General features: G+C 41.7%; 15 protein-coding genes and 5 long non-coding RNA genes across 79 annotated transcripts in view; 4 read left to right on the top strand and 16 right to left on the bottom strand.

Moving 5' to 3' along the window:
- Positions 1-10,519, top strand: part of LOC120052831 — a 15,067-nt gene extending 4,548 nt beyond the window's left edge. Inside the window, exons 2-9 of one of the 3 annotated variants that reach the window (XM_039000009.1) lie at positions 1,867-1,970; positions 2,316-2,394; positions 3,284-3,485; positions 4,070-4,141; positions 4,642-5,684; positions 6,101-6,927; positions 7,456-7,680; positions 7,759-10,519. In XM_039000009.1, the coding sequence (XP_038855937.1) occupies positions 1,867-1,970; positions 2,316-2,394; positions 3,284-3,485; positions 4,070-4,141; positions 4,642-5,684; positions 6,101-6,927; positions 7,456-7,680; positions 7,759-8,012 (2,806 nt within the window). In that variant the 3' untranslated portion in view covers positions 8,013-10,519. Of the gene's footprint in view, positions 1-1,866; positions 1,971-2,315; positions 2,395-3,280; positions 3,486-4,069; positions 4,142-4,641; positions 5,685-6,100; positions 6,928-7,455; positions 7,681-7,758 lie in introns of all 3 variants that reach the window. The other 2 variants (XM_039000010.1, XM_039000008.1) reach the window with 2 other exon arrangements.
- Positions 10,520-31,295: 20,776 nt separating this feature from the next.
- ankrd49 (ankyrin repeat domain 49) lies at positions 31,296-42,570 on the bottom strand. Of its 2 annotated transcripts, none has more exons than XM_039000006.1 (3): positions 42,516-42,563; positions 34,202-34,459; positions 31,296-32,713 (listed from the first exon to the last, which is right to left on the bottom strand). In XM_039000006.1, exons 2-3 carry the CDS (start codon positions 34,412-34,414, stop codon positions 32,246-32,248), a joined length of 681 nt encoding a protein of 226 aa, XP_038855934.1. In that variant the 5' UTR covers positions 34,415-34,459; positions 42,516-42,563; the 3' UTR covers positions 31,296-32,245. The 2 variants fall into 2 exon arrangements, with proteins under 2 accessions (XP_038855934.1, XP_038855933.1); XM_039000005.1 differs by having other exon boundaries at positions 31,299-32,713; positions 34,202-34,456; positions 42,516-42,570.
- Positions 42,571-66,611: 24,041 nt separating this feature from the next.
- On the top strand, positions 66,612-69,547 carry LOC120052186 (probable G-protein coupled receptor 83). Its single transcript, XM_038999020.1, has 4 exons — positions 66,612-67,049; positions 67,401-67,526; positions 68,249-68,382; positions 68,845-69,547. The coding sequence occupies exons 1-4, from the start codon at positions 66,612-66,614 to the stop codon at positions 69,545-69,547; spliced, it is 1,401 nt and encodes a 466-aa protein (XP_038854948.1).
- A 52,472-nt stretch (positions 69,548-122,019) lies between these two features.
- Positions 122,020-122,666, bottom strand: LOC120052185 (butyrophilin subfamily 1 member A1-like). The gene is made up of 2 exons (XM_038999019.1): positions 122,528-122,666; positions 122,020-122,375 (listed from the first exon to the last, which is right to left on the bottom strand). Exons 1-2 carry the CDS (start codon positions 122,664-122,666, stop codon positions 122,020-122,022), a joined length of 495 nt encoding a protein of 164 aa, XP_038854947.1.
- A 20,219-nt stretch (positions 122,667-142,885) lies between these two features.
- Positions 142,886-154,778, bottom strand: LOC120052828 (butyrophilin-like protein 2). 7 transcript variants are annotated; one of them, XM_038999998.1, is made up of 12 exons: positions 153,855-154,514; positions 153,653-153,725; positions 152,434-152,496; positions 151,951-152,295; positions 151,560-151,724; positions 151,350-151,484; positions 149,548-149,643; positions 147,652-147,678; positions 147,525-147,545; positions 143,958-144,014; positions 143,722-143,748; positions 142,886-143,604 (listed from the first exon to the last, which is right to left on the bottom strand). In XM_038999998.1, the coding sequence occupies exons 2-12, from the start codon at positions 153,696-153,698 to the stop codon at positions 143,042-143,044; spliced, it is 1,545 nt and encodes a 514-aa protein (XP_038855926.1). In that variant the 5' UTR covers positions 153,699-153,725; positions 153,855-154,514; the 3' UTR covers positions 142,886-143,041. The 7 variants fall into 7 exon arrangements, with proteins under 7 accessions (XP_038855926.1, XP_038855930.1, XP_038855929.1 ...); XM_039000002.1 differs by lacking the exons at positions 153,653-153,725; positions 153,855-154,514 and adding an exon at positions 154,748-154,778; XM_039000001.1 differs by lacking the exon at positions 153,653-153,725 and having other exon boundaries at positions 153,855-154,513.
- A 162-nt stretch (positions 154,779-154,940) lies between these two features.
- LOC120052827 lies at positions 154,941-163,372 on the bottom strand. The gene is made up of 3 exons (XR_005477414.1): positions 162,895-163,372; positions 162,662-162,756; positions 154,941-154,991 (listed from the first exon to the last, which is right to left on the bottom strand). It is a non-coding gene; the product is annotated as an uncharacterized LOC120052827 (long non-coding RNA).
- Positions 163,373-175,676: 12,304 nt separating this feature from the next.
- Positions 175,677-468,484, bottom strand: LOC120052812. 36 transcript variants are annotated; one of them, XM_038999942.1, is made up of 91 exons: positions 468,243-468,483; positions 461,717-461,779; positions 461,167-461,520; positions 458,604-458,768; positions 454,940-455,089; positions 454,630-454,728; positions 454,446-454,487; positions 454,311-454,340; positions 453,515-453,535; positions 453,352-453,417; positions 453,190-453,210; positions 453,027-453,092; positions 452,866-452,886; positions 452,703-452,768; positions 450,796-450,873; positions 450,485-450,550; positions 450,325-450,345; positions 450,166-450,243; positions 449,848-449,925; positions 449,531-449,608; positions 449,371-449,391; positions 449,212-449,289; positions 448,894-448,971; positions 448,577-448,654; positions 448,417-448,437; positions 448,258-448,335; positions 448,098-448,118; positions 447,939-448,016; positions 447,622-447,687; positions 447,305-447,370; positions 447,145-447,165; positions 446,986-447,063; positions 446,667-446,744; positions 446,350-446,427; positions 446,190-446,210; positions 446,031-446,108; positions 445,713-445,790; positions 445,396-445,473; positions 445,236-445,256; positions 445,077-445,154; positions 444,759-444,836; positions 444,442-444,519; positions 444,282-444,302; positions 444,123-444,200; positions 443,805-443,882; positions 443,488-443,565; positions 443,169-443,246; positions 442,850-442,927; positions 442,533-442,610; positions 442,373-442,393; positions 442,214-442,291; positions 441,897-441,974; positions 441,579-441,656; positions 371,168-371,245; positions 370,589-370,666; positions 370,271-370,348; positions 369,730-369,807; positions 369,419-369,496; positions 369,140-369,217; positions 368,560-368,637; positions 368,242-368,319; positions 367,923-368,000; positions 367,612-367,677; positions 367,294-367,371; positions 366,714-366,791; positions 366,396-366,473; positions 366,085-366,150; positions 365,767-365,844; positions 365,488-365,565; positions 364,648-364,725; positions 344,279-344,356; positions 299,138-299,203; positions 297,375-297,440; positions 297,057-297,134; positions 295,294-295,359; positions 294,976-295,053; positions 293,214-293,279; positions 292,896-292,973; positions 291,134-291,199; positions 179,346-179,423; positions 177,590-177,667; positions 177,430-177,450; positions 177,267-177,344; positions 177,107-177,127; positions 176,944-177,009; positions 176,783-176,803; positions 176,620-176,697; positions 176,460-176,480; positions 176,297-176,362; positions 176,137-176,157; positions 175,683-176,051 (listed from the first exon to the last, which is right to left on the bottom strand). In XM_038999942.1, exons 1-91 carry the CDS (start codon positions 468,280-468,282, stop codon positions 176,011-176,013), a joined length of 6,231 nt encoding a protein of 2,076 aa, XP_038855870.1. In that variant the 5' UTR covers positions 468,283-468,483; the 3' UTR covers positions 175,683-176,010. The 36 variants fall into 36 exon arrangements, 35 of the variants coding, with proteins under 35 accessions (XP_038855887.1, XP_038855888.1, XP_038855884.1 ...); XM_038999945.1 differs by lacking the exon at positions 442,850-442,927 and having other exon boundaries at positions 175,681-176,051; positions 442,533-442,598; positions 447,305-447,382; positions 447,622-447,699; positions 468,243-468,484; XM_038999947.1 differs by lacking the exons at positions 442,373-442,393; positions 442,850-442,927 and having other exon boundaries at positions 175,679-176,051; positions 442,533-442,598; positions 447,305-447,382; positions 447,622-447,699; positions 468,243-468,484.
- Positions 179,434-190,325, bottom strand: LOC120052820 (butyrophilin subfamily 1 member A1-like). The gene is made up of 10 exons (XM_038999992.1): positions 190,112-190,325; positions 189,813-189,875; positions 189,357-189,710; positions 189,096-189,260; positions 188,863-188,997; positions 183,352-183,450; positions 183,167-183,208; positions 182,308-182,328; positions 182,145-182,210; positions 179,434-179,522 (listed from the first exon to the last, which is right to left on the bottom strand). The coding sequence occupies exons 1-10, from the start codon at positions 190,155-190,157 to the stop codon at positions 179,446-179,448; spliced, it is 1,068 nt and encodes a 355-aa protein (XP_038855920.1). The 5' UTR covers positions 190,158-190,325; the 3' UTR covers positions 179,434-179,445.
- Positions 203,819-212,891, bottom strand: LOC120052817 (butyrophilin-like protein 8). Of its 6 annotated transcripts, none has more exons than XM_038999986.1 (14): positions 212,648-212,891; positions 211,409-211,471; positions 210,873-211,226; positions 208,872-209,036; positions 207,913-208,062; positions 207,608-207,706; positions 207,422-207,463; positions 207,290-207,319; positions 206,488-206,508; positions 206,325-206,390; positions 206,165-206,188; positions 205,984-206,028; positions 205,727-205,784; positions 205,003-205,115 (listed from the first exon to the last, which is right to left on the bottom strand). In XM_038999986.1, the coding sequence occupies exons 1-13, from the start codon at positions 212,685-212,687 to the stop codon at positions 205,753-205,755; spliced, it is 1,131 nt and encodes a 376-aa protein (XP_038855914.1). In that variant the 5' UTR covers positions 212,688-212,891; the 3' UTR covers positions 205,003-205,115; positions 205,727-205,752. The 6 variants fall into 6 exon arrangements, with proteins under 6 accessions (XP_038855909.1, XP_038855910.1, XP_038855912.1 ...); XM_038999987.1 differs by having other exon boundaries at positions 206,165-206,185; XM_038999981.1 differs by lacking the exon at positions 205,727-205,784 and having other exon boundaries at positions 203,819-205,115.
- Positions 227,015-234,005, bottom strand: LOC120052822 (butyrophilin subfamily 1 member A1-like). Of its 4 annotated transcripts, XM_038999996.1 has the most exons (9): positions 233,649-234,005; positions 233,394-233,552; positions 233,172-233,300; positions 229,230-229,325; positions 228,925-228,954; positions 228,746-228,766; positions 228,572-228,625; positions 228,460-228,486; positions 227,015-227,430 (listed from the first exon to the last, which is right to left on the bottom strand). In XM_038999996.1, the coding sequence occupies exons 1-9, from the start codon at positions 233,770-233,772 to the stop codon at positions 227,132-227,134; spliced, it is 939 nt and encodes a 312-aa protein (XP_038855924.1). In that variant the 5' UTR covers positions 233,773-234,005; the 3' UTR covers positions 227,015-227,131. The 4 variants fall into 4 exon arrangements, with proteins under 4 accessions (XP_038855924.1, XP_038855922.1, XP_038855921.1 ...); XM_038999994.1 differs by lacking the exon at positions 228,460-228,486 and having other exon boundaries at positions 233,394-234,005; XM_038999993.1 differs by lacking the exon at positions 228,746-228,766 and having other exon boundaries at positions 233,394-234,005.
- On the bottom strand, positions 234,326-235,082 carry LOC120052825. The gene is made up of 3 exons (XR_005477412.1): positions 234,885-235,082; positions 234,592-234,654; positions 234,326-234,489 (listed from the first exon to the last, which is right to left on the bottom strand). It is a non-coding gene; the product is annotated as an uncharacterized LOC120052825 (long non-coding RNA).
- LOC120052816 (butyrophilin-like protein 8) lies at positions 255,426-264,488 on the bottom strand. Of its 2 annotated transcripts, XM_038999979.1 has the most exons (13): positions 264,256-264,485; positions 263,017-263,079; positions 262,481-262,834; positions 260,479-260,643; positions 259,520-259,669; positions 259,215-259,313; positions 259,029-259,070; positions 258,897-258,926; positions 258,096-258,116; positions 257,933-257,998; positions 257,773-257,796; positions 257,592-257,636; positions 255,426-256,723 (listed from the first exon to the last, which is right to left on the bottom strand). In XM_038999979.1, the coding sequence occupies exons 1-13, from the start codon at positions 264,263-264,265 to the stop codon at positions 256,179-256,181; spliced, it is 1,614 nt and encodes a 537-aa protein (XP_038855907.1). In that variant the 5' UTR covers positions 264,266-264,485; the 3' UTR covers positions 255,426-256,178. The 2 variants fall into 2 exon arrangements, with proteins under 2 accessions (XP_038855907.1, XP_038855908.1); XM_038999980.1 differs by lacking the exon at positions 262,481-262,834 and having other exon boundaries at positions 264,256-264,488.
- Positions 278,282-280,572, bottom strand: LOC120052824. Its single transcript, XR_005477411.1, has 4 exons — positions 280,403-280,572; positions 280,229-280,282; positions 280,117-280,143; positions 278,282-279,087 (listed from the first exon to the last, which is right to left on the bottom strand). It is a non-coding gene; the product is annotated as an uncharacterized LOC120052824 (long non-coding RNA).
- Positions 319,030-333,324, bottom strand: LOC120052818 (butyrophilin subfamily 1 member A1-like). Of its 4 annotated transcripts, XM_038999988.1 has the most exons (11): positions 333,120-333,324; positions 328,865-328,927; positions 328,376-328,729; positions 328,036-328,191; positions 324,158-324,286; positions 321,737-321,832; positions 321,433-321,462; positions 321,254-321,274; positions 321,080-321,133; positions 320,969-320,995; positions 319,030-319,932 (listed from the first exon to the last, which is right to left on the bottom strand). In XM_038999988.1, exons 1-11 carry the CDS (start codon positions 333,148-333,150, stop codon positions 319,715-319,717), a joined length of 1,179 nt encoding a protein of 392 aa, XP_038855916.1. In that variant the 5' UTR covers positions 333,151-333,324; the 3' UTR covers positions 319,030-319,714. The 4 variants fall into 4 exon arrangements, with proteins under 4 accessions (XP_038855916.1, XP_038855918.1, XP_038855917.1 ...); XM_038999990.1 differs by lacking the exon at positions 320,969-320,995; XM_038999989.1 differs by lacking the exon at positions 321,254-321,274.
- Positions 347,779-348,658, bottom strand: LOC120052823. Its single transcript, XR_005477410.1, has 4 exons — positions 348,505-348,658; positions 348,257-348,406; positions 347,950-348,048; positions 347,779-347,809 (listed from the first exon to the last, which is right to left on the bottom strand). It is a non-coding gene; the product is annotated as an uncharacterized LOC120052823 (long non-coding RNA).
- Positions 394,803-397,017, bottom strand: LOC120052826. Its single transcript, XR_005477413.1, has 4 exons — positions 396,994-397,017; positions 396,820-396,873; positions 396,709-396,735; positions 394,803-395,681 (listed from the first exon to the last, which is right to left on the bottom strand). It is a non-coding gene; the product is annotated as an uncharacterized LOC120052826 (long non-coding RNA).
- A 387-nt stretch (positions 468,485-468,871) lies between the features above and the next one.
- On the top strand, positions 468,872-473,884 carry LOC120052811 (cyclin-dependent kinase 2-associated protein 2-like). 2 transcript variants are annotated; one of them, XM_038999941.1, is made up of 5 exons: positions 468,872-468,984; positions 469,793-469,950; positions 471,619-471,710; positions 472,045-472,165; positions 473,290-473,884. In XM_038999941.1, the coding sequence occupies exons 2-5, from the start codon at positions 469,896-469,898 to the stop codon at positions 473,355-473,357; spliced, it is 336 nt and encodes a 111-aa protein (XP_038855869.1). In that variant the 5' UTR covers positions 468,872-468,984; positions 469,793-469,895; the 3' UTR covers positions 473,358-473,884. The 2 variants fall into 2 exon arrangements, with proteins under 2 accessions (XP_038855869.1, XP_038855868.1); XM_038999940.1 differs by lacking the exon at positions 468,872-468,984 and adding an exon at positions 469,215-469,424.
- Positions 473,885-476,360: 2,476 nt separating this feature from the next.
- Positions 476,361-482,963, bottom strand: LOC120052809 (AH receptor-interacting protein-like). 2 transcript variants are annotated; one of them, XM_038999935.1, is made up of 7 exons: positions 482,791-482,957; positions 479,999-480,181; positions 479,569-479,757; positions 478,919-479,095; positions 478,540-478,681; positions 477,977-478,209; positions 476,361-477,585 (listed from the first exon to the last, which is right to left on the bottom strand). In XM_038999935.1, the coding sequence occupies exons 1-7, from the start codon at positions 482,887-482,889 to the stop codon at positions 477,580-477,582; spliced, it is 1,029 nt and encodes a 342-aa protein (XP_038855863.1). In that variant the 5' UTR covers positions 482,890-482,957; the 3' UTR covers positions 476,361-477,579. The 2 variants fall into 2 exon arrangements, with proteins under 2 accessions (XP_038855863.1, XP_038855864.1); XM_038999936.1 differs by lacking the exon at positions 476,361-477,585 and having other exon boundaries at positions 477,982-478,209; positions 478,536-478,681; positions 482,791-482,963.
- Positions 482,964-483,375: 412 nt separating this feature from the next.
- On the bottom strand, positions 483,376-491,686 carry LOC120052810 (transmembrane protein 134-like). 2 transcript variants are annotated; one of them, XM_038999939.1, is made up of 8 exons: positions 491,380-491,686; positions 485,390-485,655; positions 485,228-485,295; positions 485,005-485,091; positions 484,768-484,844; positions 484,300-484,344; positions 484,131-484,184; positions 483,376-483,746 (listed from the first exon to the last, which is right to left on the bottom strand). In XM_038999939.1, exons 2-8 carry the CDS (start codon positions 485,600-485,602, stop codon positions 483,664-483,666), a joined length of 627 nt encoding a protein of 208 aa, XP_038855867.1. In that variant the 5' UTR covers positions 485,603-485,655; positions 491,380-491,686; the 3' UTR covers positions 483,376-483,663. The 2 variants fall into 2 exon arrangements, with proteins under 2 accessions (XP_038855867.1, XP_038855866.1); XM_038999938.1 differs by lacking the exon at positions 491,380-491,686 and adding an exon at positions 487,096-487,274.
- LOC120052808 (plasma protease C1 inhibitor-like) lies at positions 490,467-495,203 on the top strand. Its single transcript, XM_038999934.1, has 10 exons — positions 490,467-490,626; positions 490,980-491,027; positions 491,430-491,718; positions 492,141-492,461; positions 492,673-492,888; positions 493,098-493,241; positions 493,407-493,610; positions 493,784-493,923; positions 494,016-494,238; positions 494,643-495,203. Exons 2-10 carry the CDS (start codon positions 490,980-490,982, stop codon positions 494,888-494,890), a joined length of 1,833 nt encoding a protein of 610 aa, XP_038855862.1. The 5' UTR covers positions 490,467-490,626; the 3' UTR covers positions 494,891-495,203.
- Positions 495,204-503,549: the final 8,346 nt, after the last annotated feature.

Here is a 503,549-nt window from a genome sequence, read left to right as displayed (position 1 = left end):
AAAAAAATGTCAATTGGGCAGTGGGAACAAGTTCTCTGAAGTGGTGGATCACACTTCACCATCTGGCAGTCCGACGGACAAATCTGGGTTTGGCGGATGCCAGGTGAATGCTACCTGCCCCAATGCATAGTGCCAACTGTAAAGTTTGGTGGAGGAGAAATAATGGTCTGGGGCTGTTTTTCATGGTTCGGGCTAGGCCCCTTAGTTCCTGTGTAGGGAAATCTTAACGCTACAGCATACAATGACATTCTAGATGATTTTGTGGCAACAGTTTGGGGAAGGCCCTTTGCTGTTTCAGCATGACAATGCCCCCGTGCACAAAGCAAGGTCCATACAGAAATGGCTTGTCGAGATCGGTGTGGAACAACTTGACTGGCCTGCATAGAACCCTGACCTCAACTCCATCGAACACCTTTGGGATGAATTGGAACGGCAACTGCGAGCCAGGCCTAATCACCCAACATCAGTACCCGACCTCACTAATGCTCTTGTGGCTGAATGGAAGCAAGTCCCCGCAGCAATGTTCCAACATCTAGTGGAAAGCCTTCTCAGAAAAGTGGAGGCTGTTATAGCAGCAAAGGGGGGGACCAAATCCATATTAATGCCCAATTTAATTTAATTTTGGAATGAGATGTTTGCAGAGCAGGTGTCCACATACTGTTGGTCATGTAGTGTATGTAACCTAAGTGGAGGTATTTACCAGGCTAGAAAGGCTGTGGTACTGTACTACACACACACACTATAAACCACTGTACTGTATGTAAATCAGTTGTTGCTAATGCCTCTTATAGCTCTACCATTACAGACCATTCTAGATAATGTTAATTACCTCACACAATGGGGAATGGGTGAAACGCATTTAAAAGAAGGCTGTTACTTTAAGAAAGAGCAACTGGGCCCAAGCTTACATGAGTGACCATGCAGACACACACACACGAGTGTGTGTGTACACAAGAAAGTGCAGGCGCGCACACACACCCACACACACACACGTTATCACGAGTCCAGATGGAGAGCGAGGGGCAGATCAATACAAAGACAGCGAGTCTGGTTGGTATCTCTGCTCAAAGAGTCTCTCTCTCACACACACACACACACACACACACACACACACACACACACACACACACACACACACACACACACACACACACGCAGTAATGAACACTTGAGAAACCAAGGCACTGTCTTCCTATGGCCTAGTTTTAAGAGCCTCCAATGTCATGTAAGGAGAAAATAGAAAGAATTACAGAAAACAGCGTGTGTGTGTGTGTGTAGAAAAACTGCCCTAAATCACACTGATCCAAAGCCAGTTTCTAGTGCTTGGATTTGAATGGTTACAGCTAGGATTGAGGCAAAGAAAGATTAGCTCAGATCAGCTTCTAGTGTATCCACTGCTCTTACAAGTGGCTTTACGCTATGGCTAGACTCTGCACCGTAGTCACAGATCTTGTATCAGTTTACCATCCCTGTATCCTGAATCCCTGGTAGTGGAGTGAAACTCAACACAGACCTTGGATCAGTGTCTTGTATTGTGGCTTGTGATTCACAAATGTCCCTTCAACACCAATTTACCCAGTAAGAATTTGACCCAATTCTGCCCAGTCAGCATTCAGCTTTTTCCCCAAATAAACCAAAGTAATTGCAATTTTACCAATAAATAGTCTAAATCAATCCAAAAATGTTTTATCAATGATTCAGTTGTTATTGGTTGAAAGTAATTGGATACAGAAATTGAGACTGGTTTCCTATTGGTGATCAGTGTATTGATTGCTTTTCCTATTTGATTGATGTGAAGATTGGTCCGCCTGGGGCATTGATGAAATTGATAGAATCTCTCTCTCTCTCCCTGTGTGTGTTCCACAGACGAGGTTGTGGGAGGAAAAGGAAGGGAACGCCAGTGAAAGTGTGCGACCGAGTCTTTGTCACAGAGGATGAGGAGGACAGCTCCGAACACAGCTACTGTCCAGGTGTGTGTTTGTCCTATATTGATGATTCTTGTGTTGACACGTGTGTGTGTGTGTGTGTGTGTAATAGTTGTGTAGTGTGTGTCCTTGTGAGTGTATGCATCCATGATCGTGTGTGTTATGGGTGGAAGAGGGGGGGGTGTGTGCGTGCTGACCTATATAAATGTGTGTTTGTGTTCGTGTGTGCGACTGTGTTCGTGCGTGACTGGTGTGTGACGTGCATATGCGTTCAGGTGGGGGAAAGGTCGATGACCTTGTGTGTGTTCTTTCGTACGTGTCAGTGTGTGTGCAGTCGTGCATGTGTGTCTGTGTGCATTCGTGTGTAATCCTTTTGTACTCTTCTCTCAGGTGATGGTAAGGAGGCTGCAGAGAACAAACGACCAACACTGGATGGACCATGCTACATCAATGACCCTGCTCAGATCTGGTGTGTGTGTGTGTGTGTGTGTGTGTGTGTGTGTGTGTGTGTGTGTGTGTGTGTGTGTGTGTGTGTGTGTGTGTGTGTGTGTGTGTGTGTGTGTGTGTGTGTGTGTGTGTGTGATTTAATTTCATGGTGTTATTTTTTATGATATGTTTTTTATTTGATGACCTTTGTATTTTTTATTGTGTGTTGTGTGAGTGTGTTCTTTGTTATGTAGAATACAAAACATTAAGGACACCTTCCTAATACTGAGTTGAGCACCCCCCCACCCCACCCACCGTACAAGGTGTCGAAAGCGTTCCACAGGGATGCTGGCCCATGTTGACTCCAATGCTTCCCACAGTTGTGTCAAGTTGGCTGGATGTCCTTTTGGGTGGTGGATCATTCTTCATACACACATGAAACTGTTGAGAGTGAAAAACCCAGCAGCATTGCAGCTCTTGACACAAACCGGTGCGCCTGGCACCTACTACCATACCCCGTTCAAAGGCAATCTTTTGTCTTGCCCATTCTCCCTCTGAATGGCACACACACACAATCCATGTCTCAATTGTCTCAAGGCTTAAAAATCATTCTTTAACCTGTCTCCTCCCCTTCATCCATTCTGATTGAAGTGGATTTAACAAGTGACATCCAATATGGGATCAAAGCTGTCACCTGGTCAGTCTCATGGAAAGAGCAGGTGTTCCTAATGTTTAGTATTGTTGTGCTGTTTTGCATGGGGTAGCTGTGTGTGTGTTGCAGTGTGTAATTGAAAGTGTGTGTGTTAGCTGCTATTTTTGCTGATTTTGTATGCATAGGTCCACGTGTGCTGATCTAGCTCCCTCCATCCCCTTCTCGCTCTCCCTCCCTATCTCTCCCCCCACCTCTCTTCCTCCCTCCCCCCTTTCAGCAGTGGGTCTTTAGAGCTGGGTGAGGAGGGATCCAGCGGGGGCAGGGGGGCGGCGGTGATGTACCCCCCTCCTCCAAACTGCCGCATCCGCGAGGTACACTGTGGGAGCCAGGTGCGTCTGGTCGTCATAGCGATCCGAGACATCACCAAAGGAGAGGAGATCACCGTTGACTACAGCCTGACCGAGTGGGGAGATAACACTATGGTGAGTAACCATGGAGACATACATGTGAAAGCCTAAGTAACTGTTGCCACGGTGAGTAACCATGACGACGTACCTGTTAGAGCCTAAGTAACTGTAGCCATAGTGATGGCTGGTACAGATATAACCTGGGATATAGTTGAAGTCAAATGCAGTTTACCCATCTTTCTATTTGGTGAATAGTGCTTTCAACGAACGACTTACATTTCACATGTCACATGCAGTGAGCCAAATAACTACAAAATAGTTACATTTTGAAATCGACAATATGCCACAATATCCATGATTTGTGTTATCCGAGGCAAGTTGTAAGTACTGAAACTAGAGATTGGATCACGTGCAACACATTTCTGCGCTGTTTACTTTTACTCTGGTTAAATAATCCTCTTTTTCCTCACATAAATTGTTGAGTAATTTGTGTTGGGCCATAATACATGGGTATCTGGGTATTTTCACCTTGGCTGACTACTGTATTTGACTGATTATAGTATCTAGCGCTTTTTGAGTACTACTGTTTTTGGTTTGACCGTCTGATTGACAGCACTGGGTGATAACAATGGATGTTAATGGAGCCTATATTCCTCCAGGGTTTCCGTGGTACTGTGTCTCCAGGGAGATATGAGTGTCTCTCCGACCCTGAGAACAACAGTATCAAAAAGGTAAGAAAAGACACCTGTTGCCTACAAACGCCTACTATGTTTATACAACACTTAATACTATACTGATGTGCGTGTTTTATATGTCTACATTCCATACACCTGTCTACTATACCCTCATCTCACTTTCCTTCAAAGCGTTGTAATATACTAGTGTTGCTCACTCAACGCTCTAAATGGGCACTCCTCATTCACACACCCACAGTTGACAGACACTCTAAACCAGTGGCTCTCAACCCTGGTCCTGGGGAACCAAAGGAGTGCACCTTTTAGTTTTTGCCTTAGCACTACACAGCTGATTCAAATGATCAACTCATCATCAATGCGTCAAGCTTTGATGATTTGAATCAGGTGTGCAGTGCTAAGGAAAAACGAAAATGTGCACCCCTTTGGTTCCCCAGGACCAGGGTTGAGAACCACTGCTCTAAACAGTCGGTCTTATGTCACTTGTCTGTACTCTACTCACACAACTGGCTCAAACACTACTCTTCTCTCGCTCTCAGGAGGAAGAGTCCGTGCCCCCCTCTCTCTCAGCCCAGGACTACCTCACCCCTTCCTGGCCCCTTTCCCCCTCTTCCTCCCCCCTCTCCCACTCCAATGCCAGCGACTCGGATCCCCAGAATGAGGTGGGTGAGGACGGGAGTCAGAGACGCACACCTCGCCGCCGCAAACGCCGCCGGACCACCACCCCCTCCAAAAAGAGGACCACCCCTCACCGGACGTCCCCGGGCCGCCCCCCCCTCTCCACTTCATACCGCCCCCTCACCTTCTCTCCCCCTCCCTCCTCCTCCTCCACCTCTTCTCGCCCTTCTCTGTTCAAATCCCCTGCTCCGTTGGGACCAAACACGACGGCGAACATCAGTATTAACATCGCCAGGGGGGTCGGCATGGGCTTGCCCCCCCAGAAGCTGAGCTGCGCTTACTGCGGGCGCCACTTCCGCTCACTGGGGCGCCACCTGGACAAGCACCACCCCAACCAACCCGAGATCCGCGCCGCGCTTATCGAGCGCTTTATGCCCCACCTGGCGGCCGCGCACGCCGCACACCACGCTCAGTCCGAGCAGCAACCTCGGACATCGGCGGCATCAGGAGCGGAGCAAAATTCACACAAGCCACCACAGGGTGGCGCCGCAGCCGCCGCGCTCTCCCTGTCTCCTCAACGTCCATCCGCCACCACCGCCCAGTCCCCTTCCTCCGCCGTCGGGAGAAACTCCTCCCCCCTGGTGTTGACTCCGCCCCGAGGACGCAGTGCCGTGGCCGTGTCCGTTCTGAAGAGAAGCCCGCCTCCGGTGGCTGTGACCCCGCCCAGAAAGGCGGGACTGCGCAAAGTGAAGAAGGAAAAAGAGGAGGAGGAAGAGAACGACCTGGTGGAAGTGGAGGTGGTGAGGCCCAAAGAAGAGGCAGAGGCGGCTTGTCCCCACGTCTTTCAGCAGACGCCCAAAGAGGTGGAGCGGCTGCCTAAAGAGGATGAAAATGAAGAAGAGGAGGAGAGCGGAATGATGGAAGACGACAGTGGAGCGGAGGAGAAGGAGAAGGAGTTGTTGAGGTGAGTGCTGTGGGCGGGTGGGGGGTTGGTACTCCGTTAAAGGACTAGTTCACCTGAATGACATTCATCTCATCAAATGGATCGTGAGAAAGTAGTTGATGTATCAGCAAAGTGCCAGCAAACTGAACTGTTGCTTAGCTTCTGCATTGGTGGATGTAAAACAGTAGGAATGCTTTTAGCATGCTCAAATTAGATTACTAAAATCAATCAACTGAGACTGACTTAAAAGTAACTTCAAACTGCTAATGTGATGTTATCATTATAATAAAGGTAATGAGGATAGTAGATACTTTGAATTTTTTTCCCCCTGTTGTATTGTGCGTTGAATAAATGAATAACTGACACCTGCAATTGAAACTAATCTCTCCCTCTCCTTTCCCCCTCTCTCTTTCTCTTCTTCCCTCCCTCTCCCTCAGTTCGGGCCGTCTCCACATGCTACCCCTCCTCTCCTCCCTGTCTTCCCTGGTTCTCTACCTCCGCAGGCTCCAGCACTCTGCCTTCCTCTCCCTGTCCCGCCAGCTCCAATCCGCCGAGGCCTGGCGCCTACTGTGCCACTCCTCCCTCGCCCTGCTCATCCTCTACAACCGTCGCCGCGAGTGCGAGGTCTCCAAACTGGTCATAGCCGAATACCGCGCCCGTGTCACCCCCCAGTGCCCCGTGCCGGTGCCCCCCGGCGCCCCGCCCGCCCTCACACCCCTGGAGGCATCGCTTTCGCCCTTTGAGCGTCTCGTGCTTCCGCATTTGCCTCGAGTAGGTGTCCAGGGCAAACGAGGAAGAGTCCAGCCTCTTATCCTGCCACCGCACTGCGAGCCGTGTCTGGAACTCCTCCTCCAGACCAGGCAAGATGTCGGCGTCGATCCCCAGAACCCGTACGTCTTCGCCCGGCCGTACCACTCTCCAGCCACCCCCCTCCGGGGCACCGACCTCCTCCGGAGCCTGGCCCGCTCCAGCGGCACCCGGAACCCCCGCGCCCTCACCCAGACGCGCGTCCGGCGCCAGGTCGCCATCTTGACGCAGCTGCTATTGCTCGGCGAGGGGGAGGAGCCAGGACAGCCGGGTGGGTACGCCATAGAGCGCCTGGAACACTTCCTGGAGCGCGAGTACCACGTGACGCAGAGCTGCGGCGGGATTGGCCAGGACCCGGGGCTGATGGGTAGAGTGGGGCGCGTGGTGCTGTGCGGGGAGAGAGACGGCGTGCTGTTCCGGGGGATGAGCCTCCACCACATCTGTCTGGAGCTTGACGGTAAGGAGACACTGAGGATTGACATATACGTCAGACCTGACTAGTCAAGCTAGAAGTGGAGTTATTTTTCTCTCCTTTACTGTGTATTAAGTGCGCTTGATTCAACCTGCTTGATATAATGGAACGGATGGAACAAAGCACGATGACCGTTAGAGAAAGGTTAGCTGTAGGTCAAACCGATCGGACGTTTTCGTGAGAAGACCGATTTTCCGGATGTCTCATGGTCTGACAAACACCACTCTGGCTCTGCCACCTGTCACCGCAGATGCGGAAGTGCGACATCGGCGGATGCGGTGGTTTGAAAAAGTTCTCTCTAGCTTAAACTGACATTTTGATGGGGATTTTTTCATTATGTTACTTAGATTGACGCAGCAATGCGCCAATCGACTCTAGGGGGTTAAACAGTTTAGAGTCGTCTCACAATGATTGTTCATTTTGGACTGCCCTTTAGTATGATGAGGACCAGCGCTGTAGTTAAAGTTGAGAAACATGTACATGTATTTGACCCTTCTCTTTCTCCCCCTACAGTGATGTCAGGCAACTCGGCCGACTCGTACTCGGACGGCGACTCTGACGGTGAAGGGGGGAAGGAGAAGGGTGAGGTGGCCCCTCCCAGCCTGCTGATGGTGAGAAAGGGCAGGACCAACGGCAGGACGCCGCGTGCCAGGAAACTCAAGGTCACGCCCTCCTCCACATTGCCCCTCTCCCCCTCGCTCCCCGGCCGCAGGAGAGGCTCAGGTGGGCCCAAATCAGGTGTGTGTGTTCACACTCCAAAGACATGTCTACACAGATCCACCCCTGTGTGTACTAACCCACACTCTCCCCGCACAGGCAAACGCGGCGTCCTCAAGCGCCCGTGGTCAGACGCGGAGCGCGCCGCCGTGGAGGAGCACCTGACCTCCAACATCGCCGAGCTGCGCGTGCCCGCCAAGGCCGACTGCGAGCGCTGCCTTCAGAGCTGCCCGCTGCTGGTCACCAACCGGCGCGACTGGCGGGCCATCAAATTCTACTGTCACAACCGCATCCAGCTGCTCAAGAAGAACCAGCGGCGCGAGGACGACGGGACGCCAATCATGGTGTGCTGAGAAGACTGACGGACAGACTGAGAGATTGATGGACGGACACGACAACAGCTCCACAGTATCCACACTTGCGTACTACATAGAATGAAGGAAGCCAAAACAGAGGAGTGGTCAACTCCGTAACGTTACAGCAGTGCTGATGGTCAACTCTGTAGTGCAACAGAGTTGACGCTTAAGGAAGCAATGTAGTGGGCGTGTGTTCGAAGTGGTACGCTAATGTGGGTATTGGAACGTAGCCTACATGTCATTAAGCAGGTTTCCATCCAACCTTTTAATGCAAGAAAAGTCCATGTCGGGTCAAAAATGTCACGACAGGCCTGATGGAAACAGAAAAATTTTCGATAAACTTTCCAAATGTCAACAAAACAAAATACGCGAGACAAGGTGGGATCTTTTTGTGTGGGTAAAATGAAGTACACGAGAAATGTCGGTGGGAAATGCTTTTATGCGCAAATATTGATATAAAAACCATCATATCGAAAGTGCAAGGTGATGAGCTTGATGCTACTTTACAAGAAATATCCAGGGTTTTATTCTGGTGAAATGATCGATGCTTGGCTGCCATTTGACAAATGAAAATAATCTCACTCTTTTGGCCATAATATTCTCATCATGTAGGCTATATGTGCGCCTGCGCTATTTTCCAATACCAGACTGGGCAGACTCGTCGCAATATAAAAACACTTTTTGTGAGAAACCCATCCGTAGAGTTGAAAATTTGATGGAAACCCATTTAACTTTTTTTTTTTTATTCTGTACACGGGAATTTAACAGCAAAAGGTATTTTTATGTACATTACGTCATCACGCAGTCGATTTGATGGAATCATTTCTGGTGGGGAAAATGCGCATATTGTTTTGATGCAGATTTTTGAATATCTGTCACCAATTAGATGGAAACCTAGCTATTGATACCCTTATATATAGTCCTCTGAGACAAAGCGAGGAAGAGACGGGGAGTGAGAGAAGGAGTGACTGTGTAGGAGTGGCCACAACCTGTGTAGTATACAGTGTATATGGACATGTTCGTTTTGTTCTCTCTCCAAAACGAGACGAACAATGTTAATGATGGTAACATTATAATGATAACACACCACAGATTGTTGTATTCAGATTTTCTGGACTCCAGTGTTTCATGGGTGTTTGAGACACTCAAGTGTTGTAGGGACGTTTCTGAACACAAAAAAGCTTGACACTGTTAAGAGTTTGGCGCTGTAGTGTGTGTATTTCTAGTGCTGAGAAGATGTTATAGGGTCTCCCAACACCCAGTCCTGGAGAGTGCATGCTTTAGTTCCAGCCCAGCACTAACTCACCTGATCAAACTAGACCTGACTGAAAGACCATGGTTAGTTCATTACTTAAAACGGGTGTGTTAATAGTGCTGGGCCGGAGCAAAAGCCTGCACCCCAGGCTAGAGAGACCCTGGGTTGGGGGGGGTTGGGGTGTTGGACGCCACCATCAATGTGTTGTGAAGTTTATTTTTGGAGTACCTAAGACACTATAGTCAGCTTGGGGCTTTTCCGCTCCCTTCAAAATTGACACTACAAGACAGCAGTTGAATACTGCTTTTGCCTAAAATACACCAAGTATATTCTTGTTGGCATCTTTTCTTTTCTTTTTTTGAGCCTGTTGCACATGCGTTTTCTTAAAAGCGGTTTAAAAAGGTGCATTAGCCCGTCGGGCCATAATTCTGAGAAGTGCAGAGTTCCGTATTTAACTTCTTCTATGTTACTAAGTGATTTTTGGGGGGCATTTTTCAAAAGAGTGAGCATAGCTGAATACTATGCCAACGTTATATATTTTTTTTTACATGCAGTGTTGTTGCGTCGTTTGTTGATCGTTTTGTCTTTTCAGACTGACCAGTGTAGCTCCAGTCTTTTTTAAGCTACTCTAGTCTCTATGGTTCATTGCAGTTAGATGATGGGCTGCTTGTAGCTCTAGTCCAGGGTGTTAGTGTGGCTTGCTAACTCTTAGGCCGGCATTCAATCCGAACATTAGTAGATTTGCGTTATAGCGCGCTTGACATTTTAAAAGTAATTTCCGATTAAGCCAACACGTGCAGAGTTTACCATGCACGCGGGCTCTACGAACGCGGGAACATTGCCTTTTAAAAAGTGCATAGCTGACGAAGCGCGGTCGGGTTGAATCACGGCCGGAGCCTTCTCAGCTGTAGCAAGTCGCACTAACGCCCCGGACCAGAGCTAGGTTTCTTTGTAGGTTAATCAGAGCGCCAAGTAACCCGACATCTTGTCTTATTGGAATAAAACCACACGCCTCTCGACAGATAAATGAATTCATTTAACATAATCACATATAATCGTACATTGTTTCACGCTATCATCTTGCCAGTTTCAGTGTACATAAAAAAAAAAAGATCATTACGTAAACTGGTCGGTTTGTGCTATCCGTAGCTTATTTGTTCATTTGCGAGTTGGTATTGTACATAGGCCTATGGTTTTGTAAATATTCACAGAAACACATAAAGGGGGAATAAAACTACACAATGGCTTGGTTTGTTTGTGTTATGTTTTATATAAGTCTGATGAAAAGTTAGTCATATTTCTGAAATATGACTCTTTCAATGTACTAATAATTGGGATTGTGTCCCAATATTATATTCTTTCTCCTGAAGTGTACACTTGTTTACTACTTACCACAAATCTAAAAACATTGAATTGGTGGATGCATGGGCTAGTGGGAGTTTCCTAAATATTTATTTTCAAATTTACTTTTAATCATGAAGGAAAGTGAACAGGTGCACACTTTGGGAGGAAGAAGAGATAATTGGGACAAAGTCCAAAATGTTAACTTCCCCAGTAAATCCCATTGGTGGAGTGCTTTATTTTTCCACACCATACAGTTCACTAACTAGACCACCAGATGGGAGTGTTGCCCTGGAATCAAACAGAACTAGACCTGCATTCATAAAGCATCTGAGTGCTGTGCTAGGATCAGGTCCCCCCCATATCCCATGTAATTGTATTCATTATGATGTAAACAGCTAAACTGACCCTAGATCAGCATAGCTGCTCTAGGGTTTATGAATATGGGCCCTGAGGATAGTATACTATCTTACCAGGTATTAACTTCAGCAACAAAATAAAGATGAATCCAGATGAAAGGCTTTATGTTATATAATACTTCCAGCAAAAAATCTTACACCAAGGGGGCACGATTCAAATTTATGACCTTTGGGTACCTATCTTATGGTCTAGTCCACTGTATCAGCAGGGGTGAGTGAACCAGTCTTTTTTTTTTTTACTCATATTTCAAACCGGGAACATTGCCTTTAATTGTCCATCGTGCTACAAAGCTGAATTTCCGCGATACGGATTGAATGGAGACCTTTGAAACGTATACTGTTAGATTAGAAATATTATTAGTTAAGAATGTTAGGTAAGGTTGTAAACAAAAGTTGCAACCTGGATACGAACTGGCAACCTTGCAGGTCGCTCCTGCCACCTGTAAGGCCTTTTCTTTTTTATATTTTTTTACCCATGAACTCCTAAGTGCTGCCCACTGAGCTTTCATCCAACCAATTACATTAGATCTGCCCATGAGGCTGAGCTTCCCTCAGAACAAGATTGAGGCCTGGGGATGTATTCATTATACCGATTCTGTTGAAAAACATTTCCTAAATGGAAGAAAACCTAACGAAACGGGGAGGGACCTAACCTGAATTTGACCAATATAAACTCTTGTTTTGCTCTGTTTGCTTCCGTTTGGTTCTTAAATGGTAAACTGTTTCTGTAATGAATACGCCCCCAGGATTCAATCCAAGACCTGTTATAGAGCAGCAGGAATGAAACTCCTACTTCGCTAGACTCATTCTCGTCATCAGGAAAATTCTATTTATGGGGGTGGAATCGTAAAATGTATATGTAAGGTAGTAAAAAGAAATGTAGCTAGTTGTGCTAGAAATGCTATAGATAAAATAAGTAGCATGTCGTTTTTAAATGTGTGTACCCAATTGAGAAAAGGCCGAATTAATATTTCCTCCATTCCTTGTGTCTTCTCTCCTCACCTCCTCAAAAGCATTGGAGGGAAAGATCCAAGATCCGTCTGATTCTTCTCAGCCATTGCAGTTTGTACAGAGCCTAGCAGGCTGTTCAGAAAGGCAGCCCAATATTGATCCCCCCCCCCCCCCCCCCGCTAATTGATCTTTTGATGATCTGATGTAATTGGTCAAAAGACTAATTAGTGGGAAAAAGATCAGAATTGGGCTGCCTGTGTGAGCACAGCCTAATTGTTTAAAAATGGCTGTTCAACTGGCTTAACCTAACCCCGTTTCCTTTATCTAGTCCCTTACCCTCAAGAGCAGAGGGAGCAAAGAGTCATGACATTCTATGGAATCTTCACTTGTAATTAGTGCTTATGACATTCCACGGAATCTTTACTTCTTTCAGTTTCTCAAATTTCTGTAAGAGCTCCAAAGCGAAAAATACCAACATTACTACAAATTTACCAGCTTAAGTCAACTTGTCACTTGATTACTAGACATACTTGAAGTTAGAAACAAACATACATAATTTTAGTAGATGTGACCACTATTGCTCTTCCACATTGTCTAACCGTCATTTCTATTGTACCTTCTGAAATATTGCCCCTTGTTACGAATTTATGAAGTTTTATGCACCCTACTATCCATAATCAAGTAGCCTGCATCTACTACTACATAACACTGACATGACTACACTCAAACTAGCACACAACCCATATCTAAGTAACAATTGACTACATTTAACAATAAATTAGCCTACTGTACTACCACTCTTCTTGTCCATTTAAAATGACTACAACGACTATGTAGTGCCAGTCGAACATCCTTTCACTCATCACTCACCCCCTGGTGTTTACTACTGTATCTTGTTCTATGTTGACTTGCAGATGGAATCTATATGGAATATGCTGCTACAGGATGCTACCGTTTTTATTCTAGTATTTACTTAGTCATACAACAGCTACAACTACCGCAAAGAGCTTACAGATTGATGTAGAACATTGTGTTTTTGTAATGATCATTACGTGCAGTCATCACCCCCCCCCCCCCAAAAATGTACTTTATCTAGATCATTAAAACTAGGGTGCCAAAAAAACAAAACATGACTTGGGCCTTTACATGGAATGTGAACAGAGACAGAATGGGGAAAAACAAAGACTTTAATAATATGATCAGCAGGCAAATGCATGCGGAAAACACACAAAGCAGAGATATTACCATTGCTATCTTGGCTGCATGAAGAGCAGTGTCCTGGCCCCTCAAATCTTTGTTCGGTTTGAGAGCATCACTGCCAATAAATCAATCAGAAAACTCACTTGCAGCAAGGTCTTCTTATTTAATTTTACCCCCTTTTTCTTCCCAATTTCAAATGTCTCAACTTTACAACTTCCCAACGGGCTCGGGAGACGAAGGTCGAGTCATGCGTCCTCCGAAACGGCAAACCGTGCTTCTAAACACCGGCCTGCTTAACCCGGGAAATCAGCCGCACCAATGTGTCAGAGGAAACATCGTTCACCTGACGACCGAGGTCAGCCTGCAGGCGCCCGGCCCACCACAGCGAGTCGCTGAGCGCGATGAGCCAAGTAAAGCCCACCACTCTGGCCAAACCCTCCCTTAACCCGGACAACGCGGGGCCAATTGTGCGCCGCCCGACGGGACTCCCGATCACGGCCAGTTGTGATACAGCCCAGGATTGAACCCGGGTCTGCAGTGACGCCTCTATACTTTGGGTTAGATCAGGGATTCCCAAACTCAGGCCTCGGGACACCAAGGGGAGCACATTTAGTGAAGCTTTGATCATTTGAATCAGCTGTGTAGTCAACATAGAGAAGCTAACTTACTATTTATTTACTATTTACTTTTTACTATTTACTATTTATTTGATTTTTGTTTTCCTCATGTAAGTTAGCTGCCTTAGACCGCTGCGCCACTCGGGAGGCCCTGATTGTTGTGCCACACTCCCCAAAGGCTGCCTTTCTCCAGGGGAACTATATCAGACCTCCTGGTATAGAACGTACTCTGCAGTGAGGCCAAGCAGCTAGCTCCTAGCTACAGAATAGGAACAGCTTGGCTAGTGTACATTTTAGGAATTTTTCAATGACCTGTTCTTGGCGATACACTTCTCTTCTGAATCTAGAATGAAGAAAGTATCTTAGAAATGTCTGTCCAGTTGCAGGTGGTTCTCCAAAAACATGAGAAATGTCTGAACGATATTAAATCCACGTTTTGAACCGAGTGAGGAGTTCCCTCGTCATTTTAGCTGCCGGACATCTTGCATTTCCCAACATCTTTGCCGTAACAAGTTGTTTCTATGTGTAGATGACGGCGCATCACACAGTGCTGTGCGACCAAAACAAAGATTGGCGCTGTGGTGGTGGTGGTCCATGACAAGTCCTCGGTGATGTGAACGCTGAGGAACTTAAGAAGCATTTCCCACTTGATAGAAAATGTGTAATTAATATATTTCTGAATTTTTCTCCGGTTTTTGGAGAACCCCCCCAGCAACTGTACACGGACATGTATAAGATACTTTCTTCGTTCTCGAATCTTTAGAAAAGTATTGACAAGAACAGGTTAATTGAAAAATCCCTTTCTAAAATGTACACTAGCCAAGCTGTAACGGGTATGGAGCATCACACATCCCGTTCCAATTCTGTAGCTAGGAGCTCCATGTTCGGCACACAGAGTTGAGCCTTTTCATGTAGCCTATCATCATCCATGAACAAAAAAGGACCCAGGGAACAAACACTCCGTGAGACAAGGGGGAACAGCAGAACTTCGTAAATAGCAAATAAACGGGATCTTGTTCAGCTAACTTACATGAGGAAAAAAAAATCGAGATTGAAAAGTTAGATAAATAGTAAGTTAGCTTCTCTATGTTGACTACACAGCTGATACAAATGATCAAAGCTTGATGATTAGTTGATTATTTGGAGAGAAAAAAAATTGCTCCCCTTGGTGTCCCGAGGCCTGAGTTTGGGAATCGCTGATCTAACCCAAAGTATACTGTACAAAAATCTAAACACAACATGCAACAATTTCAAATATTTTACTGAGTTACAGTTCAGACAAGGAAATCAGTCAATTGAAATAAATTAATTAGGCCCTAATCTATGGATTTCACATGACCGGGAATACAGATATGCTCCCGAGTGGCGCAGAGATCTATGGCACTGCATCTCAGTGCTACAGGTGTCACCACAGACCCTGGTTTGATTCCAGGCTGTATCACAACCGGTCGTGATTGGGGGTCCCATAGGGCGGCGCACAATTGGCCCAGCGTCTTCCGGGATTGACCGGAGTAGGCCGTCATTGTAAATAAGAATTTGTTCTTAAAACTTTTTCTGGCTGCAGCCCGGTGTCGGTACACTTATGACAACAGCCAGCTCAAGTGCAGGGCGCGAAATTCAAAATATATTTTTTTTAAATATTTAACTTTCACACATTAACAAGTCCAATACAGCATATGAAAGGTACACATCTTGTGAATCCAGCCAACATGTCCGATTTTTAAAATGTTTTACAGGGAAGACACAATATGTAAATCTATTAGCTAACCACGTTAGCAAAAGACACCACTTTTTTTACTCCACCAGTTTTTTACTCCATCAGTAGCTATCACAAATTCGACCAAATAAAGATATAAATAGCCACTAACCAAGAAACAACTTCATCAGATGACAGTCTGATAACATATTTATTGTATAGCATATGTTTTGTTCGAAAAATGTGCATATTTCAGGTATAAATCATAGTTTACATTGCAGCTACAATCAGAAATTGCACCGAAAGCAGCCATAATATTTACAGACACCAACGTCAAATACCTAATTACTCATCATAAAACATTTCTGAAAAATACATAGTGTACAGCAAATGAAAGACAGGCATCTTGTGATTCCAGACAATATTTCCGATTTATTAAGTGTTTTACAGCGAAAACAAAATGTAGCGTTATATTAGCGTAGCCACAATAGCCAGAAACACTTGGGCGCCGACGACTAGTTCACATGCACGACAGATATATGAAATAGCATCATAAAATGTTTCTTAATTTTGCTGATCTTCCATCAGAATGTTGGACAAGGTGTCCTTTGTCCAGAACAGTCGTTGTTTGGATTTAGAACGGCAACTTTCCCTCTTCAATTAGCATGCACACTAGCCAAGTGGCGCGAATCTCTCCATGTCAACAAACGGAAAAGAACGGAACACGGCAAAACTCCCGAAAAATTTTCAATAATCTGATGAAACTATATTGAAAAAACATACTTTACGATGATATGGTGACATGTATCAAATAAAATCAAAGCCGGAGATAGTAGTGGCCTATTACGGCAGCTAAAGAGAAGGCAATCCCACTGTCCACGTCGCGCTCTTCAGAGTACCGAAAATGGGGGACACGTCATTCCAAGATGATGTGTTCCATCTCAGACCAAGATAATCACCTCATTTCTTCTCTCACAGCCTCTTGACATCCAGGGGAAGGTGTATGACGTGCATGTATACTAATAGATCTCATGACCATTTATAGGCAGGAAGTAGAAGAGAGCCTCGGTTTCAGACTTTCCACTTCCTGGTCAGGAAGTGTGCTGCAGAATGACTTCTGTTTCACTCAGAGAAATAATTCAAACGGTTTTAGAAACTAGAGAGTGTTTTCTATCCAATAGTAATAATAATATGCATATTGTACGAGCAAGAATTGAGTACGAGGCCGTTTGAAATGGGCACCTTTTATCTGGCTACTCAATACTGCCCCTTGCAGCCCAAACAGGTTTTAACTGACTTGCCTAGTTAAATAAAATACTAAATAAATATGCATGTTGGTCACAGATACTTAGGTAATAGGTAGTGGCGGATACTCACAGATACTTAAAAATAGGTAGTGGCGTGGATCAGAAAACCAGTCAGTATCTGGTGTGACCACCATTTACCTCATGCAGCACGACACATCTCCTTCGCATACAGTTGATCAGGCTGTTGATTGTGGCCTGTGGAATGTTGTCCCACTCCTCTTCAATGGCTGTGCAAAGTTGCTGAATATTGGTGGGAACTGGAACACGCTTTTGTACACGTCGATCCAGAGCATCCCAAACATGCTCAATCGGTGACATGTCTCGTGCGTATGCAGGCCATGGAAGAACTCTGACATTTTCAGCTTCCAGGAATTGTGTACAGATCCTTGGAACATGGGGCCGTGCATTATTATGCTGAAACATGAGGTTATGGCGATGGATGAATGGCACGACAATGGGCCTCAAGATCTCGTCACGGTATCTATGTGCATTCAAATTGCTATCGTAGCCTTTGCCTGCCCATACCATAATCCCACCATGGGACACTTGGTTCACAACGTTGACATCAGCAAACCCTTCGCCCACAGGACGCCGTACACGTGGTCTGCGGTTGTGAGACCAGTTGGACTTACTGCCAAATTCTCTAAAATGATGTTGGAGGCAGTTTATGGTAGAGAAATTAACAAAATCTCTGGCAACAGCTCTGGTGTACATTCCCGCAGTCAGCATGCCAATTGCACGCTCCCTCAACTTGAGATATCTGTGGCATTGTGTTGTGTGACAAAACTGCACATTTTAGAGTGGCTTTTTATTGTCCTTAGCACAAGGTGCAATGATCATGCTGCTTAATCAGCTTCCTGATATGCCACACCTGTCAGGTGGATAGATTATCTTGGCAAAGGAGAAATGCTCACTAACAGGGATGGAAACAAATTTGTGCACAAAATTAGAGAAATAATATTTTTGTGCGTATGGAACATTTCTGGGATCTTTTATTTCAGCTCATGAAACATATTACATGTTGCGTTTATATTTTTGTTCAGTGTAGATTGTTTTATACATAAGTTAGGGTCTCTATAAGCTACAATATGAGGTCCTAAACCTGGCATGAAAGTGTATCCTTGTAGCTGTGTGGGCTAATATAGTCAAAATGTTTGCCTTGGGGTAAGTTGAGCCAATGGCCACCATACCGAATCCAAATGATGATTCAACTTTGTCCGTTTCATGCAATGGGTCATGCATATGAATTCAAGTTAGTGCATTTTATTGTTACAGAGCAGACATCAATCAAATGTATTTATAAAGCCCTTTTTACATCAACAGGTGTCACAACGTGCTATACAGAAACCCAGCCTAAAACCCCAAAGAGCAAGCAATGCAGATGTAGAAGCACATCATCATGCCTTGTGTATACAAACTTAAAACAAGCAGGGGTGTAGCCCCCCCCCCCTCCAAGGTTAAACGTGCACCCCTTGGGGTAGCCCCCCCCCCTGAGGTTTTTGAGAGAGCATTCAAGGAAGTGAGAAAAGGCAAGAAGTCCATTCGAGCGGCAGCAAGAGATGAAGAAATCGACTGCATGACGCTGAAGAGGTACATTGACAACAACAAAAAAGAAAACAAACACGTACCTATGTGAAAGGAGGGCTGTGATAGAGTAGCAAAGGCACACAAGTTCGTATCTGATGACACGGAGTCTGAGTTTGCTAAACATATCGAGGACCAGTTTCATGGGCGCAGTAGTCTCACATGCAGGAAACCTGCCTACAAACTGGCACATCGAAACAACATCCCTGTCCCAGACAACTGGTCAAGAAAAGGAAGGGTAAGTGATATTGAAGAGAGAGATCTACAGTATATCTGAATGTAGGCATACATTTAAGATATACAGTGGGGGTCTGAAATGATTGACACCCTTGATAAAGATGAGCAATAATGACTGTATAAAATAAATTATTCAAATACTGAGCTATGTTGTATTGTACATTTTTTTGTGGGGGGGATATTAGATTATTTTATACAAACTTTTTGGATGCATTTGCAGTTGGTAAATAATGCAGTCTCATTTTGGAGCCACTTTGATATTTGACCCTCTAATTTTCCTCACTCATTATCATTCACGATTCATTCAAGATTATCCATAATCATGGTAGCACCCACATTGTAGAAGTGTTTAGAAACATATTATATTCTTATTTACAATAAAAGTGACTCCAAAATGACACAATACATTATTTACCATTAATTTCTATTGGGCACAAAATTCTCTGAAACACAACCAAAACAAAGGGCAAATGCATCCAACAAGTTTGTAGTCACCAGCTTAATGTAATCATTGCATGCTAGGAATATGGGAACAAATACTACACTTTTGATTACTTTATTTATAAAAAATCTTTAGGGGTGTCAATAATTTTGACCCCTACTTTTTTTATATGTATTTTATTTCTGGTCACATACTGCAACTTTTTCTCTACACTCCATAGCAATATGTATAGAATTGCAACAAAACAAAAAGGATGGATGTGGATATGCAGACCCGCGAGAAACTGTGGCCCCTCACAATGAGTAAAAAATGGTGGCCCCCACCTCCATCAAAGTTGCCCTTCCTTTATATAAGTAATCTAGGGACAAACCCTGAATGTTAGTGTCGCCTTAAGTGTGATGGTGCAATGCATCGGATTCTTGTTAATTCAATGTGTCAATGTTTAAATTGTGTCTATCCCTACTTAAATAACGGATTACCAAAATAAATTCATAGAACTGTGAGCCAGAACCTACAAGATAGTGCTACACCATTGCTTTCCCCCCTAGACCCCATTCTGTACATATCCCCAGACTCAGATCACAGGTCTCTACCCCCCCCCCCCCCCCCCATTCCTCCAGCCATCCAGCACCCACCCAGCCTCCCAGTGTTCTAGCAGAGGGGCCAAAGATATTAGACCCCCGATCCCCCCTAGACCCTCACTCCTCAGCCTCCCATCTACCCCACCTCCCAACTATCCACCAATCTATGTTGCCACCCAGCCTCCAAACATCCATCAGCCTTCCATTCCCTAGCCATCCAGCATTTCTCATCAAACTCACATCAACAGGCAATCACTGCTGATACGTAGGACTATGTAGTTTGGCAAGTGTGCGATTATATCCAAATTGACCATGCTCACTATGAGAAGGGAGGCATCTGTTTTGAGTGCTGCCGTCACACACACACTTCTGAGTTCTCACTGCCCTCTAGTGGGTAGGTTCCTATACAACGTCTCACATGGGGTACATCTCAATACTTTCAAGTGGCATCCTCTCCTTCCATGGACATTTTTATTTGACCTTTATTTAACTAGGCAAGTCAGTTAAGAACAAATTCTACTTTACAAATGACGGCCTACAAGGTAGACACACACACCCTCACGTAAAATACTATAACTAGCTTTGGGAAACAACATTGGGAGTCTGTGTATTGGTTGGACTCCCTGAGTTGTGCATCACTCTGGTGGGTGGCGATAGAAAAGAAACCTAACTCATTAAGAGTGTGGTAAGCCGTGTTTTACATTCAGCATCACTACATCAAGGGAAATATAGTATTCCTTCTAACAAAGATATCTACATATATTTCAGGATGCTGTGTATCCCTGGAAATAATCAGAAGTCATGTAAACGTAACTGTTTTGAAAAAATAGTTTGTCCAAAAAAAGTGGTCTCTTGGCACAACTAACCCCGGGTTAAGTTGAACCTCCTTGGGGGTAAGTGGGTGATTGTGTCCCGTGACAGTGGGTGATGGCGTTGGTAGGTCGAAGTTTAATTCATGGAATGGGGGTGTGGTATATTGTACAGTGGGGTCCGAAATTATTGACAACCTTGGTAAAGATGAGCAATAAGAATTGTATAAAATAAATTAAGAAAATACTGAGCTATATTGTGTGCTCCAAAAATGTGGCTTATTATTTTACAGTAATACAATTGCTCAGTAAGTTTGCTGCAATTCTACACATTTTGCTATGGGGCGGAGAGAGGATTTTGCAATTTTATAACTAATTTCATGCAATTCTACTCATTTTGCCTCATGGCAGAGAGGAAAATTAGCTGTTTTACTGGGCCTTCATGAGGGCCGCCACCAGTTGCCCATCCCTGACTTACACTGAGTGTACAAAACAATAGGAACCCCCCCCAGTTCTGGACCACTCAAACTGGTACACCTGACACCTACAATATCCCATTCAAAGGCACTTAAATCTTTTGTCTCGCCCATTCTCCCTCTAAATGGCACACATATAGAATCCATGTCTCAATTGCCTCAAGGCTTAAAAATCTTTAACCTGTGTACTCCCATTCATCTACACTGATTGAAGTGGATTTAAAATGGTGACATCAATAAGGAACCATAGCTTTCACCTGGTCAGTCTGTCATGGAAAAAGCAGGTGTTCCTAATGTTTTGTACACTCAGTGTATATGGACAATCAAAGTTGGATAACGACTATGAACTAACAGTCAATTTCTTGAGGAAAAGCCATTCAAAATAATATTAGGATATGCATAGGATGCGACATCCAAATATAACATCCAGGGAAATGTTACATCTGTCAAACGCTAACAATTTCAAGATTGGCTATCACTGACAAGCATGACAATTTTACAACTGAAGTCTGGTGATCCATGTTTTTCATCAATTTCACAGAAAGAAAAGCTATGCATTTAGCCATCAGTGTGTAGTAGTCCGCTGTGCATGCTTGCCATTCCCAAGCACATTTTATATGGTTCCCGAGACTTGTTGTGGTTGAGTTTGTGATGAGAAAAGTGACCTGAATGTTTCCGAGAGCGTTTACCATAATTGGCAAACAGTTTCCCAAAGAAACGTCAGACTGCGTGTGTCCCAAATGGCACCCTATTCCATTTACAGTGCACTACTCTTCCATCTACACAGCCTCCCAACTATCCCTCCAACTATGTTGCCAAAGTAGTGCACTGTAAAGGGAATAGGGTGCCATTTTGGATGCACAGTATATTCCATCTCAGGTCTGTTGCATGTATGATAAGTGGATTATCTTTCCATACAGTATTTACCTCAGGGACATACATTCATTACGAGAGATTGATTCACCTGAGCACCGTTTAACTGAGAAGTGTTGGAGTGCATCTCCGAAGCTCTCTGCTAGTACTACCCTCTAGGGGGCAGTGTGTCATAGAAATAGAATCCAAGATTCTGTGATTCTGCCTAGAGGGGGATTTGTTTTCAATTCTGGGCGTATTTCCCAAATGGCGCCGTATTGCCTATATAGTTCCCCTATTGACCCTGGTCAAAAGTAACGCACTATAGGGTGGTATTTGGAACACAACCTGGGAGTATGGAGAGTTGGAGGTGGGGGGTTTGGGATGTGGGGAGCTTGGGAGCTGGGGATTTGGGTCTGTGATGATTCACCTGCTGCCACACTGATTAAAAGGTTAAGTGACTAATCAGTGAGTACGTTCACATGCACTTTAATAATTAGATATTAAGGCAGAGTATGGCAATAGTCATGTAAACACTTTAATCTGCTTATCTTAATCGGCGTAAGGTCAAAATCGAAGTAAGCATAGGCTGATTAAAACACCTGGCAATCTTTTGAATTATTAGGACATGTAAACCGCTTAAAATCGGCATCCAGCCGTGTATTTGATCTGACCATGTGCCAGCACCGGTAGTGCAAGTCTCCCTCGACGTGAGTTCGGCAAAACTGAACAAATGCATCTTCGAAATAGTTTTCACAAACAAACGTCATATGCCAGAACTCAGAATCAAACAGGCTTAGCAAAATAACATGGTCACTGTGGTAGAACGTTTATTTTGAAAGGTGATTTTCTGCATTCATCAGGTAGCCTGATTTCAGATGTGTCCATGTTAACTGGATTATTAGGGAAATCGTTATTTTTACAAAGCATGTAAACGTTTAAAACAAACTATTATATTAAATCTGACTATCCCCAATAATCTTATTGTGTGCATGTAACCGTACTGACTTTTTTTGGTGTACACTGCCACTTCCATCTAAATGCGAATATGAAAGGTACATTTCTCAAACTCTCCTGATGTGCGTGTGTGCGCGCACGCATGCCTTTGTGTGTGTGTGGATAGATATTTCATTTGTGGGAGTGAGGGAATAAGACACACACACTTTAAATTGGGGGAAAGGTAATGCCATCGATGGAAATGCCATCGTCGGTATTCCCTGAGCTGAGACACAGCGGGGGGTGGTGAGGCAGGACGGAGTAGCACTGTCTGTCTCTTTGCTATGTGGGAGAGGAGCAGGAGTATGTGTGAGGAGAGTGAAAGGTGTAGGTCCGGAGGGTGTGATACAATAGAGTGGGAGGGTGAATTATGTGAGTGAAGTGGGAGTATGTGAGTGTGTTTGGTGAGAGTGGAGTGTGTGAGTGTTCTGTGAGAATGGAGTGAGTGAAGGGTGGAACACTCTGGCAGAGAGGTGTGTATCAGGTGTATGAACAGTCTGGCAGAGAGGTGTGTATCAGGTGTATGAACAGTCTGGCAGAGAGGTGTGTATCAGGTGTATGAACAGTCTGGCAGAGAGGTGTGTATCAGGTGTATGAACAGTCTGGCAGAGAGGTGTGTATCAGGTGTATGAACAGTCTGGCAGAGAGGTGTGTATCAGGTGCGAGTGGCGCATGTGAAATGTGTTTGTGTGAGGACTTCAGCGCTGTTGAGGTTAAGCACTCTTACTGAGAAATCTCAAATTCTGTTTGGTTTTATCTGTAAAGCTATATTTTTTACTGGTAAATAAATAAAATAGGCAGTCAATTGCAGCCATTATCACTCTAAGAGGTAGGCAAAATACTGTCCATGTCGAGAGAGGGAGAGAGAGGAGGTACATTTTTGTACAGATGTATCATCAATGAATAAGGCTATGCTGTTTTGAAAGGGGGAAAAATGTGTCATTTAAAAAATGCATTGGTTGTTTTGAAACAGCCCAATTGAAAGGCTGGTCATGGCTCACATCAACACCATTATCCCAGAAACCCTAGACCCACTCCAATTTGCATACCGCTCCAACAGAAGATGCAATCTCTATTGCACTCAACACTGCCCTTTCCCACCTGGACAAAAGGAACACCTATGTGAGAACGCTATTCATTGACTACAGCTCAGGGTTCAACAACACAGTGCCCTCAAAGCTCATCACTAAGCTAAGGACCCTTGAACTAAACACCTCCCTCTGCAACTGTATCCTGGACTTCCTGACGGGCCGCCCCCAGGTGGTAAGGGTAGGTAACAACACATCCGGCACGCTGATCCTCAACACAGGGGCCCCTCAGGGGTGCGTGCTCAGTCCCCTCCTGTACTCCCTGTTCACGCATGGCCAGGCACAACTCCAACACCATCATTAAGTTTGCAGATGACACAACAGTGATAGGCCTGATCACCAACAATGATGAGAGCCTATAGGGAGTAGGTCAGAGACCTGACCGTATGGTGCCAGGACAACAACCTCTCCCTCAATGTGATCAAGACAAAAGGAGATGATTGTGGACTACAGGAAAAGGAGGACCGAGCACGCCCCCATTCTGATCGACGGGGCTGCAGTGGAGCAGGTCGAGAGCTTCAAGTTCCTTGGTGTCAACATCACCAACAAACTGTCATGGTCCAAACACACAAAGACAGTCGTGAAGAGGACAAACCCTATTTCCCCTCAGGAGACTGAAAAGATTTGTCATGTGTCCTCAGATCCTCAAAAGGTTCTACAGCTGCACCATCGAGAGCATCCTGATTGGTTGCATCACTGCCTGGTATGGCAACAGCTCGCCCTCCGACCGCAAGGCACTACAGAGGGTAGTACATACGGCCCAGTACATCACTGGGGCCAAGCTTCCTGCCATCCAGGACCTCTATGCCAGGCGGTGTCAGAGGAAGTCCCTAAAATTGTCAAAGACTCCAGCCACCCTAGTCATAGACGGTTCTCTCTGCTACCGCACAGCAAGCGGTACCAGAGTGCCAAGTCGAGGTCCAAAAGGCTCCTTAACAGCTTCTACCCCCAAGCCATAAGACTCCTGAACAGCTAATCAAAGGGCTACCAAGACCCCTCTTTTACACTGCTGCTACTCTGTTTACTATCTATGCAGTCACTTTAACTCTACCTACATGTACATATCACCTCGACTAACTGGTGCCCCCGCACCGGTACCCCCTGTATATAGCCTCGCTACTGTTATTTTACTGCTGTTGTTTAATTATTTATTTATTACTTATTATTTCAACTTTTTACTTAACACTTTTTCTTAAGGACTTGTAAGTAAGCATTTCACTGTAAGGTCTACCTGTTGTATTCGGCGCATGTGACAAATAAAATTTTATTTTATTTCTGATCTTTTTCCCCAATTATTGGCAAAAGAGCTGATCTGATGAAAAAGATCAGAACTGGGCTGCCTCTGTAAACGCAGCCAGAGTCAACTGTTCTGAAAAATTGGCTACATTGTTCCGTACTCCTTCTTCAGGATCGGAGTCCTGTCCGCGGGACGGTTGAGCTTACGTAGGCTAATGTGATTAGCAAGAGGTTGTAAGAAACAAAAACAAATCCCAGGACATAAACATATCTGATATGGGCAGAAAGCTTACATTCTTGTTAATCTAACTGCACTATCCAATTTACAGTAGCTATTAGAGTGAAATAATATAATGCTATTGTTTGAGGAGAGTGCACAATTATGAACTTGTATGTATGCATAATGTATGCATAAACAAATTAGTCACATTTGGGCAGTCTTGATACAACATTTTGAATAGATACGCAAGACTTCATTGAATCACTAAAACATTGCACATAGTGCTGCCATCTAGTGGCCAAAGCCTAAATCTTGCCTGGGCTAGAATAATTCAATTATGCCCCTTCTCTTGCATTTCAAAGATGGTACAAAAAAAAAAATACAAAAGAACGGCTAGTTTTTTCTTTATATTATCTTTTACCAGATATGTGTTAAATTCTCCTACATTCCTTTCACATTTCCACAAACTTCAAAGTGTTTCCATTCAGGTAGCCTAGTGGTTAGAGCGTTGGACTAGTAACCGAAAGGTTGCAAGATCGAATCCCCGAGCTGACAAGGTATAAATTGTTCTGCATCTGAACAAGGTAGTTAACCCACTGTTCCTAGGTCGTCATTGAAAATAAGAATGTGTTCTTAACTGACTTGCCTCGTTAAATAAAGAAATGGTACCAAGAATATGCGTATCCTTGCTACAGGCAGTTAGATTTGGGTATGACATTTTAGGCAAAAAATGGCAGATCCAAAAGAGGTTTAAAGCAATTGATAAGAAACTTACTGCCATTGTATACAACTGGGCAGTTAATGATGATTATGGATAGTGGTGTACATTATCTCTATCTTACGTTCACTTCACTCTTCAAATAGCATCACACGAAGCTGTGTTTGAACTCAGTTCTTTCATGAATGGCTCTTGAATTCATGTGAATAGAGTGGCATCAATGCCTAGCGCATCTTTCATACCGCTCTGCTAAATCCCAGTAAGTGTCTTAAAAGCAGGCATTCATCGCTAGCTGAAATGACGCATACAAAAGAGTATCATATCAAATTTGATTTGTCACATGCGCCGAATACAACAGACCTTACAGTGAAATGCTTACTTACAAGCCCTTAACCAACAAAAACATTTTACAAAAAAATACCACCCCAAAAAATTTTATAAACAAAAGTAACTAATAATTAAAGAGCAGCAGTAAAATAACAATAGCGAGGCTATATATAGGGGGTACCGGTACAGAGTCAATGTGCGGGGTAGGTAGAATTATTAAAGTGACTATGCATTGAGCGTAGTAGCAGCGTAAAGGGGGAAGGGTGCAAATAGTCTGGGTAGCCATTTCATGAGATCATATGACCCCAGGTCAGATTTTACATTGCATTGCTGAAAGTGCAGAGATTCATATCAGGGCACATAATAATATAGCGTTTCAGAGTAGGCGTGTGAATCTAGGATCAGGTCCCCCTTGTCTGCATGTAATCTTATGCATTATGATCTATATGATTCTGTATGATTGAATGTATGGCACAGAGTGCCCATGTTCCGTGTTTTGCCCTGCAGCCACTTGCCTACTGATAGGATCAATGTTCCATTGTGGTCCTCTATCATGTTCTACCTTTCCCAACTCTAATTTCATGAGATCGGTCTCCATGGTAACGCCAGGTGCCCTGTGTCTTGACACCCTTCGTAGTCCTTATCCAAACCACAGCAACGGAAGGGCACACACACACACACACACGTTGAAATACAAGTTCTCGCTCGGCTTGGGCGGTATACCATATAATCGGGGTATTTGGAAATAGCCACAGGATGGTTCTTCAATAACGTCAACAATTTGATGTTTTTTTTAATACATTTGATTATTTGTAGCTACTTTTCAAGTAAATACCTGCAGTCAACTTGTGTGATATGTTACATAATTTGTGTGATATGTGACATTTTTCATTATGAAGCTTACCGTTAGTCTCCCACTCACGTGGTGTTTGTTTACAAGCACACAACAACGAGACCGGAGCCTTGTGAGTCACTCACTGTTGTGCAGCACACGCAAAGTGATCTGATGCTGCCACCACCATGTTTCACTGTAGGGATGGTGCCAGGTTTCCTCTAGATGTGACGCTTGGCATTCAGGCCAAAGAGTTCAATCTTGGTTTCATCAGACCCGAGAATCTTGTTTCTCATGGTCTGAGTGCGCTTCGGGTGCATTTTAGCAAACTCCAAGTGGGCTGTCATGTGCCTTTTACTGAGGAATGGCTTCCGTCTGGCCACTCTACCATAAGTACCTGATTGGTGGAGTGCAGCAGAGATGGTTGTCCTTCTGGAAGGTTCTTCCATCTCCACAGAGGAACTCTGGAGCTCTGTCAGAGTGACCATCGGGTTCTTGGTCACCTCCCTGACCAAGGCCCTTCTCCCCCGCTTGCTTTGGCCGTGTGGCCAACTCTAGGAAGTCTTGGTGGTTCCAAACTTATTCCATTTAAGAATGATGTAGGCCACTGTGTTCTTGGGGACCTTCAATGCTGCAGAAATGTTTTTGGTACCGTTCCCCAGATCTGTGCCTCGACACAATCCTGTCTCGGAGTTGGTTTTGGTTTTGGTTTTTGATCTGATATGCACTGTCAACTACCTTATATAGACAGGTGTATGCCTTTCCAAATCATGTCCAATCAATTGAATTTACCACAGGTGACCTTCAATCAAATGGAAGAAACATCAAGGATGATCAATGGAAAAAGGATGCATCTGAACTCAAATTCGAGTCTCATAGCAAAGGGTCTGAATACTTATGCAAATAAGGTATGTTTTCTATTTGTAATACGTTTGGGGAGGGGTGGTAGGCTTGGGGGAAAAAAGGAAATTATAAGTAAACTTTTTTTTTTAATGTAAATGGGGATTGGAAATTTAGGCAATTACATTGATAGAACACACAATCTGCAATATTAAAGCTGAACTACCACCACAAAAAAAAAACATGTATATTCTCACACAGACCCAGTCTTTTCATTCAAGGGAAACCATGTCATCATCCGCTCCCCTGACATTCCACAATAATCCCACCTGTCACCATGGACACCACAAGGAGAAAGATGGCTTTGAGAAAATAAGAATACAGGGTTCAGAGCAATTTCCTCTATTGCCCTGGGTGACAGCCACTGAGCCAGGCTCAGGGGTTAACTTAAGAGAGGTGTGGGAGTATATAACATAAAAGGACACACTTTTCTGTTCCCCACTGAATGAAAGTGCAGTGCATGTCTGAAGAGTTGAAAGGGCTACGGCTGCCGCACTGCAGTTAGTGGTCCTCCTATGATTACTCTTCAAAGCCTCCCTCTGCCTGTTTGAAGTCAAGGTTCTACATGATGCTTTATCACTCAAGGACATTAGGAATCTGTGTGTGTGTGTAGGGTTTTCATGTTTGATTTCGAGATATGAGTTATGCCAAACAGATCTAGCTAGTGCCCATTAGGATCCTGCAACCTTCCATAGGCTCTGTGGTTTAGTCAAGCTTTGATCCTTTACTTAGGAAATCTTTGCGATGACTTCAACAAACGCAGCTTGACTGCTCCGTTTGCATGTCGTGGCTAAGGGTGCGCCCCAAATGGCACCCTATTCCCTTTTTAGTGCACTACACTTTTTTAGTGCACAGAGCACCATATGGCTGGTCAAAAGTAATGCACTAAAAGAAAAGAAAAAAGGTGCCATTTGGCACACAGAGCAAACTTTCTACTAGCGCAGTTTGGGATCTGCTGCATTAGAAGAGTATCCTGAAGGAAGAACTTTAAAAAGGGATGAAAATCTGTCCAGTTTTGATGTGCTGCTCCTTTGAGAACAGAAGGATCTCTTGCATCTCACGGTCAAAGCATATCGCTCAGTCAGTGAAGGAACCAGACGAGGTTGATGCACTATGAAGATTGAAAAACAGAGATTTGAACAAAAAGGTGTATTTGTTTTCCCACAGCGAGCACGGATGACAACTTGTCATTGAGCAGCAAAATGTTCAGACATTAAACAATCAAGCTCGATTTGTTGTCTTTTCAAGTGTGCGGTTTTAACATGCATATTCAGCGGTTGCTATCTGAATGAGCACCTTGAAGAAAGGTGTGTGGAGGTTTGGGTGTGTGCGTGTGTGTGTGGGAGGAAACAGGACAGTGTGAGTATTTTAACATGGCTGCGCCCACATATGTACCGCAGAACAGCAGACTCTCCCAGTTCCCATGGCAACAGGTAAGTCACTCAGATCTTCTTTAACTTGTTACTTTATGCACGGCGTGTACAATTATCATACTTTAAAAAAAATACAGGACAATTATCTTGCGATTGAACAACAACAACATTTGCATAAATAAAATCAGCCTCGTCTCACAGACATTGATGAAGCAGTGGAAAAGCTTTGGGTTTGAAGACATGCTGCTTAAAGGGGGACTGACTGAACACAACGATTCTGCATGTGTTTTTCTGGTGCTCATTAAGAGAACATGAGATTTGGGTCTTGGGGGTGTGGTTCGATGTGGGTGTGTTATGTTCGTGTTTTGTCCCTCCCGAGTCACCGTAGCAACAACTGTCACTCAGTTCCTCCAAATAGTCAGAATTAATCTAAGATAAATCAAGAAATCTGTAATTAATTGACATTTTTGCCAATGTCTTAATAGCACATATTTACATCTGGCTAAGTTGTTTGGTGCAGTATTTCTCAAGTAAGAAAATGTGCATGAAAAACTAGTCGGTGCCCTGCATACTGTTTATTTGTCAATGAAGCTAGTAGTAGCTAGCAGACACATTAAGCAGCCGGGCCAAGTTAGCTAAATCAGCTTATAAAGTCACTTGCGAGTGGCGATGTGTGCACTTTGTTGCTTTTTTACAACTTTCTCACTATCCAGTGTGTCTGTCTGACAGTGTTTGATAGCGAATCATGATACAAAACAGGTCACGGCGGGACACAAGACACTCGCAAATGGAATTTTGACAAATGGCAGTGCATCATCTCAATTCTCATTTTGCCCAAAATTGTGGCAGACTTAAGTGATCACTATCAAAAACATCAGCAATTGGCCACCCCATAAAAGGGCTTAGAGGCCAAATGTTCTTTCAACAACATAACACTGGCGCCGTGTTGTCTTATGTAAACAAGTCTGTGGCGCTGCGTAATGGGCAAGTCTGTCTCAATAGCCATGCTCGAGAGCATCAAATCCATGATGCATTGTGGTGACTGACTGATCTACAAATAATAATAAGTAGTTATTTATGCTGCAAAATGATTTGTAGATCAGTCAGTCGGCAGTTGCTTACACTGTCGTCTGCGATGTCGAACAAGCCCAATGTCTCTAGGTTTTGGCTGCTATGATTGGATAGAGCGCAGCTGTTTCTCTGTGCATGACAATTCTACCATCTTGTGTCAGTGAGAAAGTGGGCATCATTGTAAACCAAGCCCAACCCTCATGTAAGTCATGACAAACTCCATTACACAAATCTCACAAAACTCTGTTTTGGAATATACTGACTTATATGACCAAAATTATCCTACTTACACTTCAGTCAATTTTGGCACAAACAAATGTTTGACTAATATTGATGCTACATAGGCCGTTTTTAACCTGAGAAGTTGGTTATTAGATTCAGTTGTGCTTTAAAGTTTTGTGGGTAGCCTAATATGGTATCTTTGCAATTAGAAGTAAAACTGTCACACTCAAAGTTGACCCTCAGAGTAGGGTGAAGTTGCCCCTAGACACTGATCTTGGGTCAATTCCGCATTTACCCAAATAATGGGTAAGTTAGGATAGAGGGAGGGGAAGCTGATCCTAGCTCTGTACATAGGGGGAAATGTCGCCGCGGAGCATCGACTCTCCTTCTGCTTACTTCTAGACCTTTTGATGACCATACTTCTGTCCTTTGTAGCATTGCTGGATTAAAAAAATCAAGGTGATCTTATCAAAAACAACCAGAAGTTACAAAAACATGGCACAGCACTTTATCCCAAGTGAGTTTGAAACTGGGCATAGACACACTTCAGACATCTTCCCATGGACATCCCAGAGGCAAACAAACATTTGGAAATGAACGCGGTTCTGAATAATATCCTCAGGTTGTGTTTGGTAAGCGCTATCAAAATGGTGGCCATTATTTGTAAAGGGAGATGGGACATTCAAAGGCATTAAGGGAAACGTCTTTAAAGATTTACACTGATTAGATGTTTATTTCTACAGCGAGCACAGATGACATTTGGATGACTAACAAATTAGCTGTAACCATAGAATTAGAATAAATCATGACACATCTAAAATATCCACAACGCTCAACAATCAATTCAATAAATGAATTAATGCTCAGAGACCAATGAGACCAATGAGAAACATTACTCCAGCACACACAATTTAGCCTGGAACCCAAACTGATCTGCTTCATTTCACAATATTAGTCATCCCACCGCTGAAACCCATTTGAGCCTATGTCTGTAATGACGGGCATTATAAAAAAAAAAAATGAGTCAGCAATTGGATCACCTTCAACCAATCACAAGATTGTACAGTCTGACCATGTGGGTTTCCATGCTAAAAATAACCCATAGTTCCTGAGAGGATGCTAATTGGACCACTTATTTTCAACCCATTCAAAAGTACTCGGCTATTAGGGTTGCATCCCAAATGGCACCCTATTCCCTTACATAGTTTTGACTAGGACCAAAAAGTAGTGCACTATGTACAGAATATGTTGCCATTTAGGACTCAGACAAATAAAGCGTACAGAGAATATATGAGATAAACTGTCATCATATTGAGAATTGAGGTTTCCTCCCAGGACTGCAAAGAAAGACATACATGGTGTACATGACTGTTCATACGTTCATAAGACACTTCTTGGAACACTGTCTTGTCTTCCATGAAGGCCTCTGGGTAGAGGGAAAGAAGAGCTGATGTATGTATGTGTGTGTGTGAAGGGGGGGTCACCGCGGAGACAGCACGCTGTTACAGTCCTCCGCCATCTCAAACAGGAAGTGATGCGGTCCACTTCGGCGTGCGATTTCACTGGCCGTCTCCCCGCTATTGCTCCGAAGCTCCGCCTTGATGTGGCGCTGCGATAGGAGGAACTCCAGCGTGTGGGCGGAGCCCGGTCCAGGGTGGGAGGCAGCTAGATGGAGCGCTGTGAGGCCGCCGTTGGTCTGGGCGTTCAACTCCGCCCCTTGGCGCAACAGGAGGGACGCAGTGGCAACTTGGCCCCAGCGACAGGCGCTGTGTAGGGGCGTCCAGCCGTCGGCAGTGCGGGAGTCAACTTCGGTGCCCGCTGCCAACAGGGTAGAGGTCGTGGCGGCGTGACCTCCGTAGGCCGCACGGTGCAACGGAGTATAGCCGTCCTCGTCCTGGCAATGCGCAAGCAAGGGGTCGACCGAGAGCAGCCGCTTCACCGTTGGCAGCTTAAAGGTGGCAGAGAGAGAGAATATTTGCATTTTAACTGACCTTTATCAAACTCTTCAACATGTCATGAAACAGCCGAAAGGCAGATGCATTTCATGAAGAATCTAAAAGCAAGGCCGGGAAAAATAGAGAGACAAAACCCCACCCTGCCCCCTGTTATTGTCTCTGGATCCACAGAGAGAGATGGAGATGTAAAGTTATTTCTGCACAGGTTTGACAGCGGGAACAAACTAGAGCTCTAGGGGATGATCTTTCTTCCTCCCTCCCTTCCATTTATTAAAATCTCACCACCTCTTGATACCAGTGAGACACATGACACACACACACAAGGACAAGGACACACACAGTAATCAGAGGCTTGCTGTGCTGTTCCCATCTTAAGCAGTGATCAGCATTCAAAGCAGAGGGAGACGTCTAACAGGAGACGCATTCATTAAACTCTCACAGCTGTTGATTTGAACAAAACATTTCTAGAAATATTGGCCCATGATATCAATCTCTTCCAGTGACGAAGACACGGACGTCTCATGATAGGCTGTGGTAAGCAAAACAGGTCAACTTTGAGCACCAGGATTTGCGACAGAAAGATGTTTGAAGAGACGTCAATTTCACAACAATTTGGCCCTGGGTGACCAGCTCCAGGATGGTAGGGTCAACGCCAAAACGTGTTGTACGCTTTTAATAAAAGCTTTTCACGTTCACAAGTCTCTCTGGGTAAATTGCAAATCAATAAGTTAAAATTCATCCATACTCAACTACCCTACATTGTAGTGACTTTACGTCGACATGTCCCTTCCCTTGATCTTGGACACATCCCTTGACAAGACCAAAGATCCAGGAAGTTAGACATGGGAGCGATGGTAAAAGTGCTGGGTCGTATTCACAACACATCAAATGTTTGTTTTTTTAATTGTCAAAAACTGGGAGGGACTACCTTAACTTGTTTTTGTTGAAAAAGGTTTTCCCTTTGCAAAACGTTTTGCTTCAGTGTGCCATACGTCTGCAGCAGCGGGACAAGAGAGAGGCATGAGAAAACAAGTTTTGATCAGGAAAACAGATTGTTTCCCTATTTAAAAAGAAGATGGAGAAGAAGCTATGAAGGAAAAATACTGGAGTTTTGGTGCCGGTACAGCCAACTAGCGCAAATTGCCAAAACCATATATCGTCAAAAATAATATACCGATATTTAACTGTATCGACCCCCCCCGATCACTTCTTCACACGCACACACATGTTCAGATGACTTTTAGTTTCCAACGGTTACTTTGGAGCCTGGTTGGTGCTCAGTGCAGGATAGGTGAGCAATATGTTTGGAACATCAAATCCCAATTAAACCACAGTATCAAATCACAATACATACAGAATTGTCAGAATCGCAACACATATAAACATCAGCACCTAAGAGTCATGATATCATTGTATCGTGAGTTCCCTGGCAATTCCCAGCCCTAGTGAGAAGGTGTGTGTAGTTTGCATGTCACACTCACTCTGTTATTCTCTGCTGCCCACAGCATTAGCTCCTCCGGTCTGTCTTTCAGCTTCTCCTCCTTCTGCTGATACCACTCTTCACTCCTTTCCCCCTCCTCCTCGTCCTCCTCTTCTTCGTCTCCCGGCCAGAGGCTGCATGCTCCGCGGGGGATCAGGTGGTCGTGGGTCTTCAGCAGTTCCAGCTGGTTAAAGCTCTCTGGGAACTCCTCCATACTGTACTAACTGCCCATGCACACTCACAGTCTACTCAGAATCTGCTGACACAGAGAGGAGATATCGGGTAATTGATATTAATTATCAACAACTTCATTCACTTAGGAGAGAGAGAGAACAATACATCAATATTTACATTTAGGCTACTGTGAGAAAGACCGACAGCTACTTTTTAGTAAGGGATCCGATTTGACTGATCAACACTATATACTGAACAAAAATATAAAACCGTAACATGTAAAGTGTTGGTCCCCTGTTTCACGAGCGTAAATAAAAGATCAGAGATTTCACGTTGAATAAATGAATGTGAAAAAAATGGTATTCCAGAATGTGGACACACTCGATATTTGACAGAACACGATAAGGAGGATAATGACTCCAAGATGTCTGTATTATGTACGGTTCACAGATCGTAGAGTATTACAGGAGGCATGTACATGTCTAAAAAGGGCCTAAAATGGCCACTTTCATCATGATTTCCCCGAAAAATAGTTTGTGAAACAAAATGTAAAAAGCATGTCAAATATCCTTCCTTCCAATGAAGTTACTATGTGAGAATTGCCAGAACAATCGGAGTTACCAAAGATATTTTTAGACTACCCTGGTGTGGAATCACCATATTCATTCGAAGTAATTTGTCCCCTTTTGATGTTAGGGATAGGCCCCTGTAGTCATGGAAATGTTGCATTGAGAGATGGGAAGCGGAGAGAGAAGATTGTACAGTCATTAAGCATTAACAACTTGATTACTGAAGTAGTGTGTGAGAGATCAACAGATGAAAGAGAGGAGATACAACAACTCAGAGAGAGAATTCTGAGCTTGACATAATAATGATTTTAGACTAAGATTACTGAAGGTCTGTGTGAGAATGAGAGAGAGCGAGGAGACAATACATCAATATACTTCAACAACTTAATTATGGTACTGTGAGAAAGACCAACAGCTAGAACAAAAAAAGATTATGGTCCTTCTGGGAAATTTCATGCCAGCGTAGCCTAAAATATTTTTGATATCTCCGGTTGTTCCCGGCAATTCTCACATAGAAACTTCATTGGGAGGAAGGAGGTCTGACAATTTTCGGGAACAAAATAAATATATATAAAAATTGAGTTTCATTGCGGGATATTATTTTTGACGATATCGTATCATATTGTTTTTACAATTATCACAATATTATTTTTGCGCTAGTTAGCTGTACCTTCATAACTTGTTCTCCATCTTTTTAATAAGGGAGCCAATTAAACTGATCAAAACCTATTTTCTCATGGCTCTCTTGTCCCTCAGGAGCTGACATATGGTGAGTAATATGTTTGGAACTTCAAAAATTGCAATACAAATCACAGTATCGAATCGCAATACATATAGAATTGTGAGAATCGTAATACATATTGTATCGGCACATAAGTATCGTGATAATATTGTGAGGTCCCTGGCAATTTGTATCAAACGTTTTTTTATCATGATGAAAGTGGCCCTTTTTAGACCTAAACTTGGCTCCTGTAAGGACCTATGATCTGTCAACTGTACATGATACAGACAACATTTTGGCGTTGTGAAACTCCTTATAGTATGCTCTAAAATATGGAGTATGTCTTGATTCTGAAATAAAATTGTTCACATTAATGTATTCAACATTAAAAATATTAATAGTAATATTTCAAAACTATCTGTTTGATTTCGTTAAATTTGAAGACATATTGTTTGGAACAATATACTCTACAAGTACATCACATTTCCAGAGTGGGCTCTCTGCTAATACTGAACGTATGATCAATTTATGAGAACCACCAACACAGTGAATGGGAAAATGGATTCAAAAGGGAACTCCATCTGCTGGTGACTTGCTGAATGTGCAATCCTAAATGAGGGCTGTGATTGATTAGTGACCTATAATGTAAATGTCTATGTATAAAATGGATCATATCATTAAAAATACCAGAGAGCCTACTCTGGAAATGTGAAGTGTTTGAAGAGTATATTGCTACAAACAATATGTTGATGGGTTCGGATTTCTAAACTTTAAATATTATTAATCATTAGTTATAATAGAGACATGAGGGGTGCCATAGTCTAGGGTCTACACCAGCGATTAATGAGAGAGCCATGGATTAGTAATGAAGGGGGTCGGGGGTCAGGTCACATTATGGGAGAAGGACAGTTTATTGACAGTTATTTTCCTGCATAGCAACAGAGATGTAATGTTTAGAGAGGAGGGGTATCCACCCCAAATTGGGGTATATACACTGCTCAAAAAAATAAAGGGAACACTTAAACAACACAATGTAACTCCAAGTCAATCACACTTCTGTGAAATCAAACTGTCCACTTAGGAAGCAACACTGATTGACAATAAATTTCACATGCTGTTGTGCAAATGGAATAGACAAAAGGTGGAAATTATAGGCAATTAGCAAGACACCCCCAAAAAAGGAATGGTTCTGCAGGTGGTGACCACAGACCACTTCTCATTCCTATGCTTCCTGGCTGATGTTTTGGTCACTTTTGAATGCTGGCGGTGCTCTCACTCTAGTGGTAGCATGAGACGGAGTCTACAACCCACACAAGTGGCTCAGGTAGTGCAGTTCATCCAGGATGGCACATCAATGCGAGTTGTGGCAAAAAGGTTTGCTGTGTCTGTCAGCGTAGTGTCCAGAGCATGGAGGCGCTACCAGGAGACAGGCCAGTACATCAGGAGACGTGGAGGAGGCCGTAGGAGGGCAACAACCCAGCAGCAGGACCGCTACCTCCGCCTTTGTGCAAGGAGGTGCACTGCCAGAGCCCTGCAAAATGACCTCCAGCAGGCCACAAATGTGCATGTGTCTGCTCAAACGGTCAGAAACAGACTCCATGAGGGTGGTATGAGGGCCCGACGTCCACAGGTGGGGGTTATGCTTACAGCCCAACACCGTGCAGGACGTTTGGCATTTGCCAGAGAACACCAAGATTGGCAAATTCGCCACTGGCGCCCTGTGCTCTTCACAGATGAAAGCAGGTTCACACTGAGCACATGAGCACATGTGACAGACGTGACAGAGTCTGGAGACGCCGTGGAGAACGTTCTGCTGCCTGCAACATCCTCCAGCATGACCGGTTTGGCGGTGGGTCAGTCATGGTGTGGGGTGGCATTTCTTTGTGGGGCCGCACAGCCCTCCATGTGCTCGCCAGAGGTAACCTGACTGCCATTAGGTACCGAGATGAGATCCTCAGACCCCTTGTGAGACCATATGCTGACACATGCACATTTGTGGCCTGCTGGAGGTCATTTTGCAGGTCTCTGGCAGTGCTACTCCTTGCACAAAGGTGGAGGTAGCGGTCCTGCTGCTGGGTTGTTGCCCTCCTACGGCCTCCTCCACGTCTCCTGATGTACTGGCCTGTCTCCTGGTAGCGCCTCCATGCTCTGGACACTATGCTGACAGACACAGCAAACCTTCTTGCCACAGCTCGCATTGATGTGCCATCCTGGATGAGCTGCACTACCTGAGCCACTTGTGTGGGTTGTAGACTCCATCTCATGCTACCACTAGAGTGAGAGCACCGCCAGCATTCAAAAGTGACCAAAACATCAGCCAGGAAGCATAGGAACTGAGAAGTGGTCTGTGGTCACCACCTGCAGAATCACTCCTTTATTGGGGGTGTCTTGCTAATTGCCTATAATTTCCACCTTTTGTCTATTCCATTTGCACAACAGCATGTGAAATTTATTGTCAATCAGTGTTGCTTCCTAAGTGGACAGTTTGATTTCACAGAAGTGTGATTGACTTGGAGTTACATTGTGTTGTTTAAGTGTTCCCTTTATTTTTTTGAGCAGTGTATATACCACCACTGGTGGAACCATGTTACTGTTGGGGTGAATAAACTTGGTTTAAGCTTTCATAGTGTTCAAGTTCATACTCTGATATTTAGAATCTAACAATGTCGAAAAATAGGCCAAATTAGGGTAGTTTTTAGATATATTTATAATGTTGAACGCATTTCTGAATATTTGTATTTCAGAATCTAGACATACTCCATATTTGAGAGAACACTAAGGAGTATGATGACACCATAATGCTGTCTGTCTCATCAATGGTTTCACAGATCATAGAGCAAGGGGTGCACGTTTTGTTTTTAACCCTAGCACATCACAGCTGATTCAAATAAACTAATCATCAAGCTTTGATCATTTGAATCAGCTGTGTAGTGTTAGGGCAAACACCAAAACGTGCACCCCTTGAGGTCCCGAGTTTGGGGAACGCTGTCATAGGGTCTTATAGGAGGCATAGGTTTAAAAAGGGCCTAAAAACAGCCACTTTTATCATGATTTCCCAAAATGTGATACAAGTTTACAAAGCATGTCAAACATCCTTCCTCCTAAGAAGTTAGTATGTGAGAATTGCCAGAACAAATCTGGAGATACAAAAAATATTTTCACACTATGCTGGTGCAAAATCACCCTATTCATTCAAAGTAATTTGTCCCCTTTTGATGTTAGGGATAGACCCTTGTAGTCATGGAAATGTTGCATTGAGAGATGGGAAGCGGAGAGAAAAGATAGTCATTCAGCATTAACAACTTGATTACTGAGAGAGAGCGAGACAGACACTAAAGATATAGCCTAGGCCTATTTGGATAATTTGTCCCCATATGTTATCATGGAAGTGTACCAATAACAATCAGGGTAGCCTAGTCTAATATCTGAGTTTTTCCCCAAACGAAGTCAAATGGAAATGAAAGCATATTATGTAAAAAAGCCTAGCCTATCGGATTAGGTTGTTTTAGGATCTAAAATCATGAATCCCCATGTGAAGCTAGCCAGAAGGATTAGACACACAATACTGTGTGTGTTCGTAAATTCCCTCTAGCTATCTACTCGGATATCAGAGCACTCTCGTTTCGAGCAGGGTTGCCACGTCAGCCGTTTTCCCATATTTGGGCAACTTTGAAAACTATGTCGCGGGTGAAAATGTATTGGACGCGGGTTTTTGGGCTACTACTACGGCGCAGCGTGGCCGTAATGGCATTTCTCTTAAAATATATAGATATTTCACTGAGACCTGCTGCTGCTGACGATCAGGCAGTGAGTTGCTGAGTGAGTGAGTGAGTGGTGGGGAGGGCTGTGCGTGAGAGAGCAGTAGGCAGCTTAGTCAACTATTGGCTGAGTCACTTGAGTGAGAGGAGACAGAGCAGCAAACGCGCACGTCGTGACAGCTTTTTACCAGTTGTAGGTAGGCCATATTTTTTTCACATAAAACATTAACACGCTAGAACTGATGCGCATCAAAAAAAGATGGCGACAAAGCACTGGATAAAGACTTTGGGAGCACAAAAAAAGAAGTATTTTTCATGCCTTTCAAATCAAATTTTATTGGTCACATACACATTTTTTGCAGATGTTATAGTGGGTATAGAGAAATACTTACGTTCCTAGCTCCAACAGTTCAGTAGTATCTAACAATTCACATAAATACAAACAAATCTAAAAGTAAAAGAATGGAATTAAGAAATATTAGGAAGAGCAATGTCGGAGTGGCATTGACAAATAGAGTAGAATAGAATACAGTATATACATATGAGATGAGTAAAGCAGTATGTAAACATTATTATAATGACTAGTGTTCCATTATTAAAGTGGCCATTGATTCCATGTCTATAATATATGGGGTAGCAGCCTCTAAGGTGCAGGGTTGAGTAGCCGGGTGGTAGCCGGCTAGTGATGGCTATTTAACAGTCTGATGGCCTTGAGATTGAAAAACAGCTTCTGTCTCTCGGCCCCATCTTTGATGCACCTGTACTGACCTTGCCTTCTAGCAGGGTGAACAGGCCTTGGCTGGGGTGGTTTATGTCCTTGATTATCTTTTTGGCCTTCCTGTGACATCGGGTGCTGTAGCTGTTCTGGAGGGAAGGCAGTGTGCCCCCGGTGATGTGTTGGGCAGACTGCACCATCCTCTGGAGAGCCCTGTGGTTGCAGGCGGTGCAGTTTCCGTACCAGGCGGTGATACAGCCCGACGGGGTTGTTCTTCAGTGTGCTGAAGTTGAACAGGTGCTGTTGTGCATTTTTCACCACACTGTCTGTGTGAGTGGACCATTTCAGATTGTCAGTGATATGTATGATGAGGAACTTGAAGCTTTCCACCTTCTCCACTGTGGTCCTGTCGATGTGGATAGGGGTGTGCTCCCTCTGCTCTTTCCTCAACTCCACGATCAGCTCCTTCGTTTTGTTGATATTGTGGTTATTTTCCTGTCACCACTCCGCCAGGGCCCTCACCTCCTCCCTGTAGGCTGTCTCGTCATTGTTGGTAACCAGGCTTACTACTGTTGTGTCATCTGCAAATTTGATGATTGAGTTGGAGGCGTGCGTGGCCACGCAGTCATAGTTGAACAGGGAGTACAGGAGGGATCTGAGCACACACCCTTGTGGGGTCACTGTGTTGAGGATAAGCGAAGTGGAGATGTTGTTTCCTACCTTCACCACCTGGGGGCGGCCCGTCAGGAACTCCAGGACCCAGTTGCACAGGGCAGGGTTCAAACCCAGGGCCCCGAGCTTAATGATGAAGTTGGAGGGTACTATGGTGTTGAAGGCTGAGCTTTATTCAATGAACAGCATTCTTACATAGGTATTCCTCTTGTCCAGATGGGAAAGGGCAGTGTACAGTGCGATGGCAATTGCATTGTCTGTGGATCTATTGGGGCGGTAAGCAAATTGAAGTGGGTTTCAGGTAAGGTAGAGGTGATATGATTCTTAACTAGCCTCTCAAAAGCACTTCATGATGACCGAAGTGAGTTCTAAGGGGCAATAGTCATTTAGTTCAGTAACCTTTGCTTTCTTGTGTACAGGAACAATGGTGGACATCTTGAAGCGAGTGGGGACAGCACCGGGGATAGGGAGAGATTGAATATGTCCCTTAACACTCCAGACAGCTGGTGTGAGCATGTTCTGAGGACATGGCTAGGAGCCTTGGGAGGGTTAACACACTTAAATGCCTTACCTACGTCGGCCACGGAGAACGAGAGCAGGCCGTGTCGGTGGCACGGTTATTCTCAAAGCGGGTGTAGAAGGTGTTTAACTTGGCCAGGAGCAAGGCTACTTTATTATCCAGAGACTGAACATTAGACAGTAATATACTCAGAATCAGTGGACTGAGTCGGACTACAAGTCTACTCCGAATACCTCTTCTCCACCCGCAGCGTCTTGGGGCAGCCTCTGGGATAAGTTCAATTTCCTGGGGGGTACGAACAAAGGATCCAATTTGGGAAAGTTGTATTCCTGGTCATAATGCTGTTGAGTTACCACCGCACTGATTTCCAAAATGTATTTCCAGCTGTATGTAATAACACAAAAAAAAATCTGGGCTAATAATGTAAACAAAATACTACAAAGTTGCATAGGAGCTAGAAGCAGATCTGCCAAGTCTGTCTGCGACACCTCGCCTTTTGGGCAGGTTTTGAGTAGTCATTGCACTACAAATATCAGTTGCACCTGGCAACCGTTCATCTGAGTGTGGCAGAGCGCAGAATAACTAATGAATTTACAAATGCGGCACAAAAAAAAAAAACTACTCAGTTGTTGCCCGCAGCACAGTTACAGCCACCAACGCTCTAGATAACATGAACACTGCCTAACCAGTTCTGCTTGAGCAAGTAAAATTGTCAGAGTGAGTTGTTCACTTGTTTGTGTCTGGAAGTACAGTAGCTAACAAGCTAGCCAACGTTAGCTTGAGTGCGGTTGTGAGGTCAGAACGCTCGGATCAACTCTACTCCTCCGCCAGTGTCCGCTCCGACACGGACAATCTCATAAAGCTCTAAATTTACGAACGGTCGAAGCGCACTCCAGAGTGAATTCACGAATCACCCAATGATTTTAATTCAATGCTTGGTCGTAATAATAGCAGTAAGTATCGTTCCTTGTTAGTTTAAATTAGTCTCTAATAGAACGATTGGTAGAGAGAGAGAGAGCAAGACCATTAACGTTAGTAGTCGAGAAGAAAGCATGACAATGAAACAGAGCTACAACATTTAGAGCCACAAATGGACAGTGACAGCTTGTAGATGACTACTCTGATATTCGAAAGTTGCTATACCCCAAAAAATTGCTTAATACCTTACAAATACGACCTGACTTACTGTGGTAGTAGCTTTCAACAAAACCCTCCTCGAACAGCACTTTTCCCCTTTTCCGGGTTTTTCTGGGATATGTCGTCAGTATTTGTTGCATCTAGCGTTGCGGTGCAGAGCGATTTTTAACATATAAAACTACACTTCCCGTTTCCCATAACCACTTCGTAGCACAAGTGCTAGGAAGTAGAAACACAACTGTGGTGATGTTCCATGTCGTCTATCGAGTATTTGCGCTGCGCAAGTTATCAAAGCCAGACAGACGCCCCAATAATGACATTCATAGATTATTCTATTTTTAGATATACGAGTGATGAATGAAAAAAACACTACATAAAACAAACTACAACCAAATGCAGAACACTGTACCAGCATACCAGACATGTAGACTATTTTGAGTAAGTTGTTGTTGTATACTTTATATCATTACCCTTATAATTATCATAGTTTAATGGAAATCAAATAAATTGAAATATTTAATTTAACATAAATAGTAATTAAACATGTGTCTATTTGCTAAAGCTGGGTCAATGTGCTAAAAACCCAGTGTTTGCGTTACGTGTCTTTCAAAGCTGGCACAGAGGCTGGATATACCTATTAGTCAAAGGGTATATTCAGTGAGGAGAAATGTTCAGAATATTACAGAAATAAATGTAATTTTCCCTAATCTACATGACAGACAATCTTGTCGGTTCTACACATTTCCAGCTGACCGTTCTGCAGCCTAACATTACACCCTCCCGATCCAACCCATAGAGTTACATAGTTTGCAGTGAACTTCCCTTTCCCCAGATGCATGCACGCATAGACGTCACACAGTCAGTCAGACAGACAAACAAACGTTTTACATACTTGAACATCTTCAGATTCATGATAACCATGACTACCCGATAAAGAAAATGAGAGCCTCACACTCTAGGAGCGCAGATGCAACAATTTAATAACCAGACAAGCTGTCTTCATCAGGGTATAATGACAAACACTGCGGGTTACTAATTTATATAATTTGGAAGGACACACAGGTGTCTGTAATCATGGCCGGGCGTGGCTTGATGTCACTGGTTGATATACAGTTATAAATAGAACATATAAAAAGCATGAATGGATATACGATCATAAATACAATGTGGCTACATAGGCCTACAAACATTTATAATGAGTAGCAAAATCACAATAATCACAGGAATGGCTTCAGATCAAAGTCTATGTTGAGACCAAAGGGAGCAAGTGTCTTTAAATGAAATATCCAGGCAGCCTCTCCTTTTAACAATAAATTGTCAAGGTCTCCCCCTCTCCTAGGGGACGTGTTAGATGCTGATATAGCGAAGGGACGAAATATAGTGGTCCGCTTCCAAAAAGTGGGCCGCAACTGCGTACATCGAGTTTTTGCACCCAGTGGTGCTACGATTCTCCGAAATTCTTACTTTTAATTCGCTCTTAGTTCCACCCACATCATTTTTACCACAAGGACAAGTTATAAGATAAATAACTGCCTTGGTGGAGCGTGATAACAGCTTTGATTGGGATCTGTTTCCCTGTTTGAGGGTGTTAGAAGGATCTACATTTATAAATGCCATTACATTGAGCACAGCAATAACACTTGTAGTCTCCATTCAGTAGAAGCGCAAATAGAAGTCTTGTAGTGAGGGGTCGTTTGCGAACGAGTCGGCCCTAAGAGCCGACTCTTGTAGGTGAACGTTGGGAGCCGGCTCGCATATCAGAAGAGCCAAATCTGTTTATAAAAATATATAAAAATTAAGATATGAATAATCAAAAGATTTAAATCAATAGAATTAACTAATTCAAAGAATGAAAAAAAAATAATAATAATATAGGCCTAAATGCTCAAGCGCACACACATTCGTTCTGACTGTCTGCTCAGACTAACAGCCTCACCTGTTGATCCTGTCAATCAGACACGCAGTGTCAACCAATGAACCAAAGATGCGTGAGGGAGGGCCGAGTCAACTCACTCACAGTCACACACTTAGCAGCCGAGGAGAGAGAGGAAGGACAGCTGTGAAAACAACAGCTGGAAAATGAGTCGGAAGCGCAGTAGCATTTGGATGCATTTTAATAACGTAGACAATGTTAGAGCACAGTGTAGAATTTGCCAAAACAAAATCTCATATAAAGCCAGTTCTACGCACAACCTACACCAGCATTTGCGAACTGTGCACCCAACTGTGAAGCTAGCTGTAGCGGAGCTTCGAGAAACTAGTGGGCCTGCTAGTGATAGTGGTGGAGCCAGCATGTATCCACTCAGTCAAGTAGGCCTACTCCGCGACCCACAGCAACGCAGTCTTCTATGGACCAGTTTAGGCCAAAGTCTATGTCTGTAGCAAACAAGGCCAAATTGATATTGCATTGGCTACAATGATTGCCACCGATTTCCAGCCATTTTCGATCGTGGAGGACAGAGGTTTTAGAAATTATAGCAATAGTCTAAATTCAATGTACACAATTCCAAGCAGGAAAACCCTTTCAAAATCACTTATTACACAACCGGTACGAGAGCACACAGGCTTCAGTGCGGGAAGAGTCCAAAAAGCTACTACAGTTTGCCTTACCACTGACTGCGGGACATCAAGGGTAACCACTTCTTACATGTCGGTTACATGTCACTTCAAAAATGTTTCTTTTGCGAGACTGTCCTTGAAAGAGATGATGTCTCGATTTGTTTTGGATTTTCTCAATGGCAGTATTAATCTGACCATTTTTGTACCACCTCTCCTTGAATTTTCTTTGCAACTCAGCTATATTTCTGTCGAAATCTGATTGTTTTGATCGGACAGAATTGGCTGTATGGCAAACAGTTTTTCAAGGGAAGCGGGTGACAGCTATCAGCCCTCAACAAACTGTTACGATCAGTAGGTTTCCTTTAAAGATCAGTGTACAGAACAGTATCCTCACACAAAATCAAAAGATCAAGGGAATCGATTTGATGCGTGTCAGATTGCATAGGAAATCTCAGGTGTTCAGAACAGGAGTTAAGAAAAGCATGGAACGCCTGGAGCTGTTTTGCATCACCCCTCCATAAAACAAAAATATCATCAATGTACCATTTCCAAATAATAATGTTAAACAACAAAAAAATGACTACCCCCAGGGTTAAAGCACAGTAGCAATGACAACCTAAGTTTAAAAGTAAAGTTGGACAGGTGTACAAGGTTTTAATAGTCTATAGGCCTAAGCATCAGCATATTGCATTGTTTATTCAATTATACGTACATATAGCAATGTAGAGACAATGTTCACGGTAATTAGATAAAGAAAATAATGAACTGTTGTTAAAGCTACAATCTGGGATTCAAAAAACATCCGCTTCACCACTTGTTTTGGTATACAGCTGAAAGCTGGGGTTAGGGAAATGTAACCCCTCTCAAATGCATGGACACCGCTCTAGATGCAAGGACTTATGGTCCATGGCATCCAAGAGATAATTTGAAGGTAGCCTATACACCAAGATAATTTTGAAGGCATACATTGTTTGTCTACATTCTTGTAAACAGGGCATCCCCAAGAGACTTTGGGCACCCCCAAGTCAATGTAGGCTATGATTTGAATCCTGTTTTAAAACAATGGAGTAATGAAACCATATATTTTGCGTTATGATAGAGAAAGACAGTGGTGCTAAATTCACAAGGTACTTAGAAGTAAAAATCTTTTTAAAAAATCTATGGGTAAATATAAATAATGACAATTTCAATGTGAAATGAAATCCAAATATAATACACTGGTACAAGAGCTAGGCCCGTTATATCATATTAATAAATCAGTTAAAATCAGTTGCTCTGACTAAATCAGAGCAGGTCAGTTAGACCAAAGCTTAGCCATGAAAACCTGTAAAATTAGCATGGATTCTGCACAGAGGCTCTGTTCCTCACTCAAATTAGCTGTTCTTAAGAACATTTGCCTCCTAGTTGGCTGTGGTTGATATCGTCAATAAATCAATTTGGAAACAATCATTTTGTCCACGTTTGAGGCAACAGGGCTCCCTTTCACACCTCCTATACTTCAGATGCAGCAATCCCTGAATCTCAAATCTGTCCCCAGAGTGCCAACGCATTAAAAAACATTGGCGTGGTCTAAGTACAAGCTATACACGTTTCCACCATATTTGTTATACCAGTCCTTCCTTATAAATCCTTGAAGGGAAGTGAACAAGTGCAAAGTTTGGCAGAAAGGACAGATTATTGGGACGCAGGGCTAACCCAACTGTCAGTGGCCACGTACATATACAGTATGTCACAATATCTAAAGAGATCCAGGTTTCCTATTACACATTGGAGAAAAGGGATTACCCCCTTACCCCTGAACCGCGGATCATTTGGGGGCTGCCCCAGAGTGTAGGCCTATGTGTACTCCAGTTTGTATTATCTTTAACTGTTATTGATTGAACCATTCAGAACCAGTTCCACCAGTAATAGCGCCTAGTGATAGGAGTCTGGGGAAGTAGAGGGGTCAGATGTGCCAATTGGACAAGCTGGAAGTGATTATAAGTGACTAAGGTTTCATACGGGGCTAGCCTTATGAAAAGAAAACATGAATTGAACCACATAAACTCAGCAACAAAAAAAAAGGTCCTCTCACTGTCAACTGCGTTTATTTTCAGCAAACTTAACATGTGTAAATATTAGTATGAACGTAACAAGATTCAACAACTGAGACATAAACTGAACAAGTTCCACAGACATGTGACTAACATAAATGGAATAATGTGTCCCTGAACAAAGGGGGGATCAAAATCCAAAGTTACAGTCAATATCTAGTGTGGCCACCAGCTGCATTAAGTACTGCAGTGCATCTCCTCCTCGTGGACTGCACCAGATTTGCTAGATCTTGCTGTGCGATGTTACCCACTCTTCCACCAAGGCACCTGCAGTTCCCAGACATTTCTGGGGGGAATGGCCTTAGCCCTCGCCCAGACATGATCAATGGGATTGAGATCCGGGCTCTTCGCTGGCCATGGCAGAACACTGACATTCCTGTCTTGCAGGAAATCCCGCACAGAATGAGAAGTTTGTCTGGTGGCATTGTCATGCTGAAGGGTCATGTCAGGATGAGCCTGCAGGAAGGGTACCACATGAGGGAGGAGGATGTCCTCCCTGTAAGGCACAGTGTTGAGATTGCCTGCAATGACAACAAGCTCAGTCCGATGATGCTGTGACACACCGACTCAGACCATGACGGACCCTCCACCTCCAAATCGATCCCGCTTAAGAGTACAGGCCTCGGTGTAACGCTCATTCTTTCAACGATAAACACAAATCCGACCATCGTCCCCGGTGAGACAAAACCGCGACTCGCCAGTGAAGAGCACTTTTTGCCAGTCCTGTCTGGTCCAGCAATTGTGGGTTAGTGCCCATAGGCGACGTTGTTGCCTGTTATTTCTGGTGAGGACCTACCTTACAACAGGCCTACAAGCCCTCAGTCCAGCCTCTCTCAGCCTATTGCAGACAGTCTGAGCACTGATGGAGGGATTGTGCGTTCCTGGTGTAACTCAGGCAGTTGTTGTTGCCATCCTGTACCTGTCCCGCAGGTGTGATGTTCGGATGTACCGATCCTATGCAGGTATTGTTACACGTGGTCTGCCACTGCGAGGACGATCAGATGTCCGTCCTGTATCCCTGTAGCGCTGTCTTAGGCGTCTCACAGTACGGACATTGCAATTTATTGCCCTGGCCACATCTGCAGTCCTCATGCCTCCTTGCAGCATGCCTAAGGCACGTTCACGCAGATGAGCAGGGACCCTGAACATCTTTCTTGTGATGTTTTTCAGAGTCAATAGAAAGTCCTCTTTAGTGTCCTAAGTTTTCATAACTGTGACCTTAATTGCCTACCGTCTGTAAGCTGTTAGTGTCTTAACGACCGTTCCACAGGTGCGTATTCATTAATTGTTTATGGTTCATTGAACAAGCATGGGAAACAACGTTTAAACCCTTTACAATGAAGATCTGTGAAGTTATTTGGATTTTTATGAATTATCTTTGAAAGACGGTCCTGAAAAAGAGACGTTTCTTTTTTTGCTGAGTTTAGTTAAAATACCAGAGTACAAGAATGGTGATGCTAGAAAGTAACTGACGCTCAGTCGTTAGCCATCAACAATCCTTAGGCACTTATTACCAACTATAATCACCTCCCCACTACTTCACCTAGACACTAGGAGCTGCCACCATAGTGTATATGTCTAGTTTGTCTTATTTTCTCTCTTATAAGGGAGTATGGGGTAAGTTGAGGGTGGGGAAGTTGAGACACCCTTGTTTCTAGGAAACCATTGTCACGTTCTGACCATAGTTCTTTTGTATTTTCTTTGTTTTAGTGTGGTCAGGGCGTGAGCTGGGTGGGTATGATCTATGTTTTCTGTTTCTATGTGGGGTTTCTCGTTTGGCCTGATATGGTTCTCAATCAGAGGCAGGTGCTAGTCATTGTCTCTGATTGGGAACCATATTTAGGTAGCCTGTGTTCTATTGTGTTTTGTGGGTGGTTGTCTTCAGTCTTTGTGTGTCTGCACCAGATAGAACTGTTTCGGTTTTCACTTTGTTGTTTTTGTATTTTGAGTTGTTCATTTCATTAAATAAGATGAACAATTACCACGCTGCGCATTGGTCCTCTGATCCTTCAAACTTCTCCTCCTCAGACGAGGAGGAAGACGACAGCCGTTACAACCATGCACAAAATTAATAATTTGACCAAATATTTGGGAAGAGGTCATCATTTCATAGAGTCAGTGAAGTAAGAAACCACATGGAAAAAGTGGTAAGTATATTTTATATTTGAGATTCTTCAAAGTAGCCTCCCTTTGCCTTCATGACAGCTTTGCACACTCTTGGCATTCTCTCAACCAGCTTCACCTGGAACGATTTCCAAACAGTCTTGAAGGAGTTTCCACAGATACTGAGCACTTGTTGGTTGCTTTTCCTTAGCTCTGCAGTCCAACTCATCCCAAACCATCTCAATTGGGTTGAGGTCGGGTGATTGTGGAGGCAAGGTCATCTGATGCAAGACTCCATCACCCTCCTTGGTCAAATAGCCCTTACACAGTCTGGAGGTGTGTTGGGTCATTGTCCTGTTGAAAAACAAATGATACTCCCACTAAGCGCAAACCAGATGAGATGGCGTATCGCTGCAGAATGCTGTGGTAGCCATGCTGGTTAAGTGTTCCTAGACTTATAAATAAATCACCAACTGTGTCACCAAAGCACCCCCACACCATCACACCTCCTCCTCCATGCTTTACGGTGTGAACCACACATGTGGAGATCATCCATTCACCTACTCTGCATCTCACAAAGACTGATCAGACCAAAGGACAGATTTCCACCGGTCTAATGTCCATTTCTCGTGTTTCTTGGCCCAAGCAAGTCTCTTCTTGTTATTTGTGTCTTTTAGTAGTGGTTCCTTTGCAGCAATTCAACCATGAAGGCCAGATTCACACAGTCTCCTCTGAACAGTTGATGTTGAGATGTGTCTGTTACTTGAACTGTGAAGCATTTATTTGGGCTGCAATTTCTGTGGCAGGTAATATTAATGTACTTATCCTCTGCAGCAGAGGTAACCCTGGGTCTTCCATTCCTGTGGCGGTCCTCGTGAGAGCCAGTTTCATCATAGCGCTTGATGGTTTTTTCGACTGCACTTGAAGAAACTTTCAAAGATCTTGAAATGTTCTGGATTGACTGACCTTCATGTCTTAAAGTAATGATGGATTGTCTTTTCTCTTTGTTTATTTGAGCTGTCCCTGCCATAATATGGACCTGGTCTTTTACCAAATAGGGCTATTTTGTGTATTCCTCCCTACGATGTCACAACACAACTGATTGGCTCAAACGCATTAAGAAGGAAAGAAATTCCACAAATTAACTTTTAACAAGGCACACCAGTTAATTTAAATGCATTCCAGGTGACTACCTCATGAAGCTGGTTGCGAGAATGCCAAGAGTGTGCAAAGCTGTCATCAAGGAAAAGGGTGGCTACTTTGAAGAATCTCAAATATAAAATATATTTTGATTTGTTTAACACCTTTTTGGTTACTACATGATTCCATGTGTTATTTCATAGTTTTGATGTCTTCATTATTATTCTACATTGCAGAAAATAGTCAAAATAAAGTCTCCTCCCAAATCTCCTCCCAAGTCCAGGAGTCCTGCGATCGCTGCTGCTGCCCATTACCACGCTGCTTGGTCCTTTGTTGGTGGGTGTTTCTGTAATGGCTGTCTTCCTCCTCCTCTTATGAGGAGGAGTAGTAAGGATCGGAGGACCAATGCGCAGCATGGTACGTGTTCATGCTCTTTATTAAAACAATCGAACACTCAAACAAAACAATAAAGACACGTGAAATAACTAACCGAAACAGTTCCGTGTGGAACACAGACACAGAAAATAAACACCCACGAAACACAGGTGGAAAAAGGCTACCTAAGTATGATTCTCAATCAGAGACAACTAACGACACCTGCCTCTGATTGAGAATCATACCAGGCCAAACGCAAAAACCAACATAGAAAAACGAACATAGATAACCCACCCAACTCACACCCTGACCATACTAAAACAAAGAAATAACAAAAGAACTAAGGTCAGAACGTGACAGGCGGCCCATGGGCCTGTTTTTTTTAAAGACATTTGCAACATTTTTCTTTGTAATAATCATCTATATTTAGCATTTGGCTGACCAGTGGGCAGTGACCGGCCCCTCTACAAAGATAGACCAGCCTGGGTTTCTGATTGGCTGAGCTGAGGTGGCGTAAAATCACATTCAAAGTCAAACGCAAATCATCGACGAGTGTGAGACCCGCTCTGACTCTGTCAGTCACTCAGACAAAATAGAAAAACGGGAAGGTGGTGCAGAAAAAGTTAGAGACCAATAAAGGTATCTTGAGGACAATGCTGCTAAATGTGTGAAGTTAACCAACGTATTTCCTGAAAGTTCTGGTTCTGCTGGTCCGAGTGCTGTATCTGTGTCTCTGAGAAATCTGTGTCTCTGCAGTCAAGGTAGGAAGAAAACAGAGAATGACGCACACTGACACAGCTCATGTAGCCTACTGCTGCCATTTAGGCCTAATATTTTGGCTGCATATTGTATGAAATATATTCATACTTAATTTAGTAGGCTAATTAGGGAATGGCGATTCGGGGGAACATTTAGACACTAGACTACTTGCAATATAGCCTAAGGTCAATAAATTGTTTTTTTACAGTGCATTCGGAGAGTATTCAGACCCCTTGACTTTTTCCACATTTTATTACGTTTTATTTTGTTACGTTACAGCCTTATTCTAAAATGGATTAATCTAGACATAATACCCCCATATATTCATCTACACACAATACCCCATAATCACAAAGCAAAAACACGTTTTTAGAATTTATATGAATTCAAAAAACTGACAATTTACATTTACAAAAGTATTCAGACTCTTTACTCAGGACTTTGTTGAAGCACCTTTGGCAGCGATTACAGCCTCCAGTCTTGTTGGGTATGACGCTACAAGCTTGGCACACCTGTATTTGGGGAGTTTCTCACATTCTTCTCCAGAGATCCTCTTAACCTGTCTGGCACCGGGGTTCCGCTAGCGGAACTCCTCCCACATTCCACTGAAAAGGCAGAGCGCGAAATTCAAAAAATATTTTTGAGAAATATTTAACTTTCACACATTAACAAGTCCAATACAGCAAATGAAAGATACACATCTTGTGAATCCAGTCAACATGTCCGATTTTTTAAATGTTTTACAGCGAAAACACCACATATATTTATGTTAGCTCACCACCAAATACAAAAAAGGACAGACATTTTTCACAGCACAGGTAGCATGCACAAAGCCAACCTAACTAACCAAGAACCAACCAAACTAACCAAGAAACAACTTCATCAGATGACAGTCTTATAACATGTTATACAATAAATCTATGTTTTGTTCGAAAAATGTGCATATTTGAGGTATAAATCAGTTTTACATTGCAGCTACCATCACAGCTACCGTCAGAAATAGCACCGAAGCAGCCAGAGTAATTACAGACACCAACGTCAAATACCTAAATACTCATCATAAAACATTTCTGAAAAATCGATGGTGTACAGCAAATTAAAGACAAACATCTTGTGAATCCAGCCAATATTTCCGATTTTTTTAAGTGTTTTACAGCGAAAACACAATATAGCATTATATTAGCTTACTACAATAGCCTACCACACTACCGCATTCATTCATCAAGGCACGTTAGCGATAGCAATAGGCACGTTAGCGATAGCGAATAAACCAGCAAAAGATATTAATTTTCACTAACCTTCATAAACCTTCATCAGATGACAGTCCTATAACATCAGGTTATACATACACTTATGTTTTGTTCGAAAATGTGCATATTTAGAGCTGAAATCAGTGGTTATACATTGTGCTAACGTAGCACCTTTTTCCCAGAATGTGCGGATATTTTTATGACACTCAACTATTCTGACCAAATAACTATTCATAAACGTTACTAGAAAATACATGTTGTATAGGAAATGATAGATACACTAGTTCTTAATGCAATCGCCGTGGTAGAATTCTAAAAATAACTTCATTACGACATCCAGCTTAGTTATAGCGAGAGAGTGCCCAAAATCTGGGCGCAAACTACTATTTCACATGTTCGACAGATATATGAAATAGCATCATAAAATGGGTCCTACTTTTGATGATCTTCCATCAGAATGTTGTACAAGGGGTCCTTTGTCCAGAACAATCGTTGTTTGGTTTTAGAATGTCCTCTTCTCCAGTCAATTAGCACGGAAAGCTAGCAAAGTAGCGCGAAGCTCTCCTTCCTGAACAAAGGCACACAACGCAACACGCCTAACGTCCCGAATAAATTTCAATAATCTAATAAAACTATATTGAAAAAACATACTTTACGATGATATTGTCACATTTATCAAATAAAATCAAAGCCGGAGATATTAGTCGTCTATAACGACAGCTTTTCAGAAGGCAATACCAGGTCCCTTCTCGCACGCTCCAGAAAACAGGAAACTGGTGACACGTCATGCCAAGAGCTTTTATTCGACCCCAGATCAAGTTATACACTCCATTTCTTCTCTCACTGCCTGTCGACATCTAGTGGAAGACGTATGAAGTGCATGTATACTAATAAATATCAAGGACATTTATAGGCAGGCCCTAGAACAGAGCATCGATTTCAGATTTTCCACTTCCTGTCAGGAAGTTTGCTGCAAAATGAGTTCTGTTTTACTCACAGATATAATTCAAACGGTTTGAGAAACTAGAGAGTGTTTTCTATCCAATAGTAATAATAATATGCATATTGTACGAGCAAGAATTGAGTACGAGGCCATTTAAATTGGGCACGATTTTCCCCCAAAGTGAAAACAGCGCCCTCTGTCCTCAACAGGTTAAGCTCTGTCAGGTTGGATGGGGAGCGTCGCTGCACTGGGCCACTCAAGAACATTCAGAGACTTGTCCCGAAGCCACTCCTGCGTTGTCTTGGGTGTGTGCTTAGGGTCGTTGTCATGTTGGAAGGTGAACATTCGCCCCAGTCTGAGGTCCTGAGCACTCTGGAGCAGGTTTTAATCAAGGATCTCTGTGTACTTTGCTATGTTCATCTTTGCCTCAATCCTGACTAATCTCCCAGTCCCTGCCGCTGAAAAACATCCGCACAGCGTGATGCTGCCACCACCATGTTTCACCGTAGGGATGGTGCCAGGTTTCCTCCAGATGTGAAGCTTGGCATTCAGGCCAAAGAGTTCAATCTTGGTTTCATCAGACCAGAGAATCTTGTTTCTCATGGCCAGAGAGTGCTTTGGGGTCATTTTGGCAAACTCCAAGCGGGCTGTCATGTCAGAGTGACCATCAGGTTCTTGGTCACCTCCCTGACCAAGGCCCTTCTTCCCGATTGCTCAGTTTGGCTGGGTGGCCAGTTCTAAGAAGAGTCTTGGTGGTTCCAAACTTCTTCAATTTAAGAATGATGAAGGCCAATGTGTTCATGGAGACCGTCAATGCTGTAGAATTTTTTGATACCGTTCCCCAGATCTGTGCCTTGAGCTATACGGACAATTCCTTCGACCTCATGGCTTGGTTTTTGCTCTGACATGCACTGTCAACTGTGGGACCTTATTTAGACAGCTGTGTGCCTTTCCAAATCATGTCCAATCAATTGAATTTACCACAGTTAGACTCCAATCAAGTTGTAGAAACATCTCAAGGATGATCAATGGAAACAAGCTGCACCTGAACTCAATTTTCGAGTCTCATAGCATACTTATGTAAATAAGGTATTTCTGTTTTTTATTTTTAATACATTTGCAAACATTTCTAAAAACCTGTTTTCACTTTATCATTATGGGGTATTCTGTGTCGATTGATGAGGATTTTTTTAAACGAAATCCATTTTAGAATAATGCTGTAAAGTAACAAAATGTGTAAAAAGGGAAGGGGTCTGAATACCTACCGAATGCACTGTATAACACATGGGTAAAGCAATAGCCACCTACTAGACATTTATACAGTGCTTTTTACTAAACACAAGTCATTATTTACATTTGACATTTTAGTCATTTAGCAGAAGCTCTTATCTAGAGTGACTTACAGTTAGCGCATTCATGTTAAGTTAGCTAGGTAGGACAGCCACATATCACAGGCATTGTAAGTACACTTTTCCTACATAAAGTAGTTATCAGCAAAGTCTGAGCTGGGGGGCGGGCGAGAGGGTCAAGTGGAAGTGGTGGTTCAGGAAAGTATTAATAAAAAATTTAAAAAATGGGGTGGGGGGGTCAAGAGGAGGAGGGGGATTATTTAAGATACTCTTTCAAGATGTAGGGTTTCAGGTGCTTTCAGAAGATGGGCAGGGACTCTGCTGTCCTACCATCAGAGGGAAGCTGGTTCCACCATTCGGGTACCAGGACAGAGAAGAGTTCAGACCAGAGGTGGCAGAACGGAGTGCTCGTGTTGGGGTGTAAGGTTTTAGCATAGCCTGAAGGTACTGAGGGGCAGTTTCTCTTGCTGCTCTGTAGGCAAGCACTATGGTCTGCTAGTGGATTCGAGCTTCGACTGGATGCCAGTGGAGTTTGCGGAGGAGAGGGGTGACATGGGAGAACTTGGGAAGGTTGAAAACCAGGCGGGCTGCAGCATTATGGGTAAGTTGCAGGTGTTTGATGGCACAAGCAGGGAGCCCAGCCAACAGCGAGTTGCAGTAGTTTACACGGGAGATGACAAGTGCCTGGATTAGGACCTGCACAACTTCCTGTTTGAGGTAGGGTCGTACTCTACGGATGACGTAGAGCATGAACCCGCCGGAGCGAGTAACTGTTTTGATGTTTTCAGAGAACGACAGGTTGTTGTCCAGACAAGGTTATTTTCAATCTGGGAGGGCGACACTGGAGTTGTCAACCATGATAGATAGGTATTTGAGCAGGCAGGCCTTCCCCGGGAGGAAGAGTAGCTCTGTCTTGTCGAGGTTGAGCTTGAGGTGGTGGGCCGACATCCAAGCTGAGATATCTGCCAGGCACGCAGAGATGCGTGTTGCCACCTGGGTGTCAGAAGGGCAGAAGGAGAAAAGTAGTTGAGTGTCATCCACATAGCAATGATAGGCGAGACCATGTGAGGATAAGATAGAGCCGAGTGACTTGGTGTATAGAGAGAATAGGAGAGGACCTAGAACCAATTAGTGAGAGTACGTGGTAGGAGCGACCTGGCAGGTAGGATGCAATCCAAGAGTGTGCAGAGCCTGAGATACCCATTGCTGAGAGGGTGGAGAGGAGAATCTGATGGTTCACGGTGTCCAAAGCAGCGGATAGATCTAGGAGGATGAGTCAGCTTTGGCAGTTTGGAGAGCCTCCTTGACACAGAGAAGAGCAGTCTCGGTTGAGTGACCAGTCTTGAAGCCGGATTGGTCAGGGTCAAGAGGATCGTTCTGAGAGAGATAGAAAAAGAGTTGATTAGAGACAGCGCACTCAAGTGTTTTTGAAAGAAAATAGAGAAGGGATACAGGTCTATAGTTTTTGACGACAGATGAGTCGAGTGTATTACAATACAGGTCAATTCGGGGACAGTCTGTGTATTTTAATTGTTTAAACAATGTTTATTTGCTTTTGAATATCAGTCTCTTCAGCCCAGTGAGTGGGTTTATGAGCTGAAGTAACAAGTGACTCTGGTGTCGGATTACATTACATAGGCACTGAAAGGCGCAGCATTGTCAAATTAAGTGCAATGCTGGAAATCTATTCGCATCCAAATAAACTAGGCCTGGCGCCATTCTTTAGCAAAACACAGAAGGTTGTATATTGAATTCAATAGAGGGAGGGGGAGGGAGAGAAAGACTTTTGACTCTTTGTCTTTCTTTAATGAAACGTTCTATTTCAAACAAACAAAACACCCAAAAGTCTCCTGCATACATGTACCATACTCACCTTGCCCTCTACACCATGATACAAAAACAACACCACACATGACAATAACCAATACCTCACCACTTCTACAGCCATATATCCAACCATCTTCCCCAGCTGTACAGACAGCCCCCCCAACACACCATATCTCCTGAAACATCTCCACACTTTTTATCATTTTACAGAATCCAAATTCAACCCTAAGGCGCGCAGAGACCATCCCATTAAATAATAGTAAAGGGTCTGTTATCCCCCCACCTTTGACCCTGTTCCTCCTTGTTAGGCAAATAGCCTACTTTGCCTGAGCAAACAGAAAATTCAACAACACACATTTGGCCTTCTCCTTATTTGAATACCTGTACCCCATTATAAACATCTCAACAGTAAACTCCACACCCAGCCTCTCACACAGATTTTCCAACAGAGACTCTTCTTCGGGCTAGGGGGCAGTATACTGAATTTCTGCCTGACTGACGTGCCCAAAGTAAACTGCCTGTTACTCAGGCCCAGAGGCTAGGATATGCATATAATTGGTAGAATTAGATAGATAACACCTTGAAGTTTCTAAAACTGTTCGAATAATGTCTGTGAGTATAACAGAACTGATATGGCAGGCAAAAATCTGAGGAAAATTCATCCGGAAATAGTTTTATTTGGAGGTCACAGGTCATTCCAATGGAAGTCTATGGGTCTATATATCAAAATTCCTCCAAGATTGCAGTTCCTATGGCTTCCACTAGATGTCAACAGTCTTTATATAGGGTTTCCAGGCTTGTTTCTTGAAAAATGAATGAGTAGTTGTAGTTTATCCAAGGTGTTGTCATCAGGATAGGTAGGCTTTTGGCGCGCTTTCGTTATTTTCCTTTCCTATTGTCTTTCCTATTAACGCCATTCTTTCCATCTGAAATATTATCATTTATTTACATATTAGGGTACCTGAGGATTGATTAGAAACATTGTTTCACTTGTTTGGACGAAGTTTACCTGTAGCTTTTTGGATTCCTGTGTATGCATGTTGAAGGAGTGGATTACTGAAATCAATGGCGCCAACTAAACGGACGTTTTTGGATATAAAGAAGGACTTTATCAAACAAAACGCACATTCATTGTGTAGCTGGGTCCCTTGGGATTGCAAACAGAGGAAGATCTTCAAAGGTAAGTGATTTATTTTATCGCTATTTGTGATTTTAGTGAAGCCGGTGCTGGTTGAAAAAGTATTTTGATGTGGGGCGCTGTCCTCAGATAATCGCATGGTATGATTTCACCATAAAGCCTTTTTGAAACCTGACAACGCAGTTGGATTAACAAGAAGTTAAGCTTTAAAATGATGTAAGACACTTGTATGTTCATGAATGTTTAATATTACAATTTTGTCATTTGAATTTGGCGCTCTCCAATTTCACCGGATGTTGTCAGAATTATCCCGCTTGCGGGACACCTAGCCCAAAGAGGATGATTACTAAAGGCATTAACCTGGCGCACACAGAAAACACATGAATCACAGTTTCACTCATAACACAGAAAGGACACCCCTGTCCGACTCCCGGTTCAACCCGTGCCAAGCAGCTGTTAGTGGCCAGGGGTCCATGTAGAACACTACACTTGAGGTCCCCTGACCTCTTTGGTACTGGGTTTGTAGAGCCCCCTCCATCTAAAACCCACCATACTCTCCGCCCCACATACCCCCTGACACTGATATGCCTTCACTCCTGTTTGGCTCCTAATATTCCTCACCTTAATGCAGAGGTTGTAGACAGCTTTACCTCCCACCCCGTCAAACTCCCCCAGGCTCGGAGTGTTAAAATCTAACAAGTCCTCCCGACCCCCTTGCCAGTCCCCAGTCTCTGCCGTCACCTGCAGTGGCAGAAACATTGGTGGCTCTCAGCACCGCAGAGTAAAAGTCTGAGAGACCTGCTGTCCTCAGCCTCTCCAGCTTCATGAGGAACAGCCCTAATCCGCTAGCCGCTGATGGCAGTGATGGCCCGACCAGAAAAAGTCCACCAGCTTGCATTGCAGGTCTGCGAGCAGACCGGCAGGGGGAGGGTTGAGGACAGTCAGTTTATGCCACAGGGAAGATGCTACCAGGTTGTTGATTATCAGTACCCTCCCTCTATATGACACTTGGGACAGAAGACACCTCCACCTCCACCTCCACCTGGCCAGCGTCCCGGTATACAGTATGTCTGGTCCTTGTGTACTATAGAGTTCAGATGGGACTTCAGTCTGTTAGAGAGGACCTTGGCAAATATATTGTAGTCCGCACAGAGCAATGCCAAAGGCCTCCAGTTCTTAAGTTCACACAAGTCCCCTTTTTTGGGCAGGAGAGTCAGAGCCGCCCGACGGTAGCTCATCGACAACTCTCCTACCAAGACGCATTCACACAAAAGAAGTCTAGTCCAACTATTCCCCAGAATTTTGTTGAAAACTCCACTGCGAGTCCATCTACCCCCGGTGCACGGCCTCTGCCAGTTCATGGGATAACAGAGGAATGTCCATTTCATCCCTCTGTGCCAGAGAGAGCTTAGGGAGTTCTGCAAACAAGACCTGAGCACACATAGGATCACACAGTTCTGCCCTATACAACTCAGTATAAAACTCCACAGTCCACTCCCGCATCTCCCCCACCACAGAGGTCACCCGCCCATCAGACAGCCGTAGACAATGCATGCCCTTGACTTCACCGCTCTGTCTTTCCAAACCAAAGAAGAAGGATCTGGGAGTGTCCTTGAGCAAGGAGAACCTAGCTCTTACAAGTGTTCCCTTTGCTTTAACCTGGAAAAAACTTCCCAGGTCTCTACGTAATTAAGCTAAATTAGCCTGGAGGACTACATTGCCTTGCCCCACCATCTCTACCTCCATCTCACTAATACTACGCTCGAGTTCCCCCAATACTCTCCTAGCCTCTGAGGATGAGAGAGCTGTAGACTGTTGACAGAAAAGCCGAATTTGGACTTTTCCCACATCCCACCATTGACTCAGAGACATATACTCCTCTCTTTGCTGCCCCCACCTTTCCCAAAAAATCTGGAAATCTGAGCAAAAAGTGGCATCTTGTAAGAGCTTAACATTAAACTTCCAATAGGATTCATGCCGAGGCCCTGGTGAAATAGACAGCCTAGCCATGGTTATGTGGTGATCCGAAATACCCACCGGGAGAATGGTAGCGCCCAACAGCTTATTGCTCTGATTCCTGGATATGTAAAAACGGTCAAGTCGGGCTGCACTCACCCGAGCCCCAAAGACCTTCACCCATGTATACTGTCTTGTGTCAGGATGTTTAGTTCTCCAAACATCCACTAGGTCGAACTGATTAATGATGTCCCTTAACACTCCCTCTGACCCTGAATGAGGCTCCTCCCCATTTCTGTCTTTCTCAAAATCCATTGTACAGTTCCAGTCCCCTCCGACCACCAGCGTCTCCTCAGGCGCTACCTGTGAGAGTTCCTGTCTAAGACACTCAAATAGAACCCCACTCTTTCTCCCTGTGTTAGGCGCATACACATTTATAAAGACAAAACCCATGTTGTTAATTTCTGCTTTTACTATAAGCAGCCTACCCCTACACACCTCCTTCGAGGAGCACATTTTTACAGACAGACCCAGTACAAAAAGGACTGCCACCCCTGCACTAACACACATGTCCCTTTCCACCAGAGCTCCCGATTGACCTCATTCACCACATCACTATGTGTCTCCTGCAGAAGCAACCCTGTACTCTTTTTTTGTTTTACACACTCCTCTTTCCAGCATCTCTGGCGCCATTTATAATAAGCGCGCCTACCCGAAGAGTCTTGATAAGAAGTGGGAGAAAAGCCAGCAAAGAAAGAGACCAATAGCAAAACTCAAAAATCCCCAAAATCCCAGCTACCCCACCATCTCTAGCCTGACTTGGTCCAGCCTCATCTACACCACCATCCCTGGCATGACTAGGCCCAGCTTCTGCTGCCCACGTCTCATTGCCTCCTGCACGTTGACCTCGATTTCCCCCAATGGCGCATGTACCCTCACCTTGTCTACGGCCTTTATGTGGGCACACAAAGCTCTTATGACCTAAATCCCCTCACTCAAAACACCATAGACTATCTGTTCTGGCAAACCCTGTGTAGAGCCTCTCCCCATGCCTCACTTTCAAATGCACATTTAGCTGTTGCTCATTGTTATTCAGAAACATGAACACATGCCTCCAGAATAAAACAACATGCTTAACGGCATCTGCCTGAAAACCTGCCAACAGTACACGAAAACCACTAGCAAACTTACCAAAACGACTCTGCTCTTTGCTGATTTGATCATCCACAATAAACAGAGGCACATTTGCAACTACCACCACCAACACACCCCGTACAAATATTCCACTAGCAATGAGCCTACTCACCAAATTTGCTATTTTCATGAACACAACCACAACTTTGTTCATTCTGGAAGCAGAATGTATCATTTCAGCTCCTACCTGTTCACCGACCGCGAGCAGAACCTTAACTTCATTCTCAGGAACACACCTGAATCCATGCCATAACGACAGCATCTCCTCCGCGCTAGGCTGAGAAGTCATCACGCAGACCACACCTTCCAAACCCCAGGAAACTAAAACTCTGTCCTCTTCCACCCTAACTTTGAAAAAACAGTGGGTACCGCTAAAACAAACAGTGCATTAACTCTCCGCCACAGAAAATGTAAATTGAAAGAAAAGACCAAGGAGAGAATCAAGAAAATAAGTTAGGACAGAGCCCTCCACAGCAAACACTCAAACTCACACACAAAAATCCCAGCATGCACTGCGAGAGAGAGAGAACAAGAGAGGGAGAGTGAGAGGAACTGGCAGTCTCTCCTTCTCTCTCACTGTTTTCTTATATTGAATTATATGTAGCCTAATATTTAAACACTTAGCTAAATGGACAGAGGGGAACACTTGACATGTACTCATTTGAAATATGTAGTTAGGCTGTTATAGATGCCCATAGGCTTATATAATACCTCTATTAATCATTACTCCCACATTAATAAACCATTTACTAATCATTAGTAAAGTCATTTTGCAGTCCCTAATCTAAAGTGAGCGCTATTTATACTTTATGTATACTTTTGAAGTGTTTTGAGTCACCTGTGTAATCTCTCACAAAAAGAGGGCATGCCATTGGTAGACAAAAGGCTGGTGTGACTGAATTTTTGTCCCAGTCCACCCCTGGGCAGAGTAACTTCCACTGTCCGGCTGTGGCTCAACTTACCCCAAGAGACCACTTTTTTTGGACAAGCTATGTTTTCAAAACTGCAATGTTTAAATGAATTCTGACTATTTCCAGGGATACACAACATCCTGAAATATTTGTAGATATATCTTTTTTGAAAGAATACTATATTTCCCTTGACGGAGTGATGCTGAATGTAAAAAATGGCACAACTCACCTCACTCTCCCCTACCATTTTTAACCTGATCTTGATTACAGCAGCCTGGCCAAAAGGCCAAAAGACAGCAATAAACATAGGAAGTACAGAAATCACTGGTTGCTGTCTACTAAATACATTTGTCGAGCTTATCTTAGACTGCCTGGTGTAATGCAACAAATTGAGTAGTCCAAAAAAGAGCAAAGCCTGCCCACCCAGCACATCAGGTAAGCCAAAACAAGCACAGCAAATGTATTGAAAGAAAGCAAATAATATTCCACCCACAACTGAAGTGCACAGCCTCCCTTGGGTAGATATTCCTGCAGTACCTGATAAAAGGCTGGTGTGGCTGAAATTCCAGGGCTGAACCCAGTCCACCCCTGGGTGGCTTAGTTTATACAGTCATGCTGTGGTTATTATGTCTATCTCTGATTCTCTAATTAAGTATCTCTGGCTGAAATTACATTTCTCAGAGCAGGAGAAAATTGCATGTGACGCAGTTCACCTCAGTCCCCTCGATAAACACACACCTCTACACACATGCACACATACTCTCTCTTAGCGCATACGCACGAACGCACGCACACACACGCACACACTTATTATGACTACTGCTGTCAGTCGTATAATTTACATAATTAGGTTAACATTTATTCCAGGTCTAATTGAGCCTTTGCTTTTCTGGGCGTGAATTGAATGCTGCGCAGTCGTGCGTCACACCTTCGCATAGCCTACTTTTTCAATTTTCCCGGCACTTGGAAGGCGTTTTCAGTAATCCTCCGCTTTTATCCCCACGTGTTTACCCTTCAGGTGATTAATGTCAATTCGTGCGTCCCAAATGGCACTTCTAAAGGGAAGCAGCCAGGGGGCATTCAAAAGGGGAGCTACCAGTTGCCCATCCCTGATGTAGGCTATACCTGCACTGTATCTGCGAGCTGTTGGCTAGAGCGCACGTGTCAATACCAGTGGGCACACTACCTATATAACGCACATTTTAATTTATAAGAAAACTATCAGTAGAGTTGAAAATGTGAATGTCCCATTTAACGTGTATTCTGTATTCGGTACATGGAAATTTAACCGCAAAAGGTATTTTTATGTGCACTACTTCATCATCCACAGCCTGTTATCTGCAACAAGTCCATTTGATGGAAACACATCTTCGGTGGGAAAATGCGCATATTGTTTTTATGCAGATTTGAGAATAATCGCATGAAAATCTGTTGCCAATTAGATGGAAACCTAGCTTCTAACCAAGTTTCCATCCAACCATTTCATGCTGATGAATTTTACTTGACGCATAAGAAAACTAATGACTGGCCTGAATGAAACAGCAAATTTGTTGGCAAAATGTTAAAATGGCAAAAGAAGAGATAATTGTGAGGAAAGGGTTGGGGGAAAAATTGCATTGGCAGCTAGGTTTCCATCCAATTGGCGACAGATTTTCATGCGAATATTCTCAAATCCGCATTAAAAAAAAATATTCGTATTTTCCCACCTAACATGTTTCCATCAAAGTGACTTGATAAAAGACTGTGCACATAAAAATTTATTTTGTGTTTACATTTCAATGTACCGAATTAAAAATATATATGTTAAATGGGTTTCCATCGCATTTTCAACTCTACTGATGGTTTTCTCACAAAAAAAATGTTTGTGTTATATAACGAGTGTGTCCACTCCGGTATTGGCATGTACGCTCTAGCCAACAGCGCGAAGATACAGTGCTGTTGGCTAGAGCGCACATATAGCCTACATCACTCAAGCTCAACTCTGGACCTCGAAGCCAGTGCCATTTTTTCATTGTTCCCTTCAAATTTGGGACTGATTTAGACCAGAGAGTTGAGTAGGCCTACCCCTGGTCTACATGATGAGATTATTAGGGACTAAAGAGTGAGATTATTTTTAATTTGTCAAATGGCAGCCAAGCATCGATGATCATGTCACCAGATTAAGACCCTCGATATTTATTTGAAAGCAGCATCAAGCTCATTACCTTGCACTTTCAACACCCTGTGAAGTTCATCATAATTTATTTAATCTGTATCCAAATAAACTTTAATTCCTGACGACTCATACAACATGTCATCGCGTGACTTCAAGTTTACTTAGATATGATGGTTTTTATATCACTATTTGCGAATAAAAGCATTTCCAATGACATTTTACGCATAACAAATGTTCCTGACACAAAATATCCCACCTTGTTTATCCGACATGTAATTTACTTGAATAAAAAGGTTGGACGGAAACCTGGTTGGTGAAACAGATTATGCAACAATTGCAGTGGAAACACATTTATGTGTAAATATTGATATAATAACCATCATGTGAAGTAGGCTAAACCTGAAGTCAACCGATAATATTTTACGTTTTTCTACCACCAAGACTTGAAAAGCATGCAGAGTTTACCGGCAGATAAATACGTTTTATGAACCTTTTTTTGGATATGAAAGGTTGTAAAAACAACAGCAAATCAGACTGACCGGGTGAATCCAGGTGAAAGCTATGATTCCTTATTGATGTCACTTGTTGAATCCACTTCAATCAGTGTAGACCCGGTTAAATAAGGATTGTTTAACTGTAACGGCGCTGTGTTTTTCATGCTCAACAGTTTCCTGTGTGTATCAAGAATGGTCCACCATCCAAAGGATATCTAGCCAACATGACACAAATGGGTGAAGCATTGGAATTAACATGGACCAACATCCCTGTGGAATGCTTTGTACACATTGTAGAGTCCATGTCCCAACAAATTGGGGCTGTTCTGAGGGCAAAGAGGGTGCAACTCAGTATTAGGAAGGTGTTCCTAATGTTTTGTGTACTCAGTGTATGTGATAGTATACTGCACGTGTAAGCAAGGTTTGACATTATTATGTTTTAGTCAAATCTGTTTGGGCTTCTTGCGGTCAATTTGCAGTCTCCAAATTATTTGTAATTATGTTCCGGCTCCCTGACCATCTGCTCAAAGAAAAAATCCTCCCGTGGCTGAATCTAATTGATGATCCCTGCCATAGAATCCGGCTCTCTGAAAGACGATGTTTAACAGTTTACGTGCGTGTGTGGGCTGTCTCAATCATAATAAATGGGTGGCCAATGAATCTTGCTGATTTAATTGCGATTAGCTATCAAGTTCTCTGCCAAGGGGTGCTTTGAATTTTAATGAAATTGCATTTTAATAATTCAGAATCTTTCTAAGAAGCGAGCGAGAGAGAGAGGTGGAAACTGAGCTGCACTTCCAAACCTCCTGCCAAATGTATGACCATATTAGACACATTTCCCTCAGATTACACAGACCCACAAAGAATTCGAAAACAAATCAAATTTTGATAAACTCCCATATATATTGGGTGAAATACCACAGTGAGCCATCGCAGCAGCAATATTTGTGACCTGTTGCTACAAGGGCAACCAGTGAAGAACAAACACCATTGTAAATACAACCCATATTTATGTTTATTTATTTTCCCTTTTGTACTTGAACTATTTACACACTGTATATAGCCCTATTATGACATTTGACATGTCTCTATTCCTTTGAAACTTTTGTGAGTTTAATGTTTACTGTTCATTTTTTGTTTATTTCACTTTTGTTTATCTATGTTTCCCATGCCAATAAATCCCTTTGAATTGAAATTGAATTGAGCGCGCGCGAGAGACAGAGAGACAGAGACTAACCTGGCCCTTCAGTCACTGCAAAGAAAGGAAATTAACCTTCTCTCTCCCTTAGTAATCAAGTTACACGATCAGGAGAGGAGGGCAGAGATCCCGCAACCAGCTTAAACCCCCCTAGAGTCGATGTCCGCGCACCGCGGAAATTGAATTAGAATAATATAACAATCTCCATATAAATCTGTCAGTTTGAACTAGAGATATTTTTTGTTGTTGCATTGGATGTCTCTCAATCGACCACACTTCCGCATCGGCGGTGAAAGGTGAAAGAGCTAGAGCTGTTTTATCAGACCATGAGCAACAAAGAGTCACAGAACACTGCTTGCTGTACCTCATCGATCATTGTAAAAGTAAACATGTAAGCGTTCATACTTTGATCTCTCTCTCTTCCTTCAGTCCCACTTTCCCCCACCTCTCTCACTCTATCTCAATGCTTCGTTTCTCTTCTCTCAGCGTGAACAAACAAGCATTGAGCCGCTAATATCTGACACACACACACACACACACTGCGCGCGCATGCAGCACCAGTTTAAAAGTGCTGCCAACACATCGCGCGCATTATATCTCCTCCAGTATCTGCACAGAGAAAGCAATGTCCCCCTCTCCTCGCGCCGCTACTGATGCGCTCGAGGAAGTCCGGTGATTGGAAGTCCCAATCACCCGCAGACATGCGAGGTGCGTGTCTGTGGCTGTCCCTCACCTATTTGGCCGCCAACCCCTACGGGTTGGGGGCACGGGAATACAACAACTCAACCGTTATCGGCGGGGTTCTATTTGTGGATGCAGAAGGGCTGTTGAACCTGTCAGACCCGTACACGTCCAACCGGACAAATGTCTTCTCGCTGGACCTGGACGAGGGCACGCTCGCGGACTGGCGCTCCATGGCGGGAAAAAAGCGCTACGGGGGAGAGTCCCAGAACGGGACCGTGAAATCCCTACTGGTCGTGGCTTACTCTGTCATCATTGTCATCTCGCTGTTCGGAAACACGCTGGTGTGTCACGTGGTGATCAAGAACAAGCGGATGCACTCCGCCACGAGCCTGTTCATCATTAACCTCGCGGTGGCAGACATTCTCATCACGCTGCTCAACATGCCCTTTACTTTGGTGCGATTCGCACACAGGCACAAGCATCACATATGACTACACGCACACATCTTCGATCTTTTGTTGTTTTAAGAGCGTCTTTGAGATTCTTGCGGTATAAAAATGTAATATTTTACTGTTACCTTTTTCATCATGGTAGATCAGTGGTTATCTCAGGAAGGGGAAGAAGGAATAGGTTTTAAATCCCTTTTAACCAATTATTCACAAATGGTTTGGATAATGAGAGTGAGGGTGATCTGTCAGTGTTAAATCAATCTATTACGCGTATGGATAGGAAAGCTCCAGCCTTTCATCACTCCATCATGCCAGTAAAAAACGCCCTCGACAACATGCCTGTGTGGTCTCCCTCAGGTTCGCTTTGTGAACAGCAGCTGGGGGTTCGGGAAGGGTATGTGCCACATCAGCCGGTTCGTCCAGTACTGCTCCCTACACGTATCCACACTCACTCTCACGGCAATCGCGCTGGACAGACGCCAGGTAGGCTAACAGTCATGCATACAACTCGTGAATGTCGTGTATGTGCTTCGTCTAATTAAAGTGTTGCAGTTTGCTTAGTCTAGTCAAATTAAAATCTGTAAAGGACAGCTGTTAGGAAAGTGGGTCAAGCGTTAGCACTCGAAAGCGCAAAGGGGAGCTGTCCACGCGGCAATGCTGCCTTAGCTCAAGAGGTGTATCAAATAGACTCGCTAATTGTCAGATTGTTACTAGTGAGTCACCAATCACCAGGCTGACAGTTTGATACAGGCAACAAAAGCCAACTATTCTGTTGTTGTGTCCACATAGACCTATCCCTAGAAATGTATTTCTATTTCAATGGAGCATGACAATTGATGTAACATACATTTATTGGTTTATGGTCATAGTTTGAGAGACAGCTTCCAAGCTATAGGGACAAGTATGTTATTTTCTGGCGTCTGCTGTAGTCTATCCTTTCAATATAATTCATGTTTGATGGTTTTCACAATAAGTTGTTTTACATAGAGTTGTATTGGATATGAGTCTACTATGTATCAATGCGCTACAGAGCTCAAGCTGAGTTTGAGTATGATTTTTTTCTCCCAAACCAAAAGTGTGGCTTGTAAGGGAGGAAGGAGTGTGTAACAGAGAATAGCAGCAGGTGTGTGTAACGGAGTGTGTGTCTTGGAGAATGAGTGCGGCCTGGTGTGTATAATGCGGCCTGAAAAAAACACTGTGTGCAGGTCATTCTCCACCCTCTGAGGCCCCGCATGTCCCCGACTCGCGGCGTTGTGTGTGTGATTCTCATCTGGGTCATGGCCAGCTGCTTCTCCTTGCCTCATGCTATCTACCAGAAGCTCCTAACCTTCGTGTACAGGTACACACACACACAAATACACACGCACACACTCTACCTTTGTGTACAGGTACCCCCCCCCCCCCCCCCACACACACAATAAATCGATAGAACAAACACTACACTTCCGTGCACAGGTACACACACACTATATTGATCAACCAAACACCACCTTTGTGTACACAATACCCACAAGGTATTATTCTCTCACACGTCTCTCTTCCCTCCAGCCTCTCTCACTCTCCCTCTCACTACATTTCTCATTAGACGTTTTGTTTTGGGGTTTCCAATATTGTTGCTGTTTCTCTTGTTGACTTTTCATGAGTGTATTCTTCCCTGTGCTATACTCATAGCTGGTTATGGGCTCTCTCTCGTTCTCCTCTCTCTCCCTCCTTCCATTCTCCTTCTCACTCTCCCCCATCTTCCCCTCCTTCTCACTGCCTCTCCCTTCTCTCTCCTCTTCACCCCCCCCCCCTCTCTCAGTAAGGAGAAGGTGCGCAGCCTTTGTGTCCCCGACTTCCCCGAGCCCTCTGACGTCTACTGGCAGTGCATCGACCTCCTCACCTTCATCCTCCTCTACGTCCTACCCCTCCTCATCATCACCGCCGCCTACTCAACCGTGGCACGCCGCCTGTGGCGCCGTAACACTATCGGGGACACCACCACTGCGCAGTTCGCTGTGCAGCGGCGGAAGCGGCGGCGCACCCTGGCTATGTTGTTGGCGGTTGTTGGGGTGTTCGCGGTATGCTGGTTCCCTCTGAACTGTTACGTGGTGCTTCTCTCCAGCCAGGCCATTCAGTCATCCAATGCCTTGTATTTCTGTTTTCATTGGCTGGCGATGAGCTCAACGTGTTACAATCCCTTCATTTACTGTTGTCTGAACCCCGCCTTCCGCCAGGAGCTAAGGCTGCTATTGGGCATGTGCCAGAGGAGGGGGCGTGGACGGGTGGGGCCGGTGCTGGTGGCTCGGCCCTCCTGCGCACCCTGCCACAGAGCCGCCTGGGCGGAGAGCCGCACCGGTTTTCGGCCGAGTCACGCCTCTTCACACCCGAGCCACGCCTCTTCTCGACCAAGCCACTCCTCGTCCTCTCACCAGCCTCCTAAAGACAGGCATGCCCTTTTCTCCGCTAGACATGCCAGTAAAACAGACATCTTATCAGTGGAGCCTATAGTAGCTGTCAGTTAACTACAACTACCAGAAGGCATTTGGGTTGGGATTGAGTGAATGATTGAGTGTTTTTTTGACAATTAAAGATGTGTAAAGTTGCTGCATTTGGTGGTGAGTCCTGTTGAAGGACTACGTTGTTAGCCAAAGACAGTGGGGGCTCTTGAACAGGAAATGTGAGATCTTTAAACTTTCATGACAGCGCCACCTTCAGGAAGAAATGTCTCACATGGATAGGAGTAGGGGTTGGGGAGGTCTAGCAACAAATGCAACACCCAAACCAGCAACTACTCTGTTAGCATATACTGTATACACTGAGTGTACAAAACATTTAAGGACACCTTTCTAATATTGAGTTTACACCCCCCCTTTTGCCTTCCGAACAGCCTCAGTTCGTCGGGGCATGGACTCTACAAGGTGTCGAAAGCGTTCAACAGGGATGCTGGCCCATGTTGACTCCAATGCTTCCCACAGTTGTGTCAAGTTGGCTGGATGTGCTTTGGGTGGTGGAACATTCTTGATACACACGGGAAACTGTGTGTACTACCATACCTTGTTCAAAGGCACTGAATGGCAGACACACACAATTCATTTCTCAATTGTCTCATGGCTTAAACATCCTTCTTTAACGTCTCCTCCCTTTCATCTACATCGAATGAAGTGGATTTAACAAGTGACATCAATAAGGGGATCATAGCTTTCACCTGGATTCACCTGGTCAGTCTATGCCAGGGAAAGAGCAGGTGTCCTTAATGTTTCGTACACTCAGTATATATTAGCAGAACAGTATTGTCGCGGCATAGACAGTTCTGCTTTGTCTCGGGACCGCATTGCACCACAACCTGCAAAACTTCTCTGCCTCTTTTTTTTGTTCTGTCTATTTTGCCTCGCTTTCTAAATAATTCACAGATAGTTATATCCTAATTATATCCGACATTGGACATCAAAAGGCAGTGACAACACCTTGGAATTGTGTCATTTCAACAGCTGCTGTTTACTCCATAATGCGTTCCTAAAAAAAATGATATGGTCTTCATTCCCACCGATCGCCCACTGCACACAGATTATTAAGTGTTGTGGTGTGTCCCTGCCAGCTTTTTATTTCATTGTTGTTGAAGACAGAACTATCTAACCAGTGAGGATGAAGACTGTGAGTGCCACATTCCCCTCCCCGAGTTTCACTGCTGCTGTCGGGGAGTTGCAGGAAGGCGAGGGGCTGATGGAGCTAGAGTTTGACGGAACAATCTGTAACTTTCACTTCCAGTCGGAAGTGCTATCCCTGCACGTTTGTATACTGTGGCGTTGGGCCTCGCTCGGCAAATGTAACTGAAGGTGACCCACAGAATTTCAGTAACTCCGTAGCAGGTTCTGTACATTTGCCGAGATCCACTCCTGAAGTTTACAAACACGTGGCGGGGCAGCGCTTTTAACCATTGACTGTGAACGAAAGTAACAGACCGAACCTTTGAGATCTGATAGAGTTCAGGACCGGGGGAAAGAGGAAAGCTGTACTTGACGGAAGGTGTATACTCAATATGCTCGTCGACAGGGATGAAGTAATGGAGGTGGGGTGAAGATCTTTTACCGCAGACATTTCCACCCTAAATCTGCTGGCAGTCCCTGTATAAGATACAAATTGAAACATGGACAGCTGGCTGCACACATGGTGATAGCTATTAAAGATATTCTCCGGCCCTTTTGTGGTCCCCGGAAATTGTGCAGATATGTGCACCGCGCCATTGCTGTCTCTCGCTCTGCTGTGTGTGATTCTTGCTAGCTGTCACTCAAATGGCGAGGGGCTGAAGCTCATTGGCCGGAAACTGCTAGAGGGCTGGCCCACGTGGGGGTAAATGTAGGGAAAATGCCGCCGCACAGCTTCCAGAAAACAGTCCCTTTCAAACTAAGGATTTCGTGGCTAATTGACATAAAATAATTCTGCTCATAGATTATTTATGTACTGTATGTATACATATTGACACATCCAGCCCAAAGCGGAAGGTAAAAAAAAAAATACTTTAAAAAATACTAGTTGCCAAAGTACCAGAGCATAAATGTATAAATGGGCTCCCGAGTGGTGCAGTGGTCTAAGGCACTGCATCTCAATGCAAGAGGCATCATTACAGTCCCTGGTTTGAATCCAGGCTGTATCAGATCTGGCTGTGATTTGGAGTCACATAGGGCGGCGCACAATTGGCCCAGCGTTGTCTGGGTTTGGCCGGGGTAGGCCGTCATTGTAAATAAGAATTTGTTCTTAACTGACTTGCCTAATTAAATCAATATATATATATGTGCGTTCAGTTGGATAAATATATGAAAGAAAAAAGTGGTAAACTATACTTGACGGAAGGAACCCTATAGGCCTGGTCAAAAGTAGTGCACTAAAGTAGAACAGGGTGCTATTTGGGATACTGTCACGATCATGATCTTCTTCGGACGAGGAATAGGAAAGATCGGACCAAAATGCAGCGTGGTACGTGTCCATGTTAAATTTATTACAACTGAACACTGAATACAAAATAACAAAAGTGAAACAACGAAAATCAAAACAGTCCTGCAAGGTGACACAACACAAAACAGGAAACAACTACCCACAAACACAGGTGGGAACAGGCTACCTAAGTATGGTTCTCAATCAGAGACAACGATTGACAGCTGCCTCTGATTGGGAACCATACCAGGCCAAACACATAGAAATACAACACACAGAACAAAACATAGAATGAAAAACATAGAATGCCCACCCCAACTCACGCCCTGACCAAACCAAAATAGAGACATAAAAAAGGAACTAAGGTCAGGACGAGACAGACACTTTCTATAATGAGAAGGGTACTGGTTATATTATGCATTAGCTTGTTGGAAATTAGGCACTGAGTAACCTCGTTCGCAGGCTCAATTACAGAGAGAGCCGGCTGGTGGACAAGATGAGTCACTCATCCGAGGGTTCTGTAATACTGTTGATGGTACTGGTAACCAGACCTTGGATACAATTTTATTTGTTTTCTTTTAAATACCTTGTATCCATTTTATTTAGCTGACCAGGAGTGCCAGGTGGGTGAGGTTTACACATTTGGGACTATTCTATTGTAAATCAAGTGCGTCTAAAGTATGTGAAAGAAAACAAGCAGCGTTTTCACCAAGACCTGATAGTGATATGAATGACAGATTTGCACATGTCTGTGTCAATGTTTACTTCTTAATTCATTTGAATGTTGAGTGAACCGGGTAAAAGTGTGAGCATCTGTGACATGATGTTCACGTGTACAGATGATAATGATGGTGGTTTAAACCTGACATTTGAACATGCTTGTGTTAATGTTTGGTTTCGAGGAAGTTGTTCTTGTTTTGAATGTTTTGAATGTTGACGCTAGGGTATCGTGTGAGTTGGTGGTAACGTCAGGCATGGGCATCTGTAATATGATGGTTTTGTGATGTAAATGTGATGTGGGATCTGAATTGTGAATTCTCCATCTCTCTGTGCTTTCTGAGATCCATTGCCTTAACTCATAGTGCACATATTTTTGCTGTGTACACGCCTTTCTCATAAAAGGCTATACTTTCCATTTGCGATATTTATCAATTTGTTAATGAATTAGAATTCTCCACCAAATATTGTGTTATAGATGTGTGTTTGTAGAATTAGATATAAGTGATTCAAAGTCCTGTTCTTCTTTACAAAAGTGTAAAATGTATATTTTTACTTTACATGGTCGGCCCTGCACCAGCCAGATTGTGTATGCGTGTGCGAATTTGTGTGTATCCGTGAGTGCGCGCACATGCTTGAATGTGTGGGATGGTATTGCCAGATGGTTTGTGTAAAGTTTCTGTTCTGGTTTAGCTCTTTAATAGTGGATTATAACTGGCTGATTGTTAACCGAACAATTGGTCAATATGTTCCTTATCCAACCCCCTTGTTGGTTTGAACTCTTTCTCTTTTCAAAATCCATTAAAGTATGCGACAACGATGGGTTGGTGTGATTCATAGACAACGGTATGGTTTTGTGCACTATTATTTCTGAACTCCCTTTCTTCTTCCATTAACAGTCTGTGTGTGTGTGTGTGTGTGTGTGTGTGTGTGTAGCCAATCTTTCTGAACTCCAACTCTGCTACTATTCATGAGAGTGGGGGGTCATTGTGTCGAGGGAACGTGAGGTCCAAGGTCAGTTACATGACTGAGTGCAGAGCATTTCATGTACGGCACACGAAACACCTGAAAGATTGAAATGAGGCATCAAAGAAGCACAAATAAGGTGCCATCTGTCTGATGACCTCAAGCAAGTCCCAAAGGAATGTTGATTAACCTTCTCTGCCCCTTCGTAATCAAATGACACTTTCAGGATACGGAGGTGTTTATGAAAAATGTGATTTTAGTCCTGCCGTGACGAACAAGTGTACTGACATTTACAATGCTATGCACAATCTATTCCAAATTTGGATTCACATATTGTGGTTGCGGGGTCAATTTCAGTTTCTGTTTGAATTGTATTCCGAACAAGTCCTCCTCAAAATGCAGTTACAGTGCCTACCCAGTGGTTCTGAGAACCATGTGTTTCTTGGAGCTTGGTAAGAGCGTGGTTGTTCTATGGTTATTTTGGATACAACCTTCCCAGAACCTTTCCTACAGGTTTCCTCGTGGATCTACTTCAAGGAATGTTCTCAAAATGTTCAGAGAACGTTAAGAAACAAATGTTCTTCTGTGGGAATTTTGGTACTCCAGCGTAACCTTTTTGTCCAATTTCCTCATGGTTCTATTTAAAGTCATGTTCTTAGAACGTTAAGAAAACTTACCATTAAAACCACAACAAAACATTAGTAACATTCAAATGACATTCTAAGTATATTATTTAAAAACATATACATTCCGTTCTTAGCATCAACAAAACTCTCTCCCGCCTCTATCTTGTTAGGTGTGTTGGCCGTGCCCACTAATTGGCCACATGTAAACTTAATGAGTGCTTGTTTCCTTTGAAATAGGGTACGTTTGAATAGACTAAAATGACAAGCTTTGTATGAGTTACTAAAACATGGTATGGTAGCTCCATCCTTGTCCCATATTTGACTAATTCCATGGGTAGAAAGCAGAAGTTCATAGATTCAAATCACACTGAAAACATTCTGCAAAAAAAAAAGAAGAAAAGTGTTATCATTATTAATGACTAAATCCAGCTGCTTCTCAAAATACAATCTCAAGCATTCATTTGGTTGCTGGGCTGTAACTTTAAGAAGTGATTGAGTTCAGGACTGTGGGAAAGAAGAAAGTGGGAAACTATACTTGACGGAAGGGACCCTATAGGCCTGGTCAAAAGCAGTGCACTAAAGTAGAACAGGGTGCTATTTGGGACACTGTCTATGAGAAGGCTACTGGTTATATGCTACATATGCGTTCACTTGATGGAAATTAGGCACTGAGTAACCTCGTCCGCAGGCTCAATTACAGAGAGAGCCTGCTGGTGGACAAGATGAGTCACTCAAAGGCTTCTGTAATACTGTTGATGGTACTGGGAACCAGACCTTGGATACAATTTTATTTGTTTTCTTTAAAATACTTTGTATCCATTTTATTTAGCTGACCAGGAGTACCAGGTGGGTGGGGTTTGCACATTTGGGACTATTCTATTGTAGGGCAACAAAATCAAGAACACCCAATGTATGTGAAAGAAAACAAGTAGCGTTTCCACCAAGACCTGATGGTCATTTGAATTACAGATTTGTATATGTCTGTGTTAATGTTTTGTTCTTAATTCATTTGAAGGTTGAGCGGACCGGGTGAAGTGTGAGCATCAAATCAAATCAAATTTTATTGGTCACATACACATGGTTAGCAGATGTTAATGCGAGTGCAGCGAAATGCTTGTGCTTCTAGTTCCGACAATGCAGTAGTATGCAACGAGTAATCTAACCTAACAATTTCACAACAATTACCTTATACACACAAGTGTAAAGGAATGAATAAGAATATGTACATAAAAAAATATATGAATGAGTGATGGCCGAATGGCATAGGCAAGATGCAGTGGATGGTATAGAGTACAGTATATACATATGAGATGAGTAATGTAGGGTATGTAAACATATAAAAGTGGCATTGTTTAAAGTGGCTAGTGATACATTTATTACATACATTTTTCCATTATTAAAGTGGCTGGAGTTGAGTCAGTATGTTGGCAGCAGCCACTCAATGTTAGTGATGGCTGTTTAACAGTCTGATGGCCTTGAGATAGAAGCTGTTTTTCAGTCTCTCGGCCTCGCCTTCTGGATGATAGCGGGGTGAACAGGCAGTGGCTCGGGTGGTTGTTGTCCTTGATGATCTTTTTGGCCTTCCTGTGACATCGGGTGGTGTAGGTGTCCTGGAGGTCAGGTAGTTTGCCCCCGGTGATACGTTGTGCAGACCTCACTACCCTCTGGAGAGCCTTACGGTTATGTGCGGAGCAGTTGCCGTACCCGGCGGTGATACAGCCCAACAGGATGCTCTCGATTGTACATCTGTAAAAGGTTGTGAGTGTTTTTGGTGACAAGCCGAATTTCATCAGCCTCCTGAGGTTGAAGAGGCGCTGCTGCGCCTTCTTCACAACGCTGTCTGTGTGGTTGGACCATTTCCGTTTGTCCGTGATGTGTACATCGAGGAACTTAAAACTTTCTACCCTCTCCACTACTGTCCCGTCGATGTGGATAGGGGGGTGCTCCCTCTGCTGTTTCCTGAAGTCCACGATCATCTCCTTTGTTTTGTTGACGTTGAGTGTGAGGTTATTTTCCTGACACCACACTCCGAGGGCCCTCACCTGCTCCCTGTAGGCCGTCTCGTCGTTGTTGGTAATCAAGCCTACCACTGCAGTGTCGTCTGCAAACTTGATGATTTAGTTGGAGGCGTGCATGGCCACGCAGTCGTGTGTGAACAGGGAGTACAGAAGAGGGCTGAGAACGCACCCTTGTGGGGTCCCAGTATTGAGGATCAGCGGGGTGGAGATGTTGTTACCTACCCTCCCCACCTGGGGGCAGACCGTCAGGAAGTCCAGGACCCAGTTGCACAGGGCGGGGTTGAGACCAAGGGTCTCGAGCTTGATGACGAGTTTGGAGGTTACTATGGTGTTAAATGCTGAGCTGTAGTCGATGAACAGCATTCTCACATAGGTATTCCTCTTGTCCAGATGGGTTAGGGCAGTGTGCAGTGTGATTGCGATTGCGTCGTCTGTGGACCTATTGGGGCGGTAAGCAAATTGGAGTAGGTCTAGGGTGTCAGGTAAGGTGGAGGTGATCTGATCCTTGACTAGTCTCTCAAAGCACTTCATGATGACTGAAGTGAGTGCTACGGGGCGGTAGTCATTTAGCTCAGTTACCTTAGCTTTCTTGGGTACAGGAACAATGGTGGCCCCCTTGAAGCATGTGGGGACAGCAGACTGGGATAAAGATTGATTGAATATGTCCGTAAACACACTCGTCAGCTGGTCTGCGCATGCTCTGAGGACGCGGCTGGGGATGCCGTCTGGGCCTGCAGCCTTGCGAGGGTTGACACGTTTAAATGTTTTGCTCACGTCGGCTGCAGTGAAGGAGAGCCCGCAGGTTTTGGTAGCGGGCCGTGTCAGTGGCACTGTATTGTCACGAAAGCAAGCAAAGAAGTTGTTTAGTCTGTCTGGGAGCAGAACATCCTGTTCCGGGACGGGGCTGACTTTCCTTTTATAGTCCGTGATTGACTGTAGACCCTGCCACATACCTCTCGTGTCTGAACCGATGAATTGCAACTCTACTTTGTCTCTATACTAACGCTTAGCTTGTTTGATTGCCTTGCGGAGGGAATAGCTACATGTTTGTGTTAATGTTTGGTTTCATGGAAGTTGTTCTTGTTTTGAACGTTGACGCTAGGGTATAGTGTGAGTTGGTGCTAACATCAGGCATGAGCATCTGTAATATGATGTTTTTGTGATGTAAATGTGATGTGGGATCTTAATTGTGAATTCTCCCTCTCTCGATCTGTACTTTCTGAGATACATTGCCTTAACTCATAGTTCACATATTTTTGTCGTGTATACGCCTTTCTCATAAAAGACTGCACTTTCCTTTTGAGATATGTAGCAATTTGTTAATGAATTATGATTCTCCACCGATTATTGTGCTATTGATGTGTCTGTGTTCATAGTATCACATGTAAGTGATTCAAAGTCCTGTTCTTCTTTACAAAAGTGTAAAATGTATATTTTTACTTTACATGGTCAGCTGTGCACCAGCCAGATTGTGTTTGTGTGTGCGTGAGTGTGTGCAGATGCTTGCATGTGTGGGACGGTATTGCCAAAGGGTTTGAGTAAAGTTTCTGCTCTGGTTAAGCTCTTTAGTAATGGATTGTGACTGGCTGATTGCTCCGTTAACATTTGGTCAATATGTTATTATCCACCCCCCTTGTCCAACCCCTTTAACATTTTCTCTTTTCAAAAGCCATTAAAGTATGCGACAACGATGGGTTGGTGTGATTCATAGACAACGGTATGGTTTTGTGCACTATTATTTCTGAACTCCCTTTCTTCTTCCATTAACAGTCTGTGTGTGTGTGTGTGTGTGTGTGTGTGTGTGTAGCCAATCTTTCTGAACTCCAACTCTGCTACTATTCATGAGAGTGGGGGGTCATTGTGTCGAGGGAACGTGCGGTCCAAGGTCAGTTACATGACTGAGTGCAGGGCATTTCATGTACGGCACACGAAACACCTGAAAGATGGAAATGTGGCATCAAAGAAGCACAAATCAGGTGACATCTGTCTGATGACCTCAAGCAAGTCCCAAAGGAATGTTGATTAACCTTCTCTGCCCCTTCGTAATCAAATGACACTTTCAGGAAACGGAGGTGTTTATGAAAAATGTGATTTTAATCCTGCCGTGACGAACAAGTGTACTGACATTTACAATGCCTGCTAGGCTGCTATGCACAATCTATTCCAAATTTGGATTCCCACATTGTGCTTGTTGGATACAATTTCAGTTTCTGTTTGAATTGTAATCTGAAAAAGTCCTCCTCAAAATGCAGTTACAGTGCTTACCCAGTGGTTCTGAGAACCATGTGTTTCTTGGAGCTTGGTAAGAGCGTGGTTTGTTCTATGGTTATTTTGGATACAACCTTCCCATAACCTTTCCTACAGGTTTCCTCGTGGATCTACTTCAAGTAATGTTCTCAAAATGTTCAGAGAACGTTATGAAACAAATGTTCTTCTGTGTGAATTTTGGGAGTTCTGCATAATGGTTTTCTTCACAGTTTCCTCATGGTTCTATTTAAAGTCATGTTCTCAGAACGTTAAGAAAACTTACCATTAAAACCACAACAAAACATTAGTAACATTCAAAGAACGTTCTAAGAATATTATTTAAAAACATGTATATTCCGCTCTTAGCATCAACAAAACTCTCTCCAGCCTCTATCTTGTTAAGTGTGTTGGGGTGTGTTGGCCACGCCCACTAATTTCCCACATGTGATCTTAATGAGTGCTTGTTTCCTTTGAAATAGGGTCCGTTTGAATAGACAAAAATGAACAGCTTTGTATGAGTGACAAAAACTTGGCATGGTAGCTCCATCCTGGTGGCGCAGTGGACTAATTCCAATGAAAGAGACCAGAAGGTTTGAATCTCACTGACAATATGCCACCATAAAAAATAAATGTTTTTCATGATTAATGCCTAAGCAAATGAATGTCCATGTGTCCTATATGTGCTTGGAGTTCAAAGCAATGTACTAAGCCCGAAGTGTTATTAAAAGTATTATTGAATGTTATTTAATTACCTTCAAATAACCTATCATTTCCATTATCAAAACGTTCAGGTAACCATAGAGAAACGTTCTCAGAATCCCCATTCAAACTAAAAATTAACATTACCAGAACAGGTGAAATTTTCACTATCATTCTCAGAACGTTTCGTTCCGTTTTAACGGTCAGGAAATATATGGGAAACCAAAAACATACGCTCCCACAACATCCAAGGAACCAAAATTGGTGTAAAAAAAAGGTGCACTGTAATCCTTTTTTAGATTTCATTTTAAGGCAACAAAATGTGAAGACTGTGCAAGGTGTATCTCTTGATCCATTGCCTTAATTCATGGTGCACATATTTTTGTAGACCTTACCATGAAATGCTGACTTACAAGCCCTTAACCAACAATGCAGTTCAAGAAATAGAGTTAAGAAAATAGTAACTAAATAAACTAAAGTAGAAAAATATGATAAAATCTAAAATTAACACAATAAATTTAGATAACAATAACGAGGCTATATACATGGGGTACCGGCACCGAGTCAGTGTGCAAGGGTACAGGTTAGTCGAGGTAGTGTGTGTGTGTGTGTGTGCAACTCTGCACATGCTTGTATGTGTGGGTTGATATTGCCAAAGGGTTTGAATAAAGGTTCTGGTTTTGCTCTTACAACTGGCTGATTGTTAACTGAGCAATTGGTCAATACATTCATTATCCAACCCATTGTTGGTTTGAACTATTTCTCTTTTCAAAAGCCATGTGACAAGGATGGGCTGGTGTGATTCATAGATAATGATATGGCTTTATGCACTTCCTCCATTAAGTCTATGTGTGTGTCAGTCAATCTTTCTGAATTCCCACTCTGCTACTATTCATGTGAGTGGGAGTCATTGTGTCCAGGGAACAAGGTGTACAAGGTCAGTTATACATGATTGAGCACGGGTAATTCAATGCACAGCGCTGAAAGATGTCATTGGAAATGTGTCGACAAAGAAGCACCAACACGGTGACTTGGGGTCTTTCGTTGTGCTGCTCTGTAAGATCTACTGCCACTGAGAGAGCGAGACCAGCGATTCGCTTGTCCCATCATAGCCACGGGAGGTATGGGTGCTGAGGGTACTGCAGCACCCCTTGAAAAATCGGAATTTAAAAAAGTTCATGGCCAAATGTTTTGAGAATGACACAAATATTAATTTTCACAAAGCCTGCTGCCTCAGTTTGTATGATGGCAATTTGCATATACTCCAGAATGTTATGAAGAGTGATCAGATGAATTGCAATTAATTGCAAAGTCCCTCTTTGCCATGCAAATGAACTGAATCCCCCAAGAACATTTCCATTGCATTTCATCCCTGCCACAAAAGGACCAGCTGACATCATGTCAGTGATTCTCTCGTTAACACAGGTGTGAGTGTTGACGAGGACAAGGCTGGAGATCAATCACTCTGTCATGCTGATTCAGTTTGAATAACAGACTGGAAGCTTCAAAAGGAGGTTGGTGCTTGGGATCATTGTTCTTCCTCTGTCAATCATGGTTACCTGCAAGGAAACACGTGCCGTCATCATTGCTTTGCACAAAAAGGACTTCACAGGCAAGGATATTGCTGACAGTAAGATTGCACTTAAATCAACCATTTATCGTCTCATGAAGAACTTCAAGGAGAGCGGTTCAATTGTTGTGAACAAGACTTCAGGGCACCCAAGAAAGTCCAGCAAGCGCCAGGACCGTCTCCTAAAGTTGATTCAGCTCCGGGATCGGGGCACCACCAGTACAGAGCTTGCTCAGGAATGTCAGCAGGCAGGTGTGAGTGCATCTGCACGCACAGTGAGGCGAAGACTTTTGGAGGATGGCCTGGTGTCAAGAAGGGCAGCAAAGAAGCCACTTCTCTCCAGGAAAAACATCAGGGACAATTTGGTGACGATCAATGCCTTTTCCAGCATGATGGAGCACCTTGCCATAAGGCAAAAGTGATAACTAAGTGGCTCAGGGAACAAAACATCGATATTTTGGGTCCATGGCCAGAAAACTCCCCAGACCTTAATCCCATTGAGAACTTGTGGTCAATCCTCAAGAGGTGGGTGGACAAACAAAACCCCACAAATTCTGACAAACTCCAGGCATTGATTATGCAAGAATGGGCTGCCATCAGTCAGGATGTGGCCCAGAAGTTAATTGACAGCATGCCAGGGCGGATTGCAGAGGTCTTGAAAAAGAAGGGTCAACACTGCAAATATTGACTCTTTGCATCAACTTCATGCAATTTTCATTTAAAGCCTTTGACACTTATGAAATGCTTGTAATTATACTTCAGTATTCCATAGTAACATCTGACAAAAATATCTAAAGACACGGAAGCAGCAAACTTTGTGAAAACTAATATTTGTTTCATTCTCAAAACTTTTGGCCACGACTGTAGGCTACATAGCATTGATGTGACTCAAACTGCTGCTCTCATTTATTTGCGCCGTACAGATTGTGGTTACCATTTAAGAACCAAACTGAAGCAAACAAAGCAAAATGAGAGTCTCTATTGGACAGGTCCCCGTATAGGTCTCTGTTTCGTTCCGTTTGCTTCCGTTTAAGAAATGTTTTGCAACAGAGTCGAAGTAATGAATACGCCCCAGTGGCCAGCCAGTGACAAATGCCGTATTTCAACAGCTGCATAGCGTGGATCCCAGCCTATGGAATACAAGTTTGAGTTCCTCCCTTCTAAACTCTCTCGTGGTATTGTGCTCCATACTATCAAATACAAGTTCAATTTCAGAAGACCACGTGTGGGACCTTTATTGTCTTCGTGGAAAATGCTTCCAAAATGCTTTCCAAATGCTTTTACCATCTAGTTTTTTTACTTTTCGGTAGTGCTCCAATCATGCCATTAACTCGAAGCAATGAGCCCAATCAACCCTTCCTGACCCCCCCCCCCCCCCCCCAAAATAAACAAAAAACAGAGTAGGCTAATTTGTCCTTAGTTTTTGGGCTATGCTCAGGTCAAACAATTTGGCTAATCCACAGTGAGTGCACAAAACATTAGGAACACCTGCTCTTTCCATGGCATAGACTGATCAGGTGAATCCAGATGAAAGCTATGATCCCGTATGGATGTCCACTTGAATCAGTGTAGATGAACGGGAGAAGACTGGTTAAAGAAGGATTGTAAAGCCTTGAGACAATTGAGACATGGATTGTGTATGTGTGCCATTCAGAGTGTGAATGGGTAAGACATAACATGTAAGTGCTATTAAACAGGGGATGGTATTAGGTGCCAGGCGCACCGGTTTGTGTCAAGAACTGCAACACTGCTGGGTTTTTCAAGCTCAACAGTTTCCCATGTGCATCAAGAATGGCCCCTCACCCAAAGGACATCCAGCCAACTTGACACAACTGTGGGAAGCACTGGAGTCAACATGGGCCAGCATCCCTGTGGAACGCTTACGACACCTTGTAGAGTCCTGCCTTGACGAATTTAGGCTGCTTTTAGGGAAAAAGAGGGTGAAACTCAATATTAGGAAGGTGTTCCTAATGTTTTGTACACTCAAGGTATATTTCCATATTTCCTATTCTTAAAGATTAGGGGTATTAAATGAATTGGAATGACTGGAAATCTGACAGAAATGTAAAGATATTGCCTAATCATAGTAGATAGCAATGGGTTAGAACAAGCCTACATAACCAACCAATAAAGTAAAATGTAACATTGATTTATCCTGCAATAGATGTCGTTCAATTGGTAATATACACTTTTGTCTTCTTCTAATGCCTCTTCAGTAGTGTTGATGTTTATTGGGATGACTCTTGTCCTGAAGGCAGAACTGAGCAATTTCTGCTAGGAAAAACTCCCTAGAAAGGCTGGAACCTAGGAGGAAACCTAGAGAGGAACCAGGCTCTGAGGGGTGGCCTGTCTTCTTCTGGCTGTGCTGGGTGGAGATAGTATATAGCCAGGGGACAGCAGAGGGAGCGCGCCCCTATCCACATCGACGGGACCACTGTGGAGAAGGTGAAAAGCTTAAAGTTATCCTAGTATACATCACTGACAATCTGAAATGGTCCACCCACGCAGACAGTGTGATGAAGAAGGCGCAACAGGGCCTCTTCAACCACAGGAGGTTGAAGAAATTCGGATTGGCCCCTAAGACCCTTAAACTTTTACAGATGCACAATAGAAAGCATCCTATCGGGCTGTATCACCTCCTGGTACGGCAACTGCACCGCTCGCAACCGCAGGGCACTCCAGACGGTGGTGCTGTCTGCCCAACGCACACTGCCTGCTCTCCAGGATCTACAGCAAAGGCCAAAAAGATCATCAAGGACATCAACCACCCGAGCCAAGGCCTGTTCACCCTGCTATCATCCAGAAGGCAAGGTGAGTACAGGTGCATCAAAGTTAGGACCGAGAGACTGAAAAATAGCTTCTATCTCAAGGCCATGAGATAAATAGCCATCACTAGCCGACTACCACCTGGTTACTCAAGCCTGCACTTTAGATGCTGATGCCCCATATATTATAGACATGGAATCACTGGCCGCTTTAATAATGGAACACTAGTCACTTTAATAATGTTTACATACTGCTTTACTCGATTCATATGCATATACTGTATTCTACTGTATTTTAGTCAATGCCACTCAGGCATTGCTCGTCTTAATATTTATATATTTCTTAGTTCCATTCTTTTACTTTTAGATTTGTGTGTTTTGTTGTGAATTACTACTACTGCACTGTTGGAGCTAGAAACACAAGCATTTTGCTACACCCGCAATAACATCTGCTAATATGTGTATGTGACCAATAACATTGGATTTGATTTAGGGTTAGGGTTAGGTTTAAAATCAGATTTTATGACTGTGGATGTGCCAGCTACTAACCTGCGCCTCTTAAAAGGAAAGTAATAAAAAATTAGCTGAAAGTCAGATTACATTACTGAGTTTGGGTAATCCAAAAATTATGTTACTGATTACAATTTTGGGACAGGTAACTAGTAACTGTAACGGATTACATTAAGAAAGTAACCTACCCAACCCTGCTTTTCTCTGTTGTTTAAATAGAAATAATGTGTAAAGCAACAACCCTCTAAACTAACAACTTTAAGATGTGGATAATTATCTACTCTTCTTTTGTACAAAGTTACAGCTAGGATTGGGGTCAATTCCATCGCATTTCCGCCAGAGGAACAAGACGTTCCTGTGTGTGATTGATCAGAGGTAATTTCATTGACAAATAGGACGTTTAAGTATCTGAGCTGTCAATCGTTTCCATGGCAATGGGGGCCACAGTGATTGACAGCTCAGATACTTAAGCGTCCTATTTGTCAATGAAATTACCTTGAATTACCTTTACCTTTTAAGTATCTGACCTGTCAATCACTGTGGCCCCCATTGCCATGGAAACGATTGACAGAGATGAGCAAGGATGGTAAGGATGTTTATCTTTATGGTATGCCATCACACTGACATCTTCTATAGATTACTTCCCCCAGAGAAGGTGGGACATTGTCAATCATCCAGCACATTATTTAGCACATTATCAAACCATTTTCCTATATCTTGTTTTTGAGATGGAGTGGTGAACAAGCTTTTTGCAGCCAAATTGTATCTATGATCGTATGCTATTGTTAGAGGTTCACCTAAGGGTCATGATTGGGGCTGTACCAAATGATTGATGTATGAGAATAAATGCTTATGTTGTATTAATAGAAGGGGAGGAGTTATAAGACCCCTCTCTCCTTACATTTATAGCATCCTAGACTACAGATTAACAATATATATACATTATGAGGTTTTAATATTGTTCCACAGTTGTTTTTGTAGTTCTCTCTCTCTCTCTCTCTCTCTCTGCCTCTTACAAAGAGACCCCTCTGAGAAATGTGTGACTGAGACAGAACTCTGCAGGGGAGTGTAGGAGATAAGACTAGTCAGACGTTCCACTATAAATCAACTTGGACATTTACTGCTAAGCTTTTAGATAACACAATAAAAGCCTTGTTTATATAGCTGTGTAGGCATGGTTTTGGTCTCATGAGTAAAAGATAATGACGTAGGCAGTGACATCACTTCGGGTTTGATAAAATAACATGGAACCTTTTCTTTGATGCAGAACTTACTCGGAAACATGCGTGCTATGTTCCTGGTTGTCAACTTCTGTCTGCAATTGCATTAAAAGGTTTGAATGATTTAATTAAAGATATTGTCATAATGCTAATTTCACCAATGAGCCAATGATTGACAAGGGCAGAGGAACGAACCCTAACACTATCCATGTTTTTTGTATGTTATTTTTATATCTGAAGATGAATCAATGATATCAGGCCACACCCGACCATGATTACACACACCTGTGTGTGTGTCCTTTGACACTATATAAACTAGTGACCCGCAGTGTTTGTCATTATACCCTGATGAAGACAGCTTGTCTGTCGGAACGTTGGTTATTATATTATTGCATCTGAGCTCCTAGAGTGTGCGGCTCTCCTTTAATTTTTCAAACAAGCTTATTGGAACTGCTGTTTTTCATTAATAATTTACAGTTCACAAGCATCTGATTCGCTAAGAGAACTCTCCTCTGCGTCATTATGATGAAACACAGTAAAGTGAGCTCCAAAAGTATTGGGACATTGACACATTGAATTTGTCTTTACTGTATAGCCCAAAGAAATACATTGAATAACACATTCATGAATGGCAAAACAGAAAGTCAAAGATTAAATCATAAGTAACAAGGTTTTAAAGTGTATGTCCTACTATATCTATACTATTATATCTACTATATCGAAGAATATTTTTTTTTTAAACTCATGTTTGGTCACGTTATTTTTGGGACATTGGAACCCTTACGCAGTTTTTACATTCTGGTACTGGGTTACCTTCAGACGACTCCCCTGAAGCTTGTGTGCGTCAGAGCAGAACCTTCATGTTCGTGAGAGTCTCCCCGTTCGATACTGGTTACATATTAATTCGTAGCTCCAACGGTTTAGTCTGGACAATAGGTTTTGTGAGAAGACCTCTTCGAAATGAAGACGTCCGCGACAGAGAGTTCAGACAACTGCTGTAAAGCTTGTGGATGTTGTAGGAGTGAGTATCCCCTTTCGATATTGATGAAATATTAGTTTGTAGCCGACACTGTTAAAACATCTTTGGGCTAGGGGGAAGTATTTTGACGTCCGGATGAAAAGCATGCCCAAAGTAAACTGCCTGTTACTCAGGCCCAGAAGCTAGGATATGCATATAATTGGTAGATTTGGATAGAAAACACTCTAACGTTTCTAAAACTGTTAAACTAATGTCTGTGAGTATAATAGAACTGATATGATAGGCGAAACCCCGAGGACAAACCATCCCCCAATTTTTCTTTTCAGCCTACCACTGTTTCCAATGGCTGTCATATGAGGCGAAATCCTCCCAGATTGCAGTTCCTAGGGCTTCCACTAGATGTCATCAGTCTTTAGAAGGAGTTTCAGGCTTGTTTTTGGAAAAATTTGCTAGAATTTGTAGTTTTCCTAAGTGGCTCCCATTTTGGCTGTAGTGTTTTCATGCGCGTGGATGAGAGCGCGTTCTTTGTTGTTTATCTCCGGTAAAAACAATAACGATTCTCTGTCTTAAATTGAATTGTTTATTTACATATTAGGGTACCTGAGGTTTGATTTTAAATGTTGTTTGACTTGTTTGGAGAAGTTTATTGGTAACGTTTGGGATTAATTTTGTATGCATTTTGAAGGAGGGAAACCGGTGGATTATTGAATGAAGCGCGCCAGCTAAACTGAGTTTTTGGGGTTATAAAGCAGGACTTTATCGAACAAAATGACCATTTGTGCTGTAGCTGGGTCCTTTAGGAGTGCCAACAGAAGAAGATCTTCAAAGGTAAGGCTTTTATTATATCGCTATTTCTGACTTTCGTGGCGCACCTGCGTGGTTGAAAAATGTTTTTCATGCTTTTGTATGCGGGGCGCTGTCCTCAGATAATCGCTTGGTGTGCTTTCACCGTAAAGCCTTTTTGAAATCTGACACAGCGGCTGGATTAACAAGAAGTTAAGCTTTATTTTGATGTATGACACTTGTATTTTCATGAATGTTAAATATTGACATTTCTGTAATTTGAATTTCGCGCTCTGCAATTTCACCGGATGTTGTCGAGGTGGGTCACTAGTGGAACGCCTGCGCCTGAAAGGTTAATAAAAAAAGTGAAAGCGTAGTTTTGGTGCTGTAGTTCTGGATTACTTTTCACTGGACGGAATGACAACTGCCAACATCCAGCTCCTTAATATTTTGCTTTACTCTACAGGACCTTGGGCAGCTCCTTAATATTCTGCTTTACTCTACAGGACCATGGACAGCACCTGAATATTTTGCTTTGCTCTACAAGACCATGGACAGCTCCTTAATATTCCGCTTTACTCTACAGGACCTTGGGCAGCTCCTTAATATTCCGCTTTACTCTACAGGACCATGGACATCGCCTTAAATATTCTGCTTTCCTCTACAGGACCTTGGACAGCTCCTTAATATTCCGCTTTACTCTACAGGACCATGAGAAATCCCGCACTCTGTTGTACTCTACAAGACCGTGACAACTCCTGCACTCTGCTCTACTCCACAGGACCATGACAACTCCTGCACTCTGCTCTACAGGACCATGACAACTCCTGCACTCTGCTCTACAGGACCATGACAACTCCTGCACTCTGCTCTACAGGACCATGACAACTCCTGCACTCTGCTCTACAGGACCATGGACAGCGTCCTCCTGACTAGGCAGTTTTACAGCACTACCCTCCACCCTCGCAGGACCTTGAGCAGCAGCTAACCACTCCACTCTAGAGGTCTTCAAGGATCCACATGTACCCTAATAACAGAGACCAGATCCAGGACTTGAGCGGGTCCGGATCCAGAGATTCCATATGTCACAGGTCTGGGTCGGATCTGATATGATTGTCACAGGTTTAGGGTATGTGTAACTTTACTGACTTAACCAGAATGACCTGTACATAACCAAATGCGACAGCTGCAGTAGAGAGAGAAATGTAATAATTGCTGCTGCTCTTTTCACGAGAGAGGCAAGTGTAGCTCGTTGTTGGCCAATCATAAGTCTTTAAAGCGTCATAGAGCCTCCTTGTGTGGCAAAAGTTAAGAAATCTAGTCAATGGAAGATGGGATTAAAAATGTAAATGACAGAATTAAAAGTTAAAGGAGAAGGACTGGGTACAAACGACCAAGAGCCAGCAGGTAGGCTGCTACTTAATATTCTGAATGTTGTTGTTGTTTGTAACTGTAGGATGAGAAAGCACATGCAGCCTCAATTAGCCTAGCTAGCTACAGTAGCAGAACTAGCTTCTCCCGGTTTGATGCAGTCACGACAGGTACTTCGTAAGGCCTTTTGTCTTTTGGTAGGCCGTCACTGTCAATAAGAATTTGTTCTTAACTGACTTGCCTGGTTAAATGGTTAAAAAAAAAGGTATTCCAATTAAATGTCAGCCATAGAAAGGAAATTGCCATCCAATAGGCCTTAGAAAAAGCTGTAATCTACAATGGTAGTCCACAAGAACTTGATCATGATATTGAAAGTTTCCCAGCCTCAAACAAATCGGTTTTTATTTTACTGTTTTCTCCCCACCTGCCACACCTCAATACCTATTTCACAAACCAGGATGTGGTTTAGGGTGTTACTATAGTAGAGAGGGGAGTGACCAGGCAGCTCCAGGGTTGTCCCCTAGGTACAAATCTAGGATCAGCTTTCCCTGCCCTAATCCTGACTTTAAATGCAAAACTCACCCAAGGTCACCGTCTAGGGTGTAACTTCCCCCTACACCGACCATACAGAGCCTACAACCTACACCCACTTTAATGTGTAACTGCAACCCAAATTCCTTCCAGCCCTTTATTTTACTTCCTGTTGAGAAACCTGAAAAGTGGGTGTTTCATAAGAAGTAGTCATATTTCAATGACTCATTAATAGGCACAAAACACTCTCATCCATCCTAACAAGCTCTACCATAGTTGATACTGAGGCAAAACCTTGTCATCTGCTTCGCTGTCTGGCAGCCCTGTCATTTCCAGCCCACACACAGTCAACCTATTTACATGCTGTTAAATATGCATTGCAAAGTTTTTAGTCAAGGTAATGTATAATTGCAACTGAAGACTGGTACTAACAGTTTAATATTTAGGAAATGTGGTGACCAAATCACGGTAAGCCAATTATCACAGTAATGCATGACCTGTGTGTTATCATTATATAAGCGAACATGCACGCACGCGCGCGCACACACACACACACACACACACACACACACACACACACACACACACACACACACACACACACACACACACACACACACACACACACACACACACACACACACACACACACACACACACACACACACACACACACACACACACACACACACACACACACACACACACACACACACACAGTGACGTATAGTGCAGGGTTCACTCTGATTTACTCTTTTGGCGTTCTGTAAGAATATAGAGCTACCACTCTGCAGGTAATAGCCTTTCATTTTACAGTGAATGGGAAATGTATTATCTTTTCCCCCGCAATTCCAGTCTGTCATTTTGAAGGACAATGGGTTCAGGTATTGTACTAATGCATTTGGTCCTGCAAAGTTACCAACATGATGGCTTGTAAGCAAAGTCAAATGCATGGCAAGTTGTAACACATTTCTCGGGCCAGCTGAAACAATCTCCTACATTTGCAAAGTTGGCTAAGTAAAATACGTGTCGAATCCCAACTGTGCACATGCGAGTATGGCTTCTTTACCTTTTTCTGATTTCGATATCCCCACCGATAGTAGGACAGCTGACCGTTTTGGCTGAATATTCACTCCAGAATATTCCCTCCCTCCTTTTACCAGTCCATCCTCGGTAACATTCTCAGTCACAGCATGCTCCAGTCAGACACAGTGTGCGTCCCAACAATTTCTCCTGAATTGAACACTTGTTCACTACTTCCTGCAAAGTTCCCATCCTATTTCTTATATCAGTCATTTATTTTCAGTGAAGTGATCAAGTGCACACTTTGGGAGGAAGGAGAGATAATTGGGAAAGAACCACAGCAACCTTACAGCAAACTCTGACATATGAATCGGTTGAAGTGACAGACAGGGTTAACTGGCTCCCAGGTCTCATTTGTTTTTTTCTAAAAGATAAAAATTCAAAACAAGCTTGAAGGCTTATGTGGAGAGATGCTGCTGAGCCATCTCATGCATACTGGGTTTTGATCCAATATCTCATTACAAACTGAAGCTTTGAATTATACGAAAAGTACTGTTGCGGGCCTGCGGCAATGTCAGCCAAATGATTTCACTTTGCATTCTGTGTACTGCATATTTTGAATGTGCCTAACTGTTGCCATATGAAACCAATTTGGTGGCATTTTAACTACATACCTGGTGACATTTTAACTGAACGCAACCGCCAGCCCAGAACACTGAAAGTCTCACAGGTAGCTCTCATTCCATCCATCTCATTCCATCTCATTATATCTTATGCTCACATTTCACTTTCAGTTTGGGGGTTTGCCTTCAAACTCATCGTCAGGGTAGACCGGCCCTGGGGCCAGCACTGTAATCCAGCCAACATATCTTGCTGCCCTCAACGGCGGGTCAACCTTGAATGTGATTGTGCCCCAAAAATAGCTACACTAATAGTTTGTCATGTATTCCTGTAGTCTGATTCTTCTTTTTTTACTTCCCATGTTGTTCAGTCACCATCAGTGGTATGTATTCATGGAGGCCAAGGGAAGCCAGGCTTCCCCCCAAAAATGTACCAATAATAAAATAAATCTCTCAGTGTTTCATAATTGTCCTTCAATTCACAAGAGACTGAATGTATCTCACTGGAGAAAGCATCCGAGCGAGCGAAACAGCGCCCCTCTGTCTCTCTATGTGTAGCTCATCTATCTGATGCTGTCTGGTCAAAAAGAGTATGATATTGTTGCCGCCCGCAGCATTGAATGCAAGGGAAGCCAGCGAGCATTTGACCTCCCTTGATCAAAAAAAATAATAGCATAATAACCAGTCAGTATTGAGCTAAACTGAGTGAGCTCAACTGTGAATGGTCCTGGCGCACTAAATGAAAGTGTCAAGGGAAGCTAGTTTGGATTTGGCGTCACACCAATCACATCACATCAAGCCAAATATCATTGACAGAAGAAATCTTGCATCTCGTTGTGTTGTTGTTCTCTGGTGGCTGGCTAGCTAAAATTGTCCATTTCCTAAATTAGCCATGGACGGAGATAGGGATTTAGACTTGTGGTTTTACTTAATTCTCCTTACTGGCCAATGATTATAATGGCGATTCTGATCCAACCATAAATGTATACATTGTGCTTCTGACCACAGAGAATATAAGTTCAATATGTAGCTAGATGTAGTAGGCTAATGTTAACTAACTGGCTAATCGTTGCCCATGAAATGCTAACGAGCAATCATTTTAGCCAGGTAGCCTAGCACAACAAAAACTCAAAGTGTGTACTGTATGACAGAGTCATAGACCGTTTCAGCAACATGAAAGAGAAGACAATGGCATTGGCATTTTTCTACTAGTAGGGTGAGTCATGTTTTTACCTACACACACAAATCAGCACCATGGACAGCCACATGATATTTAGCTTACGTTGATTGGACTAAATCGTTTTTGGAATGTTTTAGTTGTCACTGTATTAGACTAAGCATAGGTGATTTGATGATGTTGAAACGTCAAAGTTGAAATGGTGCTGGAATAGTGGAGGCAGCTCCTGTTGTTTTCTTTGCGACTTGTGGTAACTCTCCTGGTTTCTAAATCAATACTTGTAAAGTATTCCAAAAATGTCAGAAACATTAACTTTTGATCATGCTGTAGGTCATGTAACTGTTTGTTACATTCAATATGCTTTGTTGACTCTACCGGACAGATGTTGCTCTCCTGTTTTGTGATGAAACAAAGGTGTGGTTGAATATATTCTACCACTGTGTCTTCCTATTGTCTCTGCCTTAGGCCTATATATCACGGTAGCAAGAAATATGAAATAACAGGTTATAGAGAAAACAACGCAATTATCACAACTCATAGGTTGCAATATGACTTTTTTTCCTGGCTTGGCTTCCCCAGTGATTTTACCCACGCAGCGCCACTGGTCACTATCTTTACCACTAGGTGACGGGTAATTGCACTGGCAACTTGAGTTTGTTTGGTCTTATCTTCATTAGGATTTGGACGGACAGTTTTTAGTCAACCGATTATATAACGCAACAGAGTATAGAGCAGAGTGCAAATTATAACGTGACATCTATATCACTTTCACGGGACTTCCTATGTGCTAAACATTTTTATGCGACTAATAGTAAAGACGCATTTTAAGCTATTACCTTTTTATGTGGCATGAACACAACCAGTCATGATGTTTTCTTCTGTTTGTCAAACAAATCTCCCCCAAACAGTGCGCCGTGCACCCGCCAATTTGGAAATTAAAAAAACGTCCCTTGTAGCAGTACAAAATTGCATTTTAAACAAAAAAAAAGAGTCATTAAATTGTTGCCAGCAGCACAGTTACTGTCACCAACGCTCTGGAAAACATGAAAACAGCCTAACCAGCTCTGCTATCCAGAGCATTGGTGACTAACTGTGCTGCTGGCAATCATGTTAATTACGCCTTTTTGGCGCCGTTTACTGACATATTCAACGGATGTTGAGCGTGCAAGTAGAGATACTGGGGTGCAAAGGAGCAACAAAAAAAATAACAATATGGGGATGAGGTGGGCTATTTACAGATGGGCAATGGTGCAATGATCTGTAAGCTGCTCTGACAGCTGATGCTTAAAGTTAGTGAGGGAGATATGAGTCTCCAGCTTCATTAATGTGACATTAGAGACATTACTGTGCAGCCGTATTCATCGACCTAGCCAAGGCTTTCGACTCTGTCAATCACCACATTCTTATTGGCAGACTCGACAGCCTTGGTTTCTCAAATGATTGTATACATCAATGATGTTGCTCTTGCTGCTGGTGATTCTCTGATACACCTCTACGTAGACGACACCATTCTGTATACTTCTGGCCCCTCTTTGGACACTGTGTTAACTAACCTCCAGACGAGCTTCAATGCCATACAACTTTCCTTCCGTGTCCTCCAACTGCTCTTAAACGCAAGTAAAACGAAATGCATGCTATTCAACCGATCACTGCCCGCACCTGCTCGCCCGTCCAGAATAGTGATTAAATCTAGAATTGGCTTCCTATATCGCAACAAAGCATCCTTCACTCATGCTGCCAAACATACCCTCGTAAAACTGACCATCCTACCGATCCTCGACTTCGGTGATGTCATCTATAAAATTGCCTCCAACACTCTACTCAACAAACTGGATGCAGTCTATCACAGTGCCATCCGTTTTGTCACCAAAGCCCCATACATTGCGACCTGTACGCTCTCGTTGGTTGGCCCTCGCTTCATACTCGTCGCCAAACCCACTGGCTACAGGTTATCTACAAGTCTTTGCTAGGTAAAGCCCCACCTTATCTCAGCTCACTGGTCACCATAGCAGCACCCACTCGTAGCACACGCTCCAGCAGGTATATCTCACTGGTCACCCCCAAAGCCAATTCCTCCTTTGGTCGTCTTTCCTTCCAGTTCTCTGCTGCCAAACTAGTCAGTTTTACGAGGGTATGTTTGGCAGCATGAGTGAAGGATGCTTTGTTGCAAATAGGAAGCCGATTCTAGATTTCATTTTGGATTGGAGATGCTTAATGTGAGTCTGGAAGGAGAGTTTACAGTCTAACCAGACACCTAGGTATTTGTAGTTGCCCACATTTTCCAAGTCAGAACCGTCCAGAGTAGTGATGCTAGACGGGCGGGGATGAAGTGCATGCATTTAGTTTTACTTGCATTTAAGAGCAGCTGGAGGCCACGGAAGGAGAGTTGTATGGCATTGAAGCTCGTCTGAACGTTTATGATGCCTTTGGTTATAAAAACCTAAAGAACGCATTCTATAGCATGAGTTGATGTTTGTGTGCTGGAAGGTACCAGGGAGAGATCGCTCGAGTATGGGTTTCTACACAATGAGAACAGTCTTTACAGCAAATACTGTCTGCTGTGAATTATTAGTATCTTTCATACAAATCTTAACCTTGTGACCCAATCCATACATCTGTTGGTTGTCATGAACATTCAGGCGGATGTACTTTGCTATGAAATGCTGTGGCTCAAATCCGCTCGTTGGTCTCTCAACGAATCATCTAGGGGTGGTTCGTCGACCATCTTCATTATTGCAACAATTAATCAATGTTATTAATACGTTTTGAATAAAGTAATATCCTGATTGGTGATTGACCTTGTCTCTCCTCAAAATTGATTGGTATTTTCACATCAATTAATTTGCATTTGCTTAAGCTGTTTTCCAGTGAATCTTTTTAACAATGAACTAATGATGGGGGATTTCACCTGGCATAGAAAATGTGCTCTCTCATCAGGACAATGTTCAGAGGAGCTAGCCAACTACACAGCTAAAACAATCACTTCAAACTGAAGCTGGAATGACAGAAAATGAGCTGCATTGTGGGATTTTATTTTGACATTTCTTTGTACATAACGATAAAAATTATGCTAATTCATGATTTCGATTGGCTGAGAAAAGTCGACAGCCTGTCTGTCTGTTACTATTAGACAACTGGAGATCGAATTTGAATACTGAAACAATGTTGCAAATGTCAGAGAGACCGAAAGCCAGGATAATACAAATGCTAGTGACAATGGCTAGATGATTTTTACAGTAAAGATCAAGCTTATAAATTGCCTGGCTGGGCTAATGAGACAGTGGATTGCACAGTCAGATGGAATAGTGAATGGGCATTTCAACTTCATAGCCTTAGCGGGTGGTAACTTGTGGAATAGACACCAGGCTGGTACTCAGTTTTAACCAATCAGCATTCATGATTAGACCCACCCGTTGTATAAATATGTTATAAACTAATACATACTTATTATCCTATCCTACAGTGTTTTTTCTTACCTTTAAATCCTTTCACCTGGTGTAAGTCTGCATGAAAAAATATTAAAGATAAAGGATAATTCATCCAAATTACAAAATTAAATATTAGTGTCCTTACCCCGTAAGCAGTCTATGGACAAGGTATGACATTAATCTATACTTTGGTTTAGTTTCCCTGGCACAGTTTCCATATGCTAACATTTTGTGGCACAAATCCCATTCAAGTCATGGGACTGATATCAGCATTTTATGTTATCATTTTCAAATCATCTATAAGTGACTTTGTCGAGCTTTGTAATCAATTCTAGATACTTTTGGGGGGGAACAGTGCCAGGGAAACTAAACCAAAGCATGGTTTGCTGTCATATCTTGTCCATAGACTGCTTGCCGGGTATAGAAACCAAAGTGTAATTTTGGTGTGAACTATCCCTTTTAGTAAGCTGTAAGTGACTTGTTTTTCATTTTTTTCAAACTTTGTATGGTTTATTGCTATTTAAAGTACATCGTTTATGATTTAATTCACTCTGAAATGTCAGGAAACATTTTTTTATGAACACTGCAAACACTGTCAATTATAGCTCCAATTTAGACTGAGAAATGAAATGTTTTCTCCCCATTACTTTTCTTTGCCAGCTGTTATCTGTTCAAAAGGTGTCTGCACTGTGTTTTCTGCCCCCAACAGAATACATTTAGGTCATTATCTTGCCATTCATTATCATATATAAGTGACTGATACAAACTAGGTCATAATTGCTTATCAAGTTAAAAGATGTTATAAAATAAGAGCTTAACAAGTTATGTGATTGCCTTATATCATGATAGTGAACATTGGCTTCTAGTCATTGTTTCGTCTCTGTAGAATGGAAAAGGGGAAGGTTATTGTAAAAGGGGAATTAAGTAACAGGGAGAGTCAAATACTATTGAGATATGTGTATATCATTATTTGTGTTAATGGAAGGTTTCCTAAAAAAATGTGTCACATGTATCTTATGTTAGCATTTCACCCAGAGATCAGAATGAAACAGTTACCTGCTGGCATCTTTCCAATTCAGTTTGATCTGAAATATGGAGACACAATCATGTCAAAATACGATCAATGATGGTTCATGTTATTTCATAACGCATATCTTACGCTTAGTTTATTTATCACACAGATCAGATGAAATACACTACCTGAACTGTTTCTGGACTAAAATATAAAATATATGATTGTTTAACTATGTTGACACTTTTCTGTATAGGGTTGGTATTCCTGTCATATATTGCTGCGATGATTCATAAACACTAATATTATGGAGTTCTATACCTCTGTTTGTACAGGATGACGAGCACAGATGACAGAGTACAGATGATGGCCAGAGACAGGACTAGCATAACAATGAAGGCTTCTCTCCAGTCTCCCGAACACAGGTACACAACATGGCATCGCTATTTGTCTTCTCTCATAAGACATGCGACCGAGAACGTCAGTGAAATTTGCAAACAAAAGCTATAATACATCTTCAACATGTTCACCTTCAGAGTAGAGTTTCTTAACACTTCATTTTTTCTTACGACTGCATTGTTGGTTAAGGACTTGTAAGCATTTCACTGTAAGGTCGACCTACACCTGTTGTATTCGGTGGATGTGACAAATCCAATTTGATTTGATGTACACACTGCGTGCACAATTATTAGGCAAGCGAGTATTCTGATCTTATCATTATTTCTATGCACATTTTCCAACTCCAAACCACATACACTTGAATGCTTCTTGGATTGAATCATTTTCAGGTGTAATGAGGGAGGGTGTGGCGAAAGTGAATAACACCTTATATCAAGGTGTGCATAATTATTAGGCAGCTTCATTGCCTCATGTAAAATGGGCCAAGAAAAAGAGATTTAACTGACACTGAAAAGTCAAAAATTGTAAAATGCCTATCAGGCGGATGCAACGCTCTTGAAATAACTAAACTATTGAGGCGTTTCCACTGGACAATCAGTGTTGCGAATAGTCAACTGGGGCGCCAAAAACGCATGGAGAAGAAAAAGCGCAAATTAACTGCAAAAGACTTGAGAAGAATTAGCAAGGTGGAGGAGGGGTACTAGTATGTCGGGGGGCTAGGGTCAGTCTGTTATATCTGGAGTATTTATCCTGTCTTATTTGGTGTCCTGTGTGAATTTAAGTGTTCTCGCTCTCTCTCGGGACCTGAGCTCAGGACTTCCTGGCCTGATGACTCCTGGCTGTCCCCAGTCCACCTGGTCGTGTTCCTGCTCCAGTTTCAACTGTTCTGCCTGCGGCTATGGAACCCTGACCTGTTCACCGGACGTGCTACCTTGTCCCAGACCTGCTGTTTTCAACTCTCTAGAGACAGCAGGTGCGGTAGAGATATTCTGAATGATCGGCTATGAAAAGCCAACTGACATTTATTCCTGAGGTGCTGACCTGTTGCACCCTCTAGAACCACTGTGATTATTATTATCTGACCCTGCTGGTCATCTATGAACATTTTAACACCATGACCATGTTCTGTTGTAATCTCCACCCGGCACAGCCAGAAGAGGACTGGCCACCCCTCATAGCCTGGTTCCTCTCTAGGTTTCTTCCTAGGTTCCGGCCTTTCATGGGAGTTTTTCCTAGCCACCGTGCTTCTACACCTGCATTGCTTGCTGTTTGGGGGTTTTAGGCTGGGTTTCTGTACAGCACTTTGTGACATCAGCTGATGTAAGAAGGGCTTCATAAATACATTTGATTGATTTGATTGGAATGGGCTGCTCTCATTAAGGATGAGGTAGTTGGATCTTTTCGGGTTGTAGATGGACTGAAACTCAACTCCCAAACCTAATGCCAGTTTCTGGAACATTCTTTCTTCAAGCAGTGGTACAGGAAGAAGTCCTCGGCATTCAAGAAACCCATGATCTTTATGCAGGACAATGCTCCATCACATGCATCCAAGTACTCCACTGCTTGGCTAGCCAGCAAGGGCCTCAAAGATGCCCGAATAATGACCTGGCCCCCTTCCTCACCTGACTTAAATCCTATTGAGAACTTGCGGACCCTTCTCACACGTGAGATTTACAGTGAGGGAAGACAATATACCTCTTTGAACAGCATTTGGGAGGCTGTGGTTGCTGCTTCAGCGAAAGTTGATCGTGAACAGATCAAGAAACTGACAGACTCCATGGATGGAAGGCTCATGGCAGTCATTGACAAGAAGGGTGGCTATATTGGTCACTGAATATTTTTGAAAGGCCAAAAATGTTATTTAATTGTAATTTTGTGTTACTTATTTGTTACACTTGTTACACTTAGAATAAACAAGTGAGTTGGGCAAAATTATTTTTGTAATTTTGTTGCTGTAACGCTCGTCGTCGGTGGAAGGAAGAGTTGACCAAAGCGCAGCGTGGAAAGTGTTCATGATATTTATTACAAGAAACACTCAAACAAAAATAACAAATCCAAAAATGAAAGCGAACAGTTCCGTCAGGCAGACACTAAACAGAAAATAAGATCCCACAACTTAATGGTGGGAAAAAGGGCTGCCTACGTGTGATCCACAATCAGAGACAACGATAGGCAGCTGCCTCTGATTGGGAACCACACTCGGCCAAAAACAAAGAAACAGAAAACATAGAATGCCCACCCAAATCACACCCTGACCGAACCAAATAGAGAAATAAAAAGGCTCTCTAAGGTCAGGGCGTGACAGTTGCCTAATAATTGTGCACACATATATTCCCCTGAGAAAGACAAAACTCACTTTTCCTTTGTTAAACATTCAGGTTTGAGGTTCAATAACATTTTGGATTGACTGAGAGCATTGAACTGAATCCTCAACAATGAACTGAATCCTGATGAATACAATTTGCCTAATAATTGTGCACGCAGTGTATATGTGAAGATGATAGTCTAACTCACCCTATTGACATTCCAATCAGTCAGTTCTACCATCCCTAGACTATCAATATAGGCTTCTCATTTAAAACATTGTAATTGCATTTGGCATTGATTTAATTTTATTATCTTGTTGACATGCCTGTTTTTCTGTTCCAGATGAAGAGCCCAATAGCAGTAGAGGCGACTAGCAGTAAGAGGATCACAGACATAATGAAGGCTCTAATGTACAAAAGATTAATCAAACCAATTAAAATGTGAAAATACACAAATCTGTATTTGAAATCTGAAGTGAGCCTGGTTTACCATGTTTCTGATGATGTATTTGGGTAGATACAGTAACGCAATATAAGATATTTATCAACACCTACATGTATTTTTGCTGCCACTTGTGAGGAAATCAATACTGTTGAATGTGTGGCACATTGTCTGTCCTTTGTCTTACCTTTTATCAATTGACAAATGTTGCTGCGTATTACGATTTCTGTATATTTGTATACATGGGGCTGGTCTCCAGTCTCTTTCTTCTCCTCCTCAGACAAAGAGGCTGTACAGGAGAGCCAATCTGAGTCTGAGGAAGAATACATCAGCCAGCTACTGACATTCACCAAGCCCTGAGGATCTGAAACATAGGGGCGGCAGGTAGCCTAGTGGTTAGGGCTTTGGGCCAGTAACCGAAAGGTTGCTAGATCGAATCCCTGAGCTGACAAGAATCTGTTGTTCTGCCCCTGAACAAGGCAGTTAACCCATCATTCCTAGGCCGTCATTGTAAATAAGAATTTGTTCTTAACTGACTTGCTGAGTTAAATAAAGGTGAGATACTATACACACACTTCATACTTAAACTAGTTATCCCAGCTGTAATTACCAGAGGTGTTGAGTACTTCTTGTTCATTGTTTTATCTCTGTCCCCTCTTCGTACTCCAGGTGAGTTTAGGTTGTGGTGACCATCCCGCTGATGAACAGGTAACGTTCACCTGACCTCCTCCTCCTCCTCTTGCTTCAGCTACAGAGAGAACTGGTTCACTACCTGTTACTAATGGACAGATAAAAACAGAGAGGATGGACGCAGGCTATAAGCAGAACAATATGGCTATAACCATGAGGCAGATTCCATTTAGTCAATCAATATTTATGTGTGCATATTTTTGGTGAACAATCCTTATATTTCATGTATTTCATTAAACGAGGCGTTTAACCGGATCAAGGTTGGACCATGAGGGAACGACAAGATGAAAACCTCTGGGAATGGGTATAGGGGAAAAGACAGATAAGAACTTATGATCCGTGGTGGAAAGTACTTAAGTAAAAATACTTTAACGTACTACTTAAGTCATTTTTGGGGGTATCTGTACATTACTATTTATATTTTTGAGAACTTTTACTTCACTACATTCCTAAAGAACATGATGTACTTTTAACTCCGAAAAGTATTCCTTAGATTTGGAATGCTTAGCAGGACAGAAATGGTCCAATTCAGGCATGTATCAAGAGAACATCCCTGATCAACTCTACTGCCTCTTGTGAAATGGTGAGGTTGGACCCAGGTGCAGAGAAGAAGAGACCAGACGAGGAATCAGTGGTTAGTGATAAACATAAATACTTTACTGATAAACAGTAGCCGCAGGATCAGAGTACACTGGAAAAAACAACATTAAGTCTCGAAAACTCAGTCAGGAAACAACCGCACACGGTAAACAATTCAAGCTTCTGCAAAGGAAACCAGAAAACACACATAATGAGTAATAGGACACACCTGAGACTCATTCATGTCTCTAGGATGGTCTCTGCCGCCCTCTGGTGACAGGTAGAACCATGACACCTCGGATCTGGTGACTCACTAAACACAAGTGCTTGGTTTCTGAATGGTGTCTGAGTGTTGGATATGCCTCTGCCTATCCGTAAATGTAAAAAACAAAAACAATCTGGTTAGTTTAATATGAGGAATTAGAAATTATTTAAACTTTTACTTTTGACACTTAAGTACATTTTTAGAATTACATGTACTTGAGTATATTTAAAACCAAATACTTTTAGATATTTAATCAAGTAGTATTTTACTGAGTGACTTTCACTTTTACTTGAGTCATTTCCTATTAAGGTATCTTGATTTTTACTCAAGTATGACAATTGGGTACTTTTCCCACCACTGCTTATGAGAAAGACATATCTTGCACGCACAGCCACTCAATGATGGAGAGGCATATTAGTTTATAAGACTTTTTGGGCAAATGTAATATATTGTAATCGACTGAGTGTAGAAATTCTCACCAGGTTTCTGAAATGTCATTGGAATAGCGAGAGCTGCAGTATCAGCACCCTCAGACACAACCCTGTGTTGAAGAGGACATTATTATGACATTATGACAAGAAATCATGGCCAGCACAGTGTCTCTATCTGTATTAGTGAAGAAACTATAACATTTAAAGTTGTTACCAAACCAACTAGCCAACCTGTGAGTATGTATACTCTTGCAAAGGGTTCTAGGCATGGCTAGTTGTTCCATACACTTGAGTGGACCAGGTGTTGCATGTGCTTACTTACTGGGCTCAAGGGTAAGCTCTGTCCTAACTCTCTCGTCGGCAAGCCTAATGTTCCAGTTGATGAAAAAAATGTATAATGTATAGCAAAAGAAAGGGGAATGACATACCACAAACATATCACATGTGGGAAGACCATTTAGGGACGAGTTGATACTACGTCCACCTCTCACTCTGCAATCACCAATCCTGCCAATCCAATCCTGCCAATCCTCCACACCTGTAAGCCGTACCTCAGTTATCAATCCTTGCTGGGCGCAGGCTGCTTCCCCCAAAGGAATAGGACGTGGTAGTGTACTGTCTAGCTATGACCTGTAAACACTTACTACCTCCATCCCAAATAAAGTGCATTTGAAACCCACTGTAGTTGAATTAATTGCTGTTATGACTATGTCATAAATAGATGCAGGATCCTGCTGTAGAGTAGAACCCCGACTCTTGTTGCTGAATCTATCAGTGCCTGTAGAAAGTTGACACCCTCTTGAACTTTTTTCACATTTTGTTGCTTTAAGTGAAAAAGTGTAAGTGAAAAATATTTAATTGTATTTTTTTTTTTTCATTGATCTACACAAAAATCTCCATAATGTCAAAGCAAAAAAGAAAATTCTGCACATTTTTTGTAATTAATAAAACAAGTAAATAACTCAAATAATAGGGGTTGACATGACTTTTGAATGGCATACCTAGAACATCGGTAAGGTCCCTCCGTCAAGTATTGATTTTCCAGCACGGCTTAAACTACAAAGACCAGGGAGCTTTTCGAAAGCTTCAAAGAAGGGAAGTGATTGGTAGATATGTAACAATAACAAATCAGACATTGAATACATCTTAAAGCATTGGCAAGTTAATAATTATGCTGTGGGTGATGTGTTAAACGACCCAGACACAACAAGGATGCAGTCGTACTTCTTAACTGAGCTGCAGGACAGACCGATGGAAACTGCTTAGGGATGTCACCAAGAGTGGTGGTTTAGGTTAGGGCCATGATTTGGGGAAGGCTTTAAACAAAATATGACATGCCCACGCATCATCCGTTTTCATAGTATTTTGCATGGGGATCTTAGGCTTCTGTGTGACTGCTCAGCCATGGAAACCCATTTCATGAAGCTCCCGACAAACAGTTCTTGTGCTGACATTGCTTTCAGAGGCAGTTTGGAACTCGGTAGTGAGTGTTGCAACCGAGGACAGCCAATCTTTACACGCTAGGCGCTTCAGCACTCGGCTGTCAAGTTCTGTGAGCTTGTGTAGCCTACCACTGCGGCTGAGCCATTGTTGCTCCTAGACGTTTCCACTTCACAATAAAAGCACTTACAGTTGACCGGGGCAGCTCTAGCAGGGCAGAAATTTGAAGGTTGGAAAGGTGGCATCCTATGACAGTGCCACATTGAAAGTCACTGAGCTCTTCAGTAAGAACATTCTAATGCCAATGTTTGTCTATGGAGATTGCATGGCTGTGTGCCCTCGATTTTATACACCTGTCAGCAACAGGTGTGGCTGAAATAGCCGAATCCACTAATTTGAAGGGGTGTCCACATATGTTTGTAAATATAGTGTATATATTTTGCGTTTAATGTGTATTTTAAATTGGAAAAGAGATGTTAGGGGTGTGTACATGAGGCGAAGTCAGGTGCAGGAGAGCAGAGTGTAGTAAACAGGCACACTTTAATTCCGGTCCAAAAACGACAGCACATAAAAACATAAACGTGCCAAAAACACGGAACAAAAGTATGGCGCCTGACAATATCCACATAACAATAAACAATTATACACAAAGACATCGAGGGGCACAGAGGACTAAATACACGCAGTGTGATTATGGAATGAAAACCAGGTGTGTATAGAACAAGACAAAACAAATGGACATATGAAAAATGGAGCGGCGATGGCTAAAAAGCCGGTGACATCGATCGGCGAACGCCGCCCGAACAAGGAGAGGAGCCGACTTCGGCGGAAGTCGTGACAAGACACCTACGTCTCCATATGTCTTCACTGTAAAAATAATCGTTAAATTAACTAAACATGGAAAGAAAGATAACTACTCTTTTTCAGGGACTCACAAGGCTCATTTGAATGTACTGATGCACCAGCAAAAATAATCTGATTGGTAAAGTTATAGTTTTGACTTAAATATGCTTTAAAATCTATGGCGAGACTTGAAAATGGTTGTCTAGCCATGATCCCCAACACCTTGACAGAGCTTGAAGAATAGAGCTTGACAGAGCTTGAAAAGAATAATAGGGAAATAATGCACAATACAGGTGTGCAAAGCTCTTATATGAGGCTTACCCAAGAAGACTCACAGCTGTAATCGCTGAGAAATATGTATTGACTCAAGAGGTGAGTACTTATCTAACCAAGATACATTAGTGTTAAATTTGTCATTAGTCAAAAAAATACAAGGAAAATATTTTCCACTTTGACATTAGAGTATTTTCTGTAGATCGTTGACAAAAAGTGACAAATTAATTTTAATCCCACTTTGTAACACAATCAATTGTGAAGAAATCCAAGGGAGGTGTAGACTTTCTATAGGCACTGTAAAGTGGCAGTAAAGAAAGACCGGTGAGCTTCGGACCTACGTTGGAGCAGTTTGATTATTTTAGTACTACAATATATTCCCCACCAGAAAAGACAGACATTGTAGAAATATACAAATGCAATCTGAGTGGGTGGTTGAGAGCTACTTTATGAATTATATTATTCATTTCATGTATTAATAATCATATTTAATATTGCTCAATTTATTTTTAAAGCCTGGGGGAGAAGGATACATGTATTGTTTGTATAATATAACAAAATGGTAGCTATGATTATTATTTGTGTATAATTTGCAAAATTAAATGTTGTTTTGTCCACATAATACTTCAAGAAATTACATTTTATAAGCCCATGTGGGCTAGGCACCAGTATTGGTGTATCTCACCAGAGGTGATAGTGATATATAGAAGTAAAATAAATTTGTTCCAGAGTGCATCCTTCAATTCTGAGATTGTGAAATCAAAATCCTCTTTGGCTTTATATTTGTATACTCTACTGTATTTGTACTTTACGAACGATAACGTGATAGTGGGAACAACTTTGTTCTCCTTCTGTTTTCTCCCTCTATTTTTCCAGTCAGTCATTTCATTTTCTCCTCACAAACAAAACGTCTCCGACTTATTCATTTACCAAACACATGAACTCAATATCCTGGTTAGTTTGCTTTTACAACACTTGATGTGCACATCAGCTGAGTGTACAGTATGTATGATTATCATGGCTGGGGGATGCTAGCCAGTATCCAAGGAACATGAGCCAGAAAGAGTGGGGCCACTCTCCTGTTCAAGTAAATTAGTCAGAAGCCAGAAGAGGAGTACAATATCATTTCCTCTTGCGTTTCCTATTTAACACTGCCAAGTTTACCCATACGAGTCTAAGCCCTGTCTAAGCCAGGTAGGGGGGGTTGTACTAAGCAATATGGAATTGTTTTAAGAAGGTCATATCAAGGATCATTTAGCTATTTGATTTTTAATTTTAAGATCCCTTGACTTACCCTCCCCCCAAAAAAATTGATGAAAAAAAAAGTGGGGCCTTACTGATATTAGCCCATAAATGAATAAGAGATTCACAACGTGGAACAATAGATACTCCCCAACAAAAATCTAACAGTCTCTGTCCTATATCTGGGAGATATGAGAAAGATCAGGAAAAATGTGTTATTTAAAAATATATATATATATTTTTTTACACGTATTTAACCCCTCATTTTTGGCAGTAAACAGTCTCCATATATACTGCACTTCCATAAATTTTTTCAACTGGTACCGGGGGACCTTCAGACGAGTCTTGTAAGGCCTGTGGGCGTCCTAGTGTACCACAACCGACATGTACACGTTCGTGAAAGTCCTTTGCACAGATGGGTCATATTATTGTGTATCCCAAACTGCTCAGATGCTACGGACAGAAGTTTGCAAATCAGCTGTTCTGACTTCATACGAGTCCCAATAGACGATTTAGTGAGAAGACCGATTTTCGGGATGTCTCATGGTCTCACAAACAATGGTCTAGCTCTGTCAACTTTCACCGGAGATGCAGAAGTGTGACACAGGCGGATGAGGGGGATTGAGACGCATCCAATGCAAAAAAATATATACAGTATATCTCTAGCTTAATTTAGGGCTAGGCGTCCAAACTTCCGTTGAAAGTGGAGGGCACGCAATTTAAATAAATAATCCCAAAAATTATGGATATTAAACATTTAGGTACAGTTGAAGTGGGAAGTTTACATACACTTAGGTTGGAGTCATTAACTCGTTTTTCAACCACCACACAAATTTCTTGTTAACAAACTAGAGTTTTGGCAAGTCGGTTAGGACATCTACTTTGTGCATGACAAAAGTAATTTTTCCAACAATTGTTTACAGACAGATCATTTCACTTATATTTCACCGTATCACAATTCCAGTTGGTCAGATGTTTACATACACTAAATTGACTATGCCTTTAAACAGCTTGAAAATTCCAGAAAATTATGTCATGGCTTTAGAAGCTTCCGATAGGCTAATTGCATCATTTGAGTCAATAGGAGATGTACCTGTGGATGAATTTCAAGGCCTACCTTCAAACTCAGTGCCTCTTTGCTTGACATCGAAAGAAATCAGCCAAGACCTCAGAAAATAAATTGTAGACCTCCACAAGTCTGGTTCATCATTGGGAGCAATTTCCAAACGCCTGAAGGTACCACGTTCATCTGTCCAAACAATAGTATGCAAGTATAAACACTATGGGACGACACAGCCGCCATGCCGCTCAGGAAGGAGACGCGTTCTGTCTCCTAGAGATGAACATACTTTGGTGCAAAAGGTGCATTTCAATCCCAGAACAACAGCAAAGGACCCTATGAAGATGCTGGAGGAAACAGGTACAAAAGTATCTTTATCCACAGTAAAACGAGTCCTATATCGACATAACCTGAAAGGCTGCTCAGCTAGGAAGAAGCCACTGCTCCAAAACCGCCTTAAAAAAGGCAGAACTGAAAAAGCGTGTGCGAGCAAGGAGTCCGACAAACCTGACTCAGTTACACCAGCTCTGTCAGGAGGAATGGGCCAACATTCACCCACCTTATTGTGGGAAGCTTGTGGAAGGCTATCCAAAACATTTGACCCAAGTTAAACAATTTAAAGGCAATGCTACCATATACTAATTGTGTGTATGTAAACTTTTGACCCACTGGGAATGTGATGAAAGAAGTAAAAGCTGAAAAAAATCATTCCCTTTACTATTATTCTGATATTTCACATTCTTAAAATAAAGTGGTGATTCTAACTGACCTAAAACAGGGAATCTTTACTTGGATTAAATGTCAGGAATTGTAAAAAAAAAAACATTGTTTAAATGTATTTGGCTAAGGTGCATGTAAACTTCCGATTTCAACTGTACATAAGTGTATTATATCGGTTGAAAGCTTAAATTCTTGTTAATCTAACTGCACTGTCTGATTTACAGTAGCTATTATAGCGAAAACATGCCATGCGATTGTTTGAGGACGGCGCCCCACATCGAAATATTTTTCCACCGGCACAGTTTTCATAAATTCACAAATAGCGATTAAATATTCACTTGCTTTTTGAAAATCTTCCTCTGATTTACATTACATTTTACATTTACATTTACATTTAAGTCATTTAGCAGACGCTCTTATCCAGAGCGACTTACAAATTGGTGCATTCACCTTATGATATCCAGTGGAACAACCACTTTACAATAGTGCATCTAACTCTTTTAAGGGGGGGGGATTAGAAGGATTACTTTATCCTATCCTAGGTATTCCTTAAAGAGGTGGGGTTTCAGGTGTCTCCGGAAGGTGGTGATTGATTCCGCTGACCTGGCGTCGTGAGGGAGTTTGTTCCACCATTGGGGTGCCAGAGCAGCGAACAGTTTTGACTGGGCTGAGCGGGAACTGTACTTCCTCAGAGGTAGGGAGGCGAGCAGGCCAGAGGTGGATGAACGCAGTGCCCTTGTTTGGGTGTAGGGCCTGATCAGAGCCTGAAGGTACGGAGGTGCCGTTCCCCTCACAGCTCCGTAGGCAAGCACCATGGTCTTGTAGCGGATGCGAGCTTCAACTGGAAGCCAGTGGAGAGAGCGGAGGAGCGGGGTGACGTGAGAGAACTTGGGAAAGTTGAACACCAGACGGGCTGCGGCGTTCTGGATGAGTTGTAGGGGTTTAATGGCACAGGCAGGGAGCCCAGCCAACAGCGAGTTGCAGTAATCCAGACGGGAGATGACAAGTGCCTGGATTAGGACCTGCGCCGCTTCCTGCGTGAGGCAGGGTCGTACTCTGCGAATGTTGTAGAGCATGAACCTACAGGAACGGGTCACCGCCTTGATGTTAGTTGAGAACGACAGGGTGTTGTCCAGGATCACGCCAAGGTTCTTAGCACTCTGGGAGGAGGACACAATGGAGTTGTCAACCGTGATGGCGAGATCATGGAACGGGCAGTCCTTCCCCGGGAGGAAGAGCAGCTCCGTCTTGCCGAGGTTCAGCTTGAGGTGGTGATCCGTCATCCACACTGATATGTCTGCCAGACATGCAGAGATGCGATTCACCACCTGGTTATCAGAGGGGGGAAAGGAGAAGATTAATTGTGTGTCGTCTGCATAGCAATGATAGGAGAGACCATGTGAGGATATGACAGAGCCAAGTGACTTGGTGTATAGCGAGAATAGGAGAGGGCCTAGAACAGAGCCCTGGGGGACACCAGTGGTGAGAGCACGTGGTGCGGAGACAGATTCTCGCCACGCCACCTGGTAGGAGCGACCTGTCAGGTAGGACGCAATCCAAGCGTGGGCCGCGCCGGAGATGCCCAGCTCGGAGAGGGTGGAGAGGAGGATCTGATGGTTCACAGTATCAAAGGCAGCCGATAGGTCTAGAAGGATGAGAGCAGAGGAGAGAGAGTTAGCTTTAGCAGTGCGGAGCGCCTCCGTGACACAGAGAAGAGCAGTCTCAGTTGAATGACTAGTCTTGAAACCTGACTGATTTGGATCAAGAAGGTCATTCTGAGAGAGATAGCAGGAGAGCTGGCCAAGGACGGCACGTTCAAGAGTTTTGGAGAGAAAAGAAAGAAGGGATACTGGTCTGTAGTTGTTGACATCGGAGGGATCGAGTGTAGATTTTTTCAGAAGGGGTGCAACTCTCGCTCTCTTGAAGACGGAAGGGACGTAGCCAGCGGTCAAGGATGAGTTGATGAGCGAGGTGAGGTAAGGGAGAAGGTCTCCGGAAATGGTCTGGAGAAGAGAGGAGGGGATAGGGTCAAGCGGGCAGGTTGTTGGGCGGCCGGCCGTCACAAGACGCGAGATTTCATCTGGAGAGAGAGGGGAGAAAGAGGTCAAAGCACAGGGTAGGGCAGTGTGAGCAGAACCAGCTGTGTCGTTTGACTTAGCAAACGAGGATCGGATGTCGTCGACCTTCTTTTCAAAATGGTTGACGAAGTCATCAGCAGAGAGGGAGGAGGGGGGAGGAGGGGGAGGAGGATTCAGGAGGGAGGAGAAGGTGGCAAAGAGCTTCCTAGGGTTAGAGGCAGATGCTTGGAATTTAGAGTGGTAGAAATTGGCTTTAGCAGCAGAGACAGAAGAGGAGAATGTAGAGAGGAGGGAGTGAAAGGATGCCAGGTCCGCAGGGAGGCGAGTTTTCCTCCATTTCCGCTCGGCTGCCCGGAGCCCTGTTCTGTGAGCTCGCAATGAGTCGTCGAGCCACGGAGCAGGAGGGGAGGACCGAGCCGGCCTGGAGGATAGGGGACATAGAGAGTCAAAGGATGCAGAAAGGGAGGAGAGGAGGGTTGAGGAGGCAGAATCAGGAGATAGGTTGGAGAAGGTTTGAGCAGAGGGAAGAGATGATAGGATGGAAGAGGAGAGAGTAGCGGGGGAGAGAGAGCGAAGGTTGGGACGGCGCGATACCATCCGAGTAGGGGCAGTGTGGGAAGTGTTGGATGAGAGCGAGAGGGAAAAGGATACAAGGTAGTGGTCGGAGACTTGGAGGGGAGTTGCAATGAGATTAGTGGAAGAACAGCATCTAGTAAAGATGAGGTCAAGCGTATTGCCTGCCTTGTGAGTAGGGGGGGAAGGTGAGAGGGTGAGGTCAAAAGAGGAGAGGAGTGGAAAGAGGGAGGCAGAGAGGAATGAGTCAAAGGTAGACGTGGGGAGGTTAAAGTCACCCAGAACTGTGAGAGGTGAGCCATCCTCAGGGAAGGAACTTATCAAGGCGTCAAGCTCATTGATGAACTCTCCAAGGGAACCTGGAGGGCGATAAATGATAAGGATGTTAAGCTTGAAAGGGCTGGTAACTGTGACAGCATGGAATTCAAAGGAGGCGATAGACAGATGGGTCAGGGGAGAAAGAGAGAATGTCCACTTGGGAGAGATGAGGATCCCAGTGCCACCACCCCGCTGACCAGAAGCTCTCGGGGTGTGCGAGAACACGTGGGCAGACGAGGAGAGAGCAGTAGGAGTAGCAGTGTTATCTGTGGTAATCCATGTTTCCGTCAGTGCCAAGAAGTCGAGGGACTGGAGGGAAGCATAGGCTGAGATGAACTCTGCCTTGTTGGCCGCAGATCGGCAGTTCCAGAGGCTGCCTGAGACCTGGAACTCCACGTGGGTCGTGCGCGCTGGGACCACCAGGTTAGAGTAGCAGCGGCCACGCGGTGTGAAGCGTTTGTATGGTCTGTGCAGAGAGGAGAGAACAGGGATAGACAGACACATAGTTGACAGGCTACAGAAGAGGCTACGCTAATGCAAAGGAGATTGGAATGACAAGTGGACTACACGTCTCGAATGTTCAGAAAGTTAAGCTTACGTTGCAAAAAATCTTATTGACTAAAATGATATAGTACTGCTGGCTGGTGAAATAGGCTAGCTAGCAGTGGCTGCGTTGTTGACTTTGTTTGAAAGTGTAGCTGGCTAGGTAACCTCGACAATTACTCTAGACTACACAATTATCTTGGATACAAAGACGGCTATGTAGCCAGCTAAGATCAAACAAATCAAACTGTTGTACTGTAATGAAATGAAATGTAATACTACCTGTGGAGCAAAGCGGAATGCAACTACTCGCTCCAACCCGGAAGTGCGTATCGTAGAGGGAGAGGCAATAGAAGTGTTGTTTCTTGTATTATTGTCTTTTGTGTCTTTAGAGGACTGCTTCACCTTAATGTCCCCTTTCCCCTTTCTTCTGTCCTTATTTTGTCCCTTCTTTGTCCCTTCTTCTCTTCTGCCAACTAGACACTCCTTGTTAGCTAGCTAGCTTCTTCCAGGAATGTCCCTAGCAACTGCCTAGCAACAGGTAAACAACTTAGCTAGCTAAGAAAACGGTATAATTTTATGAAAAATTGTTACTTTTTCAAAAGCCTTTCTTCTTTGTTTGCTGCTTGTTTGGTCTCCTATTCAGTTTGCAGTTTTCTTTTGATTTTTTTTTTCGATGTACTTTACTCTAAAAAAACATTTAAATTTCAATATTTTCAATATTTAAATTTCAATATCTTTTCAGCTGCTGCTGCTTAATTTGGAACTCCGGAACTCGGATTTGTCATCCAAAGGGTCCCAGCTATAACATGTAGTGTCGTTTTGTTAGATAAAATCCTTCTTTATATACCAAAAAGTCTGTTTAGTTGGCGCCATCGAGGAATCCGAAGATCTACCCTTAAAATTTGTTTCAACAAGTCAAAATAAATGTTTATTTACTCCTCAGATACCCTAAAATGTAATCAAACTATAATATTTCTTACAGAAAGAAGTATGTTCAATAGGAAACGGATTTTAGCAGGTGCGTCCTGTCTTCATGGCTCAACCAAACAAATTTCCAAGACTGTGTACCTGTACTAAAACTGAAATTTCTTATTCGTTTTGGAAGTTACAAGCCTGAAACATTAAACATAGACTGTTGACACCCTGTGGAAGCCATAGGAATTGCATCCAGGGAGCTAATTGTCAGTATGACCTTAAACTTGCCATTCTAAGAGGATGGTCTCTCTCTCCCCCAAAAAATCTGGTTTGTTTTTCTTTGGATTTTCTCCTACCATATCTATTGCATTATATTCTCCTACATTATTTTAACATTTCTACCAACTTCAAAGCATGTTCTTTCCAATGGTACCAATTATATGCATATCCTAACTTCAGGGGCTGAGCAACAGGCGGTTTACTTTGGGCACGTCATTCAGGCGGAAATTGAGAAAAAGGGGCATAGCTTTAAGAAGTTTTAAACTAACAGATTTTTATGGGGATTCTTTAAATTATGCTAATTCGATTCTCACAGGGGCGAGGATATCGACCTTAGGGGGTAGTAGGGACCCGTTTACCACTGCACCAAAAGTTAGAATGAAGACAATATCAGGATTTTTCTCACACAAAATTAGTAATGGGAAAACACTAATACTAGTAATTTCAGGACACCAGGGCCATGGTCACCTAACTCTGCTGTAGAGTACACACTCAAAAAATAGATTAAAGTTTTTTATGCTTATTTAATTATTCACAAGGCAACAAGTATATAACAAATGTTTTAAAGCTGTTAGGCCATCATCAAACAATAGACCACTGAGTTGAGGTGTTGTTCTGGATTTATTTTAAAGTATGTTGTGTCAGCTGACCTGTAAAATTATGTCCACAATTTGCAGTATCTTCAACGTCAATGTGTACCTGTAGACTATGGCAACAGCACTGTGGTTTTTATAAAGTCATTACTGTATACAATATCAGGATGTTTAACGAATGTTATGTACACAATGTCAATCATTCAGAATTCAATAATTTTGTAGACAGACACTTTTATTAACAACAATAATCTTACAGCATGTAGAAAACTATACATTGTTGTGAAATCAAATCACATCAAAGTAATTTTTTATGTGCACACTATACAGCGTACTGTACACAGCACGACAAAATGCTTATTAACAAGCTCTCCTTTCAAACAGCACAACATTTATAAAATATTCAATAAAAAAATAAGTGAAAAAACAGATTAAGAACACCATCTCAATACAAATAAGTAGAGAGAAAAGAAAAGACCCGCACACTGCTCTTGCTAGTATCACTGCTTTTTATTAAGCTTTACGTGTCGGCCTCACGGCCATCGTCAAAGCTTTAGACCCAATATAAGGTGAAGGTAAAGAGGTCATCTGAATAGAAGAGCACTGTTACGTAAAACAAATGTAATTTATGTATTTTTGTCAAGCTCCGATACGTAAAAGCTTAATAAAGTGCAGTGATACTAGCAAGAGCAGTGTGCTGGTTTCTTATTTTTTCCTCATCTTATTCAACTGTTACCACGCACCTGCAACAAAGATAGATGTACGAGTTCCTTTTGAATAACAATAAGTAGGAAAACACAAAAGAACACTCGTATGAAATTAGTAAGTAATATGACTATAATGACACAGATAATTACATTGATAGAAGCGACAATCTATCTGCACTATTAAAGCTGAAATACCCCCCCCCAAAAAAAGATTATGACACAAGCCTAGTTTTACCACATACCTCTGCACATTGGATAAATCGTTTTGTCGGACCAACGTCCCATAGACATCTACATGTCCTTTCACTATTTACAGGAGTTCAGCTATCCAGAATCGTGCTACACTGAGGCTGAACAAGGATTGTTCCACTGCACCAGGGTACAGAGAGGGATAAAAACAGAGATGCTTTCAAATCTACCGCATTTCACAAAATCATCCCATGTTTGCTCCATGCATCAAGTATATCACCCTGTAAAATAAAGTACATTTTGTACATGATCTCTGTTTTCTTTATCTTTACATTAGTAAACGTTGCATTAGACAATGGATAAAACAGATGACTCAATCACAATGACATGTGAGGTTGAATTGGTGAGAGATGATGCCTATCTCTTTTGGTTTTGTTGCTCAGACTTGCTGTAACGAGTCTGATTTTTCTGGGCCAGTAGTCCCTATATGATCTATTAATGTATAGCCTACCTCATGTATTGCCAAAGTTAAGGAGCAGGGAGGCTGAAACTTGGCCTCAAGTGGATCTTCCAGCAAGACAATAACCCCAAGCACAAATCATAATCCTCAAAGAAATGGTGGATTGACCACAAAATCAACATTATGCAATGGCCATCTCAGTCTCTGGACTTGAACCCCGATTGAAAACCTGTGGTTTGAATTGAAGAGGGCATTCCATAAGAGCAAATAAAGGATATCAATGATCTGGAAAGATTCTGAATGGAGGAAATACAAATATTTTAGGATAAGGCTCAGTGCCATTATCCTCGCAGTAGGACGATGCTGGAGTATTGAATACAGGGGTGGCAATAATTTTTACCCCTATCTTTTTTAGATTTTTTTTGTATTACAAAAATCAACTTCTCTGAGCAATTGTATTAGTATAAAATATAATTTTCACTTTTTTAGCATTCAATTTGGCTCAGTATTTGCACTTTATTTGTATACAGACTTTTTTGCCCATCTTTATCAAAATATTGACATATATTTTAACATTGATACAACTGAGTGGTATTGATTAGGATTTCAAGTAACATTTTCAATTGACATTTGTAAGTGTTTAATTGTATGTGTGCGTTTAAATGTATGTCTTACAATCTTTTGTGAGTGTCTCAGTTATAATGAGCTTTTAGAGGAAACGGAGGGCCGATTACACCCCATTCACATCAATGGGGAACCTCTGTGTCCACATCACTAACAACCTATCATGGTCCAAACACACCAACACAGTCATGAGGAGGGCACGACAACGCCTCTTCCACCTCGGGAGGCCGAAATAATTTGGCATGGGCCCTCAGATCCTCAAAAAGGTATACAGCTGCACCATTGAGCGCATCTTGACTGGCTGCATCACCGCTTGGTACGGCAACTGCTTGGCATCCGACCACAACGCGCTACAGAGGGTAGTGTGGATATCCTAGTACATCACTGGGGCCGAGCTCCCTGCCATCCAGGACCTCTATACCAGGCGGTGTCAGAGAAAGGCTCTAAAAATTGTCAAAAGACTCCGGCTACCCAAGTCATCGACTATTCTCTCTGCTACCGCACGGCGAGCAGTACCGGAGTGTCAAGTCTGGGACCAAAAGGTTCCTGAACAACTTCTACCTCCAAGCCGTAAGACTGCTGAACAGTTAATCAAATAGCTACCCGGACTATTTGCATTGACCACCTTTTTTTATGCACTGACTCTCTTGCACAGGCTCTATGCACACTCACTGGACTCTACCTACACACACTACAACACGTACACAAACACACACATGCTTATTGATCCCACACACACAAACTCCTTCACACTCTTCAAATATACTGCTGCTACTCTGTTTATTATCTATCCTGATTGCCTAGTAATTTTTACCCCTACCTACATGTACATACTGTATTACCTCAATTACCTAAACTACATCCTACCCCTGCACATTGACTCGGTACCGGTACTCATTGTATATAGCCTCATTATTGTTGTTTTACTGTGTAAATATTTTAAATTTTTTTGCTAATTGTTTTCTTTTTAACTCTGCTTTGTTGGCAAAGGGTTCATGAGTAAAAATGTCATGGTATAGTCTACACCTGTTGCATTCGACGCATGTGACAAATAAAATTGGATTTGATTAAACTGACAATTTTTTGTTCAGTAATATCTAACATGATTATTATTGTGGGAAGTTTGCACCTTTGTCATCTACAATCATTTAATTGATAAGGGAACTTGGTCGAATCCAGGGCTAAACACAGCAAAGAACGTGTTAGAGTCAGATGACACGTCAGCAAAACTGTACAGACATACTTCCGAATCAGCATCATAAAAGGAAAGAATCTGCCGGTCACAATCTAACAAAACTCCCAGTGTTTCAAGGTGTTCATTTCCAGATAATGGAGTTGGAGGGTCTGTAGAGACACAATAACCTTTTCCTTTTTTATAGCGAAGAACCCAGAAACCATTCCCGGGGTTTAAGGGAACAATAGCCTTATTAATCTGGGCTGCGTCGGCGGTGGTTACCCCGACATACCATGTCTGTTTACACTTTGAATCCACCACCACTTCCCAGTATATCTGTCCTGAGCTGAATGTGTTCTCACTAAGGACAAAATGAGCTTTGGAAGCATGATCTCCTTTTTCACAATGAACCATCTTTTTTTCTGCAAGACACCGCCTGTGAAGAGTGAGCAGTCAGTGGGTCCAAAGTGATGTCCACTAAGAGAAGAGAACAGGATTTAATTCATACATTCACTTACATGGTTAGTCATTGGATTGTGTTAGCATGCTACACATAGCACGTGTAGTAATATAACACTATATGCAGTGCCTTCAGAATATATGCAGTGCCTTCACACCCCTTGACTTTTTCCACATGTGTTACAGCCTATGTAAAGTAGATTCAATTGAAATGTTTTGTCACTGGTTTACACACAATACCCCATAATGTCACAGTAGAATTATGTTTTTTGACATGTTTACAAATTAATAAAAAATGAAAAGCTGATCTGTCTTGAGTATTTGACTCAATACCCTTGGTTATGGCAAGCCTAAATAAGTTCAGGAGTAAACATTTGCAAGTCACATAAGTTGCATGGATTTTTGAATGACTACCTCATCTCTGTACCCCACACATACAATTATCTGTAAGGTCCTTCAGTCAAGCAGTGGATTTCACACACAGATTCTACCACAAAGACCACGGCGGCTTTCCAATTCACCTATACAGGCATCCTTCCTAACTCAGTTTCCCAGGAGGAAGGAAACAGCTCATGGATGTCACCATAAGGCCAATGGTGACTTTAAAACAGTTCAAGTTTAATGGCTGTGATAGGAGAAAACTGGGGATGGCACAACAACATTTTAGTTACTCCACAATATTAACATAATTGACAGAGTGAAACCTGTACACTATATAAAATATTCCAAAACATCCATCATGTTTGCAACAATGCACTGAAGTAAAACTGCAAAATAATAAGACAAAGCAATTAACTTTTTTTCATGAATACAAAGTGTTAGATTTGAGACAAATCCAATACATTACTGAGTACCACTTCATATTTTCAAGCATAGTGGTCGATGCATCATGTTATAGGGACTCTCGTAATAATTGAGGACTGGGGTTTTTCAGGATAAAAAAGAAACGGAATGGAGCTAAGCACAGGCAAAATCCTAGAGGAAAACCTGGGTCTGTTTTCCACCAGACACTGGGAGATGAATTCACCTTTCAGCAGGACAATAGCCTAACACACAAGGCCAAATCTACACTGGAGTTGCTTACAAAGAAGACAGTGACTGGCCGAGTAAGTGGTTTTGACTTAAATCTGCCTGAAAACCGATGGCAAGACTTGACAATGGTTGTCTAGCAATGAACAACAACACATTTGACTGAGGTTGAAGAATTTTGAAGAGTAATGTGAAAATATTGTACAATCCAGATGTGCAAAGCGCTTAGAGACTTACCCATTAAGACTTACAACTGTAATCGCTGCCAAAGGTGATTCTAACATGTGTTGACTCAGGGCTGTGAATACTTACACTATACAGTATATACAAAAGTAGGTAGTCACCCCTTCAAATTAGTGGATTCGGCTATTTCAGCCACATTCGTTGCTGACAGGTGTATAAAATCGAGCACACAGCCATGCAATATCCATAGACAAACACTGGTAGTAGAATGGCCATGGTGAAGAGCTCAGCGACTTTCAACGTGGCACCGTTGTAGGATGCCACCTTTCCAACAAGTCAGTTTGTAAAATATCTGCCCTACTAGAGCTGCCCCTGTCAACTGTAAGTGCGGTTATTGTGAAGTGAAATGACTAGGAGCAACACTGGCTCAGCCGCGACGTGGTAGGCCACACAAGCTCACAGAAAAGGACAGCCGAGTGCTGAAGCGTGTAGCGTAAAAATCTGTAGTCGGCTGCAACACTCACTACTGAGTTCCAAGCTGACTCTGGAAGCAATGTCAGCACAAGAACTGTTCGTCGGGAGCTTCATGAAATGAAATTTAAGATCACCATGCGCAATGCCAACTGTCGGCTGGAGAGGTGTAAACCTCGCAGCCATTGGACTCTGGAGCTGTGGAAACGCATTCTCTGGAGTGATGAATCACGCTTCACCATCTGGCAGTCCGACGGACAAATCTGGGTTTGGCGGATGCCAGGACAACGTTACCTTTCCCAATGCATATTGCCAACTGTAGTTTGGTGGAGGAGGAATAATGGTCTGTGGCTGTTTTTCATGGTTCGGGCTAGGCCGCTTAGATCCAGTGAAGGGTAAACTAAACGCTTCAATATACAATGACATTCTAGACAATTCTGTGCTTCCAATTTTGTGGCAACAGTTTGGGGAAGGCTCTTTCCTGTTTCAGCATGACAATGCCACAGTGCACAAAGTGATGTCTATACAGAGATCGGTGTGGAAGAACTTGACTGGCTTGCACAGAACTCTGACCTCAACCCCATTGAACACCTTTGGGATTAATTGGAATTCCGAATGCGAGCAAGGCCTAATTGCCCAACATCAGTGCCCGACCTCACAAATGTTGCTAAAAGGAAATAGGCCGCCACAGCAATGTTACAACATCTAGTGGAAAGCCTTCCCAGAAGAGTGGAGGCTGTTATAGCAGCAAAGGGGGGACCAACTCCATTTTAATGCCCATGTGTTTGGATTTAGATTTTTGTATGTCCACATACTTTTGATCATGTCGTGTATGTACTAAATTACATATTTTTGTATTTCATTTTCAATACATTTGCAAAAACATTTGAAAACAGGTTTTCACTTTGTCATAATGGGGTAATGTGTGTAGATGGGTAAGAAAAACATATATGTAATCCATTTTAAAATCATGCTGTAACACAACAAAATGTGGGAAAAAGGAATTAGTAATTTTGTCTCCCCACTTCTAAACCAAAGTAACAAACCTGAATGACTGTGTATAAGGTGAAAGACTTGTCTTTTCCGACTACCTCTGATTTTGCAAATAAATACTTTGTTGAGGGAAAATGGACTTGATATGATTGTACTTTGTTGGTGTCTCACCTAGCTATCTTAAGATGAATGCACTAATTGTAAGTCGCTCTGGATAAGAGTTTCTGCTAAATAAATACAATTAACATCATCACAATATTACAAAATTATAAGTATATAAATAAGACTACAATAATTCATTTAAGGTTTGTACAGATTTTCCATTTACCTTTTGGGAATGATTCTCTCAGGGCAGTTTGCATAGCACTTTCTGCCCAGAATGAAACATTATTGACTTTATTGGGATGTACCATTATTTTATTCCTGAGTGTTGTTCAATTAATGCTACTAAAAAACTGTGAATGATTTTGCATGTACTGTATGTTTGATTAATACATTTTCAAAAGAAGAGACATTTCTTTTTGTAAAAAATAATTTACCTTTCAGGAAGAATTCTGTCTGTGTTGCTTTTTCCCTATAAGTTTTCTTTACACCTTCTGTCCAGAATGAAACAGATGATTAATAAAATGCATTTACTGGCAAATGTAGTTCAATATTTTACCTTTATTTAACTAGGCAAGTCAGTTAAGAACAAATTCTTATTTTCAATGACGGCCGTTCTGCATTCTGCCGACAGATTTGTACCTTGTCAGCTCAGGGATTTCGAACTTGCAACCTTTCGGTTACTAGCCCAACGCTCTAACCACTAGGCTACCCTGCCACCACTTTTCAAGGTTTAATATGAATGCATTTCAACTCTACTTACCTTCAAGAAGATTTGCCTCTTCTATTTAATGGTGACCGTCAAAAACAAAAAAAGTTCTATAAGTTATGTGTAGAAATACAACAAATAGACTTGTAGGAATAATGAATTCATACCTGCTGGCCTCTCATTAGGCTCTGTTTCACCTGAAATCCAATGACACACGAATATCAAGATATTGTACATAATAAAACAGTGTTCTCATGTTTCCAGTGTCAGACATAACCATCTTTACATGAATAGACAACACACAGTACCCTCTGCATTGTCATTTTTCTCTGATGTTGACAACCTGATAAACCCTGTGAGAAGGGGAAAAAGGAGATAGTCAAATAAAACCAAAATAATACAATAGAGATGGGTAGTGAATGCTTGATCCCTACAATAGTATTTGAAATGTTCAAATGCAACACTTGTGGATGAAATTATAATAAAAACTGACCAAAATATAAATGTAAAAACATGTATGGTCATCCTGAGTGATTTCAGAAAGCAGTGGGTGCTCTGCTGTACATAGTTAACTCACCTTGGTGTATGATTCTGTGTATTTGGGGAAATGTAAATACTATGATCAGGGAAATTAGCTGAGTATTTCCCTTGGGCTCAGAGCACCCTGAAAAGCAGAGCCTAAATGACAAGCACAAATACTATCATTCACACTTTATGTTTATGAGTTCTCCTATCACTAATTAGTATCATAGCTGGATTTTTCATGACTTGATTTAATTTCAACAAATCAGATGTGCACACCGTTAAATATTGGGAGTACAAAATGTCTCCTTACATGTGTACTCGGAAATATGCCCAGGCCTAGTCCCTAATTTTGAATATTGGTATTGGGGAAGCTCTGGATTTTCCAGCTTGATGTGAGATTGTTCATCAACCTGAAAATTGTCTATGTGCCTGGAGAAACTGTAATCTATAGTTCAGTTCCCGTTAAACAGCCACTACAAATTTCAGCTAACTTTATCTACTGCTAGCTAACAAGCAATGGATGTGAAAGGGCAATTGTGAAATGTTTTTTAATGGCCAAATCAACTGAAATCAGCTATATTGGTTTGATGTTAATATAAGATCATTAGGCTTTTTTTTTAAGTACATTGCTCATTTGCCCCCATCACTTGTTTGTTAGCTAGTGGCGGCTAAAGTTAGCTGAATTCTTTCAATTTCATGCCCAAATCAACCTGATGACAGAGATTGTGTAGCTCAACGGCATGGTGTTGAAGTTGAAGTCGGCCATTGAATTTAAAAAATGCAATCTTGTTAATATACCTGTTTTTTTGTTCCAGGTGAAGAGTCCAATTAGAGTACAGATTACTAGTAGATTGACGAACAGTAATGTCATGAAGGCACCAAGGCTCCAATGTCCTGTAGAAAGGATGGATAAACCACTTCAACTTTAAGAGAACACACAGTGCCTTGCATAAGTATTTACACCCTTAGACTTTTTATTATTTTACAACATGGAATTACATTTCATTTAATTGTAAAAAAGTAATAAAAATAAACATTTGTAATTGTTACCATCTTCAAAAAATACTCTAATGTCTGAGAGGGGGGTGAAAACTTTTGTACTTAAAAGAATAATAATTTAGAACCGACTGAAAGAGTTCAATATATTAAATAGATATTAAATGTTAAGGTATTGATAACCTTTTCTGAGACATTCACCTTCCATTGGAGCTCTTGGCATGATTCTGCTCTCTCTCTTCTCCCCAGACAGAGAGACTGTACAGGAGAGCCAATCTGAGTCTGAGGGAGAATACAGCAGCCAGCTACTGACACTCACCAAGCCCTGAGGATCTGAAACAGAAAGAGAGGCAGGTATACACACAACCATTTATTATAATGGGAAAGATACATATTCTCAGATACAGGCACAGTTGCCTTCTTCAGACTGATTTGGCATGTGTAGTGATTCTACAAGTAATTACCAGTGGTGTTGAGTACTTGTTCATTTCTGATCTCTGTACCCTCTTTGTTTCTCCAGGTGAGTGTAGGTTGTGGTGACCAGCCCTCTGATGAACAGGTAACGTTCACCTGACCTCCTCCTCTTGCTTCAGCTACAGAGAGAACTGGTTCACTACCTGTTACTAATGGACAGATAAAAGGGGAGGGTGAGGACAAGCTATGATCATAGATTATTGGAATAGACTATTGTATCTCATGCATCACATTTACCTGTAAATTATAATTTAAAAAAAGATACAAGATAATTTCTGCTACAATATTGTGAGTATTACGCAGGATTGAGTCAATGGCATTTGAATTTCAGTCAATTCAGGAAGTACAGTGAAATTCCTATTCTCTTCAATTAGGAAAATTTGGAATTGGAATTTGGTTTACATTCTGGAAATGAATTGGAATTGACCCAAACCCTGGTGTTACAGTATTTTTGGGGAAGTTGTAGTTTTGTGGACAGAACAAAAATGCCATCCCATGTTGAAGTGGTAGTTCACCCAAATTACAAAATGACACATTGGTTTCCTTACCCTGAAATCTGTGTATGGACACGCTAAGAAGGCAATCCATGCTTCGGTTTTGTATACCTGGCCACTGTCATAAAATGCAAACTCTTTAGCAGTTATGGCCTATTAACCAATGCAAGTGAAGGAAACCAATCTGTAATTTGGGTGAACTATCCATTAAACTGTCCCCAATTACTTACCATTCACTGTGAGGAGTACAATGGCCTTTTCATACCACCTTTCACTGCTAACATAGCACACATACTCCCCCCTGTCTTCCAGTGTGACCCTCTCCAGTGTCAGGGACACGTTCCCTCTCTCCAGCCCCCCAGTTAGAGACACCCTGCCCCTGTACCGGGGGTCCACAGGGGCCTCCTGGATCTTGTGATCTTTGTACAACAAGGCAGTTGAGTCAAAGTCTTTGGCCCTATACCAGCGCACCTCCAATGGCTCCGCATTGAAGAGAGGTGAAAGTTCACAAGATAAAGAAACGGAGGAGTTCAACCAGGTGAAGATTGGACCGTGTGGGACCGACAAGGTGAAGATTTCTGGGGTAAGAGAGAGAGAGTGTGTGAGCGAGAGAGAGAGACTAATTTTCTTACTCAAGGAAATTGAAGATTAATATTTTTTATTTCTGAATTTGAGACAGCTATGTTGAGAAAATAGGATATTTTGCAGAAAACGAATAGCATATGCTCACCAGGACTTTGAACTATGATGGGAACGGTGAGAGATGCCAGTATCATCACCCTCAAAGACAAACCTGTGTTGAAGATCAGTGTGACGACATTATAATCATAACAGGGTATGCTGGAGTAAGGAGTGGAGTAAGGAATCATGTCATCTCTATTCATGGAATTTCTATCTGCAATATGAGTAAGTCATTTAAGCGTGTTAACCCTTGCAAGGCTGCTGGCCCAGACGGCATCCCTAGCCACGTCCTCAGAGCATGCGCAGACCAGTTGGCTGGAGAGTTTACGGACATATTCAATATCTCCCTATCCCAGTCTGCTGTCCCCACTTGCTTCAAGATGTCCATCATTGTTCCTGTACCCAAGAAAGCAAAGGTAACTGAACTAAATGGCTATTGCCTCTTAGCACTCACGTCTGTCATCATGAAGTGCTTTGAGAGGCTAATTAAGAATCATATCACCTCTACCTTACCTGAAACCCACTTCAATTTCCTTACCGCCCCACTAGGTCCACAGATGATGCAATCGCCATCACACTGCACACTGCCCAATCCCATCTGGACAAGAGGAATACCTATGTAAGAATGCTGTTCATTGACTATAGCTCAGAATTCAACACCATAGTACCCTCCAACCTCATCATTAAGCTCGGGGCCCTGGGTCTGAACCCCACCCTGTGCAACTGCGTCCTCGCTTACCTGACGGGCCGCCCCGTCAGGCTGGGACAGAGAGACTGGGACTGGGACAGAGAGACAGCTTCTATCAAGGCCATCAGACTGTTAATAAATAACCTTCACTAGCCATCTTCCATCCGGTTACGCAACCCTGCACCTTAGAGGCTCCTGCCCTATATCCATAGACTTGAAATCACTGGCCACTTTAATAATGGAAAACTAGTCACTTTAACAATGTTTAAATAATGTTTACATACTGCTTTACTCATCTCATATGTATATACTCTATTCTATTCTGCTGTACTTTAGTCAAGGCCACATTGCTCGATTTATATTTTATATATTATTTTACTTTTATGTACAGTACGAGTCAAAAGTTTGTACACGCCTACTCATTCCAGGGTTTCTTTATTTTTACTATTTTCTACATTGTATCATAATAGTGAATACATCAAAACTATGAAATAACATATTGAATCATGTAGTAACCAAAATTGTTAAACAAATCAAAATATGCATTTTAATATTCTTACAAGTATCCACCCTTTGCCTTGACAGCTTTGCACACTCAGAATTTTCTCAACCAGCTTCACCTGGAATGCTTTTCCAACAGTCTTGAAGGAGCTCCCACATATGCTGAGAACTTGTTTGCTGCTTTTCCTTCACTCTGCGGTCCAACTCATCCCAAACCATCTCAATTGGGTTGAGGTCGGGTGATTGTGGAGGCCAGGTCATCTGATGAAGCACTCATCACTCTTCTTGGTAAAATAACCCTTACACAGCCTGGAGGTGTGTTAGGTCATTGTCCTGTTGAAAAACCAATAATAATCCCAGTAAGCGCAAACCAGGTGGGATGGTGAATCGCTGCAGAATGCTGTGGTAGCCATGTTGGTTAAGTGTGTCTTGAATTTTTTTATAAATCACTGACAGTGTCACCAGCAAAGCTCCCCTACACCATCACACCTCCTCCTCCATGCTTCACAGTGGGAACCACACATGCAGAGTTCATCCATTCACCTACTCTTCGTCTCACAAAGACACGGTGGTTGGAACCAGAAATCTCAAATTTGGACTCATCAGACCAAATGACAGATTTCCACCAGTCTAATGTCCATTGCTCGTGTTTCTTGGCCCAAGCACGTCTCTTCTTCTTATTTGTGTCCTTTAGTAGTGGTTTCTTTGAAGCAATTTGACCATGAAGGCCTGATTCACGCAGTCTCTGAACAGTTGATGTTGAGATGTGTCTGTTACTTGAACTCTGAAGAATTTATTTGGGCTGCAATTTCTGAGGCTGGTAACTCTAATGAACATAACCACCGCCGGTTTCATCATAGTGCTTGATAGTTTTTGTGACTGCACTTCAAAGTTCTTGAAATGTTCCATATTGACTGACCTTCATGCCTTAAAGTAATGATGGACTGTCGTTTCTCTTTGCTTATTTGAGCTGTTCTTTCCATAATATTAACTTGGTCTTTTACCAAATAGGGCTATATTCTGTATATCACCGCTACCTTGTCACAACATAACTGATTGGCTCAAACACATTAAGGAAATAAATTCCACAAATTAACTTTTAACAAGGCACACATGTTAATTTAAATGCATTACAGGTGACTACCTCATGAAGCTGGTTGAGAGAATGCCAAGATTGTGCAAAGCTGTCATCAAGGCAAAGGGAGGCTACTTTGAAGAATCTCGAATATATTTTGATTTGTTTAACACTTTTTGGTTACTACATGAATCCATATGTGTTATTTAATAGTTTTGATGTATTCACTATTATTATACAATGTAGAAAATAGAAAAAAACAAAGCGAAACCTGTCCAAACTTTTGACTGGTATACCGTATATTTTTGTGAATTTTTAGATACTCCTGCACTGTTGGAGCTAGGAACACAAGCATTTCGCTACACCCGCAACGACCTATGCTAAATATGTGTATGTGACCATTACAATTTGATTTGATTTGTTGCACCCTGAAAGTACGTGACTGGTAAATTGGGGATACATCCCTATCCACATTGTGTCTCAAAACAAAAACTGTTGGTTCAGCCAAAACATCATATTCATCCAGCCAATGTGCAGCAAAGACATTAACATGCAGTATACAGTTGAAGTCGGAAGTTTACATTCACCTTAGCCAAATACATTTAAACTCCGTTTTTTTTTTACAATTCCTGACATTTAATCCTCGTATAAATTCCCTGTTTTAGGTCAGCTAGGATCACCACTTTATTTTAAGAATGTGAAATGTGAGAATAATAGTAGAGAGAATGATTTATGTCAGCTTTTATTTCTTTCATCACATTCCCAGTGGGTCAGAAGTTTACATACACTCAATTAGTATTTGGTAGAATTGCCTTTAAATTGTTTAACTTGGGTCAAATGTTTCAGGTAGCCTTCCACAAGCTTCCCACAATAAGTTGGGTGAATTTTGGCCCATTCCTACTGACAGAGCTGGTGTAACTGAGTCAGGTTTGTAGGATCCTTGCTCGCACACGCTTTTTCAGTTCTGCCCACAAATTATGTATAGGATTTGAGGTCAGGGCTTTGTGATGGCCACTCCAATACCTTGACTTTGTTGTCCTTAAGCCATTTTGCCACATCTTTGGAAGTATGCTTGGGGTCATTGTCCATTTGGAAGACCCATTTGCGACCAAGCTTTAACTTCCTGACTGATGTCTTGAGATGTTGCTTCAATATATCCACATCATTTTCATCCTCATGATGCCATCTATTTTGTGAAGTGCACCAGTCCCTCCTGCAGCAAAGCACTCCCACAACATGATGCTGCCACCCCCGTGCTTCACGGTTGGGATGGTGTTCTGCGGCTTGCAAGCATCCCCCTTTTTCCTCCAAACATAATGATGGTCATTATGGCCAAACAATTATATTTTTGTTTCATCAGAACAGAGGAAATTTCTCCAAAAAGTACAATCTTTGTCCCCATGTGCAGTTGCAAACCATAGTCTGGCTTTTTTTTAATGGTGGTTTTGGAGCAGTGGATTCTTGTTGAGTGGCCTTTCAGGTTATGTCGATTTTGGACTCGTTTTACTGTGGATATAGATACTTTTGTACCTGTTTCCTCCAGCATCTTCACAAAGTCCTTTGCTGTTGTTCTGGGATTTAATTTGCACTTTAAGCACCAAAGTACGTTCATCTCTAGGAGACAGAACGTGTCTCCTTCCAGAGTGGTATGACGGCTGCATGGTCCCATGGTGTTTATACTTGCATACTATTGTTTGTGCAGATGAACTTGGTACCTTCAGGTGTTTGGAAATTGCTCCCAAGGATGAACCAGATTTGTGGAGGTCTGCAATATTTTGTCTGAGGTCCAATTGACCTCCAATTGACTCAAATGACGTCAATTAGCCTATCAGAAGCTTCTAAAGCCATGACATCAATTTCTGGAATTTTCCAAGCTGTTTAAAGGCAGTCAACTTAGTGTGTGTAAACTTCTGACCCACTGGAATTGTGATGCAGTGAATTATAAGTGAATTAATCTGTCTGTAAACAATTGTTGGAAAAATTACACGTGTCATGCACAGAGTAGATGTCCTAACCGACTTGCCAAAACTATAGTTTGTTAACAAGACATTTGTGGAGTGGTTGAAAAACGAGTTTTAATGACTCCAACCTAAGTGCATGTAAACTTCCGACTTCAACTGTAGATCACATGCGATGCTGAACTTTGCACCTTCAGTGCAGAACTTGTGACAGTGTCATTCAATTGTACTACTGCTACTGTATCTTGTGAAGGGACGTTTAAAAAAGTACAGAATGAAAGATATTGCAGAAAAATACATCTAGCCTTGACTGATCCTGCTTGGATGAATGCGCAAGTAAATGCTGATTAAACCTCCATAAGAATTATTCTTATTCTACAGTAGGAAGTTTAGCCTTTTTTGTAAATATACAAATAACTCACTAAGTCAATCAATAGAACATCAAAACATGTCTTTGTAAATAACATTAAACCAATGGGAGGAGAGGAGGATAAAGGATGGTGAAGTACAGAAGATACAACATGCTTCAAACAAAGGCCGTTGCTATATGGTGAAATTCATTTCTACCTGAACGCATCATTCTTCTTCAATTTCAAGTTGTCGTAACATGCATTTCCAGCTGTTGCGACATCAAACCTCCGTGGCTTTGGAATGCACTGATATTCCTATAGATTCATGACCAGCTAGCATATCACACCGTATTTGAGTTCTGCTCTGTAGGAGAGAATGAAGATAGAACAGTTTATCCACTCCCATCTGTCTACTCCCTCTGTTTATTGTATTGTCTTAACGTATAGTCATGTGACAGGGCAAAGGCTTTGAATTGATTGTAGAAACACTATGGATGTTATGTTTTTTTATAAAAACAACAAGTAACACCTACTTCTTAGGTCATTCTTCCAGTGTAGTTATATTAGGAATAGTGAACTACACTCATAGAAAAAAAAGGTGCCATCTAAAACCTGAAAGGGTTCTTGAATATCCCTTTTTGCTTGCAAGTAGAACTAATTTAGTTCCATGTAGAACCCTTTACACAGAGGGTTCTACATGGAAGCCAAAACACTTCTACCTGGAACCAGAAAGGATTCTCCTTTGGGGACAACTGAATAACCTTTTGGGGCCTGTGTAGCTCAGTTGGTAGAGCATGGTGCTTACAAGGCCAGGGTTGTGGGTTCGATTCCCATGGGGGACCAGTATGATATAAGAATATATATATTATGAAAATGTATGCAATCACTACTGTAAGTCACTCTGGATAAGAATGTCTGCTACATGACCGATAAGTAGTTAGAGCGTTGGGCCAGTAACCGAAAGGTTGCTGGATCGAATCCCTGAGCTGACAAGGTAAAAATCTGTCGTTCTGAGTGGGGTGATTAAAGAGGCCAAACCGATGGTTTGTGGGAAGGTCCTGATCGTTTCAAATACATAATTCAGCAGGAGAAAGTCCTGGAATTTAATTCGCTAAATGGGGGTCGGGTGAAAGGTCATATTCCTGGTGCCGTGTCTAAACTGAGAGGAGTAATTGCTGGGATGCCATTGGAAACTACCATGAAAGAAGTTAAGGCTTCCCTGAAAGGAGGAAAAGTTATTGACGCAAAAAAGATGAAAAGCAAAAAGAGTGGCAGATAGGATGCATCTAGGATCACTCTGTTATCCAGTTAGAGAGTACGTGCCACTTCGATGTGCCAACGGATGGGGCATGTTGCTAACGTCTGCAACGGTAAAATGAGATGTGCAAAGTGTGGTGGGGATCAGGAGTGTGTGAAATGTGGGCCTGATAAAGTTAAACGTTGTAACAGTGACGGAAAACATAGTGCAGCAAATGGAGGATGTGAAACACAACAAAAAAGTAATGGAAGCGCAGAGGTACAAAATTACAAACAATGTATCCTAACTGAGGCTGTTTGGAAAGTAATAAACTTAGTGTTCAAAATTCTCCAGGTACAACATATCGGCAGATAGTGGCCGCTCCGAGAACGCCAGTGGAACCTCCGCCGATCGTTAATGTGACAGGTGAGCATAAATGCTCGATTACAGAGAAAACCACAGTAGTAGGTTGTGTAGACTTCCTGTCCTTCGTGTGTAGGGCAATCAAGATGACCGCTCCACATAAAAGCAGGACTGCACGAATAAAAGTAGTCGTCAAGGCAGCCAATGACATTCTGGGGATTTCTGAAGTTACGGTCTAAATGATACATCTGATGCTGAACCAAAGTTCAAATGATGATCAGGATAATAAATAGGATTATGGTGTTCCTTATTGTGCAGTGGAATGCTAGGAGTCTGATAGCCAATGGACAAGAATTTTAGAAGATTATATATGATTTAGATGTCTTACATGGTGTGAAACATAAACGTGGTTTAAACCTCAATTTGATTACATTATTCCTTGTTTTATCTGTAAGAAGTGATAGAATGGAGGGTTCACAAAGAGCGATTCATGGTTTCAAATAACATAAATGTGTGGCAGTGGAGATTTGTAGAGAAGGGGGTAATATCACATTGTTTAATTACTATAATCCTTGTAAGCCCATTACTGTATCTGTATTAGATATAGTTGTGTAAAGGTGATAAGGAAATATGGTGTGGGGATTTCAAAGCGCATAACAGCTTCTGGGGCAGCAATACCACAGATGCCAATGGTTTAGCGGAGGGGACCAGTTTGTTTAAATGATGGTCGGGGGACACAGGTAAATGTGACTAGAGGTACTGTACATCGTAATATTTAGATCTTACATTGGTGTCTTTCTCTATTGTTGGTATACAGTATGTGAGTGGGATGTGAAGATAGAATCCACAATAGGTAGTGATCATTTCCCAGTCATGTGCAACATAGATCCTGACGTACGTTTTCGTGAAACGGGAACTGGATTTAAATTGGTGCTTTGACAAAACAAACAGGGAACTTTTTTAGACTCTGTGAAAAGGAGAGTCAGAAATTGTCAATGGAAGAAGACTGTGCTGCATCTGTGAATTCTGTCAAATTTGATGCTGCTTTATTGGCTACTCCAATAGGAGGGGGGGATGGTAGATAAAAGATAGTTCATTCGGTGGCTGAAGCATGCAATAACTTTGTATAATTTGATAGCATGATAGTCTTTCAGAGAAAGACTGGTTATAGACCTGTTTCACATACATCAAATCTCTGTAAATTAATGGAAAAGTTGATTGTAGGTCGATGTATGTATTATTTGGAACATATGGGTCTATTTAGTCCAAACCAGAGTGGATTCAGAAAATAAGGACTACCCTTGATGCATTAGTTAAAGTTAGTACTGACGTGACCAAAGCCTCGGCATTGAAGGAAGTGAGGTCAATAGCATATTTTGATATTGAAAAAGCATATGGTACAATGTGGTGGGAAAGCCTGATTAAATTGAATGGAATGGAAATTAGTGGGAGAATGTATAACTGGATTTATTGTTTGACCGAACCTTCCACGTCAGGGTGGGATTCGAGAATATGAGGTGGAAAATGGAAATCTACAGGGTAGTGCTATTAGTCCTATCTGATTCATGTTGATGACTGACGATATTTTTGGGGATATTGGACAGGGTATAGGGGTGGAATTAAATGCAGATGATGGTGCAATTTGGAAAAGGGGAAGGAATATTCCTTATGTAACGGAGAAAATGTGAGGTGCTGATGTAGCAGTAGAGGAATGGTCTTTATCATGGTTTTCCAGTTATCTTTGTCTAAATCTTGCCATACTGTATGTTGTTCGCTAACGAAAAGATTAAGGAAGATGTCAGTGTTCAATTATATGGAGAACTAATGGAAAGGGTAACATAATTAAATAATTTGTGGCTTTGGATTGATGAAAAGCTTACATGGACACATGGTACATGTATTGAGACTAAATGTAAGTACAGTAAGTATTACATCTTATGAGGACAATAGTTGGTCATGATTGAGGGGCAATTTTTACTGAATATTTATCGTACTTTGATGAGATCGTCCATTGAATCTGTTTTCAAGTTACATAAATGGCTCCAACAAACAAGAAAACAATTTATTTCATAAAAAGGTTCTGAAGTGAAAACTAATTTAGCTGCACGTCTATAGCAATGTCTTGGCAAAGACACAGGATTCAGAGATCGGAGTCTCTCGTGTTCCAATCCTGAAGCCCCCTCTCGTGCTTTGTATATGGTTTACATTTAAGTCATTTAGCAGACGCTCTTATCCAGAGCGACTTACAAATTGGAAAGTGAGGGCACTCAGGATGTGCGATGGTGCATTTAAAACAATTTTTTTTAAACTAATTTAGCTGCACGTCTATAGCAATGTCTTGGCAAAGACACAGGATTCAGAGATCGGAGTCTCTCGTGTTCCAATCCTGAAGCCCCCTCTCGTGCTTTGTATATGGTTTACATTTAAGTCATTTAGCAGACGCTCTTATCCAGAGCGACTTACAAATTGGAAAGTGAGGGCACTCAGGATGTGCGATGGTGCATTTAAAACTAATTTTTTAAAACTAATTTAGCTGCACGTCTATAGCAATGTCTTGGCAAAGACACAGGATTCAGAGATCGGAGTCTCTCGTGTTCCAATCCTGAAGCCCCCTCTCGTGCTTTGTATATGGTTTACATTTAAGTCATTTAGCAGACGCTCTTATCCAGAGCGACTTACAAATTGGAAAGCGAGGGCACTCAGGATGTGCGATGGTGCATTTAAAACTACACCAGTTGAGGCTTTACAAGTAGATAATGGGGAAATGCCACAATCCCATAGAAGAGTTGAGCTAGCCCTGGCATACTTGGCAAGACTGAAGGGTAGTACGGTAGATCATCCTACACTGACAGTACTGGAAGACTGTTGGGAATATGAACACTATCAAAAGAGGGGTTTTGGCCCAGAGATTAGAAAAAGGGTTGATGAACATGGACTCAGAGATATCGTTATAGGGCCATCTGTGGCAATAGGAAACGCGCCACCGTGGTTTAATACAAGACCACATGTTGATCTGAGCCTGATTGGAGAAAAGAAACAGTGGTGTGAAGAAGATTATGTAGAAACAATACTGGATCAATATATTAGTAATCAATTTGATTCATATCTTGCGGTATATACAGATGGTTCAATGGATCCCATGTATGGGAAGACAGGAGCAGGTGTTTTTATTCCTGAGTTCGATGTTAATCTATGCAAGAGACTAACTAATGATTTATCTGTATATTCAACAGAAATGGTTGCGATAATTGTTGGATTGCAATGGATAGAGGAGGTGCAACCAAGAAGAGCAGTAATATGTTCGGACTCTGCATCAGTTGTGTAGTTTAAGATCTGGAAAGTCAGAACGTGAGGATTTATGTAAGTAAATAATTATGCTGTTGTTGGGGTTACAAAGCCATTTTATTGAAATTCAGTGCTGTTGCGTGACTGAGGTCACTTGAGTTCGTATGAACTAATTTACCGGGCTGGACTCTTTTTAGGGCCTAGGTATGGGACTGGTCTTAAGGAACCAGAGATCATTGTGTTGTACACATTATTTGTGTGATCGTCTATTTTGGTAATACAACCAACGCAAAGGAACACAGTTGTTTTGAAGTTATTTACAATGTTTTAAGCGATTATGAAAAATGTATTTCTATACTGACTTTTACATGAGTCCTTTGTATTGGGGTAGACTTGACGGACCAGACGTGACTCATTCCCTCACAAACAAAACGAGAAATCTATATTTTCTCTGGTAGGCACGACCTACCTGGCACCCCTAACAAACAATAACCTCAAGTCAAAACCGTTACAAAATGGCATACGGTACACTGTACAGTGCACTAACCAGACCACTAGGTGAGGGTGTTGCACTGAAGGACAACATGATCTTAATCCATTTTCAGTGTAGTACCCTTCCTATGAATTGGATTGGCAGTTTTTTCTGTTTGAGTCTCCCCAGCCCCTTTCATCTTAAGCAAAAATGGCAGCTTTTTATTTAATTGTATAATATTTATTGCATGGGTCTACATTCAGTGCACTTGAACTTTAATCCAAATCCAGGGTCCAATGTGTTTGTGTGTGTGTAAGAGAGAGAGAGATAATAAAACCAGCACTAAGGAAGGCTACTGAGTGATCGAGAAGGGGCACAACAAATAGTACAACCTTGTCTGGAAGGACAGATGCAAACTTAGTTAATCGAAGTGACCTATGGTAAACTGCCTATTGCACCTTTTCTAGGCATATAGCTGTGTCACCTGCTATTATGTACTTTTCCATGTCTCTGTCTTTTCTAAAAATGTTCAGGAAAAAAAGTGTTCACAAATAAACAATGTACACAGGAGATAGTTACTCTGCCGCTGCTTCTTTCCACTAAAGTGCAACTGTGATCCTTCCCTTCAGAATAGGGAACCTAATTTGGAGTAATAATGACTTATTGTACATTTATTAAGGAGGAATGTGTTTACACTTCAGAATAGGGAACCTATGTCTGCAGAGAAGTGGTGTATCCTATATGCATTGGCAATGAGCATGACCACACTTTAGAATGGGAAACCTGTATTTGACTGTAGAGATGTCTTTGGGGCTATTTTGGCACTGTTAAAGCATATAGTTCACTGTTGAATTACATAACAATGAAGACCATTATCAAGCGCATACACGGTGGAATACTTATTCTTAGTGTACTCTGCCCCAATCAGTCCCTTATTAAGACTGCAAATTACACATGCAGACACCTTACTAACTATTGATAAGCTTTGATTGTGGCAAATAAGGATGTAACCAATGAAAAACTAGTAATACATTACTAGTTTTTCAGGGCTTTCTCCTATAGATCTCCATTTTTATGGAATGGTCTGCCTACCCATGTGAGAGACGCAGACTCGGTCTCAACCTTTAACTCTTTACTGAAGACTTATCTCTTCAGTAGGTCATATGATTGAGTGTAGTCTGGCCCAGGAGTGTGAAGGTGAACGGAAAGGCTCTGGAGCAACGAACAACCCTTGCTGTCTCTGCCTGGCCGGTTCCCCTCTCTCCACTGGGATTCTCTGCCTCTAACCCTATTACAGGGGCTGAGTCACTGGCTTTACTGGTGCTCTTTCATGCCGTCCCTAGGATGGGTGCGTCACTTGAGTGGGTTGAGTCACTGACGTGATCTTCCTGTCTGGGTTGGCGCCCCCCCTTGGTTTGTGCCGTGGCAGAGATCTTTTGTTTGCTATACTCGGCCTTGTCTCAGGATGGTAAATTGGTGGTTGAAGTTATCCCTGTAGTGGTGTGGGGGCTGTGCTTTGGCAAAGTGGGTGGGGTTATATCCTTCCTGTTTGGCCCTGTCTGGGGGTATCATCGGATGGGGCCACAGTGTCTCCTGACCGTCCTGTCTCAGCATCCAGTATTTATGCTGCAGTAGTTTATGTGTCGGGGGGCTAGGGTCAGTTTGTTATATCTGGAGAACTTCTCCTGTCTTATCCGGTGTCCTGTGTGAATTTAAGTATGCTCTCTCTAATTCTCTCTTTCTCTCTTTCTTTCTCTCTCTCGGAGGACCTGAGCCCTAGGACCATGCGTCAGGACTACCTGGCATGATGACTCCTTGCTGTCCCCAGTCCACCTGGCCGTGCTGCTGCTCCAGTTTCAACTGTTCTGCCTCCGGCTATGGAACCCTGACCTGTTCACCGGACGTGCTACCTGTCCCAGACCTACTGTTTTCAACTCTCTAGAGACCGCAGGAGCGGTAGAGATACTCTTAATGATCGGCTATGAAAAGCCAACTGACATTTACTCCTGAGGTGCTGACTTGCTGCACCCTCGACAACTACTGTGATTATTATTATTTGATGATGCTGGTCATTTATGAACATTTGAACATCTTGGCCATGTTCTGTTATAATCTCCACCCGGCACAGCCAGAAGAGGACTGGCCACCCCTCATAGCCTGGTTCCTCTCTAGGTTTCTTCCTAGGTTTTGGCCTTTCTAGGGAGTTTTTCCTAGCCACCGTGCTTCTACACCTGCATTGCTTGCTGTTTGGGGTTTTAGGCTGGGTTTCTGTACAGCACTTTGAGATATCAGCTGATGTACGAAGGGCTATATAAATAAATTTGATTTGATTACGTATACACTGTGAATAGGTAAACTAAAGACCTCATAAATGGCAAATAATATCTAATAAAGGCTGTATAAGCTGCTTACACACTCACTTATAACCTACAAATTAGTGCCTAATATGTGTGCCTTAAAACAAAGTGCTAATGTTGATTTATTTGACAGGGACAGTGCACATTAACACTGCTGTAAATGTGCCAGATTTAGCCAGCTAGCTAGTTTATCTATAGTCCCTCTGCAGATAGACATAAACATGTCAAATTAAAGAAAGAAATCAATCCAATCCCTAGATGGGTTTTAAACTTCCCCTTAGAACCAACTTCTCTGGTTTTCAATGGCTTATGTGGCATCAATATTAGTCAGAAACATTTACTAGTGTGTCAAAATTGACTACAAAGTCTAATTACGATAATTTTGGTCATAAAGTCAGTCTCATCCAAAACTTAGGTTTATAAGTGAGTTTGTCACGACTTCTGGAGAGTTGGGTTTGGATTATGATCATGCCCACTTGACCAGTGCCCACTAACACGAGAGAAGCAGCTGTGCTGATTGCGCTATATCAGCTGCGCACGCTCTTTTCAATCATTGAAGCCAGAATCTCCAGACAGTGAGACAGACCTGCTCATTATGCAGCGCCTCGGACATGTTTACATGAGACAACACTCAACAATGTTATGTTGAAATAACACTTTCCCTTAAACCATTTGTGGAGTGGCCACTTGCTGATGTGTTTGATAGTGATAACCCGAGTCTGCCACTTTTTGGGCAAAATGAGAATTGACATGATCAGAGCGGACTTGTATCCCATCTGGAACTTGTCAATATTCCAAAACCCATTTGCCAGCATCTTGTGACCACAGCGACCTGTTTTGTAACATGATTCAAAATGAAACACTAAGTTTACATGTTCTTTTAATAATGGACGTTAAACTTTTTTAAAACATTTTATCTAGACATTATGAAATAGTTTGACAACCATGTTTGTGTCACGTTCTGACCTTAGTTCCTTTTTTATGTCTTTATTTTAGTTTGGTCAGGGCATGAGTTGGGGTGGGCATTTTATGTTGTTTTCTATGTTTTGTTCTATGGTTATATTTCTATGTGTTTGGCCTAGTATGTTTCCCAATCAGAGGCAGGTGTCAGTCTTTGTCTCTGATTGGGAGCCATATTTAGGTAGCCTGTTTTCCTTTGTGTTTTGTGGGTGGTTGTTTCCTGTGTTTGTACCATACGGGACTGTTTCGATTTTTTTTAGTTCATTCACGTTATTATTTTGTATTTTTGTAGTGTTCAGTTTTTATATTAAAATGGACACTTACCACGATGCACATTGGTCCGATATCTCTTACTCCTCGTCTGAAGAGGAGGAAAGCCGTTACAGTTTGTCTCATGGTAGGGTGGGGTTTGCAAAATGGGTCAACTTTGAGCACCTCTATCTCCTAAATGTTTTGGCATTTAGGTCCAAAAAGTTTGACCACTTCTACGATTGGCAAATATGTTTAATAAGTTCAGATCAAATCAAAAGGGGTGGGGTCAAAAAGTGATTGAAATCAAATGGAATGATCCCATGTGTGAATGCATCAGGAGATTGAAAATAGAGATCGGCGTTAAAAAAAAGGTTAATAAAACTTTCCAGTAAATCTTTTTTATCAAATTTTGAAAGACATAAGGACCAACAATCTAGACAATCAGTAGATTTAGTTCAAATGTAATTTTATTCAATATTCTGGCTTGTAGAGGTTGTGAGAGGAAACTTTCAAAAAAGTTATATTGCTTTGTTTCAAACTGTTTAACCAGCAAGGTATCACAGACTGATATTGGGCACGCTACAACCCGACTGTTCCTAAAAAACACTTTCACTTTGTGTGAACTCACCAACACTACAGAATTTCAAGTATTAATCTATGGCTTGGTATTTAAATGTCCAGTAAGTCTTATAATTCAGTTGTAATTAGCTTTTATATAGACAGTGTCTCTTTTATATTCAGTAACACGTCCATTGTTATAGCATGTTTTTACCTTTTAATAAAAAAACACCCAGCTAACCTACTGATTTTGCAACACTTGCTAAGTATAGGGGTCCTAAGTCTAGCTAAAGGGTATGTGACCTGATTTAATGTGTGCATTTTCTCATGGTCTGAGAGCCCTTTAGGTGCCTTTTGGCAAACTCCAAGCGGGCTGTCATCCGTCTGGCCACTGTACCATAAAGGCTTGATTGGTGGAGTGCTGCAGAGATGGTTGTCCTTCTGGAAGGTTCTCCCAACTCCACAGAGGAACTCTAGAGCTCTGTCACCTTCCTGATCAAGGCCCTTCTCCCTGATTGCTCAGTTTGGTCGGGCGGCCAGCTCTAGGAAAAGTCTTGGTGGTTCCAAACTTCGTCCATTTAAGAATGTTGGAGGCTACTGTGTTCTTGGGGACCTTCAATTGTGCAGAAATGGTACCATTCCCCAGATCTATGCCTTGACACATTCCTGTCTCGGAGCTCTACAGAAAATTCCTTCGACCTCATATGGCTTGGATTTTGCTCTGACATGCATTTTCAACTGTGAGACCTTGTATACAGTTGAAGTCAGAAGCTTACATACACCTTAGCCAAATACATTTAAACTCAGTTTCACAATTCCTGACATTTAATCCTAGTAAAAAATTCCTGTCTTAGGTCAGTTAGGATCACCACTTTATTTTAAGAATGTGAAATTTCAGAATAATAGCAGAGAGAATGATTTCTTTCATCACATTCCCAGTGGGTCAGAAGTTTACATACACTCAAATAGCATTTGGTAGCATTTCCTTTAAATTGTTTAACTTGGGTCAAATGTTTTGGGTAGCCTTCCCAAATCTTCCCACAATAAGTTGCGTGAATTTTGGCCCATTCCTCCTGACAGAGCTGATGTAACTGAGTCAGGTTTGTAGGCCTCCTTGCTCACACACACTTTTTCAGTTCTGCCCACAAACTTTCTATGGGATTGAGGTCAGGGCGTTGTGAAGGCCACTCCAATACCTTGACTTTGTTGTCCTTAAGCCATTTTGCCACAACTTTGGATGTATGCTTGGGGTCATTGTCCATTTGGAAGACCCATTTGCGACCAAGCTTTAACTTCCTGACTGATGTCTTGAGATGTTGCTTCAATATATCCACATAATTTTTTCTCCTCATGATGCCATCTATTTTATGAATTGCACCAGTCCCTCCTGCAGCAAAGCACCCCCACAACATGATGCTGCAACCCCCGTGCTTCACGGTTGGGATGGTGTTCTTCGGCTTGCAAGCCTCCCCCTTTTTCCTCCAAACATAACAATGGTCATTATGACCAAACAATTCTATTTTTGTTTCATCAGACCAGAGGACATTTCTCCAAAAAGTACAATATTTGTCCCCATGTGCAGTTGCAAACCATAGTCTGGCTTTTTTTATGGCGGTTTTGGAGCAGTGGTTTCTTCCTTGCTGAGCTGCCTTTCAGGTTATGTCGATATAGGACTCGTTTTACTGTGGATATAGATACTTTTGTACCTGTTTCCTCCAGCATCTTCACAAGGTCCTTTGCTGTTGTTCTGGGATTGATTTTCACTTTTCGAACTAAAGTACGTTCATCTCTAGGAGACAGACCACGTCTCCTTCCTGAGCGGTATGACGGCTTCATGGTCCAATGGTGTTTATACTTGCGTACTATTGTTTGTACAAATTACCGTGGTACCTTCAGGCATTTGGAAATTGCTCCCAAGGATGAACCAGACTTGTGGAGGTCTACAATTTTTCTGAGGTCTTGGCCGATTTCTTTTGATTTTCCCATGATGTCAGGCAAAGAGGCACTGAGTTTGAAAGTAGGCTTTGAAATACATCCACAGGTACACCTCCAATTGACTCAAATAATATCAATTAGCCTATCAGAAGCTTCTAAAGCCATGACATCATTTTCTGGAATTTTCCAAGCTATTTAAAGGCACAGTCAACTTAGTGTATGTAAACTTCTGACCGACTGGAATTGTGATACAGTGAATTATAAGTCAAATAATCTGTCTGTAAACAATTGTTAGAAACATAACTTGTGTCATTCGCAAAGTAGATGTCCTAACCGACTTGCCAAAACTATAGTTTGTTAACAAGAAATTTGTGGAGTGGTTGAAAAACGAGTTTTAATGACTCCAACCTAAGTGTAAGGGGCGGCAGGTAGCCTAGTGGTTAGAGCGTTGGAAGGTTGCAGGATCGAATCCCCGAGCTGACAAGGTAAAAATCTGTTGTTCTATCCCTGAACAAGGCAGTTAACCCACTGTTCTTAGGCCTTCTTTGAAAATAAGAATTTGTTCTTAACTCACTTGCCTAGTAAAAAATGTTAGCTTCTGACTTCAACTGTATGAATGCAAACAACTATTCACAGACTAATTTGAAAATGTAGATAACCTCTCAATAATTTTTTTTTTTTAAATATCCTACTTTGATAACAATTCAGTGAATTGGATGTTGTGATGGGGACAGGTTGGTCTAAAAAAAAAAAAAAAAACAACTTCAAAACCCCTGTGACTGTCACTTTAGGCCCAGGCTGTGTGGTGCAAGGTTGAATGGTGGGACTTTGGGCAGGTGCACTCCATCGAAATGTAGGCCCTCCTCTCGGGTGTGCTCTCCAGATGCTGCTTTCTCCTCTCCCTCCTCCTCCTCCTCTCCCTCTGCTCCCACCTCTCCCTCTACTTGCTCCTCTCCATGTTCATCTCCCTCCATTATCCTTTCCCTCCTCTTCACTCTCCTCTTTCTCTCTCCCTCCACTCTCCTCTCTTGTGCCATTCCTCCCCACCTCACTCCAAAACATCTCTATCCCTCCGATCATCAGAGCCCTGCCTCTCCACATCACTTCCCTCGCTTTCACTATACTAGAGGTAGGGACTAACAGAGGGAGAGAGGACCTGCGCAACAAATTGGATACAATAGTGGTCAGAAATATCATCATTCTCTCTCTCTCCCTCTCACACTGTCCCTCTCTTCCTTTCTCTTTTTCTCAACCATACACATACTATCTTCCTAATAATCACCTCTTAGGGCTATTTAGGGTTCAAGACTCATGGTCAGATGACTTTTCATAGATGGTAAGATGTCAAAGTATGTGGCACAACAGTTTACAGATTCAACACACCAGCTATTGCTTATTTATTTAGAATGTTGAAAGTAAAAGATTACAACGACGACACTGTGAAATGTAGCCAAACAGGTTTAGAATAATTATTCATCTATTTCGATGGGCAGAGTTAGCTGGTTGTCTTCGAGATGATCAAGTGACAGCATCGCGAGCGAAGTATAATGTTGCCTTGTATTCTCGTTTTCTTGCCTGACAGACTAACCACAGGGTTTGCCAATGTTAGCTGATTAGTTACGAAGCTGGGACGGTTTCCAAAGGAATGGCATCGGTAGAAACAGGATCAAATAAACAACCATTAGCCGGCTATGTTAACAAATGTCACTGCAACTATATATCATATGAGTTCCACTGCACGGGCATCTACCCTAACATGACCACTAAGCTGTCAAATAATAGGAAAACAAATTATCTTTGAAAGACAGGGTCCTGAAAAAGGGATGCTTCTTTTTTTGCTGAGTTTATGACAATTTAGTACTTTTTCCACCACTGGATGTGGATGGGGGTTATAGCATTTCTTTCATATGACCCATCAATTTAGACAAGTGTGTCTGGGTAAGCGTCATCTAATATTTATAAAATATTTGGACACTTTCTGTTTATCTGGAATTTTTTCTTATTGTAGGCTACTACCACTTTTAGTCTTTTATATACTACTCACTGTTTAGCACATGATCTCACATGTGAATCCTTAAAGAGATGGGTGGGGCTGGCTTAAGAGGGTGTGAACAATGCTGAATGGGTGTAGACAAAGGAGAGCTCTTGTCACGCCCTGGCCTTAGTATTCTTTGTTTTCTTTATTATTTTAGTTAGGTCAGGGTGTGACATGGGGAATGTATGTGTTTTTGGATTGTCTAGGGGTTTGTAGGTTAAATGGGTCAGTGTCTTGTCTCGGGGTTTTGTATGTCTATGGCTGCCTAGATTGGTTCTCAATTAGAGGCAGCTGTGGTTCATTGTCTCTGATTGAGAGCCATATTTAAGGCAGCCATAGGCATTGGGTTTTGTGGGTAATTGTCTATGTAGAACGTTTGTAGCTTTTGTATTGCACTTACGTTTGTAGCTTCACGGTTGTTTTGTTTTGTTATAAGTGTTCGTTTCGTGTTTCACTCGTCTCAAATAAAAGATGTATTTTTCACACGCTGCGCCTTGGTCCACTCATTATCCTCAAGACGATCGTGACAGCTCTCCAGTAGGTACCAAAATATTCAAAGGCCCTTTTCTCAAAAGCCCTTTTCTCAACAGTAAGTTTACAAGGTGATCAAATTTCAAAGCATAATTACTTTCCCATTGCTCCTCAAAAAATGCAGTGTGTGGTGTACAATTTTGTAGCTCTGAGTCTCTACTTTTAACCAATGTAAAAAAAAAACTATTTCAAATTTTGCTATATAAGACCAAATATAGGTGATGAGTCACTGTTTTCTGTATAGTATATGAATATCTGTACCTAGCAAACATGACAAACCATGACCTAAGCCCAACAGTTAAACACAAACTACTCTAATCTCCATTTCGGTAGCTTGTTAGCTGGGTGTCTGTATATAGCAAGCAGCTTGGGTCATTACCATATGAATTACATTGGTAGAAACAAGTTTAGTTAGCTATGTGGCAACTTTTTAGATGACTATGTACAGCTAAAATATTTCCATGAGACAGAGAGCAATCATTCAAGCTCCTGCTTCACCGCTGATGTGCTCGCCTGTGCCAACCACATTATCATTACAGGATTTGCTAATCTGAGAGCCATTCCCCAAGTTTCACAGCAGCAAACATCAACAGCACCAAACATACAGTGCATTCGGAAAGTATTCAGACCCTTGACTTTTCCCACATTTTGTTACGTTACAGCCTTATTCTAAAATTGATTAAATCGTTTTTTCCCCTCATTCTACACATTATACCCGTAATGATGAAGTGAAAACAGGTTTTAGAAATTTTAGCTAATTTATTAAAAAAATACCTTATGTACAGTATTCAGACCATTTGCTATGAGACTCGAAATTGAGCTCAGGTGCATCCTGTTTCCATTGACCATCCTTGAGATGTTTCTACAACTTGATTGGAGTACACCTGTGTGTAGATTTATGAGAGAGAAAAATTTCATCAATTCTGTAAAATTCAAAGGGTCTGAATACTTTCTGAATGCACTGTATAGCTGCTGTTTACTTATTTCATTCACCTTGACATCATCACTTTCAAAGTGCAAGGATGTGTCCGAATCCATATCACCAACCAACATAGATACAGCCTCTTCCACAGTGAAAATGGACGCTACGGCGCCATCATTTTGAGTAAGTCTTTTATTTTCTACTTAAGAAAATCAAATGACAGCATACCCTGTTTCCAGTTTCTGGTTGATGACAACAGCCACCCAAGTACGACAACAGGTTGTTAGCAAGTTAATTTCATGATATTGACACAGATATTATTGTTAGTAAAACAAGGCTGTTTGCGGCCATTATAGCTACTCTAACTTGATTAATAGCCTGAAATGGCTTCTTGGTAGCTAGTTATACGGTTGGGAGATTGGGAACCTGTGGGCTAGTTAAAGCCAACTTAATAAAACTGCTAGGTGGCTAGTAGTATAATTTGATTTATTTACAATACAAATCTGAGGGAGCACGTGCCCCTGTGCCCCCTATGGGCATGACGCCTCTGTTTACTAAATGTGAAATATCACATGTGAATTCTACAAACAATAACAGAAGAGTGGGAATAATAACTTTGTTCTCCCTCTCCCGTAAACTCCCTTTTTTTGTCTGACTCTCTGTACTTTCACAATCTCCTCTCCATCAAACCACACCCCCAAGGCTTACTTATTTACTAAATGTTGCTGAAAAGCAGACTTCAGTCTCCTATGTCAGTTGATGCACAATTGTATGGGTATGTCAGTCTGTTTCATTAGTGGCATCCTGGTTCAGTCTGTTCAATGCACTGAATAGAACACTGAGAGGAGGTGTTGCACAGGAGTTTTTCAAATGACATTAATTCAATATCTGGTTAATTTATGTCAATACACAATACAGAAATCAACAGTGTTGTTGGTATTCAAAACTTTTATTACAGATATACATCAATGATCTCACTACAGGTAGTAAATTCACATTTCATGTATAATGTCTCTATGCAGTTGAATTCCCTGTTAGTGTCTCAGAGTGTTACAATTGGATTTTATTTATTTGTCATCCAGAGTCATTGAACTGTTAAACATCTGCCACGTAACCCAGGGCTGAATACACCTAAGAATGTGTTAGACGACACAATGTTAAACAAACTGTAAAGATGTACCTTTGATTCAGCATCATAAAAGGAAAGCATCTGTTTGTCACAATCAAAGAAAACTCCAAGTGTTGTAAGAATTGCTTTTCCTGTTTCTGATAGGCTTAGAAATATTAAAGGGCTTTCGTTTCCAGATACTGGCATTTGAGGGTCAGCATGGACATAATAACCTTTCTCTTTTTCACATGTTAAAACCCAGAAACCATTCTCAGGGGTTAAGGGGACAACCACAGTTTTGTTGACTGCTGTGTCTGTGGCCACTCCAACATACCATGACTCTTTCTCTTTGCTAAAAATGGAATCTTCCCTCACCTTCACTTCCCAGTATGACTGTCCGGAGCTGAATCTGTCCTCACTAAAGACATGAAGAGCTGTGGGAACATCAGTTACTTTTGAGTCCCTACAATAAACCTTCTTTCTACCTGCATACACGTTTAGGTTAGGGTGAGCAGATGTTGGGTCCAGAGTGATGTCCACTAAAAAAAAGAGATTAAGATTTGGTTCATTCACTCACATGGTTTGCTGATATGGATGTTACTTGAAGGTACAGCCATGTAATGATATTATGTTAGTTCTTTATTCATGTGTCCTACCTTTGAATCTCTTCACTTCTCCCCATGCTGCAAATGAACAAATCAAATCAGAGAAACATTTAGCCGCTAATCTTATCAACAGAAAATAGATATTGGGTTGTACCACCTTTTCTTCTTATGGGTGTTCTTCAATAAATGTTATTAACCCTGAATGACTGTGCTTGTGGGGTGAATAAGATCTAAAAAACGGATTAAAAAACATTAAATAAAGAAAAGGTATGTCAATATAAATGTACCTTTTGGGACACATTTCTTCTGTGTAGTAGTTTCCTTCGCAGGTTGCATACCACATTCTGCATGAGTAAAACATATGGTTATTGACAGTTTATTATTGATATAATCAACCATATTGACCTATCTATATGCTCAATGCATGATAAATGACTAATTGAGTTAAAGATAGAATCCTTAGCTGCTACATACATTTTTGTTACTTATAAAGTATTGATTTATACCCATTGTTTTTTGAAGACTATAACTTGTAAATGCCTCATGAGCTTAGGTCAACTGTTTTACCACATCAGAGCACAAAATATAAGTTTGTTTAACTCCAATGTTTTTAAACAATATATAGCCTCAGAACACGGTTAAAAATGTATAGCCTCAAAACATGGTTAAAAATTCCCTGGAAACCCAATGTTGAATTCCATTGAATTATATTTCAGGGCAGAAATTCGTTTTTGAATCAGTAAAGTTTCCTCTCATGACCTCTACAAGCCAGAATGTACATTAAACGTACTTTACCGGTTGTCCATGTGGTTGGTCCACAGAACTATAATTACATCAACTTTTCAAAGCGCTGGAAGAGCTTTACATTTTTATCACCGGAAGCAAGCGCATAAGATAAAAATTAAATGCACGAGACGCACGCATACTTGCCAAGCTCGTGCAAGTGTTTACATGGTTCTGCACATGCAGATGCAATGTGCATCAATGACATAACACCTGCCCTGATCCACCTGCTCAAACTGCCATCTCCAGAGCCGCATCACTCTCCACCACATGGCCTCAAACTGCACCCTTTTGTTTCTCTCTGTCGCCCACACACTTTCAACATTCAGATACTTTTTTTACATTTTCATTGTGTTAATGATGGAGGATTGGTTGATTTCCAGTTTTTAATTATACGTTTTTTCAACATAATTGATGAGGAAAGTATCGTCCAACCCATCGGGTATCTCACTGCACTCATATGCCATGTCTTGAAATATTCAAACAGATCGAAAAAAAAAAGTACATTTACATTGTAAACGAGAGGCCACCTGGATCTTTAATTTAATGTCGACTTTGATCTGAAGCCATTCTTGTGATTATTTTGCTTTTGTAAATGTTTATTGGCCTATGTCGCCAAATTGTATGTATTATCGTATGTTATCCATTCATGATTTTATATATGTTCTATTTATATCTGTAAATCAACCAATGAGATCGGGCCACGCCCGGGCATGATTGCAGACACCTGTGTGTGTCCTTTCAAAGTATATAAACTAGTGACCCGCAGTGTTTGTCATTATACCCTAATAAAGACAGCTGGTCTGTCAAAAATGTTGGTTATAAAATTATTGCATCTGAGCTTCTAGAGTGTGCGGCTCACCTCTTCTTTTCAAATATTTCTGACAGCCAACTTTCTAACTCCGCCCATACCTTTTGGACTTTAAAGCATTCCCAAAAGGCATGGAGTATTGAGTCATTGTTTGTTTTACATGGCTCTGCCTTTGTGCTGTAGAATTTGTGAATTTTGTCTCTTGTATATTAAACTACACTGCTCAAAAAAATAAAGGGAACACTTAAACAACACAATGTAACTCCAAGTCAATCACACTTCTGTGAAATCAAACTGGCCACTTAGGAAGCAACACTGATTGACAATAAATTTCACATGCTGTTGTGCAAATGGAATAGACAAAAGGTGGAAATTATAGGCAATTAGCAAGACACCCCCAATAAAGGAGTGGTTCTGCAGGTGGTGACCACAGACCACTTCTCAGTTCCTATGCTTCCTGGCTGATGTTTTGGTCACTTTTGAATGCTGGCGGTGCTTTCACTCTAGTGGTAGCATGAGACGGAGTCTACAACCCACACAAGTGGCTCAGGTATTGCAGCTCATCCAGGATGGCACATCAATGCTATCTTGTGCCCCTTTTCTAAAGCAATTTCATCAGATAACGCAGGCCTGGGCAACTCTAGTCCTCAGCGGCCTGATTGGTGTCACACTTTTGCCCCAGTCCCAGCTAACACACCTGACTCCAATAATCAACTAATCGTGGTCTTCAGTTAAAAATGCAATTAGTTTAAATCAGCTGTGTTTTTGCTTTAGGACATTTACAGTTGATGTCGGAAGTTTACATACACCTTAGCCAAATACATTTAAAATCAGTTTTTCACAATTCCTGACATTTACTCCGAGTAAAAATTCCCTGTCTTAGGCCAGTGGGGATAACCACTTTATTTTAAGAATGTGAAATGTCAGAATAATCTTAGAGAGAATGATTTCTTTTCAGCTTTTATATCTTTCATCACATTCCCAGTGGGTCAGAAGTTTACATACACTCAATTAGTATTTGGTAGCATTGCCTTTAAATTGTTTAACTTGGGTCAAACGTTTCAGGTAGCCTTCCACAAGCTTCCCACAATCCGTTGGGTGAATTTTGGCCCATTCCTCCTGACAGAGCTGGTGTAACTGAGTCAGGTTGATAGGCCTCCTTGCTCGCACACACTTTTTCAGTTCTGCCCACAAATTGTCTGTAGGATTGAGGTCAGGGCATCCACAGGTACACCTCCAATTGACTCAAAGTATGTCAATTAGCCTATCAGAAGCTTCTAAAGCCATGACATAATTTTCTGGAATTTTCCAAGCTGTTTAAAGGCACAGTCATCTTAGTGCATGTAATCTGACCGACTGGAATTGTGATACAGTGAATTATAAGTGAAATAATCTGTCTGTCAACAATTGTTGGAAAAATGACTTGTGTCATGCACAAAGTAGATGTCCTAACCGACTTGCCAAAACTATAGTTTGTTAACAAGAAATTTGTGGAGTGATTGAAAAACATGTTTTAATGACTCCAACCTAAGTGTATGTAATCTTCCAACTTCAACTGTATATAATATTTGTATTAAATATATTATTTCAGCTGGAAAGTAATTCGACTTTCCTGTGGATATATTGTCTCACATTTCCACCGCCAAAAGGGCCAACCGCATGGACAAACGTAAAAGTACATTAAAATATATTTATATTTTACATTCTGGCATGCAGAGGTCATGAGAGGAAACTTTCCTGATTCAAATGCTCATTTCTGCCTGAAGTACAATTCAACGTTGGGTTTCCTGGCAAGGTTAAACCTAAAATGTTGATATCATGGATGGTCAGTCCTTGCGTCCATAGCTCTGTGTATGAACTTGAGAGTGGTTACATTTCTCCAGGCCCACCCCTCAGCTTTTTACAAAAACAGAGGTGGGGTGTCCGCTTTGTTATTATTTCAATTAAGGACTCTATAATAGAACAGTACCTCCATTTGGCGCTTGACTTTGATCACCTTCACATGGAGATGTATTATAAACGGAGTGTCATACTAAGAAATAGTGTTTGAAAATAGAACATATCTTTCATTCGAACCCCACCTTACTGAGTTTCATTCTAAACTTATTTTTGTCAATTTCTAATCAAATGACACACATTTTTTTGCTAATGTACATCAAATAATCAACAAACATCTTCACCACAAAACACAATTAATGCTCAGTCAAGTTACCTTAGCAATGTTAAATAAAAATATAATTACATAATTAACAAAATATACCTCTGACAAGAGCTGTTTCTTCTATTAAAAGAAAACAAAAAAATAAGAAAACAAATAGGTTAAAAATCATGTTATAATATGTGTATATGTACACACAATAGTAAAACATATACTGTAGAAGTCATACCTGGCCTCTCCGTAGACTCTGTTTTATCTGAAATGCAATGACACTAATATTAATATAGGTAGGTCATGCAATCTTACTTTGTTAAAATGTAATGTTTTATATCAGGGATGTTTTCAATGTTATCATCAAACCTAATATTATAAAAGGGCAAATCCTAACTTTCACTTAAGTAAAACTTTCACAAAATCTCCCATTGACATCTGTGCATGACTAGGTGATAATTTGATTTAAGTGGAAGTTAGGATTTGCAACTAAATTATTAGACAACATTTAATACCATCTGCATTTTCCTTTTCCCTTGATGTTGAGGGTCTGATAAACCCTCCAGGAGGAGGAAAATTAGATATTGTAAATGTAAAACCAAATAACATATTGTCAATGATATGGATGGATGTTAGGGATTAATCAATGCGGTCTAACTTGAAAAAATTCAAAAGTTTGGACACACCTATTCATTCAAGGGTTTTTCTTTATTTTTACTATTTTCTACATTGTAGAATAATAGTGAAGACATCAAAACGATGAAATAACACATATGGAATCATCTAGTAACCAAAAAATTGTTAAACAAATCAAAATATATTTAAGATTTTAGATTTTTCAAAGTAGCCACCCTTTGCCAAGATGACAGCTTTGCACACTCTTGGCATTCTCTAAACCGGCTTCGTGTTTTGGGTCATTGTCCTGTTGAAAAATAAATGATAGTCGCACTAAGCGCAAACCAGATGGGATGGCATATTGCTCCAGAATGCTGTGGTAGACATGCTGGTTAAGTGAGTCTTTAATTCTAAATAAATCACAGACAATGTAACCAGCAAAGCACCCCCACACCTCCTCCGCAAAGCTTCACGGTGGGAACCACACGTGCAGAGATCATCTGCGTCTCACAAAGACATGCGGTTGGAACCAAATATCTCACATTTGGACTCATCAGACCAAAGAACAGATTTCCACAGGTCTAATGTCCATTGCTCGTGTTATTTGTCCCAAGAAATTCTCTTCTTATTATTGTTGATGTCCTTTAGTAGTGGTTTCTTTGCAGCAATTCGACCATGAAGGCCTGATTCAGTCAGTCTCCTCTGAACAGTTGATGTTGAGGATGCGTCTCTTTCTTGAACCCTGTGAAGCATTTATTTCAGCTGAAATTTCTGAGGCTGGTAATTCTAATGAACTTATCCTCTGCAGCAGAGTTAACTCTGGGTCTTCCTTTCCTGTGGCGGTCCTCATGAGAGCCAGTTTCATCATAGCACTTGATGGTTTTTGCAACTGTACTTGAAGAAACTTTCAAAGTTCTTGACATTTTCCAGATTGACTGACCTTCGTGTCTTAAAGTAGTGATGGACTGTCATTTCTCTTGACTTATTTGAGCTGTTCTTGCCATTATATGGACTTGGTCTTTTACCAAATAGGGCTATCTTCTGTATACGACCCCTACCTTGTCACAACATAACTGATTGGCTCAAACGCATTAATTAGGAAAGAAATTCCACAAATTAACTTTTAAAAATGCTCACCTGTTAATTGAAATGGATTCCAGGTGACTACCTCATAAATCTGGTTGAGAGAATGCCAAGAGTGTGCAAAGCTGTCATCAAGGCAAAGGGTGGCTACTTTGAAGAATCTTAAATATAAAATATATTTTGATTTGTTTAACACTTTTTAGGCTACTACATGATTCCATATGTGTTATTTCATAGTTTTGATGTCTTCACTATTATTCTACAATGTACAATATTCAAAAAATATAGAAAAACCCTTGAATGAGCAGGTGTTGTATGTATATATGGTTGTGGAGTAGAATAGTCTAGCTCACCCTATTAAGATCCGTTCTACCATTAATAGACCATCAATACACTGTTCACAATTAAATGAATGTGTGTTAGCTTGTTGACATACCAGTTTTTTTGTTCCAGATGAAGAGCCCAATGACAGTAAAGACGACTAGCAGTAAAATAATCAGGGTCGTGATGAAGGCTCCAAGACTCCAATGACCTGTACAAAGGATTTATCAAACCACTTAAAATTTACATACAAAAAAGAACTATATTTAAAATCTGAATTGAGTCATATTTCCCACGTTTATGATGTTGTCTTTTGGTAGATACAGTAACTCAAGACAACATATTAGAGGTCTTCACCGGTCCACCTGTACCCGAAAAGCCGGGATGTACCTAATTGTCATGGATCTCGGGTATTTGCCCGATTTGCCCGTGAGGACCCGTACAGACCCGAACTCGACTGGTGCCGTAGAGAGAGAGTGAAAATGTACAATTGATGCTGCTGCTCTTTCTTTTCACGTAAGTGGTGTATGAAGCTTGTCGTTGTTGCCGGCCAATCACAAATCATCAAAGCAGCACTATAATAGTTTTTTGGCATTATAGTTGGCATTTTCTACTATAGCCCATATGCATTTTAGTAATTTACCAGACACTCTTATCTAGAACAACTTACAGGAGCAATTAGGTTTATGTTTAAGACAGATGTTTCATCTTGTGTGCTCGGGAATTCGAACCAGCAACCTTTCGGTTACTGGTTCAACGCTCTTAACCGCAAGGCCACCTGCTTCCATAGAAATGCATTAAATAACACATTCACAAGTGGCAAAATAGACAGTCAAAATCCTTTATCATAAGGAATACTATATGCTATATCAGTTCCACTATTAATATGTAATGTATCTAGGAGATATAAGAAAGTAGCATTGTTGAATACTCGTTTCTGATTGGCTAGAAGGGCATTCTAGAATGGTCATTTAAAATCCGATAACGGGACAGTTGGAAAAGATATTGGGACACCTTGCAATCATGAAACAATAAGTGCCTACACATGCAGACCATATTTACCACAAAGTTATAGAACTAGCAACCAAAAGATGAGAAAGTATAAATTGGAAAATAAAAATATAAATGAAAAAAAGTATTTATACCGCTAAATGTGTGCTTTCATATGGTTTTCTTCGGCAACTGTGGTATAAGCAGTTGCCAAAGAAAAGTGATATTCAATGTCTTTATATTACCTTGGAAAAATAACGTTTGGCTCCAGCTCGTCCCGCTGCGTCGTCCATTATTTCCAAGGTAATGTACAGAACGGAGGCATTTATCCCTTACTTAACCGCTTTTTTATTGCCACAAAACTACTTCCATCCTTCCTTAAAAATGTTTAACCAGGTTACCTTCAGATGAGTTTTGTCACCTGTATCTAATCAATGGAAGATGGAATTAAAATGAAGGCATTAAAAGGTAAATGAGAAGGATCGGCTACAATGACCAAGATCTATGGCAGCTAGATGTTAGTCTAACTAGCACGCGTCGACTTGCTTGGTGTTTCTCTCTCCCTGCCTGTAGCCCACATCACTCTCTCACACACACACACACACACACACACACACACACACACCCTCTCTCTCTCCATCGCGCTTTAACAGTCCAGTTAACAACAGCGATTTTTTAAATGCTTATTTTTTGCCTCTTCCCTCGGATTGGATTGGACAGGGTCTGGTTGTCCTTGAGTCCGTTCAGACCGGATCTCTATCTTTTAAGAATCAATTTATTCCGGTAGGGGTCCGTGTAGAAAAGCCCAAGATCCATTTCACAACATGTTTTTGTGTTGATTGTTCTGTGGGTGTAATGAACTTATTGTGTTACATTGACTAAGATATTAAATGATAAGATGCTGATTAAGATTTCTGAGATTCTCACCGTCCATTGGAGCTCTGGGCAGGATTCTACTCTCCTTCTCCTCCTCCTCAGACAGAGAGACTGTACAGGAGAGCCAATCGGAGTCTGAGGGAGAATACAGCAGCCAACTACTTACGCTCACCAAGCCCTGAGAATCTGATGAGAGAGAGAGAGAGAGAGATGAACATTTTACATCAATTTCTATTTTATCATTGCAAGTAATGTTATTACCATGTGTGTAGAGTACTTCTTGTACATTTCTGAGCTCTGCGCCTTCTTTGTTTTTCCAGGTGAGTGTAGGTTGTGGTGACCAGCCCACTGATGAACAGGTAACGTTCACCTGGCCTCCTCCTCCTCTTGCTTCAGCAAGAGACAAAACTGGGATACCACCTAATACTATTGGAAAGATAGGGAGTTCAATCCCAAAAATAGATAGGACTATTATAAGTTTTGTTCTATTTTCCAGAATTGTTCACAAGTTCAACAAAATGAGCAATAGTAGTTTGATTCTGAACTAGATTCCCACCAAAAGTACAGTATCTCTCCATAAATAAGTTTACATCACGTGTTATGTTTGTTTACAGGTTCATTAATTGCAGAAACATAGTCCTCTGCTCCTTACCAATCAGTGTGAGGGACACACTGGCCTTTTCATACCACTGTTCGCTGCTGACACGGCACACATACTCGCCCCTGTCTTCCAAAGTGACCCTGTCTAGTCTCAGGGACACGTTCCCCCTCTCCAGCCCCCCAGTTAGAGACACCCTGCCCCAGTACCGGGGGTCCACAGATGCCTGGATGCTGTGGTCCTTGTATAACAAGGCAGGTCGGTTGAAGTTACCAGGCCGGTACCAACGCACCTCCAACGGCTCTGCACTGAAGATAGGTGAGAGTTCACAAGGTAGGGAGATGGAGGCGTTTATCCGGGTCAAAATCGGACCATGAGGGACCACCAAAGTGAAGATCTCTGGGGTAAAGGGTAACAGAAAGAAGAATGTACAATGAAGAATTATCATTCACTTTGCCCTGTTTATGCACTCAGTGTTGTTACATTGGACAAGGAAGAATAGTTATTTACTCAAAAATACTTTGTAAACATTCTTACCAGAGTTTTGAGCTGGGATAGGATCAGTGACAACTGACAGTATCAGCACCCTCATAAATACCCCTGTGTTGAAGAGACAGGACAACAACACTGTTACATTAACCAGCTAAATGTATATATCAATCAAACGATCATTTGAACACAGTTTCATGTGTGTTAGAAAAATATCTCTACAAAACAGGGCATTACATTATGCACTTTGGAATTTCAGATGATGGGACAGTGTGTCTGACAGTGTCATGTATTTATTGCCATGCCAACTTCAACCCACATAAAAGGCAATAAAATGACTACCAGACAATGTTGCAACAATCATGTGACTTTCACTGATCACAGTAGATATTGAAACGGACTAAAAGTCTTGAACAAAACATAAAACGCTGTACGAACGTAATCCTTATTTTGTTAAATTGGTTAATAAACTATTAATTAAAACACCATCTCTATGCACATGATCTTTGATCAGAAACTAACCTGAAACTGGGAAACAAGCAACAAAAATCATAATGTCAAGATTAAAACAAGGAAAGAGGGGAGTAGGACACCATTCTTCTATGATACGTGAACTCTCAATTCTAGAGAACCATCATATTACTATACATTTTATATAGGAAGGCTGCAACTCATACAGTGTAATGGAATTAATTTGTACCCGAGTGCATAGTTCCTCTCCCTTGATTTCCTGTTATTGCAAAACCAAAACGCCTGTTATTTTCTGGTAATCCGGTAGATTCATGGCAATCCGAATATCACAATGTATTTGAATGATACTTTGAGTTCCACTTCGTAAACGAGAGAATAGACCAGTAAGCATAAGACGTAGGTTTTGCCTCTACAGCCTGTCCACTTGTATGACATTATCTGTGCGTTCACTTTCACCACCAAGGGTAACTGATTTACAAGTTAGCTGCCTACAGTTTCTACTAAGCATGAAGGGGACCAATTGTCGAGACCCATTGCCTTGACTGACCGTGCTTATTTGATACCCTCCATACAGTATGTAACAAACAGTACAACGTTTATTTTGTGAATAAATAATACATCAAATTACCAGCTCTATGACTTGATCAAAACCCCAGCTGTAATAAGGACACAATCCAGAAAAATACGCATTTGTAAAAAAAGATAGACAAGGAGAGGAGAGAAAAAAGGAAAAAGTGAGAATCCCATTCTTTAAAGAGGGCAGAGTTGTTAATCATAGAGTGAAGTTTATTTGTACCTGAGTGCATGGTCCCTCTCCTTCGCTTTTCCAGCTGTCGTGACATAAAAACCTTCTGTAGGTAATTGGCATGCTATGGCAAAACGTATGACCACGATGTATTAAAGTTCTCCTTTGGAGCCCAAAATTATAATAGAAAAGAAAATACTCAGTTCTCCCTCTCCTGTCTGTCCACACCCTGCCTTTAAGGTTGTGGACTTACCTTTCACATTCTCCGTGGTGCACTATAAAACTACACCCAACACCTGTCTTTCAGCAGTTTGATTATTAATGAGGGATGCGAATAGTGTAGCTTGTCCCTGAGCTGGCCGACAAAAGGTTTCTCACGTCTCTGCCTGCTGTAGATACTGCAAGTTGGTTCTAACCTTAAAAGTAACAACAAAGAATGTTAGCAGGTCTGTTAGGAAATGCCTTTGTCACACCATCTGGATAAGGGCATTTCTGTGCTGCACCAGAAATACTCTTAATGGGGAGATGGGAAACTCCTTTTTATTTGTGCTATTAAATTCCTCTTTAATTTACAAATTCATCATTAGGCACACCTGGACTCCATTACCTCACTCATTACCTTTCCTTTATCTGGTACTCCCTTGGGTTTTTTCCCCAGGCAGTATTGTTTCTGTTGTCTAGACTCCTACTCCTACGTTGCATCGGTACTTGTTATATTAAACTTACCACCTGCTTCAAGACTCCCAGCGTCTACGTTACATTAAGTCACCGAAATTATTTGAATTAACAATTGAGGTAGCTATGTTATCTAACTCAACGCTTAACTAAATCAAATGTATTTATACATCCCTTTTTACATCAGCAGGTGTCACAAAGTGCTATACAGAAACCCAGCCTAAAACCCCAAACAGCAAGCAATGCAGATGCAGAAGCACAGTGGCTAGGAAAAACTCCCTAGAAAGGCAGAAACCTAGAGAGGAACCAGGCTCTGAGTGGCCAGTCGTCTTCTGGCTGTGCTGGGTGGAGATTATAAGAGTACATGGCTATTAAGGCCAGTTTGTTCTTCAAGACGTTAAAACGCTCATAGTTGACCAGCGGGTTCAAATAATAATCAGAGTAGTTGTAGAGGATGCAACAGGTCAGTACCTCAGGAGTAAATGTCAGTTGGCTTTCATAGCTGAGCATTCAGAGGTCGAGACAAAATGTGTGGTAGAGAGAGAGTTGAAAACAGCAGGGAGAGGGACAAGGTAGCACATCCGGTTAACAGGTCAGGGTTCCATAGCCGCAGGCAGAACAGTTGAAATGGAGCAGCAGCACGACCAGGTGGACTCTGGACAGCCAGGAGTCATCAGGCCAGGAAGTCCTGGGGCATTGTCCTAGGGCTCAGGTCCTCCAGGAGGGAGAGAGGGAGAGAGAGAGAATTAGAGGGAGCATACTTAAATTCATACAGGACACCATATAAGACAGGAGAATTACACCAGACATAACAGACTGACCCTAGCCCCCCGGCATATAGACTATTGCATCATAGATACTGGAGGCTGAGATAAGGGGCTTCAGGGGACACTGTGGCCCCGTCCTACGATACCCCCGGACAGTGCCAACCAGACAGGGTATAACTCCACCCACTTTGCCAAAGCACAGCCCCCACACAACTAGAGGGATATCAACAGATCACCAACTTACTACCCTGAGACAAGGCTGAGTATAGCCCGTGAAGATCTCCTCCACCGCAAGAGCCCGAGGGGGTGCTCCAGAGCCTTGCCATTCACCTTCGCACCCCTGGGCCAGACTACACTCAATCATAGGACCTACTGAAGAGATGAGTCTTCAGTAGACTCAAAGATCGAGACCGAATCTGCGTCACTCACATAGATAGGCAGATCATTCCATAAAAAATTGAGCTCGATAGGAGAAAGCCCTGCCTCCAGCTGATTGCTTAGAGATTTTAGGGACAATAAGGAGGCTTGCATCTTGTGATCGTAGAGTACATGTAGGTATGTATGGCAAGACCAAATCGGAGAAATAGGTAGGAGCAAGTCCATGTAAGGCTTGTACAATTCATTTGGAAAGTATTCAGACCCCTTGACTTGTTCCACATTGTTAAGTTACAGACATTGTAAACTTCATTAAATAAAACATTTTCCTCATTAATCTACACACATTACCCCATAATGACATACAGTAGCAAAAACAGGTTTTTAGAAGTGTTTGCAAATGTATAAAAAATTATATATATATATACAGTGGGGTGAACAAGTTTTTGATGCACTGGCGATTTTGCAGGTTTTCCTACTTACAAAGCATGTAGAGGTCTGTAATTTTTATCATAAGTACACTTCAACTGTGAGAGACGGAATCTAAAAAAAATCCAGAAAATCACATTGTATGATTTTTCAGTAATTAATTTGCATTTTATTGCATGACATAAGTATTTGATCACCTACCAACCAGTAAGAATTCCGGCTAATTTTATTAGTCACTTGCGCCGAATACAACAGGTGTAGTAGACCTTACAGTGAAATGCTTACTTATGAGCCCCTAACCAACAGTGCAGTTTCAAAAAAAAATATGAATAAGATTAAAACCTGTCTAGGACACACGTTCCGCTAGCGGAACCCCGCCCACATTCCACTGAAAAGGCAGAGCGCGAAATAAAAAAAATATTTTTCAGAAATATTTAACTTTCACACATTAACTTCTTTGGGCTGCAAGCCCGATGTCGGGCACAATATGACAACAGCCAGGCCAAGTGCAGGGCGCGAAATTCAAAAAATATTTTAAAGAAATATTTAACTTTCACACATTAACAAGTCCAATACAGCAAATGAAAGATAAACATCTTGTGAATCCAGCCAACATGTCTGATTTTTTAAATGTTTTACAGCGAAAACACCACCTATATTTATGTTAGCTCACCACCAAATACAAAAAAGCACAGACATTTCTTTCACAGCACAGGTAGCTTGCACAAAACCGACCAAATAGAGATAGAATTAGTCACTAACCAAGAAACAACTTCATCAGATGACAGTCTTATAACATGTTATACAATAAATCTATGTTTTGTTCGAAAAATGTGCATATTTCAGGTATAAATCATAGTTTTACATTGCAGCTACAATCACAAATAGCACCGAAGCAGCTAGAACAATTACAGAGACCAACGTGAAATACCTAAATACTCATCATAAAACATTTATGAAAAATACATGGTGTACAGCAAATGAAAGACAAACATCTTGTGAATCCAGCCAATATTTCAGATTTTTTAAAGTGTTTTACAGCGAAAACACAATATAGCATTATATTAGCTTACTACAACAGCCAACCACACAACCGCATTCATTCAACTTAAAGTTATCGATAGCGAAAAAACCAGCAAAAGATTTATTCACTAACCTTCACGATCTTCATCAGATGACAGTCCTATAACATCATATTACACAATACATATATGGTTTGTTCGAAAATGTGCATATTTAGAGCTGAAATCCGTGGTTATACATTGTGAAAACGTAGCAACTTTTTTCCCAGAATGTCCGGATATATTTCTGACACTCACCTAATCTGACCAAATAACTTATCATAAACTTTACAAAAAAATACATGTTGGACAGCAAATGAAAGATACACTAGTTCTTAATGCAACCGCTGTGTTAGATTTTTCAAAATAACTTTAGTACGACATACTGCTTACGTTATAGCGAGACAGCGACCAAAATCAGGGCGGAAAATATTACTAAACATTTTCAACAGAAATACGAAATAACATCATAAATGGTTCCTACTTTTGTTGAGCTTCCATCAGAATCTTGTACAAGGTGTCCTTTGTCCAGAACAATCGTTGTTTGGTTTTAGAATGTCCTCTTATCCTGTCGAATTAGCAACCAAAGCTAGCCAAGTGGCGCGAAGCTGTCCATCGTCACCAAACGCAGAGAACGGAAAAAGCCAAAACTCCCGATAAACTTTCAATAATCTGATAAAACTATGTTGAAAAAACATACTTTACGATGATATTATCACATTTATCAAATAAAATCAAAGCCGGAGATATTAGCCGTCTATAACGAAAGCTTTTCAGAAGCCAATACTGATGTCCTTCCCGCGCCTTGCTGAACAAAGGAAATTGGGGTCATGTCATTCCAAGAGCTCTCATTTGATCTCAGATCAAGCTATACACCCCATTTCACCTCTCACTGCCTGTTGACATCTAGTGGAAGGCGTATGAAGTGCATGTATATCCATAGATTTCAAGCAAATTAATAGGCAGGCCCTGGAACAGAGCCTCGATTTCAGATTTTTCACTTCCTGACAGGAAGTTTGCTGCAAAATGAGTTCTGTTTTACTCACAGATATAATTCAAACGGTTTTAGAAACTTGAGTGTTTTCTATCCAATAGTAATAATAATATGCATATTGTACGAGCAAGAATTGAGTACGAGGCAGTTTAATTTGGGCACGATTTTTTACAAAGTGAAAACAGCGCCCCCATATCCCAAAAAGGTTTTAAGAGATAAATGTAACAAGTAATTAAAGAGCAGCAGTAAAAAATAACAATATAAATAGAGGGTTGCCGGTACAGAGTCAATGTGCGGGGGCACCGGTTAGTTGAGGTAGTATGTATTAAAGTGACTATGCATAGATGACAGCAGAGAGTGGCAATGGTATGGGAAGTGGGGGGGGGGGGGGGGGGGGAAATGCAAATAGTCTGGGTAGCCATTTGACAAGATGTTCAGGAGTCTTATGGCTTGGGGGTAGAAGCTGTTTAGAAGCCTCTTGGACCTAGACTTGGTGCTTCGGTGCCGTTTGCCGTGCGGTAGCAGAGAGAACAGTCTATGACTAGGGTGGCAGGAGTCTTTGACAATTTTTAGGGCCTTCCTCTGACACCGCCTGGTATAGAGGTCCTAGATGGCAGGAAGCTTGGCCCCAGTGATGTACTGGGCCGTTCGCACTACCCTCTGTAGTGCCTTGTGGTCGGAGGCCGAGCATTTTTCATCCCAGGCAGTGATGCAACCAGTCAGGATGCTCTCGATGGTGCAGCTGTAGAACCTTTTGAGAATCTGAGGACCAATGCCACATCTTTTCAGTCTCCTGAGGGAGAATAGGTTTTGTCGTGCCCACTTCACGACTGTCTTGGTGTGCTTGGACCATGTTAGTTTGTTGGTGATATGGACACCAAAGGAAATTGAAGCTCTCAACCTGCTCCACTGCAGCGCCGTCGATGAGAATGGGGGCGTGCTCGGTCCTCTTTTTCCTGTAGTCCACAATCATCTCCTTTGTATTGATCACGTTGAGGGAGAGGTTGTTGTCCTATAGGCCTACTGCAGCTCTGACCAGGTCTCTGACCTCCTCCCTGTAGGCCGTCTCGTTGTTGTCGGTGATCAGGCCTACCACTGTTGTGTCATCGGCAAATGTAATGATGGTGTTGGAGTCGTGCCTGGCCGTGCAGTCATGAGTGAACAGGGAATATAGGAGGGGGCTGAGCATGCACCCCTAATGGGCCCCTGTGTTGAGGATCAGCGTGGCGGATGTGTTGTTACCTACCCTTACCACCAGGGGGCAGCCCGACAGGAGTGCAATAGAGAATACGTCATCTGTGTATCTGTTGGGGCGGTACGCAAATTGGAGAGGGTCTAGGGTTTCTGGGATGATGGTGTTGATGTGAGCATGACCAGCCTTTCAAAGCATTTCATGGCGACAGACGTGAGTGCTACCGGTCGCTAGTCATTTAAGCAGGTTACCTAAGTGTTCTTGGGCACAGGTACTATGGTGGTCTGCTTAAAACATGTTGGTATTACAGACTCGGACAGGGAGAGGTTGAAAATGTCAGTGAAGACAATTGCTAGTTGGTCAGCGCATGCTCGCAGTACATATCCTGGTAATCCGTCTGGCCCTGCGGCCTTGTGAATATTGACCTTTCTAAAGGTCTTACTCACATTGGCCGCGGAGAGCGTGATCACACAGTCTTCCAGTACAGCTGGTGCTCTCATGCATGTTTCAGTGTTATTTGCTTCGAAGCGAGCATAGAAGTAGTTTAGCTCGTCTGGTAGGCTTGTGTCACTGGGCAGCTCTCAGCTGTGCTTCCCTTGTAGGCTGCAATGGTTTGCAAGCCCTGCCACATCCGACGAGCGTCAGAGCCGGTGTAGTACGACTCGATCTTAGTCCTGTATTGATGCTTTGCCTGTTTAATGGTTCGTCGGAGGGCATAGCGGGATTTCTTATAAGCTTCCGGGTTAGAGTCCCGCTCCTTGAAAGCGGCAGCTCTAGCCTTTAGCTCAGTGCGGATGCTTTTTGTAATCCATGGTTTCTGGTTGGGGTATGTACATACGGTCACTGTGGGGACGACGTAATCGATGCATTTATTGATGAAGCCAATGACTGATGTGGTGTACTCCTCAATGCCATTGTAGGAATCCCTGAACATATTCTAGTCTGTGCTAGCAAAACAGTCCTGTAGCTTAGCATCTGCTTCATCTGACCACTTTTTTATTGATCTATTCACTGGTGCTTCCTGCTTTAAATTTTGCTTGTAAGCAGGAATCAGGAGGATGGAATTATGGTCAGATTTGCAAAACGGAGGGCGAGGGAGAGCTTTGTATGCATCTCTGTGTGTGGAGTATAGGTGGTCCAGAGTTCTTTTCCCTCTGGTTGCACATTTAACATGCTGATAGAAATGTGGTAAAACTGATTTAAGTTTCCCTGCATTAAAATCCCCGGCTACTAGGAGCGCCGCCTCTGGGTGAGTGTTTTCTTGTTTGTTTACGGCGGAATATACTGTAGCTCATTCAACGCTAACTCAGTGCCAACCTCTGGCTGAGGAGGTAGGTAGTGTGGTCTACAGCTTATCATGAGATACTCTACCTCAGGCGAGCAATAGCTCGAGACTTCCTTAGATATAGTGTACCAGCTGTTATTTACAAAAATATATAGTCCGTCGCCTCTTGTCTTACCAGACGCTGCTGTTCTATCCTGCCGGTACATCGTATATGTTGATATTGTCGTCGTTCAGCCACAACTCCCTGAATCATAAGATGTTACAGTTTTTAATGTCCCGTTGGTAGTTTAATCTTCCCCATAACTCGTCAATTTTATTGTCCAAAGATTGCATGTTTGCTAGCAGAATTGAGGGAAGTATTCGATCGCCTCCTACTTCTCAGAAGGCAGCCCGCTCTCCAGCCTTTCTTTCTCCGCCTCCTCTTCACGCAAATCACGGGGGTCAGGGCCTGTTCCCGAGGGAGCCGTATATCCTCCACATCGGGCTCATCAGAGTCGTGAAAGAAGAAAAAGGATTCTGCTAGTCCGTGCTGAGTAATCGCAGTACTGATGTCTAGAAGTTATTTTCGGTCATAAGAGAGGGTAGCGGCAACATTATGTACAAAATGAGTAAAAAAATTCATTACAAACAATGCAGATAAACGACCAAAAAAACACAATCGGTTGGGGGCATGTAAAACGTCTGCCTTCTGCTCCGGCTCCTTCTTACAAGAAGCCACTCCTCAGTAAAAGGCACATGACAGCCCGCTTGGAGTTTGCCAAAGGCACGTAAACGACTCTCAGACCATGAGAAACAACATTCTCTGGTCTGATGAAACCAAGATTGAACTCTTTGGCCTAAATGCCAGAGTCACGTCGGGAGGAAAAGCATGGTGGTGGCAGCATCATGCTGTGGGGATGTTTTTCAGCAGCAGGGACTGTGAGACTAGTCAGGATCAAGGGAAAGATGAACAGAGTAAAGAACAGAGAGATCCTTGATGAAAACCTGCTCCAGGGTGCTCAGGACCTCAGACTGGGGCGAAGGTTCACCTTCCAACAGAACAACGACCCTAACAACCCTAAGCACACAGACAATGCAGGAGTGGCTTTGGGACAAGTCTCTGAATGTCCTTGAGTGGCCCAGCCAGAGCCCAGACTTGAACCCGATTGAACATCTCTGGAGAGACCTGAAAATAACTGTGCAGCGACGCTCCTAATACAACCTGACAGAGCTTGACAGGATCTGCAGAGAACATTGGGAGAAGCTTCCCAAATACAGGCATGCCAAGCTTGTAGCATCATACCCAAGAAGACTCAGGGCTGTAATCGCTGCCAAAGGTGCTATTACAAAGTACTGAGTAAAGGGTCTGAATACTGAATACTTTTGTAAATGTGATATTTCCGTTTTTTACCTGTTTTTAGTTTCTCATTATGGGGTATTGTGTATGGAGTTATGACCAATGTTCCCTCTATGCTGTGCAAAGAACAAATATCAGCACGCGCAGAGAAGCACAAGATTGAGCTTCACTCAACTTTCTAGAGTTTTCTCCTTTAGTTAACACTATCAATGTCAAAAAGCATTTTATGTCACAATCTAAGAACACCTCAAGTGTTCTAAGAATTGTGTCCAAACCTTTGACTGGTACTGTATTTGTAGAAATATACACAATAGTTAAACATATAGAAGTAATGCCTGGCTTCTCAGTAGACGCTGTTATATCTGAAATGCAATGACGCTAATTGTAATATAGGTAGGTCATGGAATATTACTTTGTTAAAATGTATTGCATTATATCAGGTATGTTTTCAATGTCATCATCAAACATAATAATATAAAGGGGTATATCTTAACTTTCACTGAGGTTGAATTTTCTTAAATTGACATCTATGCATGACTAGGTGAAATGTTGACTTAAGTGGAAGTTAAGATTTGCCCCTAAACTATTAGACAATGCTTAATTACATCTGCATTTGCATTTTTCTTTGATGTTGAGAATCTGATAAACCCTGCAGGAGGAAGAAAAGTAGATATTGTAAATATAAAACCAAATAACAGATTGTAAATTATATGGAGTGCTCAAATAATGCAGTAGCACTTGAAACATTTTAAAGCAACAATTTGGTGAATGATAGGCATACACTTTAACCACGGACTAAAATCCCTATAAACACAACGTAAATATGTATATATGTTTGTGGAGAAGAATAGTTTAGCTCAGCCTATTATATCAGTATATTAGTACTATTAATAGACCATCAATAGACTGTTCATATTTAAATGAACGTGTTATCTTGTTGACATACCTGTTTTTTGTTCCAGATGAAAAGTCCAATGACAGTAAAGATGACTAGCAGTAAAATAATCAGAGTCGTGATGAAGGCTCCAAGACTCCAATGTCCTGTACAAAGGATTTATAAAACCACTTAAAATTTGACAAAATCTGTATTTAAAATCCAAAGTGAATCTTATTTCTCACGTTTATGTTGTCATCTTTGGTAGATATAGTAACTCAAAACAACATATTAGAGGACTTCACCTGTCCACCTGTACCCGAAAAGCCAGGTTGGACCTAATTGTCATGGGTCTCGGGTATTTGTAATTATAACCGATTTGCCCGTAAGGACCCGTACACACCCGAACGCGACTGGTGTTGTGGAGAGAAAGTGAAAATTGTACAATTGATGCTGCTGCTCTTGCTTTTCACGAAAGTGGTGCGTGAAGCTCGCTGTTGTTGTCGGCTAATCACAAGTCATCAAAGCATCGCTATAGTAAAAGAGCCAAGTTAGGAGATACAGGTAATTACAAAAAAAAAGGAAACACCGACATAAAGTGTCTTAATAGGAATAACGGCAAATTCCGAAAATGTTTCTAAGCTCGTAAACCCCTCGAACTTGTTGTTGGACTGTCTGCAAAAGTGCGGACCTCTCTCACTTAGGGAGAGCAAGGTGGAGCTAGAGCGAACGCTATGTCACAGGGTTATACAGTCCCCCACTCACTGAAGCGCTATATAGAACTTTATGGAATGACACAAATCTACCAAAAAAATAAACGTTCTGTCACAGTGATAATTCTACATTCGGGAAGTCAAATCAATTGTGAGATATGGCATATACATTTTATGTGATAAATGTGGGTCTCGGGTTCACAATTTGATATTTTCTGAGATCTTACATGGTCATAACATGGAGATTTTTTTATTTTTAATTTAACCAGGTAGGCTAGTTGAGAACAAGTTCTCATTTGCAACTGCGACCTGGCAAATGATGGGCATAGATGGGCATACCATGGATCATTTTGCTATTTTGATTTGAACACTAAGACCCCCTGGATTTGGCATTTACTACTATAGCCCATATGCATTTGACATTTTAGAAATTTAGCAGACACTCTAATCCAGAACGATTTACAGGAGCAATTAGGTTTAAGTGCCTTTCTCAAGGGCATATCGTCAGATTTTTCAACTTGTCAGCTCGGGGATTCGAACCAGCGATGTTTCGGTAACTGGCTCAACGCTCTTACAAGCTAGGCTACCTGCTTCCATATAAATGCATTGAATAACACATTAATAAATGGCAAAACAGACAGTCAAAAACATTTATCATAAGGTTTTGAAGTGTCTGTACTATACCTAGGAGATATAAGAAAGCAGCATTGTTGAATACTCGTTTCTGCTCAGCTAGAAGGGCATTCTACAATTGACAATGCTTAGCTCTATTCCGTTTCTTTTTATCCCCAAAAATGACAAGCATACCCTTAACTTGACGCATCTACCACCATGCTTGAAAATATGAAGAGTGGTACTCAGTGTTGTGTTGGATTTGCTCAAAACTCTTTGCATTCAGGACAAAGATTTCATTTCTTTACCACATTTTTTGAAGTATTACATTAGTACCTTATTGCAAACAAGATACATGTGTCATGACGTTGCCCTCTTTGGGTACAGCGAGCACTACTCCCCCCCCTTTCCCTCTGCACCAGCCCTTGTCTATGCACCATCCCCCATCCCCCCTGTCTCCTACACCCAGGCTGCTGTGGTCAGAGAGGTCATAATTACTGGAGGAGATTATCTCCTCATGGCCACAGTAGAGAGAGAGTGAGTTTCATAGAGAGAACAAAGGAATTTCTTCCACCTCACAGAACTGAGGAACCGAACGACATTTATGTTCTGGGGGAGATATAAAAGATCGGTGAAGAATCTAGCTACGAACTGGTCCGTTTGGTACAATTTTGTGAAACTCATGGGAGACAATACGGCCACTTTACCATAACACTGTTTATACAATAGCCTCAGATAAGAGGCTTACATCTAATTGTTGTATAAAATGAATGAGTGAGGATGGAACTGTTTGTGAAATCGTGTAATGTGATTTTGGACTGTTTAATGAAGGAAACTCCAATTCCCTTTGGAGTTTACCTAGTCAGAGGATCGCCCATGAGCACAGTTATGGTCTGGCGTCCTGGGACAGGACCTTTTCTGCTCTTCCGAATAAAACCCCCACCCGGGTTTTCTATCACTAGACCAGCTTACCTCGATAACGAGAGGGCCAAGGTTTGAGTAGATGGCTGAATCTTTTAACCATATCATGTGGTTAAACTCTTAGACTATCGATACCGACAGAATAAGAACAAGTCTTTGATATTGCTGTCTCTGCCTGGCCGGTTCCCCTCCACTGGGATTCTCTACCTCTAACCCTATTACAGGGGCTGAGTCACTGGCTTACTGGTGCTCTTTCATGCCGTCCCTAGGAGGGGTGCGTCACTTGAGTGGGTTGAGTTACTGACGTGATCTTCCTGTCTGGGTTGGCGCCCCCCCCTTGGTTTGTGCTGTGGTGGAGATCTTTGTGGGCTATACTCGGCCTTGTCTCAGGATTGTAAGTTGGTGGTTGAAAATATCCCTCTAGTGGTGCGGGGGCTGTGCTTTGGCAAAGTGGGTGGGGTTATATCCTTCCTGTTTGGCCCTGTCCGGGGGTATCATCGGATAGGGCCACAGTGTCTCCTGACCCCTCCTGTCTCAGCCTCCAGTATTTATGCTGCAGTAGTTTATGTGTCGGGGGGCTAGGGCCAGTTGGTTATATCTGGAGTACTTCTCCTGTCTTATCCAGTGTCCTGTGTGAATTTAAGTATGCTCTCTCTAATTCTCTCCTTCTCTCTTTCTTTCTCTCTCTCGGAGGACCTGAGCCCTAGGACCATACGTCAGGACTACTGGGCATGATGACTCCTTGCTGTCCCCAGTCCACCTGGCCTTGCTGCTGTTCCAGTTTCAACTGTTCTGCCTGCAGTTATGGAACCCCTACCTGTCCCAGACCTGCTGTTTTCAACTCTTAATGATCGGCTATGAAAAGCCAACTGACATTTATTCCTGATTATTATTTGACAATGCTTGTCATTTATGAAAATGTTGAACATCTTGGCTCTCTCTAATTCTCTTCTTCTCTCTTTCTTTCTCTCTCTCTGAGGAACTGAGCCCTAGGACCATACGTCAGGACTACCGGGCATGAAGACTCCTTGCTGTCCCCAGTCCACCTGGCCTTGCTGCTGTCCCAGTTTCAACTGTTCTGCCTGCGGTTATGGAACCCCTACCTGTCCCAGACCTGCTGTTTTCAACTCTTATTTATCGGCTATGAAAAGCCAACTGACATTTATTCCTGATTATTATTTGACCATGCTCGTCATTTATGAACATTTTGAACATCTTGGCCATGTTCTGTTATAATCTCCACCCGGCACAGCCAGAAGAGGACTGGCCACCCCTCATAGCCTGGTTCCTCTCTAGGTTTCTTCCTAGGTTTTGGCCTTTCTAGGGAGTTTTTCCTAGCCACCGTGCTTCTACACCTGCATTGCTTGCTGTTTGGGGTTTTAGGCTGGGTTTCTGTACAGCACTTCGAGATATCAGCTGATGTACGAAGGGCTATATAAAATAAACTTGATTGATTGATTGATATTAATTACTTGTCTGCAGCTAGGAATTCGGTATCATTGAACGCGATGACCGACAACCGCCGAAACATCTATCCTATAACGACATGAATGAATGTCACTCTGAACTATCCGTTCTAACCACGACAGAGAGAGAGGGCGGACAAACTCTCCAACAGAAACAAACTTTTCAACAGAGATCCCGACGACACACTGAGCGTAAATATATACATTGATTGCAATTGTTCGCGAATGAGTGAGGGTTCATGTACAAAGAATTAGCATTTACATTTTTAAAGTTATCAACTCTGTAGTGACTTCTCAGCTGACCCCCACTCCCCTCTCGTCTAACAAGCCACCATGCCGGTTTAGCCCACTAGGGCACATCCGCTATCATTTCTTTGTAACCATCTACTTTGTGTGTTTGTGTTATGCATTTCTGTGAATTACTTAGTTAATAAATAAATGATTTTAAGACAATTGATGTATGGATGACTCATAGTGAAGACTGGGTTTGTGCAGATAACCAACATTTTACGACGTTTGGAATGAGACTAACGTGAGGTAAATAATCATTCATTAATTCGAAGACTAATTGAGCAGATATTAAAATATCTGAAAGTTATATTAGGAAAATTATAACTTTGTAATCTGAATATTTTCCTTGGTGCCCCGACTTCCTAGTTAATTACAGTTACATGATTAATCAGTTTAATCGCGTAATAATAATTACAGAGAGTAATTTGATAAATAAGTCTTCAGTTTTAATGATGCCAAAGACACAACGCATGTTTTAAAATATGTGTATTATGTACAGGCTTCCTTTTCACCCTGTCATTTGTGTTATTTATTATTCTGGATCATCTACAATGTTGTTGATCCATCCTCAGTTATCTCCTACCACAGCAATTAAACACTGTAAAGAAAAAATTAAATCACCATCGGCCTCATGGTGAAATCCCTGAGCGGTTTCCTTCCTCTCCGTCAACTGAGTTAGGAAGAATGCCTGTATCTTTGTAGTGACTGGGTGTATTGATACACCATCCAAAGTGTAATTAATAATTGCACAATGCTCAAAGGGATATTCAATGTCTGCCAATAGGTGCCCTTTGCATTCCATTGGAAAACCTCCATGTTCTTTGTGCTCTAATCTGTGCTTGAAATTCACTGCTCGACTAAGGGACCATACATATAGCTGTATGTGTTGGGTACAGAGATGGTGTAGTGATTTAAAAAGCAATTTAAACACTATTCTGGCACACAGAGTGAGTCCATGCAACTTACTATGAGACTAATTTAGCACACTTTTACTCCTGAACATATTTAGGATTGCCATAACAAAAGGTTTGAATAGTTAATGACTCAAGACATTTGAGCTTTTAATTTTTCATTAATTTGTAAACATTTCTAAAAACATAATTCCACTTTGACATTATGGGTTATTGTGTATAGATCAGTGACACAACATCTAATTTAAAACCATTTAAAATTCAGGCTATAATACAACAAAATGTGCCAAAAGTCATTGGGTGTGAATACTTTCTGATGGCACTGTAGCTACCCATTCCACATTGTCTACACAAGCATAGTGCAGTCTTCAGTCCCTTACCCTTTACTGTGAGGAAGACACTGGCCTTTTCATACCACTGTGTGCAGCTGACACAGCACACATACTATACCCGGGGTCCACAGGGCCCTCCTGGATCATGTCATCTTTATAAACTCAGCAAAAAAAGAAACCTCCCTTTTTCAGGACGCTGTCTTTCAAAGATAATTCGTAAAAATCCAAATAACTTTATAAATTGTTTAAAAACTGTTTCCCATGCCTGTTCAATGAACCATAAACAATTAATGAACATGCACCTGTGGAACGGTCATTAAGACACTAACAGCTTACAGGCGGCAGGCAATTAAGGTCACAGTTATGAAAACTTAAAGAGGCCTTTCTACTGATTCTGGAAAACACCAAGAGAAAGAATCCCAGGGTCCCTGCTCATCTGCGTGAACTTAGGCATGCTTCAAGGAGGCATGAGGACTGCAGATGTGGCCAGGGCAATAAATTGCAATGTCCGTACTGTGAGACGCATAAGACAGCGCTACAGGGAGACGGGACGGACCGCTGATCGTCCTCGTAGTGGCAGACCACGTGTAACAACACCTGCACAGGATCGGTACATCCGAACATCACACCTGCGGGACAGGTACAGGATGGCAACAACATCTGCGCGAGTTACACCAGGAACGCACAATCCCGCCATCAGTGCTCAGACTGTACGCAATAGGCTGATAGAGGCTGGACTGAGGGTTTGTAGGCCTGTTGTAAGGCAGTTCATCACCAGACATCACTGGCAACAACGTCGCCTATGGGCACAAACCCACTGTCGCTTTACCAGACAGGACTGGCAAAAAGTGCTCTTCACTGACGAGTCGCAGTTTTGTCTCACCAGGGGTGATGGTCATTGGAGGGTCCGTCATGGTCTGGGGCGGTGAGTCACAGCATCATCGGACTGAGCTTGTTGTTGTTGCAGGCAATCTCAACACTGTGCGTTACAGGGTAGGCATCCTCCTCCCTCATGTGGTACCCTTCCTGCAGGCTCATCCTGACATGACACTCCAGCATGACAATGCCACCAGCTATACTGCTCATTCTGTGCGTGATTTCCTGCAAGACAGTATGTCAGTGTTCTGCCATGGCCAACGAAGAGCCCGGATCTCAGTCACACAAGATACTGAGTGTTACTTTTGATTTTGACCCCCCCCCCCCTTTGTTCAGGAACTCATTATTCAATTTCTGTTAGTCACATGTCTGTGGAACTTGTTCAGTCCATGTCTCAGTTGTTGAATCTTGTTATGTTCATACAAATATTTACACATGTTAAGTTTGCTGAAAATAAACGCAGATAACAGTGAGGACGTTTCTTTTTTTGCTGGGTTTACAACAAGGCAGGTCAGCTGAAGTCACCGGACCAGTACCAGTGCACCTCCAATCTCTCAGCATTAAAGAGAGGATAGAGATAGAGGACTTCTACCGGGTCAAGACCGGAACATGAGGGAACCACAAGGTGAAGACCGCTGGGGTAGGAGGGAGATGTAGTGCTTGTAAGAGGAAGTGCAAATACATTTAATAGGGCATTATAACACATTGCTCCACAAGGCTTTATAAAGCCTGATCTGAATCCTCTATGACTATGGTTATAGATGTTGATGAGCAGTTATTACTACCTGTGTGGTGCATTGTAATTCATTATGTATTGCTCATAAGGCATACATATGCTTATGGATTATGAAGAGGATAAGTGTTACTAAACAATATGTATATGGAAGAAATAGGAGCTTTTGAAACTAGCAAACAGTTGATATGCTCACCAGGACTTTGAGCTGCCATGAGGACTGTGAGAGCTGCCAGTATCAAACTCAGCGACACTCCTGTCAAAAAGATCAGAACATCACTGTGATAACAATATCATCATAATTGCAGGTATTAGAAGAAGTTTCATCTATTGCGCCATTAAACACAGGGAGCATTTTTCAGAATGTTGCACATCCCTTAATGTGACCCTGGTCGTTTGATTCAATTCCACGTTGTGTCTCAAAGCTCAAACCATTAGGTCATACAACCAATGTGTAATCCACTCCAAAGTCCATGTAAACAGTGAAAATCTGACCCTGTGATAGTTGTATTATTCAGTGGGACAATTACACAAATGTTAATGACAAAGACAGAACATAATGACTTTCCAAGAGGTGTTGAGTGTTCCTCAGTGGTCAAGTCTCAGTCCTGATTTAAATTTGCTTAAAATCTGTTTAAATATTGCTGTCCATCAATGACTCCCAACCAAATTTACAGAGCTCTAGCAATTTTGAGAAAAACAATGGATATATGTTGCCCTAACAGTTGTGCGAAGTAGAATTTTATTCTAAATGATTCACAGCTGTGATGGCTATCAAAGGTGCTTCCACCAAGTATGTATGAAGACATGTACAATCAACACATGTGTAATGAATACTCAGGGATAAAAAAGTGTAGATTCACATGCAGAGCGCAGCAGGTGTTGATTTCACCTTTGCAGAAGCAGGAAACGTGGTCACAGGCAGGCAATGCTCATACACAGGTAGGCAAACAGGCAGATGAATCAAAACTAGGACTGAAGGCTATAACTGGTTCTCACAAACAAGCTAGGAAAAGGCTTAGTGGAGTCAAAACGAACAATACCTCACAAAGGCACAAACAGAATGAACTGAACTAAATAAGGAGCTGATGAGACCAGGTGAGTAACTAACACAGGTGAAATCAATGAAAACAAATTAAAGACAGGGCTACGTTCAAGAACACAATGAAAGAGGGCTACGTTCAAGAACACAACGAAACAGGTTGATTGACACAACGAACACAAGGTTGACTAAGAAAATAAATACAGAGCATTACAACATGTTATTGGTTTGAGTTTTTTTATTCATTTAGAAATGTTTATATGATTTTCTTTCACTTTTAAAATGTGGAGTAGGTTGTATATTTATTTCCTTTTTAGATTAAATTTTAAGACAGCAGAATGTGAATACTTTCACTAGGCATTGTATGTATCCTCCATTGAAAATATTTATCTGTCAGAGTGTGCGCAACTCGTCGAAGGAAGTCAGGTGCAGGAGAGCAGAGATGAGTGAACAGGCACACTTTATTCAGGCAGAGGAAAACAGCCGGACGCAACTGCGTCGCAACACTCTGGCCCAAGGAAAAAAGCGATAGCGCACAAATAGGTACAAATAACAAAACCACGTGTTACAACAATACACGGCGCAAAACCAGCCTGTAGCGTCACACACGTAACGAACGAACAATACCACACACAGACATGGGGGGAACAGAGGATAATAAACACGTAGAGTAAAGAGGGGATGTAAACCAGGTGTGCGGGAAAACAAGACAAAACAAATGGAAAATGGAAGGTGGAGCGGCGATGGCTAGAAGACCGGTGACGTCGACCGCCGAACGCCGCCCGAACAAAGAGAGGGACCGATACCCCATAATGACAAAGTGAAAACAAGTTTAGACATTTTTGCACATTTATTACAAATAAAAAACTGAAATTATTTATATAAGTATTCAGACCTGTTGTTATATGACTCGAAATTGAGCTCAGGTGCATCCTGTTTACATTGATCATCCTTGAGATGTTTATTCAACTTGATTTGAGTCCACCTGTGGTAAATGCAATTGATTGGACATGATTTGGAAAAGCACACACCTGTCTATATTCGGTCCCACAGTTGACAGTGCATGTCAGAGCAAAAACCAAGCCATGAGGTCGAAGGAATTGTCGATAGAGCTCAGAAACAGGATTGTGTAGAGGCACAGATCTGGGGAAGAGTACAAAACTTTTTCTGCAGCATTGAAGGTCCCCAAAAACACAGTGGCCTCCATCATTCTTAAATGGAAGAAGTTTGGAACCACCAAGACTCTTCCTAGAGCTGGCCGCCCTGCCAAACTGAGCATTCAGGGTGGTGACCAAGAGCCTGATTGTCACTCTGACAGCGCTTCAGAGTTTCTCTGTGGAGAAGGGAGAACCTTCCAGAAAGACCACCATCTCTGCAGCATTCCACCAATCAGGCCTTTATGGTAGAGTGGCCAGACGGAAGACACCCCTCAGTAAAAAGCGCATGACAGCCCGCTTGGAGTTTGCCAAAAGGCACCAAAAGAACTCTGACCATGAGAATCAAGCATTCTTGGCAGAATTCCTCTGTTCAGTGTCTGTAATCTTTTGCCCATCTTAATATTTTATTTTTATTGGCCTGTCTGAGATATTGTTTTTTCCGTTGCAACTCTGCCTCGAAGGCCAGCATCCAGGAGTCGCCTCTTCACTGTTGACAGTGAGACTGGTGTTTTGCGGGTACTATTTAATGAAGCTGCTAGTTGAGGACTTGTGAGGCGTCTGTTTCTCAAACTATACAGTCTAATGTACATGTCCTCTTGCTCAGTTGTGCACCAGGGCCTCCCACTCCTCTTTCTATTCTAGTTAGATCCAGTTTCCGCTGTTCTGTGAAGGGAGTAGTACACAGAGTTGTACGAGATTTTCAGTATCTTGGCAATTTATCGCATGAAATAACCTTCATTTCTCAGAACAAGAATAGACTGATGAGTTTCAGAAGAAAGTGCTTTTTTTTCTCTGGCCATTTTGAGTCTGTAATCAAACCTACAAATGCTGATGCTCCAGATACGGAACTAGTCTAAAGATGGCCAGTTTTTTTTTTTTACAGTTTTCAGCTGTGCTAACATAATTGCAAAAGGGTTTTCTAATGATCAATTAGCCTTTTAAAATGATAAACTAGGATTAGCTAACACAACGTGCCATTGGAACACAGGAGTTGCTGATAATGGGCCTCTACGCCTATGTAGATCAGCCGATTCCAGCTACAATAGTAATTTACAACATTAACAATGTCTACACTGTATTTATGATCAATTTGATGTCATTTTAATGACAAAAAAATGCTTTTCTTTCCAAAATAAGGACATTTCTAAGCGACTCAAATGTTGAACGGTAGTGTATATGTACATTTTTTAAGGATCTTAAAAGGCACTTTAGAGCATGTGTCATCCTGCAGCATAGCATTTTGAGGAAAGTTGAAGTCAGGTTCAATATTGGCTATGCACCCAAGAGGGAAAGAGGTTGGGCTATCCTTCAAATGTTTTAGAGTAATATGTATGCCATTTAGCAGACAATTCTATCCAAAGCGATATGGGTGAACTGGGACATTTTCAGCTTCCAAGAATTGTGTACAGATCCTTGCGACGTGCATGAACATGCTGAAACAAGGTGATGGCGGCGGATGAATGGCACGACAATGTGCCTCAGGATCTTGTCCCAGTTCTTCCATGGCCTACTTACTCACCAGACATGTCACCCATTGAGTTTGGGATGCTCTGGATCGGCGACAGCGTGTTCCAGTTCCCGCCAATATCCAGCAACATCGCACTGCCATTGAAGAGGAGTGGGACAACATTCCCCAGGCCACAATCAACAGCCTGATCAACTCTATGCGAAGGAGATGTGTCGCGCTGCATGAGGCAAATGGTGGTCACACCAGATATTGACAGGTTTTCTGATCCACGCCCCTACCCTTTTTAAGGTATTTGACTAACAGATGCATATCTGTATTCCAGTCATGTGAAATCCATAGATTAGGGCCTAATGAATGTATTTCAATTGACATATTTCCTGATATGAACTGTAACTAAGTAACATCTTTGAAATTGTTGCATTTATATTTTTGTTCAGTACATTCAACAACACAACAACATTTTAACAGAACTGAAGAATGCAAAGGATATTGCTAACTTGTATTACAGTAGCCTCACAGAATACATTCATAATCTAGCTACAGGTTGAAAAAAAGTTACATATTTTTTGTTGATTATATAACACTCGTCAATTTGTAGTCGTTTGGTTCGTTCAGCCATTCTTAGGGGGAAAGAATAGGGTTTTGGGATAAATGTAGAAAATAACGTCTGAGGTTAACACAGGCTTTGGAGATGATATACATTATGATCTGAGATAATATCCATCAGTTAATAGGAACGTTATGAATTAAGCCTTTGTGTTTTGTCTGATTAAATAAATGCTTAAAAAAAATCGAAGTGACTTTAGCTGATGAAGATTAGCTCATAAGCCTGCGTTTACCACAGACCTTATTTTCAACTTTTATCCCAAAAATCGACAAAAAACGACATTCATTTTCCAATAGGGTTTGTTCAACGAACCATGGCGGAGTTACTGTCTTCCAAAAGACGCCATTACTAGTGCTATTTTTCTTGTGTAGTCTGAAAACTTTTTGGGAAAAAGATACACACATTTACAACTGGGAATCACTGAACAACACAAAATGTGTATAATGCATGTCTCATTTGACATGAATTTCACCTGCATCTCAGACCCTTTTGACACTATCGTGCTGCCCCACCCTATACTAACCAGGCCAGCGTAGTACAGCTCGACTTGGCTCAGTGGTGTGAAAATGGTTTTGGTATGCAATTCAAATTATTCTTATTGTGTATCTGTCACGTTGTCCCAGACTGAACACAGGAAAGTAGTTTGATGTCTTCACATCAGTAAAAGTGTAAAGAAGTGACTCTGTATCAACATTATAAAAAGACAGAGTGTGTCTGTCACAGTCTAGAAACACTCCCACAGTAGTGAGCTCTGCCACAGTTATTGGTGATTGAGGGTCAGTATTGACATGGAAACCTTTTTCTTTATCAAAAGAAAGAATCCAAAAACCATTCTGTGGAGTTAAAGGAACAATAGGTCTTCTCTCAACATTTTCTCTGGCCACACCAACATAGCAGGACAGTTTTTTTGTTGATTGATCCTTTACCTTCACTTCCCAATAGTGTCGTCCTGAACTGAAACTCTCTTGAGAAAATACATGGAGATGCATTCTAACAGAGGGTTTTTCTGTATCTTTTTCTTTAATGTAACTAGCACGCTTTCCTTGATTGACTCTAATAGCAGGGTGCGCAGTCTTTCCATCCAGAATGATGTTCTCTGGGGGAAATAGAAAGACAAGATTTCTTTCATTCAAACAATATGATGGGATGGATTGGTAAGGATTTCAGATAATGTGGACCTACAGGTAACTGCCAAAAATAAGGAAACACTTGAGTAAATGAGGTTTCTGGTGGATCTGTTAGGGTGTGGGGTGCTTTTTCCTGGCATGGTTTAGGTCCACTCAACCCCTTAGAGGGCCAGGTAAATGCCAATAACTACACATCCATTCTGAGTGATCACCTTCAACCTATGGTGAACCAGTTCTATCCTGATGGGAGGGGTCTCTTACAGAATGACACTTCCCCCATAGGGCACGAGTGGTCACAATGGTTTGATGATCATGAAAACAATGTAAACCATATTCCATGGCCATCTCAGTCACTAGATCTCAACTCAATTGAACACTTATGAGTGATTCTGGAGCGGCACCTGAGACAGCGTTTTCCACCACCATTAACAAGAGAGCACCAGACACTTGTAGAATCTATGCCAATGAGTATTGAAGCTGTCCTGGCAGCTCGTGGTGGCTCAACACCCTATTAAGACACTTTGTTGGTTTCCTTTAATTTGGCTGTTACCTGTATAAAGTAATAATCTAATGAACATACAATGTTCCTGACCTACTGTGATTTTTTTTAAACCTTTGAATCCTTTCACATTGTGCCAATCTGCATTTAAAAAAGCAAATTGTGAGTATCCTGTATTTCAACTGTTCCAAAAATTGTATGAATTATAAATGGTTAAATGCACTCCAACATGTCAACAGACTTAGTTTTATGAACAATGTAAACACTGTAAATTATACAATTTAGAGGGTAATGCATCCCCCCCCCCCCAGTATAATTTCACCTTTCAGATTAACTTCTTTACCAGGTGCTCTCTGTTCGGTAAGAGTCTTCACTGTGTTTTCTGCCCCTAACGGAGCACATTTAGGTAGTATTAAAATGAATCAGGTTACTACATTATCAAAGTTCTATTATATCATATACAATGACTACCTTCAATTTGTTTTTTTGTCTCTGTTGAATGGAAAAGGTGAAAGTTATTGTAAAAAGGTGAATGTGGAAAAGGGACAGTCAAATCCTATCGCAAATATGTCAAATTATCATCAAAATATATAACGAAAAGGGAAATATATTTGTTCTCCTATTACTTTACCTTCCAGATTCAATTCATTTCCATCTGCTCTCTGTTCAGTAGGTCAGCACTGTGTTTTCTGCCCCTAACGGAGCACCTTTAGGTAATATTAAAATTCATCAGGTTACTACATTATCAAAGTTATAATATATCATATTCAGTATATAATGAGTGAACATTACCTTCAATTCGTTTCTTTGTCTCTGTTGATTGGAAAATGTGAACGTTATAGTTAAAAGGTGAATGTGGAACTGGGAAAGTCGAATCCAAATGTGATTATGACAAATGATCATCAAATAATAGAATTAAGAAGGTAATACATTTTTTATTCTTTTACTATACCTTCCAGATTCAAATCTTTTTCAGTTGCTTTCTGTTCGGTAGGTGTCGGCACTATGTTTTCTGCCCCTAACGGAGCACATTTAGGTAATATTGAAATTCATCAGGTTACTACATTATCAAAGTTATAATATAGCATGTTCAGTATATAATGAGTGAACATTACCTTCAATTCGTTTTTTTGTCTCTGTTGAATGGAAAAGGTGAAAGTTATTGTAAAAAGGTGAATGTGGAAAAGGGACAGTCAAATCCTATCGCGAATATGTGAAATTATCATCAAAATATATAACGAAAAGGGAAATATATTTGTTCTCCTATTACTTTACCTTCCAGATTCAATTCATTTCCATCTGCTCTCTGTTCAGTAGGTGTCAGCACTGTGTTTTCTGCCCCTAACGGAGCACCTTTAGGTAATATTGAAATTCATCAGGTTACTACATTATCAAAGTTATATTATATCATATTCAGTATATAATGAGTGAACATTACCTTCAATTCGTTTCTTTGTCTCTGTTGATTGGAAAAGGGTGAACGTTATAGTTAAAAGGTGAATGTGGAACTGGGAAAGTCGAATCCAAATGTGATTATGAGAAATGATCATCAAATAATAGAATTAAGAAGGTAATACATTTTTTATTCTTTTACTATACCTTCCAGATTCAAATCTTTTTCAGTTGCTTTCTGTTCGGTAGGTGTCGGCACTATGTTTTCTGCCCCTAACGGAGCACATTTAGGTAATATTGAAATTCATCAGGTTACTACATTATCAAAGTTATAATATAGCATGTTCAGTATATAATGAGTGAACATTACCTTCAATTCGTTTTTTTGTCTCTGTTGAATGGAATAGGTGAAAGTTATTGTAAAAAGGTGAATGTGGAAAAGGGACAGTCAAATCCTATCGCGAATATGTGAAATTATCATCAAAATATATAACGAAAAGGGAAATATATTTGTTCTCCTATTACTTTACCTTCCAGATTCAATTCATTTCCATCTGCTCTCTGTTCAGTAGGTGTCAGCACTGTGTTTTCTGCCCCTAACGGAGCACCTTTAGGTAATATTGAAATTCATCAGGTTACTACATTATCAAAGTTATAATATATCATATTCAGTATATAATGAGTGAACATTACCTTCAATTCGTTTCTTTGTCTCTGTTGATTGGAAAAGGTGAATGTTATAGTTAAAAGGTGAATGTGGAACTGGGAAAGTCGAATCCAAATGTGATTGTGACAAATGATCATCAAATAATAGAATTAAGAAGGTAATACATTTTTTATTCTTTTACTTTACCTTCCAGATTCAATTCATTTCCATCTGCTCTCTGTTCAGTAGGTGTCAGCACTGTGTTTTCTGCCCCTAACGGAGCACCTTTAGGTAATTTTGAAATTCATCAGGTTACTACATTAACAAAGTAATATTATATCATATACAGTATATCATGAGCAAACATTACATTCAATTAGGTTTTTTATCTCTGTTGAATGGAAAAGGTGAATTTGGAACTGGGACAGTCAAATCCAAATGTGATTATGACAAATGATCATCAAATTATACAATTAATTAACTTCTTATGGCTGGGTGGCAGTATTGAGTAGCTTGGATGGATAAGGTGCCCAGAGTAAACTGCCTGCTACTCAGGCCCAGAAGCTAAGATATGCATATTATTAGTAGATGTGGATAGAACACACTCTGAAGTTTCTAAAACTGTTTGAATGATGTCTGTGAGTATAACAGAACTCATATGGCAGGCAAAAACCTGAGAAAAAATCCAACCAGGAAGTGGGAAATCTGAGGTTTGTAGTTTTTCAACTCTTTGCCTATCCAAGATACAGTGTAAATTTGGTCCGATTGCACTTCCTAAGGCTTCCGCTAGATGTCAACAGTCTTTAGAACCTTGTTTGAGGCTTCTACTGTGAAGTGGGGGGGAATGAGAGCTGATTGAGTCAGGTGTCTGGCAGAGTGCCATGAGCTCATTCAGGCGTGCTCCCGTGAGAGGTAGCTGCGTTCCATCGCATTTCTAAAGACAAAATAATTCTCCGGTTGAAACATTATTGAAGATTTATGTTAAAAACATCCTAAAGATTGATTCTATACATCGTTTGACATGTTTCTACGAACTGTAATGGAATTTTTTGACTTTTCGTCTGGCATGCGCATCGTGAATTTGGATTTGTGAACTCAAGGCGCGAACAAAAAGGAGGTATTTGGACATAAATTATGGACTTTATTGAACAAAACAAAAATTTATTGTGGAACTGGGATTCCTGGGAGTGAATTCTGATGAAGATCATCAAAGTAAGTGAATATTTATAATGCTATTTCTGACTTATGTTGACTCCACAACATGGCGGATATCTGTATGGCTTGTTTTTGTGTATGAGCGCCGTACTCAGATTATTGCATGGTGTGCTTTTTCAGTAAAGCTTTTTTGAAATCTGACACTGCGGTTGCATTAAGGAGAAGTTTATCTAAAGTTCCATGCATAACACTTGTATTTTCATCAACATTTATAATGAGTATTTCTGTAAATTCATGTGGCTCTCTGCAAAATCACTGGATGTTTTGGAAGCAAAACATTACTGAACGTAACCCGCCAATGTAAACTGAGATTTTTGGATATAAATATGAACTTCATCGAACAAAACATACATGTATTGTGTAACATGAAGTCCTATGAGTGTCATCTGATGAAGATCATCAAAGGTTAGTGATTAATTTTATCTCTATTTCTGCTTTTTGTGACTCCTCTCTTTGGCTGGAAAAATGTCTGTGTTTTTCTGTGACTAGGTACTGACCTAACATAATCGTTTGGTGTGCTTTCGTCGTAAAGCCTTTTTGAAATCGGACACTGTGGTGGGATTATCAACAAGTTAATCTTTAAAAGGGTGTAAAATACTTGTATGTTTGAGGAATTTTAATTATGAGATTTCTGTTTGAATTTGGCGCCCTGCACTTTCACTGGCTGTTGTCATATCGATCCCGTTAGCGGGATCTAAGCCATAAGAAGTTTTAAGAAGGTAATACATTTTTTATTATTTTACTATACCTTCCAGATTCAATTCTTTTTCAGCTGCTTTCTGTATGGGAGGGGTCAGCACTGTGTTTTCTGCCCCTAACGGAGCACATTTAGGTAATATTGAAATTCATCAGGTTACTACATTATCAAAGTTATAATATATCATATTCAGTATATAATGACTACGTTCAATTCGTTTTTTTGTCTCTGTTGAATGGAAAAGGTGAAAGTTATTGTAAAAAGGTGAATGTGGAACAGGGACAGTAAAATCAATTTACGATTATGTATAATTATCATCAAAATATACAAATAAAAGGGTAATATATTTGTTCTCCTATTACTGTGTTTTCTGCCCCTAATGGAGCACATTTAGGTAATATTGAAATGAATCTGGTTACTACATTATCAAAGTTATATCATATACAGTATATCATGAGTGAACATTACATTCAATTAGTTTTTTTGTCTCTGTTGAATGGAAAAGGTGAACGTTATTGTAAAAAGGTCAATGTGGAACTGGGACAGTAAAATCAATTTACGATTATGTATAATTATCATCAAAATATACAAATAAAAGGGTAATATATTTGTTCTCCTATTACTGTGTTTTCTGCCCCTAATGGAGCACATTTAGGTAATATTGAAATGAATCTGGTTACTACATTATCAAAGTTATATCATAGACAGTATATCATGAGTGAACATTACATTCAATTATGTTTTTTGTCTCTGTTGAATGGAAAAGGTGAAAGTTATTGTAAAGAGGTGAATGTGGAATTGGGACATTCAAATCCTATTGCGATTACGTCAAAATTTCATCAAATTATACAATTAAAAGGTTAGCATACAGTTGAAGTCGGAAGTTTACATACACTTAGTTTGGAGTCATTAAAACTCGTTTTTCAACCACTCCACAAATTTCTTGTTAACAAACTCTAGTTTTGGCAAGTCGATTAGGACATCTACTTTGTGCATGACACAAGTAATTTTTCAAGCAATTGTTTACAGACAGATTGTTTCACTTATAATTCAGCTGTACCACAATTCCAGCGGGCCAGAAGTTTACATACAATAAGTTAACTGTGCCTTTAAACATCTTGGAAAATTCCAGAAAATGATGTCATGGCATTAGAAGCTTCTGATAGGCTAATTGACATAATTTGAGTCAATTGGAGGTGTACCTGTGGATGTATTTCAAGGCCTACCTTCAAACTCAGTGCCTCTTTGCTTGACATCATGGGAAAATCAAAAGAAATCAGCCAAGACCTCAGAATAGAAATTGTGGACCTCCACAAGTTTGGTTCATCCTTGGGAGCAATTTCCAAATGCCTGAAAGTACCACGTTCATCTGTACAAACAATAGTACGCAAGTATAAACACCCATGAGACCACGCAGCCGTCATACTGCTCATGAAGGAGACGAATTCTGTCTCATAGAGATGAACGTTCTTTGGTGCGAAAAGTGCAATTCAATCCCAGAACAGCAGCAAAGGACCCTGTGAAGATGCTGGAGGAAACAGGTACAAAAGTATCTATATCCACAGTAAAACAAGTCCCATATCGACATAAGCTGAAAGGCCGCTCAGCAAGGAAGTAGCCACTGCTCCAAACCCGCCATAAAAAAGCCAGACTACGGTTTGCAACTGCACATGGGGACAAAGATTGTACTTTTTGGAGAAATGTCCTCTGGTCTGATGAAACAAATATAGAACTGTTTGGCCATAATGACCATCGTTATGTTTGTAGGAAAAAGGGGGAGGCTTGCAAGCCGAAGAACACCATCCCAACCGTGAAGCACGGGGGTGGCAGCATCATGTTGTGGGGGTGCTTTGCTGCAGGAGGGACTGGTGCACTTCACAAAATAGATGGCGTCATGAGGAAGGGAAATTATGTGGATATATTGAAGCAACATCTCAAGACGTCAGTCAAGAAGTTACAGCTTGGTCGCAAATGGGTCTTCCAAATGGACAATGACCCCAAGCATACTTCCAAAGTTGTGGCAAAATGGCTTAAGGACAACAAAGTCAAGGTATTGGAGTGGCCATCACAAAGCCCTGACCTCAATCCTACAGAACATTTGTGGGCAGATCTGAAAAAGCATGTGTGAGCAAGGAGGCCTACAAACCTGACTCAGTTACACTAGCTCTGTCAGGAGGAATGGGCCAAAATTCACCCAACTTATTGTGGGAAGCTTGTGGAAGGCTACCCAAAACATTTGACCCAAGTTAAACAATTTAAAGGCAATGCTGCCAAATACCAATTGAGTGTAACTTCTGACCCACGGGGAATGTGATGAAAGAAATAAAAGCTGAAATAAATAATTCTCTCTACTATTATAATAACATTTCACATTCTTAAAATAAAGTGGTGATCCTAACTGACCTAAGACAAGGAATTTTTTACATGGGTTAAATGTCAGGAATTGTGAAACTGAGTTTAAATGTAGTTGGCTAAGGTGTATGTAAACTTCCGACTTCAACTGTATTTGTTCTCCTATTACTTTACCTTCCAGATTCAATTCTTTTCCAGCTGCTTTCTGTTTGGGAGGTGTCGGCAATGTGTTTTCTGCCCCTAACGGAGCACATTTAGGTAATATTGAAATTCATCAAGTTACTACATTATCAAAGTTATAATATATCATCTTCAGTATATAATGAGTGAACATTACCTTCAATTAGTTTTTTTGTCTCTGTTGATTGGAAAAGGTGAACGTTATAGTTAAAAGGTGAATGTGGAACTTGGAAAGTCGAATCCAAATTTTATTATGACAAATGATCATCAAATTATACAATTGAAAAGGTAATACATTTTTTTATCCTTTTACTATACCTTCCAGATTCACTTCTTTTCCAGCTGCTCTCTGGTCAGTAGGTCTCGGGATTGTGTTTTCTGCCCCTAATGGAGCACATTTCAGTGATATTGAAATTCAACAGTTTACTACATTATCAAAGTTATATAATATCATATACAGTATATCACGAGTGAACATTACCTTCAATTAGGTTTTTTGTCTCTGTTGAATGGAAAGGTGAAAGTTATTGTAAAAATGTGAATTGTAGAACAGGGAGAGTCAACCCCTTTTGAGATATGTGCATATTATGCTTGGTGTCAATGGAATGTTTCCTCATAAATAAGTTAGTATCATGTATTAGCATTTCACCCAGAGATCAGAATGAAACAGTTACCTGCCGGCCCCTGTCCTAGCTCAGTTTGATTTGAAATATAGAGACACAATCATGTCAACATGAAATCCATCATGGTTTATGTTGTCATAACTCATCTCACACTTCGTTTATTTATCACACAAATCAGATGAGATACTGTTTCTGCACTTTTGGCATGACACATTTTAGAGGGTAAAGAAATGTTTTCCCCCTATTACTTAATACCTTCCAGATTAATTTCTATACCAGCTGCTATCTCTTCAGTAGTTGGTATCTGTTCTTTGCTTTCTGCCCCTAGCAGAGCGCATTTAGGTCATTATCCTGCAATTCATTAATCGTAAATATTTAATTCATACAAAACTAGGCTACTAAATGATTATCAAAGTTATAAAATTATATCATCATGATAGTGAACAACCTGCAATAGTTTTATTTTGCTCTGTTGAATGGAGAAGGTTGAAGTTATTGTAAAAAGCTAAATTGTGGAACAAGTAGAGTCAAATCCTATTGAGATATGTGTATATCATGCTTCGTGTATATCATGCTTCGTGTATATCATGCTTCGTGTCAATGGAAAGGTTCTCAAAAATAAGTTAGTTGCGTGTATAGCCTTCACCCAGAGATCAAAATGAAACAATTACCTGCTGGTCTTCATTCTTAGTTTATTTATCAGATGAAATACACTACCTGAACGGTTTCTGGACTTTCGGGATGAAGACCACCTGGACCCTAAAATATCATATTTTTTTCATTGTTTCAATATTTTATGGACAAAATATTTTATGACACATTTCTCTACAGGGTCATTATTATTGTTATATCTTGCTCTTATAATTAAATCACAAATACTAATATGACTGAAATCCAGATACCTCTTCGCTTCCACAGGATGACAGAGCACAGGGCACAGATGATGACCAGAGACAGGATCAACAGGACCAGAGTGACAATGAAGGCCTCTTTGGAGACTCCTGCACACAGAGACTCAACATGGATCAAATGCCTCTGAAGCTCTCAAGACATGACATCATCAGAACATCATCACAGTGAAATTAATTAGGAACAGAAATCTGTAGACACCTCTTCAACATGTTCATCCTCCTCTAAACTTGTCAGGTTTTGGCCAGGACTGTTTAGGTTTTGTTCATTAGATGTCCCCCTTGCACCTTTTTTGTACCTTTTGTTTTTCTTGCTCCAATTATTGTTTGCACCTGTAAGTCATTCCCTTGTTAGTATTTAAACCCTGTGTGTTCCTTAGTTCCTTGCTCAGTGTTTGTAAGTTAGCACCCAGCCCCAGCCCAAGCCTTGTTTTATATAGACTTTTCTCTTGTTGGATTTTCCAGAGGTTCTCTGGTTTTGTTCTTGTTTATTATTTGAGTAGTCTTTTGAGGTTTGTTTTTCCCTGCTGTTTTTTACCACTTTGTGGATTTTTCGTTGTATTTTGGAGGATATCCATTTTTCATTAAACCACCATCTCTAGTACTGCTGTGTCTGCCTCATCTTCTGGGTTCTGCCAATTATTAAGTGACTGTTTCTCGCACCGGGTCCTGACAGAAACACTGAGCCATTAATATGAACCCAGAGGCAGCCAGTACCCAGGACTTTTTTCCCATGCTGTCCCACCACGAGGGGACTGTCCAACGTCACGAAGCTGCTCTGGTTCAGCAAGAGGCCTTACTGGCTGGACATTCTCAACTTCTGTCGGAGATGATGACTTCCATAAAGCAGATTTCTGATCAACTTTCTCCTGCAACCGCTTCTGCTCCAGTTCATCAGATTCAAGTGCCCGTGGCAGTTAACCCCCTGGCTGAACCTCGTCTGCCGCCTCCCCAATGGTTCTCAGGTGATCCGAGTGTTTGTAAGGGGTTTTTCACCCAATGTTCTCTCTCCTTCGAGCTGCAACCCTCGTCGTTTCCCACCGACCGGTCCAAGATAGCATATATCATCACCCTGCTGTCGGAAAAAGCCCTAGCCTGGGCTACTGCTGTGTGGGATGCCCAAAGTCCCTGCTGTGCCAGCTACTCTACCTTTGCTGAAGAATTCAAGCGAGTGTTTCAAGGTCCTACCAGCGGTCCTGACTCAGCCAAACAGCTCCTGATTCTCCGCCAAGGTCGGCGCAGCGTGACGGACTATGCCATCCAGTTCCACACGGTGGCAGCAGCGAGTGGCTGGAACGACGAGGCGCTCACAGTGTGCTTTTTGAAGGGTCTTTCCGACACCATCCAAGATGAACTGGCCACTCGGGAACCACCAGACAACCTCGAGTCCCTGATCAAGTTGGCTTCACGCATAGACCAGCGTCTGAGAGAGAGAGAGCTCAACCGTAGATCTCTCACCCTAGCTCCTATCGGTCCCAGCTCCGAGTCTCCACTTTTATCCTCGCTGACTCCACCGGAACCCATGCAGGTTGGACGCATCTCCCAGGCTGAGAGAGACCGCCGGATGAGGGAGCGATGCTGTCTATATTGCGGCAAACCGGGCCATTTCCTCTCCACGTGTTCCGGGCTCCAGGGAAAATGCACTCTCCCGTGCAGGCCTGGGAGGACTGTAACGGGAAACATAACCTCCTCCCATCCATCCAACTCCCGCCTGCTCATTCCAGTTACCCTTTCCTGGGACAACCACGAGCTTCCCCTTCAAGCCTTGGTAGACTCTGGAGCCGCAGGTAACTTCATGGATGGTGTCTGGGCGAAGGAGAATGGCGTTCCCTCTGAACCTCTAAGTGACCCCATAAGGGTTACTACGTTGGATGGAAGCCCTTTGGGATCTGGACTTGTCACTCGTGTCACTACCCCCTTGCGACTTTCAGTTTCCCAACACCAGGAAGTGATGAACTTTCATCTGACCTCGTGTTCCGAGTTCCCTCTCGTCCTTGGATACCCCTGGCTTCACAGCCATAACCCTCACATCGACTGGTCTGTGGGCACTATCAAGCAGTGGGGTCCTACGTGCCAAGCCACTTGTATCTTCCAAAGTTCCCAGAGTTCCCCTCCCGAGTCTCTAGAATCCATCGACCTGTCCCGAGTTCCCGAGTGTTACCATGACCTCAAACCGGTATTTAGCAAACAGAGGGCCACCAAACTACCACCCCATAGACCTTACGATTGCCCCATCGACCTGTTTCCGGGCACCTGCCCCCCCAGGGGTCGGATCTTTTCCCTATCTCCTCCCGAACGAGCTGCTATGGATACCTACATCAAGGACTCTCTGGCAGCAGGCCTCATGCGTCCATCCACCTCGCCAGCGGGAGCAGGGTTTTTCTTTGTGGCCAAAAAAGACGGGGGATTACGTCCTTGCATCGACTACCGGGGACTTAATGCCATAACCGTCCGTAACCGCTACCCGCTACCCCTTATGGCCACAGCCTTTGAGCTGCTCCAGGAAGCAGTGGTCTTCACTAAGCTTGACCTGCGGAACGCATACCATCTTGTGCGGATCAAACCCGGTGACGAGTGGAAGACCGCTTTCAACACGCCTACTGGTCACTACGAATACTTGGTGATGCCCTTCGGCCTGACCAACGCCCCGGCTGTGTTCCAAGCGCTCATAAACAATGTGCTTAGGGATATGCTTAACATTTTCGTATTTGTTTACTTGGATGACATCCTCATCTTTTCGAGCTCCCTTCAAGAACACACCAAGCATGTCAGGCAAGTGCTCAAACGCCTCCTAGACAGCCATTTGTACGTTAAGCCGGAAAAGTGTGAATTCCATTCCTCTCGAGTACAATTCCTGGGATTTATAGTGGAACCCGGTCGAGTCCAGATGGACCCCAAGAAGGTAGGGGCGGTAGCGGATTGGCCCACCCCCAAGTCCGTTAAGGAAGTTCTGCGTTTCCTGGGCTTCACCAACTTTTACCGCAAGTTCATCAAGAACTTCAGCTCGGTGGCAGCCCCTCTCTCAGCTGTAACCAAGGGTGGCAACACAAGGTTTCTGTGGGGAAGAGAAGCTGAGACGGCCTTCCAAGGACTCAAGCAGCGCATCCTCTCTGCTCCCATCCTGACACTACCAACGGCGGATGAACCTTTTGTGGTGGAGGTAGACGCATCAGAGGTTGGGGTTGGAGCTGTCCTGTCTCAGAGGGGTGAAGACAAGAAGCTTCATCCTTGCGCCTTCTTCTCTCACCGGCTTACCCCGGCCGAGAGGAATTACGATGTGGGGGATCGTGAACTCCTAGCATTTAAGATGGCATTGAAGGAGTGGAGACACTGGCTCGAGGGGGCTTCTCACCTGTTTCAAGTGCTTACGGACCACAAAAATCTGGAGTATATCCAGCAGGCGAAGCGGTTGAACTCCAGACAAGCTCGATGGTCTCTTTTCTTCAACCGATTTCAGTTTATCCTCACCTATAGACCCGGGTCGAAGAATCTCAAACCGGACGCCTTGTCACGAATCTACTCTCCTGCCATTCGAGAAGATACTGACATGACTGTCCTTCCGGCCGCTAAGATCGTGGCTCCGATCTCGTGGCAAGTGGAGGATACCGTGAAACAAGCTCAAGCCATCGAACCGGGCCCTGGAGGAGGTCCTGCTAATCGGTTGTTTGTTCCCAAGGCAGCAAGATCCCAAGTCCTTCTGTGGGGGCACTCCTCTCGCCTCACCTGTCACCCGGGCGTAGGTCGCACCTTGGAGTTCATTCAGCGTAAGTTCTGGTGGCCCACCATAAAAGAAGACGTTGCCACTTTCGTCAAGGCCTGTCCCGTGTGCTGCCAGGGCAAATCTTCTCACCTCCGCCCTCAAGGACTCCTTCACCCTTTATCTATTCCCCACCGACCCTGGTCCCATATCTCGTTGGACTTTATTACTGGCCTTCCTCCGTCCCATGGTAATACTACTATCCTAGTCATCATCGACAGGTTTTCTAAGGCGGCCAGGTTTGTTCCCTTGACCAAATTACCTTCTGCCAAGGAAACAGCTGAGTTGGTGATTAACCATGTGTTTTGAGTCTTTGGTATCCCGCAAGATATGGTTTCCGACAGAGGTCCCCAGTTCGCCTCAAGGTTTTGGAAGGCCTTCTGCCAACTCATAGGGGCCACGGCCAGTTTATCTTCAGGGTACCATCCGGAGTCCAACGGCCAAACTGAGAGGATGAATCAGGAGCTGGAAACCACCCTCAGATGTATGGTTTCCAACAACCCGTCCACATGGTCATCCTTCATTGTTTGGGCCGAGTACGCGCACAACACCTTGTGCTCCTCCTCCACTGGTATGTCTACGCATGAGTGTCAGTTTGGCTATGCTCCGCTATTGTTCCCGGACCAGGAGGCAGAAGTCAGAGTGCCTTCAGCCTCGAGGTTCATCAGACGCTGTCGGCTTACGTGGAAGAAGGCCCGTCTTAATCTTCTGCGTTCCTCACAGCAGTACCAGCGACAAGCCAACAGACGTCGCCGTCCCGGTCCTACCCTGTACCCCGGCCAGAGAGTATGGCTCTCAACAAAGGACTTACCGCTAAGGGTGGAGTCTCGCAAGCTGTCCCAGAGATTCATCGGTCCCTTTAAGATTGCCAGGAGAGTCAATCCCGTTACTTTTCGCCTGCACTTACCCAGATCCCTTAAGATCAATCCCACATTTCACATTTCCTTATTAAAACCTGTTGTTTTTTCTCCCCTTATCCCGGCAGGCAGACCTCCCCCTCCGCCCCGTGTCATCGGAGGCCAGTCGGCTTATACCGTACACCGGATACTGGATTCCCGCCGGGTGCAGCGGTCCTGGCAGTATCTGGTGGACTGGGAAGGCTACGGTCCCGAGGAGCGCTCCTGGGTTCCTGCCAAGGACATACTGGACCCTGACCTCATTCGTCAGTTCAGGGTCCTCCACCCTGAGAAGGCTGGTAGGAACGTCAGGAGCCGTTCCTAGGGGGGGGATTCTGTCAGGTTTTGGCCAGGACTGTTTAGGTTTTGTTCACTAGATGTCCTCCTTGCACCTTTTTTGTACCTTTTGTTTTTCTTGCTCCAATTATTGTTTGCACCTGTAAGTCATTCCCTTGTTAGTATTTAAACCCTGTGTGTTCCTTAGTTCCTTGCTCAGTGTTTGTAAGTTAGCACCCAGCCCCAGCCCAAGCCTTGTTTTATATAGACTTTTCTCTTGTTGGATTTTCCAGAGGTTCTCTGGTTTTGTTCTTGTTTATTATTTGAGTAGTCTTTTGAGGTTTGTTTTTCCCTGCTGTTTTTTACCACTTTGTGGATTTTTCGTTGTATTTTGGAGGATATCCATTTTTCATTAAACCACCATCTCTAGTACTGCTGTGTCTGCCTCATCTTCTGGGTTCTGCCAATTATTAAGTGACTGTTTCTCGCACCGGGTCCTGACAAAACTAGTGTCTGTGGGATGGGGAGAGAGGGATCTGATCGTGGGTAGGATGTTTGTGTAGGAGACTAACTCACCAGGTACAGCTGTATGTGGCAGAATCCTGCCCTCTCTCTTCGCCTCCTCAGACAGAGAGACTGTACAGGCGAGCCAATCCGAGTATGAGGGAGCATTCAGCAGCCAACTACTGACACTCACCAAGCCCAGGGGATCTGACACATAGAGGGAGAGGGGTGAGGATACACATGCTAATAGACCCACAACTCAAACCTATACAGTATAGCTGTGTAGTGATTCTAGAAGTAATTACCAGAGGTGTTGAGTACTTCTTGTTCATTTCTGATCTCTGTCCCCTCTTTGTTTTTCCATGAAAGTTTCGGTTGTGGTGACCATCCCTCTGATAAACAGGTAACGTTCACCTGACCTCCTCCTCCTCTTGCTTCAGCTACAGAGAGAACTGGGATACCACCTAATACTAGTGAAAATATAAAGGGTGGGTGTGAGGTCATGTTACAACCATGAAAGGATTGGACAAGGCATATGTTCTGTGAACCTGTCCCCAGCCACTTACCCTTCACTGTGAGGAAGACACTGGCCTTATCGAACCATTGTTCGCTGCTGACACGGCACACATACTCCCCCCTGTCTTCCACCGTCACCCTCTCCAGTGTCAGGGACACGTTCCCTCTCTCCATCCCCCCAGTTAGAGAAACCCTGCCCCTGTACCGGGGGTCCACAGGGGTCTCCTGGATCTTGTGGTCCTTGTACAACAAGGCAGGGCTGTAGGAGTTCTCGGACCGGTACCAGCGCACCTCCAATGGCTCCGCATTGAAGAGAGGTGAGAGTTCACAAGGTAGAGAGACAGAGGAGCCTGACCATGCCGTGATTGGAGCATCAGGGACTGACACTGAAAAGTCATCTAGAGCTAGAGTAAAGAGATACAGATGGAACATTGAGGAGGGATTCTCAGAATGTTTAATCCAGGAAGTAGAATATATTGTAATTAAATTAGTATACAAATTCTTACCAGGTTTTTGAGTTGTGGTGGGAGCAGTGAGGACAGCCAGCATCACCACCATCAGACACAACCCTGTGGTGAAGATAGAGGACATGACTGTGACATCATTATCACAAGAGAATCCATAGTAAACTGTGTGATGAATATGTACGCCTGTCACTTATAAAATACAGTAAGTACATAAATAAGTTAGTAAATAAGTAAGTAAGTAAGTAGCTAGGTATGTAAATAAGTAAGTAAACAAGTAAATACATAAGTATAATTGTGTTAGCAATACACTTTAAACTATTGTATCATTAGCCACATACTGTACATATGCAGGGTCCTGCTGTAAAGAGGAATCGTGCTGTTCATCTCCAATTTCTCCTATTGGATCAGCCTCCTGTCCATCATGTTTATCCAGCCAATATGAAGTTAAAGGAGACCAATATAAATATTGGTCTGTGTCACGACTCCCACCGAAGGTGGCTCCTCTTCCTGTTCGGGCAGCGCTCGGTGGTCGTCGTCATCGGTCTACTAGCTGCCACCGATCCCTTTTTCCCTTTTCTGTTGTTTTTGTCTTATTGGTTACACCTGTTTCTTGTTTAGGTTTTAGTTGGGCTATTTAAGCCGGTATGCCCGCCTGCTCTTTGTGCGGGCTTATTTTTCCTCTGTTCATGTTTGTGCGATTTCCTTTATTTTTTCCTCCGGACTGGTTGGGTCCTGGTTTTGGGCCTGTCTTGTTATTTGCGCCTGGTGTTTTGGCGTGACCATTTTCCCTGCGCCGGAATAAAACATTGTTCTTTACCCTCTGCTTCCTGCGCCTGACTCCGCACCCACTACGCATAGATTGCATGACACCCTGTGAGGCTAAACTTTGGACCTTTAGACATTGGACCAGTTTGATTATGGGCAATTCCATGGTAAAATAATTGTCCTGTGTTTTTGTAAAATGTTCAGTGGAAATTGTTAAAACAAGTCCTTGTGCATAGATGTGTGAGGTTTGCAATCAATGTTTTTGTTTGACATACATTTTAAAGGGAAAACTCTGAGTAATTCTGTTTTTTGTGGAATTGCCCTTATATTACTGCTATCTTGCCTGCCAGAAAATGATACATTTAGCAAACAGAGATTTAAAAATCTGGTTGATGGATTCTTTATGAATTATACTAATCATACAGTTTGGAATTATGATCTGGGATGTATAACTGTATTCTAAAATTGATGAAATAATTGTATTCCCTCATCTATCTACACACAATATCCCATAATGACAACGTGAAAACAGGTTTTTAGAAATTTATTTTCAACAGAAATAACTTATGTTCACAGGTATTCGAAAAGTTTGCTATAAGACTTGAAATTGAGCTCAGGTGCATCTTGTTTCCATTGATCATCCTTGAGATGTTTCTACAACTTGATTGGACTCCAGCTGTCATAAATTCAATTGATTGGACATGATTTGGAAAGGCACACACCTGTCTATATAAGGTCCCACAGTTGACAGTGCATGTCAGAGCAAATACCAAGCCATGAGGTCAACGGAATTGGCCGTAGAGCTCCGAGACAGGATTGTTTCGAGGCACAGATCTGGGTAAGGGCACCAAAACATTTCTGAAGCATTGATGGTCCCCAAGAACACAGTAGCCTCTATCATTCCTAAATGGAAGAAGTTTAGAACCACCAAGACTCCTCCTAGAGCTGGCTGGCTGGCCAAACTGAGCAATCAGGGGAGAAGGTTCTTGGTCAAGGAGGTGACCAAGAACCCAATGGTCACTCTGACAGAGCTCTAGAGTTCTTCTTTGGAGATGGGAGAACCTTCCAGAAGGACAACCATCTCTGCAGCACTCCACCAATTAGGTCTTTATGGTAGAGTGGCCAGACAGAAGCCACTCCTCTGTAAAGGCACATGACAGCCCGCTTGGAGTTTGCCAAAAGGCACATAAAGGACTCTCAGACCATGAGAAACAAGATTCTGATGAAACCAAGATTGAACTCTTTGGCCTGAATGCCAAGAGTCACGTCAGGAGGAAAAGCATGGTGGTGGCAGCATCATGCTGTGGGGATGTTTTTCAGCGGCAGGGACTGGGAGACTAGTCAGGATCAAGGGAAAGAATAGATGAAAACCTGCTCCAGGGCGCTCAGGACCTGACTGGGGAAACGGTTCACCTTCCAACAGGACAACGACCCTAAGCACACAGCCGAGACAACGCATGAGTGGCTTCGGGACAAGTCTCTGAATATCCTTGAGTGGCCCAGCCAGAGCCCAGACATAAACCCAATTGAACATCTCTGGAGAGACCTGAAAATAGCTGTGCAGCGACGCTCCTCATACAACCTGACAGAGCTTGAGAGGATCTGCAAAGAAGATTGTGAATAACTCCCCAAATACAGGTATGCCAAGCTTGTAGTGTCATACCCAAGAAGACTCAAGTCTGCAATCGCTGCCAAAGGTATTTCAACAAAGTACTGAGTAAAGGGTCTGAATACTGAATACTTATGTAAATGTGATATTTCTGTTTTTACCTGTTTTTAGTTTCTCATTATGGGATATTGTGTTTAGATTGATGAGAAAACAAATACATGTAATCCATTTTAGAACAAAGCTGTAACGTAACAAAATGTGGAAAAAGTCAAGGGGTCTGAATACTCTCTGAATGCACTGTATACCAATCATGCAGTATGGAATTATGACCAATGTTCCCTCCATGCTGAGCGCAGAACAAATATCATCACGCGCAGAGAAGAACAAGATTGATCTTCACTAAACTTTCTAGTTTTCCCCTTTAGTTAACACTATCAATGTTTCGCTCTTATGTGGGAAATGTGCTCAAATCAATGCAATATTAGTCACTTTCAATGTCACATACTGAAACAAAACAAACTATGCAAGAGATTTTCTTGTAGGGGGAGCGCATCGACGTAGGATTCTATTGCATTGACAAGGATGACTCAGGCCCCTACACTACACAGACTGGTGCGCCATAACCAATCGATCAGATCTGCAGTAGGCCTATATGCAAATAGCCATTGCGATATATGGATATGTGCCATTCACTTTGAACTGGACTGTGTTTACAGTATGAGCGGTCATGAGTAAATGTGCTTGTTTTGAGATCAAAGCGGGAGCTGCATGTAGCCATCTGTGCACATTTGTTCATATTCTTTGCTAGTTAGTTATTAGCCCAGTTATACCTAATTTCTAGTCAACAATTGGGGAATGGTACTGCATCGTAGTGCTAGCTGTGCCACTAGAGATCCTGGTTCTAGTCCAGGCTCTGTCGCAGCTGGACGCGACTGGGAGACCCATGAGGCAGCGCACAATTGGCCCAGCGTCGTCCAGGTTAGGGAGGGTTTGGCCAGCAGGGATGTCCTTGGCCAATCGCCCATCTAGCGACTCCTGTGGCGGGCACGGTCGCCAGGTGTACCGTGTTTCCTCCGACACATTGGTGTGGCTGGCTTCCGGGTTAAGCGGGGATTTTGTCAAGAAGTAGTGCGGCTTCGTTGGGTTGTGTTCGTAGGATGCACGGATCTCAACCTTCGCCTTTCCTGAGTCCGTACAGGAGTTGCAGCGATGAGACAAGACTGTAACTACCAATTGGATACCACGAAATTGGGGAGAAAAAGGGTAAATCAATTGGGGAGTGGTTACTTCCTACAAGAGCACAAAATGTCTGCATTTCCGGCCATCTTTGAAAAGCGAGTCAGGTAAGATCCTTTTTTGTCTTCGAATGGACAGTGTGGTATTTTGAGTGGTCTTGAATAAGCTCAGTAGGGTAGCATAATGTGTCTGATTCGCTGTAATAATGGTATTGCCACGCGGAATGATGCTGTTGAGACGAAGCAGGTACGGGGAGTAAAACATTTAATTTTAAGGGACAGAGACGAGACAGGAACAGCGTCAGAAACAAATTCAAAAGACAAGAACAATACAATGCAGCAGCAGGGAACAGAGGTAGGGAACTGACAAATATAGGGGAGGAAATAAACAGGTAATGAATGAGTCCAGGTGAGTCCAATATCGCTGATGCAAGTGACGAGGGGAGGGCAGGTGTGAGTAATGGATGGCAGGAGCGTGTGATGCAGGGTAATCTGGCGCCCTCTCAAGCGCCAGCGGAAGGGAAGAGCGGGAGCAGACGTGACAGGTATGGGAATAATAATAATTGGCCAATGTTAAAACTGTACTTAAAGCGGGTACAGCCTTAGTGTTCACAGTCATTTCGAGCCAGAAGTTGCAAAGAATTTTCACAATGTTCAAGTTTGCGCTCAGCAGACCTGAAAGTTGCTCAGTGGTGAAGAAAATTTGAGGGAACATTGGTTATGACTAGATTGTAAACAACAATAATTAAAACATCTCTTTGAACAAAGTCATTGGTCAAAACTGACAGGAGACTACTCAGAAATGATCACTGTTTAAGGGGAAGAGCAGAGAGAAAGAAGGTATTTGTAATGGAGAGGTGGTAATCATATAATAAAATGCATTTGTACCTGAGCATGTGATCCTTCGATTAGTTTCCATTGCACGATCAAAATTTACCTTCGGAATCTTCTGATCACCCTATGACAGACTGACATATCAGTGTTTGTATACTAAATGTTAAATATCACGTTTGCATTCTACCAATCATAACAAAAGACTGAGAATCACTTAATTCTCCCTCTCCCGTAAACCTCTCTCTTTCTCACTGTCAGTACTTTCACTTTCCATCAAACACCCCTATTCCTTATTCATTTATTAACTGTTATTCATTTACTAACTGTTGAGAAACACAGTGCCTTCAGAAAGTATTCATAATCATACCCCTTGACTTATTACACATCTTGTGTTTCAGCTGGAATTCAAAATGGATTAAATGTATTATTTTCACCTCACCCATTTACACACTATACACCATAATGATTAAAGGAAAACATGTTTTTAGAAATGTTTGCAAATGTATTGAAAATTAAATACAGAATTATCTCATTTACAAAAGTATTCACAGCCCTGAGTCAATACCTGTTAGAATGACAGTCGGCAGCGATTGCAGCTTTGAGTCTTTCTGGATAAGTCTCTAAGAGGGGACTTGGGGGCGACAGGTCGCCTAGTGGTTTTGCAAACAGGATGCATATTTTGTAATATTTTTATTTTGTACAGGCTTGCTTCTTGTGGAGTAACTACAATGTTTTTGATCATTCTTCAGTTATCTCCTATCACTGCCATTAAACAGTGGTGTAAAAAATTATTTAAATGACTACTTAAGTCGTTTTTTGGAGTATCTGTACTTTACTTTACTATTTATATTTTTGATTACTTTTACTTTCATTTCACTAAAGAAAATCAAGTACTTTTTACTCCATACATGTTCCCTGACACCCAAAAGTTTCATTTTGACAGGAAAATGCTCCAATTCACACAATTATCAAGAGAACATCCCTGGTCATCCCTACTGCCTCTGATCTGGCGGACTCACTAAACACAAATGCTTCATTTGTAAATTAATGTCTGAGTGTTGGAGTGTGTCCCTGGCTATCCGTAAGTTAAAATAAAACAAGAAGATTCTGCAGTCTGGTTTTCATAATAAGGAATTTTTAATTATCAATACTTTTAAATATATTTGAGTAATTCCATTAAAACATTTTAATAAAACCAAATACTTAGACTTTTATTCAAGTAGTATTTTACTTCGTGACTTTCACTTTTACTTGAGTCATTTTCCATTAACCTCTACGGGATTGTAAAAAATCAAAAATCTCTGAAACTGGAAACACTTATCTCCCTCACTAGCTTTAAGCACCAGCTGTCAGAGCAGCTCACAGATTACTGCACCTGTACATAGCCCATCTATAATTTAGCCCAAACAACTACCTCTTTCCCTACTGTATTTATTTATTTATTTTGCTCCTTTGCACCCCATTATTTCTATCTCTACTTTGCACATTCTTCCACTGCAAATCAACCTTTCCAGTGTTTTACTTTCTATATTGTATTTACTTCGCCACCATGGCCTTTATTTGCCTTTACCTCCCTTATCTCACCTCACTTGCTCACATTGTATATAGACTTATTTTTTCTACTGTATTATTGACTGTATGTTTGTTTTACTCCATGTGTAACTCTGTGCTATTACAGCGGAATAACAGCCCTTGTCAGAGTGGCTATGTCTGTGACTACACCAACATACCATGACTGTTTCTCTTTGCTAAAAATGGAATCTTCCCTCACCTTCACTTCCCAGTTTAACTGTCTGGAGCTGAATCTGTCCTCACTAAAGACATTAAGAGCTGTGGGAACATCAGTTACTTTTGAGTCCCTACAAAAAACATTCTCCCTCCATACACATCTAGGTTAGGGTGAGCAGACGTTGGGTCTAGAGTGATGTCCACTAAAAAAAAGAGAACAAGATTTGGTGAATTCTTTCACTCACATGATTTTCTGATATGGATGTAATTGAAGGTACAGCCATGTAATGACACTATGTTAGTTATTTGTTCATGTGTCCTACCTTTGAATCTCTTCACTTCGCCCCAGGCTGCAAATGAACAAATCAAATCAGAGAAACATTTAACCACTAATCTTATCAACAGAAATAGATATTGGGTTGTACCACCTTTTCATCTTATGGGTGTTCTTCAATAAATGCTAATAACCCTGAATGACTGTGCTTGTGGGGTGAATAAGATCTAAAAACCTAGATAAAAAGACATTAAATAATGAAAAGGTATGTCAATATAAATGTACCTTCAGGGACACATTTCTTCTGTGTAGTAGTTTCCTTGGCAGTTTGCATACCACATTCTGCATGAGTAAAACATGTGATTATTGACATATTATGTATTAATAATAAACTATAAATCAACCATATTGATCTATCTATATGTTCAATGCATGATACATTACTCATTGAGTTAAAGAGAATCCTTAGCTGCTACATCAACTTTTTACATATAAATTAATGATATACAGCGCATTCGGAAAGTATTCAGATCCCTTCCCTCTATCCACATTTAGTTACGTTACAGACTTATCCTAAAAATTTATTAAATACTTTTTTTCTTTATTCTTCACACAATACCCCATAATGATAAAGCGAAAACAGGTTTTCTGAAATTTGGGCAAATGTATTAAAAATAAAAAAACGGATAACTTATTTACATAAGTTTGCAGTTTTTTTTGCTATGAGACTCGAAATTGAGCTCAGGTGCATCATGTTTCCATTGATCATCCTTGAGATGTTTCGACAACTTGATTGGACTCCACCTGTCATAAATTCAATTGATTGGACATGACTTGGAAAGGCACTGTCACGTTCTGACCATAGTTCTTTTGTGTTTTCTTTGTTTTAGTGTTGGTCAGGACGTGAGCTGAGTGGGCATTCTATGTTGTGTGTCTAGTTTTCCCGTTTCTATGTTTGGCCTGATATGGTTCTCAATCAGAGGCAGGTGTTAGTCATTGTCTCTGATTGGGAACCATATTTAGGTAGCCTGTTTTGTGTTGGGGTTTGTGGGTGGTTGTTGTCACGTCCTGACCAGAGTTCTTATGTGTTGTGCTTGTTTTAGTGTTGGTCAGGATGTGAGCTGGGTGGGCATTCTATGTTGTGTGTCTAGTTTGTCTGTTTCTGTGTTCAGCCTAATATGGTTCTCAATCAGAGGCAGCTGTCAATCGTTGTCCCTGATTGAGAATCATATATAGGTGGCTTGTTTTGTGTTGGGGATTTGTGGGTGGTTGTTTCCTGTGTCAGTGTTTGTGCCACACGGGACTGTGACGGTTAGTACGTTTGTTGTTTTTGTATTTTGTCTAGTTTTCTTGTTATTAAATCATGAAACTTACCACGCTGTACATTGGTCCTCCGATCCTTCTCGCCTCTCCTCGTCTGAGGAGGAGGATGACTTAGACTGCCGTTACAGAACCACCCACCTAACCCGGACCAAGCAGCGTGGCAACGGGCAGCAGCGACAGCAGCAGCGGTACCAGGAGGAATGGACATGGGAGGAAATTCTGGACGGAAAAGGACACTGGGCTCACATTGGAGAATATCGCCGCTCTCGGGAAGAGATGGAGGCAGCTAAAGCCCAGGAGCGGTGGCATGAGGAGGCAGCACGGAAGCGTGGCTGGAAGCCCGTGAAGAAACCCCAAAAATGTCTTGGGGGGGGGGGGGGGGGGGATAAAGGGTAGTGTGGCGAAGGCAGGCAGGAAACCTGCGCCCACTTCCCATGCTTACCGTGGAGAGCGGGAGTATGGGCAGACACCGTGTTATGAAGAAGAGCGCACGGTGTCTCCTGTACGTGTGCATAGCCCGGTGCGGGTTATTCCACCTCCCCGCACTGGCCGGGCTAGATTGAGCATTGAGCCAAGTGCCATGAAGCCGGCTCAACATATCTGGCCTCCAGTACGTCTCCTCGGGCCGGTGTACATGGCACCAGCCTTACGCATGGTGTCCCCGGTTCGCCAACACAGCCCAGTGCAGGTTATTCCACCTCCCCACACTGGTCGGGCTACGGGGAGCATTCAACCAGGTAAGGTTGGGCAGGCTCGGTGCTCAAGGGAGCCAGTACGCCCGCACGGTCCGGTATATCCGGCGCCACCTTCCCGCCCCAGCCCAGTACCATCAGTGCTTACACCACGCACCAGGCTTCCAGTGCGTCTCCAGAGCCCTGTTCCTCCTCCACGCACTCTCCCTGTGGTGCGTGTCTCCAGCCCAGTACCTCCAGTTCCGGCACCACGCACTAAGCCTCCTGTGCGTCTCCAGAGCCCTGTACGCACTGTTCCTGCTCCCCGCACTAGCCTTGAGGTGCGTGTCTCCAGTCCGGTACCACCAGTTCCGGCACCACGCACCAGGCCTAGTGTGTGTCTCAGCAGGTCAGAGTCGGCCGTCTGCCCAACGCCGCCTGCACTGCTCGTCTGCCTAGCGCCGTCTGAGCTGCCTGCCTGCCCAGCGCCGTCTGAGCCATCCGTCTGCCCAGCGCCATCTGAGCCATCCGTCTGCCCAGCGCCATCTGAGCCATCCGTCTGCCCAGCACCATCTGAGCCATCCGTCTATACCGAGACTTCAGAGCCGCCCGTCTGTCCCGAGCCATTAGAGCCGTCCGTCAGTCAGGAGCCGCTAGAGCCGCCAGCCAGTCAGGAGCCGCCAGAGCCGCCAGCCAGTCAGGAGCCGCCAGAGCCGCCAGCCAGTCAGGAGCCGCCAGAGCCGCCAGCCAGTCAGGAGCCGCCAGAGCCGCCAGCCAGTCAGGAGCCGCCAGAGCCGCCAGCCAGTCAGGAGCTGCCAGAGCCGCCAGCCAGTCAGGAGCTGCCAGAGCCGCCAGCCAGTCATGAGCTGCCAGAGCCGCCAGCCAGTCATGAGCTGCCCTCCAGTCATGAGCTGCCCTCCAGTCATGAGCTGCCCTCCAGTCATGAGCTGCCTTCCAGTCATGAGCTGCCTTCCAGTCATGAGCTGCCCTCCAGTCATGAGCTGCCTTCCAGTCATGAGCTGCCTTCCAGTCATGAGCTGCCTTCCAGTCATGAGCTGCCCCTCAGCCCGGAGCTGCCCCTCAGCCCGGAGCTGCCCCTCAGCCCGGAGCTGCCATTAGTCCGGAGCTGCCTCTCTGTCCGGAGCTGCCCTTCAGTCCGGAGTTGCCCCTCTGTCCTGAGCTACCTCTCTGTCCTGAGCTACCTCTCTGTCCTGAGCTACCTCTCTGTCCTGAGATACCTCTCTGTCCTGAGATACCTCTCTGTCCTGAGATACCTCTCTGTCCTGAGATACCTCTCTGTCCTGAGATACCTCTCTGTCCTGAGCTGTCTCCTAAATCATGTGGGGGCCTTGGGGAGTATTCCTAGACCCAGACCCTCCCCTTGAGTTTTAGGGGTGCGTTCGGAGTCCGCACCTCAGGAGGGGGGTACTGTCACGTCCTGACCAGAGTTCTTATGTGTTGTGCTTGTTTTAGTGTTGGTCAGGACGTGAGCTGGGTGGGCATTCTATGTTGTGTGTCTAGTTTGTCTATTTCTGTGTTCAGCCTAATATGGTTCTCAATCAGAGGCAGCTGTCAATCGTTGTCCCTGACTGAGAATCATATATACAGTGGGGAGAACAAGTATTTGATACACTGCCGATTTTGCAGGTTTTCCTACTTACAAAGCATGTAGAGGTCTGTAATTTCTATCATGGGTACACTTCAACTATGAGAGACGGAATCTAAAACAAAAATCCAGAAAATCACATTGTATGATTTTTAAGTAATTAATTTGCATTTTATTGCATGACATAAGTATTTGATACATCAGAAAAGCAGATCTTAATATTTGGTACAGAAACCTTTGTTTGCAATTACAGAGATCATATGTTTCCTGTAGTTCTTGACCAGGTTTGCACACACTGCAGCAGGGATTTTGGCCCACTCCTCCATACAGATCTTCTCCAGATCCTTCAGGTTTCGGGGCTGTCGCGGGGCTATACGGACTTTCAGCTCCCTCCAAAGATTTTCTATTGGGTTCAGGTCTGGAGACTGGCTAGGCCACTCCAGGACCTTGAGATGCTTCTTACGGCGCCACTCCTTAGTTGCCCTGGCTGTGTGTTTCGGGTCGTTGTCATGCTGGAAGACCCAGCCACGACCCATCTTCAATGCTCTTACTGAGGGAAGGAGGTTGTTGGCCAAGATCTCGCAATACATGGCCCCATCCATCCTCCCCTCAATACGGTGCAGTCATCCTGTACCCTTTGCAGAAAAGCATCCCCAAAGAATGATGTTTCCACCTCCATGCTTCACGGTTGGGATGGTGTTCTTGGGGTTGTACTCATCCTTCTTCTTCCTCCAAACACGGCGAGTGGAGTTTAGACCAAAAAGCTCTATTTTTGTCTCATCAGACCACATGACCTGCTCCCATTCCTCCTCTGGATCATCCAGATGGTCATTGGCAAACTTCAGACGGGCCTGGACATGCGCTGGCTTGAGCAGGTGGACCTTGCGTGCGCTGCAGGATTTTAATCCATGACGGTGTAGTGTGTTACTAATGGTTTTCTTTGAGACTGTGGTCCCAGCTCTCTTCAGGTCATTGACCAGGTCCTGCCGTGTAGTTCTGGGCTGATAACTCACCTTCCTCATGATCATTGATGCCCCACGAGGTGAGATCTTGCATGGAGCCCCAGACCGAGGGTGATTGACCGTCATCTTGAACTTCTTCCATTTTCTAATAATTGCGCCAACAGTTGTTGCCTTCTCACCAAGCTGCTTGCCTATTGTCCTGTAGCCCATCCCAGCCTGTTGCATGTCTACAATTTTATCCCTTATGTCCTTATACAGCTCTCTGGTCTTGGCCATTGTGGAGAGGTTGGAGTCTGTTTGATTGAGTGTGTGGACAGGTGTTTTTTATACAGGTAACGAGTTCAAACAGGTGCAGTTAATACAGGTAATGAGTGGAGAACAGGAGGGCTTCTTAAAGAAAAACTAACAGGTCTGTGAGAGCCGGAATTCTTACTGGTTGGTAGGTTTTCAAATACTTATGTCATGCAATAAAATGCAAATTAATTACTTAAAAATCATACAATGTGATTTTCTGGATTTTTGTTTTAGATTCCGTCTCTCACAGTTGAAGTGTACCTATGATAAAAATTACAGACCTCTACATGCTTTGTAAGTAGAAAAACCTGCAAAATCGGCAGTGTATCAAATACTTGTTCTCCCCACTGTAGGTGGCTTGTTTTGTGTTGGGATTTTGTGGGTGGTTGTTTCCTGTGTCAGTGTTTGTGCCACACGGGACTGTGACGGTTAGTACGTTTGTTGTTTTGTATTTTGTCTAGTTTTCTTGTTATTAAATCATGGAAACTTACCACGCTGTACATTGGTCCTCCGATCCTTCTCGCCTCTCCTCGTCTGAGGAGGAGGACGACTTAGACTGCCGTTACAGTTGTCTTCTGTCTTTGTGTTCTATGCACCAGATAGGACTGTTTTGGTTTTGCCACATTTGTTATATTGTATTTTGTAGTGTTCACGGTTTTGTCGTTATTAAACATGATGAACACTAACTACGCTGCATCTTGGTCCGATCCCTGCTACACCTCCTCTTCAGATGAAGAGGATGAAATCTGCCGTTACAGGCACACTACTGTCTATATGAGGTTCCACAGTTGACAGTGCATGTCTGAGCAAATACCAAGCCATGAGGTCGAAGGAATTGTCCATAGAGCTCCTAGACAGGATTGTTTCAAGGCACAGATCTGGGGAAGGGTCCCCAAGAACACATTGGCCTCCATCATTCTTAAATGGAAGAAGTTTGGAACCACCAAGACTCTTCCTGGAGCTGGCCAGCCAGCCAAACTGAGCAATCGGGGGATAAGGCTTTGGTGAGGGAGGTGACCGAGATCCCGATGGTCCCTCTGACAGAGCTCCAGAGTTCCTCTGTGGAGATGGGAGAACCTTCCAGAAGGACAACCATCTCTGCAGCACTCCACCAATCAGGCCTTTATGGTAGAGTGGCCAGACGGAAGCCACACCTCAGTAAAAGGCACATAACAGCCTGCTTGGAGTTTGCCAAAAGACTTTCAGACCATGAGAAATAGATTCTCTGGTCTGATGAAACCCACTATTAGGCCTGAATGACAAGTGTAAAGTCTGGAGGAAACCTTGCACGATCCCAACAGTGAAGCATTGAGGTTGCAGCATCATGCTGTGCGGATGTTTTTCATCTTTCGAGGGAAAGATGAACGGAGTATGTTTAGTTGTGCCCCGGGGCCTCCCACTCTCTTTCTATTCTGGTTAGAGCCAGTTTGCCCTGTTCTGTGAAGGGAGGAGTACACAGCGTTGTTCGAGATCTTCAGTTTATTGGCAATTTCTCGCATGGAATAGCCTTCATTTCTCAGAAATTAAGAATAGACTGACGAGTTTCAGAAGAAAGTGCTTTGTTTCTGGCAATTTTGAGCCTGTAATCATCGAACCCACAAATGCTGATGCTCCAGATACTAAACTAGTCTAAAGATGGCCAGTTTTATTGCTTCTTTAATCAGGACAACAGTCTTCAGCTGTGCTAACATAATTGCAAAAGTGTTTTCTAATGATCAATTAGCATTTTAAAATTATAAACTTGGATTAGCTAACACAACGTGCCATTGGAACACAGGAGTGATGGTTGCTGATAATGGGCCTCTATGCCTATGTAGATATTCCATTAAAAATCATCTGTTTCCAGCTACAATAGTAATTTACAACATTAACAATATCTACACTGTATTTCTGATCAATTTGATGTTATTTTAATGGACCAAAAAATGGACCAAAAAATTTCTAAGCGACCCCAAACTTTTGAACGGTGGTGTATATGTATTTATTTTTGTACGGCTCTTAAAAGGCACTTTAGAGCATGTGTCATCCTGTAGCATAGCATTTTGAGGAAAGTTGAATTCAGGTTCAAAATTGGCTATGCACCGACGAGGGAAAGAGGTTGCGCCATCCTTCAAATGTTTTATAATATCTATGCCATTTAGCAGACGCTTTATAAGCGATATGGAAGAACTGGGACATTTTCAGCTTCCAAGAATTGTGTACAGATCCTTGCAACGTGCATTATCATGCTGAAACAAGGTGATGGCGGTGGATGAATGGCATGACAATGCGCCTCAGGATCTTGTCCCAGTTCTTCCATGGCCTACATACTCACCAGACATGTCACCCATTGAGCCTGTTTGGGATGCTCTGGATCGGCGACAGCGTGTTCCAGTTCCCGCCAATATCCAGCAACTTCGCACTGCCATTGTGCAATTGAAAAGGAGTGGGACAACATTCCACAGGCCACAATCAACAGCCGGATCAACTCTATGCGAAGGAGATGTGTCACGCTGCATGAGGCAAATGGTGGTCACACTAGATACTGACAGGTTTTCTGATCCACGCCCCTACCCTTTTTAAGGTATTTGACTAACAGATGCATATCTGTATTCCAGTCATGTGAAATCCATAGATTAGGGCTTAATGAATGTATTTCAATTGACTTATTTCCTGATATGAACTGTAACTAAGTAAAATCTTTTAAATTGTTGCATTTATATTCTTGTTCAGTACATTCAACAGCACAACAGTGAAACTTTATCAACAGATTACAGTCATTTATTAATTGGGACAACATTAACAGAACTGAAGAATGCAAAGGATATTGCTAACTTGTACTACAGTAGCTTCACAGTTTACATTCATAATCTAGCTACAGGTAGAAAAATAGTCAAAGATTTTTGGTTGATTTTATAAAACTCGCCAGCTTGTAGCCCTAAAACATTTGTATGTGTAAGTTTTGGTTCGTTCAGCTATTCTTAGGGGGAAAGAATACGGTTTTGGGATAAACGCAGAAAATAACGTCTGAACGTTAGGAATTAAGCCTTTGTGTTTTTTCTGATTGCATAAATGCTTTAAAAAAATCGAAGTGACGTTAGCTGATGAAAATTAGCTCTTAAGCCTGTGTTTACCACAGACCTCAGTTTCAAAGTTTATCCAAATACCCTACCAAAAATCCATTCATTTTCCAGTAGGGTTTGTTCAACGAACCATGGCGGAGTTATTTCCTACAAAAAGACGCCATTACTAGTGTTCTCTTTTTCTTGTGGCGTCTGAAAACATTTTGGGAAAAAGATACACACATTTACAATCACTGAATAACACAAAATGTATATAATGTATGATTCATTTGACATGAATTTCAGCTGCATCTCAGACCCTTTTGACACTATCGTGCTGACCCAACCTATACTGTGCTGGCTCTAATATTCTATTTTCACATTGTCCTTTCCGGCACGGCTACAGCAACTACAGTGGATGCTTAACCAGACCAGCTCAGTACAGCTCGACTTGGCTCAGTGGTGTGAAAATGGTTTTGGTATGCAAATCAAATTATTCTTATTGTGAATATGTCACGTTGTCCCGGGCTGAACACAGGAAAGTAGTTGAATGTCTTCACATCAGTAAAAGTGTAAAGAAGTGACTCTGTATCAACATTATAAAAAGACAGAGTGTGTCTGTCACAGTCTAGAAACACTCCCACAATAGTGAGCTCTGCCACAGTTATTGGTGATTGAGGGTCAGTATTGACATGGAAACCTTTTTCTTTATCAAAAGATAGAATCCAAAATCCATTCTGTGGAGTTAAAGGAACAATAGGTCTTCTCTCAACATTTTCTCTGGCCACACCAACATACCATGACAGTTTTTCTGTTGTTCCGTCCTTTACCTTCACTTCCCAATAGTGTCGTCCTGAACTGAAACTCTCTTGAGAAAATACATGGAGATGCATTCTAAAGCGTTTTTCTGTATCTTTTTCTTTAATGTAATGAGCCCGCTGCTTTTCTTGATTGACTCTAATAGCAGGGTGCGCAGTCTTTTCATCCAGAATGATGTTCTCTGGGGGAAATAGAAAGACAAGATTTCTTTCATTCACACAATATGATGGGATGGATTGGTAAGGATTTCAGATAATGTGGACCTGCAGGTAACTACCAAAATAAAGGAAACACTTGAGTAAATGAGGTTTCTGGTGTTTCTGTTAGGGTGTGGGGTGCTTTTTCCTGGCATGGTTAAGGTCCACTCAACCCCTTAGAGGGCCAGGTAAATGCCAATAACTACACATCCATTCTGAGTGATCACCTTCAACCTATGATGAACCATTTCTATCCTGATGGGAGAGGTCTCTTACAAAATGACACTTCCCCCATAGGGCACGAGTGGTCACAACGGTTTGATGATCATGAAAACAATGTAAACCATATGCCATGGCCATCTCAGTCACCAGATCTCAACTCAATTGAACACTTATGAGTGATTCTGGAGCGGCGCCTGAGACAGCGTTTTCCACCACCATCAACAAGAGAGCTCCAGACACTTGTAGAATCTATGCCAATGAGTTTTGAAGCTGTCCTGGCAGCTCGTGGTGGCCCAATGCCCTATTAAGACACTTTGTGGGTTTCCTTCATTTAGGTTGTTACCTGTATATTGTAATACTCTGATGAACATACAATTTTCCTGTCCTACTGTGATTTTTTTAACCTTTGAATCCTTTCACCTGGTGCCAATCTGCATTAAAAAAGTGAATTGTGAGTGTCCTGTATTTCAATTGTTCCAAAAATTGTATGAATTATAAATGGTTTAATGCTCTCCAACATGTCAGCAGACTTAGTTTTATGAACAATGCAAAAACTGTAATTTATACAATTTAGAGGGTAATGCATTTTTTCCCCCAGTATAACTTTACTTTTCAGATTAACTTCTTTACCAAATGCAATGTATTCTGTAGGAGTCTTCACTGTGGTTTCTGCCCCTAACAGAGCACATTTTGGTCATTAAATTGCAATTCATTATCATACATATTTTATTGATACAAAACTAGGCTACTACATTATTATCAAAGTTATAATAATACATCATATACTCTATATCATGATAGTGAACATTACCTTCAATGGAGTTGTTGGTCTCTGCTGAATGGAACAAGTGAAAGTTATTGTAAAAAGGTGAATGTGGAACTGGGACAGTCAAATCCTATTTTGATTATGTCAAATTATCATTAAATTATACAATTAAAAGGGTAATATATTTTTTATCCTATTACTTTACCTTTCAGATTACCTCCTTTTCCAGCTGCTCTCTGTCTGGTAAGAGTCTTCACTGTGTTTTCTGCCCCTAACAGATCACATTTAAGTAATATTGATATTCATCAGCTTACTACATTATCAAAGTTATATAATATCATATACAGTATATCATGAGTGAACATTACCTTCTATTAGGTTTTTTGTCTCTGTTGAATGGAAAAGGTGAAAGTTATTGTAAAAAGGTGAATTGTAGAACAGGGAGAGTCAAACGCTATTGAGATATGTGCATATTATGCTTGGTGTCAATGGAATGTTTCCTCATAAATAAGTTAGTATCATGTATTAGCATGTTTTAGCATTTCACCCAGAGATCAGAATGAAACAGTTACACTGCCGGCCCCTGTCCTAGCTGAGTTTGATTTGAAATATAGAGACACAATCATGTGAACATGAAATCCATCATGGTTTATGTTGTCATAACTCATCTCACACTTAGTTTATTTATCATACAGATCAGATGAGATACTGTTTCTGCACTTTTGGCATAACACATTTTAGAGAGTAAAGAAATATTTTCCCCCTATTACTGAATACCTTCCAGATTAATTTCTATACCAGCTGCGATCTCTTCAGTAGCTGGTATCTGTTCTTTGCTTTCTGCCCCTAGCAGAGCACATTTAGGTCATTATCCTGCAATCTATTATCGTAAATATTTAATTCATACAAAACTAGGCTACTAAATGATTATCAACATTATAAAATTATATTATCATGATAGTGAACAACCTGCAATAGTTTTATTTTGCTCTGTTGAATGGAGAAGGTAAAAGTTATTGTAAAAAGGTAAATTTTGGAACAAGTAGAGTCAAATTCTATTGAGATATGTGCATATCATGCTTCGTGTCAATGGAAAGGTTTTCTCAAAAATAAGTTAGTTGCCTGTATCTTATGATAGCCTTCACCCAGAGATCAAAATGAAACAATTACCTGTCGGCCTCTGTCCAAGCTCAGTTTGATCTGAAATATAGAGACAATTGTCAAAATAAAATAAATCGTTGTTTATGTTATGTCATAACTCATATTTCATTCTTAGTTTATTTATCAGATGAAATACACTACCTGAACTGTTTCTGGACTTTCGGGATGAAGACCACATGGACCCTAAAAGATTAAAAAATATATTATTATTTCAATATTTTATGGACAAAATCATTTCTGACACATTTCTCTACAGGGTCATTATTACTGTTATATCTTGCTCTTATAATTAAATCACAAATACTAATATGACTGAATTCCAGATACCTCTTCGTTTCCACAGGATGACAGAGCACAGAGCACAGATGATGACAGGAGACAGGACCAACAGGACCAGAATCAAAATGTAGGCTTCTTTGTAGACTCCTGCACACAGAGACTCAACATGGATCAAATGCCTCTAAAGCTCTCAAGACAGAACATCATCAGAACATCATCACAGTGAAATTAATTACCAAAATAAACTGTAGACACCACTTCAACATGTTCATCCTCCTCTAAACTAGTGTCTGTGGGATGGGGAGAGAGGGATCTGATCGTGGGTAGGATGTTTGTGTAGGAGACTAACTCACCAGGTACAGCTGTAGGAGCTGTGTATATAAGTGGCAGAATTCTGCTCTCTCTCTTCACCTCCTCAGACAGAGAGACTGTACAGGCGAGCCAGTCGGAGTATGAGGGAGCATACAGCAGCCAACTACTGACACTCACCAAGCCCTGGGGATCTGATACAGAAAGATGGGGAGGGGAAATCAAAATGTTCACATTGACTTTGTTAGGTTCTAAATATCAGAGTAAGAAATTGACGGACTCTATAAAAGCTCCATCCAAGTTTATTCACCCCAAAGGATCGAACAGCTGGACAAAAACATATTTCCACCAGTGGTGGAACCCCAAACCCCAATTTGGGTGGAGTCTCCTCCTTCTCTCTAAACATTACATTTCTATTGCTAGGCATGAAGTTAAGGGATACGGGCAATAAACTGTTCCTTCTCCCTTAATGTGACCTGACCTCGACCCCCTTCCTCACTAATCCACAGCTCTCGACCCTTATCAGTGCCTGCCAACATGTGATTGTCTTCCCTGCACTCAGTCCATTCCAACCTTAACAACATCCACCATTTTAGGGCAGCAGGTAGCCTAGTGGTTAGAGCGTTGGGCCAGTAACTGAAAGGTTGCTAGATCAAATCCCCGAACTGACAGGGTAAAAATCTGTCGTTCTACCCCTGAAAACAGCTGTCATTGTAAATAAGAATTTGTTCTTAACTGACTTGCCTAGTAAAATTTTAAAAATACATTCCTCCTACAGATAACCATTAACTTCTGGTGTAGACCCTAGACTACGGCACCACTTATTTCTCTAGCATGATTATTACAATTCTAAGTTTAGAAATCCGAACACATCAACTTACACAAAGTAGTGTAACTGAAAGTACACCACAACCCAGATCATATTTTACCCCAAACCACAAGTACTAGAACATTTGTGTCAGCAGAGCAGAGACTGTGTGAGGAAGTACCAAAATGTAATTACCAGAAGTGTTGAGTACTTCTTGTCCATTTCTGATCTCTGTCCCCTCTTTGTTTGTCCAGATGAGTTTAGGTTGTGGTGACCAGCCCGCTGATGAACAGGTAACGTTCACCTGACCTCCTCCTCCTCTTGCTTCAGCAACAGAGAGAACTGGTTCGCTACCTGTTACTAATGGACAGATAAGGGGGTACAAGCCACAACTATTAGGACACAGATTGAATGACAGAATCATTTGGAAGAATGCAAGATAAACTCAGCAAAAAAAGAAACGTCCTCTTACTGTCAACTGTGTTTATTTTCAGCAAACTTAACATGTGTAAATATTTGTATGAACATAACAAGATTCAACAACTTACACATAAACTGAACAAGTTCCACAGACATGTGACTAACAGAAATGGAAAAATGTGTCCCTGAACAAAGGGGGGGTCAAAATCAAAAGTAACAGTCAGTATTTTGTGTGGCCACCAGCTGCATTAAGTATTGCAGTGCATCTCCTCATGGACTGCACCAGATTTGCCAGTTCTTGCAGTAAGATGTTACCCCACTCTTCCACCAAGGCACCTGCAAGTCCCCGCACATTTCTGGGGGGAATGGCCCTAGCCCTCACCCTCCGATCCAACAGGTCCCAGAAGTGCTCAATGGGATTGAGATCCGGGCTCTTCACTGGCCATGGCAGAACACTGACATTCCTGTCTTGCAGGAAATCACGCACAGAACGAGCAGTATTTCTGGTGGCATTGTCATTCTGGGGGGTCATGTCAGGATGAGCCTGCAGGAAGGGTACCACATGAGGGAGGAGGATGTCTTCCCTGTCTTAGACTTCTCACAGTACAGACATTGCAATTTATTGCCCTGGCCTCATCTGCAGTCCTCATGCCTCCTTGCAGCATGCCTAAGGCACGTTCACGCAGATGAGCAGGGACCCTGGGTATCTTTCTTTTAGTGTTTTTCAGAGTCAGTAGAAAGGCCTCTTTAGTGTCCTAAGTTTTCATAACTGTGACCTTAAATGCCTACCGTCTGTAAGCTGTTAGTGTCTTAACGCCGTTCCACAGGAGCATGTTCATTAATTGTTTATGGTTCATTGCACACGCATGGGAAACAGTGTTTAAAAACCCTTGAAGATCTGTGAAGTTATTTGCATTTTTATGAATTATCTTTGAAAGACATGGTCCTGAAAAAGGGACGTTTCTTTTTTTGCTGAGTTTATGTATTTTACAATTTAATGTTAGATGGTTCCTCACTCTGAAAGTAGTCTATGGGCCAGTAGAAACGGTATTCCATTGTTTGGTTTTCTTTTTAAACGATCACGACAAACTTCACCTAACTTTAGCCACCGCTAGTTAACATTCAATAGGAGTGATAGGGGCATCCATGACATTTTCTAAATGGCCAAACAACTCAAATCAACTTTCAAATATTTAGTTCGAAGTTTTGTAGTGGCTGTACCCCCAATGCAATTGTAAACGGGTGGGTATAATTTGTGGAACGTTCCAAAAGTAATCTGTTCCAAACACTTCGTAAATAACAAGGTTGCCAACAAACAACGCATACAAAGTTGTATAACTGCAGAATAAGATATCGGGTAGGGAGTGGGCAATTTTGTTACTTTTTTCACTCACCACGTTTATTCTGAAAAATGTCTGTCCTCACTCTGGTAGCCTATTGACAAACATTAAGAATTAGCTATGTGGTGAGTTGAAGCCTATTCAGCAGATAGTTAGCTAGGTGAATTGATCATGCTACTTTGTATGCGTTTGTTGGCATCCTTGTTATTTACAAAGTTTTTGGAACAGATTCCTGTTGGAACATTCCACAAATTAAACCCACCCATTGTAAACTGAGAGGTGGCAAATATAACTGCCATTTTTTTTTACTCTGTGGTACCAAAGACTCCAGGGCCTGTATTCATAAAGTGTCTCATAGTAGGAGTGCTAATCTAGGATCAAGTGCTTCAGGGGTGACACCACAATACACAGTTTCACTGTGAGAGATAACCCTTACCATTCACTGTGAGGAAGACACTGGCCTTTTCATACCACTGTTTACTGGTGACTTGGCACACATACTCCCCCTTGTCTTCCAGTGTGACCCTCTCCAGTGTCAAGGACACGTTCCCCCTCTCCATCCCCCCAGTTAGAGACACCCTGCCACTGTACTGCGGGTCCACAGGGGCCTCCTGGATCTTGTGATATTTGTACAACAAGGCAAGACTGTGAAAGTTACTGGAACGATACCAGCGCACCTCCAATGGCTCAACATTGAAGAGAGGTGAAACTTGACAGAGTAGAGAGACAGAGGAGCCAGACAGGGTGGAGGTTGGACCATCAGGGACAGTTAAGGTGAATGTCTCCTGGGCTGGAGAGACAGGGGAGAAAGAGGGAGAGAGAAAGAGATGGTGACTGATTTGTGCTAGGGCCAGTATCCTGGACACAGATTAAGCATAGTCCTGACCTGGATCTCCATTGAAATTAATTTCTGTGTCCAGAAAACCGTTTCCTTTCAGTTACTTATGTAAGTAACAGTGTAAACATTCTCACCAGGTTGAGCTGCTCTGATGGGAACTGTGAGAGCAGCCAGTATCAGCACCCTCAGACACAACCCTGCATAAAAGATAAAGGAACATCAGTATGACATTATCAAGATTTAGGTGTTCGGTAGCCTGAGAGAGAGAAACATTGTAGGTACAATGTTTCTACACCTGTAGGTACAATGTTTCTACACCGTGCTTCTACACCTGCATTGCTTGCTGTTTGGGGTTTTAGGCTGGGTTTCTGTACAGCACTTCGAGATATTAGCTGATGTACGAAGGGCTATATAAAATAAACTTGACATACAAAGTATCAAAAAACTTAACCAATAAAGTTACAAAAATTGTCATAATGATTATGCCCATGTTGACTCCAATGCTTCCCACAGTTGTGTCAAGTTGGCTATATGTCTTTTGGGTGGTGGACCATTCTTCATACATACAGGAAACTATTGAGTGTGAAAAACCCAGCAGCGTTGCAGTTCTTGACACACTGAAACCGGTGCGCCTGGCACCTACTACCATACCCCGTTCAAAGGCAGCTAAATATTTTGCCTTGCCCATTCACCCTCTGAATGGCACACATACACAATTCATGTCTCAATTGTCTCAAGGTGTAAAAATCCTTCTTTAACCCATCTCCTCCACTTCATCTAAACTGATTGAAGTGGATTTAACAAGTGACATCAATAAAATATCATAACTTTCACCTGGATTCACTTGGTCAGTCTGTCATGAAAAGAGCAGATGTTCCTAATGTTTTGTACACTCATAGTCAAATCAGGTTAATTGGTAACCAGGTGAAGGTGAATGAACAGCCTGTGAGGCTGAACTTCGGACTTTCCGACATTGGTTTTATCTTTTTACTACTGCTACAGTATATTGATTAAATAGCCACACTAGCAGCCATTTTAGAAAAGTACACGCACAGTAGTTTAACTGGGTTTAATGGAAGAATATAGAATATATGCCTAATAGTGAGAGGCAAAAAACATTACTAGAAATAATACATTGAGAATAAATCTAACAAAATGTCCTATTACTATGTAAGGAAAACAACAAATGGAACAAATCCAAGGGGCAAGTCATGAATGTAACATTTCTTATAGATGCAATAGACAAAAGAAAGTGAAGAGTTGCGAGAAGGAGGATAGAAGCAGATTCTTTTCAATTAAGAGGTAACTGATAACCTTTCATTTAAATGTTAACTAATCTTTTACTGGAGAAGTCATAGAAAATACATTTGTACCTAAGTGCATGGTGCCTCGATTTCCAACGGTCGTAAACATCAAATGTATCCTCACTTTAGGGATCCTCTGATGATCCTATAGATTCATGACCCTCCAACATACATCGCGTGCATTTCAATTCTACCCTAAAATGAGAATGTAAATCGAATAGTTAGTAAGTGCGAAAGTCATTTTTCTTGCCCACTCCCTATTTTTTCATTGTGCTTTCACTTTCCCGTGTCTTGCAGCAACATGGGTTAATGGTTGACAAAAGGTGACTTTCCAGGTCCACACTACGCATCTCAGAAGATTGCTATATAATATTGATGTGATTCCGGAAATGTTAAACACTTATCCAGGTGTTGTGAGATCTGATAATATGTGTAGTGTGACTGTGAAAAAGACGACCTGGAAAGCCATCAAATCGACATGCCCACAAATCATGTAACCACAGGGGGGAAAATTGGGGTGTGCTCAATCAAATAATACCTATACCTGATTTTTTTCTTTACACTCAAACTCTGAATACCCCCCAAAATTTTGAAAAAATACACAACAGTGCCGAACCCTCTAAATAGATAGAAGGGAAGGCGCTGATAAATAGACAGTTCTAATCACCTTTTCAGCCTCATTCAGCCTATGACAACGCACCACCTTATGAATATACAATTCTTCTTTGCATCAACAGCCACGCCCCTTTCAGCAGGAGAAAGGGCTGAAAATATTTTTCGACTGGGCTGAAAATCTTCCCCTAGAAATGTACATTTCGAAAGCATTCCCCTTGATTTTTGTTTTCTATTACATTTTGAATGGCCACTTAGATACTTAAACATATGGAACGCAAATGCATTCTGTAACTAGAACGTTATAGCTATGTACCTTGTTGTGCACAAGTTAGGTCACCCGCTAACCAGTTTCGTTTCTATTCATTTGACTTTATCTGATGCAAGATGTCATCTCGTTGACCTTTGGTTCAGTAACTAGTTAGCGACCTACAGTTAGCTAACGTTAGCTCGTCTACCTAGCCAACTAGCTAACGTTAGTTAGTGCAGTCATTTAAAGATAGGTTCCGACCAGATGAGGTACTGATTTACTGTGAAAAGTTGCCCGCTAAGCTGATGTAGCTAGAAGAAACAGGCACTGTTGTGACAAATGTTTGAAACCAGCTGGGGTTGCTAGCTAGATAACCTAAGGTCTGGGTCATTAAGTCATATGTTTGCAAACGTCAGTAATCCACTGACAACGTCATGACAGCCTGGTCCAAATCTGTATGAGTTAAACAACATTCCTCAATCATTGTCATCCCAAACCCAATTGGCCGTACAAAACATTCAACAATAGCACACAGTGTATTGTGGACCAGGCTAGACTGACAGTATAGTTAATGAATGTCATACATAAACATAAGACCATGACTTTCTCTTCCTAGCACTCAGGGGCCCAGCCCACCAGTAAAGCTGTATCAGCACTGGGTCGACAGGACAGACAGAAGTGGCGCATCGTCGTACGGGGAGGTTCACAGTGACATCACGATGAGCTACAAACCCATCGCCCCTGCCCCGTCCGGCTCCAACCACACCCCGCCAGGTTTCCGCCGACTGTCAATTGGTTATTTTGTATCCACTATAATTTATATTTCTGTAGATGCACCCTCTACACTACCCATCTTTGGTTTGGTCTCCACCCAACTTACTGAACTCTCTACACTACCACAGTGCAGTCGATTCCATTCAATACATGAGACTTGTGGTCCTATCCCTGCACCTGCCCAGAAACTAGTCCAGGGAACACACTGCACGTCAACGGCCAACCTGAGTGTCATATAAACTCAGCAAAAAAAGAAACGTCCCTTTTTCAGGACCCTGTCTTTCAAAGATAATTCGTTAAAAAAACTATTAACTTCACAGATCTTTATTGTAAAGGGTTTAAACTCTGTTTCCCATGCGTGTTCAATGAACCATAAACAATTAATGAACATGCACCTGTGGAACAGTCGTTAATAAATCTTCTCATGGCTTGGGGGCGCTATTTTCACGTCCGGATGAAAAGTGTGCCCAAAGTCAACTGCCTGCTACTCAGGCCCAGAAGCCAGGATATGCATATAATTGGTAGATATGGATAGGAAACACTTTAAAGTTTCTAGAACTGTTTGAATAATGTCTGTGAGTATAACAGAACTGATTTGGCAGGCAAAACCCCTAGCACAATCCATCCAGGGAAAAATATTTTTGAGGTCAATCTGTTTTCCATTGAGTTTCTATGGTAAGCCTGTTTTAATAGAAATGTGCTTGCAGTTCCTATAGCTTCCACTAGATGTCAACAGTCTTTAGAAATTGGTTGATGTTTTTCTTTAGAGAAATGAAGAAGTACGGCAGTTCAGAACGAGGGTCCAGCCTTTGATGCGCACGACCTGGAAAGCGCTTTCTTTGTTTTCCTCTGGTATTGAACACAATTTATCCCATCTTAAATTTTATTGATTATTTACGTAAAAAAATACCTAAAGTTGTATTAGGAAAGTTGTTTGAAATGTTTGGATCAAGATTACATGGAACTTATAAGATATTTTGTAGTCATGTTAGGACACTAAATAGGTTTTTCTACTGACTCTGAAAAACACCAAAAGAAAGATGCCCAGGGTCCCTGCTCATCTGCGTGAACGTGCCTTAGGCATGCAAGGAGGCATGAGGACTGCAGATGTGGCCAGGGCAATAAATTGCAATGTCCGTACTGTGAGACACCTAAGACTGAGTTATACAGGCCAGTAATGTGAGATGCCTAAGACTTACTTACTGACTTACTTTATTGTCCCCATGGGGAAATTTTGTTGCAGTGTTATGTACACATTTAAAGTGGCGTTAAATACAAAACAAGATTGACAATACAACTTTCAATAACAGTCACGCACCAATAAATAAAATAAAATTTAAAATTTAAAATTTAAAAAAGAAGAAAAGACTAGCCTGCTGGCCTTACGGGGTCAATGGGAACATTTGCCCGAGCTATTTAAGAGGGATATCACACCTGGCACAAATGATTGTCTCGTTCTATTTTTCCTGCTGAGGGGTGCCCTATACCTGCGCCCAGAGGGGAGTAATTCAAAGTCCAGGTACAGGGGTGACTTGGGTCTAAAATGATTTTGTGAGCCTTACGGAGGGCCCTGACCTTAAAAATCTCATCCAGGCCTGTCTGTTTGACTCCAAGTACCTTGCTTGCTGTGGTAATAATCCTTCTCAGCATGTTTCTCTGACTGACAGTGGCATTGCCAAACCAACAAACAATACAAAAAGTTAAAATACTCTCAATAAAGGATTTGTAAAACAGAGTCAATATAGTACAGTCTATATTAAAAGAACCCAACTTTTTTAGAAAGTACAGTCTCTGTTGGCTCTTTTTGTAGATCTGGTCTGTACATTTACTCCACTGAAGCTTACTGTCCAAAAAGACACCCAGATATTTATATTCCTCTACAATTTCTATATTCTGGCCTCTGATAGATGTTGCAGAGGTAGGTGTTGTACGCTTCCTGAAGTCTATGCACATCTCTTTGGTCTTGTTAGTATTGAGGACCAAGTGTGATTCCTCACACCACTCTACAAAGTCATCTAGGACCGGGCCATGATGTTCCTCGTCATCATGCAACAGGCTGATCAAGGCAGTGTCATCAGCGAACTTAACGAGGTGTCTGTCAGTATGGCAACTAGTACAACTATTAGTGTACAAGATGTACAGAAGTGGGGACAAAACACATCCCTGAGGAGAGCCTGTATTGGTATTGCGTATATCCGACACATGGGGACCTATTTTGACTCGCTGTGAGCATTGGCTCAGGAAGTCCAACAGCCACAAAACCAGCCCCCCATCTAAGGAAAAGTCCCGAATGAGTCTCTGTGCCAGAATGTAGGGCTGGATTGTGTTGAAGGCAGAAGAAAAGTCAACAAACAGAACCCTGACATGGGATTTGGTACCTTCTAGATGTCTATAGACCATGTTAAGGAGGGTAAGAATGGCATCATCAACTCCTCTGCTGGTCTGATAGGCAAACTGAAATGGGTCGAGGAGCTTCTGGGTGACACTGAGAATATGACTTTTCACAATTTTCTCAAGGCATTTCATAACTAAGGATGTCAAAGCGACAGGGTGATAGTCATTCAGCACAGAGGGATTCGATACTTTAGGAATTGGTATAATTATTGATTTTTTCCACAATACTGGAACGTGTTTCTGGTTGAGTGAGGATTGGAAAATGTCTGTAAAAACACCAGCCAGTTGTTCAGCACAGTGCTTTAACACATGCCCACTTATTTTGTCTGGGCCTGGACTTTTGTATGTGTTACATCCCCTGAACAACTTTAGAACATCAGACTGTTGAACAACAACTCTCTCAAACATTTGTAATGATGCTTCCAATTGTTTTACCTCCGACACGAAGTTGTCTGATTCAAATCTTGAGAAGAAAACATTCAGTTCATTAGCCATGTTCTGGCCCTCATATCCCCCAAGGTCAGCACTGGTTTTTCCCCTGCCTATATGGGGGGCGCTAGCCATGGATTTAATCCCTTGCCAGGCCACCCTTGCGTTTCCTGAGGAGAGCGTCCTCTCCACCCTTTGCTTGTATGCCTCCTTGTCCACCAGTATCAGTCTTTTTATCTCACGTTGTACATCTCTTAAAGCCTGTCTATCACCCCCAGCATAAACTGCCTTCTTCCTATCAAGTAGTGATTTTAGATGTTTTGATACCCAAGGCTTGTTGTTAGGGAAGATTTTACAGGTCTTAGTAGGCACAACTAACTCAACACAGAAGTTTACATAGTCTGAAATAACCTCTGTGAGTTCATCCAGATCAGAGCTGCTGTCCTCAAATACCTCCCACATTGTACAGTCAAAACACCCCTGGAGACAAGTGATACTGTTGTCATTCCAGATCTGGACAGTTTTAACTGTGGGTTTCTCCCTCTCCAGGAGGCGACAGTAAGTTGGCCTGAGGTAGACCACATTGTGGTCTGATGTCCCCAGAGGAGGTCTGGTGGTGGCAGAGAACGCCTTTGGTATTGTCCCATAGCACAAATCAAGAGTCCTATTTTTCCTAGTGTGACATTTCACATACTGATGGTATGTGCGCAAAACTTTGCGCAAGATACAGTTGTTAAAATCCCCTAAAATAAATTTGGGTGCGTCGGGGGAGATGGATTCCAGTTTCTGTGACAGATTATAAATAATCTCTGATGCCTTTGTTATATTAGCTTTTGGTTGAATGTACACAACGGTAACAAACAATTGGGGGAACTCACGGGGCAGATAGTAAGGTCGCAGTGACACAGAAAGCAGTTCAATGTCGGGGGTACAGAGTCGCTCTCTTACCAGGATCGATTTACACCACTGGTCCCTGACAAGCAGGCAGACGCCCCCGCCGTGAAGTTTACCTGTGACTGTCAGATCGCTGTCCGCTCTGACCAGGGTGAAGCCGGCCGGCTCCACTTCTCTGTCCGGGACTCTGTCATCCAGCCAAGTCTCAGTAAATGCCAGCAAATAGGCCTCCCGGTATTCGTGTTGGAAGCGCAGATTCGCTGACAACTCATCCGCTTTCCCCCTCAGTGACTGGGCATTAATCAGCAAGGTGGTGGGTAAGGGAAGTTTGTTCTTAATTTTTTTAAGTCGTTGTCTGATTCCCCCGCGTTTTCCACGTTTGCATTTGGGTTTGTAATCCACTCGCAGACAATCAGGTATTAGATGGGCCATTGGGATATCCATCGCGTTCGTATTTGAGTTGCATTGTAGTAAAAACTCCCTGCTGTATTGGATTCCGCTGCCAGCAGCGTTTTAATTATTTAGTCCGTTCGTAGCGGGTATGTACACGATCAACAAGATGAGTCCAACACCCCACCACTGGAAATCCATGGTTGGCAGAATGTTTGTAAACTAAGTGTACAAATTAAAAACATAAAATAACGCCACTAAGTATACAAATTAAAAACATAACATTAAAAACATAAGATAACGCCACACCAAACGTCACACACACTGCAGGTCGCAACAGAGCTGCGCCCCTAGTTGTCGACGCCTAACATCACACCTGCGGGACAGGTACAGGATGGCAACAACAACTGCCTGAGTTACACCAGGAATGCACAATCCCTCCATCATTGCTCAGACTGTCTGCAATAGGCTGAGAGAGGCTGGACTGAGGGCTTGTAGGCCTGTTGGAAGGCAGGTCCTCACCAGACATCACTGGCAACAACGTTGCCTATGGGCACAAACCTACCGTCGCTGGACCAGACAGGACTGGCAAAAAGTGCTCTTCACTGACGTGTCACGGTTTTGTCTCTCCAGGGGTGATGGTCGGATTCACGTTTATCATCGAAGCAATGAGCGTTACACCGAGGCCTGTACTTTGAAGCAGGATCGATTTGGAGGTGGAGGGTCCGTCATGGTCTGGGGCGGTGTGTCACAGCATCATTGGACTGAACTTGTTGTCATTGCAGGCAATCTCAACGCTGTGCGTTACAGGGAAGACATCCTCCTCCCTCATGTGGTACTGTCACGAGAATTTTTATAACAGTGTTCTAACTGAACTATTTTATAGCTTTGACCAATTCCCCCAAGATTGTAAATCTCGGGTTAATGAAGAACTAACTAGACAAAGTCTCAGATTCTGCAATAGGTTAGTTCTTTATTCAGAGCTCATCCTTTATACACACACATACAAGTTCCTGTCATAGGCTACTCCCTGCTCAGATAGTATAGTGGAAAAATACAGACTAACACATCTCATTATCTTCTGCAATCCTAGCCATTTCTAACAGTTACTCCCCTACCTAGGTTGGGGAGGCCTCTTTCCTGTTATTGCTTTCAGAGTTATCACAAGGTCGTCTGTAGACAGTTCAGTTGTCCTTTGATGTCTCAACTATACATTTCTCTTATTGCTAAATAGTAACACAATGTTTTAGTCTTAACTTGTCTTACACACACATTATTGGTGTCACGTTCCTGACCTGTTTTCTGTTAGTTTTGTATGTGTTAGTTGGTCAGGACGTGAGTTTGGGTGGGCAGTCTATGTTTTCTGTTTCTATGTTGGTTAATGGGTACCTAATATGGTTCTCAATTAGAGGCAGGTGGTTTTCATCTCCTCTGATTGAGAATCATATTAAGGTAGGTAGTTTCACAGTGTTTGTTTGTGGGTGGTTGTCTCCTGTGTCAGTGTCTGTCTATGTTGCACCATACGGGACTGTTTCGGTTTGTTTGTTCATTTTGTTCGTTCGGTTTTTATGTAGTCATTTCCCTGTTCTGCGTTCTTCGTGTTACATGTAAGTTCTTGCGTCCAGGTCTGTCTACATCGTTTGTTGTTTTGTTAGTTTCAAGTGAAGTTCGTGTTTTCTTTAAATAAATATCATGTCATATCACAACGCTGCGCCTTGGTCGAATCACTACTCCTCCTCTTCGTATGAAGAGGAGGAGGAACACCGTTACAGAACCACCCACCAATCCAGAACCAAGCAGCATAAGTTCGAGCAGTGGAATACGAAACAGGAATGGACATGGGAGGACGTATTAAACGGCAAGGGTTGCTACACATGGGAGGAGATCCTGGCTGGAAGGGATCGCCTCCCATGGGAACAGCTGGAGGCATTGAGGAGAGCAGAGGCTACCGGAGAAAGGAACCGCAGATATGAAGGGACGCGTCTAGCACGGAAGCCCGAAAAGCCCGTGAGTACTACCCAAAAATTTCTTGGGGGGGGGGATAAGAGGTAGTGGGCCGAGGGCAGGTAGGAGACCTGCGCCCACTTCCCAGGCTAACCGTGGAGAGCGGGAGTACGGGCAGACGCCGTGTTACGCAGTAGAGCGCACGGTGTCTCCTGTACGTGTGCATAGTCCGGTGCGGGTTATTCCACCTCCCCGCACTGGTAGGGCTAGATTGGGCATTGAGCCAAGTGCCATGAAGCCGGCTCTACATATCTGGCCACCAGTGCGTCTCCTCGGGCCGGCTTACATGGCACCAGCCTTACGCATGGTGTCCCCGGTTTGCCTACATAGCCCGGTGCGGGTTATTCCACCTCCCCGCACTGGGCGGGCGACGGGGAGCATTCAACCAGGTAAGGTTGGGCAGGCTCAATGCTCAAGGGAGCCAGTACGCTTGCACGGTCCGGTATTTCCGGCGCTACCTCCCTGCCCCAGCCCAGTACCACCAGTGCCTACACCACGCACCAGGCTTCCAGTGCGTGTTCAGAGCCCTGTTCCTCCTCCACGCACTCTTCCTATGGTGCGTGTCTCCAGCCCAGTGCCTCCAGTTCCGGCACCACGCACTAAGCCACCTGTGCGTCTCCAGAGCCCTGTACGCACTGTTCCTTCTCCCCGTACTCGTCCTGATGTGCGTGCACTCAGCCCGGTGCCACCAGTGCCGGTACCACGCACCAGGCCTATAGTGCGCTTCGAGAGATCAGTGTGCCCTGTCCCTGCTCCCCGCACTAGGCTTGAAGTGCGTGTCTCCAGTCCGGTGCCTCCAGTTCCGGCACCACGTACCAGGCCTACAGTGCGTCTCAGCCGGCCAGAGTCTGCCGTCTGCCCAACGGCGCCTGAACTGTCCGTCTGCCAAGCGCCGCATGAACTGCCCGTCTGTATTGAGCCTTCAAAGCCACCCGTCTGCCATGAGCCTGCAAAGCCGCCCGTCTGCCATGAGCCTACAGAGCCTTCCGCCAGACAGGAGCCGCTAGAGCCTTCCGCCAGACAGGAGCCGCTAGAGCCTTCCGCCAGACAGGATCAGCCAGAGCCATCCGTCTCCGCAGCGCCATCTGAGCCATCCGTCTCCGCAGCGCCATCTGAGCCATCCGTCTCCGCAGCGCCATCTGAGCCATCCGTCTCCCCAGCGCCATCTGAGCCATCCGTCTCCTCTGAGCCATCCGTCTCCCCAGCGCCATCTGAGCCATCCGTCTCCCCAGTGCCGTCTGAGCCATCCGTCTGTCCCGAGCCATTAGAGCCGCCCGTCTGTCCCGAGCCGTCAGAGCCGTTCGTCAGTCAGGAGCCGCTAGAGCCATTCGTCAGTCAGGATCTGCCAGAGCCGCCAACCAGACAGGATCTGCCAGAGCCGCCAACCAGACAGGATCTGCCAGAGCCGCCAACCAGACAGGATCTGCCAGAGCCGCCAACCAGACAGGATCTGCCAGAGCCGCCAACCAGACAGGATCTGCCATAGCCGCCAACCAGACAGGATCTGCCAGAGCCGCCAACCAGACAGGATCTGCCAGAGCCGCCAGCCAGCCATGAGCGTCCAGAGCCGTCAGCCAGCCATGAGCGTCCAGAGCCGTCAGCCAGCCATGAGCGTCCAGAGCCGTCAGCCAGCCATGAGCGTCCAGAGCCGTCAGCCAGCCATGAGCGTCCAGAGCCGTCAGCCAGCCATGAGCGTCCAGAGCCGTCAGCCAGCCATGAGCGTCCAGAGCCGTCAGCCAGCCATGAGCGTCCAGAGCCGTCAGCCAGCCATGAGCGTCCAGAGCCGTCAGCCAGCCATGAGCGTCCAGAGCCGTCAGCCAGCCATGAGCGTCCAGAGCCGTCAGCCAGCCATGAGCGTCCAGAGCCGTCCGCCAGTCATGAGCGTCCGGAGTTGTCAGTCATCCAGAACTGCCTCTCAGTCCGGAGTTGCCCTTCAGTCCGGAGTTGCCCTTCAGTCCGGAGTTGCCCTTCAGTCCGGAGTTGCCCCTCTATCCTGAGCTACCTCTCTATCCTGAGCTACCTCTCTATCCTGAGCTACCTCTCTATCCTGAGCTATCCCTCTGTCCTGAGCTACCTTGTCCCGGAGCTGTCCTTTATCTTGGTGTTGCCCCTTAAATTAGGTGGGGGTAATAAGAGGGTGGTCATTCTAAGGGGGAGAAGTAAGCTGGGATTGACTATGGTGGGGTGGGGACCTCGCCCAGAGCCTGAGCTACCACCGTGGTCAGATGCCCACCCAGACCCTCCCCTAGACTTTGTGCTGGTGCGCCCGGAGTTCGCACCTTAAGGGGGGGGTTATGTCACATTCCTGACCTGTTTTCTGTTAGTTTTGTATGTGTTAGTTGGTCAGGACGTGAGTTTGGGTGGGCAGTCTATGTTTTCTGTTTCTATGTTGGTTAATGGGTACCTAATATGGTTCTCAATTAGAGGCAGGTGGTTTTCATCTCCTCTGATTGAGAATCATATTAAGGTAGGTAGTTTCACAGTGTTTGTTTGTGGGTGGTTGTCTCCTGTGTCAGTGTCTGTCTATGTTGCACCATACGGGACTGTTTCGGTTTGTTTGTTCATTTTGTTCGTTCGGTTTTTATGTAGTCATTTCCCTGTTCTGCATTCTTCGTGTTACATGTAAGTTCTTGCGTCCAGGTCTGTCTACATCGTTTGTTGTTTTGTTAGTTTCAAGTGAAGTTCGTGTTTTCTTTAAATAAATATCATGTCATATCACAACGCTGCGCCTTGGTCGAATCACTACTCCTCCTCTTCGTATGAAGAGGAGGAGGAACACCGTTACAATTGGATTATAGTCTTATAATTCTAATACATTTCACACAGTTATACAGTTTCATGGTGGAACACTTTAGTCATTATCTTAAAACATATAAATTATTCTATCAGGTACCCTTTCTGCAGGCTCATCCTGACATGACCCTCCTGCATGACAATGCCACCAGCCATACTACTCGTTTTGTGCGTGATTTCCTGCAAGCCAGGAATGTCAGTGTTCTGCCATGGCCAGTGAAGAGCCCGGTTCTCAATCCCATTGAGCACGTCTGCGACCTGTTGGATCAGAGGGTGAGGGCTAGGGTCATTCCTTTCAGAAATGTCCGGGAACTTGCAAGTGCCTTGGTGGAAGAGTGGGGTAACATCTCACTGCAAGAACTGGCAAATCTGGTGCAGTCCGTGAGGAGGAGATGCACTGCAGTACTTAATGCAGCTGGTGGACAAACCATACTGACTATTAGTTTTTGACCCCCCCCCTTTGTTCAGGGACACATTATTCCTTTTCTGTTAGTCACATGTCTGTGGAACATGTGTTCAGTTTATGTCTCAGTTGTTGAATCTTGTTATGTTCATACAAATACTTACAAATGTTAAGTTTTCTGAAAATAAACGCAGTTGACAGTGAGAGGATGTTTCTTTTTTTTGCTGAGTTTATTATGTTAGCGGGTTTAATGGTGTGAAAATTTCTGATCGGCTAGAAGGGCATTCTACAATGGACAATGCTTAGCTCTATTCAGTTTCTTTTTATCCCAAAAAATGAGAAGCATACCCCTAACATCCACCACCATGCTTGAAAATATGAAGAGTGGTGCTCAGTGTTGTGTGGGATTTGCCCAAAACACTTTGTAATCAGGACAAGGATTTCATTTCTTTACAACATTTTTTAATAGTATTACTAGTGCCTTATTGCAAACAAGATGTATGTTTTAAAATATGTGTATTATGTACAGGCTTCCTTTTCACCCTGCCATTTGTGTTATTATTCTGGATCATCTACAATGTTGTTGATCCATCCTCAGTTATCTCCTATCACAGCCATTAAACCCTGTAACTATTTTAAAATCACCATTGACCTCATGGTGAAATCCCTGAGCGGTTTCCTTCCTCTCCGGAAACTGAGTTAGGAAGGGTGCCTGTATCTTTGTAGTGACTGGGTATATTGATACACCATCCAAAGTGTGATTAATAATTGCACAATGCCCAAATCATACTAATCATACTGTCAGAAGTACATTTTTTATATTAGTATTATTTTTTGTTAAAATTATATATTTAAACCCAGTACGTTGTCATAACTCAGACAAACAATAGAATATCAAATCATGTACATCTACATTGATATTTTAGTCATTTGTCAGATGCTTTTATCCAGAGTGACTTATTGTTAGCGCATTCATCTTAAAGGAGTAGTTCACTATTTTACAACTTGATGTTAGATGGTTCCTTTTCCTGACAGTGGTCTATGGACCAGGAGAAACTGTAATCCATGGTTCAGTTTTTATACAACCATTACAAATGTCTGCTAACTTTAATCACCGCTAGCTAACAATCAATGGAAGTGATGGAAAAATGAAAATATATATATATTTTACAACAAAATGTAACAGTTGTACTTCTTAGATCACACTAGCTAGGGACAGGTCTCCATTCTAAAGCCCGCAGACATGTTGCATGTTGGTTAAAAGGAGTCTTGATTTTTCCATTTTGTCATTGTATTGAGTAACAAAATCTTAGATCATACTAGTCTGTTGTTTTTCAAATTGTTTTACAAAACATAACTATTTAATGTAATTTATCAAAATTACGTCAATAGCATATTACAAATTCAAAACCGCGGTACAGCGCACTAACTAAACCACAAGGGGGTGTAGCATTGGAATCTGAAACAAAAGCTGTATTGTGGCAGCTGACAGGACACCATGGTCAATGGAAAATATTTTGCAGTCAGTCTTGTACTCTTGATATTAATTTATTTAACCTGTTATGGCTGAAGGGGCAGAATTGAGTAACCTGGAAAGAGGTGGCCATTTCAAACGGCCTCGTACTCAATTCTTGCTCGTACAATATGCATATTATTATTAGTATTGGATAGAAAACACTCTCTAGTTTCTAAAACCGTTTGAATTATTTCTCTAAGTGAAACAGAACTCTTTTTACAGCCCATTTCCTATCCGGAAGTGAGATTTCCAAAAGCGAGGTCTCTCTTCAAGAGCTTGTCTATAAAAGGGCATGTCACTTAGGACTGTAGAAACACGTTATACACCTTCCCCTGGGTGTCAAGCGGAAGTGAGAGCAGAAATGACTTGATTATCTCGTTCTGGGATTGAATACAACCTCTTGGAGTGAGAGGTCCGCCATTATTTTTTTTTCTCGAATGCGCGAAGTCGGATCTGGAATCGCCTCCTGGAAAACCGTCGTTATAGGTGAATATGATCTCCGGCTTCGATTTTATTTGATACATGTCACAATATCATCCTAAAGTATGTTTTTTCAATATAGTTTAATTATATTATTGAAATTTATTCGGGACTTTAGATGTGATGCGTTGGACGAATTTGTTCAAGAAGGAGAGGTTAGCGCCGCACGGCCAGTGTGCTTGCTAATTCAAGAGGGAAATAGTTCGTTCTGGATCCAAACAAAGACGGTTCTGAACAAAGGACCCCTTGTACAACATTCTGATGGAAGATCAACAAAGATAAGGACCCAATTTGGGATGCTATTTCATATATCTGTCGAACTGTGCTATCGCTACCGTTTGCCTTGAATCAATGCTGTTGTGTGTTAGCTATTGTAGTAAGCTAATATAACGATATATTGTGTTTTCGCTGTAAAACACTTAAAAAATCGGAAATATTGGCTGTATTCACAAGATGTTTGTCTTTCATTTGCTATCCACCATATATTTTTCTGAAATGTTTTATGATGAGTAATGTAGTTGACGTTGGTGTCTGTATTTACTCTGGCTGCTTCGGTGCTATTTCTGACTGTAGCTATGATGGTAGCTATGATGGTAGCAGTAATGTAAAACTGATTTATAGCTCAAATATGCACATTTTTCGAACAAAACATAGATTTATTGTGTAACATGTTATAGGACTGTCATCTGAGGGAGTTGTTTCTAGGTTAGTTAGGTTGGTTCTAGGTTAGTTAGGTTGGCTTTGCATGCTACCTGCATGCCACCTGTGCTGTGAAAAATGTCTGTCTGTCTTTTTGTATTTGGTGGTGAGCTAACATAAATATACGTGGTGTTTTCGCTGTAAAACATTTTAAAAATCGGACATGTTGGCTGGATTCACAAGATGTTTATCTTTCAAATGCTGTATTGGACTTGTTAATGTGTGAAAGTTAAATATTTAAAAAAAAAAATAGATTTTGAATTTCGCGCCCTGCACTTGAGCTGGATATTGTCATAAGTGTACCGGCTTCGGGCTTGCAGCCCTAACAGGTTTTAAGCATATCACATTTTTAACAAGAGGACATCGTTATCTAAAAAGCTTTCAACAGAATTAAAGAATATATGATACTGCTAGCTTTTATTACAGTTGAATTACAGTGTACATCAAAAATCTCACTACAAGTAGTAACAAGTTGAACAATTGTAGTTGTTTTGATTACCCTTGTGCCTCAGACGACAAACCATATACACCTGGACATCACTAAATAACACTCAGGTATACAATTATATCTCTGACCACGTGTTCCTGTCTTCAACATGTCTGTTCTATTGAAGAGCAGTATTGTTGGACATGTCTCATGTGACATGTTTTAACCCTCATCTCTTAGTTTTCATTCAATATTGTTATTGGGTGTGGGTCATGTTGTCCAGGGCTGAACAAAGGAGTAAACTTGTGTGATGTCACCACATTCCAAAAAGTGTAGATATGTGACTCTGTATCAACATTATAAAAAGACAGAGATTGATTGTCACAGTCTAGAAACACTCCTACCATAGAGAGATCTTTGCTCACATGTACTGAGGTTGGAGGGTCAGTATTGACATGGAAACCCTTTCCTTCTTCATAAAAGAGAGTTCAGAATCCATGAAGAGGTGTTACAGCGACTGTAGATGTTCTCTTAGCATTATCTCTGGCCACACCAACATACCATGACAGTTGCCCACAGTCACCCACTGCTTTATCCACGGTTTCATCCCTCACCTTAACTTCCCAGTAGTGTTGTTCTGATCCGAAACTCTGATTAGCCAATACATGAGGATGCCTTTGATCGGAAGATTTCATAGTTTCTTTTTCTTTGATGTAATGAGCTGTCTTTCCGTCTTGAGTCACTCTAATTGTACCATGAGCAGTGTTTTCATCCATAGTAATGTTCTCTGAGGGAAGAGAATATGGTTTTATTCATTGACATCCAATATTAAGATATGTAAGTTGTGTGATCTAGGCCTACTTAATAATTATCTTAAAGGGATAGTTTGGGATTTTTGCAATTAGGCCCTTTATATAGCTGTCCCTGTACACTTTCAGTCGTTGTGCTAAAGCAGCATTAGCTCGCAAAACTACCTCTAACTTCCTTCATACTGGAAGGAGACATTAAAATGGTATCTGACTCTGGCGAAGCAGATTAAAGGCCTCATTGCCAAAATCACTATCCGTTTAAAAGGGAAGTAATCAACATGATTGCATGGCCAAATCAACTCAAATAAACTAAATTTTTCATTTTTGGGGGGGGACTTTGAGTGGTTCTGGACCAGTTCCGACAGACATTTGTGTACGAAGCTCTCTGTGAACGTCGTAGGGTACCATGTCTTAAGGCATCAGCATGCTTATTAATGGTGATTTGGCCACTGCATATTCATATCTCTCCCGTATTACCATGGATCACAGTTTATCCTGGCTCGTAGACTAAGGAACCATCTAACATTAAGTTGAACTTCCCCTAAACGTAAACAAAAACATGTAACAATTTTGGCATCGTACCCTGTATACACTTCCTCAAAATAGTCCGAATTAATCTCAGATAACTCACAAAATCTGTCATTAAATTTCAACTTTTTGCAGATGAGATCTTAGTCGTGCAATACATCTAACTAAGATGTTTGGTATTTCTCAATGAAAAAAAAATTACACAAATGAGTTGTCTCTCATTCTTCTTCTTTGATGAGGTTTAACGGCGGTTGACATTCAATAAATGTTGCATTACCGCCACCTACTAGACTGGAGTACAACTCCCTTATACTTTGCTTAAAAAAATAAACAAATACCCTAATGTACCATCAATACTACACTCAAGGGCGAATTGAGTTATTGCACACGCGCACTTCACAGAGTAATCGTTTAAGTTGAACTTCCCCTAAACGTAAACAAAAACATTTAACCATTTTGGCATAGATTGTTTTTCCTACCTTTGAATCCTTTCACCTGATGCCAATCTGCATACAAACAAATACCAAGTAAATGTAAAACCAGATGTTACAATGAAGATTGTGTCGGGAAAATAATGTTCAACAATTTTACCTTGTAGATTCTTTCCTTCTTTGACAGGTCGTTTCTCCAGACTGTTTTCTGTCCCTAACAGGGCACATTCATAATACACATAGTTAGGTAAATATATTGCCAACCAAACTAAGACATTAGGCATGATTGTCAATGTTATGCCATAGTTTATGATTATGAATACTCATTAATTACCTTTAAACAGTTTTTTTGTTTCTGTTGAGTGAAAATTCAAGTCAGTGTAAAATTATGAATAAAATTGTTGAAGAGTCAAATCTAAACTTGAGATATTCGACTTAGAAATTTGAGTTCAAGACATGTCATTTGAGAATATCTCCCACACAAATGTGTTCAGAATGAAACAGTTAGCTTACCTGATTTATTCTGTTCAAGCTTCATTTGATCTGAAAACAAAGCCACAATCAAAATCATGTTAATATAAAAATCAATCATGTTTTATGTTACAACGTGTCACATCTAATTTCATCACACTGATGAGATTTCACATATTTACAATCTGTATGGTGTTTAATTTTCTGTGATGAAAACAACGTGCAAGACCCTGAAAGATAACAAGGATGACTTTTCTTAAGAAAATTCTTTGTTAACAAATCTCTATACAGTAACTTTATTATCATTGACAATATATTGCTGTTAATGACAAGAATGTGTTTTATACCTCTATGTTTGAGCAGAATGCAGACCACAGTTGACAGAGCACTGAGAAGGAGCAGAGACAGGACCAAAGTCACAATGAAATCTTCTTTCCAGGCACCTGCACACAGATATTCAACATGGACCAAATTCTTGTAAAATCCTCATAAAACACAGATAGGCTTCCTAAGCATGTTCTCCTCAGTTTTTGTGGAGGTGAGTGGATATTTGGATACAGTGCCTATAGAATGTAGTCAATGCGTAAGTATTCACCCCCTTAAGCCTAAATGAGTTCAAAAGCAACATTTTGTTTAAACAATCACATAACAAATGATACGCTCTGTGTGAAATGATAGGGGTGTCATGATTTTTCATACATACAACATCTGTAAGGTCCCTCAGTCAAGTATTGAACTTCAAGAACAGATTCAACTACAAAGGCCAGAGAGCTTTTCGAAAGCCTTGTTAAGAAGGGCAGTGATTGGTAGATGGGAAACAATAACAAATCAGACATTGAACATATCTGCATGGTCAAATTAATATTTATGATGTATTAAACCACCCAGACACATTAAATATGCAGTCATCCTTCTGAACTGAGCTGCAGAACAGGAAGAACACTCCTTAGGGATGTCATCATGAGGCCAGTGGTGATTTTAAAACACTACAGAGTTCAATGGCTGTGATGGGAGAAAACTGAGGATGCATCAACAACATTGTAGTGACTCCACAATAATCTGAGTGAAAAGAAGAATACAAATATAAAAAAATATTCCCAAACCTGCATATGTATGCAACAAGGCACTAAAGTCATACTGCAAAAAAACACAGCAAAGGAATACACTACATGCCTAAAACCCTAGACCCACTTCAATTTGCGTACCACCACAATAGGTCCACAGACGATGCAATCGCCATCACACTGCACACGGCCCTATCCCACCTGGACAAGAGGAATAGCTATGTAAGAATGCTGTTCATTGACTACAGCTCAGCATTCAACACCATAGTACCCTCCAAGCTCATCATTAAGCTTGAAGCCCTGGGTCTCAACCCCGCCCTGTGCAATTGGGTGCTGGACTTCCTGACGGGCCGCCCCCAGGTGGTGAGGTAGGAAACAACATCTCCACTTCGCTGATCCTCAACACTGGGGCCCCACAAGGGTGCGTGCTCAGCCCCCTCCTGTACTCCCTGTTCACCCATGACTGTGTTGCCATGCACGCCTCCAACTCAATCTTCAAGTTTGCAGTTGACACAACAGTAGTAGGCTTGATTACCAACAACGACGAGACAGCCTATAGGGAGGAGGTGAGGGCACTCAGAATGTGGTGTCAGGAAAACAACCTCTCACTCAACGTCGACAAAACAAAGATGATCGTTGACTTCATGAAACAGCAGAGGGAGTACCCCCCATCCACATCAATGGGACAGAAGTGGAGAAGGTGGAACGTTTTAAGTTCCTTGGCGTACATATCACGGACAAACTGAAATGGCCACCCACATAGACAGTGTGGTGAAGAGGCTGAACCTCAGGAGGCTGAAGAAATTTGGCTTGTCATCTAAAACCAACATACTTTAACAGATGCACAATTGAGAGCACCCTGTCGGGCTGCATCACCGCCTGGTACGTCAACTGCACTGATCATAACCGCAGGGCACCCCAGACGGTGGTGCAGTCTGCACAACACATCAACAGTGGGCAAAATACCTGCCCACCCGATGTCACAGGAAGGCCAAAAAGATCATCAAGGTCAACAACCACCCGAGCCACTGCCTGTTCATCCCGCTACAAGAAGGCGAGGTCAGTACAGGTGCATCAAAGCTGGAACAGAGAGACTGAAAAATTGCTTCTATCTCAATGCCATCAGACTGTTAAACAGCCATCATTAACACAGTGAGACTGCTGCCTACATACAGATTTGAAATCATTAGCCACTTTAATAAATGGATCACTAGTTGCAAAGAAAAAGCCCTATCTCAGACTGGCCAATAAAAATAAAAGATTGGCAAAAGAACAGATATTGGACAGAGGAACTCTGCCTATAAGGCCAGCATCTAGGAGTCGCACTGTTCACGTTGAGACTGGTGTTTTGCAGGAACTATTTAATTAATCTGCCAGTTGAGGACTTGTGAGGTGTCTGTTTCTCAAACTAGACACTCAAATGTACTTGTCCTCTTGCTCAGTTGTGAACTGGGGCCTCCCACTCCTCTTTCAAGTCTGGTTAGAGCCAGTTTGCGCTGTTCTGTGAAGGGAGTAGTACACAGCATTGTACTAGATCTTCAGTTTCTTGGCAATTTCTCACATGGAATAGCTTTCATTTCTCAGAACAAGAATAGACTGATGAGTTTCAGAAAATAGTCTTTGTTTCTGGACATGTTGAGCCTGTAATCGAACCCACATGCTGATGCTCCAAATACTCAACTAGTCTGAAGAAGGCCAGTTTTATTGCTTCTTTAATCAGAACAACAGTTTTCAGCTGTGCTAACATAATTGCAAAAGGGTTTTCTAATGATCAATTAGCCTTTTAAAATGACAAACTTGGTGTCACGTGTGCTCCCTCTCCAGCTTCTAGGTCACCAGCCTGCTCGTTATGGTGCACACCTGTCACCATTGTTACGCGCACCTGCGCGTCATCACTCACCTGGACTCCATCACTTCCCTGATTACCTTCCGTATATATGTCACTCCCTTTGGTTCCTTCCCCAGGGATTATTGTTTCTGTTTCATGTCTGTGCGTTGTTTCTTGTTTGTATTATGTTACGTTTATTTATTAAAACACTCACTCCCTGAACTTGCTTCCCGACTCTCAGCGCACTCGTTACAGAATAACGCCTCAGCTAAGGGAAGTATCAGGGATTGTTTTACTTTTTTCAGGTGGAATGACATTGGGTCCGGGAGCTGCTACAGGCTCTCATGCCTCATACAGATTGCCAGGCTCCCCTGCCTCCGCCGGTTCGTCAGGCTCTCACGCCTCAGCCAGAACGCCAGGCTCCCCTGCCTCAGTCGGTCTGTCAGGTTCCTTCCCCAGGCGTTATTGTTTCTGTTCTGTGTCATGTCTGTGTGTTCGTGTTTTCTTGTTTTGTACTATGTTACGTATATTTATTAAAACACTCACTCCCTGAACTTGCTTCCCATCTCTCAGAGCACTCGTTACACTTGGATTAGCTAACACAACGTGCCATTGGAACACAGGAGTGATGGTTGCTGATAATGGGCCGCTGTAGATATTCCATAAAAAATCAGCCGTTTCCAGCTACAACAGTCATTTACAACATTAACAATGTCTACACTGTATTTCTGATCAATTTTATGTTATTTTAATGGACAAAAATTTGGCCTTTTCTTTCAAAAACAAGGACATTTCTAAGTGACAACTTTTGAACGGTAGTGTATATATTCTTATTCCATTCCTTAACTTAGATTTGTGTGTATTAGGTAGTTGTTGTGGAATTGTTACATTACTTGTTAGATATTGCTGCATTGTCAGAACTTGAAGCACAAGAATTTCACTACACCCGCAATAACATCTGCTAACCATGTGTATGTGACCAATACAATTTGATTTGAGGTCTTTCTAACATGTATTGACTCAGGGGGGTGAAGACTTATCAAATAAAGTTACTGTATATTAGTGTTTCATTTTTCATTAAATCGCTGAACAAAATTATAGCATTTTTCTTCCACTTTGATATTCAAGTATTTTGTGTCGATCATTGACAAAAGGCAATTCAATCCATTCTAATCCCACTTTGTAAAATGTGAAGAGGTCCAAGGGGGTGTGGTCTTTCTACAGGCACTGTATGTGGATATTTTACTCGACTCTTTTCATTATTTCAATATTGATTAATGTACTGCATTGTGGGAGCTAGCACATAAGCATTTCACTGCACCTTTTATACCTGCTGTAAACTGTGTGTGATGAATACATTTGATTTGATATGCTGTTTGTGTAGAAGACACACTTACCAGGTTTGTGAGGAAGGACTCTACTCTCTCTCTTCTCTTCCTCAGACAGAGAGACAGTACAGGAGAGCCAATCTGAGTCTGAGGGAGGGTACAGCAGCCAACTACTGACACTCACCAAGCCCAGGGGATCTGACACGTATAGGGAGAGGGGTGAGGATAGACATGTTTATAGACACAAAACTCAAACCTGTATAGCTGTGTAGTGATTCTAGAAGTAATTACCAAAGGTGTTGAGTACTTCTTGTTCATTTCTGATCTCTGTCCCCTCTTTGTTTTTCCATGAAAGTTTAGGTTGTGGTGACCATCCCTCTGATAAACAGGTAATGTTCACCTGACCTCCTCCTCCTACAGCTACAGAGAGAACTGGGATACCACCTAATACTAGTGAAAATATAAAGTGTGAGTGTGAGGGCATGTTACAACCATGAAAGGATTGGACAAGGCATATGTTCTGTGAACCTGTCCCCAGCCACTTACCCTTCACTGTGAGGAATACACTGGCCTTATCGAACCATTGTTCGCTGCTGACACGGCACACATACTCCCCCCTGTCTTCCAGTGTGACCCTCTCCAGTGTCAGGGACACGTTCCCTCTCTCCATCCCCCCAGTTAGAGACACCCTGCCCCTGTACCGAGGGTCCACAGGGGTCTCCTGGATCTTGTGATCCTTGTACAACAAGGCAGGGCTGTAGGAGTTATCGGGCCGGTACCAGCGCACCTCCAATGGCTCCGCATTGAAGAGAGGTGAGAGTTCACAAGGTAGTGTCACGCCCTGGCCTTAGTATTCTTTGTTTTCTTTATTATTTTAGTTAGGTCAGGGTGTGACATGGGGAATGTTTGTGTTTTGTCGGTTTTGGGTGGTTATATGGTAAAGGGGGTGTTGGGTGTAGTGTATGGGTTTGTGTTGAGTGTATGTGTCTAGCTGTGTCTATGTTGGGTGTAGTTGTCTAGGAAAGTCTATGGTTGCCTGAATGGGTTCCCAATTAGAGACAGCTGATTTCTGTTGTCTCTGATTGGGAGCCATATTTAAGGTAGCCATAGGCTTTCGTTTGATGTGGGTAATTGTCTATGTTAAACGTTTGTAGCCTGTATGTGCACTACGTTCATAGCTTCACGGTCGTTCATTGTTTTGGTTAGTTTGTAAGTGTGTTTTGTTTCATTTTTCCTTCTTCAAAAATAAAAGGAAGATGGCTTATTTTCCAAATGCTGCGTTTTGGTCCGTCAATCCCCCACACGATCATGACAGGTAGAGAGACAGAGGAGCCTGACCATGCCGTGATTGGAGCATCAGGGACTGACACTGAAAAGTCATCTAGAGCTAGAGTAGAGAGATACAGATGGAACATTGAGGAGAGATTCTCAGACTGTTTAATCCAGGAAGTGGAATATATTGTAATTAAATTAGTATACAAATTCTTACCAGGTTTTTGAGTTGTGATGGGAGCAGTGAGGACAGCCAACATCACCACCATCAGACACAACCCTGTGGTAAAGATAGAGGACATGACTGTGACATCATTATCACAAGAGAATCCATAGTAAGCAGTGTGATGAATATGTACGCCTGTCACTTATGCCTGTCACAGTAAGTACATAAATAAGTTAGTAAGTAAGTAAGTAGCTAGGTATGTAAATAAGTAAGTAAACAAGTAAATACATAAGTATAATTGTGTTAGCAATACACTTTAAACTATTTAATCATTAGCCACATACTGTACATATGCAGGGTCGTGCTGTAAAGAGGAATCGTGCTGTTCATCTCCAATTTGTCCTATTGGATCAGCCTCCTGTCCATCATGTTTATCCAGCCAATATGAAGTAAAAGGAGACCAATATAAATAGAGCCCCTGTGTCACGACTCCCACCGAAGGTGGCTCCTCTTCCTGTTCGGGCAGCGCTCGGAGGTCGTCGTCACCGGTCTACTAGCTGCCACCGATCCCTTTTTCCCTTTTCTGTTGTTTTTGTCTTATTGGTTACACCTGTTTCTTGTTTAGGTTTTAGTTGGGCTATTTAAGCCGGTATGCCCGCCTGCTCTTTGTGCGGGCTTATTTTTCCTCTGTTCATGTTTGTGCGATTTCCTTTATTTTTTCCTCCGGACTGGTTGGGTCCTGGTTTTGGGCCTGTCTTGTTATTTGCGCCTGGTGTTTTGGCGTGACCATTTTCCCTGCGCCGGAATAAAACATTGTTCTTTACCCTCTGCTTCCTGCGCCTGACTCCGCACCCACTACGCATAGATTGCATGACACCCTGTGAGGCTAAACTATGGACCTTTAGACATTGGACCAGTTTGATTATGTGCAATTCCATGGTAAAATAATTGTCCTGTGTTTTTGTAAAATGTTCAGTGGAAATTGTTAAAATAAGTCCTTGTGCATAGATGTGTGAGGTTTGCAATCAATGTTTTTGTTTGACATACATTTTAAAGGGAAAACTCTGAGTAATTCTGTTTTTTGTGGAATTGCCCGTATATTACTGTTATCTTGCCAGAAAATGATACATTTAGCAAACAGAGATTTAAAAATCTGGTTGATGGATTCTTTAAGAATTATACTAATCATACAGTTTGGAATTATGATCTGATATGTATAACTGTATTCTAAAATTGATGAAACAATTGTATTCCCTCATCTATCTACACACAATATCCCATAATGACAACGTGAAAACAGATTTTTAGAAATGTAGTTTAAACAGAAATAACACATGTACAGGTATTCGAAACCTTTGCTATAAGACTTGAAATTGAGCTCAGGTGGATCTTGTTTCCATTGATCATCCTTGAGATGTTTCTACAACTTGATTGGAGTCCAACTGTGGTAGATTAAATTGATTGGACATGATTTGGAAAGGCACACAGCTGTCTATATAAGGTCCCACAGTTGACAGTGCATGTCAGAGCAAATACCAAGACATGAGGTTAACGGAATTGGCCGTAGAGCTCCGAGACAGGATTGTTTCGAGGCACAGATCTGGGGAAGGGCACCAAAACATTTCTGAAGCATTGATGGTCCCCAAGAACACAGTAGCCTCTATCATTCCTAAATGGAAGAAGTTTAGAACTACCAAGACTCCTCCTAGAGCTGGCTGGCTGGCCAAACTGAGCAATCAAGGGAGAAGGTTCTTGGTCAAGGAGGTGACCAAGAACCCAATGGTCACTCTGACAGAGCTCTAGAGTTCTTCTTTGGAGATGGGAGAACCTTCCAGAAGGACAACCATCTCTGCAGCACTCCACCAATTAGGTCTTTATGGTAGTGGTCAGACAGAAGCCACTCCTCTGTAAAAGGCACATGACAGCCCGCTTGGAGTTTGCCAAAAGGCACATAAAGGACTCTCAGACCATGAGAAACAAGATTCTGATGAAACCAAGATTGAACTCTTTGGCCTGAATGCCAAGAGTCACGTCAGGAGGAAAAGCATGGTGGTGGCAGCATCATGCTGTGGGGATGTTTTTCAGCGGCAGGGACTGGGAGACTAGTCAGGATCAAGGGAAAGAGTAAAGAATAGATGAAAACCTGCTCCAGGGCGCTCAGGACCTGACTGTGGAAACGGTTCACCTTCCAACAGGACAACGACCCTAAGCACACAGCCGAGACAACGCAGGAGTGGCTTCGGGACAAGTCTCTGAATGTCCTTGAGTGGCCCAGCCAGAGCCCAGACATAAACCCAATTGAACATCTCTGGAGAGACCTGAAAATAGCTGTGCAGCGACGCTCCTCATACAACCTGACAGAGCTTGAGAGGATCTGCAAAGAAGATTGTGAATAACTCCCCAAATACAGGTATGCCAAGCTTGTAGCGTCATACCCAAGAAGACTCAAGTCTGTAATCACTGCCAAAGGTGCTTCAGCAAAGTACTGAGTAAAGAATCTGAATACTGAATACTTATGTAAATGTGATATTTCTGTTTTTACCTGTTTTTAGTTTCTCATTATGGGATATTGTGTTTAGATTGATGAGAAAACAAATACATGTAATCCATTTTAGAATAAAGCTGTAACGTAACAAAATGTGGAAAAAGTCAAGGGGTCTGAATACTCTCTGAATGCACTGTATACCAATCATGCAGTATGGAATTATGACCAATGTTCCCTCCATGCTGAGCGCAGAACAAATATCATCACGCGCAGAGAAGAACAAGATTGATCTTCACTCAACTTTCTAGAGTTTTCCCCTTTAGTTAACACTATCAATGTTTCGCTCTAATGTGGGAAATGTGCTCAAATCAATGCAATATTAGTCACTTTCAATGTCACATACTGAAACAAAACAAATTATGCAAGAGATTTTCTTGTAGGCAGAGCGCATCGACGTAGGATTCTATTGCATTGACAAGGATGATTCAGGCCCCTACACTACACAGACTGGTGCGCCATAACCAATCGATCAGATCTGCAGTAGGCCTATATGCAAATAGCCATTGCGATATATGGATATGTGCCATTCACTTTGAACTGGACTGTGTTTACAGTATGAGCGGTCATGAGTAAATGTGCTTGTTTTGAGATCAAAGCGATAGCTGCATGTAGCCATCTGTGCACATTTGTTCATATTCTTTGCTAGTTAGTTATTTGCCCAGATATACCTAATTTCTAGTCAATAATTGGGGAATGGCACTGCATCGTAGTGCTAGCTGTGCCACTAGAGATCCTGGTTCGAGTCCAGGCTCTGTCGCAGCCGGACGCGACTGGGAGACCCATGAGGTGGCGCACTATTGGCCCAGCCTCGTCCGGGTTAGGGAGGGTTTGGCCGGCAGGAATGTCCTTGTCCAATCGCGCTCTAGCGACTCCTGTGGCGGGCCGGGCGCATGTACGCTGACACGGTCGCCAGGTGTACGGTGTTTCCTCTGACACATTGGTGTGGCTGGCTTCCGGGTTAAGCGGGCATTGTGTCGAAGTTTTGCGGCTTGGTTGGGTCGTGTTTCGAAGGACGCACGGTTCTCGACCTTCACCTCTCCTGAGTCCGTACAGGAGTTGCAGCGATGAGACAAGACTGTAACTACCAACTGGATACCACAAAATTGTGGAGTAAATGTAAAAAAAAACTATTAGGGAGTGGTTACTTCCTACAAGAGCACAAAATGTCTGCATTTCTGACCATCTTTGAAAAGCGAGTCAGGTAAGATCATTTTTTGTCTTTAAAGGGACAGTGTTGTATTTTGAGTGGTCTTGAATAAGCTCAGTAGGGTAGCATAATGTGTCTGATTTGCTATAATTATAATTGGCCACTATTAAAACTGTAACTTAAAGTGGGTACAGCCTCAGAGTTTACAGTAAATTCGGGCCAGAAGTTGCAAAGAATTTTCACAATGTTCAAGTTTGCGCTCAGCAGACCAGAAAGTTGCTCAGGGCTGAAGAAAATTTGAGGGAGCATTGGTTATGACTAGATTGTAAATAACAATAATTAAAACATCTCTTTGAACTAAGTCATTGGTCAAAACTGACAGGGAACTACTCAGAAATGATCCCTGTTAAAATATTAAAGTAAGGGGAAGAGCGGAGAGAAAGAAGGTATTTGTAATGGAGAGGTGGTAATCAATAATAAAATGCATTTGTACCTGAGCACGTGGTCCGTCTCCTTCGATTAGTTTCCATTGCACAATCAAAATTTACCTTCGGAATCTTCTGATCACCCTATGACCGACTGACATATCAGTGTTTGTATACTAAATGTTAAATATCACGTTTGCATTCTACCAATCTTAACAAAAGACTGAGAATCACTTAATTCTCCCTCTCCCGTAAACTTCTCTCTTTCTCACTGTCAGTACTTTCACTTTCCATCAAACACCCCTATTCCTTATTCATTTATTAACTGTTATTCATTTACTAACTGTTGAGAAACACAGTGCCTTCAGAAAGTATTCATAATCATACCCCTTGACTTATTACACATCTTGTGTTACAGCTGGAATTCAAAATGGATTAAATGTATTATTTTCACCTCACCCATTTACACACTATACACCATAATGATTAAAGGAAAACATGTTTTTAGAAATGTTTGCAAATGTATTGAAAATTAAATACAGAATTATCTCATTTACATAAGTATTCACAGCCCTGAGTCAATACCTGTTAGAATGACAGTCGGCAGCGATTGCAGCTTTGAGTCTTTCTGGATAAGTCTCTAAGAGGGGACTTGGGGGCGACAGGTAGCTTAGTGGTTAGAGCGTTGGACTAGTAACCAAAAGGTTGCAAGATTGAATCCCTGAGCTGACAAGATAAAAATCTGTCGTTCTGCCCCTAGACAAGGCAGTTGACCCACTGTTCCTAGGCCGTCATAGAAAATAAGAATTTGTTGGTTGTTGATCATTGCTAGACAGACATTTTCAAGCCGATTTTAAGTCAAAACCGTAACTAGCCACTCAGGAACATTCAATGTCAACTTGGTAAACTCTAGTATACAGTATATTTGGCCTTGTGTTTTAAGTTATTGTCCTGCTGAAAGATTACTTTATCTACCAGTGTCTGTTGGAAAGCAGACTGAACCAGGTTTTCCTCTAGTATTTTGCCTGTGCTTAGCTCTATTCCTTTTCTTTTAATCCAAGAAAACTCTCTTGTTCTTGCTGATGACTAGCATATCTGTCACGCCCTGGCCTTAGTATTCTTTGTTTTCTTAATTATTTTAGTTAGGTCAGGGTGTGACATGGGGAATGTATGTGTTTTTTGTAGTGTCTAGGGTGGTTGTAAGGTTTAGGGGGTTTATTAGAGTAGTTGGGTTTATGTTTAGTGTAGTAGTCTAGCTGTGTCTATGTTGAGTGTAGGTCTCTAGGAAAGTCTATGGTTGCCTGAATTGGGTCTCAATTAGAGACAGCTGGTTATTGTTGTCTCTGATTGGGAGCCATATTTAAGGCAACCATAGGCTTTAGCTGTTTGTGGGGAATTGTCTATGTTGAACGTTTGTAGCATGTGTGTGTGCACTACGTTTATAGCTTCACGGTCGTTTGTTGTTTTGGTATAGTTTGTAATAGTGTTTTGTTTCATGTTCATCTTCATAGTAAAAAATAAAAGAAGATGGCTTATTTTCCACATGCTGCGTTTTGGTCCGTCTCTCCTCCACACGATCGTGAGAGAATTCCCCACCAACATCGGATCAAGCAGCGGAAAACAAAGCAACAGCAGCGATGTCAGGACTCCTGGACGTGGGAGGAAATCCTAGACGGGAGAGGACCCTGGTCACAGCCAGGGGAATATCACTGCCCCAAGGCAGAGATGGAGGCAGCACGGCGACACGGTAGGAAGCCCAAGAGACAGCACAAAAAAATTCTTGGAGGGGGGCACTTGGAGCAGTCGGCGAAGTTGAGGGGTGAGTCTGAGATGGTCGAGGAGTTATTGGACAGATTGGAGGAGAGTGAACGAAGGGGAGATTATGAGACATTCGAGGAGTTGTTGACGAAATTGGAGGAGAGTGAAGAGAGAGAGCTGTTGGTTTGGCAGAGTATGCATGGCATTCTCCCTGAGGAGCGTGTTAGCTGTCCGATGCCACCTGTGTCAGTTCCTCGTACTCAGCCTGAAACTTGTGTTAAAGTTCCGGAAGATTTAATGCCGGCTATACACACCAGGTCTCCAGTACACCTTCACAACCCGGTGTGTCCTGTTCCTACATTTTGCACTCATCCTGAGATGCATGTCCCCAGCCCGGTACCACGCACCAAGCCTCCAGTGCGTCTCCAGAGCCCAATTCCTCCTCCACGCACTCTTCCTGTGGTGTGTGTCTCCGGCCCGGTGCCTCCAGTTCCGGCACCACGCACTAAGCTACCTGTGCGTCTCCAGAGCCCTGTACGCACTGTTCCTTCTCCCCGCACTCGCCCTGAGGTGCGTGCCCTTAGCCCGGTACCACCAGTTCCGGTACCACGCACCAGGCCTATAGTGCGCATCGAGAGGCCAGTGTGCCCTGTTGTTGTTCCCCGCACTAGCCTAAAGGTGCGTGTTCTTAGCCCGGTACCTCCAGTTCCGGCGCCACGCACCAGGCCTATAGTGCGTCTCAGCCGGCCAGAGTCTGCCGTCTGCCCAACGGCGCCTGAACTGCCCGTCTGCCATGAGCCTTCAAAGCCGCCCGTCTGCCATGAGCCTGCAAAGCCGCCCGTCTGCCATGAGCCTACAGAGCCGTCCGCCAGACAGGAGCCGCTGGGGCCTTCCGCCAGACAGGACCCGCTAGAACCTTCCGCCAGACCGGATCAGCCAGAGCCTTCCGCCAGACCGGATCAGCCAGAGCCTTCCGCCAGACCGGATCAGCCAGAGCCTTCCGCCAGACCGGATCAGCCAGAGCCTTCCGCCAGACCGGATCAGCCAGAGCCTTCCGCCAGAACGGACCGGCCAGAGCCATCCGTCTCCCCAGCGCCATCTGAGCCATCCGTCTCCCCAGCGCCATCTGAGCCATCCGTCTCCCCAGCGCCATCTGAGCCATCCGTCTGCCCAGTGCCGTCTGAGCCATCCGTCTGTCCCGAGCCATTAGAGCCGCCCGTCTGTCCCGAGCCGTCAGAGCCGATAGTCAGTCAGGAGCCGCTAGAGCCATTCGTCAGACAGGATCTGCCAGAGCCGCCAACCAGACAGGATCTGCCAGAGCCGCCAACCAGACAGGATCTGCCAGAGCCGCCAACCAGACAGGATCTGCCAGAGCCGCCAACCAGACAGGATCTGCCAGAACCGCCAGCCAGCCATGAGCGTCCAGAGCCGTCAGCCAGCCATGAGCGCCCAGAGCCGTCAGCCAGCCATGAGCGTCCAGAGCCGTCAGCCAGCCATGAGCGTCCAGAGCCGTCAGCCAGCCATGAGCGTCCAGTGCCGTCAGCCAGCCATGAGCGTCCAGAGCCGTCAAGCAGCCATGAGCGTCCAGATCCGTCAGCCAGTCATGAGCGTCCAGATCCGTCAGCCAGCCATGAGCGTCCAGATCCGTCAGCCAGCCATGAGCGGCCAGATCCGTCAGCCAGCCATGAGCAGCCAGATCCGTCAGCCAGCCATGAGCAGCCAGATCCGTCAGCCAGCCATGAGCAGCCAGATCCGCCAGAGCCGTCCAGCCAGGATCCGCCAGAGCCGTCCAGCCAGGATCCGCCAGAGCCGGCCAGCCAGGATCCGCCAGCCAGCCAGGATCCGCCATTCAGTCCGGTGCTGCCCTTCAGTCCGGAGCTGCCGTACCTCAGTCCGGAGCTGCCCCTTATCCTGGGGCTGCCCCTTAGTCCGGTGCTGCCCTTCAGTCCGGTGCTGCCCTTCAGTCCGGAGCTGCTGTACCTCAGTCCGGAGCTGCCCCTTATCCTGGGGCTGCCCCTTATCCTGGGGCTGCCCCTTATCCTGGTGCTGTCCCTTATCCTGGTGCTGCCCCTTAGTCCGGTACTGCCCCTTAGTCCGGTGCTGCCCCTTATTCCAGTGGGGTTAAGAAAGCGGGTAGTGACTATGGTGGGGTGGGGACCACGACCAGTGCCGGAGCCGCCGCCGTGGATGGACGCCCACCCAGACCCTCCCCTAGACTATGTGCTGGTGCGCCCGGAGTTCGCACCTTAAGGGGGGGGTTATGTCACGCCCTGGCCTTAGTATTCTTTGTTTTCTTAATTATTTTAGTTAGGTCAGGGTGTGACATGGGGAATGTATGTGTTTTTTGTAGTGTCTAGGGTGGTTGTAAGGTTTAGGGGGTTTATTAGAGTAGTTGGGTTTATGTTTAGTGTAGTAGTCTAGCTGTGTCTATGTTGAGTGTAGGTCTCTAGGAAAGTCTATGGTTGCCTGAATTGGGTCTCAATTAGAGACAGCTGGTTATTGTTGTCTCTGATTGGGAGCCATATTTAAGGCAACCATAGGCTTTAGCTGTTTGTGGGGAATTGTCTATGTTGAACGTTTGTAGCATGTGTGTGTGCACTACGTTTATAGCTTCACGGTCGTTTGTTGTTTTGGTATAGTTTGTAATAGTGTTTTGTTTCATGTTCATCTTCATAGTAAAAAATAAAAGAAGATGGCTTATTTTCCACATGCTGCGTTTTGGTCCGTCTCTCCTCCACACGATCGTGACAATATCAATAACATGATGCAGCCATAACCATGATTGAAAATATGAAGAGTGGTACTTAGTGATGCGTTGCATTGGATTTGACCCAAACATAACTCTTTGTATTCAGGACAAAGCTAATTTCTTTGCCACATTTCTTGCAGTTTTACTTTAGTGCCTTATACGCAGTAGAGCGCAGGGTGTCTCCTGTACGTGTGCATAGCCCGGTGCGGGTTATTCCACCTCCCCGCACTGGTAGGGCTAGATTGGGCATTGAGCCAGGTGTCATGAGGCCGGCTCAACGCGTCTGGTCTCCAGTGCGTCTCCTCGGGCCGGCATACATGGCACCTGCCTTACGCATGGTTTCCCCGGTTCGCCTACATAGCCCGGTGCGGGTTATTCCACCTCCCCGCACTGGTCGGGCGACCGGGAGCATTCAACCAGGTAAGGTTGGGCAGGCTCAATGCTCAAGAGAGCCAGTACGCCTGCACGGTCCGGTATTTCCGGCGCCACCTCCCCGCCCCAGCCTAGTACCTACAGTGCCTACACTACGCACTAGGCTACCAGTGCGTTTCCAGAGCCCTGTTCCTCCTCCACGCACTCTCCCTATAGTGCGTGTATCCAGTTCGGTGCCTCCAGTTCCGGCCCCACGCACTAAGCCACCTGTGCGTCTCCTAAGTCCTGTACACACTGTCACTTCTCCCCGTACTAGTCCTGAGGTGCGTGCCCTCAGCCCGGTGCCACCAGTGCCGGTACCACGCACCAGGTATAGAGTACGCTTTGAGAGTCCAGTGTGCCCTGTCCCTGCTCCCCGCACTAGTATGAAGGTGCGTGTCCTTAGCCCGGTGCCTCCAGTTCCGGCACCACGCACCAGGTCTACAGTGCGCCTTATCCGGCCAGAGCCATCCGTCTCCCCAGCGCCATCTGAGCCATCCGTCTCCCCAGCGCCATCTGAGCCATCCGTCTCCCCAGCGCCATCTGAGCCATCCGTCTCCCCAGCGCCATCTGAGCCATCCGTCTCCCCAGCGCCGTCTGAGCCGCCCGTCTGCAATGAGCCTGCAAAGCCGCCCGTCTGCCATGAGCCTGCAAAGCCACCCGTCTGCCATGAGCCTACAGAGCCGTCCGCCAGACAGGAGCCGCTAGAGCCGCCCGCCAGACAGGAGCCGCTAGAGCCGTCCGTCAGACAGGGTCTGCCAGAGCCGCCAACCAGACAGGATCTGCCAGAGCCGCCAACCAGACAGGATCTGCCAGAGCCGCAAACCAGACAGGATCTGCCAGAGCCGCCAGCCAGACAGGATCTGCCAGAGCCGCCAGCCAGACAGGATCTGCCAGAGCCGTCAGCGAGCCATGAGCAGCCAGAGCCGTCAGAGAGCCATGAGCAGCCAGAGCCGTCAGAGAGCCATGAGCAGCCAGAGCCGTTAGCCAGCCATGAGCGTCCAGAGCCGTCAGCCAGCCATGAGCGTCCAGAGCCGTCAGCCTGCCATGAGCGTCCAGAGCCGTCAGCCTGCCATGAGCGTCCAGAGCCGTCAGCCTGCCATGAGCGTCCAGAGCCGTCAGCCTGCCATGAGCGTCCAGAGCCGTTGGTGATGCGTTCGGAGTACGCACCTTAAGGGGGGGGTTATGTCACGTTCCTGACCTGTTTTCTGTTAGTTTTATGTGTTAGTTGGTCAGGACGTGAGTTTGGGTGGGCATTCTATGTTGTGTGTTGCTATGTTGGTTTAGGGTTGCCTGGTATGGCTCTTAATTAGAGGCAGGTGTTTTGCGTTCCTCTAATTAAGAGTCATATTTAGGTAGGTTGTTTCACTGTGTTCGTTGTGGGTGGTTGTCTCCTGTGTCTGTGTCGATGTTACACCATACGGGATTGTTTCGGTTTGTTCGTGCGTTTTTGTATTAAGTACTTGTTCGTTCGTTCTGCGTGTGTTATGTCAGTTCGTCGTACTAAGTCTGTCTACTTTCGTTTTGTTATTTTGTTAGTTTATTCAAGTATAGTTTGTTTCGTTTTGTCTTGTAAATAAAATTCATCATGTATTCACAACCCGCTGCGCCTTGGTTCGATCACTACTCCTCCTCTTCTTATGAAGAGAGAGAGGAACGCCGTTACACTTATTGCAAACAGGATGCATATTTTGTAATCTTTTTATTTTGTACAGGCTTACTTCTTTTCACTCTGTCATTTATTTGGAGTAACTACAATGTTGTTGATCCATCCTCAGTTATCTCCTATCACAGTCATTAAAAAGTGGTGTAAAAAATCATTTAAATGACTACTTAAGTCGTTTTTTTGGAGTATCTGTACTTTACTTTACTATTTATAGTTGTGATTACTTTTACTTTTATTTCACTACATTCCTAAAGAAAAGAATGTACTTTTTACTCCATACATGTTCCCTGACACCCAAAAGTTTCATTTTGACAGGAAAATGCTCCAATTCACACAATTATCAAGAGAATATCCCTGGTCATCCCTACTGCCTCTGATCTGGCGGACTCATTAAACACAAATGCTTCATTTGTAAATGAATGTCTGAGTGTTGGAGTGTGTCCCTGGCTATCCGTAAGTTAAAATAAAACAAGAAGATTCGGCAGTCTGGTTTTCATAATAAGGAATTTTTAATTATCGTTCAAATATTTTTTATTGAACACACACAAGAATGGTGCATAGGTATAAAAGACAGGTATACAATTCTTATCTAAACATAAAAGAGCAGACAGAGACAAAAAGACCAAGAGTTCTGGGTACAAAACAAATATTACAAAACAAGACATACAGAACAAGGACAGGTAGAAAGAAAGAGGGTAGGTGTCACCCCCCACTTATTCCCCCCCTTTATCCCCCCCCCCCACTTCTTCCCCCCCCCTTTATCCCTTCCCCTTATTCCCCTCCCGACTGCTCGGGTGGCGGTGCCAGCACATGCTGCCCAAAGGTGGATTAAAATATTACAATTGAGAGTGCGTTAAAAAGTACAAATTCACAGCGCCGAATGGTCCAAGTAAGAGAGGAAAGGCTGCCAGATTTGATCAAATGTTGATAATTTATTGTTCAGAATATATCTAATTCTTTCTAAGTGTACAGTGTTTGCCAATTCGCTGAGCCATAATTTGGTAGTGGGCGCTTCCCTCTTTTTCCAAAACAACAAGATTCGTTTTTTTGCCGAAATGAGACTGTAAGAGATGAGTTGTTTTTGAGGGTTGGTTAATCCGTTTAAGGAATCAGACACTCCCAGGATTATCAGAAGCGGGTCTGGGTCAATTGAAGTCTCCAGAACTTCAGAGAGGATCCTAAAAATTCCACACCAGTAACCATACAAGCTAGAGCATAGGGCAAAGCAGTGGAGTAGTGTACCCTGTGCAGCCTGACATTTATCACACATAGGGGATGTATCAGGAAATATCCTATGCAGTTTGGTTTTGGAATAGTGTAATCTGTGTAATACCTTGAATTGTATGAGACGATGTCTCGAGTTAATGGAGCAGGTGTGGATATACTCCAAGCTATCTTCCCAGTCTGCCACCGAAATGTCAGTCCCCAGTCTTCCTCCCATTTTGCCTTAATGGCATCTGTAGAAGGTGTGCTAACAGATTGAAAAGCATCATATAAACGAGATATCAGTTTGTCTGAGGTGGGGGATGTTTTTATGCATCCGTCAAACATGGAAGGCTTAGTGTTCCCAAATGTTGGGAGGTGTTTTCTAACATAGTCTCTGATTTGTAGGTATCTGAAAAAGTTACTTCTGGGAAGATTATAAATTTCCCTCAGCAACTCAAAGGAAGCAAAGGTCCCTTCTATATATAAATCCCCTATGGTACTTATCCCCAACTCTCCCCATTGCTCAAAGGTGTTATCAAGGTTAGAGGGGGCAAAGGAGGGGTTCCTGGCAACAGGGAGCATGAATGACATTGGTCTAAGCTCAAAGTGGGTTTTAATTTGCTTCCAGATTCGGACTGTGCTATGTATAATAGGATTGTTACGATAAAGTGACCTCTCCAGATTGACAGGCGACAAAATCACAGCACCAATAGAGAAGGGGTGACACTCCTCCCGCTCCATACTAAGCCAGCTGGGTGACGGACGTGCGTCATCCAGCAAAAACGTAACAGCGCGGAGGTTAGCGGCCCAGTAATAAAATATAAAATTTGGGAGAGACCATCCTCCTTCCATTTTGGATTTGCAGAGGTCTTTTTTACCTATCCTGTGTGTTTTATAATCCCAGATGAAAGGATTGATAATTGAGTCCAGTTGTTTATGAAAGGATTTAGGTATGAATACTGGGATGTTCTGGTATAGGTAGAGCAGTTGTGGGAGGAAGACCATTTTAATGGCATTAATTCTTCCGAGCAGAGAAATTGGGAGAGTTCTCCAAAATTGTATGTTTGTCTTGAGTTTTTGCATCAGAGAGGGGAAATTCTCTTTAAATAGTAAGGAGTATTGTTTGGTAACTACAATTCCTAGATAGGTAAATTTTTCTGAAGATAACTGGAAGATGTTCTAGCCAGGAGGTGTTTTGTAACCGTATGGGCATTAATTCACTCTTGTTCCAATTTATTCTGTATCCCGAGAAGGTACCAAACAAATTAATCACATCAAGAATAGCTGGAATACTAGCTTGGGGTTCTGTTACATAGAGGAGAATGTCATCTGCGTATAGGGAAATCTTATTTAGAGTATCTTTAGTATTATAGCCGTGTATTGCTGCATCAGATCTAATCGCCTGAGCGAGAGGTTCAATGATTAGGGCGAAGAGCATAGGCGACAGCGCACAACCCTGCCTTGTCCCTCTGTAAAGGTTAAATCGGGGCGACAATGATTGGTTAGTGAGTATTCTCGCACAGGGGTTCCTATATAAAAGCTGGATCCAATTTATGAACCCATCTCCAATATTACATTTCTGTAGGACTTTGAATAGATAGGACCACTCAACTTGGTCAAAAGCCTTCTCGGCATCAAGAGATATAACGGCAAGGTCCACATTTGGTAACCTCTAAGAATACATAATGTTGAAGAGGCGCCTGAGATTGAAGAATGAGTTTCTGTTCGGGATAAAGCCGGTCTGGTCCGAATGGACCAATTTGCCAATTAAAGTGCTAAGCCTGTTAGCCAGGGTTTTTGCTAAAATCTTTTGGTCTGTATTAAGGAGGGATATTGGTCTGTATGACCCTACCTCTTCCGGATCTTTACCATTCTTATGTATAACTGTAATGAATGCTTCATCCAAAGTAGATGGGAGAGCTCCATCCTCCTTGGCCTGAACCAACATTTTGTGCAGGTAGGGAGAGAGCATGTTGCTGAATGTTTTATAGAATTCACCAGGGTATCCATCTGGGCCCGGGGTCTTGCCACTCTTTAGAGATTTAATTGTTTCTCGAATTTCTTCAAGAGATATTTCCTTATTCAGGAAGTTAGAATCTTCCTGGTTCAGGGCAGGAAGATTACAGTCCTCCAAAGAGTTTTGCATAATTAAGGGGTTAGGATCTGCTTTAGATGTATATAGAGTCTCATAAAACTAACGGAATCTGTCATTGATGTCTTTGGGGGAAGAGAGTAATTCCCCAGATGCAGATTTAACTTTGTGAATCATTCGGTTACTCACATTTTTTCGAAGTTGTCTGGCGAGTAATTTGTGTGGTTTGTCACCAAACTCAAAATATTTTTGCTTGGCGTAGAGAAAAGATTTAGCAATTTTAGCTGAGAGAATCTGATTATATTCAAATTTTAAAGAGGTAATTTTTTTATGTTTCTCCATAGATGGATATCTAGCATTCTCCCTGTCCAGTAAGTGAATTTGTCCCTCCAGTTCTACCAATTTTCCCCTGTTTTGCCTACTCCTGGCAGTCTGATAGGAGATGATACAGCCTCTCAAATAAGCCTTAAGTGTTTCCCACAATAATGCTGGGGAAGTCTCTGTGTTGTCGTTGGTATCAAAGAAAAATGTAATTTGGTCTTTAAGATGTTCACAGAATGTTGGTTCTGTGAGGAGCTGAGGATTCAACCTCCAGACCCTCTCGTTTGGTACGATGTCACCCAATCTCAGGGAGAAGGTGAGTGGACTGTGGTCCGAGATTATAATATCATGATATCTCACATTACAGGTATAGGGGAGTAGTTTAGCATCAACCAAAAAGTAGTCAATTCGAGTATAAACATTGTGAACATGAGCGTAAAAGGAGTATTCCCTACCCGTAGGGTTAGTGATCCTCCATATATCAAATAAGTTAGAATTCTTTATGCAGGTATTCAAGAATTCACTTGAATAGGAGGTGGGGGTTCACCGGGTAGAGGATCTGTCCAAATATTGGTCTAGCACACAGTTAAGGTCCCCTCCAATGATCAGGTTAGTATGGGAGATATCTGGAATCAGGGCAAGGACTCTTTTGAAAAAAGAGGGGTTATCAATGTTTGGCCCATAGATATTTAGTAGAGTTACAGAAGTAGAGTGGATCTCTCCTATTACGATCACATAACGACCCTCTTTATCCACAATAGTGGTTTTATGTAGAAAGGGAATTCCTTTCCGTACCAGAATCGCTGTGCCTCTCGTTTTGGCAGAGAAGTTAGAGTGATACACTTGCCCCACCCACCTACATTTAAGTCTGCTATGAGAATTATTTTTCAGATGGGTTTCTTGCAAAAATATAATATCAGACGAGAGTGCTTTCAAGTGGGCTAGGACCTTGCCTCTCTTAATTGGTTCGTTTAAATCCTTGACATTCCAGGAAGTGAATGTGAGCCCTGCCCCCCTCTCATTTGTAGTTCCTATGGTGGCCTGCATAACATGTAACTCAATAAAAAGGTAAGAAAGCGCAGAATTTTTTATTATCAATACCTTTAAATATATTTGAGTAATTCCATTAAAACATTTTAATAAAACCAAATACTTAGACTTTTATTCAAGTAGTATTTTACTTTGTGACTTTCACTTTTACTTGAATGATTTTCCATTAACCTCTACGGGATTGTAAAAAATCTAAAATCTCTGAAACTGGAAACACTTATCTCCCTCACTAGCTTTAAACACCAGCTGTCAGAGCAGCTCACAGATTACTGCACCTGTACATAGCCCATCTATAATTTAGCCCAAACAACTACCACTTTCCCTACTGTATTTATTTATTTATTTATTTTGCTCCTTTGCTCCTTTGCACCCCATTATTTCTATCTCTACTTTGCACATTCTTCCACTGCAAATCAACCTTTCCAGTGTTTTACTTGCTATATTGTATTTAGTTCCCCACCATGGCCTATTTTTTGCCTTTACCTCCCTTATCTCACATCACTTGCTCACATTGTATATAGACTTATTTTTTCTACTGTATTATTGACTGTATGTTTGTTTTACTCCATGTGTAACTCTGTGTTGTTGTATGTGTCGAACTGCTTTGCTTTATCTTGGCCAGGTCGCAATTGTAAATGAGAACTTGTTCTCAACTTGCCTACCTGGTTAAATAAAGGTGAAAAAATTAAAAAAAATATATAAAGAATTGGTGTCTCTAAACCGGGATTGTTGTTGCTAACGTGCACTAATGTGATTAGAATGATGTAAGTAACTGCCAACTTTCCAGGACATAGACATGTCTTATATGGGCACAAAGCTTAAATTCGTGTTAATCTAACTCGTGTCCAATTTACTATAGCTATTACAGTGTAAAAATACCATGTTATTGTTTGAAGAGAGTGCACAACAACAAAACACTTTTCATGGCAACTGGTTTGATACATTCACCTCTGAAGGTAAATAATGTACTTCCATTCAGTAATCTTGCTCTGATTTGTCATCCTGAGGGTCCCTGAGATAAAATGTAGCATATTTTTTGTTTGTTGATAAAATCTATTTTTATATTCAAATGTAGGAACTGGGTTCTGCAGTTTAAACCCCTGCTGTCTCTCCTGTAAACTCCCTCTCTTAGGTTTTATCACCAACATCAATCAATTGTCAGCTTCAAGCTATCTCTAGTAAAACCCATGTCATAAACACACAGACTGGCTGCAGGACACTAGAGTGGAGACCATAAACACAGCATTAGACAGATATCTTACTGTTTGTTAAGTAAATAATTGTTACATATCCAACGAATAAGGTGAATACATCATTTTTCAATGCACAACTGTATGGGTATGTCAGTCTTTGTCATTAGTGGCATCCTGGTCCTGTTTGTTCAATGCACTGAATAGAACACTGAGTGGAGGTATTGCACAGGAGTTTTTCAAATGACATTAATTCAATATCAGGTTAGTTTATGTCAATACACAATACAGAAATCAACAGTGTTATTGATATTCAATACTTGTATTACAGATTTACATCAATGATGTTGCTAAAGGTAGTAAATATACATTTAAAGTGTAATGTTTCTATGCGGTTGAATTCCCTGTTAGTGTCACAGAGTGTTACATTGGTATTTCATTTAATATGTATTTCCACCTTTGTCATCCATAGTCATTGAACTGTTAAGAGACATTTGCCACGTAACCCAGGGCTGAATACAGCGAAGAATGTGTTAGATGACACAACGTTAAACAAACTGTAAAGATGTACCTTTGATTCAGCATCATAAAAGGAAAGCATCTGCCTGTCACAATCTAAGAACACTCCAAGTGTTGTAAGAATTGCTTTTCCAGATTCTTGTAGGCTTAGAAATATTAAAGGGCTTTCATTTCCCAATTCTGGTATTTTAGGGTCATCAGGGACATAATAACCTTTTCCTTTTTCATACATAAATACCCAGAAACCATTCTCAGGGGTCAGAGTGGGTATGTCTGTGGCTACCCCAACATATCATGAATGTTTCTCTTTGCTAAAAATGGAATCCTCCCTCACCTTCACTTCCCAGTATAACTGTCCGGAGCTGAATCTGTCCTCACTAAAGACATTAGGAGCTGTGGGAACATCAGTTACTTTTGAGTCCCAAAAAAAACCTTTCTACCTGCTACACACGTCTAGGTTAGGGTGAGCAGACGTTTTGTCCAGAGTGATGTCCACTAAAAAAAGAGAAGATTTGGTGAATTCGTTCACTCACATGGTTTGCTGATATGGATGTAACTTGAAGGTACAGCCATGTAATGATATTATGTGATTTGTTCATGTGTCCTACCTTTGAGTCTGTTCACTTCGCCCCATGCAGCAAATGAACAAGTGAAATCAGAGAAATATTTAGCCACTAATCTTATCAACAGAAAATAGATATTGGGTTGTACCACCTTTTCTTCTTATGGGTGTTCTTCAATAAATGTTATTAACCCTGAATGACTGTGCTTGCGGGGTGAATAAGATCTAAAAAGCAGATAAAAAAAACATTAAATAATGAAAAGGTATGTCAATATAAATGTACCTTTTGGGACACATTTCTTCTGTGTAGTAGTTTCCTTGGCAGTTTGCATACCACATTCTGCATGAGTTAAACATGTGACTATTGACATATTATTTATTAATAATAAACTATAAATCAACCATTTTGATATATCTATATGTTCAATGCATGATACATTACTCATTGAGTTAAAGATAGAATCCTTGGCTGCTACATCAACTTTTTACATATAAATTAATGATATTCAGTCCATTCGGGAAATATTCAGATCCCTTCCCTTTTCCACATTTAGTTACGTTATAGACTTATTCTAAAAATGGATTACATACTTTTTCCCCCTCAATCTTCACACAATACCCCATAATGACTAAGCGAAAACTGTTTTTTAGAAATTTTGGCAAATGTATTAAAATACAAAACGGATAACTTATTTACATAAGTTTTCCGTTTTTTTTGCTATGAGACTCGAAATTGAGCTCAGGTGCATCATGTTTCCATTGATCATCCTTGAGATGTTTCGACAACTTGATTGGACTCCACCTGTCATAAATTCAATTGATTGGACATGACTTGAAAAGGCACTGTCACGTTCTGACCATAGTTCTTTTGTGTTTTCTTTGTTTTAGTGTTGGTCAGGACGTGAGCTGAGTGGGCATTCTATGTTGTGTGTCTAGTTTTCCCGTTTCTATGTTTGGCCTGATATGGTTCTCAATCAGAGGCAGGTGTTAGTCATTGTCTCTGATTGGGAACCATATTTAGGTAGCCTGTTTTGTGTTGGGGTTTGTGGGTGGTTGTCTTCTGTCTTTGTGTTCTATGCACCAGATAGGACTGTTTCGGTTTTGCCACATTTGTTATTTTGTATTTTGTAGTGTTCACGGTTTTGTCGTTATTAAACATGATGAACACTAACTACGCTGCATCTTGGTCCGATCCTTGCTACACCTCCTCTTCAGACGAAGAGGAGGAAATCTGCCGTTACAGGCACACTACTGTCTATATGAGGTTCCACAGTTGACAGTGCATGTCTGAGCAAAAACCAAGCCATGAGGTCGAAGGAATTGTCCATAGAGCTCCTAGACAGCATTGTTTCAAGGCACAGTTCTGGGGAAGGGTCCCCAAGAACACAGTGGCCTCCATCATTCTTAAATGGAAGAAGTTTGGAACCACCAAGACTCTTCCTGGAGCTGGCCAGCCAGCCAAACTGAGCAATCGGGGGATAAGGCTTTGGTGAGGGAGGTGACCGAGATCCCGATGGTCCCTCTGACAGAGCTCCAGGGTTCCTCTGTGGAGATGGGAGAACCTTCCAGAAGGACAACCATCTCTGCAGCACTCCACCAATCAGGCCTTTATGGTAGAGTGGCCAGACGGAAGCCACACCTCAGTAAAAGGCACATAACAGCCTGCTTGGAGTTTGCCAAAAGACTTTCAGACCATGAGAAATAGATTCTCTGGTCTGATGATACCCACTATTAGGCCTGAATGACAAGTGTAAAGTCTGGAGGAAACCTTGCACCATCCCAACGGTGAAGCATTGAGGTTGCAGCATCATGCTGTGCGGATGTTTTTCATCTTTCGAGGGAAAGATGAACGGAGTATGTTTAGTTGTGCCCCGGGGCCTCCCACTCTCTTTCTATTCTGGTTAGAGCCAGTTTGCCCTGTTCTGTGAAGGGAGGAGTACACAGCGTTGTTCGAGATCTTCAGTTTATTGGCAATTTCTCGCATGGAATAGCCTTCATTTCTCAGAAATTAAGAATAGACTGACGAGTTTCAGAACAAAGTGCTTTGTTTCTGGCAATTTTGAGCCTGTAATCATCGAACCCACAAATGCTGATGCTCCAGATACTAAACTAGTCTAAAGATGGCCAGTTGTATTGCTTCTTTAATCAGGACAACAGTCTTCAGCTGTGCTAACATAATTGCAAAAGGGTTTTCTAATGATCAATTAGCCTTTTAAAATTATAAACTTGGATTAGCTAACACAACATGCTATTGGAACACAGGAGTGATGGTTGCTAATAATGGGCCTCTATGCCTATGTAGATATTCCATTAAAAATCATCTGTTTCCAGCTACAATAGTAATTTACAACATTAACAATATCTACACTGTATTTCTGATCAATTTGATGTTATTTAAATGGACCAAAAAATAGCTTTTCTTTCAAAAACAAGGACATTTCTAAGCGACCCCAAACTTTTGAACAGTAGTGTATATGTTTTTTTTTTTTTTACGGCTCTTAAAAGGCACTTTAGAGCATGTGTCATCCTGCAGCATAGTATTTTGAGGAAAGTTGAATTCAGGTTCTAAATTGGCTATGCACCGACGAGGGAAAGAGGTTGCGCCTTCCTTAAAATGTTTTATAATATCTATGCCATTTAGCAGACGCTTTATAAGCGATATGGAAGAACTGGGCCATTTTCAGCTTCCAAGAATTGTGTACAGATCCTTGCAACGTGCATTATCATGCTGAAACAAGGTGATGGCGGTGGATGAATGGCACGACAATGCGCCTCAGGATCTTGTCCCAGTTCTTCCATGGCCTACATACTCACCAGGCATGTCACCCATTGAGCCTGTTTGGGATGCTCTGGATCGGCGACAGCGTGTTCCAGTTCCCGCCAATATCCAGCAACTTCGCACTGCCATTGTGCAATTGAAAAGGAGTGGGACAACATTCCACAGGCCACAATCAACAGCCGGATCAACTCTATGCGAAGGAGATGTTTCGCGCTGCATGAGGCAAATGGTGGTCACACTAGATACTGACAGGTTTTCTGATCCACGCCCCTACCCTTTTTAAGGTATTTGACTAACAGATGCATATCTGTATTCCAGTCATGTGAAATCCATAGATTAGGGCTTAATGAATGTATTTCAATTGACTTATTTCCTGATATGAACTGTAACTAAGTAAAATCTTTTAAATTGTTGCATTTATATTCTTGTTCAGTACATTCAACAGCACAACAGTGAAACTTTATCAACAGATTACAGTCATTTATTAATTGGGACAACATTAACAGAACTGAAGAATGCAAAGGATATTGCTAACTTGTACTACAGTAGCTTCACAGTTTACATTCATAATCTAGCTACAGGTAGAAAAAAAGTCAAAGATTTTTGGTTGATTTTATAAAACTCGCCAGCTTGTAGCCCTAAAACATTTGTATGTGTAAGTTTTGGTTCGTTCAGCTATTCTTAGGGGGAAAGAATACGGTTTTGGGATAAACGCAGAAAATAACGTCTGAACGTTAGGAATTAAGCCTTTGTGTTTTTTCTGATTGCATAAATGCTTTAAAAAAATCGAAGTGACGTTAGCTGATGAAAATTAGCTCTTAAGCCTGTGTTTACCACAGACCTCAGTTTCAAAGTTTATCCAAATACCCTACCAAAAATCCATTCATTTTCCAGTAGGGTTTGTTCAACGAACCATGGCGGAGTTATTTCCTACAAAAAGACGCCATTACTAGTGTTCTCTATTTCTTGTGGCGTCTGAAAACAATTTGGTAAAAAGATACACACATTTACAATCACTGAATAACACAAAATGTATATAATGTATGATTCATTTGACATGAATTTCAGCTGCATCTCAGACCCTTTTGACACTATCGTGCTGACCCAACCTATACTGTGCTGGCTCTAATATTCTATTTTCACATTGTCCTTTCCGGCACGGCTACAGCAACTACAGTGGATGCTTAACCAGACCAGCTCAGTACAGCTCGACTTGGCTCAGTGGTGTGAAAATGGTTTTGGTATGCAAATCAAATTATTTCTTATTGTGAATATGTCACGTTGTCCCGGGCTGAACACAGGAAAGTAGTTGAATGTCTTCACATCAGTAAAAGTGTAAAGAAGTGACTCTGTATCAACATTATAAAAAGACAGAGTGTGTCTGTCACAGTCTAGAAACACTCCCACAATAGTGAGCTCTGCCACAGTTATTGGTGATTGAGGGTCAGTATTGACATGGAAACCTTTTTCTTTATCAAAAGATAGAATCCAAAATCCATTCTGTGGAGTTAAAGGAACAATAGGTCTTCTCTCAACATTTTCTCTGGCCACACCAACATACCATGACAGTTTTTCTGTTGTTCCGTCCTTTACCTTCACTTCCCAATAGTGTCGTCCTGAACTGAAACTCTCTTGAGAAAATACATGGAGATGCATTCTAAAGCGTTTTTCTGTATCTTTTTCTTTAATGTAATGAGCCCGCTGCTTTTCTTGATTGACTCTAATAGCAGGGTGCGCAGTCTTTTCATCCAGAATGATGTTCTCTGGGGGAAATAGAAAGACAAGATTTCTTTCATTCACACAATATGATGGGATGGATTGGTAAGGATTTCAGATAATGTGGACCTGCAGGTAACTACCAAAATAAAGGAAACACTTGAGTAAATGAGGTTTCTGGTGTTTCTGTTAGGGTGTGGGGTGCTTTTTCCTGGCATGGTTAAGGTCCACTCAACCCCTTAGAGGGCCAGGTAAATGCCAATAACTACACATCCATTCTGAGTGATCACCTTCAACCTATGATGAACCATTTCTATCCTGATGGGAGAGGTCTCTTACAAAATGACACTTCCCCCATAGGGCACGAGTGGTCACAACGGTTTGATGATCATGAAAACAATGTAAACCATATGCCATGGCCATCTCAGTCACCAGATCTCAACTCAATTGAACACTTATGAGTGATTCTGGAGCGGCGCCTGAGACAGCGTTTTCCACCACCATCAACAAGAGAGCTCCAGACACTTGTAGAATCTATGCCAATGAGTTTTGAAGCTGTCCTGGCAGCTCGTGGTGGCCCAATGCCCTATTAAGACACTTTGTGGGTTTCCTTCATTTAGGTTGTTACCTGTATATTGTAATACTCTGATGAACATACAATTTTCCTGTCCTACTGTGATTTTTTTAACCTTTGAATCCTTTCACCTGGTGCCAATCTGCATTAAAAAAGTGAATTGTGAGTGTCCTGTATTTCAATTGTTCCAAAAATTGTATGAATTATAAATGGTTTAATGCTCTCCAACATGTCAGCAGACTTAGTTTTATGAACAATGCAAAAACTGTAAATTATACAATTTAGAGGGTAATGCATTTTTTCCCCCAGTATAACTTTACTTTTCAGATTAACTTCTTTACCAAATGCAATGTATTCTGTAGGAGTCTTCACTGTGGTTTCTGCCCCTAACAGAGCACATTTTGGTCATTAAATTGCAATTCATTATCATACATATTTTATTGATACAAAACTAGGCTACTACATTATTATCAAAGTTATAATAATACATCAAATACTCTATATCATGATAGTGAACATTACCTTCAATGGAGTTGTTGGTCTCTGCTGAATGGAACAAGTGAAAGTTATTGTAAAAAGGTGAATGTGGAACTGGGACAGTCAAATCCTATTTTGATTATGTCAAATTATCATTAAATTATACAATTAAAAGGGTAATATATTTTTTATCCTATTACTTTACCTTTCAGATTACCTCCTTTTCCAGCTGCTCTCTGTCTGGTAAGAGTCTTCACTGTGTTTTCTGCCCCTAACGGATCACATTTAAGTAATATTGATATTCATCAGCTTACTACATTATCAAAGTTATATAATATCATATACAGTATATCATGAGTGAACATTACCTTCTATTAGGTTTTTTGTCTCTGTTGAATGGAAAAGGTGAAAGTTATTGTAAAAAGGTGAATTGTAGAACAGGGAGAGTCAAACGCTATTGAGATATGTGCATATTATGCTTGGTGTCAATGGAATGTTTCCTCATAAATAAGTTAGTATCATGTATTAGCATGTTTTAGCATTTCACCCAGAGATCAGAATGAAACAGTTACCTGCCGGCCCCTGTCCTAGCTCAGTTTGATTTGAAATATAGAGACACAATCATGTGAACATGAAATCCATCATGGTTTATGTTGTCATAACTCATCTCACACTTAGTTTATTTATCATACAGATCAGATGAGATACTGTTTCTGCACTTTTGGCATAACACATTTTAGAGAGTAAAGAAATATTTTCCCCCTATTACTGAATACCTTCCAGATTAATTTCTATACCAGCTGCGATCTCTTCAGTAGCTGGTATCTGTTCTTTGCTTTCTGCCCCTAGCAGAGCACATTTAGGTCATTATCCTGCAATCTATTATCGTAAATATTTAATTCATACAAAACTAGGCTACTAAATGATTATCAACGTTATAAAATTATATTATCATGATAGTGAACAACCTGCAATAGTTTTATTTTGCTCTGTTGAATGGAGAAGGTAAAAGTTATTGTAAAAAGGTAAATTTTGGAACAAGTAGAGTCAAATTCTATTGAGATATGTGCATATCATGCTTCGTGTCAATGGAAAGGTTTTCTCAAAAATAAGTTAGTTGCCTGTATCTTATGATAGCCTTCACCCAGAGATCAAAATGAAACAATTACCTGTCGGCCTCTGTCCAAGCTCAGTTTGATCTGAAATATAGAGACAATTGTCAAAATAAAATAAATCGTTGTTTATGTTATGTCATAACTCATATTTCATTCTTAGTTTATTTATCAGATGAAATACACTACCTGAACTGTTTCTGGACTTTCGGGATGAAGACCACATGGACCCTAAAAGATTAAAAAATATATTATTATTTCAATATTTAATGGACAAAATCATTTCTGACACATTTCTCTACAGGGTCATTATTACTGTTATATCTTGCTCTTATAATTAAATCACAAATACTAATATGACTGAATTCCAGATACCTCTTCGTTTCCACAGGATGACAGAGCACAGAGCACAGATGATGACAGGAGACAGGACCAACAGGACCAGAATCAAAATGTAGGCTTCTTTGTAGACTCCTGCACACAGAGACTCAACATGGATCAAATGCCTCTAAAGCTCTCAAGACAGAACATCATCAGAACATCATCACAGTGAAATTAATTACCAAAATAAACTGTAGACACCACTTCAACATGTTCATCCTCCTCTAAACTAGTGTCTGTGGGATGGGGAGAGAGGGATCTGATCGTGGGTAGGATGTTTGTGTAGGAGACTAACTCACCAGGTACAGCTGTAGGAGCTGTGTATATAAGTGGCAGAATTCTGCTCTCTCTCTTCACCTCCTCAGACAGAGAGACTGTACAGGCGAGCCAGTCGGAGTATGAGGGAGCATACAGCAGCCAACTACTGACACTCACCAAGCCCTGGGGATCTGATACAGAAAGATGGGGAGGGGAAATCAAAATGTTCACATTGACTTTGTTAGGTTCTAAATATCAGAGTAAGAAATTGACGGACTCTATAAAAGCTCCATCCAAGTTTATTCACCCCAAAGGATCGAACAGCTGGACAAAAACATATTTCCACCAGTGGTGGAACCCCAAACCCCAATTTGGGTGGAGTCTCCTCCTTCTCTCTAAACATTACATTTCTATTGCTAGGCATGAAGTTAAGGGATACGGGCAATAAACTGTTCCTTCTCCCTTAATGTGACCTGACCTCGACCCCCTTCCTCACTAATCCACAGCTCTCGACCCTTATCAGTGCCTGCCAACATGTGATTGTCTTCCCTGCACTCAGTCCATTCCAACCTTAACAACATCCACCATTTTAGGGCAGCAGGTAGCCTAGTGGTTAGAGCGTTGGGCCAGTAACTGAAAGGTTGCTAGATCAAATCCCCGAACTGACAGGGTAAAAATCTGTCGTTCTACCCCTGAAAACAGCTGTCATTGTAAATAAGAATTTGTTCTTAACTGACTTGCCTAGTAAAATTTTAAAAATACATTCCTCCTACAGATAACCATTAACTTCTGGTGTAGACCCTAGACTACGGCACCACTTATTTCTCTAGCATGATTATTACAATTCTAAGTTTAGAAATCCGAACACATCAACTTACACAAAGTAGTGTAACTGAAAGTACACCACAACCCAGATCATATTTTACCCCAAACCACAAGTACTAGAACATTTGTGTCAGCAGAGCAGAGACAGTGTGAGGAAGTACCAAAATGTAATTACCAGAAGTGTTGAGTACTTCTTGTCCATTTCTGATCTCTGTCCCCTCTTTGTTTGTCCAGATGAGTTTAGGTTGTGGTGACCAGCCCGCTGATGAACAGGTAACGTTCACCTGACCTCCTCCTCCTCTTGCTTCAGCAACAGAGAGAACTGGTTCGCTACCTGTTACTAATGGACAGATAAGGGGGTACAAGCCACAACTATTAGGACACAGATTGAATGACAGAATCATTTGGAAGAATGCAAGATAAACTCAGCAAAAAAAGAAACGTCCTCTTACTGTCAACTGTGTTTATTTTCAGCAAACTTAACATGTGTAAATATTTGTATGAACATAACAAGATTCAACAACTTACACATAAACTGAACAAGTTCCACAGACATGTGACTAACAGAAATGGAAAAATGTGTCCCTGAACAAAGGGGGGGTCAAAATCAAAAGTAACAGTCAGTATTTTGTGTGGCCACCAGCTGCATTAAGTATTGCAGTGCATCTCCTCATGGACGGCACCAGATTTGCCAGTTCTTGCAGTGAGATGTTACCCCACTCTTCCACCAAGGCACCTGCAAGTCCCCGCACATTTCTGGGGGGAATGGCCCTAGCCCTCACCCTCCGATCCAACAGGTCCCAGAAGTGCTCAATGGGATTGAGATCCGGGCTCTTCACTGGCCATGGCAGAACACTGACATTCCTGTCTTGCAGGAAATCACGCACAGAACGAGCAGTATTTCTGGTGGCATTGTCATTCTGGGGGGGTCATGTCAGGATGAGCCTGCAGGAAGGGTACCACATGAGGGAGGAGGATGTCTTCCCTGTCTTAGACTTCTCACAGTACAGACATTGCAATTTATTGCCCTGGCCTCATCTGCAGTCCTCATGCCTCCTTGCAGCATGCCTAAGGCACGTTCACGCAGATGAGCAGGGACCCTGGGTATCTTTCTTTTAGTGTTTTTCAGAGTCAGTAGAAAGGCCTCTTTAGTGTCCTAAGTTTTCATAACTGTGACCTTAAATGCCTACCGTCTGTAAGCTGTTAGTGTCTTAACGCCGTTCCACAGGAGCATGTTCATTAATTGTTTATGGTTCATTGCACACGCATGGGAAACAGTGTTTAAAAACCCTTGAAGATCTGTGAAGTTATTTGCATTTTTATGAATTATCTTTGAAAGACATGGTCCTGAAAAAGGGACGTTTCTTTTTTTGCTGAGTTTATGTATTTTACAATTTAATGTTAGATGGTTCCTCACTCTGAAAGTAGTCTATGGGCCAGTAGAAACGGTATTCCATTGTTTGGTTTTCTTTTTAAACGATCACGACAAACTTCACCTAACTTTAGCCACCGCTAGTTAACATTCAATAGGAGTGATAGGGGCATCCATGACATTTTCTAAATGGCCAAACAACTCAAATCAACTTTCAAATATTTAGTTCGAAGTTTTGTAGTGGCTGTACCCCCAATGCAATTGTAAACGGGTGGGTATAATTTGTGGAACGTTCCAAAAGTAATCTGTTCCAAACACTTCGTAAATAACAAGGTTGCCAACAAACAACGCATACAAAGTTGTATAACTGCAGAATAAGATATCGGGTAGGGAGTGGGCAATTTTGTTACTTTTTTCACTCACCACGTTTATTCTGAAAAATGTCTGTCCTCACTCTGGTAGCCTATTGACAAACATTAAGAATTAGCTATGTGGTGAGTTGAAGCCTATTCGGCAGATAGTTAGCTAGGTGAATTGATCATGCTACTTTGTATGCGTTTGTTGGCATCCTTGTTATTTACAAAGTTTTTGGAACAGATTCCTGTTGGAACATTCCACAAATTAAACCCACCCATTGTAAACTGAGAGGTGGCAAATATAACTGCCATTTTTTTTTACTCTGTGGTACCAAAGACTCCAGGGCCTGTATTCATAAAGTGTCTCATAGTAGGAGTGCTAATCTAGGATCAAGTGCTTCAGGGGTGACACCACAATACACAGTTTCACTGTGAGAGATAACCCTTACCATTCACTGTGAGGAAGACACTGGCCTTTTCATACCACTGTTTACTGGTGACTTGGCACACATACTCCCCCTTGTCTTCCAGTGTGACCCTCTCCAGTGTCAAGGACACGTTCCCCCTCTCCATCCCCCCAGTTAGAGACACCCTGCCACTGTACTGCGGGTCCACAGGGGCCTCCTGGATCTTGTGATATTTGTACAACAAGGCAAGACTGTGAAAGTTACTGGAACGATACCAGCGCACCTCCAATGGCTCAACATTGAAGAGAGGTGAAACTTGACAGAGTAGAGAGACAGAGGAGCCAGACAGGGTGGAGGTTGGACCATCAGGGACAGTTAAGGTGAATGTCTCCTGGGCTGGAGAGACAGGGGAGAAAGAGGGAGAGAGAAAGAGATGGTGACTGATTTGTGCTAGGGCCAGTATCCTGGACACAGATTAAGCATAGTCCTGACCTGGATCTCCATTGAAATTAATTTCTGTGTCCATAAAACCGTTTCCTTTCAGTTACTTATGTAAGTAACAGTGTAAACATTCTCACCAGGTTGAGCTGCTCTGATGGGAACTGTGAGAGCAGCCAGTATCAGCACCCTCAGACACAACCCTGCATAAAAGATAAAGGAACATCAGTATGACATTATCAAGATTTAGGTGTTCGGTAGCCTGAGAGAGAGAAACATTGTAGGTACAATGTTTCTACACCTGTAGGTACAATGTTTCTACACCGTGCTTCTACACCTGCATTGCTTGCTGTTTGGGGTTTTAGGCTGGGTTTCTGTACAGCACTTCGAGATATTAGCTGATGTACGAAGGGCTATATAAAATAAACTTGACATACAAAGTATCAAAAAACTTAACCAATAAAGTTACAAAAATTGTCATAATGATTATGCCCATGTTGACTCCAATGCTTCCCACAGTTGTGTCAAGTTGGCTATATGTCTTTTGGGTGGTGGACCATTCTTCATACATACAGGAAACTATTGAGTGTGAAAAACCCAGCAGCGTTGCAGTTCTTGACACACTGAAACCGGTGCGCCTGGCACCTACTACCATACCCCGTTCAAAGGCAGCTAAATATTTTGCCTTGCCCATTCACCCTCTGAATGGCACACATACACAATTCATGTCTCAATTGTCTAAAGGTGTAAAAATCCTTCTTTAACCCATCTCCTCCACTTCATCTAAACTGATTGAAGTGGATTTAACAAGTGACATCAATAAAATATCATAACTTTCACCTGGATTCACTTGGTCAGTCTGTCATGAAAAGAGCAGATGTTCCTAATGTTTTGTACACTCATAGTCAAATCAGGTTAATTGGTAACCAGGTGAAGGTGAATGAACAGCCTGTGAGGCTGAACTTCGGACTTTCCGACATTGGTTTTATCTTTTTACTACTGCTACAGTATATTGATTAAATAGCCACACTAGCAGCCATTTTAGAAAAGTACACGCACAGTAGTTTAACTGGGTTTAATGGAAGAATATAGAATATATGCCTAATAGTGAGAGGCAAAAAACATTACTAGAAATAATACATTGAGAATAAATCTAACAAAATGTCCTATTACTATGTAAGGAAAACAACAAATGGAACAAATCCAAGGGGCAAGTCATGAATGTAACATTTCTTATAGATGCAATAGACAAAAGAAAGTGAAGAGTTGCGAGAAGGAGGATAGAAGCAGATTTTTTTCAATTAAGAGGTAACTGATAACCTTTCATTTAAATGTTAACTAATCTTTTACTGGAGAAGTCATAGAAAATACATTTGTACCTAAGTGCATGGTGCCTCAATTTCCAACGGTCGTAAACATCAGATGTATCCTCACTTTAGGGATCCTCTGATGATCCTATAGATTCATGACCCTCCAACATACATCGCGTGCATTTCAATTCTACCGTAAAATGAGAATGTAAATCGAATAGTTAGTAAGTGCGAAAGTCATTTTTCTTGCCCACTCCCTATTTTTTCATTGTGCTTTCACTTTCCCGTGTCTTGCAGCAACATGGGTTAATGGTTGACAAAAGGTGACTTTCCAGGTCCACACTACGCATCTCAGAAGATTGCTATATAATATTGATGTGATTCCGGAAATGTTAAACACTTATCCAGGTGTTGTGAGATCTGATAATATGTGTAGTGTGACTGTGAAAAAGACGACCTGGAAAGCCATCAAATCGACATGCCCACAAATCATGTAACCACAGGGGGGAAAATTGGGGTGTGCTCAATCAAATAATACCTATACCTGATTTTTTTCTTTACACTCAAACTCTGAATACCCCCCAAAATTTTGAAAAAATACACAACAGTGCCGAACCCTCTAAATAGATAGAAGGGAAGGCGCTGATAAATAGACAGTTCTAATCACCTTTTCAGCCTCATTCAGCCTATGACAACGCACCACCTTATGAATATACAATTCTTCTTTGCATCAACAGCCACGCCCCTTTCAGCAGGAGAAAGGGCTGAAAATATTTTTCGACTGGGCTGAAAATCTTCCCCTAGAAATGTACATTTCGAAAGCATTCCCCTTGATTTTTGTTTTCTATTACATTTTGAATGGCCACTTAGATACTTAAACATATGGAACGCAAATGCATTCTGTAACTAGAACGTTATAGCTATGTACCTTGTTGTGCACAAGTTAGGTCACCCGCTAACCAGTTTCGTTTCTATTCATTTGACTTTATCTGATGCAAGATGTCATCTCGTTGACCTTTGGTTCAGTAACTAGTTAGCGACCTACAGTTAGCTAACGTTAGCTCGTCTACCTAGCCAACTAGCTAACGTTAGTTAGTGCAGTCATTTAAAGATAGGTTCCGACCAGATGAGGTACTGATTTACTGTGAAAAGTTGCCCGCTAAGCTGATGTAGCTAGAAGAAACAGGCACTGTTGTGACAAATGTTTGAAACCAGCTGGGGTTGCTAGCTAGATAACCTAAGGTCTGGGTCATTAAGTCATATGTTTGCAAACGTCAGTAATCCACTGACAACGTCATGACAGCCTGGTCCAAATCTGTATGAGTTAAACAACATTCCTCAATCATTGTCATCCCAAACCCAATTGGCCGTACAAAACATTCAACAATAGCACACAGTGTATTGTGGACCAGGCTAGACTGACAGTATAGTTAATGAATGTCATACATAAACATAAGACCATGACTTTCTCTTCCTAGCACTCAGGGGCCCAGCCCACCAGTAAAGCTGTATCAGCACTGGGTCGACAGGACAGACAGAAGTGGCGCATCGTCGTACGGGGAGGTTCACAGTGACATCACGATGAGCTACAAACCCATCGCCCCTGCCCCGTCCGGCTCCAACCACACCCCGCCAGGTTTCCGCCGACTGTCAATTGGTTATTTTGTATCCACTATAATTTATATTTCTGTAGATGCACCCTCTACACTACCCATCTTTGGTTTGGTCTCCACCCAACTTACTGAACTCTCTACACTACCACAGTGCAGTCGATTCCATTCAATACATGAGACTTGTGGTCCTATCCCTGCACCTGCCCAGAAACTAGTCCAGGGAACACACTGCACGTCAACGGCCAACCTGAGTGTCATATAAACTCAGCAAAAAAAGAAACGTCCCTTTTTCAGGACCCTGTCTTTCAAAGATAATTCGTTAAAAAAACTATTAACTTCACAGATCTTTATTGTAAAGGGTTTAAACTCTGTTTCCCATGCGTGTTCAATGAACCATAAACAATTAATGAACATGCACCTGTGGAACAGTCGTTAATAAATCTTCTTATGGCTTGGGGGCGCTATTTTCACGTCCGGATGAAAAGTGTGCCCAAAGTCAACTGCCTGCTACTCAGGCCCAGAAGCCAGGATATGCATATAATTGGTAGATATGGATAGGAAACACTTTAAAGTTTCTAGAACTGTTTGAATAATGTCTGTGAGTATAACAGAACTGATTTGGCAGGCAAAACCCCTAGCACAATCCATCCAGGGAAAAATATTTTTGAGGTCAATCTGTTTTCCATTGAGTTTCTATGGTAAGCCTGTTTTAATAGAAATGTGCTTGCAGTTCCTATAGCTTCCACTAGATGTCAACAGTCTTTAGAAATTGGTTGATGTTTTTCTTTAGAGAAATGAAGAAGTACGGCAGTTCAGAACGAGGGTCCAGCCTTTGATGCGCACGACCTGGAAAGCGCTTTCTTTGTTTTCCTCTGGTATTGAACACAATTTATCCCATCTTAAATTTTATTGATTATTTACGTAAAAAAATACCTAAAGTTGTATTAGGAAAGTTGTTTGAAATGTTTGGATCAAGATTACATGGAACTTATAAGATATTTTGTAGTCATGTTAGGACACTAAATAGGTTTTTCTACTGACTCTGAAAAACACCAAAAGAAAGATGCCCAGGGTCCCTGCTCATCTGCGTGAACGTGCCTTAGGCATGCAAGGAGGCATGAGGACTGCAGATGTGGCCAGGGCAATAAATTGCAATGTCCGTACTGTGAGACACCTAAGACTGAGTTATACAGGCCAGTAATGTGAGATGCCTAAGACTTACTTACTGACTTACTTTATTGTCCCCATGGGGAAATTTTGTTGCAGTGTTATGTACACATTTAAAGTGGCGTTAAATACAAAACAAGATTGACAATACAACTTTCAATAACAGTCACGCACCAATAAATAAAATAAAATTTAAAATTTAAAATTTAAAAAAGAAGAAAAGACTAGCCTGCTGGCCTTACGGGGTCAATGGGAACATTTGCCCGAGCTATTTAAGAGGGATATCACACCTGGCACAAATGATTGTCTCGTTCTATTTTTCCTGCTGAGGGGTGCCCTATACCTGCGCCCAGAGGGGAGTAATTCAAAGTCCAGGTACAGGGGGTGACTTGGGTCTAAAATGATTTTGTGAGCCTTACGGAGGGCCCTGACCTTAAAAATCTCATCCAGGCCTGTCTGTTTGACTCCAAGTACCTTGCTTGCTGTGGTAATAATCCTTCTCAGCATGTTTCTCTGACTGACAGTGGCATTGCCAAACCAACAAACAATACAAAAAGTTAAAATACTCTCAATAAAGGATTTGTAAAACAGAGTCAATATAGTACAGTCTATATTAAAAGAACCCAACTTTTTTAGAAAGTACAGTCTCTGTTGGCTCTTTTTGTAGATCTGGTCTGTACATTTACTCCACTGAAGCTTACTGTCCAAAAAGACACCCAGATATTTATATTCCTCTACAATTTCTATATTCTGGCCTCTGATAGATGTTGCAGAGGTAGGTGTTGTACGCTTCCTGAAGTCTATGCACATCTCTTTGGTCTTGTTAGTATTGAGGACCAAGTGTGATTCCTCACACCACTCTACAAAGTCATCTAGGACCGGGCCATGATGTTCCTCGTCATCATGCAACAGGCTGATCAAGGCAGTGTCATCAGCGAACTTAACGAGGTGTCTGTCAGTATGGCAACTAGTACAACTATTAGTGTACAAGATGTACAGAAGTGGGGACAAAACACATCCCTGAGGAGAGCCTGTATTGGTATTGCGTATATCCGACACATGGGGACCTATTTTGACTCGCTGTGAGCATTGGCTCAGGAAGTCCAACAGCCACAAAACCAGCCCCCCATCTAAGGAAAAGTCCCGAATGAGTCTCTGTGCCAGAATGTAGGGCTGGATTGTGTTGAAGGCAGAAGAAAAGTCAACAAACAGAACCCTGACATGGGATTTGGTACCTTCTAGATGTCTATAGACCATGTTAAGGAGGGTAAGAATGGCATCATCAACTCCTCTGCTGGTCTGATAGGCAAACTGAAATGGGTCGAGGAGCTTCTGGGTGACACTGAGAATATGACTTTTCACAATTTTCTCAAGGCATTTCATAACTAAGGATGTCAAAGCGACAGGGTGATAGTCATTCAGCACAGAGGGATTCGATACTTTAGGAATTGGTATAATTATTGATTTTTTCCACAATACTGGAACGTGTTTCTGGTTGAGTGAGGATTGGAAAATGTCTGTAAAAACACCAGCCAGTTGTTCAGCACAGTGCTTTAACACATGCCCACTTATTTTGTCTGGGCCTGGACTTTTGTATGTGTTACATCCCCTGAACAACTTTAGAACATCAGACTGTTGAACAACAACTCTCTCAAACATTTGTAATGATGCTTCCAATTGTTTTACCTCCGACACGAAGTTGTCTGATTCAAATCTTGAGAAGAAAACATTCAGTTCATTAGCCATGTTCTGGCCCTCATATCCCCCAAGGTCAGCACTGGTTTTTCCCCTGCCTATATGGGGGGCGCTAGCCATGGATTTAATCCCTTGCCAGGCCACCCTTGCGTTTCCTGAGGAGAGCGTCCTCTCCACCCTTTGCTTGTATGCCTCCTTGTCCACCAGTATCAGTCTTTTTATCTCACGTTGTACATCTCTTAAAGCCTGTCTATCACCCCCAGCATAAACTGCCTTCTTCCTATCAAGTAGTGATTTTAGATGTTTTGATACCCAAGGCTTGTTGTTAGGGAAGATTTTACAGGTCTTAGTAGGCACAACTAACTCAACACAGAAGTTTACATAGTCTGAAATAACCTCTGTGAGTTCATCCAGATCAGAGCTGCTGTCCTCAAATACCTCCCACATTGTACAGTCAAAACACCCCTGGAGACAAGTGATACTGTTGTCATTCCAGATCTGGACAGTTTTAACTGTGGGTTTCTCCCTCTCCAGGAGGCGACAGTAAGTTGGCCTGAGGTAGACCACATTGTGGTCTGATGTCCCCAGAGGAGGTCTGGTGGTGGCAGAGAACGCCTTTGGTATTGTCCCATAGCACAAATCAAGAGTCCTATTTTTCCTAGTGTGACATTTCACATACTGATGGTATGTGCGCAAAACTTTGCGCAAGATACAGTTGTTAAAATCCCCTAAAATAAATTTGGGTGCGTCGGGGGAGATGGATTCCAGTTTCTGTGACAGATTATAAATAATCTCTGATGCCTTTGTTATATTAGCTTTTGGTTGAATGTACACAACGGTAACAAACAATTGGGGGAACTCACGGGGCAGATAGTAAGGTCGCAGTGACACAGAAAGCAGTTCAATGTCGGGGGTACAGAGTCGCTCTCTTACCAGGATCGATTTACACCACTGGTCCCTGACAAGCAGGCAGACGCCCCCGCCGTGAAGTTTACCTGTGACTGTCAGATCGCTGTCCGCTCTGACCAGGGTGAAGCCGGCCGGCTCCACTTCTCTGTCCGGGACTCTGTCATCCAGCCAAGTCTCAGTAAATGCCAGCAAATAGGCCTCCCGGTATTCGTGTTGGAAGCGCAGATTCGCTGACAACTCATCCGCTTTCCCCCTCAGTGACTGGGCATTAATCAGCAAGGTGGTGGGTAAGGGAAGTTTGTTCTTAATTTTTTTAAGTCGTTGTCTGATTCCCCCGCGTTTTCCACGTTTGCATTTGGGTTTGTAATCCACTCGCAGACAATCAGGTATTAGATGGGCCATTGGGATATCCATCGCGTTCGTATTTGAGTTGCATTGTAGTAAAAACTCCCTGCTGTATTGGATTCCGCTGCCAGCAGCGTTTTAATTATTTAGTCCGTTCGTAGCGGGTATGTACACGATCAACAAGATGAGTCCAACACCCCACCACTGGAAATCCATGGTTGGCAGAATGTTTGTAAACTAAGTGTACAAATTAAAAACATAAAATAACGCCACTAAGTATACAAATTAAAAACATAACATTAAAAACATAAGATAACGCCACACCAAACGTCACACACACTGCAGGTCGCAACAGAGCTGCGCCCCTAGTTGTCGACGCCTAACATCACACCTGCGGGACAGGTACAGGATGGCAACAACAACTGCCTGAGTTACACCAGGAATGCACAATCCCTCCATCATTGCTCAGACTGTCTGCAATAGGCTGAGAGAGGCTGGACTGAGGGCTTGTAGGCCTGTTGGAAGGCAGGTCCTCACCAGACATCACTGGCAACAACGTTGCCTATGGGCACAAACCTACCGTCGCTGGACCAGACAGGACTGGCAAAAAGTGCTCTTCACTGACGTGTCACGGTTTTGTCTCTCCAGGGGTGATGGTCGGATTCACGTTTATCATCGAAGCAATGAGCGTTACACCGAGGCCTGTACTTTGAAGCAGGATCGATTTGGAGGTGGAGGGTCCGTCATGGTCTGGGGCGGTGTGTCACAGCATCATTGGACTGAACTTGTTGTCATTGCAGGCAATCTCAACGCTGTGCGTTACAGGGAAGACATCCTCCTCCCTCATGTGGTACTGTCACGAGAATTTTTATAACAGTGTTCTAACTGAACTATTTTATAGCTTTGACCAATTCCCCCAAGATTGTAAATCTCGGGTTAATGAAGAACTAACTAGACAAAGTCTCAGATTCTGCAATAGGTTAGTTCTTTATTCAGAGCTCATCCTTTATACACACACATACAAGTTCCTGTCATAGGCTACTCCCTGCTCAGATAGTATAGTGGAAAAATACAGACTAACACATCTCATTATCTTCTGCAATCCTAGCCATTTCTAACAGTTACTCCCCTACCTAGGTTGGGGAGGCCTCTTTCCTGTTATTGCTTTCAGAGTTATCACAAGGTCGTCTGTAGACAGTTCAGTTGTCCTTTGATGTCTCAACTATACATTTCTCTTATTGCTAAATAGTAACACAATGTTTTAGTCTTAACTTGTCTTACACACACATTATTGGTGTCACGTTCCTGACCTGTTTTCTGTTAGTTTTGTATGTGTTAGTTGGTCAGGACGTGAGTTTGGGTGGGCAGTCTATGTTTTCTGTTTCTATGTTGGTTAATGGGTACCTAATATGGTTCTCAATTAGAGGCAGGTGGTTTTCATCTCCTCTGATTGAGAATCATATTAAGGTAGGTAGTTTCACAGTGTTTGTTTGTGGGTGGTTGTCTCCTGTGTCAGTGTCTGTCTATGTTGCACCATACGGGACTGTTTCGGTTTGTTTGTTCATTTTGTTCGTTCGGTTTTTATGTAGTCATTTCCCTGTTCTGCGTTCTTCGTGTTACATGTAAGTTCTTGCGTCCAGGTCTGTCTACATCGTTTGTTGTTTTGTTAGTTTCAAGTGAAGTTCGTGTTTTCTTTAAATAAATATCATGTCATATCACAACGCTGCGCCTTGGTCGAATCACTACTCCTCCTCTTCGTATGAAGAGGAGGAGGAACACCGTTACAGAACCACCCACCAATCCAGAACCAAGCAGCATAAGTTCGAGCAGTGGAATACGAAACAGGAATGGACATGGGAGGACGTATTAAACGGCAAGGGTTGCTACACATGGGAGGAGATCCTGGCTGGAAGGGATCGCCTCCCATGGGAACAGCTGGAGGCATTGAGGAGAGCAGAGGCTACCGGAGAAAGGAACCGCAGATATGAAGGGACGCGTCTAGCACGGAAGCCCGAAAAGCCCGTGAGTACTACCCAAAAATTTCTTGGGGGGGGGGGGTTAAGAGGTAGTGGGCCGAGGGCAGGTAGGAGACCTGCGCCCACTTCCCAGGCTAACCGTGGAGAGCGGGAGTACGGGCAGACGCCGTGTTACGCAGTAGAGCGCACGGTGTCTCCTGTACGTGTGCATAGTCCGGTGCGGGTTATTCCACCTCCCCGCACTGGTAGGGCTAGATTGGGCATTGAGCCAAGTGCCATGAAGCCGGCTCTACATATCTGGCCACCAGTGCGTCTCCTCGGGCCGGCTTACATGGCACCAGCCTTACGCATGGTGTCCCCGGTTTGCCTACATAGCCCGGTGCGGGTTATTCCACCTCCCCGCACTGGGCGGGCGACGGGGAGCATTCAACCAGGTAAGGTTGGGCAGGCTCAATGCTCAAGGGAGCCAGTACGCTTGCACGGTCCGGTATTTCCGGCGCTACCTCCCTGCCCCAGCCCAGTACCACCAGTGCCTACACCACGCACCAGGCTTCCAGTGCGTGTTCAGAGCCCTGTTCCTCCTCCACGCACTCTTCCTATGGTGCGTGTCTCCAGCCCAGTGCCTCCAGTTCCGGCACCACGCACTAAGCCACCTGTGCGTCTCCAGAGCCCTGTACGCACTGTTCCTTCTCCCCGTACTCGTCCTGATGTGCGTGCACTCAGCCCGGTGCCACCAGTGCCGGTACCACGCACCAGGCCTATAGTGCGCTTCGAGAGATCAGTGTGCCCTGTCCCTGCTCCCCGCACTAGGCTTGAAGTGCGTGTCTCCAGTCCGGTGCCTCCAGTTCCGGCACCACGTACCAGGCCTACAGTGCGTCTCAGCCGGCCAGAGTCTGCCGTCTGCCCAACGGCGCCTGAACTGTCCGTCTGCCAAGCGCCGCATGAACTGCCCGTCTGTATTGAGCCTTCAAAGCCACCCGTCTGCCATGAGCCTGCAAAGCCGCCCGTCTGCCATGAGCCTACAGAGCCTTCCGCCAGACAGGAGCCGCTAGAGCCTTCCGCCAGACAGGAGCCGCTAGAGCCTTCCGCCAGACAGGATCAGCCAGAGCCATCCGTCTCCGCAGCGCCATCTGAGCCATCCGTCTCCGCAGCGCCATCTGAGCCATCCGTCTCCGCAGCGCCATCTGAGCCATCCGTCTCCGCAGCGCCATCTGAGCCATCCGTCTCCCCAGCGCCATCTGAGCCATCCGTCTCCTCTGAGCCATCCGTCTCCCCAGCGCCATCTGAGCCATCCGTCTCCCCAGTGCCGTCTGAGCCATCCGTCTGTCCCGAGCCATTAGAGCCGCCCGTCTGTCCCGAGCCGTCAGAGCCGTTCGTCAGTCAGGAGCCGCTAGAGCCATTCGTCAGTCAGGATCTGCCAGAGCCGCCAACCAGACAGGATCTGCCAGAGCCGCCAACCAGACAGGATCTGCCAGAGCCGCCAACCAGACAGGATCTGCCAGAGCCGCCAACCAGACAGGATCTGCCAGAGCCGCCAACCAGACAGGATCTGCCAGAGCCGCCAACCAGACAGGATCTGCCAGAGCCGCCAACCAGACAGGATCTGCCAGAGCCGCCAGCCAGCCATGAGCGTCCAGAGCCGTCAGCCAGCCATGAGCGTCCAGAGCCGTCAGCCAGCCATGAGCGTCCAGAGCCGTCAGCCAGCCATGAGCGTCCAGAGCCGTCAGCCAGCCATGAGCGTCCAGAGCCGTCTGCCAGCCATGAGCGTCCAGAGCCGTCAGCCAGCCATGAGCGTCCAGAGCCGTCAGCCAGCCATGAGCGTCCAGAGCCGTCAGCCAGCCATGAGCGTCCAGAGCCGTCAGCCAGCCATGAGCGTCCAGAGCCGTCAGCCAGCCATGAGCGTCCAGAGCCGTCAGCCAGCCATGAGCGTCCAGAGCCGTCCGCCAGTCATGAGCGTCCGGAGTTGTCAGTCATCCAGAACTGCCTCTCAGTCCGGAGTTGCCCTTCAGTCCGGAGTTGCCCTTCAGTCCGGAGTTGCCCTTCAGTCCGGAGTTGCCCCTCTATCCTGAGCTACCTCTCTATCCTGAGCTACCTCTCTATCCTGAGCTACCTCTCTATCCTGAGCTACCTCTCTATCCTGAGCTATCCCTCTGTCCTGAGCTACCTTGTCCCGGAGCTGTCCTTTATCTTGGTGTTGCCCCTTAAATTAGGTGGGGGTAATAAGAGGGTGGTCATTCTAAGGGGGAGAAGTAAGCTGGGATTGACTATGGTGGGGTGGGGACCTCGCCCAGAGCCTGAGCCACCACCGTGGTCAGATGCCCACCCAGACCCTCCCCTAGACTTTGTGCTGGTGCGCCCGGAGTTCGCACCTTAAGGGGGGGGGTTATGTCACATTCCTGACCTGTTTTCTGTTAGTTTTGTATGTGTTAGTTGGTCAGGACGTGAGTTTGGGTGGGCAGTCTATGTTTTCTGTTTCTATGTTGGTTAATGGGTACCTAATATGGTTCTCAATTAGAGGCAGGTGGTTTTCATCTCCTCTGATTGAGAATCATATTAAGGTAGGTAGTTTCACAGTGTTTGTTTGTGGGTGGTTGTCTCCTGTGTCAGTGTCTGTCTATGTTGCACCATACGGGACTGTTTCGGTTTGTTTGTTCATTTTGTTCGTTCGGTTTTTATGTAGTCATTTCCCTGTTCTGCATTCTTCGTGTTACATGTAAGTTCTTGCGTCCAGGTCTGTCTACATCGTTTGTTGTTTTGTTAGTTTCAAGTGAAGTTCGTGTTTTCTTTAAATAAATATCATGTCATATCACAACGCTGCGCCTTGGTCGAATCACTACTCCTCCTCTTCGTATGAAGAGGAGGAGGAACACCGTTACAATTGGATTATAGTCTTATAATTCTAATACATTTCACACAGTTATACAGTTTCATGGTGGAACACTTTAGTCATTATCTTAAAACATATAAATTATTCTATCAGGTACCCTTTCTGCAGGCTCATCCTGACATGACCCTCCTGCATGACAATGCCACCAGCCATACTACTCGTTTTGTGCGTGATTTCCTGCAAGCCAGGAATGTCAGTGTTCTGCCATGGCCAGTGAAGAGCCCGGTTCTCAATCCCATTGAGCACGTCTGCGACCTGTTGGATCAGAGGGTGAGGGCTAGGGTCATTCCTTTCAGAAATGTCCGGGAACTTGCAAGTGCCTTGGTGGAAGAGTGGGGTAACATCTCACTGCAAGAACTGACAAATATGGTGCAGTCCGTGAGGAGGAGATGCACTGCAGTACTTAATGCAGCTGGTGGACAAACCATACTGACTATTAGTTTTTGACCCCCCCCTTTGTTCAGGGACACATTATTCCTTTTCTGTTAGTCACATGTCTGTGGAACATGTGTTCAGTTTATGTCTCAGTTGTTGAATCTTGTTATGTTCATACAAATACTTACAAATGTTAAGTTTTCTGAAAATAAACGCAGTTGACAGTGAGAGGATGTTTCTTTTTTTTGCTGAGTTTATTATGTTAGCGGGTTTAATGGTGTGAAAATTTCTGATCGGCTAGAAGGGCATTCTACAATGGACAATGCTTAGCTCTATTCAGTTTCTTTTTATCCCAAAAAATGAGAAGCATACCCCTAACATCCACCACCATGCTTGAAAATATGAAGAGTGGTGCTCAGTGTTGTGTGGGATTTGCCCAAAACACTTTGTAATCAGGACAAGGATTTCATTTCTTTACAACATTTTTTAATAGTATTACTAGTGCCTTATTGCAAACAAGATGTATGTTTTAAAATATGTGTATTATGTACAGGCTTCCTTTTCACCCTGCCATTTGTGTTATTATTCTGGATCATCTACAATGTTGTTGATCCATCCTCAGTTATCTCCTATCACAGCCATTAAACCCTGTAACTATTTTAAAATCACCATTGACCTCATGGTGAAATCCCTGAGCGGTTTCCTTCCTCTCCGGAAACTGAGTTAGGAAGGGTGCCTGTATCTTTGTAGTGACTGGGTATATTGATACACCATCCAAAGTGTAATTAATAATTGCACAATGCCCAAATCATACTAATCATACTGTCAGAAGTACATTTTTTATATTAGTATTATTTTTTGTTAAAATTATATATTTAAACCCAGTACGTTGTCATAACTCAGACAAACAATAGAATATCAAATCATGTACATCTACATTGATATTTTAGTCATTTGTCAGATGCTTTTATCCAGAGTGACTTATTGTTAGCGCATTCATCTTAAAGGAGTAGTTCACTATTTTACAACTTGATGTTAGATGGTTCCTTTTCCTGACAGTGGTCTATGGACCAGGAGAAACTGTAATCCATGGTTCAGTTTTTATACAACCATTACAAATGTCTGCTAACTTTAATCACCGCTAGCTAACAATCAATGGAAGTGATGGAAAAATGAAAATATATATATATTTTACAACAAAATGTAACAGTTGTACTTCTTAGATCACACTAGCTAGGGACAGGTCTCCATTCTAAAGCCCGCAGACATGTTGCATGTTGGTTAAAAGGAGTCTTGATTTTTCCATTTTGTCATTGTATTGAGTAACAAAATCTTAGATCATACTAGTCTGTTGTTTTTCAAATTGTTTTACAAAACATAACTATTTAATGTAATTTATCAAAATTACGTCAATAGCATATTACAAATTCAAAACCGCGGTACAGCGCACTAACTAAACCACAAGGGGGTGTAGCATTGGAATCTGAAACAAAAGCTGTATTGTGGCAGCTGACAGGACACCATGGTCAATGGAAAATATTTTGCAGTCAGTCTTGTACTCTTGATATTAATTTATTTAACCTGTTATGGCTGAAGGGGCAGAATTGAGTAACCTGGAAAGAGGTGGCCATTTCAAACGGCCTCGTACTCAATTCTTGCTCGTACAATATGCATATTATTATTAGTATTGGATAGAAAACACTCTCTAGTTTCTAAAACCGTTTGAATTATTTCTCTAAGTGAAACAGAACTCTTTTTACAGGCCATTTCCTATCCGGAAGTGAGATTTCCAAAAGCGAGGTCTCTCTTCAAGAGCTTGTCTATAAAAGGGCATGTCACTTAGGACTGTAGAAACACGTTATACACCTTCCCCTGGGTGTCAAGCGGAAGTGAGAGCAGAAATGACTTGATTATCTCGTTCTGGGATTGAATACAACCTCTTGGAGTGAGAGGTCCGCCATTATTTTTTTTTCTCGAATGCGCGAAGTCGGATCTGGAATCGCCTCCTGGAAAACCGTCGTTATAGGTGAATATGATCTCCGGCTTCGATTTTATTTGATACATGTCACAATATCATCCTAAAGTATGTTTTTTCAATATAGTTTAATTATATTATTGAAATTTATTCGGGACTTTAGATGTGATGCGTTGGACGAATTTGTTCAAGAAGGAGAGGATAGCGCCGCACGGCCAGTGTGCTTGCTAATTCAAGAGGGAAATAGTTCGTTCTGGATCCAAACAAAGACGGTTCTGAACAAAGGACCCCTTGTACAACATTCTGATGGAAGATCAACAAAGATAAGGACCCAATTTGGGATGCTATTTCATATATCTGTCGAACTGTGCTATCGCTACCGTTTGCCTTGAATCAATGCTGTTGTGTGTTAGCTATTGTAGTAAGCTAATATAACGATATATTGTGTTTTCGCTGTAAAACACTTAAAAAATCGGAAATATTGGCTGTATTCACAAGATGTTTGTCTTTCATTTGCTATCCACCATATATTTTTCTGAAATGTTTTATGATGAGTAATGTAGTTGACGTTGGTGTCTGTATTTACTCTGGCTGCTTCGGTGCTATTTCTGACTGTAGCTATGATGGTAGCTATGATGGTAGCAGTAATGTAAAACTGATTTATAGCTCAAATATGCACATTTTTCGAACAAAACATAGATTTATTGTGTAACATGTTATAGGACTGTCATCTGAGGGAGTTGTTTCTAGGTTAGTTAGGTTGGTTCTAGGTTAGTTAGGTTGGCTTTGCATGCTACCTGCATGCCACCTGTGCTGTGAAAAATGTCTGTCTGTCTTTTTGTATTTGGTGGTGAGCTAACATAAATATACGTGGTGTTTTCGCTGTAAAACATTTTAAAAATCGGACATGTTGGCTGGATTCACAAGATGTTTATCTTTCAAATTCTGTATTGGACTTGTTAATGTGTGAAAGTTAAATATTAAAAAAGAAAAAATAGATTTTGAATTTCGCGCCCTGCACTTGAGCTGGATGTTGTCATAAGTGTACCGGCTTCGGGCTTGCAGCCCTAACAGGTTTTAAGCATATCACATTTTTAACAAGAGGACATCGTTATCTAAAAAGCTTTCAACAGAATTAAAGAATATATGATACTGCTAGCTTTTATTACAGTTGAATTACAGTGTACATCAAAAATCTCACTACAAGTAGTAACAAGTTGAACAATTGTAGTTGTTTTGATTACCCTTGTGCCTCAGACGACAAACCATATACACCTGGACATCACTAAATAACACTCAGGTATACAATTATATCTCTGACCACGTGTTCCTGTCTTCAACATGTCTGTTCTATTGAAGAGCAGTATTGTTGGACATGTCTCATGTGACATGTTTTAACCCTCATCTCTTAGTTTTCATTCAATATTGTTATTGGGTGTGGGTCATGTTGTCCAGGGCTGAACAAAGGAGTAAACTTGTGTGATGTCACCACATTCCAAAAAGTGTAGATATGTGACTCTGTATCAACATTATAAAAAGACAGAGATTGATTGTCACAGTCTAGAAACACTCCTACCATAGAGAGATCTTTGCTCACATGTACTGAGGTTGGAGGGTCAGTATTGACATGGAAACCCTTTCCTTCTTCATAAAAGAGAGTTCAGAATCCATGAAGAGGTGTTACAGCGACTGTAGATGTTCTCTTAGCATTATCTCTGGCCACACCAACATACCATGACAGTTGCCCACAGTCACCCACTGCTTTATCCACGGTTTCATCCCTCACCTTAACTTCCCAGTAGTGTTGTTCTGATCCGAAACTCTGATTAGCCAATACATGAGGATGCCTTTGATCGGAAGATTTCATAGTTTCTTTTTCTTTGATGTAATGAGCTGTCTTTCCGTCTTGAGTCACTCTAATTGTACCATGAGCAGTGTTTTCATCCATAGTAATGTTCTCTGAGGGAAGAGAATATGGTTTTATTCATTGACATCCAATATTAAGATATGTAAGTTGTGTGATCTAGGCCTACTTAATAATTATCTTAAAGGGATAGTTTGGGATTTTTGCAATTAGGCCCTTTATATAGCTGTCCCTGTACACTTTCAGTCGTTGTGCTAAAGCAGCATTAGCTCGCAAATCTACCTCTAACTTCCTTCATACTGGAAGGAGACATTAAAATGGTATCTGACTCTGGCGAAGCAGATTAAAGGCCTCATTGCCAAAATCACTATCCGTTTAAAAGGGAAGTAATCAACATGATTGCATGGCCAAATCAACTCAAATAAACTAAATTTTTCATTTTTGGGGGGGGACTTTGAGTGGTTCTGGACCAGTTCCGACAGACATTTGTGTACGAAGCTCTCTGTGAACGTCGTAGGGTACCATGTCTTAAGGCATCAGCATGCTTATTAATGGTGATTTGGCCACTGCATATTCATATCTCTCCCGTATTACCATGGATCACAGTTTATCCTGGCTCGTAGACTAAGGAACCATCTAACATTAAGTTGAACTTCCCCTAAACGTAAACAAAAACATGTAACAATTTTGGCATCGTACCCTGTATACACTTCCTCAAAATAGTCCGAATTAATCTCAGATAACTCACAAAATCTGTCATTAAATTTCAACTTTTTGCAGATGAGATCTTAGTCGTGCAATACATCTAACTAAGATGTTTGGTATTTCTCAATTTTAAAAAAATTACACAAATGAGTTGTCTCTCATTCTTCTTCTTTGATGAGGTTTAACGGCGGTTGACATTCAATAAATGTTGCATTACCGCCACCTACTAGACTGGAGTACAACTCCCTTATACTTTGCTTAAAAAAATAAACAAATACCCTAATGTACCATCAATACTACACTCAAGGGCGAATTGAGTTATTGCACACGCGCACTTCACAGAGTAATCGTTTAAGTTGAACTTCCCCTAAACGTAAACAAAAACATTTAACCATTTTGGCATAGATTGTTTTTCCTACCTTTGAATCCTTTCACCTGATGCCAATCTGCATACAAACAAATACCAAGTAAATGTAAAACCAGATGTTACAATGAAGATTGTGTCGGGAAAATAATGTTCAACAATTTTACCTTGTAGATTCTTTCCTTCTTTGACAGGTCGTTTCTCCAGACTGTTTTCTGTCCCTAACAGGGCACATTCATAATACACATAGTTAGGTAAATATATTGCCAACCAAACTAAGACATTAGGCATGATTGTCAATGTTATGCCATAGTTTATGATTATGAATACTCATTAATTACCTTTAAACAGTTTTTTTGTTTCTGTTGAGTGAAAATTCAAGTCAGTGTAAAATTATGAATAAAATTGTTGAAGAGTCAAATCTAAACTTGAGATATTCGACTTAGAAATTTGAGTTCAAGACATGTCATTTGAGAATATCTCCCACACAAATGTGTTCAGAATGAAACAGTTAGCTTACCTGATTTACTCTGTTCACGCTTCATTTGATCTGAAAACAAAGCCACTATCAAAACCATGTTAATATAAAATCAATCATGTTTTATGTTACAACGTGTCACATCTAATTTCATCACACTGATGAGATTTCACTTTTTCATTTTCATTTTCTGTGATGAAAACAAAGATAACAAGGATGACTGTTGAAAGGTTTTACAATAAAAATCTTTGTTAACAAATCTCTATACAGTAACTTTATTATCATTGACAATATATTGCTGTTAATGACAAGAATGTGTTTTATACCTCTATGTTTGAGCAGAATGCAGACCACAGTTGACAGAGCACTGAGAAGGAGCAGAGACAGGACCAAAGTCACAATGAAAGCTTCTTTCTAGGCTCCTGCACACAGACATTCAACATGGACCAAATTCTTCTAAAATCCCCGTAAAACACAGAAAGGCTTCCTAAGCATGTTCACCTAAGATTAAACAATTACACAACAAATGATACGCTCTGTGTGAAATGATAGGGGTGTCATGATTTTTCATACATACAACATCTGTAAGGTCCCACAGTCAAGTATTGAACTTCAAGAACAGATTCAACTACAAAGGCCAGAGAGCTTTTCGAAAGCCTCATTAAGAAGGGCAGTGATTGGTAGATGGGCAACAATAACCATCGTTATTAACGTTCCATGATCTCGCCATCACGGTTGACAACTCCATTGTGTCCTCCTCCCAGAGTGCTAAGAACCTTGGCGTGATCCTGGACAACACCCTGTCGTTCTCAACTAACATCAAGGCGGTGACCCGTTCCTGTAGGTTCATGCTCTACAACATTCGCAGAGTACGACCCTGCCTCACGCAGGAAGCGGCGCAGGTCCTAATCCAGGCACTTGTCATCTCCCGTCTGGATTACTGCAACTCGCTGTTGGCTGGGCTCCCTGCCTGTGCCATTAAACCCCTACAACTCATCCAGAACGCCGCAGCCCGTCTGGTGTTCAACTTTCCCAAGTTCTCTCACGTCACCCCGCTCCTCCGCTCTCTCCACTGGCTTCCAGTTGAAGCTCGCATCCGCTACAAGACCATGGTGCTTGCCTACGGAGCTGTGAGGGGAACGGCACCTCCGTACCTTCAGGCTCTGATCAGGCCCTACACCCAAACAAGGGCACTGCGTTCATCCACCTCTGGCCTGCTCGCCTCCCTACCTCTGAGGAAGTACAGTTCCCGCTCAGCCCAGTCAAAACTGTTCGCTGCTCTGGCACCCCAATGGTGGAACAAACTCCCTCACGACGCCAGGTCAGCGGAGTCAATCACCACCTTCCGGAGACACCTGAAACCCCACCTCTTTAAGGAATACCTAGGATAGGATAAAGTAATCCTTCTAACCCCCCCCCCCCTTAAAAGAGTTAGATGCACTATTGTAAAGTGGTTGTTCCACTGGATATCATAAGGTGAATGCACCAATTTGTAAGTCGCTCTGGATAAGAGCGTCTGCTAAATGACTTAAATGTAAATGTAATAACAAATCAGACATTGAATAAATCTGCATGGTCAAGATAATAATTATGATGTATTACACCACCCAGACACATTAAATATGCAGTCATCCTTCTGAACTGAGCTGAAGAACAGGAAGAACACTCCTCAGGGATGTCACCATGGTGATTTTAAAACACCTACAGAGTTCAATGGCTGTGATGGGAGAAAACTGAGGATGCATCAACAACATTGTAGTGACTCCACAATAACGACCTAAATGACAGAGTGAAAAAAGGAATAAATAAAATATACAGAATTGTAAAAAATATTCCCAAACCTGCATATGTATGTAACAAGGCACTAAAATAATACTGCAAAAAAAACACTGCAAAGGAATACACTACACATCTAAATGCAAAGCCTTATGTTTGGGGCAAATCCAACACATCACTGAAAAACTGCCTTCTTATTTTCAAGCATGGAGGTGGCTGCATTATGGTATGGAATGCTTGACATTGGCAAAGACTGTGGAGTTTTTCAGGATGAAAATAACTGGGATGGAGCTTAGCAGAGCCAAAAATCGTAAAGGAAAACCTGCTTCAGTTTGCTTTACACCAGACACTGGGATAGGAATTCAACTTTCAGCAGAATATTCCCTACAACACAAAGCCCAATCTACAATGGCGTTGCAAGAGTTGAAAATTGCTGTCTAGCCATGATCCCCAACACCTTGACAGAGCTTGAAGAATTGTTGAAAATAATAAATGGGCAAATATTGCACAATACAGGTGTGCAAAGCTCTTAGAGACTTACCCAGAAAGACTCACAGCTGTAATCGCTGCTCCTCCCTTCCTATAGGCAGTAACTCAAACAGGATGTACCCGTGACAAGGACTATTCAACGCTGGTCTGACCAATCGGAATCCACACTTCAAGATTGTTTTGATCACTTGGACTGGGACATGTTCCGGGTAGCCTCAGAGAATAATATTGATTTATACGCTGATTCGGTGAGTGAGTTTATAAGGAAGTGCATAGGAGATGTTGTACTGACTGTGACTATTAAAACCTGCCCTAACCAAACCGTGTAGTTATTCCCTCCGCAAGGCAATCAAACAAGCGAAAGGTCAGTATAGAGACCAAGTGGAGTTGCAATTGATTGACTGTTTCGTTTCATTCATTCTCTTTCTTACTTTGTTTAGTGTTCTGTAATAATAAATTAACATGAACACTTACCACGCTGCGCTTTGGTCCGATGATTCCTCATCTTTAGACGACGAACGTTACACATGTGAAGAGATCCAAGGGGGTGTGGTCTTTCTACAGGCACTGTATGTGGATATTTTACTCTACTCTTTTCATTGTTACTATTCAATATTGATTAATGTACTGCATTGTTGTGGGAGCTAGCACATAAGAATATCACTGCACCTTTTATACCTGCTGTAAACTGTGTGTGACAAATATATTTGATTTGATATGCTGTTTGTGTAGGAGACACACTTACCAGGTTTGCGAGGAAGGACTCTACTCTCTCTCTTCTCTTCCTCAGACAGAAATATTGTACAGGTGAGCCAATCTGAGTCGGAGGGAGAATAGAGCAGCCAACCTCAACAAGCCCTCAGAATCGGATACATAGAGAATGAGAGATATTCACTCATAGATACATTTTTGTGATGGATAAAAATTGCACAGTGCCTGGTTTCTTAAGACTAGAATTACTGGGATTCTCAGCCTCTAAGTACGCATTAGAGAACGTGCTTCACTTGTTAGATATTATGCACATTGACAGCTTGCTAGAAAACATTCTTGTCTATTGATTTATCATAATTTCAGGCGAGTAGGAGTCAGCAACATTCTAAATGATCAGACCGAAACATGCGATGAGAAGTGATTGGGTGAAATAGACTGCTTCGCTCTATCCAATTAGAGGAGCAGGAACAATGTACAGCCCGCCCTTCTCTTTCTTAAACTAGCTAGTTTAGTTATTTAGTGCACAATGCTGAGAATGACACGCGGTTGCTTGAATTCTTGGTGTTGACAATTCTTCATCATCATTACACTATTGTTCTAAATTCAATCAACCTCTTCACCCTCCTCATCATTCAGTTCATTCAAATGTAATTGTAAAGTCATGTGCACGATTATCAGTTTCCATCGTGTTAGGATTTATGTTTGTGCACTATAGCCTGCTACCATATTGTATGAAGATGAATATTGTTTTGTTACAAACACACACACAAGCAATACAGATGTATGTGTGTAAAGACTGACCAACATAGAGTGACAGGCCATAAAAGCTGTGGTCAATCTGGAGAGGGGAGGGGTGCATATCTCTAGGCCAACCAGGGAGGGTAGAGCACTGGACAATACCATATTAGGAACTGTTTGAGTGTAGAATCGACTAAGACACAAGACGGATCTAATCTACCCAACAACCAGATGCGGACGGAGGAGAGCACCATGGGACTTGGACAAGTCCGAGTGCCAGCATAGGCTGAGCAAAGTTTAAACCGCGCTCAGCCTCTACTATGATAGGCCAACGGACGAGTTGGAACTAAAGCTGTCATAGTATAAGAACTGCTATTTGAGTACATTCCACAGTTCTCTGTTCTATCCTGAGCGGAGATACAGTGAACCCGTATATACGAAAATTGCATTTACCATTTATCGCTTGAGTTTAATTAAAATACTTAAAATATATTCGGTGACTCTGAATCACATTTTGTCCTGATACCAGATTTGAACTGACGCAAATCTCTATCAATCGCCCATTCATGTATTGACCGCGTTCATTCAGTGAGGAGAGAGGCATATTAGCGCCTAGGTACCAACGCCCAACAGCGCATTTGTCTTGGCTCCTTAAATTAGGAATCGGTGTGAAAAAGTAAACAGGTTCTACATACTTTTCTGTTTGTGATTTAAAAATTCTGACAACCAAGCAACGTAAATATAACTATTTAGGAGCATCGTTATATCTCTGAGCTGTTTCCTAAAACCATCATTACCTAATTAAGTTGCACTTGAAAACACTTGTAAGTTAACAACTGACTCAGACCACAAGTAGAAAAGGTAAGTGCCATCTTTAGATTATGTTTTGCTCTCCCAAGAATCACCTGTATTTCTGTAACCGCTGATAACTTCAGAACAAAGCTGAATTCAAATACTAAGTTGACAATATCTTTGCAATTGTAACAAACAAGTGAAGGATAAAAAAAGCTTTCATGTCAGGGTATTGCCATCCATATTTGGTGAAGCGTTTAGAAATTACAGCACTTTTTGTATATTGTCTCCCAAAAGTATTGGGTCAAATTCACTTATGTGTATTAAAGTAGTAAGAAGTGAAGTATTTGCTCCCTTATTAATAGCATGCAATGATTATATCAAGCTTGTGACTCTACAAATGGTAAATAATGTAGTGTCATTTTGGAGTCACTTTTATTGTACATTGAATAAAAATATGAACGCAACATGCAACAGGTCATATGAGGAAATCAGTTGAAATAAATAAATAAAGAAGGCCATAATCTGATCGTTGATCAGAAAACCAGGGCCGGATAAATGTAGGGGCTTACCGTTGGGGGCCTAAGAGGCAGCAGAAAAATAAATAACAATATATTATAATTGAGGAAATACAGTGCATTCGGAAAGTATTCAGACTCCTTGACTTTTTCGACATTTTGTTACATCACAGCCTTATTCTAAAAAGTATTAAATTGTTTTTTTCCCTCATCAATCAACACACAATACCCCATTATAAAAAAACAAAAACAGGTTATTAGACATGGTAGACAAAAAAATGAAATGTTACATTCACGTAAGTATTCAGACCCTTTACTCTGCACTTTGTTGAAGCACATTTGGCAGTAATTACAGCCTCAAGTCTTCTTGTGTATGACGCTACAAGCTTGGCACACCTGTATTTTGGGAGTTTCTCCCATTCTTCTCTGCAGATCCTCTCAAGCTCTGTCGGGTTGGATGGGGAGCGTCGCAGCACAGCTATTTTCAGGTCTCTCCAGAGATGTTCGATCAGGTTCAAGTCCGGGCTCTGGATGGGCCACTCAAGGACATTCAGAGACCTGTCCCGAATCCACTCCTGCGTTGTCTTGGCTGTGTGCTTAGGGTCGCTGTCCTGTTGGAATGTGAACCTTCGCCCCCAGTCAGGTCCTCAGTGCTCTGGAGCAGGTTTTCATCAAGGATATCTCTGTACTATGCTCCGTTCATCTTTCCCTCAATTCTGACTAGTCTCCCTGCCGCTGAAAAACATCCCTACAGCATGCCACCACCATGCGTCAATGTAGGGATGTTGCCAGGTTTCCTCCAGACGTGATCCTTGGCATTCAGGCCAAAGAGTTCAATATTGGTTTCATAAGACCAGAGAATCTTGTTTCTCATGAGGAGAGGAGTGGCTTCTGTCTGGCCACTCTACCATATAGGCCTGATTGGTGGAGTGCTAGAGAGATGGTTGTCCTTCTGGAAGGTTCTCCCATCCCCACAGAGGAACTCTGGAGCTCTGTCAGAGTGACCATTGGGTTCTTGGTCACCACAATGACCAAGGCCCTTCTCCCCTGATTGCTCAGTTTGGCGGGGAGTTCAGCTCTAAGAAGAGTCTTAGTGGTTCCAAACTTCTTCCATTTAAGAATGATGGCGGCCACTGTGTTCTTGGGGACCTTCATTACTGCAGAAATTGTTTTGTACTCATCCCCAGATCTGTGCCTCTGCACAATCCTGTCTCTGAGCTCTATGGACAATTTCTTCGACCTCATGGCTTGGTTTTTGCTCAGACGTGCACGGTCAACTGTGGGACCTTATATAGAAAGGTGTGTGCTTTTCCAAATCATGTCCAATGAATTGCATTGACCACAGGTGGACTCAATCAACTTGTATAAACATCTCAAGGACGATCAATAGAAGCAGGATGCACCTGAGCTCAATTTCAAGTCATATAACAACAGGTCTGAATACTTACACTTATGTAAATAATTTATGTTTTTTATTTGTAATAAATGTGCAAAAATGTCTAAAGACCTGTTGACTTTGTCATTATGGGTATTGTATGTAGTATAATGAGGATTAAAAAAATGATATATTTTAGAATTAGGCTGTATCGTAACAAAATGTGGAAAAAGTCCATGGGTCTGAATATTTTCCGAATGCACTGTATTTTACCCTTCAATGAATGGGTCCCCTTTCATGACGAGCACAAACTGTGGTAGAAAGCCAACTTGTAAATCAATAAACCTTCGGTGTGGTGAACGTGAAGATAATGACATACTCTAAGGGAGGGAGTGGACAGACTCCCTCTTTTTCTCACTGGGCTATTAACACTCTTCTCTACAAGGTATAAGAATAATTATTTGAATAATTATTTAAATATACTATGATATTCAGATTCAGCCATTAATCTACCGGATTACCAGAAGATCCAGTCCATTTTCAACCGCATAATAACAGGAAATGAAGGTGGAGGGATCATGCAACCATGTCTCTCTCCACTTACAGAAAATCACAGGATTTCACGTGAAATTTCACATGTGAAATCATGTGAAAAAATTTTTTTGGAACACTTCACATGTGATCATGTTTTCACATGTGTAATTTCATGTTATCACATACTGCTTTACATGGTATCACATTAACTTCACATCAGTCAGTTTCTATTACTTTTGAGAAACAGACAGCTCACAAGTCCTCAACTTGCAGCTTCATGAAATAGTACCTGTAAAACACCAGTCTCAACGTCAACAGTGAAGAGGCGACTCCGGGATGCTGGCATTCTGCAGCATAGCATTTTGAGGAAAGTTGAAGTCAGGTTCAATATTGGCTATGCACCAAAGAGGGAAAGAGGTTGGGCCATCCTTAACATTTCTTGGAGTAATATGTATGCCATTTAACAGACTCTTTTATCCAAAGCGATATGGAAGAACTGGGACATTTTCAGCTTCCAAGAATTGTGTACAGATCCTTGCAACGTGCATTATCATGCTGAAACAAGGTGATGGCGGTGGATGAATGGCACGACAATGCGCCTCAGGATCTTGTCCCAGTTCTTCCATGGCCTACATACTCACCAGACATGTCACCCATTGAGCCTGTTTGGGATGCTCTAGATCGGCGACAGCGTGTTCCAGTTCCCGCCAATATCCAGCAACTGCGCACTGCCATTGTGCAATTGAAAAGGAGTGGGACAACATTCCACAGGCCACAATCAACAGCCGGATCAACTCTATGCGAAGGAGATGTGTCGCGCTGCATGAGGCAAATGGTTTTCTGATCCACGCCCCTACCCCTTTTAAGGTATTTGACTAACAGAGGCATATCTGTATTCCAGTCATGTGAAATCCATAGATTAGGGCTTAATGAATGTATTTCAATTGACTTATTTCCTGATATGAACTGTAACTAAGTAAAATCTTTTAAATTGTTGCATTTATATTCTTGTTCAGTACATTCAACAACACAACAGTGAAACTTTATCAACAGATTACAGTCATTTATTAATTGGGACAACATTAACAGAACTGTAGAATGCAAAGGATATTGCTAACTTGTACAACAGTAGCTTCACAGTTTACATTCTTAATCTAGCTACAGGTAGAAAAAAAGTCAAAGATTTTTGGTTGATTTTATAAAACTCGCCAGCTTGTAGCCCTAAAACATTTGTATGAGTAAGTTTTGGTTCGTTCAGCTATTCTTAGGGGGAAAGAATACGGTTTTGGGATAAACGCAGAAAATAACGTCTGAACGTTAGGAATTAAGCCTTTGTGTTTTTTCTGATTGCATAAATGCTTTAAAAAAATCGAAGTGACGTTAGCTGATGAAAATTAGCTCTTAAGCCTGTGTTTACCACAGACCTCAGTTTCAAAGTTTATCCAAATACCCTACCAAAAATCCATTCATTTTCCAGTAGGGTTTGTTCAACGAACCATGGCGGAGTTATATCCTACAAAAAGACGCCATTACTAGTGTTCTCTTTTTCTTGTGGCGTCTGAAAACATTTTGGGAAAAAGATACACATTTACAATCACTGAATAACACAAAATGTATATAATGTATGATTCATTTGACATGAATTTCAGCTGCATCTCAGACCCTTTTGACACTATCGTGCTGACCCAACCTATACTGTGCTGGCTCTAATATTCTATTTTCACATTGTCCTTTCCGGCACGGCTACAGCAACTACAGTGGATGCTTAACCAGACCAGCTCAGTACAGCTCGACTTGGCTCAGTGGTGTGAAAATGGTTTTGGTATGCATTCAAATTATTCTTATTGTGTATTTGTCACGTTGTCCCGGGCTGAACACAGGAAAGTAGTTTGATGTCTTCACATCAGTAAAAGTGTAAAGAAGTGACGCTGTATCAACATTATAAAAAGACAGAGTGTGTCTGTCACAGTCTAGAAACACTCCCACAATAGTGAGCTCTGCCACAGTTATTGGTGGATGAGGGTCAGTATTGACATGGAAACCATTTTCTCTGGCCACACCAACATACCAGGACAGTTTTTCTGTTGTTCGTTCCTTTACCTTCATTTCCCAATAGTGTCGTCCTGAACTGAAACTCTCTTTAGAAAATACATGGAGATGCAGAGTTTTTTTTTCTGTATCTTTTTCTTTCAGGTAAAAAGCCCACTTTCCATGATTGACTCTAATAGCAGGGTGCGCAGTCTTTTCATCCAGAATGATGTTCTCTGAGGGAACTAGAAAGACAAGATTTCTTTCATTCACACAATATGATGGGATGGATTGGTAAGGATTTCAGATAATGTGGACCTGCAGGTAACTACCAAAATAAAGGAAACACTTGAGTAAATGAGGTTTCTGGTGTCTCTGTTATGGTGTGGGGTGCTTTTTCCTGGCATGGTTTAGGTCCACTCAACCACTCAATGGGTCCACATCCCATTGTGAGTGATCACGTTCAACCTATGATGAACCATTTACATCCTGGTGGGAGAGGTCTCTTACAGAACGACACTTCCCCAATAGGGCACGAGTGGTCACAAAGGTTTGATGATCATGAAAACAATGTAAACCATATGCCATGGCCATCTCAGTCACCAGATCTCACCTCAATTGAACACTTATGGGTGATTCTGGAGCGGCGCCTGAGACAGCGTTATCCACCACCATTAACAAGAGAGCTCCAGACACTTTGTTGGTTTCCTTTATTTAGGCTGTTACCTGTATATTGTAATAATCTAATGAACATACAATTTTCCTATCCTACTGTGATTTTTTTTAACCTTTGAATCCTTTCACCTGGTGCCAATCTGCAATTTAAAAAAGTGAATTGTGAGTGTCCTGTATTTCAACTGTTCCAAAAATTTTATAAATTATAAATGGTTTAATGCACTCCAACATGTCAGCAGACTTAGTTTTATGAACAATGTAAACACTGTAAATTATACAAACTTAGAGGGTAATGCATTTTTCCCCCCAATATAACATCATCTTTCAGATTAACTTCTTTACCAGCTGCTATGTGTTCGGTAGGAGACTTCACTGTGTTTTCTGCCCCTAACGGAGCACATTTAGGTAGTATTAAAATGAATCAGATTACTACATTATCAAAATGATATATCATATACAGTATATCATGAGTGAACATTACCTTCAATTAGGTTTTTTTGCCTCTGTTGAATGGAAATTGTGAAATTTATTGTAAAAGGTGAATGTGGAACTGGGACAGTCAATTCCAACTGTGATTATGACAAATGATCATCAAATTATACAAATAAGGCAAAAATAATTTTTTATTCTTTTACTATACCTTCCGAATTCACTTCTTTTCCAGCTGCTCTCTTTTTGGAAAGTCTCGGCACTGTGTTTTCTGCCCCTAACGGAGCACATTTAGGTAGTTTTGAAATTAATCAGGTTACTACATTATCAAAGTTATATCATATACAGTATATCATGAATGAACATTACATTCAATTAGGTTTTTTGTCTCTGTTGAATGGAAAAGGTGAACGTTATTGTAAAAAGGTGAATGTGGAACTGGGACAGTAAAGTCAATTTACGATTATGTCAAAATATCATCAAAATATACCATTAAAAGGGTAATATATTTGTTATCCTATTACTTTACCTTTCAGATTCAAGTCTTTTCCATCTGCTCTCTGTTCGGTAGGTCTCAGCACTGTGTTTTCTGCCCCTAACGGAGCACATTTAGGTATAATAAAAATGAATCAGCTTAATACATTATCAAAGTTATATTATATACAGTATATCATGAGTGAACATTAGATTCAATAACTTTTTTGTCTCTGTTGAATGGAAAAGGTGAAAGTTATTGTAAAAAGGTGAATGTTGAACTGGGACAAACAAATCCAATTATGACAAATGATCATCAAATTATACAATTAACTTCTTATGGCTGGGTGGCAGTATTGAGTAGCTTGGATGGATAAGGTGCCCAGAGTAAACTGCCTTCTACTCAGGCCCAGAAGCTAAGATATGCATATTATTAGTAGATGTGGATAGAACACACTCTGAAGTTTCTAAAACTGTTTGAATGATGTCTGTGAGTATAACAGAACTCATATGGCAGGCAAAAACCTGAGAAAAAATCCAACCAGGAAGTGGGAAATCTGAGGTTTGTAGTTTTTCAACTCTTTGCCTATCCAAGATACAGTGTAAATTTGGTCTGATTGCACTTCCTAAGGCTTCCACTAGATGTCAACAGTCTTTAGAACCTTGTTTGAGGCTTCTACTGTGAAGTGGGGGGGAATGAGAGCTGATTGAGTCAGGTGTCTGGCAGAGTGCCATGAGCTCATTCAGGCGCGCTCCCGTGAGAAGTAGCTGCGTTCCATCGCATTTCTAAAGACAAAAGAATTCTCCGGTTGAAACATTATTGAAGATTTATGTTAAAAAACATCCTAAAGATTAATTCTATACATCGTTTGACATGTTTCTACGAACTGTAATGGAATTTTTTGACTTTTCGTCTGGCCTGCGCATCGTGAATTTGGATTTGTGAACTCAAGGCGCGAACAAAAAGGAGGTATTTGGACATAAATTATGGACTTTATTGAACAAAACAAACATTTATTGTGGAACTGGGATTCCTGGGAGTGAATTCTGATGAAGATCATCAAAGGTAAGTGAATATTTATAATGCTATTTCTGACTTATGTTGACTCCACAACATGGCGGATATCTGTATGGCTTGTTTTTGTGTATGAGCCCCTTACTCAGATTATTGCAAGGTGTGCTTTTTCAGTAAAGCTTTTTTGAAATCTGACACAGCGGTTGCATTAAGGAGAAGTTTATCTAAAGTTCCATGCATAACACTTGTATTTTCATCAACATTTATAATGAGTATTTCTGTAAATTCACGTGGCTCTCTGCAAAATCACCGGATGTTTTGGAAGCAAAACATTACTGAACGTAACGCGCCAATGTAAACTGAGATTTTTGGATATCAATATGAACTTTATCGAACAAAACATACATGTATTGTGTAACATGAAGTCCTTTGAGTGTCATCTGATGAAGATCATCAAAGGTTAGTGATTAATTTTATCTCTATTTCTGCTTTTTGTGACTCCTCTATTTGGCAGGAAAAATGTCTGTGTTTTTCTGTGACTAGGTACTGACCTAACATAATCGTTTGGTGTGCTTTCGTCGTAAAGCCTTTTTTAAATCGGACACTGTGGTGGGATTATCAACACGTTTATCTTTAAAAGGGTGTAAAATACTTGTATGTTTGAGGATTTTTAATTATGAGATTTCTGTTTGAATTTGGCGCCCTGCACTTTCACTGGCTGTTGTCATATCGATCCCGTTAGCGGGATCTAAGCCATAAGAAGTTTTAAGAATGTAATAAATGTTTTATTCTTTTACTATACCTTCCAGATTCAATTCTTTTTCAGCTGCTTTCTGTATGGGAGGGGTCAGCACTGTGTTTTCTGCCCCTAACGGAGCACCTTTAGGTAATATTGAAATTCATCAGGTTACTACATTATCAAAGTTATATCATATACAGTATATCATGAATGAACATTACATTCAATTAGTTTTTTTGTCTCTGTTGAATGGAAAAGGTGAACGTTATTGTAAAAAGGTGAATGTGGAACTGGGACAGTAAAGTCAATTTACGATTATGTCAAAATATCATCAAAATATACCATTAAAAGGGTAATATATTTGTTATCCTATTACTTTACCTTTCAGATTCAAGTCTTTTCCATCTGCTCTCTGTTCGGTAGGTCTCAGCACTGTGTTTTCTGCCCCTAACGGAGCACATTTAGGTATAATAAAAATGAATCAGCTTAATACATTATCAAAGTTATATTATATACAGTATATCATGAGTGAACATTAGATTCAATAACTTTTTTGTCTCTGTTGAATGGAAAAGGTGAAAGTTATTGTAAAAAGGTGAATGTTGAACTGGGACAAACAAATCCAATTATGACAAATGATCATCAAATTATACAATTAACTTCTTATGGCTGGGTGGCAGTATTGAGTAGCTTGGATGGATAAGGTGCCCAGAGTAAACTGCCTTCTACTCAGGCCCAGAAGCTAAGATATGCATATTATTAGTAGATGTGGATAGAACACACTCTGAAGTTTCTAAAACTGTTTGAATGATGTCTGTGAGTATAACAGAACTCATATGGCAGGCAAAAACCTGAGAAAAAATCCAACCAGGAAGTGGGAAATCTGAGGTTTGTAGTTTTTCAACTCTTTGCCTATCCAAGATACAGTGTAAATTTGGTCTGATTGCACTTCCTAAGGCTTCCACTAGATGTCAACAGTCTTTAGAACCTTGTTTGAGGCTTCTACTGTGAAGTGGGGGGGAATGAGAGCTGATTGAGTCAGGTGTCTGGCAGAGTGCCATGAGCTCATTCAGGCGCGCTCCCGTGAGAAGTAGCTGCGTTCCATCGCATTTCTAAAGACAAAATAATTCTCCGGTTGAAACATTATTGAAGATTTATGTTAAAAAACATCCTAAAGATTAATTCTATACATCGTTTGACATGTTTCTACGAACTGTAATGGAATTTTTTGACTTTTCGTCTGGCCTGCGCATCGTGAATTTGGATTTGTGAACTCAAGGCGCGAACAAAAAGGAGGTATTTGGACATAAATTATGGACTTTATTGAACAAAACAAACATTTATTGTGGAACTGGGATTCCTGGGAGTGAATTCTGATGAAGATCATCAAAGGTAAGTGAATATTTATAATGCTATTTCTGACTTATGTTGACTCCACAACATGGCGGATATCTGTATGGCTTGTTTTTGTGTATGAGCCCCTTACTCAGATTATTGCAAGGTGTGCTTTTTCAGTAAAGCTTTTTTGAAATCTGACACAGCGGTTGCATTAAGGAGAAGTTTATCTAAAGTTCCATGCATAACACTTGTATTTTCATCAACATTTATAATGAGTATTTCTGTAAATTCACGTGGCTCTCTGCAAAATCACCGGATGTTTTGGAAGCAAAACATTACTGAACGTAACGCGCCAATGTAAACTGAGATTTTTGGATATCAATATGAACTTTATCGAACAAAACATACATGTATTGTGTAACATGAAGTCCTTTGAGTGTCATCTGATGAAGATCATCAAAGGTTAGTGATTAATTTTATCTCTATTTCTGCTTTTTGTGACTCCTCTATTTGGCAGGAAAAATGTCTGTGTTTTTCTGTGACTAGGTACTGACCTAACATAATCGTTTGGTGTGCTTTCGTCGTAAAGCCTTTTTTAAATCGGACACTGTGGTGGGATTATCAACAAGTTTATCTTTAAAAGGGTGTAAAATACTTGTATGTTTGAGGATTTTTAATTATGAGATTTCTGTTTGAATTTGGCGCCCTGCACTTTCACTGGCTGTTGTCATATCGATCCCGTTAGCGGGATCTAAGCCATAAGAAGTTTTAAGAATGTAATAAATGTTTTATTCTTTTACTATACCTTCCAGATTCAATTCTTTTTCAGCTGCTTTCTGTATGGGAGGGGTCAGCACTGTGTTTTCTGCCCCTAACGGAGCACCTTTAGGTAATATTGAAATTCATCAGGTTACTACATTATCAAAGTTATATCATATACAGTATATCATGAATGAACATTACATTCAATTAGTTTTTTTGTCTCTGTTGAATGGAAAAGGTGAACGTTATTGTAAAAAGGTGAATGTGGAACTGGGACAGTAAAGTCAATTTACGATTATGTCAAAATATCATCAAAATATACCATTAAAAGGGTAATATATTTGTTATCCTATTACTTTACCTTTCAGATTCAAGTCTTTTCCATCTGCTCTCTGTTCGGTAGGTCTCAGCACTGTGTTTTCTGCCCCTAACGGAGCACATTTAGGTATAATAAAAATGAATCAGCTTAATACATTTTCAAAGTAATATTACATACAGTATATCATGAGTGAACATTAGATTCAATAACTTTTTTGTCTCTGTTGAATGGAAAAGGTGAAAGTTATTGTAAAAAGGTGAATGTTGAACTGGGACAAACAAATCCAATTATGACAAATGATCATCAAATTATACAATTAAAACTTCTTATGGCTGGGTGGCAGTATTGAGTAGCTTGGATGGATAAGGTGCCCAGAGTAAACTGCCTGCTACTCAGGCCCAGAAGCTAAGATATGCATATTATTAGTAGATGTGGATAGAACACACTCTGAAGTTTCTAAAACTGTTTGAATGATGGCTGTGCGTATAACAGAACTCATATGGCAGGCAAAAACCTGAGAAAAAATCCAACCAGGAAGTGGGAAATCTGAGGTTTGTAGTTTTTCAACTCTTTGCCTATCCAAGATACAGTGTAAATTTGGTCCGATTGCACTTCCTAATGCTTCCGCTAGATGTCAACAGTCTTTAGAACCTTGTTTGAGGCTTCTACTGTGAAGTGGGGGGGAATGAGAGCTGATTGAGTCAGGTGACTGGCAGAGTGCCATGAGCTCATTCAGGCGTGCTCCCGTGAGAGGTAGCTGCGTTCCATCGCATTTCTAAAGACAAAAGAATTCTCCGGTTGAAACATTATTGAAGATTTATGTTAAAAACATCCTAAAGATTGATTCTATACATCGTTTGACATGTTTCTACGAACTGTAATGGAATTTTTTGACTTTTCGTCTGGCCTGCGCATCGTGAATTGGGATTTGTGAACTCAAGGCGCGAACAAAAAGGAGGTATTTGGACATAAATTATGGACTTTATTGAACAAAACAAACATTTATTGTGGAACTGGGATTCCTGGGAGTGAATTCTGATGAAGATCATCAAAGGTAAGTGAATATTTATAATGCTATTTCTGACTTATGTTGACTCCACAACATGGCGGATATCTGTATGGCTTTTTTTTGTGTATGAGCCCCTTACTCAGATTATTGCAAGGTGTGCTTTTTCAGTAAAGCTTTTTTGAAATCTGACACAGCGGTTGCATTAAGGAGAAGTTTATCTAAAGTTCCATGCATAACACTTGTATTTTCATCAACATTTATAATGAGTATTTCTGTAAATTCATGTGGCTCTCTACAAAATCACCGGATGTTTTGGAAGCAAAACATTACTGAACGTAACGCGCCAATGTAAACTGAGATTTTTGGATATCAATATGAACTTTATCGAACAAAACATACATGTATTGTGTAACATGAAGTCCTTTGAGTGTCATCTGATGAAGATCATCAAAGGTTAGTGATTAATTTTATCTCTATTTCTGCTTTTTGTGACTCCTCTATTTGGCAGGAAAAATGTCTGTGTTTTTCTGTGACTAGGTACTGACCTAACATAATCGTTTGGTGTGCTTTCGTCGTAAAGCCTTTTTTAAATCGGACACTGTGGTGGGATTATCAACAAGTTTATCTTTAAAAGGGTGTAAAATACTTGTATGTTTGAGGATTTTTAATTATGAGATTTCTGTTTGAATTTGGCGCCCTGCACTTTCACTGGCTGTTGTCATATCGATCCCGTTAGCGGGATCTAAGCCATAAGAAGTTTTAAGAAGGTAATAAATGTTTTATTCTTTTACTATACCTTCCAGATTCAATTCTTTTTCAGCTGCTTTCTGTATGGGAGGGGTCAGCACTGTGTTTTCTGCCCCTAACGGAGCACCTTTAGGTAATATTGACATTCATCAGGTTACTACATTATCAAAGTTATATCATATACAGTATATCATGAATGAACATTACATTCAATTAGGTTTTTTGTCTCTGTTGAATGGAAAAGGTGAACGTTATTGTAAAAAGGTGAATGTGGAACTGGGACAGTAAAGTCAATTTACGATTATGTCAAAATATCATCAAAATATACCATTAAAAGGGTAATATATTTGTTATCCTATTACTTTACCTTTCAGATTCAAGTCTTTTCCATCTGCTCTCTGTTCGGTAGGTCTCAGCACTGTGTTTTCTGCCCCTAACGGAGCACATTTAGGTATAATAAAAATGAATCAGCTTAATACATTATCAAAGTAATATTACATACAGTATAACATGAGTGAACATTAGATTCAATAACTTTTTTGTCTCTGTTGAATGGAAAAGGTGAAAGTTATTGTAAAAAGGTGAATGTTGAACTGGGACAAACAAATCCAATTATGACAAATGATCATCAAATTATACAATTAAAACTTCTTATGGCTGGGTGGCAGTATTGAGTAGCTTGGATGGATAAGGTGCCCAGAGTAAACTGCCTGCTACTCAGGCCCAGAAGCTAAGATATGCATATTATTAGTAGATGTGGATAGAACACACTCTGAAGTTTCTAAAACTGTTTGAATGATGGCTGTGCGTATAACAGAACTCATATGGCAGGCAAAAACCTGAGAAAAAATCCAACCAGGAAGTGGGAAATCTGAGGTTTGTAGTTTTTCAACTCTTTGCCTATCCAAGATACAGTGTAAATTTGGTCCGATTGCACTTCCTAATGCTTCCGCTAGATGTCAACAGTCTTTAGAACCTTGTTTGAGGCTTCTACTGTGAAGTGGGGGGGAATGAGAGCTGATTGAGTCAGGTGACTGGCAGAGTGCCATGAGCTCATTCAGGCGTGCTCCCGTGAGAGGTAGCTGCGTTCCATCGCATTTCTAAAGACAAAAGAATTCTCCAGTTGAAACATTATTGAAGATTTATGTTAAAAACATCCTAAAGATTGATTCTATACATCGTTTGACATGTTTCTACGAACTGTAATGGAATTTTTTGACTTTTCGTCTGGCCTGCGCATCGTGAATTGGGATTTGTGAACTCAAGGCGCGAACAAAAAGGAGGTATTTGGACATAAATTATGGACTTTATTGAACAAAACAAACATTTATTGTGGAACTGGGATTCCTGGGAGTGAATTCTGATGAAGATCATCAAAGGTAAGTGAATATTTATAATGCTATTTCTGACTTATGTTGACTCCACAACATGGCGGATATCTGTATGGCTTTTTTTTGTGTATGAGCCCCTTACTCAGATTATTGCAAGGTGTGCTTTTTCAGTAAAGCTTTTTTGAAATCTGACACAGCGGTTGCATTAAGGAGAAGTTTATCTAAAGTTCCATGCATAACACTTGTATTTTCATCAACATTTATAATGAGTATTTCTGTAAATTCATGTGGCTCTCTGCAAAATCACCGGATGTTTTGGAAGCAAAACATTACTGAACGTAACGCGCCAATGTAAACTGAGATTTTTGGATATCAATATGAACTTTATCGAACAAAACATACATGTATTGTGTAACATGAAGTCCTTTGAGTGTCATCTGATGAAGATCATCAAAGGTTAGTGATTAATTTTATCTCTATTTCTGCTTTTTGTGACTCCTCTATTTGGCAGGAAAAATGTCTGTGTTTTTCTGTGACTAGGTACTGACCTAACATAATCGTTTGGTGTGCTTTCGTCGTAAAGCCTTTTTGAAATCGGACACTGTGGTGGGATTATCAACAAGTTTATCTTTAAAAGGGTGTAAAATACTTGTATGTTTGAGGAATTTTAATTATGAGATTTCTGTTTGAATTTGACGCCCTGCACTTTCACTGGCTGTTGTCATATCGATCCCGTTAGCGGGATCTAAGCCATAAGAAGTTTTAAGAAGGTAATAAATGTTTTATCCTTTTACTATACCTTCCAGATTCAAGTCTTTTCCATCTGCTCTCTGTTCGGTAGGTCTCAGCACTGTGTTTTCTGCCCCTAACGGAGCACATTTAGGTATAATAAAAATGAATCAGCTTAATACATTATCAAAGTAATATTACATACAGTATATCATGAGTGAACATTAGATTCAATAACTGTTTTGTCTCTGTTGAATGGAAAAGGTGAAAGTTATTGTAAAAAGGTGAATGTTGAACTGGGACAAACAAATCCAATTATGACAAATGATCATCAAATTATACAATTAAGAAGGTAATAAATGTTTTATTCTTTTACTATACCTTCCAGTTTCAATTCTTTTTCAGCTGCTTTCTGTATGGGAGGGGTCAGCACTGTGTTTTCTGCCCCTAACGGAGCACCTTTAGGTAATATTGAAATTCATCAGGTTATTACATTATCAAAGTTATATCATATACAGTATATCATGAATGAACATTACATTCAATTAGGTTTTTTGTCTCTGTTGAATGGAAAAGGTGAACGTTATTGTAAAAAGGTGAATGTGGAACTGGGACAGTAAAGTCAATTTACGATTATGTCAAAATATCATCAAATTATACAATTAAAAGGGTAGCATACAGTTGAAGTCAGAAGTTTAAATACACTTAGTTTGGAGTCATTTAAACTCGTTTTTCAACCACTCCACAAATGTCTTGTTAACAAACTATAGTTTTGGCAAGTCGATTAGGAAATCTACTTTGTGCATGACACAAGTAATTTTTCAAACAATTGTTTACAGACAGATTGTTTCACTTATAATTCACTGTATCACAATTCCAGCGGGCCAGAAATGTACATACAATAAGTTAACTGTGCCTTTAAACATCTTGGAAAATTCCAGAAAATGATGTTATGGCATAAGAAGCTTCTGATAGGCTAATTGACATAATTTGAGTCAATTGGAGGTGTACCTGTGGATGTATTTCAAGGCCTACCTTCAAACTCAGTGCCTCTTTGCTTGACATCATGGGAAAATCAAAAGAAATCAGCCAAGACCTCAGAATAAAAATTGTGGACCTCCACAAGTTTGGTTCATCCTTGGGAGCAATTTCCAAACGCCTGTAGGTACCACGTTCATCTGTACAAACAATAGTACGCAAGTATAAACACCCATGAGACCACGCAGCCGTCATACTGCTCATGAAGGAGACGCATTCTGTCTCATAGAGATGAACGTTCTTTGGTGCGAAAAGTGCAAATCAATCCCAGAACAGCAGAAAAGGACCCTGTGAAGATGCTGGAGGAAACAGGTACAAAAGTATCTATATCCACAGTAAAACAAGTCCCATATCGACATAAGCTGAAAGGCCGCTCAGCAAGGAGGAGGCCACTGCTGCAAAACCACCACAAAAAAAGCCAGACTTCGGTTTGCAACTGCACATGGGGACAAAGATTGTACTTTTTGGAGAAATATCCTCTGGTCTGATGAAACAAAAATGGAACTGTTTGGCCATAATGACCATCGTTATGTTTGTAGGAAAAAGGGGGAGGCTTGCAAGCCGAAGAACACAATCCCAACCGTGAAGCACGGGGGTGGCAGCATCATGTTGTGGGGGTGCTTTGCTGCAGGAGGGACTGGTGCACTTCACAAAATAGATGGCATCATGAGGATGAAAATTATGTGGATAATATTGAAGCAACATCTCAAGACGTCAGTCAAGAAGTTAAAGCTTGGTCGCAAATGGGTCTTCCAAATGGACAATGACCCCAAGCCTTAATTCCAAAGTTGTGGCAAAATGGCTTAAGGACAGCAAAGTCAAGGTATTGGAGTGGTCATCACAAAGCCCTGGCCTCAATCCTATAGAACATTTGTGGGCAGAACTGAAAAAGCGTGTGTGAGCAAAGAGGCCTACAAACCTGACTCAGTTACACTAGCTCTGTCAGGAGTAATGGGCCAAAATTCACCCAACTTATTGTGGGAAGCTTGTGGAAGGATACCCAAAACATTTGACCCAAGTTAAACAATTTAAAGGCAATGCTGCCAAATACCAATTGAGTGTAACTTCTGACCCACTGGGAATGTGATGAAAGAAATAAAAGCTGAAATAAATAATTCTCTCTACTATTATTCTAACATTTCACATTCTTAAAATAAAGTGGTGATCCTAACTGACCTAAAACAAGGAATGTTTTACTTGGATTAAATGTCAGGAATTGTGAAACTGAGTTTAAATGTAGTTGGCTAAGGTGTATGTAAACTTCAGACTTCAACTGTATTTGTTCTCCTATTACTTTACCTTCCAGATTCAATTCTTTTCCAGCTGCTTTCTGTTTGGGAGGTGTCGGCACTGTGTTTTCTGCCCCTAACGGAGCACATTTAGGTAATATTGAAATTCATCAGGTTACTACATTATCAAAGTTATAATATATCATATTCAGTATATAATGAGTGAACATTACCTTCAATTCGTTTTTTTGTCTCTGTTGATTGGAAAAGGTGAAAGTTATAGTAAAAAGGTGAATGTGGAACTGGGACAGTCGAATCTAAATGTGATTATGACAAATGATCATCAAATTATACATTTTTGATCCTTTTACTATACCTTCCAGATTCACTTCATTTCCAGGTGCTCTCTGGTCGGTAGGTCTCGGGATTGTGTTTTCTGCCCCTAATGGAGCACATTTCAGTAATATTGAAATTCATCAGTTTACTACATTATCAAAGTTATATAATATCATATACAGTATATTACGAGTGGACATTACCTTCAATTAGTTTTTTTGTCTCTGTTGAATGAAAAGGTGAAAGTTATTGTAAAAAGGTGAATTGTAGAACAGGGAGAGTCAAACCCTTTTGAGATATGTGCATATTATGTTTGGTGTCAATGGAATGTTTCCTCAGAAATAAGTTAGTATCATGTATTAGCATGTTTTAGCATTTCACCGAGAGATCAGAATGAAACAGTTACCTGCCGGCCCCTGTCCTAGCTCAGTTTGATTTGAAATATAGAGACACAATCATGTCAACATAAAATCCATCATGGTTTATGCTGTCATAAATAAACTAAGTGTGAGATGAGTTATAACACAGATCAGATGAGATACTGTTTCTGCACTTTTGCCATGACACATTTTAGAGGGTAAAGAAATGTTTTCCCCCTATTACTTAATACCTTCCAGATTAATTTCTATACCAGCTGCTATCAGTAGTTGGTATCTGTTCTTTGCTTTCTGCCCCTAGCAGAGCACATTTAGGTCATTATCCTGCAATTCATTAATAGTAAATATTTAATTCATACAAAACTAGGCTACTAAATGATAATCAAAGTTAGAAAATTATATAATCATGATAGTGAACAACCTGCAATAGTTTTATTTTGCTCTGTTGAACGGAGAAGGTTAAAATTATTGTAAAAAGGTAAATTGTGGAACAAGTAGAGTCAAATCCTATTGAGATATGTGCATATCATGTGTCGTGTCAATGGAAAGGTTCTCAAAAATAAGTGAGTTGCGTGTATCTTATGATAGCCTTCACCCAGAGATCAAAATGACACAATTACCTGCTGGCCTCTGTCCCAGCTCAGTTTGATCTGAAATATAGAGACACAATTGTCAAAATAAAATAAACTCATTGTTTATGTTATGTCATAACTCATATTTCATTCTCAGTTTATTTATCAGATGAAATACACTACCTGAACTGTTTCTGGACTTTTGGGATGAAGACCACATGGACCCTAAAAGATAAAAAAATATTGTTTAAATATTTTATGGACAAAATCTTTTATGACACAATTCTCTTTCGGGTAATTATTACTGTTATATTATAATTAAATCACAAACACTAATATGACTGAATTCCAGATACCTCTTCGTTTCCACAGGATGACTGAGCACAGAGCACAGATGACCAGAAACAGGACAAACAGGACCAGAGTCACAATGAAGGCTTCTTTGGAGACTCCTGCACACAGAGACTCAACATGGATCAAATGCCTCAAAAGCTCTCAAGATATGACATCATCAGAACATCATCACAGTGAAATGAATTTCCAAAATGAACTGTAGACATCTCTTCAACATGTTCATCATCCTCCTCTAAACTAGTGTCTGTGGGATGGGGAGAGAGGGATTTGATCGTGGGTAGGATGTTTGTGTAGGAGACAAACTCACCAGGTACAGCTGTAGGAGCTGTGTATATATGTGGAAGAATTCTGCCCGCTCTCTTTGCCTCCTCAGACAGAGACACTGTACAGGCGAGCCAATCGGAGTATGTGGGAGTGTACAGCAGCCAACTACTGACACTCACCAAGCCCTGGGGATCTGATACCAAAAGATGGGCAGGGGAAATCAAAATGTTCACATTGACTTACACAAAGTAGTGTAACTGAAAGTACACCACAACCCAGGTCAGATTTTTAACCCCAAAAAAGTACTATAACATTTGTGTCAGCAGAGACAGTGTCAGGAAGTACCAAAATGTAATTACCAGAGGTGTTGAGTACTTCTTGTCCATTTCTGATCTCTGTCCCCTCTTTGTTTGTCCAGATGAGTTTTGGTTGTGGTGACCATCCCTCTGATGAACAGGTAACATTCACCTGACCTCCTCCTCCTCCTCTTGCTTCAGCTACAGAGAGAACTGGTTCACTACCTGTTACTAATGGACAGATAAGGGGGGACAAGCCACAACTATTAGGACACCGATTTAATGACAGAATAAATTGGAAGAATGCAAGATATGTATTTTACAAATTAATGTTAGATGGTTCCTCACTCTGAAAGTAGTCTATGGGCCAGGATAAACTGTATTGGTTTTCTTTTAAACAACCACTACAAACGTCAGCTAACGTTAGCCCCCGCTAGCTAAAATGCAATGGGAGTGATAGGGGCATCCACACAATTTTCTAAATGTCATGGCCAAACAACTCAAATCACTTAAAGGATGGTTTGCTCATTATTTTACATTACACGGATGCCCCTATCACTCCCATAGATTTTTTTTGGAGGGGGGGGCTATATAAGGCTAAAGTTTGTAGGTGCTGTACTCCTAATGCAATTCTAAACTGAGAGGTGGCAAATGTAACTGCCATTTTCTTTGTACTCTGTGGTACCAAAGACTACTAGGCCTGTATTCAGAAGTATATCAGAGTAGGAGTGCTGATCTCGGATCAGGTGCTTTGTGGGTGACACCACAATACACACTTTCACTGTGAGAGATAACACTTACCATTCACTGTGAGGAAGACACTGGCCTTTTCATACCACTGTTCACTGGTGACTTGGCACACATACTCCCCCCTGTCTTCCAGTGTGACCCTCTCCAGTGTCAGAGACACGTTCCCTCTATCCAGCCCCCCAGTTAGAGACACCCTGCCCCTGTAACGGGAGTCCACAGGGGCCTCCTGGATCTTGTGGTCCTCGTAAAACAAGGCAGGACTGTGTGAGTTACTGGAATGGTACCAGCACACCTCCAATGGCTCCACATTGAAGCGAGGTGAGACTTGACAGTGTAGAGAGACCGAGGAGCCAGACAGGGTCGAGGTTGGACCATCAGGTACAGTTAAGGTGAACGTCTCCGGAGCTGGAGAAGGAGAGACACGGGGGGAGAGACAGAAAGAGAGGGTGACTTATTTGTGCTAGACTCGAAGGGCAAGTTTCCAGGACACAAATTCAGCATAGGCCTAACCTGGATCTCCATTAAAAAGTACTTTTTAATCCCAGACTAAGATTAATCTGTGTCCAGGAAACCATTTATTTTAGTTACTAATGAAATTAACAGTGTAAACATTCTCACCAGGTTGAGCTGCTCTGATGGGAACTGTGAGAGCAACCAGTATTAGCACCCTCAGACACAACCCTGCATAAAAGATAAAAGACATCAGAATGACATTATCACGATTTAGGTGTGCGGTAGCCTGAGAGAGAGAAACATTGTCGGTACATACAAAGTATCAAAATACTTTACCAATAAAGTTAATAAAATTGTCATAATGATTATGCCCATGTTGACTCCAATGCAGTTGTGTCAAGTTGGCTATATGTCCTTCGGGTGGTGGACCATTCTTCATACATACAGAACTATTTAGCGTGAAAAACCCAGCAGCGTTTCAGTTCTTGACACACTTAAACCGGTGCGCCTGGCACCTACTACCATACCCCGTTCAAAGGCACCTAAATACACTGCTCAAAAAAATAAAGGGAACACTTAAACAACACAATGTAACTCCAAGTCAATCACACTTCTGTGAAATCAAACTGTCCACTTAGGAAGCAACACTGATTGACAATAAATTTCACATGCTGTTGTGCAAATGGAATAGACAACAGGTGGAAATTATAGGCAATTAGCAAGACACCCCCAATAAAGGAGTGGTTCTGCAGGTGGTGACCACAGACCACTTCTCAGTTCCTATGCTTCCTGGCTGATGTTTTGGTCACTTTTGAATGCTGGCGGTGCTTTCACTCTAGTGGTAGCATGAGACGGAGTCTACAACCCACACAAGTGGCTCAGGTAGTGCAGCTCATCCAGGATGGCACATCAATGCGAGCTGTGGCAAGGAGGTTTGCTGTGTCTGTCAGCGTAGTGTCCAGAGCATGGAGGCACTACCAGGAGACAGGCCAGTACATCAGGAGATGTGGAGGAGGCCGTAGGAGGGCAACAACCCAGCAGCAGGACCGCTACCTCCGCCTTTGTGCAATGAGGAGCAGGAGGAGCACTGCCAGAGCCTTGCAAAATGACCTCCAGCAGGCCACAAATGTGCATGTGTCTGCTCAAACGGTCAGAAACAGACTCCATGAGGGTGGTATGAGGGCCCGATGTCCACAGGTGGGGGTTGTGCTTACAGCCCAACACCGTGCAGGACGTTTGGCATTTGCCAGAGAACACCAAGATTGGCAAATTCGCCACTGGCGCCACTGATGAAAGCAGGTTCACACTGAGCACATGTGACAAACGTGACAGAGTCTGGAGACGCCGTGGAGAACGTTCTGCTGCCTGCAACATCCTCCAGCATGACCGGTTTGGCGGTGGGTCAGTCATGGTGTGGGGTGGCATTTCTTTGGTGGGCCGCACAGCCCTCCATGTGCTCGCCAGAGGTAGCCTGACTGCCATTAGGTACCGAGATGAGATCCTCAGACCCCTTGTGAGACCATATGCTGGTGCGGTTGGCCCTGGGTTCCTCCTAATGCAAGACAATGCTAGACCTCATATGGCTGGAGTGTGTCAGCAGTTCCTGCAAGAGGAAGGCATTGATGCTATGGACTGGCCCGCCCGTTCCCCAGACCTGAATCCAATTGAGCACATCTGGGACATCATGTCTCGCTCCATCCACCAACGCCACGTTGCACCACAGACTGTCCAGGAGTTGGCGGATGCTTTAGTCCAGGTCTGGGAGGAGATCCCTCAGGAGACCATCTGCCACCTCATCAGGAGCATTCCCAGGCATTGTAGGGAGGTCATACAGGCACGTGGAGGCCACACACACTACTGAGCCTCATTTTGACTTGTTTTAAGGACATTACATCAAAGTTGGATCAGCCTGTAGTGTTTTTCCACTTTAATTTTGAGTGTGACTCCAAATCCAGACCTCCATGGGTTGATAAATTTGATTTCCATTGATCATTTTTGTGTGATTTTGTTGTCAGCACATTCAACTATGTAAAGAAAAAAGTATTTAATAAGAATATTTCATTCATTCAGATCTAGGATGTGTTATTTTAGTGTTGCCTTTATTTTTTGGAGCAGTGTATTTTGTCTTGCCCATTCACCCTCTGAACGGCACACATACACAATCCATGTCTCAATTGTCTCAAGGTGTAAAAATCCTTCTTTAACCCATCTTCCTCCAATTCATCTACACTGACATCAATAAAAGATCATAACTTTCACCTGGTTTCACTTGGTCAGTCTATCATGAAAAGAGCAGAAGTCTCTAATGTTTTGTACACTCATGGTCAAATCAGATCCTGCCTTTTGTCTCAGAAGTAAAGCTTTTGGGTTCATTGGCAATCAGGTGAAGGTGAATGATCAGATAGAGCCTGTAAGGCTGAACTTTGGACTTTCAGACATTTTTTATCTTTTTACTACAGTATATTGACTAAATAGCCACACTAGCACTAGCAGCCATTTTAGAAAAGTACACGCACAGTAGTCATTTTAACGGAGTTGAATGGAAGAATATAGAATACATGCCTAATAGTAAGAGGCATAATAAAACATTACTAGAAATAATACATTAAGAATAAATCGAACAAAATGTCCTATTACTATGAAAGGAAAACAACAAATGTAACAAATCCAAGAGGCAAGTCATAAATGTAACATTTCTTAATGGACAAAAGCAAGTGGAGAGTTGTGAGAAGGGGGAATAGAAGCATAACTTTTTCAATTAAGAGGTAACTGATAACCTTTCATTTAAATGTTAACTAATCTTTTACTGGAGAAGTCATAGAAAATGCATTTGTACCTAAGTGCATGGTGCCTCAATTTCCAACGGTCGTAAACATCAGATGTATCCTCACTTTAAGGATCCTCCGATGATCCTATAGATTCATGACCCTCCAACATATATCCCGTGCATTTCAATTCTACCGTAAAATGAGAATGCAAATGGAATAGTTAGTAAGCGCTAAAGTCATTTTTCTTACCCACTCCCTATATATTTCATTGTGCTTTCACTTTCCCGTGTCCTGCAGCAACATGGGTTAATGGTTGACAAAAGGTGATTTTCCAGGTCGACGCTACGCATCTCAGAAGATTGCTATATCATATTGATGTGATTCCGGAAATGTTAAACACTTATCCAGGTGTTGTGAGATCTGATAATATGTGTAGCGTCACTGTGAAAAAGCCGACCTGGAAAGCCATCAAATCGACATGCCCACAAATCATGTAACCACAGGGGGGGGAAATCATTGGGGGGTGCTCAATCAAATAATACCTATACCTGATTTTTTTCTTTACACTCAAACTCTGAATACCCCCCAAAATTATGAAAAAATACACAACAGTGCCGAACCCTCTAAATAGATAGAAGGGAAGGCGCTGATAAATAGACAGTTCTGCTCACCTTTTCAGCCTCATTCAGCCAATGACAACGCGCCACCTTATGAATATACAGTTCTTCTTTGCATCAACAGCCACGCCCCTTTCAGCAGGAGAAAGGGCTGAAAATATTTTTCAACCGGGCTGAAAATCTTCACCTAGAAAGGTACATTTCGAAAGCATTCCCCATTATTTTTGTTTTCTATTACATTTTGAATGGCCACTTAGATACTTAAACATATGGAACGTAAATGCATTCTGTAACTAGAACGTTATAGCTATGTACCTTGTTGTGCACAAGTTAGGCCACCCGTTAACCAGTTTCGTTTCTATTCATTTCAATTTATCTGATGCAAGATGTCATCTCGTCGACCTTTGGTTCGGTAACTAGTTAGCGACCTACAGTTAGCTAACGTTAGCTTGTCTACCTAGCCAACTAGCTAACGTTAGTTAGTGCAGTCATTTAAAGATAGGCTCCGACCAGATGAGGTACTGACTTACTGTGAAAAGTTGCCCGCTAAACTGATGTAGCTAGAAGAAACAGGCACTGTTGTGACAAATGTTTGAAACCAGCTGGGGTTGTTGGGTTACTCCCTAGCTAAGTCATATGTTTGCAAACGTCAGTAATCCACTGACAACGTCATGACAGCCTGGTCCAAATCTGTATGAGTTAAACAACATTCCTCAATCATTGTCATCCCAAACTCAATTGGCCGTACAAAACATTCACCATAGCACACAGTGTATTGTGGACCAGGCTAGACTGACAGTATAGTTAATGAATGTCATACATAAACATAAGACCACGACTTTCTCTTCCTAGCTCTCAGGGGCCCAGCCCACCAGTAAAGCTGTATCAGCACCGGGTCGACGGGACAGACAGAAGTGGCGCATCGTCGTACGGGGAGGTTCGTAGTGACATCACGATGAGCTACAAACCCATCGCCCCTGCCCCGTCCGGCTACAACCACACCCCGCCAGGTTTCCGCCGACTGTCAATTGGTTATTTTGTATCCACTATAATTTATATTTCTGTAGATGCACCCTCTACACTACCCATCTTTGGTTTGGTCTCCACCCAACTTACTGAACTCTCTACCCTACCACAGTGCAGTCGATTCCATTTAATACATAAGACTTGTGGTCCTATCCCTGCACCTGCCCAGAAACTAGTCCAGGGAACACACTGCACGTCAACGGCCAACCTGAGTGTCATATAAACTCAGCAAAAAAAGAAACGTCCCTTTTTCAGGACCCTGTCTTTCAAAGATAATTCGTTAAAAAAACTATTAACTTCACAGATCTTTATTGTAAAGGGTTTAATGAACCATAAACAATTAATGAACATGCACCTGTGGAACGGTCGTTAATAAATCTTCTTATGGCTTGGAGCGCTATTTTCACATCTGGATGAAAAGTGTGCCCAAAGTCAACTGCCTGCTACTCAGGCCCAGAAGCCAGGATATGCATATAATTGGTAGATATTGATAGAAAACACTTTAACGTTTCTAGAACTGTTTGAATAATGTCTGTGAGTATAACAGAACTGATTTGGCAAAACCCCTAGCACAATCCATCCAGGGAAAAATATTTTTGAGGTCAATCTGTTTTCCATTGGGTTTCTATGGTAAGCCTGTTTTAATAGAAATGTGCTTGCAGTTCCTATAGCTTCCACTGGAGGTCAACAGTCTTTAGAAATTGGTTGATGTTTTTCTTTAGAGAAATGAAGAAGTACGGTAGTTCAGAATGAGGGTCCAGCCTTTGATGCGCACGACCTGGAAAGCTCTTTCTTTGTTTTCCTCCGGTATTGAACACAATTTATCCCATCTTAAATTTGATTGATTATTTACGTAAAAAAATACCTGAAGTTGTATTAGGAAAGTTGTTTGAAATGTTTGGATCAAGATTACATGTAACTTATAAGATATTTTGTAGTCATGTTAGGACACTAAAGAGGTTTTTCTACTGACTCTGAAAAACACCAAAAGAAAGATGCCCAGGGTCCCTGCTCAGTTGCGTGAACGTGCCTTAGGCATGCAAGGAGGCATGAGGACTGCAGATGTGGCCAGGGCAATAAATTGCAATGTCCGTACTGTGAGACGCCTAAGACTGAGTTATACAGGCCAGTAATGTGAGACGCCTAAGACGCCTAACATCACACCTGCGGGATAGGTACAGGAGAGCAACAACAACTGCCTGAGTTACACCAGGAATGCAAAATCCCTCCATCATTGCTCAGACTGTCTGCAATAGGCTGAGAGAGGCTGGACCGAGGGCTTGTAGGCCTGTTGGAAGGCAGGTCCTCACCAGACATCACTGGCAACAACGTTGCCTATGGGCATAAACCTACCGTCGCTGGACCAGACAGGACTGGCAAAAAGTGCTCTTCACTGACCTGTTGCGGTTTTGTCTCACCAGGGGTGATGGTCGGATTCGCATTTATCATCGAAGGAATGAGCGTTACACCGAGGCCTGTACATTGAAGCAGGATCGATTTGGAGGTGGAGGGTCCGTCATGGTCTGGGGCGGTGTGTCACAGCATCATTGGACTGAACTTGTTGTCATTGCAGGCAATCTCAACGCTGTGCGTTACAGGGAAGACATCCTCCTCCCTCATGTGGTACTGTCACGAGAATTTTTATAACAGTGTTCTAACTGAACTATTTTATAGCTTTGACCAATTCCCCCAAGATTGTAAATCTCGGGTTAATGAAGAACTAGACAAAGTCTCAGATTCTGCAATAGGTTAGTTCTTTATTCAGAGAGCTCTGCCCTCTCAAGTTCAGAGCTCATCCTTTATACACACACATACAAGTTCCTGTCATAGGCTACTCCCTGCTCAGATAGTCTGTATTTTTCCACTATACTAACACATCTCATTATCTTCTGCAAGCCATTTCTAACAGTTACTCCTCTACCTAGGTTGGGGAGGCCTCTTTCCTGTTATTGCTTTCAGAGTTATCACAAGGTCGTCTGTAGACAGTTCAGTTGTCCTTTGATGTTTCAACTATACATTTCTCTTATTGCTAAATAGTAAACCAATGTTTTAGTCTTAACTTGTCTTACACACACATTATTGGATTATAGTCTTATAATTCTAATACATTTCACACAGTTATACAGTTTCAGGGTGGAACACTTTAGTCATTATCTTAAAACATATAAATTATTCTATCAGGTACCCTTTCTGCAGGCTCATCCTGACATGACCCTCCTGCATAACAATGCCACCAGCCATACTACTCGTTCTGTGCGTGATTTCCTGCAAGACAGGAATGTCAGTGTTCTGCCATGGCCAGCGAAGAGCCCGGATCTCAATCCCATTGAGCACGTCTGCGACCTGTTGGATCAGAGGGTGAGGGCTAGGGTCATTCCCCCCAGAAATGTCCGGGAACTTGCAGGTGCCTTGGTGGAAGAGTGGGGTAACATCTCACTGCAAGAACTGGCAAATCTGGTGCAGTCCGTGAGGAGGAGATGCACTGCAGTACTTAATGCAGCTGGTGGACAAACCATACTGACTGTTAGTTTTTGACCCCCCCTTTGTTCAGGGACACATTATTCCTTTTCTGTTAGTCACATGTCTGTGGAACATGTGTTCAGTTTATGTCTCAGTTGTTGAATCTTGTTATGTTCATAGAAATATTTACAAATGTTAAGTTTGCTGAAAATAAACGCAGTTGACAGTGAGAGGACGTTTCTTTTTTTTGCTGAGTTTATTATGTTAGCGATTTAATGGTGATAATGGTGAATAAAAGCAGAATTGTTGAATACTCGTTTCTGATTGGCTAGAAGGGCATTCTAAAATGGACAATGCTTAGCTCTATTATTTTTCTTTTTATCCCAAAAAATGAGAAGCATACCCCTAACATGACGCATCCACCACCATGCTTGAAAATATGAAGAGTGGTGCTCAGTGTTGTGTGGGATTTGCCCAAAACACTTTGTATTCAGGACAAGGATTACATTTCTTTACCACATTTTTTGAAGTATTAATTTAGTGCCTTATTGCAAACAAGATGTATGTTTTAAAATATGTGTATTATGTACAGGCTTCCTTTTCACCCTGCCATTTGTGTTATTATTCTGGATCATCTACAATGTTGTTGATCCATCCTCAGTTATCTCCTATCACAGCCATTAAACCCTGTAACTATTTTAAAATCACCATTGACCTCATGGTGAAATCCCTGAGCGGTTTCCTTCCTCTCCGGAAACTGAGTTAGGAAGGGTGCCTGTATCTTTGTAGTGACTGGGTATATTGATACACCATCCAAAGTGTGATTAATAATTGCACAATGCCCAAATCATACTAATCATACTGTCAGAAGTAAAAATGTTGTATTAGTATTATTCTTTGTTAAAAAAATTCTATATTTAAACCCAGTACTTTGTCATAACTCAGACAAACAATAGAATATCAAATCATGTACATCTACATTAATATTTTAGTCATTAAACACAATTCAAGCCCGGTTACTGATTGTCACAATACAACAAAAAATATAGCTTTTTTATAAATCTTCACATATAACTAATTGAACACACAAGCACTATTTTTACACAGTGAAGATAAAAACTAAGTAAACAGAAGGCACAGTATGTGTGGATGGTATGGTTTGTGTTTATTTTATTTTTTATTTTATTTGTTATGTTTGGAAAGTTGAGTGAGTGAGTAATGAAATGGTTGCATATCCCAGAGCCAATGTATTGCTGTGAGCCGGGTATGAGAGGGCTTTCAATGTTGTTCAGATGATGGATATACTTTTATAATGAATTATACGTCTTATTTATTTATTGTCCTATCATGGAAAACTACATTTTTTTTATCTTAATAAATTATATCTAATTATTATCCTATTTTAATGGTACTGTCCATGGCCCTATACCCTAGACACCCACCTGAATGACCCAGATATTAAGGAGAAGTCCCTAACTGTTTTATGTGCTCGCTGTAAGCGGTCTATATGCAGCTAAAATGAGGTCAGAGACCAAGAGCAGCACTGCCCCCTCAAGATTCTGAGCCTGCTTGGCAGGGTTGGTCCTGCAAAGCCAAAGCCCCCTAAAGGGAGAGGAAAATATACAAGGAATTTCTCAAAGCTGCTAATGAGAACCTTGACGACCTTGTACCTAGCCGGTGGGGATTCCGGTGGGGTACCCCCACCCAGGCAGTGGCAGTGCTGGCAACACTAGCTGCAGTAACCCATGGGGAGGGGGTCACACTCGGACATTCAGAGAGGGGGTATATTATTGTGGCCCTGGCGGCACAGAATCAAGGTCGGACTGCATGGAGATGCGTGGGGACATGGTCATGACTGGTGGCCGTATTGTGGGTGTTTTTCAGGAATAGGGTGTACATTTGACTGCCATTATCTAGGATATGACAATGGTAAATAAATTTCAATTTTTGCTTATTTTTTGCGCGGTCTTGCAGGCCTTCTCATGCAGCTGCAACTGCAATAGCATTTGTAAATCATGACCCATCTTGAGTTGGGCTCTGGGATGGTGCAACTGTTGAGAAAGTGAGCTTATGGTTGTGTGGGGGTAAGGGCTGAGTGTGTATGTGTGTATCCCACAACTGTTGCGAAAGAAGAAGTAAAAGATGTAAGGTACAATAGAGGATGATCCACAGCTATATATAATACAAATCGAGGTGAGGGCAATGGAAATGCATATGGCAATTGATTTACTTCAATTCGGTAAATGGAACTGTATGCTCTTTTCAAAGAATGGATCCCAGTCGGTTCAGGGCTATGGGATACAGGGGGTCGAGCGTGGTCTGCCGGGCATTGGGATGACAAGCCATCTCGAGATGAGGCCTTTTAGCGGGTGGAATAGTAGGGACCAATTGGAGGTTTACTTAGTAGAAATGCAAATATCATGGTACAACTATATAGACACTCAATCATTATGTTACCTTTTAATAGTACGTTTACAAAAATATATTCTGATTAAAAGAATGAAAGGTGTGTCTCATGGTAAGTGGTGAAATAAGTATAGCCAGTTGCAATTGTAATGGCTTAGCAGATAATAAGAAAAGACGATCAGTATTTACCTGGCTAAAAGAGAAGGATTATAATATTTATTGTTTACAGGAAACCCATTCAACAGTTTTAGATGAAGTTTTGTGGAAAAAGAACTGGGTGGGCAAAATATATTTCTCCCATGGGCAAAGAAATTCAAAAGGGGTGATGATCTTAATTAACAATAATTTTGATCCAAATGTGCAAATTGTCCAAACAGATCCTCAAGGTAGATGGATTATTTTAAATATGTTATTGGACAATAAACAAATATGGCTTGTTAACCTATACGGTCCGAATAATGATGATCCAAGCTTCTTTGAAAATATATATAAGAATTTATCAACTCTACAAGCAACACTAGACTCTATTATTATAATGGGAGATTTTAATACGGTCTTAAATAGCTCTATAGACCGGAAAGGAAATCACACTACAAACTATCACCCTCAGGCACTTAAGGAAATCATGAATGTCATGGATATATTGGAATTAGTGGATATATGGAGACTTAAATACCCTGATTTAGTGAGATATACATGGCGGAGGCTGAATCAAGCTAGTCGTCTTGACTACTTTCTTATTCCATTCTCTCTGGCACCAAAAGTTAAAAAAGTGTTGATAGGGGATAGAATGCGGTCGGATCATCACATAATTGGCATATATATTTCTCTTACAGAATTTCCACGTGGGCGAGGATATTGGAAATTTAATCAAAGTCTACTAGATGATAAATTGTTTAGAACTAGGACAGAAGATTTTATAACTGACTTTTTCAGACATAACATAGGTACAGCAGATCCCCTTATTGTATGGGACACTTTTAAGTGTGCCTTTAGAGGCCATGCAATTCAGTACTCATCTATAAAACAAAAGCAATTTAGATCAAAAGAGTCCATATTAACAAAGGAAATTGAAGGACTAACAGTACAGTTAGATAGCAATAAAAACGGTACCATAGAGGCACAGAATAATTTAGAGGAAAAACAAAAAGAAATGGAGGAACTTATTCAAGAAAGATCCAGTGTAATATATTATAAAAATAAAGCGAACTGGATGGAATATGGGGAAAAATGCACCAAATTCTTTTTCAATCTTCAATATAGAAATGCTACCAAAAAAAATGTATTAAAACTTGTGACAAATGATGGAGTCACGCATGATTCACCAAATGATATTTTGAAAGAGGAAGTAAAGTACTTTAAGTATATGTTTTCGTTTCAGGCTCCTCCATCTCCACTAACTGAAACTAATTGTATGGATTTTTTTCCTATTAATAATGTAAAATTAACATCTGAACAGAAAGACTCATGTGAAGGCCAAATTACAGAGGAGGAACTGCATGTTGCAATTGGGGCCTTTAAAGATGGGAAAACTCCAGGGCTGGATGGCATACCAGTGGAAGTATACAAAACGTTTTTTGATATACTCAAAGGACCATTATTAACTTGTTTTAACCACTCCTATATAAATGGTAGATTATCAGACACACAACAAGAAGGTCTGATATCATTATTACTGAAACAGGACCCAAGTGGTATATATAAAGATCCAGTCCAATTAAAAAATTGGAGACCTCTTACACTTCAGTGTTGTGATGCAAAAATCCTAGCAAAATGCTTGGCGCATAGAATAAAAAAGGTTTTGTCAGATATTATTCATCCTAATCAGACAGGTTTTTTACATGGACGATACATTGGAGATAATATAAGGCAAGTACTGGAAACAATAGAACACTATGAGATATCGGGGACACCAGGCCTGGTTTTCATAGCTGATTTTGAAAAGGCTTTTGATAAAGTACGACTGGAGTTTATATATAAATGCCTAGAATATTTCAATTTTGGGGAATCTCTTATAAAATGGGTTAAAATTATGTATAGTAACCCTAGGTGTAAAATAGTAAATAATGGCTACATCTCAGAAAGTTTTAAACTATCTAGAGGAGTAAAACAAGGTTGTCCACTATCGGCATATCTATTTATTATTGCCATCGAAATGTTAGCTGTTAAAATTAGATCAAACATTAATATTAAAGGATTAGAAATCCATGGCTTAAAAACTAAGGTGTCATTGTACGCTGATGATTCATGTTTTCTTTTAAAACCACAACTAGAGTCTCTCCAGGGCCTCATAGAGGATCTAGATACCTTTGCTATCCTCTCTGGATTAAAACCAAATTATGATAAATGTACCATATTACGTATTGGATCACTAAAAAATACACATTTTATATTGCCATGTAGTTTACCAATTAAATGGTCTGACGGAGATGTGGACATACTCTGTATAAAAATCCCAAAAGAAAGAAATGATCTCACTCCAATAAATTTTTATAGAAAGTTAGCAAAAATAGATAAGATCTTGCTACCATGGAAAGGAAAATACCTGTCTATTTGTGGAAAAATCACCCTAATTAACTCTTTAGTCATATCACAGTTTACCTATTTGCTTATGGTTTTGCCTACACCTAGTGACCTGTTTTTTAAATTATATGAACAAAAAATATTCAATTTTATTTGGAACGGCAAGCCAGATAAAATTAAAAGGGCCTATTTATATAACGAATATGAATTCGGAGGGCAGAAATTATTAAATATTAAAGCATTAGACCTCTCACTAAAGGCATCGGTCATACAAAAGTTATACTTAAATCCAAACTGGTTCTCTAGTAAACTGGTACGAATGTCTCATCCTATGTTCAAGAAGGGCCTTTTTCCCTTTATTCAGATTACACCTGCTCACTTTCGGTTGTTTGAAAAGGAAATAATCTCCAAAATATCCTTATTCTTTAAACAAGCCTTAGAAAGTTGGTTGCAATTTCAGTTTAATCCACCTGAAAGGACGGAACAAATAGTACAACAAATATTGTGGTTAAATTCAAATATAATAATTGATAAAAAAACTGTATTTATCGAAGAAATGTTTAAAAAATGTATAATTTTTGTGAATGATATCATAAATAGGACTGGTGGAGTTATGTCACACATGCAGCTAACACAGACATATGGAAAAGTCTGCTCTACCCAAAATTACAACCAATTAATTGCAGCATTACCACAAAAATGGAAGAGGCAAGTAGAAGGGGAAAAAAGTAAGGAACTTGTATGTCGGCCCTGTATTAAAGAACAAAAATGGTTAAAGAAAAGTGTGATAAATAAAAACATATACCAATTTCATTTAAGGACCAAAAAACTAACAGCTGTGCCATACAAATTGCAAAATAGTTGGGAAGAGATTTTCGATGTACCCATTCCATGGCACATGGTTTATGAATTGATACGCAAAACAACGCCGGATTCAAAACTTCGAATTTTTCAATATAAATTACTGTACAAAATTCTTGCAACTAATAGAATGTTATATATATGGGGTATACAATCTTCCCAGCTCTGCAGATTCTGTTGTGAGGAGGCAGAGTCATTAGATCATTTATTTTGGTATTGTCCATATGTAGCTCGTTTTTGGTCACAGGTCCAGGAATGGCTGAAGAATTGCAACATTTGCCTAAAACTAACGCTACAGATAGCAATACTGGGGGATTTGAAAAGCCATAGTCAATCAATCAATAATATAATAATTATTTTGGCAAAGATGTTTATTTTTGATTTACAATCTGTGGAGGCTATGAGAATAGGAAGGTTCAGGTCTTTTGTGAAGCATCACAGCACAGTTGAGAAATGTATGGCAAATAGAAATCCGAAATGGATGATGTTGGAAGATAGATGGGAGGGGTTGGGTGGAGCTGAAGGGTGGGACTAATAACAAGATAAACAATATAGGGCATACGGGATCTGTGAAATGTGTATAGGTGCGGAGCTTTTGTGAAATAGCACAGTTACAAGTGGAAATAAAATTGGATGGACAACAGAAATAGAGGAAGGACTAAGAACAAATAAGAGAGAACTATTGTAAAGTGGACTGTGTCTGTAAGATAGGTATAAGATGTAGAAATTGAAGGTAAAAGCAGAAGTGTTTATAAGTTTACTCCAATTGGGGGATTGGTGGTAGGGTCGCGGGGAATAATAATAAAGGCATATTCTTTAAAAAAGTATGTATGTCTATATAGGTATGTGTATGTATATATGTGTATATGTATGCATGCGTGTATGGATATATATATTTACGCAAAAAAATATGGGGGAATGGAAATGATGCAGACAATTACATTGGAAGCAACATTCTTTCCGCAATACTAAGCTGATCCACCCCTAAATAAAAAAAATAAATAAAGAAAAATAAAAAAAATATATATATTTTAGTCATTTGTCAGATGCTTTTATCCAGAGTGACTTATTGTTAGCGCATTCATCTTAAAGGAGTAGTTCACTATTTTACAACTTGATGTTAGATGGTTCCTTTTCCTGACAGTGGTCTATGGACCAGGAGAAACTGTAATCCATGGTTCAGTTTTTATACAACCATTACAAATGTCTGCTAACTTTAATCACCGCTAGCTAACAATCAATGGAAGTGATGGAAAAATGAAAATATATATATATTTTACAACAAAATGTAACAGTTGTACTTCTTAGATCATACTAGCTAGGGACAGGTCTCCATTCTAAAGCCCGTAGACATGTTGCATGTTGGTTAAAAGGAGTCTTGATTTTTCCATTTTGTCATTGTATTGAGTAACAAAATCTTAGATCATACTAGTCTGTTGTTTTTCAAATTGTTTTACAAAACATAACTATTTAATGTAATTTATCAAAATTACGTCAATAACATATTACAAATTCAAAACCGCGGTACAGCGCACTAACTAAACCACAAGGGGGTGTAGCATTGGAATCTGAAACAAAAGCTGTATTGTGGCAGCTGACAGGACACCATGATCAATGGAAAATATTTTGCAGTCAGTCTTGTACTCTTGATATTAATTTATTTAAGCATATTACATTTTTAACATCGTTATCTAAAAAGCTTTCAACAGAATTAAAGAATATATGATACTGCTAGCTTTTATTACAGTTGAATTACAGTGTACATCAATAATCTCACTACAAGTAGCAACAAGTTGAACAATTGTAGTTGTTTTGATTACCCTTGTGCCTCAGACGACAAACCATATACACCTGAGCATCACTAAATAACACTCAGGTATACAATTATATCTCTGACCACGTGTTCCTGTCTTCAACATGTCTGTTCTATTGAAGAGCAGTATTGTTGGACATGTCTCATGTGACATGTTTTAACCCTCATCTCTTAGTTTTCATTCAATATTGTTATTGGGTGTGGGTCATGTTGTCCAGGGCTGAACAAAGGAGTAAACTTGTGTGATGTCACCACATTCCAAAAAGTGTAGATATGTGACTCTGTATCAACATTATAAAAAGACAGAGATTGATTGTCACAGTCTAGAAACATTCCTACCATAGAGAGATCTTCGCTCACATGTACTGAGGTTGGAGGGTCAGTATTGACATGGAAACCCTTTCCTTCTTCATAAAAGAGAGTCCAGAATCCATGAAGAGGTGTTACAGCGACTGTAGATGTTCTCTTAGCATTATCTCTGGCCACACCAACATACCATGACAGTTAACCACAGTCACCCACAGCTTTATCCACGGTTTCATCCCTCACCTTAACTTCCCAGTAGTGTTGTTCTGATCTGAAACTCTGATTAGCCAATACATGAGGATGCCTTTGATCGGAAGATTTCATAGTTTCTTTTTCTTTGATGTACTGAGCTGTCTTTCCGTCTTGAGTCACTCTAATTGTACCATGAGCAGTGTTTTCATCCATAGTAATGTTCTCTGAGGGAAGAGAATATGGTTTTATTCATTGACATCCAATATTAAGATATGTAAGTCGTGTGATCTAGGCCGATATAATAATTATCTTAAAGGGATAGTTTGGGATTTTGGCAATTAGGTCATTTATATAGCTGTTCCTGTACACTTTCAGTCGTTGCCCTAACGCTACTTAGCATTAGCTCGCCAAACTACCTCTAACTTCCTTCATACTGGAAGGAGACATTAAAATGGTATCTGATTCTGGCGAAGTAGATTAAAGGCCTCATTGCCAAAATAACAATCCTTTTAAAAGGGAAGTAATCAACATGAATGCATGGCCAAATCAACTCAAAAAAACTAAATTATTTGTTTTTTGGGGGGGATTTTGAGTGGTTCTGGACCGGTTCCGACAGACATTTTGGTGTACGAAGCTCTCTGTGAACGTCGTAGGGTACCATGTCTTAAGGCATCAGCATGCTTATTAATGGTGATATGGCCACTTTATGCCCCTATCTCTCCCGTATTACCATGGTTCACACTTTATCCTGGCTCATAGACGAAGGAACCATCTAACATTAAGTTGAACTTCCCCTAAACGTAAACAAAAACATGTAACAATTTTGGCATCGTACCCTGTATACACTTCCTCAAAATAGTCCGAATTAATCTCAGATAACTCACAAAATCTGTCATTATTTTCAACTTTTTGCAGATGAGATCTTAGTCGTGCAATACATCTAACTAAGATGTTTGGTATTTCTCAATGAAAATTTTTTTTACACAAATGAGTTGTCTCTCATTCTTCTTCTTTGATGAGGTTTAACGGCGGTTGACATTCAATAAATGTTGCATTACCGCCACCTACTAGACTGGAGTACAACTCCCTTATACTTTGCTTAAAAAAATAAACAAATACCCTAATGTACCATCAATACTACACTCAAGGGCGAATTGAGTTATTGCACACGCGCACTTCACAGAGTAAGTGTTTAAGTTGAACTTCCCCTAAACGTAAACAAAAACATTTAACCATTTTGGCATAGATTGTTTTTCCTACCTTTGAATCCTTTCACCTGATGCCAATCTGCATACAAACAAATACCAAGTAAATGTAAAACCAGATGTTACAATGAAGATTGTGTCGGAAAATAATGTTCAACAATTTTACCTTGTAGATTCTTTCCTTCTTTGACGGGTTGTTTCTCCAGACTGTTTTCTGTCCCTAACAGGGCACATTCATAATACACATAGTTAGGTAAATATATTGCCAACCAAACTAAGACATTAGGCATGATTGTCAATGTTATGCCATAGTTTATGATCATGAATACTCATTAATTACCTTTAAACAGTTTTTTTGTTTCTGTTGAGTGAAAATTCAAGTCAGTGTAAAATTATGAATAAAATTGTTGAAGAGTCAAATCTAAACTTGAGATATTCGACTTAGAAATTTGAGTTCCAGACATGTCATGTGAGAATATCTCCCACACAAATGTGTTCAGAATGAAACAGTTAGCTTACCTGATTTACTCTGTTCACGCTTCATTTGATCTGAAAACAAAGCCACAATCAAAATCATGTTAATATAAAATCAATCATGTTTTATGTTACTACGTGTCACATCTAATTTCATCACACTGATGAGATTTCACATATTTACAATCTGTATGGTGTTTAATTTTCTGTGATGAAAACAACGTGCAAGACCCTGAAAGATAACAAGGATGACTTTTCTTAAGAAAATTCTTTGTTAACAAATCTCTATATAGTAATGTTATTATCATTGACAATATATTGCTGTTAATGACAAGAATGTGTTTTATACCTCTATGTTTGAGCAGAATGCAGACCACAGTTGACAGAGCACTGAGAAGGAGCAGAGACAGGACCAAAGTCACAATGAAAGCTTCTTTCCAGGCTCCTGCACACAGATATTCAACATGAACCAAATTCTTCTAAAATCCTCATAAAACACAGATAGGCTTCCTAAGCATGTTCTCCTCAGTTTTTGTGGGGGTGAGTGGATATTTGGATACAGTGCCTATAGAATGTAGTCAATGCGTAGGTATTCACCCCCTTTGTTTAGGCAAGCCTAAATGAGTTCAAAGCAACATTTTGCTTAAACAATCACATAACAAATGATACGCTCTGTGTGAAATGATAGGGGTGTCATGACTTTTCATACATACAACATCTGTAAGGTCCCTCAGTCAAGTGTTGAACTTCAAGAACAGATTCAACTACAAAGGCCAGAGAGCTTTTCGAAAGCCTCATTAAGAAGGGCAGTGATTGGTAGATGGGCAACAATAACAAATCAGACATTGAACATATCTGCATGGTCAAGATAATAATTATGCTGTGGACGATGTATTAAACCACCCAGACACATCAAATATGCAGTCATCCTTCTGAACTGAGCTGCAGAACAGGAAGAACACTCCTTAGGGATGTCACCATGGTGATTTTAAAACACCTTCAGAGTTTATTGGCTGTGATGGGAGAAAACTGAGGATGGATCAACAACATTGTCATTTAGATTATTGTGGAGTCACCTCAGAGTGAAAAGAAGAATACAAAATATACAGAATATATATATTTTTTTATTCCCAAACCAGCATATGTATGTAACAAGGCACTAAAGTAATACTGCAAAAAATAAAATTGCTAAGGAATACACTACACGCCTAAATTCAAAGCCTTATGTTTGGGGCAAAGCAAACACATCACTGAAAAATTGCCTCCTTATTTTCAAGCATGGAGGTGGCTGCATCATGGTATGGAATGCTTGAAAATAAGGAGGCAGTGTTTCAGTGGGGAGTTTTTCAGGATGAAAATAAATGGGATGGAGCTTAGCAGAGCCAAAAATCGTAAAGGAAAACCTGATTCAGTTTGCTTTACACCAGACACTGGGAGAGGAATTCAACTTTTAGCAGGATATTCCCTACAACACAAAGCCCAATCTAGAATGGAGTTTCTTACCAAGAAGACAGTGAAAATTCCTGAGGCTAAATTACAGTTTTGACTTAAATCTGCTTGACAATCTATGGCAAAAGGTGCTGTCTAGCCATAATCCCCAACACCTTGACAGAGCTTGAAGAATTTTGAAAATAATAATGGGCTTCAGTTTCTTGGCAATTTCTCGCATGGAATAGCCTTCATTTCTCAGAACAAGAATACACTGAAGAGTTTCAGAAGAGAGTTCTGGTTTCTGGCCATTTTGAGCCTGTAATCGAACCCACAGGCTGATGCTCCAGATACTCAACTAGTCTGAAGAAGGCCAGTTTTATTGCTTCTTTAATCAGCACACAGTTTTTAGCTGTGCTAACATAATTGAAAAAGCCTTTTCTAATGATCAATTAGCCTTTTAAAATGATAAACTTGGTATCACGTGTGCTCCCTCTCCAGCATCTAGGTCACCAGCCTGCTTCGTTATGGTGCACACCTGTCACCACTGTTACGTGTACCTGCTCATCATCCCTCACCTGGACTCCATCACTTCCCTGATTACCTTCCCTCTATATGACACTGGTCTGTGTCATGTCTGTGCGTTGTTCGTGGTTTCTTGTTTGTATTATGTTACGTATATTTATTAAAACACTCACTCCCTGAACTTGCTTCCCATCTCTCAGAGCACTCGTTATACTTGGATTAGCTAACACAACGTGCCATTGGAACACAGGAGTGATGGTTGCTGATAATGGGCCTCTGTAGATATTCCATCCGTTTCCAGCTACAACAGTCATTTACAACATTAACAATGTCTACACTGTATATCTGATCAATTTTATGTTATTTTTATGAACAAAAAAATTTGCTTTTCTTTAAAAAACAAGGACATTTCTAAGTGACAACTTTTGAACGGTAGTGTATATATTCTTATTCCATTCCTTTACTTAGATTTGTGTGTATTAGTGTTTCATTTTTCATTAATCGCTGAAAGAAATTATAGCATTCTTCTTCCACTTTGATTTAAGTATTTTGTGTCGATCATTGACAAAAGGCAATTAAATCCATTCTAATCCCACTTTGTAAAATGTGAAGAGGTCCAAGGGGGTGTGGTCTTTCTACAAGCACTGTATGTGGATATTTTACTCTACTCTTTTCATTGTTATTTCAATATTGATTAATGTACTGCATTGAGGGAGCTAGCACATAAGCATTTCACTGCACCTTTTATACCTGCTGTAAACTGTGTGTGATGAATACATTTGATTTGATATGCTGTTTGTGTAGGAGACACACTTACCAGGTTTGTGAGGAAGGACTCTACTCTCTCTCTTCTCTTCCTCAGACAGAGAGATTGTACAGGAGAGCCAATCTGAGTCTGAGGGAGGGTACAGCAGCCAACTACTGACACTCAACAAGCCCTGAGAATCTGTTACAGAGAGAAGGGAGTGATACACAACCATTTATTATGAGAGATTCACTCATAGATACAATTTTTTGAATCATTAAAATTGCACAGTGCCTGGTTTCTTAAGACTAGAATTACAGAGGTTATCAGCCTCTAAGTTCTCTAAATGATCAGACCAAAACATACGATGAGAAGTGATTGGGTGAAATAGACTGCTTTGCTCTATCCAATTAGAGGAGCAGGATCAATGTACAGCCCGCCCTTCTCTTTCTTAAACTAGCTAGTTTAGGAATTTAGTGCACGATGCTGAGGAGGACACGCAGTTGCATGCTTTCTTGGTGTTCACAATTCTTCATCATCATCATTACACTATTGTTCTATATTCAATCAACCTCTTCACCCTCCTCATCATTCAGTTCATTCAAATGTAATTGTAAAGTCACGTGCACGATTATCAATTTCTATCGCCAATTTATCTATTGACAGCGTTCATTCAGTGAGGAGAGAGGCATATTATCACCTAGGTACCAACGCCCAGCAGCGCAATTGTCTTGGCTCCTTAAGTTAGGAATCGGTCTGAAAAAGTAAACAGGTTCTATAAACTTTTCTGTTTGTGATTTAAAAATTCTGACAACCGAGCAATGTAAAATATAACTATTTAGGGGGAGAAAATTGCTTTCAAAATGGCAGATGTATTTTTATTACAAAATCAAATGGCAGGGGACGCTATGTCGGTTCTAGTGTTGAGGCTAAGTTCATCGTTAAAACCTTTGTACAAGCATCGTTATATCTCTGAGCTGTTTCCTAAAACCATCGTTACTTCATTAAGTTGCACTTGAAAACAATCGTAAGTTAACAACTGACTCAGACCACACGTAGAACAGGTACATTTGTTTTTAGATTATGTTTTGCCCTCCCACGAATCACCTGTATTTCTGTAACCGCTGATAAATTCAGAACAAAGCTGAACTCAAATACTAAGTTTACAATATCTTTGCAATTGTTACAAACAAGTGAAAGATCCTTAAAAAAAATGAAAACCGATATCTCTGCATTTTTAAATAAATAGGCATAGGCTGCATAGATTCATATTGCATATTCAATCAATTTAGTAATATTTTGGTATTACTGGCTAAAGTAAATTTTTACCTCAATATATTTCATTTTGTGTAACAACATTACTATTATTCAGTGAGCTCCAAAAGTATTGGACATTTTTGTTGTTGTTTTGGCCCTTTACTAACAGGGCAAAATGATACAATGAATATGAGGTTGAAGTGCAGACTGTCAGCTTTAATTTAAGGGTATTGGCCATGTTGGGTGAAGCGTTTAGAAATTACAGCACTTTTTGTATAATGCCACCCCATTCTAGGGGACCAAAAGTATTGGGACAAATTAGCTTATATGTGTATTAAAGTAGTAAAACGTTTTTTTTAAGTAGTAAGAAGTATTTGCTCCCATATTAATAGCATGCAATGACTGCATCAAGCTTGTTACTTTTATTGTGTACTGAACAAAATATAAACGCAACATGCAACAGGTCATATAAGGATATCAGTCAGTTGAAATAAATAAGGCCATAATCTATGCATTTCACGTGACTGGGAATACAGTTATGCATCTGTTGGTCACAGACACCTTTAAAAAAGCTAGGGGCGTTGATCAGAAAACCAGGGCCGGATAAATGTTGGGGCTTACCGGGGATGAAGCCCCGGGGCTCAGGCCCATTGGCGGCCCAAGAGGCAGCAGAAAAATAAATAAATAAATATTATATTTGAGGAAATACAGTACGTTCGGAAAGAATTCAGACCCCTTGACTTTTTCCACATTTTGTTACGTTACAACGTTATTCAATCTACACACAATACCTCATTATGAAAAAGCAAAAACAGGTTATTAGACAAGGTAAACATTAAAACTGAAATATCACATTTACCTAAGTATTCAGACCCTTTACTCAGCACTTTGTTGAAGCATCTTTGGCAGCGATTACAGGCTCAAGTCTACTTGGGTATGACATTACAAGCTTGGCACACCTGTATTTGGGGAGTTTTTACCATTCTCTGCAGATCCTCTCAAGCTCTGTCAGGTTGGACGGGGAGCGTCGCTGCACAGCTATTTTCAGGTCTCTCCAGTGATGTCCGATCAGGTTCAAGTCCGGGCTCTGGATGGGCCACTCAAGGGCATTCAGAGACTTGTCCCGAAGCCACTCCTGCATTGTCTTGGCTGTGTGCTTAAGGTCGTTGTCCTGTTGGAATGTGAACCTTCGCCCAAAGTCTGAGGTCCTGAGCGATCTGGAGCAGGTTTTCATCAAGGATATCTCTGTACTATGCTCCGTTCATCTTTCCCTCAATCCTGACTAGTCTCCCTGCCCCTGACAAACATCCCCACAGCATGATGCTGCCACCACCACGCTTCACTGTATGGATGTTGCCAGGTTTCCTCCAGACGTGATCCTTGGCATTCAGGCCAAAAAGTTCAATATTGGCTTCATCAGACCAGAGAATCTTGTATATCATGGTCTGAGAGTCTTTAGGTGCCTTTTGGCAAACTCCAAGCAGGCTGTCATGTGCCTTTTACTGACGAGTGGCTTCCATCTGGCCACTCTACCATAAAGGCCTGATTGGTGGAGTGCTACAGAGATGGTTGTCCTTCTGGAAGGTTCTCCCATCCCCACAGAGGAACTCTGGAGCTCTTTCAGAGTGACCATTGGGTTCTTGGTCACTTCTCTGACCAAGCCCCTTCTGCCCCGATTGCTCAGCTCTAGGAAGAGTCTTGGTGGTTCCAAACTTTTGTTCTTGGGGTCCTTCAATGCTGTTGACATTTTTTGGTACCCTTCCCCAGATCTGTGCCTCGACACAATCCTTTCTCGGAGCTCGACGGACAGTACCTTCGACCTCATGGAATGGTTTTTGCTCTGAGAAGCACTTTCAACTGTGGGACCTTATATAGACAGGTGTGTGCCTTTCCAAATCATGTCCAATAAATTGAATTTACCACAGGTGGACTCCAATCAAGTTGTAGAAACATCTCAATGACGATCAATGTAAACAGGATGCACCGGAGCTCAATTTTGAGTCTCATACCAAAGGGTCTGAATACTTATGTAAATAAGGTATCTGTTTTTTTATTTTTAATAAATTTTTAAAAAAATGTCAAAAAAACTGTTTTCGCTTTGCCATTAAGGGGTATTGTGTGTAGACTGATTAGGCAAAAAATGTGATCAATTTTAGAATAAGGCTGTGACGTAACAAAATGTGGAAAAACGGAAGGGGTCTGAACACTTTCAGTGAATTTATCCCAAAACATTTGGTCCCCTAAAATGGGGTAGACTATGTACAAAAAGTGCTGGAATTTCTAAACGGTTCACCCGATATGGATGAATATTGTCAGCAGTAATCTGAGGCTGTCTGCACTTTAACCTCATAATCATTGTGTTCAATTCCAAAGTGCTGGAGTAGAGCCTAAATAAATAAAAATGTCACTGTCCCAATACTTTGGAGCTAACTGTATTATAGACTAAGGCATTAGAATATTCCTCCTCAATATCAGTCGTCTGTGTTCATTCTAATGTTAAGGTAAGATTTTGAATAGAGGAAACTGATCTGGGAGCAGCGTTGCCTTTCTTTCAACCCTATCATTATCGACACTCCAATGACACACATAGAGAACGTTCTCTCTGAGTGGTGTTTTGGGAAACGGATGTTAGGCCTACATCTTTGGCCATTGTTTTAACTGGGGTGATGATCTATTACTGTCTATGTAATTACCTGAGGTGAAGAGTACTTGTTCATTTTTTATCTCGGTCTCCTCTTTGTTTCTCCAGGTGAGTTTAGGTTGTGGTGACCAGCCCTCTGATGAACAGGTAACGTTCACCTGACCTCCTCCTCCACTGGCCACAGAGAGAACTGGTGCGCTGCCTGTCACTGATGGAGAGATAAGGGAGTGTGGAGGGAAACTACAATGAAACTACAATGACAATCACATTACTTTGAAGTTGTAAAAAATAAGTGCCACCTTATTGTGAGTATTCTATATTTTATGTAGAGTTCGGTCCAGTTTTGCAGATGTAAAATCATGTTTAAACCGTTTCAGCCATAAGCCTCTTACCATTCATTGAGAGATACACATTGGCCTTTTCATACCACCTTTCATTGCTGACATGGCACACATACTCCCCCCTGTCTTCCACCGTCACCCTCTCCAGTGTCAGAGACACGTTCCCTCTCTCCAGCCCCCCAGTTAGAGAAACCCTGCCCCTGTACCGAGGGTCCACAGGGGCCTCCTGGATCTTGTGATCTTTGTACAACAAGGCAGGTCTGTTGGAGTTCTCGGACCGGTACCAGCGCACCTCCAATGGCTCAACATTGAAGATAGGTGAGAGTTCACAAGGTAGAGTGACAGAGGCGTTCAACCGGGTCAAAATGGGACCATTAGGAACCGTCAAGGTGAAGACCTCTGGGGCTGGGTATAGGGGGAAAGAAATAAGAACGTATGATGAAGAATACTCATTCAAGTCCTGTTAGGTCTTAAATAACCAAGAGATTGTTTTAGTGGGTAACTGGAAACTAATGTAATTAAAAGAGTAAACATTCTCACCAGGTTTTTGAGCTGTGATGGTAACAGTGAAAGCAGCCAGTATCAGTACCCTGAGCAATACCCCTGTGTTGAAGAAAGAGGACAACACTGTTACATTACAGAGACTAATGAATAATGATTGAGAGGCTGAATTTTTTACTTTCAGACATAGTCTAGCTGTACTATTTTGTTTACGTTATCATGCCAAGTCATAAAAAAAGGTTGGTCAATCTTTTTTTACTTCTCCTTTATTAAACCAGTTAGGCCAGTTGAGAACAAGTTCTCATTTACAACTGCGACCTGGCAATATAGCAATGAACATTGGACTCACTGATTCTACATAGAACATACACTGTAGAAAACCATTATAATAGAAGCTGACTGATGTGAAGTTAATGTGATACCATGTAAAGCAGTATGTGATAACATGAAACTACACAAGTGATCCAAAAACAAGTTTTCACATGATTTTACATGTGAAATTTCACGTGAAATCATGTGATTTTCTGTAAGTGCAGGGAGACAAATAAGAACACCATTGTTCAACAATAACAGGAAGGGTGGTAATCACACAGCATTATTAAATGCTTGTGTACCTGATTGCATGGTCCCTCCACCTTCATTTCCTGTTATTATGCGGTTAAAAATGGACGGGATCTTCTGGTAATCAAGTAGATTAATGGCTGAATCGGAATATCATAGTATATTTAAATAATCATTCAAATAATTATTATTATACCTTGTAGACGAGAGTGGTAATAGACCAGCGAGAAAAAGAGGGAGTCTGTCCACTCTCTCCTTTAGAGCGTGTCATTATCTTCACGTTCACCACACCGAAGGTTTATTGATTTACAAGTTGGCTTTCTACCACAATTTGTGCTCATCATGAAAGGGGACCCACTCATTGAAGGGTAAAATACAGTGCATTCGGAAAGTATTCAGACCTATTGACTTTTTACCACATTGTGTTACGTTATAACCTTACTCTTTTTAAATCCTCATCATACTACACACAATACCCCATAATGACAAAGTGAAAAGAGGTTTTTAGAAATGTTTGCACATTTAATACAAATAAAAAACAGAAATTATTTACATCAGTATAAGTATTTATACTTGTTGTTATATGACTCAAAATTGAGCTCGGGTGCATCCTGTTTCCAATGATCATCCTTGAGATGTTTATAGAACGTGATTGAGTAGACCTGTGGTAAATTCAATTGATTGGAGATGATTTGGAAAAGCACACACCTGTCTATATAAGGTCCCACAATTGAACGTGCATGTCAGAGCAAAAACCAAGCAATGAGGTCAAAGGAATTGTCCGTTGAGCTCTGAGACTGGATTGTGTCGAGGCACAGATCTGGGGAAGGGTACCAAGCCATTTCTGCAACATTGAAGGTCCCCAAGAACAGTGTTGTCTCCGTCATTGTTAATATGGAAGAAGTTTGAACCACAAAGACTCTTCCTGGAGCTGGCTGGCTGGCCAAACTGAGCAATCGGGGGGGAAGTGCTTTGGTAAGGGAGGTGACCAAGAACCTGATGGTCCCTCTGACAGAGCTCCAGAGTTCCTCTGTGGGGATAGGAGAACCTTCCAGAAGGACAACCATCTCTGCTACACTCCACCAATCAGGCCTTTATGGTAGAGTGGCCAGACGGAAGCCACGCCTCAGTAAAAGTCACATGACAGCCCGCTTGGAGTTTGCCAAAAGGCACAAAAGGACACTCAAACCATGAGATCCAAGATTATCTGGCCTGAATGCCAAGCGTCACGTCTGGAGGAAACCTGGCACCATCGCTACGATAAAGCATGGCAGTGGCAGCATCATGCTGTGGGAATGTTTTTCAGAGGCAGGGACAGGGAGACTAACCTGGGTCAAGGAAAAATGAATGGAGCAAAGTACAGAGAGATCCTTGACCTTCCTTCATCTTCCAACAGGACAACGACCCTAAGCACACAGCCAAGACAACGCAGGAGTGGCTTCGGGACAAGTCTCTGAAGGTCCTTGAGTGGCCCAGCCAGAGCCCGGACTTGAACCTGATCGAATATCTCTGGAGAGACCTGAAATTATCTGTGCAGTGACGCTCCCCGTCCAACCTGACAGAGCTGGAGATGATCTGCAGAGAAGAACGGGAGAAACTCCCCAAATACAGGTGTGCCAAGCTTGTAGCGTCATACCCAAGAAGACTCAAGGCTGTAATCGCTGCCAAAGGTGCTTCAACAAAGTATTGAGTAAAGGGTCTGAATACTGAATACTTATATAAATGTGATATTTCCGTTTTTACCTGTTTTTAGCTTCTCATTATGGGATATCGTGTGTAGATTGATGAGAAAAAATATATATTTAATCAATTTCAGAACAAGGCTGTAACATAACAAAATGTGGAAAAAGTCAAGGGGTCTGAATACTCTCCGAATGCACTGTATACCAATCATGCAGTATGGAATTATGATCAATGTTTCCTCTATGCTGAGCGCAGAACAAATATCAGCACGCGCAGAGAAGCACAAGATTGATCTTCACTCAACTTTCTAGAGTTTTCCCCTTTATTTAACACTATCAATGTTTCGCTCTACTGTGGGAATTGTGCTCGAATCAATGCAACGTTAGTCACTTTCGATGTCACATACCGAAACAAAACAAATTATGCAAGAGATTTTCTTGTAGGCAGAGCGCATCGACGTAGGATTCTATTGCATTGACAAGGATGACTCAAGCCCCTACTCTACACAGACTGGTGCGCCATAACCAATCAATCAGAGCTGCAGTAGGCCTATATGCAAATAGCCATTGCGATATACGGAAATGTGCCATTCACTTTGAACTGGACTGTGTTTACAGTATGAGCGGTCATGAGTAAATGTGCTTGTTTTGAGATCAAAGCGAGAGCTGCATGTAGCCATCTGTGCACATTTGTTCATATTATTTTCTAGTTAGTGAGTTATTAGCCCAGTTATACCTAATTTCTAGTCAACAATTGGGGAATGGTACTGCATCGTAGTGCTAGCTGTGCCACTAGAGATCCTGGTTCTAGTCCAGGCTCTGTCGCAGCTGGATGCGACTGGGAGACACATGAGGCAGCGCACAATTGGCCCAGCGTCGTCCAGGTTAGGGAGGGTTTGGCCAGCAGGGATGTCCTTGGCCAATCACCCCTCTAGCGACTCCTGTGGGGGGCACGGTCGCCAGGTGTACCGTGTTTCCTCCGACACATTGGTGTGGCTGGCTTCCGGGTTAAACGGGGATTTTGTCAAGAAGTAGTGCGGCTTCGTTGGGTTGAGTTCGGAGGATGCACGGATCTCAACATTCGCCTTTCCTGAGTCCGTACAGGAGTTGCAGCGATGAGACAAGACTGTAACTACCAATTGGATACCACAAAATTGGGGAGAAAAAGGGTAAACCAATTGAGGAGTGGTTACTTCCCACAAGAGCACAAAATGTCTGCATTTCCAGCCATCTTTGAAAAGCGAGTCAGGTAAGATCCTTTTTTGTCTTCTAAGGGACAGTGTGGTATTTTGAGTGGTCTTGAATAAGCTCAGTAGGGTAGCATAATGTGTCTGGTTCTCAGTAATAATGGTATTGCCACGCGGAATGATGCTGTTGAGACGAAGCAGGTACGGGGAGTAAAACATTTAATTTTAACGGACAGAGACGAGACAGGAACAGCATCAGAAACAAATTCAAAAGACAAGAACAATACAATGCAGCAGCAGAGAACAGAGGTAGGGAACTGACAAATATAGGGGAGGAAATAAACAGGTAATGAATGAGTCCAGGTGAGTCCAATATCGCTGATGCAAGTGACGAGGGAGGGCAGGTGTGAGTAATGGATGGCAGGAGCGTGTGATGCAGGGTAATCTGGCGCCCTCAAGCGCCAGCGGAAGGGAAGAGCGGGAGCAGACGTGACAGGTATGGGAATAATAATAATTGGCCAATGTTAAAACTGTACTTAAAGCGGGTACAGCCTTAGTGTTCACAGTAATTTCGAGCCAGAAGTTGCAAAGAATTTTCACAATGTTCAAGTTTGCGCTCAGCAGACCTGAAAGTTGCTCAGTGCTGAAGAAAATTTGAGGGAACATTGGTTATGACTAGATTGTAAACAACAATAATTAATGTAATAATTAATTAAAACATCTCTTTGAACTAAGTCATTGGTCAAAACTGACAGGAGACTACTCAGAAATTACCACTGTTTAAAGATTAAAGTAAGGAGAAGAGCGGAGAGAAGGAAGGTATTTGTAATGGAGAGGTAATCAAATAATAAAATGCATTTGTACCTGAGCGCGTGATCCTTCGATTAGTTTCCATTGCACGATCAACATTTACCTTTGGAATCTTCTGATCACCCTATAACCGACTGACATATCAGTGTTTGTATACTAAATGTTAAATATCACGTTTGCATTCTACCAATCTTAACAAAAGACTGAGAATCACTTAATTCTCCCTCTCCTGTAAACTCCTGTTTTTCTCACGGTCAGTACTTTCACTTTCTCTTTTCCATCAAACACCCCTAAGGCGTATTCATTTACTAACAGTTGAGCAACACTGTGCCTTCAGAAAGTATTCATAATCATACCCCTTGACTTATTACACATCTTGTGTTACAGCTGGATTAAATGTATTATTTTCACCTCACCCATTTACACACTATACACCATAATGATTAAAGGAAAACATGTTTTTAGAAATGTTTGCAAATGTATTGAAAATTAAATACAGAATTATCTCATTTACATAAGTATTCACAGCCCTGAGTCAATACCTGTTAGAATGACAGTCGGCAGCGATTGCAGCTTTTAGTCTTTCTGGGTAAGTCTCTAAGAGGGGACTTGGGGGCGACAGGTAGCCTAGTGGTTAGAGCGTTGGACTAGTAACCGAAAGGTTGCAAGATTGAATCCCTGAGCTGACAAGGTAAAAATCTGTCGTTCTGCCCCTGAACAAGGCAGTTAACCCACTGTTCCTAGGCCGTCATAGAAAATAAGAATTTGTTGGTGTTTGATCATTGCTAGACAGACATTTTTAAGTCAAAACCGTAACTAGCCACTCAGGAACATTCAATGTCGACTTGGTAAACTCCAGTATACAGTATACTTGGCCTTGTGTTTTAAGTTATTGTCCTGCTGAAAGATTACTTTATCTACCAGTGTCTGTTGGAAAGCAGTCTGAACCAGGTTTTCCTCTAGTCTGTGCTTAGCTCTATTCCTTTTCTTTTTATCCAAGAAAACTCCCTTGTTCTTGCTGATGACTAGCATATCAATAACATGATGCAGCCACAACCATGATTGAAAATATGAAGAGTGGTACTTAGTGATGCGTTGCATTGGATTTGCCAAAAACATAACTCTTTGTATTCAGAACAAAGCTAATTTCTTTGCCACATTTCTTGCAGTTTTACTTTAGTGCCTTATTGCAAACAGAATGAATATTTCGTAATATTTTTATTTTGCACAGGCTTCCTTCTTGTGGAGTAACTACAAGGTTGTTGATCCATCCTCAGTTATCTCCTATCACTGCCATTAAAAAGTGGTGTAAAAAATAATTTAAATGACTACTTAAGTTGTTTTTTGGAGTATCTGTACTTTACTTTACTATTTCTATTTTTGATAACTTTTACTTTTATTTCACTACATTTGTAACGCTCGTCTTCCTCCTCGTCTGAAGAGGAGCAAGGATCGGACCAAAGCGCAGCATGGTAAATGTTCATGATGAATAATTTTAATGAAGATCCAACAAACAGAACACTGACAAAATACAAAACAATAAACGACGTGAACAAACGAACGAAAACAGTACCGTGTGGCGAAACAAACACAGACACGGCAACAATCACCCACAAACAAACAGTGAAAACAGCCTACCTTGATATGGTTCCCAATCAGAGACAATGACAAACACCTGCCTCTGATTGAGAACCATATTAGGCCAAACGAACAAACCTAAACATAGAAACAAATAACATAGACTGCCCACCCCAACTCACGCCCTGACCATACTAAATAAAGACAAAACAAGGGAAATAAGGTCAGGAACGTGACAACATTCCTAAAGAAAATAATGTACTTTTTACTCCATACATTTTCCCTGACACCCAAAAGTACTCGTTTAATTTTGACAGGAAAATGCTTTAATTCACACAATTATCAAGAGAACATCCATGGTCATCCCCTGCCTCTGATCTGGCGGACTCACTAAACACAAATTATTCATTTGTAAATTAATGTCTGAGTGTTGGGGTGTGTCCCTGGCTATCCATAAGTTAAAATAAAACAAGATTCTGCGGTCTGGTTTTCATAATAAGGAATTTTTAATTATCAATACTTTTAAATATATTTGAGTAATTCCATTAAAACATTTTAATAAAACCAAATACTTGGACTTTTATTCAAGTAGTATTTTACTTCGTGACTTTCACTTCTACTTGAGTCATTTTCCATTAAGCGCACGGTGTCGCCAGTACTGCCCATAGCCCGGTGCGCTATAGGGCAGCCCCCCGAAAGTGTCATTTGAGTGTGGGCATCCAGCCAGGGCGTATTGTGCCTGCTCAGTGTGTCTGGTCTCCAGTAAGCCGTTTCGGTCCAGGGTATCCTGCGCCGGCTCTGCGTGCTGTGTCTCCGGGGCACTGGGAGGGTGCAGTGCGTCCTATGCCTGCGCTCCGCTCGTACTGAGCAAATGTGGGAGTGGAGCCTAAGGGAGAGGTGCGCGTAGTAGGCACTAGATCTCCAGTGCTCACCCACAGCCCGGTTCAACCTGTGCCTGCACTCTGGAGGGTCCGGGCTAGAGTAGTTATCCAGCCTGGGGGAGTGGTGCCAGGGCTGCGCACCAGAGCACCAGAGCTCCCCCACAGCCCGGTCCTTCAGGTGCCTCCTCCTAACACCAAGCCTCCTGTAAAGGATCTCCCTTCGTGTTAATCTAACTCGTGTCAAAACAAAAAACACTAAACAAACTTACAAAACAACAAAACGAACGTGACGCTATATAACGAAAGTGCAGACACAAGCAACCAACGTATAGACAATAACCCACAACCCACAATACAAAACAGGCTACCTAAATATGGTTCCCAATCAGAGACAACGCAAAACACCTGTCTCTGATTGAGAACCATATCAGGCCAAACACATAGAAATATACAAACCAGACATACAACATAGAATGCCCACACAGATCACACCCTGACCAACCAAAACATAAAAAGCAAACTATGGTCAGGGCGTGACAATCGTTTTTTTTGTTGATAAAATTTATTTGTATATTCAAATGTAGGAACTGGGTTCTGCAGTTTAAACCCCTGCTGTCTCCCTCTCCCGTAAACTCCCTCTCTTAGGTTTTTATCACCAACATCAATCAATTGTCAGCTTCAAGCTATCTCTAGTAAAACCCATGTCATATACACAAAGACTAGCTGCAGGGCACTAGAGTGGAGACCATAAAACACAGCATTAGACAGATATCTTACTGTTTGTTAAGTAAAGAATTGTTACATATCCAACGAATAAGGTGAATACATCATTTTTCAATGCACAACTGTATGGGTATGTCAGTCTTTGTCATTAGTGGCATCCTGGTCCTGTTTGTTCAATGCACTGAATAGAACACTGAGTGGAGGTGTTGCACAGGAGTTTTTCAAATGACATTATTTCAATATCAGGTTAGTTTATGTCAATACACAATACAGAAATCAACAGTGTTGTTGATATTCAATACTTGTATTACAGATTTACATAAATGATGTTGCTAAAGGTAGTAAATATACATTTAAAGTGTAATGTATCTTCGCAGTTGAATTCCCTGTTAGTGTCTCAGCGTGTTACATTGGTATTTCATTTAATATGTATTTCCACCTTTGTCATCCATAGTCATTGAACTGTTAAGGGACATTTGTCACGTAACCCAGGGCTGAATACAGCGAAGAATGTGTTAGATGACACAACGTTAAACAAACTGTAAAGATGTACCTTTGATTCAGCATCATAAAAGGAAAGCATCTGCCTGTCACAATCTAAGAACACTTCAAGTGTTGTAAGAATTGCTTTTCCAGGTTCTTGTAGGCTTAGAAATATTAAAGGGCTTTCATTTCCCAATTCTGGTATTTGAGGGTCATCAGGGACATAATAACATTTCCCTTTTTCATACGTAAAAACCCAGAAACCATTCTCAGGGGTTAAGGGCATAACAGCCCTTGTCAGAGTGGCTATGTCTGTGACTACACCAACATACCATGACTGTTTCTCTTTGTTAAAAATGGTATCTTCCCTCACCTTCACTTCCCAGTATAACTGTTTGGAGCTGAATCTTTCCTCGCTAAATACTCGAGTCCCTACAAAAAACCTTCTCCCTCCATACACGTCTAGGTTAGGGTGAGCAGACGTTGGGTCCAGAGTGATGTCCACTAAAAAAAAGAGAACAAGATTTGGTGAATTCATTCACTCACATGATTTTCTGATATGGATATAACTTGAAGGTACAGCCATGTAATGATACTATGTTAGTTCTTTGTTCATGTGTCCTACCTTTGAATCTCTTCACTTCTCCCCATGCTGCAAATGAACAAATCAAATCAGAGAAACATTTAGCCACTAATCTTATCAACAGAAAATAGATATTGGGTTGTACCACCTTTTCTTCTTATGGGTGTTCTTCAATAAATATTATTAACCCTGAATGACTGTGCATGTGGGGTGAATAAGATCTAAAAACCTAGATAAAATGACATTAAATAATGAAAAGGTATGTCAATATAAATGTACCTTTAGGGACACATTTCTTCTGTGTAGTAGTTTCCTTGGCAGTTTGCATACCACATTCTGCATGAGTAAAACATGTGATTATTGACATATTATGTATCAATAATAAACTATAAATCAACCATATTGATCTATCTATATGTTTGATGCATGATAAATTACTCATTGAGTTAAAGATAGAATCCTTAGATGCTACATCAACTTTTTACATATAAATTAATGATATACAGCGCATTCGGAAAGTATTCAGATCCCTTCCCTTTATCCACATTTAGTTACGTTACAGACTTATCCTAAAAATTGATTAAATACTTTTTTTCCTAATTCTTCACACAATACCCCATAATGATAAAGCGAAAACAGGTTTTCTGAAATTTTGGCAAATGTATTAAAAATAAAATACGGATAACTTATTTACATAAGTTTTCAGTTTTTTTTGCTATGAGACTCGAAATTGAGCTCAGGTGCATCATGTTTCCATTGATCATCCTTGAGATGTTTCGACAACTTGATTGGACTCCACCTGTCATAAATTCAATTGATTGGACATGACTTGGAAAGGCACTGTCACGTTCTGACCATAGTTCTTTTGTGTTTTCTTTGTTTTAGTGTTGGTCAGGACGTGAGCTGAGTGGGCATTCTATGTTGTGTGTCTAGTTTTCCCGTTTCTATGTTTGGCCTGATATGGTTCTCAATCAGAGGCAGGTGTTAGTCATTGTCTCTGATTGGGAACCATATTTAGGTAGCCTGTTTTGTGTTGGGGTTTGTGGGTGGTTGTCTTCTGTCTTTGTGTTCTATGCACCAGATAAGACTGTTTCGGTTTTGCCACATTTGTTATTTTGTATTTTGTAGTGTTCACGGTTTTGTCGTTATTAAACATGATGAACACTAACTACGCTGTGTCTTGGTCCGATCCCTGCGATCCCTGCTCTTCAGATGAAGAGGAGGAAATCTACCGTTACAGGCACACTACTGTCTATATGAGGTTCCACAGTTGACAGTGCATGTCTGAGCAAAAACCAAGCCATGAGGTCGAAGGAATTGTCTATAGAGCTCCTAGACAGGATTGTTTCAAGGCACAGATCTGGGGAAGGGTCCCCAAGAACACAGTGGCCTCCATCATTCTTAAATGGAAGAAGTTTGGAACCACCAAGACTCTTCCTGGAGCTGGCCAGCCAGCCAAACTGAGCAATCGGGATAAGGCTTTGGTGAGGAAGGTGACCGAGATCCCGATGGTCCCTCTGACAGAGCTCCAGAGTTCCTCTGTGGAGATGGGAGAACCTTCCAGAAGGACAACCATCTCTACAGCACTCCACCAATCAGGCCTTTATGGTAGAGTGGCCAGACGGAAGCCACACCTCAGTAAAAGGCACATAACAGCCTGCTTGGAGTTTGCCAAAAGACTTTCAGACCATGAGAAATAGATTCTCTGGTCTAATGAAACCCACTATTAGGCCTGAATGACAAGTGTAAAGTCTGGAGGAAACCTTGCACCATCCCAACGGTGAAGCATTGAGGTTGCAGCATCATGCTGTGCGGATGTTTTTCATCTTTCGAGGGAAAGATGAACAGAGTATGTTTAGTTGTGCCCCGGGGCCTCCCACTCTCTTTCTATTCTGGTTAGAGCCAGTTTGCCCTGTTCTGTGAAGGGAGGAGTATACAGCGTTGTTCGAGATCTTCAGTTTATTGGCAATTTCTCGCATGGAATAGCCTTCATTTCTCAGAAATTAAGAATAGACTGACGAGTTTCAGAAGAAAGTGCTTTGTTTCTGGCAATTTTGAGCCTGTAATCATCGAACCCACAAATGCTGATGCTCCAGATACTAAACTAGTCTAAAGATGGCCAGTTTTATTGCTTCTTTAATCAGGACAACAGTCTTCAGCTGTGCTAACATAATTACAAAAGGGTTTTCTAATGATCAATTAGCCTTTTAAAATTATAAACTTGGACTAGCTAACACAACGTGCCATTGGAACACAGGAGTGATGGTTGCTAATAATGGGCCTCTATGCCTATGTAGATGTTCCATTAAAAATCATCTGTTTCCAGCTACAATAGTAATTTACAACATTAACAAGATCTACACTGTATTTCTGATCACTTTGATGTTATTTTAATGGACCAAAAATTAGCTTTTCTTTCAAAACAAGGACATTTCTAAGCGACCCCAAACTTTTGAACAGTAGTGTATATGTATTTTTTTTTTTATGGCTCTTAAAAGGCACTTTAGAGCATGTGTCACCCTGCAGCATAGTATTTTGAGGAAAGTTGAATTCAGGTTCAAAATTGGCTATGCACCGAAGAGGGAAAGAGGTTGCGCCATCCTTAAAATGTTTTATAATATGTATGCCATTTAGCAGACGCTTTTATCCAAAGCAATATGGAAGAACTGGGACATTTTCAGCTTCCAAGAATTGTGTACAGATCCTTGCAACGTGCATTATCATGCTGAAACAAGGTGATGGCGGTGGATGAATGGCACGACAATGCGCCTCAGGATCTTGTCCCAGTTCTTCCATGGCCTACATACTCACCAGACATGTCACCCATTGAGCCTGTTTGGGATGCTCTGGATCGGTGACAGCGTGTTCCAGTTCCCGCCAATATCCAGCAACTTCGCATTGCCATTGTGCCATTGAAGAGGAGTGGGACAACATTCCCCAGGCCACAATCAACAGCCTGATCAACTCTATGCGAAGGAGATGTGTCACGCTGAATGAGGCAAATGGTGGTCATACCAGATATTGACAGGTTTTCTGATCCACGCCCCTACCTTTTTTTAAAGTGTCTGACTAACAGATGCATATCTGTATTCCAGTCATGTGAAATCCATAGATTAGGGCCTAATGAATGTATTTCAATTGACTTATTTCCTGATATGAACTGTAACTAAGTAAAATCTTTTAAATTGTTGCATTTATATTTTTGTTCAGTACATTCAACAACACAACAGTGAAACTTTATTAACAGATTACAGTAATTTATTAATTGGGACAACATTTTAACAGAATTCAAGAATGCAAAGGATATTGCTAACTTGTACTACAGTAGATTCGCTGTTTACATTCATAATCTAGCTACAGGTAGAAAAAAAGTCAAAGATTTTTGGTTGATTTTATAAAACTCGCTAGCTTGTAGCCCTAAAAAATTTTGTATGATAAGTTTTGGTTCGTTCAGCCATTCTTAGGGGGAAAGAATACGGTTTTGGGATAAACGCAGAAAATAACGTCTGAACGTTATGAATTAAGCCTTTATGTTTTTTCTGATTGCATAAATGCTTTAAAAAAAATCAAAGTGACGTTAGCTGATGAAGATTAGCTCTTAAGCCTGTGTTTTACCACAGACCTCAGTTTCAACGTTTATCCAAATACCCTACCAAAAATCCATTCATTTTCCAGTAGGGTTTGTTCAACGAACCATGGCAGAGTTATTTCCTACAAAAAGACGCCATTACTAGTGCTCTCTTTTTCTTGTGGCGTCTGAAAACATTTGGGGAAAAAGATACACACATTTACAATCACTGAATAACACAAAATGTGTATAATGCATGATTCATTTGACATGAATTTCACCTGCATCTCAGACCCTTTTGACACTATCGTGCTGACCCACCCTATACTGTGCTGGCTCTAATATTCTATTTTCACATTGTCCTTTCTGGCACGGCTACAGCAACTACAGTGGATGCTTAACCAGACCAGCTCAGTACAGCTCGACCTGGCTCAGTGGTGTGAAAGGGGTTTTGGTATGCATTCAAATGATTCTTATTGTGATTCTGTCACGTTTTCCCGGACTGAACACAGGAAAGTAGTTGGATGTCTTCACATCAGTAAAAGTGTAAAGAAGTGACTCTGTATCAACATTATAAAAAGACAGAGTGTGTCTGTCACAGTCTAGAAACACTCCCACAATAGTGAGCTCTGCCACAGTTATTGGTGGTTGAGGGTCAGTATTGACATGGAAACCTTTTTCTTTATCAAAAGAAAGAATCCAAAAACCATTCTGTGGAGTTAAAGGAACAGTAGGTCTTCTCTCAACATTCTCTCTGGCCACACCAACATACCATGACAGTTTTTCTGTTGATTTATCCTTTACCTTCACTTCCCAAAAGTGTTGTCCTGAACTGAAACTCTCTATAGAAAACACATGAAGATGCAGAAGGGTTTTTTCTGTAACTTTTTCTTTCATGTAATAAGCCCGCTTTCCTTGATTCACTCTAATAGCAGGGTGCGCAGTCTTTTCATCCAGAATGATGTTGTCTGAGGGAACTAGAAAGACAAGATTTCTTTCATTCACACAATATGATGGGATGGATTGGTAAGGATTTCAGATAATGTGGACCTCCAGGTAACTGCCAAAATAAAGGAAACACTTGAGTAAATTAGGTTTCTGGTGTCTGTTATGGTGTGGGGTGCTTTGTCCTGGCATGGTTTAGGTCCACTCAACCCCTTAGAGGGCCGAGTAAATGCCAATAACAACACATCCATTCTGAGTGATCACCTTCAACCTATGCTGAACCATTTACATCCTGATGGGAGGAGTCTCTTACAGAATGACACTTCCCCCAGAGTGGTCACAATGGTTTGATGATCATGAAAACAATGTAAACCATATGCCATGGCCATCTCAGTCACTAGATCTCAACTCAATTGAACACTTATGGGTGATTCTGGAGCGGCGCCTGAGACAGCGTTTTCCACCACCATCAACAAGAGAGCCCCAGACACTTGTAGAATCTATGCCAATGAGTATTGAAGCTGTCCTGGCAGCTCGTCCTGGCAGCTCGTCCTGGCTGTCCTGGCAGCTCGTCCTGGCTGTCCTGGCAGCTCAACGCCCTATTAAGACACTTTGTAGGTTTCCTTTATTTAGGTTGTTACCTGTATATTGTAATAATCTGATGAACATACAATTTTCCTGTCCTACTGTGATTTTTTACCTTTGAATCCTTTCACCTGGTGCCAATCTGCAATTTAAAAAGTAAATTGTGAGTGTCCTGTATTTCAACTGTTCCAAAAATGTTATAAATTATAAATGGTTTAATGCACTCCAACATGTCAGCAGACTTAGTTTTATGAACAATGCAAACACTGTAAATTATACAATTTAGAGGGTAATGCATTTTTCCCCCCAGTATAACTTTACCTTTCAGATTAACTTCTTTTCCAGCTTCTCTCTGTTCGGTAGGAGTCTTCACTGTGTGTTCTGCCCCTAACGGAGCACATTTAGATAGTATTGAAATGAATCAGGTTACTACATTATCAAAGTTATATTATATCATATACAGTATATCATGAGTGAACATTACCTTCTATTAGGTTTTTTGTCTCTGTTGAATGGAAAAGGTGAAAGTTATTGTAAAAAGGTGAATGTGGAACTGGGACAAGCAAAACCAAATGTTATTATGACAAATGATCATCAAATAATACAATTAAGAAGGTAATACATTTTTTATTATTTTACTATACTCCAGATTCAATTCTTTTTCAGCTGCTTTCTGTATGGGAGGGGTCAGCACTGTGTTTTCTGCCCCTAACGGAGCACCTTTAGGTAATATTGAAATTCATCAGGTTACTACATTATCAAAGTTATATCGTATACAGTATATCATGAGTGAACATTACATTCAATTAGGTTTTTTGTCTCTGTTGATCGGAAAAGGTGAAAGTTATTGTAAAAAAGTTAATGTGGAACTGGGACAGTCAGGTCCTATTGCGATTATGTCAAAATATCATCAAAATGTACCATTAAAAGGGTCATATATTTGTGATCCTAGTACTTTACCTTTCAGTTTCAATTCTTTTCCAGCTGCTTTCTGTATGGGAGGGGTCAGCGCTGTGTTTTCTGCCCCTAACGGAGCACCTTTAGGTAATATTGAAATTCATCAGGTTACTACATTATCAAAGTTATATCGTATACAGTATATCATGAGTGAACATTACATTCAATTAGGTTTTTTGTCTCTGTTAAATGGAAAAGGTGAACGTTATTGTAAAAAGGTCAATATGGAACTGGGACAGTAAAATCAATTTACGATTATGTATAATTATCATCAAAATATACAAATAAAAGGGTCATATATTTGTTCTCCTATTACTGTGTTTTCTGCCCCTAATGGAGCACATTTAGTTAATATTGAAATGAATCTGGTTACTACATTATCAAAGTTATATTATCTACAGTATATCATGAGTGAACATTACATTCAATTATGTTTTTTGTCTCTGTTGAATGGAAAAGGTGAAAGTTATTGTAAAAAGGTGAATGTGGAACTGGGACAAGCAAACCCAAATGTGAATCCTATTGCGATTACGTCAAAATATCATCCAATTAAACAATTAAGAAGGTAATACATTTTTTATCTTTTACTATACCTTCCAGATTCAATTCTTTTCCAGCTGCTTTCTGTATGGGAGGGGTCAGCGCTGTGTTTTCTGCCCCTAACGGAGCAACTTTAGGTAATATTGAAATTCATCAGGTTACTACATTATCAAAGTTATATCATATACAGTATATCATGAGTGAACATTACATTCAATTAGGTTTTTTGTCTCTGTTGAATGGAAAAGGTGAACGTTATTGTAAAAAGGTAAATGTGGAACTGGGACAGTCAACTCCTATTGCAATTATGTCAAAATATCATCAAAATATACCATTAAAGGGTCATATATTTGTTATCCTATTACTTTACCTTCCAGATTCAAGTCTTTTCCATCTGCTCTCTGTTCGGTAGGTCTCGGCACTGTGTTTTCTGCCCCTAACGGAGCACATTTAGGTAATATAAAAATGAATCAGCTGAATACAGTATCAAAGTTATATTATATACAGTATATCATGAGTGAACATTACATTCAATTAGGGTTTTTGTCTCTGTTGAATGGAAAAGGTGAACATTATTGTAAAAAGGTGAATGTGGAATTGGGAAGGTCAAATCCTATTGCGTTTACGTCAAAATATCATCAAATTATACAATTAAAAGGGTAGCATGCAGTTTTTCAACCACTCCACAAATTTCTTGTTAACAAGCTATAGTTTTGGCAAGTCGATTAGGACAACTACTTCGTGCATGACACAAGTAATTTTTCAAGCAATTGTTTACAGACAGATTGTTTCACTTATAATTCAGCGGTATCACAATTCCAGCGGGCCAGAAGTTTACATACACTAAGTTAACTGTGCCTTTAAACATCTTGGAAAATTCCAGAAAATTATGTCATGGCATTAGAAGCTTCTGATAGGCTAATTGACATAATTTGAGTCAATTGGAGGTGTACCTGTGGATGTATTTCAAGGCCTACCTTCAAACTCAGTGCCTCTTTGCTTGACATCATGGGAAAATCAAAAAAAATCAGCCAAGACCTCAGAATAAAAATTGTGGACCTCCACAAGTTTGGTTCATCCTTGGGAGCAATTTCCAAACGCCTGAAAGTACCACGTTCATCTGTACAAACAATAGTACGCAAGTATAAACACCCATGAAACCACGCATCCGTCATACTGCTCATGAAGGAGACGCATTCTGTCTCATAGAGATGAACGTTCTTTGGTGCGAAAAGTGCAAATCAATCCCAGAACAGCAGCAAAGGACCCTGTGAAGGTGCTGGAGAAAACAGGTACAAAAGTATCTATATCCACAGTAAAACAAGTCCCATATCGACATAAGCTGAAAGGCCGCTCAGCAAGGAGGAGGCCACTGCTGAAAAACCGCCATAAAAAAGCCAGACTACGGTTTGCAACTGCACATGGGGACAAAGATCATACTTTTTGGAGAAATGTCCTCTGGTCTGATGAAACAAAAATTGAACTGTTTGGCCATAATGACCATCGTTATGTTTGTAGGAAAAAGGGGGAGGCTTGCAAGCCGAAAAACACCATCCCAACCGTGAAGCACGGGGATAGCAGCATCATGTTGTGGGGGTGCTTTGCTGCAGGAGGGACTGGTGCACTTCACAAAATAGATGGCACAATGAGGCAGGAAAATTATGTGGATATATTGAAACAACATCTCAAGACGTCAGTCAAGAAGTTAAAGCTTGGTCGCAAATGCGTCTTCCAAATGGACAATGACCCCAAGCATACTTCCAAAGTTGTGGCAAAATGGCTTAAGGACAACAAAGTCAAGGTATTGGAGTGGCCATCACAAAGCCCTGGCCTCTATCCTATAGAACATTTGTGGGCAGAACTGAAAAAGCATGTGTGAGTAAGGAGGCCTACAAACCTGACTCAGTTACACTAGCTCTGTCAGGAGGAATGGGCCAAAATTCACTCAACTTATTGTGGGAAGTTTGTGGAAGGCTACCAGAAACATTTGACCCAAGTTAAACAATTTAAAGGCAATGCTGCCAAATACCAATTGAGTGTAACTTCTGACCCACGGGGAATGTGATGAGAGAAATAAAAGCTGAAATAAATAATTCTCTACTATTATTCTAACATTTCACATTCTTAAAATAAAGTGGTGATCCTAACTGACCTAAGACAATGAATTTTTTACAATGGATTAAATGTCAGGAATTGTGAAACTGAGTTTAAATGTAGTTGGCTAAGGTGTATGTAAACTTCCGACTTCAACTGTATTTTTTCTCCTATTACTTTACCTTCCAGATTCAATTCTTTTCCAGCTGCTTTCTGTTTGGGAGGTTTCGGCACTGTGTTTTCAGCCCCTAACAGAGCATATTTAGGTAATATTGAAATTCATCAGGTTACTACATTATCAAAGTTATATTATATCATATACAGTATATCACGAGTGAACATTACCTTCAATTAGGTTTTTTGTTTCTGTTGAATGGAAAAGGTGAAAGTTATTGTAAAAAGGTGAATTGTGGAACAGGGAGAGTCAAACCCTATTGAGATATGTGCATATTATGCTTGGTGTCAATGGAATGTTTCCTCATAAATAAGTTAGTAGCATGTATTAGCATGTATTAGCATTTCACCGAGAGATCAGAATGAAACAGTTACCTGCCGGCCCTTGTCCTAGCTCAGTTTGATTTGAAATATAGAGACACAATCATGTCAACATAAAATCCATCATGGTTTATGTTGTCATAAATAAACTAAGTGTGAGATGAGTTATAACACAGATCAGATGAGATACTGTTTCTGCACTTTTGGCATGTGTCACGCCCTGGCCTTAGTATTCTTTGTTTTCTTTATTATTTTAGTTAGGTCAGGGTGTGACATGGGGAATGTTTGTGTTCTATCGGTTTTGGGTGGTTATATGGTAAAGGGGGTGTTGGGTGTAGTGTATGGGTTTGTGTTGAGTGTATGTGTCTAGCTGTGTCTATGTTGGGTGTAGTTGTCTAGGAGAGTCTATGGTTGCCTGAATGGGTTCTCAATTAGAGACAGCTGATTTCTGTTGTCTCTGATTGGGAGCCATATTTAAGGTAGCCATAGGCTTTCGTTTGATGTGGGTAATTGTCTATGTTATACGTTTGTAGCGTGTGTGTGTGCGCACTACGTTTTATTAGCTTCACGGTCGTTTATTGTTTTGGTTAGTTCGTAAGTGTTTTTGTTTCGTTTTGCCTTCTTCTAAAATAAAAGAAGATGGCTTATTTTCCAAATGCTGCGTTTTGGTCCGTCAATCCTCCACACGATCGTGACAGCATGACACATTTTAGAGAGTAAAGAAATGTTTTCCCCCTTACTTAATACCTTCCAGATTAATTTCTATTACAGCTGCTATCTCTTCAGTAGTTGGTATCTGTTCTTTGCTTTCTGCCCCTAGCAGAGCGCATTTAGGTCATTATCCTGCAATTCAATAATCGTAAATATTTAATTTATACAAAACTAGGCTACTAAATGATTATCAACGTTATAAAATTATATCATCATGATAGTGAACAACCTGCAATAGTTTTAATTTGCTCTGTTGAATGGAGAAGGTTAAAATTATTATAAAAAGGTAAATTGTGGAACAAGTAGAGTCAAATCCTATTGAGATATGTGTATATCATGCTTCGTGTCAATGGAAAGGTTCTCAAAAATAAGTTGCGTGTATCTTATGATAGCCTTCACCCAGAGATCAAAATGAAACAATTACCTGCCAGCCTCTGTCCCAGCTCAGTTTGATCTGAAATATAGAGACACAATTGTCAAAATAAAATAAACTCATTGTTTATGTTATGTCATAACTCATATTTCATTCTCAGTTTATTTATCAGATGAAATACACTACCTGAATGGTTTCTGGACTTTCGGGATGAAGACCACATGGACCCTAAAATATAAACAAATATTATTGTTTAAATATGTTATGGACAAAATCTTTTGACACATTTCTCTTTAGGGTCATTATTACTGTTATATCTTGCTCTTAAATTTAAATCTCAAATAGTAATATGACTGAAATCCAGATACCTCTTCGCTTCCACAGGATGACAGAGCACAGAGCACAGATGATGACCAGAGACAGGACCAACAGGAGCAGAGTCACAATGAAGGCCTTTTTGTAAACTCCTGCACACAGAGACTCAACATGGATCAAATGCCTCTAAAGCTCTCAAGACATGATATTATCAGAACATCATCACAGTGAAATGAATTACCAAATTAACTGTAGACACCACTTCAACATGTTCATCCTCCTCTTCTAAACTAGTGTCTGTGGGATGGGGAGAGAGGGATCTGATCATGGGTAGGATGTTTGTGTAGGAGACTAACTCACCAGGTACAGCTGTAGGAGCTGTGTATATATGTGGCAGAATTCTGCCCTCTCTCTTCGCCTCCTCAGACAGAGAGACTGTACAGGCGAGCCAATCGGAGTATGAGGGAGCATACAGCAGCCAACTACTGACACTCACCAAGCCCTGGGGATCTGACACATAGAGGGAGAGGGGTGAGGATACACATGTTTATAGACACACAACTCAAACCTATACAGTATAGCTGTGTAGTGATTCTAGAAGTAATTACCAGAGGTGTTGAGTACTTCTTGTTTATTTCTGATCTCTGTCCCCTCTTTGTTTTTCCATGAAAGTTTAGGTTGTGGTGACCATCCCTCTGATAAACAGGTAACGTTCACCTGACCTCCTCCTCCTACAGCTACAGAGAGAACTGGGATACCACCTAATACTAGTGAAAATATAAAGTGTGAGTGTGAGGTCATGTTACAACCATGAAAAGATTGGACAAGGCATAAGTTCTGTGAACCTGTCCCCAGCCACTTACCATTTACTGTGAGGAATACACTGGCCTTATCGAACCATTGTTCGCTGCTGACACGGCACACATACTCCCCCCTGTCTTCCAGTGTGACCCTCTCCAGTGTCAGGGACACGTTCCCTCTCTCCAGCCCCCCAGTTAGAGACACCCTTCCCCTGTACCGAGGGTCCACAGGGGTCTCCTGGATCTTGTGGTCCTTGTACAACAAGGCAGGGCTGTAGGAGTTATCGGGCCGGTACCAGCGCACCTCCAATGGCTCCGCATTGAAGAGAGGTGAGATTTCACAAGGTAGAGAGACAGTGGAGCCTGACCATGCCATGATTGGAGCATCAGGGACTGACACTGAAAAGTCATCTAGAGCTAGAGTAGAGAGATACAGATGGAACATTGAGGAGAGATTCTCAGACTGTTTATTCCAGGAAGTGGAATATATTGTAATTAAATTAGTATACAAATTCTTACCAGGTTTTTGAGTTGTGATGGGAGCAGTGAGGACAGCCAGCATCACCACCATCAGACACAACCCTGTGGTAAAGATAGAGGACATGACTGTGACATCATTATCACAAGAGAATCCATAGTAAGCTGTGTGATGAATATGTACTGCCTGTCACTTATAAAACACAGTAAGTACATAAATAAGTTAGTAAATAAGTAAGTAAGTAAGTAGCTAGGTATGTAAATAAGTAAGTAAACAAGTAAATACATAAGTATAATTGTGTTAGCAATACACTTTAAACTATTTAATCATTAGCCACATACTGTACATATGCAGGGTCCTGCTGTAAAGAGGAATCGTGCTGTTCATCTCCAATTTGTCCTATTGGATCAGCCTCCTGTCCATCATGTTTATCCAGCCAATATGAAGTAAAAGGAGACCAATATAAATAGAGCCCCTGTGTCACGACTCCCACCGAAGGTGGCTCCTCTTCCTGTTCGGGCAGCACTCGGCGGTCGTTGTCACCGGTCTACTAGCTGCCACTTTTCCCTTTTCTGTTGTTTTTGTCTTATTGGTTACACCTGTTTCTTGTTTAGGTTTTAGTTGTCTATTTAAGCCGGTATGCCCGCCTGCTCTTTGTGCGGGCTTATTTTTCCTCTGTTCATGTTTGTGCGATTTCCTTTATTTTTTCCTCCGGACCGGTTGGGTCCTGGTTTTGGGCCTGTCTTGTTATTTGCACCTGGTGTTTTTGGCGTGACGCATAGATTGCATGACACCCTGTGAGGCTAAACTTTGGACCTTTAGACATTTGACCAGTTTCATTATGGGCAATTCCATGGTAAAATAATTGTCCTGTGTTTTTGTAAAATGTTCAGTGGAAATTTTTAAAATAAGTCCTTGTGCATAGATGTGTGAGGTTTGCAATCAATGTTTTTGTTTGACATACATTTTAAAGGGAAAACTCTGAGTAATTCTGTTTTTTGTGGAATTGCCCTTATATTACTGCTATCTTGCCTGCCAGAAAATGATACATTTAGCAAACAGAGATTTAAAAATCTGGTTGATGGATTCTTTATGAATTATACTAATCATACAGTTTGGAATTATGATCTGGTATGTATAACTGTATTCTAAAATTGATGAAATAATTGTATTCCCTCATCTATCTACACACAATATCCCATAATGACAACGTTAAAACAGGTTTTAAGAAATTTAGTTTCAACAGAAATAACTTATGTTCACAGGTATTCGAAACCTTTGCTATAAGACTTGAAATTGAGCTCAGGTGCATCTTGTTTCCATTGATCATCCTTGAGATGTTTCTACAACTTGATTGGAGTCCAACTGTGGTAGATTAAATTGATTGGACATGATTTGGAAAGGCACACAGCTGTCTATATAAGGTCCCACAGTTGACAGTGCATGTCAGAGCAAATGCCAAGCCATGAGGTTAACGGATTTGGCCGTAGAGCTCCGAGACAGAATTGTTTCGAGGCACAGATCTGGGGAAGGGCACCAAAACATTTCTGAAGCATTGATGGTCCCCAAGAACACAGTAGCCTCTATCATTCCTAAATGGAAGAAGTTTAGAACTACCAAGACTCCTCCTAGAGCTGGCTGGCTGGCCAAACTGAGCAATCAAGGGAGAAGGTTCTTGGTCAAGGAGGTGACCAAGAACCCAATGCTCACTCTGACAGAGCTCTAGAGTTCTTCTTTGGAGATGGGAGAACCTTCCAGAAGGACAACCATCTCTGCAGCACTCCACCAATTGGGTCTTTATGGTAGAGTGACCAGACAGAAGCCACTCCTCTGTAAAAGGCACATGACAGCCCGCTTGGAGTTTGCCTAAAGGCACATAAAGGACTCTCAGACCATGAGAAACAAGATTCTGATGAAACCAAGATTGAACTCTTTGGCCTGAATGCCAATAGTCACGTCAGGAGGAAAAGCATGGTGGTGGCAGCATCATGCTGTGAGGATGTTTTTCAGCGGCAGGGACTGGGAGACTAGTCAGGATCAAGGGAAAGAGTAAAGAATAGATGAAAACCTGCTCCAGGGCGCTCAGGACCTGACTGAGGCAACGGTTCACCTTCCAACAGGACAACGACCCTAAGCACACAGCCGAGACAACGCAGGAGTGGCTTCAGGACAAGTCTCTGAATGTCCTTGAGTGGCCCAGCCAGAGCCCAGACATAAACCCAATTGAACATCTCTGGAGAGACCTGAAAATAGCTGTGCAGCGACGTTCCTCATACAACCTGACAGAACTTGAGATGATCTGCAGAGAAGATTGTGAGAAACTCCCCAAATACAGGTATGCCAAGCTTGTAGCATCATACCCAAGAAGACTCAAGTCTGTAATCGCTGCCAAAGGTGCTTCAACAAAGTACTGAGTAAAGGGTCTGAATACTGAATATTTATGTAAATGTGATATTTCCGTTTTTACCTGTTTTTAGTTTCTCATTATGGGATATTGTGTTTAGATTGATGAGAAAAAATATATATTTAATCAATTTCAGAACAAGGCTGTAACATAACAAAATGTGGAAAAGTCAAGGGGTCTGAATACTCTCTGAATGCACTGTATACCAATCATGCAGTATGGAATTATGATCAATGTTTCCTCTATACTGTGCGCAGAACAAATATCAGCACGCGCAGAGAAGCACAAGATTGAGCTTCACTCAACTTTCTAGAGTTTTCCCCTTTACTTAACACTATCAATGTTTCGCTCTACTGTGGGAATTGTGCTCGAATCAATGCAACGTTAGTCACTTTCGATGTCACATACCGAAACAAAACAAATTATGCAAGAGATTTTCTTGTAGGCAGAGCGCATCGACGTAGGATTCTATTGCATTGACAAGGATGACTCAAGCCCCTACTCTACACAGACTGGTGCGCCATAACCAATCAATCAGAGCTGCAGTAGGCCTATATGCAAATAGCCATTGGGATATACGGAAATGTGCCATTCACTTTGAACTGGACTGTGTTTACAGTATGAGCGGTCATGAGTAAATGTGCTTGTTTTGAGATCAAAGCGAGAGCTGCATGTAGCCATCTGTGCACATTTGTTCATATTATTTTCTAGTTAGTGAGTTATTAGCCCAGTTATACCTCATTTCTAGTCAACAATTGGGGAATGGTACTGCATCGTAGTGCTAGCTGTGCCACTAGAGATCCTGGTTCTAGTCCAGGCTCTGTCGCAGCTGGACGCGACTGGGAGACTCATGAGGCAGCGCACAATTGGCCCAGTGTCGTCCAGGTTAGGGAGGGTTTGGCCAGCAGGGATGTCCTTGGCCAATCGCCCCTCTAGCGACTCCTGTGGCGGGCACGGTCGCCAGGTGTACCGTGTTTCCTCTGACACATTGGTGTGGCTGGCTTCCGGGTTAAGCGGGGATTTTGTCAAGAAGTAGTGCGGCTTCGTTGGGTTGTGTTCGGAGGATGCACGGATCTCAACATTCGCCTTTCCTGAGTCCGTACAGGAGTCGCAGCGATGAGACAAGACTGTAACTACCAATTGGATACCACAAAATTGGGGAGAAAAAAGGTAAACCAATTGAGGAGTGGTTACTTCCTACAAGAGCACAAAATGTCTGCATTTCCAGCCATCTTTGAAAAGCGAGTCAGGTAAGATCCTTTTTTGTCTTCTAAGGGACAGTGTGGTATTTTGAGTGGTCTTGAATAAGCTCAGTAGGGTAGCATAATGTGTCTGATTCTCTGTAATAATGGTATTGCCACGCGGAATGATGCTGTTGAGACGAAGCAGGTACGGGGAGTAAAACATTTAATTTTAAGGGACAGAGACGAGACAGGAACAGCATCAGAAACAAATTCAAAAGACAAGAACAATACAAGGCAGCAGCAGGGAACAGAGGTAGGGAACTGACAATAATAGGGGAAGAAATAAACAGGTAATGAATGAGTCCAGGTGAGTCCAATATCGCTGATGCAAGTGACGAGGGAGGGCAGGTGTGAGTAATGGATGGCAGGACCGTGTGATGCAGGGTAATGCGCCAGCGGAAGGGAAGAGCGGGAGCAGACGTGACAGGTATGGGAATAATAATAATTGGCCAATGTTAAAACTGTACTTAAAGCGGGTACAGCCTTAGTGTTGACAGTAATTTCGAGCCAGAAGTTGCAAAGAATTTTCACAATGTTCAAGTTTGCGCTCAGCAGACCTGAAAGTGGCTCAGTGCTGAAGAAAATTTGAGGGAACATTGGTTATGACTAGATAGTAAACAACAATAATTAAAACATCTCTTTGAACTAAGTGAAAACTGTCAGGAGAGAATTCAGAAATTATCACTTTTTAAAGACTAAAGTAAGGAGAAGTGTGGAGAGAAGGAAGGTATTTGTAATGGAGAGGTGGTAATCAAATAATAAAATGCATTTGTACCTGAGCGCGTGATCCTTCGATTAGTTTCCATTGCACGATCAACATTTACCTTTGGAATCTTCTGATCACCCTATAACCGACTGACATATCAATGTTTGTATACTAAATGTTAAATATCACGTTTACATTCTACCAATCATAACAAAAGACTGAGAATCACTTAATTCTCCCTCTCCTGTAAACTCCTATTTTTCTCAAGGTCAGTACTTTCACTTTCTCTTTTCCATCAAACACCCCTAAGGCGTATTCATTTACTAACTGTTGAGCAACACAGTGCCTTCAGAAAGTATTCGTAATCATCCACCTTGATTTATTCCACATCTTGTTGTGTGACACCCAGAATTCAAAATTGATTTTAAATAGCTTTTTTTCACCTCACCATTTACACACAATACTCCATAATGACTAAAGGAAAACATCTTCTTGGAAACGTTTGCAAATGTATTGAAAATTAAATACAGAAATATCTCATTTACATAAGTATTTATAGCCCTGAGTCTGAGTCAATACCTGTTAGAATGACCGTCAGCAGCGATTACAGCTTTGAGTCTTTCTGGGTGAAGTCTCTAAGAGCTTTGTATTGAATTGAGCCTGAATGGTAAAATATTTGCACATTATTATTAAATAAATTCTTCAAGCTCTGTCAAGTTGGTTATTGATCATTGATAGACAGCCATTTTAAGTATTGCCATAGATTTTCAAGCTGATTTAAGTCAAAACTGTAACGAGCCACTCAGGAATATTCAATGTCATCTTGGTAAGCAACTCCAGTGTACAGTATATTTGGCCTTGTGTTTTAGGTTATTGTCCTGCTGAAAGATGACTTTGTCTCCCAGTGTCTGTTGGAAAGCAGACTGAACCAGGTTTTCCTCTTGGATTTTGTCTGTGCTTAGCTCTATTCCTTTTCTTTTATTCCAAGAAAACTCCCTTGTTCTTGCTGATGACTAGCACATCAATAACATGATGCAGCCATAACCATGATTGAAAATATGAAGAGTGGTACTTAGTGATGCATTGCGTTGGATTTGCCCCAAACATAACTCTTTGTATTCAGGACATAAAGATAATTTCTTTGCCACATGTCTTGCAGTTCTACTTTAGTGCCTTATTGCAAACAGGATGCATATTTCATAATATTTTAATTTTGTACAGGCTTACTTCTTTTCACTCTGTCATTTATTGTGGAGTAACTACAATGTTGTTGATCCATCCTCAGTTATCTCCTATCACAGTCATTAAACAGTGGTGTAAAGTACTGAAGTAAAAAGATATTTAAATGTGTATCTGTACTTTACTGTTTAAATGTTTGACTACTTTTTATTTTACTTCACTACATTCCTAAAGAAAATAATATACATTTAACTCCATACATTTTCCCTGATACCCAAAAGTACTCGTTACAATTTGACAGGAAAATGCTCCAATTCACGCACTTATCATGAGAACATCCCTGGTCATCCCTACTGCCTCTGATCTGGAAGACTCACTAACACAAATGCTTCGTTTGTAAATTAATGTCTGAGTCTTGGAGTGTGCCCCTGGCTGTCCGTAAGTTAAAATAAAACAAGAAATGTGGCGTCTAGTTTGCATAATAAGGAATTTTTTATTATCAATACTTTTACTTTGAAATGTATTTTTAGCAATTCCATTAAAACATTTTAATAAAACCAAATACTTGGACTTTTATTCAAGTAGTATTTTACTTTGTGACCTTAAAACGGGATGGTTGTTGCTAACGTGCACTAATGTGATTAGAATGATGTCTGTAACAGCCAACTTTCCAGGACATAGACATGTCTTATATGGCAGAAAGCTTAAATTCTTGTTAATCTAATTCGTGTCAAATTTACAGTAGCTATTACAGTGATAAATACCATGCTATTGTTTGAAGAGCGTGCACAACAACAAAACACTTTCACGGCAGCTAATTTGATACATTCACCTCTGAAGGTAAAAATTGTACATTCAGTAATCTTGCTCTGATTTGTCATCCTGAGGGTCCCAGAGAAAAAATTTAGCATAGTTTTGTTTGATAAAATCTATTGTTATATTCTAATGTAGGAACTGGTTTCTACAGTTTGAACCCCTGCTGTCTCTCCTGTAAACTCCCTCTCTTTGTCTGACTGTCTGGACTTTCACTATCTCCTCTCCATCAAACCACACACCCAAGGCTTACTCATTTACTAAATGTTGATGAAAAGCAGACGTCAGTCTCCTATGTCAGTTGATGCACAATTGTATGGGTATGTCAGTCTTTGTCATTAGTGGCATCCTGGTCCAGTCTGTTCAATGCACTGAATAGACCACTGAGAGGAGGTGTTGCACAGGAGTTTTTCAAATGACAATAATTCAATATCAAGTTAGTTCATCTCAATACACAAGACAGAAATCAACAGTGTTGTTGGTATTCAATACTTGTATTACAGATTTACATCAATGATGTTGCTAAAGGTAGTAAATATACATTTAAAGTGTAATGTATCTATGCGGTTGAATTCCCTGTTAGTGTCTCAGTGTTACAATGGTATTTCATTTAATATGCATTTCCACCTTTGTCATCCAGAGTCATTGAACTGTTAAGGGACATTTGTCACGTAACCCAGGGCTGAATACAGCGAAGAATGTGTTAGATGACACAACGTTAAACAAACTGTAAAGATGTACCTTTGATTCAGCATCAGAAAAGGAAAGCATCTGCCTGTCACAATCTAAGAACACTCCCAGTGTTGTAAAAATTGCTTTTCCAGATTCTTGTAGGCTTAGAAATATTAAAGGGCTTTCATTTCCCAATTCTGGTATTTGAGGGTCATCAGGGACATAATAACCTTTTCCTTTTTCATACGTAAACACCCAGAAACCATTATCAGGGGTTAAGGGCATAACAGCACTTGTCAGAGTGGCTATGTCTGTGGCTACACCAACATACCATGACTGTTTCTCTTTGTTAAAAATGGAATCTTCCCTCACCTTCATTTCCCAGTTTAACTGTTTGGAACTGAATCTGTCCTCATCTAAAGACATTAAAAGCAGTGGAAAAATCAGTTAGTTTTGAATCCCGACAAAAAATCTTTCTACCTGCATACACATCTAGGTTAGGGTGAGCAGACGTTGGGTCCAGAGTGATGTCCACTAAAAAAAGAGAACAAGATTTGGTTCATTCACTCACATGGTTTTCTGATATGGATGTTACTTGAAGGTACAGCCATGTAATGATACTGTGTTAGTTCTTTGTTCATGTGTCTTACCTTTGAATCTCTTCACTTCGCCCCATTCTGCAAAGGAACAAATCAAATCAGAGAAACATTTAACCAGTAATCTTATCAACAGAAATAGATATTGGGTTGTACCACCTTTTCTTTTTATGGGTGTTCTTCAATAAATGCTAATAACCCTGAATGACTGTGCATGTGGGGTGAATAAGATCTAAAAACCTAGATAAAATGACATTAATAATGAAAAGGTATGTCAATATAAATGTACCTTATGGGACACATTTCTTCTGTGTAGTAGTTTCCTTGGCAGTTTGCATACCACATTCTGCATGAGTAAAACATGTGATTATTGACATATTATGTATTAATAATAAACTATAAATCAACCATATTGATCTATCTATATGTTCAATGCATGATAAATTACTCATTGAGTTAAAGATAGAATCTGTCACGAATCCCGCCGAAGATGGTGCCTCTTCCTGTTCGGGCGGCACTCGGCGGTCGTCGTCACCGGCCTACTAGCTGCCATCGATTCCCTTCTTTTTGTTTCTGTTAGTTTGGGCTGATTGGGTGCACCTGTTTTGAGTTTAGTTTTGTGGGTAGGCTATTTAAGGGCAGTAGACCCGCTGGCTTTTGTGCAGGCTTGTTCTCTGTTATTTGGTGTTGGATTTCATGTGGATTCTATATTTTCCGGACAGTTTAGTCCTGTGTGTTTGGACTGGTATTTTCATGCGCCCGTGTGTTTGGGCATGATCGTTTTCCCTGTCGACAGGAAATAAAATCCACGTTCTGAAATACCTGCTCTCTGCGCTTGACTCCTCCACCCAGTACTCCTAGCAGCTCTGACAGAAGCCCGCACCCGACAATGGAGTCAGCAGAAGCAGCGACCACCCCTCTCCCAACAATGGAGGAGCGCGTCCATCATCATACAGCTGTCCTCCATCGAATCGGGTCAGCGATGGACCAGATGATGGAGAGGATGGAGCGATGGGAGAGGAGTGGTCTCCCGACGCCCCCCTTCAGCTCCCCTGCAGACGACACAACCCACTCCTCCCGTGTCATCGGCTGGGACCAGCACATTGCGTCTCACCCCCCCGAGGGAGTACGATGGAGCAGCGGCTGGATGCCAGGGATTTCTGCACCAGCTTGAGCTCTACCTGGCTACCGTGCGTCCGACTCCCTCGGGTGAGGAGAGTGTAAGCCTCCTTGTCTCCTGTTTGTCGGGTAGGGCCCTGGACTGGGCCAACGCAGTCTGGAACAGCCCAGACTCGGCTCGGGACGACTACCCGGAGTTCACCCGCCGGTTTCGAGCGGTGTTCGACCACCCACCGTAGGGCCGAGCGGCGGGTGAGTGTCTGTTCCACCTCAGACAGGAGACGAGCAGAGCCCAGGATTTCGCTTTAGAGTTCCGGACCTTGGCTGCTGGTGCGGGGTGGAATGACAGGGCCTTAATAGACCATTACCGTTGGAGCCTCAGGGAGGACGTCCGCCGGGAGCTAGCTTGTCGGGACACCACACTCTCCCTCGATGAACTGATAGACATGTCGATCCGACTAGATAACCTGCTAGCTGCCCGCGGGCGTTCAGAGGGGGTCCTGTCAATTCCACCTCCCAGCCCTCCCGCTCCAACTCCGATGGAGTTGGGAGGAGCTGCATCTAGGGGGACCGGAGGAGGTGGCTCCTCTTGCACCTACTGTGGCCGGAGAGGACACACTTCGGACCGGTGCTGGAGGAGTCCATCTGGGAGTCGAGATGGCAGGCGGAATACTCCTCGGCCACCCCAGGTGAGTAGGCACAAGACTCACCCAGAGCTCCCTGTTGGTCACATGTTTTTGGTTATTTTTTTCCCTGTGTTTTTCCCCTCTCTTCAGCATAAGGCGCTAGTCGACTCAGGCGCAGCTGGGAGTTTTATGGATCGCGGACTCGCCCGTAAGTTGGGTATTCCGCTGGTGCAGATAGACCCACCTTTCCCCGTGCACTCCTTAGATAGCCGACCGTTAGGGTCAGGGCTGGTCAGGGAGGCCACGATTCCGCTGGACATGGTAACACAGGGGGATCATAGGGAGCAGATCAGTTTCTACCTTATTGATTCACCTGGGTTTCCAGTGGTGCTGGGGGTTCCCTGGCTAGCCATTCACAATCCCCTCATTTCCTGGAGACAGGGAGCTCTTCAGGGGTGGTCAGATGAGTGTTCAGGTAGGTGTGTGGGAGTTTCCATCGGTGCCACGTCGGTGGAGAGTCCAGACCAGGTTTCCACTGTGCACATTCCCCCAGAATATGCCGATTTGGCTATCGCTTTTAGTAAGAAAAAAGCGACCAAATTACCACCTCATCGACGGTGGGATTGCGTGATAAACCTCCAGGAGAACGCTGCACTTCCCAGGAGTCACGTGTACCCATTGTCACAGGAGGAGACGTTGGCTATGGAGACATATGTCACAGAAGCTCTGAGACAAGGGTTCATTCTGCCCTCCATGTCACCCGCCTCCTCGAGTTTCTTTTTTGTGAGAAAAAAGGAGGGAGGACTGCGTCCGTGCATTGATTATCGAGGTCTAAATTCAATCACAGTGGGATTTAGTTATCCGCTACCTCTCATCGCTACGGCGATGGAATCATTCCACGGAGCGCGTTTTTTCACAAAACTGGACCTCAGGAGCGCGTATAATCTGGTGCGTATTCGGGGAGGAGACGAGTGGAAAACAGCGTTTTGTACCACATCAGGCCACTATGAGTACCTCGTCATGCTGTATGGGTTGAAGAATGCTCCAGCCGTCTTCCAATCCTTTGTAGATGAGATTCTCAGGGACTTGCAGGGGCAGGGTGTGGTAGTATATATTGATGACATCTAGATCTATTCTGCCACACGCGCCGCGCATGTCTCCCTGGTGCGCAGGGTCCTTGGGCGACTGCTGGAGCATGACCTATACGTCAAGGCTGAGAAATGTGTGTTCTCCAAACCAGCCGTTTCCTTCCTGAAATAACATTTCCACCTCGGGGGTGGTGATGGAGTGTGACCGCGTCAGACGAAGAGGAGGAAATCTGCCGTTACAGGCACACTACTGTCTATATGAGGTTCCACAGTTGACAGTGCATGTCTGAGCAAAAACCAAGCCATGAGGTCAAAGGAATTGTCCATAGAGCTCCTAGACAGGATTGTTTCAAGGCACAGATCTGGGGAAGGGTCCCCAAGAACACAGTGGCCTCCATCATTCTTAAATGGAAGAAGTTTGGAACCACCAAGACTCTTCCTGGAGCTGGCCAGCCAGCCAAACTGAGCAATCGGGGGATAAGGCTTTGGTGAGGGAGGTGACCGAGATCCCGATGGTCCCTCTGACAGAGCTCCAGAGTTCCTCTGTGGAGATGGGAGAACCTTCCAAAAGGACAACCATCTCTGCAGCACTCCACCAATCAGGCCTTTATGGTAGAGTGGCCAGACGGAAGCCACACCTCAGTAAAAGGCACATAACAGCCTGCTTGGAGTTTGCCAAAAGACTTTCAGACCATGAGAAATAGATTCTCTGGTCTGATGAAACCCACTATTAGGCCTGAATGACAAGTGTAAAGTCTGGAGGAAACCTTGCACCATCCCAACGGTGAAGCATTGAGGTTGCAGCATCATGCTGTGTGGATGTTTTTCATCTTTCGAGGGAAAGATGAACGGAGTATGTTTAGTTGTGCCCCGGGGCCTCCCACTCTCTTTCTATTTTGGTTAGGGCCAGTTTGCCCTGTTCTGTGAAGGGAGGAGTACACAGCGTTGTTCGAGATCTTCAGTTTATTGGCAATTTCTCGCATGGAATAGCCTTCATTTCTCTGAAATTAAGAATAGACTGACGAGTTTCAGAAGAAAGTGCTTTGTTTCTGGCAATTTTGAGCCTGTAATCATCGAACCCACAAATGCTGATGCTCCAGATACTAAACTAGTCTAAAGATGGCCAGTTTTATTGCTTCTTTAATCAGGACAACAGTCTTCAGCTGTGCTAACATAATTGCAAAAGGGTTTTCTAATGATCAATTAGCCTTTTAAAATTATAAACTTGGATTAGCTAACACAACGTGCCATTGGAACACAGGAGTGATGGTTGCTAATAATGGGCCTCTATGCCTATGTAGATATTCCATTAAAAATCATCTGTTTCCAGCTACAATAGTAATTTACAACATTAACAATATCTACACTGTATTTCTGATCAATTTGATGTTTTTTAAATGGACCAAAAAATAGCTTTTCTTTCAAAAACAAGGACATTTCTATCATACTGAAACAAGGTGATGGCGGTGGATGAATGGCACGACAATGCGCCTCAGGATCTTGTCCCAGTTCTTCCATGGCCTACATACTCACCAGACATGTCACCCATTGAGCCTGTTTGGGATGCTCTGGATCGGCGACAGCGTGTTCCAGTTCCCGCCAATATCCAGCAACTTCGCACTGCCATTGTGCAATTGAAAAGGAGTGGGACAACATTCCACAGGCCACAATCAACAGCTGGATCAACTCTATGCGAAGGAGATGTGTCGCACTGCATGAGGCAAATGGTGGTCACACTAGATACTGACAGGTTTTCTGATCCACGCCCCTACCTTTTTTAAAGTATCTGACTAACAGATGCATATCTGTATTCCAGTCATGTGAAATCCATAGATTAGGGCTTAATGAATGTATTTCAATTGACTGATTTCCTTATATGAACTGTAACTAAGTAAAATCTTTTAAATTGTTCAGTACAACACAACAGTGAAACTTTATCAACAGATTACAGTCATTTATTAATTGGAACAACATTAACAGAACTGAAGAATGCAAAGGATATTGCTAACATGATCTACAGTAGTTTCACAGAATACATTCATAATCTAGCTACAGGTAGAAAAAAAGTCAAAGATTTTTGGTTGATTTTATAAAACTCGCCAGCTTGTAGCCCTAAAACATTTGTATGAGTACGTTTTGGTTCGTTCGGCCATTCTTAGGGGGAAAGAATACGGTTTTGGGATAAACGCAGAAAATAACGTCTGAACATTAGGAATTAAGCCTTTGTGTTTTTTCTGATTGCATAAATGCTTTAAAAAATCGAAGTGACGTTAGCTGATGAAGTTTAGCTCTTAAGCCTGTGTTTACCACAGACCTTAGTTTCAACGTTTATCCAAATACCCTACCAAAAATCCATTCATTTTCCAGTAGGGTTTGTTCAACGAACCATGGCGGAGTTATTTCCTACAAAAAGACGCCATTACTAGTGTTCTATTTTTCTTGTGGCGTCTGAAAACATTTGGGGAAAAAGATACACACATTTACAATCACTGAATAACACAAAATGTGTATAATGCATGATTCATTTGACATGAATTTCACCTGCATCTCAGACCCTTTTGACACTATCGTGCTGACCCACCCTATACTGTGCTCGCTCTAATATTCTATTTTCACATTGTCCTTTCCGGCACGGCTACAGCAACTACAGTGGATGCTTAACCAGACCAGCTCAGTACATTCGACTTGGCTCACTGGTGTGAAAGGGGTTTTGGTATGCATTCAAATCATTCTTATTGTGTATTTGTCACGTTGTCCCGGGCTGAACACAGGAAAGTAGTTTGATGTCTTCACATCAGTAAAAGTGTAAAGAAGTGACTTTGTATCAACATTATAAAAAGACAGAGTGTGTCTGTCACAGTCTAGAAACACTCCCACACTAGCGAGCTCTGCCATAGTTATTGGTGATTGAGGGTCAGTATTGACATGGAAACCATTTTCTTTATCATAAGAAAGAATCCAAAATCCATTCTGTGAAGTTAAAGGAACATTACATCTTCTCTCAACATTTTCTCTGGCCACACCAACATACCATGACAGTTTTTCTGTTGATTTATCCTTCACCTTCACTTCCCAATAGTGTCGTCCTGAACTGAAACTCTCTTTAGAAAATACATGGAGATGCATTCTAACAGAGGGTTCTGTATCTTTTTCTTTAATGTAACAAGCCCGCTTTCCAAAATTGACTCTAATAGCAGGGTGCGCAGCCTTTCCATCCAGAATGATGTTCTCTGGGGGAAATAGAAAGACAAGATTTCTTTCATTCACACAATATGATGGGATGGATTGGTAAGGATTTCAGATAATTTGGACCTACAGGTAACTGCCAAAAATAAGGAAACACTTGAGTAAATTAGGTTTCTGGTGGATCTGTTATGGTGTGGGGTGCTTTTTCCTGGCATGGTTTAGGTCCACTCAACCCCTTAGAGGGCAAGGTAAATTCCAATAACTACACATCCATTCTGAGTGATCACCTTCAACCTATGATGAACCAGTTCTATCCTGGTGGGAGGGGTCTCTTACAGAATGACACTTCCCCCATAGGGCACGAGTGGTCACAATGGTTTGCTGATCATGAAAACAATGTAAACCATATGCCATGGCCATCTCAGTCACCAGATCTCAACTCAATTGAACACTTATGAGTGATTCTGGAGCGGCGCCTGAGACAGCGTTTTCCACCACCATCAACAAGAGAGCTCCAGACACTTGTAGAATCTATGCCAATGAGTATTGAAGCTGTCCTGGCAGCTCGTGGTGGCCCAACGCCCTATTAAGACACTTTGTTGGTTTCCTTTATTTAGGCTGTTACCTGTATATCGTAATAATCTGATGAACATACAATTTTCCTGTCCTACTGTGATTTTTTTTACCTTTGAATCATTTCACCTGGTGCCAATCTGCAATTTAAAAAGTAAATTGTGAGTGTCCTGTATTTCAACGGTTCCAAAAATGTTATAAGTTATAAATGGTTTAATGCACTCCAACATGTCAGCAGACTTAGTTTTATGAACAATGTAAACACTGTAAATTATACAAACTTAGAGGGTAATGCATTTTCCCCCCCAGTATAACTTTACCTTTCAGATTAACTTCTTTACCAGCTGCTCTCTGTTCGGTAGGAGTCTTCACTGTGTTTTCTGCCCCTAACGGAACACATAGTATTGAAATGAATCAGGTTACTACATTATCAAAGTTGTATTATATCATATACAGTATATCATGAGTGAACATTACCTTCTATTAGGTTTTTTGTCTCTGTTGAATGGAAAAGGTGAAAGTTATTGTAAAAAGGTGAATGTGGAACTGGGACAAACAAAACCAAATGTGATTATGACAAATGATCATCAAATAATACAATTAAGAAGGTAATACATTTTTTCTTATTTTACTATACCTTCCTGATTCAATTCTTTTTCGGCTGCTTTCTGTATGGGAGGGGTCAGCGCTGTGTTTTCTGCCCCTAACGGAGCACCTTTAGGTAATATTGAAATTCATAAGGTTACTACATTATCAAATTTATATCGTATACAGTATATCATGAGTGAACCTTACATTCAATTACTTTTTTTTCTCTGTTAAATGGAAAAGGTGAAAGTTATTGTAAAATGGTGAATGTTGAACTGGGACAATCAAATCCAATTATGACAAATGATCATCAAATTATACAATAAAAAAGGTAATATATGTTTTATTTTTTTAAATATACCTTCCAGTTTCAATTCTTTTCCAGCTGCTTTCTGTATGGGAGGGGTCAGCGCTGTGTTTTCTGCCCCTAACGGAGCACCTTTAGGTAATATTGAAATTCATCAGGTTACTACATTATCAAAGTTATATCGTATACAGTATATCATGAGTGAACATTACATTCAATTAGGTTTTTTGTCTCTGTTGATCGGAAAAGGTGAACGTTATTGTAAAAAGGTCAATGTGGAACTGGGACAGTCAGATCCTATTGCGATTATGTCAAAATATCATCAGAATATACCATTCAAAGGGTAATATATTTGTTATCCTATTACTTTACCTTTCAGATTCAATTCTTTTCCATCTGCTCTCTGTTCGGTAGGTCTCGGCACTGTGTTTTCTGCCCCTAACGGAGCACCTTTAGATAATATTGATATTCATGAGGTTACTACATTATCAAAGTTATATCGTATACAGTATATCATGAGTGAACATTACATTCAATTCGTTTTTTTTGTCTCTGTTGAATGGAAAAGGTGAACGTTATTGTAAAAGGTCAATGTGGAACTGGGACAGTAAAATCAATTTACGATGATGTATAATTATCATCATAATATACAAATGAAAGGGTAATATATGTGTTCTCCTATTACTGTGTTTTCTTCCCCTAATGGAGCACATTTAGGTAATATTGAAATGAATCTGGTTACTACATTATCAAAGTTATATCATAGACAGTATATCATGAGTGAACATTACATTCAATTACTTTTTTTTCTCTGTTAAATGGAAAAGGTGAACGTTATTGTAAAAAGGTCAATGTGGAACTGGGACAGTAAAATCAATTTACGATGATGTATAATTATCATCATAATATACAAATAAAAGGGTAATATATGTGTTCTCCTATTAGTGTGTTTTCTTCCCCTAATGGAGCATATTTAGGTAATATTGAAATGAATCTGGTTACTACATTATCAAAGTTATATCATAGACAGTATATCATGAGTGAACATTACATTCAATTAGGGTTTTTTGTCTCTGTTGAATGGAAAAGGTGAAAGTTTTTGTAAAAAGGTGAATGTTGAACTGGGACAAGCAAAACCAAATGTGATTATGACAAATGATCATCAAATAATACAATTAAGAAGGTAATACATGTTTTATTATTTTACTATACCTTCCTGATTCAATTCTTTTTCAGCTGCTTTCTGTATGGTAGGGGTCAGCGCTGTGTTTTCTGCCCCTAACGGAGCACCTTTAGGTAATATTGAAATTCATCAGGTTACTACATTATCAAAGTTATATCGTATACAGTATATCATGAGTGAACATTACATTCAATTAGGTTTTTTGTCTCTGTTGATCGGAAAAGGTGAAAGTTATTGTAAAAAAGTTAATGTGGAACTGGGACAGTCAGATCCTATTGCGATAATGTCAAAATATCATCAGAATATACCTTCCAGATTCAATTCTTTTTCAGCTGCTTTCTGTATGGGAGGGGTCAGCGCTGTGTTTTCTGCCCCTAACGGAGCACCTTTAGGTAATATTGAAATTCATCAGGTTACTACATTATCAAAGTTATATCGTATACAGTATATCATGAGTGAACATTACATTCAATTAGGTTTTTTGTCTCTGTTGATCGGAAAAGGTGAACGTTATTGTAAAAAGGTCAATGTGGAACTGGGACAGTAAAATCAATTTACGATTATGTATAATTATCTTCATAATATACAAATAAAAGGGTAATATATGTGTTCTCCTATTACTTTACCTTTCAGATTCAATTCTTTTCCATCTGCTATCTGTTCGGTAGGTCTCGGCACTGTGTTTTCTGCCCCTAACGGAGCACATTTAGATAATATAAAAATTAATCAGCTTAATACATTATCAAAGTTATATTATATACAGTATATCATGAGTGAACATTACATTCAATTACTTTTTTTTCTCTGTTAAATGGAAAAGGTGAAAGTTATTGTAAAATGGTGAATGTTGAACTGGGACAATCAAATCCAATTATGACAAATTATCATCAAATTATACAATTAAGAAGGTAAAACATGTTTTATTTTTTTACTATACCTTCCAGTTTCAATTCTTTTCCAGCTGCTTTCTGTATGGGAGGGGTCAGTGCTGTGTTTTCTGCCCCTAACGGAGCACCTTTAGGTATTATTGAAAATCATCAGGTTACTACATTATCAAAGTTATATCATAGACAGTATATCATGAGTGAACATTACATTCAATTAGGTTTTTTGTCTCTGTTGAATGGAAAAGGTGAAAGTTATTATAAAAAAGTTAATGTGGAACTGGGACAGTCAGATCCTATTGCGATTATGTCAAAATATCATCAGAATATACCATTCAAAGGGTAATATATTTGTTATCCTATTACTTTACCTTTCAGATTCAATTCTTTTCCATCTGCTCTCTGTTCGGTAGGTCTCGGCACTGTGTTTTCTGCCCCTAACGGAGCACCTTTAGATAATATTGATATTCATGAGGTTACTACATTATCAAAGTTATATCGTATACAGTATATCATGAGTGAACATTACATTCAATTAGGTTTTTTGTCTCTGTTGAATGGAAAAGGTGAACGTTATTGTAAAAAGGTCAATGTGGAACTGGGACAGTAAAATCAATTTACGATGATGTATAATTATCATCATAATATACAAATAAAAGGGTAATATATGTGTTCTCCTATTAGTGTGTTTTCTTCCCCTAATGGAGCATATTTAGGTAATATTGAAATTAATCTGGTTACTACATTATCAAAGTTATATCATAGACAGTATATCATGAGTGAACATTACATTCAATTAGGGTTTTTTGTCTCTGTTGAATGGAAAAGGTGAAAGTTATTGTAAAAAGGTGAATGTTGAACTGGGACAAGCAAAACCAAATGTGATTATGACAAATGATCATCAAATAATACAATTAAGAAGGTAATACATGTTTTGTTATTTTACTATACCTTCCTGATTCAAATCTTTTTCAGCTGCTTTCTGTATGGTAGGGGTCAGCGCTCTGTTTTCTGCCCCTAACGGAGCACCTTTGGGTAATATTGAAATTCATCAGGTTACTACATTATCAAAGTTATATCGTATACAGTATATCATGAGTGAACATTACATTCAATTAGGTTTTTTGTCTCTGTTGATCGGAAAAGGTGAAAGTTATTGTAAAAAAGTTCATGTGGAACTGGGACAGTCAGATCCTATTGTGATAATGTCAAAATATCATCAGAATATACCATTAAAAGGGTAATATATTTGTTATCCTATTACTTTACCTTTCAGATTCAATTCTTTTCCATCTGCTCTCTGTTCGGTAGGTCTCGGCACTGTGTTTTCTAACCCTAACGGACCACATTTAGGTAACATAAAAATTAATCAGCTTAATACATTATCAAAGTTATATTATATACAGTATATCATGAGTGAACATTACATTCAATTACTTTTTTTTCTCTGTTAAATGGAAAAGGTGAAAGTTATTGTAAAATGGTGAATGTTGAACTGCGACAAACAAATCCAATTATGACAAATGATCATCAAATTATACAATTAAGAAGGTAATACATGTTTTATTTTTTTACTATACCTTCCTGATTCAATTCTTTTTCAGCTGCTTTCTGTATGGGAGGGGTCAGCGCTGTGTTTTCTGCCCCTAACGGAGCACCTTTAGGTAATTTTGAAATTAATCAGGTTACTACATTATCAAAGTTATATCATATACAGTATATCATGAGTGAACATTACATTCAATTAGGGTTTTTTGTCTCTGTTGAATGGAAAAGGTGAAAGTTATTGTAAAAAGGTGAATGTTGAACTGGGACAAGCAAAACCAAATGTGATTATGACAAATGATCATCAAATAATACAATTAAGAAGGTAATACATGTTTTATTTTTTTACTATACCTTCCTGATTCAATTCTTTTTCAGCTGCTTTCTGTATGGTAGGGGTCAGCGCTGTGTTTTCTGCCCCTAACGGAGCACCTTTAGGTAATATTGAAATTCATCAGGTTACTACATTATCAAAGTTATATCGTATACAGTATATCATGAGTGAACATTACATTCAATTAGGTTTTTTGTCTCTGTTGAATGGAAAAGGTGAAAGTTATTGTAAAAAGGTGAATGTTGAACTGGGACAAGCAAAACCAAATGTGATTATGACAAATGATCATCAAATAATACAATTAAGAAGGTAATACATGTTTTATTATTTTACTATACCTTCCTGATTCAATTCTTTTTCAGCTGCTTTCAGTATGGTAGGGGTCAGCGCTGTGTTTTCTGCCCCTAACGGAGCACCTTTAGGTATTATTGAAATTCATCAGGTTACTACATTATCAAAGTTATATCGTATACAGTATATCATGAGTGAACATTACATTCAATTAGGTTTTTTGTCTCTGTTGATCGGAAAAGGTGAACGTTATTGTAAAAAGGTCAATGTTGAACTGGGACAGTAAAATCAATTTACGATGATGTATAATTATCATCATAATATACAAATAAAAGGGTAATATATGTGTTCTCCTATTAGTGTGTTTTCTTCCCCTAATGGAGCATATTTAGGTAATATTGAAATGAATCTGGTTACTACATTATCAAAGTTATATCATAGACAGTATATCATGAGTGAACATTACATTCAATTAGGGTTTTTTGTCTCTGTTGAATGGAAAAGGTGAAAGTTATTGTAAAAAGGTGAATGTTGAACTGGGACAAGCAAAACCAAATGTGATTATGACAAATGATCATCAAATAATACAATTAAGAAGGTAATACATGTTTTATTATTTTACTATACCTTCCTGATTCAATTCTTTTTCAGCTGCTATCTGTATGGTAGGGGTCAGCGCTGTGTTTTCTGCCCCTAACGGAGCACCTTTAGGTAATATTGAAATTCATCAGGTTACTACATTATCAAAGTTATATCGTATACAGTATATCATGAGTGAACATTACATTCAATTAGGTTTTTTGTCTCTGTTGATCGTAAAAGGTGAAAGTTATTGTAAAAAAGTTAATGTGGAACTGGGACAGTCAGATCCTATTGCGATAATGTCAAAATATCATCAGAATATACCTTCCAGATTCAATTCTTTTTCAGCTGCTTTCTGTATGGGAGGGGTCAGCGCTGTGTTTTCTGCCCCTAACGGAGCACCTTTAGGTAATTTTGAAATTAATCAGGTTACTACATTATCAAAGTTATATCATATACAGTATATCATGAGTGAACATTACATTCATTTACTTTTTTTTCTCTGTTAAATGGAAAAGGTGAAAGTTATTGTAAAATGGTGAATGTTGAACTGGGACAAACAAATCCAATTATGACAAATGATCATCAAATTATACAATTAAGAAGATAATACATGTTTTATTTTTTTACTATACCTTCCAGATTCAATTCTTTTTCAGCTGCTTTCTGTATGGGAGGGGTCAGCGCTGTGTTTTCTGCCCCCAACGGAGCACCTTTAGGTATTATTGAAATTCATCAGGTTACTACATTATCAAAGTTATATCATATACAGTATATCATGAGTGAACATTACATTCAATTAGGTTTTTTGTCTCTGTTGAATGGAAAAGGTGAAAGTTATTGTAAAAAGGTCAATGTGGAACTGGGACAGTAAAATCAATTTACGATGATGTATAATTATCATCATAATATACAAATAAAAGGGTAATATATGTGTTCTCCTATTAGTGTGTTTTCTTCCCCTAATGGAGCATATTTAGGTAATATTGAAATTAATCTGGTTACTACATTATCAAAGTTATATCATAGACAGTATATCATGAGTGAACATTACATTCAATTAGGGTTTTTTGTCTCTGTTGAATGGAAAAGGTGAAAGTTATTGTAAAAAAGTTAATGTGGAACTGGGACAGTCAGATCCTATTGCGATAATGTCAAAATATCATCAGAATATACCTTCCAGATTCAATTCTTTTTCAGCTGCTTTCTGTATGGGAGGGGTCAGCGCTGTGTTTTCTGCCCCTAACGGAGCACCTTTAGGTATTATTGAAATTCATCAGGTTACTACATTATCAAAGTTATATCATATACAGTATATCATGAGTGAACATTACATTCAATTAGTTTTTTTGTCTCTGTTGAATGGAAAAGGTGAAAGTTATTGTAAAAAGGTGAATGTGGAACTGGGACAAGCAAAACCAAATGTGATTATGACAAATGATCATCAAATAATACAATTAAGAAGGTAATACATGTTTTATTATTTTACTATACCTTCCTGATTCAATTCTTTTTCAGCTGCTTTCTGTATGGTAGGGGTCAGCGCTGTGTTTTCTGCCCCTAATGGAGCACCTTTAGGTAATATTGAAATTCATCAGGTTACTACATTATCAAAGTTATATCGTATACAGTATATCATGAGTGAACATTACATTCAATTAGGTTTTTTGTCTCTGTTGGATGGAAAAGGTGAACGTTATTGTAAAAAGGTCAATGTGGAACTGGGACAGTAAAATCAATTTACGATTATGTATAATTATCATCATAATATACAAATAAAAGGGTAATATATGTGTTCTCCTATTACTGTGTTTCCTTCCCCTAATGGAGCACATTTAGGTAATATTGAAATGAATCTGGTTACTACATTATCAAAGTTATATCATAGACAGTATATCATGAGTGAACATTACATTCAATTAGGTTTTTTGTCTCTGTTGAATGGAAAAGGTGAAAGTTATTATAAAAAAGTTAATGTGGAACTGGGACAGTCAGATCCTATTGCGATTATGTCAAAATATCATCAAAATATACCATTAAAAGGGTAAAATATTTGTTATCCTATTACTTTACCTTTCAGATTCAAATCTTGTCCAACTGCTGTCTGTATGGGAGGGGTCAGCGCTGTGTTTTCTGCCCCTAACGGAGCACCTTTAGGTAATATTGAAATTCATCAGGTTACTACATTATCAAAGATATATTATATACAGTATATCATGAGTGAACATTACATTCAATTACTTTTTTTTCTCTGTTAAATGGAAAAGGTGAACGTTATTGTAAAAAGGTCAATGTGGAACTGGGACAGTAAAATCAATTTACGATTATGTATAATTATCATCATAATATACAAATAAAAGGGTACTATATGTGTTCTCCTATTACTGTGTTTTCTTCCACTAATGGAGCACATTTAGGTAATATTGAAATGAATCTGGTTACTACATTATCAAAGTTATATCATAGACAGTATATCATGAGTGAACATTACATTCAATTAGGTTTTTTGTCTCTGTTGAATGGAAAAGGTGAAAGTACGTCAAAATATCATCAAATTGTACAATTAAAAGGGTAGCATACAGTTGAAGTCAGAAGTTTACATACACTTAGTTTGGAGTCATTTAAACTCGTTTTTCAACCACTCCACAAATTTCTTGTTAACAAACTATAGTTTTGGCAAGTCTATTAAGACATCTACTTTGTGCATTACACAAGTAATTTTTCAAGCAATTGTTTACAGACAGATTGTTTCACTTATAATTCACTGTATCACAATTCCAGCGGGCCAGAAGTTTACATACACTAAGTTAACTGTGCCTTTTAACATCTTGGAAAATTCCAGAAAATGATGTCATGGCATTAGAAGCTTCTGATAGGCTAATTGACATAATTCGAGTCAATTGGATGTATTTCAAGGCCTACCTTCAAACTCAGTGCCTCTTTGCTTGACATCATGGGAAAATCAAAAGAAATCAGCCAAGACCTCAGAAAAAAATTTGTGAACCTCCACAATTTTGGTTCATCCTTGGGAGCAATTTCCAAACGCCTGAAGGTACCACGTTCATCTGTACAAACAATAGTACGCAAGTGTAAACACCCATGAGACCAAGCAGCCGTCATACTGCTCATGAAGGAGATGTGTTCTGTCTCCTAGAGATGAACGTTCTTTGGTGCGAAAAGTGCAAATCAATCCCAGAACAGCAGCAAAGGACCCTGTGAAGATGCTGGAGGAAACAGGTACAAAAGTATCTATATCCACAGTAAAGCGAGTCCCATATCGACATAAGCTGAAAGGCCGCTCAGCAAGGAAGAGGCCACTGCTGCAAAACCGCCATAAAAAAGCCAGACTACGGTTTGCAACTGCACATGGGGACAAAGATTGTACTTTTTGGAGAAATGTCCTCTGGTCTGATGAAACAAAAATAGAACTGTTTGGCCATAATGACCATCGTTATGTTTGTAGGAAAAAGGGGGAGGCTTGCAAGCCGAAGAACACCATCCCAACCGTGAAGCACGGGGGTGGCAGCATCATGTTGTGGGAGCGCTTTGCTGCAGGAGGGACTGTTGCACTTCACAAAATAGATGGCATCATGAGGATGGAAAATGATGTGGATATATTGAAGCAACATCTCAAGACGTCAGTCAAGAAGTTAAAGCTTGGTCGCAAATGGGTCTTCCAAATGGACAATGACCCCAAGCATACTTCCAAAGTTGTGGCAAAATGGCTTAAGGACAACAAAGTCAAGGTATTGGAGTGGCCATCACAAAGCCCTGACCTCAATCCTGAGCAAGGAGGCCTACAAACCTGACTCAGTTACACTAGCTCTGTCAGGAGGAATGGGCCAAAATTCACCCAACTTATTGTGGGAAGCTTGTGGAAGGCTACCCGAAACATTTGACCCAAGTTAAACAATTTAAAGGCAATGCTGCCAAATACCAATTGAGTGTAACTTCTGACCCACAGGGAATGTGATGAAAGAAATAAAAGCTGAAAGAAATAATTCTCTCTACTATTATTCTAACATTTCACATTCTTAAAATAAAGTGGTGATCCTAACTGACCTAAGACAAGGAATTTTTTACTGGAATAAATGTCAGGAATTGTGAAACTGAGTTTAAATGTAGTTGGCTAAGGTGTATGTAAACTTCCGACTTCAACTGTATTTGTTCTCCTTTTACTATACCTTCCAGATTCACTTCTTTTCCAGCTGCTCTCTGGTCGGTAGGTCTCGGGATTGTGTTTTCTGCCCCTAATGGAGCACATTTCAGTAATATTGAAATTCATCAGTTTACTACATTATCAAAGTTATATAATATCATATACAGTATATCATGAGTGAACATTACCTTCAATTAGTTTTTTTGTCTCTGTTGAATGGAAAAGGTGAAAGTTATTGTAAAAAGGTGAATTGTGGAACAGGGAGAGTCAAACCCTATTTAGATATGTGCATATTATGCTTGGTGTCAAATGGAATGTTACTTCAAAAATAAGTTAGTATCATGTATTATTATTAGCATTTCACCCAGAGATCAGAATAAAACAGTTACCTGCCGGCCCCTGTCCTAGCTCAGTTTGATTTGAAATACAGAGACACAATCATGTCAACATCAAATCCATCATGGTTTATGTTGGCATAACTCATCTCACACTTAGTTTATTTATCACACAGATCAGATGAGATACTGTTTCTGCACTTTTGGCATGACACATTTTAGAGGGTAAAGAAATGTTTTCCCCCTATTACTTATTACCTTCCAGATTAATTTCTATACCAGCTGCTATCTCTTCAGTAGCTGGTATATGTTCTTTGCTTTCTGCCCCTAGCAGAGCGCATTTAGGTCATTATCCTGCAATTCATTAATCGTAAATATTTAATTCATACAAAACTAGGCTACTAAATGACTATCAAATTTATACAATTATATCATCATGATAGTGAACAACCTGCAATAGTTTTATTTTGCTCTGTTGAATGGAGAAGGTTGAAGTTATTGTAAAAAGGTAAATTGTGGAACGAGTAGAGTCAAATCCTATTGAGATATGTGCATATTATGCTTCGTGTCAATGGAAAGGTTTTCTCATAAATAAGTTAGTTGCATGTATCTTATGATAGCCTTCACCCAGAGATCAAAATGAAACAATTACCTGCCGGCCTCTGTCCCAACTCAGTTTGATCTGAAATATAGAGACACAATTGTCAAAATAAAATAAACTCATTGTTTATGTTATGCCATAACTCATATTTCATTCTCAGTTTATTTATCAGATGAAACACACGACCTGAACGGTTTCTGGACTTTTGGGATGAAGACCACATGGACCCTAAAAGATAAAAAAATATTGTTTAAATATTTTATGGACAAAATCTTTTATGACACAATTCTCTTTAGGGTCATTATTACTGTTATATTATAATTAAATCACAAACACTAATATGACTGAATTACAGATACCTCTTCGTTTCCACAGGATGACAAAGCACAGAGCACAGATGACCAGAAACAGGACAAACAGGACCAGAATCACAATGAAGGCTTCTTTGGAGACTCCTGCACACAGAGACTAAACATGGATCAAATGCCTCAAAAGCTCTCAAGATATGACATCATCAGAACATCATCACAGTGAAATGAATTACCAAAATCAACTGTATACACCTCTTCAACATGTTCATCCTCCTCCTCTAAACTAGTGTCTGTGGGATGGGGAGAGAGGGATCTGATCGTGGGTAGGATGTTTGTGTAGGAGACTAACTCACCAGGTGCAGCTGTAGGAGCTGTGTATATATGTGGCAGAATTCTGCCCTCTCTCTTCACCTCCTCAGACAGAGAGACTGTACAGGCGAGCCAATCCGAGTATGAGGGAGCATTCAGCAGCCAACTACTGACACTCACCAAGCCCTGGGGATCTGACACATATAGGGAGAGGGGTGAGGATACACATGTTTATAGACACACAACTCAAACCTATACAGTATAGCTGTGTAGTGATTCTAGAAGTAATTACCAGAGGTGTTGAGTACTTCTTGTTTATTTCTGATCTCTGTCCCCTCTTTGTTTTTCCATGAAAGTTTAGGTTGTGGTGACCATCCCTCTGATAAACAGGTAACGTTCACCTGACCTCCTCCTCCTACAGCTACAGAGAGAACTGGGATACCACCTAATACTAGTGAAAATATAAAGGGTGGGTGTGAGGTCATGTTACAACCATGAAAGGATTGGACAAGGCATATGTTCTGTGAACCTGTCCCCAGCCACTTACCCTTCACTGTGAGGAAGACACTGGCCTTATCGAACCATTGTTCGCTGCTGACACGGCACACATACTCCCCCCTGTCTTCCAGTGTGACCTTCTCCAGTGTCAGAGACACGTTCCCCCTCTCCATCCCCCCAGTTAGAGACACCCTGCCCCTGTACCGGGGGTCCACAGGGGTCTCCTGGATCTTGTGATCCTCGTACAACAAGGCAGGGCTGTAGGAGTTATCGGGCCGGTACCAGCGCACCTCCAATGGCTCCGCATTGAAGAGAGGTGAGAGTTCACAAGGTAGAGAGACAGAGGAGCCTGACCATGCCGTGATTGGAGCATCAGGGACTGACACTGAAAAGTCATCTAGAGCTAGAGTAGAGAGATACAGATGGAACATTGAGGAGAGATTCTCAGACTGTTTAATACAGGAAGTGGAATATATTGTAATTAAATTAGTATACAAATTCTTACCAGGTTTTTGAGTTGTGATGGGAGCAGTGAGGACAGCCAGCATCACCACCATCAGACACAACCCTGTGGTAAAGATAGAGGACATGACTGTGACATTATTATCACAAGAGAATCCATAGTAAGCTGTGTGATGAATATGTACGCCTGTCACTTATAAAACACAGTAAGTACATAAATAAGTTAGTAAATAAGTAAGTAAGTAAGTAGCTAGGTATGTAAATAAGTAAGTAAACAAGTAAATACATAAGTATAATTGTGTTAGCAATACACTTTAAACTATTTTATCATTAGCCACATACTGTACATATGCAGGGTCCTGCTGTAAAGAGGAATCGTGCTGTTCATCTCCAATTTCTCCTATTGGATCAGCCTCCTGTCCATCATGTTTATCCAGCCAATATGAAGTAAAAGGAGACCAATATAAATAGAGCCCCTGTGTCACGACTCCCACCGAAGGTGGCTCCTCTTCCTGTTCGGGCGGTCGTCGTCACCGGTCTACTAGCTGCCACGATCCCTTTTTCCCTTTTCTGTTGTTTTTGTCTTATTGGTTACACCTGTTTCTTGTTTAGGTTTTAGTTGGGCTATTTAAGCCGGTATGCCCGCCAGCTCTTTGTGCGGGCTTATTTTTCCTCTGTTCATGTTTGTGCGATTTCCTTTATTTTTTCCTCCGTTACTGGTTGGGTCCTGGTTTTGGGCCTGTCTTGTTATTTGCGCCTGGTGTTTTGGCGTGACCATTTTCCCTGCGCCGGAATAAAACATTGTTCTTTACCCTCTGCTTCCTGCGCCTGACTCCGCACCCACTACGCATAGATTGCATGACACCCTGTGAGGCTAAACTTTGGACCTTTAGACATTGGACCAGTTTGATTATGTGCAATTCCATGGTAAAATAATTGTCCTGTGTTTTTGTAAAATGTTCAGTGGAAATTGTTAAAATAAGTCCTTGTGCATAGATGTGTGAGGTTTGCAATCAATGTTTTTGTTTGACATACATTTTAAAGGGAAAACTCTGAGTAATTCTGTTTTTTGTGGAATTGCCCTTATATTACTGCTACCTTGCCAGAAAATGATACATTTAGCAAACAGAGATTTCAAAATCTGGTTGATGGATTCTTTAAGAATTATACTAATCATACAGTTTGGAATTATGATCTGAAATGTATAACTGTATTCTAAAATTGATGAAATAATTGTATTCCCTCATCTATCTACACACAATATCCCATAATGACAACGTGAAAACAGGTTTTTAGAAATGTAGTTTAAACAGAAATAACACATGTACAGGTATTCGAAACCTTTGCTATAAGACTTGAAATTGAGCTCAGGTGCATCTTGTTGTCACGTTCCTGACCTATTTTTATGTTATTTTGATTATGTTTAGTTGGTCAGGGCGTGAGTTGGGGTGGGCATTGTATGTTGTGTGTGTTTTGGTTAGTCTATGGGTGTTGTATGTGTATGGGATAGAGTATTGTTAGGTTGTCTAGTTATGTCTATGGCTGCCTAGATTGGGTCTCAATCAGAGACAGCTGTCATTCATTTGTCTCTGATTGGGAGCCATATTTAAGGTAGCCATAGGCAGTAGGCTTTTGTGGGTAGTTGTCTTGTTTAACGTTTGTTGCTTGTCTGGGAACTTGCGTTATTTAGCTTCACGATCGTTTGTTGTTTTGGTAGTTTGTAAGTGTTTTGTTTCGTTTTGCCTTCTTCAATAATAAAAGGAAGATGGCTTATTTTCCTCATGCTGCGTTTTGGTCCGAATCTCTTCCACACGATCGTGACAGAATTCCCCACCACAACAGGATCAAGCAGCATGATCGGAACCAACAACAGCGGCAAAGTAAACAGGACTCATGGACATGGGAGGAGATCCTGGACGGCAAAGGACCCTGGACTCAGCCAGGGGAATATCGCCGTCCCAAAGCGGAGCTGGAGGCAGCGAAAGCGGAGAGGCGGTTTTATGAGGCAAAGGCAAGGCAGAGTGGCTGGAAGCCCGTGAGTAACACCCAAAAATTTCTTGGGGGGAGGGGGCTAAAGGGGAGTGTGGCGAAGCCGGGTTGGATACCTGAGCCAACTCCCCGGGCTTGCCGTGGAGTAAGAGGGCGTCGTACTGGTCAGACACCGTGTTATGCGGTAAAGCGCACGGTGTCCCCAGTACGCGTGCTTAGCCCAGTGCGGGCTATTCCACCTTGCCGCACTGGGAGGGCTAGGTTGGGCATCGAGCCGAGTGCCATGAAGCCGGCCCAACGTATCTGGTCTCCAGTACGTCTCCTCGGGCCGGCGTACATGGCACCAGCCTTACAGGTGGTGTCCCCGGTTCGCCTGCATAGCCCAGTGCGGGCTATTCCACCTCGCCGCACTGGCAGGGCTACGGGGACCATTCAACCTGGTAAGGTTGGGGAGGCTCGGTGCTCAAGAGCACGTGTCCTCCTTCACGGTCCGGTATATCCGGCGCCACCTTCCCGCCCCAGCCTAGTACCACCAGTGCCTACACCACGCACCAGGCTTTCAGTGCGTTTTCAGAGCCCTGTTCCTCCTCCACGCACTCTCCCTATGGTGCGTGTCTCCAGCCCAGTGCCTCCAGTTCCGGCACCACGCACTAAGCCACCTGTGCGTCTCCTGAGTCCTGTACACACTGTTATTTCTCCCCGCACTCGTCCTGAGGTGCGTGCCCTCAGTCCGGTACCACGCACCAGGCATATAGTGCGCTTTGAGAACTCAGTGTGCCCTGTTGTTGTTCCCCGCACTAGCCTTAAGGTGCGTGTCATTAGCCCGGTACCTCCAGTTCCGGTACCACGCACCAGGCCTACAGTGCGTCTCAGCCGGCCAGAGTCTGCCGTCTGCCCAGCGGCGCCTGAACTGCCCGTCTGCCCAGCGGCGCCTGAACTGCCCGTCTGCCCAGCGGCGCCTGAACTGCCCGTCTGCCCAGCGGGGCCTGAACTGCCCGTCTGCCATGAGCCTGCAAAGCCGCCCGTCTGCCATGAGCCTGCAAAGCCGCCCGTCTGCCATGAGCCTACAGAGCCGTCCGCCAGACCGGATCAGCCAGAGCCTTCCGCCAGACCGGATCAGCCAGAGCCTTCCGCCAGACCGGATCAGCCAGAGCCTTCCGCCAGCCATGACCAGCCAGAGCCGTCAGCCAGCCATGACCAGCCAGAGCCGTCAGCCAGCCATGACCAGCCAGAGCCGTCAGCCAGCCACGACCAGCCAGAGCCGTCAGCCAGCCATGACCAGCCAGAGCCAGCCAGCCAGGATCCGCCAGCCAGTCCGGAGCTGCCGTCCCTCAGTCCGGAGCTGCCGTCCCTCAGCCCGGAGCTGCCGTCCCTCAGCCCGGAGCTACCGTCCCTCAGCCCGGAGCTGCCGTCCCTCATCCCGGTGTTGCCCCTTATCCCGGTGCTGCCCCTTATCCCGGTGCTGCCCCTTCAGTTAGGTGGGTTTAGTTGGAGGGTGGTCATTGGGGGGGGGCTACGGAAGCGGGGAGTGACTATGGTGGTGTGGGGACAGCGTCCAGAGCCGGAGCCACCACCGTGGACAGATGCCCACCCAGACCCTCCCCTAGACTTTTGGTGGTGCGTTCGGAGTACGCACCTTGAGGGGGGGGTTATGTCACGTTCCTGACCTATTTTTATGTTATTTTGATTATGTTTAGTTGGTCAGGGCGTGAGTTGGGGTGGGCATTGTATGTTGTGTGTGTTTTGGTTAGTCTATGGGTGTTGTATGTGTATGGGATAGAGTATTGTTAGGTTGTCTAGTTATGTCTATGGCTGCCTAGATTGGGTCTCAATCAGAGACAGCTGTCATTCATTTGTCTCTGATTGGGAGCCATATTTAAGGTAGCCATAGGCAGTAGGCTTTTGTGGGTAGTTGTCTATGTAGAACGTTTGTAGCCTGTGTGTGTGCACTACGTTATTTAGCTTCACGATCGTTTGTTGTTTTGGTAGTTTGTAAGTGTTTTGTTTCGTTTTGCCTTCTTCAATAATAAAAGGAAGATGGCTTATTTTCCTCATGCTGCGTTTTGGTCCGAATCTCTTCCACACGATCGTGACACTTGTTTCCATTGATCATCCTTGAGATGTTTCTACAACTTGATTGGTCCAACTGTGGTAGATTAAATTGATTGGACATGATTTGGAAAGGCACACAGCTGTCTATATAAGGTCCCACAGTTGACAGTGCATGTCAGAGCAAATACCAAGCCATGAGGTTAACGGAATTGGCCGTAGAGCTCCGAGACAGGATTATTTCGAGGCACAGATCTGGGGAAGGGCACCAAAACATTTCTGAAGCATTGATGGTCCCCAAGAACACAGTAGCCTCTATCAATCCTAAATGGAAGAAGTTTAGAACTACCAAGACTCCTCCTAGAGCTGGCTGGCTGGCCAAACTGAGCAATCAAAGGAGAAGGTTCTTGGTCAAGGAGGTGACCAAGAACCCAATGGTCACTCTGACAGAGCTCTAGAGTTCTTCTTTGGAGATGAGAGAACCTTCCAGAAGGACAACCATCTCTGCAGCACTCCACCAATTAGGTCTTTATGGTAGAGTGGCCAGACAGAAGCAACTCCTCTGTAAAAGGCACATGACAACCCGCTTGGAGTTTGCCAAAAGGCACATAAAGGACTCTCAGACCATGAGAAACAAGATTCTGATGAAACCAAGATTGAACTCTTTGGCCTGAATGCTAAGAGTCACGTCAGGAGGAAACGCATGGTGGTGGCAGCATCATGCTGTGGGGATGTTTTTCAGCGGCAGGGACTGGGAGACTAGTCAGGATCAAGGGAAAGAGTAAAGAATAGATGAAAACCTGCTCCAGGGCGCTCAGGACCTGACTGGGGAAACGGTTCACCTTCCAACAGGACAACGACCCTAAGCACACAGCCGAGACAACGCAGGAGTGGCTTCGGGACAAGTCTCTGAATGTCCTTGAGTGGCCCAGCCAGAGCCCAGACATAAACCCAATTGAACATCTCTGGAGAGACCTGAAAATAGCTGTGCAGCGACGCTCCTCATACAACCTGACAGAGCTTGAGAGGATCTGCAAAGAAGATTGTGAATAACTCCCCAAATACAGTTATGCCAAGCTTGTAGCGTCATACCCAAGAAGACTCAAGTCTGCAATCGCTGCCAAAGGTGCTTCAACAAAGTACTGAGTAAAGGGTCTGAATACTGAATACTTATGTAAATGTAATATTTCTGTTTTTACCTGTTTTTAGTTTCTCATTATAGGATATTGTGTTTAGATTGATGAGAAAACAAATATATGTAATCCATTTTAGAATAAAGCTGTAACGTAACAAAATGTGGAAAAAGTCAAGGGGTCTGAATACTCTCTGAATGCACTGTATACCAATCATGCAGTATGGAATTATGACCAATGTTCCCTCCATGCTGAGTGCAGAACAAATATCATCACGCGCAGAGAAGAACAAGATTGATCTTCACTCAACTTTCTAGAGTTTTCCCCTTTAGTTAACATTATCAATGTTTCGCTCTTATGTGGGAAATGTGCTCAAATCAATGCAATATTAGTCACTTTCAATGTCACATACTGAAACAAAACAAACTATGCAAGAGATTTTCTTGTAGGCAGAGCGCATCGACGTAGGATTCTATTGCATTGACAAGGATGACTCAGGCCCCTACACTACACAGACTCGTGCGCCATAACCAATCGATCAGATCTGCAGTAGGCCTATATGCAAATAGCCATTGCGATATATGGATATGTGCCATTCACTTTGAACTGGACTGTGTTTACAGTATGAGCGGTCATGAGTAAATGTGCTTGTTTTGAGATCAAAGCAGGAGCTGCATGTAGCCATCTGTGCACATTTGTTCATATTCTTTGCTAGTTAGTTATTAGCCCAGTTATACCTAATTTCTAGTCAACAATTGGGGAATGGTACTGCATCGTAGTGCTAGCTGTGCCACTAGAGATCCTGGTTTTAGTCCAGGCTCTCTCGCAGCTGGACGCGACTGGGAGACTCATGAGGCAGCGCACAATTGGCCCAGCGTCGTCCAGGTTAGGGAGGGTTTGGCCAGCAGGGATGTCCTTGGCCAATCGCCCCTCTAGCGACTCCTGTGGCGGGCACGGTCGCCAGGTGTACCGTGTTTCCTCCGACACATTGGTGTGGCTGGCTTCCGGGTTAAGCGGGGATTTTGTCAAGAAGTAGTGCGGCTTCGTTGGGTTGTGTTCGGAGGATGCACGGATCTCAACCTTCACCTTTCCTGAGTCCGTACAGGAGTTACAGCGATGAGACAAGACTGTAACTACCAATTGGATACCACGAAATTGGGGAGAAAAAGGGTAAATCAATTGGGGAGTGGTTACTTCCTACAAGAGCACAATATGTCTGCATTTCCGGCCATCTTTGAAAAGCGAGTCAGGTAAGATCCTTTTTTGTCTTCGAAGGGACAGTGTGGTATTTTGAGTGGTCTTGAATAAGCTCAGTAGGGTAGCATAATGTGTCTGATTCGTTCTAATAATGGTATTGCCACGCGGAATGATGCTGTTGAGACGAAGCAGGTACGGGGAGTAAAACATTTAATTTTAACGGACAGAGACGAGACAGGAACAGCGTCAGAAACAAATTCAAAAGACAAGAACAATACAATGCAGCAGCAGGGAACAGAGGTAGTGAACTGACAAATATAGGGGAGGAAATAAACAGGTAATGAATGAGTGCAGGTGAGTCCAATATCGCTGATGCAAGTGACGAGGGAGGGCAGGTGTGTGTAATGGATGGCAGGAGCGTGTGATGCAGGGTAATCTGGCGCCCTCAAGCGCCAGCGGAAGGGAAGAGCGGGAGCAGACGTGACAGGTATGGGAATAATAATAATTGGTCAATGTTAAAACTGTACTTAAAGCGGGTACAGCCTTAGTGTTCACAGTAATTTCGAACCAGAAGTTGCAAAGAATTTTCACAATGTTCAAGTTTGCGCTCAGCAGACCTGAAAGTTGCTCAGTGCTGAAGAAGATTTGAGGGAACATTGGTTATGACTAGATTGTAAACAACAATAATTAAAACATCTCTTTGAACTAAGTCATTGGTCAAAACTGACAGGAGACTACTCAGAAATTATCACTGTTTAAGGGGAAGAGCAGAGAGAAAGAAGGTATTTTTTTAATGGAGAGGTGGTAATCATATAATAAAATGCATTTGTACCTGAGCATGTGATCCTTCGATTAGTTTCCATTGCACGATCAAAATTTACCTTCGGAATCTTCTGATCACCCTATGACCGACTGACATATCAGTGTTTGTATACTAAATGTTAAATATCACGTTTGCATTCTACCAATCATAACAAAAGACTGAGAATCACTTAATTCTCCCTCTCCCGTAAACTTCTCTCTTTCTCACTGTCAGTACTTTCACTTTCCATCAAACACCCCTATTCCTTATTCATTTATTAACTGTTATTCATTTACTAACTGTTGAGAAACACAGTGCCTTCAGAAAGTATTCATAATCATACCCCTTGACTTATTACACATCTTGTGTTACAGCTGGAATTCAAAATTGATTAAATGGATTATTTTCACCTCACCCATTTACACACTATACACCATAATGATTAAAGGAAAACATGTTTTTAGAAATGTTTGCAAATGTATTGAAAATTAAATACAGAATTATCTCATTTACATAAGTATTCACAGCCCTGAGTCAATACCTGTTAGAATGACAGTCGGCAGCGATTGCAGCTTTGAGTCTTCTGGATAAGTCTCTAAGAGGGGACTTGGGGGCGACAGGTAGCCTAGTGGTTAGAGCGTTGGACTAGTAACCGAAAGGTTGAATCCCTGAGCTGACAAGATAAAAATCTGTCGTTCTGCCCCTGGACAAGGCAGTTGACCCACTGTTCCTAGGCCGTCATAGAAAATAAGAATTTGTTGGTTGTTGATCATTGCTAGACAGACATATTCAAGCCGATTTTAAGTCAAAACCGTAACTAGCCACTCAGGAACATTCAATGTCGACTTGGTAAACTCCAGTATACAGTATACTTGGCCTTGTGTTTTAAGTTATTGTCCTGCTGAAAGATTATTTTATCTACCAGGGGCTGTTGGAAAGCAGTCTGAACCAGGTTTTCCTCTAGTCTGTGTTTAGCTCTATTCCTTTTCTTTTTATCCAAGAAAACTCCCTCGTTCTTGCTGATGACTAGCATATCAATAACATGATGCAGCCACAACCATGATTGAAAATATGAAGAGTGGTACTTAGTGATGCATTGCGTTGGATTTGCCCCAAACATAACTCTTTGTATTCAGGACAAAGCTAATTTCTTTGCCACATTTCTTGCAGTTTTACTTTAGTGCCTTATTGCAAACAGGAGGCATATTTTGTAATATTTTTTATTTTGTACAGGCTTCCTTCTTGTGGAGTAACCTCTTGACACTACAGGGGGTGCTGTTTCAACTTGGACATTTATCGTTCCCAAATTAAACTGCCTCGTACTCAATTCTTGCTCGTACAATATGCATATTATTATTACTATTGGATAGAAAACAATCTCTAGTTTCTAAAACCGTTTGAATTATGTCTGTGGGTGAACCAGAACTCTTTCTGCAGCGAAATTCATGACAGGAACTGCGAAGGTCTGAAAACGAGGCTCTGTTCTCAGATCAGTTTAAAGCTCTGTATGTATCCTATGGGTCGACATGAACTGCACCCGCCTTCCCCTGGATGTCAGTAACCAATGAGAAGTGGAATGGAGTTTCTACGTAGATCTCAAACCTTATAAAAGGCCAAGGAACGAAGGGCGCTCTCTTTTCGACATTCGTCATTACGCAAAGCAAGACCTCAGGTTGGCATTTTGAAACGCTCAGTTATCAGCCTTAGATATATCCGTCTGTAATTTAATTCGATATAGGTGTTAGAAACATCATAACGAAGTTATTTTAAACCGAGTTATATCAGTTTATGCGAGTATATTGCTATTTTCGGAATTTCCTTAGTATTGCGTTTTGAACATTTGGGCATGTTGTGGCCACATAGCTATTGTTAGCTGCTAATTCCGAAGTTGAAGACGACGTTTTACAACCAAGCAAAGATTATTTTGGACAAAGGACACCTTGCCCAAGATTCTGATGGAAGCTCGTCCAAAAGTAAGAGCTATTTATGATGGTATTCCGTATTTATGTGGAAAAATGTAAACGGATTTGTCCGCCATTATTGCGTCACTAGTCTGGCTGTAACGCACACTGTATGTCTAGTAACGTTAATTTAAAAAATCTAACTCAGCAATTGCATTAATAACTAATGCATCTTTCATTTGCTGTCCAACCTGTATTTTTTAGTCAAGTTTACGATTATTTATTGATTAGATTAGGTGACTTTCCAAGATGGCGCCGGCCAGAATGCATGACCTGTTGCCACTGATCACATTGTATAACCACGATTTGTGCTGCTAAATATGCACATTTTCGAACAAAACCTATATGCATTGTGTAATATGATGTTACAGGACTGTCATCTGATGAAGTATATCATGGTTAGTCAACAATTATATATCTTTTGCTGGATTGTTACGATCGCTAACCTGTGCTGCTGGTAAATTGCTTGTGTTTCTGGCTATTGTGCTAAGCTAATATAATGCTATATTGTGTTTTCGCTGTAAAACACTTAAAAAATCTGACATATTGGCTGGATTCACAAGATGTTGGGCTTTCATTTGCTGTACGCTGTGTATTTTTCAGAAATGTTTTAAGATGAGTAATTAGGTATTTGACGTTGGTCTCTGTAATTATTCTGGCAGCTTCGGCACTATTTCAGATTGCAGCTGCAATGTAGAACTGTGATTTATGCCTGAAATATGCACATTTTTCTAAAAAAACATATGCTATACAATAAATATGTTATCAGACTGTCATCTTATGAAGTTGTTTCTTGGTTAGTGGCTATATATATCTTTATTTGGTCGAAATTGTGATAGCTACCCATGCAGGAAAAAAATGGTGGGGAAAAAAGGTTGTGTCTTTTGCTATCGTGGTTAGCTAATAGATTTACATATTGTGTCTTCCCTGTAAAACATTTTAAAAATCAGAAATGATGGCTGGATTCACAAGATGTGTATCTTTCATCTGGTGTCTTGGACTTGTGATTTAATGATATTTAGATGCTAGTATTTACTTGTGACGCTATGCTAGGCTATGCTAGTCAGCTTTTTTACTGTGGGGGGTGCTTCCGGATCCGGGTTTGGGAGGAATTAGAGGTTAACGCACGCTGTATGTCGTAGTAACGTTAATTTTAAAAATCTAACACAGCGGTTGCATTAAGAACTAATGTGTCTTTCATCTGCTGTCCAACCTGTATTTATTTGTCAAGTTTATGATTAGTTATTGATTAGATTAGGTGCCTCTCCCAAGATTTCTCCCGACATTTTGTTGGCAGCTTGGCTACTATTCTCATTGTATAACCACGATTTGTGCCGCTAAATATGCACATTTTCGAACAAACAATATATGTATTGTGTAATATGATGTTATAGGACTGTCATCTGATGAAGTTTTGAGAAGGTTAGTGAAAATTTGTATATCTTTTGCTGGTTTATTCGCTATCGCTAACGTGCATGAATCAATGCTGCTGTGTGGTTGGCTATTGTAGTAAGCTAATATAATGCTAAATTGTGTTTTCGCTGTAAAACACTTAAAGAATCTGAAATATTGGCTGGATTCACAAGATCTTTTTATGATGAGTATTAAGGTAATTCACATTGCTCTCTGTAGTTCCGGGTTTGTGACTCGTTAGAGGTTTTAAGATGAATGCACTAATAATAAGTCACTCTGGATAAAAGCATCTGATAAAAGACTAAAATGTCAATGTCGATGTACATGATTTGATATTCCATTGTTTGTCTGAGTTATGACAACGTACTGGGTTTAAATAATTTTTTTCTAAACAAAAAAGAATACTATTACAAAAAATGTACTTCTGATAGTATGATAATGTCGACTCCCGCCAAAGTCAGTCCCTCTCTTTGTTCGGGCGGTGTTCGGCGGTCGACGTCACCGGTCTTCTAGCCATCGCCGCTCCACCTTTAATTTTCTATTTGTTTTTTCTTGTTTTCCCGCACACCTGGTTTACATCCCTCATTACTCTACGTGTTTATTATCCTCTGTTCCCCCCATGTCCGTGTGTGGTATTGTTCGTTCGTTACGCGTGTGACGCTACAGGCTGGTTTTGCGCCGTGTATTGTTGTATTGTTGTAAGCCGTGGTTTTGTTATTTGTACCTATTTGTGCTCTATCGCTTTTTTCCTTGGGCCGGAGTGTTGCGACGCAGTTGCGTCCGGCTGTTTTCCTCTGCCTGAATAAAGTGTGCCTGTTCACTCATCTCTGCTCTCCTGCACCTGACTTCCTTCGACGAGTTGCGCACACTCTGACAGATAATTTCAATGGAGGATACATACAATGCCTAGTGAAAGTATTCACATTCTGCTGTCTTAAAATTGAATCTAAAAAGGAAATAAATATACAACCTACTCCACATTTTAAAAGTGAAAGAAAATCATATAAACATTGCTAAATGAATAAAAAAACTCAAACCAATAACATGTTGTAATGCTCTGTATTTATTTTCTTAATCAACCTTGTGTTCGTTGTGTCAATGAACCTGTTTCGTTGTGTTAATCAACCTGTTTCGTTGTGTTCTTGAACGTAGCCCTCTTTCATTGTGTTCTTGAACGTAGCCCTGTCTTTCATTTTTGTTCATTGATTTCACCTGTGTTAGTTATTCACCTGGTCTCATCAGCTCCTTATTTAGTTCAGTTCATTCTGTTAGTTCATTCTGTTTGTTCCTTTGTGAGGTATTGTTCGTTTTGACTCTACTAAGCCTTTTCCTAGCGTGTTTGTGAGAACCAGTTATAGCCTTCAGTCCTAGTTTTGATTCACCTGCCTGTTTGCCTACCTGTGTATGACCATTGCCTGCCTGTGACCACGTTTCCTGCTTCTGCAAAGGTGAAATAAACACCTGCTGCGCTCTGCATGTGAATCTACACCTTTTTATCCCTGAGTATTCATTACACATGTCTTGATTGTAAATGTCTTCATACATACTTGGTGGAAGCACCTTTGATAGTCGTCACAGCTGTGAATCATTTAGAATAAAATGTTGTTAGGGCAACATATATCCATTGTTTTTCTCAAAATTGCTAGAGCTCTGTAAATTTGGTTGGGAGTCATTGATGGACAGCAATATTTAAACATGGATTTTTAAGCAAATTTAAGTCAGGACTGAGACTAGACCACTGAGGAACACTCAACACCTCTTGGAAAGTCACTATGTTCTGTCTTTGGCATTAATATTTGTAATTGTCCCACTGAATAATACGATCCCAGTGTCAGGTTTACATGGCCTTTGGAGTGGATTTTGTAACACAGGTTTCCTTTACACGGTGTTATACAGGCCAGTAATGTGGAGTAAATGGTGGCAGCATCATGTTGTGGCTATGCTTGTCACCGGCAGGGACTGGAGATTTTGTTAATCCTGACTTAATGCTTGACAATAGAGACAAAGTTTGAATATTGCTGTCATCAATAATTCCCCCAAAAATTGACTGAGTTTGAGCATTACATTTGTCATTTATGTAGACGCTCTTATCCAGAGCGACTTATAGGAGAAATTAAGCACCTTGCTGAATGGCATATCGATAGGTTTTTCACCTAGTCGGCTTAGGATACGAACCAGCAACCTTTCGGGTTACTGGCCCAACGCCCAATTTTGACAAAAACAATGGATATACTGTTTTTTGCCCTGAGAGTTGTGTGAGGTTAGTAATATCTTATTCAAAATGATTCACAGCTGTAATGTCTGCCAAATGTGCTTCCAGCAAGTATTAACTCTGGGTGTCAATACATTTTCATTTCATTAATTAGGAACATTTTCTATAACTTTTCTTCACTTTGAAAACGTAGAGTAGGTTGTGTAGATGGGTAGGAAAAGATCTAAACCAATCACTTTTTACATTGAAATTTAAGGCAGAATAATGAGAAGACTGTGCAAGGGGTGTGTAGACTTTCACTAGCGACTGTATATTTCAACAATGGCTCCCATTGTGTATGTTTTTATAGCAGTAATAATAGCAGTTATAAGATAAAACTTATCCAACAGCTGAAGGTCCAAAGCACAGCATAACACAATCTATTTGTTCAAAGGTTCCTACACATTGGTTGTTTGACCTAATGGTTTTAGCTTTGACACACAACGTGGAATTGAATCAAACAACCAGGGTCACATTAAGGGATGTGCAACATACTGAAAAATGCTCCCTGTGTTTAATGGCGCAATAGATTAAACTTCTATCTCCCTCCTACCCCAGCGGTCTTCACCTGGTGGTTCCCTCATGTTCCGGTCTTGACCCGGTAGAACTCTTTAATGCGGAGAGATTGGAGGTGCACTGGTACTGGTCTGGTGACTAAAACCAACCTGCCAAGTTGTACAAAGATCACACGATCCAGGAGGGCCCTGTGAACCCCCGGTACAGGGGCAGGGTGTCTCTAACTGGGGGGATGGAATGAGGGAACGTGTCCCTGACACTGGAGAAGGTCACACTGGAAGACGGGGGAGTATGTGTGCCGTGTCAGTAACGCACAGTGGTATGAAAAGGCCAGTGTTTTCCTCACAGTAAATGGTAAGGGACTGAAGACTGCACTGCACTTGTGTAGACAATGTGGAATGGGTAGCTACAGTGCCTTCAGAAAGTATTCACACCCCATGACTTTTTGCACATTTTGTTGTATTATAGGCTGAATTTTAAATGGTTTAAATGTAGATGTTGTCACTGATCTACACACAGTAACCCATAATGTCAAAGTGGAATTATGTTTTTAGAAATGTTTACAAATAAAATAAAAAGACAAAATGTCTTGAGTCAAAAAGTCATTTTTGTCATGGCAAGCCTAAATAAGTTCAGGAGTAAAAATGTGCTTAATAAGTTGCAAGGACTCACTCTGTGTCCAATAATAGTGTTTAAAAGGATTTTTAAATCACTACACCAATCACTACGTGATTCCATGTGATATTTCATAGTTTTGATGTCTTCACTAATATTCTACAATGTAGACAATAGCAAAAATAAAGGAAAACCCTTGAATGAGTAGGTGTGTACAAACTTTTGACTGGTACTGTTTTATACCATGTTTTTGAACCTTTTTTGTTTCTTATTTAGTTTTTTACATTTTCTTTTAATTAGGAGAAACAGCTCTTGTCACAGGTACATTTTGTTTATTTAATAATATTTTGATTTAAGCTGGCTACGGTAACTTGACTGAGCATTTATTGTGTTTTGTAGTGAAGATTGTTTGTTGATTATTTGATGTAAAAACTGTGTATACTGTATATCTACAATATATATATATATGCACACCACCGTTCAAGAGTTTGGGGTGACTTAGAAATGTTCTTGTTTTTGAAAGAAAAATTTAAAAAAATTGTCCATTAAAATAACATCAAATTGATCAGAAATACAGTGTAGACATTGTTAGTCATATACAACATTATTGTAGCTGTAAACGGCACATATTTTATGGAATATCTACATAGGCGTACAGAGGCCCATTATCAGCAACCATCACTCCTGTGTTCCAATGGCACGTTGTGTTAGCTAATCCAAGTTTATCATTTTAAAAGGCTAATTGATCATTAGAAAACCCTTTTGCAATTCTGTTAGCACAGCTGAAAACCGTTGATCTGATTAAATAAGCAATAAAACTGGCCTTTTTTAGACTAGTTGAGTTTCGGAAGCATCAGCATTTGTGGGTTCGATTACAGGCTCAAAATGGCCAGAAACAAAGACTTTCTTCTGAAACTCGTCAGTCTATTCTTGTTCTGAAAAATGAAATCTATTCCATGCGAGGAATTGCCAAGAAACTTTATATCTCGTACAGCGCTGTGTACTTCTCCCTTCACAGAACAGCGCAAACTTGCTCTAACCAGAATAGAAGGAGTGGGAGGCCCCGGTGCACAACTGAACATACTCTGTTCATCTTTCCCTCGATCCAGTCCCTGCCGCTGAAAAACATCCCCACAGCATGATGCTGCCACCTCAATGCTTCACCGTAGGGATGGTGCAAGCTTTCCTCCAGACTTTACACTTGGCATTCAAGCCAAATAGTTCAATCTTGGTTTCATCAGACCAGAGAATCTTGTTTCGCCTGGTCTGAGAGTCTTTTGGCAAACTCCAAGCAGGCGGTAATGTGCCTTCCACTGAGGTGTGGCTTCCGTCTGGCCACTCTACAATAAAGGCCTGATTGGTGGAGTGCTGCAGAGATGGTTGTCCTTCTGGAAGGTTCTCACATCTCCACAGAGGAACTCTGGAGCTCTGTCAGACTGACCATCGGGTTCTCGGTAACCTCCCTCACGAAAGCCTTATCACCAGATTGCTCAGTTTGGCCGGCCGGCCAGCTCCAGGAAGGGTCTTGGTGGTTCCAAACTTCTTCCATTTAAGAATGATGGAGGCCACTATGTTCTTGGGGACCCTTCCCCAGATCTGTGCCTTGAAACAATCCTGTCTCGGAGCTCTAAGGACAATTCCTTTGACCTCATAGCTTTGTTTTTGCTCTGACATGCACTGTCAACCGTGGGACCTCATATAGACAGTGGTGTGCCATTCGAAATCATGTCCAATCAATTGAATTTACCACAGGTGGAGTCCAATCAAGTTGTAGAAACATCTCAAGGATGATCAATGGAAACATGATGCACCTGAGCTCAATTTCGAGTCTCATAACAAAGGTTCTGAATACTTATGTAAATAGGAATCCGTTTGGTATTTTAATACATTTGCCAAAATTTCTAAAAAACAGTTTTCGCTTAGTCATTATGGGGTATTGTGTGAAGATTGAGGGGAAAAAGTATTTAATCCATTTTTAGAATAAGTCTATAACGTAACTAAATGTGGATAAAGGGAAGGGATCTGAATACTTTCCGAATGCACTGAATATCATTAATTTATATGTAGAAAAATTGATGTAGCAGCTAAGGATTCTATCTTTAACTCAATGAGTAATGTATCATGCATTGAACATATAGATAGATCAATATGGTTGATTTATAGTTTATTATTAATAAATAATATGTCAATAGTCACATGTTTAACTCATGCAGAATGCGGTATGCAAACTGCCAAGGAAACTACTACACAGAAGAAATGTGTCCCAAAAGGTACATTTATATTGACATACCTTTTCTTTATTTAATGTTTTTTAATCAGTTTTTTAGATCTTATTCACCCCACAAGCACAGTCATTCATGGTTAATAACATTTATTGAAGAACACCCATAAGAAGAAAAGGTGGTACAACCCAAAATCTATTTTCTGTTGAAAAGATTAGTGGTTAAATATTTCTCTGATTTGATTTGTTCATTTGCTGCATGGGGCGAAGTGAAGAGATTCAAAGTTAGGACACATGAACAAATAACTAGCATAGTGTCATTACATGGCTGTACTGTCAGGAGGTATATGTGTAGCTGGTGAATAGAAGTCAGGCTCAGGACTGCAGATAAGAGTAAATAAACGTATTTTACTCAACAATTAATAAATCCAATACAAAAACAGAGCCCATAATAATGGACCTACCTACATAGAAACAATCACTCACAAACAAACATGGGGGAACAGAGGGTTAAATAATGAACAGGTAATTAGGGGATTGAAACCAGGTGTGTAAGACAAAGACAAAACAAATGGAAAATGAAAAGTGGATCTGCGATGGCTAGAAGGCCGGTGACGTCGACCGCCGAATGCCGCCCGAACAAGGAGAGGGACTGACTTCGGCGGAAGTCGTGACATGTACCTTCAAGTAACATCCATATCAGAAAACCATGTGAGTGAATGAATTCACCAATTCTTGTTCTCTTTTTTTTTGTGGACATCACTCTGGACCCAACGTCTGCTCACCCTAACCTAGACATGTATGCAGGTAGAAAGGTTATTTGTAAGAAGTCAAAAGTAACTGATGTTCCCACAGCTCTTCATGTCTTTACTAAGGACAGATTCAGCTCCGGACAGTTAAACTGGGAAATGAAGGTGAGGGAAGATTCCATTTTTAGCAAAGAGAATCTGGAAAAGCAATTTTTACAACACTTGAAGTGTTCTTAGATTGTGACAGGCAGATGCTTTCTTTTTATGATGCTGAATCAAAGGAACATCTTTACAGTTTGTTTAACGTTGTCATCTAACACATTCTTTGCTGTATTCAGCCCTGGGTTACGTGGCAAATGTCCCTTAACAGTTCAATGACTCTGGATGACAAAGGTGGAAATACATATTAAATGAAATACCAATGTAACACTCTGTGACACTAACAGGGAATTCAACCGCGTAGATACATTACACTTTAAATGTATATTTACTACCTTTAGCAACATCATTGATGTAATTCTGTAATACAAGTATTGAATATCAACAACACTGTTGATTTCTGTATTGTGTATTGACATAAACTAACCTGATATTGAATTAAGGTCATTTGAAAAACTCCTGTGCAATACCTCCACTCAGTGTTCTATTCAGTGCATTGAACAAACAGGACCAGGATGCCACTAATGACAAAGACTGACATACCCATACAGTTGTGCATTGAAAAATGATGTATTCACCTTATTCGTTGGATATGTAACAATTTTTTACTTAAAGCGAGACCGCACCGAAATTAATGGCGGAATAGTAGGATAACATTTTTCAACAGAACAACGAATTAACATCATAAATAGTTCTTACTTTTTGATGAGCTTCCATCAGAATCTTGTGCAAGTGGTCCTTTGTCCAGAATCATCGTTGCTCGGTTGTAGATTGTCGTCTTCAACTTAGGAATTAGCAGCAAACATTAGCTATGTGGCCCAGACGTGTCCAACTCTTCATAACGCAGCACAAAGAAATATCCGAAAATCGCAATATACTGATATAAACTGATATAACTCGGTTTAAAATAACTACATTATGATGTCTTTAACACCTATATCGAATAAAATCAGAGCCGGATATATCTAAGGCCTATAACGAGAGCTTTTCAGAATGCCATCCTGAGGTCTGTCTTGCGCCATGACGAACGTTGAAAAGAGTGCACCCCACGTTCCAAAAGCCTTTATATGGCCTCAGATCTGCCTAGCAACACCATTCCAATTCTCACTGCTTACTGACATCTAGGGGAAATCGTATGCAGTGCATGTCGACTCATAGATTACATGCAAATTAATAAACTGACCCTGGAACAGAATGCCCGATTTCAGATTTCTCACTTCCTGACAGGAAGTTAGCTGCAACTTGAGTTCTGTTTTACTCACAGATATAATTCAAACGGTTTTAGAAACGAGAGAGTGTTTTCTATCCAATAGTAATAATAATATGCATATTGTACGAGCAAGAATTGAGTACGAGGCAGTTTAATTTGGGAACGAATTTTTACAAAGTGAAAACAGCGCCCCCATAATATTTTTGGAACGTGGGATGCACTCTTTTCAACGTAATTCACTATTTTACAACTTGATGTTAGATGGTTCCTTTTCCTGAAAGTAGTCTATGGACCAGGAGAAACTGTAATCCATGTTTCAGTTCTTAAAACAAATGTATTACAAATTTCTGCTAACTTTGATCACTGCTAGCTAACAATCAATGGAAATGATGGAAAACTGAAAAATATATATATTTTTACAGCAAAAGGTAAAAGTTGTACTTCTTAGATCATACTAGCTAGGGACAGGTCTCCATTCTGAAGCCCGTAGACATGGTTGGTTAAAAGGAGTCTTGATTTTTCCATTTTATCATTGTATTGAGTAATCCTATCGTCTGTTGTTTTTCTAATTGTTTTTCAAAACATAACTATTAAATGTACTGTAATTGATCAAAATGACGTCAATAACATACAAGAAATTCAAAACCAGTGCACTAACTAGACCACAAGGGGGTGTAGCATTGGAATCTGAAACAAAAGCTGTATTGTGGCAGCTGACAGGACATCATGGTCAATGGAAAATATTTTGCAGTCAGTCATGTACTCTTATATTAATTTATTTAAGCATATTACATTTTTAACAAGAGGACATCGTTATCTAAAAACCTCTCAACAGAATTAAAGAATATATGATACTGCTAGCTTTTATTACAGTTGAATTACAGTGTACATCAATAATCTCACTACAAGTAGCAACAAGTTGAACAATTGTAGATGTAGTTGTTTACCCTTGTGCCTCAGACGACAAACCATATACACCTGGGCATCACTAAATAACACTCAGGTATACAATTATATCTCTGACCACCTGTTCCTGTCTTCAACATGTCTGTTCTATTGATGAGCAGTATTGTTGGACATGTCTCATGTGACATGTTTTAACCCTCATCTCTTAGTTTTAATTCAATATTGTTATTGGGTGTTGTCCAGGGCTGAACACAGGAAGAAACTTGTATGATGTCACCACATTACAAAAAGTGTAGATATTTGACTCTGTATCAACATTATAAAAAGACAGAGATCGATTATCACAGTCTAGAAACACTCCTACCACAGAGAGATGTTCTCTCACAGGTACTGAGGTTGGAGGGTCAGTATTGACATGGAAACCCTTTCCTTCTTCATAAAAGAGAGTCCAGAATCCATAATGAGGTGTTACAGCGACTGTAGATGTTCTCTCAGCATTATCTCTGGCCACACCAACATACCATGACAGTTTCCCACAGTCACCCACTGCTTTATCCACTGTTTCATCCCTCACCTTAACTTCCCAGTAGTGTTGTTCTGATCCGAAACTCTGATTAGCCAATACATGAGGATGCCTTTGATCGGAAGATTTCATAGTTTCTTTGATGTAATGAGCTGTCTTTCCGTCTTGAGTCACTCTAATTGTACCATGAGCAGTTTTTTCATCCAGAGTAATGTTCTCTGAGGGAAGAGAATATGGTTTTATTCATTGACATCCAATATTAAGATATGTAAGTTGTGTGATCTAGGCCTACTTAATAATTATCTTAAAGGGATAGTTTGGGATTTTGCAATTAGACCCTTTATCTAGCTGTCCCTGTACACTTTCAGTCGTTGTGCTAAAGCAGCATTAGCTCGCAAAACTACCTCTAACTTCTTTCATACTGGAAGGAGACATTAAAATGGTATCTGACTCTGGCGGAGTAGATTAAATGCCTCTTTGCCAAAATAACTATCCCTTTAAAAGGGAAGTAATCAACATGATTGCATGGCCAAATCAACTCAAATAAACTACATTTTTCGTTTTTGGGGGGGACTTTGAGCGGTTCTGGACCGGTTCCGACAGACATTTTGGTGTACGAAGCTCTCTCTGAACGTCGTAGGGTACCATGTCTTAAGGCATCAGCATGCTTATTAATGGTGATATGGCCACTTTATGCCCCTATCTCTCCCGTATTACTACGGATCACAGTTTATCCTGGCTCATAGAGTAAGGAACCATCTAACATTAAGTTGAACTTCCCCTAAACGTAAACAAAAACATGTAACAATTTTGGCATCGTACCCTGTATCCTCTTCCTCAAAAGAGTCCGAATTAATCTAAAATAACTCACAAAATCTGTCATTAAATTTCAACGTTTTGCAGATGAGATCTTAGTCGTGCAATACATCTAACTAAGATGTTTGGTATTTCTCAATTTAAAAAAAATTACACAAATGAGTTGTCTCTCATTCTTCTTCTTTGATGAGGTTTAACGGCGGTTGACATTCAATAAATGTTGCATTACCGCCACCTACTAGACTGGAGTACAACTCCCTTATACTGTGCTTAAAAAAATAAACAAATACCTTACTGTACCATCAATACTACACTCAAGGGCGAATTGAGTTATTGCACATGCGCAATTCACAGAGTAAGCGTTTAAGTTGAACTTCCCCTAAGTGTTAACAAAAACATGTAACCATTTTGGCATATTGTTTATCCTACCTTTGAATCCTTTCACCTGGCGCCAATCTGCATATAAACAAATACCAAGTAAATGTAAAACCAGATTTTACAATGAAGATTGTGTAGGAAAATAATGTTCAACATTTTTACCTTGTAGATTCTTTCCTTCTTTGACGGGTTGTTTCTCCAGACTGTTTTCTGTCCCTAACAGGGCACATTCACAATAAACATAGTTAGGTAAATATATTCCAAACCAAACTAAGAAATTAGGCATGATTGTCAATGTTATGCCATAGTTTATGATCATGAATATTCATTATTTACCTTTAAACAGTTTTTTTGTCTCTGTTGAGTGAAAATTCAAGTCAGTGTAAAAATATGAATAAAATTTTTGAACAGAGTAAAATCTAAACTTGAGATATTCGACATAGAATTTTGAGTTCCAGACATGTCATATGAGAATATCTCCCACAAAAATGTGTTCAGAATGAAACAGTTAGTTTACCTGATTTATTCTGTTCAAGCTTATTTTGATCTGAAAACAAAGCCACAATCAAAATCATGTTAATATAAAATCAATCATGTTTTATGTTACAATGTTTCACATCTAATTTCATCACACTGATGAGAATTCACATATTTACAATCTGTATGGTTTTTGCTTTTCTGTGATGAAAACAACATGCAAGACCCTGAAAGATAACAAGGATGACTTTTGAAAGGTTTTCAAAGAAAAATCTTTGTTAAATCTCTATACAGTAATGTTATTATCATTGACATATATTGCTGTTAATGACAAGAATGTGTTTTATACCTCTATGTTTGAGCAGAATGCAGACCACAGTTGACAGAGCACTGAGAAGGAGCAGAGACAGGACCAAAGTCACAATGAAAGCTTCTTTCCAGGCTCCTGCACACAGATATTCAACATGAACCAAATTCTTCTAAAATACTCATAAAACACAGATAGGCTTCCTAAGCATGTTCGCCTCAGTTTTTGTGGGGGTGAGTGGATATTTGGATACAGTGCCTATAGAATGTAGTCAATGCGTAGGTATTCACCCCCTTTGTTTAGGCAAGCCTAAATGAGTTCAAAGCAACATTTTGCTTAAACAATCACATAACAAATGATACGCTCTGTGTGAAATGATAGGGGTGTCATGACTTTTCATACATACAACATCTGTAAGGTCCCTCAGTCAAGTGTTGAACTTCAAGAACAGATTCAACTACAAAGGCCAGAGAGCTTTTCGAAAGCCTCATTAAGAAGGGCAGTGATTGGTAGATGGGCAACAATAACAAATCAGACATTGAACATATCTGCATGGTCAAGATAATAATTATGCTGTGGACGATGTATTAAACCACCCAGACACATCAAATATGCAGTCATCCTTCTGAACTGAGCTGCAGAACAGGAAGAACACTCCTTAGGGATGTCACCATGGTGATTTTGAAACACCTTCAGAGTTTATTGGCTGTGATGGGAGAAAACTGAGGATGGATCAACAACATTGTCATTTAGATTATTGTGGAGTCACCTCAGAGTGAAAAGAAGAATACAAAATATACAGAATATATATTTTTTTTTATTCCCAAACCAGCATATGTATGTAACAAGGCACTAAAGTAATACTGCAAAAAATAAAATTGCTAAGGAATACACTACACGCCTAAATTCAAAGCCTTATGTTTGGGGCAAAGCAAACACATCACTGAAAAATTGCCTCCTTATTTTCAAGCATGGAGGTGGCTGCATCATGGTATGGAATGCTTGAAAATAAGGAGGCAGTGTTTCAGTGGGGAGTTTTTCAGGATGAAAATAAATGGGATGGAGCTTAGCAGAGCCAAAAATCGTAAAGGAAAACCTGATTCAGTTTGCTTTACACCAGACACTGGGAGAGGAATTCAACTTTTAGCAGGATATTCCCTACAACACAAAGCCCAATCTAGAATGGAGTTTCTTACCAAGAAGACAGTGAAAATTCCTGAGGCTAAATTACAGTTTTGACTTAAATCTGCTTGACAATCTATGGCAAAAGGTGCTGTTCATTTCTCAGAACAAGAATACACTGAAGAGTTTCAGAAGAGAGTTCTGGTTTCTGGCCATTTTGAGCCTGTAATCGAACCCACAGGCTGATGCTCCAGATACTCAACTAGTCTGAAGAAGGCCAGTTTTATTGCTTCTTTAATCAGCACACAGTTTTTAGCTGTGCTAACATAATTGAAAAAGCCTTTTCTAATGATCAATTAGCCTTTTAAAATGATAAACTTGGTATCACGTGTGCTCCCTCTCCAGCATCTAGGTCACCAGCCTGCTTCGTTATGGTGCACACCTGTCACCACTGTTACGTGTACCTGCTCATCATCCCTCACCTGGACTCCATCACTTCCCTGATTACCTTCCCTCTATATGACACTGATCTGTGTCATGTCTGTGCGTTGTTCGTGGTTTCTTGTTTGTATTATGTTACGTATATTTATTAAAACACTCACTCCCTGAACTTGCTTCCCATCTCTCAGAGCACTCGTTATACTTGGATTAGCTAACACAACGTGCCATTGGAACACAGGAGTGATGGTTGCTGATAATGGGCCTCTGTAGATATTCCATCCGTTTCCAGCTACAACAGTCATTTACAACATTAACAATGTCTACACTGTATATCTGATCAATTTTATGTTATTTTTATGAACAAAAAAATTTGCTTTTCTTTAAAAAACAAGGACATTTCTAAGTGACAACTTTTGAACGGTAGTGTATATATTCTTATTCCATTCCTTTACTTAGATTTGTGTGTATTAGTGTTTCATTTTTCATTAATCGCTGAAAGAAATTATAGCATTCTTCTTCCACTTTGATTTAAGTATTTTGTGTCGATCATTGACAAAAGGCAATTAAATCCATTCTAATCCCACTTTGTAAAATGTGAAGAGGTCCAAGGGGGTGTGGTCTTTCTACAAGCACTGTATGTGGATATTTTACTCTACTCTTTTCATTGTTATTTCAATATTGATTAATGTACTGCATTGAGGGAGCTAGCACATAAGCATTTCACTGCACCTTTTATACCTGCTGTAAACTGTGTGTGATGAATACATTTGATTTGATATGCTGTTTGTGTAGGAGACACACTTACCAGGTTTGTGAGGAAGGACTCTACTCTCTCTCTTCTCTTCCTCAGACAGAGAGATTGTACAGGAGAGCCAATCTGAGTCTGAGGGAGGGTACAGCAGCCAACTACTGACACTCAACAATCCCTGAGAATCTGTTACAGAGAGAAGGAAGTGATACACAACCATTTATTATGAGAGATTCACTCATAGATACATTGTTTTGAATCATTAAAATTGCACAGTTCCTGGTTTCTTAAGACTAGAATTACAGAGGTTATCAGCCTCTAAGTTCTCTAAATGATCAGACCAAAACATACGATGAGAAGTGATTGGGTGAAATAGACTGCTTTGCTCTATCCAATTAGAGGAGCAGGATCAATGTACAGCCCGCCCTTCTCTTTCTTAAACTAGCTAGTTTAGGAATTTAGTGCACGATGCTGAGGAGGACACGCAGTTGCATGCTTTCTTGGTGTTCACAATTCTTCATCATCATCATTACACTATTGTTCTATATTCAATCAACCTCTTCACCCTCCTCATCATTCAGTTCATTCAAATGTAATTGTAAAGTCACGTGCACGATTATCAATTTCTATCGCCAATTTATCTATTGACAGTGTTCATTCAGTGAGGAGAGAGGCATATTATCACCTAGGTACCAACGCCCAGCAGCGCAATGGTCTTGGCTCCTTAAATTAGGAATCGGTCTGAAAAAGTAAACAGGTTCTATAAACTTTTCTGTTTGTGATTTAAAAATTCTGACAACCGAGCAATGTAAAATATAACTATTTAGGGGGAGAAAATTGCTTTCAAAATGGCAAATGTATTTTTATTACAAAATCAAATGGCAGGGGACGCTATGTCGGTTCTAGTGTTGAGGCTAAGTTCATCGTTAAAACCTTTGTACAAGCATCGTTATATCTCTGAGCTGTTTCCTAAAACCATCGTTACTTAATTAAGTTGCACTTGAAAACAATCGTAAGTTAACAACTGACTCAGACCACACGTAGAACAGGTACATTTGTTTTTAGATTATGTTTTGCCCTCCCACGAATCACCTGTATTTCTGTACCCGCTGATAACTTCAGAACAAAGCTGAACTCAAATACTAAGTTTACAATATCTTTGCAATTGTTACAAACAAGTGAAAGATCCTTAAAAAAAATGAAAACCGATATCTCTGCATTTTAAAATAAATAGGCATAGGCTGCATAGATTCATATTGCATATTCAATCAATTTAGTAATATTTTGGTATTACTGGCTAAAGTAAATTTTTACCTCAATATATTTCATTTTGTGTAACAACATTACTATTATTCAGTGAGCTCCAAAAGTATTGGACATTTTTGTTGTTGTTTTGGCCCTTTACTAACAGGGCAAAATGATACAATGAATATGAGGTTGAAGTGCAGACTGTCAGCTTTAATTTAAGGGTATTGGCCATGTTGGGTGAAGCGTTTAGAAATTACAGCACTTTTTGTATAATGCCACCCCATTCTAGGGGACCAAAAGTATTGGGACAAATTAGCTTATATGTGTATTAAAGTAGTAAAACGTTTTTTTTAAGTAGTAAGAAGTATTTGCTCCCATATTAATAGCATGCAATGACTGCATCAAGCTTGTTACTTTTATTGTGTACTGAACAAAATATAAACGCAACATGCAACAGGTCATATAAGGATATCAGTCAGTTGAAATAAATAAATAAGGCCATAATCTATGCATTTCACGTGACTGGGAATACAGTTATGCATCTGTTGGTCACAGACACCTTTAAAAAAGCTAGGGGCGTTGATCAGAAAACCAGGGCCGGATAAATGTTGGGGCTTACCGGGGATGAAGCCCCGGGGCTCAGGCCCATTGGCGGCCCAAGAGGCAGCAGAAAAATAAATAAATAAATATTATAATTGAGGAAATACAGTACGTTCGGAAAGAATTCAGACCCCTTGACTTTTTCCACATTTTGTTACGTTACAACGTTATTCAATCTACACACAATACCCCATTATGAAAAAGCAAAAACAGGTTATTAGACAAGGTAAACATTAAAACTGAAATATCACATTTACCTAAGTATTCAGACCCTTTACTCAGCACTTTGTTGAAGCATCTTTGGCAGCGATTACAGGCTCAAGTCTACTTGGGTATGACATTACAAGCTTGGCACACCTGTATTTGGGGAGTTTTTCCCATTCTCTGCAGATCCTCTCAAGCTCTGTCAGGTTGGACGGGGAGCGTCGCTGCACAGCTATTTTCAGGTCTCTCCAGTGATGTCCGATCAGGTTCAAGTCCGGGCTCTGGATGGGCCACTCAAGGGCATTCAGAGACTTGTCCCGAAGCCACTCCTGCATTGTCTTGGCTGTGTGCTTAAGGTCGTTGTCCTGTTGGAATGTGAACCTTCGCCCAAAGTCTGAGGTCCTGAGCGATCTGGAGCAGGTTTTCATCAAGGATATCTCTGTACTATGCTCCGTTCATCTTTCCCTCAATCCTGACTAGTCTCCCTGCCCCTGACAAACATCCCCACAGCATGATGCTGCCACCACCACGCTTCACTGTATGGATGTTGCCAGGTTTCCTCCAGACGTGATCCTTGGCATTCAGGCCAAAAAGTTCAATATTGGCTTCATCAGACCAGAGAATCTTGTATATCATGGTCTGAGAGTCTTTAGGTGCCTTTTGGCAAACTCCAAGCAGGCTGTCATGTGCCTTTTACTGACGAGTGGCTTCCATCTGGCCACTCTACCATAAAGGCCTGATTGGTGGAGTGCTACAGAGATGGTTGTCCTTCTGGAAGGTTCTCCCATCCCCACAGAGGAACTCTGGAGCTCTTTCAGAGTGACCATTGGGTTCTTGGTCACTTCTCTGACCAAGCCCCTTCTGCCCCGATTGCTCAGCTCTAGGAAGAGTCTTGGTGGTTCCAAACTTTTGTTCTTGGGGTCCTTCAATGCTGTTGACATTTTTTGGTACCCTTCCCCAGATCTGTGCCTCGACACAATCCTTTCTCGGAGCTCGACGGACAGTACCTTCGACCTCATGGAATGGTTTTTGCTCTGAGAAGCACTTTCAACTGTGGGACCTTATATAGACAGGTGTGTGCCTTTCCAAATCATGTCCAATAAATTGAATTTACCACAGGTGGACTCCAATCAAGTTGTAGAAACATCTCAATGACGATCAATGTAAACAGGATGCACCGGAGCTCAATTTTGAGTCTCATACCAAAGGGTCTGAATACTTATGTAAATAAGGTATCTGTTTTTTTATTTTTTATACATTTTTAAAAAAATGTCAAGAAAACTGTTTTCGCTTTGCCATTAAGGGGTATTGTGTGTAGACTGATTAGGCAAAAAATGTGATCAATTTTAGAATAAGGCTGTGACGTAACAAAATGTGGAAAAACGGAAGGGGTCTGAACACTTTCAGTGAATTTATCCCAAAACATTTGGTCCCCTAAAATGGGGTAGACTATGTACAAAAAGTGCTGGAATTTCTAAACGGTTCACCCGATATGGATGAATATTGTCAGCAGTAATCTGAGGCTGTCTGCACTTTAACCTCATAATCATTGTGTTCAATTCCAAAGTGCTGGAGTAGAGCTTAAATAAATAAAAATGTCACTGTCCCAATACTTTGGAGCTAACTGTATTATAGACTAAGGCATTAGAATATTCCTCCTCAATATCAGTCGTCTGTGTTCATTCTAATGTTAAGGTAAGATTTTGAATAGAGGAAACTGATCTGGGAGCAGCGTTGCCTTTCTTTCAACCCTATCATTATCGACACTCCAATGACACACATAGAGAACGTTCTCTCTGAGTGGTGTTTTGGGAAACGGATGTTAGGCCTACATCTTTGGCCATTGTTTTAACTGGGGTGATGATCTATTACTGTCTATGTAATTACCTGAGGTGAAGAATACTTGTTCATTTTTTATCTCGGTCTCCTCTTTGTTTCTCCAGGTGAGTTTAGGTTGTGGTGACCAGCCCTCTGATGAACAGGTAACGTTCACCTGACCTCCTCCTCCACTGGCCACAGAGAGAACTGGTGCGCTGCCTGTCACTGATGGAGAGATAAGGGAGTGTGGAGGGAAACTACAATGAAACTACAATGACAATCACATTTTCCTGTGGATTACTTTGAAGTGTGTATAAAATAAGTGCCACCTTATTGTGAGTATTCTATATTTTATGTAGAGTTCGGTCCAGTTTTGCAGATGTAAAATCATGTTTAAACCGTTTCAGCCATAAGCCTCTTACCATTCATTGAGAGATACACATTGGCCTTTTCGTACCACCTTTCATTGCTGACATGGCACACATACTCCCCCCTGTCTTCCACCGTCACCCTCTCCAGTGTCAGAGACACGTTCCCTCTCTCCAGCCCCCCAGTTAGAGAAACCCTGCCCCTGTACCGAGGGTCCACAGGGGCCTCCTGGATCTTGTGATCTTTGTACAACAAGGCAGGTCTGTTGGAGTTCTCGGACCGGTACCAGCGCACCTCCAATGGCTCAACATTGAAGATAGGTGAGAGTTCACAAGGTAGAGTGACAGAGGCGTTCAACCGGGTCAAAATGGGACCATTAGGCACCGTCAAGGTGAAGACCTCTGGGGCTGGGTATAGGGGGAATGAAATAAGAACGTATGATGAAGAATATTCATTCAAGTCCTGTTCAGGTCTTAAATAACCAAGAGATTGTTTTAGTGGGTAACTGGAAACTAATGTAATTAACAGAGTAAACATTCTCACCAGGTTTTTGAGCTGTGATGGTAACAGTGAAAGCAGCCAGTATCAGCACCCTGAGCAATACCCCTGTGTTGAAGAAAGAGGACAACACTGTTACATTACCCAGCTAAATGGATTAATAAATCAGACAGTCCTATGATCAGCTACAGAGACTAATGAATAATGATTGAGAGGCTGCATTTTTTACTTTCAGAGATAGTCTAGCTGTACTATTTTGTTTACGTTATCATGCCAAGTCATAAAAAAGGTTGGTCAATCTTTTTTTACTTCTCCTTTATTAAACCAGTTAGGCCAGTTGCGAACAAGTTCTCATTTACAACTGCGACCTGGCAATATAGCAATGAACATTGGACTCACTGATTCTACATAGAACATACACTGTAGAAAACCATTATAATAGAAGCTGACTGATGTGAAGTTAATGTGATACCATGTAAGCAGTATGTGATAACATGAAACTACACAAGTGATCCAAAAACAAGTTTTCACATGATTTTACATGTGAAATTTCACGTGAAATCATGTGATTTTCTGTAAGTGCAGGGAGACAAATAAGAACACCCTTATTCAACAATAACAGGAAGGGTGGTAATCACACAGCATTATTAAATGCTTGTGTACCTGATTGCATGGTCCCTCCACCTTCATTTCCTGTTATTATGCGGTTAAAAATGGACGGGATCTTCTGGTAATCAAGTAGATTAATGGCTGAATCGGAATATCATAGTATATTTAAATAATCATTCAAATAATAATTATTATACCTTGTAGACGAGTGGTAATAGACCAGCGAGAAAAAGAGGGAGTCTGTCCACTCTCTCCTTTAAAGCGTGTCATTATCTTCACGTTCACCACACCGAAGGTTTATTGATTGACAAGTTGGCTTTCTACCACAGTTTGTGCTCATCATGAAAGGGGACCCACTCATTGAAGGGTAAAATACAGTGCATTCGGAAAGTATTCAGACCTATTGACTTTTTACCACATTTTGTTACGTTATAGCCTTACTCTTTTTAAATCCTCATCATACTACACACAATACCCCATAATGACAAAGTGAAAAGAGGTTTTTAGAAATGTTTGCACATTTATTACAAATAAAAAACAGAAATTATTTACATCAGTATAAATATTCATACTTGTTGTTATATGACTCAAAATTGAGCTCGGGTGCATCCTGTTTCCAATGATCATCCTTGAGATGTTTATAGAACGTGATTGAGTACACCTGTGGTAAATTCAATTGATTGGAGATGATTTGGAAAAGCACACACCTGTCTATATAAGTTCCCACAGTTGAACGTGCATGTCAGAGCAAAAACCAAGCAATGAGGTCAAAGGAATTGTCCGTTGAGCTCTGAGACTGGATTGTGTCGAGGTACAGATCTGGGGAAGGGTACCAAGCCATTTCTGCAACATTGAAGGTCCCCAAGAACAGTGTTGTCTCCGTCATTGTTAAATGGAAGAAGTTTGAACCACCAAGATTCTTCCTAGAGCTGGCCGCCCGGACAAACTGAGCAATCGGGAGGGAAGAACTTTGGTAAGGGAGGTGACCAAGAACCCGATGGTCACTCTGACAGAGCTCCAGAGTTCCTCTGTGGGGATGGGAGAACCTTCCAGAAGGACAACCATCTCTGCTACACTCCACCAATCAGGCCTTTATGGTAGAGTGGCCAGACGGAAGTGACGCCTCAGTAAAAGTCACATGACAGCCCGCTTGGAGTTTGCCAAAATGCACGAAAGGACACTCAAACCATGAGATCCAAGATTATCTGGCCCGAATGCCAAGCGTCACGTCTGGAGGAAACCTGCCACCATCGCTACGATAAAGCATGGCAGTGGCAGCATCATGCTGTGGGAATGTTTTTCAGAGGCAGGGACAGGGAGACTAACCTGGGTCAAGGAAAAATGAATGGAGCAAAGTACAGAGAGATCCTTGACCTTCCTTCACCTTCCAACAGGACAACGACCCTAAGCACACAGCCAAGACAACGCAGGAGTGGCTTCGGGACAAGTCTGTGAAGGTCGTTGAGTGGCCCAGCCAGAGCCCGGACTTGAACCTGATCGAATATCTCTGGAGAGACCTGAAATTATCTGTGCAGTGACGCTCCCCATCCAACCTGACAGAGCTAGAGATGATCTGCAGAGAAGAACGGGAGAAACTCCCCAAATACAGGTGTGCCAAGCTTGTAGCGTCATACCCAAGAAGACTCAAGTCTGTAATCGCTGCCAAAGGTGTTGATGAAAAGCAGACGTCAGTCTCCTATGTCAGTAAAGGGTCTGAATACTGAATACTTATGTAAATGTGATATTTCCGTTTTTACCTGTTTTTAGCTTCTCTCATTATGGGATATTGTGTGTAGATTGATGAGAAAAAATATATTTTTAATCAATTTCAGAACAAGGCTATAACATAACAAAATGTGGAAAAAGTCAAGGGGTCTGAATACTCTCTGAATGCACTGTATACCAATCATGCAGTATGGAATTATGATCAATGTTTCCTCTATGCTGAGCGCAGAACAAATATCAGCACGTGCAGAGAAGCACAAGATTGAGCTTCACTCAACTTTCTAGAGTTTTCCCCTTTACTTAACACTATCAATGTTTCGCTCTACTGTGGGAATTGTGCTCGAATCAATGCAACGTTAGTCACTTTCGATGTCACATACCGAAACAAAACAAATTATGCAAGAGATTTTCTTGTAGGCAGAGCGCATCGACGTAGGATTCTATTGCATTGACAAGGATGACTCAAGCCCCTACTCTACACAGACTGGTGCGCCATAACCAATCAATCAGAGCTGCAGTAGGCCTATATGCAAATAGCCATTGCGATATACGGAAATGTGCCATTCACTTTGAACTGGACTGTGTTTACAGTATGAGCGGTCATGAGTAAATGTGCTTGTTTTGAGATCAAAGCGAGAGCTGCATGTAGCCACCTGTGCACATTTGTTCATATTATTTTCTAGTTAGTGAGTTATTAGCCCAGTTATACCTAATTTCTAGTCAACAATTGGGGAATGGTACTGCATCGTTGTGCTAGCTGTGCCACTAGAGATCCTGGTTCTAGTCCAGGCTCTGTCGCAGCTGGATACGACTGGGAGACCCATGAGGCAGCGCACAATTGGGCCAGCGTCGTCCAGGTTAGGGAGGGTTTGGCCAGCAGGGATGTCCTTGGCCAATCACCCCTCTAGCGACTCCTGTGGTGGGCACGGTCGCCAGGTGTACCGTGTTTCCTCCGACACATTGGTGTGGCTGGCTTCCGGGTTAAGCGGGGATTTTGTCAAGAAGTAGTGCGGCTTCGTTGGGTTGTGTTTCTGGGGATGCTCGGATCTCAACCTTTGCCTTTCCTGAGTCCTTAAAGGAGTTGCAGCGATGAAACAAGACTGTAACTACCAATTGGATACCACAAAATTGGGGAGAAAAAGGGTAAACCAATTGAGGAGTGGTTACTTCCCACAAGAGCACAAAATGTCTGCATTTCCAGCCATCTTTGAAAAGCGAGTCAGGTAAGATCTCGGGTAGCATAATGTGTCTGATTCTCTGTAATAATGGTATTGCCACGCGGAATGACGCTGTTGAGACGAAGCAGGTACGGGGAGTAAAACATTTAATTTTAACGGACAGAGACGAGACAGGAACAGCGTCAGAAACAAATTCAAAAGACAAGAACAATACAATGCAGCAGCAGGGAACAGAGGTAGGGAACTGACAAATATAGGGGAGGAAATAAACAGGTAATGAATGAGTCCAGGTGAGTCCAATATCGCTGATGCAAGTGACGAGGGGAGGGCAGGTGTGAGTAATGGATGGCAGGAGCGTGTGATGCAGGGTAATCTGGCGCCCTCAAGCGCCAGTGGAAGGGAAGAGCGGGAGCAGACTTGACAGGTATGGGAATAATAATAATTGGCCAATGTTAAAACTGTAGTTAAAGCGGGTACAGCCTTAGTGTTCACAGTAATTTCGAGCCAGAAGTTGCAAAGAATTTTCACAATGTTCAAGTTTGCGCTCAGCAGACCTGAAAGTTGCTCAGTGTTGAAGAAAATTTGAGGGAACATTGGTTATGACTAGATTGTAAACAACAATAATTAAAACATCTCTTTGAACTACGTCATTGGTCAAAACTGACAGGGAATTACTCAGAAATGATCACTGTTTAAAGATTAAAGTAAGGGGAAGAGCAGAGAGAAAGAAGGTATTTGTAATGGAGAGGTGGTAATCAAATAATAAAATGCATTTGTACCTGAGCGCGTGATCCTTCGATTAGTTTCCATTGCACGATCAACATTTACCTTTGGAATCTTCTGATCACCCTATAACCGACTGACATATCAGTGTTTGTATACTAAATGTTAAATATCACGTTTGCATTCTACCAATCTTAACAAAAGACTGAGAATCACTTAATTCTCCCTCTCCTGTAAACTCCTATTTTTCTCATGGTCAGTACTTTCACTTTCTCTTTTCCATCAAACACCCCTAAGGCGTATTCATTTACTAATGGTTGAGCAACACAGTGCCTTCAGAAAGTATTCGTAATGATCCACCTTGATTTATTCCACATCTTGTTGTGTGACACCCAGAATTCAAAATTGATTAAATTGCATATTTTCACCTCACCATTTACACACAATACTCCATAATGACTAAAGGAAAACATCTTCTTGGAAATGTTTGCAAATTTATTGAAAATTAAATACAGAAATATCTCATTTACATAAGTGTTCATAGCCCTGAGTCTGTGTCAATACCTGTTAGAATGACAGTCAGCAGCGATTACAGCTTTGAGTCTTTCTGGGTGAAGTCTCTAAGAGCTTTGTATTGAATTGAGCCTGGATGGTACAATATTTGCACATTATTATTTAAAAAATTCTTCAAGCTCTGTCAAGTTGGTTGTTGATCATTGATAGACAGCCATTTTAAGTATTGCCATAGATTTTCAAGCCGATTTAAGTCAAAACTGTAACGAGCCACTCAGGAATATTCAATGTCATCTTGGTAAGCAACTCCAGTGTACAGTATATTTGGCCTTGTGTTTTAGGTTGTTGTCCTGCTGAAAGATGACTTTGTCTCCCAGTGTCTGTTGGAAAGCAGACTGAAACAGGTTTTCCTCTAGTATTTTGCCTGTGCTTAGCTCTATTCCTTTTCTTTTAATCCAAGAAAACTCCCTTGTTCTTGCTGATGACTGGCATATCAATAACATGATGCAGCCACAACCATGATTGAAAATATGAAGAGTGGTACTTAGTGATGCATTGCGTTGGATTTGCCCCAAACATAACTCTTTGTATTCAGGACATAAAGATAATTTCTTTGCCACATGTCTTGCAGTTCTACTTTAGTGCCTTATTGCAAACAGGATGCATATTTCATAATATTTTAATTTTGTACAGGCTTACTTCTTTTCACTCTGTTATTTATTGTGGAGTAACTACAATGTTGTTGATCCATCCTCAGTTATCTCATATCACAGTCATTAAACAGTGGTGTAAAGTACTGAAGTAAAAAGATATTTAAATTACTACTTAAGTAGTTTTTTTGAGTATCTGTACTTTACTGTTTAAATGTTTGACTACTTTTTATTTTACTTCACTACATTCCTAAAGAAAATAAATATACATTTAACTCCATACATTTTCCCTGATACCCAAAAGTACTCGTTACAATTTGACAGGAAAATGCTCCAATTCACGCACTTATCATGAGAACATCCCTGGTCATCCCTACTGCCTCTGATCTGGAGGACTCACTAACACAAATGCTTCGTTTGTAAATTAATGTCTGAGTCTTGGAGTGTGCCCCTGGCTGTCTGTAAGTTAAAATAAAACAAGAAATGTGGCATCTAGTTTGCATAATAAGGAATTTTTTATTATCAATACTTTTACTTTGAAATGTATTTTAGCAATTCCATTAAAACATTTTAATAAAACCAAATACTTGGACTTTTATTCAAGTAGTATTTTACTTTGTGACCTTAAAACGGGATGGTTGTTGCTAACGTGCACTAATGTGATTAGAATGATGTCTGTAAAAGCCAACTTTCCAGGACATAGACATGTCTTATATGGCAGAAAGCTTAAATTCTTGTTAATTTAATTCGTGTCAAATTTACAGTAGCTATTACAGTGATAAATACCATGCTATTGTTTGAAGAGCGTGCACAACAACAAAACACTTTCACGGCAGCTAGTTTGATACATTCACCTCTGAAGGTAAAAATTGTACATTCAGTAATCTTGCTCTGATTTGTCATCCTGAGGGTCCCAGAGATAAAATGTAGCATAGTTTTGTTTGATAAAATCTATTGTTATATTCTAATGTAGGAAATGGTTTCTACAGTTTGAACCCCTGCTGTCTCTCCTGTAAACTCCCTCTCTTTGTCTGACTGTCTGGACTTTCACTATCTCCTCTCCATCAAACCACACACCCAAGGCTTACTCATTTACTAAATGTTGATGAAAAGCAGACGTCAGTCTCCTATGTCAGTTGATGCACAATTGTATGGGTATGTCAGTCTGTTTCATTAGTGGCATCCTGGTCCTGTTTGTTCAATGCACTGAATAGAACACTGAGTGGAGGTGTTGCACAGGAGTTTTTCAAATGACAATAATTCAATATCAAGTTAGTTCATCTCAATACACAATACAGAAATCAACAGTGTTGTTGGTATTCAATACTTGTATTACAGATTTACATCAATGATGTTGCTAAAGGTAGTAAATATACATTTAAAGTGTAATGTATCTTCGCAGTTGAATTCCCTGTTAGTGTCTCAGAGTGTTACAATGGTACTTGATTTAATATGTATTTCCACCTTTGTCATCCAGAGTCATTGAACTGTTAAGGGACATTTGCCACGTAACCCAGGGCTGAATACAGCGAAGAATGTGTTAGATGACACAACGTTAAACAAACTGTAAAGATGTACCTTTGATTCAGCATCATAAAAGGAAAGCATCTGCCTGTCACAATCTAAGAACACTTCAAGTGTTGTAAGAATTTCTTTTCCAGATTCTGGTAGGCTTAGAAATATTAAAGGGCTTTCATTTCCCAATTCTGGTATTTGAGGGTCATCAGGGACATAATAACATTTCCCTTTTTCTAACGTAAATACCCAGAAACCATTCTCAGGGGTCAGAGTGGGTATGTCTGTGGCTACCCCAACATATCATGAATGTTTCTCTTTGCTAAAAATGGAATCCTCCCTCACCTTCACTTCCCAGTATAACTGTCCGGAGCTGAATCTGTCCTCACTAAAGACATTAGGAGCTGTGGGAACATCAGTTACTTTTGAGTCCCTACAAAAAACCTTTCTACCTGCACACACGTCTAGGTTAGGGTGAGCAGACGTTTTGTCCAGAGTGATGTCCACTAAAAAAAGAGAAGATTTGGTGAATTCGTTCACTCACATGGTTTGCTGATATGGATGTAACTTGAAGGTACAGCCATGTAATGATATTATGTTAGTTCTTTATTCATGTGTCCTACCTTTGAGTCTGTTCACTTCGCCCCATGCAGCAAATTAACAAGTGAAATCAGAGAAATATTTGGCCACTAATCTTATCAACAGAAATAGATATTGGGTTGTACCACCTTTTCTTCTTATGGGTGTTCTTCAATAAATGTTATTAACCCTGAATGACTGTGCTTGCGGGGTGAATAAGATCTAAAAAGCAGATAAAAAAACATTAAACAATGAAAAGGTATGTCAATATAAATGTACCTTTTGGGACACATTTCTTCTGTGTAGTTATTTCCTTGGCATACCACATTCTGCATGAGTTAAACATGTGACTATTGACATATTATGTATTAATAATAAACTATAAATCAACCATATTGATCTATCTATATGTTCAATGCATGATAAATTACTCATTGAGTTAAAGATAGAATCCTTAGCTGCTACATCCATTTTTTTTTTTACATATAAATTAATGATATTCAGTGCATTCGGAAAGTATTCAGATCCCGTCCTTTTTCCACATTTAGTTACGTTATAGACTTATTCTAAAAATGGATTAAATACTTTTTTCCCTCAATCTTCACACAATACCCCATAATGACTAAGCAAAAACTGTTTTTTAGAAATGTTGGCAAATTTATTAAAATACAAAACGGATACCTATTTACATAAGTATTCAGACCCTTTGCTATGAGACTCGAAATTGAGCTCAGGTGCATCATGTTTCCATTGATCATCCTTGAGATTGATTGGACTCCACCTGTGGTAAATTCAATTGATTGGACATGATTTGGAAAGGCACACTACTGTCTATATGAGGTCCCACAGTTGACAGTGCATGTCAGAGCAAAAACAAAGCTACGAGGTCAAAGGAATTGTCCTTAGAGCTCTGAGACAGGATTGTTTAAAGGATCTGGGGAAGGGTCCCCAAGAACACAGTGGCCTCCATCATTCTTAAAAGGAAGAAATTTGGAACCACCAAGACCCCTCCTGGAGCTGGCCGGCCGGCCAAACTGAGCAATCTGGGGATAAGGCTTTCGTGAGGGAGGTGACCGAGAACCCGATGGTCACTCTGACAGAGCTCCAGAGTTACTCTGTGGAGATGGGAGAACCTTCCAGAAGGACAACCATCTCTGCAGCACTCCACCAATCAGGCCTTTATGGTAGAGTGGCCAGACGGAAGCCACACCTCAGTAGAAGGCACATTACCGCCTGCTTGGAGTTTGCCAAAAGACTCTCAGACCACGCGAAACAAGATTCTCTGGTCTGATGAAACCAAGATTGAACTATTTGGCTTGAATGCCAAGTGTAAAGTCTGGAGGAAAGCTTGCACCATCCCTACGGTGAAGCATTGAGGTGGCAGCATCATGTTGTGGGGATGTTTTTCAGCGGCAGGGACTGGATCGAGGGAAAGATGAACAGAGTATGTTCAGTTGTGCACCGGGGCCTCCCACTCCTCTTTCTATTCTGGTTAGAGCAAGTTTGCGCTGTTCTGTGAAGGGAGGAGTACACAGCGTTGTACGAGATATAAAGTTTCTTGGCAATTTCTCGCATGGAATAGATTTCATTTTTCAGAACAAGAATAGACTGACGAGTTTCAGAAGAAAGTCTTTGTTTCTGGCCATTTTGAGCCTGTAATCGAACGCACAAATGCTGATGCTCCCGAAACTCAACTAGTCTAAAAAGGCCAGTTTTATTGCTTATTTAATCAGAACAACAGTTTTCAGCTATGCTGACAGAATTGCAAAAGGGTTTTCTAATGATCAATTAGCCTTTTAAAATGATAAACTAGGATTAGCTAACACAACGTGCCATTGGAACACAGGAGTGATGGTTGCTGATAATGGGCCTCTACGCCTATGTAGATATTCCACTAAAAATAAGCCAATTCCAGCTACAATAGTAATTTACAACATTAACAATGTCTACACTGTATTTATGATCAATTTGATGTTATTTTAATGACAAAAAATTGCTTTTCTTTCCAAAATAAGGACATTTCTAAGCGACTCCAAAATGTTGAACGGTAGTGTATATGTAAATTTTTTACGGATCTTAAAAGACACTTTAGAGCATGTGTCATCCTGCAGCATAGCATTTTGAGGAAAGTTGAAGTCAGGTTCAATATTGGCTATGCACCCAAGAGGGAAAGAGGTTGGGCCATCCTTAAAATGTTTTAGAGTAATATGTATGCCATTTAGCAGACAATTTTATCCAAAGCAATATGGGTGAACTGGGCCATTTTCAGCTTCCAAGAATTGTGTACAGATCCTTGCGACGTGCATGATCATGCTGAAACAAGGTGATGGCGGCGGATGAATGGCACGACAATGTGCCTCAGGATCTTGTCCCAGTTCTTCCATGGCCTACTTACTCACCAGACATGTCACCCATTGAGCAAGTTTGGGATGCTCTGGATCGGCGACACGGTGTTCCAGTTCCCGCCAATATCCAGCAACATCGCACTGCCATTGAAGAGGAGTGGGACAACATTTCACAGGCCACAATCAACAGCCTGATCAACTCTATGCGAAGGAGATGTGTCGCTCTGCATGAGGCAAACGGTGGTCACACCAGATATTGACAGGTTTTCTGATCCACGCCCCTACCTTTTTTAAAAGTATCTGACTAACAGATGCATATCTGTATTCCAGTCATGTGAAATCCATAGATTAGGGCCTAATGAATGTATTTCAATTCACGTATTTCCTTATATGAACTGTAACTAAGTAAAATCTTTGAAATTGTTGCATTTATATTTTTGTTCAGTACATTCAACAACACAACAGATTACAGTAATTTATTAATTGGGACAACATTTTAACAGAACTGAAGAACGCAAAGGATATTGCTAACTTGTATTACAGTAGCTTCACAGAATACATTCATAATCTAGCTACAGGTAGAAAGAAAAGTGAACGATTTTTTGTTGATTATATAAAACTCGCCAATTTGTAGTCGTAAAAGATTTGTATGATTAAGTTTTGGTTCGTTCAGCCATTCTTAGGGGGAAAGAATAGGGTTTTGGGACAAATGCAGAAAATAACGTCTGAGGTCAACACAGGCTTTAGAGATGATATACATTATGATCTGAGATAATATCCATCAGTTAATAGGAACGTTATGAATTAAGCCTTTGTGTTTTTTCTGATTAAATAAATGCTTTAAAAAAAATCGAAGTGACGTTAGCTGATGAAGATTAGCTCATAAGCCTGTGTTTACCACAGACCTCAGTTTCAACGTTTTTCCAAATACCCTACCAAAACTCCATTCATTTTCCCATAGGGTTTGTTCAACAAACCATGGCGGAGTACTGCCTACCAAAAGACGCCATTACTAGTGCTCTCTTTTTCTTGTGGCTTCTGAAAACTTTTTGGGAAAAAGGTACACACATTTACAACTTGGTATCACTGAATAACACAAAATGTGTATAATGCATGTCTCATTTGACATGAATTTCATCTGCATCTCGGACCCTTTTCACACTATCGTTCTGACTCAACCTATACTGACCAGGCCAGTCCAGTACAACTCGACTTGGCTCAGTGGTGTGAAATGGTTTTGGTATGCATTCAAATGATTCTTATTGGGGTTTTGTCACGTTGTCCCGGGCTGAACACAGGAAAGTAGTTTGATGTCTTCACATCAGTAAAAGTGTAAAGAAGTGACTCTGTATTAACGTTATAAAAAGACAGAGTGTGTCTGTCACAGTCTAGAAACACTCCCACAATAGTGAGCTCCGCCACAGTTATTGGTGATTGAGGGTCAGTATTGACATGGAAACCTTTTTCTTTATCAAAAGATAGAATCCAAAATCCATTCTGTGTAGTTAAAGGAACAGGAGGACTTCTCTCAACATTTTCTCTGGCCACACCAACATACCATGACAGTTTTTCTGTTGATTGATCCTTTACCTTCACTTCCCAATAGTGTTGTCCTGAACTGAAACTCTCTTTAGAAAATACATGGAGATGCATTCTAACAGAGGGTTCTGTATCTTTTTCTTTCGTGTAATGAGCCTGGTTTCCACGATTGACTCTAATAGCAGGGTGCGCAGTCTTTTCATCCAGAATGATGTTCTCTGGGGGAAATAGAAAGACAAGATTTCTTTCATTCACACAATATGATGGGATGGATTGGTAAGGATTTCAGATAATGTGGACCTGCAGGTAACTACCAAAATAAAGGAAACACTTGAGTAAATGAGGTTTCTGGTGGCTCTGTTATGGTGTGGGGTGCTTTGTCCTGGCATGGTTTAGGTCCACTCAACCGCTTAGAGGGCCAGGTAAATGCCAAAAACTACATTTCCAATCTGAGTGATCACATTCAATCTACGCATTTCTATCCTGAAGGGAGGTGTCTCTTACAGAATGACAATTCCCTCATAGGGGTATGAGTGGTCACAACGGTTTGATGATCATGAAAACAATGTAAACCATATGCCATGGCCATCTCAGTCAGATCTCAACTCAATTAAACACTTATGAGTGATTCTGGAGCGGCGCCTGAGACAGCGTTTTCCACCACCATCAACAAGAGAGCTCCAGACACTTGTAGAATCTATGCCAATGCTTATTGAAGCTGTCCTGGCAGCTCGTGGTGGGCCAACGCCCTATTAAGACACTTTGTTGGTTTCCTTTATTTAGGCTGTTACCTGTATATCGTAATAATCTGATGAACATACGATGTTCCTGTCCTACTGTGATTTTTTTACCTTTGAATCCTTTCACCTGGTGCCAATCTGCATTTAAAAAAGTAAATTGTGAGTGTCCTGTATTTCAACTGTTCCAAAAATGTTATAAATTATAAATGGTTTAATGCACTCCAACATGTCAGCAGACTTAGTTTTATGGACAATGCAAACACTGTAAATTATACAATTTAGAGGGTAATACATTTTTCCCCCCAGTATAACTTCACCTTTCAGATTAACTTATTTTCCAGCTGCTCTCTGTTCGGTAGGAGTCTTCACTGTGTTTTCTGCCCCTAACGGAGCACATTTAGGTAGTATTGAAATTAATCAGGTTAATACATTATCAAATTGTATTATATCATATACAGTATGTCATGAGTGAACATTACATTCTATTAGGTTTATTGTCTCTGTTAAATGGAAATGGTGAAAGTTATTGTAAAAAGGTGAATGTGTAACTGGGACATTCAAGTCCTATTGCGATTACATCAAATTATCATAAAATTATACAATTAAAAGGTTAATATATTTGTTCTCCTATTAATTTACCTTCCTGATGAACTTCTTTTCCAGCTGCTCTCTTTTTGGAAGGTGTCGGCACTGTGTTTTCTGCCCCTAACGGATCCCATTTAGGTAATATAAAAATGAATCAGGTTACAACATTATCAAAGTTATATTATATCATATACAGTATATCATGAGTGAACATTACCTTCTATTAGGTTTTTTGTCTCTGTTGAATGGAAAAGATAAAAGTTATTGTAAAAAGGTGAATGTGGAACTGGGACAGTCAAATCCAACTGTGATTATGACAAATGATCATCAAATTATACCAATAAGAAGGCAAAATAAAAATTGTATTCTTTTATTTTACCTTCCGGATTCACTTCTTTTAAAGCTGCTATCTTTTTGGAAGGTGTCGGCATTGTGTTTTCTGCTCCTAACGGAGCACATTTAGGTAATATAAAAATTAATCAGGTTACAACATTATCAAAGTTATATTATATCATATACAGTATATCATGAGTGAACATTACATTCTATTAGTTTTTTTTGTCTCTGTTGAATGGAAATGGTGAAAGTTATTGTAAAAATGTGAATGTGGAACTGGGACAGTAAAATCCAGCTGTGATTATGACAAATGATTATCAAATTATACAATTAAGAAGGTAATACATTTTTTATTATTTTACTTTACCTCCCAGATTCACTTCTTTTCCAGCTGCTCTCTTTTTGGAAGGTGTCGGCATTGTGTTTTCTGCTCCTAACGGAGCATATTTAGGTAGTGTTGAAATGAATCAGGTTGTCACGTTCCTGACCTATTGTTCCTTTTTCTTTTATTTATTTAGTTGGTCAGGGCGTGAGTTGGGTTGGGTTGTTTTTGTGTGTTTTGTCTAGTCTATGGGGTGTTGTATGTGTATGGGGCAGAGTAGAGTATAGTTGTCTAGTTATGTCTATGGCTGCCTGGATTGGTTCTCAATCAGAGACCGCTGTCATTCATTGTCTCTGATTGGGAGCCATATTTAAGGCAGCCATAGGCAGTAGGCTTTTGTGGGTAGTTGTCTATGTATGTTCTATGTTGCATGTGTGCACTTAGTTCAGTTTAGCTACACGATCGTTTGTTTTGTTCATTTTGTAAGTGGTTGTTTTTTCCTTCATTAAAGAAGATGTATTTTTCACGCGCTGCGCCTCGGTCCTCTCTCTCTCCCATAGACGATCGTGACACAGGTTACTACATTATCAAAGTTATATTATATCACATACAGTATATCATGAGTGAACATGACCTTCTATTAGGGTTTTTTGTCTCTGTTGAATGGAAATGGTGAAAGTTATTGTAAAAAGGTGAATGTGGAACTGGGACAGTCAAATCCAATTGTGATTATGACAAATGATAATCTAATTATACAAATAAGAAGGCAAAATTTATTTTTTATTCTTTTATTTTACCTTCCGGATTCACTTCTTTTCCAGCTGCTCTCTTTTTGGTAGGTCTCGGCACTGTGTTTTCTGCCCCTAACGGATCACATTTAGGTAGTATTGAATTGAATCAGGTTACTACATTATCAAAGTTATATTATACAATATACAGTATATCATGAGTGAACATTACATTCAATTAGGTTTTTTGTCTCTGTTGAATGGAAATGGTGAAAGTTATTGTAAAAAGGTGAATGTGGAACTGGGACAGTCAAATCCAACTGTGATTATGACAAATGATCATCAAATTATACAATTAAGAAGGTAATACATTTTTTATTATTTTACTTTACCTCCCAGATACAATTCTTTTCCAGCTGCTCTCTGTTTGGTAGGTCTCGGCACTGTGTTTTCTGCCCCTAACGGAGCACATGTAGGTAGTATAAAAATTAATCAGGTTACAACATTATCAAAGTTATATTATGTAATATACAATATATCATGAGAGAACATTGCATTCAATCAGGTTTTTTGTATCTGTTGAATGGAAATGGTGAAAGTTATTGTAAAAAGCTGAATGTGGAACTGGGACAGTAAAATCCAGCAGTGATTATGACAAATGATTATCAAATTATACAATTAAGAGGGTAATATATTTGTTCTCCTATTAATTTACCTTGCTGATGAACTTCTTTTCCAGCTGCACACTGTTTGGTAGGTCTCGGCACTGTGTTTTCTGCCCCTAACGGAGCACATTTAGGTAGTATTGAAAGGAATCAGGTTACTACATTATCAAAGTTATATTATATCACATACAGTATATCATGAGTGAACATTACTTTCTACTAGTTTTTTTGTCTCTGTTGAATGGAAATGGTGAAAGTTATTGTAAAAAGATGAATGTGGAACTGGGACAGTAAAATCCAGCTGTGATTATGACAAATGATTATCAAATTATACAATTAAGAAGGTAATACATTTTTTTAAATTTTACTTTACCTCCCAGATTCACTTCTTTTCCAGCTGCTCTCTTTTTGGAAGGTGTCGGCATTGTGTTTTCTGCTCCTAACGGAGCATATTTAGGTAGTGTTGAAATGAATCAGGTTACTACATTATCAAAGTTATATTATATCACATACAGTATATCATGAGTGAACATGACCTTCTATTAGGGTTTTTTGTCTCTGTTGAATGGAAATGGTGAAAGTTATTGTAAAAAGGTGAATGTGGAACTGGGACAGTCAAATCCAACTGTGATTATGACAAATGATCATCAAATTATACAAATAAGAAGGCAAAATTTATTTTTTATTCTTTTATTTTACCTTCCGGATTCACTTCTTTTCCAGCTGCTCTCTTTTTGGAAGGTGTCGGCATTTTGTTTTCTGCTCCTAACGGAGCACATTTAGGTAGTATTGAAATGAATCAGGTTACTACATTATCAAAGATATATTATATCACATACAGTATATCATGAGTGAACATTACCTTCTATTAGTTTTTTTGTCTCTGTTGAATGGAAATGGTGAATGTTATTGTAAAAAGGTGAATGTGTAACTGGGACATTCAAATCCTATTGCGATTACATCAAATTACCATAAAATTATACAATTAAAAGGGGAATATATTTGTTCTCCTATTAATTTACCTTGCTGATGAACTTCTTTTCCAGCTGCACACTGTTTGGTAGGTCTCGGCACTGTGTTTTCTGCCCCTAACGGAGCACATTTAGGTAGTATTGAAATGAATCAGGTTACTACATTATCAAAGTTATATTATATCACATACAGTATATCATGAGTGAACATTACTTTCTACTAGTTTTTTTGTCTCTGTTGAATGGAAATGGTGAAAGTTATTGTAAAAAGATGAATGTGGAACTGGGACAGTAAAATCCAGTTGTGATTATGACAAATGATTATCAAATTATACAATTAAGAAGGTAATACATTTTATTTTATTTTACTTTACCTCCCAGATTCACTCCTTTTCCAGCTGCACACTGTTTGGTAGGTCTCGGCACTGTGTTTTCTGCCCCTAACGGAGCACATTTAGGTAGTATTGAAATGAATCAGGTTACTACATTATCTGTCATGTTTTGTCTTTGATCTTCATGTCTTGTCCCTGTGCTTCCCTCTGCTGGTCTTATTAGGTTCTTTCCCTCTTTCTCTCTCTATCGTTCCGTTCCTGCTCCCAGCTGTTTCTCATTCTCCTAACGACCTCATTTACTCTTTCACACCTGTCCCCTATTTTGCCCTCTGATTAGAGTCCCTATTTCTCCCTCTGTTTTCCGCTTCTGCCTGGTCGGATTCTTGTTTGATGTTTGCTGTTCCTGTGTCCTTGTTCCGCCCTGTCGTGTTCTTTGCCTTCTTCAGATGCTGCGTGTGAGCAGGTGTCTATGTCAGCTACGGCCAGTGCCTTCCTGAAGCGACCTGCAGTCTGTGGTCGCGTCTCCAGTCGTTCCTCTCTATTGACGAGAGGATTTGACCATTGATAATATCCAGGAGAATCATTATTTGTTTATTACTGGAATAAAGACTCTGTTACTATTACGTCGCTTTTGGGTCCTCATTCATCAGCTTAACAGAAGAATCCGACCAAGATGGACCCAGCGACTATGGATTCTCTCAACACTGCCGTCGAGTTCCAGGGAGCAATGCTCGGCAGACACGAGCAGGAATTGTTTGCTGCTCGTCATGCCGTTGAGACCCTGGCCGCTCAGGTCTCCGATCTCTCTGGACAGTTTCAGAGTCTTCATCTCGTGCCACCAGCTACTTCCTGGTCTTCCGAGTCTCCGGAACCTAGGGTTAATAACCCACCATGTTACTCTGGGCAGCCCACTGAGTGTCGCTCCTTTCTCACCCAGTGTGATATTGTGTTCTCTCTCCAGCCCAACACGTACTCAAGAGAGAGAGCTCGGATCGCTTACGTCATATCACTCCTTACTGGTCGGGCTCGGGAGTGGGGCACAGCTATCTGGGAGGCAAGGGCTGAGTGTTCTAACGATTATCAGAACTTTAAAGAGGAGATGATACGGGTTTTTGATCGTTCAGTTTTTGGGAAGGAGGCTTCCAGGGCCCTGGCTTCCCTATGTCAAGGTGATCGATCCATAACGGATTACTCTATAGAGTTTCGCACTCTTGCTGCCTCCAGTGACTGGAACGAGCCGGCGTTGCTCGCTCGTTTTCTGGAGGGACTTCACGCTGAGGTTAAGGATGAGATTCTCTCCCGGGAGGTTCCTTCCAGCGTGGACTCTTTGATTGCACTCGCCATCCGCATAGAACGACGGGTAGATCTTCGTCACCGAGCTCGTGGAAGAGAGCTCGCGTTAACGGTGTTTTCCCCTCTCCGCATCTCAACCATCTCCTCCCACCGGCTCAGAGACTGAGCCCATGCAGCTGGGAGGTATTCGCATCTCGACTAAGGAGAGGGAACGGAGAATCACCAACCGCCTTTGCCTCTATTGCGGTTCTGCGGGACATTTTGTCATGTCATGTCCAGTAAAAGCCAGAGCTCATCAGTAAGCGGAGGGCTACTGGTGAGCGCTACTACTCCTGTCTCTCCATCAAGATCCTGTACTACCTTGTCGGTCCATCTACGCTGGACCGGTTCAGCTGCTTCCTGCAGTGCCTTGATAGACTCTGGGGCTGAGGGTTGTTTTATGGACGAAGCATGGGCTCGGAAACATGACATTCCTCTCAGACAGTTAGGGAAGCCCACGCCCATGTTCGCCTTAGATGGTAGTCTTCTCCCCAGTATCAGATGTGAGACACTACCTTTAACCCTCACAGTATCTGGTAACCACAGTGAGACCATTTCCTTTTTGATTTTTCGTTCACCTTTTACACCTGTTGTTTTGGGTCATCCCTGGCTAGTATGTCATAATCCTTCTATTGATTGGTCTAGTAATTCCATCCTATCCTGGAACGTTTCTTGTCATGTGAAGTGTTTAATGTCTGCTATCCCTCCTGTGTCTTCTGTCCCCTCTACTCAGGAGGAACCTGGTGATTTGACAGGAGTGCCGGAGGAATATCATGATCTGCGCACGGTCTTCAGTCGGTCCAGAGCCAGCTCCCTTCCTCCTCACCGGTCGTATGATTGTTGTATTGATCTCCTTCCGGGGACCACTCCCCCTCGGGGTAGACTTTACTCTCTGTCGGCTCCCGAACGTAAGGCTCTCGAGGATTATCTGTCTGTTTCTCTCTACGCCGGTACCGTGGTGCCTTCTTCCTCTCCCGCCGGAGCGGGATTTTTCTTTGTTAAGAAGAAGGACGGTACTCTGCGCCCCTGCGTGGATTATCGAGGGCTGAATGACATAACGGTTAAGAATCGTTATCCGCTTCCCCTTATGTCGTCAGCCTTCGAGATTTTGCAGGGAGCCAGGTTCTTTACTAAGTTGGACCTTCGTAACGCTTACCATCTCGTACGCATCAGAGAGGGGGACGAGTGGAAAACGGCGTTTAACACTCCGTTAGGGCATTTTGAATACCGGGTTCTGCCGTTCGGTCTCGCTAATGCTCCAGCTGTCTTTCAGGCATTAGTTAATGATGTACTGAGAGACATGCTGAACATTTTTGTTTTCGTTTACCTTGACGATATCCTGATTTTTTTCACCGTCACTCGAGATTCATGTTCAGCACGTTCGACGTGTACTCCAGCGCCTTTTAGAGAATTGTCTCTACGTGAAGGCTGAGAAGTGCGCCTTTCATGTCTCCTCTGTCACATTTCTCGGTTCTGTTATTTCCGCTGAAGGCATTCAGATGGATCCCGCTAAGGTCCAGGCAGTCAGCGATTGGCCCGTTCCTAAGTCACGTGTCGAGTTGCAGCGCTTTCTTGGTTTCGCTAATTTCTATCGGCGTTTCATTCGTAATTTCGGTCAAGTGGCTGCCCCTCTCACAGCTCTGACTTCTGTCAAGACTTGCTTTAAGTGGTCCGGTTCCGCCCAGGGAGCTTTTGATCTCCTCAAGAAGCGTTTTACATCCGCCCCTATCCTTGTTACTCCTGACGTCACTAAACAATTCATTGTCGAGGTTGACGCTTCAGAGGTGGGCGTGGGAGCCATTCTGTCTCAGCGCTTCCAGTCTGACGATAAGGTCCATCCTTGCGCTTACTTTTCTCATCGCCTGTCGCCATCGGAACGCAACTATGATGTGGGTAACCGCGAACTGCTCGCCATCCGCTTAGCCATAGGCGAATGGCGACAGTGGTTGGAGGGGGCGACCGTTCCTTTTGTCGTTTGGACTGACCATAAGAACCTTGAGTACATCCGTTCTGCCAAACGACTTAATGCACGTCAGGCTCGTTGGGCGTTGTTTTTCGCTCGTTTCGAGTTCGTGATTTCCTATCGTCCGGGAAATAAGAACACCAAGCCTGATGCCTTATCCCGTCTCTTTAGTTCTTCTGTGGCTTCTACCGACCCCGAGGGGATTCTCCCTGAAGGGCGTGTTGTCGGGTTGACTGTCTGGGGAATTGAGAGACAGGTAAAGCAAGCACTCACTCACACTGCGTCGCCGCGCGCTTGTCCTAGTAACCTTCTGTTCGTTCCTGTCTCTACTCGTCTGGCTGTTCTTCAGTGGGCTCACTCTGCCAAGTTAGCTGGCCATCCCGGCGTTCGGGGTACGCTTGCTTCTATTCGCCAGCGGTTTTGGTGGCCTACTCAGGAGCGGGACACGCGCCGTTTCGTGGCTGCTTGTTCGGACTGCGCGCAGACTAAGTCAGGTAACTCTCCTCCTGCCGGTCGTCTCAGACCGCTTCCCATTCCTTCTCGACCATGGTCTCACATCGCCTTAGACTTTATTACCGGTCTGCCTTCGTCTGCGGGGAAGACTGTGATTCTTACGGTTATCGATAGGTTCTCTAAGGCGGCACATTTCATTCCCCTCGCTAAGCTTCCTTCCGCTAAGGAGACGGCACAAATCATCATTGAGAATGTGTTCAGAATTCATGGCCTCCCGTTAGACGCCGTTTCAGACAGAGGTCCGCAATTCACGTCACAGTTTTGGAGGGAGTTCTGTCGTTTGATTGGTGCTTCTGTCAGTCTCTCTTCCGGGTTTCATCCCCAGTCTAACGGTCAAGCAGAAAGGGCCAATCAGTCGATTGGTCGCATATTACGCAGCCTTTCGTTTCGAAACCCTGCGTCTTGGGCAGAACAGCTCCCCTGGGCTGAGTACGCTCACAACTCGCTTCCTTCGTCTGCTACCGGGCTATCTCCGTTTCAGAGTAGTCTTGGGTACCAGCCTCCTCTGTTCTCGTCCCAGCTCGCCGAGTCCAGCGTTCCCTCCGCTCAGGCTTTTGTCCAACGTTGTGAGCGCACCTGGAGGAGGGTCAGGTCTGCACTTTGCCGTTACAGGGCGCAGACTGTGAGAGCCGCCAATAGACGTAGGATTAGGAGTCCTAGGTATTGTCGCGGTCAGAGAGTGTGGCTTTCCACTCGTAACCTTCCCCTTACGACAGCTTCTCGCAAGTTGACTCCGCGGTTCATTGGTCCGTTCCGTGTCTCTCAGGTCGTCAATCCTGTCGCTGTGCGACTGCTTCTTCCGCGACATCTTCGTCGCGTCCACCCTGTCTTCCATGTCTCTTGTGTCAAGCCTTTTCTTCGCGCCCCCGTTCGTCTTCCCTCCCCCCCCCCCGTCCTTGTCGAGGGCGCTCCTATTTACAAGGTACGAAAGATCATGGACATGCGTTCTCGGGGACGTGGTCACCAGTACTTAGTGGATTGGGAGGGTTCGGTCCTGAGGAGAGGAGTTGGGTTCCATCTCGGGACGTGCTGGACCGTTCGTTGATTGATGATTTCCTTCGTTGCCGCCAGGGTTCCTCCTCGAGTGCGCCAGGAGGCGCTCGGTGAGTGGGGGGGTACTGTCATGTTTTGTCTTTGATCTTCATGTCTTGTCCCTGTGCTTCCCTCTGCTGGTCTTATTAGGTTCTTTCCCTCTTTCTCTCTCTATCGTTCCGTTCCTGCTCCCAGCTGTTTCTCATTCTCCTAACGACCTCATTTACTCTTTCACACCTGTCCCCTATTTTGCCCTCTGATTAGAGTCCCTATTTCTCCCTCTGTTTTCCGCTTCTGCCTGGTCGGATTCTTGTTTGATGTTTGCTGTTCCTGTGTCCTTGTTCCGCCCTGTCGTGTTCTTTGCCTTCTTCAGATGCTGCGTGTGAGCAGGTGTCTATGTCAGCTACGGCCAGTGCCTTCCTGAAGCGACCTGCAGTCTGTGGTCGCGTCTCCAGTCGTTCCTCTCTATTGACGAGAGGATTTGACCATTGATAATATCCAGGAGAATCATTATTTGTTTATTACTGGAATAAAGACTCTGTTACTATTACGTCGCTTTTGGGTCCTCATTCATCAGCATAACATTATCAAAGTTATATTATATCACATACAGTATATCATGAGTGAACATGACCTTCTATTAGGGTTTTTTGTCTCTGTTGAATGGAAATGGTGAAAGTTATTGTAAAAAGGTGAATGTGGAACTGGGACAGTCAAATCCAACTGTGATTATGACAAATGATCATCAAATTATACAAATAAGAAGGCAAAATTTATTTTTTATTCTTTTATTTTACCTTCCGGATTCACTTCTTTTCCAGCTGCTCTCTTTTTGGAAGGTGTCGGCATTTTGTTTTCTGCTCCTAACGGAGCACATTTAGGTAGTATTGAAATGAATCAGGTTACTACATTATCAAAGATATATTATATCACATACAGTATATCATGAGTGAACATTACCTTCTATTAGTTTTTTTGTCTCTGTTGAATGGAAATGGTGAAAGTTATTGTAAAAAGGTGAATGTGTAACTGGGACATTCAAATCCTATTGCGATTACATCAAATTACCATAAAATTATACAATTAAAAGGGGAATATATTTGTTCTCCTATTAATTGACCTTCCTGATGAACTTCTTTTCCAGCTGCACTCTGTTTGGTGGGTCTCGGCACTGTGTTTTCTGCGCCCAAAGGATAATATTTAGGTAGTATTGAAATGAATCAGGTTACTACATTATCAAAGTTATATTATACAATATACAGTATATCATGAGAGAACATTGCATTCAATTAGGTTTTTTGTATCTGTTGAATGGAAATGGTGAAAGTTATTGTAAAAAGCTGAATGTGGAACTGGGACAGTAAAATCCAGCAGTGATTATGACAAATGATTATCAAATTATACAATTAAGAGGGTAATATATTTGTTTTCCTATTAATTTAACTTGCTGATGAACTTCTTTTCCAGCTGCACACTGTTTGGTAGGTCTCGGCACTGTGTTTTCTGCCCCTAACGGAGCACATTTAGGTAGTATTGAAATGAATCAGGTTACTACATTATCAAAGTTATATTATATCACATACAGTATATCGTGAGTGAACATTACTTTCTACTAGGTTTTTTGTCTCTGTTGAATGGAAATGGTGAAAGTTATTGTAAAAAGGTGAATGTATAACTGGGACATTCAATCCTATTGCGATTACATTAAATTATCAAAAAATTATACAATTAAAAGGGTAACATATTTGTTCTCCTATTAATTTACCTTCCTGATGAACTTCTTTTCCAGCTGCACTCTGTTTGGTAGGTCTCGGCACTGTGTTTTCTGCCCCTAACGGATCACATTTAGGTAGCATTGAAATGAATCAGGTTACTACATTATCAAAGTTATATTATATAATATACAGTATATCATGAGAGAACATTGCATTCAATTAGGTTTTTGTCTCTGTTGAATGGAAATGGTGAAAGTTATTGTAAAAAGATGAATGTGGAACTGGGACAGTAAAATCCAGCTGTGATTATGACAAATGATTATCAAAATATACAATTAAGAAGGTAATAATTTTTTTATTATTTTACTTTACCTCCCAGATTCACTCCTTTTCCAGCTGCTCTCTTTTTGGAAGGTGTCGGCATTGTGTTTTCTGCTCCTAACGGAGCATATTTAGGTAGTGTTGAAATGAATCAGGTTACTACATTATCAAAGTTATATTATATCACATACAGTATATCATGAGTGAACATGACCTTCTATTAGGGTTTTTTGTCTCTGTTGAATGGAAATGGTGAAAGTTATTGTAAAAAGGTGAATGTGTAACTGGGATATTCAAATCGTATTGCGATTACATCAAATTATCATAAAATTATACAATTAAGAGGGTAATATATTTTGACCTTTAGACATTGGACCAGTTTGATTATGTGCAATTCCATGGTAAAATATTTGTCCTGTGTTTTTGTAAAATGTTCAGTGGAAATTGTTAAAATAAGTCCTTGTGCATAGATGTGTGAGGTTTGCAATCAATGTTTTTGTTTGAAATAAGGGAAAACTCTGAGTAATTCTGTTTTTTGTGGAATTGCCCTTATATTACTGCTATCTTGCCAGAAAATGATACTTTTAGCAAACAGAGATTTTAAAAACAATCTGGTTGATGGATTCTTTAAGAATTATACTAATCATACAGGTTGGAATTATGACCTGATATGTATAACTGTATTCTAAAATTGATGAAATAATTGTATTCCCTCATCTATCTACACACAATATCCCATAATCACAATGTGAAAACAGGTTTTTAGAAATTTTGTTTCAACAGAAATAACTTATGTACACAGGTATTTGAAACCTTTGCTATAAGATTTGAAATTGAGCTCAGGTGCATCTTGTTTCCATTGATCATCCTTGAGATGTTTCTACAACTTGATTGGAGTCCACCTGTGGTAGATTAAATTGATTGGACATGATTTGGAAAGGCACACACCTGTCTATATAAGGTCCCACAGTTGACAGTGCATGTCTGAGCAAAGAACACAGTAGCCTCTATCATTCCTAAATGGAAGAAGTTTAGAACCACCAAGACTCCTCCTAGAGCTGGCTGGCTGGCCAAGCTGAGCAATCGGGGGAGAAGGGCCTTGGTCAAGGAGGTGACCAAGAACCCAATGGTCACTCTGACAGAGCTCTAGAGTTCTTCTGTGGAGATGGGAGAACCTTCCAGAAGGACAACCATCTCTGCAGCACTCCACCTATTAGGTATTTCTGGTAGAGTGGCCAGACAGAAGCCACTCCTCTGTAAAAGGCAAATGACAGTCCGCTTGGAGTTTGCCAAAAGGCACATAAAGGACTCTCAGACCATGAGAAACAAGATTCTGATGAAACCAAGATTGAACTCTTTGGCCTGAATGCCAAGAGTCACGTCAGGAGGAAAAGCATGGTGGTGGCAGCATCATGCTGTGGGGATGGTTTTCAGCGGCAGGGACTGGGAGACTAGTCAGGATCAAGGGAACGAGTAAAGAATAGACGAAAACCTGCTCCAGGGTGCTCAGGATCTGACTGGGGCGACGGTTCACCTTCCAACAGGACAACGACCCTAAGCACACAGCCGAGACAACCCAGGAGTGGCTTCGGGACAAGTCTCTGAATGTCCTTGAGTGGCCCAGCCAGAGCCCAGACATAAACCCAATTGAACATCTCTGGAGAGACCTGAAAATAGCTGTGCAGCAACGCTCCTCATACAACCTGACAGAGCTTGAGAGGATCTGCAAAGAAGATTGTGAGAAACTCCACAAATACAGGTATGCCAAGCTTGTAGCGTCATACCCAAGAAGACTCAAGTCTGTAATCGCTGCCAAAGGTGCTTCAACAAAGTACTGAGTAAAGGGTCTGAATACTGAATACTTATGTAAATGTGATATTTCCGTTTTTACCTGTTTTTAGTTTCTCATTATGGGATATTGTGTTTAGATTGATGAGAAAAAAAAACATGTAATCCATTTTAGAATAAAGCTGTAACGTAACAAAATGTGGAAAAAATCGAGAGGTCTGAAAACTCTCCGAATGCACTGTATACCAATCACGCAGTATGGAGTTATGACCAATGTTTCCTCCATGCTGAGCGCAGAACAAATATCATCACGCACAGAGAAGGACAAGATTGATCTTCACTCAACTTTCTAGAGTTTTCCCCTTTAGTTAACACTATCAATGTTTCGCTCTACTATGGGAAATGTGCTCAAATCAATGCAATATTAGTCACTTTCAATGTCACATACTGATACAAAACAAACTATGCAAGAGATTTTCTTGTAGGCAGAGCGCATCGACGTAGGATTCTATTGCATTGACAAGGATGACTCAAGCCCCTACTCTACACAGACTGGTGCGCCACAACCAATCGATCAGAGCTGCAGTAGGCCTATATGCAAATAGCCATTGCGATATATGGATATGTGCCATTCACTTTGAACTGGACTGTGTTTACAGTATGTGCGGTCATGAGTAAATGTGCTTGTTTTGAGATCAAAGCGAGAGCTGCATGTAGCCGTCTGTGCACATTTGTTCATATTCTTTGCTAGTTAGTTATTAGCCCAGTTATACCTAATTTCTAGTCAACAATTGGGGAATGGTACTGCATCGTAGTGCTAGCTGTGCCACTAGAGATCCTGGTTCTAGTCCAGGCTCTGTCGCAGCTGGACGTGACTGAGAGACCCATGAGGCAGCGCACAATTGGCCCAGCGTCGTCCAGGTTAGGGAGAGTTTGGCCAGCAGGAATGTCCTTGGCCAATCGCCCCTCTAGCGACTCCTGTGGCGGGCACGGTCGCCAGGTGTACCGTGTTTCCTCCGACACATTGGTGTGGCTGGCTTCCGGGTTAAGGGGGGATTTTGTCAAGAAGTAGTGCGGCTTCGTTGGGTTGTGTTTGGAGGATGCACGGATCTCAACCTTCGCCTTTCCTGAGTCTGTACAGGAGTTGCAGCGATGAGACAAGACAGTAACTACCAATTGGATACCACGGAATTGGGGAGAAAAAGGGTAAACCAATTGGGGAGTGGTTACTTCCTACAAGAGCACAAAATGTCTGCATTTCTGGCCATCTTTGAAAAGCGAGTCAGGTAAGAACCTGTTTTGTCTTCGAATGGACAGTGTGGTATTTTGAGTGGTCTTGAATAAGCTCAGTAGGGTAGCATAATGTGTCTGGTTCTCAGTAATAATTGTATGGGAATAGTAATAATTGGCCACTGTTAAAACTCTACTTAAAGCGGGTACAGCCTTAGTGTTCACAGTAAATTCGGGCCAGAAGTTGCAAAGAATTTTCACAATGTTCAAATTTGCTCTCAGCAGACCTGGAAGTTGCTCAGTGCTGAAGAAAATTTGAGGGAACATTGGTTATGACTATAGATTGTAAATAACAATAATTAAAACATCTCTTTGAACTAAAGCATTGGTCAAAACTGACAGGAGACTACTCAGAAATGATCACTGTTTACATTTACATTTACATTTAAGTCATTTAGCAGACGCTCTTATCCAGAGCGACTTACAAATTGGTGCATTCACCTTATGACATCCAGTGGAACAGCCACTTTACAATAGTGCATCTAAATCTTTTAAGGGGGGGGGGGGGGTTCAGAAGGATTACTTTATCCTATCCTAGGTATTCCTTAAAGAGGTGGGGTTCAGGTGTCTCCGGAAGGTGGTGATTGACTCCGCTGTCCTGGCGTCGTGAGGGAGTTTGTTCCACCATTGGGGTGCCAGAGCAGCGAACAGTTTTGACTGGGCTGAGCGGGAACTGTACTTCCTCAGTGGTAGGGAGGCGAGCAGGCCAGAGGTGGATGAACGCAGTGCCCTTGTTTGGGTGTAGGGCCTGATCAGAGCCTGAAGGTACTGAGGTGCCGTTCCCCTCACAGCTCCGTAGGCAAGCACCATGGTCTTGTAGCGGATGCGAGCTTCAACTGGAAGCCAGTGGAGAGAGCGGAGGAGCGGGGTGACGTGAGAGAACTTGGGAAGGTTGAACACCAGACGGGCTGCGGCGTTCTGGATGAGTTGTAGGGGTTTAATGGCACAGGCAGGGAGCCCAGCCAACAGCGAGTTGCAGTAATCCAGGCGGGAGATGACAAGTGCCTGGATTAGGACCTGCGCCGCTTCCTGTGTGAGGCAGGGTCGTACTCTGCGGATGTTGTAGAGCATGAACCTACAGGAACGGGCCACCGCCTTGATGTTAGTTGAGAACGACAGGGTGTTGTCCAGGATCACGCCAAGGTTCTTAGCGCTCTGGGAGGAAGACACAATGGAGTTGTCAACCGTGATGGCGAGATCATGGAACGGGCAGTCCTTCCCCGGGAGGAAGAGCAGCTCCGTCTTGCCGAGGTTCAGCTTGAGGTGGTGATCCGTCATCCACACTGATATGTCTGCCAGACATGCAGAGATGCGATTCGCCACCTGGTCATCAGAAGGGGGAAAGGAGAAGATTAATTGTGTGTCGTCTGCATAGCAATGATAGGAGAGACCATGTGAGGTTATGACAGAGCCAAGTGACTTGGTGTATAGCGAGAATAGGAGAGGGCCTAGAACAGAGCCCTGGGGGACACCAGTGGTGAGAGCACGTGGTGAGGAGACAGATTCTCGCCACGCCACCTGGTAGGAGCGACCTGTCAGGTAGGACGCAATCCAAGCGTGGGCCGCGCCGGAGATGCCCAACTCGGAGAGGGTGGAGAGGAGGATCTGATGGTTCACAGTATCGAAGGCAGCCGATAGGTCTAGGAGGATGAGAGCAGAGGAGAGAGAGTTAGCTTTAGCAGTGCGGAGCGCCTCCGTGATACAGAGAAGAGCAGTCTCAGTTGAATGACTAGTCTTGAAACCTGACTGATTTGGATCAAGAAGGTCATTCTGAGAGAGATAGCAGGAGAGCTGGCCAAGGACGGCACGTTCGAGAGTTTGAGAGAAAAGAAAGAAGGGATACTGGTCTGTAGTTGTTGACATCGGAGGGATCGAGTGTAGGTTTTTTCAGAAGGGGTGCAACTCTCGCTCTCTTGAAGACGGAAGGGACGTAGCCAGCGGTCAAGGATGAGTTGATGAGCGAGGTGAGGTAAGGGAGAAGGTCTCCGGAAATGGTCTGGAGAAGAGAGGAGGGGATAGGGTCAAGCGGGCAGGTTGTTGGGCGGCCGGCCGTCACTAGACGCGAGATTTCATCTGGAGAGAGAGGGGAGAAAGAGGTCAGAGCACAGGGTAGGGCAGTGTGAGCAGAACCAGCGGTGTCGTTTGACTTAGCAAACGAGGATCGGATGTCGTCGACCTTCTTTTCAAAATGGTTGACGAAGTCATCTGCAGAGAGGGAGGAGGGGGGGGGAGGGGGAGGAGGATTCAGGAGGGAGGAGAAGGTGGCAAAGAGCTTCCTAGGGTTAGAGGCAGATGCTTGGAATTTAGAGTGGTAGAAAGTGGCTTTAGCAGCAGAGACAGAAGAGGAAAATGTAGAGAGGAGGGAGTGAAAGGATGCCAGGTCCGCAGGGAGGCGAGTTTTCCTCCATTTCCGCTCGGCTGCCCGGAGCCCTGTTCTGACTAAAGTAAGGGGAAGAGTAGAGAGAAGGAAGGTATTTGTAATGGAGAGGTGGTAATCATATAAAAAAATGCATTTGTACCTGAGCGCGTGATAATTCGATTAGTTTCCATTGCACGATCAAAATTACCTATGGAATCTTCTGATCACCCTATGACCGACTGACATGTCAGTGTTTGTATACTAAATGTTAAATATCACGTTTGCATTCTACCTGTCACGGACGTCGTAAGAAGTGGACCAAAGCACAGCGTGGTGAGCGTACATTTTCTTTTATTTATAAAAATGTCGCCAACAAAACAAAGGCACGACCGTGAAGCTTAACAGGGCTATAGTGCCACTAACAAAGCTACCTACCCACAAAATCAACAGGGAAAGAAGGCTGCCTAAGTATGATTCCCAATCAGAGACAACGATAGACAGCTGTCCCTGTTTGAGAACCATACCCGGCCAAAACATAGAAGCACAAAAACATAGAAAACAAAACATAGAATGCCCACCCAAATCACCCCCTGACCAAACCAAAATAGAGACATAAAAAAGTCTCTCTAAGGTCAGGGCGTGACACTACCAATCATAACAAAAGACTGAGAATCACTTAATTCTCCCTCTCCTGTAAACTCCTATTTTTCTCACGGTCAGTACTTTCACTTTCTCTTTCCATCAAACACCCCTAAGGCTTATTAATATACTAACTGTTGAGAAACACAGTGCCTTCAGAAAGTATTCGTAATCATCCCACTTGATTTATTCCACATCTTGTTGTTACAGCCAGAAATCAAAATTAATTACATGTATTATTTTCACCTCAACCATTTACACACAATACTTAATGACTAAAGGAAAACATGTTTTTTTAATGTTTGTAAATGTATTGAAAATTAGATACAGAAATATCTAATTTACACAAGTCCATACCTGTTAGAATGACAGTAGGCCGCGATTACAGCTTTGTCTTTCTGGGTAAGTCTCTAAGAGCTTTGTATTGTATTGAGCCTGGATTGTACAATATTTGCACATTATTATTTTAAAAATTCTTCAAGCTCTGTCAAGTTGGTTGTTGATCATTTATAGACAGCCATTTTCAAGTCTTGCCATAGATTTTCAAGCCGATTTAAGTCAAAACTGTAACTAGCCACTCAGTAATATTCACTGTCGTCTTGGTAAGCAACTCCAGTGTACAGTATATCTGGCCTTGTGTTTTAGGTTGTTGTCCTGCTGAAAGATGACTTTGTCTCCCAGTGTCTGTTGGAAAGCAGTCTGAACCAGGTTTTCCTCTAGTCTGTGTTTACCTCTATTCCTTTTCTTTTAATCCAAGAAAATTCCCGTGTTCTTGCTGATGACTATCATATGAATTACATGATGCAGCCACAACCATGATTGAAAATATGAAGATTGGCACTTAGTGATGAATTGCATTGGATTTGCCCCAAACATAACTCTTTGTATTCAGGACAAAAAGTACATTTCTTCATATTTTTGTGTATCTGTACTTTACTTTTTAGAGTTTGGCCTACTTTTACTTCACTACATTCCAAAATAAAATAATATACTTTTAACTCCATACATTTTCACTGACACCTAAAAGTACTCATTACATTTTGACAGGAAAATGCTCCAATTCACACACTTATCAAGAGAACATCCCTTATCGTCCCTACTGCCGCTGATCTGGCGGACTCACTAAACACAAATGCTTAGTTTTTAAATTAATGTCTGAGTGTTGGAGTGTGCCCCTGGTCTCCGTAAGTTAAAATAAAACAAGAAAATTGTGCCGTTTAGTTTGCAAAATAAGGAATTTTTAATTATCTCTACTTTTACTTTAAATATATTTTAGCAATTCCATTAAAACATTTTAATAAAAACAAATACTTTTATTCAAGTAGTATTTTACTTTGTGAGTTTCACTTTTACTTGAGTCATTTTCCATTAAAACCTCTACGGGATTGGTGTCCCTAAAACGGATGGTTGTTGTAAACGTGCATTACTGTGATTAGAATGATGTAAGTAACAGCCAACTTTCCAGGACATAGACATGTCTTATATGGGCACAAAGCTTAAATTCTTGTTAATCTAACTCGTGTCCAATTTACAGTAACTATTACAGTGGAAAAAAATACCATAATATTGTTTGAAGAGAGTGCACAACAACAAAACACTTTTCACGGCAACTGGTTTGATACATTCACCTCTGAAGGTAAATAATGTACTTACATTCAGTAATCTTGCTCTGATTTGTCATCCTGAGGGTCCCAGAGATAATATGTAGCATATATTTGTAAGATAAAATAAATTGTTATATTCTAATGTAGGAACTGGGTTCTACAGTTTAAACCCCTGCTGTCTCCCTCTCCCATAAACTCCCTCTCTTTGTCTGACTGTCTGGACTTTCACTATCTCCTCTCCATCAAACCACACCCCAAGGCTTACTTATTTACTAAATGTTGATGAAAGCAGACTTCAGTCTCCTATGTCAGTTGAGGCACAACTGTATGGGTATGTCAGTCTGTTTCATTAGTGGCATCCTGGTCCAGTTTGTTCAATGCACTGAATAGAACACTGAGTGGAGGTGTTGCACAGGAGTTTTTCAAATGACATTAATTCAATATCAAGTTAGTTCATCTCAATACACAATACAGAAATCAACAGTGTTGTTGATATTCAATACCTGTATTACAGATTTACATCAATGATGTTGCTAAAGGTAGTAAATATACATTTAAAGTGTAATGTATCTTCGCAGTTGAATTCCCTGTTAGTGTCTCAGAGTGTTACAATGGTATTTCATTTAATATGCATTTCCACCTTTGTCATCCAGAGTCATTGAACTGTTAAGGGACATTTGTCACGTAACCCAGGGCTGAATACAGCGAAGAATGTGTTAGATGACACAACGTTAAACAAACTGTAAAGATGTACCTTTGATTCAGCATCATAAAAGGAAAGCATCTGTCTGTCACAATCTAAGAACACTTCAAGTGTTGTAAGAATTGCTTTTCCTGTCTCTGATAGGCTTAGAAATATTAAAGGGCTTTCATTTCCCAATTCTGGTATTTGAGGGTCATCAGGGACATAATAACATTTCCCTTTTTCTAACGTAAATACCCAGAAACCATTCTCAGGGGTCAGAGTGGGTATGTCTGTGGCTACCCCAACATATCATGAATGTTTCTCTTTGCTAAAAATGGAATCCTCCCTCACCTTCACTTCCCAGTATAACTGTCCGGAGCTGAATCTGTCCTCACTAAAGACAATAGGAGCTGTGGGAACATCAGTTACTTTTGAGTTCCTACAAAAAACCTTTCTACCTGCACACACGTCTTGGTTAGGGTGAGCAGACGTTTTGTCCAGAGTGATGTCCACTAAAAAAAGAGAAGATTTGGTGAATTCATTCACTCACATGATTTTCTGATATGGATGTTACTTGAAGGTACAGCCATGTAATGATACTATGTTAGTTCTTTGTTCATGTGTCCTACCTTTGAATCTGTTCACTTCGCCCCATGCAGCAAATTAACAAGTGAAATCAGAGAAATATTTAGCAACTAATCTTATCAACAGAAAATAGATATTGGGTTGTACCACCTTTTCTTCTTATGGGTGTTCTTCAATAAATGTTATTAACCCTGAATGACTGTGCTTGCGGGGTGAATAAGATCTAAAAACCTAGATAAAAAGACATTAAATAATGAAAAGGTATGTCAATATAAATGTACCTTTTGGGACACATTTCTTCTGTGTAGTTGTATCCTTGGCATACCACATTCTGCATGAGTTAAACATGTGACTATTGACATATTATTTATTAATAATAAACTATAATCAACCATATTGATATATCTATATGTTCAATGCATGATACATTACTCATTGAGTTAAAGATATAATCCTTAGCTGCTACATCCATTTTTTTACATATAAATTAATGATATTCAGTGCATTCGTAAAGTATTCAGATCCCGTCCCTTTTCCACATTTAGTTACGTTATAGACTTATTCTAAAAATGGATTAAATACTTTTTCCCCTCAATCTTCACACAATACCCCATAATGACTAAGCGAAAACTGTTTTTTAGAAATTTTGGCAAATGTATTAAAATACCAAACGGATACCTATTTACATAAGTATTCAGAACCTTTGTTATGAGACTCGAAATTGAGCTTGGGTGCATCATGTTTCCATTGATCATCCTTGAGATGTTTCTACAACTTGATTGGACTCCACCTGTGGTAAATGCAATTGATTGGACATGATTTGGAAAAGCACACACCTGTCTATATTCGGTCCCACAGTTGACAGTGCATGTCAGAGCAAAAACCAAGCCATGAGGTCGAAGGAATTGTCGATAGAGCTCAGAAACAGGATTGTGTAGAGGCACAGATCTGGCGAAGAGTACAAAACTTTTTCTGCAGGATTGAAGGTCCCCAAAAACACAGTGGCCTCCATCATTCTTAAATGGAAGAAGTTTGGAACCACCAAGACTCTTCCTAGAGCTGGCCGCCCGGCCAAACTGAACATTCAGGGTGGTGACCAAGAACCTGATTGTCACTCTGACAGCGCTTCAGAGTTTCTCTGTGGAGAAGGGAGAACCTTCCAGAAAGACCACCATCTCTTGCTCAGTTGTACACCAGGGCCTCCCACTCCTCTTTCTATTCTAGTTAGATCCAGTTTGCGCTGTTCTGTGAAGGGAGTAGTACACAGAGTTGTGTGAGATTTTCAGTTTCTTGGCAATTTATCGCATGGAATAGCCTTCATTTCTCAGAACAAGAATAGACCGACGAGTTTCAGAAGAAAGTGCTTTTTTTCTCTGGCCATTTTGAGTCTGTAATCAAACCTACAAATGCTGATGCTCCAGATACGGAACTAGTCTAAAGATGGCCAGTTTTATTTTTTCTTTAACAGTTTTCAGCTGTGCTAACATAATTGCAAAAGGGTTTTCTAATGATCAATTAGCCTTTTAAAATTATAAATTATGATTAGCTAACACAACGTGCCATTGGAACACAGGAGTGATGGTTGCTGATAATGGGCCTCTACGCCTATGTAGATATTACACTAAAACTCAGCCGATTCCAGCTACAATAGTAATTTACAACATTAACAATGTCTACACTATATTTCTGATCAATTTGATGTTATTTTAATGACAAAATATTGCTTTTCTTTCCAAAATAAGGACATTTCTAAACGACTCCAAAATGTTGAACGGTAGTGTATATCTACATTTTTTACGTATCTTAAAAGGCACTTTAGAGCATGTGTCATCCTGCAGCATAGCATTTTGAGGAAAGTTGAAGTCAGGTTCAATATTGGCTATGCACCCAAGAGGGAAAGAGGTTGGGCTATCCTTCAAATGTTTTAGAGTAATATGTATGCCATTTAGCAGACAATTTTATCCAAAGCAATATGGGTGAACTGGGACATTTTCAGCTTCCAAGAATTGTGTACAGATCCTTGCGACGTGCATGATCATGCTGAAACAAGGTGACGGCGGCAGATGAATGGCACGACAATGTGCCTCAGGATCTTGTCCCAGTTCTTCCATGGCCTACTTACTCACCAGACATGTCACCCATTGAGCAAGTTTGGGATGCTCTGGATCGGCGACAGCGTGTTCCAGTTCCCGGCAATATCCAGCAACATCGCACTGCCATTGAAGAGGAGTGGGACAACATTCCCCAGGCCACAATCAACAGCCTGATCAACTCTATGCGAAGGAGATGTGTCGCGCTGAATGAGGCAAATGGTGGTCACACCAGATTGTAATATTTGTGTTGTGGAGAAATAACAAGGCAGGAGACGGGAGTACAGTTAGTTTTCGTTTAGTCAAAACCTCCCCTGCTCTACAGTTTTCCCGGGCACACTAATGCGCATGTGCATTTCCTATTAGGTGTAGTAACGTACACTGTCGTAATACATCACTGCTTAGTAACAGCATAGTAACTAATATAAACAGATGTAGATCCCAGATACTACACAGATATTGACAGGTTTTTTGATCCACGCCCCTACCTTTTTTTAAAGTGTCTGACTAACAGATGCATATCTGTATTCCAGTCATGTGAAATCCATAGATTAGGGCCTAATGAATGTATTTCAATTCACGTATTTCCTTATATGAACTGTAACTAAGTAAAATCTTTGAAATTGTTGCATTTATATTTTTGTTCAGTACATTCAACAACACAACAGATTACAGTAATTTATTAATTGGGACAACATTTTAACAGAACTGAAGAATGCAAAAGATATTGCTAACTTGTATTACAGTAGCTTCACAGAATACATTCATAATCTAGCTACAGGTTGAAAAAAAGTTACATATTTTTTGTTGATTATATAAAACTCGTCAATTTGTAGTCGTAAAAGATTTGTATGAGTAAGTTTTGGTTCGTTCAGCCATTCTTAGGGGGAAAGAATAGGGTTTTGGGATAAATGTAGAAAATAACGTCTGAGGTCAACACAGGCTTTAGAGATGTTATACATTTTGATCTGAGATAACATTCCTATTGACTGACGGATATTATGTGTTGGTGTTTGTGTTTGTTCTGATTACATAAATGCTTTAAAAAAAATCGAAGTGACGTTAGCTGATGAAGATTAGCTCATAAGCCTGTGTTTACCACAGACCTCAGTTTCAACGTTTTTCCAAATACCCTACCAAAACTCCATTCATTTTCCCATAGGGTTTGTTCAACAAACCATGGCGGAGTACTGCCTACCAAAAGACGCCATTACTAGTGCTCGCTTTTTCTTGTGGCGTCTGAAAACTTTTTGGGAAAAAGGTACACACATTTACAACTTGGTATCACTGAATAACACAAAATGTGTATAATGCATGTCTCAGTTGACATTCATTTCATCTGCATCTCGGACCCTTTTTCACACTATCGTTCTGACTCAACCTATACTAACCAGGCCAGCGTAGTACAACTCGACTTGGCTCACTGGTGTCAAAGTTTTTTTTGGTATGCATTCAAATGATTCTTATTGGGGTTTTGTCACGTTTTCCCGGGCTGAACACAGGAAAGTAGTTTGATGTCTTCACATCAGTAAAAGTGTAAAGAAGTGACTCTGTATCAACGTTATAAAAAGACAGAGTGTGTCTGTCACAGTCTAGAAACACTCCCACAATAGTGAGCTCTGCCACAGTTATTGGTGGTTGAGGGTCAGTATTGACATGGAAACCTTTTTCTTTATCAAAAGATAGAATCCAAAATCCATTCTGTGGAGTTAAAGGAACAGAAGGACTTCTCTCAACATTTTCTCTGGCCACACCAACATACCATGACAGTTTTTCTGTTGATTGATCCTTTACCTTCACTTCCCAATAGTGTTGTCCTGAACTGAAACTCTCTTTAGAAATTACATGGAGATGCATTCTAACAGAGGGTTCTGTATCTTTTTCTTTCGTGTAATGAGCCTGGTTTCCACGATTGACTCTAATAGCAGGGTGCGCAGTCTTTTCATCCAGAATGATGTTCTCTGAGGGAACTGGAAAGACAAGATTTCTTTCATTCACACAATATGATGGGATGGATTGGTAAGGATTTCAGATAATGTGGACCTACAGGTAACTGCCAAAATAGAGGAAACACTTGAGTAAATGAGGTTTCTGGTGGATCTGTTATGGTGTGGGATGCTTTGTCCTGGCATGGTTCAGGTCCACTCAACCCCTTAGAGGGCCAGGTAAACGTCAATAACTACACATCCATTCTGAGTGATCACCTTCAACCTATGATGAACCATTTCTATCCTGATGGGAGGAGTCTCTTACAGAATGACACTTCCCCCAGAGTGGTCACAATGGTTTGATGATCATGAAAACAATGTAAACCATATGCCATGGCCATCTCAGTCACCAGATCTCAACTCAATTGAACACTTATGAGTGATTCTGGAGCGGTGCCTGAGACAGCGTTTTCCAACCCCATCAACAAGAGAGCTCCAGAACTTGTAGAATCTATGCCAATGAGTATTGAAGCTGTCCTGGCAGCTCGTGGTGGCTCAACGCCCTATTAAGACATTTTGTTGGTTTCCTTTATTTATGCTGTTACCTGTATATTGTAATAATCTAATGAACATACAATGTTCCTGTCCTACTGTGATTTTTTTTACCTTTGAATCCTTTCACCTGGTGCCAATCTGCATTTAAAAAAGTGAATTGTGAGTGTCCTGAATTTCAATTGTTCCAAAAATTGTATGAATTATAAATGGTTTAATGCACTCCAACATGTCAGCAGACTTAGTTTAATGAACAATGTAAACACTGTAAATTATACAATTTAGAGGGTAATACATTTTTCCCCCCAGTATAACTTTACCTTTCAGATTAACTTCTTTACCAGATGCAATGTGTTCTGTAGGAGTCTTCACTGTGGTTTCTGCCCCTAACGGAGCACCTTTAGGTAATATTGAAATTCATCAGGTTACTACACTATCAAAGTTATATCATATACAGTATATCATGAGTGAACATTACATTCAATTAGGTTTTTTGTCTCTGTTGAATGGAAAAGGTGAACGTTATTGTAAAAAGGTGAATGTGGAACTGGGAAGGTCAAATCCTATTGCGATTATGTCAAAATATCCACAAAATATACCATTAAAAGGGTAATATATTTGTTATCCTATTACTTTACCTTTCAGATTCAATTCTTTTCCATCTGCTCTCTGTTCGGTAGGTCTCGGCACTGTGTTTTCTGCCCCTGACGGAGCACATTTAGGTAATATTGAAATTCATCAGGTTACTACATTATCAAAGTTATATCATATACAGTATATCATGAGTGAACATTACATTCAATTAGGTTTTTTGTCTCTGTTGAATGGAAAAGGTGAACGTTATTGTAAAAAGGTGAATGTGGAACTGGGAAGGTCAAATCCTATTGCGATTATGTCAAAATATCATCAAAATATACCATTAAAAGGGTAATATATTTGTGATCCTATTACTTTACCTTCCAGATGAACTTGTTTTCCATCTGCTCTCTGTTCGGTAGGTCTCGGCACTGTGTTTTCTGCCCCTAACGGAGCACATTTAGGTAATATAAAAATGTATCAGCTTAATACATTATCAAAGTTATATTATATACAGTATATCATGAGTGAACATTACATTCAATTACTTTTTTTTCTCTGTTGAATGGAAAAGGTGAACGTTATTGGTAAAAGGTGAATGTGGAACTGGGAAGGTCAAATCCTATTGCGATTATGTCAAAATATCATCAAAATATACCATTAAAAGGGTAATATATTTGTTATCCTATTACTTTACCTTTCAGATTCAATTCTTTTCCATCTGCTCTCTGTTCGGTAGGTCTCGGCACTGTGTTTTCTGCCCCTGACGGAGCACCTTTTAGGTAATATTGAAATTCATCAGGTTACTACATTATCAAAGTTATATCATATACAGTATATCATGAGCGAACATTACCTTCAATTAGGTTTTTTGTCTCTGTTGAATGGAAAAGGTGAACGTTATTGTAAAAAGGTGAATGTGGAACTGGGAAGGTCAAATCCTATTGCAATTATGTCAAAATATCATCAAAATATACCATTAAAAGGGTAATATATTTGTGATCCTATTACTTTACCTTCCAGATGAACTTGTTTTCCATCTGCTCTCTGTTCGGTAGGTCTCGGCACTGTGTTTTCTGCCCCTAACGGAGCACATTTAGGTAATATAAAAATGTATCAGCTTAATACATTATCAAAGTTATATTATATACAGTATATCATGAGTGAACATTACATTCAATTACTTTTTCTTCTCTGTTGAATGGAAAAGGTGAACGTTATTGTAAAAAGGTGAATGTGGAACTGGGAAGGTCAAATCCTATTGCGATTATGTCAAAATATCATCAAAATATACCATTAAAAGGGTAATATATTTGTTATCCTATTACTTTACCTTTCAGATTCAATTCTTTTCCATCTGCTCTCTGTTCGGTAGGTGTCAGCACTGTGGTTTCTGCCCCTGACGGAGCACCTTTTAGGTAATATTGAAATTCATCAGGTTTTTACATTATCAAAGTTATATCATTTACAGTATATCATGAGTGAACATTACATTCAATTAGGTTTTTTGTCTTTGTTGAATGGAAAAGGTGAACGTTATTGTAAAAAGGTGAATGTGGAACTGGGAAGGTCAAATCCTATTGCGATTATGTCAAAATATCATCAAAATATACCATTAAAAGGGTAATATATTTGTTATCCTATTACTTTACCTTTCAGATTCAATTCTTTTCCATCTGCTCTCTGTTCGGTAGGTGTCAGCACTGTGGTTTCTGCCCCTGACGGAGCACCTTTTAGGTAATATTGAAATTCATCAGGTTTTTACATTATCAAAGTTATATCATTTACAGTATATCATGAGTGAACATTACATTCAATTAGGTTTTTTGTCTTTGTTGAATGGAAAAGGTGAACGTTATTGTAAAAAGGTGAATGTGGAACTGGGAAGGTCAAATCCTATTGCGATTATGTCAAAATATCATCAAAATATACCATTAAAAGGGTAATATATTTGTTATCCTATTACTTTACCTTTCAGATTCAATTCTTTTCCATCTGCTCTCTGTTCGGTAGGTCTCGGCACTGTGTTTTCTGCCCCTAACGGAGCACATTTAGGTAATATAAAAATGTATCAGCTTAATACATTATCAAAGTTATATTATATACAGTATTTCATGAGTGAACATTACATTCAATTACTTTTTTTTCTCTGTTGAATGGAAAAGGTGAACGTTATTGTAAAAAGGTGAATGTGGAACTGGGAAGGTCAAATCCTATTGCGATTATGTCAAAATATCATCAAAATATACCATTAAAAGGGTAATATATTTGTTATCCTATTACTTTACCTTTCAGATTCAATTCTTTTCCATCTGCTCTCTGTTCGGTAGGTCTCGGCACTGTGTTTTCTGCCCCTAACGGAGCACCTTTAGGTAATATTGAAATTCATCAGGTTACTACATTATCAAAGTTATATCATATACAGTATATCATGAGTGAACATTACATTCAATTAGGTTTTTTGTCTCTGTTGAATGGAAAAGGTGAACGTTATTGGTAAAAGGTGAATGTGGAACTGGGAAGGTCAAATCCTATTGCGATTATGTCAAAATATCATCAAAATATACCATTAAAAGTGTAATATATTTGTTATCCTATTACTTTACCTTTCAGATTCAATTCTTTTCCATCTGCTCTCTGTTCGGTAGGTCTCGGCACTGTGTTTTCTGCCCCTGACGGAGCACCTTTTAGGTAATATTGAAATTCATCAGGTTACTACATTATCAAAGTTATATCATATACAGTATATCATGAGCGAACATTACCTTCAATTAGGTTTTTTGTCTCTGTTGAATGGAAAAGGTGAACGTTATTGTAAAAAGGTGAATGTGGAACTGGGAAGGTCAAATCCTATTGCGATTATGTCAAAATATCATCAAAATATACCATTAAAAGGGTAATATATTTGTGATCCTATTACTTTACCTTCCAGATGAACTTGTTTTCCATCTGCTCTCTGTTCGGTAGGTCTCGGCACTGTGTTTTCTGCCCCTAACGGAGCACATTTAGGTAATATAAAAATGTATCAGCTTAATACATTATCAAAGTTATATTATATACAGTATTTCATGAGTGAACATTACATTCAATTACTTTTTTTTCTCTGTTGAATGGAAAAGGTGAACGTTATTGTAAAAAGGTGAATGTGGAACTGGGAAGGTCAAATCCTATTGCGATTATGTCAAAATATCATCAAAATATACCATTAAAAGGGTAATATATTTGTTATCCTATTACTTTACCTTTCAGATTCAATTCTTTTCCATCTGCTCTCTGTTCGGTAGGTCTCGGCACTGTGTTTTCTGCCCCTAACGGAGCACCTTTAGGTAATATTGAAATTCATCAGGTTACTACATTATCAAAGTTATATCATATACAGTATATCATGAGTGAACATTACATTCAATTAGGTTTTTTGTCTCTGTTGAATGGAAAAGGTGAACGTTATTGGTAAAAGGTGAATGTGGAACTGGGAAGGTCAAATCCTATTGCGATTATGTCAAAATATCATCAAAATATACCATTAAAAGTGTAATATATTTGTTATCCTATTACTTTACCTTTCAGATTCAATTCTTTTCCATCTGCTCTCTGTTCGGTAGGTCTCGGCACTGTGTTTTCTGCCCCTGACGGAGCACCTTTTAGGTAATATTGAAATTCATCAGGTTACTACATTATCAAAGTTATATCATATACAGTATATCATGAGCGAACATTACCTTCAATTAGGTTTTTTGTCTCTGTTGAATGGAAAAGGTGAACGTTATTGTAAAAAGGTGAATGTGGAACTGGGAAGGTCAAATCCTATTGCGATTATGTCAAAATATCATCAAAATATACCATTAAAAGGGTAATATATTTGTGATCCTATTACTTTACCTTCCAGATGAACTTGTTTTCCATCTGCTCTCTGTTCGGTAGGTCTCGGCACTGTGTTTTCTGCCCCTAACGGAGCACATTTAGGTAATATAAAAATGTATCAGCTTAATACATTATCAAAGTTATATTATATACAGTATTTCATGAGTGAACATTACATTCAATTACTTTTTTTTCTCTGTTGAATGGAAAAGGTGAACGTTATTGTAAAAAGGTGAATGTGGAACTGGGAAGGTCAAATCCTATTGCGATTATGTCAAAATATAATCAAAATATACCATTAAAAGGGTAATATATTTGTTATCCTATTACTTTACCTTTCAGATTCAATTCTTTTCCATCTGCTCTCTGTTCGGTAGGTCTCGGCACTGTGTTTTCTGCCCCTAACGGAGCACCTTTAGGTAATATTGAAATTCATCAGGTTACTACATTATCAAAGTTATATCATATACAGTATATCATGAGTGAACATTACATTCAATTAGGTTTTTTGTCTCTGTTGAATGGAAAAGGTGAACGTTATTGGTAAAAGGTGAATGTGGAACTGGGAAGGTCAAATCCTATTGCGATTATGTCAAAATATCATCAAAATATACCATTAAAAGTGTAATATATTTGTTATCCTATTACTTTACCTTTCAGATTCAATTCTTTTCCATCTGCTCTCTGTTCGGTAGGTCTCGGCACTGTGTTTTCTGCCCCTGACGGAGCACCTTTTAGGTAATATTGAAATTCATCAGGTTACTACATTATCAAAGTTATATCATATACAGTATATCATGAGCGAACATTACCTTCAATTAGGTTTTTTGTCTCTGTTGAATGGAAAAGGTGAACGTTATTGTAAAAAGGTGAATGTGGAACTGGGAAGGTCAAATCCTATTGCGATTATGTCAAAATATCATCAAAATATACCATTAAAAGGGTAATATATTTGTGATCCTATTACTTTACCTTCCAGATGAACTTGTTTTCCATCTGCTCTCTGTTCGGTAGGTCTCGGCACTGTGTTTTCTGCCCCTAACGGAGCACATTTAGGTAATATAAAAATGTATCAGCTTAATACATTATCAAAGTTATATTATATACAGTATTTCATGAGTGAACATTACATTCAATTACTTTTTTTTCTCTGTTGAATGGAAAAGGTGAACGTTATTGTAAAAAGGTGAATGTGGAACTGGGAAGGTCAAATCCTATTGCGATTATGTCAAAATATCATCAAAATATACCATTAAAAGGGTAATATATTTGTTATCCTATTACTTTACCTTTCAGATTCAATTCTTTTCCATCTGCTCTCTGTTCGGTAGGTCTCGGCACTGTGTTTTCTGCCCCTAACGGAGCACCTTTAGGTAATATTGAAATTCATCAGGTTACTACATTATCAAAGTTATATCATATACAGTATATCATGAGTGAACATTACATTCAATTAGGTTTTTTTGTCTCTGTTGAATGGAAAAGGTGAACGTTATTGGTAAAAGGTGAATGTGGAACTGGGAAGGTCAAATCCTATTGCGATTATGTCAAAATATCATCAAAATATACCATTAAAAGGGTAATATATTTGTTATCCTATTACTTTACCTTTCAGATTCAATTCTTTTCCATCTGCTCTCTGTTCGTTAGGTCTCGGCACTGTGTTTTCTGCCCCTGACGGAGCACCTTTTAGGTAATATTGAAATTCATCAGGTTACTACATTATCAAAGTTATATCATTTACAGTATATCATGAGTGAACATTACCTTCAATTAGGTTTTTTGTCTTTGTTGAATGGAAAAGGTGAACGTTATTGTAAAAAGGTGAATGTGGAACTGGGAAGGTCAAATCCTATTGCGATTATGTCAAAATATCATCAAAATATACCATTAAAAGTGTAATATATTTGTGATCCAATTACTTTACCTTCCAGATGAACTTGTTTTCCATCTGCTCTCTGTTCGGTAGGTCTCGGCACTGTGTTTTCTGCCCCTAACGGAGCACATTTAGGTAATATAAAAATGTATCAGCTTAATACATTATCAAAGTTATATTATATACAGTATATCATGAGTGAACATTACATTCAAATACTTTTTTTTCTCTGTTGAATGGAAAAGGTGAAAGTTATTGTAAAAAGGTGAATGTGGAACTGGGAAGGTCAAATCCTATTGCGATTATGTCAAAATATCATCAAAATATACCATTAAAAGGGTAATATATTTGTGATCCTATTACTTTACCTTCCAGATGAACTTGTTTTCCATCTGCTCTCTGTTCGGTAGGTCTCGGCACTGTGTTTTCTGCCCCTAACGGAGCACATTTAGGTAATATAAAAATGTATCAGCTTAATACATTATCAAAGTTATATTATATACAGTATTTCATGAGTGAACATTACATTCAATTACTTTTTTTTCTCTGTTGAATGGAAAAGGTGAACGTTATTGTAAAAAGGTGAATGTGGAACTGGGAAGGTCAAATCCTATTGCGATTATGTCAAAATATCATCAAAATATACCATTAAAAGGGTAATATATTTGTTATCCTATTACTTTACCTTTCAGATTCAATTCTTTTCCATCTGCTCTCTGTTCGGTAGGTCTCGGCACTGTGTTTTCTGCCCCTGACGGAGCACCTTTTAGGTAATATTGAAATTCATCAGGTTACTACATTATCAAAGTTATATCATATACAGTATATCATGAGCGAACATTACCTTCAATTAGGTTTTTTGTCTCTGTTGAATGGAAAAGGTGAACGTTATTGTAAAAAGGTGAATGTGGAACTGGGAAGGTCAAATCCTATTGCGATTATGTCAAAATATCATCAAAATATACCATTAAAAGGGTAATATATTTGTTATCCTATTACTTTACCTTTCAGATTCAATTCTTTTCCATCTGCTCTCTGTTCGGTAGGTCTCGGCACTGTGTTTTCTGCCCCTGACGGAGCACCTTTTAGGTAATATTGAAATTCATCAGGTTACTACATTATCAAAGTTATATCATATACAGTATATCATGAGCGAACATTACCTTCAATTAGGTTTTTTGTCTCTGTTGAATGGAAAAGGTGAACGTTATTGTAAAAAGGTGAATGTGGAACTGGGAAGGTCAAATCCTATTGCGATTATGTCAAAATATCATCAAAATATACCATTAAAAGGGTAATATATTTGTGATCCTATTACTTTACCTTCCAGATGAACTTGTTTTCCATCTGCTCTCTGTTCGGTAGGTCTCGGCACTGTGTTTTCTGCCCCTAACGGAGCACATTTAGGTAATATAAAAATGTATCAGCTTAATACATTATCAAAGTTATATTATATACAGTATTTCATGAGTGAACATTACATTCAATTACTTTTTTTTCTCTGTTGAATGGAAAAGGTGAACGTTATTGTAAAAAGGTGAATGTGGAACTGGGAAGGTCAAATCCTATTGCGATTATGTCAAAATATAATCAAAATATACCATTAAAAGGGTAATATATTTGTTATCCTATTACTTTACCTTTCAGATTCAATTCTTTTCCATCTGCTCTCTGTTCGGTAGGTCTCGGCACTGTGTTTTCTGCCCCTAACGGAGCACCTTTAGGTAATATTGAAATTCATCAGGTTACTACATTATCAAAGTTATATCATATACAGTATATCATGAGTGAACATTACATTCAATTAGGTTTTTTGTCTCTGTTGAATGGAAAAGGTGAACGTTATTGGTAAAAGGTGAATGTGGAACTGGGAAGGTCAAATCCTATTGCGATTATGTCAAAATATCATCAAAATATACCATTAAAAGTGTAATATATTTGTTATCCTATTACTTTACCTTTCAGATTCAATTCTTTTCCATCTGCTCTCTGTTCGGTAGGTCTCGGCACTGTGTTTTCTGCCCCTGACGGAGCACCTTTTAGGTAATATTGAAATTCATCAGGTTACTACATTATCAAAGTTATATCATATACAGTATATCATGAGCGAACATTACCTTCAATTAGGTTTTTTGTCTCTGTTGAATGGAAAAGGTGAACGTTATTGTAAAAAGGTGAATGTGGAACTGGGAAGGTCAAATCCTATTGCGATTATGTCAAAATATCATCAAAATATACCATTAAAAGGGTCATATATTTGTGATCCTATTACTTTACCTTCCAGATGAACTTGTTTTCCATCTGCTCTCTGTTCGGTAGGTCTCGGCACTGTGTTTTCTGCCCCTAACGGAGCACATTTAGGTAATATAAAAATGTATCAGCTTAATACATTATCAAAGTTATATTATATACAGTATTTCATGAGTGAACATTACATTCAATTACTTTTTTTTCTCTGTTGAATGGAAAAGGTGAACGTTATTGTAAAAAGGTGAATGTGGAACTGGGAAGGTCAAATCCTATTGCGATTATGTCAAAATATCATCAAAATATACCATTAAAAGGGTAATATATTTGTTATCCTATTACTTTACCTTTCAGATTCAATTCTTTTCCATCTGCTCTCTGTTCGGTAGGTCTCGGCACTGTGTTTTCTGCCCCTAACGGAGCACCTTTAGGTAATATTGAAATTCATCAGGTTACTACATTATCAAAGTTATATCATATACAGTATATCATGAGTGAACATTACATTCAATTAGGTTTTTTGTCTCTGTTGAATGGAAAAGGTGAACGTTATTGGTAAAAGGTGAATGTGGAACTGGGAAGGTCAAATCCTATTGCGATTATGTCAAAATATCATCAAAATATACCATTAAAAGGGTAATATATTTGTTATCCTATTACTTTACCTTTCAGATTCAATTCTTTTCCATCTGCTCTCTGTTCGTTAGGTCTCGGCACTGTGTTTTCTGCCCCTGACGGAGCACCTTTTAGGTAATATTGAAATTCATCAGGTTACTACATTATCAAAGTTATATCATTTACAGTATATCATGAGTGAACATTACCTTCAATTAGGTTTTTTGTCTTTGTTGAATGGAAAAGGTGAACGTTATTGTAAAAAGGTGAATGTGGAACTGGGAAGGTCAAATCCTATTGCGATTATGTCAAAATATCATCAAAATATACCATTAAAAGTGTAATATATTTGTGATCCAATTACTTTACCTTCCAGATGAACTTGTTTTCCATCTGCTCTCTGTTCGGTAGGTCTCGGCACTGTGTTTTCTGCCCCTAACGGAGCACATTTAGGTAATATAAAAATGTATCAGCTTAATACATTATCAAAGTTATATTATATACAGTATATCATGAGTGAACATTACATTCAAATACTTTTTTTTCTCTGTTGAATGGAAAAGGTGAAAGTTATTGTAAAAAGGTGAATGTTGAACTGGGACAAACAAATCCAATTATGACAAAATATCATCAAATTATACAATTAAGAAGGTAATACATGTTTTATTCTTTTACTATACCTTCCAGTTTAAATTCTTTTCCAGCTGCTTTCTGTTTGGGAGGGGTCAGCACTGTGTTTTCTGCCCCTAACGGAGCACCTTTAGGTAATATTGATTTTCATCAGGTTACTACATTATCAAAGTTATATCATATACAGTATATCATGAGTGAACTTTACATTCAATTAGAATGTGAATGTGGAATTGGGACATTCAAATCCTATTCAATTACGTCAAAATATCATCAAATTATACAAAAGGGTAGCATACAGTTGAAGTCGGAAGTTTACAGACACTTAGTTTGGAGTCATTAAAACTCGTTTTTCAACCACTCCACAAATTTCTTATTAACAAACTATAGTTTTGGCAAGTCGGTTAGGACATCTACTTTGTGCATGACACAAGTAATTTTTCAAGCAATAGTTTACAGACAGATTGTTTCACTTATAATTCACTGTATCACAATTCCAGCGGGCCAGAAGTTTACATACACTAAGTTAACTGTGCCTTTAAACATCTTGGAAAATACCAGAAAATGATGTCATGGCATTAGAAGCTTCTTATAGGCTAATTGACATAATTTGAGTCAATTGGAGGTCTACCTGTGGCTGTATTTCAAGGCCTACCTTCAAACTCAGTTCCTCTTTGCTTGACATCATGGGAAAATCAAAAGAAATCAGCCAAGACCTCAGAAAAAAAATTGTGGACCTCCACAAGTTTGGTTCATCCTTGGGAGGAATTTCCAAACGCCTGAAGGTACCACGTTCATCTGTACAAACAATAGTACGCAAGTATAAACACCCATGAGACCACGCAGCCGTCATACTGCTCATGAAGGAGACGCATTCTGTCTCATAGAGATGAACGTTCTTTGGTGCGAAAAGTGCAAATCAATCCCAGAACAGCAGCAAAGGACCCTGTGAAGATGCTGGAGGAAACAGGTACAAAAGTATCTATATCCACAGTAAAACGAGTCCTATATCGACATAAGCTGAAAGGCCGCTCAGCAAGGAAGAAGCCACTGCTCCAAAACCACCATAAAAAAGCCAGACTACGGTTTGCAACTGCACATGGGGACAAAGATCATACTTTTTGGAGAAATGTCCTCTGGTCTGATGAAACAAAAATAGAACTGTTTGGCCATAATGACCATCGTTATGTTTGTAGGAAAAAGGGGGAGGCTTGCAAGCCGAAGAACACCATCCCAACCGTGAAGCACGGGGGTGGCAGCATCATGTTGTGGGGGTGCTTTGCTGCAGGAGGGACTGGTGCACTTCACAAAATAGATGGCATCATGAGGCAGGAAAATTATGTGGATACATTGAAGCAACATCTCAAGACGTCAGTCAAGAAGTTAAAGCTTGGTCGCAAATGGGTCTTCCAAATGGACAATGACCCCAAGGATACTTCCAAAGTTGTGGCAAAATGCCTTAAGGACAGCAAAGTCAAGGTATTGGAGTGGCCATCACAAAGCCCTGGCCTCCATCCTATAGAACATTTGTGGGCAGAACTGAAAAAGCGTGTGTGAGCAAGGAGGCCTACAAACCTGACTCGGTTACACTAGCTCTGTCAGGAGGAATGGGCCAAAATTCACCCAACTTATTGTGGGAAGCTTGTGGAAGGCTACCCAAAACATTTGACCCAAGTTAAACAATTTAAAGGCAATGTTGCCAAATACCAATTGAGTGTAACTTCTGACCCACGGGGAATGTGATGAAAGAAAAAAAAGCTGAAATAAATAATTCTCTCTACTATAATTCTAACATTTCACATTCTTAAAATAAAGTGGTGATCCTAACTGACCTAAGACAAGGAATTTTTTTACAATGGATTAAATGTCAGGAATTGTGAAACTGAGTTTAAATGTAGTTGGCTAAGGTGTATGTATACTTCCGACTTCAACTGTATTTGTTCTCCTATTACTTTACCTTCCAGATTCAATTCTTTTCCAGCTGCTTTCTGTTTGGGAGGTGTCGGCACTGTGTTTTCTGCCCCTAACGGAGCATATTTAGGTAATATTGAAATTCATCAGGTTACTACATTATCAAAGTTATAGTATATCATATTCAGTATATAATGAGTGAACATTACCTTCAATTCGTTTTTTTGTCTCTGTTGATTGGAAAAGGTGAAAGTTATAGTAAAAAGGTGAATGTGGAACTGGGAAAGTCGAATCCAAATGTGATTATGACAAATGATCATCAAATTATACAATTAAAAATGTAATACATTTTTTTATCCTTTTACTATACCTTCCAGATTCACTTCTTTTCCAGCTGCTCTCTGGTCGGTAGGTCTCGGGATTGTGTTTTCTGCCCCTAACGGAGCATATTTAGGTAATATTGAAATTCATCAGGTTACTACATTATCAAAGTTATAATATATCATATTCAGTATATAATGAGTGAACATTACCTTCAATTAGTTTTTTTGTCTCTGTTGATTGGAAAAGGTGAAAGTTATAGTAAAAAGGTGAATGTGGAACTGGGAAAGTCGAATCCAAATGTGATTATGACAAATGATCATCAAATTATACAATTAAAAATGTAATACATTTTTTTTATCCTTTTACTATACCTTCCAGATTCACTTCTTTTCCAGCTGCTCTCTGGTCGGTAGGTCTCGGGATTGTGTTTTCTGCCCCTAATGGAGCACATTTCAGTAATATTGAAATTCATCAGTTTACTACATTATCAAAGTTATATAAGATCATATACAGTATATCACGAGTGAACATTACCTTCAATTAGGTTTTTTGTCTCTGTTGAATGGAAAAGGTGAAAGTTATTGTAAAAAGGTGAATTGTGGAACAGGGAGTGTCAAACCCTATTGAGATATGTGCATATTATGCTTGGTGTCAATGGAATGTTTCCTCATAAATAAGTTAGTAGCATGTATTAGCATGTATTAGCATTTCACCGAGAGATCAGAATGAAACAGTTATCTGCCGGCCCCTGTCCTAGCTCAGTTTGATTTGAAATATAGAGACACAATCATGTCAACATAAAATCCATCATGGTTTATGTTGTCATAAATAAACTAAGTGTGAGATGAGTTATAACACAGATCAGATGAGATACTGTTTCTGCACTTTTGGCATGACACATTTTAGAGGGTAAAGAAATGTTTTCCCCCTATTACTTAATACCTTCCAGATTAATTTCTATTTCAGCTGCTATCTCTTCAGTAGTTGGTATCTGTTCTTTGCTTTCTGCCCCTAGCAGAGCGCATTTAGGTCATTATCCTGCAATTCAATAATCGTAAATATTTAATTTATACAAAACTAGGCTACTAAATGATTATCAACGTTATAAAATTATATCATCATGATAGTGAACAACCTGCAATAGTTTTATTTTGCTCTGTTGAATGGAGAAGGTTAAAATTATTGTAAAAAGGTAAATTGTGGAACAAGTAGAGTCAAATCCTATTGAGATATGTGCATATCATGCTTCGTGTCAATGGAAAGGTTCTCAAAAATAAGTTGCGTGTATCTTATGATAGCCTTCACCCAGAGATCAAAATGAAACAATTACCTGCCGGCTTCTGTCCCAGCTCAGTTTGATCTGAAATATAGAGACACAATTGTCAAAATAAAATTAACTCATTGTTTATCTTATGTCATAACTCATATTTTATTCTTAGTTTATTTATCAGATGAAACACACTACCTGAACGGTTTCTGGACTTTTGGGATGAAGACCACATGGACCCTAAAATATAAACAAATATTATTGTTTAAATATGTTATGGACAAAATATTTTCTGACACATTTCTCTTTAGGGTCATTATTACTGTTATATCTTGCTCTTAAATTTAAATCTCAAATAGTAATATGACTGAAATCCAGATACCTCTTCGCTTCCACAGGATGACAGAGCACAGAGCACAGATGATGACCATAGACAGGACCAACAGGATCAGAGTCACAATGAAGGCCTCTTTGGAGACTCCTGCACACAGAGACTCAACATGGATCAAATGCCTCTAAAGCTCTCAAGACATGATATTATCAGAACATCATCACAGTGAAATGAATTACCAAAATTAACTGTAGACACCACTTCAACATGTTCATCCTCCTCTTCTAAACTAGTGTCTGTGTGGGATGGGGAGAGAGGGATCTGATCATGGGTAGGATGTTTGTGTAGGAGACTAACTCACCAGGTGCAGCTGTAGGAGCTGTGTATGTATGTGGCAGAATCCTGCCCTCTCTCTTCGCCTCCTCAGACAGAGAGACTGTACAGGCGAGCCAATCGGAGTATGAGGGAGCATACAGCAGCCAACTACTAACACTCACCAAGCCCTGGGGATCTGATACAGGAAGATGGGGAGGGGAAATCAAAATATTCACATTGACTTTGTTAGGTTCTAAATATCAGAGTAAGAAATTGACGGACTCTATTAAAGCTCCAACCAAGTTTATTCACCCCAAAGGATCGAACAACTGAACAGACACAAACATATTTCCACCAGTGGTAATATATACAGTGGGGCAAAAAAGTATTTAGTCAGCCACCAATTGTGCAAGTTCTCCCACTTAAAAAGATGAGAGAGGCCTGTAATTGTCATCATAGGTACACTTCAACTATGACAGACAAAATGAGAAAAAAAAATCCAGAAAATCACATTGTAGGATCTTTAATGAATTTATTTGCAAGTTATGGTGGAAAATAAGTATTTGGTCAATAACAAAAATGTATCTCAATACTTTGTTATATACCCTTTGTTGGCAATGACAGAGGTCAAACGTTTTCTGTAAGTCTTCACAAGGTTTTCACACACTGTTGCTGGTATTTTGGCCCATTCCTCCATGGAGATCTCCTCTAGAGCAGTGATGTTTTGGGGCTGTTGCTGGGCAACACGGACTTTCAACTCCCTCCAAATATTTTCTATGGGGTTGAGATCTGGAGACTGGCTAGGCCACTCCAGGACCTTGAAATGCTTCTTACGAAGCCACTCCTTCGTTGCCCGGGCGGTGTGTTTGGGATCATTGTCATGCTGAAAGACCCAGCCACGTTTCATCTTCAATGCCCTTGCTGATGGAAGGAGGTTTTCACTCAAAATCTCACGATACATGGTCCCATTCATTCTTTCCTTTACACGGATCAGTCGACCTGGTCCCTTTGCAGAAAAACAGCCCCAAAGCATGATGTTTCCACCCCCATGCTTCACAGTAGGTATGGTGTTCTTTGGATGCAACTCAGCATTCTTTGTCTTCCAAACACGACGAGTTGAGTTTTTACCAAAAAGTTCTATTTTGGTTTCATCTGACCATATGACATTCTCCCAATCTTCTTCTGGATCATCCAAATGCTCTCTAGCAAACTTCAGACGGGCCTGGACATGTACTGGCTTAAGCAGGGGGACACGTCTGGCATTGCAGGATTTGAGTCCCTGGCGGCGTAGTGTGTTACTGATGGTAGGCTTTGTTACTTTGGTCCCAGCTCTCTGCAGGTCATTCACTAGGTCCCCCCACTAGGTCCCCCCTGGGATTTTTGCTCACCGTTCTTGTGATCATTTTGACCCCACGGGGTGAGATCTTGCGTGGAGCCCCAGATCGAGGGAGATTATCAGTGGTCTTGTATGTCTTCCATTTCCTAATAATTGCTCCCACAGTTGATTTCCTCAAACCAAGCTGCTTACCTATTGCAGATTCAGTCTTCCCAGCCTGGTGCAGGTCTACAATTTTATTTCTGGTGTCTTTTGACAGCTCTTTGGTCTTGGCCATAGTGGAGTTTGGAGTGTGACTGTTTGAGGATGTGGACATGTGTCTTTTATACTGATAACAAGTTCAAACAGGTGCCATTAATACAGGTAACGAGTGGAGGACAGAGGAGCATCTTAAAGAAGAAGTTACAGGTCTGTGAGAGCCAGAAATCTTGCTTGTTTGTAGGTGACCAAATACTTATTTTCCACCATAATTTGCAAATAAATAAATTAAAAATCCTACAATGTGATTTTCTGGATTTCTTTTTCTCATTTTGTCTGTCATAGTTGAAGTGTACCTATGATGAAAATTACAGGCCTCTCTCATCTTTTTAAGTGGGAGAACTTGCAATTGGTGGCTGACTAAATACTTTTTTGCCCCACTGTATACCCCAATTTGGGTGGAGTCTCCTCCTTCTCTCTAAACATTACATTTTTATTGCTAGGCAGGAAGTTAAGGAATACGGGCAATAAACTGTTCCTTCTCCCTTAATGTGACCTTAACTGACCTCGACCCCCTTCCTCAGTAATGCACAATTGATAAGGCAGGCAAAAGTTTTACCCACATTTTTTTTTTTGCGCCCAGGCTCTTCCAACGCAAACCTATTGCTGATATGTATTTCCGTCTCCCAGATTGCAGTTCCTATGGCTTACACTACATGTCATCAGTCTTTATACAAGGTTTCAGGCTTAATTTAAAAAAAAAAAGAACAAGTAATTGTAGTTTTTCTGAGAGAGAGCGCCATAAGAAAAGTAGTGTTTTGGGAAGCGAGAATGAGGGCGCGCTCTTCGTTATTTTTCTTTCCTATTGAACATACTACTTTCCGTATTAAATATTATCGTTTATTTAGATATGAGAGTACCTGAGGATTAATTAGAAACGTCGTTTGACTTGTTTGGATGAAGTTTACTGGTAGCTTTTTGAATTCCTTTCTCTGCATGTTGAACGAGTGGATTACTGAAATCAATGGCGCCAACTAATTAGACTTTTTGGGATATAAAGAAGGACTTTATCGAACAAAATGACCATTCATTGTGTAGCTGGGACCCTTGGGATTGCAAACAGAGGAAGATCTTCAAAAGTAAGTGATTTTATCGCTATTTGTGATTTTGTGACGCCTGTGCTGGTTGAAAAATATGTTGATGTGGGGCGCTGTCCTCAGACAAACGCTTTCGCTATAAAGCCTATTGTAAATCGGACAACACAGTTCGATTAACAAGATTCTATGCTTTTGAATTATGTAAGACACTTGTATTTTCATGAATGTTTAATATTACGAATTTTTATTTGAATTGCGCGCCCTCCAATTTCACCGGATGTTGTTGACTGGTGTCCCGCATTTTTACATGTTTTATTTTGGGGTGGCAGGTAGCCTAGTGGTTAGAGCGTTGGGCCAGTAACCGAAAAGTTGCTAGATCAAATCCCCGAGCTGACAAGGTAAAAATCTGTCGTTCTGTTCAATCCCCAAATTGTTCAATCCCCCAATTACTTGTTCATTATTTAACCCTCTGTTTGTTTGTGAGTGATTGTTGGTTTGTAATTTGGTCCGTTATTGTGGGCTCGTGTATTTTGCGTGTATTTGTGAATTTTGGAGTAAAGTATGTTTCTTACTCACATCTGCTCTCCTGCGCCTGACTCTACACCAGCTACACACAGGACCCTTACACAGTGTCAGGAAGTGTCACGACTTCCGCCAAAGTCGGCTCCTCTCCTTGTTCGAGCGGCGGTCGACGTCACCGGCTTTCTAGCCATCGCCGCTCCATTTTTCATTGTTCCATTTGTTTTGTCTTGTTCCCTGCACACCTGGTTTTCATTCCCTAATCACACTGCATGTATTTATTCCTCTGTTCCCCTCCATGTCTTTTTGTGAAATTGTTTGTTGTTATGTGGTTATGTGGTGCACGTTGTATGTTCATTTGGTACATTAGCTTTGGTGAGTGTTTTTTCGCGCTTTGCACTTTTGCCTTTTTGCTGGAGGTTTTGACGCAGTTTGCGTCCGTCTGTTTGTTCACTCCAGCCTGAATAAAGTGTGCGCCTGTTCACAACACTCTGCTCACCTGCACCCGACTTCGCCACCAGTATACACACCCTTGACAGGAAGTAACAAAATGTAATTACCAGAAGAGTTGAGTACTTCTTGTCCATTTCTGATCTCTGCCCCATCTTTGTTTCTCCAGGTGAGTTTAGGTTGTGGTGACCAGCCCGCTGATGAACATGTAACGTTCAGCTGGCCTCCTCCTCCTCTTGCTTCAGCTACAGAGAGAACTGGTTCACTACCTGTTACTAATGGACAGATAAGGGGGGGACAAGCCACAACTATTAGGACACAGATTGAATGACAGAATGATTTGGAAGAATGCAAGATAAACTCAGCAAAAAAAGAAACGTCCTCTCACTGTCAACTGCGTTTATTTTCTGCAAACTTAACATGTGTAAATATTTGTATGAACATAACAAGATTCAACAACTGAGACATAAACTGAACAAGTTCCACAGAAATGTGACCAACAGAAATTGGACAATGTGTCCCTAAACAAAAGTAGCAGTCAGTATCTGGTGTGGCCACCAGCTGCACTAAGTACTGCAGTGTATCTCCTCTTCATGGACTGCACCAGATTTGCCAGTTCTTGCTGTGAGATATTATTCCACTCTTCCACCAAGACACCTGCAAGTTCCTGGACATTTCTGGGGGGAATGGCCCTAGCCCTCACCCTCCAATCCAACAGGTCCCAGACGTGCTCAATGGGATTGAGATCCGGGCTCTTCGCTGGCCATGGCAGAACACTGACATTCCTGTCTTGAAATCACGCACAGAACGAACAGTATGGCTGGTGGCATTGTCATGCTGGAGGGTCATGTCAGGATGAGCCTGCAGGAAGGGTACCACATGAGGGAGGAGGATGTCTTCCCTGCAATGCACAGCATTGAGATTGCCTGCAATGACAAAAAGCTCAGTCCGATGATGCTGTGACACACCACCCTAGACCATGACGGACCCTCCACCTCCAATTGATCCTGCTCCAGAGTACAGGCCTCGGTGTAACGCTCATTTCTTCTACGATAAATGCAAATCCGACCATCACCCCTGGTGAGACAAGACCGCGACTAGTCAGTGAAGAGCACTTTTTGCCAGTCCTGTCTGGTCAAGCGACGATGGGTTTGTGCCCATAGGCGACGTTGTTGCCGGTTATGTTTGGTGAGGACCTGCCTTGCAACAGGCCTACAAGCCCTCAGTCCAGCCTCTCTCAGCCTATTGCAGACAGTCTGAGCAATGATGGAGGGATTGTGCATTCCCGGTGTAACTCAGGCAGTTGTTGTTGCCATCCTGTACCTGTCCCGCAGATGTGATGTTCGGATGTACCGATCCTATGCAGGTGTTGTTACACATGGTCTGCCACTGCGAGGACGATCATCTGTCCATCCTGTCTCCTTGTAGCGCTGTCTTTGGCGTCTCACAGTACGGACATTGCAATTTATTGCCCTGGCCACATCTGCAGTCCTCATGCCTCCTTGCAGCATGCCTAAGGCACGTTCACACAGGTGAGCAGGGACCCTGGGCATCTTTCTTTTGGTGTTTTTCAGAATCAGTAGAAAGGCCTCTTTAGTGTCCTAAGTTTTCATAACTGTGACCTTAATTGCCTACCGTCTGTAAGCTGTTAGTGTCTTAACGACCGTTCCACAGGTGCATGTTCATTAATTGTTTATGGTTCATTGAACAAGCATTGGAAACAGTGTTTAAAACCTTGACAATGAAGATCTGTGAAGTTATTTGGATTTTTACGAATTATCTTTAAAAGACAGGATCCTGATAAAGGGACGTTACTTTTTTTGCTGAGTTTATGTATTTTACAATTTAATGTTAGATGGTTCCTCACTCTGAAAGTAGTCTATGGGACAGGAGAAACGGTATTCCATGTTTTGGTTGTCTTTTAAACGATTACGACAAACTTCACCTAACTTTAGCCACTGCTAGTTAACATTCAATAGGATAGGGGCATCCATGACATTTTCTTAAATTACTTAAAGGTGGATTGCCCTTTTCTTTTCTTTTCTTTTACATTACATGGATGCCCCTATCGCTTCTAAAGATGTTTTAATGGGCTATATAAGGCTAAATACAGCTGAAGTTTGTAGTGGCTGTACCCCTAATGCAATTGTAAACAGGTGGGTATAATTTGTGGAACGTTCCAACAGGAATCTGTTCCAAACACTTTGTAAATAACAAGGTTGCCAACAAACAATGCATACAAAGTTGTATAACTGCAGAATAAGATACCGAGTAGGCATCACTCACCAAGTATATTCTGAAAAATGTCTGTCCTCACTCTGGTGGCCTATAGACAAACATTAAGAATAAGCTACGTGGTGAGTTGATGCCTATTCGGCAGCTAGTTTGCTAGATGAATTGATCATGCTACGTGTATGCGTTTATTGGCATCCGTATTATTTACAAAGTTTTTGGAACAGATTCCTGTTGGAACGTTGCACAAATGAAACCCACCCATTGTAAACATAGGTGGCAGATGTAACTGCCATTTTTTTTTAAACTCTGTGGTACCAAAGACTCCAGGGCTTGTATTCATAAAGTGTCTCATAGTAGGAGTGCTGATCTAGGATCAGGTGCTTTGTTGGTGACACCACAATACACAGTTTCACCATCAATTTGAGAGATAACCCTTACCATTCACTGTGAGGAAGACACTGGCCTTTTCATACCACTGTTCACTGGTGACTTGGCACACATACTCCCCCCTGTCTTCCAGTGTGACCCTCTCCAGTGTCAAGGACACGTTCCCCCTCTCCATCCCCCCAGTTAGAGACACCCTGCCCCTGTACTGGGGGTCCAGAGGGGCCTCCTGGATCTTGTGATCTTTGTACAACAAGGCAGGACTGTGATAGTTACTGGAACGATACCAGCGCACCTCCAATGACTCAGCATTGAAGAGAGGTGAAACTTGACAGAGTAGAGAGACAGAGGAGCCAGACAGGGTCGAGGTTGGACCATCAGGGACAGTTAAGGTGAATGTCATCTGGGCTGGAGAAGGAGAGACAGGGGAGAAAGAGGGAGAGAGAAAGAGATGGTGACTGATTTGTGCTAGACTCCCAGGGCCAGTATCCTGGACACAGATTAAGCATAGTCCTGACCTGGATCTCCATTGAAATTACTCTGTGTCCAGAAAACCGTTTCCTTTCAGTTACTTTTATGTGATTAACTGTTTAAACATTCTCACCAGGTTGAGCTGCTCTGATGGGAACTGTGAGAGCAGCCAGTATCAGCACCCTCAGACACAACCCTGCATAGAAGATAAAGGACATCAGAATGACATTATCTGTTATGCTGGTGAATGAGGACCCAAAAGCGACGTAATAGTAACAGAGTCTTTATTCCAGTATTAAACAAATAATGATTCTCCTGGATATTAACAATGGTAAATCCAAAACAGGAAACTGAAATCCTCTCGTCAATAGAGAGGAACGACTGGAGACGCGACCACAGACTGCAGGTCGCTTCAGGAAGGCACTGGCCGTAGCTGACATAGACACCTGCTCACACGCAGCATCTGAAGAAGGCAAAGAACACGACAGGGCGGAACAAGGACACAGGAACAGCAAACATCAAACAAGAATCCGACAAGGACAGAAGCGGAAAACAGAGGGAGAAATAGGGACTCTAATCAGAGGGCAAAATAGGGGACAGGTGTGAAAGAGTAAATGAGGTCGTTAGGAGAATGAGAAACAGCTGGGAGCAGGAACGGAACGATAGAGAGAGAGCGGGAGAGGGAGAGAGGGAGAGAGGGAGGAGGAGAGAGAGAGAGAGAAAGAGGGAAAGAACCTAATAAGACCAGCAGAGGGAAGCACAGGGACAAGACATGATCAAAGACAAAACATGACAGTACCACCCCACTCACCGAGCGCCTCCTGGCGCACTCGAGGAGGAACCCTGGCGGCAACGAAGGAAATCATCAATCAACGAACGGTCCAGCACGTCCCGAGATGGAACCCAACTCCTCTCCTCAGGACCGTAACCCTCCCAATCCACTAAGTACTGGTGACCACGTCCCCGAGAACGCATGTCCATGATCTTCCGTACCTTGTAAATAGGAGCGCCCTCGACAAGGACGGGGGGGGGGGGAGGGAAGACGAACGGGGGCCCGAAGAAAAGGCTTGACACAAGAGACATGGAAGACAGGGTGGACGCGACGAAGATGTTGCGGAAGAAGCAGTCGCACAGCGACAGGATTGACGACCTGAGAGACACGGAACGGACCAATGAACCGCGGAGTCAACTTGCGAGAAGCTGTCGTAAGGGGAAGGTTACGAGTGGAAAGCCACACTCTCTGACCGCGACAATACCTAGGACTCTTAATCCTACGTTTATTGGCGGCTCTCACAGTCTGCGCCCTGTAACGGCAAAGTGCAGACCTGACCCTCCTCCAGGTGCGCTCACAACGTTGGACAAAAGCCTGAGCGGAGGGAACGCTGGACTCGGCGAGCTGGGACGAGAACAGAGGAGGCTGGTACCCAAGACTACTCTGAAACGGAGATAGACCGGTAGCAGACGAAGGAAGCGAGTTGTGAGCGTACTCAGCCCAGGGGAGCTGTTCTGCCCAAGACGCAGGGTTTCGAAACGAAAGGCTGCGTAATATGCGACCAATCGACTGATTGGCCCTTTCTGCTTGACCGTTAGACTGGGGATGAAACCCGGAAGAGAGACTGACGGAAGCACCAATCAAACGACAGAACTCCCTCCAAAACTGTGACGTGAATTGCGGACCTCTGTCTGAAACGGCGTCTAACGGGAGGCCATGAATTCTGAACACATTCTCAATGATGATTTGTGCCGTCTCCTTAGCGGAAGGAAGCTTAGCGAGGGGAATGAAATGTGCCGCCTTAGAGAACCTATCGATAACCGTAAGAATCACAGTCTTCCCCGCAGACGAAGGCAGACCGGTAATAAAGTCTAAGGCGATGTGAGACCATGGTCGAGAAGGAATGGGAAGCGGTCTGAGACGACCGGCAGGAGGAGAGTTACCTGACTTAGTCTGCGCGCAGTCCGAACAAGCAGCCACGAAACGACGCGTGTCCCGCTCCTGAGTAGGCCACCAAAACCGCTGGCGAATAGAAGCAAGCGTACCCCGAACGCCGGGGTGGCCAGCTAACTTGGCAGAGTGAGCCCACTGAAGAACAGCCAGACGAGTAGAGACAGGAACGAACAGAAGGTTACTAGGACAAGCGCGCGGCGACGCAGTGTGAGTGAGTGCTTGCTTTACCTGTCTCTCAATTCCCCAGACAGTCAACCCGACAACACGCCCTTCAGGGAGAATCCCCTCGGGGTCGGTAGAAGCCACAGAAGAACTAAAGAGACGGGATAAGGCATCAGGCTTGGTGTTCTTATTTCCCGGGCGATAGGAAATCACGAACTCGAAACGAGCGAAAAACAACGCCCAACGAGCTTGACGTGCATTAAGTCGTTTGGCAGAACGGATGTACTCAAGGTTCTTATGGTCAGTCCAAACGACAAAAGGGACGGTCGCCCCCTCCAACCACTGTCGCCATTCGCCTATGGCTAAGCGGATGGCGAGCAGTTCGCGGTTACCCACATCATAGTTGCGCTCCGATGGCGACAGGCGATGAGAAAAGTAAGCGCAAGGATGGACCTTATCGTCAGAGTGGAAGCGCTGAGACAGAATGGCTCCCACGCCCACCTCTGAAGCGTCAACCTCGACAATGAATTGTTTAGTGACGTCAGGAGTAACAAGGATAGGGGCGGATGTAAAACGCTTCTTGAGGAGATCAAAAGCTCCCTGGGCGGAACCGGACCACTTAAAGCAAGTCTTGACAGAAGTCAGAGCTGTGAGAGGGGCAGCCACTTGACCGAAATTACGAATGAAACGCCGATAGAAATTAGCGAAACCGAGAAAGCGCTGCAACTCGACACGTGACTTAGGGACGGGCCAATCGCTGACAGCCTGGACCTTAGCGGGATCCATCTGAATGCCTTCAGCGGAAATAACAGAACCGAGAAATGTGACAGAGGAGACATGAAAGGCGCACTTCTCAGCCTTCACGTAGAGACAATTCTCTAAAAGGCGCTGGAGTACACGTCGAACGTGCTGAACATGAATCTCGAGTGACGGTGAAAAAAATCAGGATATCGTCAAGGTAAACGAAAACAAAAATGTTCAGCATGTCTCTCAGTACATCATTAACTAATGCCTGAAAGACAGCTGGAGCATTAGCGAGACCGAACGGCAGAACCCGGTATTCAAAATGCCCTAACGGAGTGTTAAACGCCGTTTTCCACTCGTCCCCCTCTCTGATGCGTACGAGATGGTAAGCGTTACGAAGGTCCAACTTAGTAAAGCACCTGGCTCCCTGCAAAATCTCGAAGGCTGACGACATAAGGGGAAGCGGATAACGATTCTTAACCGTTATGTCATTCAGCCCTCGATAATCCACGCAGGGGCGCAGAGTACCGTCCTTCTTCTTAACAAAGAAAAATCCCGCTCCGGCGGGAGAGGAAGAAGGCACCACGGTACCGGCGTCGAGAGAAACAGACAGATAATCCTCGAGAGCCTTACGTTCGGGAGCCGACAGAGAGTATAGTCTACCCCGAGGGGGAGTGGTCCCCGGAAGGAGATCAATACAACAATCATACGACCGGTGAGGAGGAAGGGAGCTGGCTCTGGACCGACTGAAGACCGTGCGCAGATCATGATATTCCTCCGGCACTCCTGTCAAATCACCAGGTTCCTCCTGAGTAGAGGGGACAGAAGACACAGGAGGGATAGCAGACATTAAACACTTCACATGACAAGAAACGTTCCAGGATAGGATAGAATTACTAGACCAATTAATAGAAGGATTATGACATACTAGCCAGGGATGACCCAAAACAACAGGTGTAAAAGGTGAACGAAAAATCAAAAAGGAAATGGTCTCACTGTGGTTACCAGATACTGTGAGGGTTAAAGGTAGTGTCTCACATCTGATACTGGGGAGAAGACTACCATCTAAGGCGAACATGGGCGTGGGCTTCCCTAACTGTCTGAGAGGAATGTCATGTTTCCGAGCCCATGCTTCGTCCATAAAACAACCCTCAGCCCCAGAGTCTATCAAGGCACTGCAGGAAGCAGCCGAACCGGTCCAGCGTAGATGGACCGACAAGGTAGTACAGGATCTTGGAGAGACCTGAGTAGTAGCGCTCACCAGTAGCCCTCCGCTTACTGATGAGCTCTGGCTTTTACTGGACATGACATGACAAAATGTCCAGCAGAACCGCAATAGAGGCAAAGGCGGTTGGTGATTCTCCGTTCCCTCTCCTTAGTCGAGATGCGAATACCTCCCAGCTGCATGGGCTCAGTCTCTGAGCCGGTGGGAGGAGATGGTTGAGATGCGGAGAGGGGAAACACCGTTAACGCGAGCTCTCTTCCACGAGCTCGGTGACGAAGATCTACCCGTCGTTCTATGCGGATGGCGAGTGCAATCAAAGAGTCCACGCTGGAAGGAACCTCCCGGGAGAGAATCTCATCCTTAACCTCAGCGTGGAGTCCCTCCAGAAAACGAGCGAGCAACGCCGGCTCGTTCCAGTCACTGGAGGCAGCAAGAGTGCGAAACTCTATAGAGTAATCCGTTATGGATCGATCACCTTGACATAGGGAAGCCAGGGCCCTGGAAGCCTCCTTCCCAAAAACTGAACGATCAAAAACCCGTATCATCTCCTCTTTAAAGTTCTGATAATCGTTAGAACACTCAGCCCTTGCCTCCCAGATAGCTGTGCCCCACTCCCGAGCCCGACCAGTAAGGAGTGATATGACGTAAGCGATCCGAGCTCTCTCTCTAGAGTACGTGTTGGGCTGGAGAGAGAACACAATATCACACTGGGTGAGAAAAGAGCGACACTCAGTGGGCTGCCCAGAGTAACATGGTGGGTTATTAACCCTAGGTTCCGGAGACTCGGAAGACCAGGAAGTAGCTGGTGGCACGAGACGAAGACTCTGAAACTGTCCAGAGAGATCGGAGACCTGAGCGGCCAGGGTCTCAACGGCATGACGAGCAACAAACAATTCCTGCTCGTGTCTGCCGAGCATTGCTCCCTGGAACTCGACGGCAGTGTTGAGAGAATCCATAGTCGCTGGGTCCATCTTGGTCGGATTCTTCTGTTATGCTGGTGAATGAGGACCCAAAAGCGACGTAATAGTAACAGAGTCTTTATTCCAGTATTAAACAAATAATGATTCTCCTGGATATTAACAATGGTAAATCCAAAACAGGAAACTGAAATCCTCTCGTCAATAGAGAGGAACGACTGGAGACGCGACCACAGACTGCAGGTCGCTTCAGGAAGGCACTGGCCGTAGCTGACATAGACACCTGCTCACACGCAGCATCTGAAGAAGGCAAAGAACACGACAGGGCAGAACAAGGACACAGGAACAGCAAACATCAAACAAGAATCCGACAAGGACAGAAGCGGAAAACAGAGGGAGAAATAGGGACTCTAATCAGAGGGCAAAATAGGGGACAGGTGTGAAAGAGTAAATGAGGTCGTTAGGAGAATGAGAAACAGCTGGGAGCAGGAACGGAACGATAGAGAGAGAGAGCGGGAGAGGGAGAGAGGGAGGAGGAGAGAGAGAGAGAGAAAGAGGGAAAGAACCTAATAAGACCAGCAGAGGGAAGCACAGGGACAAGACATGATCAAAGACAAAACATGACATTATCACGATTTAGGTGTTCGGTAGCCCGAGAGAGATTAACATTGTAGGTACATACAAAGTATCAAAATACTTCACCAATAAAGTTACAAAAATTGTCATAATGATTATGCCCATGTTGACTCCAATGCTTCCCACAGTTGTGTCAAGTTGGCTATATGTCCATTGGGTGATGGACCATTCTTCATACATACAGGAAACTATTGAGCGTGAAAAACCCAGCAGCTTTGCAGTTCTTGACACACTTAAACCGGTGCGCCTGGCACCTACTACCTTTCCCCCTTCAAAGGCACCTAAATATTTAGTTTTGCCCATTCACCCTCTGAAAGGCACACATACACAATTCATGTCTCAATTGTCTCAAGGTGTAAAAATCCTTCTTTAACCCATCTCCTCCACTTCATCTAAACTGATTGAAGTGGATTTAACAAGTGACATCAATAAAATATCATAACTTTCACCTGGATTCACTTGGTCAGTCTGTCATGAAAAGAGCAGATGTTCCTAATGTTTTGTACACTCATGGTCTAATCAGATCCCGCTTTTTCTCTCAGAAGTGTAGCTATTGGGTTAATTGGTAACCAGGTGAAGGTGAATGAACAGCCTGTGAGGCTGAACTTCGGACTTTCAGACATTGGTTTTATCTTTTTACTGCTGCTACAGTATATTGATTAAATAGCCACACTAGCACTAGCAGCCATTTTAGAAAAGTACACGCACAGTAGTCATTTTAACTGGGTTTAATGGAAGAATATAGAATACATGCCTAATACTAATAGGCAAAAAACATTACTAGAAATAATACATTGAGAATAAATCTAACAAAATGGTTCTATTACTATGAAAGGAAAAGAACAAATGTAACAAATCCAAGGGGCAAGTCATAAATGTAACATTTATTAATAGACAAAAGCAAGTGAAAAGTTGTGAGAAGGGGGAATAGAAGAAGCATAACTTTTTTCAATTAAGAGGTAACTGATAACCTTTCATTTAAATGTTAACTAATCTTTTACTGGAGAAGTCATAGAAAATGCATTTGTACCTAAGTGCATGGTGCCTCGATTTCCAACGGTCGTAAACATCAAATGTATCCTCACTTTAGGGATCCTCCGATGATCCTATAGATTCATGACCCTCCAACATACATGCCGTGCAATTCAATTCTACCGTAAAATGAGAATGCAAATCGAAAAGTTAGTAAGCGCGAAAGTCATTTTTCTTGCCCACTCCCTATATATTTCATTGTGCTTTCACTTTCCCTTTTCTTGCAGCAACATGGGTTAATGGTTGACAAAAGGTGATATACCAGGTCGACACTACGCATCTCAGAAGATTGCTATATCATATTGATGTGATTCCGGAAATGTTAAACACTAATCCAGGTGTTGTGAGATCTGATAATATGTGTAGCGTGACTGTGAAAAAGACGACCTGGAAAGCCATCAAATCGACATGCCCACAAATCATTTAATCACAGGGGAAAAAAATCATTGGGGTAATCCCTATACCTGATTATTTGATTTTTTTCTTTACACTCAAACTCTGAATACCAAAGAGATTATGAAAAAATACACACCAGTGCAGAAACCTCTAAATAAAAAGGGAAGGCGCTGATAAATAGACAGTTCTGCTCACCTGCCTTTGATTTTTTCAGCCTAATTCAGCCAATGACAACGCGCCACCTTATGAATATTCAGTTTATATTTGCATTAACAGCCACGCCCCTTTCAACAGGAGAAAGGAAGCTGCTTTTTCGACCTGGCTGAAAATCTTCCCCTAGAAAGGTACATTTCGAAAGCCGTTCCCCTTGAGTTTTGTTTTCTATTACATGTTGAATAGCAACTTAGATACTTAAACCTATGGAACGCAAATTCATTCTGCAACTAGAACGTTATAGCTATGTACTTTGTTGCGCACCTAGCTAGATAATGTTAGCTAGTAAGCCTGTTTCACACCGAATGCAAACCTGTCAGCAAATAGCTAGTTAATGTAGCTAGCTAGCTTCCTTGCTAAGTAACTAGCTATGACATGCGCAGTGGTGAACAAAGACATTGCAATTACAAGTTAGGTCACCCGCTAACCAGTTTGTTTCTATTAATTTGACTTCATCTGAAGCAAGATGTCATCTCGTCGACCTTTGGTTCTGTAACTAGTTAGCGACCTACAGTTAGCTAACGTTAGCTTGGCTACCTAGCTGACGTTAGTTAGGCTACGACCAGATGAGGTACTGATTTACTGTGAAAAGTTGCCCGCTAAGCTAATGTAGCTAGAGGAAACAAGCTCTGTTGTGACAAATGTTTGAAACCAGCTGGGGTTGTTGGATTACTCGCTAGCTAGATAACCTAAGGTCTGGGTCATTAAGTCATATGTTTGCAAACGTCAGTAATCCACTGACAACGTCATGACAGTCTGGTCCAAATCTGTATGAGTTAAACAACATTCCTCAATCAATGTCATGCCAAACCCAATTGGCCATACAGAGCATTCAACAATACTTGCATAGCACATAGTATATTCTGGACCAGGCTAAACTGACAGTATAGTTAATGAATGTCATACATGTCCATAAGTACACAACTTTCTTCTTCCTAGCTCTCAGGGGCCCAGCCCACCAGTAAAGCTGTATCAGCACCGGGTCGACGGGACAGACGGAAGCGGCGCGTCGTTGTATGGGGAGGTCCGCAGTGACATCACGATGAGCTACAAACCCATCGCCCCTGCCCCGTCCGGCTCCAACCACACCCCGCCAGGTTTCTGCCGACTGTCAATCTGTTATTTTGTATCCACTATAATTTCTATAGATGCACCCTCTACACTACACAGCTTTGGTTTGGTCTCCACCCATCTTACTGAACTCTCTACCCTACCACAGTGCAGTGGATTCCATTCAATAGATAAGACTAGCGGTCCTATACCTGCACCTGCCCAGGGAACACACTGCACGTCAACGGCAAATCTGAGTGTCATATAAACTCAGCAACAAAAAAATATCCCCTTTTTCAGGACCCTGTCTTTCAAAGATAATTCGTAAAAAAACAAGAAACTTAACAGATCTTCATTGTAAATGGTTTAAACACTGTTTCCAATGCTTGTTCAATGAACCATAAACAATTAATGAACATGCACCTGTGGAACGGTCGTTAAGACACTAACAGCTTACAGACGGTAGGCAATTAAGGTCACAGTTATGAAAACTTTGGACACTAGAGGCCTTTCTACTGACTCTGAAAAACACCAAAAGAAAGATGCCCAGGGTCCCTGCTCATCTGCGTGAACGTGCCTTAGGCATGATGCAAGGAGACATGAGGACTGCAGATGTGGCCAGGTCAATAAATTGCAATGTCCGTACTGTGAGACGCCAAAGACAGCGCTACAGGACGGACAGCTGATCGTCCTCGCAGTGGCAGACCACGTGTAACAACACCTGCATAGGATCGGTACATCCGAACATGACACCTGTGGGACAGGTACAGGATGGCAACAACAACTGCCCGAGTTACGCCAGGAACGCACAATTCCTCCATCAGTGCTCAGACTGTCCGCAATAGGCTGAGAGAGGCCGGAATGAGGGCTTGTAGTTCAGTTATAAAGCAGGTCCTCACCAGACATCACTGGCAACAACGTCGCCTATGGGCACAAACCAACCGTCGCTGGACCAGACAGGACTGGCAAAAAGTGCTCTTCACTGACTAGTCGCAGTCTTCTCACCAGGGGTGATGGTCGGATTCGCGTTTATCGTCGAAGGAATGAGCGTTACACCGAGGCCTGTACTCTGGAGCGGGATCGAGGTGGAGGGTCCGTCATGGTCTGGGACGGTGTGTCTCAGCATCATCGGACTGAGCTTGTTGTCGTTGCAGGCAATCTCAACGCTGTGTGTTACAGGGAAGACATCTTCCTCATGTGGTACCCTTCTTGCAGGCTCATCCTGACATGACCCTCCAGCATGACAATGCCACCAGCGATACTGCTCACTCTGTGCGTAAATTCCTGCAAGACAGGAATGTCAGTGTTCTGCCATGGCCAGTGAAGAGCCCGGATCTCAATCCCATTGAGCACATCTGGAAACTGTTGGATCAGAGGGTGAGGGCTAGGGCTAGGGCCCCCCCCTTGTCCTGGGACACTATTCCATTTCTGTTAGTCACATGTCTGTGGAACTTGTTCAGTTTATGTCTCAGTTGTTGAATCTTGTTATTTTCATACAAATATTTACACGTTAAGTTTGCTGAAAATAAACGCAGTTGACAGTGAGTGGACGATTCTTTTTTTACTGAGTTTACTACCAACCATAATGTAACAATCCCTGAGAATGAATACACCACGATGCCACGGAGCCTTTCTGCCCCTGCCTCCCATTTCAAAGATGTTAACCAGTCATAGGGCGCTTCAGTGCGTCTGAATTCTCTCTTTCCTCTGCCTAGGCTCCAGTGTGCCCTCCCCCTCACTCCCCTCCTCCTCCAACTTCAGACCGGCGTTCAGTGATTTCGGCCCGCCGTCGATGGGCTTCGTTCAGGTGGGACTGAACAGCCTGATCCTCATCTCCAACTGCTTTAACTAGTGCCTATGCTATTTTAGAAAGTCATGTTAAATATCATGTGATGTTATTCAGGGTATTATATCAATAGGGTCCAGGTATCACTAACAACAAATACAAAGCAGATGGTCATTACTGGTCAATTTAATTGTATGTTTATTTGCATTTCTGTCGATTCGTCATGGTAATTATCCCCGTATCTCTACTCTGTATAAAATGATTATATCTTGTTCAGGGTCAATTCGGAGTTCTAGTTGTTTTCGCTCTCTTCCAGCATATGACCTTTGTCTCGTATCCCCCCTCTCACACACAGCCAGTGAAAGTGTCTCAAGGCTCAACCTACAGCGAGCTGCTGTCAGTCATAGAGGAGATGAGTCGCGAGATCCGCCCCACCTACGCCGGGAGCAAGAGCGCCATGGAGAGGCTAAAGAGAGGTACTGCAGCCTGCCCGGCTACACGCCTAGGCCACAAATATCCTCCCGAAGCTTGGAGCAAAGGTTGTGGTTGTATTGACGTAGGGTGTTTATCAGTATTCCATAGAGGTTACTTTCCTTTTCCCTAACCACAGTGCACATACCCAGCAAGCAGACAGTAAGCACATTAATATTATTGGCATAAACACAGCTATAAGAAATTAACATAAGGCAGTGGGTGAAAGCAATAAGCAACATTGCATGGCAGCAGCAGCACACGTGAATCATTGAAATAAGCCAAATAGTATGTTCCAAGGCTTCCTGCATTCAATAAAACCATCAACAAGCGCAGTCATCCAGTCAATCAATCATCAAAGTTTAAATCCACCAATTTCAATTAGCAAAATGACAGCCAGTCCAATCTGACATTGTCCTTTAAAGCCAAAGAAGCCTAAATTATGTTCAATTCATGAAATGTAAATGTTATGCACAAAATGAAAATGGGAAATTCCATGGTAACGGAATTACGCTGCGACTAAGATTCACTTTAACATGGATACCAAACAAAAACCATTGTTTTTGTACGGTTTGTTAAACTTTGAAATCAGTGTTTTTTTTGTTTGGCATACATTTTAAAGTGAAATATCGGAGTCTCGTCGTAATTCCGTTACTGTGGAATTGCCCAAATGCAGGACACATAAAAAATAATGAATTAACCACTACTTGGTGATGAAAGGTAGTCATAGTATTTGAGATGGTCAGTCCAGAAATCCCTATTCCAAGGCTTGTAATCCCAAGGAAAATGTTTATCTTATGAATAATTACTGAAGTAAATACTTTTCAATTAAACAAACATTTCACCCAAGCTTCTCACACGACGGCCATTTTGTTCTCTACTCACATGGTTATCTGGGCTCCTTGTGACGTCCTTACCCTAAACCGTAACACATTTCAACTTCAATGAGGTGACAGTTAGTCCCAAGGATCCCATTTTTCCCTACTCACATGGCACTAATACTTAGTACATATGAGTTTACCTGGAAATACCTGCATTTCAATTCACATTCAGGTTAAATGTGGAAATCTCCACACATGAAGTAAAAGTTATAAATCCCAACTTGTGATGTTGTTGATCTGTCTTCTAGGTATCATTCACGCGAGGGCGCTGGTCAGGGAGTGTCTGGCAGAGACAGAGAGGAGCGCTCGCACATAACCCTTGGCAGAATCCCCTCGTCTCTGTACAGGCCTCATCTATGTGTCACGTCTTTGTTATCCTGACTGAACTTGTAACCTTCCCTTGTTCCATTCCCTCTTCCATGTAGTCTCTCACAAAGCCTATTGGGTGTGTTCAGAATGTGTAACACATTTTGCAGTTGTAGGACAGTTTGCTCTCAGAACATTCTGTAACTTAATTCGGTTTCATAGGCACCATGAGGGCCTGGTAAATATTGTCTGATCCTGGTTGTCCAGTTCAGTGATGGTGATGTAAAATATTTCTGATAGATTATTGAAAACTATGCTATAATGAAATGTCTATCTGATGAGTTTGATACTCTGAATCTTTCTCTTAGCTGCTATACTGACACCACTCAACAACCAAAGGTTCAATTACACATTATTTTACAGTAAGCAACACTTAAGCCTTGTTCACACTGCAGGCCTTAATGCTCAAATCAGTTTTGTTTTTTCAAATCCGTTTTGCAATACTGACTGTCCAAACAGCAAGTCAAGTGACCAAATCAGATGTGTGTGTTCAGACAGCAGTCAGTTGCTGACATGGCAATGCTAGTTGTCATAGTAATGAGGGGGGGGGGGGGGGGGGGGTGCGTGTGCTTCCTATCACTCAGAAGTTATGTAGCAAGCGACGGTGACAATGCCTGCAATGGACATTTCCCAGTTGCTTTGAATGTTCAAAATCATAGTGTAAGAACACTTTAAAAGCCTCAGGATAAGATACTACAACTTTCAAAACAAGTGTTTGGCTAGACACAGCAGTCAACTAACTATGTAGCTGTTTATCTTTCTAGCACATTCACTCATTTATTTGTAAATGATTAATAAGCTAGTTAGTTGGCACATTCTTGTCAAACTGTCAAGTGTAGCTAGCAAGCAACAAGATATGCCAAATAAGTTTTTAGAAACACTTGAGGGTAAATCAATCCGATTTGACCATTCAGACAAGTCGCATGGCCAGGAATCAGATTTGTATCTGACTTCAAACCACCTACGAAGGTGGCTTAAAATATCCTATTCCATGTGCTATTTGACTGTTCAGACCGCATGAAAAATACGTTATGAATCGGATATGCAAAAAAAATGGATTTGATGTGAACAAGGCTTTACAGCATCTTGAAAATACACACAAACTTTGTCACATGCACTGAATACAAGTGTAGACCTTACCGTGAAATGCTTACATTTTCTGCTGTCATAGCACCCTCTATTTGCCATACAGTCAAGCTTTCCTTGCCCTTCATCCTCCTCCCAATTACCTATTACCTCACTACGCACCTGAAATCAGTTTTGTTAGTATGGCAATTTTGTAAACCCAATTTTTGCAGTTCTGTACTTCAAAAATTGAATAAAATGAAAAGTTTTCCAATTAAAAAATGAGTGTTTCATTTGTGTGCAGTGCACAGGAGGTTGGTGGCACCTGAATTGGGGAGGTAATGTCTGGAGCGCAATGCGTGGGATGGTAAACACATTAACATGTTTGATGCCATTTCGTTTGCTCTGTTCCAGCCATTATTATGAGCCGTCCTCACCTCAGCAGCCTCCTGTGATGTAGTGCCTGTAGAAAGTCTACACGCCCTTGAACTTTTCACATTTTGTTGACAGTGCCTCAGTTTCATGCATTTAAAATAAGGATTTTCCCCACATATCTACACCCCATATTCCACACATTTAAATGAAAAATGTGTTTAGAAAAATATAATTGGATAAGTTGCCACCCCTGAGTTAATACTTGGTGGAAGCACCTTTGGAAGCAATTACAGTTGTGAGTCTGTTGGGATAGGTCTCTACCAACTTTGCACACCTAGATTTGACAATGTCTGACCATTATTTACAAAACTGTACAAGCTCTGTCAAGTTCTCTGGGGAGCGTTGGACAGAAATCTTAGTCATGCCTCAAATTTTTGATTGGATTTAGGTCTGGGCCACTTAAGGACTTGACCTTTTTATTCCTTAGCCACTTCATTGTACTGTAGCTTTGGGTCGTTCTCATGCTGAAAGGTGAACTTCCATCCCAGTTTCAGCTTTCTGGCAGAGGGCAGCAGGTGTTCCTCAAGGACCTTTCTGTTCTGTCCCGATAAGTCCCTGACGATGAGAAACATCCCCATAACATGATCCTGCCACCACCATATGTGTTTGGTCTGCGACAAATGTAACACTGCATTTAGGCCAAAAAGTTACATTTCAGTTTAGTCAGACCACAAAACCCTTTGCCACAGCTACAATCTCCCAAGTGTTTTTTTTGCATACTTATAAACTGATTCAAGGTGGGCTTCCTTCTTGCCACCCTACAATACATGACATATTTGTGGAGTGCTTGGGATATTGTCACATGCACACTGACCAGTCTTGGCCATAAAAGCCTGTTGCTCTTTCAAAGTTTCCATCGAGGTAGCCTCGCTGATCAGTCTCCTACTTTCTCAGTCATCCAGATTGGAGGGCAGCCTGATCTAGGCAGGGTCTTGGTGGTGCTATACACCTTTCAATTATTAATAATTGTCTTGACCGTGCTCCAAGGGATATTCAAGGCCTTTGAAATCTTTTTATACCCAACCTCTGTTCTGTCCCGGAGTTCATTTGAAAGCTCATGGTTGAGTGTTTGCTTTGCAATTCACTACCCATCAGAGGGAGCCTACAGGAACGGCTAAATTTATCCTAAAATCATGTGAATCACTACAATTAACTTGGTAGGTGATTTAGGATCACTAGTACAAGGGAGGTGGACACTTGTCCAACCAAGCTATCAGTTCACAATTTCTTTTGATTAAAAAATTCACTTGAAAGTTGTGGGGTAGGATGCAAAGATCAGTGGATTAAAAAAGCATTTTAATTCCAGGCTATAAGGCAACAAAAGGTGAACATTTTAAAAGGGGATGTAGACTTTCTATAGGTACTATGTGTGTGTGGAGATCTTGATGAAGGGGGTGAGCGTGCTCACACGCAAGCATGGGGTCACGGGTGGGTACCACTACAAACACACTAGTAAGAGTTGCACCTCTTTATTTGGCTTCTCAGTCATAACATAACAGCAAAAGACAGCTGCAAAAAGCACTCCTGGCTGTCCCGCGGTGGACATTTTATAGAAGGCATGATAAGTAGCCTGGTTAAATCAGATTGAACACTTCTCACCAATGAAAACAATGTTGAGTGTAGCATTTACTCTGCTTCAACCAGGCTAGATAAGAACACCCATTTCATACAACTGACACTTGAGTCAGATACAATTTTCACAAATACAAGGGACAAATGAGTTAAATGCTGGTATGACGAGCTGTGTCATTCGTTTGATGTGCAAACCTATGAAAATGGGCCCTACAGAAGAGGCTCTCGACCTTCTACTTGATGCGGTTCCATTACCATCTCTAACCCTTCAGTGACTATTGGAGGCCTGGAAGGAGTAGTCTAAATCGAGCCTCCGCCATATTGCCTTCCCCTATCCAGTCATTTCAGTTTGTTGAACACAGGAATGAGCTAGGGGCCAAAATGATGGCCACTATCCCAACTACACTCACTGATGCCAATGACTTGGCAAATCATTAGCTCTGTTCGACTGACCAAAAGGCAAGTGGGGTTGGGGTGGTGGTTGAGTTGAGGGCAAAACAGACCATTACAAAATGTCCTAGCTTAAAATATACAGGACTACAAAGACACAGATTAGCAAATGAAATGTAATACAGTAATAATAACATAACAATAATAGATACAAGTAAAGATAAGAGTAAATAACTTGGATAGTCATATATAGAACATTAATAGGGGTAAATAAGATAGGGGTGAACAAGAGGGATATGGTGGAGACTGCTCTAGTGTCCATACATATCGTATATCTTATGATTGTCTCCGAAGTTGATGTCCCAGTCATACTGCCAGAAGTGGAGGATCTCCTGCGTATTCCTGTGCTTTCGCAGCGCGTGTGATGTAAATGGCTGTTTGCAGTAGGGGAAAGCTGAACATTGAAAGTCTGTTTGTGTGGAGGGTACATTTGTGTGGGTGTGTAATGTTGTTCTATAAAAGATAAGTGAATCTAGAAGGAGAATGTGACATGCGAGTGGCGTGTGGGTTTTGCGAGGGCATCGCGAAAGTGATGTTTCATGGGGAAACTGAATATGGCTTTGATGTGTGGATAAAACTAAACGTGTCAGCAATGTGTCCACAAATGCTCCTCCTCTCTTCTTTATAACAAAAATAAACATCTTCTTAATTCAACCCTAAAAGAGGGCATAACACAGTTTTAGACATTCAAAAAGTACAACATTTACATAAATTAGTAATTCAACACTAATAAGGGATGAAATAGTGCCAATTTAAAAAATACATCAATTTAGTGTAAAGACAGATGGATCATTAATTTCACTAGTAAAAGAAAGGGGAGATATTTTCTTCACACAGGGTCATCTGATTCTAGATCTGGGAAAAGCACTCAAATAGCATTCATGTATGAGTGCTGATATAGATTAGTTTGGCCTTTTAGATTATAATCAATTAGATTATAGGGACAGGGGGGGGCCTGATCCTACATAAGCACTCCTACTCTAAGATGCCGTTTTAATATGGGCCTAGATTCTAAGAGAAACTTCTAGAAGGTACTCCGCTACTCACCGTGGTAGCGGTGGCCGGGGCGCTGCTGTCGTAGCTAAACAGACTCTTGTAGCGGCCCTTCTCCTCTTTCTCCTTGGAGCGGATCCTCTCCTCCATGGCCCTCAGCTCCTTAGCCACCGAGGGCCCCAGCGACGGGTCCAGCGCCACCACCTTGGCAAAGTCGGCCCGCGCCTCCGTCTCGTTCCACACCGCCGCGTGGGCCTTGGCCCGCTTGAAGTAGGCCTTCACGTTGTCTGTGGGGGTGGGAGGCAAGAGTGTGTCAATGGGAAAGAGACTGGTGTGTTCAAATGTTAAGTTTACACACATTTAAGTTGAGTAGCTGGTAGTACGAAATAACAGTTCAAAAGGACTTGTCATTCACTAGCAACAAGCCTACTGTAGACCGATAAAACAGCAAAAGTAACACGTTTATTTGTAAAGGGATTGTCTTAAGTAATGACAGTGCGGCAACAAATTACACATTCGCTTTCAGAGCATAGCTTATTGTTATGTGAATTCAGCATATTCACTTGATCCTAGGGCAGGGCTACACCTTGAATGTAATTCAGAAGTGTGTGACTCACCCTCGTATTTGGAGAGGATGGAGGAGCAGTGGTCCAGCACCTCGTAGTACTGACCCTGGATCAGCTGACACTGGCAGTAGTTCAGCATCAGGGGCGTGATCATGAGGTCCAGCTTGATCCACCCCTCATCGCCCGGACGCTCCTAATTGGATGAGGGGCCAAGGATTGGGAGGAGTTAGAAGACTAGTCACTTATTTAGTGGGGTTAAGACGTTCTACAGACAGGGAATGCATAGATCTCATTTGACATGACAAGCAGAATGGCTAGTTATCTCAGCTAAATGAAAAGCAAATTTGTCTAAAGTGCTCTAAATATTACCCTACTAAATAAAAATGCCCAAAAAAGCATGGGGACCAGGTTTGAAGTCAGAGGGGTTTACCTTCATCTGCAGGTTCTTCAGACAGGCGATGGCGTTGTGGTACTTCTCGGCCGCCTCCTTCACGTCGCCCTTCTTGTACAGGGCGTTACCCTCCACATGGATCTGAGGCACCACCTCCAGCTTCTCGTCGTCCGTCATCGCCCAGATGTCCAGTCTGAACGAGCCGGGCGTCAAAACCTGGGAGAGAGGCGTCAATCGTATTATTCCATCAAAATGTATTTTTATGCAGTGAACTGACAGAGGCATGAGTGCTGCTTGGGTGATAAAAGGGTTAGAAAACATTTTGATGTAGTGCTTTTAACAAAAACTGTTGTTACAAAATGCTTTTACAGTAACCAGGCTTAGACCCCCAAAGAGCAAGAAGTAGCACTGGCAAAGGAAAACTCTTGAGGACATAAACTTTGAAAGGAAGGGTGCCATCCTCCTCTTGATGTCGTGGTCGAAGTTCAGACTTCATTTAACCATCTAGGTGAGACAGATGTCCATTTACTTAATGCCCCAAGCAAGGAAGGTGCTTTGCTCTAAGAAATACGCAGTAGCACCGTGGCATGGAAAATTCCCTGGATGGAAGAAACCTTGAGAGGAACCAGAATCAGCACATGGTGCTTGGACCCCTAATGGAGAAGAAATAAGCCCCCCCCCCCCCTCACCTCCATGAGCTCCAGGGTGAAGACCAGGGGCTGAGGGTTGGCCTGGAGCTTGTCGAGGTCACAGTGGCCCAGGGAGTGGTGTGAGTGGATCTGAGCAATGCCACAGCAGTGTCTCTGGCCCTCCAGGGGGTCCTTCCCTGCACTGATGTTCCTCAGGGACTGGGACACCAGCGGGTATAGGGCTGTGTGCTGCGGGGAGAGAAGGAAAGAGGATGGTTACATTACATTCACTGGGATAAATTGAGGGACTGGTGGTTATGAAAGTACAATTAAGGCAGTTCTCTGAAGGGAAACAATTAACAAAACATATTGACAAACACTGTCAAATTCCATAACGGTCAATATTTTTGCCACGAATTATATGTGTGTGTGTACAGATGTAACAGTCTCTAATCCATCCAAGTCAACCATATTAAGTTGGGCGACCCACCTTGACGTCACATGTGAAATCTGCCACCTCTCCCTCCCTCATGGTGGCAATGACTCGCTCCCACACGGCCAGCTTGAACTTCTTCCCCAAGATGAGTTCCATGGGCTTGCTCCGGCCCCCCATGGTCCTGGAGTCATCCAGCACCGTGCCATCACACAGGCTGGAGCGGTAGTGGAATATCACCTGTTGGAAAATTGAGGGGATAGAATGGAGAACAGGTATTACACAAAGTGGATAAATCATGTAATACACTGAACAAAAACGCAACATGTAAAGTGTTCCATGATTCATGAGCTGAAATAAAAGATCCCAGAAATTGTCCATATGCACAAAAAGCGTGTTTCTCTAAAGAGTTTAGCACAAATGTGTTTACATCCCTGTTAGTGAGCATTTCTACTTTGTCAAGATAATCCATCCCCCTGACAGGTGTGGCATATCAAGAAGCTGATTAAACAGTATGATCATTATACAGGTGCACCTTGTGCTGGGGACAATACAAGGACACTCTAAAATGTGCAGTTTTGTCACACAACACAATGCCAAAGATGTCAAGTTCTGAGTGAGCATGATATTGGCATGCTGACTGCAGGAATGTCCTCCGGAGCTGTTGCCAGAGAGGTGAACGTTAATTTCTCTACCATAAGCCGCCTCCAACGTTGTTTTAGAGAATTTGGCAGTACGTCCAACCGGCCTCAACTGCAGACCACGTGTAACCACGCCAGCCAAGGACCCCCACATCTGGCTTCTTCCCCTGCGGGATCGTCTGAGACCAGCCACCTGGACAGCTGATGAAACTGTGGGTTTGCACAACCAATGAATTTCTGCACAAATGTCAGAACCCGTCTCAGGGAAGCTTGTGGTCCTCACCAAGGTCTTGACCGGACTGCAGTTCAGCTTCGTAACAGACTTTAGTGGGCAAATGCTCACCTTCGATGTCCACTGGCACGCTGGAGAAGCGTGCTCTTCGCGGCTGAATCCCGGTTTCAACTGTACTGGGCAGATGGCAGACAGCGTGTATGCCGTCGTGTGGGCGAGCGGTTTGCTGATGTCAACGATGTGAACAGAGGGGCCCATAGTGGTGGTGGGGTTATGGTATTGGGCAGGCATAAGCTACAGCCATTCATCCACCACCATCACCTCATGTTTCAGCATGATAATTCACAGGCCCATGTCCCAAGGATCTGTACACAATTCCTAAAAGCTGAAAATCATATAAAACTTTATTTGTCACATAGTCCGGGTGGCCATTTGATAAATTGTTCAGCAGTCTTATGGCTTGGGGGTAGAAGCTGTTAAGGAGCCTCTTGGTCCTAGACTTGGCGCTCCGGTACTGCTTGCCGTGCGGTAGCGGAGAGAACAGTCTATGACTTGGGTGACTGGAGTCTTTGACAATTTTTGGGGCTTTTCTCTGACGTGCCTAGTATATAAGTCCTGGATGGTAGGAAGCTTGGCCCCAGTGATGTACTGGGCCGTACGCACTACCCTCTGTAGTGCCTTACGGTCAGATGCCGAGCAGTTGCCATACCAGGCAGTGATGCAACCGGTCAGGATGCTCTCGATGGTGCAACTGTAGAAATTGAGGATCTGGGGACCCATGACAAATCTTTTCAGTCTCCTGAGGAGGAAAAGGTGTTGTCGTGCCCTCTTCACGACTGTCTTGGTATGTTTGGACCTGATAGTTTGTTGGTGATGTGGACACGAAGGAACTTGAAACTCGTGACCCGCTCCACTACAGCCCCGTCGATGTTAATGGGTGCCTGTTCGGCCTGCCTTTTCCTGTAGTCCACGATGTCCCAGTTCTTCCATGGCCTGCATACTCACCAGACATTTCACTCATTGAGCATGTTTTGGATGCTCTGGATCGACGTGTACGACAGCGTTTTCCAGTCCCCACCAATATCCAGCAACTTCACACAGCCATTGAAGAGTGGGTCAACATTCCACAGGCCACAATCAACAGCCTCTATGCAAAGGAGATGTGTCGTGCTGCATGAGGCAAATAGTCGTCACACCAGATACTAAATGATTTAAAAAAAATAAAAAATAAATTCAGTGCCCAACATATGCATATCTATATTCCAAGTCATGTGAAATCCATAGATTCGGGCCAAATTAATGTATTTCAATTGACTGGATTTCTTTATATGAACATGACATTTTTTGTTCAGTGTAAGTGACATGCATTGTACTGATGAGTGTTTTTTCTGTTTTGTAACAATAAAATGTGTAGTCTCTACACAATCACTTGCCAGCAGGCCGAACATTATTATATACACAAGTTGGACAATAAATGCTGATAGAGTGAGCTGGTAAAAGGTTTATAATGCATGTCTTTCACAGATTAAAAAACTCCACATAAAAAGAAATTGGAGATTTTATCAACAGGAAAAAGCAGAAATTCACACGGATTATCCAACAATACTGTCGATCATGCCGAGTATCCAATTAAAACGTATAACTAATGTTTACCGACCAATAAGAGACGAACATCAATGAAAGTGTCCATCCTGTAAAAGCCCCGCCCTCTTACAGTTTCACCAAGACAATTATCGTTTTTGTTCCAATAATTACTTGTTAACTGATAATTTCTGTAAATAACAAACTATAACTCTGTCTACCAGAATTAACTAAAATAAGGTAATGTATGTGTCACCTCTGAACATGTAGAACCTCGATAATTACGCTCCATGCTAACGTTAGCAGCTAGCTAATAATGCTAACCAATTTAGCCAGTCATACGCATACAAAACTACTCTTTGAACGTGGATTAAATGCAGTATTTTATAACTCACCTTGGTCCCATCAGGAAACGTTGACAGATCTCCTTTGCCAGGACTGACTACTTTCTTCTGAATGCCTTCTGCGAGTAGCTTGGTAGCCAGTTCCTCCATCCTTGTTTCCCCGAGTGTCAAAAAGCAGCCGATTGCCTATCTTCGGGAGCTCGAGAGAAACCAACACATACATTGACGTCACTGCTGACGGCTAGGGACTTCAAGCAGTTTTGTGATTAGATTACTTTCTACCAGTTGAATGTCATTGTCCATTGATTATTTTTCACCACTCTTCTCCAACATTGATGTGGTTAAGTTTTCCCTACATACCAACATAATGCTTTTCAAAAGCTTATTATATCCAAAAATCTGCATATAGGATACTCTTGCACTCAGAATTGATGAGCTATACACAAGCGCAAATACTCATCCCATTCATTAAAATCTGGGATCTGCGGCCCCACCAAACACATCAGAAAAATACCTAATACTTGATAAGTTTGGCACCAACAACATCACAGCCGTCCTAAAATGCCCATACTGTTCGCATTGCATTACTGCAACAACAGCGCTACTAACAAACACTGACTCACGGAGACCTAAAAGTAATATACCAAAAAAAAAAAATTTTTTTATTGTAGTTTCACAGTCATTATGTACTCACGAGACATGACAAACAGGGCAAATCAGACTCCCTTCTCTTCCATACAGGATGTGCAGGAAGCTTATTGAGGCACAAAGTGGTTGAGTCCGTAGTAGTGGTCAGTATAAAGACAGGGTAAAAATGTTTTACAAAATAAGAAAAAACATCCATGGAACAATGTATTTCTGTTACATAATTGAAAAAAGTATGATTCTGGAAATTGGACCAAAAAAAAGTTGTAGTGCAATAGGTCATTTTTCAAAATAGGGCAAGTAGAAGAACTTGAAGCCTCTTCTTCCCCGAACCGCACAGCTGATGTAAATCACATGGTACACTGAGGGAGAAGGAGAGAAAACAATTACCACACTGTTTTAATAATTTCTGTAGTAAATATATGAAGGTATAGTAGGCCGTCATTGTAAAATAAGACTTTGTTCTTAACTGACTTGCCTAGGTAAATAAAGGTCAAATGAAAATAGTACTGCACATGTTGCCTGTATGTTATTTAATCTGCAGAGTACTTGTATCAACATACAGTGACAAGTATGTGACAGTGGGGACTCCTACAGACCATTACAGGAATGTTTAAGGTAACATTCCTCCCAAATGCACTGTCCAGACATTATGATTAAAAAGACAGGAGAAAAGCATGAAAGACGTGTGAAACATAAAATACATTGGACAACACAACCAAGTCACGGTAAAGAACGCTATATACCCCCAGGAATGAAGAGAAGAAATCCAGGGACAAAGAAAATGGCACTTGAGACCCCTGTGGAAAAGGTCAAAGATCAAGTTGTCAAAGCCCACAGTAAAAGACAACCAACCAAGAACAGACATCTTCACTGATTTGTGACAACACAGCCCACATTAACTGAGTCTCTTACCTGCATCCGGATTCAATTGTATTACGACACCAGTGAAAATGAGAGCTGAGAGAAAGAAAACATGGAAATTGAATGAAAAGGCAATATCTCAAGATAACTAACAAGAGATATGAGAAGACAATGAGGAATTATTCTGAGGAAAAGTTCAGTGCCATGAATACATTACAATGGCTGACAATCAGTGGTAAAAAAACAAAACATATCTATAAAATATAAAGCGCCGTACACAAACTAAATGTTCGACTGCAGCGCAGTGACTGCAGTGTTCCCCAACGCGCAATTGTTTTCTAGCCTCGTAATAACACACAATTCAATGTATCAGCAAACCTTTGGTTAGTTGAATCAAGTGTGTTAGTGCTGGGCTGATACCTTGCGCGTGCGTTCGCCCAGGAATGGATTGGTGAAAAACACTGTTGCAGGAGAATCATGGGAGGTGTCATTTCTTTCAGCAGAGATGGTGTGACTTACCGACTCCAGTGACGAGGAGAAGGAATGAAGCGAGGACCACTCTTCTGTTCTTCTTCACCAGAGGGTGAGACGTCCATCTGAGGAAAACGTCAGGGTTTTTGTCAAGTCATTGTGGGTGATTGAGAGTGCTGGTGTGTGAGTACATCCTTGATCTTATGCATTATTGTGGGCATGGTTCAGTGTAAATGCTTTCTTGTGAATTACTGTTTGTGTGTGTTTGTGTGCGTGGTTAAATACCCGCAGCACTGTGCAGAGAGCTGGGTGACAGAACTCAAGGTGCTGAACGACCACTGGGAGCTGCAGTAAGACAGAGTAGCGGGATCACTGAGGGGGAAGAAAATGGAATGTTGTACATCTTTATTGATAACATAGAAAACAAGGAACACACATTTACATTTGAGTATGCCATTCTCATCTAGGTAATACCAGATGTAATCACAACACTCCAATGAAGACACACCTGATTTTGAATAAGTTATTGAAAGAGGAATTGCCATTGCTGCCTAAGACGTCTTCATTTTCCAGATTCTGTGCGAGCAGAGAGAGTAAAATGTTAGGTCACCACCACACAACATTACACCCTTATATCACTTGTGTGTGTGTGTGTATGATGGGGCATCACCTGGTACTTCAGACTGCTACTGTGGTCGGGGGAGCCAGCCACAGCGGAGGCCGGGTGAGTCTGGGGTTTGGCAAAAGACAGGGTACCGAACGTCATCTCTCCCCCCTCTCTGTCTTTCTCTCGGCCCTTCCATCCTTCCTTCTCTCCATCGGTCACCCCTTCGTCCTCTCCCTCCAGCACAAACGCGTCATCGATGCTGAACTGCGTTGCCATAGCTGGCGGTTGCCAGTACTCTCACACCTTGCTGCTGCTTTGGTTGATATACACTGTGGGTTGAGGGGGAAATTCAGCAAACAATCAAAATGTACAAAAGCAGATTTTCTACCCAAGGGCCATATATGTGGACGTCCACATAGGGCTCTGATCTAGGCTAAACTAAAGTTATGGCTTAAGTGTATTCGTCTGGTGTTAGCTGTTCGACGTGTGATATCGACATCATACAGCCTTTGGGTTAATGATTAACCACATTGAAGCTTAGGCTGCATGTCGTTTTCAACAAAGAAAATTCTGAGATATTTATTAGATTTTTTCCTTTCGTATTTGTTACGTTCATCTGAATTAAACAGATCTTGCGTAAATCTGATTAACCAAATTGTTTACAACTCCATTGCCACTGTACCCTCCAACCCTGCGATTTGCAAACACGTTTTCGTAGATAAGGACATTAAGCGGCATAACGTAAACTCACGTAAACCCGTACATCGCCTTGGTCCGTACAATTGCCTTTATTTTAGCGCCCCAAAAACGTTTGTAAAGCACAATTTCTCCCCTTCCAACAAAATCAATTACATGACCTAAACACTGCCCGTTTCTGCATAATTCAAGCAGGCAATGAGCCCCGTCAGGTCTTTTTAAAAATGGCGGGTGGGGAAGCTAAACTAATGCGTGATAGTGAGAAGGAGATGTGTTGTGTGGGAAAATTGCTTTTTTCACTCGATCTGTCCAACTAATCACCTTATCGCCTCTAAAATGTAAATAAAACACTATAAAGAGTTCATATAATGTGTCATTACATACCTATTTGAAGGTTTGTGTCGAATTTGAATCAGGTTTTTAGGGCGGTGCTAAAGTGATCTTAGAAGTAAACAGCGGCTTTGAGAATGATGATCGCATGCAATGATGACGCAAAAAATGACTAGGTATCCCCCCTTACCCCTGTCACTGTCCATTTCTTGTTTTTAAACGATGAGAGAAGTGCTACACCAAGTGGAGAGAGATTGTAAGACAGAAATAGTTGCTTTATGCGTGCTGTACGTTACATGACACGTCAAGATGTAACGGAGGGTCAGTTTTCAACTTTTCTCCAATACTATAGAGCCATTACCATGTCGATCAACGCTTGAATAGAAACCTAGTTCACACCCCCGATTTTGAAGTCAACACAGTCGCTACAGTCCCATTAGTTTTCTTTGTAGCCTCGTTTGAATGTCGCAGTTACGCACATTTGTACGGAATGGGGTGAGTTTACGTTACTAGTAACGTTATCCGGTTGAAAAACGTTAGCTAAGTGGTAGAAATAACATAAACAAAGAACGTTGCTAACTAATAAACACAAATGCCTTTGTCGTTAACGTACATTATTATCTGAAGCTCTGAGAAATTATTGGAAACATTTAAAAGCAACTTTTAATAGCTACTTTAGCACTGTTGTTTTGTCTACATTGTCTGGTTGCACTGCTCCGCTAACGGCTAGAAAAAAAACTTACTATTTTTCAGGCGATTTTACTTTGACTTTCCATCTTCACATAATTACATTATTTACTGTAAGCTTTTGTTTGCAATATGTCATACAAATCACAGCATACGGACTGCAAAAACTTCCCAAAACTTTAGGCTTCGTATTTGCATCCGGTTCCCGATTGAACATGACTGAGTGAAAAGTATTCGGATTCGAATACGCCCACATGAAAAGACTCTAGTAATCGATCACTGACTTGCAATGTCGATCTATCATGTACTTGGGGCAAAAAAAAGTTTTATACCCAAAATAACACATGAATGTATATTTTCATTCGTTCATGTTATGTTTATAGCATAACATAACATGAACGAATGAAAATATACATTCAGGTGTTATTTTGGGTATAAAACTTTTTTTGTTTATATATGTTTATAGCATAACAACAAGCGGCACACGGAACTATTAGATTGATGCATATTTGTAAAAAAATGACTTTATCAATGCTAATCAAGATGAATATACATAACTAAACAAAAAAATACAAAGATAAACTTTAAATCATAAACAGTAATAATACTGGAAAAATATACTGAACAAAAATATAAATGCAACATGAAACAATTTCACAGATTTTACTGAGTTACAGTTCACATAAGGAAATCAGTAAATTGAAATATATTCATTTTCCCCTAATCTATGGATTTCCCAATACTGGGAATACAGATATGAATCTGATGGTCATAGATACCTTCAAAAAAGGTAGGGGCATGGATCAGTATCTGGTGTGACCACCACTTGCCTCATGCATCTCTTTTGCATGGAGTTGATCAGGCTGTTGATTGTGGCCTGTGGAATGTTGTCCTACTCCTCTTCAATGGCTGTGCGAAGTTGCTGGATGTGGGCGGGAACACGCTATCGTACGTGTCGGTCCAGAGGATCCCAAACATGCTCAATGAATGACATGTCTGTTGAGTATGCAGGCCATGGAAGAACTAGTAAATTACTCTAGAAATTACATTTTCAGCTTCAAGGAATTCTGTACAGATCCTTGCGACATGGGGCCGTGCATTATCATGCTGATGAATGACAACGGATGAATGACAATGGGCCTCAGGATCTCGTCACGGTATCTCTGTGCATTAAAATTGTCATGGATAAAATGCAGTTGTATTCGATGTCCGTAGTTTATGCCTGCACATACCATAATCCCACCACGAGGCACTCTGTTCACAATGTTAACATCAGCAAGCCACTCGCCCACATGACGCCATATACAGTTGAAGTCGGAAGTTTACATACACCTTAGCCAAATACATTAACTCAGTCTTTCACAATTCCTGACATTTAATCCCAGTAAAAAAATCCCTGTTTAAGGTCAATTAGAATCACCACTTTGTTTTAAGAATGTGAAATGTCAGAATAAAAGTAGAGGATGATTTATTTCAGCTTTTATTTCTTTCATCACATTCCCAGTGGGTCATAAGTTTACATACACTCAATTAGTATTTGGTAGCATGGCCTTTAAATTGTTTAACTTGGGTCAAAAGTTTTGGGTTGCCTTCCACAAGCGTCCCACAATAAGTTGGGTGAATTTTGTCCCATTCCTCCTGACAGAGCTGGTGTAACTGAGTCAGGTTTGTAGGCCTCCTTGCTCGCACACGCTTTTTCAGTTTTGCCCACAAATTTTCTACAGGATTTGAGGTCAGGGCTTTGTGATGGCCACTCCAATACATTGGCTTTGTTGTCCTTAAGCCATTTTGCCACAACTTTGGAAGTATGCTTGGGGTCATTGTCCATTTGGAAGACCCATTTGCGACCAAGCATTAACTTCCTGACTGATGTCTTGATATGTTGCTTCAATATATGCACATAATTTTCCTGCCTCATGATGCCATCTATTTTGTGAAGTGCACCAGTCCCTCCTCCAGCAAAGCAGCCCCAAAACATGATGCTGCCACCCCGTGCTTCACTGTTGGGATGGTGTTCTTCGGCTTGCAAGCCTCACCCTTTTTCCTCCAAACATAACGATGGTCATTATAGCCAAACAGTTCTATTTTTGTTTCATCAGACCAGAGGACATTTCTCCAAAAAGTATGATCTTTGTCCCCATGTGCAGTAGCAAACCGTAATCTGCCTTTTTTATGGCGGTTTTGGAGCAGTGGCTTCTTCCTTGCTGAGTGGCCTTTCAGCTTATATCGATAAAGGACTCGTTTTACTGTGGATATAGATACTTTGTACCCGTTTCCTCCAGAATCTTCACAAGGTCCTTTGCTGTTGTTCTGAGATTGAATTGCGCTTTTCGAACAAAAGCACGTTAATCTCTAGGAGACAGAACGCGTCTCCTTCCAGAGTGGTATGATGGCTGCTTGTCCCATGGTGTTTATACTTGCGTACTATTGTTTGTACAGATGAATGTGGTCTTGCTCCCAAAGATGAACCAGACTTGCGGAGGTCTGCAATGTTTTGTCTTAAGTCTTGGCTAATTTATTTTCCCATGATGTCAAGCAAAGAGGCACTTAGTTTGAAGGTAGGCCTTGAAATACATCCACAGGTACACCTCAATAGGCTAATTGACAACATTTGAGTCAATCAGAAGCTTCTAAAGCCATGACATCATTTTCTGGAATTTTCCAAGCTGTTTAAAGGCACAGTCAACTTAGTGTATGTAAACTTCTGACCCACTGGAATTGTGATGCAGTGAATTATAAGTGAAATAATCTGTCTGTAATCAATTTCTGGTAAAATTACTTGTGTCATGCACAAAGTAGATGTCCTAACCGACTTGCCAAAACTATAGTTTGTTAACAAGAAATTTGTGGAGTGGTTGAAAAACTAGTTTTAATGACTCCAACCTAAGTGTATGTAAATTTCCGACTTTAACTGTACGTGGTCTGCGGTTGAGGCCGGTTGGACATACTGCCAAATTCTTTTAAATAATATTGGAGGTGGCTTAAGAAAGAGAAATGCAAATAAAATTCTGGCAACAGCTCTGGTGGACATCAAAACTTGACATCTGTGGCATTGTGTTGTGTCACAGAACTGCACATTTTAGAGTGTCCTTTTATTATCCCCAGCACAAGGTGCACCTGTGTAAAGATCATGCTGTTTAATCAGCTTCTTGATATGCCACACCTGTCAGGTGGATGGATTATCTTGGCAAAGGAGAAATGTTCACTAACAGGGATGTAAACACATTTCTACACAACATTTGAGAGAAATAAGCCTCTGCGTATGAAACATTTAATTTTCTTTTATTTCAGCTCGTGAAACATGCGTTTATATTTTTGTTCAGTGTGTATGGGAGCTTTTGCCAAATAGCCATGTGATTTTCGGTAAATCAACCCGTACAAAGTGCAAACACACAAGACCACTGATCAAACAATAAACAGATAAGTCATTCGTTTTGGAGAGAGCAGGGAAGGGAAGGACACCCATACTGCATACAAGCAGTAGATGAACACACGCAGTAGGACGTGAACCCTTTTTTTCCCAGTAGAGAAAATATATCATCCTCAGACAATTTCTGATGCTGTAGTATTTGCAAGTGACCTGCAGTGTGAGTACACTTTTTAGATGCCTTTCTAAAGATCTACCGATGACTCAATCATGATAGGCCTACTGTCATAAGGATATCATGGTTAGGTACTCTAGAAAGAATATTTCTGATATTGTTTGTCTATGTTGTTATAACTGCAAATGATATGCCTGATACTTTGCTTGTTGCACTGAGAAGTAAGGCATGGGTCAATGGCCCACCGGATTAGGAAAGAATGCATGAATATGTGCCAAACTAAGCTTGCTTCTGTGTTCTATTGATTTTTTCACATTCCCACTGCCCCTTTGCCCACTACGTCCCGCCATCCCTTCCTACCTCTTCTCTCCCCCTCTATCTTTCTTCATCTTCCCTAGATGAGGATTTCAGTCATATCGTGTGTCTCCCTCCTGCTCGTCTTTGAGGTAAACACAAAGAGACAGTTTCCTGGAGAATGATTAAACACACTCTTGGTCTGAAAATCATGCTAAATGGAGAATCTCTGTTAAATGCTTTTTAGTCCCGGGTCCGTTGCCTGTATTTACAAAGAGTAGGATTGCTGTTCGGCTTTAGCTTTCAGATCATAATGAATATGATCATATGGACAGGGCAGACCTGTTGCTAGATCAGCAGTCCTTCTCTAAGACACTTTTTGAAAACGGGCCCAGGAGTGTAAGCGTGAATCTGGTTCTGGGAAAACTGGCCCGTTTTGAATTGTAATATTAATCTGTTTTTTTTAGGACAAATGCTAATGTAGCACTGAGACACCTCATGTACCTTACAGCCTCCACCTTCTTGTTTGGTTGTCCATCTGTCTCTCGATCCAGCTTTTCTCTTCCTCCGTTGGAGTCCTGCTTGGTGTACCTGGCTCCACCCTGGTCTTCCCATGTCTCCCTGGACAAAAACAACAAAGCTTTGCTGGGGCTAAGATCACCTGGAAATACAATGACTCCCTGGTTCCAGACTACCCAGAATCCTCAGAGCAACTCAAGCTCTCCCCGGATGGCTTCTTTCTGGAAATCTCTCCCGTCAGTGTAGCCAACGAGGGGGAATATGAATGTGTGATCAAGCAGAATGATATGGAGTGGCAAAAAGTGCACATAGTCCAGGTTGATGGTAAGGACACATACTGCCACCTCCTATTTTCATCACAACTGCCTGTGACGTGATGTAGGCCTTTCTTAAAATAGACACTCTGCTTGTGGTTTTTACATCCAACTTTATAAAAAAATCATGTTACAAGTTAAACTCAATCCCGGAATGAATCTTTGAGTCCATGTTGAGGAGAGAAAAAGGACGACAACTTGAGCAGAGGGTTTAGATCACAACGAATAAGGCATTCAGTTGATTTAAACATACAGCCCGAGAACTCTATTCATAGATTGTAATTGTTAAAAACTGGTGAAATATGGGGCGGTTTTTGTTGGTGCAGTTTAGCAAACTCTGCAGGTCAGCAAACATTGCATGCATTTTGAGGTTGGCTCCAGAAATCAACTCTACTGTTTTGCTGTCTTTCATCTTGGTCTCTATCCCTCCAGTGTCCAGCAGCTACATTCTCAAGGTAAATGAAGGGTCCACTGTGAATTTACCTTGTGAACGCCCACCATCCAGCAAATACCAGGTCTATTGGTACAGATATGATAAAGTCATGAACGGCACACGGAAGCAGCTGAATCCCGCAGAGACTGGAGAAATGGTGGATGGTGACAGACTAGAATGGCTTTTTGGCCCCTTTGAAAAAGATATGACAATCACACTTAATGGGGTCAAAATGGAGGATGCCGGCATGTACTACTGTGAGACAGCTGAGGAGGGCAGAGACAGCAGCAACTTTAATACAATTGAGCTAATTGTGGAAGGTACGTTTAGCTAACCTTCTTCTATTACACGCTCAAACTTTTGCCTGTGTATACACACACGTTTGTTAAATTGGTGTAATTCACAAATGTAACATCAATTGGTCCCGAATAGCCATAATTCCCAAATGTTAGACTCTCACCTGCAATGTTCAAGACACTGTTACGCTCTTGATTTGTTGAAATTATAATATTAGTTTGCCATTTCTTTTAGCTGCGCCCACCGTTCTTCCTTACTCCTGCGTTGGGTTCATGACCCCCTGGGAATCGTGTCAAGACGAGACCAGCAGGTCGTGGGAGGCCATGCTAAAAGAATCCCTCAATGAGTTCTCCATGAAGCTTTATGCCCACCTCAGCCAATCGCAGCCCATGAAAAACCTACTCTTCTCTCCAATCAGTATCAGCGGGGTGTTAACCCACCTGTTACTAGGTAAGAGAGGGTGGGGTTTCTTTAAAAGGGAACATGGGGAGGGGTTGTCCAAGTGCACTCATACTCTAGATCTCAGTTATTATTATTTTTTTTTTAATAAAGCAACATTCTTGATATAAACTCCTACTGTGTGAATAATAGACTCATGGGGAGCCAAGTAAAATACATTCACACTCTCTCTCTCTCTCTCTCTCTCTCTCTCTCATTAGGTGCTCGTGGCAAGACAAGGAGAGACATGGAGACAGCTCTCTGTCTGTCTCACGACTTCTTCTGCGTTCATTCCGAGATGAAGAAACTGAAGCTGAAACTTCAGGACACACTGAAGATGGCCTCTCAGATCTATTACAACCCCAGTACTACCAGAGCACAATTAGTACTCATGATAATTCTAACTTATTCTCCAGCTATAATTTCGAATTCTCGTCGTATATTGTCAATTTAATCATGAGTCGCCGACACCCCTTAACTCACTGTCTGTCTGTCCACCTCTCGGACATTCCCTCTCTCTCCCACCTCAGACATGAAGTTGAGTGAGTCCTTTACCAACCAATCCATGCAGTTCTACGGTGCAGATCCAGTCAAATTGACCAATAGTAGTGAGGTAAACGTGGAAATGATCAACAGTTGGGTGGCGAAGCAGACAAATAATAAAATCACCGAGCTGGTCGACTCTGTTCCTGCCCACACCGAACTGGTACTCCTCAATGCTGTGTATTTCAATGGTCAGTATTGTGTGTGTGTGTCTCTGTGTGTCTGTGTGTCTGTGTGTCTGTGTGTGTGGTGTGTGTGTGATCAAAGTAAGCTCTTGGTAAGCACCGATGCTCTATCTATCTGATATGATATAGTCTATTTTAGCGGATATGGAGTTTGTGGATTAAAAACATATCTGTTTTAGGTCAATGGAAGATGAAATTTGATGCAAAATCCAAGAAGTCTCCATTTGTGAAACTGAATGGTGATACTGTGAGGGTGCCTGTCCTCTACAGTGCCAAATACAAATTGGCTATGCAATACATCCCGGCAGTGAAGGCACAGGTAACCATTTTGATTACACACACCCACACCTACATGCATACACTATAAGCAGTCACACACACAATCTACATAACCTTGTCTATCACCCATAGGTGGCAATGTTCTCTCTCTCTGGTGAAAGTAGCCTGTTTATCCTGCTCCCGCCCTCTGCCAAGCTCTCTGACCTGCAATTGGTGGAGGGGAAGATGACGGACAAGGCAGTGAGCCAGATGGTGGAGCAGATGAATCAGGTGTCTCCCCAGGCCACCGAGGTCACTCTGCCCAAAATCAAACTGGACGTTCGGACCGAGATGAACACCCTGCTCAGGAAGATAGGTCTGTCTGTCTGTTTGTATGCATGTCATGTCTATCTGTCTGTCTTTTAGCCTACCTGCTGCCTGACTGTTGAAATTACAGACTGTGCCTTTTGTTGTAGCCACCTGATTCAATTCATCACCAAGCACTTGATTGGTTGAACTAGATGTTTGTGCTTGGCTACTACAAAAATGTGCACGACCAGATGCAGGAATGGATTTCCCCAGGTCGTTCTAAGTCAACCTAAACCAACAAAACAAATTCCAATCTATGATATAACTCTGTCTTTTCTTGATTTGCCTCTCTCACTTCTCTCCCTTCCTTTCTTCGATCTCCCTCTATCCTTCTCTTTTTCCTTCTGGCCCTCTTCGCTCTCCTTCTCCATATCCCCCTCCTCTTAATCACCCACCTCTTTCTTCCCTTAGGTTTGTCGGAGCTGTTCGACAGCGCCAACCTGTGTGGCCTCTACCCCGACAACGAGTTGCTCCTGACGGACGCCCGCCACCGGGCCTTCCTCTCCCTGACGGAGCAAGGTGTGGAGGCTGGTGCGGCCACTTCCCTCTCTTTCTCCCGCTCCTTCTCTTCCTTCTCAGCCCTCAGGCCCTTCCTGATGATACTGTGGAGCGACCAGGCCAAGGCCCCACTGTTCGTGGGCCGAGTGACCGAGCCGTGAGAGGAGGAGGAAGAGAGAGGGAGCGATAGTAGCATGCATATAGAAAAAGCCATGTTTGCAAAGGAAAGGACATTTGCAATAATATTAGCAGTATTACTTCATTGAGATTGTGCTTTTTGACGATACTGTACGTTTAATCATCAGTACGTTTCAACATGTAATATAAATCGATATAGTTTCATTATAATGACATGTTCATTGTAACTTCGTAGAATGATTTAAATTTGTTTTAAAATAAATGCTTGCGAGGGCTTGCTATAGGTTGTCACAAAATGCATGACTTATCAAAGAATAAAAGGTGACAACATCTCTACACATGTGGTATGGAAATCTTTTTTGGGACAAATGTGCCATTTAAATCACTCTTCTGTCCAAAAAAAAAAGCCACTCAAAACGGGTTCAGTTTATTTTGAGAAGTAGTTCCACAAATTCACCACAAGATGGCAATCACACCGTATGTTCCACATAGAAATAGACAGTACAGTATGTCAGTGAGTACACAGGGATGCTGTAACAATAGTCCTCCCCCTCCACCCTGTCTCCCCATTCCATTAATGTCATTAAAGGAAGACAATGTCAATATCTATGACGGTAAAGGTTTTAAAGCAACGGCAGAACCGAGTAAAGCATAAAATTGAGCAAATTACCCTGAATTATCCCTTTTTTTTTTTTACAAACAGTAAATTACAAACCAACGAGTAAACAGCAGCGAAGATAGCTGTAACAGATTTGATTGATGATACCATGTCAATGATATCAACCATAAACAAATTAGCATTGATCAATGTAAGTTACAATGTTAGTTACATATGCATATATATGACAATCTTTACACATGCAATTCTTTATTAGAATGTTAAGATGCATATGTTTTTTTTTGTCACATGATGAACAAAGTCAAGTTCGCTTGACCGACAACACATCAAAATAAAAGGCAGAGATCGAGAGAATCTGAGTGAAAATAAACCACCAGATCACCTGGACAAGAGAAGAAATGTCTCCCGTTGTTACATCAGAACTTCAAGCCTGGCTTCCCATGATAAGGAATATCCCAGGGAGGGAGGTACATACATACTAAGTAACTTGTGGAATAGACACCGGCTGGAGTGTGGTTTTAACCAATCATCTTTCAGGATTAGACCCACCCCGTTGTATACATACGCAGTATTACATACAAAAAAAACATGAATGCATCTTTGACAACATATCACATAGTGACATCGGAGATGTTGATCGTTTGATTATTCATTTCACTGTTGTTGCTGCGCGTGGAGAGGCTTCCTGTGTCGTCATTGGTGTGCATAGAGAAGAACAGATTCCGCCCTCTCCACTCCACCGCCATCTTTGTCAAGGTCAATCAATGTGTGTTCTTGGTGACTGCGAAAGACTAGACGAGCTGAACTTCTCACTCGTCGTTTCAGAGTTCAGTCCCTAAGCTTTGACGATCCATGATCCGTGTCACAGTCCCCCTATATTTGACCCCTAGCCATGCTGAATCGTCTTAGTTTTTTTGCTATCCATGATGACTCCTTCATTCACACCTTTGTCCAAGTACAGAACAACACAGAGATCCCAGACAATGATTAGAAAGTAAGAAAACGTCCAGGAGACTGTTGACTGACTGATGATTCACACTACAGGGCCGACCCAAACCATACTGTGCTGGACTGGATATTTTATTTTCACATTGTCCTTTTTTCATTCCAGCAACTACAGTAGATGAGGAACCAGGCCAGTGTGATACAGCTTGGCTTGACTTGGCTATGTTTGTCTCAGTAGTGTGAAAAGGGTAATAGTGTGCTTTAGTGGGCCAACGTTGGAACTATAAGGTGTCCAAACTGTAGCCAGGGGCCACAGGTTTGGCCCTCTGTCCTTAGTGTGGTTAACCCCTCGAGGTCTGTCTCTGGTGAAGGAATCCATGGTGCTCTATGGGCGGTCCTCTCTCATAAAAACAGCCTGGGTAGCCTCTCTCGCATAGTTCCCTAAACAAACACCTAGACACTTCTTGATATGCTCCTCTTAGACATGAATAGATGAGCACATTGATAAAATCTCAAATCAACCTATTCCTTTGGCTACAGGTGGAGTTTTTGCCATATTTCTCACACGAATAGTTTTTTTATCTCCACGATGGAACATTTGAATGTCATAAGAGACTCACCGAAATTGAAAAAATCCTGGCATTTATAAATAAAATCTTAGTGTAAGGGCGCCGAAAAGAAGGAGGAAACTCGAGAGCTACTGGGATGTGCACACCTTTGTTCCAGCACGAACACACCCGATGACACTTATTGTCGTCCAGACTGCATTAGGCTGGAGCTGGAGCAAAAGCCTGCACACCCAGTAGTTGGTATTTGATAACCAATGATAACCCCTCTTTAGAGTAGGGGGCTATAGTGTGTTTGAGACTGTGACGCAGAAATCTCTCTGTGTAGCTTTCAAGTCACTCAAAGTCAAAGGTCAAAGGGCACAGAGCAGGGTTCAGAGAATAATCCAGACTGATGGTTATCTTGTGTGACTGTAACCAAGGAAAAGTGACTCACTGGACTGCCAGCCATACTGTTGCACATGTGACAGGACATCCGTTTGTTAGACCAGGGGGACATCCAGGGAACATAGGAGTGAGTCTCATACTGTAGGAGTGAGTCTTGTCTCTTTTTTTCTGTCTTTCCTCACTGCTACATGCTTTGGGGGTCATGGATGGAGACATTTGCAGACACGCTTACAGACAAACACACACGCGCGCATACACATAAAAACACACGTGCACACACATATTTGTATGCAAAATGTATGCACACACAAACACTCGCTCACACACAAAGACACATACACACAGGAGGATAATGGGAGATACAGACACCCACTGTCATCACGTACAGACATCGGACAAGTACACAGAGACAGTACCGTCAGCTGGATCCTTTTGTGCTTTAACGTCATGGTGTGCCAGTTTGCATCAGAGCGACAACCACCATAATAATAATAAAAATCTGTAGCAGGTGACTTACCCAACTTGTCATTTGGGTACTTTGTATAGTAAATCAGGGATGCAGAGGAGGGTAAACACATGCTAACGCTGTTAACGCACCTTGGTGAATACTGTTTTCACACCTATTACGCTAATTTAGCGCTAGCACTGTTAGTAGTGTTAGCATTGTTAGCACTGTTACCATTGTTAGCACTGTTAGTACTGTTAGCGCTGTTAGCATTGTTAGCGCTGTTTGTATTGTTAGCGTAGTTAATGCTCGAACTGAGTCATGGGTAACTGCATATGCGGAGTGTGTCTGAAAGTGGACGTGGCGAAAGAAGTGGGTTGATCAGCACAAGTGGGTATATGGAAAGCGAATCAGCAAATTGGGCAGATTTGTTGGAGCCAAAGACCGTTTTGCGTGGCTGACTGGGATGCACGAGGAGTGTATAAGCCAGTGCGAATGACTAATGTACTGTTGTTGTATCGAGGTGTCTGCCAACCTGAGGTGCTTCCCACTGGGCAGCCGTATCAGCTGTGTCACCAGCAGTAGCTAATGTGGCAATTTTTTGCCCTCCCATTATTTTATTTCAAGTGGGATAGTAGCCTACACAGCTATCTAGATGTCACCTTGATACAACCTGCTCAAGGGCATGAACGGCAACAACACCGGGCCTTCGCTTCCGCTTGCTAAGCACTTTTGTCCCGCAACAGCGTGGGAAGTAGCTACCTAGTGTAGCCAACATCAGGGTGACAGTCAAGGTAAGCACACACATACAACACATTCAAGCAACAGTACACCCATCTGTCAGGGTGTGCGTTACGAGTGGAGAAGTCAGGTGCAGGAGAGCAGAGAGTTGTGAACAGGCGCACACTTTATTTCGGCAGAGGCAATAAACAGACAGACGCCACTGCGTCAAAAACCTCCAGCCAAAGGTACGGCAAGGCGCGAAATCGTCACAAAAATGATCAAAATGTTTTACAATAAACATCCTTCGTGGAGAAACTACGGAAAAACGGGAAGAAACCCAGCCTGGCACGTACCCACGAAACATGTAACAAAAACCAATTTCACACAAAGACATGGGGGGGAACAGAGGAATAAATACATGCATGCAGTGTGATTGGGAATGTAAACCAGGTGTGCAGGGAACAAGACAAAACAAATGGAACAATGAAAAATGGAGCGGCGATGGCTAGAAAGCCGGTGACGTCGACCGACTAACGCCGCCCGAACAAGGAGAGGAGCCGACTTCGGCAGATGTCGTGACAGAACCCCCCCCCTTGACACGCGGCTCCAACTGCGCGCCGACACCGGCTTCTGGGACGACCCGGAGGGCGAGGCGCAGGACGATCCAGCCGGCGACGGTGGAACTGCCGTTCCAGGGTCCAACACATCCGCCACCGGAACCCAGCAGCTCTCCTCCGGACCGTACCCCTCCCATTCCATGAAGTACTGAAGGCCCCCCGCCCGACGCCTCGAATCCAGGATGGAACAAACGGAGTACGCCGGGGCCCCCTCGATGTCCAAAGGGGGCGGAGGAACCTCCCGCACCTCAGATTCCTGGAGCGGACCAACCACCACCGGCCTGAGGAGAGACACATGGAACGAGAGGTTAATACGGTAATCGGGGGGAAGCTGTAACCGGTAACACACCTCGTGCACTCTCCTCAGGACATTGAATGGCCCCAGGCGGAGGGGCAGGTTTTGGGTCGAGAGCCAGACCCGGTTCCCCGGTGCAAACACCGGGGCCTCACTGCGGTGATGTCTGTGCCCACTTTCTGGCACAACACGGCGCGCTGAAGGTGGACATGGGCAGCAACCCATGTTTCCTCCTCGCTCCGGAACCAGTCGTCCACCGCAGGAGCCTCGGTCTGACTCTGATGCCAAGGAGCCAGAACTGGCTGATACCCCAATACACACTGGAAGGGGGTGAGGTTAGTGGAGGAGCGAGTTCTGGGCCATCTCTGCCCAGGGCACGAACGCTGCCCACTCCCCCGGCCGGTCCTGGCAATAAGACCTCAGAAACCTACCCACATCCTGGTTTACTCTATCCACCTGCCCATTACTCTTGGGGTGAAAACCTGAGGTAAGGCTGACCGAGACCCCCATGAACGCCTTCCAGACCCTCGACGTGAACTGGGGACCCCAATCAGACACCCCGTAGTGCCGGAAGACGTGAGTGAACAATTCCTCCGCAGTCTGTAGGGCCGTAGAGAGACCGGGCAACGGGAGGAGTCGACAGGACTTAGAAAAACAGTCCACAACAACCAGGATCGCGGTGTTACCCTGTGAGGGAGGAAGATCGGTCAGGAAATCTACTGACAGGTGCGACCACAGCCGTTGTGGAATGGGTAAGGGTTGTAACTTACCTCTGGGCAGGTGCCTAGGAGCCTTGCACTGGGCGCACACCGAGCAGGAGGAAACATAAACCCTCACGTCCTTAGCCAAGGTGGGCCACCAATACTTCCCAGTCAGACAGCGCACCGTCCGACCAATCCCCGGATGACCAGAGGAGGGTGACGTGTGGGCCCAATAGATCAACTGGTCACGGACAGCAGACGGAACGTACAGACGCCCGACGGGACACTGGAGGGGAGCGGGCTCTGTACGCAACGCCTGCTCAATGTCCGCGTCCAGCTCCCACACGACCGGCGCTACCAGGCAGGAGGCCGGGAGTATGGGAGTCTGATCCATGGGCCGCTCCTCTGTGTCATACAGCCGGGAGAGTGTGTCTGCCTTCGTATTCTGGGAACCTGGTCTGTAGGGACAGGGTGAACACAAAACGGGTAAAGAACATGGCCCACCTTGCCTGACGAGGATTCAGTCTCCTCGATGCCCGGATGTACTCCAGGTTGCGGTGGTCAGTCCAGATGAGAAAAGGGTGTTTAGCCCCCTCAAGCCAATGTCTCCACGCCTTCAAAGCCTTAACCACAGCCAACAGCTCCCGGTCCCCCACATCATAGTTCCGCTCCGCCGCGCTGAGCTTCTTCGAGAAGAAAGCACAGGGGCGGAACTTCGGTGGTGTACCCGAGCGCTGAGAGAGCACGGCTCCTATCCCAGCCTCGGACACGTCCACCTTCACTATGAACGCCAAAGAGGGATCCGGATGGGCCAGCATGGGAGCCAAGGTAAACAGAGCTCTTAGGTGCCCAAAAGCCCTGTCCGCCTCAACCGACCACTGCAGACTTAAAGGACCCCCCTTCAGCAGTGAGGTACTGGGAGCCGCCAGCTGGCCAAAACCCCGGATAAATCTCCGGTAGTAATGGGCAAACCCTAAAAATCGCTGCACCTCCTTTACCGTGGTGGGAGTCGGCCAATTACGCACGGCTGCAATGTGGTCACTCTCCATCTCCACCCCTGTTGTGGAAATGCGATACCCTAGGAAGGAGACGGCCTGCTGGAAGAACAGGCATTTCTCAGCCTTGACGTACAGGTCATGCTCCAACAGTCGTCTAAGTACCCTGCGCACCAAGGACACATGCTCGGCGCGTGTAGCAGAATATCAGAATGTCATCGATATACACCACTACATCCTGCCCGTGCAGGTCCCGGAAAATCTTGTCTGCAAAGGATTGGAAGACTGATGGAGCATTCATTAACCAGTACGGCATGACGAGGTACTCATAATGCCCTGAGGCGGTACTAAACGCCGTCTTCCACTTGTTTCCCTCCCGGATACACACCAGGTTGTACGCTCTCCTGAGATCCAGTTTAGTGAAGAAGCGCGCCCCGTGCATTGACTCAATCGGCGTGGCGATGAGAGGTAGCGGGTAACTGTACCTCACCGTGATTTGATTGAGACCTCAATAGTCAGTGCACGGGCGCAGACCTCCCTCCTTTTTCTTCACAAAAAAGAAACTCGAGGAGGCGTGCGAAGTGGAGGACTGAATGTTCCCCTGACGCAGGGATTCAGAGACATATGTCTCCATAGCCACCGTCTCCGCTTGCGACAGGGGATACACGTGACTCCTGGGAAGTGCAGCACCACGGGAAACGTAGGAGAGTCAATGAGGAAGAGACTGATTTTATCCTTGTGACCCCCCTGTGTCACCATGGCCAGGGAGATGGTGGCTTCCCTGATTAGTCCGGACCCTAATGGTCAACTATCCACAGCGTGTACCAGGAAAGGTCCAACCACAGGAATAACGGGGATCCCTAAACTAAGGGCGAACGCTCTGTCGATAAAATTCCCAGCCGCGCCTGAATCGACCTGCGCCTTATGCTGGGAATGCGGGGAAAACTCAGGAAAATAAACAGGTACAAACAGGTGGACAACAGAGGACTCTGGATGAGAGTGGTGCAGACTCACCTGGGGTGACGCCAGAGTGCCCTGCCTGCTGCCTCGACTCCCAGAGGGGCCGACCGGCACCGACCGGCAGTATGCCCTCTGCGGCCACAGATGGTGCACGTGAAGGCCCCTCCTCCAGCCTCCCTGAGCGCAGCCACTCCCAGCTCCATGGGCACCGGAGCGGGGGTGCTGTAAGATGGAACCGACAGAGTCCTCTCTGGACGTCTGTGACCAGCAGGTTATCCAACCAGATGGACAGATCCACCAGTTGGTCAAAAGTGATGGTGGCATCCCTTCAGGCCAACTCCCTTCGGACATCCTCGCGCAGGCTGCATCGGTAGTGGTCGATAAGGGCCCTGTCGTTCCATCCCGCTCCGGCGGCCAAGGTCCGGAATTCCAGGGCGAACTCCTGCGCGCTCCTCGTCCCCTGGCTCAAGTGGAAGAGCCGTTCCCCCGGGTGAACTCCTTGAAGTGGTCCAATGTCGGGTCTCCTTCTCCCCACACGACATTTGCCCACTCCAGAGCTCTCCCAGAGATGAATGAGACGAGGGCGGACACTCTCACCCTTCCCGAGGGAGCTGCGTGAACGGTGGCCAGGTATAGGTCCAGCTGTAATAATACCCCTGGCACCATGCTGCCGTCCCATCATACTCCCTGCGAAGGGAGAGACGCATCCCACTGGGACTGGATCCAGGAGGGACAGGTAGAGGTAACCCCGGTTGCGCTGGTCGAGACTTCCTGTCTCTCCCAGCGGTCCATGGTCTGGACAACACGATCCATTGTGGCACTGAGAAGTTGCAGCATTGCCGAGTGTTCCCGGATGCGCTCCTCGACTCCTCTGACCGGGGCTCCTGCTCCTGCTGACTCCATGGGTGGTGTGAAATTCTGTCAGGGTGTGCGCTACGGGTGGAGAAGTCAGGTGCGAGAGGAGAGAGTTGTGAACAGGCGCACACGGCAATAAACAGACAGACGCCACTGCGTCAAAAACCTCCAGCCAAAGGTACAAGTGCAAGGTGCGAAATCGTCACAAAAATGATCAAAATGTTTTACAATAAACATCCTTTGTGGAGAAACCACGGAACAACGGGAAAAAACCCAGCCTGGCGCGTACCCACGAAACACGTAACAAAAACAATTTCACACAAAGACATGGGGGGAACAGAGGAATAAATACATGCAGTGTGATTGGGAATGTAAACCAGGTGTGCAGGAACAAGAAAAAAAAAAGGAACAATGAAAAATGGAGCGGCGATGGCTAGAAAGCCGGTGACGTCGACCGCCGAACGTCGCCCGAACAAGGAGAGGAGCCGACTTCAGCGGAAGTCGTGACACCATCATAAGTACTTTTAATAAAAAATACAAAGTTGTCAGTTATATTCACTGAAAATGTACAACT

This window comes from Salvelinus namaycush, chromosome 8 (genome assembly GCF_016432855.1).
Source record: "Salvelinus namaycush isolate Seneca chromosome 8, SaNama_1.0, whole genome shotgun sequence".
Classification (NCBI taxonomy): domain Eukaryota; kingdom Metazoa; phylum Chordata; class Actinopteri; order Salmoniformes; family Salmonidae; genus Salvelinus; species Salvelinus namaycush.
The sequence above is the reverse complement of the archived record's forward strand: the minus strand, read 5'-3'. Positions and strand labels throughout refer to the sequence as shown.

Bases quoted from the DNA above. Each gene is read 5' to 3' on its own strand.
- LOC120052808 (XM_038999934.1), top strand. From the start codon at position 490,980: ATGAGGATTTCAGTCATATCGTGTGTCTCCCTCCTGCTCGTCTTTGAG. The intron at 492,462-492,672 runs GTACGTTTAGCT...CATTTCTTTTAG, and splicing joins AATTGAGCTAATTGTGGAAG to CTGCGCCCACCGTTCTTCCT. The intron at 494,239-494,642 runs GTCTGTCTGTCT...TTCTTCCCTTAG, and splicing joins CACCCTGCTCAGGAAGATAG to GTTTGTCGGAGCTGTTCGAC.
- LOC120052817 (XM_038999981.1), bottom strand. From the start codon at position 212,687: ATGTTTACGACCGTTGGAAATCGAGGCACCATGCACTTAG. The intron at 207,707-207,912 runs GTGAGTTAGTCT...CTCTGTGTGCAG, and splicing joins AGCTCCTACAGCTGTACCTG to GAGTCTACAAAGAAGCCTAC. The intron at 206,189-206,324 runs GTAAAGTAATAG...TGTTCCATTCAG, and splicing joins AAAAGGAGGTAATCTGAAAG to CAGAGACCAACAACTCCATT.
- LOC120052809 (XM_038999935.1), bottom strand. From the start codon at position 482,889: ATGGAGGAACTGGCTACCAAGCTACTCGCAGAAGGCATTCAGAAGAAA. The intron at 480,182-482,790 runs GTGAGTTATAAA...ATTTTCCAACAG, and splicing joins CGTTTCCTGATGGGACCAAG to GTGATATTCCACTACCGCTC. The intron at 478,210-478,539 runs GTGAGTCACACA...CCACCCCCACAG, and splicing joins CATCCTCTCCAAATACGAGG to ACAACGTGAAGGCCTACTTC.
- LOC120052816 (XM_038999979.1), bottom strand. The intron at 262,835-263,016 runs GTGAGAATGTTT...CTGTCTCTCCAG, and splicing joins CATCAGAGCAGCTCAACCTG to CCCAGGAGACATTCACCTTA. The intron at 256,724-257,591 runs GTAAAGAAGTTA...TATTTCCCCCAG, and splicing joins TACAGAATACATTGCATTTG to AGAACATCATTCTGGATGAA.
- LOC120052822 (XM_038999993.1), bottom strand. From the start codon at position 233,772: ATGGAGAGAGGGAACGTGTCCCTGACACTGGAGAGGGTCACACTGGAA. The intron at 229,326-233,171 runs GTAAGTGTGTCT...ATCTGTGTGCAG, and splicing joins AGTCCTTCCTCACAAACCTG to GTGCCTGGAAAGAAGATTTC. The intron at 228,626-228,924 runs GTAAGCTAACTG...GTGCCCTGTTAG, and splicing joins GCTTGAACAGAATAAATCAG to GGACAGAAAACAGTCTGGAG.
- LOC120052818 (XM_038999988.1), bottom strand. From the start codon at position 333,150: ATGGAAACTAATCGAAGGATCACGCGCTCAG. The intron at 321,463-321,736 runs GTATAAAACACA...CTTTGTTTTCAG, and splicing joins CATTCTGCTCAAACATAGAG to ATCAAATGAAGCGTGAACAG. The intron at 321,134-321,253 runs GTAATTAATGAG...GTGCCCTGTTAG, and splicing joins AACAAAAAAACTGTTTAAAG to GGACAGAAAACAGTCTGGAG.
- LOC120052820 (XM_038999992.1), bottom strand. From the start codon at position 190,157: ATGAACAGCACGATTCCTCTTTACAGCAGGACCCTGCATATGTACA. The intron at 189,711-189,812 runs GTAAGAATTTGT...TCTTTACTCTAG, and splicing joins CACCACAACTCAAAAACCTG to CTCTAGATGACTTTTCAGTG. The intron at 183,209-183,351 runs GTATCTGGATTT...ATGATATTTTAG, and splicing joins CATCCTGTGGAAGCGAAGAG to GGTCCAGGTGGTCTTCATCC.
- LOC120052185 (XM_038999019.1), bottom strand. From the start codon at position 122,666: ATGATTCCTTACTCCACTCCTTACTCCAGCATACCCTGTTATGATTAT. The intron at 122,376-122,527 runs GTGAGCATATGC...CTCTTACCCCAG, and splicing joins CATCATAGTTCAAAGTCCTG to AAATCTTCACCTTGTCGGTC.
- LOC120052828 (XM_038999998.1), bottom strand. From the start codon at position 153,698: ATGTCACGACAGCTGGAAAAGCGAAGGAGAGGGACCATGCACTCAG. The intron at 151,725-151,950 runs GTAAGGAGCAGA...TCTTTCCAATAG, and splicing joins TGTGTCCCTCACACTGATTG to TATTAGGTGGTATCCCAGTT. The intron at 147,679-149,547 runs GTATGTCAACAA...ATTGCATTTCAG, and splicing joins CATCTGGAACAAAAAAACTG to ATAAAACAGAGTCTACGGAG.
- LOC120052186 (XM_038999020.1), top strand. From the start codon at position 66,612: ATGCGAGGTGCGTGTCTGTGGCTGTCCCTCACCTATTTGGCCGCCAAC. The intron at 67,050-67,400 runs GTGCGATTCGCA...GGTCTCCCTCAG, and splicing joins TCAACATGCCCTTTACTTTG to GTTCGCTTTGTGAACAGCAG. The intron at 67,527-68,248 runs GTAGGCTAACAG...CACTGTGTGCAG, and splicing joins TCGCGCTGGACAGACGCCAG to GTCATTCTCCACCCTCTGAG.
- ankrd49 (XM_039000005.1), bottom strand. From the start codon at position 34,414: ATGGAGGAGTTCCCAGAGAGCTTTAACCAGCTGGAACTGCTGAAGACC. The intron at 32,714-34,201 runs GTGAGTGTGACA...GCCACCTTTAAG, and splicing joins GGGCAGCAGAGAATAACAGA to CTGCCAACGGTGAAGCGGCT.
- LOC120052811 (XM_038999940.1), top strand. The intron at 471,711-472,044 runs GTGGGACTGAAC...TCTCACACACAG, and splicing joins CGTCGATGGGCTTCGTTCAG to CCAGTGAAAGTGTCTCAAGG. The intron at 472,166-473,289 runs GTACTGCAGCCT...TCTGTCTTCTAG, and splicing joins CATGGAGAGGCTAAAGAGAG to GTATCATTCACGCGAGGGCG.
- LOC120052812 (XM_038999942.1), bottom strand. From the start codon at position 468,282: ATGTTTACGACCGTTGGAAATCGAGGCACCATGCACTTAG. The intron at 366,792-367,293 runs GTATAGTAAAAT...TATTATCTAAAG, and splicing joins AAAAGATTTGAATCAGGAAG to GTGCTCCGTTAGGGGCAGAA. The intron at 364,726-365,487 runs GTATAGTAAAAT...TATTATCTAAAG, and splicing joins AAAAGAATTGAATCAGGAAG to GTGCTCCGTTAGGGGCAGAA.
- LOC120052810 (XM_038999939.1), bottom strand. From the start codon at position 485,602: ATGGCAACGCAGTTCAGCATCGATGACGCGTTTGTGCTGGAGGGAGAG. The intron at 485,296-485,389 runs GTGATGCCCCAT...CTGCTCGCACAG, and splicing joins GTAGCAGTCTGAAGTACCAG to AATCTGGAAAATGAAGACGT. The intron at 484,185-484,299 runs GTAAGAGACTCA...CCTTTTCCACAG, and splicing joins ACAATTGAATCCGGATGCAG to GGGTCTCAAGTGCCATTTTC.